The sequence below is a fragment of the Columba livia genome, chromosome 2 (assembly GCF_036013475.1).
Source record: "Columba livia isolate bColLiv1 breed racing homer chromosome 2, bColLiv1.pat.W.v2, whole genome shotgun sequence".
Classification (NCBI taxonomy): domain Eukaryota; kingdom Metazoa; phylum Chordata; class Aves; order Columbiformes; family Columbidae; genus Columba; species Columba livia.
The window spans coordinates 107,597,963-108,101,740 of NC_088603.1; the positions used below are offsets into that span (position 1 = coordinate 107,597,963).

General features: G+C 39.3%; 2 protein-coding genes and 2 long non-coding RNA genes across 16 annotated transcripts; 2 read left to right on the forward strand and 2 right to left on the reverse strand.

Annotated features, from left to right (window-relative positions):
- Positions 1 to 54,588: 54,588 nt before the first annotated feature.
- On the reverse strand, positions 54,589 to 61,145 carry LOC135578595 (uncharacterized). The gene is made up of 3 exons (XR_010470431.1): positions 60,413 to 61,145; positions 60,002 to 60,055; positions 54,589 to 55,776 (listed from the first exon to the last, which is right to left on the reverse strand). It is a non-coding gene; the product is annotated as an uncharacterized LOC135578595 (long non-coding RNA).
- A 62,492-nt stretch (positions 61,146 to 123,637) lies between these two features.
- On the forward strand, positions 123,638 to 128,492 carry LOC110355628 (uncharacterized). The gene is made up of 3 exons (XR_010470433.1): positions 123,638 to 123,794; positions 126,466 to 126,504; positions 126,916 to 128,492. It is a non-coding gene; the product is annotated as an uncharacterized LOC110355628 (long non-coding RNA).
- An 8,341-nt stretch (positions 128,493 to 136,833) lies between these two features.
- PIEZO2 (piezo type mechanosensitive ion channel component 2) lies at positions 136,834 to 447,428 on the forward strand. Of its 13 annotated transcripts, none has more exons than XM_065053117.1 (56): positions 136,834 to 137,080; positions 190,766 to 190,861; positions 243,358 to 243,483; positions 279,945 to 279,987; positions 304,043 to 304,205; positions 318,408 to 318,618; positions 321,244 to 321,457; positions 342,290 to 342,452; positions 348,909 to 349,040; positions 350,115 to 350,153; positions 352,012 to 352,150; positions 352,546 to 352,679; positions 354,727 to 354,963; positions 360,175 to 360,298; positions 361,941 to 362,221; positions 362,866 to 363,014; positions 363,752 to 363,925; positions 367,228 to 367,269; positions 371,533 to 371,565; positions 371,911 to 372,143; positions 374,530 to 374,690; positions 375,711 to 375,887; positions 376,066 to 376,191; positions 378,178 to 378,378; positions 380,123 to 380,327; positions 380,471 to 380,572; positions 381,049 to 381,214; positions 389,194 to 389,437; positions 390,650 to 390,746; positions 392,505 to 392,664; positions 394,304 to 394,393; positions 396,994 to 397,115; positions 397,919 to 397,990; positions 401,880 to 401,983; positions 404,002 to 404,100; positions 406,483 to 406,594; positions 408,298 to 408,363; positions 411,480 to 411,646; positions 416,454 to 416,629; positions 423,423 to 423,590; positions 425,904 to 426,296; positions 427,601 to 427,859; positions 428,355 to 428,537; positions 428,727 to 428,979; positions 429,714 to 429,846; positions 430,292 to 430,439; positions 430,555 to 430,769; positions 432,912 to 433,070; positions 434,413 to 434,560; positions 436,883 to 437,071; positions 437,516 to 437,608; positions 438,995 to 439,167; positions 440,956 to 441,072; positions 443,071 to 443,150; positions 444,512 to 444,692; positions 445,062 to 447,428. In XM_065053117.1, exons 1-56 carry the CDS (start codon positions 137,017 to 137,019, stop codon positions 445,312 to 445,314), a joined length of 8,589 nt encoding a protein of 2,862 aa, XP_064909189.1. In that variant the 5' UTR covers positions 136,834 to 137,016; the 3' UTR covers positions 445,315 to 447,428. The 13 variants fall into 13 exon arrangements, with proteins under 13 accessions (XP_064909189.1, XP_064909190.1, XP_064909195.1 ...); XM_065053118.1 differs by having other exon boundaries at positions 348,912 to 349,040; XM_065053123.1 differs by lacking the exon at positions 423,423 to 423,590.
- Positions 447,429 to 478,759: 31,331 nt separating this feature from the next.
- On the reverse strand, positions 478,760 to 492,524 carry NAPG (NSF attachment protein gamma). The gene is made up of 12 exons (XM_065053130.1): positions 492,353 to 492,524; positions 490,197 to 490,264; positions 488,978 to 489,062; positions 488,355 to 488,372; positions 487,758 to 487,788; positions 487,183 to 487,292; positions 486,977 to 487,043; positions 486,211 to 486,281; positions 485,028 to 485,106; positions 484,438 to 484,517; positions 482,806 to 482,935; positions 478,760 to 481,806 (listed from the first exon to the last, which is right to left on the reverse strand). The coding sequence occupies exons 1-12, from the start codon at positions 492,406 to 492,408 to the stop codon at positions 481,657 to 481,659; spliced, it is 945 nt and encodes a 314-aa protein (XP_064909202.1). The 5' UTR covers positions 492,409 to 492,524; the 3' UTR covers positions 478,760 to 481,656.
- Between the last annotated feature and the right edge of the window lie 11,254 nt (positions 492,525 to 503,778).

Below are 503,778 nucleotides of genomic sequence, written 5' to 3' on the forward strand. Positions count from 1 at the left end.
TAAGCACCCCACAGCCACTCACTGATTTGCCCACCCTCCAGGTGGATGAGGGAAGAGGAAAAGAAGAGGAAAAGAAGAGGAAAAGCAAGGAAGCCGTGGGTTGAGATAAAAATTGTTTAATAAACAGCAAAAGGCGAAGTAGAAGAAGAGAGAAAGAAAACAAGTGATATAAAGGCAATCACCCATCAACTGGCACAAGCAGACTGTTACCCAGCCAGTTCCTGAACTCAACTGGCTAACCTACAAGTCACGAAAAGGGAGGTATCTTCAGTATTTTCTTATTTCTTTTTTGTACTCTTACCTGTTGCACCCATCAAAGTCACTGTATCCAGTTATGATGTCGTTGTCTTTCCTCTTCACCGCCAGGTTTTCATTTTTTATGTTTTCGTAGCACTAAGGTATTATTTCCCACCCTTCCCTGAGGGACATGTTCTTGCACACTTAAACAGAGATATGTCTTCCTCTCTTTCCTCCCCATTTGAATGGGACTTAGCCCATGTCCCATTAATTGCAATGAGGATTGCCTGACTGAAGTTGCTGTAGAGATGCTGAGGTTAATGGCGTTCAGGCCACGAGAGGATGCCTCTAGGCAAGCATGACACTATAGAAATCCAAGTTCCCCTTATGTAGTGTTGTGGATAAGCATTAATACGAAACAAAGGTGTTTAAATCAGTTTAGCTACTGTTAAAACTTAGCACGTGGCAAATCAGCAGTGTTGGTCTCTGAAATCCAGTGCCAATGCACTTGCACACCTGGGCCCCTCCCTTCTCATACAGCACGTAGCTCCCCTCTAATCTTGGGGTCCTGATCTCCCTTCAGTGTGGTCCTGTTGCCACCAAGTGCCTGCAGAGATTAATGGGATTAATGGGACTGGATCTGTTCAGCTAGAAGAGACTAGAACCCTCTGACTTTACCTTTTTTTTTCTTTTTTTATGGTAGTCTGCAGCCTGGATGACAGCCAACTTGTACTTCAAATAAAAAGTTGAATTAAAAGTGCTGCCTGCCATAAATGCTATAGAGGTTAGGTTAGCTGAAAATGGCAAAGAAAAATAAATGCAAGGGCATACTGCATTACCTAGGTCACAGTAAATACCAATATGTGTGCAAGTTTATGTGGAAGAAGACAAAACTCACGGTATGAGCTTATAAAGCATTTTGCCTGAAAATTAGAGAAGGAGGCATAATCTTGCTAACTGCTTGACTAATGATCTTTTGCTTAAAAGTATGATTCTTTAATTAATAGCAATTAATTTGTGATGTAGTGTCGTACAGGCTTGTAGACGAACAAAACCTTGATGCTTAACTCAAATATTAATTTTAGATGTCATATGTTGAAGTGATAGTTCATGTGATGATAACAGTCTGATGATGCTTCCAAGATTTATGTTACATATGAGTACATTAGAAGTCTGTTTTGTTTTGTTTCTTTTTTTTTTTTTCATACAAATTAAATAGCAGATAAAAGGAGAGCTAAATTTTGGCAGTAAAAACAAAGCATTCTTAGCATAGCAAAGCGTGAATTTGACAGGACCAGGGGCAGTGGGCACACACTGAAATACAGGAGGTTCCTTCAGAACATTGAGGAACACATTTTTACTGTGAGAGTGAAGGAGCACTGGCACAGGTTGTCCAGGAAGGCTGTAGAATCTCCATGCTTGGAAATCTTCAAAAGGTATCTGGACACATCCCTGAACCACGAGCTGTGGCTGGCCCTGCTTGAGCAGGAGGGTTAGACAAAGTGACCTCCAGAGGTCCCATCCAACCTCAACTGTTCTGTGGTCCTGTGATAAGGAATACAAAGCTAGTGGCAGCAGCACAGTCTACTGTATATATTTGGTAGGTATAGTCCCAGTGAGGTATATTAATGCATCTTTATTGTGAAGCATAACCTCTCTGAGCAATAGACTTATTTGATCACATAGAGCAAATCATAGTTTACTTAGCTTTTAGAGAAGATATCCACACTGGTTTTATGTATCTATTTCTGAATAAATTTTTGTGTTTGGAAGCCTTTTCAACTTTTCATATAGGATACTTCAAGAGGAGCAATGCTCGAGAGACTAAAATTTAACATGTAAGGGCATTGAGTTATTCAGTTTGTTATTGCGTAAATAAGATATAAAACTAGAATTTGGATCCCTCTCATATTAGCTTCATCATGGTGACATACGTTTACTTTTACTGCTAACATGGTAGTACCTGACACCACAGGAGCTCTGTTTGGCCTGTGCTTATTGTGGATGATTATGACCTTTGAGAGTGTCACAAGGTCAAAAAGTGTTTGGCTTCTCCACTGAACTGGAAAACACAATATCTGCTGAGTTAGGTGACATGGATATTTTGTGTCTGAATTTGAATTTTTTGCTAATGTAGTTTTTGCCTCTACTTAAGCAGACATTGCAGGCAGTGGGCAGGACACTGTGAATATGCTGGTTATTTAAAAATACTTAAAGGGTTAGCACACTGTTACACAGTCATTGATGTTATCTGGCTTCTGTGCTTCTACTAATTGCTTTGCACACAGATGACTGACTGAGTTCCAAGGATCAGTTATCAGAAGGGCACAGTATGGATGGCAAGCAGCAAAATTTCTTCGCAATTGTTGGAGTATTAGTATTCGTTGCTAATACAATGAAAATTATCATTTTTGGCTCTCTCAGAATAGGTCATTAAAATGTACTCAGTATGGATTTTGGGGCACAGATTGGGCAGATTGTGAAGGAGACAGTGAGTAACAGGCAGGTAAAAAACTAGATTCAAGAGGGAACAGGAAATGCTGTTTGTAAATAGAAAGTTCATGTGAGTTTGCTATTCTCACAAGAGTGACCCCGCTCTTGAGTCACCTCCAGAGGTTGGTTAAGAGGAGAAACCCAACCTGGATGCCTCAAATCAGCCTTTGGAAGAACTTCTTTTTGCCAGTGGCTTACAGGAGAAGTCCAGAGAAAGGAACACAACATGCCATTATGTTGTAACTTGTAGTGTAGCATCTGCCACCAGTGTACTTTACATATAGTGTTCACATGATATTTCCTGTAGGTCATGTCATTATTTTGTTTTATTTTTTCCTGAAGGATTAATTTAAATGCAGAAAATAATACTGCCATTTTCATCCTACTCAGGCAGCAAAGACCTTGGACTTTGGATCAAAATCTGATATTTTATCATGTCCCAGATGGGAGTTAAGAAAAGTATTTTGATATTTGTCACACTTGCTAATTCCCTTGTCTTATTCTGCATGCTAGTACAGAAGATGTTTAACTAACAGAATTCCTGGTTTAAGCATTTATATACTTTTCATTCATCTTGTAGAAATGCAAATCAGGGTTTGAGTATACCTTAGTGGAGACCTAGTGGTCCTGCCAGGGTAAATATGATGAGGTCAGTAATATTTTCAGTCAATGTGCACAAGAAATGGGCTTAAATGGGTTAGTATAAATCTAGACTATTTCACATACACTCATTGCTGACTTGCCAGTAATCTTTGTTTGTTTGCATTGTGGTGTAGTGCTTTCTAAAGCAATCTAATTGCCAAATTCCCTCTCACTTTCCCTTAGTGACTCCACCAGGCTGTGCAGGTTGCTTATTCCTTACTTCATTATCACTGACTCTTTGAACTCTGTCAGCAATCCAGTCAACTGCTAATTAAGGAACTAGAGTTTCAGTTGTTACAAACGTAAGGTATTTTCATTTATTAGGTACTCCGCTTGCAAATCACATTACAACTCAGTGTATGCAGTGGATTCCCTTCAGTCTGTCTCAGGATGAAAAAATACTTGAACTTGTGAGACCACCTGGAATAGAAAATGGCTGTGTCAGCTGGTTGTCACATATGCAATGTAAACACACACTGTGAGGCAGATTCCTTCATAAAACATAAGAGTTATCAGGCTCTGCCCAGACACCAGCCAGACTACGACCAAAGTTTCAAGCAATGCTTTTATCATTCTTTTGGGTGAAATATTTCAGCAGGTTTGCGCCCCAAGCCAAAAAAGATTTTGTAGGGTAGTCCCACCTGCTATTCACTGGGAAAACTTATTTTTAAACTGTTTCCATGAAGTATGCCTGGTATGGGATCAGACTTTACAAGCTGAATGAGGGTTCTGCTGGATACATAAGCAGTACAGTGCCTCAGTGTGTGCAGCGGAAAAGGTTCAATGCTGGACTCTCTCCCTCCACACCTCGTTTTTAAACTGTTAACTATAAGCTCTCATGGTAGCAACGCTACATCTGTACCTCAGGGGCCACTTTCAGGTGCCAGTAACCTCCTAAAAAGTACCCTTTCTGTGCATTCCTTATGCAGAACTTCTCAGGCCAGAAGTGAAACGTTGTGGAAGGTTCTAGTTATTGTCCTTCTAGATTGCCTGCACTATGAAAGTGTTAAAATATTGTGGAAACATTTTATAGAAAGTAAAATCCTTCTTTTTGTGATCAGATCACTTAACAATGAAGTTTTAAGGATTTCCGACTTGTCTCTGACTTGTTTGTCAATAAAGATAAGTGTCTTTTGCCTTGACAAGTTGAAGTAGTTTAAAAATCAATTAAAATACAACATGTGATCTTTTACAGAGAACAGGCTTTCTAAATGGTGAACTGAATCAGAAAAGAACATGTATCTTGAAAAAAGTGTTATTTAGAGTATTTTAGAGTATATTTAGAGTCTCAGCAAAATTTGCACAAACGTTTCAACAATGGTTTCAGAAAAGCAAACATCTCTGCTATCTTCCTAGTTGTTTGACATCTTCACAATAAGGTCATGGACTGAAAAAACAAATGTCTAAATGGATCTTAAAATTTTGTCTTTGGTAATGTTATTTCCACTATTTTTTTTCTGCTTCAGTTCTGTACTGTTTGGTAGAAAATAATCTTTTCCTAATACAAATAAGCTATTTTGTACAGTGGTAGGAAATCTTCCCCATATTCTGTTTATTTTACACTCCTTTCGTGTCTTTGATTTTCAGGGTGTGCTCCATGTCACTGTTTACTAAGTATATTGCCTTTGCGCGTTTCATATTAGGGAAATAATCTGCTAAGCAAATCAATATGTGAAATAATCTTTAGAACTGTAATCTAAATTTTGTAGGGTTCTTGTCTGCACTTTATAGAAAACAGTGTACCCCTTTATTTTACAGTTTTATTAAGCAGTTTCGTATTTACGGTTTGTATTGTGGTTATTAGTGCTGTAGTCTATGTCTCAAAGAATACAGTAATACTGATGGTGTCTGAAAAATAGGCTATGAAGTGAATGGTGGTGTTTATATTTTCAAGTTTATTACTTTATACTTTTAAAGCCTTTTGCACTTTTAATGAGAGCTGCTACTTAATGCTGGGGGGCTGTGAAATCTATCTTACTGTGATTTGGCTTAAAGAATATTTTTTGTTGTTGTTATTGTTTAAATATCAGCACATATGTTCAGTCCAGCACCCTTCTGCATGTATCAGTGTCAGTTTTCTCAGCATACCTTTGTTATTATGTCTGCAAGCAGACATTGCCTGTTTGCAAATATATGAATTTATTCTGGAGTTGCTATTTTTCCGTGTAGTTTGAAGTCATTGTAAGGTCTAAGACTTCACAGTTATATCATACTGCTGAAAGAATGGTATTATTCAAGTACCAAAAGTATAGCTTAAATTCTTAAAATCTGAAAGACTCCTCTTGTTCCAGGTTAAACATGGAGGTGGTATCACAGCCGTTCAAACTTGGGTGGCCCTTAGGATTTCAGGTTGCATTGTTTGGGCAAGTGAATGTACTGGGGAATATTCCAGAGGGCTCTGTGGCATAAAATTCTAAGTGTCAGAAAAATGTAATGGAAAATTGTAATGTAATAAGGTGCTCATATGTATATCTGGAGTTCTGCATGTATACATCTGGAACTCTGCTCTCTGGAATAAACACAGCTGCATTTATTTGAATGTGTGAAACAGATTTATACACACAGGAGGATAAATCCTGTATTACACACTCAAATGCACTAGAGTACAAAATTTTAGTAGGCTGTGTATCACTGTTGAGAACTTGCTCTTTTTCTTTTTTTTTTTTTTTTTTAACTGCACGAGGATTACTTGAAAACTTGCCCTCTGATTTCAAGTTCAGAATTTAAACAATCAAAATTCAGGTAGTTTAGCTATAGACCTCTCCAACCAACTGATGTAGGCCACAGTGAACAGCACTGTCTTTGTGAGATCCCATAGACTAATGGCACTTATTCATAGCTTTAGCCACTGCTGTGTATGAGGGAAAATATTGAAATGAGAAAGATCAACTTGGAACCTAAATTTAAAATAAAAAAGGTTGTCAATTTATTGTGTTATGATTTTCAATCTAATATGATTAGAACTGAGTTGTGGATATTACACCTGCCTCTGTTCCCCCCCTTACAACTGTGTTTCCAAGTATATTTATGTGTTTACTGTTACTTTGAAAGAACGGTGCATCGGCGGGATTAGTTCTGCATTAGGAGTGAGCATTAGATGCTGTGGATGAGTTTTATCTGCATTTCCTTCAGCGCAGAACTCTTTGTTCTGAGGTCAGACGGGAAGGCAAAGGACAAGCTCCCCTCTTTCCTCCCAGACAGAAACATGGAGACAGGATGAGTATCCCCACAGGGACAGAATGCAGTTGTGTGTCTGCTGTCACTGCAGAGGAAGCAGCTGGTGAGAATAGCTCTATCAAGAACTACTTAAGAAGAAGTAGTAGTTCTTGTTAAAACTCTTAAAACCCATTTCATTTAGTAAGGCACATGAAGATGGAATGTAAAGCAAAGACACTGGAGAACCCAATCTATAAATTTATTTTCTAGGAGGCAAACAGTGTGAATCACAACATTTCCTAAATGTGGTTGTGGATCCAGAATGAAAGGCGAGTAAATCAACATCATCCTTTAAATAGATTAGTGTTTCCTGTACAAAACCCAGTGCTGTGTCCTGCCTGAAAACAGACGCATGTGCATGAGAACAGAGTGTCAATGTCTTGTGTAGTGGATATAGTGGAACTGTACTTCATGTTTCCCTTCCTTTCTTGGACAATTTGTGTACAGTGTAATAGCCCATGTGCAGGCAAGTGACCAAAAAGAGCCTGTCCAAGCCCAGGCAGAGCTGCCTTCCATGAGAGGGCAGAGAATAACTGATCTTTCTGAGACAACCCAGCAACGTTTCCCAGCTTTCTGCTCCTTTGGTGCTGTTTCCTCACAGCACTGGGAAAGCACACTGTGTGTGCCAGCCCTCCCTTGTTTCAGTTGCTCCTAGGCAGCCCCTCAGTTATTGCTCCATGGCCTCTACTACAGTAGAGCAAACTTTTCTCCTGAAAGAGAGGAAAGCTACATTTCTCAGAGACTTTGCTGTTCCACATGTCATTTTTAAGTCATTCTTGCTTAAAACTGTCTGAAAGGCTCCCCAAAAGGCATGCCAGTTGCCTTTAGTATCGCCTGTCCAAAGCAGTCTCAGACACCTTGTTGCAGATCCGGGAGGCTCGTTTGCATTGACACTTTGTGCACATCTGCAGGTGATCAGCTCTTGTAGGCTCAGGTGGTCAGAAGATACAGCTGCTACTGATATTTATTGTGGTTATGAAGTGGGGAAGCCTAGCCATACTTAGACTGACTCATTCTTTGAGATTAATAATTTGGATATTGAGGTCAGACAATAACCTAGAAAGCACCTAATTGTTGCATACGTTCATGAAATTTCGATAGAAAATGACAGATGTAGGTGTGATGCTAATAGAATCAATCTTAAGGCTGCTCTGGAGAAAACGTTATGGGAAAATGGAAATGCACGTGCTGCCCAGTACTACCAGGGATTCTCTGCTCAGGCCTAGTGGAGGAAAGGCCCAAGTAATACAGTTAACAGTAACTGTAGTCCGTAGTGGACAGATAAGCAGATACTTTGGTTTTAAAATTCAGAATTTGTTTATAAGCAGAACTGGAAGGTTCTGAAAAACTCCAGCCCAGAACTGATGTTTGTAGGTAGTGACCCAGGTTGTTTGCTCAGAGGTAGCCTGTTTAATCTGAGGGAAGGAAGAGAGGTGGGAGAAAATTCTTTTGGTATCAAGTATGCATTAATTTTATTAAAAAATATGTATATGAACACAATAGCTTGACTCTTTTGCCCAAGAGATGTTCCTTTCTCATGTTAAAAGAAATGTGACATATGTGTGCTCCAAAGAACTGAAATTTCTGAAGGAGAGAGACCATTGACAGGAAGAAGTAAGGTGGAGTTTTTGGCTTTAAAGAACATAATGTTTTCTCTTGGACAGTCTGTCCTCCCATAAAGCTAGTATTAGCTCTCTGGGACTTATTGGAAGCACTCAGGTACCTTATGTGCCATTAGGTCTGAGTTAACAGGGAGGAGATTCTGCAGCAGAGCATACAGAACCAGTGAGCAGCGTGTTTAGTGGATCATGACTTACTGAGAAAAAAAAAAAGTCAGATGTTCCAAATCTACATTTATTATAATTACTGGATGACTTAACTGGTATTCCACAGTCCATAGAGAAGGAAATTCCTCCATCCGTTAGGGAGTGTCTGTGATTTATCCAGCCTTATTTTTTTCTGGTTTAAACTTCTTTATGTGACTGGAATAAGAACACTTCCTTGCTGTACTTGTCAGAGAAAAGCACTTTAGCTTCTCAGACTTCTCATTTAGAGAAATAGTTTGCAAGCTGCTGAGATAATGATCCGTAGTTTTTTAGGCTGTTGAGACTCTCACAGACCAGCTTTTAAGCGACTGTAGCAAAAATGTAAATGACCTTTCTAATATTCGTTTACTCATTGCTGTTAGGCTGAGATAGAGACTTTCTTGAGAAGGCCCTGTGTTGTTCTGTTGCCTGTGAGCAATTGTCTGTGCTAGTGGAGTTCTGAAGCTACTCAGTAATTAAAATCACATCTGCCAATCTGTTTTTCCTGTACTGATGATGGCATATTACCGTGGTATTTGAAGATCTCTAAGAACAGACTTTGAGCACAATGTCTAATATAAACCAAGTGAAAATATGATCATATTCAGATCTCTAGAAACTGTTGTTGACTAGGTCTGGAATGAATTATTAGAGCACAATTAGAGCACAATATTTCTTTTTTTTTTCTTTTTTTTTCTTTTTTTTTTTTAATTTACGTTCCTCTTTCCACATTAGGGATACCTATAGAAATACAAATTGTTCTGTATATGCTGATTTAGAAATGAAGTTAGGTTTTGTGTCTATTTACATCTCTCTTGGGCTTGCTACTTCAGGAAGTTCTGGCAAAAAGGGAGCTGGCAGGAAAGCTGCCACCTCAGGTTACTTTATTTTGCTCTGTTTCTGTGAATTTTAGCTGCATGCTTAAAAGGTATTCTGGTGGTTTCAATAGCAAGGAAGAACTCTATTCACTATCTTTGTACAGGTCACATTTATGTTCCAGTTGTAAATGATGGCAACTGAGCCAAAATATTTGGGTTTAGAGCAGCATTTTTCCTCATACATGCACCAAAATGAACAAATAGTCTCTTACCTTTGCATTAGTGATTGGCATTTCCTGGCTTTACAGACAATATATTTTTTGCGTCTTTGTTTATTCTCTTCTGTGACCCACAGTGTGGGAAAGAATAGAGTAGCCGCAGCTTTTTTCATACTCAATGGGCAACATCTATGACTGATTTAAACTAGTGACATATCCATTTTCATTCCTGAATATCTGGCCTATTGTGTGATGCTCAGGAAAAAGAAAAATCTTACTGGGTGCATTGGGGCAGGTTTCTTAGCTAGAAATACAGGAAAATTGCAGAAGGATCAATCTTGTCAGCTTGGATGCTGTGATAGAATGGTTTGGGTTTGAAAGGACCCTGAAGATCATCTAGTCCTGCCATGGGCAGGTACATCTTCCACTAGACCAGGTTGCTCAAAGCCTCATCCAGCCTGGCCTTGAGCACTTCCCGGGAGGGGACATCCCCAGCCTCTGTGGGCAACCTGTTCCAGTGCCTCACCACCTTGGCAGTAAAGAATTTCTTCCTAACACCTAATAAAAATCTACCCACTTTCAGTTGAAAGCTGTTATATCTCATCCTATTACTACACACCCTGATAAAGAGTCCTTCTCCACCTTTACTGTAGGCCTCCTTCAAGTACTGGAAGGCTGCTGTAAGGTCTTCCTGGAGCCTTTTCTTCTCCAGGCTGAACAACCCCAACTCTCTCAGCCTGTCCTCATAGGGTTGGTGCTCCAGCCCTCTTATCATCTTTCTGGCTCTCCTCTGGACTCACTCAACCAGGTCAATGCCTCTCTTACGCTGTGGGCCCCAGAGCTGGGTGCATACTCCAGGTGGGATCTCACAAGATCTGAATAGAGGGACAGAATCACCTCCCTCAACCTGCTGGCCATGCTTCAAAATGCAGCCTACGACACAATTGGTTTTCTGGGCTGCAAGTGCACATTGCCAGGTCATATTCAGTTTTTCATCCACTGGTATCCCCAGGTCCTTCTCTGCAGGGCTGTTTTCAATCTACTCATCACCCAGCCCATATTCATGTTTGGGATTTCCCCGACCCAGGTGCAGGACCTTGCACTTGGACCTGCTGAACTTCATGAAGTTCACATAGGCCCACCTCTCAAGCCTGTCAAGGTCCCTCTGGATGGCATCTCATTAACCACACTGCTCAGCTTGGTGTCATCCACAAACATGCTGGGGGTCCACTTGATCCCATTGTCCATGTGCCTGTTAAGGATATTAAATAATACTGGTCCCAATACAGACCCCTGAGGGACACTGCTCGTCACTGGCCTCCACATGGACATTGAGCCATTGACCACAACACTTTGAGTGCAACTAATGCTAGTGGTAAAGTCTCTCCAAATTAAGACAGCTTGTGTCGTTTCTAGTTTGAACTTGCAGAACACACACAATGTGTGTTTGTTTATCACTCCCTGATCCTCAAGGTGACAGAGAAAATGAGGTTCAGCATGATGGACAGAGAAATGTAGTATAATTGTTGAGGTGCTATTCTCCCTCACAGTGTTCAATCAGAACAACAGTAGGTCTTATGTACTCTGTTCTTGTGCAGGTTGGAAAAGTTTGATGGTCTAACCACTCTTTTTCATGTGCTCTTTCAGTCTCTCCACCTGAAGACAGAGCAATATATAATGCTGTGAGTCCCCAGGGGTGCAAAATGCATTGGCACTGTAGGAAGGCTGTATAGGTTGGCCAGGTGTATGGAAGCGAGCACTTAGCAAATTCTCAGGGGATGGTGGAAAGCATCCCAGTCCATCAGATAGCTTGACACAAGTGTGTACAACCTCCCTCCAATCTCTTTTTGCAATGGTATAACTGTTTTGCTTCTTATGTGCTTCATACAGCAGTTTAGATCTAAAACATTATATGGAAAATGAACACTGCAGATTTTAGAGTACCTGAAAGCCATCAGATCTTTTTAACTAGGTCCTCTTTTTGTAATAGACTAAATAGTGTGCTTATAATTTTCAACTGCTTTCTCTGTGGGTAGCTCCATTCACCAGTATTTCCTAGAGAACAAAACTAGCTTCATACAGGATTATGAAGGAGAGGGAATTTTCACTATCACCTTGATAGTCTGACATAAACCAGTGAACGTGTATTTGAGCTAAAGATGCCAGAATTGCCTCTGGGACTCACAGGTGTACTGCATGCAGAGCTGAGGGGCAGCTGATGGCAGTGGCAGTGAAGTGCCTGAATTAGCCTATTGTTAAAATATGTTCCAGGTTGTGAGTGTCCTTTCTGTCCTCTTTCCATCAGGTGGAGAGTCAACGTTGCTCACAGGGGCTGGCTGGAACAAGAGTCTATAAATAAGGGAGTTTTCCCTGTGTTTTTATACAAAGAAAATAAGACCGGACAGTGTGTATTACAGCAGAGCTTCATATAGCTTTACAGCTCCGGAGCTTCAAAGTATTTTAATACTGAAGAGTCTCTTTAAAGACTATTTCTTAAGACTGTGTTTGCAGTGCTGACTAGAGTACATTTCTCCTTGCAACAGAGCTTATCGAAACCTGTTATTGTCACTCTTCATTCTGCCCTGTTGGGCATATAATGGCATGTCTTGGCTTCTTGAAAGTGAGAAGTTAGACAGTTGTTTAAAATCTGTATTAAAGAAATGAGGTGTAATTCTGATTCTTACTTTTTAATCAAAATGGGTTATCAGTTTTTCATATCTCTTGAGTTTTAGGGATGCGAGGCAGTAGAAGATTCAGAGTGCTCCAAACATGAACATAGCTCGAGATAAGCAGTAGGCTGGGTAGGAAAGAGGAGGAGAGGGCTTGTTATTTCAGCTAAAAAGCTCTGTTCTTTAAACCACTTACCCAAAGACATGCTAGAAAACAACAGCAGATCTGGAAACAGAATACAATTCTATTGGTTTCCAGTCTGAATACTGTCATTACTCCCACACAGTAAATCTTTCACTTGAAAATACGTAAACAGTTGCATTCACACAGTGGAGTAATTTTGCTTTTGTAGTGTTATTCCTGTTCTATTTGGTATTTTGATATAGGATATTTGGTTCACATTTTGTCCAAATCTTAATTGTTCATAGTGTGGTGTGATTCTGAATATGATTAGAATAAATGATATTTTATCAATGCATACATTTTTGAAGCACAGATTGTGCCTCTGTTTAAAACTATAAAAGAAAAAAAATCAGTGATTATCTATCCCATTTCCTTTCACTTTTTCTATCCTACTGAACCTGTTTCACTTACTAACATTTGCAATATGCAGACAGCATGTAACTGGAAAATGGTAGCTATTGCCTGTTGGCTAATGGTGTTACAAAAGTTTGTTGAGAACAACAACTTAACAGGAACCTGTGAATCCACCTCAGAAGAGGAATGATTAGTGACAGCTAGTGAACTCAGTAACCAACAAAGTTGCTCTGTATTTGAAGAAAGGCATCTGATTTAACAGACCCACCTGCCAGTACTGCTCAGGTAGAAAAAGCACATGTAGGTCAGCAACCTAGGTCTAATACAGCCAGAACTTCTTTTTACTCTGTTACAAAACAAATAGAAACAAAAAACAAAACCAAAAACAAAACCCCAAACAGAAATATGAAAGTCATATCCACAAGAAATTCTAGTTGAATTTTCATAGTTTTCTGACTTCATGGAGAAGGCTCCTGTGGAGAAATCCTTGGTCATGGGGCACTGAAAGAAGAAAAATCTTGGAAGAGAGGTTCAGATGTCACACTGAGAAACAATGCTTAGCATGGTAGCATTTTAGACAGTGTGGTTTGGCCTCCGATGAACAATTCTCAGTGTAAAATGGGAAGTGCTAAATGAGTTGTGTGCAGGGCGCTGCCTTGCAGAAGAGCTGGGCTGAAGCTGGCAGCAGTGCTTCTTGATGTCAACCCTCTGTCATCCTGCCTTTAACCCAAGGAACTGTACCACTGGGGCAGCTTAGTGTAGCATCTCCAGCCACTGTAGACTAATAGTATACATAACAGTCGTGATGGGTCAAGAGTATAAGCCAGGCTGTAAATAATAGTATAGAACTAGGAAGAAACTTATTTTGGGGGATGGTCTTCCAGTATTGTGTCCTGTGGAGTTTATTACTCCTTCCTCTCAAATGTCTGGTACTGGTTATAGCTGGAGAGCAGTTCTGGAGCAGGTGATTGATCTGATCCAGTTTAGTGGTCCTATATTCCTACAAGCTGATGCAGTATGAGCAACTTACTGTAGTTTTTACATAATTTCTAACCTTATAGCATAATCCATTGTACTTAAAACACTGATCTTTCTACTGCCGCTGTTCAAATGAAGCCCAGCTGAAAATAAACAGGGACTGAACAGCATTATGGACAGAGCTTGTCATATATCAGGTAGTTCAGTCAGATTCTTAAATTCTTAAACTGTATTGATTGACTTTATGGCATGTATTCATTTTGTGTGCTTCTGAAAACGAACTTTGTCCAGAAAGGAAGTTCTGTCTGGTGATAGGAATTCTTCAGTACTGCAGCATTATTACCGCTGTTTCTACTGTGATACCTTTTTCACTTCTCAAAACAGAGTTTTCTCTTCAAGTGATGTAACCTTTTCTTGATGGCTATGCAGCCATCTCTCTTCCAATCACAACCCATTTTTCTGTTGTCTCTGGTGCTGCCTTCAGATTGATTCTCATCTAATGCCATGCATTTGTGCTGTTCTGGCTCCTGTTTTTTTCCAGACTTAGGTGTTATTTCAAAACCAGGGAATTGGCAAGGACGTCTTGTGGAAACTGTAAACTGGGGATTAAAGAACGTATCCCATTTCTGAAAAGGTATTTAGGGTAGTGAATATCGCTCCTTTGGACCTGGAAGTTCCAGTATTCAGCTGTTGGTTGTGCCTAAAGGCCTCCAAGTCTGTTCTGCATGGGTTTGGGGGGCTTGGAGGAGGGGGAGCTGAAGTAAGAGGGAGAAAGAGGAGAGACACAGTTTAAGTTTCTTTCTGGATGTCAATAAGAAAGGCCAAAAAACAAATGTCTTAATAATTGCTTTAATGAAACAGAACAAGAAAATGAATGTAGATATCAAGTAAATCTTACGTCCTAAGAGATATTGGGCACTCGGTGTAAGCGCAGTGTCAAAGGTAGCCCAGATGGATTTTCCCTTGGTGTGCTGCACAGAGCAGATCTGACCCTGTCTGTGGATAGGGTCCTTTGAGCTACTTTTGGTCCTTTTGGTCCTTTGAGCTACTATGTAGCTTCCTTACAAGCAAGCAACTCTATTACTAAAAGATGTCATCATGCGAAGTTCTTGCCACACTTTCAGGTAAGCCTAGTCCACCCAGGTAGTGTAAGTGCTGGTATGGGATGGGAGTTGCCTGCAGGATCCTCTGTTGCAGTTCACTGGGTGAGTTTATCCTGCAGCCAAGGAGTCTGTGCAGCACAGCACAGGCCTACACCTGCTCAGGTTAACTGTTCTGTGGATTGCTAGCTCCTAAACGTGCAACAGTTTCTCAGTCAGGCTCAATACAAAGACCAAGTGTGAGAATTAAAGGAGATGTTACATCATTAATCCCATTTTTCAGTTGCTCAGTACTGAAGCACATCACTTCTCTGTGACAGCTCCCACATCAGTAAATTATCAGTGACGGGTTGTGTGCTGGAACTGGCAGACCAGAGCACTGATGCCCAGTCTTTCATAGGCCTAGACCCTCAGCTGATGTTCCTGTCTTGGGGCTGCAATTTCTGAGTGTTTCATACTTCTGTCTTCTGATAACTGTGCAGGGGAATTTGTCTCTGTTGCTTCTCTTTTGGTTTTCCCCGTATTTCCTTTCCTGCTTCTTTGGGAGGCTCTGAGCAGATTCTTACCTTAATCTCACTCTTAAAATTTCTGATGAAAAACACTGCAGGGGAAGCTCTTTGTTTCAGTGTCTTGCTCTGTGTTTCCAAGAACCAAGACCTTTCTCAACAGACCAAGAAAATCATGGTCAAATATATTCCTTGGAACATCATGGCAACAGGCTTGTCACCCTGGGAATCTGATATTCCCTGTATCTGCCAAGAGCATGTAATGGGTTTAGAGATCTCAGATGTATCTGTCTCTCCTGCTGCCCTGTGCCTTGGTTCTGATGGAGGCACTTCTGCCAAATGGTTACCACTTCTTTGCTAGAAAGAAACAGTAAGAAATGTGGGTCAAACTGGGAGTTCTCACTGTGTTCCTGGAAGGGTAACCATGGAGGAGTAACTTTACTTGTGAATGTGGAACATGAAGCTAAATCAGCTGAAAGTAATATTTAAGACTGCCCATTTCCAGACAGTTAAGTTTAGTTAATGAAGACACAGGGTGGTAGAAAGAGCCCTATTTTATTTGCAGAGGAAGAAAAGGGCATCTGAGAGCTTTTTGGATAAGGTAAGCTAACTTATTTTCAGTAAGTCAGTTAAGTTGAGGACTATCAAAGTATCATTCTGTCTGGCAAGGGTTACACATTTTTGTATTATTGAGGAGACGGTAATGTGACACCATCTTGGGAATCTTGACTGAAAAATACCTTTAAATAGCAAATATATCTGTGTTTAATGTGGTTTTGCATTGTTAGACTTGACATACAAACTATGAAATGAGAGGAGTGTTAAAAATAGCGCAGTGGTTGGAATGCCATGCTTATGCAAGAAACCACACCAAATAGTGAGGGAAACGAGAAAAAAAAATCACAATTATTAGTGGGAAACAAATGTGCTTTGGGCTTGCCAGCCAAAGCATAACAGGGTAATAAAACAGAAGGTATTTTGGAAAGGGAAAAAAGGCAGAGCTGAAACTGGGGGTCTATTCTCCTTTCCCTCACCTCTCATTGTAGGTATAGACTGCAATGTAGAATGTAACATTAATGTCTGAAATGTCTCACAGATGTTCTGCTGGTGGAACAGGATGACCATATGTCCAGAGCAAAGTCCACATTCTGTTTGTGCTCTGACTGCTGTCTGTCTTAAAGGCTTTCTGTTGACTTTAGCAACAAGACTCAACTCCAAGTTGAGTTATTTCTAAAATATCTGTATCAGCACATTGATGCTTAATTAGGAATGGAAGTGCCCTAAGTCTGCTGGTTTCAGTACAGCATGTACAACCCATCACAAATATTTAGCTAGCTTTTGGGTACTTTAAGAAGATCTCTTTCTATCTCTTTCTTCTGTTGTGTACTTAGAAGTCATATCTTCCCCTTTTTATAGAAAATGTGGTGATACCCTAGGTTTTGTCATCCTAAGTGTTCACCTCAGCAGTTAAGGTCCTCCTAACCAGGGGCAACCCTTGCCCTGGCAATGGTCGGATTCATTGACATCAGGGGTTTATAACTCTTGAGAAAGTGTTGTTGAGACTCATTTCCTTCTTGTGCCTCACAAAGCCCAGCACCATGGCACACAGGAAAAGGCAGTATGCTGTACCTGTGCAGTAGCCCTCACTGGGTATTTTGCCAGCTTTTCCCAAAAATGTGGAGCTGCACAAGGCTAAGTGTGAGAAGTGATGCATGGGAAAAGGTTACATAGTCCATCCCAGCAGTCCTGGACTTTGTTCATGAGACAAGTGGTGATAATTTACTGTATAGTTCTGTGTTTCGGCCTTCCATTTTAAAATTATCTTGAACAAGGATGTTTTTTCATTACCGAGTCGTCATGCATTTGTATATCAGCATGGAAGACCTCTGTGTGGCTTTCAGGAGCCACATGCAAGCTATCATGCAGCAACTCAGGCGAAGTGTGAAAGGGGACATGCAGCAGAAAGATGCAAAGTAATGACCATTTTTTCCTGTTTTCTGCTACATAAACAGCTAGTATTCTTGCTGTGTTAGTGTTATCTTGATAATGAATAACCTGTGCCATTCTGGCTTTTAAGGTGTTTTCCTCAAATTTCCATTTTTTTTTTTAATGTGTGTGGACAGGCACACACATCTACTGTAAAGTTTTTGAGGAGAACAAGGCTGCCCAAGGGGGTTGTGGAGTCTCCTTCTCTGGAGACATTCAAAACCCGCCTGGACGCATTCCTGTGTAACCTCATCTAGGTGTTCCTGCTCCGGCAGGGGGATTGGACTAGATGATCTTTCAAGGTCCCTTCCAATCCCTAACATTCTGTGATTCTGTGAGATGCCCACCAGCTGCAAAACATTATAGCCACCACTGCTTTTAACTATTTATTTAGCAGCATTTAATTGGTAGAAGACAATTTCTCTGATTGCACTTAACAATAATGAAACACTTACTGGAGTCCTTCTAATAACATTTTAAATAGGGAAAAAAACTACTGCCCACGCAGATTCTAATAAGGAGCATCCGTGGAGCTTAATTTAATCGTATAAATGAGACTCCTATTGTTCTTATCCTACACAGCCTTCCCCTTCTTAAGTACCAAGAGAAGAGCTCAGTTTTAAAGAATCTCTTGCAAGTTAATGGATCCAGGCTGTGACAACTGGAATTGAAAAAATAGTCAGAGACTTTCAGACAAACTGTCCTGGCAGTAAATTATTTTCCTAGGTTCAAGTGGCTTCATAACATGGTGCATGGTGAACTCATTTGGCTGCAATCAATGAATGGTACCAGAAGCAGCCACAAATAGTATTGAGGGTGAAGGTTGTTTTGTCTTTTTATTTCATTCCATTTGTTTTACATTATGCCATGACTTCTGAGGGGGAATGTAAGGACTTCTGAGGGGGAATGACCCCTTCTGTCCTCTGCCACAGGTGGGGTATGGAGGAATTAACGAAGGCAACAGGTAGACTGCCATTGTACATGGATAGTGTGAATCTGTTTTATTTTTGTTCCATGTTCCTGTAGTGTTGGGAAAGAAATAATGAGGAATTTGTTTCCTTCGAGTTGGTATATGTTGGAGAGAAGGTGAAATGACTTATGAGGTTTCAATGGTTTCTGGAAAGCAGCTGCTAAGTGAAAAAGAATGAAAGGGTTAGAGGCACTCCTAGGATGTGAAGCAGTACACCACAGCTTCACTTGACCTGGAATGGATTTTTTTCCAGAAAAAGGAGCACAGTTTGGTACTTATTTTAGGGATCAGGTGTTCTGGTTGAGGTCTGTCCTTTCTGATAAAATTTAGAGACGTATTTCCCTCTGTGAGCTTTTATCTGAGCTGAGTGGGAATCATGGCTATGGACTGAAGCTATTTGGGGGAGGGGAATTTGGTCAGCAGTCTCCATATTTTTCATTTTCTAGGAGTTCTCCTGTTTTCTACTCAAGAGTTTAACTTTCTGAGCCAAGTAATGATCTGTGAAACAATCTCTTACTAAAGAAATGTCCAAAACAGACCTTCCCACGTAAGACACATAAAGGATGCAGAGTTGACAGATATGCACACAATTTTAGTGCTTCTCTACTATGACCAGAAACAGTTAGCCACCTGTATGTAGGGATAATAAAATATTCCTTTACTTCCAACTTCGTCCTTGTTAAGAAGAATTATTGGGGTTGGAAGGAACAGATCTAGACCAATACCCCTGCTCCAATTAGAGTAGGTCACTCAGGGCCTTCTCCAGTTGGGTTTTGATTATCTCCAAGGATGGAGACTCCACAGCCTCTCTAGGTAACGTGTTCCAGTCATCAAACATCCCCATGGTAAAAAAAGTTCTGTTATGTAATTTCCTGAGTTTCAATATCATAAAATCATTTAGTTTGGAAAAGACCTTCAAGATCATCCAGTCTAGCTGCTAACCTAGCACTATCAAGTCCACCTCTAAATCATGTCCCTAAGAACCTTGTCTAAATGTCTTTTAAACACCTCCAGGAATGGTGACTCCACCACTTCCCTGGGCAGCCTGTTCCAATGCCTGACAACCCTTTCCGTGAAGATCTTTTTCCTAATGTCCAATCTGAACCTGCCCTGGCACAACTTGAGGCCATCATTTCCTCTTGTCCTATCACTTGCTACTTGGGAGAAGAGACCAACACCCTCCACACTACAGCTTCTTTCAGGCTCCCCTCAGCTTCCTTTTCTCCAGGCTAGACAGCCCCAGCTCCCTCAGCTGCTCCTCATCAGACTTGTGCTCCAGACCCCTCACCAGCTTCTTTGCCCTTCTCTGAACTCTCTCCAGCACCTCAATGTCTTTCTTACAGTGAGGGGCCCAAAACTGAACACAGGATTTGAGATGCAGCCTCACCAGTGCTGAGTATGGGGGCATGATCACCTCTCTAGTCCTGCTGGCCACACCGTTTCTGATACAAGCCAAGATTCTGTTGGCCTTTTTGGCCACCTGGGCATACTGCTGGCTCATGTTCGGCCGGCTGTTGACCAACACCCCCAGATCCATTTCCACCAGGCATCTTTCCAGCTACTCTTCCCCAAGCCTGTAGCACTGTCTGGTGTTGTTTTACCCATTGCCTCTTGTCATGTCACTGGGCCCCAGTGAGAAGAGTCTAGCTCTTTCTGTTGTACTCATCAGGTATTTATACACATGGATAAGATTCCCCCCTGAGCCTTCTGCTCTCCAGGCTAAGCAATTTATCAGGTCTCTCCTTATGTGTTAGATCCTCCAAGTCCCTTAACCATCTTCATGACCCATTGCTGGACTGCCATCTCTCTTTTGTGCTGCGGAGCCCAGAACTGGACTCATCACTCCAGATGGAGTGTCTTGAAGGGCTGAGTAGAAGGGCAGGATAACCTCCCTCAACCTTCTAGCAATGGTTTTCCTACTGCAGCCCAGGATGGCATTGTGTTTCTTTGCTGATACAGGGCACTTTGCAGGCTTGTTGGCCACCAGAACTCCTTTTCTGTAAAGCTGGTCCCTAGCCAGTCAGCCTCCAGCTTGTACTGATGCATGGGGTTGTATCTCCAAAGGTGCAGGACTTTGTATGTTGTTGAACTTCATGAGATTCCTGTTGGACTATTTTTCCAGCCTGTCAAGTACCCTCTGAACAGCAGCACAACCTTCTAGTGTATCAACCACTTCTCCCCGTTTTGTGTCATCTTCAAATTTGTTGAGGATGCAGTCTGTCCCATTGTGTAAGACTTTAATGAAGATCTTGAACAGTACTGGCTCCAGTACTGCTATCTGGGGTGCACCACTTGTGACTCGCCTCCTGCTGGGCTTCATGTCCATACAAACCTCCATGAGATTCAATAAGGCCAAATGCAAGGTCCTACAGGTGGGTCAGGGCAACCCCCAGTATCAATACAGGCTGGGGGATGAAGGGATTGAGAGCAGCCCTGTGGAGAAGGACTTGAGGGTACTGGTGGGTGAAAAACTAGACATGAGCCCCGGGAGACCAGCTGTATCCTGGGCTGCATTGAAAGCAGCGTGACCAGCAGGTCAAGGGAGGTGATTCTCCCCATCTACTCTGCTCTGGTGAGACCTCACCCGGAGTCCTGTGTCCAGCTCTCGAGCCCTCAGCACAGGAAAGACATGGGCCTGTTGGAGATGGTCCAGATGAGGCCACAAAAAGGACCAGAGGGCTGGAACACCTCTGCTGTGAGGACAAGCTGAGAGAGATGAAGTTGTTCAGCCTGGAGAAGAGAAGGCTCTGGGGAGACCTCATTGCGGTCTTTGAGTACTTCAAAGGGGTCTATAAGAAAGATGGGGACAGACTTTTTAGCAGGGCTTGTTGCAATAGGACAAGGGGTAATGGTTTTAAACTAAAGGAGGGGAGATTCAGGTTAGGCATGAGGAAGACATTTTTTTACAGAGTGATGAAACACCGGCCCAGGTTGCCCAGAGAGGTGGTAGATGCCCCATCCCTGGAAACATTCAAAGCCAGGCTGGACAGGGCTCTGAGCAACCTGAACCAGTTGAAGATGTCCCTGCTCATGGTAGGAGGGTTGGACTAGATGATCTTGGCAGGTCCCTTCCACCCAAACTATTTATGATTCTGTGTTGCCAATCACAAACCTTTAAGTCTGGCAGTTCAGGTAGTTTTCAGTGTCCACAGTTTTCACTGTCCACTTGTCTAGTCTGTATTTTATCAGTTTGGTCTACAACATGTTATGGGAGGCAGTGTCAAAAGCCTTTCTAAAGTCAAGGTAAGAAATGTCCACTGCACTCTCCTCATTCACAAAACTACTCATCACATTGTAAAAGACTACTATTTTGCTCAAGCCTGATTTACCTTTTATAAATCCATGCTAACTTGCCTAATTGCCTTATTTTGAAATTGTTTCCAGGATTATTCATTCCATCAACTTTCTGGGCACTGAGGTAAGGCTGGCCAGCCTATAGCTCCTCACATCCTGCTGCTTGCCTTTCTTGAAGATAGTAGTGATGGTTGCTTTCTGGCAGTCCTCTGGAAACTCTCCCAGTTGCCATGACCTTTTCAAGATAAGTGAGAGTGGTCTCGATAAGGGGAGAAGTATGAAAATGGGTCTAGCTTCTCTGGCTATGTGTTGTTTGTCTGCCTGGTTGCCATTTCAAACATAATAACCTAGACTTTAGAGATAAATAGATTTTTTTTGCAGTTTTCAATATATGTTATTCACTTGTGTGAATAACCACTTCACAAAGGTAGAGTCTGACTCTATCTTTCAGAACATGTTTTTGCTGGTGCTGATGAGTATTGTCTTTAGTGGCATTACACAAATGAGAACATGATATAGGAGACAGCTATTTATGTGATTATAACTATTCACTGTAGATGTGTTTAATTTGCTGGCAATATGCAATAAACACTGAACATCTTGACCTTTCTTTGTGAGAAGAGTGATGTAATGAAAATACCCATCTGTGGTATTAATGCATAGCAGCTGTGACCTTTTCATGTATAAATAAAAACTCATGTGCCCATCCATGATATGTGTGATCTTTCTGATACCTAGTTCTTTCAACAAGACTGTATCTTGGGAATCTATTTAAGAAACTCAGTTGCTGCCTAGTCTCAACAACACATTCTGTTTATAACTTTAAAAGACTGCTATTTTCCCTTAACAACCCTTCCTCCCTCTGCCTGAGCAGTTAACTAATTAAAAAAGAATGCACAAGAGTTCTGTTTTTAGTTGTCATATAAGCTTTTAAGCCAATTATACTCCAATGAAAACTTAAAAATTGCTTTTGGGAGTGTTTAGCATCTACAACTTCAGATGCCATTGTTTGTCTTGAAGACACCTTTAAATGAGGTCTGAAGCTCTCTACTTTGATAGGCAGCTGAAATATTTACAATTAGTGGTCTTTCAGCAGCTTTTTGTTTCAACTTTATTGTGTATTAGTTCCTAAGCTGTGGATTTAGCCTAGTAATGTTTTATCATTAGGAAGTATCTTGCAGTCCTTCAGAAAGGTCAGTTGAAAAGCTGCAGCAGAGAGCTGTGTCTAATAGTCTGTACAGTATTATCCCTTTTGAACATTGTGTTCATATAAAAAGCATGAAGAAATTCATATGACGTGTTGCATTTTATTTGTCTAGGACTAGTTTACATGGCTGGTTGATGTGAGTAGGGATAACAAGTTGTTTCTGAAAGACCAAAGTTTAATTTAAAAAATCCCTGAGTATTTATACGAAATGCGTATATTTGGTAAATACATATTTATATAGGCAGTATAGAAATACTGCATCAGAACAGTAGTCTTAGTTTAGTCAGAACTGATTGAAATCAGTGATGAAATTTAAAACTGAATCAAAACGCTTAAGGCTTGAGAAGAAATTAATGTCTGTATTAATTGCACCACTGATGTTAACGGTGAAGTAATAAAAAAACTAGAAATGGACAATATCCCTCCCCCTCTTTTGCATTAAAGATTATAAACCAGCATTTTTTCATAAGTTCTGTTTGTGCTGTAGGAGGTATTGTGGTTAACTGCGTGAACGGGTACCTTTGATCCTTATGGAAAAGGGATTAAGTGAAAAGCTAAATACAATGTCTACAAAATTAAATTGGTTGTTTGACTGCATAATCAGAAGTAGAAAGAAGGACCCAGGTGGAAAGTTACTTAAATATTTCTGCCTTTTAATTCTGCTCTCACATAGGGTGCAACATTATCAGGGAGAGATATTGGACTAGTTGACCATTGAGAAGGGGATACAGAGATAAATACATCCTCTGCATGGTAGATTAAGTAAGTAATAATAATTCAGCTTCCTGTAGGGAGGAAATCCTGGAGCCATAAGTATATTACTGTGTTGACAGGGTGAATCAAACTTTATGATTCTAAAATTGCAATAGAGATTGAATTTTGGACGGTTGTAAAAGCGGTGGCAGGTAGATTAGGGTAATAGCTCTGTTTTCTGATGATTCTTTAGTAATGTTGTTCTTAGTTTGACAGTTTTAAGTTTTCAAGGTCTTGATGTTTTGCACTGTAGTTTTCAGAAAAAAGCTGTGTGCAGCCCACTTGTTGTCAGGTGCTGAGTCTCCTCAGAAGTATCTATGTTGGATGTCACAACATTTAAAGTAAACCTCAAGAAGAATAGAATCTCCCAGCCTCAGACCCTTTACTTCAGATGTCTGCACTTTGCAAATTTACTTCTCTGTCTCTCAACTATTATTAAAATCTGAACATGATGCTCGCTTTCCACTTCGATTGTCCAATTTTGGTTTTTTTACGCATCACTTTGTATGAAGGACAGCTATGGGGTATACTTCTGTGTCTTGGATTGAACATAAGCAACATTTGCATAACGTTTTTGATTTCGGTTGTCTCATATTCCTTACTGTCATCTTTTGGATTTTTTTTTTTTTTAATTTGAATTTCCATAAACAAGCTGGATCAAGGATCAATTCCCAAACAATCTGACAGAAGTTTAAGGGTTTCAAACTAATTACATTTTTACGAATTTTGCTAGAAGTGGATATCTAGATGCACAGCACAGATTCTGTTTATGTTCTTACAGAGGGAGAAACTGCAGTATGTTCATTTTAGTTATTGACTGTCAGGGTGACCAGGAAGATGAAAGACTTCTGTGGTTTTCTATCCACTAGACAAGGTCATTTGCACTGCTCGTTTGTGCAGTTGCCAAAGTCAGCTCCAGAAAGCCCAATTGCTTTGTTCTGGTTTTATTTTTAAGCTTTTTAAGAGGAACAATTATATATCAGTTTCCTATTGTGGATATTTATCTGGAGGTTTTATTAGAATTTCTGGTATCATCCAGCATGAGACTTCTCAGAAAATTAATCAACTTAGAAAATAAATTGAGTCCAAACAGTGATATGAGCATCTCAAAAATACTTGGTACTGTGAAATCTCTAAATTATGGTAGGTGAGATTTCTCTTACATACAGACTTTTAGTTATTAAGCTTTGAACCTGCTCTAATATCTATTCAAAAGAAGGTGTAGTGTGAAGTGTTTGAATCATCTTTGAACACAAGCAACTATTCATAAACAGTTCTGTCAACCACAAGTTGTGTGCATAGTGGTCAGGCTGGTGAAGCTCTGCTAGCAGTCAGCTTATAATCAAATAAAATAAAATTAGCTGTGTCCTGAGATCTCGTATGTAAGTACTGTACATTCAAGACATGAACTCCTGAAACAAAGTGGTGGACCATGAAGATTACAATCCTGAAGTTTAAGACAAAGCTATAGCATGGATGATCTGTTTTTGTCAAATCTTCTGGGCTTGCTACAGCAAACAAGAATGGTATGCATAAGTTTGAGGATAACAGCAAAGTTAACTACATTACTGTGATTAAAACTATGAGGAATGAGGTGGAACAAAGTGTAAGGAACTATTTGAGTAGAATGAATATGAAGGGTGCTGGAGTCCTGGTGTAGGCAGCTGGAGGTCTGTTGACTTAGGATGGAATGTGGGAGGGAGACAATAAACTCCCCCTGGTGGCATGCAGTGAGGAAAGCCCAAAGGTGTGTTGTCCGCTGTCCATCTCCCTTCTTTGTCAGACTGGTTCAAAAAGCTGGTGAGCTGTTGCAAAGGACAGGGTCTTCTTGTTTGTTATTCATCTGCAGCTGGGGCTGTTTAGCCTGGAGAAAAGGAGACTGAGGGGAAACATCCCTGTCTACAACTACCTGAAAGGAGGTTGTAGCATGGAGGGGGTTGGTCTCTTCTCCCAAGTAGCAAGGGCAAGAGGAAATGGCCTCAGGTTGCTCCAGGGAAGGTTCAGATTGGACATTAGGAAAAAATTATTCATGGAAAAGGTTGTCAGGTATTGGAACAGGCTGCCCAGGGCAGTGGTGGAGTTACCAGCCCTGGAGGTGTTTGAAAGGTATTTAGACGAGGTTCTTAGGGACATGGTTTAGTGCTGGAGTTAGATTAGGTTATGGTTGGACTTGATGATTCTGAGGGTTTCTTCCAACTGAAATGATTCTATGATTCTATGATACTTCTTGATGAATACAAGTGAGGCAATTGGCCCTGCTTGAAGGTGGGGGGTAGGCAGGTTGGACAAGACAACCTCCAGAGGTCCCTTCCAACCTAAACAGTGCTGCAATTCTGTGAATTTTGCAAGGTTGGGAAAAAAAAAAAAAGATGCAGTAAGAACATTGAATGTGAGTCTACTGAAGAACTTACCTGTGTACAAAATTGCAGTTTCAGATGCTGTGTGGGAAGAACTGTCTATGATGTCTCAAAAATCATGTGCAAGTGTCTCCAAGATAAGACCACAGTTAATGACCACCAGTTAGTGGCAAGATGGTGGTGCTTCTTTTTCTCAGTCAAAATAGATGTGATACAGACAGGAACTGATGGTATATAAGTTCGCAACACTGCAGAAGTACTGAGACTAAGTGGTTAATGTGCTGTTGATAAACTATCTAGGATAATGCTCAGGGCATCAGATTACATTATTAATGCTACACTGAAAGGGATATCAAGGGGCTCTTGTGGTTTATGAAGTGAACTGTTTTCACTTGGTTGTAAATACACGACTATGATGCAGGCAAATAGTAATCATGAAACCACAGCAACAAACCTTTAAAAATGCCAATTCATACATGATGAAATTAGAGGGAAAATTACTCATTTTCAGAATTATGTATTTTCTTTTTCATACAAAATAAAGCTTTGGTCAGAAGCGTATCTGGCTATGAGATAAGGAGACTATTGCCCCAAATGATCAGTCAGTTGTGGCTTTCTGTACTGGAAGAACCAAACCTTTTAGAATGATGTCACTTGCAGAAATGAATAGGTAGATTGCAGCTGTTAGCCTCTGCCCACATGGGACAAAGGGCATACTTTTCCCCAGGAAATGAGGGCTAGCACTTATTCCTTCTGATAACTAATCAAAACCCTTTTAAGCAAAGAAAAGGAAGCTAAAACACAGACACATGCATTTTCTGTCCTGCTACTGTGGTCTAGGTAAGAACTTGGTATTAGTCCAAATGCTTTCTCCAAGAAGGATTTGATGACAGAAGTTCATCTGTTCTGATTTTCTATTTTCATGTTGGAAGATTCAAAGGAAAACTACTTTTCCTGGTTTTGTAAGACTTCATTTGTAGAAATAAAAAGGAATTACCTTTATAGTAGACAGATCTATCCTTTTATCCCTAAACTCTGCTGCTGGTGTTTCTGTGTTATCGAAGTCGAAGCATTTGTTGGAACACATTCAGACTTGCTCCTTCTAGTGTCTTTGGTGTGCTACGCACAGATTTTTTCCTCTCAAACATTAGGATTATTTTGATTTGGGAGGAAACAGCTTTAAAGTTGACCACGTCTTCACCCTTCTGTTATTTTTTTAAAGTTAACAATAATAAAAATAATAACAAACTCCTTGGCTACATTCAAACTTGAAACTCAAAGCTTACTAAAAAGAAAATATATCATTACTTTGCTTACCTTGAAGGCCATTCCTGCAAGATACTTTTATTTGTGAGGGAAAAACCTGATACTTTAGACTCAGGAGTTCTGGAAACTTCCACATTTTGCTACTTAATGTCTAAACTTCTGAATGAGTTTTCTAAAATTTCTAATAACATTGGAATGCACTTTAAGAATGAGTCATGGGAAGTACTTGAAATATGCTTATCATTTAGGAGCTAGATTATGTGACTAACTTGCAAGAATCATTCCTTACTAAGGTGCTATGCTTTTCCATGTATTTTATGTAGACCACATACATTTTATACTTTCTCTGATTAGTCACAACAATCTCTTTGTTTCTTGTCTTATATTTTGCCCTCAAATCCTCGTCCTTCTTACTACAGAAATGATAGCCAGTTCCTAGGTCTTATTTTACTTGAACATATTCCAGAACAAACTTTTAGAATGACATTCCTGTGGACAGACAAAATTCTACAGCTCACTGGACTAGAGAGCTTTTGACATTCTCCCTTCCACTCCACACAGCACAGATTCTCATTTGTATCAAGCTGCCAGTCTTCCTTGTGCACCTAGTATCCTAGGATCTCCTTGTCTGTATACTCATTCAAAACATCTGAACTACTCATAAACCACCTTGTACCTCTCTTTGTGCCTCATGTGGGCTGTCCTTGTTATTAGCTCCATTCAGTGCTGTTTGTGAATCTAGTGATTGGGCACGTCTTGGATTTTTTTGCTTTGTGGGAAGGAAATCCTTCCTGCACAGCAGTCAAGACCTACCACAACTCTCACAGTAGCAGAAATGTGAGTTAGAGCAAAGCCGAAGCTCTTCAGTCAAGCTATAGTTGGGCAACTACAAGTAGTGCTCCTGCTGTATGTGCTGACAGAAGGTGACTGTAAATCTGCAAGAGATGTTTCCACCCAGTTCTGTGACAGATGGGTGCAGGACCTTGAATCCAGTTAAGTTGCCTTCCTCTGCCAGTGCCTGCCTTCTGAGAAGGCACAGGTCCACCGGACGTCAGACTCTTGTCTGGCACATTACACCTTGAAGAACAGACCCGTGTTTTCTAGGTTCTAGAAATTCAGGTGGAGTCTGCTGTGGAGCAGTCCTGCTGGAAGATGTAAGAGAAACTGCAGTAAAATCCAGTAGGTGCATTTAATAAGATAGTTCTAAATGATGGCCAAACACTTCTATTTCTGTTGTGTTGGTCTATATGCCTCTTCATGTGCATATCTTCTTACCAATGCCAGATGCTTACTGTTTGTTTATTAAAACTACAAAATCAACTATGTAGCTGACCAAGTATGCTGCTTCTTCCTTTTCTTGTTGGCAGGCTTTATTTTTTCTGTTTGGCTGGTTGCTTACCCCAAGGTGGAGGTAACCATCAGTATTAAATGCAATGAATGACATTGTTCTTGATTTCTAGAACTGCTTTTACAAGAGAAAAGAGAGCAGGGGTGGAAAAGTACTTTGGTACACAGTTTGGTGGGTGTTTTGAGCTCTTATTTATACTGTACGCTTACTTTTGGCAGTTTGCCTTGAGACTGTGAATGAAATTCTCTGCATCTTGAAAGGTAATAATAACTGTTAATTTTGTTTACTAAACAAGAGTCCTATGGAAAAAAAAGAAAAAGATAAGGCAAGATGTCCACTACCTCTTGTCCGTTTCTGTTTTTGACTACTATGCTCACTTTCCTATTGGGTGTAGTCAGACTGTGAAGGTAAAGCAATTTGTGGCAAAGCTGTTTCTTCTGCTTAACAGCTACATGATATTTCTTACTAAGTACTCCAGGCAGCATGACCCAGCATGACCAGCTGATTTTTATATTCAGGGTGTTTGAAAAAGTTGGACCCAACTTCAGAGATATAGTGATTTCAAATTGGGTCCATCTTTTTTCCAACACCCTGTTTTTGGAAACTTTGTCCCCTTGGACAAATTGTGATTTCTCATGTTAAAAGAATGCTGAGAGATCTTCCCTTTTCCTCAAACAGCCAACAGTCCAGAGCACTTGCCTAGTGCACATGGTGATGCAGATATGTCACTGTCATGTACTGAGTACATATATGTACTCAGCTGGTTGGACTTCTTCAGTTTCATGTGTTTTAAGTCTGTCCTGTTGTGTTGAATATGAGGTTCAGCTCATCCACAAACCAGCAATGACTACTAAATATTTACACAGATACAGTTAATTTCCTTATTTGCAGAACACTTTCTCTCTTACAGCCGGCATTTAAGAGCAGAACCTATGCTTCACGAAGTAGATACTGGCTTTTCCTAGTGGCATCCCCATGTTCCTTTTTGAACCCACAGGTCAGTTTTCACCTAGTGTAGTTAGTTTTTGGATAAATTTCTCTTATCTGCCATCTAGGAAGAAAACAGGGTATGCTAAGCCTCTTGGAATGACAAAAATACTTCCGCCATCCTTACTAAACACGGTGGATGTGGGAGCAAAATTTTCTTCTGTTGCCATCAAGCAGCACTGTCATTATTCATTACACTTACTACTCAATAACTGTACATTATACTTACTATTCAGGAACTTTCCACAGCTGTCAAATGGGCCTTAAAACAACCAGAAACACACTGTAGGTTTTGTGACTTAGTGAAAGAGAAAGATTAGGTGCTAGATACAACAGATAGCCTGTTCAAATGTAATTCAGATATCAAAGTTCAGAGACTGGATTCCCTATACTGTTAATGGGAGAGGTAAGTCTCTGAAAAAAAAGAAAAAAAGGAAATCAATTCTGAACTCCTTAATTTTATACCTGAAGCAGACAGGCTGAATAGCACTGCTATAATAATACGGCTTGGTATCACTAAGTATTGCCTGCCTCCAGGAGAACAGCTTGAAGGTTTCTCTAGTATAGTAAACTGGCCAGCTGTTAATTAGTGGAGGTTGGGATAGTGAACTTCCAAATTGTAATGGCCACTTTCTTCACCTTGCAAAGGACACTGTTGATGCTTGTCCCCAGCTTCTGTTGTTCAGAGTGTTTGTACCATTTTCTAGAAAAATTACTTTGTCATCACACCCTTCCCTGCAGGTCATACCAGGTCTGCATCATTATTGTGTCCAAGCCGAAACCAGATGTGGTGGTCCACTGAACAACGCTGATCTGAAGAAAAAGTTACGTGAATTTTGCTTGGTCTTATCTTTCTCTGCTATCTCACTTTTAAAGTCTCCCAACCCATCTGCAGTCAGCTGGACTCGTGGCTTCTAAGACATGTAAAACTGCAGATGGTAACGAATGACAGGATTATAAAATCTATCAGCAGCTTCCGCTGCTATCTAAAAACTAGACTGCATTATCAAAACAGATAATTTATGGGATACTGGAAGACTGAAGTGAAAGTATTATTTCCTTTATCCCATTTTAAGTCCTGGAATCCAATTAGACATTGTACAGTGGGCTGCAAAATAATTGCAGAGTGCATGGTGTTCACTGGAATACTTTGCATCATGCAGTTCACCCCCACAAATAACGTGCAGCTCTTCTAAAAGAGCATTGAGCTCTGTGGGAACATGGAGATTAGTTTATGCAAAAACACATGGGCACAGCTGCGCTAGAGAAAGGTGTGCTTAATAGTAAAATACTTAACGGAGTTAGATTACCCTTTGCTTTGCTTTCATTACTGATTTATTTCAACATGCAAATAACTGTTGAGGGCTTTGGTCAAAAGTTTCTGTAAAAAAAAAAAAAAAGGAACAGGAAGAAACTAAAACCCCAAGTTTGTAGTTCAATGCACTCTTGCACATATATAGCAGCAGTTTCTGGAAAGCACAGTGTGCCCAAAATACAGTCAGTGCTGTAACTGTTGAAATGATGTCTATGTCTTACACAGCATAAACTGCACACAAAACTTGGTATATTTGTCCTTCTGGCTTCTGCTCTGGGCAATTGTTTGCAAACCATGCCTCTGCAGTAGGAGCAGATGTGGCAGTAGGGTGGTACCCAGCAAATCTTGCTCTCTTCTTGTTTTCCATGCTTTGTAACACAGAAGTAGAGAATTTAGCCCTGGAAGAAGTACTGCAAAGCTTGGCCCATATGCCAAGAGAAGGCACTGAAGCTGTTGGGTGAAGAGTATTGGATTTTTGACTCTTATTGACAATGCTGTTGTATTCCTTTTAAAACAACTGGATCGGATGGAGGGTGGGAAGAACTGTTATTTCAGGGAAAATTCTCGAGACTCCTCACCAGCAGTGTCAGGTAAAAAAGTCCAGAGAGGACTACTGAGAGAGAGCCACATCTTGGAGGTCATAAAATTTCTTAGTGACAAAAGGAAACTGAGTGGAAATTGCTGCAACTAATATAATCACTGCATTGACTGTTTCTAAGCCTGGGAGCTAAGACAAGACTAAAACGATACAATGGTAGGGGAAAAGTTGTGTTTCTTGGGTTTTGGTGTATATTGTTTGTGCCACTCCCCTCCCATTCCTTTCCCTTGTTTAATTGCTTTTTACATTTAAAAGTAAACATACCTCCCTGCTCTCGTTGACTTGCAATGTCATGACAGTTGTCTGGCAGTAATGGAAGGCATTGTACCTTCTGAGGATACTGTTTTTCATGACAGGAGTCAGCTTCAAAGAATTTTGCTTACATGGGGTTCTTATATTTTATAACCTTTTTCTTGTGCTGTTGTGAGTTGTTCACTTTGGGCATGTGTAACAGCTGATGGCAGCTCCAATTTTCTTGACCCTACCCTGTAATGACACCTTATCTCCAGTACGATGACTTCTGGTGAACCGGTGCTTTCTGAAGCCCAAGGTTCTGCTGTCATTTTGCACAGCATGCTGATAGAGGTGACTGAGCTTCTGATGCAGCTGTGCCTGCCCTTGGAGTATAGATGAGAAGTTCTTTGAGTAGAGAAACATGCTGAGATTCAGATTCAGTTTCACAGAATTGCACAGAATCACAGAATGGTTGGGGTTGGAAGGGACCTCTGGAGATCATCTAGTCCAACCCACCTACTACAGCAGGTTCACCCAGAGCAGATCGCACAGGAATGTGTCCAGGTGGGTCTTGAATGTCTCGAGAGAAGGAGACTCCACAACCTCTCTGGGCAGCCTGTTCCAGTGCTCTGGCACCCTCAAAGTAAAGAAGTTTCTCCTCATATTCAGATTGATCCTCCTGCGCTTCAGTCTGTGTCCATTGTCCCTCATTGTCGTTGGGCACCACTGAAAGGAGTCTGGTCCCATCTGCTTGACACCCACTGTTGAGATATTTATGAACATTGATGAAATCCCTTCTCAGCCTTCTCCAGGCTGAACAGACCCAGCTCAAGTGAATAAACCAAAAAAGGTTAAAATATAGCAGTCCAGCAGAAACAGATACGTCCCATTTTTCTCAGTCTTGTACTTGGTCTTTTTGCAGTAACATTAATTAGATTGTTTTGGGTTGAGTGTTTTTTTTCCAATAATTATCTCATCTGAACAGTGATTATAAAGAATTTTAGTAGTCATCCCAGTTAAGCAAAAAGTACGTGAAAGAATTGATACGTTCATCTGAAAACACTTGAGTTTCCCAGCATGGTTTTTTTCATGTGGTTTTTCTGGTACTTTTCTGATGCAGAGTATCTACTTTGGGAAGTAATTCCATGTTCTCTGAAAAACATATTCCAGCTTCCACTTTTAACCAGAAGACTATGTATGTGAAACCAGATCCTTATTATTTTTATTCAATTATGCTAATTATACTAGAAAAGCTTTTTTATAACGTCTTCTGGGAAATATGTGTTATATGAAGAAGACATTTCCTGATATGGACTGAACCTTACACTTGTTTTTGTCAAACAATAAGGAAAGTAGTTCTATGATGTCTCATCTCTCCTGAAAAAAAAATAACACTCAGAAAATACTTCTAGTAGATGAATCTAAACTCGCGAGTGATTGAAATCCAAATAATTTGCTCCAGGTTATCACTGTCTTCCCTTTTCTCTCCCTCTGAAGAGCAGTCCTGAAGGCTCTGCATGAGAAAAGACTGATTTATGGTGCTATGCAGAAAGCTGTTTAAACTGACAGAAATCTTAGCATCATGCTCTGAAGAAGTCCACTTGGTATGCTCCTCACTTGTCTCTTGTTCATGCTCCCTTGATGATTATTGAGTCATTATATTAATTACAACCAGTGGAGGGGAATAATGACCTGAGATATAGGTCACTCAGTTTCCCCTTGTGTATGTCATGGGTCCTTAGGAAGCACGTATTTAAAGGGCTTGATCAGAATCGGTTTTTCTTTAGAAAAATGCCATTAGGTTATTGTTTGTCTGTTTGTTTGTTCGTTTTTTCTCAAAATGCCTCTAAACATCAAAAATAGAGAACAGCAACTCAGAACAATGTGTTTTCTTTCCTCTCCGCTCAGACATCCTATAATCAAAATCCTTACAGTATGCCATGTGTAGACAATATTCTTACTGCTGCAAGGTCCAAGGCACTTTTAAATCTGTAATTTTAATTCATAACTGATCCAATCCATCAGGTTATTTTGAAAGAAAATGAGTTATCAAATGGACTGGACATTTGGTAATGTCATATTATTCTTTTCCTTGCTAACCTATACCTATAGCAAATATAACATGTTCAAAATGATAAACATATACACGTTGACAAGAAGACGACTTCCAGTGTTCTGGCTTTTGTGATGTCTGCAGCTCAATAGATGCTTGATTTGTCATCTTTCCCAGTTATTTATTTATTTGCATGGAGTGAGTTGCTTTGTTTTCAGAACTCCTCTCCAAGAGGAGGACTGGAGTGTTGGTGCTGAATGGGAATGACCCCTTTGCTTTCATTCATAAAATTCAACCCCCCTACTGAAGTTCAGTTTAATATCAAACCATGAAACATTTTTCTTCCATTTACTTTCCACTGTGCATAGTGTGAATGGGAAATCGGTCCTTCGTAGGATAATGATTTCTTAGAAATCTCCTTCTTCAGAGGAAATGGTGTGTGCTGTTGCCAGCTGTAGCATCATTAGTGTGGTAGCACCATTACAGATTGATATTTCGTACTGGGAAATCTCCCTCTGATTTCTGAAGGACACTGTGGGGAATCTATACACTTTTCTTTGCAGACACTGAGTTAACCTACACAAGGTTTAGAGAAGGTCAAACAGAGGTCTATGAGGTCCATCAGGGCCTGAACCTGTTCTGAATGCTGCTCACTAATGTGATATAATGTAATATTGTATAATAATATCTGCCCTTTTTTTTTTTCCTTTGTCAGACTGTTCAGATGATTTTCGCATTCCCATGTGTGGATCAGAGGATCCTATTTTTCAGTGTTGATGAAACTGTTGCACCTTCACCCTCCTCAGTCCTCATTTTATGTCCTACTGTGTTCTTAGAAAAAAAACCCAAACAACCACAAACATGAGCAAGAATATTACATTTTGTCTTATAGAAAAAAGCAATTCGATAAGAATTCAAGCATATGAGAACTCAAGCAAAATCCTCTGTATTTTGCTACTTACTTTGATGTTGTTCTCCACCGCTTCTTTCTTCCTGTGCCTTCCCATCTACTTCTTTTTCTGTGTTGCACTCTGAAGGCTCTGGTATAGTGCATAATAACATTGTCTCCAGCAAATTATTTTATGCAACCTAAATGAAATGTTACAGCCCCGTTTTTTAAGTCTTTCAGTGCCTAGAGTGAAAACATTTGCAGATTTCCTCATGGATTATTGAAAAGGAAAACCTTTATGGGAATAATTGGTAAGGTCATGGCTCCCACAAGATAATCTAAAGGATTTTGATATCTATCTACATGTTGTATCATTTTTACAGGACTGACCACCAAAGCAGGAAATGAAATTTTTAAAGAAGTTTTCAGGAGCATTTTCAAGCTATAAAGCATGCTGATAAGAGACACTGAAATACCAAGTACAGTTTACAGATCAAACTTCAAATTCTTTCTGTCCTTTGAAATTGCTGTAATTATAGCTGGAGGAATTTTTTGTATGTGTACATCTGTAAATTTCTTTCAAAAGGAGCTGTAATGATAAAAATTACGAAGTTGGTCAGAAGCATAGGGCCAAAACTCATTACGAAAAGTTTTACTAAAACCAGCTGTTGTAATATTGATATGAGACAGAACAGAATGGCTTGTTCATAGCAGGCAAAGTTTTGCTGCTTAATAACGACTACTTTGGATTCAGTCCAGTGAATAGTTTAACTCCATAAATAATGCAATCTTGCTACAATTTCCTCTCTCAAGATTTGGTCTCTTTAATGATTTCAAACCCACCCTGTCCCATGGTATTATTCTACTGCTTTAAATGCCCATGAATTGCTGACTCTTGGTAGCTATATGGGCTTTTGTTTCTGCTCTCTTTTTCAAATTGACCCTTCAGTTAAAAGTAAATTATGATAAAAGAAAACGAAAAATGGTTGTACTGTCCCTGTGTGGCTTATTCTACTGGAGACAACCACGAAATGAGACTTTTCAGTTGCGGTATTACTTTATGCATTTCTCTTGGGAGTCACTTATTTAACTTCTGTAACTTATTTAATTTCAGTATCTTTCAAAGCCGAGGAATGTGCATTTCTTTTTCATGCAGCTAAGAGAGTGTAGAAGGTGGGGAGACAACTGGCTACACAGCCCCACTAGCTGAAGGAACACAGCTTCTGGATGTTCACCTTCATGCCAGGAATTGCCTGTAAGAATGTCTCCCCACCCTGTGAACTTTTTGGACATTCTGCTGTAAAAAGTGGATGCCTTTTTCTGTGTTCATATTTGCTGTTCACCATACAAACACTCATCATATCCTCAGAGCGTATGGTTACAAATCAGGAGTCATAGCCTTCGTGCTCCTTAGGGTTTTGAAAAAAACAATGACCCTACATTTTTTGCTTTTAATCTGTGTGTTTTTTCTGGCCTTGTTTCAATTTTTTCTGTGCCATTGTGGCGGCAGCTTTCATTAGCAAAGGTCAACATCTGTGCAAGTGCATCTATATGCTGTGGTAGAGACACTGCAGCACCTGCTGGTGCCCTGGATCCCACTTCCCCTTTCCAGTTAAATACATGATTCCAGAAGGCCTGTGGGAAGGTTGAATAGGGAATAAATGCAGGGAACATGAGGGGATGAATCATCTCAGAGTTAATATTTCTGTTTTTGCATGCATTTGTGGATGTCTGGTTTTTGGTTTCCTTTCACTAACTTGTAGATGGATAAGCAGGAATCAGGTGTCAGCTTCCTTGTACTCCTTTTAAGTCCACTATAAAAACATGTCTTGAGTCTCCTGTTTTCTGTGTGTTTTGAATTCATTATGCAGAATTTCTGTTCATGTGTGTGATAAGGCTGCTAACAGGTGTTATAATTTCTTAAAAAATTGAAAAGAGTGAACGGGGACTTAATGGCTGTGTCAAACTGCACCATCTGCCATTCACCTGGAGACAAGATTTTGAAACCTCGAGGCAATTGAACTGAATTTCAAAAGTGCTGGAAAGTTGCTTGCTGCAGCAACCTCCATCTGGAACCATTGTTGAGGGCAGAGATGTAAGTTGTTCAGGAGGACAAACAATGGGCTGTGGATTATTCTGTATAATTGCCAGCTGTGTGGGCACGAGAGTGGAAAATATAGTAGAAATAGTGTCTGTATCAGGCCTTCCAGCTTTCCTCATTTTATTGCAAAACTCACTGCTGTTTTCCGTACTCTGTCCCCACAGTTGTAGTCATATGATTGCACAAGAATTTTGGCTTTAATTTATTAAGAATTTCTAAACCCCAGGTTAGAGAAAGGCAACACGAAAAAATGAACTATAAATGTGCATGAGATACTCAGAGATAAATGAGAATTAATTTTACATCAAGTCTTTTCATAACTTCTTTGGTCTTTTACTGCTGCTTAGTAATTTTTGGAAGCTTCCTCAAGATTTTTTGCATGTTTGAGGTTGGTAGGAATGGTGTATTTCCTTTTCAAGGCATATCCTCCACAATGCAAACAGCTGGAAGAGGCTCTTACAGGAAGCGAGTTTCATCCAAAGTGGGTTGATTTGGGGAAGACCCAGCAAAGTGTCGCTTTCTTTGTCTTTTTTAGATTTTCTGAAGTATGAAAGAGTTCAGAAGAAGTCTCACAAAGAACATGTTTGCTGTCTGACTACTACTGTAGTAATCATCTTAAGTAAATGCAAACATGAGCAAGCAGGAATTCTGTGCATTAGTTTAAGGGTAATGGACAAAATAGCATTTTGCCTGCAGGAACTTTCTTGCAATAATCTCTTCCGAGCTATTTCTTAGAGAAGAAAAAAAAGATTTTTTTCAGAACAGGTAATTAAATTTTAATCATTCTTAGGTGTATTACCTGTATCTGAAATTCCCATAGTATCCTGGCTCACCTTATGCCCACCCCTTCACTTAAATGGCCAGTAAATGCTGGTATAGCAAGATGTCATACCATTGTCATGCAAGCAAGCAACTTTATTTGGGTTCATTCTTTGTGAAGATACTGTGTAATTATACATATTACTATGAAGTATGACAAGAAAGAATAAAAATGAAAGACCACATCAAAGGAGATAACAGAGGTGATGTTAAATATGCTAAATCCATGCATGTTGTAAAAAAGAAAAAAAAATCTGTAATTAAAGAAGACATTTTTCCTTGTTTTTCTTCCGTAACTTGGTTGCAAAACTCAAAGTGTAAGGGTCACTCTAAAAGATTACATGTTCTTATTGTTCCTACCTATTAGTCATAACCAGTTGTAACACAGATGCTATCATCTACCATAAAACTTAATTTATAAGAATCTAATGTGCTTTACTCTCTAGTTGGGATATAAGAAAATTAAGATTCAGTGATTTTATTTTTTCCAACTATCCTAAATAAAATTACTCACCACATACATTGTCTGCCTTCTATCATGTTCTGCTTTCTGCTGAGACAGAATCAATTTAATAATAAATGAACTCTTTGTATTTTATCCTCTCTGTGGAATCCACGATAGGGATGACAGGGAATAAGAATTTCTCTGAAATGACAAAACGAGAAGTTTCACTGTTTGTTTGAATCCCAACATTACAAAGTGTGAGGAAAAAAACCTCCTGAACCACCATGGAAGAGCACTTTGTGCTTTTGATAACTTCGTTTCTTCTCTGTGCTTTAAGTTCTTCAGATGCTGAGTTCAGACACATAAATTGTTAACTACAGGTTTTTGTCTTGAATATCGACATAAACATTTTCACCAGCTTTTTAGATGAACTCTTTTAAATATGCATAGATAGCCTTTTCATGTCAGAGCAGCAATTTCACATCTATATTTAATTTGTAAAATTTTTTATGCTTGTGATCTATTTACTGAAAAATGTGAGATTATTTTACAGCCAGTGCGGCTTTTTTTTGGTCACATCCTTTCCCATCCCAACCCACCCCAGCCTATCTCATCCCATGCCTAAATTAAACAAGATAGCTTTTAAAAAGAAGAAAACATTCTAAAGCTGAAGCGAAGCAGATTAAATATGCCAGTTCTAATAAGTGCTACACGGAATTTGCTGGAAAATGTTATTAACTTAAAATGAACTTTTTTTTTTTTAATCTATTCCATCAACTATTTGTTTACAGCTTTTAACATTTGTTTCTTACCATGCTATTTTTATCTTGTATATTATTTCTCAAATGCACACACATGATTCTTGTAATGGTTTATTCTTCTGCAGAAAACTACAGAAGTATATAATCATGTCTATTTGGGCCAGACATTCCTGAAGCAATTGTCATGGGCATATCCTGAACACCCAGTATACAACAACATACTTAATCTGTAACCGATTACTAGAGATCATTACAAGCCATACAAAGATTGTTTTTATATGTCTTCATATTCTCCTTTCTGTCTCTTTGACGTGATCATCATTATGCCAATAATTGTCTGAGGAGGAAGAGTGTGATTGGCCAACGGCACTTTTGGGAAGAACATCCCTGTGGTTTGCTCTGTCAGGTGGATAACTTAGAGCTATTGATGCTGAAGAGCTCTGGGGAGGACTCCATTTACCTGTACCTGTCTCAGTGCTCTCTGGAAGAGAGCGATAGGCTCATTTGCTTTGAGACAACTGGTAAATGAGCACTCAAATAAAGTAGTTTTCTTTGTTTGTTGTTGGGTTTTCTTGTTTGGTTTGGTTTGGTTTGGTTTTGATGGCTTCATTGACATCTGACAGATTGCATCAGTGCATTGTATTAAGTAATAGTTTCACATATATTCACTAGCATCGCATACTGTTTCAAGCTTTTGCAGTAATTAAGTGCTTCTCTTCGTTGATATTATTTTGTGTCCTACAGCCACTGCTACTTGCAGTGTGGCAGTAGTTTTAGAAAGACAGAATTTATGTACTTCTAACCATTGCTCATGCTGTCTGCATTTTCTGATACTTCTGTATGGAATCATAGAACCATTCTGGTTGAAAGAGACCCTTAACCTAACTCTGGCACTAAACTACGTCCCTAAGAACCGCATCTCTATGTCTTTCAAACACCCCCAGGGAGAATCTCAGATATTTAAAGTAGGTGGCAGATTGTCCATTCTCCATGGAAAGATGCATGTCTGATTCTTAGAGTAGAGAGATTTTGCAGCTCAGGGTAGATGTGTTTTGAAGGAACTCCAGATTAGTCAAGCTAAGTTGATTCTTAAGCCAGGTATTGGTGTAGCTTGTGGATAAATATACAACTAACATTTAGGAAAATCCAAGAAGTGTCAGTGAATTTAGCAGACTGATTGTAACTGGCTATTCTCACATTTGCAGGCATCTATTCCTAACAATTCACCTGGTTTTTGTAAAACAAACAAACAAACACACTTGGATAGGAAAGTGAGATGTTTACCATAGTTGCAATTTTTTTTGGGGATTCTTCAAATAAAAGTAACAGGAGAAGGAAAGACATGATCTGTATGTAATTTAAAAGCAATACCTACCTACAATTTTTGAAATCTGAAAACTTTTAAGGCAAGAAGACTGTATTAATCTTAGATGGGATAAATAATTACATAAAAATATTTTTTACTGAGAGTAAAATGGGATAATTGGGTCCCAGTTTTGCACATGGAGAGTATGTGGAAGTAGTGACAAGGAAAGCAGCAACATCTATATGTTTATGTTCATCTTACCAAGCTACTGCCTGTTCTGTTTAAAATAGTGTATTTATGCTTTGCATGAAAGCATTTTTGTATGGGTGTATAATATTTATGGCCATAAACATATATTTAAATGTGTATGTAAATGTATATATATTGTTTGTGTGCTTGTGTAAGCAGGAATCATACAAAACAATACTGCATATAAAAGCTTTCACTGGTTGGATTTTCCAAACAACCACCTGAGTACTATTTGATTTTAAGAGATTAGGCTGTAGGACTTGGATGCATTATGTTACAGTATCTTTGCAACATTCAGCCCAGGAGAAACAAGGGGAAATAAGATAATCTAACAAGTTATATCTCTTATCAGTTTAACATACAACAACATCAGGCTCCCTGAATCAAAAGAATCTTGATTCACTTTTGTCAATTCAGTTATGATGGACTATTGCCCTATCAATATGTTCAGATGAAATCTGTATTTACCAAAACAATTCCTGTAACAAGTTTAGAGGAGTATTTTTAATTAACCAGACTTTGTTTCAGAAATGGTTAGTAAACTGCATAAATGAGAACTATTTCCAACTTTGACTCAAAATTAGAATGAATAATGAATGTAAATCACTTGAGGTTCAAAAATAGTTTGCTAAGTTCTGTATTTAGTTTTTGCATCTTTATACTTCCTGAGTCTAAAATCAATAGACTTCTGGGAAAGGCTGTTCTAATTGTCAGACAAAATGCAAAGCAGGGTGTATAAACGTATTTGGTGAGACTCCATTAATTTGAAATTTCCAGGTCAGTTTTTCACTATTAGGAGTTTGTTTTCTACAGATAAGACAGCAACAGTGGCGAAGAAAATTGTCCTCTGCTTGTTTCAGAAAATTGGCAGTTGTTATTCTTGTTGCTTTAATGAAACTTTGGGAAAACAAAACGAATCTCACTTCATTTTAAAAAGTTGTTTCACTTCTGTCCTTACTGTAAGTTTCATTGGTTTCTGTTCCATTCAGACATGAAGTAAGAATGTTAAGTTTTTCCTTACAGGGCATGAGAGAATTTGTAACATATTAGCCTTTTGACATGGGCATTATCTTAAAACTTGTCCAATATTTTCTTTGTCCTTGTCCCTACTCGCAGTAATTGTCTGGGTATGTTTCTAAGGCGCAAGCAGCAAGAGCTGTTATCTGAATTTAGCCCTTGCACAGTGATGATAAGAGGGGTTAGCAAGGCTTGGAAATGTGGACTCCCCAGCCTGGTGTGGGGCTGGAGCTTCTTGCCAGCGCATCACTGCAGGTTCTCTCCAACTCCTCTGCTGAGTGTGAGATGCAGGTGGGAATTCGCAGCCCTGTGCAGGGACCCTGCGTGTGACACGATGCAGAGCTGTGCCTGTGCTGGGCCCCATGTATAAGTAAAGTGGGGAGGAACATGTCCACACCGTGCTGTTGACATTAGATGTCCATGTCTGGCCATGTCATTCTTTGACAATCATTTTTGAGAAGGATTGGAAGGAGCTGGAAGGTCGCTGCAGATTCCCCACTTCGCTCAGTGGACTCGAAACGAGGTGTGATTTTAGCTCTCTCTGGAACCCACTCATTCTATAACGCATGTGTAGAAGAAAATACCATATGAATAGTGAGAGCTTTCTGTAGGCTCCCGCGCCCAAGCAGCAGATACATCTTTTGCAGATGAAGTAATTGCCTGGGAAATAAGGAGTACTGAAACAAATAATTCTGGCTGTGCATCCACACACCCACGGGCAAGTGCAGAAACAACCCAGGAAAATAATGCCTTTGGATTTTGCTAATCTACTTGTAAAGATCCCAGGATCATTTGCCGTGGTTAACAGTTTGTAGGCAGGCATAACCAGAAGATGGCTTATGGCAATTGCAATTGGCACAGAATTAATCCCTATACTATTGAAAAGAGCAGTGGTATCACAGCAGGAGTTGCAGCAGAAAAATCTGATATGGTTTTGTTTTCCTCATCTCAACATATATCCAGCAAAAATGGTTATTAAAGTAGAATTGAACTACTGCTCTTCAAGCTATTTCAAAGAAACACTGTTTTGTAATTTGCTCACCTTTGTATTTTTCCCAGAACTTCATGTGAGACATGAGAGGCTGTGTTAAAACTAAAACACAACAAAAAATGAAACAGTACTAACTGTTCAAACTGATAGAAGAACCCAGATGTAATTTAGAGGGCACATCAAAGTTTTTTAGATTAATAATTTGAATTATGTTTAGATTACCAATGACTGGAGAAAGTGTTTCAAGGGTTTCCATTTATATTTGAGTGACTAAGGCCAGGAACAGTCACTAGCACTGAGGACATGGTTTTGGGATTTAAAATGTGCCTTTTCAGTGTTAGGAAGGCAGAAGGGAAGACTGGGGTCTGCATTGATGCACCACTGACAGAAAAGGTATTTATCCAGGTGTCATCCAGCACTGATCCAACCCTTAAAGTTGCTTCTATGTGAATACTGGGCATCATGCTCTGGGTGCCATTAGACTCTAATGCATCTTGTACTTTATCTCTTACTGTGGTGCTTTCAGAACCACTTAAGATTGCACTTCCACTTAAGATTGCACTTAGAAAGCAGACTACAAAGACCCCAGAAAACTTAACTATGCCCATCAGTGAGTGTCCTCTTCAAATGTTTCCCAACACATATGAAATAAGAGTTTTCCTCCTATCAGTAGCTTTTTTTCCAAGCAATAACCATCATACTAATTGGTTGTAATTTATACCCTTATTATTAGGAAACCCGGGGAATGAAAGCTAAGAGACCACCACAAGATCTGCTCAATCTGGGTTCCACATGTAATAGTAGATAAACTCTTGCACGTATCTGCAGAGCTGCATTTGCACACTCAGCCTCTGTTCCGTAGACATAAAGGGCTTGGCTTTAAAAGAGCTAAGTCTGGGACCCGTAGGTGCATTGCAGAAGCATTCAGACTGCCTACTGCATGGCACCACGATAATGCTTGTGGTGACAAAAATGGCCTTGAGATGAGTATGCTGTGTCTCAAAAAGAAAACAGGATACGAGTTGCCAAAGTACAACTCCCTTTCGTGGAGAACATGTTTTGAGGAGCTTTCCAGAAGTATTAAACAGCTGGAGGGTAAGCTTGTTGCTGGAGAAGAGATAACTACACGAATGTTAAGAAGAAGCCATTTCTGGCCATTGCTGTGCCAAGAGAAATTGGAATTGTTCTGAAAGAAGCTTGTAAAAAAGTGTACAGAAGGTCTTTTTAAAATGTCAGAAAATGAGAAAAAATACGTAGAGATGGCGTGAGGACATATAAATCAATGAGGAAGATGTGAGAGAAGATATGGTCAAAACCCCAACATTTTTAGTAATTTATCTGAAAAAATCACAATTATGGTAGGTAATCTGCAGGCTGACAGTGGGTATTTGCATGTGTATGCACACAGAAAAGTGTCAAAGTTTAGTCAAAATGCGACACTTCAGACTTTCGGTATTGTAGCCAAGAACATTCTTGATTTCAAGGACCAGATCTCAATTAGATGCAAACTGGAGTAGCCTGGATGGTTTCCAAGAGGATCCGTGGTTTTGTATCACTGATAATCTGTTGCACACATCATGGGAGCAAAAAGGACCATCTGCATTTTTTTTTTTTCTTCTTGCTAGTATCCTGTTTACATTGTGTAGAAGCAACTATTTTCACTTGCTCTTTAAGCACTTCACGATTTGCTTTCTTTTCCCGTACTTAGCTGATATTTAGGCTATTAAGAAAATATTTTGACTGTGATTATAAGCCTTTAAGTTCCCTTGTTGAAGACGTCTATATGAGAATGCATTATCTTATTAGATATAATAATTATTGGGCACTGCACAATTTTTCTTTCAATTAGTAGCTTACATCTAGAGTGCCCTGAACTTCTTGCCCTATCACATTCAATCAGCAGGCAGCCCATAGTTTTTTCCCAATCACTGTGCTGCTGTTTCCTGAGGAGTTTGACGATGACAAGAGAGTCTTGTAGAACTATTTGGTATTTACAGTAAAGGTCCTTAACAACACGAGAAGTTGAGGGATATTTCTATATTAAAAAAAAAAAAAGAAAGAAGTATATAAATTTAAAAGATGGTGCAGTTGTAAGCTGGCTGTGTAGTTGTATTGGTCTTGTCAGCGGTTCAGGCTGTTGTTGGCCACCATGATTTTACATTATCCGGGTGCAGGTTTTTGCCTCTGAGCCAAGAGTAGGAGCCTGCATAACAAACTTGTATCCTTGATCCCGACTGTAACTATGGGTCCTGGGAAAGGGAAGGGCCATCTTCAAGAGCTTCTGAGCAGGAAAAGGGTCATAGCTGGAGAAAAAGGCCAAGCAACTCTGCACTCAATAAAGTGAAGCAGGAAACCGCAGCATGAGTAATTTCTTATGTGTAATGTATCATCAGAGCTCTCCTGTTACATTTCACTGGTGGAAATGAAGTTCATCTTTCTCTGGCTTTCAGGAAACTGCTGAGAGAAAATTCCTTTAGGGAAGCCACAGCTCCAGTGCTGGGTGTTTTGCAAGCAGAAAAGCAACACTGATTCCTGACTCCTCTTAGGCACAAGCTGATACTTTGCAAAATCTTACCCCCAGATGAAGTACCAAGTTCTCTTCAAAACACCTTTGCTTGGTGAGAACTTCAGTGGCCTGGTAGCTGCACTCTCAGTGAGGGAGCACTGGCATTATAGGCTGGGTGGATCAACTTCTTCTTATACTCTTGCTGCTAATTTTTCTCTCTCAACAGTGATGTGAACAGCCAGAAATTAACTCTGATAATGAAAATCAGCTAAAACAATGAAGTTTGTTTTGTTTTTTTTTTTGAACAATGACTAGTGGTTAAACCATCTTGAATGGGAACCAGATTATATTCCGTTCCTATTCTGATTTAATATAATAGCTATTTTTGAGGGATTGTGATATGGAACTCTCACTGAACTTCATAACAAAAACAAGGAATTCAGTTTCCAAGTTTCCTGCAGAATTTTGAGTTGGGGGAAAAAAGCACCAAGGATGCACTGACAATGCCCAGTGATTTGGGGAGATAAAGAAGGGTGTAGAGACACAGACATAGGCAATGCTGACCTAGAGCCATCTTGCTTTTTTATTCTGAATCAAAATGTCCATAACAGAAGGTTCCCATCCTGAAATATTAAACTATGGCCCCATGAGCTACGGTCTGTATTTTAAATCTGTTTTTGTTTTCACAAAAAGCTACATTAATAATATCTTGGCATGGTACTGAGAACCATCAATTGTGTAAGATTCTGTTGCCTGGTGTGCTCTTCAGTCATCAATAATACATCCTGAGATGGGAGTGAGAACAGAGTCTTGCAATGCGAGCTGATAAGATAGCTGAAAATGCTTCTTTCATTCCAACTAGGATGATAACAATAAGAAGGAATCTTTCATACCGTAGATGACAGATTCAAAGTTGAACTGAGAGCGTCTAACCCCACTGAAAGTCAAAGAACTTCACTGCCTTAGAGGAAACTGAGACTGGACTGAGAATTAAAAAAAGGAAAAAATCCTGGAGTCAGTTATGTTCCCCAAACACAACGTTTAGCCTTGAAAATATCAGCATGATTTTCTTTGTGCTCTGATGATCCATCCGTGTTCGATAAATCAAGCCTGTGCAATTGAAAAAACTGATTTTATTTTGACCTACTTCTTTATTTTTTCTTTCCAGCTTTTGAAAGCTTTTTTTTCCTTTCTGTCTCCCTAAAATGTTGTCTTTAACCTCATCTGAAAAGTTTATAAAATTGTTCCTAGAGATGCTATTCTTCCAGATATGTTGTTTTTGAGAGCAATGTCTATTAAAACAATAGAGAAGAGCTGGGGTTTTTTTGGAGTTTGGTCAAGAACTCCAAACTTGAGCCCACAAACAAGACCCCAAACTACATGTTTTCCAAATCAATCATCTTCAAAACCTGTTTTCTGTCCAAACCAATCTTGTATAGATGTAGCATCAAACTTTTGTTCTGTCTTTCTGGACTGAAATCACTGGTGTATTTTGCTGATGACAGAATTTATTGTTTGCTTCCACTTATTCTGCTTTTCTCTTGCAGAGGGGAGTTCAGGTAGATCTGGGAAAACTAGTATGCTATTTTTCATGGTGTGGTAAGAGCAAAGATGCAGTTGCCTTAATTTCAAATGAGGTTCAGGATTTGTCCCTTGCACATCCCTTTATAGCTAGGGAGGCCAGCAAGCTACTTTGAAAATAAATAAAGATATGTTTTTTCAACTCTTTAACCTGGAGAATAATTTGGCACAAGGAAAGCATCTGGACTGGTCATGAACAAAAGAATGTAAGAAATTTGGAAAGGGCTTCCAACCGCAGAAACACTGAGGTTCTGAAACAGCCTTTCTATACTAAAAGTCAGATTTTCGGGGGGTTTCTTTTGCATTATCTTGTTTTCAGTTAATTCTGAATGGGATTACACATTGTGCTTGCCTGCTTCTGCAGACAAGCAGAATCATTTACTTTGATACTTATTCCTAAAATATTTGGTAATCTATATTTTGAAAGGGGGGAAAACAGACTATTTCTCTGATAGTGTTTTGTGTTGTTTAGCCTGGAAAATTACTTGCTGAAGCAGCAATCGACAGAAATTAAACCAAATACTTTTCATGAACCCTTTGATACCAACGACTAATACTACAAAATGAAATGTGACTTGGGAAACAAGGATTTGAAGGGGAATTTTGCAAAGTAGTTTGCTGCTATGGCTAGAAAATGCTTTCGTTTATGTGTTACTGTCAAATAGAACTGCTTATACAGTAGAGGTCAAAAAGACACTGAAACTTCTTGTCACAGTACACAGTAAAATAAAGAACTCCTTCTTCTGGGAAAGGAAAATGATTGGTAAGAGTGAGGGTGTGGGTTCACAAGCCATGTGAGCCAAGCTAAATGCAGGTTACCACCCAAAGGGGCTTTCCTGTTCTCCCTGGGACTGTTTCTCTTCAACTTCTCCCTAGTGTTTGAACCCCTCTATTAGTATTTTTAAGTGAGCTTGAACTGGGAATTTGAGCTAAAACTTGGTATTGTAAAACAAGAAGCATCTTTGAAAGCATAGCAGAGACTGTGAGGCAGGGAGTACTTTCTTGTTTTCTGACAGATTAAGTGCCAATATGAGCAATGAACTGGATGTCGTAGTAGCTGTGCCTGTAGGGGCCACATCCAGCTCCAGCAGCACCCAGACAGAGAGCAGGGGGAAGGATTCCTCCCTGTCACGCAACAAGGGCATCACCTGCCACAGTGATACATCTATGTGCCTTTGATTTCCCAGCTGTACTTTGTCCTCCTTGACAGAATAAACACTACCAGCTGAGAGCATGATGTGGTATACATCTTACATTTTATTTTGACTGTTGCTGTGTTCAGATAAAAACTGGCCTGAATGGCCTCTCTCCTCCTTCATCTGCTAATCCATAATCCCACAAGTCAGATTTTTCCAGGTAGAGGGGATAAATTTCCTGTTTATTCTGCTGTTCTTCTAGGAGATTTGATATTTGACAAATCTGAGGCTTTGGGCAGCTTATTATACTCTGAGAGCTAGGTAGATGATTGACTATACATTCAGAAATAGACAAAAAAGAAAAAAAAGTTTCTAATTGATACTACAAACCTCCATGGTGGCAAATCTGGAAACATACCTGTGAAAAGGCCAAAGCCGTATCATTTGTGAGTTTATTTATTCATGCGATGAGCAAACCATTCTAAGTCCAAAGGAATAGAAAGATGACTATCTAAAGCGGTTTGTTATCCTGTCCTGTATCAAAAACAGCGTGGTCAGCAGGACAAGGGAAGTGATCCTTCCCCTGTACTCTGCATTGGTGAGGCCACACCTGGAGTATTGTGTTCAGTTCTGGGCCACTCAGTTCAGGAAAGACATTGAAGTGCTGGAGCGGGTCCAGAGAAGAGCAACACGACTGGTGAAGGGACTTGAACATAAGACCTATGAGGAGAGGCTGAGGGAGCTGGGGTTGTTTAGTCTAGAGAAGAGGAGGCTTAGAGGTGACCTTATCACTCTCTATAACTACCTGAAGGGAAGTTATAGCCAGGTGGGGATTGGTCTCTTCTCCCAGGCAGTTAGCAATAGGACAAGGGGGCATGGGCTTAAACTCTGCCAGGGGAAATTTAGGCTGGATATTAGAAAGAAATTCTTTACAGAGAGAGTGGTCAGGCATTGGAATGGCCTGCCCAGGGAGGTGGTGGACTCGCTGTCCCTGGAGGTTTTTAAACTGAGATTGCACATGGCACTTAGTGCCATGATCTAGTAAACGGACTAGAGTTGGACCAAGGGTTGGACTCGATGATCTCTGAGGTCTTTTCCAACCCAGTCGATTCTGTGATTCTGTGATTCTGTGATTCTGTTAGTAGACTGCATAGTTAGAGGTTTCTCATTAACTTAGCTTGGGAAAGTGACAAAAATGATAAAGAAGAATGAACCTCTGAGGGGAGAAAGTGGAGTGTAGGAACTGGGCTTAGAAGATCATTAGATGTTACCTATTCGGCAGTGTCAAACCTTATAGGGAGCTATGCAGGCATCCTCTCCCCTTTCAGAGCCTGAGTTTTTGTGAGGGTGTGGAGTGAATCCGTATTTGTTTTCAGTTGCACAGAGCCCCTAGGAAACCCACTGCAAGTGAGCAAATATTTAGGAGTCTGTGAGGCTGAAATTGAAATTTATTCTGGTCCGGTCTACAGAAACGAATAGAAGAAGCTTTCTTGTAAGCAAGGAGCACTCAGAAAACATAAATATTATTAAAAGCAAAACACAAAAACCTAGAATCATGGACATAAAAAACAGGACTGAATATTTTGATCAAACCAAATAAATGTTTCTCCACTTCACAGTAAGCTTCTTTATACAGCAATTAGAACTTCTTGTTCTGCTCTCTAAATGAGAGAGCGGTTCTTAATACCTCATTTTTATCCTGTATGAATATTCATAATTAACTTTTTGTAACTGGAATTTGAGAACATGTTATTCTCTTCTGTGATTTACATTACACTCCCATGGATTATTAGTGTTTTTGAAGTGTTAGTTTCAGGCTTTGAATTGGTGGTCTTAAGTTTTCTAAGATGGAATCAGTCCATTTTTTGATTTAGTCTCATCAATTGTTTCTTTATTTTTTGCTTCTGGATAGACTTTTACTGACTCACATTATTTGACTCTTTCACATAATTGTGCCTGCTGAATATCTCTTTGATATATTTTCCAGAGATTGTGTTATGTTTTAGTTCTCAGTATTTCAATGAATTAGCAATTCAACTAAGTTCATTAAAGTCTATTCAGAGCCTTTCATCTGGGACCAGCTAGTTGTTGATTTGAAATTGTGTGTCCAACTTTCGCTCTTGTTTATATTTGTGCAACTTTGCTAAATCTGATATGGTCGTGCCAGTATAATTAAGGAGAACCTTTGCCCAAAGAACATTTCTAAAAACAAATCAGTGATCTGACCTGTAAAAACAGCTTTTTGATTTTATCATGAAAAATTTATCTGTGGACGTATCTTCTATTAATATGTCAGAAATAGCTGAGGAAAAACTGATAACCCACAAGACTCCTGTACTGAAGTGGTTGTCCAATGTCTGTAGGATCTGGGCACTGGCAACTTTCAGTCTTGCATATAAATGGATAAATCCAGGCTCCCCATACACTTGCTAATCTGCACTGGAATGCTGCAGGAGGCTACAATATGGTGCAAAATCATCAAGTATCTGACGTGACCATGTATCATGAAAGTAATGTAGACCTAAACACCACTATCATTCCCATTGCAGATTTGGAATCTGTACAGTGTGGGTCAGGAAAACGATGTACTTCGTTATGGTGGGGACCTGCCACCATGTTCTGGTTGGTTGACTATTGGTGCTCCCCGTTTCTGTCGCGTGATCTTAGAACTATACATTTCCTGGAAGAGAGAAGGGACTTTCTTACACTTCAAAGCAGACATTTGTGCCAATGAATGGCATTCACCTTGCATTGACATGCATAAATCAAATTGGTTTATAATTTGGCAGTGACTTCGGCTTTTAGCAGTCAACAAAGTTCCCTTTTACAGAGGCTGAGGTTATCTTCTTGTGCACGTCTCTGCCATGCTCTAGAGTTGGAATAGGCGCTCTTTCTGCTGTTAATGTGGGCTTATAATGCTACATTCAGATCTATGATAAATGCAACTTTAATTGAATATACTGTTACAGTTAATGGATTTACTACTGCTTAGAGGAGATCTGAATTTGGCTTCTATTTAAGGAAGGCTATTCCAAGCCTATTGGTTCAGTTGGTTTTTACCTTTATTGTGCCAACAAGTTTCACTGCAAGACCTGAAACCGATGTTTAACTTGTTGAAGAGCAGCCTTGTAGTTGTTGCTGCTTCAACTGACTGTATTTCCCCTGAACAACAACAACAACAACAACAACAATAATAATGTATTAAATGAGGATTCCCTTTATTTACCTATTTATTCACATTGATTCATTCAAGGTACTTGCCTTGGTAAGTATCAAAATCTCTGATAGGAACTCGGTTCCCAGTTTACCAAGGAAAACCCTGTAGGCACATTATACTCTCTCCAAAGGTGATACCTAGTGCTGCTCAGATGTCAAGAAAGGTTTCAAATGTTCTTGCAAAAGATGCTTCTTTCAAATTGCATTCAGTAAATTTTACTTTGTTGTAATTGCTCCATCCTTTCCCAGTATCAGCCCCCCAGAATGTTAATGTTTCGTCCCAACATGCTCTGTAAAAACACCAAAAGTGTTGACTTTGTTCAGGGAGAAGCTACAGTTCTAATAAAGTTGCGTTAAAGAAACCAAAAAACAAAAAAAACAACCAAACAAACAAAAAAAACCCCACAAATCAAACCAACAAAACAAACATAATAAGGTAGAAAATAACTCCACCACTCTGGAAGCTTTGGGAAGTGGATATATGCAATGAGAGCTGCTGTAGCAGTCTAGAAGCAAAGCTAGAAGGATAATAATAATTAATTGGTATATACACGATGTTTGACAAAACTATGGCATATATTGCTACCTCCTCCTTAATACTACTAGGTGTTGTATAGATGGAGGAGTACCTGGCAGTTGTATCAGTAATTAATGCCTCTGTCATTGCCATAAAACTTTTAAAAATCAGTTCATGCTGCTCATCAGAAGATGGGTTTCCCCTTGCAGAAGCAGGAAATGCCAGTGTCAAGTGCATGTGTGCTCAGTCCTGGAAATCCTTGGTTCCCACTGACTACAGAAGGAATTCTAGATGCAAGAACTCACTAGACAAAGCCTAAAATCTTGCCAAGAATTGCAGGAACAATTTTTAAAACTTTATGTTACATTTTATGTTAGTAATAGTAGTGGTAGGTTTTGCATTTGGCTTAGAAAGTTGATGGATATGTGAGATATCCCGTGATCCTCTCAGCGATGTGGGTTTTTTTAATTAAGAGAAAAGAGAACTAAAGAAAAGGAAATAAAAGGGAGAGAAGAGGAGAGGAGAGGAGAGGAGAGGAGAGGAGAGGAGAGGAGAGGAGAGGAGAGGAGAGGAGAGGAGAGGAGAGGAGAGGAGAGGAGAGGAGAGGAGAGGAGAGGAGAGGAGAGGAGAGGAGATAAAAAAATAAAAGAAAATAAAAAAGAGGAAAGGAAAGGAAAGGAAAGGAAAGGAAAGGAAAGGAAAGGAAAGGAAAGGAAAGGAAAGGAAAGGAAAGGAAAGGAAAGGAAAGGAAAGGAAAGGAAAGGAAAGGAAAGGAAAGGAAAGGAAAGGAAAGGAAAGGAAAGGAAAGGAAAGGAAAGGAAAGGAAAGGAAAGGAAAGGAAAGGAAAGGAAAGGAAAGGAAAGGAAAGGAAAGGGGAAGGGGAAGGGAAAGGGGAAAAGAAAGGGGAAAGGGGAAAAGAAAGGGGAAAGGGGAAAGGGGGAAGGGGGAGACGAGAGGAGACTTCTTGGGTAGCCAAAAGATACACTGGACTAATTCATAAATTCTCTGAGCTATAGTCACTACAGCTGGGAAGTTTGCTTCTGTTAAACAGCTTTATTGTTTGTGATTCTAAAATCCAGTGCGAATGAATGTTTTGCAAAATGTCGCATCCTTTTACATGCTGCGTATTTTTAATGACTTATTCCCTTTTCATTTAAACTGAAATGGGTCTGTTTATGAGTTGAGAGTAACTTTTAATGGCAGCATAACGACAGCCCCCGGCGTGTTCGCTGGAGTGGGCACTCCCTTCCTTCTCATAAATAGGAACTATTTTATAAGTGGAAGCCCTTTTGCCTACTGCTTGAACAGTGCCTTTGAAAGCATTTACTTCTAAGACATTTATATAGACCAAGTGTTCGTGAAATCACTGAAAATTTATTCCTTTAAAGGTTAGGATGTATTTTTTTTTCAAAAGGCAGTTTCTCTCATGTGGCTGGGAATAACATGGTATTGCATTCAAGGGAATAACACAGTCATTGTTTTTTACCATTAACCAGTTGTGAAAGAAATTCAATAAATTATTTCAGTTTCTGATGTCAGGCCTGTTGCTGCATGAATTCCTAGGCAATTTACATACTGGGTATATGAAAGGGAAAACAAGAACGGTCCTGGGATGTGAGATGTCACAATATAAGCTGTCCTAACACCACAGGTTGAGGAAAACATCCATCCATAAGAATCTTTCATTTTGATATAAGTCCTTTGACACAAAGACTTCATAGTGAAGTGAATGGACTGCAGTTAATATTGTAAGTTGATTTCACAGTTCTCAGAGGCCTAAAAAGTGAACATGTGTTTTGTGTTAAATATTCACAGAAGTATGTGCTCCAACAAAATGAAACTTCAAACTAGTGAAAAAATGAGAATCTGAATGAGGAAATTAGGAAAATAAGGTGAAGGAGTTTGGATGCGTGATATCAACTACTCTGAGCCACAAGAATTTTAATCACTGTAAAAACATAAAGAGTTCTTAGATGGAAAGCATGCAACAGAAGACTGACTTAGCTATGTTTACCTGAGGTAGTTCTGCAATTAAAATTGCCACATACAACAATAGGAACAAAGGATTTTTAAATGATTCCCCCCCGCCGCCGCCCCCGCCATGGCTGAATTCTTCCACCCTTCTGCCCTTTAAACCGACGGGAATTTTCCCATTGGCTCAAAGCAGAAATAGGAATTGATTTTTTGACTTCAGATATCTGCTTGTTTTTTTTTTTTTTTTTGTTTTGTTGTTGAGGAACCAGTTTATGGTTTATTTAGGTATGGTTCTTGCATTTCAAACATTAAAATGCAGCAATAATTGAATGTGAAAAAAGCCTGACATTTGACTGGCCTGTTTCTAACTTGTCTGTTATTGACTGTCATATGCACTTGTTGGAAGGATCCAGAATTTTTATGCCTATGAGAAAAGAAGTGTTGTCAAGCCAACTGTAAGTTATGTTCTTGACCTTTAATCGGCAACTTAATACTAGAGAACTATAACAACTGTCCTTTCTCCTTGAAAAACTCACTTTTTCTGATGAATACTTTAATCAATTGAAATCAATAATACATCTTTAACGCTTGGTCTCACCTTTAGTTTTTATCACGTGCATTCTTCTTTGTGCTTTTTTTCTGGATGGCTAATATGTGTGGGAGGAAATGCTTTGTGTCAGAAGGATTCAAATTGTGGCTAATGGGCCACATGCGGGCCATTAAACCAGTTTATTCAGCTCATTCCCAGAAGCATCCTGCAAGCCAAATGAGTCGATCTAATGGGGACAGCAGCAGCAGCCTGCTTCCAGTCATTGCATTTCTTGGCTGTTTGGTGGCTGTTCAAGCCTAGTGCTGTTGCTCTGCGTTGGCTTGTTGTACAACATGATACCGTACTTGGCAGCAGGCACTAAACAGCTGCCCTTTGTCCCACTCCAGTTCCCTGTTTTTCAGTTTGTGACCCCCTGACTCTCATATCTGTGTCTTGCTTTCAGGTATTGCCTCCTGAAACCATATGGCTCTACCCAGGCTTCTTTCTGTATCTCATATTCTTCTATTTTAGAGCTAAGTGTGGGATTTAGTTTGGTAAGGGATGGGCTGATGCCTGTTCCTAATGGTGAAAACCAGCTGCAACTGTGGGTAGCTCTAGAGACAATAAGCTCAGGCACTTGAAGCTGAAGGCAAGAGGAAGCCCCTCTATAAGGAGAAGGAGGTTTTGGAGTCACACCTGCCAACACCAAGGGTGGCCAACATCTCTGAGTCACACAGGAGGAGCTTATGACCACAACAGGAAATACTGTGCTAGCTAATGGAGTACTGTTAACTTTTTCTTGGTGATCTCAATATCTGTCTTGCCTGAAACAACACAATTACTAATGCAGTCTACAGTGTTTTCAATAATGACCTCATACAGACAGAATCCATGGTGCAGCACTTCAAATTCCTCATTGCCAGCAGAATCACATAGGGGAATGGTACACCAATACCTACTCTCCTGGATGCAGTTAGGTGGCTAACCTGGTCCCTGAAGAGATGGAAATCCTGAACAAGAGACATTAAAAGAAGATCTAAAACAGATAGGAGCAGAAAAAGAACTCCAAAGCAAGCAGAAACAGTTCTGAGGAAAAGTTGCTTGTAATATTGACTCCAGATCCCAACAGATGTGTCTGTGCAGATATTATTATATCTGTGTTTTACTGATAGGTATGGGAATTTAGAGAGGTCGCAATTTAATCTTCAACCTGTGGAACTTAAACTTTAAATAAAAAAAATTAATGTATTATTCAACATGCAAATGCTAGCAGCAGTTCTTGTGGTTCCTGTAGCCCTGGTTAGCTAAAACTAACAAAAATTCCTATATTTCAGTCTAAAACGTTACATAAAGTGTCTTCCTGTAGGCATGAAAGGGCAAACATTTTAATTATGGGATTCTGGATTTCTGTAGTAATATGATTTATTGGTATTCTGATCAACAAGGACCTAAGTTATTAGTGAAAGTCTCAGGACTTCGTAGAATCCTTGTAGCATCTTTGGAGACTGAAAACAGTTGTCACTCACTGGGGAAAAATATTCCTTTGCATGAGTCTATGATGGATTTCATTTAGTAACGGAAAAGTATAACCTCCTCTGAACTCTTATTATGGAACAGAGAGCTATAATTTAAAAACAATGAATTAAGTAATGCTTTTTGCCTAATCAAAACCTTATTCTTTAACTGGTTTTGATTGCTTTCATTTTTTTCTTAAAAACTGTTACTTGAAAACGTATTCTACAAATGATGGAAAAGGAGGTTTTGTTTCTCACTGACCCTTTATTTTGTGTACTATGATTTGAATGCTGTCACAGATGGAAGAAATTGGAACATAACAACCTAAAATATGAGTATTTGTAGTAAACCCCTTATTTTATCATGTCAGTTCACTTTCCTATGCCCATTCCAACTGAAATTCCATTGTTACATACTTCTGAACTGTTTTTTTTTGTTTTGTTATTTATTCATTTATTTACTTAGCTATTTAAAAAAATGTGCATTTGCTATGCAACATCACACAAAATCTCTGTGGTATTTTCACCATTTCTTGTTCTTCTGCTACAACCCTTTTTCAAGTTGAATTTCATGTGGAGTGCACACAATAAGCAAGGGTCTCAGCTTGGAAATGGTGCAGTGATAGGAAAGTCCATGCTGTTGATAGAAGAAGAAATTTTTTTAACAAAATACCTGCAAGTACAGAATTCAATGCTTTTAACTATCATTGATGAAACACTGATTGGTGCATCTTACATAGCTTGATAAACAGCCACTACCATATTTGCTTCTCTCTTAATCTATGACTTCTGCATAGTAACTTCTACAATTGAAGATGACAGAATACACTTCTTTAACATAACACGCTAGTTGTGTTTTAAAAGTATGGTCAGAGTAGCCGTTTCCTAGTAGTTTTTGAATAGTTCTGAATTGGAACAGGCTGCCCAGGGAAGTGGTTGAGTCACCATCCTTGGAGGTGTTTAAAAGGCACATAGATGAGGTTTAGAGGACATGGTTTAGAGGTGGCCTTGGCAGTGTTAGGTTAATGGTTGAACTTGGTGATCTTGAAGGTTTTTTCCATTCAAAATGATTCTACAAGTCTATGATTTTGGAATATGACTTAGACTTGTATCACGAGTGTATTTTTTGTTATTTCATTGTTATGCCATCTGGTCTGTGTGTCGTCAAAGAGCAACGAATACATTAACATCTTAGAATCCTGTTACCAAAAGGCTAGTACATAAAACAGAGGCAAAGAGACCACATAAAGAAAATGTATTCCCCAGAGGCCATTCAGGAGATCCATGAGTTGGCTGTTGCTTCGGGGAAAAGTAGAGAAAAAAATCCAAGATCCAGCAGCCTACTATATCCATAAGGATTAAAGAAACAATACCATAGTTTTCCCTCATAACTCTAATATAAAGCTAATCCTGTCTGACCTGTAAGCTGTGGTGCTGCTGGTGCCGTTTGGCTGGTGAAGAGAAAGGCTGGGGCACTCTTACATGATTCCCTCCTCTTTTTGTGCGAGTCCCAACTTTGTTGTTTGATATGGTTATCGCCAAGCTGTCCACTTCAACTTTCTTTAAACTTGTGTACGCATATGTGTTTGACAACCCACATGCACTTTTCCTCCAGAACCTGGATAAAACTGCAGTTGTTTTTAATTAGGAATTATTGGATACTCAGATTAAAATTGTTCTAAAAGAATGTGTTGCTTCTAAATCTCATAATGAGACAATAAGAATTTGCTGACTCTGATTCCATGCTGTCCCTCTAACCACATTCCTCATGGGATAATATTACCATTTACATCAGAGGTCTAATTGGTCCTGCATCGTTTGTTACTGTGGTACTTCTGGCTATTCACTAAAGTCACAGTTCACACCTGCTCTTGGAGTTTCTTCCCTATCTGTTATTTTCAGTAGGAGTGGAAACCCAAAAGATTTTATTTCCGACAATAGAACAGAATCTCTCCCTAAAACAGGCACTTTTCAAAAAGGGAGAAATGTCTTGTGCAGAAAATCACCATATGACTCATGCCAGTGGAGGCACTGAATATTCGTATTAACTATTTATGGTCTTTTTCTAATTGTTCTATGGACTTCTTACATGCCTAAGAGAAGAGAACATGCAGACTTGAATGCTGCTGGTCTACTTAAATCTGGAAGAGAAGCAGAATGTGAGGAATAGCACAAATCCAAAACATGTGCAGATCAATTTAATGGCACTAACAACTTGAAATAGTTTTCTAATGGAAGCACCAAAACCTGTTACCCTAGAAAAAGGAATACTGGAGTTCCTATTTCCCCCAAAAATGGTTAAATTACAAGGAAGGGAAAAGAAGCTTAGATAAAGGTGAATTGTTTCATAGTTACACTACTTACCTGCTTTTAGTTCTGAAAATATGCCCATCTTCACAAATCATCTGTCCTTAATAGTTTACTTTTCATTTGCTGGTGCAAGATACAGGTCGAGAGTTGATCTGTTTGACACTTTATGAGGCTGGTCACCTGCACTGATTACAGATTACGCTGCGTAAGTCCTGAAACATCTTACAGTTCACAGAATCACAGAATGTTTGGGATTGGAAGGGACCTTGAAAGATCATCTAGTCCAATCCCCCTGCCAGAGCAGGAACACCTAGGTGAGGTTACACAGGAAGGTGTCCAGGCGGGTTTTGAATGTCTCCAGAGAAGGAGACTCCACAAGCCCCCTGGGCAGCCTGTTCCAGTGTCTGTCCCCCTCACTGAGAAGAAGTTTCTTCTCAAATTTAAGTGGAACCTCTTGTGCTCCAGTTTGTACCCATTACCCCTTGTCCTATCATTGGTTGTCACCAATGTTCACTAAGGAGTGTTCTGCCCAAGGTCACAGGTTGAGTAACTGCTGAGTACTAGTAGGCCAGAAAAATATTTCACTGTAACTATTATGTTAAAATAAGTACCGTGTTCCTTCTTAAGAAGTGTTTGTAGAACTGTAATAGTTGTGGGCCACGCAGGACTCCCTTTGGATGTGCTCAGATGAAGGGAAAAATAAGGACCCCCTACATGTCTGTTGTTTGTCTTCTGTGCTTCGTTCTGAACTCATCCTACCTTGCTGCAGTCTTTGACATGCCGTTCTTCTATATTTGTGGGGAGGAACTTAAGACCTGGACTTGTCCAGGCCACTCGGCTTCTCAGGTGACACCTCAAGACAAGTCTGATAAACTAAGAACTGTGGCATTATAAACCGTATTTGCTACTTTATTTGTATCAGGAGTTGTGTTTGTATCCTGAGATGATATTTCAAAAGTTTTAACTAAAAGGATATTGCAATATTTGTAATCTTAGCTTGGGTCAATATCTTCTAACTCTATTTTGAATGGCTTCAGAAAATTATTAAATAATGTTGATCAGTTAGGAGCAGAAGTAGTCAGTTGGTGACAAACTATGATGAATGTTGAAGACATTAAAGCATATAGATTTTCCCACTTTTATTTATTCAATGTTGTTTTATGAATGTTCATTTTAAAATGTTTCATAGCAAACCTCAGTTCCCTCTTGAACTCTTTATTACTTAAGAAAAATCGTTTGCTCCAGAATCATGAAAAGTCTGAGGCAGCTGTCTGTACTGCCAGAGGAAATTTAACAAAACCCCAACTTTGTTTGAGAAAAATATCATTTAAACATTGATTTTATAGGTCTTCTAAGGTCCTTATTAAAGGTAGACATATTTGGAATATAGGATGGCAGAATGCATCCTTTAAAATGTCACCGTGCAGGGACTTAGAAGAGTAGGTCTCCACTTCAACAATTATTTTGAGTACTGGAATGCAATTAATCTTGAAGTGCACTATGCAAATCTTCATAATCTAGAAAACTTTTCAAATTTAAACATAGCTTAAATATTGTCAGAACAGGATGTCAAGTTAGGGAATAAAATGATTCTCTGCCACATTCAGAGTTTATAGTACATTCAGCTGAAATTGTGTAATCTGTTACAGTGTAGTATCCATCATAAACATAATTTCTGCAAGAATGAAACAATTTAGACAAATGATTTCTGGACTTCCCAATGGTACCATCTTTCTAGATTTCTCTGTTTTTATTCCAGTCTTCTCAATGTAAGGACAGTATTTATTTTCATATATTGTGTATTAGCCAAGCACACCATTGCCTATAAACTAATGATCCCCTCAGGTAAAAATTATAGCCTTTCCAGGGCACTTGGCTCAACAAATGCAGACTGAATGGATCTGATTTATCAGTCACAAAATGAAAACTATTTACTGAAAACTGTTGTTTTCATGGCAAATGCTGACTCAGAAGCTCTGTATGAAAGCAAAATATTCTTGTTAAGGGTTTAAGTTCATAATCTCGTTGGTATCAGTGGACAGATAACCTGTGTACACCAGACACTGCTTGTCATGCTGATCTGTATTATTCTCATTCCGCAGTAAGACTGGGGATAGGATCTATTTGCTCTGTGTTGCAGCAACATATGACACGGTAGCACCTTGAAGGGTGTCTGATGCCAGTGGGCAATCTTGTGAGACAAACAAATTGGCTGGTTGTATTGAGTGCACTAAGAGACTTTGCAAAAAGCAACAGTGAGCACTGTGAATGCCATTTAAAATCTGACTCTTAGGACCTGTTATAGTTAAACTTCCCATGGCAGATTTAGGATTTCTCATTCTAAGTGTAGGGAACAGCAGGAATACCTTGGGAAAGGTAAATATAACTTTCCAGGGAAAATCCATTTTGTGAGGATTTTTACATGTGAGCTTTCCTCCCAATCTGTAAGAGTACCAATCTATTGTGTTGCACATTCTTGGTTATGGGAAAACTGTAATTTGTCTGTAGAATGCCAATCAGATTGCTGAAAAATAGACAAACTGCAAACTGACCTTTTTGCTCCTTTCTAAACAGCTTTGATGAAAGGACAAGATGGTGTTGCAGAACTGTAAAACAGGAAAAAGGACAAAAAATGACATTTAATCAATTAAAGTATGAATAAAAACTGACTAACAAAAGTAGCTCAGGTAGTACAATATGATTAGGAATCTTGTTATAAGAATTACAAGAGTAACACCTATAAACTGTTGATACAGTAATAAAGCCTGTTTTCTCAGTGCAAGCTATTATTCCTTAAATATTTTTTTTCTGAGCATTTTCTGCTTGGCAAACACATTTAGATAATTTTAAGTTCCAATTTTCTTAGGGTTACCCTAATTTTCAGGTCAAAACTGACATGGTAATTTCAAGGCACTTCAGGGGTTGGCAGTGGAGATTATACTGTATTGGTGAACTTTACTTACCACATTACTACATGTCTCCTTTTAAACCCAAAATGATTTATGGCAGTGCTTCCCCTTGAACCCAGACTTGATGCACTTCACAAAGTGTGACATCGTTGGCTCCTCTTGTTACTTAGAGCTAAAACACAAGGAACCGAAGGACAAGTAATTACCAGCACATTGAAACTGTGGATTCTCAGGAGGTGTCAGCATTATCGTGGCTGTTCTTGGGCACTGTCAACCATTCTGCATCTGCACAACCTGTCATGTGTTGCTGCTAGGAGAGGAGCCTTGTCTCCATATGGACGCGCTTCAAGATAGTCCCATCTGTTCTGTTTCCTTCCTTTTTGAAGACACAGTTCACAATCTCGGAATGGGACACATGCTCTTTAGACTATTTATTAATTAGGCAGTAATTTGGCATGCACTGAACCCTGCTTTAGCCAGCTGAGCTAGCGGCCTTTTCACAAAGCAGCTTGTTACCGACTCTGTGCTGGCGAATGTTCTCCTCTGCGCTTGCCTAACTTGCATTGAATGAGAGATCTCAAAGTAAGTGTTTAAATGCTGGAGTTCCTTCAGATCTTTGTGTGCTTTCTTGGTTGCTAGGACAATTTTGAGCTAACATCCGTATCAGTTGACAATGAATGGGTCAGCCAACTGTGAAACCTATAAAACTGGGTCAAGAATAGTTCTGCCCAGCCCAGCAAGAGCAAGGCCTGAGCCAAAGGAAATAACCTTTTCCCTTGGCTATTCATTTCCTTATAAATGTAGAGCTTATTGTACCGGATTCATGAAAGGTAAAATCAAAGCATATATGAGCAAATATAATGATTATTAAAACAGGAAAATATTATTGATATTGGAACAGCCTTTGCTGCTTTTAGGGTAATAGCTGATCTGATCTTGAAGTTATCTGGCAGAGTGTGAAAGCTGATCCACTTATTTGTATTCAAGCCCTATGTACAATCATAAGAACATTTTTTGACAAATACAGTGGAAAACATTACGGGTATTTTGAAAATACATTAGGTCACATATGTTCTGCAATATTAACTTGGCATGTTCCCTCCTGACTGCTTCATAAAATTTGTTCCTCTTCTTACGATTGTCTCTACATTGGTGGGTAAAGACATTTGTGCTATTGACATGCATGACCAATTTCTTATTTTATATACAAGCTCATCAGGGCAGTCCTTTGTGGTGGCCTGTTTCTGTGCAGTATGCACCACAATGAGTCCGTTCTTGATTTGTTCACAGAGATACTGAAGTAAAAGTCACTAATAAAAATATAATGGGAGCGAAGGTGTAAACATGATTTAAGATGCACTCTTAGAGGAAAATGCATTTTTTTTGTTGCTCAAAAGAAATAGTCAGCAAGTGAAGATAGGTGGTTTGCATTGAGGTGGGTGTAAGTATTATTGCTCTTCATTAATAAAAATACGTTATGTCTTTGTAAAAAAGATTTAATTATTTTCAGTACTCTTCCAATCCTGACTGAAAAGAGTACTTCTGCTTTGTGTTCATGTGTCTGGAGAGGGCCTATCTTCAGCCCTGCCAATCAAAGTACTTGGCTTTATTATTTTTAAGTATCAAGATTCTTAAGTGTCATGTATAAATATTATTTTCTCGTTGACTTCATAAAGTCATCTCATTTTATACTGGTTCACCACCACCAGAGCAGAAGTATTTTTAATCATTACCTTGCAAAATTTTTATTTTTACCTTGGAAAGATTAATAAGCTATAATATTACTTGCATGAATATTGCTATAAAAATGTATGGGACTATTCTAATGACTAGAAGTTTACAGGGCTAGTGTTTCTACCCTTTTCTCCTCAGTTTCAGTCACGTTACCGGTACCAAGCCTGTTACAACACTTTTGGAGTGATTCAGTTACTTAGTTTGTGACTAAAAATATTACTCTTTAGCTGAGTACTCTTCAGAATTTATTGTAAAGCCATTGTGATGTCCTGACTGCCTCCACAGAAATACCTTGATTTGTTCTGGTTAATATTGTTTGTCTTTTGATGCTTGGATTTAGCACTGATAAAATCACCTACTTCTAATATGTGCGTTGTATTGGCTGTTAAATGCGTAAAGGATTTTTATGGCACGTCTGTTACAATGTATTGGTATTGCTGATTCTTCTGGCTGTTTCACCAGAGAATGGTAACTGAATTTGTGAGCTGAAAGATTGCTTTGCTTTAGGGAAGTGAACTGTTTTTGTAGCTTGCCATGAACTTGTTCTTGACGGGTTAGTTTCCAATTATTTTATGTGTGTGGGAAGAGAAAAGAGAGAAGATATGAAAATGAGGCTGAGGGCGCCAGTTGGACATTTACCTCTGAGAATTTCGCACCTTCCTTATCTTCTCCAAAAAGTAAGAAAATAAACATCTACATCCAGTTCTAACCTGAGTACTGTATTGTGAAGAGAAGGCTCTGTGTTCTGGATGGCAAAAGCTGGCACTGAAAATAAGCCAGAAGTTCTTTGGTGTCCTTGCTGCTGTGTATGAATGTGCACACCAGGTGCTACCCCAGCTCTGCAGAGTCAACAGGACTCTGGCATTGTGGAAGACAGATCCCTGGTGTCTAACGTGTTATCTCACCCTTGCAATATGAATGTGAATCATTATTACCAACGAGGTGCCTTTTATATCAGAGGGTAGTTTCTTTCCTTCCGTAAGGAGTGTATGTTTTGGATCCTTTGACTTGAGGGAAACATGAATCTGCAGTCTGCCACCATCTATCACAGGTACCCCACAATTCCTTGCTTCATTTCATTTAGTCCACAAATCTTTCTTTTCATTTCATTTTCACTATAAATCAGAAACTAACCCATTCTATAGCAAAGTCTGAAGGATTTCTTGTAAAAGCTGGTGGAATGAATACCTTACAGCATCTATAGTCACGTCTAACTAGCATGAGCAGTCACAGATGGGTGCCTTGGGGAGTGATGCAAAAGACGGCTACATAGTGCTCCCCTTGCATGGGCAAGAATGGAGCATTGTGCAGCCCTTCAGAGCTTGCAGCCAAATACCACAAGGAGTTATATGGATCTGGCTGTGTCGCCAAACCAGCTGGCTCCTTTTCTCCAAGGGCAGGCTACACTGCTGGGCCACTAAACCAGCCCCTGTGCAGGGGAGCTCCAGTCGCTGGGGAGGACAGGATGCAGTCTATTTCCAGTTGTTCTTGGTACATCATTTGCTTCCCCCTGCAGCCAGAATGTCATCTTGAGTTTTGGCATTAATGAATGTGAAATAGGGGTTTTTAATTGTTGCAGAAACAAGTTTTTTTTTGTTGTGACCACTAAAGGGCAAAACTTCTCCCCCCCCCCCCCGCCCCTTTATTTCAGCGTGTTAAAGCTCCTCTTATTCTCTTACATATCTGATGTTGCTTGGTGAATACTGGTCTCCAAGTCAATAATGTGGTTTTGGAGGCATTTCATCTCTGAAATGAGTATATGCGTGTCTTGAAAAGGATGAATTATTCACACCATCAAGTAAGCCATAGTAAATCTTCATCTGAACACCTTCAAAAATTGATATATTTAAACAAACTGCCCTTATAAATAACCTTTTACCCGAAGGTGGAATTGTTTTACATCTCAAGGCATGTAGGAACCTAAATGTCATAAATAATATGGATAATCTTTCCTCTTTGGTACTCCTGGAAACCTCTTCTCTTCCTCCAAATAACAGAAGGTTTATAGAACACTGATAGTTACAGGCTATTTAAGGTAGGATCTGGCTATGCTATCTTATCCACTCCTTAGCCAAACCTGCTCAGAGAACTTTTGTGTATCAGCACACAATGGTCCAGCATTTACTCCTTGAACAATACTTCAAGGAAGACACACTTTTCAATGGAGCCATCAACCATGCAACTATTAATAGTGGAGACATGAAGGAGAGTACATATAGTTTTGACATAGTTCTATAAATTCCTAGTTCATATATTTCTGGAAACAGAGTGTACCTGGGAAGCATAATTACAGGGGTTGGTTAAAACCATGCTGTCCTGGCAAGAGGAAGAAGTAAAACTAAAGTGAAACGCACACATGGCTTTAAGACTACCACATCTGAGTATCTGCATTTCGTCCTGCATAAATATATATATATGTAATATATATTTTTACCTCTCAGAAATTTTGTCTGAGTGGAGAAGGAGAACTTCGGGCACCTACTTAGGGCTAGTGAAGGTCTTGCAGCTACTTGCAGAAGCAGTAGCAATATCTGTGAACTGACTGGAAGTCTGCCACATCCACTGTGCCCAAGCTAGTAAATATTACAAGCACTTTTTGTCACAAGCGTGATGTGGTCAGACTTTATGCACATCAGTTTGGAGGTCATTTGCACAGTGCTAATATTTCTGTCTGAAAAATCCTGTAGAGAAACTGGGGAACCTTCCTGTGAAGGCGAAAAAACTGAATAATCAAAGTATTAGACTGTGAGTCAGGAGGTCCAGATGCCTTTGGTGACAGCTCTGTGATGCTGGAAAAAAGTAACTTTACTACCAGATGTATTAACTTCCCTACTTCAATAACAGCGATAATGATAGTGACTTTTTTTTTCCTTTTTTTCACCAACTGTTTCTGATCTATGGATAAAACAACTCTGTTAGAGCTAAATATGCCTGCTGGGTTTAGCATACTTTTCACTCCAAAATAACTGTTCTTCCATTAGAGCTATAAAGCAGTGTTGACTGAGCCACAGTTGTGGCATAAATGAAGAAATAATAGCCAGGATGGTGAACACGATTTAAAATAATTTTTATTTATGCATATTGCAAAACCACAGCAAATCTACTGATATCTGTAGGATTAGTCAAGGTTAAGGCATGTGCTGCTGAGAACACTACCTGGCATGGAAGTTCCTATTTTAATTGCAGAAAATGAACCAAGGGCTGGTCCATATAAGAAAAAGGAATCAGTCATTTAATTGATGGTGAAGGAAGTTTCAGCCAGAGGCAAAAGACAGATGTGTGTTGTTCATGAGTCCCTAATGCTGTCAGTTGCTCTGGGATGTTAAGAAAGCAAAGTTACAGCAGAATTCAACACACTCTGCTATCCTATTTCTGTGAGTGCTTGTGTTCAGTGCATGCAAACACACTTCTTGCCAGGCTGAAATGCCAGGACATTGGAGAGATATGGATTGATGGATGGTCAACGGCTGAATGTCCGTATGGACATCAGTGACAAGTGGTGTCCCTCAGGGGTCTGTATTAGGACCAGTTCTGTTTAATATCTTCATCAATGATATAGACAGTGGGATTTAGCGCACCCTTGGCAAGTTTGCAGATGACACCAAGCTGAATGGTGCAATTGTTTCACTTGAAGGAAGGAATGCCATCCAGAGGGATCTTGACAAGCTTGAAGTGTGGGGCCATGGGAATCTCATGAAGTTCAACAAGGCAGAGTACAAGGTCCTGCACCTCAGTGGGACAATTCCCAATATCAGTACAGACTGGGGGATAAAGGGATTGAGAGCAACCCTGTGGAGAAGGACACCCCGTGGGTGAAAGATTGGACATAAGCAGACAATGTGCACTCACAGCCCGGAAGACGAAGTGTATTCTGATCTGCATCAAAAGCAGAGTGGCCAGTAGGTCAAGGGAGGTGATTCTGCCCCTCTACTCTGCTCTGCTGAGACCCTGCCTGGAGTTCTGTGTCCAACTCTGAGGTTCCCAGTACAGGAAAGACATGGATCTGTTAGAGAGTGTCAAAAGGAGGCCACAAAAATGATCAGAGGGCTGGAACACCTCTCCTATGAGGACAGGCTGAAAGAGTTAGGTTTGTTCAGCCTGAAGAGAAGGCTCCGGGGAGACCTTATTGCAGCCTTTCAGTACTTAAAAGGGGCTTATAAGAAAGATGGGGACAGACTTTTTAGGGCCTGTGTGACAGGACAAGGGGTAATGGTTTTAAACTGAGAGTGGAGATTCAGGCTAGATAAAATGAAGAAACTTTTTACAATGCAGGTGGTGATACACTGGCCCAGGTTGCTCAGAGAGGTGGTAGATGCCCCGTCCCTGGAGACATTCAAGGCCAGGCTGGATGGGGCTCTGAGCAACCTGATCTAGTTGAAGATGTCTCTGCTCATGGCAGGGGGTTGGACTAGATGACCTCGGAAGGTCCCTTCCAACCCAAACTATTCTGTGATTCTATGAGTCTGTAACAGAAGGAAGTTTGTGGCTGGCTGACTTTCCTGGGTGTCCTGCTCCATGGCAATCCCAGGATCAGCTTTAGCTGGGTGCTAGAACCCATTTTGCATCGTGTGTCCCAAGAGTAGGAAGACATGTAACAAGTCAGGTAAGGGGGATGTTTGATTGCTGTGATACAAGGGGAACCAGGAGACTCTTGCAGAGGTGAAGGATTGCTCAGGTGCCAATGTTTGGGTTTTTGAGAACTGAGATGGTATACTTCCAAACATGACTCCATTCTGCTGCTTTTCCCCTCCTCCCTGAGAGTAGTTTCAGTGAGGTGAGATGATAATATACTTCTATGGAAACTGACTTGTCTATGGTTCATCTGTTTATAAAAATAAAATAAATAAATGTAATAAACAAAGACAAAATCCCAACAAACCTGCCCTCACATGTTAATCGAGTTATTGTTTCTGCTTACCATGCAGACACATGCATTCAGAGGCTTAGATGTTGTGTATTGAGGGATGATTCATTTTTTAATGGTTTCACAGGGTAGTATAAAAGAATATGTAAGAAAATACAGCAAATGAGTGAAATGGTGAGACTGTAAATGGTACCAAAAAAGCAGGACTGTTCTTAGGCTCCAAGGCTGTGCTTCATCCCTCATCCCCCCGTAAGGAAAGATCTGCAGCCAAAGAGGATGAATAACTTGGCTTTCAGGTTATAAAACTACAGCAATATCTGTCCACTACCAAGAAAATCACTCTTTACTGGAAAGCAAAGCACAATTTACGTTGAGGCAATAAAAGTAGGAAATGAAAACAGACGTGCTACATCTGGGAAGGAGCAGGCAACTCTTTAGGTTTCAATAGTAAAAGTCTTCCAGCCTCCCAGGTGTGGCGTTTTTACGTTTATAGTACGCGTTTCCTGAGCACGCCATTCGTTATGATTGGCTGTATTCTGGGTTCAGAGGAGCAGGTTGCAACATGCCTGGACCTGTTGTAATACAAGAAGCGTAATTTATAACATATCATGGCCACATCATGAATGCCCTACACTGGAGCAAGTTGGCAGTGTATTGTAGTATTTATAATAATTCTGCATGTCACCAATGGAATTATGCTGCTTTTTTTAAACTGCATCATATTTTTTATCTTGCTGTGACAAGGATTTCTGCTATAGGTACCTGCTTAAATGTCAGTTTTGGGTATGTAGCACAGATGATCAGGCAAGGAAGATGAGTCAAGACACAAAATGGATGTCCTTGTGCTAAGACTCTAAGATATTTTCTTACAGCTCCACTGTCCTTTGGTATTGCCGGTATAAAACCACTTTCAGTATATGATAATGTTGGAGAAGATGGGACACTGTGATGTTCAAAGTGCAGTTTTTCGGTTGCTGCAAAAAGTTCCCACAATGAATATGTTCCCTGGTGCTAAGACCAGAGGCTGTTCACTGCACATGCACATATTTTACATATTCTTAATTGTTTAAGGTAAAACATAAAGCAAAAATTAGAGCTGATAAAAAGTAAACATTTACATGTATTTTTGCCAAATGAGGAGGGTGTCTGGGCACCATGGGGGCCAGGATCTCCCTAGGGGCTGAGTGATGGGGCCTGCCCTGGGCTGGCAGGGCAGGGCAGGACCTGGCAGGCAGGGCCCGTCCCACCACCCCAGACAGAAACAGGGCAGCTGGGGGCACTGGGGCAGCCCCAGGTGTCAAGCACCTCCCTGGGGATGGGGTCAGGCTGAGACTGGGCTGGGATGTGGGCTTGCTGTGGTATACATGTCTCTGCGGGGCCTGTGGCTGGGCAGGGAAGGGCTGTGGGGAGCTGGAGATCAGCCCTGCTGTGGTGTGACTGGGGCAGGGGCTGATGGCCCTGGGGGCTGAAATGGGGACCTGGACCTGGACTATGGGCAGGGTGGTGGGAGCCCCAGGGGTTGGGCAGGGGCACAGCTGGCAGTACCTCAGTGCCATGGCAGAGAAAATGTGAATTCTTCTGTGTTCTTTCTGATATATTTTTTTTTACTATTGGAAATGGGAACCAAAGGAATAGTTCTGTATGTATTTACCACAGATCTTACTTTTGCGCCACAGTATAAAAAAGATATAAAGCTACTGGAGAGTGTTAAGAAGATGCCTACAAAGTTGGTGAAGGGTTTGGAGAGGAAGCCGTATGAGGAGTGGCTAAAGTCACTGGGTTTGTTCAGCTTGGAGAAGAGGAGGCTGAGGGGAGACCTCATGGTGGTTACAGCTTCCTCACGAGGGGAGGAGAAAGGGCAGGTGCTGAATTCTTCTCTTTAGTGACGAGTGACAAAACCCAAGGGAATGTCAGGAAGATGTGCCAGGGGAGGTTTAGTTTGGACATTAGGAAAAGGTTCTTCCCCCAGAGGGTGGTGGAGCACTGGAACAGAGTCCCCAGGGAGGTGTCACGGCCCCAAGCCTGACAGTGTTCAAGAGACTGGACAACACCCTCAGACACGCGGTGTGAACTGTGGGGTTTTCATATACAGGGACAGGAGTGAGACTCGATGTTCCTTGTGGGTCCCTTCCAACTCAGGACATTCTATGATTTATTTGTATTGAAGTCTTTCAGAAATCTTACAGGGGTACTTGTTTCAAATATTTGATAATTTAATTATTAATTATTAGTCTTGAGCATTTTTGCAAAGCCCATGTTTGATTTTTTTGTGTGACTCAAGACAGTAAAAAAACACATCACCATTTCTTTACCAACATTTGAAATGAGACTGCAAAATATTTTTATTTTCAGTGAATCCACAGCTGTCTTTCCTGCTTTTTATTATTATTTGTGAAAGTTTTTGTAGTTACTATATTGCAATTGTATAAGACACCATGTGTAATACAGACAGATTAACTGTGTGGCTTACAAGCAAGCTGTCTTGCATCATCAAACTTTACAAGTTTGAGTTTATTATGTGCTATCAGAATTTTAAGTTATAGCATCTCCAAGAACTTGCTGCAATATATGGAGATGATTTGGAAAGTGTCATTTTTCCGTCAGTACACACACTCAGCTAATTCAAAAGAACACCTACAAGTTTAGACTGAAGCATTGAAAGAAAAACATGCAGTTGCTACAGCAATGTTACATTTCTCTTCCAAATTGTGTTTAGTCAGGTTCTGACACAGATGACTATATTTTATTTCAAGCTTGTTTCACAGGTTCAGCTAGCTATAATGCATTTTCCTTAGCAGCATTGCGAAGTGCACATAGACACTGTATTCCTACCTCGGTGCTCTTGAGCAATATTCCATTTACCAGCTTCTCCCTTTCCTCAGCAAGCCAGTTTATTTTGCTGAATCAGACAGAGTAAAGGATTTATAGAAGTCTGTCATAAACAGTGTGCCAATACTTGCAAAAGTGCAGCATTGAGAGTCTAGTTTCTGGAGAGCTCTTTTTTGCATAGCTTGCTTCCAGACCTTTGAAAAACTTTGATAGGTTTATCAAATCGTATTGAAGATGTAAAGAAGCCTTTGAAGACAGCCAGTTACTCCATAAACTTGGAGTTTCATCAACATGTAAAAAGCATATTTTAAAAGATAAGGAGAGGAACTGACCTGTGGAGTTCACATGATTCAATACTGCTAGCACTTCAACTTTCCTTTGCTGTAGCTAGAGCTCCCCTGGTTTAAAATATTTTCAGACTAAAGGCTTCTATATTTGATATTATCTTATTTTGGTTGTATCTGAGAAGCCTTGCACACATATTGCCACATAGGAAATAATGGGAAATAATTTGAATGAACCGCTGTTTGAATGCACTTATCAGGTAGCATATGACTTTTGAATACATTGAGTTCACAGATTCTGGTCTATGTTTTGTTGATCCCATCACAATGTTTGAATCAAAGACAAAGGTCGGTTAAAAAAAAAAAGTCAGATAAAAATGAGCTTTCCCTTGTTCAGGAGTACTGAACTTGATGGTTAAGTTATTTTCATACAGACTTTCTAAACATGTTAAAAACTCAAGAACTGCCGAAGAGAAAGGGTTAGCTGCATTGCCAAGTGGACACAAACAGATCCATGTGTTTTTATCTGCCGAAAAAAGGATGTGAGCAGGGGCTACAACCCTAAGGCTTTTTTTCCCATTTAATTGAACAGAAAATAATAAAAAGAGCTACAAAAGTTCAGCAAAATCTGCAGTCATGTCTCAGGGGATGCACCATCTAATTGCTCTGGAACATCTCCAGGTCTGAGGAATTCAGACAGCAACTCCTTAGAGATGGGATGTAAAGGAAAAGCAGAGAGGATGCTCGGATTAGCTGCTTCCCCTCCCACTCTGTTTCCACAGCACAATGGTGGGTCATTCCCTGGACACACACAAGACTGGTTCAACCTCCAGCCCACTAAGTGGAGTCAAGGTCAAGAATAATGTTGCATCCGTGTAAAATGAGAAGCACAGATATAATACAGTATTCATGCCTGCCCGTGACAGCTGGGTTTCTTTTTGTCAGAGTTGCCCTTTGTTATCAACTTCCTCTACATTTTGAAAACAATGGCACTCAACCTTGTCAGATGTTCACGAGGATCTTCAGTTCTCAAGTACAGTTCATTTTCCCAGTGACTGGCTTCTCTAGGACACCTAGAGACGTTGGTCTAGGGACCCAAAGTGTAAATCCATGTCTTGGTTCAAATAACGAATGGAGAGACAGAGTAGTCATTAAAAGAGAGTGTATGCAATGTCACGAAGAAAATAGGCATTAAAAACAGTATTAGGAGGGAAGAAATAAATTGTACAGATTTTAGAGATAAATTCAGTGAGCAGTTAAAACGTGTTTGAATCAGATTAGCTATTTGTGCTACAAAGTAGATGTTTCTTAACTTTCATCCAGTACTGAATATTTATCACTCCTATTTTCTGCCTACTTCTCTTCTTAGACTGAATTAGTTAGTGTACAACACAGCCCAGTTTCACTCCTGCATCTCAGCTTGTGGTTCCGTGTTTCCAGTGGTGTTTTTTTTCTGTTTGATGTGCTCTGACTGTATGCATGCTTTTGACTTGGTCTTCATCTTTTCTTCTTCAAAATTTGTCAGTAACAAATGAATGTGACATATTTCACAGTCATTTAGTTGAATCTTAAAGAAGTAATGTGGATTTTTATCAAAGATTAGATATATTTGAGGGAATAGCAAAAGTGATCGAAGAGTTCAATCTTTCTGCCTATGGAAGTTCTGATCTGAAGTCCAGGAAAATCAGCAGAAATACTCTAAGTTTTTTTAAGTAGGGCGTTTGAGCCAGTCATCCATTAATAGACAGCAACAGAAAGGAAAGGAATGAACAGATTTTCCCGTCTGATGCACACAGGTTAAGGAAAGCTCAACTTGAATTTTTATCCAAGGACATTTAGGCTAGACATATCTGTCAGTCATTACAGCCTAACTGATTAATTTAACACTGATGGCTTACAATCCATTTACCTCCTTCCTTTTTTGAGACACCTGATCTTCTGTTGACTGGCTTTTAGTAACCGCTATAGCCAATTAATCTATTTATCTCCACTACTGTAAACGGATCTTTTCTAGCAGGCAAGTTTTTCTATCACATTAATATGTTACCATTTTCTTTTAAAAGACACTACTAAATATTCAGTTCTTAAGTGGCTTAAATACAGTGGAATTTTGTAACTCAGAAGTTTTGGGCTTCTTTGAGCAATCCATAATATACAGAAATTGTGGGTTTTTCTAATAATGCAGCTGTGCATGAATTACTACTGTTCATTGTTTTACAGTATAATACAATATTTATGCTGCAACAATGATGATGACTGAAATGTTTAACTCATAGAAAGCAAGCCACAGAAAAATGAGGTCTAAAATACTGACTTCTATTCAACAAAGAAGAACCGGAAAAACTTTTCATGTGTAAAGGCTTGAAAAGAACATTGAATTTGGGAATGTGCTATAGCTGAATCTTGGATTAAAAGAGGAAACAAACACCTGTGTGAGATAGTGATATTCACAGTGCTCCTCACTATACTTTTGTTCATATTATTTCCTGTTATCTTGTGCAAACAGGGAATGTCAGCTCCATGGATGACATGGATATAGGACTTAATATCTCCAGACTTTTTCGGATTGAAGAACAAAGAGTTATGCAAATTAAACTTCTGGTTTCAGTTTTGATTCTCAAGATACTGTTTTTGTGTAATGTTATATTGTGATATTGTATCAGACTGGTGGTATCTCTAGTCCACAGTCTTTTGTTTACTCTATTCCTATACATTTCTTCCTGACGGCATCCAGGAAACCTTTTTTTTCCCCTCTACTTATTTTTAGCATTCTTTTATCTTCATCAAGCTGACTGCTTGGTTAGATTGTACCAGACTATATCAGGATGATTAGTCCCTGATACAACAAAACAGCGTGGAAAAACAGAGAAGACTTTGAATTATGTTCGGTCCTTGCCTTGGAACCTTGAAAAGAAGTTATTATGTCTAGAATAACTTTTCTGCTTTAGCATAGCTGTTCTGAATGAGGAAAGCCGAAATTGTTAGGGTTAGTCCTGGCAAATAAAAGGTATAGAAAAGCTGGTGACTGAGGAACTATTTTTTCATGTATCACTTAATCATAGAATCACAGAATCATTTAGGTTGGAAAAGAGCTTTAAGATCATCAAATCCAACTGTTACCTGGCACTGCTGAGTCCACCACTAAACCATGTCCCTAAATACATGTCTACACATCTTTTAAACACCTCCAGGGATGGTGACTCAGCCATTTCCCTGGGCAGCCTGTTCTAATGCCTGACAACCCTTTCTGGGAAGAACTTTTTCCTAATATCCCATCTAAACCTCTCTTGGCGCAACCTGAGCCCATTTCCTTTTGGCCTATCACTTGTTACCTGGGAGAAGAGCCCAACACCCTCCATGCTACAACCTCCTTTTAGGTGGTTGTAGACAGTGATAATGTCTCCCCTCAGCCTCCTTTTCTCCAGGGTGAACAGCCCCAGTTCCCCAGTTGTTCCATGTAAACTTGTGCTCCAGACCCATACTACATATTTAGTGATTAACATATTTAGTGTTTATTTCTGTTATACTTTGACTTTGCTGTCTTTTTTTTTCCCTAATGAGTTAATGACTAGTCTAATGAGTTACAGTGAATTTCATGCACACATCTAATCATAGCGTGAGATAATTATATTATTATGTACATAATTTCCAGAATCTTCAGTCAAGACCTGTTATGCTAGAGGCTATCATTATGAAGTTTCAATATTTGCGTAGGAAATGTCTTTTTTTTGTAACTCATACTTCCTTCATAAAGGCTTCTGGATGCATAATTAATAATATAAACAATTCAGCTTGATAATACTTTGCTGCTGAGAATGTGCTATGATGCAAACTGCCTTTAGAAAGGATTTTACTTTCTGAAGATCTAGCTTTGATGTGAATGGAAAGTTGACTATGTTCAGAAAACACTTGGATAACTTTCCTTCACTGAAGTTGTGGAAAGGCAGTTTTACCCAGCTGTGTTAAATGTATGCATTGGTAAATTAACATTAATATGTGTGTTAAGAAAGAATGAGCCCAAGATGCCAGGTTCTCCTCTAAAATTACACTGAATTTAGCAGATATTTCGACCCAGTTGTCTTTCTCAAGCTCATCTCCACTTTGAAATGGTATATGATTTGCTTGCATTTGGGACACATACCTGAAGCCAAGGGACTGTTTTATCTATAGGCCATGTGGGTTAAGAAAGTCCCTTAAATATTGTGCTGGCTGATCATTCAAAATATACATGCGTGTTTCATAGCTCACTTCACCTCAACAATCTTTAGTTGCTGTAGTGATTACCCGGCTGCTTTTCTCTATTAAAAAAAAAGGTTGGAAATACAGTTCTCAGACCGCTCATGTCAATGGCAAAACTATGCAAATGTAGTTCTTTCTCCTGAGAAAGCAGGGTAAGCTCCGCAGTATTTGTGGTTTATTTCCAGCTCCTAAAGCTCAGATAGTCTGGAACCACAGGTCCCATTCCTTACCTCACAGCAAACTCCTCTCAGTTGAGTTACTCAGCTGGTAGCTCTGGCCACGTCCCAGCCAGGCTGAATTCACATAGTGGAGAAAGAAAGTGTGTGAAGGGGGAATTTACACGCAGAGGCTTTGGTTTCACACAGCAAGCTGTCTCAGGCACAGAGGCTGCATCTGCGTGTAGTCTGTATTTCTGACCAAAGTCCTTCCTCTGCCAGCTCTGCTTACTAATGGCTTCCTCGCCGCATCTTTCAGAAAACAGGCAATGCAAAAAAGGAGCAAATCTCGCTGCTTCCACTGGCATGCTGCTAGGGCAGGAAAGGGGAAAAAAAAGCCTGCTCTGTTTTCTGTGTTCAGGCCTCTTGATGGATACAGGTTTCAAGGCTGTAGAAATGCCCACTAATAACGAAGAATAGCCTCTGGCTGCTTGACTGGGAACTACTGTGGCAATCCGGACGTAGAAAGCAATTGAATGAATGAAGAATTTTAAATTGGTTAATCTGAAGAATGCTCACGTTTCAGAAAGCAGGTTTCACATCTCCATCGTGTGATATTCACAGGAGAAAATATTTTCCTCATTCCTTGTGCTGTCTGTAAAAATCCATATACTGTATGGATACATAGGACGAATACAGTAAAAGAGCCCCACATATAAGGAATATATGAAGTCTCATATGAACCTTTTGCTCTAGTACAATACCATATTTCCAGAAGCAGTCAATTTGTATACTTTAATGGAGTATGTAGAGATAATGTAAATATATTTTTGCATTAAATTCCCATGAATTGTTTGTTAACTGGAAATAAGCTCCTTTCTTATTCAATTTAACTATTGCTGAATATGGACTTGAGCCCAAAGACTTCAACAGAAGTCTTTCCATGGACTAAAATAGGCTTTGAATCAGGCCTTGTGTTTTTATAATTAGATTTCTTCATAGAAAGCTCTTTAATTGGTACAGTATGTTCCTTTCATACAACAGGGAAAAGTGAAATTTCTTGTAGTAGCAGATATTCATAGATTAGAAGGATGGAACATTTTCCTTATTTAAATATCACAAGAGATTAGAACTGTGTAATTGGAAAAGGAAGTGAGCAAGATGGTATGTCGGACAAGACAAATGTGAAAACCAACAAATGATAAAGTAAATAGGCGACATTTTCTTTTTGCCCTAAAGAGCAAGGAGTTCCTTTCAATCAGGGATGAGAATTGGTGTGACTATCTTGGTGTTTATACATTTCTAGGAGCTAAAGGATAAGTCATGTGTTTTCGTATTTTTATATGCTTAGACAGGCCAATGAAAGTGATTCATCCTAGGGTGCAAAAAAATCATCGTCTACCAAGTAGTACCAATCCAAACATTTAGAAACTGTAGCTCTAGTTAAAAAAAAACATGCCAGAAAAACACAGTTTACCCTTACATCATCTAATACATGAAACCATGTTGAAGGCTGTGTAAAGTAATGAGATTTTAAGAAATAATTCACTTCTTTAAGAAATCTTGTTATAGTTTGAGCACTTATGGTACACACCTATACATCTTTCTCTGTACTCCTGCATGCTAGAGTCCTCCTACGAAAATAAACAGGTGAAGATTGATATGGTCAAGTACCTATTACTGTAGGAGTTGTGATTGAAAAATGAAAAGAAGAATATTGTATGACTTGCCAGAAAGTTACGTACATGAAAAGAAAATTTTCCAAGTTCCCTAAAGACAGCCAAAATCTGGAGTTGTCCTGGATTCTCTGAAAGTTTGTTATATAGCTGGCAAGAAGTCATTTCACTTTAAAGGCTTCAAATCTGATTTGCTTTGTTTGGATTTTATGATGTTACAAGGCTATGGTTAAGTAGAGCTGAGTTTGTAGTGGAGATGTGCAAGCTACACGCTAGAAAATGATCTGTGCAGTATTTTGGAGAGCAAAGCCTAGAACTTAGGGTAGGCTGGGCAGTGTGTCTGCAGCATCTAGAAGTTTCTTGCCCAAGCTAGGAGCTTAGAACAAATGTTCCAGCCTGTCAGTGATAAGCACTGCTTCATTTAGACACATGGGAAAGAGATATCAGCCCTCATATAATACAAATCAGCTGCTAATTTTGTTGCTGGGTTTGAGAAACCCCCACACTTCTTTACTATTGCACTGTTCTCTGAAGGTTCTAATACCAAAACTCATCCTGCTAAAGGGGGTGCTGCACTCCATGGATCATTAGACTAATTCAGCATTGCAGTTCCTGTGTTTCTCAGAGAAAAACATGGTGTGAGCTGAGAAAAATTACAAATACCCATATACTTCTGATAGGAGCAGCTGCCTTTGATTAACTACATGCCCAAGAAATTTCACAGGGTTGAGCAACTCACTTCATTATGAATCTATGTGCCATGTAAGATGTGGTAAGAGAGGCTAAACAGTAAATTAATCTGATTTTGATGGCATGTAGAGATAGGCTCACCTTTGGTTGCTACAGGTAGGCAATTACTCATCTGTTCACTGATTTAGAGAGGACTGAGTATTTCCCTGTAGGAAAGAGAGAACCCAACATCTGGAATTACCAAGGGCTGTCCGACAAATTGCTAAAGTTTGTCCTGTGACTAGTTGCTGGTCATCCTGCTCTATATTCTCATCCCAGCCTGGTTTTCTGGCACTTACAGTGTAAAAATGCAGCAAGTTCATACAATATGGCTCTTCTTAAAAAGTAGTTCAGAGCACATTGTGTGAAAAGTGCTAAATTAGAGCAGCACATGCTGAGTTTCTTTATAAAAGAATCTCACTGGCAAATAGTTTTCTGTGAATCTTGTTCCAGTGAGCCGTAATTGCTGTGTGAAAGCCCTCAAAATGGGAACATAAAGAGCATTTCCTGGGCAAAAGGGAGGGGACAGAGAAGGTGGACGAGAAAACCTGGTACTTATGGATAAAAGAGAACATGTCTGGAGAAGTAATGCAGAGAAAATTGGCAGGCAATGTAAAGCCATTTTTGTGAGATAACAGTGAAGCTACCAAAACAAATAGTTTCTCTTAAGTAAACACTGCAAAGTGGTAGGTTTAAAAGAATAACAAAAGCGGTCAGGAATTATATGACACTTTGATGTTGAAGAGTTTCTCAGTTTACTCACTCTTCGTTGCGCTTTAAATCAATGGCTAATCCTATTCCTTTTCATTTAGTTTAAAATGGAGAACAAATGTGCGAGGTAAACCCCCTGTTCCATCTGTCTTAAGCGGAGCCAACAGCAGTCATGGTGGCATAACAACAAGGCCTGGCAAAAGGCCTGGTATTGCTCAGACATTGCTTAGTAGGTGGACTGGCTGGCATCTCTAGACTTCTGTAGCCTGCCCGCAGTTGTCTGATGTCAACTCAGGCATGGGCAACACTTTAAAATGAAAAGGAAAAAAATTGTCTTTGAAACCCATAAATTAAAAGAAAAAGAAATCACCGGCCAAACTGGCAAAAGAAAAAATAACATGCACCGTATACTCTTGACATTACAAAATAAATTAGAAAGTATGTTATAGTTATTGGCACAGACATCGAGCTCTTCCATCCGCAGTGTGGGAAAAGCTACTTTAATCCACACAGCTTCAACACTGGTCTCCCACATCCCGATCGAGTCCTCTGACTGTGAGCCATAAAATTCAGTTACTCTCCCTTGCTGCCTCTACCCACTTCAGACTAATACCTAAATACATATAAAAAGCAGAAAAGGTCCAAAGGGGACCCTAAGGGGAAGGTGCTGAATTCTGTCTGCTGTATTTGTCGGGGAGGCGGGAGAGCACTGGTGATATCCGCGCTCAGACTGGGGCAGAGTCGGCTCACGTGTCAGCGAGCAGCCTTTCAGTCCGTGCGTTGCCAGCTGCTCTGCTGCGGGGCTGCCACTGCTGCTGAGGAAAGGGTTCCTGCGCCTGGGAAACCATTTCGACAGAAGCGTTAACAGGAATGGAGCCAGCTCTGCAAAACGTCTCCTCATTTTATAGAAAGCAAAATAAAGAGAAGTCTCGGGCCACGCTTCTTGTACAGTACCTGAAAACTTGCTGGGAGGTGCTTGGAAAGTCGAGATTGAAATGCTTACATTAGAGAAGCTCAGGAACCAATTATTGACAATGAATCCAGGCAGGAGGATGGGAGGTCTGTAACGCAAACAGATACAAATGTCTAACATTTCAGTCCACTCAGCAGAATCCAATGAGATAAGATTCTTCTTAAGCAGAAGAAGCAAATTGTGGGAGTATTGGATACGAGAACTGGCACTAGGAATCAGCAGTGACTCAACTGGCAGCTTTCCAGCATTTCCCCACACCCCAGGCAAAGCCTCACAAGCAGTGCAATATCTGAGACTAAAATTTAACTGAATTTAAAATATGAGTTGCTTGAACTAACTCTGGTCTTGGCACATAATTCGATTTCTGCAGGTCTAGGATGATGGGACTAAAAAACTGAAAAATAAACCCTGATGCTTTCTAAGCAAACAAATCTGTGCAAATAACATGGAACTGCAAAGCACTTTAAATGTTTTATTTCACCTTTTTGCTATGTGGTTTGTTGCACATTCGTAGTTCAAATTGAAGCAAAGTCTGTAAGGATCTTGCTTCTTGGACCTGGTACACAGGAAGACATACTCTCACATAATCAGCTTGGAAATTTTAATTATACTAGAAGTGAACTGGAAACCTTATTTGATATGATGTCCAAACCCATTTACAGTCACTATTTTTAAAAACAGTCCTTTACATTGTTAAAACAGGGGGTGTAAATAGGGGAAACAAACATTATTTGGAGTTTACAGGAAGCAATATCTGGTCCCGTATTCATTCACAGTATCATTACTCTTGTCTGTTAAGCGTACAGCTTCCTCGCCATTAACATCATCTTGTTACACACATAATTAACCTTGCCAACTTTGATCTAAGACTTTTTTATTAAATAAAAACCACTTGGCTGCTACAGCTGATGGAGAAATTGGTAGTTATAAGTGGTTAGTTTTAATCAGTTCTTTCTTAGATGTTGGTCCAATGCAAAGGAGTTGTAAACCAAAAATTTGATTCTTTGTAAATTTACAAAACCTCACTTTCAATATTTTCTCTGTGTATATATTTGTGTGCCTATTTAGAAGTAGTAACAAAACAGCAACAAGAAGATAAGAACAGATAAGAAGGCAAAAACAGAGGGAAAAGGCAGAATCTCTGTGACTTGCTCCCCACTGAAGTTTCAAAGTAGAACTGTTTTTACGAAGGTAGCTCTTTCAGAGGATAGATGCAAAAATGAATTTGTGATGATGTGGAAATAACCAGAAATTGTGTGCTGGGGTTACAAGAGGATGGTGAAAACCACTTGAGAATGAATAGAGGAGAAGAAGACATGCATAAGAGGCATAAAAATTAGAAGGCAGTCAAAGAAATATGAGAGACAAGAGGCACAAGAAGAACAATTGTGAAAAAACAGATTAGAATGAAGATTAATTAAGTTTTTGTGAGACCATTCTTTTTGAATATAGCTGTTTCTAGCACAGATCAACTCTTTGTGGTTTGCGTTTAGTCTGGGACTGGGATCTGAATTTTGCTCTGACATTTACTTAAGCTATCCTCAATGAAGTCTGAGACTGAGTTATATAAGTGAAATTAATTTTTTCGATGATAGTTTTGCAACTCCATACTTCCCAGATATTTGGAGCATAAGCAGCAAGCTTCCTTGGAAACCATGAACTATTTGTGTCAGAAGTCCCTGTTCTGAAGCTGGAATGACAGTCAGTGTGTCTGCTGGCAGACTGGACTTGCACTTACTTAGAAACATAGCCTGTCAGTAAGATCAAAAATATAAAATACAAAAGAACTATGTCTACCCAGTGTGGAGATACTGAACTAATAGCTAGACACCAATGTAAGATTGTCTGCTGAAGCGCTGGTTTCTGAAACAGTTTGGGACAGTGTCCTGAAAGTTATTAAAAGCACTGCATGTTTCCGAATCATCTGAAAGAATTCTTCCAATCAAATGAACCTTCTTTGGGAAAAGTCTCGAGAGAACTCTTATAATGAAATTCTACATTCAATTTTAAAGTGAATTTAGTGTTACACTGTCATTTTTCCACTCTGAGTAATGCTGCCCCAGTGTAACTGCACTACAGCTCTCACCAATCCCATGAGTGAGAGATTTCTGTAAGCAAGAAACCTGCAGATTTTGAAAATGCTGAGTTGAAATCTCAGCTTTCAAAAAGGACTAATACTTTTCTTTTCATTCCCTTCCCAAAAATACATCACATTTGGTGGATATGAAAGTTAGTTAATGTTTTTGTAGATATTAATCTTTCATCCCATAACCTGCACAATTGTAAATAGTCTTGTGGCTCTTGGCTTATAGTTTGTACAAACTAAGCCAGTTCCTACAAACTAAGCCAGTTCCTACAAACTAAGCTGGTGTCATCTCTGCCTCTTATTCATATCCAAGTGCCTGACTGTAGCCAGAACTACCAAAAAATGAAGATATACCATCTGCCCTGGGTAAGTGGAAGTTTTTTGAGCTTCTGTAGTGCTACGTTATGATTCTGAATCTAAAATGGATTCCCTGCCTGGGTACAGACACCTAATCTTCCTGTCGTCATTTGTCTATTAATAAATTTGTCAATGATGCTTCAGGTGATATTCATACACCGCAATAATTTCATTTGTGAGATCACCCTCCAAAACACCTCACAGGCAGGATTTAACTGTCAGATAGCTCATCTTATAGATGAGATTGTCCCATGCAAAACTTATTTGCATTTAGTCAATTAGAAATTGAGCTCTCCACAGGAAACAGCCTCTTGGGGACAGAAAAATAGCAGTCACCTAGAAGTTCACTTCCTGTTAGTTTACATGTACACAAATTGTAATTTTGGCTATTTAGTCCTATTTCTGTTTTAATGTATTAAAACAGATAATGTTTGAGGGGCCTTCCACAAAGGACTGTTACTCAGCCTCCTTAAAACACTTAAGATGCCCATGGTTTGGGCATGAAAGTGTGAACAGTTCCAGTTAAACTGTATGGTCTTTGCCATGCAACGCTAGCACCAACTCACTAGTGTCATCATTCATTATGCAAACAGGGCTGTCCTCACCTTAATAAAGAGGCTGAATTGTGTGAAAATAGCCAGGCTTTAATGGCTTTAAAATTAGACAGTGTGCAAACCATTAGACATAATTTACCTAGGGTAACATCAAATAGTTCACAAATGAAAGGGTGGTATGCACCAAATTTATCCAGGAAAAAAGTTTCTGATATATCACAGGCAAAGTTAAGTTCTGTCTTTATTTTATACCTTTTAGTTTGGGACATTCCTGAAATAACAGAAACTGTAATTACCAAGCTTGAATGAAAAATTTGTGGTTGTTTGAAAAATCTATATTGTAATCTGTAATCTGCAATATAAGCTTAAAAGTTGTCTCTGAGCTGCTTTTCCAGGTCTTGTTATCCAAAAAAGCATTTCTTACTTCACTGACTAACTGATTTATATTGTAGTCTAATGCCTGTACTCATCTACCTTAATGTCAGGTGCCAGCTAGAATAAAGGTTGTTGCTGTCACCACGTGTGATGTTAGATAGAGGGTTCATTTATTCACACAGTGCTGTTGGTATTAGCTTAGCTGTAAATGAGTGTTATAAACACAATAAAGGTGATGTATTATATCACATGAAGATGTACCTGTGGAGGGGACTGCACTAATATACAGAAAACACGGTGATAAGGGTAGTGGTAGACATTGGATATACTTGAAGGAACATCTCTTGAATGTGTGAGTTCTGAACACTCCAAAATTCAAAATTCTGTCATGACTTAATTAAGAATGTTTAATGGCTATGTACTGACCTGACCTGATGTTTTTCTGTGGTATATGCTTATGATAAAAAACTTCAGTCAATCTTTTCTCCTGATGTCAATCCAAAATCTGTGTAGCCATCCAGTATATTATTTCATATCCTACTTTGCAAAAATGCATCCATCTTTCCCTTGCATTGATTTTAACTGGGTGCTTCTGTAGTACTTCCATCAGCAGCTTATTACATTAACTTAAATGAGTTTTTCTGAGATGCTGATACAACGATCTCCTCCTTCAGTTTAACCTACTGTGACTTTGACTGAGGAGACTATGTATATATTTGCATTTACAGTTCTGTCCTTACACCCTTTTCTTTTTCTAAATGATGCATTCCAGGCCACACTGAGACAGATCCTTACTATTTATATTTTCATTGACCTGAGATCAGCCAGGCTGCCTTCCGATATGTGTTTCTGCATCAAAAGAACATAACGCTGCCATACCTAAGCAGTCCTACAGCTCTTCAAGCCCAGTGTCCTGCCTTGGACAAGGGCCACTAGATAAAAAAAGTACAGCAAGAATAAAATGACTCTTCCCCTGGTACTCTCTCCCAGTTTCTGGCCATCAGAAATTTAGGTACTTCCTGAACTGGAAATTTAGGTACTTCCTGAACTGGAGGTTGCATCTGGTGTGTTAATAGCCCCTGATGGACCGATCTGCCATGTATTTATGGTTTTGGCATTTACAGTGTCCTGTGGAAATGAGTTCCACAGCATATCTATACATTATGTTGAGAAGAACTTCCTACTGTTTACTTAAAATGTAGTACCAAGTGGTTTCACTGAATGTTCCTTAGTTCTTGTCTTATGCAAAACAATTACATGCTATTCACTCTCCTCATGTTGTTTATGATGTTCTTGCCATTCTTTTTGTTTCTATTACATTGTAAGAACTCTGTGTTTTAAGTATCTTCTCAATGTGACTGGGCTTGGCGTCAAAGTTAAGAACATACTTTCTCAGCACAATAGGATACCAACAATTAATTGTTCTAAAATGTTTATATTATCGTATAAACCCCACTATGTTTAATGGGCTGAAACTTCACAGAGCATATTGGTGTTTTGTTCTCTGCAAATGACATGTATCTCCCTATTCAAATAACGTTTATAACTTAGTATGTTTACATATTCTTTGAAAGAGGTCAGTTTTGATCCAAAATGTGTTTTTATTATCCGTGCTTTTCATGGTACATTTCCCCCATTCATTCTCTCAGGACATGAGCTATAACACTTCAGCTTGGCTTGTGGATTCACTGGTCATTATAAAAGAGCATGTAAGACACACATATCTTGGTAGGTCCAAGCCTTTTAGACACTAATGTAACTAGCACAAAGGTACTTTACATCAGTTTGGACAAACTTCTGATTTTGGCAAATGAATAATTTTGTTATTTATAAAATAGATACAGAAATAGTCTTAGCTAGTAGTCTCCCCTCAGACTTCTCCTTCAAGAAGGGGACTTGTTCTTGCCACAGAAATGGAAAAAAGGAGGGAGAATGTATTATAAAATTTGGATTCTGCTGTTCGCTAGGTTTGATGGTGTTTTGCCGGCTCACCTAGGACATACTGGGGTTCAAGTCATGTGTGAGGATGGATTTAATGCAGGATTTCCCTGATTCTGGGCAGAATGAAAGCCAGCCACAGCTGAGTTCAGGTTTCTGGTTTCCATGTCTTCTACGGGGGCTACCGGGACTCAGTAAAGTGCTGCCGGGAGAATTAGAGCAGCAGGGTTCAGAACTTTTCGCAGTTTCTTCAAATCTTCCTTCTGTCCATCTGTGCTTTACTTGTTATCTTTTCTCCCCTCGTTGTCCACCTCCTCTCAATGCTCCACACTCAGCAGTTTAGCAGTGGGGCTGGAAATAATTATGTCCTGTTAGTGACAAATTAGGTATCTGCTATTCACATGACTGGCCCAGCGTCTTCCACTTAAGGTGGGAAGTGTGTTCAGATCTTTTGTTTCCTAATCCATCGATTAACAAACTCGTTTCTGTTCCACGAAAAGGCCACGGCTGTCTTCTCATGCACTGAAATTCACAACTGCTCTCCGTTGTGTTTTCAGAGCTCAACAGCCTTTCCTAACAGCATTTACCATGATCTGATAAGCTGCCTTAGATTGATGTTGTGGCTTTCTACATTATTTCTTTAGTTATAACTTCCATACCTGTTACTAAGACTGGCATGCTTTTGTTCCTCTCTGGTGGTTGCACATATCGAATTATAAAGCTATCACTACCAGATGAAAATGCACGCCATCAGCTGTATTTCCTTTGTCTACTGCAGTATAATCTATGTACAGCTAAGTGACGCTTCCATTTACCACTGCTTTGGCCTCTGCACAATTTTCTCATTTTAACCATGCTGTTATTCATTCTGATCAGCTGGCCAAAGACCCACTTTAACAATTGCATCTCTGAAAAAGCTTTAGCAATAATCTAGTAAGTTCACACAGGTACTGTTTTTCTCATATGCTTCGCATACCCTTTAGTAAAGGGAAACACACTTAGAGTGGCTTCCACCCCCCCGCCCCAAAAATCAACATTCATTATTGTTGCTAAAAGATTTATCTCCTTTTTAAATCAAAAACTTTCAATAGGAAAAATATTCAAGGGGAAGATGTCATGTGGTGATTGTCTTTTATTTTAACAATTTGGTAAATAAGAAATTTTAGCAGATTGCATACTGCGCTGAATTTTTGCCACCGTTTTTCTGTCAAAAGTAGAGAGGGCAGCGGTTCTGGTAGCACTGTTTCAGCTTAGATGATAATTCAGTTCGTGGTGACTTTGAGACAGAAGTTTCAAAAGTAAATAACATTTGGGAAAGTCATGATGTATAGGGAAGAAATAGCAAGAATAATACCAAATCCAGCATCACCACATAAATTTAAAATACCTAAAACCCCCCAATGCTTTTATTTCCAAGTTGATTTGCTTTTTCATTCCCTCACATGGCTCTGCCACTCTAAAAGTCTAAAAAATTATGACAATACTATTTTAGACAACAAATCAGAAATGCTTTATTATTATTAAAGATACATAGCTAGAGATTCAGAACATAGATACCCCTTTATAAGGAATTTTATTATTTTTGTCAACTTGGTCTTTGAATAGTGTTAGAAAATTCTTAGAAAGACACAGCGTAACATCTACTAAGGCTAATACCTTCCTCAAAACTTATTGAATTTAAGAGCAGTAGTGGTTGGATTCATATATGGTGTCTGGAATACTTTGGATTTTTTCTGTACAACTGAGTAGTTCTAACATTCAGGGACTATGGGGGGACAGCATTACTAATATTCCTATTTCCATATTTATTCTTTCTTTTTACCTGACTGTAATGACTCGCCAAAGTAATAATTTACACATATTTTAATGTTGAAAATCGCCAACTATGAGAAAGATGAGAAGCTGACATGAGGCATTGAGAAAATGTGGACAAGTTTTATGCTGTGGGATTGTGAAATGCCTATTTCATGATCAAGCAAAAGATTTTTAAAATGTTTCTGGATAGTACCTTTAAATTCTGGAGACAAGCACAAATACAAAAGATTTGATAAACACATCATTTAAAGAAGTATGCAAAACAGAGTATGAAATGGGTTTTTCCTCCTTTTTCTGTTGTGTGTATTTAAGAGGTAGTTAAGGTTTATTTGGCAAAACTTTAAACAGAAACACATACAGTTGTCCCCCTTTCTCTACTGTTTTCTTTTGTTTTCTGATTTATTTAAATGACATCTGACAGCTTAATACAACCTCATTTTGGCTAATGTGTGGGTTTTTGTTTAATTTATCAGGTGATTTGCTCACACTCTGAATGTAGATGCTATACTGGAGAAACTCTCCTGTATATATACCTGTTTACTTGGCAGAAAAATAAAAAACCACACTGTTGATGATGGCAACTTTGAACTTTCCTTTCAGGAATTCAAACAAGAGCTAATTGCTTGATCACCTGAAATAAACTCATGCACACCCATGTCCTGTATATCATTTATTCCCTGTGGAAATATTTTCTCTACTGTCTAGCCATGCGCTGGCTGTGCAGCACAATCGTCTTCCTGTTATGGCAATTAATATTCAAGACAAATATAAAGAATTCATAGATCACATGGTATTAAATCTTTACTGTTACAGTAAGCAAAGACAGGAAAAAATCTTTGCCCTTCAATAGGTGAACTGGTGGTTTCAGGCCAGTTGGAGATGTCAGCAGCTCTAAAGCACTAATTGATGTTTTCTGGTCGTTCTAGCAGAAAGGTAAAAAATACTGTGTGAAGAAAGCTTAAACTAACTTCCCAGCTTTATAGATGGTCCCTTCATAGTTGTTTTGAGTCATGTTGGCAGGGTGGCTCCAGAAAGCTTTTGCTCCCTTTCTCACTCAATAGCTATTTCATCCTGTGGCATGAGCCCAGAGTTTGAAGTGCTAGAAGCTCCTCAAAGAGTAGATTTTGTTCTTACAGGAACCATTTCCAGAGAGACCTGAATAAAAGTGCTCTGAGCAACTCTGAACACAAGGAGGGTTCTGGTCCAAATCTGCGCTTTCTGGTTTTGCCTAGAGCTCTCCGAAGGTATGATCTTAACTATGCCCCTTAGCCCAACAGTACATGTTCCAAAATACTACTTTTGTTTGTAGAAAAAGTAATTTATTTTTATTAACTGAATTTAAATCATGGCAATATGTATTTGAGTTAGATTGCTACAGTGGGAGATACCCTGCTAACGAAAATATCTAAATACTCATATTAAATTCTTTAAAAAGAAGGATTTTTTGATACTTCAATATGTATTTGGTTTTATAACATTGTTTCAATTTACTGGCTTGTTTTACTGAGATAGATTATTTGGTGCAGGTAGTTATCAGATAGATTTGTACTTACTGAATCCAACTAAAAAAGAGATAATCTCAGTCACAGAACTAGAGTTAGGCCTTTCAGCATACAGCTCCTGCTCAGTTGCAAGCTGAAAAAGATGAACTTCTGAAATGTCTATAAATCCAGGACTATGCACATGCCATATGTGATTCATCTTCTATTTCAAAATTCTAAGGTCCCTCCCTGGGAAAAAAGTTTGTATCTCAAAATCCAGAGAGTAAAAGAGAAAAACTCTCGAGGAAAAAAAAAAAAAAAGTTGATACATAAAGGAGATTGGAAAATAAAAAAAAAAATCACCTTTATTAAGCTGCATACGCTCAGTTTGGGTCTGAGGGAGCTCACTCCAGCTTTAGGGGAGTGAAGCCCCAGCTGGCTCAGGCCGTGGGCCACATCAGCCCCATGGCCCAGCACAATGGTGCTCTCAGCTGCACCCTCTCCCCCCGTGTCTTAACTTTTGTGAGACTAAAGACCCATGGAAGGCTCCTGTCAAATCCCTGATTTGGATGCCTTGGAGTGGTGTGATGTGCTGTGGGGACACTTCTGCCTGCTGCCTATGTATGTTCTCTGTCATCTGCTGAGGAAGGGGTGTAAAGGGGAACCAGTTAAAAACAAGAACTCAACATGTGCTGTCATGCTCAAGATTTGACGAAGAAAATTGTAGCTCCTGGCATATACTATTTACTCTGTCCCAGGACCTGTAGGTGGTTCTACAGCAGTAAAACCCCACTGCTGACAGCCACAGCTAAAGATATTTTTTTGGGGGCGGGGGGCAGGGGGGAATGCGGGGGAGGGAGCAGGTGTATGTGTGTTTTGTTTTGTTTTTTAGCTTTACAGAGATAACCAGCAATCATCCTGGTTGAAATCTCTTCACCATGTAACACAGCTATGAACGAATTTTCTTTCATGAACCAATGGCAGAAGATTTTGTTTGTTTTGGAACCTGGGCAGACAGAGAGGGACAATGAGCAAGCCATATGTAGATGGAAAGTGAGATGTCTGGGGCATGACTTCGCACTGCTCCATGTATTAAAAAGATCTTAGAAGCTGGGAGGAAAAAAAAAAAAGGAAGAAAAAAAAAAAGAAATTACTATTGCTCATTGATTTTTCTCACTATTTTCATAGTGCTGGTGTGTGGGATACAAATACTCCTGCAGAGGATCTCTTTTGCTTCTGCTTTCAGCGAGCATTAATAAGCCAAAGTGCTGCCTATGCAAGAGATGGGTGCACCCACACCCACTGCTCTTGGGTTTCTTCTCTTGCTAATTGTACACTGTAATTTTCTTTCTGCCTTCCAGTGGCAGGCTAACGAAGCTGTTTCACAGCAGAATTACCACAAAGGCATGAGGCAGGGATGCAAAGCTAGTGAGATAGAAACATCAGCTTTTGGTGCAGAGCATCCCTATGAACCATTGCAATGATCAACAGTGCTGAGCTGCCAAGTACTTCCCATCACACATGAAGAATTCACTGAACTTGGTGCACGGTTCAATGGGCCACCTATACCTTCATGCAACGCGGAAATCATATGTAATTTCCAATGTCATTTTGTTGGCATTAGACACACACACACATAAGTTAGTGCTGTTGAGAAATTAGATGGGTAGGCTTTGAACTGTTTGGTCAGGGAGTGGGGGATATTTCTACCATTTTCTGGTTTGGTGGTGGTGGTGGTTTTTTGTTGGTGTTGTTTGTGTTTTTGGTTTGGTTTGGTTTGGTTTTGGCTTGTTATTTTGTTTGTGGGGTGTTTTTTTGTTTTATCTTTGTTTTTCTTTCGTGTGTACGTGTGTATGTGTGTATGTGTGGTTTGGGTTTGTTTTTTTTCCTTTCTTTCTTCAGGATATGAGCCCTGTTAGTGGCTTTGCTTTCTGCCTTCTTCCCCTTTTCAGGGTCACAGCTTTAAAGGGACACGATGGACACCTAAAACCGGAGGGGCAGAAGCAGGACAGTTTTATTAATATTCTAAAAATACAGAGTTTTATTTATGAAGTGTGCGAAGTATTTTAAAAGACAGTCTCAACACTTTAATTTTTATTGCCACTTGTCTCCAGTCTCTGCCAAAAAATTTCAACAGTATACAAAGGTGCCTTTGTGGCCTAATGCTGTCCATACCTAACAGTCAGATTCTAGCCGTTAAATCCAGTTATACAAGACCTGTGTAAATTTTCATTATATCCATTATAGCTGATTTCACGCAAATAAGCACATTCTCCATCTTTCAGATGAAGTTAAAAAGGAAGGTCCAGAATAAGTCTCACTATTAAAACAAAATCCTATGGCACATTTCATGAGAGTAATCATGTCACTTGGTGCCACTGGCTGTATTCCATCTCGTGTAATTAGATTTTGCCTACCTGAAATTCCCCATGTAGTTCTAACAGGATATGTTTATGTTTTACTTCCTCCATGAAAGCATGAACTAATTTAGATTAGCTGAGGTCTACTCCAGAAGTGGCAGAATTTCATGTTAGATGAGACTATTCTATTCATAAAAACCATTGGAGCACGTAAAATGTTTCTCAGAGGCTTTTAGGGCTCCCCAAATGAATTCCATCTGCACTGCTTTAAATTCCTAGCCATGACACTATTGCCATCAGCACTGAGACATGGACTCCGCCTGACTGCTGTGTGGAATGTTAGAAATTCAAAAGCTACCTCACTCTAACTAAATCCTTTGAATTTAATATAATGATGGGCATTGCCTTCCTGGGTCAGAACTGCAGCCCATTTTGTCTGAGGTGCTGTTGCTGCCAGTAGTTTGAGTGCTCCAGAAATCTGCACTACTGGATTGTAGGGAAAGTTTATTCCGAAGCTCATCAGCTAATAGTTGATGATGCCCTAAAGCCTTGAGGGTTTGTACTGCTAATTGATTTTTCTTTTTCTTCTAAGTATGGTGGTTTTGTGGCTGTTTTAATATGTATCAGCTCTGTGGTGTTCATCTCTAATTCACTTTGAATTAATTGAGGTCAACATTGAGTACTTCTGTTAGACAAAAACATTTTGCATGGTGCTCGCCACTGCCACACTGGTAAAATCTTTAGTTGCACAGGCAAAGGCTTTCAAATTCATTTAAGCAGTCAAGAATTTGGGAGTATGTCTGTCTGCAATGGCTCAGTTGCTTGTAATTGAGTACCGCCCTGACGGCAGGCTCTGTTCTGATCTTGCGGTCTCATGTAGCGGCAATGGCCTAGTAGCTTTTAGTTTTGGTTTTGTTTATTTCTAAAATATATTATGAACACATATCCCTCTTTCTTCTTGTGAAGTCAGGTAAGTTCTATCCTTTAGGATTATGTGAAGTACAGTCCACAGAGGCACGCCTTGCCAGAGCAGCTGGAGACATTTTATTCCTTGCTGCTGCCTTTCAATGTGGTTTTCTCATCAGTCTGAACTAAGAGCATGTGGCAGTGCACTGAGCAAATCCATGAAGAAATTTCATGCGATACCTATTGCAAAAAAACCCTCCATAATTGAATAACCCCAACATTGACCCCCTACCTGCCCCATCTAGCAAAGTAAAACTTTCCAAAGAATGATTATACTGTCCTCAGTATCTTGCAGTTTGTCCCAATAAACTTACTTCTTTATTTTTAAAAAGTGTCTATTTTGGAGCTAGAGCTCTCTCTGCAGAGCTCTGTTGTACTTTTATCCTGTGCTTTGTACTTTGCTCAGGGCACCCTGAACATTTTATCTGCACAGTGTTCTGCCTCACAGCTGGTTGAAATCAGAGAGACTGCCAGCTTTAGTAGTGAATAAGTGGGATTTTATTCAGAGCTGAACATGAATAAGGGATGCATCCACTCCTCTAACAAATAAAGGGTGTATTTACTCAGAAGAGGAGATGAGTCTAAGGAGTATGTATCTTCCACAATCAGCCCACATAGAAAAAATAGTGACGAGGGTTATACATCATCACTTCCATTGTGATGAATAGTGGCGAGAGAAATATAAGATATAGGCCTGGAACCTGGGAGAACCAGTTATTTAGCTACTTCCAAATGCATTAACAAAGTATATGAATTTCCACATAGATACTAACAAAACTTATTCATAACTTTTATCTTTCATCCACCTGGTTTTTGTTCAACTTCTTGTTAGGTATGTACTACCTTTATCCATGTTCAAATAATAGTAACCTTACGTTTCAATATTTGCTTGAGCCTAATGTAAAGCTGTTTGTTTTCTTCCACTTAAGGTTCTCTTAGATATCTTTTTCTTCCAGGATGCTACTGATGAAGAATTCTGTCTTTTACTGAGGATTTAATATCAGGATGCTTGTACTATTAGAAATGCTGTCAGTGGGATATTTTACTCAGTGGCACCCACCTTAAATTGGCTTAATAGAACCACCACAGACTCAACAGGAATGTGATTTCTTTTGAGCACTTCTCTGAATATAGTTATTTTTGTATGGTTCCCCCTACTTACATAGGAAAAGCTCCTGCTTTTATGAAGGAAGAAAAGCTAAATAGCAACTTGGATCACTACAATTTATGTTATTAATGGGCACAGCATAATTCACCCCTGAAAATGAAATTCTGCCACAGATTTCCATGGGACTTTGAACAATTTATTTAACTTTTATTTGCCTCAGTTTCTAAATTTCAAAGGTAGACATCTACAAACAATGTATTACTTATTTAAAACATGTTTTAAAAAATGAACTGGGGAAAATTTCAGGAAACAAAATTATTGTAATGTCTCTCCAAGCAGTCATTACTTGCATGAAGCAAGCACTGTAATACTAGACATTTCATGCCTGAATTCTAAAGAGATTTAACCAGTCCCAGGTTTTAGCTTTCAGTACGACTTGCATCGAAGCTAGTTTTTGAAGTCCCTTGGTTTCAGTACCTTTCAAGAATTTCCTACAAGAAGCTCTTTCCATATTTTTGTGCAGAGTTTTTCTATTTCCATTTTGCATATACGGGTGGAGGAAGCGTGTTCATTTTTGAAAATACTAAATTGCAAGCTGCCACCACTGCTGGCAATGGGAAAGTCTGAGGTTGTTCATTTTGCATCCTATGCACAAAGATTAGAAGTAATCAAAACAAAACTGGAGGTAAAGATAAGCAGGGCAGAGATTATGGGATCCATCTTTGTTAGTATTTGAGTCCACCTCAGAGGTGTGCTTCTGAAGAGAAATTTCCCAATTTTCCCTGCTTAGGTTGCAAAAAAATCCCGAAGTGCTTGGGCCAGACTCCGTTTAGGTGAAAGCAAATCAGCAAATGTACTCTGGGAGCACAAGTTCCATCCTGAATCTGCTCACAAGTGCTCAGTCCGTGGGACTGCAGTCATACTCTCCTGCAGTAAAACTCTTGAAGTGAGTGGAGGATCAAAATCATGTTTGACTCCACCAACTTGTTGCCATTGGGCTGCACTGGTTGTCCCCCAGGACTTCCCCCATATCCATCTGCAGGCCCATGGCCTGGCCTGGCCTTGGCCTGTCTCTGTCCCCAGGGAGGTTCCAGATGCCTGGGGCTGCCACTGTCCTGGTGCCCCTGGTCGCCCTGCTCCTGGCTGGGGTGGTGGGATGGGCCCCGGCTGCCAGGCCCTGCCCTGGGGTGCCTTCAGGTCCCTAGGACAAGCGTCTGGTGTGCGATCCCGACAGATAGTATCTTTGTTCTTGGAATTTGTTTTGTTTGCCTATGGTCACGATTTAAAGCTCCCACATTTCAACCAGTCTGTGTGGGGACCTGTATCATGAGTGCACACTTTGTTAGATCACAGAATCACAGAATCAACTGGGTTGGAAAAGACCTCAGAGATCATCAAGTCCAACCCTTGGTCCAACTCTAGTCCATTTACTAGATCATGGCACTTAAGTGTCATGTCCAATCTCAGTTTAAAAACCTCCAGGGATGGCGAGTCCACCACCTCCCTGGGCAGGTCATTCCAACGCCTGACCACTCTCTCTGTAAAGAATTTCTTTCTAATATCCAGCCTAAATTTCCCCTGGCAGAGTTTAAGCCCATGCCCCCTTGTCCTATTGCTAACTGCCTGGGAGAGGAGACCAACCCCCACCTGGCTATAACTTCCCTTCAGGTAGTTACAGAGAGTGATGAGGTCACCTCTAAGCCTCCTCTTCTCCAGACTAAACAACCCCAGCTCCCTCAGCCTCTACCCCTAGGTCTTGTGTTCAGGTCCCTTCACCGGTCGTGTTGCTCTTCTCTGGACTCGCTCCAGCACTTCAATGTCTTTCCTGAACTGAGGGGCCCAGAACTGAACACAATACTCCAGGTGTGGTCTCACCAATGCAGAGTACAGGGAAAGAATCACTTCCTTGTCCTGCTGACCACACTATTTTTGATACAGGACAGATGGTGATATAGATCCTGCAGAAGCTTCCATGCAGATCTGGCCATCTCCAGCCTGTGTTCAAAATAATCAGTCATGATTGCTCTTTGCTGTTTATTAAGTGTCTAAGACAGAGGCACATAGATCAAACTTAAGAATGTCAGGTATCAGCATTTCCAAAGGAAAGACATGTACCATATATACTCCTGTAGATATGCATGTCAGGATAACACAAGATTGCATTATTATCACATTTTAAATTCATCAAGGACACCTTCCTCTAGTTCCACTGTGCTTCAGTTGTTGCTGCTGTGCTCTTTCAGCTCAGTTTAACAACTTAAAGTACTGAGATGCTCTTATGTGCCTAAATCAGGTCAGATTAATCTATTCACTAAAATTTGCTGCCTGTGTTGTGCAAGTAGAAGCCACAATGACCATTATTAAGTATGTGAGATCTGCATCTGGAGTTCAGGCTGGGGCTGATGGCCTAGTCCTGCCTGACGAGTTGGTGGAGGAAAAGCTTTACTGTACTGATGTAGTGCACTGATTTATAGGGTGAGAGCAAAATGGGGCCATACAGGAATTAACCACATGTAGATGTGGCCACATTCGTTTTGTCATGTAGTTGTTTTTGTAAGAGGTCTGCACTGACTACTTGTGTAGTGCTGGTTATGTGTACTACTAGGTACCCTTTAAAAATCATCTGCTGATTATTATTAAATACTGGAGGTGCTGTGACACAGGTGGGCATGAAATGTCTGTAGGAGCAACATACTCAGGAATGAGGACCTGAAACATCTGTCCTTTGGGTCTTTCCTTGCAGTTCTTCTTTCTGTGCATAGAAAACAAGAGAGTTGAGAAGCTTCCAGAGCAAGATTCTGTTCTGCATTCCTCTAGATGAGCTCAGGCTGCTCCTAACGCCTGCTAAAACAAAGTGAGTTAAAAATTACTAATTCTAGAGATTTGTTTGGAAACTGGCATCTCCCAACATATTCCTCTCCATATATGGGTGCTGCTTTTTAACCCATCTTCCTCTCCCGTTTTCTGTATGTTGTCACAGCAAGGTGTGACTATTTTGGAGCAGTAACATAGATTGCTTTCTACACATTATGAAAGATTGTTTGTATATAAAATAACATAGTATTGAAAACATGACCCACAAGAAATGGATTGTAAGAGGTAGATTAGAACAGAAAAGTTGTAGGGTTGTTGCACTCACTGTGGTGTCCTAGAAGCTGCATCACAATAACGGAAGGTTAAGTGTGGACTGCCTGACTGAATCACAGAAGAAGGGAAAACCCACATGTTTAACCTTTGTGTTCAGAGACATATTCTTCTTCTTTAAATGGTACAAGCTTTCCGCCTTTGTTTCTTCCCTAAAATGATTTATTTTTAATCTTTTTGAATTACAGATACTTTTTGAAGGCCTCTAAATTCAATATAATGTAGCATTTTTTTCTAAAATCTTAGACTGCAAACACCTGCGGAGTATTTCTTTACTTATTTCATTTGAGATGGGTTCATTTGATATAATACCCTACCAAATCTACTGCACTGTCACAGTCGTCCTGGGGTTTGCTGTTAGGAGCAGGCAGAATATTTCTTAAGGATCATAACTACATTAAGAAAAAAGCAAACTTCGGTGCCTTGGGGGTTCGCCTGGTGTCAAATATGTATGAAACAGAATAAAGACCCTTCTTTAAAGTTTGATTTCTTTTCCAGAAAAGACTTGAATTTTATGCCTTGTAACTACAATCACTGCTTGATTCCTTCTTAAGATTCTAGATATGTTTGTTGTTTTGTTTTTTTTTATTTCACTTTTTAATCTGAATTTCTTACAAGGGCTGGAGCACCCTGAAATAGAGACTCACAATATGATGATTCCCCTTAACAAGGAAAATTGAATCTTCTATTTATTGTTCTAGTTGACAATGCCTTTTCTAGCAACTTGTCCTCTAAACTTTCATAGACTTGTTTCAGCTGACGTATTCGTAGTTTATTTGAAATAACAGATACAGACAGAGAATGAGCTTCAGGTTTAGCTGTGAAATTTCACAAAAGTGAAAACTGTCAAGTAAAATACCTCATGCCTCTGTAGGCAGGATTCAGCCAGGGTGTGCATGCTTCCACAGCTGACATCTCTGAGATCAGGATTGCCCCAATGCCCTGCCCTGCACAGCAGGAAAAGAGACCACCTGAAAGGCTGCCTTTTTTCCATCTTGTGTAGACAGCTATCTCTGCTATGTTGTAACTTAAAAATGCCCTACTCTGTTAAAGAAAAAAATACTTAGTGAAATATTTATGAGCAAAAGTATAAAAAGAGACTGTAACAGAATACCAGGTACATACAGACGTGATAAAGAAAGAAGCAGTAGTTAGTGCTAAGCTTTTGTACTGTTGTGTGTCTGGTTTGCTGCAGCAATTCAGCCTCTCCATTCTAGTGTTTCAGCTGGAAACCTGCTCTGAAAAAAAGCCCTGTAATAAAGCCAGTGTTGAGAGTGTGGGTGCATCTGTGTACTACATCTCTCCAGTAAAACATGCATCAGTGTCTCTTCAACATTATGACTTGGGAACTTTGCAGAGCACCTCCACATGCAGCAATGGGTGAAGCAATGCAATTATTTTAGTTTCTCGCTCTCAGCTATTATCTGTTGTGTTTGAAGTCTCGTGGATTAACTCTTTGGGAGCAGTTTTGGCTCTTTAAACCGCACTGTTTTAACCTCAAAGAGGTTCCCCCCACCCCAAGAAATGCTTTATATTGTATTTGATTCGCTAAAAAAGGTCTGGAGGGTTATTGCTATTGACAGCACAAAGAGTATCTCAATTAGTCCAAACATGAAGAACCCAAAGTACGTAGACAGAAAACTTTTACTAGCCAGAGCAGCAAATGAGGGAACAAAGGAGTCAGCATGATAGAAGTCAGAGCAGAAAGTGAATTTTGACAGCAGCATTTCGAGTGGATTTGGGGGAAGCCAGCTTAGTACTGGGCAACAAAGCTCACACCTGGAAGATAAAATGGGACATGAAATGTATAGCGACTGTGTAAATCTCGACAGGGAGAACAGACTGTATTTGGAGATGTTTCAAACAGAGACTAGCAAGACTTGAAAACAGCCCAGATGCAAGAGACTTTGGAGAAGGTGAAGTCCAAAAATCACCTAGAAGAAAAACCAGGTGATTTCTGATTTTGCTGCCTGCAATCTATCAGCAAAAGGTTTGCATTAATGTTATGAAAAAAGTGATTTTAGATTTTGCTTGGGAGTGGCCGTATAACCTTAACATCAATAGTTAAGGTAAGGTACTGAACAGCTTTTTTTTTTTGTGTGGTGGTGGGTTTTTTTGGGGCATGTTTTTTTGTTTGTTTGTTTTGTTTTGTTTTGTTTTGTGTGTTTTTGTTTTTTACTTTCAAACTCTTACAGTCATCCTTTATGCTGAAGTTTTTGAAGTCAATTATTTTGGGTCAAAACATTCATGAAATGACATGGCTATTGTTGCTACTTCCAAAGAATGACTAAGTCATAACATAGTTAAACCAGAGTTACACAAGTGAAATTGATTTTGAAATAAAAATACACTGTTAAATGAAGAGCTCAGATCTTAACTACTCTAAATCATTGCCATTCCATGGCAGTCAGGGTATTTACATAGATGTGTTCTTGTGGAGGATTCGTCTTACGTTTGAGCTCCTAAAATGTAATGTAAGGCCAGAATCTTTTTCTAGGCTCAGTGGGGCTTTTGGACATCCACCCTACTGTGTCCATAGCCATCCAGCTATGCCAAGTTATGCCAGAGCCCTGAGAGAACGCCTCTGGGGAGATAGCTGGTATGCAAAGACACAGCTGTGGTTTGATGCCCTTTCACAGGTTGTGATTCATTAATTAGATGGCTGCTGTTTAGGAAGATTTGGACAGGTTTCTTTCTACCTTTCCCCCTCACACCACCTCTTGGGTGTACATCCTCTTAAGACTGCAGTTAATGAACGTTAGAAGGATGCTGTATAAAAAAGACATGCATGTACCTCTGAACGTAGTTATTAAGTAATGTTCGGGTGAGGAAACTTAACACCATTCCTAAGTTTTGTGAAACAAATCATGCTGTGTGAAAAAAAAAAAAAAAAAACAAAAAAAAAAACCTTTCAGTGTTCTGCTTTTTCCGAAGTGCATGAATTATTGTTCATAACTTGCTCTGGCATCAGCTTTCCAAAAGGGAGTCATGAAGAAGGAGGGAAGGGAATTTCTTATCCTTTCCTCTGTATGATGACAAGAAAAATTTCATTTGTAAGTTTCACAAAGTTCTCGTTCATGTGAAATTTCTGTTGGATTTAATCTGCTGTCGCCCTTGACTTTTATGAGAAATTTTCTATGAGCCAAGAACTTCTAGGTTTAGACACTAGAGAGATTTGGTTTTGTTTTTGAAGACGAGAGAATTTTTGAGGGTATGACTGACTGTCTAGATTTATATTACTAACAGATAATTTGGTTTATAAATATTTTTATGGAAGAACATCATTACTGATGCAATCCATTGTGAATTAGACTTTTCCAATTACTGAGTAAGCAAATAAACATAGTGTAAGTGCAAAAATCAGCTAATATATTTTGTGCATTGATTTTGACAATTACAGACCTGTTTCAATTATTTATGATCCTTCATGTATTAATAAATGACCTGTGGTGCGTTTTATAAATAAAATGAAATCTCAGTATTATGTCAGCTCACCACAGACTCCTGTATTAGATCTTTGTTGAAAGGTGGGGAAAGACATTCAATGTTTATACAGATTATACAGTATAGCCACTGTATTCCATGGTATTAATTTGTCCACTTACAGTCCAAATTGATTTTTTTACGCAGTCTGGAGTATGAGGAGGTGCCACAGCAGTTCTCTTGCCTGCATATTAAATGTGCAACTTCATTTCCTCTTGAATTGGCAAGACAAGCATTTTTTTCTTCTCTAGGGTTTGACCCTTCAAAGAGGTATTTCATTTAAGAGTGCTTTTGGCATAATTACAATTGCTAGGGCGTGGTAAAGGCAGGCTGTTCCACAAAGAAGGATGAGCTGGGAGCGAAGGGCAGCCCAGCTGCATGAGATCTGACCGAGAAGGTGCAATCCCACAGCACCAGAGCAAGGCCATGCTGGTGACAGTGACAGGTCCTCTGGACAGTCAGCAATCATCAGATGAGGTGATGAACTTGGGATGGGATTCATCCAGGGAGTACAGTAAATAACAGCAGGAGACAGAGCTAGAGACAGGGCTTGGGCGCTCCTGTGGTATAGCTTAGGCAGGGACCAGCCGCCCAGGGCTGAGCTGAAATTGGGCTTCTGGACCAAGAGGCAGCAGGAGTGTGGGTAAGGGTCCCAGGTTAGGCTGGTCTGGGCCACTAAGGCTCATTGGTGCATGCAAGGCCCTGACACGTATACTGGGACTCAGGTGTTTTATAGAAAAGTGAGGTCCAAGGAACAATGGAACTAGGTGGGTTTTTTTCAGCCTATTTTGAAGTAGTTGTATGAATGCTCGCAATGAGTATGACATCATCAGTATATATGAATATACACCTGTGTGATAGACCACACTTGCTGGACCTGATCCAAGATCCATGGAGAGACAACAGAAAGCCCTCTATTTCTTTCTCTGATCTTTTGATGAGACCTCCATTGGCCATATAAGTTATTTCAGGGCTAAGGGACTGGTGCCACACGATATCAGTTCAATGTCTTTCTTTCTGCAGATTCAGGAAGGAGTTTAGTACTGCTGTGCTGTGTGAGTCTTGTTTTTTAGACATGCTGGTAAAAAAGCCGTTTGCCTGTGTCAGGCTGTGTCTCCATCGCTTTGTCCATAGGTCACAGAATCCCACATTGCTCTTTGCTTCTGGCACTGCCTTGTGCACTGGTGTGCAGCACCTTTGTCCTCCTCCTGTGCCATTCTGTTGTACCTTTCTGTTATCCACCCTCTTCCTGAGCAGTTTTCCCTCTGGCCTGCTGCCACGCTGCTGCCAGGCTTCTGGATGAAGCTTTGCACAGGAGAAATATAAAAAATGTGCTTCCTTCTCTTGACTGTATCAAGAACTTGGTTTTGTACCAGTAAGTTTTTTCAGTTCTTTCTGATTTGACATGGTCAGAAGTGTGTCAGCTGAGCACAGGCAGCTCTTCATACTGTCTCTGTATGAAAGTCTTCAGATTTCAGTCTCTTCCAGATTTGTGTCACCACCATTTTAAAGGAGGACTGTGAGTATATGTGTTTTGAGCAGGACCTCTGTGTCCAGAGAACAGACATCAAGTTGTTGATGTTCATCTTGGAAGTTTGGGCACTCAGATAGTGCCTGTTTAATCTGCTCCACTGAACTACAAAAATGCTGGGAGGTAGATGGTTCCCATTTGTGCTGCTGAAACTGGGTAGCACAGGGTACTTAGGACCAGTGCTGAAGATTTTACCTCTTCATCGGTGTTTTTTTAGCACTGCTGGCAACCAGGTAAATCTTTCCTGTGACAGTCCACAGCCACGTACACCAAATGTCTTTTTGGAAGTCAGTGCAACAGGTGCCTTTGTCCTGCTATATTTGTATGCAGGCACTGCCAGGCCCGACCTTTGTTGCCTTGCTCCCCATATATCTGCTGTTTGAACACTGAAATTCACACTGTGGTGTCCCTAGAGCATTATCCCCAGCCTCAACTCCGAGCAGGCAAATGTTCACTTAGTCTACCAGTATTTTCTTTTATTATAAGCTTCCCTACCTGTGATGAATGTAAGACCAACTTCTCCCATCTTCCAACAGAATCCTTTCTCCATTTTTCCTTCTTAAGTACATTTTCTTCAGGTTTAGGCCAACATTTTCTCTGTTATTATAAGACGATGATTCCTAGAAATGTATTTCACACTCTTCATTGATTACTGAGTAGCAGATATTAATTTTAGAAACATAATGTACCCTCAAAGTTAATGGAGCATCAAAATATTGTACACTTAGATTTGCCCTTCAGATGAGCAACTTCAATATCTTAATAGTGCAAGAAGATTGATTTCACAGGTTGCGTATGTAGCTACTCTAGGTATGCAGTATCCATTGATGGCTAATCTAAGAAATCAATTTTATTATATACTGCACCACCTGCCCAGCAATCCCGATATAAATGAATGGCTAAGGGATCTTGGGCAGCTCTGTACATTTTGTGTTCTTATGTATCAGGGCAATTTTGTTTTCTTATTTTTTAATTACTTTGATCCATTTCTCCAGCCTTCTATGAACTCTCAGTGCTTCGCTATTTCGAAATCTTTTATTTATAAACAATTTTTCCAATGGCTTAGATTACTCATGTTTACCCAACACAGTATGGATTTTTAGCCTCCTTTATGGTCAAATTCTAAAAGCACTCAATGCTTTTAGCTAGTTCACTTACTCAGAAGTGTTTTGAGATATTATCTTGTCTCTTTTATGCCACAATGAACAGAAAACGCTGGAAGCTGCACACTGAACATGGTACCAGGTTCTCAAGGTCTTGAATCAGGATGCAAGCATACCGATCTTTTCTTTGTATGTTACCTCATGTTCTAACAAAAGTTGAAAAGCTGAGCTCAGTAGGCTTGCCTTAATTAAAATGGGTTTAGGAGCTTATTAAACTGTCTAACTTTGTCACTAAATTTCCACTCTTATGGTCATTGTGATGCCACAGAGGAAAACCTATGCTTTCCAGATGGATAAAACTAACAAGGCTGCAATAAGAAGAAGTTTATTTTCCCTGTATTACACAAAATTAGTGACATCTAAAAGTAAAGTCAGTGTATTTTACAGACAAAAATTCACATGTCTCCTGGGAAGACTATATGAAAGTAGCATATGGAGAAAAAAGACCTTTAGAAGTATAAAGTTCTTTGTCTCCTTTGTGACAATATAGTGCCTTTGTGTGTGTGTTTCTGGAGATGTAGTAGGGGAGGAATTTTTTTCTGTCTTTTGCGACAATATCTTCAGTACAGTGTAGAGGAGTATGAAGATATTTGCACTTACCTGTTTTTGATACCTAATTTATCTGACTGTCCATGAGAACATTGCTTTAAATCGTCCTAAACAGGGAGCACGTGAATGCATCCTTCTCCCCTTCTTTTTTACTCCTGATTGCTTTTCTCATTCCTAGAAAAAAAGAAAGTTTGCAGTGATCCCATGCGTAGCAGGTGAGTATTGTGTAAGATACCTTCCACAAGCTGTGACCCATCTTAGCAGTAGATGACACAAAAACTGATGAGAACAAGATATTTTATTCTGATCACACCTATACTTGATCCTTTCCCAGTACACAGAAGTAGGCAAGAAGATTTCTTGAGGATTTTTTCTTGACCTACTCTCCTAAGATCCTATGCATTTGCAATAGGGCATGCTGGAAAGATTCAGATGAAAACACGACGAACAAACATTTCACTGAAAAATGAAGTTTTCACAAGATATAAGTGTTTTGTATGATATTTTGGATATTTTGTCTCTTCAGTGTAATTTCAAATGGAAGTGACCTAAGCTGAAACATTTTGATTCCTTGACATAACCAATTTGTTTTGTTTTGTTTTGAGTTGTTTCAATATCTTCTGTCCAGAGACAAAACAAAATTAGAATCTCTTTGCTGGAAAAATTGCCTGTAATCTTGGTACTGAAGCAGATGGGATTTTCCCTTTCTTTCATCATCTTCCAAACTGAATTCCAGGCAAGCTTCTGCACTCTCATTTTCCTCTGTCACAAACTCATAGAGATTCATGTGTAACACGCAGTTAGAATATGCCACATTCATACAAAGTTTCTCTGAGCAAGGAGATAGACAACATGAAGGATCAGTAGGATTGAGGCTGTCTATGGGTGAGTAGCTAGCTCACACAAGGTAACTCAGGCTGCCCAAGGTAGGGTGGGAATCATAAAATCATAACATCATAGTATCACAGAATAGTTTGGGTTGGAAGGGACCTTCAAAGGTCATCTAATCCAACCACCTGCCATGAGCAGGGACATCTTCAACTAGATCAGGTTGCTCAGAGGCTCGTTCAGCCTGGCCTTGAATGTCTCCAGGGATGGGGCATCTACCACCTCTCTGGGCAACCTGGGCCAGTGTTTCACCACCATCACTGTAAAAAATTTCTTCCTTATATCTTGTCTAAGTCTCCTCTCTTTCAGCTTAAAACCATTACCCGTTGTCCTATCACACACGCCCTGCTAAAAGGTGTGTCCCCATCTTTCTTATAGGCCCCTTTCAACTACTGAAAGGATGTGATAAGCTCTCTCCTGAGCCTTCTCTTCCCCAGGCTGAAAAACCCCAACTCTCTCAGCCTGTCCTCATAGCAGAGCTGTTCTATCCCTCTGATCATTTTTGTGGCCTCCTCTGGCCCCTCTTCAACAAGTCCATGTCTTTATTGTACTGAGGACTCCAGAGCTGGATGCAGGACTCCAGGTGGGGTCTCACCAGAGCGGAGTAAAGAGGGACAATTACTTCCCTTGATCTTCTGGCATGAGGAGTAAAGAAAGAGTTTTATGTGCCTCTTAAAGACAATACAGAACAGCTTTGTGATGGGCGTAAGGGATGCAAGTCACTTAAGTGCATCTCTGGAGGTCAGACATCGGATTCAGGGCTGCTCATTAGCTACTGCCACTTTTTTGGGATGCCAAGCCCTGAAGAGCTATGTCAAGTCCTTGCAAAGAGGCCTCTTGACTGAGGAATTCAGCTACTCTCTTCAGACAGACAACATTCAAAGCCACAGCTAAAAATTGCCTTCCTGAGGTCTGATTAAAATCCTGAGATAAATCTATCACCACTGTTATGAAGTCAACAGTGTTTTCTTATTTATTTATTGACTTCAGTAAGTCTAGCTGGTGTCCGCAATTGTCTCTTTACATCAGAGGCCACAATAAATTATGCTTGGTAGGATTCAGTTTGGGATTAAGGCCTTCAAATTTAAATCCCTGCCTGCACGTACCCTTGTGGTGCCATGGTGTCTAGGCTGCCCTAACTAGAGGAAGGTCTATTCATACAGTGGGGAAGCCTGGAAACAGAGATTTTGCATGTACTATACCTGTGGCTGGCCAGGTCAGTCAACCTTGGGCTCAGGGAAATTTAAATTTCAGCCTTACTTCTGAGATTCATAGTTTCTAAGTTAGAAAAAAATAGAAAAAAAAAATAACTGTAGCCTTTATGGTATTAGATTACTCAGATATTAATGGCATCTCTAACCTCTACCTATGAAAAAGATGAGAATAACATGCTATTAACGATACTGTTACTGAGTGTTTGAATTTAGCATGATTGTTCTGAAGGTGAAAGAGCACCAAATGTGTGACTGGTCCACTACAAGCAATTTCTATGTTAAATTAGAAATTACTATACAGTTTGATGCTGAAAATGCAATTCCCCAAGAATGATATTGTACTGTCAGAAAGTGGCATGAAATCATCTTCTTTCTCTTAGAAAACAGATCCTTTCAGTTTGCTAGACAATACCCATATATGTGAAATTGATTAAAAATGTAAATAATTAAACCACACTATTTGAAAATGAAATAATGCTACTACAAATCTGCTTCTTTGGACTGCTTGTCAGCTTCATTTTGCCACTGCTTTATGCAAAGAGCTTAAATATCTTACAGGTAGCATACTCAATGTTCTAAAATCATGATTAATATGTTTATCATTTCTTTCAATCAGCCAGTGATACACATTGTTACTAAGGTTGATATTAATAAAATACAGCACTCACAACCAAGCGAGGTACATAGAGTTCTATTCTTCTGTGTTTATATAGTTTAAGTGATAAAAAACTGTAATCTTCATTGGATTACTTAAATGTAATTGGGTGAGGTTATGAGACATGACATTATCAACCTGTTGTGGTTTAACTCCAGCCAGCAGCTATGCACCACGCAGCTGCTTGCTCACTAGCTCCTCTGATGGGTTGAGAGAAGAAATGAAAAGAAGTAAAATTCCTGGGTTGAAATAAAGAGAGTTTAATAGTATAGCAAAGGAATCGAAAACAACAGCAATAACAAAAAATAATAATGGTAAAAGAATATACAAAATGTGTGATGCACAATGCAATTGCTCACCACCCAGTAATCGATGCTTAGCCCATCCCAGAGCAGCAGTTCCCCTGGCCACCTTCCCCCAAGATATATGCTGAGCATGACATCATATGGTATGGAATATCCCCTTGGCCAGTCAGGGTCAGCTGTCCTGGCTGTGCCCCATCCCAGCTTCTTGTGCATCTGGCACAGTGTGAGAAGCTGAAAAGTCCTTGACTGCTTAGGAACAACTAAAACATCAGCGTGTTATCAACATTCTTCTCATTCTAAATCCAAAACACAGCACTGTACCAGCTACTGGGAAGAAAATTAACTCTATCCCAGCTGAAAACAAGACAAAACAGCAATGAAGATGCAAACACTTTCTGCAAAAACATTCGTCTAGTTAAAATAGATTTGCATACTTTTAAAATCCACAGCCGTTGTGGCATATTACTTGGCTGTCACAACATAAATTTTATTTCCTAGCTGTTAGCTCTCTTACATGATTTTAATTAATTACTCAGAGAATGATTTGCTTTTCCCTTCCGTTCATTTTCACTCAAGGCTGTGCATTTATATTGACATAGCCTTTGAGATGGTAAAATGAAACATCATGTTTTTTCTTCATGGAAAAAAATGGAAAATGTTTTTGTTGTTTCTGCTAAAATTGCTCCAAGGTAAATAATGCTAGGTTTTGATCATTGTAAGTAAAGGCATGTTTTTTTCCTTAGTACTTGGAAGTTTCTCTGATGAAGAATAGTTTCTGAAGAAAGAGTAAGCTTTCAGGAAAAAAAAAACAATAGTGTTAGCCTAAGGCAAAGACTGAAGAAATTAGCAGGACTCCTAAAATTCCATATTTCTCTTTGAGACAAATTAGAGCATTTTTTGTTTATTCTCAGCTAGTTATAGCCATGCAGAAAATGGCAAAGTACAATAGCAATTGCTTTCCATGTGAATTCTGCAGCGGTACTTTCATCTGCAGAACGTTCTAAGCTCTTGCAGTACACTTCAAAGAATATTCTGGGGTAATCTGAGAAATTCAGAAAACACCAGGATGACATCGCTTTACTCAACATAGAGGATATTGTTACGTGTTTAGAATAAAATTTCATAAGAGGTTTTAGTAAAAAAAGTATGTCTGGGGTTCCTTTTAGTTTCTTTTTATGCCTGTAACGACAAATACGAAAGAGAGACTTGTCATATAAATGTTTTCTATTCTCAGCATAGTTGTTTAACATGCTCTGTAATTGCTGAGCTTATCTGTTACACTTCCATGCACCCATTGGATTAGAACTTTATTTCTCATAAAAATACACGTACATACTCAAGAACTCTCACGGTTTTTGTTGCCTTTGACAGGGCTGGAATCTATGACTGTAGCATAATGCGGTGCGTTTGCTAGCAGCCACTGAGGTACCATAATTCAATTTCATTTTTAGTCACTTTTTGGAGCTGACCTGTACTTTTCAGCTAAGAGCTAATTTTAATCAAATTCATTTTTCACTTTGCAGAAACATTTCCAATATTACCTAGCTTGACTGCACCTTAATTCCATTATGTCACATTTCCAATTTTTATATTAGCTCTTCTGTACAGATGTAGTCAATAAAGTACCAAAAGAACTGTACTCCAGAGTGCAGTTTCATTTAATATCTTTTTATTTGCAGTAAAACATGCAAACTCAAATCATCGGTTAAATTGTACTGAGTTTTCACCAATTCAGAGACCATCTGGGAGATAACTGTGTATTTTCCTTGGAAGAAAAAGTTGAACAAGAAGTTTTCATATTTTTGTACGAGTGCACAAAAGCATAAGGAGATTATTTTGAAAAGAATAGGAAAGTAGATAACATGTTCATCTGAAAAGCCTGCACAGGTACTTCAGAAGTCGCAATATACTAGAATATTCAGTAAAGAACATTCATCACTAGTGTATCTCAACATATTAGATATGAGGAGGTGCCATACAGATAGTTAAATGCGATGGTGTTTCAGTTCTAGAACCCAGGATTACAACTTTGCTTAGGCCCAAAGACAACTCTTTATTGTGCCTTTTATCGTGACTTTACAGTCCTACGAGCAGAATCACCAAAATGCATACAGATACTTCAGTAGCCCAGTCCCTGTTTAAAATGTTTTGATCAGGAAGTGGCTCATGCCTGGGGCACATACTGAAATGTGTATAATGCAGAAAGGATAATTCATAATATTTCCAATTACATCTTAAAATGCCTTTTTAGTTTTTTTTTGAATCCCAGAATCCCCTTTAACTCAATAGCTCATGGCTTTGCTCTGACATGTTGCGAAAGTCGGCCAGAACCCAAATGTTGGATCCAAACATGTGGAAATTTTGGATCCAGAACTACCACATAGTTAGAAATAGACCCTTCTCTCCCTCATACACGGAAACGAAGCAGCTGTGAAGAAACTGAGCTTTGATAAGATAGAGATGTTTCTGATTTAATTGAATAGGGATCTGTATCTAGTCTGTATTTAAATTCTAACGTTGGTCTCATGTGAATACACATCCTGATATAACCATTTTTTAAAAAACTCTTATCTTGAGTTAATGCCACTGTAAACTGTATGGTACATTTTCAGTTTTTCACTTGAAACTTATCTTAGCATGCAATGGTAATTAACATTATCATAGACAGTTGACAGTGATGTCTAATTAAAGCTGTAAAACAGAAGTAGCACTGAATTTTCATTTTGAAAATGGAGGTCGAGTCCTTTCCATGTTGATGCTGTTTGGACATTATCATAAGAATTTATGATTGTTACGATATAGTTTCATGAATATTTGTTTTGCATAGGACTAGCCATTAAGTGTATATTTTTTCATCTTATATGGAGGATTTGTGATATGATTTCAAACAATTCTGCTAGTTTTAGCGAGACTTTTATACACTCTATACTTGGCATAAAGCTCTCTTGCTCTAGTATTTAGAGCTTATTTGGCTTTTTGGCTTTATAGTTTAATTCTTTGAAGTTTTGACATTCTGGACATTTACAGCTTCAGATTGTGTAATTTTTTTTTTTTTTTTTAATTTTATTTTATTTTTTTTTTAGGTTTTTGGTTGGCAATTAATATCATATTTCCAAAATAATTTTCAGTGTAAAATTGAGCAAATAGACTGCAAGCAATGTATTGATGCTAGACCAAAGATCAGCTAAGGAAGCTGTAGTATAAGCTGGAGATCTTTTTTAAGGTTTAAATTTGAAGCAGGGATAGATATGGATTCTCATGAAATGTGACAAGCGAATAAATATTTAAGAGCACAGTATTTGTTTTGTTTCTTAGGTTGTAATAGCAAAAATAAAATTATCTTTTTCTATAATGTGAAGAATTCCCCCCAGAAATCTAAAGGTGTAAATATTTGTTCTTTTGGTGGAAAATGGGAAAAAAATCCTTTCGTGAAAAAATCTGTGAAAGGTAACAAAGTTGTCTCTATAATGTTTCTTTTTGCTTTTTACATATTTTTTCTGATATTAGTGGCAGTTTCAAATGAATGAAGCTTACCTTTTTTCTTTGCTGTTCTGTTTTAGATGCCGAAATGCAATCAAGACATGAAACTGATTTTCTTTCTGAGTTGGAGACCCATGAAACTTGAATCAAATTCTTCTGAAGTGTCATCCTGAGTAGGTATTCACAAAATACTCAAAGAAAATGTAGTCCCTCCTTCAGGAGTTTCACCACTAAGAGAAGATAGATATTTGAAAAATGTGCTCATGGTCATATGGTCTCTTCATATTCCTTGAAATTAAATTCTACTTTTCTCATATTTTAATATATTGATTCTTTTTCAAAATAATGCAAATCAATGAGAAAGGGGGTTCTCTTTTGCAGGAGATAGTTATGTTTGTCAGGGTACTGATCAACCAATGAAAAGAAAGAAGAACGTCAGATCATTATTTTTAATGAAGTAGGCAGGAACCTATACATCAGGTCTGGCTGCTTCTTAATGAATAACAGTGAAAATGTAATTTAAATACTACTCTAATTTTTGCTCTCCTAAGCAATTTATAATGAAATACATTTACAATTTATGAAGTGACTACAACATTCTCTAAAAGTAATTTCCAGTCTGACGTTGATAAAAAGCTTGAAGGAGTTTTTCCCTTTGTTCGTTTGTTTTGGTTTTTTGTTCATTTTTGTTTTGTTTGTTTGTTTGTTTGTTTGTTTCCTTTTTTATTTTTTTTTCCTCTCTTTTTTACTTAATTAAATTGTAAAAGTAATGAAGCAATGTCAGGTCAGAGATGTAAGGAAAGATCTGTGTTCATTGCATCCGTTAAAATAATAAATGCATAGAAACGGTGGCTGCCATCCTAACCACAACCTCACAGCTTATACAGAAGCAGTAGTAATGCCTGAGTCTGTGTGGACTGTACCAGGTAACAACACATATGAAAATATTTTAGAACATGGGATTAACCATCAGCAGTAATTTAGTGCCTAAATTTAAGACAAATTTGTTTGCAAAAGGGAGAAGACAATGGATCGTCTGCATTTTCCCACCCTTTGATGAAAACACAGCTTTGTTTAGGAGTCTGGGATTTCTAACGCAGGCAACATGCGTTTCCTAGATGAATAGTTGTGAACCCAGCATAGATGGCTTCAGTCTTTCAGTAATGTTAAATATTCCTAAACACACTTAAAGAGCAAATAAACAGAATTTAGCATAGGCCTTAGGGCAAAATCTGGTCCATAGCTGTGAGATTATGAAAAATGCCTTTGTTTTTGCATGCTGTCCCTTGGTTAACTGCTCCATTTGGCTCCCATAGCTGGTCTCAAAGTGCCTAATATACGGGAATTGCTTTCTGTTTAGTCACTGCTATACCGTAGCTGGCAAAAGAGAACTGAACTGCAACAAAGAGTTGCAATTGCCTTAACGCTGATCCATTGTTCAAATTATAGTGCTTTATTATTGCCAGACCACATTAGAAAATTAGGTCTATACTTTATTAGTACAATTGCTTATGTTATCTGTGGAAATATGAATCATAGAATCTAGATAGGGTGTGTTAACTGGCCATTCCACAAGCAGTGAAGTACTGTTGCACACACAATTTTAAATAACTCTTTAAGTTGGTCTTTAATTTTTGGACAGATGTTACAGAACAGTCATACCTGGCAAGAACTGGTAGATATATACAGGATCAAAATGCCTCTATTTTCCTCCCTGAAACACCAGCTCTAACTTCTTACTTACTGTCTCTGAGAGGTGTATGTTTTGATTTTGTTGTATTTCTCTTTGGGACATTATATTTTTTGTGACACATGATGTAACAAGGGCCAGCTGCTTGTTAAAATCCCTCATCTAATAATAAGATGATAATTTCACCTAGCCTTTAACCGACAGAGTTGACTTCTTGTACATTGGTTCACTTTATGTAACTAAGTGTCAAAGAACTTGATGTGTATCTAGTCTTCATGGCAGAACCATGAAGATGATTAAGTGGAGCATCTCTCTTATGAGGAAAGGCTGAGGGAGCTGGGTCTCTTTAGCTTGGAGAAGAGGAGACTGAGGGGTGACCTTATTAATGTTTACAAATATACAAAGAGTGAGTGTTACGAGGATGGAGCCAGGCTCTTCTCGGTGACAACCAACGACAGGACAAGGTGTAATGGGTTCAAACTGGAACACATTTAAATTTGAGAAGAAACTTCTTCTCAGTGAGGGTGACAGAGCACTGGAACAGGCTGCCCAGGGCGGGTGTGGAGTCTCCTTCTCTGGAGACATTCAAAACCCACCTGGACACATTCCCGTGTAACCTCATCTAGGCGTTCCTGCTCCAGCAGGGGGATTGGACTAGATGATCTTTCGAGGTCCCTTCCAATCCCTAACATTCTGTGATTCTCATGATACATTCTGGACTGGATGTGCTACAGTACAATGGTGTTATATAGCAAAAAAGCAAATTAAGATTCTATTTGCAAAACATCTAGCTGCTACCAGTGAACATTCATTTGTTATTAGTACCAGATTCACCTACAGATTTAAATATAAAACCATTTGCATCACATTAAATTACAGTAAGTATTTATGAAATGTACCAAGGTACGGTGGGCATAGACAGTAGCAAAAAGCCATTAACGCACTGGAATGATTTCAGCAGAGGGCCACCCGGATGGCTGGGGCTGGAGCACTTGGTGCAGGAAATGCTGTGGAGAGATCTGTTTTTTCAGTCTGAGGAAGGGGTGGTCAAGGGAGGATCTTATTGCTGCCTTCGGTTACCTCATGTCTGATCATGAGGAGGATGAAGCCATACTCTTTTCAGAGGCACACAGTGAAAGGACAAGAGGCAACAGACAAAAGCTGCAACAACAGAAATTCCAATTAGATATTAGGATTTTTTTTTTTTTTTTTTTTTTGTATAATGAGAGTCATCAAACCCTGGAGCAGACGGCACAGAGACTGTGCAATTTCCATCCTTGGAGACAGTAAAAACTTGTCTGGAGACAGCCCTGGGAAACCTTTTGTAACTCTGAGGCTGGCCTTGCTTTGGGCTGGGGGCTGGACCAGAGGCCTTTCCCATCTTAAATTACTCTGTGATTCTTTGAAAATCAATCTACGGACTTCAAGCAAGATGGAAAGCTGATTTTGAGCAAAATTATCTCATTATTTTCACTGTTGTGCTCACAACAAAATAAAGAAAGTGGCCGTCATCGCTTATGCTTGCCATGTAAATTTTCAGGACTGTGGGCTAGCTTCCAAACTGAAAGGAAAAAATTATTCAGCAGCAAGTCTCAACCTTTGGCAACTGCTCTATAATCCATTTGTCAGCTGTTTGTTTTTCTATAGATGTATATTAGTTTGCCTGAGCCAAAGATCTTAGAAATTAATGTGTAAATATGTGTTTTAACCTGGTTGCCAGTAAAAGAAACGAAGTAAAATGAAATCAATGCATCAGGGAGAGATTCATCGATGTGAGTGGCCCCATCTTCAAAACAGCCAGGAAACAGCAGAAATAGCCCTAATGTGTTTTAACAGAGCAAAAGCGATATAAATTGTGGTCCATTTCCCTCTATTAGACCTGATTTTTCTGTAATATTTTTTCATAGTCTTACTCCAGAAAGTTTCTTGTGAACATGGAATATAGCAGATGAACCTGAAATGAGACCCACAGAACATCACAATCTGCCTTCATGCGTGCTTTTACTGGTTTTCACCTTCCTCCCTTTTCTGCTTCTGTGTGTAGAATCTAACAGCAGGTAGGTGTTTTCCCAGGAAAATGCTTGATGTTGATCAAGAAAGAAAACATCAGCTTCACCAACGGAACACCTATTAATGATGTCTTTGCATCTTATATGTTTTTTCATGTACTCTGGCAAATTAAGCCTGTCAGACACAGAGTGCATGGAAGCGGCTTGGCAAGATGAGCTAGGGAGATACTAACAGCTGCAGAGTTCAGCAGTGCAAACAGCTTTGGAAAGGTGTAGTGGACACCTGGCTCTGTCTGAAATCATTGGGTCAAGGTCTCTCCTTTTTTACATTGACATCTGTTGTCCAAATGCTTGGAACGGCAGTGACGTGTATGCATTAACCCTTCCTCCATTTTTTTAAAGAACAACAGATCATCAGCTCCCTGTGCATGTAATTACTGAATACTACAAATTAAGGAACTGGGCAATTAGTCAGCATGGGATTGTTTTTCTCAATATAAAATATACTGCATCTTATAATGTGTTTATCTTTATGGATATATGAGGATTCACAAATTAAAGGAGGACAGAAGAGACAGTTCACATGTGTCTATTCAGACACATGTTGCGGTTAACACTAAACTGGAGAGGGTGGCAATTGGGGGCTGAAGCACGGGCACAGCAGTGGAAATACATCCTGAGCACACGACTATAGAAGGTCTGTACTCATGGATCAACTGGAAAGGTGACAGGAACATCCTAGATGGACAGACCTGGGGCTTCTGGATTGGGAACACTGGAGGAAACTACCCCTGCCTGCCACTTCCAGATGTATTTCAGCAGGATGGAAGATCCATCTCATTTTCCTTTTACTCTTGATGACTCACGCAACAATAACAAAGGCTTCTGAGGTCTCTCTGGCATTTTCCACCTCTCATCCTGGAGGGCTGATCAGTGCAGACACATGGATACTAGCAGTTTTCCTTTGGCTTCTGTATGGCAGAGTAATACCTCAAGTGATTTGGAGAAAGGCTATGTCAGAGGTACTCAGGAAATAGTGACTTTTGCTTGGACACTGTCAAGACGCAGACCTTTGGTGACCTTGATCATTTTTGCAGCAGTATAAACTGGGTCGATAACCCTCGAAAAGATCCCTGGAAACACTTCCAGCAGTGGATGGAAAAGCTCAAGATTAAAGAACCTTTCACATCTGTTCCCTGTCACCAGCTTAAATTTAACCTATGAAAGTAATAACTGAAAGTCCACGTGCTGTTTGGCCTGTGTAAAGACTATGTAGTAATTTGTGTACATCACAAATGGTGTTAATTGGCACCTGTATCAACAGCCTCTTTGAAGGGACTGAGAGTTCATTAGGCACATGGACAGAGCTGGTCTTTCCTTGGTAAAAGAAATGCCCCTTTCATCTGAGGCACTTAAGATGGAGTAGCATGGGGAAGCTTGCCAAGACACCGCCTGGTTTCTAACCACGACAGTAGCCACATTGCTAAGGACTGGTCCCGTTCAGCAGCGGTCCTGCCGTTCTGCTGTCCCTGATGCACGGAGGAGGGATAAGAAGTCTGGGCTGTCCTCCCTTGTCTGGGGCTGGCACTTGCAGAACTGAGCTCTGCTCTCACCTTTCCCTGGGCAAAAGCAGAAATGACTGCCTGAAACCAAGCAGGAAAATCTTTAAATCCTTTAAAGCTGTTGCTGGAAGGCATTTTCTTTTTTCCTGTCCATGTTTCTGCCACGTTTTTATTGTTGCAAATTTATTTTGTGAAAACAGACTGAAGTCCCTGAAAAAGCTTCCATGCAATAGACATGAACTAATTTCAGTGAACAGTTCTGTACTGAAAGTTTCCTTCTGTCTCCTTTTTCATCTTAGAGGCACTGGCCCATGTGTTCTTCATTTAATATTTGCATATAAAAGTGCACTAGTGAGAGGCATCTCTTTATCTCTTTGTTTCCCTCTCCTAGATCCTTTACTTGAGAAAGGCATTTTTCTAGCCATTCAGTGTAAAAGTACTGACGCTCTTTCTGTGCTATGTGGAGGTTCCTTTCCAGAACTGGAGCTTACTGAAAACTGTGTTTATTGAAAGTTTTGTTGCACTGAAGCTACTATGTCAGCCTTGTTTCCCACCCCCCTCGCTGATGACTATATGGAGTTATTCTAGAAAATCACTCAGGTACCCTCATTAAAAATTGAAGTCTTACATAGATTTTTTTAAAAAGAGATTGGTGATTCCACCTGTATTTGTGAATCACTGCATTCCTAAGTTGTTTATGAAATACCATAATCAAAGGGTTTGCTAAGGGAAAAAGAAGACAACAGCTGTACTGAAAGACACAATGGACAACTGTTAGTATAACAGCAAGAGGGTTCTGCACAAATGGAGGAATTTTTCCATCTCATTCCATGGCATTACTATGGGTTTTCAAGAAAATTGCTTTCATTTCTATGCCTACGCCCTGGCCCATGTATTTCGTTGCTGTAGCCTTTCTACCGCTGCAGTGAGTGGAAATGGACTGCTGTGAGCCACACGAGATCAATGGGATTGCTGAGTACCAAAGAGCCAGGTCACAGACACCAGAAGTGTGCTTAAATCAGCACCATTAACTGCAGACACAAGGAAGGAGATAAAGGTCAGAGAGAGAGGACTCAGTTTTTTATTTAGCATGTATACATGACATAGCATAATAGTGAAATCTCTTTTGGTTTATGCTATGTATCTCCAAACGAATAGTATTTATCATTGTGTTAGCATTGTACATCAGATTCATTCCAAAAACACAAAATAATTGCCTTCCATTTTTTTAAAAACAAACCTCCCCTCCACTCCAACCTGGTGTAGCGAATGGTGGTTCTAGTATTAACATCTGACCTGACAATCTATATCAGGTTTGGCCCTGGTCCTGGCAGTTGGACTAGGTGATCCCAACAAGTTCCTTCCAATCTAAATGATTCTGTGATCTATGACAGTAAGAGATTTGCCACTGTGAGAAATAAAGATCCATAAGTTATTTGTCCAACTATGAGGCATCTTGTAGATTAGTGAAAGTGAGTCTCTGTTGCCTCATAAAAAATGACTTCATTGCAGACACATAAATGCAGGAGAGAAAGCTATCAAATCACTGGTTTAGTGTGGGATCACTTTAAGTGTCTGATTTTCTTTACATTATACCTACAATTATATTTCAATAAAAAAATAGTTTGATTCATTTGCTTAAACCACAAGAGTAATTCTTTTAACTTTCTCCATTAGCTACAAACAAAAAACCAAAGCTGTGACCCTGTCTGCTCATGCTTTCTTTGGTAAGTGGAAAATTCCACTGCAAAAATCAGGTAGTTAGTATTAACATTTTCACTAAGCTTGTATGTTATTTTGATCTATATTTGCTTTAAGCAAACACTATTCTTGAGACTGACAGTCCTAGGAGCACAAATTGAACAGAACAGCACTGGCCACTGTATCTCAGCAACTGATCCAAAAATTAAGTTACTGGGGGAAAACAGATAACTTTTTAATAAGAATTCACTGTAATCTGCTAAGAACAAAATATCTTGGTTTCCTGGGAGCTTGTACATGGGAAGAAACTAGGTCTAAGGAAGTCCAAAGGTTACACAGTGGCCACCCAAGTTAGTTCATGATTTTTTTAGTTCTTTTCCCAACTCAAAATAAATTTCAGCCAAGAACTTAAAAAGTGATGCATGTGTCTTAATTTCCCAACGTCCAGCTTCTTCTATCTTGAAGAATCTTGCTTTTAGAAAATGAATAGCACATTTTCTAACAATGAAAACCCTTATGCCTAAATAGCGATAAATGACCCAAATTAGGGCATTCAGAGTCACTAGTCATTTCAGAAAATCCTGAGAATAAAGTATTGTTTTCTAACAACATTTTTCCCATGACCTACTGAGGTGATTTTGCAGTTACCGCCTCCTTATCTACATTATTTTTAGTGAAGTCAATGCCCAGAGGAGGTAATGTATTGGATTAATTATATGTGAAATATATATTGGGATTTTATTAATTTTTTTCATACTGGAAGTACAATGCCTTCCTGTGATTATTAATGCATTAATGCTCTAAAAAAAACCCCAAAATGAAAAAAAACAGGGCTTAAACTTTTCTTCATGTCTCTTGCCAAAGGCTGTAAAATCAGAAAATATGGCTATACCACTTTTTTTGACTGCTTTAGAGACTTAGTGGTCTGCCTTTCTTTAATTTTCAGCAGAACTTAAACTTCTAAATTATATGATGTTTGTGGTCTTTTACATTGTGTTATTAGATCAGGATCTCTGAACACTTGCGGCTAGTTTTATGAAGTTCATTTGTTAGCCAGTCTGAAGTGCAGGACAATTAGGTTATGTCAGCTAAATAAAAAAGGCAAACTTTTATTCAGGTATTTTTTAATAAAAAAACTGTCAGACTATTCCCTCTCCAGAGTTCATTCATGCAAAGAAAACAGCTAATATTTTAGACTCGTACCTAATAGGGAAAAAATAATAATTTCTAAATCTGGAATAAGACAAATGCAGATATAATCCTTTGGGGCTTTGTTCCTGTTTCCTGTATAGAAGCTGTAATTTCTCTAGTGTCCTTCTACTTCTTATTGCTTGTGTCTAGACATAAATTGACCATAAAACAATATTAATATTGCATATTGCCCTGGTTAAGCATTTTTGTTTGGCATCAGGGAAGAACTTCGAACATTATAATGGTACTTTCTGTAGCACAGTAGTCATGAATGAGTTTATTTTAATGTAAGAATAAATTGGTTACTGAAGCTATTTTTATTATGCATCTCCTTGTAATTTCTGCCAAATAAACAAAATATTCCTCAGATAATTGGCCTATTAGTCTGTCACTTTCTAACTATTTTTTCTATGCTGAATTAAAGGGCCCATAAATCTTAAATTCTTTATTGGCTTGCTGAATTTGCAGAGTTTGATGGTAAATAAACTGGCACAGCATTAAAAGCTCCTTATTGAAGGAAGACAATATGGTTTTTTGTATTGACTTCTGCATGATTCAATTTTCACTAAGTATCGCCATGACCTTTATAACAGCACCGTGAACTTTAAAAGCCAGTTTGCATGTGGCGGTTAACTTTCCCTTGTATAATGTGGTTTTAAAAATGATGACCTGGCCTTTCCAGACTTGATAAATGTGCAGCTGATGGTCCAATAATGAAAATAAAAGGCCTTCAAAAATGCTGAGAGCAATAACTAAACATTTTGAGAAGCGGTAAATTTATGAGATTAATTACATGTAAATGATTTTCCACTTTCCTCTGCAAATTATTTCAGGTTTTTTAACTGAATGATGTTTCTTGTGCTCAATTAAAAAAAAAAAAAAAAGGCTTTGCGCCTTTAAGTATAACTTTGCTGTTATAAAGTAAGATAACTAAATAAAACATAAGTTACCTACTTCCATCAACATAAATGTTGCTTTTCAGTCTTTCATTGAACTAATTTCTGGGGAATCTGAGTGCTCATCTTCTACTTCTCATGTGAAAGTTAATGATATATCAGGATGCTGCAATGCTAAGGGGACCTGGTTTGCTCCTGCAGATGTTAAGTATCGGGACTGATATTTGTACAGCAAGGCAAATTAATATTGAGGGGACCTGAATCTGAGATCTAGGTGTTCAATGACACAAGGCGCAAATCTCTTTCTTGTAATCTTCACATTTCCCCAGGAACTATTGTGTAGTATAGATAAAAAATGGTGTCACCATCAACTGAGTGGTGGATCACAATCATGTGCAGGCTAATTCCACTTCAATTTCACTCTTTAAAATGCTTGATATTTTTCCGGAGGTCAAAATTGGATAAAGAAACCTTAACAATTAGGGCAATAGCACCAAATATAATTTCAATTTTGCGTACCTTTGTTTGTTTGTTTGTGGTTATTTTTGTTTAAACACAGGATGTTTTGGTTTGATTTTAGGTTTATTTTTGTTTTATTTAAGTTAGTACTAAGACAAATGACTAAACTGTGTTGGCACAGAAAACCTTCAAATGGGAGCCAAACTTCGTGAGATAATACCTCTGTCTCGCATGCTTTGTCAATCCAAACATCCATGCAAAATGCATGGAGATATTGTTTCTGACTGTCATAGGCAGAGAGTGCAGGACAGATGTGTAAGCAGAGGAGATTTCTCTCTGTACTCACATAGTTTGTCAAGGTGTACTTCTTTAAACAGTTGCAGTGCCTGAGGTTTAGTGGTGAGGTACAAAGTTTTCTTTACTACTGTGCTTATGACAAATATACTGAGTAACATGCACAACATTTGTTAAATTTTCATTGATTTCAGGACAAATCTCTCTTCCCCAGAAGTAAGTTTTCAGAAGGTGATTTTCTTTTCATTCTGATTCCCTCTTATTCCTCATGAATATATAGGATTAAAACCAGCCCTTTTTGTGAAATAATAAGGGTCTCTACAGTAGGACTGTGTGATTTACACCAGGCAATTAAAATAAATTCCTAACCTACACGAGGCACTAAAAACTGAATTGCCCAACACATTGGGCTGTTGAGCACTGTGTGGTAGATTTTATTATACCATAAGTGCTTTACTATACTGTAAAAGGGAGAACGTAATTGCTACATACAACTAATACATTCACTTAGGTAAGGATAATGTTTAATAGAGCTTTTTGTTGGTTTCAGTTACAACTTGTGAGTTCAAAGACGAAGGCAGAGTTGGGGAATTTCAGGATGCAGAGCGCTCTGCGTAAGACATACGCTTCAACAACATTGCTCCACAGCTGTCCCGCAAGTGTGTCCTTCTGCTCCAGTGGGGGGATTGGACTGGATGATCTTTCGAGATCCCTTCCAATCCCTGACATTCTGTGATTCTGTGTGACTGAACTGGGACAGCAGTCCTTAATTCATATTGCTTCCATCTGATAATGAGGAGAGCTGGAGGCTGTTACAACTTGGTGGAAGAGTGCTTATTTTTCCCAGCATGTGGCTCCTTAGGCACAATCACATCACACTGTCTGTATGCTAAGAGCAAATACAGGAGAGCTTCTAATTTTTAAGATAAAATGTGAGAACAGCCAAGTATGATCACAAATTATTATAGTGACTGCATTGTGCAGTATTATTTCATTATACCTCTGTGAAGCTTAGTGCAGACAGATTTCTCTACTTAGCTATTCTTTGCACACAATCATGTAGTGCTGTAGGAACAGGACTGTGACTGATGCCCTGGATGTACCCCAGATGTCTCTACACACATCAAGACAAAAGATTCCCCAAGGTAACACCTGCCAAATTTTTGCCTAGAAGAATCGCTGAGAACTTGGTACTGGAGTGCCCAGAAATCCTCTTTTTGAGAACTATTTAATCAATGCTGGCTAAAACCTGCACAGAACAGCCCCGATGAGAGACGACTCTCATTTTCTTCCTTCTATTTTTGTTTTATCACCTTTCTAGTGCTCAGTCTTGACAAGCCAGTTAGACTCCCCAGCTTCTTCCTTCATCCAGCATCTCTATAGCGTGAGAATATCTCTCATGCTAAACTGTCACCCTTGCAAAGAGCTTGTGTTTTGTTTGTTTGTTTGGTTGGTTTGGTTTGGTTTGGTTTTGTTTGTTGTTGGTGGTGTTGGTGGTTTTTTTGGTTGCTTTTTGGTTTTTGGCTTTTTTTGAGCCACTAGGCAAGGGTATTGCCCAGGTGACACCCACTCAGTTTGGTCCTTTAGGATTTCTTCCTCCTCTTGCCTTTCTCATTTCTAGCTTTCACCTTACTGCCTAAAGATTTAACCCTAGTAGAAAAAAGACATGAAGAACGTCGTATACATTTGCAGCAAAGTAGTGCATGTAATAAACCCATTCTGCTCTTTAGGACTCAGTTTTCAATGGACACTGATAGCATGCTTATATAGTCATATATGCAATTTACAGCATTTCCTCTGAAAAGATCCAGACACAGTAAGACATGAGGCCAGCTTCCTTTTTTACTTTTTCTTTTTATTTGAAAAATGTACCTGTTATTTGGGTTGCATTGTTCACTTGGGGATATAAAAAATGAAGGAAAAAAAAAAGAGAGCAAAAGTCTCAAAGTTACTTCTGTGTGCATATGTTTTTTACATAATAGCAAATTATGACAGCTGAGTCCCCAGTGTGGCTGATTTATTCTTAAAATCTACTTTCAGATGAGGATTGAGCACAAGGGCTTTGATATATTCATTTTCAACATTTCTCAAGTTAAGAACTTTTGCACACCATGGAGATTTGTGTGTGCCTCAGCAGCAAGGTGCTAGTCTATTTTATCTCCTTGCCTATTGACAATCCCAGTGATGCTGACAGGGAACAGTGCCTCTGTTCTAAAAATGGACTCAAGTAGCAGAAGGTCTCTTGCAGCCTTCTTAACCTGGGAATGCCAGACTGCGAGCTGGCTGGCCTTCAAGCTGCCTGACAGCAAAGGCATTTCTTTCCTGATCATGCAGAGAGGACTGTGCAATCAAAGTATTTCAGCGGAGGGGGAGAATGAAGCACTGAGCATGGGCCACTCTCTGCCTCCTACAAGGCTCTTCTTATCGAGCCAGTTGGTTTCCAAGATATTTTTATTCACCACCATTCTCCTCCTCCACCAAAAGACTGGTGCTAGAGCCAAATATTCAGTGAATTCTCTATGCTCAGCTCCAACAGGCACAACAATAACCCAGTTATTATAATAGTGTGCCCAATGGCCGGAGTGCTGCCTGCCCCTGGTGTTCACGACAGATAGCTGGGCCCTTGGAGACAATAGGGAGATTTAAAGGAGAAGGGCGGGTTTTTCATCTTGAAGAGATTTCTTCTGTGTCACTCTGTCAGTGTTTTCAGGCTTGTCCCTAAACTAGGATCACTGCTGTCACCCATGTGCCATTTGAAGCAATCCCTGGGGATTTGTCCTGTTTTGTCGGTAGCTCCTTGGCTGTCACAGCTATGCTGGCTTCTGCTCTCCTGCTACCGTGAATGCCAGAAAGCCCCTTGCAGATGAATCCACAGCTGCTGTATTGCAGCTTCTGCAAAAGGATGCGGTGAGGGCTCAGGCTCCCCGCTATTGCCCGGTCCCCTCCAGCCACTCCACTGGGCCCCATTTTCCACAGGAGCTGTGGGTAGGACATTGCCTTGTGGGGACACAGACCAGGGGTAGGGCTGGTCACAATGGCAGCAGCACAAAGGACTCTGCAGCCGGTCAGGGAAGTCAAGTGCATATTTCTTGCATATATGTTTTGTTAAATTTGGCAATATATTAACTGTATCTAATGGGTTGATTCTGACCTTAGCAAAGTGTCCCTGATCTCACCAATCCTTTTTGTTATCAAAGTTGCAGGCTTTTAGACACCAGAGCAAACAGTCTCTGGCCATCTGTCTCTTAGCTCTTTCATAGAAGCATAAAATAGTTTGGGTTGGAAGGGACCTTTGAAGGTCATCTAGTCCAACCCCCCTGCAATGAGCAGGGACATCTTCAACTAGATCAGGTTGCTCAGAGCCCCGTCCAGCCTGGCCTGGAATGTCTCCAGGGATGGGGCATCTACCACCTCTCTGGGCAACCTGGGCCAGTGTTTCACCACCCTCATTGTAAAAAGTTTCTTCCTCATGTCTAACCTGATTCTCCCCCTCTTCTAGTTTAAAACCATTACCCCTTGTCCTGTTGAAACATACCCTTCTGAAAAGTCTGTCCCCATCTTTCTTGCAGTCCCCTTTTAACTACTAAAAGGCTGCAGTAAGCTCTCCCTGGAGCCTTCTCTTGTCCTGGTTGAACAGCCACAACTCTCTCAGCCTGTCCTTTGTGCAAAGGCTTTGAAAGGTGCAGCAGGGCTGAGGCCAACTCCCAGAAGGATTGCCTGCTCCAGGCTGGAGCGGGACAGGGAGAGGGTTGCATTGCATACAGATCACTTCCTTATAACAGCAGCCTGAAATGGGATTCAGAATCACGGTGAGGCAACACTTTCAGGCAGCTCTGGAGAGGGAGACCAAAGCAGACTCACAGGTCATTACAAAAAAGCAATTACAATCGCTGTACCTGCTTCTGCTTTGCCTCTCTGTGGTTTTGGGGACCAGCGTGCAGGGACAGTACGCTGGGGAAGTGGGGAGGGGGAGGCTGGTACTTTCAGCCTCCATTGTCTACTGCTTTTAGCCAAAAGCACTATTTTGTTGGGTACAGACATGAGTGCTGTCAGGATCTGTCCAAGCATTGGACTTTGAAAGTGAGCTTCTGGAGTGGGTAAGTGCCCTTGGCTCTGTACCTGAACTACTTCTCCTGGAGAACAGAGAGAGGGAGGGAGGGAGAGAGAGGGAGGGAGGCACCACGATGTAGTCTGAATCTGAATGCAGTCATAATAGAGTTGGCCCACCCACTGCTGGCAGCAGTAAGTTGTCATTTAAAAATCTCTAGAGAGGTCATCACTTTCTCAGACTATTACTATGTATGTCTATACATACAGGAGAAATATATATATATACATATATACATACAGGAGAAATATGTATTTCAATGTTCAGAGTTTTACAAGAAGGTTACCTATTCTTCTCAGAAGTGGAAAAGCTGTTTCATGCTTCTGGAAAAGATGGAGAAGAGGTAGTTTCAGGGAATGGCAAGCACAGAGGGAATAATCCCAAACTGGATGGTACGAATGAAAATATGCATGCACATACATCTAGAAAAGAGCTATTATTTGATCTTCCCTGTATAAGAGCCATTATGCTTACAAATTACAAATTCATTTCTTACTTAGCACAGAATCTCTCTTTGTAGTCTTTTACATAGGTTGACTCCATGCTCTATGTTTAAAATGCCCCAAGGCTGGAAGAGCTGTTTTCCTGGAGTCATGTAGCAATACACATTTCAGCACCAATTCAACTTAGCTCGAAATTTAAAGTAGTGCTAGTCTGGAAGCTAATACACCAAATTATATTTTCCCTCTGTAGTCAGTGTTTGGTCTGTGGAGCATCAACTTAGTGACATTTTAAGTCCACTTGGAAAGTAAGAAGTGTATTTTCTACTTCTGTGAAAGTCATCCGACAAGGAACTCAAGCATTTGCTTCTCTGATGTGAAAACTACAATATTTTGCACAGCTGAAAGTAATGCTAAGTATCTTCCTTTTTTGGACCATTTCTCAGATCTGTAGAAACATCAGTTCTACAGAAAGGGAAAAATTGACAGTCTCGTAAAATGTGTCTTGCAAGACTTGTTTCTGGATTTCTGTAGGGAAGGGGTCATGCTCTTTTCTATTGGTACATTCAGATTCAAACTGAAAAACACTAAGTGTGAGGGAAAGGGGTTAAAAATAAATTTGAAGTAGAAAAATAATCTAATAAATTGGGTGAGCGTGGAAAAATTCTGACAGACTATATAACTAAAAAGGTTTATTTACCTTCTTCTCTGTGACCAGAAGTACGGAAAGCCCAAAGGGAGGAGAAGTGGAATGAAAAACAATATTCTGTTAATAACCCAGCTGGTAGGGACAAAGGAAGTGTCTGTGAGAGAGAGCAGAGGGGATGTGGGAGAACACTGCCTGCTGTCTCTGTGTTTCCTAGTAAAACTTAGCAGAATATTATGCCTGTATTCCCCCTCACTTCACATTCTGGGGAGATGCTGTCAGCACCTTTCATGACCCAACGCACTTGGTATCTCAGCTCCAGTGGGTTGCTGATCACAATATGCTTTTGGTGAATGTTTTCTCTCCTGGGGAAAGTGAAGAACTTGAGTCTTTCATTCCTTTCTTTCATCTCTTTGAGCCATAACCTGTTCCCTGAAGTCATTGTTGTCATGGGATTTCCTTTTGGTGACCACAAACTGCATTACCAAATTGCACATGTTTTGCCATCATAAGCAATTCTTACAGTTTTCTGCAGCCATTGGAAAGGGCGTTACTAATGAGGGGGGTGAATGGGCCAAATAACTTCCTCTTACTGCTTTTGCAGCCCAGAAGGTTGAAAATGCCAAGGCAAGTCCTTATTCTCAGAAGCACGTTCATGTAGTCTGTTGGTTTCTCATCAGGATGAACCTGGCATGCTGATATAAGTTCCTTCAAGGAAATTTAGATCTAAATTCTGGCATTGTGGATTGCCTTATGTTTACAACTGGGCAGCAGCTTCCTGCACGAGACATGAGGTAAAGGTGGAACTGGGTTGATTTAATCAAACGGGTCCATGGCACGGAGCTTCTTTAATGCTCAGTGCTTTTGGAGGGGAAGAAGAGGGCATGGAAAGGGGACATAACGTGAACGTCCTTTTCATTTCAAGTTTGCCTTACAATTTCTCTAAAATGGGCACCAAAGTTTGTTGGCATTTTCAGCATTCATTTAAACTGATTGAAATGACTCTGAGCCACTCCGCTGTAAAATCTCTGCAGTTTTGAAAGGCGTGGGGCAGCCCTGCTGAAAGTCAGAAAAAAACAGAGAACAAAGAACAGCTACAATAAATAATAACTTTGTGAGAAAAAAAAAAAAAAACAACACCAGAAAGACTGAGAGCCTGCCACCATAAACATTATTTTACAGGAAATGACAGTTCCTTAAAAATATTGGGAATAATTCTCTAAGGGAGGGCAAAAAACAACAAACCCTTTTCAATTTTAGAATTGCCAGTGATGTCAAGGCTAAACCATTCCTGTCTTGTGATCTTGACTAGATGGTCTCTGAGTACTAGTGCTGCAAGAATATAAATGTAAGTCTTCCTGTGACACTGGATCCGGCAGCCCGGGTCTGAACATGACCGGTACAGTACAACTGCTGATCATGTTAGCAGCTTTTGTGCCTTATTCCAGCAGCTCATCGTGGAGACGCACAGCTGCACCAAGCTATTTGCTTAGGGTTTGAACTCTGGTTTAAAGACACTGGTCTTTCAAACATGCTCCCTCTATGCCTTAATGGTTGGCACCTGCATATTGTGTGGGTGTGCCTGGTGATCTGCGACTGGGTACGAGGCAGGTAGTAAAGGGGGAAGAGGGGAGACTTGGAGACATTTCCCTAGTGTAAACCCATATGAACAAGCCACATTACTGCAGAGGTGATGGATAGCATGTACCCCTCCTAGATATGCAATGTCTCCGAGGTGATAACGTATTTCACAGACACACAAAAGGAGTGCAACTACTTCTGTCCCTGCAGCTTGAGGAATTTGTTCATTGGACATTGATTTGCTTCTAAAAATTGGTTCTAAGCCCTAAGTATGTTGCTGAGGATTTTCTTACACTCAGGTAGCAGTCAGCACTGGCACCTAGAAGTTCTGCACTGATTTAAAAGCATGTATTTCACTAAATACTCCAGCCTGTATGCAGGGAAAGTACAAACCAAACGTGGTTCATAAGGAATTCTCTTCCTAGTTTTAGACTGCTTTACAAGTATATTTTAAAGTAAGAGAACTGAAATTTTCCCCACAATTGTGGTTTAAGAAGTATAATAGCCATGAGCTGTATATGGATAATAGTTGTTTTATTATTAAAAGATGCTTTTGAGTCATTTCACAGCTTTTTATGTCATTACAAATTTAGCAAGGAGCCATTTGATTATTGTGTTTGTAAAAGCTTTTCTTGCATGGAAGAAGCTTCAGAACAAATCAGACAGGAGAGAATAAGGGAAAACATTTCTCTAAATAGAAAATGAAGCTCATTCCTTTTGTCTGTTGTGTTTTCATCTGCAGAGACATGCACCATATGTTTAATAAAAATTTGATTCCAACTAAAAAGCTCTCATGCTCTTCCATGAGTTTTAGTTCTGTACTCTGTAAATAAACAGAAGCCCCTTCAATATAGGTATGGAAAATAGTGAGAGAACGGCCTGGAACATAACCACTGTAAAGCTCTTTGTGGCTATTTTGCAAACACACAGAAGTGATTGGAAGAAGGGGAAGGACTTTTCCCTTCTCATGTATACTTGCAAGTGCAAGGAGCAGAAGTTAAGGGAAGGGGAAGGAGCAAATCTTCCTGCCTTGTGCCTAGAATGATCAAGATCAGTTCTGCCTCCAATTTGCGTGAGATTTGAAGCGACTCATTCTTACTCTGTGCTCAGAGTAGCTGAGCCAGACACCTCACTGTAGTTCTGGAGGCACCAGCCCCAGGTCTAGGCCAAATCCTGCATCCAGCCCACTTGTCTTGGTTACCATATGGGGTTACTTTCACTTTGGTGTGCAGGGGGACTAGTGACAGTGTTTAGACTGGGTTGCTATTTTGTGTCCTTTAACTACAAAAGCCAGCAAGTTTTTATCACCTTCGATAAGCCTTAGGCTCAATTATGTCCCTCCTTATGGAAATAAAAATATACCACACGGTAAGAGCAGTATTGTTTTTTAAATTTTTCTAGGCATTTTTCCCTCTATTTTTCTGATTTGCCTTTCTAGTCCCAAGAAGAACTTTTTGTTTTGTTTTTAATCACTTTTGGGTCCTTTCTGAAGGAAATTTGTAGGAAAGGGACAGAATATTGCAACTGATCTTTAGTTAAAATGTCACTATGCTCTTCATAATTGCTCAGGATTTTTCTGAACATGTAGAAGAAGTGATTGCAAATTAAATAATGAGGTTCATCAGCGGGATGTTGACCGTTTGTAATCTGCAGAAAGTCCATGCAGAGTTTTGCAAAAAAAATACAGTAATCAGCTTGGCTGCTCAGGTGAAATCCACATGTGGATAATGCTGTGCCACTGAGCTTAATTTTCCATTGTTAGACATTTTGCTCTAAAGTCAGGAATCCCCTTAATGTCCAAACTAAACCGTGTATGTTGCTCTGGGCTGATTGAAATATGTTGCTGAGTGTGCTGATTGCTGATGTGCTGATTTCTCTTTCCAGTTGACGTGGTTTGACCAAGAAGAGGCAAGGATGCAAAGGGTGAGTTTGCACAGTCTAACGTCAGGTACTCAGGGCTCTGGTCTAATGGTGGAAAACTGACAGCATGGGATGCTACTATGCATAGGAGCTGGGGAGTGCTGGCAGCCTGCTGCCCTACTGCCCATAAGGGCTGGTGGTGGGCGTGTAAGCCAGGAAGGGCACCCACTGTCATCCCTCTGGTCTTGCTAAGGAGTCAGTGGAGGGAGAGGTGGGCATCTTCAGAGAAAAAGCCAGCATTCCCAAAATAGGAGCCCAGCTGTCACCTAATTATATGCTCTGGGTTGCCCTCTGGAGGTGCCTCTGTTTACTTTATTGGAAGACTGGGCTCCCAAGTTGAGTGATGAAAATATCTATAGGACATTCGTATGTAAAACTTATCACAGATCTCATATTTACATGTGCTTGCCTCAGTAACCAAACCGGTCGCCATGTGAGCAGAGGTATGTGCAGCAGCACAAGCACCAAGGAAGCTGTAGCAGTGCGGATCCTTTGGCCTCACTGCTGATGCGTCGTGTGTGTTTTGCGGCTGGGAGCCACCTGCACAAGGGCCCTAGGAGCAGGACAGATGCAAAGACTTGTGCCTGCATTGTTGCTGTTGGTGCCACTTTCAGGCAGATGCCTCATGGATTTGTCACACACATGTTGCCTGGATCCCAACACACCTCTCTGCAGACTGAGAAGAAAAAAAAGAAAACCCCTGAGCAGCTGGTTTATAAATCCCACAGTGTCAGAGAGATGCACAACAACATTTGAAGCTGATAGTGTGGAGCCCCTTGTGCTCCTCTGAAGATGGACTCTACTCACAAATTGAATCCACTTGCCATATTTAAACATGGATTTCCATTTCTACTGGGCAGATCCAACAGTGTGCTCAGTGAGTATTGTCTTTTTTTTTTTTTCAGATAGTTTTTAGAAAATTTGAGTTCAGAAATATAATTGGAGAAGAAAAATACAGAGCTAATGGGATAACATATAAGAACAAGTAGCATAGGGACAAATCCTCAATACTTAGCTTACGGGATGTGTTCACAGAATGGAATCCAAAACTTTTTCTTTGTGATCTCTCTGTAATGCTAATGGAAAATCTAATGCCTCTGGATAATAATCCAAAGACGCAGAAGTAGTGAAAAGAGCCTCCACTAGCTGCCATTGCAAAACACTAAAAATAGGGCTGCATCTGTTTATTTTTTTTTTTTTTTTAATTTTATTTATTTATTTAATGAAACCAGTTTGGAGGTGCCTGTGTGGGATCCAGAGTATTTTTCCAGGTCACATGCCTGGATCGATTTGACATCTAGATTTCAGTTTGTACCCCATCACATAGGAATATATGTTTAGATTCTTTGCATTTTTATTTTGTAGCCTATACTGCAATGCTGAATCAAACTGATGTCTGAATGAAGAGTTAGAATTGAGCTTTTTTCAAACAAAAATATTAATTAGATTTCCACCCTGTGCACTTCAGCCATGTGCTGCATGAGTTTTATATTTCCTTTTCCAGCAGCGTTCTTCCTCTTATGAATGAACGCAGTGTTTTTCTAAGACAAACGTATCCTCTCATGCCATGAAGCAGATGTGTTACAAGCAGCAGTGGCTTTACAGGTTTTCTCGCACTGGCCAATGTGCTTGTCCTGTGCCAGCTTTGACTCCTTGGCTTGGGGCAGAGTTTGCAGTCCATGCCTGTTGTCCAGGTCATTAAGGAGGTGAGCAGGGGAGCACTGCCCAGTCCCTGGTGTAACAGGACTTTTGAGATCTCATATTTCAATTCTCTCCTTAGTTCAGTGATAATTCTTTAGAGTTGCTGAATTTTTGCTACTTGAGAAATGTCTGTCTAACCTCAGAAATAGACCCTGTAAATGAATTAACAGAGTGACATTTTTTTTTCCTGACCTGTCAGCCAGCATACATGACTTTTCCCCTTCACCTCAAAGTGGACTAAATTTCTAGCATTATTATCTAATTATACCACTGCTCATTGGAATGGAAAATTATTGTTACTTGTTTTTCTGTTGTTGGTTACTCTGGGGTCAGATACACCTATCCAAATTTGTTAGTTTTTAAAATACACTGCAAGGAAGAGCCCTGCCAGGTAGGTATTCTCTCTTTTGCCTGGAGCTCTTCACCAGCTGGCTTCCTTTCCTGCTTCTCGAGTCCTTCTTTCCTACCCAATATAGGCATGAAACACACATGCACGTGTGCACACAAATAATTTTCTTCCCCTTCCCTTCCCTTCCCTTCCCTTCCCTTCCCTTCCCTTCCCTTCCCTTCCCTTCCCTTCCCTTCCCTTCCCTTCCCTTCCCTTCCCTTCCCTTCCCTTCCCTTCCCTTCCCTTCCCTTCCCTTCCCTTCCCTTCCCTTCCCTTCCCTTCCCTTCCCTTCCCTTCCCTTCCCTTCCCTTCCCTTCCCTCTTCCTCATTTTGCTCCTCTCCTCCAAGCCCAGTCTCTCGGCTGCCAAGGGCTTCTCTCAAGGTGCTTTATCCTGCAGGGACACAAAAATAAGAAAGGGGGAGAGGGGAAGGGCCGTGTCTCTGCTCACTGGTTAGGTGATGGCAGAGCCCTCCTGAAGCCATGTCCCTTTCCAACCTAAAATTCCCGTTTGCTTCCTTAACATTGTGGAGCTGCTCGAGGCTGCCTAAGGTCTGGTAGCAATACAGACAGGATTCAGAAGGACTTGTTCAGTGTCCATTTAAAGGGGAGAAAAGGGAGAGGATTCCTCCAGTCCTCTTGGAGGAAGGATGTTGCAACAGTAGGCTCTGCAGAAAGGCATGGAAGGATGAGGTGGAAGAGACATGAGGAAACGCAAACCAGATCATCAGGCTGGAGTAATTTCATTGTCTCACTAGGAGGGTGTGCTCCCTCCCTGTGTGTCCTAAGGAAGAGTGTTTTTGGGACATGCTTGCCCACTGACAACTGTCAGGGATGACGTATTTCAATCACAGTCAGCCTGAACTGGATCTGAACTAAGGACCTGGAGGAGTTAGTGGTTTTCTTGATTGCTTAGGCTCAGCTGGAGGAAGGAGTTCTGGCTGAAGCACAGGTGTGTGCATCAACGTCTGTTCTTTCACTTGGGTAATAAATCTATTATTTTACTGTTATACTGCTCCACAGAGAATTCTGGTTTTGGTCCACTGTGCTTTGGGACCTGCTCAGCCTCATTTCTCGTTGCTCTGAGCTGATGCCGCCAGCAGAAGTGTAAATTGCGATGGTGCTTCTGTGATGCAAAGGCCCAGCTCTCTGCCGGCTACTAAACTGAATGTAACTCATATCACCACCACGGCAGAGCAAAGCTGACAGCCGTTACCAAAGGAGTCCAGAGCAATGTTTTAGGTTTTCATTCCATCTAGCCCAGATCTGGTGCATAGCTGCGTGTTTACAACAGTCTGTGTAGGACTGCCTTGGAACCGCTTCATTTCATCGTCTACTTTATGATGACTTCATAATTAGCCAGAGTCAAGCCAATAATCTCACCCACAGAGCATAACCAAGAATAATTGTATTTTATGTCATTGTTACAGACTTCTTTTTATATTGTCTTAAAACTACACTTGAAATGTAAGTATATTTAACAAACACCCTAAATGGTTAATTTTTCTTAGGGACAAGTAGGAAGTTTCTTGTGGGTTTTCTCAGATTGAAAATTAATCTTGACAAGCTATGCTCTTATACTAGACAGTTTTAATTATGTGACATGCCTGTTTGTTATTTGTGAGTCTGCTCATGTTTGGACTCAAGACACAGGGGAAAATTCATAGTTCATTGTTTATTGAACAATCCTTTCAGTTTTTGGACAATCTTTTTCAAATGTAAAATGTCATTACATGCAGGCAGGTGGCCATGCATATTGAATTAGCATTATTTTTCCTACTTTTTTTCTTCCACTACTGAAGAGTTTTACTTAAAATTCTATGGCATAATTTGCCCCAGAAATATTAAAATATTAATAATCTAATTAGAAATTATTAATAGCACTTATAATCCTTCACTGTGGAAGCTACTCTGTATTTCTTATTCCACCAAGAAAAGAAACTTGCAAACAAACGAAACAGTGGCTCATCTGCTGAAACATATTTGTTGTGCAAGAAGCAAACATAATTCATGTATGATTGCTAAAATTTGCTCCTGACATGAGTAAATTCACAGATATATAATGTGAGAGCTCCATAAGAAGATCTCACTTTCCTTTCACCTTGTCTAGCCTCTCTTGTTAATGGATCTCAAAAGAACTTTCCTGTATTATTGATTCAGCCACATGATGCATTCAGGAGGAGCTTCGGGACATGTTTCCGTCAGCTTAGTCAGCAGCTCTGGTTTGTTAGTCCTCTGCACTGATTACTAGACAATTCAATTTTTCTAAACACTCATTATGAATGCTGGTCCTAATGATTCATTTCTGATATATGTGGAAATGCTCAGTAGTCAAGAACATATTTCCTTTCTAATTGCAGCTAAAGTTAATGATGCCTTAAGATACCATTTGAATTCTGCCAGGTTCAACATCCTACAAAATGTAATTAAACTAGAACTGCTTAAGTATGCGACAGATCTCTCCTATTATTCTCAGGTAAATACAATAATGTTTTGATGGTTCTTAATTGATCAGATAGTAAAACCCAACAGAATAAGATCAGCAATCAACAAGAGTTTCTATAAATAGATATTTACCATGCTAGACAAAAATTCTAGACAGACCCTGTGACAGGAATGGTGAAGGGAGGAGGCCAACAAGGCAGATATCAAGGTGGGAATCTGTTATAGGCCACATAACCAGGACAAAGAGGCAGACAAAAGCAGCAGTTGGGAGACGTTTCACAATCACTAGCCCTTGTTCTTGTGGGGTCCTTCAGCTTACCAGATGTCTGCTGGAAGCGCCATACAGCAGAAACAGTGTATGAGGTTCCTGAAGCACGTGGAACACAACTTCCTAACACAGGTGGTCAGTGAGCCAACTAGGGAAGGTGCCTCACTGGACCTGTTTGCAAACAGAGAAGGACTTGTAGGTGATGTGGTGGTTGAAGGCCATCTCGGGCATAGCGATCATGAAATGATAAAGATTTGATTCTTGGAGAAAGAAGGAGGGGGTTCAGCAGAACTTCTGCCTTGGGCTTCCAGAGGGCAGACTTTGGCCTGTTCAGGAGACTGGTTGACAGAGTCCTGCACTTGGATCATAACAACTCCAGGCAGCGCCACCAGATTGGGGAAGAGTGGCTGGAATGCTGTCTGGCTGAGAGGGACCTGGGGGTGTTGATTGACAGCTGGCTGAACATGAACCAGCAGTGTGCCCAGGTGGACAAAAAGGCCAATAGCATCCTGGCCTGTATCAGGAATAGTGTGGCCAGCAGGACTAAGGGATGTGATTGTGCCACTGTACTCAGCACTGGTGAGGCCCCACCTCAAATCCTGTGTTCAGTTTTGGGCCCCTCACTACAAGAAAGCCATTGAGGTGCTGGAGAGAGTTCAGAGAAGGGCAACGAAGCTGGTGAGGGGTCTGGAGCACAAGTCTGATGAGGAGCAGCTGAGGGAGCTCGGGCTGTTTAGCCTGGAGAAAAGGAGGCTGAGGGGAGACCTTATTGCTGTCTAAAACTGCCTGAAAAGAGGCTGTAGCATGGAGGATGTTGGTCTCTTCTCCCAAGTAGCAAGTGATAAGACAAGAGGAAATGGCCTCAAGTTGCACCAGGGGAGGTTCAGATTGGGTATTAGGAAAAACTTCTTCATGGAAAGGGTTGTCAGGCATTGGAACAGGCTGACCAGGGAAGTGGCTGAGTCACCATCCCTGGGGGTGTTTGAAAAATGTGCAGATGTGGCTCTTAGGGATATGGTTTAGTGGTGGACTTGGCAGTACTAGGTAATGGTTGATGATCTCGATGATCTTAAAGGTCTTTTCCAACCTAAACGATCCTGTGATTCTAAGATTAACGAAGGCTAGGAGAGGAAAAAAATCAGACCTTTAGTAGTGCATCAGATCTTAAGAAAGTTTTCTGCAGACCCTGTGCCCAGTTCTAGCTCAGCTGAAATGGGTGGTGAAATTATGGATTAATGAATGGAAGATAAATCAAGCATGGGGGAAATTTGGAAGCTCCTAGAAAACTTTCCTGTTCTGCTGGGGTAGCCAAACATTTCTAAGGATGCCTACTCAGCATACATTTGAGTGGAATGAATTTCTCTATTGTAAGGCAAGACAAGCTCATCATTTAAGAGGATAAAATAGTTACTGACTACTGCTGGTACTGGGGAGTTAAACTGACTTTGAACCAAAAATCAGCTTGAATTTTTTTTTTTTTTTTAACTTTTCTTGAACCAGAAATGAACTTGAATGTTATTTTGAAGTTTAGCTGACTTCATGCTGGAAGTGAACAATAACAGCTTCAGTCAGAGCTGAATGTGAACTAAGCTGAAAAACTGAATTGCTTGACTCCTGGTGGGCCAGTGCTGGCTGTTCCCCCAGCTGCTGACAGGGCTGAGCAGGAGGAGGACTTACAGAATAGGTAAGAGGAGCAGGACGTTTTCATGTAGTCTCAGGGAGCATGGATCAAGAGACATAACACACTAGTTAATCATCACTGTAAATGTTAAAGCCATTTCCTTCCCCACAGGTCCCCAAAGCAAGACTCTAATGTTGTAGGAATAACAAATATAAACCAGCTTTGTACAGCAGTGATCGCCCTGAAAAGGCTTCAGTAACTTCTCCTGCCTCTCAGTGGGACTTAAGGCCTTGCTGCTTTTTCGTAAAGGGGAGTTTTATTTCTTCAGCTACTTTAGCACTCATTTATGGAGCTCGCCAACTGTATGGACTGTGTGAGCATGAATATAAACATATATGCATGCAAATATAGATGTGTGTGTGTGTATATGTATTTGTCCATACACATTATCCTGAGTCTGTGGATGTTAAAACAATGCCATGAGTTCATGACTCAAAAAGTCAAACAAAGAAGGTAGGTGAGGCAATTCAAAGATGTTTCTAAACAGCGCTATTTTGGACAGCCAGTCAGTTCAAGACAGTTAATTTCAATCATCAATTCTAACTACTATATTCTACCTAATAGAATTGGTGACACAATATATTCTGTACTTCTTTTTCCCCAGTAAGTGTCTTGGCCTCTGAACCCTATTAACTGCAACTGATTTTGCATATTGGATGAAGCAGGGACAACGTTTTTCCAAAATCCCTCCAAGTTACTGCTACAGTAAAGGCAACAAGGTGAGGTGGACCCAATCTCTTCACAGCTGCAGTTGGTTCTTTTATAAATGTTTAGTTCTTCCCTCTCTTCATTACGGCTTCCTCAACCTCCCTGCTGCTAAAATGTTTTCACCTGAGGTGGGTGCTACACACCTGGTGATGGGGGGCTGAGATCCTGGTAGTGGAAAAGATGGTGAAGAAATGCTGGTGGGTGGTGAGATCACTGTATCCATTGTGAGCACATCTACTGTAAGCTGAAGAACTCGCCCAGCCTGGACATTTCCTCTGTTTTGCAGAGGGAAAGAGAAAAACTGTGTGAGCCTCGGAGTGCTTTCACTGATGTGTATGCCCTTAGGGAAGAAGCAGCCTTCCTGTTTTATATTCAAATTTCTTTTTATGTCACTTGCAAAACTGGTATCAGCTAAATAAACGCCTGGCTATCCTCTGGATGTTGTTCTCTATTATGTACATTTAATTCAGCAGATACTTTTCCTGTGCAGTTTTGCTTTCTTGCCTATTTTAGTCAGAGCCCTATGCTTTATTGTTTCCATGCTGGCTAATAGTGCTCCTCCAATTTTCAGGTTAACGCATCTACTGTTCCTGTCAACAGCTGACCTATAGAAGGTGTACGCCTTTCTTCGTAAGGCTTTCATATATTTTTTTATACATTTTACCACTACAGAGGTATGGTTGGACGATGGATGTCTCATTGGTCTCTCAAAATTGCATGTATGCAGTTAACTCCTGGCAGCTGTGGGGAAGAAATATTGTCAGTTACACGAAAGACTTTTTAGCCAAAAGGTGGCACTGCGGCTGCATAGATTTTGCAGTAGATGAGCAGCCTGGCAGAAAAGAAAGAAGCCACTCAATACATGTATTTAACTCTGCTTTTCATACCTTGTGCAAGGTACTGAAAACTGACTAATTATTTCCAAAACACTACAGTGCTTCAGGAAGCAGTTTGATAATTGTACTATAAAAGTAACAGACACTTTATCCTTGCTTTAATGAATCTGAATGACTGAGTAAAAAAAAAAATTATCAATATCTGAAAATGTGCTGCCAGAATGCAGAGAGTATTACAGTTATGCATGTATTTTACATGCACAGAATACTTTTATTAACTCCTTGCTTTGTACCTCTAAGGCAAGGAGATTTCCTTACTAACTTTTGAGTTTTTGAGACATACCCTGTGGTCTTAAAACAATCCTGGGTTGACTTGACTGTGGGCTGATCAGGTACTTCATTAGCAGATTAAGTACAACTCGATCCTAGTGTTTTACCATCTATAGACATGATCACTAGGCTTATTCACAAAGACCGGTGTGCACAGAAACCCATTCCAGAAGACTGAAAATCAAATATTCAGGCTTGGTGCAGTGTTGAGACGTTTGGGTGAGCTGTGTCGGGCCCCGATGTGGGAAGGGAGAGACTGATGGAGACTGAAGTCCCCACCGGGCTGTGCCCCCCACTGCTGAGTTAAGGTGTCACATTCGTCCTGCGGCTTCATTACAACTTCTGCTTGCCCAGACAGATGTTATGTTTAAGCTCCACAGACACACTCACGTCTGAGTGTGAAAAGGCTGTGCCTCTTCAGAGGAGGTTTAAGCTCAGCGCCTTGAGGGGCCAGCTTTTAATAGACCCGCTAGGTGCATTGAATTGGCATCTGTAGTTGATTTTTTCTTAGCTTCCCCGAGTGTTTTCATATATGTAAGTTTGGAGTTCTTTACTTTCCAAATATACTAGTATCAAAGTCAATTGGCCTGTTAGATAATATTTTCTTATCTAAACATTTGCCATTATTTATGCAACAAGAATCAGATGTCCACATGGCTCAACTTGTATCATTTGAATCCCCCCAACACAAAGTTTTTATTTTTCTTTGAACAGCCCTTTACGTTTTCTCTGAGTCACACTTATGTTTGCAAACAGGTTTTGCCACAAGGCTACAAAAAAAATTTTTAAGCACGGGAAAGCAAAGGATGCTTATGTAATTATAGGAGTCAAAAAAAGCCAGGACTTCAAGAGCAGATTAAGACTTCTTAGATTTGAATTAAGACTGATTGAGGTCCTTCACCAGGGAGAAGCACTGAGAACTTATGTTAAGGACCACAGGGTCACTGCTCGCACTTTCTCATACTCCAGATCATGCATGAAAGAGTTCTCTCCCGCACTGCCCTCATGGAGAGGATATTCTGTCTAAACATGCCTCATTTAAGTGGGAGGGATTGTAATATATTCCTGAAGATTAAATGGACTTTTACCTGTATTAATAATGCCATTAATAACTTTCTGCATCATGGCATCACTATTTTAACCCCAACTATTAGGTTTATTCAGCAAACACATGAGGACACACCAAGCCTTGAAACTGCCCCTTTAAAGCCACAGCATTTTCTAACCAGCACTGTATTTTAAAGGGTAAAAAAAAAAACCTTTCCAGAAACACCCTATACATTCCAGCCACCCCGGATATATATTATTTTGTGTGTGTGTGAGGCGACAATTTTCTTGTGGACTTAAACATGCTGCTGAAACCTGGAGTGACAAATGAACGAATTACAGAAAACTGCTCCCCCACTCAAGAAAAAAAAAGTTTTTAAAATTTAAAATTTTACATGAAAAAGAAATTTCAAATGAAAGTAATATTGTAGTAAAAACAAAAACAAAAAAACAAACCCCGAAAACACACACACACACGCACACATAAATCTAAACCAACAAACAGAAAACAGCAACCAAAAAAAAGCCCAAAACCCAAACAACCAAACGCAGTCTCCGAAGAAGCGCTGAGAAAAACCGGAGCGTTCCGAGCGCGGACCCGAATCGCTCCGGGGGCGGTGGCGCGGCGTCGGGACGGTCCCCGCGGCGCGGCGGGGGCGCGCAGGCAGCGGGGCGGAGGCAGGGGCACACAGTCCGACCCCGTCGGGGCGGGGCCGCGGGAAGTTTCCCCGCGCGGCGCGGGGGCGCGGGGCGCGCGCCGTGGGGTGCCGTGGGGGCGGCGAGGGGGGTGGGTGGGGTGTGGGGGGAGGGCGCTCCGCGCTGCCGGCCGAGGGAAGGAGGGAGGGAAAACGAGCGGGAGAGAGGGCGGGGGAGCCCCGAGGGGGCGGGCGTGTGCGTGCCCCGGGCCGGGGGTGCGGCGCGGCGCTGGTTGCATGGGCTGCCGCCGGGATGCAGCGGGAGGCGTGAGGCGGCGCGGCTGAGGCGAGGCGAGGAGGTGACGGGCGATGCTCCGCCGCCGCGGCGGCTCCGCGCACGGTCGGACCTAAGAGCGGCAGTGGCGCGCAGAGAGGGACTGCTCTCCGGCCGGCCGGCCGCGATCCCCGCCCCGCCGCGATGGCCACCGAGGTGGTGTGCGGGCTCACCTTCCGGCTGCTCCTGCCCGTGTGCCTCACTGCCGGTACGTCCCTCCCTCCGTCGGTGGGTCGCCGGGCGGGTGCGCGTCCCGGGGCCGCGGGACCGTCCTCGCTGCCCGCGGGGCCGGGGGCTTGAGGGATGCGCCGCTCTCCTTCCTCGCGGCTGCTCCCGCTGTTATCCCAAGAAACTTTAAACTTCGTTGCTCACCTTTTATTTCTTAGATATTTGTTGGTGTTGTTACTGATACGATTTTGTTGCTGCGCGCCCGGGGCTCGCACGTGTTGCGGGGTTCTGTTCGCTGCCGAGCACCGGCTGCGCGGCGCGGAGCGGTGTGCGGGGCTCCGCGGCTCTTCACTCGGAAAAATCGCCGCTGGCTCCTGTGCCCCGCGTCGCCCCGCATCCTCGGGGAAGGCGTGAGAGAGCGCTCGACCCCCAGGCATTCTGGCTCATCTGCCTTGTGAGGGTTTCGGGGGTACCTTGTAAAAGCGGGGTGCGAGCGTCTTTCAGAAAGGCCAATTCTCTCATTCACGGAGGTTTTCAGGAGGGAGGTTTTTCTTATTTCGAGAGAGAGAAATTTCGGTTTATTAAATCGAGTTACTTAGTAGGCGGCCATCCAAGAAACGGATTATTTTTGGATGGAGAACTGCGGTGTCCAGCCATGGGTGAATATGTTAATATTAATCCATGCCCTACGCACAATTTGAAAATAAAACTCTGAATAAGCAACGATTACTCGTTAGATCGGCAGGACGGCGAGCCCGCCTGCAAAGCCGCGGTTGCGGAGAGCAGCGGCCGCGCCTGAGGCTGGTGCCTGCCGGGGCGATGTGGGCTGCGGGGCAGGAAGAGGGAAAGCGGGGGCCCGGGATGGTCCCCGCTTCACGCACGCGGCGGAAAGAAACCCCTCAAAACCCCTCGCGCCGCGCATGTTCCGCGGGCGGCGGAGCGGTGCCGGCCGTACCTTGCGCGGCCGCCACGGCGTTCCTGGGCCGGTCCCGGCTGCCGCCAGCTCCTTCCTGGCCGTGCGGAGCGGCCCGGAGGCGTGCGCGCAAGACCGGGGCTGCGGGCGCCGTCTCCCACCCCCGGGGGTGCAACTCTTCGTGCTGCCTCACCGGCTCCCCAGGACAGGGCTGCTGAGCGGCCCCCCCGAAACACGCAGCCTGTCCGGGTCTTTGCCCTTGAGGAGCCCCGTGGTGGCCTGGCCACCAGCATCTTCCTTCCCCAAAGCTCGGGAGATGTCCCACGCTCTGGCTTCAAGTGCCCTTCGCTGCCTCTGACCTCCACCGGGGAGGAGGACGTGAGCCCCATGCTCAGCCCCGGCAGAGACGTGCAGGACCCGAGCGGCTCACTGGTGCCTCATGGTGTGCAGCTCCTCTTGCTTTCAGGGACTGGGAGTGAAAATACCCCTTTTTTTTCCCCCATCACTTTGTTTGAAGCATTGTGGTGGGTGATGTTAGCGGGGATGTAGGAAAGGTGAGATGGGTGCAGCTTTTCAGCCCACTGCCAGCACCCAGTTTCTACTCTCTCCAAAGCTCGTGGTCCCCCTGCAGGTGCCTGGACCTGTGGTTGGTGGCCACTGCTGGGGCTAGGGAGGCCACAGCTCCCCAGGCCCACAGCAGCAGAGCGGCCCCCACCTGCTTTGAGGCCATCCCCATACTACTGGGTGTCAGTGCCTTGGTGGTCAGTGTGCAAGAGCGCTGTGTGCAGAGGAACTGGGTGGTGGTGGATGGGGCAGGTTGCCCACAAGGCCAAGGGTTGGTGGTACCAGGAAGGTCTTGATGATGCCAGGGCTGGGCATAGGTCACCCCTATTTGAAACCTGTTGGGCAGTGTCCGCATTTTCTTTAATCTTCTGAAAGATGGCTGGATTATAGATGAGGATGAATTTGTTGGAAAGACATGTAGGGAGAAGAAAAGATCCCAGAAGACAAGTTGTATTCAGGTGAAATTTGTTTGTATTACTCCTAATAATATAATATCTAGCTATGATACTAAAATAGTAGAGGTATTGTTCTTTCAGGTGCTCACTCTGGTTCTTGCCAAACTTTCTGTATCAAAACAAGTTCAAATAAAATTGTTTTGCTGTCCTGATTCCTGATGTTCGGTAATGCAGAGGTCCTTTCGCATTGCAGTAATACTTACACCGGTGAGAACTGATACTGTCATGAGTTGCTTATGGTCATAAATCTTACTCATCTGAAGATTAATCGAAACACAAAACCCGAAGGAGGGACTTCCCGTCTTGAGAATGAAGAAGAAATCCCACTGCGGAGCTTGGGTTTTGGACCTAGTGATCTTGTTAGTTGGATTTGAGAGGGGAAATCAGTAAATGGACAAACAGCTTTTTTCTTACCTTAATATGCTGTGTCTGTAGGTGTTATTATTTTCCTTTCTACAAGCTGTTAGCGGAGTCCTCACTAGGGTGAAACCTTGTTCAGCCTGCTTCACCACTGTTCTTGCATCTGCACCTGAGTTATCCCTGAGCTAATGCTCTCCTCCTTTCCAAGCATCAAGAAAGTGTTTAGTGGGCTTCTGGAAAGAGGCTTTTTAGACTTCATATATCAGAGTGATGTTTTTTTGTCTGACTTATGCTGAGGTTACATCCGCAGTTGAAAAGCTGCCACGAGGACTCACTGCGCAGAGTGGTGCCTTGTGTCTCCTACCCCTGTCTGGGCAATAACTGTGTCTGGCTGTGCCAAAAGGTTGGAAATACGGAATTGTTCTTTCAGTTCATAATCTGTGTGTGTGTAATTTTTAAAATGCTAGATGACTGTAGTTTCTCACTGTGGTATAATTTGCTTTTCTTTTTCTAAGAGTAGAAAGTAACTATATTGGAGAGCCCTGACGAGGTGTGTGGAGGGCAATGGCAGCTGTGGCAACTCGTTAGAAATAACACCTCTGCTAAGCTGCAAGGTGATTCTTTAAATACTTTAAAAAATGGTTAGTGCTTTAAATCCTTAATACTTTAAATACTTTAGTGTAAAAGTAAAATTAAATACTAGTGCTAGTTCTTTTTGCTGATATGAAATACTTTCCCAACCATTAATTAGTACCACATACCTGAGAATACAGAATTCCTTCTAAGAACTTTTTAGGATTATGTCTGTAGCACTGCAGAGTGTAATCTTGTGCAGGTAAACCCAGACGTAGCCATTTAAAGCTCAAGAATTACGTGTCTTGAGTGTCTGCTGAAGACAGGAAGTTTAACATGTACGAAATGAAAGACTTTGGAGATTGAAAAGCTGATTGTAGGCTTATGACTTCACAGCTGATCATGGCATTTTCACAATAAAAACTCGTTCATTCTGATGCGAACTCAAAGCTTAAATGGTAAGGCACAGTAATGTGAAACTTCCTCACAAATAAAGTCCTGTGTTCTCTAATAATACAGAGAGACAGAGTTGGTTCTTATTTTTTTTTCTGGTGAGATTACTGCAATGTGATATTTTCCTGTATTGTACTTGTACAATGCTGAAAAAACAAATGATAACATGGAGGAGAAGGAGCTTTTGGCACTGGTGGTGGGAAGTGGGCTTTTTGTGTTTTGTTTTTTAAAGCTTAAACCTTGGCATGAACCTGTATTTTTTTTGTTACTGGTATGAACTTGAAACATGCAAAATGTGATTTGTCTATCTGAAATAAGGCATTGGAACAATTTTTTGCTAATTGCTTTCTTTGGTTTGTAAAGACTTGAACCACAAAGTTGTGGTTTACGTCACTTGATAACAATAATTATTCCGCTTCCAATTGCTTTACTTCTCACACATTTCATTAGTTTTCTTTTAAGCAAAATATTATTATTTTCAAATGCAGTACTGGGAAAAAAGTGCTTAGAGAGAACAGCTGTCTCTGGTGTTTAACTGATGCTGCTGGATTGCGTGTTATCAGCAAATTGTCTTTGGTGAGCTATTGTAGCTGCCTGGCCCAAGTGCTTCCCAGAAGTTACACTTGCTTTCTGAACTTTCAAATTTTGATGCAGATGAAGTAAGAATTGTAGGAGCTTCTAGAAAGCTGCGTTTTTTTGGTGGGGAAGGTGAGCACAGGTATCAGTGATGGCAGGTAAAAATAAAATACTTCAGAGTTTTTTTGGGTGACAGAGTTCATAAATTAGCTGGAAGTTTTCGCTTGTCAAGCTAAATCTTTGAACTCCTGCTAAACAGCAGAAATTGCTCGTATTTCTTCTTTCAGTGACCCATGAATAATGTTGAATGAATCAGAATGATTGGCTTTTCAGGATATAAAAAATGTGTTTGAGAGGATATTTTTTAAAGCATACACAGTATTTTCAAAAACACATATATTCAGTTGTTGGAAGTGCCTCAGCAGGATTGCAGTCCTTGTTCTGCCTTGGAAGGATAAGGTAGATTCCAGCATGCTTAGGTGCTCTTTGACTTTTATCTGTAAATTAACAAGTATTGATGAAAACCTCGGAGAGGAAATATCTGTAGTGTTACATTAGCAGGTATGAAAATAGTGTTTGAATTATGTGTTTTCAAGAGTGTTCAAAATCCAATACCTCCCTATATGTTTTGATGCTTTGAATTATTACTATTCACATTTTGTGTAGTTAGAATAAGTTGGACAACTCTGTAATATTAAGGCAAGTCTGTGGAGGCACCGAACCATGCCATGCATGGATTATTATCTTTTAGGTGCTTATCATTTATTTCACTGGAGGTGGGTATTTCAAAATGATGGTACAATATGACATTGTGTTGCAGTTTTCAGGAGACTGAATGACTTTTATGTGCCAATCTGTACAGGTGATGTTGTCAAGGCGATGACAAAGCAATTTGTGATACAGGACCATTCAGACTGAGAAGGTAATTTGCATAGCGACACATGTGACAGTAAATACATATGAATATGTGTGTATACATACTTATTTTGAAAGGCTGACATTTTAAAAAATGAAGTAGACTTCACATAGTTAGCGAGAGCACTCCTTGTTATGCTTTAAAATCAGCCAGTTACTGAAAAGACAAAGAATGAACAAACTGATTATTTTTTTTTTTTTGGTCATTATGGTGGCACTGGGGAATATTTATTATGATGTACTGAGAAGAATGATCGGGAAGAGCATGAGATTCACATAGACTTCCTGTTACATTTTGAAACCCTGTTGTTGTTGTTGTCCCAGAACACTCATAAAAATGTTAGTCACAGCAACAAAAAGCCAAGGAACCCCTTCATGGGTAGTGTGCTGGGAAAAATAAAAACCCAAACCAAACACAACAAACAAACAAACAAACAATAATCAAAAAACCAAACAGCAAACTTAGATGCCAGTCTTGCAGGAGCAGTATTTTCCAGGTTTGTGGGCGCAGATTTAGATTTTCTTGTGCACAAAAAGCAAAGGTCATTTAAATCTCTGCAGCTTCCGTCTCATGTCAATTAAGATCCAGAGAAAAGTGCTTTGGGGATAGCAGGGAGGCAGCAGTCGCCTGCAAGCACAGTGCTTGCTCTTGTCTGTAACAGTTGTCTCAGGCTGGCTGTCTCTGCTTCCCCCTAGCATGCAGGCTGAGAAACTCTATTTAAAGATGCATCCCACAAAAAATAGGTATAAAATGTCTCTACTTGAGTTCTTAACACCTCTACTTATTTATCCTCACTATTCTATTAAGTGTTTTGAATCTACTTAATGTTTAAGATGAGATAGATAAACCCAGAACCTATAGATTTGCAAGGCTTAGGGCTTGCCTGATAGGTAACTTGTTCTACAGGCAGTATTGAACTTGGGCACGGAAATCGCTGGAAATTTGGACACCATTACTTGGAGAAAATGGACAACTTGCCTGGTGACTTGTAGGAACTGGAAAGCCTTTGAATCCTTTATTGGTAGCAGTGGAGTTTATGGGTGTCAACTGCAAATCGTGTCACGCGTGGAATTCCCTCTCTGTCTTTTAAACTGCAGGTACAACACTGAGCATTATTCTGTTGTTTTTTTTTTTTTTAATCAGAGCAGTCAAATCATAAAATGAAATGACAGAACTGTATGTATTTTGGGAATGGATAACTTGTTTTGGGGATATTTCTGAGGGAGGTCAAGGGAGACCATGGTGCTGTTATTGCATTTGTACATGTATAGCCATGGTGCTCTTCAATATCAGGTAATTTGCTAAAAGTCCAAAAATGTGGGAAACACATATTGTAAGGCAATGGGCTGGGGAGATGGAGTGCAGCAGTTTCAACCACTGAAGGACTAAAATAATTTTGTGGTGCAGCTTTACCAGCATGTTTGTTGGAGTAGTGGAGTAGCAAAGGCTGGCAAAACCACTGACTTCAGAATGGCTGGCACTGCTAAAAAGGCTCTTGGAAGGGAATATGTTTAAACAGATTGTATCTGAGAGGGACTTCAGATGATGCAGTCCTTCAAAAGAGTGAAACCTTTTTCACATGTATGCAAAGCTGCTGGGTGTTCACAGTCCAGCTTTTCCCCTCTCCATCTCTTTCCTCTTTTTACATTGAAATGGTAGCCTTTGTGAAGCTAAAGCATCTTATTTTGAGGATAACTTCTCATCGCTAACTACTTTCTACTCTTGAACTGCAGCACTCTAAGAAACAGGCTGTTTGAAATGGGCTGTTCGCTTTCTGTCTTGAAGAATGATGTTAGCAAGTGCTAATTAATAAAAAAAGTCTGTGTAGTCAAGTAGATTGTAACAAGCCTCTGTAACATCTTTAGGCAGTTCTAAAGATACTGGTAGTATGACTTGCTAAGTTAGTAAAATGCTTTGGTTTGGGCTTTTTTTGTTCCCTGTGCTGTAGGAGACTGGTCAATATGTGTTACTAAATCAATCCAGATTTGCTTTCTAGGGCAAAAGTTTTCTGTAACATTATTTTTTCTGGTGATCACAGGTCTCCATGCTGTCATCTTGGGAGATCTCTGAAGGTCAGAAGCTGGTAGCATGCAGATAAGAAGTTTTCCAGAAAAAGGGCAGGTGTTGCTGGCTGAAATATGAGTGGTAGATTCTTGTACTGGGAGAAACTGGTATCCTGGGGTTTATTTTGTCAGATAAACCAACTTAAGATTTTGAATATTAAAAGAAACCCCAAAACCCAAACAAACCCTCCACAAGCAGAATTGTATAATATCTTTATTTTGGTGCGTTTGTTAGAAGCGTATCCTTTGATGCATTACGTTCAGGATGTGGTTGAATTAATGTACTTCTCCTTTTCTCCTGAGAGTCTTACCTGTCCATTTCCCGTCTTGACTTGGCAGTTATAAAACCTGAATGTCACATGAAGGTTGCTATTCTGCATCTTAATTTCTTTCATGTCTTTAATTCCGAGCTGCGGTGTTGGCTTTGATAATATTCTGTAGCAATGAATTCTGTGGGTGAACTCCACCGTGAATAATAAGGAGTACTCTTTAATTAGTTTCCAGTTTGTTGCCTTAGTAAATAATCATTTGGATGGGAAAAAGTATGTATAATCACTTAAATCAACAACAGTCTAGTGTTCTATTTACTCTAACACTTTAGAATAACATTTGCAAGGCATAAAATGAACTGTTAAGATTAACTGTAGAAATTAACAGCTCTGAGTTTCCTATCAATTGTCCACTTCTGAAGAGAAAGGGATGAGGATTATCTAAATCTTCTATCCCCTCATAAATAAAGAGTTTTAGGGTGCTATATTTTTATTATTTGAATTATTACAGAGTGCAGTTTAACACTTCTTCCCTGGGCCCATTCATGTAGTCATCAGTTTGGAAACTCTTTTGGAAACGAAGTAAAACTTAAAGAAGCAAGCCTGTGTGTGAGTGATACACTAATCACTCTCTTTTTGGCAAAATATTATAAAACACAAGATTACAGACATTGCATATTCTGTCTACTGTTTCCAAGATGCTAAATTGTTAATGTAGCTTGACAAAACCACAACTTGAGACTGAAGTATTTGTGTGGTATTAGAGAGAGGGTCCATTCTGCCCCTTGTTCAGGAGCTGCATGGGAGACTGAAAATGTTGTCCTTAACAGATAAGGGAGGTTATTCTGGCTTCTCGTTGTGCTGAAGGATATGCAAACCCTGCATGGGTAAAGAGATGCTAAACAAGGGCTGTCTTTTCCCTGGTCATGCCAATTTGTTTTGTTTTGTTTTGTTTTTTTTTTTTTGGTAAAATAGATATTAGATAAATTAACTCTTAGATAGTTTGCGGAATTTTGTAAGGCCTCTTGCTCCAAGTTGCAGGTGTCTGTTTAGCCTTTAACTTTAGCTTTTGTGAAATGCAGATTGAAGTTGCAAAGGCTCAGAAAGGAATGATCAGCAAAAAATATTAGAGAGTCAACATACCCCTCCCTTAAAATACTAAAGTAAACCTTTCTCCAAATTGATAAATCTCCAGCTGTAAAACTTGATGCTGATTACAGCATTATGTACCACCGATATTGCTGATTTGCTTGTCTAGGAAATCCCCTGCTGATCTCTACCAAGCCAGTACAGTGACATTTACTCTGAATTTCGTTTTAATACATGCTCATATAGTGGAAAATGTCTGGAACACGTGAAATGGTTGCAATACTGGCTGCACCTGTTTGTGTTGTGGTTTTTTTTCCCTGTTACAACTGTGTCTTTTTACAATATCTTTCAGAAGAGCAGTTTCCTGGTCACCAAGAACAGATTAATTCATAAGTCAAGGGCAAGTGAGGGAAATTTGTCACAAATTCTGATTCATGCAGAAAACTTTTTCTGCCATAAATAAATATTTGCTCATGTTGTCGTTTTGTTGACTTACTTCTGTAAGAATATTGTCAGACAGAATTCATAGCTGTGATTGCTAAGATGTGTTTCAATTAATTGGTCCTTCGCTCAGTGCTTAGAATTTTAAAAACCTGTCCTATTATTATACATTCCTTAATAATGCTGGATATTTTGACAAAGATACATACTTAATCCACTTCCATAAGATGAAAAGAAACGATGTTTTAACTTTTTGAAACTTTGTCAAAGACCAGATTACTTTGTGGGATGTGTTTTGCAGGGCATCTTTTTAGAAGACACATGCTTTCAGTTTTAAGCGTGGAATTATAGTTACTTTCTACATTTTTCTGTGAGTCACTGATAATAACAACAACAATTCTTTGATGGTAATAATTGTATATTTCTGTGTAGAGATTCGCAGATAAATATTTATACCTTATCTAAGTGCTAGATTATAAAATTGCTTTCTTCAGGTTGCGGTATCGTGGGTCAAAGAAATTCTGTTGTGATACATGTGCCACCAGCTAGAAAAGCTGTGTGATCTTTTGATTCTTCCTTTTCCTTCTTTCTTTTCTAGACATTTAACACAAGCCGAATTACTGTTTAATGTGGAGAACAAAGATCTGTGAAGCATGACCCATATCTCTTATTTGTGAGCTAAATGCCAAGCATGTATATTTGCAGTGTAGTGCTATGTAAATAATAAATACCATTTCCATTTTTTATTTTCTCTAGATTGAAAGGAAATCAATAAACAGCTTTTTTATTAAAAAAAAAAAAAAAAAGCTTTGGATAAAATGCCATTACTCTGTTCTTAAAACTTCAGGTAAAGATAATCAAGTTTAGCATTGTATTCCGTCATTTCAGTATTTAATTGAGAAAAAAAAATAACAACAAAACAAACAACAAAAAAACCTCCCAATAAAACCAGCATGGTACTGAGTCTATTTGTCTTTTTGTGAAAATGTGTTTCAACTGGAAAGACTGTAATCTCCATTCTTTTCACTGTGTTTCTTCTTATAAACCTGTATTTAGACTTCGATGTTGCATGTTGTTTAGCCTTGCCGGTTGTTTTCTTCTGAAGTCTGATCAGGTCTTTCCTTGTAACAGAGCTGAACAAAAGCCTTTCCTGTGATATTAAAGATGTTTTATTAATCATTTTTGTACATCTGCTGATTAGGAGAACTCTTTGTGATTTACTTCTATGGTAAATGATCTTCTCCTCTTTCCCTGATGTGACACATCTTTCTTTCCCTAACTTTTCATGTACTTCATACCATGCATTGGTGAGGACCTTTGATCTTTGGCCAATAATGTCCATATGACTATAAAAATGCATTTCTGAGGAGGGGTGTGTCATTTGCATGGACTGGAGTTGTGTTCAAGAGTCTTTCTTATGTGGGCTGACAGCCATGGTGGTTGGGGTGGCAGATTGTAGAGCTCAGCTCACAGCTTCACTCTTTCCTTATGCTCAGGGGAAACAACCTTCATGGTCCTTAAGATACAGCACAGAAAACACGATGGATAGAGGGGGAAAAACCTTGCTGGCCGTGCAAGTCTTATTTACTCTGTACCACACAAGCCTGAAGTTTACTGTCGGCTCCTTTCAAAATAAATCCAATAATTGACTTCATCTCCTTGTTTAACGGCTGGTTGCTCTTGATGGTGGGCCCTGTAATGTTTAGAAGGATTAGCATTCAGTGATGTTTATTTTCCATCACTCTCCTTCAAGTGATGCCTTAGTCATGAGAGAAATCCCGAGTCTGAGAAAATTGACCCTATTTTACACTTCCTTGACCAGTACAACTTTACTCCCAAGTTCAAATCTTTTGATTTGTTTGACCTTGAAGCACAATGTGTATATGTATGTGCTGAGACAAAATACAAGAAATACTGTGTGTATATACAATTTTATTGATATAATGCATCTTAAAATACTCTTCTAGAGTTTATAACCTGTCAGCCATTTGTTCTTATTGAACTGAGTCAACAAACTCAATCATGTCCATTAGTGTACATAAACATCAAAACCTGTTTCTCACAGCTTTTCATTGCTATCTGCAAATACAGCATCACAATTGCTCCAAGAGCTTTACAATTATCTTTATTGTTATATTGCTGAAAGCAAAGTTAAACATACTATTTTTTGTGTGTGTGTTTCTAGCAGATCATTGTGGTTTACTATATCACTGTGATTTTAAACAGAAATTGTTTTTAGATACATTAAACTTATATGAAATAAAACACTGTCAACATCTGACAGCCTCAGTAAGCCATGCCCGATATCTATATTTTTATCGTAGCATGCAGCCATACTAAGGGGTGTCAGACAAGCCCACTGTACCATTTTCAGCGTCTAGAGGTACAGGTTGGCCTAATCATTGAACAGTTTGCCTCTTTCTGTAGATAATCCCACATTAAAATGTTGAAAAGAGGTAATACGCAAGTCTTGTTTCCTACAATTTGGCTGCTCGCTGATGAGCTGTACTGGCAATAGTAAGGAAATGACAGAGGTCCCACATGGTCACAGTGTGTCCCAGAGGATGAAGCAGCTGGAACTGCTAGAGCTGCAAAAAAAGGATATCGGGTTATTTCCTGCCTGTATTTACGGTGACTGTATTTGGGGGAATTCCATTTGTTTCTTCCCCTAGCAGAGGAACCTGTTATCCTGTTGCCCTTGGAATGGGAAAACAGAATGATTGCTCCAATGTGACACAATATTGCAAACTGGAAGGAACAAGAAAGTCTCATTACCAGAGTGTCCTGTCTGCATAATTAGTGTATGTTAGTCGTTGAAATACACTGAAATAAGAATGTAGCAGTTGTTTAAAAATACCAGAAAGGATGAGATAGCGAAGTCACTGAAACCAGCATCTGTTTTGAGGGCAAAGAATAATGTTCTCCCGTGGGGTTGGGTAATTCCATAGGTACTCAGTTTGGGTTTCTCACTCATTCTTTTGAAGCTGTTGAGGTTGCCCGCTCCCTGCATGGTTTCTGGGGTGATTACAGGATGGGCTCAGGTCCATCTCTGTGTTTCCCACTTCACAGCATCTCTCAGGCTGGAGGGTACCTCAGGAGGTCTCTTCTCCAACCTCCTGCTCATTGCAATGCTGAATTTAAACAGGATTGCTCAGGGCTTTTTCCTGTTGGGTTTTGAAAGTCTCTGAGAGTGGAGGTTTACACAACCTCTTCCAGTGCCTAGTTAGCCTCACAGTGACTACAGTGACTGTTCTTTTTTTGTTTTGTTTGTTGCGGTTTTTTGTTTGTTTGTTTTGCTTGTGGTTGTTTTGTTTTGTTTCTTTCCCTGCTTTTATCCTCCTGACTTCAGTTTGTGGCCATTGTCTCTCAGTACACACCTTTGTAAAGAGCCAAGATCTGTCTTTTCTATAACTTTCCCTTTTGGTGTCAGGGAGCTAATGTGAGGTGCCCCCAAAACTGTCTTGTCTTGGGGCTGAATGAGCCCTGATCCTGCAGCATCTCCTCTTGGGGCGTTAAGCTCCAGCTGTCTTCAGGGCCCTCCACTGGACTTGGTAAAGTTTTTCAACATATTTCGTGTCCTGAGGAAGGGCAGAATTGCATGTGCTACTCCAGTTGCGGCTTAACGAGGGCTGAGTAAAGGGGAATAATCACTTCCCGTGGCTGTGTTGCTGTTGGTACAGCCCTGTAGCTTACAGTGAATGCCACAAGGGAGATCTGACTGAAAACTGTTTCACTGTGTTTGAGTGTCAGGAACAGAAAGTAGACATTGACCATTTTTATTGTTCCTTAAAATAAAAAAAAAAAAACTAAGCAACCAAACCCCCAAACAAACCAAAACAACAAAATAACAAACCAGAACTTCTAAACTGTGATCAAAGTATCGTAAGTAAAAATAAATTGATGTTGGCTGTTACATCTGAACAGTCAATGTTGGTACCCAGGCAGAACTTGTAGGATTTTTTCTGTCTTGTTTTTGATTTAAGAACCAAAGTATTTAATCTTTACAGTAAATCCTACATTCTCCTCACATGGAAGTAGATGCTCAAGTGTGTTCTTCAAGATGTCCTGGTTATGGCTTTTGGCTTTTGGTTCTAAACTACATAGCAGTGGGTCTTGGAAATCCTGCTGCGAGGAACTGTTTCTTCAATCTTTCTCTAAACTCACTGGTACTTCAAATCTGAGAGACTCCAATTTTCCATTCTTGGTTTTAAAAATAAATCTAAAAAAGACATAAAGCCAGAGTCAGTATCTGCAGGGCATGTTCTGATTTGCCGTGTCTTAACACACACAATATGCATCCAGCAGCTCAAAAAGGTCGAACTTACATTGCTCAGCTGGAAGTGCTGATTATTAATGAATGTTGTTCTGTAACATTGGCGCAGTCATCTGTCACTGACTTACAATGAACAGAATGATGAATTAATAGAAGACCTACACCATTTCTTCTCAACTTCAAGAACTGTCCAATGCTGGCATTCTCTAAGGGTCTAACTAGCCAGTAAATTATTGGCAATATTTTCCCAGCAATCATGCTCACATACTTGAATATTTTTAATTAGTCAGTATTTCTTGTTATTCTGCAAATCACTGACACCTAATTTGTTTCAAAACCACAGGAAAAAAACAGTTCTGAATGTTTCTGTATTGCATTATTTTCTCCTAGATGATCTCCATCTCATGTAGTATTGACAAATTACTTTTAGCAGTAGTTATTTTACTGTTGGGTTGCAGTTTTGAAACAAGTATTTGAAAAATTGCCTTGCGTTTTGAATATATTAAACACTTGGTGTTAGTCATTCACAGAATCTGTTGCACTGGGTTTTATAGATCCAGCAGAATGAATTGTTTCCAATGTTTTGCCTGAAAATGGCAAGATCTATGTATTTCTTTGACTGCAGTGTTTAGTTAACTGTGCTGCATTTAGAGGGTCAACCCACAGTATATTGGAAATTCTCCATTCTGCCAGAAGCACAGGAGAAGTTGCAGTTCAGCTGTATGGAAAGTTAAAATGTTCGCTATCTGTAGCATGGTCAGTCTTCATTTGATAAAAGACAAGTTGCTGATATCAGAAGTTACATGCATCTACTGTTTTTTTCTCCTGTTCTGTACACATATGTCCATAGGTAACAGATAATTTCAGCGTGGAAAACAATAACTAATGCAGTGTACTTGTAGCCACCCAGATGACTTTTCTGAGGGCTATTTATACTGTTAACTGTCTTAATTGTGGGAAATCTCACATTTTCCTGTAGCCCAGCATTTGCCTTTTTCATTGTTTGCATGTGTTACTTCTGCTCTTCTTTGAAAGATTGACACCACCTCCCCATGGAGCACCACAAATGAAACACGTGCTGTGTCATCTGAGGATACCATTGCAGCAGCATCGCACTCAACTGTTCTTTTGCATGTGGTTGCCTAATTTGGCAACCTGTTTCATTTGAGGCTCAAACTGGGGTTTTGTTGTGAGACCACCTTCTTTTCTAAATAGAAAACATTTAAAATGTATACTTGTATCTACAGGGAAATGTCAAGATAGTGTGCATTTTAAAAAGTGGCCTAGAAAGGTTGGTAATTGTAGCTTTAGATTTTCATAAAGATTGTATGTCCAGTTATTTCTGATATTCTAGCAAGTAGTATGTGCACCTCTCCTGGCATGTGGGAGTAGAAAAAGAGCTAAAGAAGATGCACCTGTCTCAGAATTGCCATACATTGTGCAATTTACTGAATCATGCTTGTCTGGGGATACTCATCCTTTTTGCAAATCAGACCTGACGAGTCTCCTGTTTGCATCCCATGGTTGTACATAAGGAGTGAGTCAAATCTTGTGCAGGTGGGGAGGAGCATGCTGCAGGATAGCATTTTACAAACTTGTATTACTACTGAAGGCAGTAAAGTAAATCAAGATAAACAAATGCTGTTTTCACATATGACACCTTTTTTCTTTTTTTCTTGAGGTGGTGCGTTTAAAACGTGCTCAGGTAATTCATTCTGTTAGTAGCGTTTTTTTACTGGAGTTGATACAGTTTTATTCTTTGATGTGTTGATGTTGTTAGCCAGAATTGGTGCACGCTGGTTGCTTAATTGATTTTAAAATATCACTTTTCAGGTCAGCAGATTCTTTAATGCATGATACAAATGCCTTTTTTTTTTTTTTTTATCTGTTTCTTTCCTTTTTTTTTTTTTTTTCCTTTTTTTAAAGTAATGATTCCCTAGGCAATTTTCCAAGAACAAGTGCTGTCAGTCCCAGAAGGTTACTCAGAAAGGCCAGTGTCTTCATTCCATGAATTAGATAACATATAACACACTGTCTTATCTTAACAAAGTTGAGTAAATCAGAAGGTGGTGCAAAACAAAACTAGAAAGAAACTGCTGTTGCTGCTGTGCTATGTCACTTAACTGATCATCAGCTTGTCATTCCTGAAGTATGTTTGTATGTAATTATATTGCTCCTTATACTTAAAATAAGAAATATCTGAGATTCAGCCTCAAAGTCAGCAGTAGCAGCCTGTGGTTAGTGTAACACCACTAATGTAGTCAATAAATTAATAATGCCGTGGGTGTGAACAAATAGTGGAGAATGAGACATTAGGAAGGCTGTCTTGGGCACGAGAGAAGGCAAATGTCTTTCACGAACTGATTAATCAAAACTGCAGGAGAAGATATTATCAGTGTTGTTAACACATTAGAATGAAGTTGTTTGTTTATATCGTTCTTTTTATCAGAAACCTGGTAGAAAAACATTGCCCTTCAGGGACCCCTGCCACAGGCTGTACCATCATTGTCTCTCCTCGCAAACATGGAAGAAAGATTCCTTAGGCCTACTATATTTTTCCTACTAGTCTTTTCTTCTTCTTCTTTTTATTTTTCTTTTTATCTTGTTTTATTTTTTTAAGCTTTTTTTTTTTGTCTGGTTGTATCCAGAATAACAGATTCAGGGTCCTCAGGAATGTTGAGTATTTTAAACAAGAACACAAGCAAATTGCCTCCATCATTTAATATCCACCTTTGCACTTTTCTTCATGTGTTTTTGTTGGTAATGATGCAAAGATCACATCATTCATTTTAGTTTGCCACAGCTCCCTGTCTGTCGCTTTTGTATTATAGTGTAGTTAAGCTCATTATATATTTAGATCGCTTCTGAAAGATCAATTACTAAAAAGGTAGAGGTAACATAATAAAAAGTGTTATGATGGCCTTGACCTTGTAGCATTTGAATCTTTGTATCTTGCATTGATTTCTTGTGAGTTTTGAGTGGTCAGCATCGCGCAGCAATCATCTGTCTTCTTTTTTTGGAAATAACGTTCATCAAATATAGTATGGGTAGTGCTACCTGAACTGTCTTATAGTTTAAAAATAATTGTAGCAAAGATGTGATAGGACTGGTTTCTTTGAGTCAGAATTACTGAAAGTGGTAATATCAAACCTCTTTTCTGAAAGAAAGAGGCATGGGTTATAGTGGTTGTATTGATGTGACTGCAGAAAAACAGTCACCTTCTTTGGAAGCAAATGGAGGTATATTTGAAGAGACACAAATGGAGTCTGTCAGTCCCAGAAGGTTACTTAGAAAGGCCAGTCTCTTCATTCCATGAATTAGATAACGTATAACACACTGTCTTATCTTAACAATATTTACTGACCTGCTGAATGTTGTCACAGAGAGAATCATTAATGAGGAAGATAATTATACAATAGTGTGATTGTGATGAAATTGTGTGTTTCAAAGTACTTTAAGCCAATTTTTTTTAAGGATTTGAAGGCAGGTGGGTAATGGCAGTTAAGCAAAGAATAGGAAAGGTGGCAAATGGGATATGAAAGGTGAGAGTACAGAGGATGAGAATAAGGAAGATGATAGTAGAGTGAAAAATGGGATAGGAGGTGTTTTTAGAACAGAGCAAAGAAATCACCAGCTGTTTCTTTGAGAAATGAGAAAATGAGCAGATGGGTTCAAAGAGATGAATGGTATTTGGAAGCAGGCTAGGAGGATGAAGAAGACAGTCAGCTTGGCCAGCTGGGACACCAATAATGACACCAGCAAATAATACTGTCAGTAGAAAGTATGTTAGTTGTGGTGGCCAGCAAGAATGTATGAATCCTAGAAATGACAGGACTTCCATAAAAGAGTGAACATAGCTGAAGGGATGCATAGAGAATCAAAGATCACATCCAGACTTACAGGCAGTCGAATAGGAATGGAAATCCAGAAGAGAGACAAAGGTTAGACTTACTGTGTTTCAAAGAGCCTCAATTTGAGGAGATAACTAGGCACCCAAGAAGAAATGTCAAAAGTGACAAATGTGAGGTGGTGTTGAAAGGAGGGAGTGGGGATGTGTATGTATCTGGAAATTGTTGAGGATGGAATTTGGTATTTTGGGCTTGTTTTTTGAATTCGGGGGTGAAAGGTGTTACTGTGGAGATGGTAATCTGGTTCTGTGACTTACGTCAGCATCTGGTGTGGTTCAGAGTAATGTGCTTTTCCCAGAGGTGACTGAAATTGTGAACAATCCATGGTAAATATTCTTACCTGTTGCAACTAGATCGAGGTACAGACACATCTACTTTGGGAATCAACTGATTCTGGCTTGCATTTAAAAAACAAAAATAAAAAAAACCCCAAACAAACAAATAAGTTGTCTATTGTGCTAGTGTTGTGGGTTTTTTTTTTTTTGTAGTTTTTTTTTGGTTTTGTTTTGTCCTAAAAGTTATTCCTAAATATGTTTTTCTTCCCTATTCCTGATCCTCTCTCCATTATGTGTCCTTGTTTGGGCTGTGTGGTCCATGGAGGTCTGTGGGATGCTCGGCGGTCTGAATTCCTTTTGCTGTCCTTCCTCCTCACCCTACCTTGGAATGCAATGTCTCCATGATGAATGGTAGAGAACAAAGTAATGGCCATGACAGTCTAGTGCTGGCTTCTCAAAAGGTGTTCAAAGAAGTGGTGTGAGTTGCTTAAAAAGAGAAGTGACCAACTGCCTGACTCAGACCACCTTATGCTTCCCAGGATGCTATTCCTGAGACAAGATCCCAGCTTTGCATGTGGTGGGGTGGGGAGCTTTCACCAAGCAAGGATGGTGGTTCCTCAGAAGGTGGTGGGTCTTGCTTCCCAGGGCTGAGCACTTGTGAAAATGATGCACATGGCCACCAGCTCAGCAGAGGTGGGGACTTAAAGTCCCAGCACAGAAAGCCTACCCTGGCTGTCCAGCCTGAGCCCCAGGTTCCTTGGGGCTGCTGGTGCATGGCTCAGGGAGGCTGCCCCCCTGCCCATTCTGGGGGTGTGCTGGGTGTCACAAGCATGACAACCACTGCCACATACCTGCTGGAGAGATATCCTGGCCCCTCTGCCTCCCTGTTCCTCTGTCATCACTCACGCATGGTAGCCAGTTGAGTTACCACACTTAGGGCAGCGGTGATCAAGTTGTGCCAAGGGAGGTTTAGATTGGATGTTAGGAAAGAATTCTCACTGGAAGGGTTGTCAGGCATTGGAACAGGCTGCCCAGGGAAGTGGTGGAGTCAGCATCCCTGCAGGTGTTTAAAAGGCATTTAGACGAGGTTCTTAGGGACATGGTTTAGTGCCAGTGCTACGTAAATGTTTGGATGGTCAGGATGGTCTTGAGGGTCTTTACCAAACAAAATGATTCTATGATTCTATGGTCTGTCCCATTCTTTGTCTTAACTGTATTTCACAGTGAACCCAAGGTTGCTGGGTGCAGCGAGCTCTGAATTAGGCAGTCAGACAGTTTCAAATACATTCTAATTTTATGAGTCAGTGGCTCTCTGGTTCATTAAAATCATGGTCAGTCTGATCAGCCGCAGTGAGCCAGGAATGGTGTTTGGTGGGTCACTTGCACAGGGAAGAGTCCGCTCAGTTTTGTGTTATGTGTCTGAATTGTATTTTACTTTTTGCTTTAGAAGTTTGCTCTTTCTTGTGTTTTTTAACAACTTTAAAAAGAAAAAACATGTCATGACCGTATAGAGATACTTTTCATAAATTAATTACAGTCTTGTATTTTTCAGGAAATTTGATTTTTCTTGGGAACATTATTTTAGTCATCTCATGTCTCACTGGGTTATGACCTTATTGTACTAGTGCAGCAATTAGGTCTTTAAGTTTCTTTTTCCAGGACATGTAAAAATAATTAAGTGGTGCTGTCACACAGCATCTAAAAGAATTTATACAAGCATGTTTGTTTTGTGTTTTATATTATATAACTTGATCTATTTAAATTTAATGAAATGCTGTACATGCTTGAAACTTTGATTCTTGAATAATTTTTTAAAAAATTTGGAAATTATTTACTTTTTTTTTTTTTTGTTCAGAGGGAAGAAAGTTCCTTATTTCTCAGGTTTACTGTTTCACTTACTGTCTGTATGTTTTATTAGAAGGATTCTTTAATGATATTTCAAAATAGGAACTTTACTTTCTTATTTCTATTTTTTTTTTTTATATGAACATTTTAAGGCAAAACTTGAAGGTGGTTTTATTTCAGTGATCTTGAGGAGGGAGAAAACCTGCAGGATTTTTAAACACTTATTTTCTTTGAGAGTCTTGCATGTTACTGTTTTTGAAAAACAGGACGTGTTTATCTGGACAATTGTGAAGTACTGAAATGAGATAAACCATTGCAGTTATGGCTGCAGTACTCTTGGGACTCCTTAGCCTTGTCTCTACTGGGAAGCCAAGTCCTTGCTAGATGTTTTTGGTTTATTTTTTTCCTTTTTTCTTTGTAGCTGTTTCTTAGAAGAGCTTTGAATGCTGGCGTAGGCTGATGAGAATGGTTTTCTGTAAATATGTTGCTTTGATTTGATATATGCAAAAACCTCAAACAGAATTTACATTTAAGCCGAACACAGCTGAGCAACGAAAAATGGAATCACCTTAGTTTCTAGAAAATACTACATCGTATATCTTACCCATCCTGATTTTTCAAGGGTATCTGACTGTAGATTTACTAGCTATTATGCTATTTTTCTGGTGGAGGTGGCCACAGCCTGTGAAAAGAAGGAAGAATTTTTCCCTTCAGTGAAGATATGAAAAGTATAGAGTCAGGGACCAGGCATATGTGGAAGAAGAGGTGAATTTATACTGAACTTCAGAGGAAGAACATGAAATTGAGTGCATGGGGGGAGTCACTGAGTGGGGCAGAGGCCATTTATTGATTTGTCAGGAGGAAGGAACAAAGCTTTGAAAGGGAGGGATTTATGTGAATGGAATAATGCATCTTCAGATTTGCCTGTTAAGAGTACCTGGTAATAAACTGTCTGTAGGGTCCCGGTGCCTACTTCACTATTGTATCAGTTTTTTGGATTCTTTCTTCTGAAAATACCATGTTTTTATATAGAAGACAGTAATTTTCAGGCCAAGCTATGCATGTGGATCTGCATTTGCTTGTGTATAGTAACTGGTTTTGATCATAGAAATATGATGTTAACATGTTTTAATGGATGGGCATAGAACTGCTTGTATGTTCATGTGCGCAAGTGAGGAAATCTGATTTTAAAAACTGTTATGGTTATCAGTGGCTCGGGGATTGGACACTGAAAGTTGTATTTACATCACCACAAGTAAGTTGTAGTCCTGTAAGACTTTTAGAAGGTGCCATTCCTGCTACTTGTTTTGTAATTAAAACAAAGTTGCAAAATGCTGGTAGCAACTGAGTGCCCTGTTTGTTGGCACTCTGAGGAATACGGTATATATTAACAAGAAACAGCTATGAAAAATGCATGAAGTGCCAGGAACTACTGCAAACAAGGGAACTATAAACAGAGCCATGATAACCTGGTACTCTTAGAGAGGGACTCTTAGAGACTCTTTCTGTGGTAAAACATTAGCCCATCTTATTGCCAAGAAAAGAAAAGGAAAAAGAAAAGAAGAAACTTTTTTCTCTCCTTCAGCTACCTGCATGTGTTCCCTAAAGTCTGTCGCCTTGTTTTAGGTTAGCTTGCATATCAGCACTGCACTTGAGATGTACTTTGTGATAGCCCATCTTTGGGCATTCTTAGGTACGTTTGAACTAGACCAGGAATAAAATTGGTTTCTTTAGGGACCTTCTTATTCATAAATGTGTTTTCCTAGCACAGACTAAGGCAAAATATGGTGTCCATACAAATATATCAAACTCCACTTTAAAATCAAACTTTTGTTAGCCCTTCTATCAAGTTCCTTGGGAATGCTTTTCCAGGCCTTCCATCATTCTTGCAAGGTTAAAACCCTGTTAACTCCTAATGAAAAGTTCTTCATAGCCAACCTGTGCCTTTTTTATTATGGTGCAAAAAAAAAAAAAGTCTTTAGCTTATATAGCTTTTGTTCCTGTTTGCTTTTGGCTTTACTCTCCTGCCTGTTACACATTTATAGACACCTGGTATTTTCTCTGTCTTCTGTTTGACTAACCAATTTGAATTCTTTTATTGTTTCCTAAGTCTTTTACTAATCCTCTGTCTCACTTTGGATTGAAGAGGATAACTAGATCTTGTACACACCTGCCTAAATGAGGTTTTACCAGTGATAGATATAATTGCATACTGATTTCCTGCATCGGTGAAGCTGTCTTTTACTACACGCTCTCTTCCAGTATAGCTATGTCCTACTGGTTTTGTTTGATCTGCTGATAGAACAAACACTGTTGTTTATAGGCACCCAGCTACACTTATATCAGCTTGTTTTGTTGGTATTAAGTATGTAGTAATTATTTTTGGAGTTACTAAATGTAATCCTGTTACTGTTCTTTCAGTCCTCGGGATCATGCAGTTCTTTTGGGAGGCTGCTTTTTACTTAGTATTGACTGTACTTCCCAGCTCTGTGTTATTAGCAAGCTTCATTATCACTCATATTTTAATTGCCAAGTCAACTAAAAAAATAGTAAGGCCCATGCCAAGATCCGTCCTTGAGGAGCTCTGCTAATGACCTTTCTGCAGCTGGAAAGTACTTCCAGCATTACTCGGATCACTTCTTCTGTAGCCACTTCCATTTTATACTTTTAATCCTTGTTCTAATTCATTTCCCATGTAATATATTTTCAGCCACTTTAGTGACACTGAAATAGAAACAAAGGCTTACTGCAATTCTCTAGACTGGTTAAGAAACATGTTATGTTGGCCTGGTCTTGGTATCACAGTATCACAGTATCACAGTATGTTTGGGATTGGAAGGGACCTCAAAAGATCATCTAGTCCAATCCCCCTGCTGGAGCAGGAACGCCTAGGTGAGGTCGCACAGGAACATGTCCAGGTGGGTTTTGAATGTCTCCAGGGAAGGAGACTCCACAACCTCCCTGGGCAGCCTGTTCCAGTGTTCTGTCACCCTCACTGAGAAGAAGTTTTTTCTCAAATTTAAGTGGAACCTCTTGTGTTCCAGCTTGATCCCATTACCCCTTGTCCTATCATTGTTTGCCACCGAGAAGAGCCTGGCTCCATCCTCATGGCACTCACCCTTTATATATTTATAAACATTAATGAGGTCCCCCCTTAGTCTCCTCTTCTCCAAACTAAAGAGACCCAGCTCCCTCAGCCTTTCTTCATAAGGGAGGTGCTCCACTCCCTTAATCATCTTCGTTGCCCTACGCTGGACCCTCTCCAGCAGTTCCCTGTCCTTCTTGAACTGAGGGGCCCAGAACTGGACACAATATTCCAGATGTGGTCTCACCAGGGCGGAGTAGAGGGGAAGGAGGACCTCTCTCGATCTACTAGCCACCCCCCTTCTAATACACCCCAGGATGCCATTGGCCTTCCTGGCCACAAGGGCACAGTGCTGGCTCATGGTCATCCTGTTGTCCACCAGGACCCCCAGGTCCCTTTCCCCTACACTGCTCTCTAGTATGTAATTTCCCAACCTATACTGGAACCTGGGGTTGTTCCTGCCCAGATGCAGGACTCTACACTTTCCCTTGTTAAATTTCATCAGGTTATTCCCTGCACTTGAGTTTTACACCTTTCTCTGTCTGTTTTTCTTCCCTTTGGAGCTGTTTGGAAGATTTTGCATAGAATCCAAAAGAGGCTGGCAATCTTCTCTTTTTTTTTTTTTTCTTTTCCAAATATATTTGCCCTTATCTTCTTATGCTACCTCTCCTGATTGATGAGCTGATTAAAAGCTTTTCCTACTAGATAAGCTTTATTCATTGATTCTTCCAGCATCAAAGATAGGCATTATTTTACCCCTCGGTTTAAACAGGTTAACTGTCATTTTAGATTTCCCCCACCTGCCATGTACAGGATTTTATTATTATTATTATTATTATTATTATTTATTTATTTGTTGTCTGTTGTGCCCAGTGAAGATTTCCATTGGAGATCTCCACCCAGAGTTGTTTTTCCGTATCTATTTATTAAAAATTTCTGTAGTCAATGAGTTGAGCTAATTCAGCGCTGTCTCTATTTGGCCAGAGGAGCTTTTCACCAGACTTAAAATATCATGCTGGCAATAAAAATACCAGTAAAATATATTGCTGCAGAGCAGCTGAGTAACAGCAAGGCATCACCAGTAGAGCTGTCAGATGCTTGTCTCTCACATTACACAGGCTGTTTACTCACTGTCGTTGCTAACCTGCTGCTTTGTGTGGCTGGCGTGTTCCCAGTTCCTCTAGGGGCGACCAAAACAAAAGTGGCATTGACAGCTGCACACCTGGATGTGCTATAACAACAGCCTGCCCTCTCATTTAAAAGTGGGAGAAGGTGCTGACAGATGGCATGAATTAATGAATTACGTTACAAAGCTACCTGAAAAGAAAACCTCCCTAGCCACATTAACAATTGAAGACATAGATGAGAAAAATCATCATCCAGACTAATTATTTCTCTTTTGTGCAGAGCACGCAAGGGGTTTCCCTCCTACAGGGAAGGACTGAGGGGGCCTGTATATGCTTATGTATTTCTCTGTGGAAATGGTCTGATTGCTTCAGTCAACCACAAGGGTTGCTAGCGAGAACAAATGAAAATATTTGCTCTCCTCCTCATTCTGCTTGGGCAAGCATGGTGCCTTTTTATAGCATTCCCAGCCCTCAAGAGCCAGAGGTAATAGCTGACCACCAAACTTGGATTCTTTTTGGCTCTAGCTTCAGTTTATTGATTATTATTCAGGACCAAAAAAACAGCATTTGACTTGTAAAGTTGAGTGGCCTTTTAATTTCTCCTGTGTGCATATAGGACTGCAAAGCCAAGTCATTGGTGGTAGGAAGGCTCCATCCATTGTACTTTGCTGAAGAGTATGAAAGTAGAGGGAATGCTAATGAATCACGTAAACTCTTCTAAAATAGTTTTTCCTGAGAGTTTCCTAATTAGTTTCTCTAATTTGTTTTCTTTGGTGGAGAATGAATAAACAGAAAAGTGTGGGGGTTTTTTGTTTGTTTGTTTTTCTTGTTTTATATTTTCAGTGTTCTTTCTGTCCAGTGTATTTGTTCATCTGGGGCTGGTTACCTATGTGGGAGGTAAGTCTTTATGACATGATTTCTATCTGCTTCTTTCACAGAAGAAAGAAAACAGAAGACTGGAGATGAGATTGGAGATGTATTTTGAAGAAAATGTTATAACCCAGACTTTTTTTTGTGTAATACTTCAAATTCTTAAACTAGAGTTTGTCTGTTTTATCATACTTGCAGAGCAGAACTGTCATTAAATAAGGCTTCCTAAATTCCTCTTTCTTTAGTTGAAACCTGAATACAGACACTGTTAGCCAGTGCAGTGCTAAACCAGAGTTTATGTTAGTTTGGGCCCTGTCCTGCACCATGCCCATGAAACCACATTATTACCAGGTCTCATAATTTTGTTCAAAAATGTAATATAGTTTGCTAGCATTTTTAAACTCCAAGGAATCAGTTTATCACAATTGTTCAAATGTATGCAATGTATTTGATATGTACTTTGACATATTTTGACAAAAGCCTGCAGAAATTTTTCATAAAGTTTTGAGGCATAGTTCTGACAAGCAGTTGAGAATCCATGTTGAGGAGCTCCATGGGAATTTGCATCAAAACTAATGTTTTTTTTAATTTTTAAATAAAAAAATCCATTTTTTCTGAGTGTATTTTAAGACCATATTAACTTGACATTTGTGTGGAGCACAGTCTTAGAGAAAATTTCCCATTATTTTCAGCTGTATACATGGAGACGCAGAAAGAACATATAATAAATACATTATCTGAATATTTGGGAGGCAGGGAGTAGGCTGCAGTGCCAAGCTGAATTGCCATCTGTTTATAATTTGTGCATAATTTGCAGGTGCAGGTTATCTGGTGACTTTTCCTAACACGTTCCCACCTGTTTACATAGTTCCTTGTAGGCTTGTGATCGTAATCCTTAGATTCTGTGATGCAATGAAGGTAGTTTTAAAAGGAAAATAAAAAATAAAAAGTAAAAAGAAAACAAATGAAATTTCAGTTTTATTTAAAGTGTAAAAGTGGAGAATGTCTGGCAAGGTAAAGTCCTGCCCAATTAGTTGGATAATGCTGATTTTCCAACTTCCTTCATTTGAAAAATACATTTTTCATAGTTTCTGATGTTTATAGTTGTATTAATAATTACAGTGGATTGCTATGTTCTATTTGTTTCATTTTAGGGGTGAGGTGAGGGTATTAAGAATAATTTTCTGTGAACTGTGAGTTTTTTCACTGTCCTAGCTTTTCATAAATCTTATGCTTATTTTACAAAATCTTTATTGATCCTGAGTTAGTACTTTGACTGTTCTTGCTGTGGTGGCTTTCATTCTTTAACTGGATTTATGCATCATAGGCTGATTGCCTAAATTGTCTCTGTTGTGGTGTCTTTTCTCATTATATGTAGCTTCTAACCATTCTACCAAAAAAGGCCCAAATCCAAAATAGAATTAAAGTTTAGCCCTTAAACATACCTGCAAATGTCCCCCGGCAGACTTGTACTGATGGAAGATGTTAAGGAGAGAAATATCAGAAAGAAATCAGAAAGAAATATAAAATTTGCGAAAATCCATACAGAACATTCCCCTTTCCACCCACTCTATTTGTAATTATGTACTGATGTGCAACAGGGTACAAGACCTATATATTATTTTTGACAATTTGGATTTACTTGCTTTTTGTGAGCCCCAGAGGTTGGGAAACACAACTTGTGAAGACTAAAGGAAGCAAGCGATATTTCTGTTAGAAATAGGACAACTGCTAAAGATTATGAGTAAGGCTAATTTCTAACTTTGTATCATTTGATAAATGGAAAGACAAAAATCCCAGGGTAAAAAATAATTTCCAAAGCACAGCGGGCCTAAAGTTATACTTAAATTAGTCAACATTGACTTGTCTCATGCCAAAGAACGTCCTTATGGATGAGAGATTAAATGCAAAAAGCTTGCATGTACTAGGAGTTGAATAAATGGATTAAGTATCAACAGATGTTAGTTTAATTACAAGCAGGCTCCACTTGTTGCGACTGAAATTATGTGTTTGGTGCATTACAGAACAAGGCAGCAGCCTGGGCTCCAGCTGCCATACAGCATCTCAACAACACATTCCTAATGGACAGTGATAATTCGATAGCAAAGGCTCTTCCCCTCCTATGGACCTTCTCTCTTTCATCTTGCAGTTCACAGGCTTCTTCTTTTCAAATGTCTCACCACCCCTTCTTGGGAGAGGCCCAGCACCTGCAGTAATTCCGAGGGCTCATGCATTAGTCCAAGCGCAGACAGAAGAGGCTTTCTGGTCCGTCCATTGACTTGAAGTTTAGCGGTGAACTTCGCAAAACAAAGTTGTCCCTCTTCCCTCTCCATTCTCCTTTTTATATATTCACCGAATCCTCAAATTAATTCTTCTGTAAAACTTTCATTTGACATTAAAAGGGCCATTTTTTCAGTGTAAGTCAATTAGAGGATCAAGTTTAATTTCTTCTAAAGGAGGCTTTTCCACTTTTTCATACTGCAGTTAATTTTGAGTGATTAATTATTCTATGTCTTTGCTCAGGTTATTGGACTGAAGTAAGTAGGGCTGTGAAATGTTGAATAAGAAAATGCAATTATTTTGTCTAACTGAATTAATTCCAGGTTTAAGCTACACAAAAGAAAATGAAAAATAGTTTCAAATAAAGCATGATGATAATCCTAGGAAATAGGTAGAATATCACCTGTCTAACTTGGGATCGGTGGAACAAAACAGTTACAATATTTAGCATGCACATAATATGTAATATTAAACTAAAAACATAATATGTGGTTTTGTGAGCGGGTGAATATAAGGTGCTTTCATCTGTAGTCCTGAATGTCAAACAGAATAGATCCTTATAAAAGTGTTTCTTGGTGCTAAGGCATTTATAAAAATCACGTACATAATCTCTGGCATTGTTGAAGAGAAGTTGTCTCTAGTATGTCTGTAAAAGTATTCAAATCAGAAGCAAGATTTCAAGAATTTTTTTTCAGTCAAAATTGCATATTGGTGACATTTATAATCCATCATCAGCGTTCTTTCCATGGGTTACGTTTTATTTATTACATCGTCTACCAGTAAGTCTCCTGTGCTATATCAGTGTAGTATATTAGTATTTACTGATGTCATGATCATCAGACTTCACTAAGCTTCTGTAGATGTTATACTTATTTAGGCCTTGTCTTCATTTGGAACATGAACATAATATTGTAGAGATTTCACAAATCCTTCCACTTCACGCAGATCTGTAAAATTAATCAGAACATGTTTATATTCACAAGAGTCACCAAAAAGAAACCTTGTAATTGAAATAACATTCATTTTAAAAAACAGCTGTCCTGGAGGTGGCTGATACTGAGTATCTGCTACAGTATTTTATGTGAAAACTATCGAATATCTTTTAAAAAAAATCTACCAAAGCAAAACACCACAATGAATTGTGTTAAGATCTAATATTAAAAAAAAAAAAGGTAGATTTTGGACAGAGAAAGACTTACACATTGGCATTTGCAAACCTTTTGAAATGTCAGCATGAGAAACCATATGAGATTTGAACTGTAGTTCTGATTCTTTTAATATCCTTTTAAAAATCTGTTTTACATCATATTCATTTTTACATTTGGCTATATTAGTGCAGCTGAATGCTTTAAGTCATAATGGTGAGCATTTTATTTTTAACTCAAGTTACAGATTAAGAAAACTACAATTAATGCCTCTGTCTAGATTTTTGTCTTTCCTCCATCTGACATTACCCAGAGTATAATTTATTAGTAATGATGGCTTGTCTCCATTAAAGTTCAAGCTTTTTGTTAGAATATGTTTTCAGATCAGGTTTCCCAGAGTTTATTTAAATATTCATTAAAAAATGGTAACGCAGAATAATATTTGAACTCTTTTAATGATGAGTGTCTAACTCTGAGTGGGATGTTTGAAATATGGAAAGCCACAAATTAACTGTGCAGATATTGAAGACGCAGGTTATTTGCAGCATGTGCACTGGCTTAAGTATTGATACTAGTTGAGGAGCTTGGATTTTGGGGTCAGAGAGCTGTGGTAGGTTACAACAACCTGACCTAAGCTAATGCTTCTCATGTATTGTTTTACATGAATTCAGATTTCTTTTGTTTTGCTGTGCCATGTGGATATGCCCCATTTCTTCTGCCTCACTGAGTAGAATTAACAGTTTTTGTGGTGTGGTGCGAGAGAAGAGCAGTGAGAGCAGCATGAGCAGTGACGGCATCTGGGGGAGGCAGAGACAAGCTGGTGGGGTGAGCGATGAGAAACAAGAAGCCACAGGACGACCTCAAGCTAGTCAGATTGCAGTTTGGATCCTATCTACAGGCTGCGGGTCCCCAGTGTCTGAGGAAATATCTTTTTCCACATAAAAATGCAGGCAAAACTCAATTTCTGGGAAGCATGTAGGCCTCCTGTTCTATGAATGCACAGGTAGCTTCTGTAGTGACTTTTTTTGAGGGCACTTCCCGTTGTCTTTGCTAGCTTTCTGAAATTGTAAAGCAGTTGTAGCTATGGATTTGTTTGGTCTCAAGCCATAGATGTTTGTTCTTCAAGTCCAAAGTACTGCAGACAGAAAGAAAAAAAAAATCTTTTCTAATGGACACAGTGTTTTTCTTACTACTCCTAAGCAGGAAGAATGTAGGAGCACCTTTTTGCTGTTTATCTTTCAAACTGCCCCTATCCATGGGAAATTATAATTTTCAGAAGATTTGGGAACTCCCTGAGCTCCACAAAGGCTACAAACTCTTCTCCAATTTGTATTAATTTTGGTTTAGGAGACTTGTGTTCAGAAGTGTTTATGCGAATAATGCTGTCATGAGGATCTTTTCTTAAAGGTGCTCTTCTTCCATATATCCTTTACTCTTCATCCACACTCACCCCTGCTTCCATACCAGGGAAATAGATTTAAGGGGCAGAGGTAGCTGTTGTAGCTCTTCCAAGTGAGACATGAAGAGGTGGATCAAGTGTAACTTCCCACAAATAATGGCTTTAATTCTTACAACAGTTACAGCCACCTGGCCTTCACGTGGCCTCCCAGCTTCTGTTTCCTTTCCAGAGGGTCTGGGATTGATGGATACCAGTAAAGCTGGAGCAGAAAAGGGTTGTGTCTGGGGAGGGGGGAGCAGGCAGAAGGAGGGAGAGGAACATTATTTGAAGAGTGGGATTGGTTTAGGTTTTGTTAAATGTGCCAAGTGAGAAGGCTGTGTTTGGAGTCATTTTCAGAAATCTGTCTTTGTAAAATACTCCAGTAAGGTCATCCAGATTAACAGAGGTTATTCTTAACTCAAATGACAAGTATTTCATGTTTTGGGTTTTCAATGAAATACATCTCAGTCCTAAACTGTTTTGGCTCATGCATTAGTTGTTAGTGTTTCAGTCTGTTTTCAGACCTGTGTGCAGGCACAAATGACATAAACTCAAAAAGTACAACATAAATATTTGCAGATGGATATGGCATAAGGACAAATGTTCCCAGTGAGGATTTTCTGAATCCAAGCTCAATTTACATTTGTCAGAGAAGAACACAAAGATGCTCGTCTTTTCTATTTCTCATCTCACCCATGCAGACTATGATTGAGACCTTATTTGTCTTCTACTTCTGAGCTTGGGTTGAAAGGCAAAAAAAAGTCTGTCTAGCGCTTAACAATTTAGCAAGGTTCCACTGTTACCAGTGGGTCTGTTGAGAGTGTGCTTTGATGGTTCCTGAAGAGGTCTGGCGGAGATCCAAAAGGATGCAGGTACTTGTACCAGTAGTAATAGCAAAACTAGCTAGGGATTTTCTGGGTGGCCTGTTCTTACTAGCAAGCAGAGACAGGAAAGAGCTTTGACTTTTTTCTAATATTCTTTGTTTAAATGTCGGCTAGACCTGTCATCTTCCAAGCAGCTGAAAACTTGGGACTGGGTACTTGCTCTGGAAGTCAGTGGTGTCTGGAGTTGGCAGCTGTGATGGAATGGGGAAGTTGTTGGACAAATCTGAAGAACAACTTCATTAGACTCATTTGGCCTGACAGGGAGGGCATGATGAGAAAGGCAACTAGAATTATGACCTTGTGATGGGAAACAGATGTAATTTCTTTTCTTGTTAGGCACCTTGGTGTTAAGAACAATTGTTTTTTTTTTTGTGAAAACCAGAGGCAGATAGCGAAGTCAAGGAGGTGGGGAGGTGATGAAGAGCCCTGGGAGACTGGAAGGTGTTGGACATGGGGAGCAGAGCAGGAGCGCTGGGTGGGGTGGATAAAGAGCCTCAGGTGAGAAAGCTGTGGTTTGGGAACACTGTGGCTTTAGGCAGCCTGCAGTGAGAGGAAGACTCAGCTCATGCAGAAAAAGGGTAAGCAAGGGCTTAATTCTGGTGGCTTCAAATTGCCAAGTGGTTGACTTTACAGCCTTAGTGTTTATCTACAGACAACTCAGAGCATACAAAGTAGCTTTTTGTTGTTTTTCTGTCTTCTGAATTGTTTAGTTCAATGAAAGTTGGAAAATGTCTGAATTTGACAAATCAGTCATCAGAAATTGAAGCCTCGACATGCCCAGTTCTCACTGGAACCATTATGGCTAGTATGAGTGGCATCTTTTGGGTAGTATTGATAGTATTAGGGAATCTTGTTTTGCTAAAACCAGCCAATTTTTAAACAGTTGAACTAATGCATTGTGGGTATTGTGGTTTTCTCTGTGACATGAGAATACTTGCAAAAAAAAATGATTCATGACATTTTATTTCGATGTTCTACCAGTTTTCTGTTTGTCTCAGCAAAATTAGCATGATGTATTTGAATTTTATTAATAATTATTTTTCAGTTTGTCTTTTTAGCATTTGCTGTCTTCTCTAATTTTCAGAACACAGATCTTGTCTTGGGGAATACGAAGAATTAGATTTGTCAGATTAGGTTGTAGTAAATATCTTTCAATTACCTAGCTCATGTTTTTGCAAGCTTTAATGGCAACAATTGTCTGTTTCATTGCAACTCTCACTAAAAAATAGTCCTTAATACTTTGTCTCAGCTGTGCTGATCACTGTCTGAAATAAATTAGCTTGCACACGTGCCTATTTCAGAGACTAAGGCAAGTAAATGATAGTCACTGTTAAGAGTCTCTTAACTGCTGGTCAAAATATATTTTATTCTCATAACGTGATATCACCTGCATGATGTCGTCTTTGAGATGCGATAATCCTGGCAAGTTTCCTGTGAAGATGGCTGTGGTTTGGAAAGAGGTCTGGAGATCTTTATAATCTTTTTCAGGGTCTTATCTTACCAATCACTTCCAAATATGGCTAAATTTTGGTGCTACAGGATTCAATTAGATTAATTTGTGCTGTTTTCTGTATCCTTGCAAATTCTGTTTCACATTAGCTTGCTTGTGGATGATGGTCGACATTCTTGGTATTTCCTGTCTTGCTTATGATCAGCTTTTTAAGCTGTTTGTGAAGCAAATTGAAAATCTTGTAAATAAGTACAGAATAGGTAGTATTTCATTTTTGTAATATCCTAATCACACTTTTTTTTTTTCCTACCTAGTATCCTACAATACTATTCTGGAATAAAATTTGTAGCAAATCTGTTCAAGTCTTTCTTTCAGCTATGTTAAACTCTGGATGAATAGAGGAAAAAAAATACCTTTTTGTTTGTTTGTTTTCCATAAAGAAAATAATACATTTCAGAACACCTTAAAAATCAATTAATGAAGAAATGAGATATCTTTGAAGCTGTTAAGAATGATACTTGACCTTTTTTTAACCAAGTGTGTGAAGACAGCGGATGATTTAATAATTTCACTGTACATGAGTATGCAGTCTAGAGTGAATTTGAAGTTTGAGTTGGATAAGACTGATTAAATTCTTGTCAACATGATAAAAACTCTCTTGTGTTTTTCTGTTAAAATCTTTAATAAATCTTTATTAAAATCTTGCTTTTGTGTAGAGAGTGATTAAATCTGTGTTCTCCCTGCACAGCAGTTTAGAATTAGTTGCTCGTTTGTTGTTAGCCACCTGACCTGTGGCTTGTTACCAGAATTTTCATTTAGCTGGAAGTCAATAAAGCCCATTTCTTGAGCAGTTACTGGGAAAGAACCAGTGTGCTCCTGGAAGGTGCCACTGGCTTCCCAGTGACAGTGGCACTGTGCCAGCAGCCCAAGGTTGCCAACTCCTACAGGTTCATTATTTCTTCTTGCTGTCAGTTGTGATATGTAGCTCCAGCCACTGAGCTGCCCTCGAGTTACTCAGGAGATGCGTAAAATAGTGAAGCCCCAGTTTGGCTACTACTAATCTGTTGTGTGGAAAAAGGTTAGTGAAGGAGCTTACAAGCAAAAGATGAGAATGTTTGTGGTTCTGAGGTAGCTGAAATTATGATTGTATGAGATAGACGGTAGGTGGTTTTCTGTGTGTTAAATGAAATCTCAGTCAAATTTGAATTCACTAATCATGTCTTCTCAGTGGTTTTGATTTACATGTATGTAGAGAAAGCACTAAGAGCTGGGATAGTGGGAGATGCTGTGAAACTGGTGAATGAAAGGGGAAAACTGAGAAGTTGCCTGTGAGAGAAGCTGTTAAATTAACTGATGGGACACTTCTGTTAGATTTTGCTGGTAAAACTGGCTGAAGGCCTGCCACTCAGTGGTGTAAAAAGTAATACTGAAGGAAAACTTTGTAGAGATATGAGGAATTGGAAAGTGTGGGAAATAACAGTAAAAGAGTAATAATAACAATAAAAGAGAGTAACATAAAGGCATACATCAGACAGTGTACTTAGAACTGAAGAAATGTGACTTGTATTTTCATTAAAAAAGCTAAGAACCTATACTAATCAATAGGTTATAATACTGCTTCTGCCAAAGACAGAATGTGATATGAAATTCTAATAGGCAGCTACAGATTCTTGTTTATTTTAATGTCCACAGATGGATCCAGATATTGACCTAAAGACAAACTCCTTATTAGTATTTCTCTCTAAGCAGCATATTTGTGTTCAATAAACCAAATCCCAGAGGAGTATGAATACATATATTCATTGCACTAATCATACAAACTAGAGATGAGCCCAAACAGAAACTACATCTGAGAAATGTGTCTCCATGCATGGTAGTGTTTGAGGACTGGAACTTGTAATTTGCTGCATCTATCCAATGGCTTAAATTGGAATCCAGGAACTCAGAGAGTTCAATGTCCTTATGCTCACTTTGAAGGGTTGGGTTCATTCTAATTCTAACCTAGAATTCTAATGAAATAAATAAATATATATTTTTAATACGTGTTCTCAAAGGGAGTTGAAATTTGCAGCCTGTTAGGAAACTGGGTTGTTGTTTGCATGCAGGACAGAGTAAGGAGGTGATATTTTACATTAGGAGAGGAGCACTACAGAGTTCATGCAGATTTCAAGGCAATAATAGCCATTGCTTGTTACTAAAATACTTCTAAAGACTTTCCATTGAGTTGTAATTTTTTGTGCGCCACTTTCTCTAGCCTTTTCTCTTTTGAGACCAAACTAGAAGAAATAGGAGCTGATTGCATAATATGTATGACTTCATGCTATTTGGTATTTTGCCATTGCGATTTCACACCCTGCAGGGATTAACCTATCTGTCATTATGTGACATCTTACATTCCCCACTATGAACTAGTGCAACTTGCTATGTCTTTGCTTTTTCAGTTAATCACAGAATCAGAAGTCAGAGATAGAGAAGCACTGTTGGGTCACCCCATCAAATACAGTTTTTCTCTTCAGCTGGGCTAGTTGGGAAATTCTGTAAAACAAATTTCTTTTTTGTTGGGAGTTGCCAATTAGTTAAAACAAATGCTACTTCTGACGAGTGATTTTCTAGACTAAGTGAGCTTCTAATCAAGTTCAGGGACCTGAACAAACCTGAAAGCAAACCTGCTTTTTGGCTGGCTTATCAGTCTACCCCTAATGTGAGGTAAACAACCATGTTAGCAGCCTACTCGGAGTAAAGGACCTCTGGCTTCTTTACTTAGCTTTAGTTTCTCACTTCTTGTCAGTCTGGACATCGATCTGAGTGCTGTGGGTAAACCTGATGCCTAGTTCGTGTTCCCAAACTTGATTTAGTTTTGAGGCTTTCTATAGCAAATTTGTTCAACAGTAGACCTTTTTCCCTCAGTCCTGTAGAATTTTGTACAGAATCACAGAATGTTTGGGGCTGGAAGGGACCTCTGGATATCATCTAGTCCAACCCACCTGCTGAAGCAGGTTCACCCAGAGCAGATTGCACAGGAATGTGTCTAGGAGGGTTTTGAATGTCTCCAGTGATGGAGACTCCACAGCCTCTCCGGGAAGCCTGTTCCAGGGCTCTGGCACCCTCGAAGTAAAGAAGTTTCTCCTCATATTCAGATAGAACTGTCTGTGCTTCAGTCTGTGCCCATTGCCCCTCATCCTATTGTTGGGCACCAGTGAAAGGAGTCTGGTCCCATCCTCTTGACACGCACCCTTGAGATACTTACAAGCATTAATAATAGATAAGATAGAAAGTCATACATTGCCACAGAATTTCTATTAATCTGCTCAACTGTAATTTCTAAATTCCTGAACAGTGGTTCGTCCATCAGTAACGCACCTCATATCGGTTTTGGGGGTGGTGTTACTGATGAAGAGAAAAACCAGTTACTATTTCTTCTATTCAGATAAGGTCAGCTCACTGAGTAATCTGGTCTGTAATGCACTTCCTCTTCCTGCTTGCTGTGCGCTGCCCTTCAGATATCTTTTTATAGAATCTTCCACTTTGCCTTAGCCAAACAATTAATCTCTCTTAATCTTGACAGGGATAGTTAACTTCACTCTGCACTAATATACTCTGTGAACTACCTCCGGTGTTTTGTTAGTGTTTTAGCAGTCCCAAAATAAATGGTTATATGCAGACTCAATGGCACAAGAGATACATAAACAGGACTATGGGAGTCTCTTTAACTGAATGCCTACTTACATGAAGTATGACTTAAATGTAAATAATATGATGGAAAAAGATTACACAGGCCATGTCAGAAGTTTGTATTGTGTGGTACTGATGAATAAACAGTATAAATATCTCAAAAGAATTCTTGTGGGGTTTTTTTGGATTTGGGGTTTTTGGAGTGCTAATAGATTTATGTTCTTGTGCTGTGAGATCATGACACTTTCTTGGTATTTCTATGAAGAGAAAACCAGTGGTTTGTGGTCACTATTTTTCTAGAGAACAGACAAGAATAATAACTGTGGTTGACTTGGAACTACAGCAGTTTGTGTAAGAATAAGTTACAAGAAGATGATTAGCAAAGAGAGGTATCACTATGTGTTTTGGGCAACCAACAAGTTAACATGTAACTGTGTTACAGTGGTTAGAACTTCTGCAAGGTGGGGGGAGGAAACCAGCCTGCTTATCATAACAAGGATAGAGTTGGAAAAATAAAGTCTGCCATCACTCTTAACATGCTAAATGACAATTTTCTATCTCCAGATATTAAGATAACCAACATTTACCATAGGGATAAGATATGCTTGAAATATTGTATAATTCCAGTTACTCTTAATTACTGATTCGACTTCATTGCTATTTACATGAGACATTCAGGCATATGGTCAGGCTGCTTAAAATATGTTGATTCAAGGACATGGATGGTTTAGCCTGGGGTGCTTACAAGCACATGTACCTGTGTCAGTATATTACTTTTACTTTTTACTAGAGGGAAATTCTGTGGGTTTTGTGTCTTCGGTGATGCTGCTGGTTTGTTTCAGGAACAAACAGGGAAAACAAAAGGGTTCCAGGAATAGCTTAAGTGCGGCATGCAGAATTGATTTCTGCTTATTATAACCTTGATGCTCTGCATCTGAACATCACTCTCCTCCTTGCAGAAAACACCCTGTATTTTTGTTTCAGTTTCTTTATAAAGTAGTTGTATGCTTCTCCAATGTGCCCTGAGACACTTTAGTAGTATGAACTCTGGGGTTATTGAATCTTCCTTCAGCTATATGGATGTGTCCTGTAAAACTACCTGTTCTTGCCAGTGCATATTTACAGCTGGCTGAGTTTATATGATGATGTTGGTGGTGAGGTGTTTCATGCCCCTGCACCTGAGGGCAGTCTGAATTAGGTGTGAAGAAGTGTGTTCTTCTCATCTGTCTGAGAAAGTTAAAAAATGAACCGGAATTCTTGCTGCTTTCTGGTGATCAGGATTGTAACATGGATAACTTGGAGTGTCTACAGAGAAATGGATCAAATGAAAACATGTCAAGAATAGTACTTAAAGCATTTTTTAAAAAAATACCTTGTCTCTGTTAGTATTCCAAAGAATAATCTTTGACCTTTTGTTGTTGTTCCTAAGTGGATTAATAACAGGGAGAAACAGGCTTGTTCAAGAACACCAAAATTATGGCAGGATTGTAGTGCTAACTGAATGCCTTGTTTTTCTTGTTTTGGTGTTATACTCTTAGCATACCCCATGCTTCGTGTTGAAATAATCCTGGGGTAGAGTTTTGCTCTTTCTCCATTTGCACCAGTAGGAGGTCTTAACCTTCAAAGGGGCAGATCTGAATTCAAGAAATGTGGTTGGATCTGTTTAAATCTGTATAAGCCTAACAAAAAGAAAAGAATTTGACTTTTTGTTGTACTTGGGTGAATGGAAGTTTGCCCAGGTTAAGGGCTTTAGGATTTGGCTCAATGTTTATTTAAAATCCTCATTTCCCAGACATAAACCGTTCTAATAGAAGCATCGAGATATTTGAGAACATGCTGCAATTGTGTTTTTGCATGCTCCGGATGTGCTCTGACTAAAAAGAAATAGCAGCGGTTTGCACGACGGAGCTTTTCCTGAGGCAAACCATGTTGCAGCAGCACAGTGTGCCTACCTGATGGACAGCTTTTTTATTGTTTTGAGGGGGATTTTTATCTTCCCACCTCATCCGAGTCTGAGTATAATGATAAAACACTAGAGATACAGGCTGTGTCTTTTTGCACTATTCTGAAGTTAAATTTTGTAATCAAATAAAAAACGTAGCATTGGAAGGGGTCAAGTATAGCTCTTTTGACACTGAACTAAGGGAAAAGTGACTTAAAACTACAGTTACAGTTTCCTTATTGTGTTTGAGATGATCTGCCATTTTTAGTACCGTGTGTAGCTTCTACAGTCTTGGTTGTGGATTTTTCAGTGAAATAAGAAGTGCAGGTGGCTGAGGTGGAATGTTTGGGTACCATTAGCACCCAAGTTTTACAAAGATTAAGGGTTTCTTTGAGTCCAGAAGTTTTGATCTTGAAAGAAGCATTGATTTAGAGTGCAACTGTGAGTTCTTGGCCTATATTTTTTTAAAAATAAGCATAAAAATGCAAAAAAAAGTTTTAGATGTTGAATTTGGAGGGAAGTGATGTTTCCTCACTCACAGCATCTGAAGCTAATTTGAAATCTACTGATTCTGCTGCCTGCAAATAAACTGAAAGTCTCATTCAACATCTGGGCAGGGTATTATTTTTGGAAATCCTGTGGACTAATGAAAAAAAAATGGAGTGGAGGACCCACTTTTCTTTACTCCTCTGAACAGGGTTGTTGGAAGAGAATGGAAGCTTTCTTCTGAAATGTCAGATTTATTATGCAGAGATCACACAAAAAAGGGTGGGGGTCAGATTCAGATTGCCAGCTTTTCCTGACCACAAAACAGGATTTGCTCCCTACTCCCCACCCCAGGACTCCGTGTAATAATCAAGCCATTCATACTCATTTCAATCAGCATTTTAATACTTGCGGGGTTTTTTTAAGCTCTTCAAATATTTCTTACTTAAAAGCTGATAAATGTTTTTTGCCTTACCAGGTTGACATTCATCTTCGGGAAAGTTATTATGAATACATTTATGGCAGGACGGATGAGCTAAACTACCAAAAATGTATAAATTGAATTAAGAGTGTGTTTCATGCATAATCACGAATACGTTGTGTGCTTTTCTAAATCTGGAGTTAAAGCCGTAACTTTGTGCGGACAAGCACATCAGCCGCTCCACTCTCCCCATTGTGTATCAACCTTGTCAGGCTGTGCAATGCGGGATGCAGATCACACAGCACTTCAGAGGTTAGAAATATTCTTATCAAGCTTGATTCGAATTGCCTTCCAGACACAAAAAATAAATTTCTTTTTCTTTGGGTTATGTTGGGCTACTGTTGCCATTTTGGGATGAAACCATTCTGTATTTGGCTCCTTTTAGAACTGCTTTTTTTTCCTTATGCTCTTGGCTGAAAGAAGCAAATTAACCAGTTGATTGTGTGCTGACAGAGTGCAAGAGCATGGCATGCACGCCATTTTCTTGCCATGCCAATAAATGAAGCTGAACTAAAAATCTGTTTGCTTTAGAAAAATTATACCCACAGACAAAACAATATTCCCAGATGTTTTCAGACGGTCATCTTTACGATCTAATATTATTGGTCCAGGGTCACTCAGCATAGTGCAAAAATATTTCTAAAGGACAGGTTTCTGGTCAGTTGTTCCTGTTTTGGGGAATAGTTTGCTATGAAGGATTTCAAGTCACTGGTTGATCAGGTTACAGTGGTTTATGAACAGGCAATGTATTTTGTCTAGTGTACACACAAATTTAGCTACTAGGTTGTGGATACTGTTAAAAGCCCTTACTGGAACTGTCCTGGGAGACAGGACGGAAGAGCTTGAGTGAGGAGTCCAGGATGGGGAATTTATTGATGTGCTCATTTGGATGAGCTCCTTGGGGTTCCTGTTGTTTCCTTGAAACTCAGGTAAGCCAAGCGTCAGATTTTGTATGATTAACCAGTGAAGGCAGTAATTAGCTTGTTTCAGGTCACTGTGTTATCTTTGTTGCAATTTTATCTTTTAAATTTGAACTGTGATTTTTCTGGCATTGCTGTGAATTTGAGAAAAGAGAGTAAGATGAAGTGAAGAGAGAGACCTCAGCGGCTCTGCTAATTTAGGGGAAGAATAAAGTATGAATTTACTTCTGCTATCTCTGTAAAACCGAATCTTCCCTTGATATATTGATATATTAGTTTAGTGATACCAACGCTTCAAACTTAAACTAACCTATTGGCGTAAAACTCAAGACCACCAGGAAAGCAGCTCACTGTTTTCTTAAATGGGTATAATCTTGCACTTGTTTGTTTGTTTGTTTTGGGTACCAAAAAATGGTGAGTTTAATAATAAATGCAGATATAAACATAGGTTTTAGACAAGATGTGGTTGAGAATTTTTAGGCATTAATATTAGATTTACGGTTTCCTGTAACACAGTCTACTATTAACAAACGTGTTCTCACAAGCATTTTTCTATTTGAGTGAAAGCATCTGTGGCTACAGAGCCATCCCCTCTTAATATGCTGTGTAAGTCTGCTGATGAGTGCATTTGAAGGCAGGTGATGAGTCTGTCATCTTGGAGGGTGTAAATACTGTTGTCCTCTTGTGCTGGGGCTGCATCCCTGCTTGTCCCTTAAGCACCTCCATTATCTCAAAAGGCATGGCTGTGTTTGGCATATGCACATCTCTTTCTGAAAGGTGTTCAGATGCTGCACTAACATAGCTAGAACTAGTAGCTCACTCCATTATGTTTTCAAGCATAAAATGATGCAAGTAGTAAAAGGGGAAACAACTGGAAAAAATGGTGCAAATATGACTAACAGAGTCATTTTGCCACTTCAGGATTCCATGGCGATTTGTGTGATTAAAAAAAAAAAAATCGATTTTAGAGTAAATGCTTGTATGTACATCTGCCACCACTTTGGAAGAGAGGCAAGAGTATCTTTTGTGGAAAGGTTGTGCTCTTGGAACTGCAGGTTTAGGTTTGGGAACTTGGGGTCACTTTGCTATAGGGCTGTGATGTATATGTGGTAAAGTCAAGTAATTTTCTGTGGTTTGTTTTCTTATTTGTGTAAACCAGGTAAGGATATTTCCCTTTTCCTCCCTCTAAATAGTCTTGTCTTTTGAAGTTGTCTGCTCTTTAAAGTGTTTGGGTAGTCCCTAACACAAGTAGGTACTAATCTGTTTTGTTTTGTATTGTTTGTTTTTTTCAACTGGGAAGATTTCCATGTACTTTTTCTGTTCCATGGGCTTTTAGAAAGATAACTTTGCATGTGTCTGTTGATAATTATAAAATCCTTTTATCTAGAATACTTCAGAAGAGTATTTGGATTTTCCTCATTTTACTCTCTCTCTTTTCATCTTTGAAGTTCTTCCTTCTGAAAAATCTGTGTGAAGGTGGGGAGAAAGTAACAAATAAAGCAAAGATATGAAACTAAGTGTAAAATGTCTTTTTGATTTTTACTATGAGTAGAGTCAACATCAGTGGTTTTTCCTGAAAGCATAAAATGTTATGTCACATGCCCAATGAATTCACAATTGATGTGCCACTGAAAGTTGTCCTCTCTACATTGTCAGCAGTGATGTGCCATGATGGTGATGAGACAAGGTGCCTTTCAAGAGCCACTGGTAGTTTATTTCTACATTTTGGGCACATAGTTGCACCATTTTGTCTAGCACCACATGCAACTATGCTGGCACTACTGCGGCAATGGCTTGGGAGTCACAGGGGACACTTGTCAAAAGGATCCTGTAACCTCTGCTGCCAAAGAAAACACATGTATTTTGCCTTCAGAAAACAGTGCTGCTGTTTCCATGCCAGCACCATCTCAGCTGTTAAATAATCTTGTGGTAGCTGCTGAGGAGGAGAAATGTGGTTGCCAAGAGCCCCATGTACCACACTATTTGGGGTCTGCTCCATGTGGAGGCAGTGGGGCCTGGGAGGTGACACCTTTGCAGACGGCTCTTGGTTGGGGTACAGCAAAGGGCTGTTTTAAAGGCTGGTGAAGTTCAGCTGGCCCCATGGTGGGGCGATGACTCCACAAGGGTCAAGTCCAAGTGAGGTAAAAATTTCTCATATCGTTGATAGCAAAGCCTGCCTGTGTAACTGAAAGCTTGAGTATTAATCCTTCACCCTTTGATTGTACAACATCAAGATAGTGTCTCTCAGATACAGCTGCTCTGCTTCTCCTCTGTGATTCAAGTTGGAGATTAAATGGATCTATAAGCATTTTCCATTAGACTGTGGCTAGGCCCTGTACCTACCTTAGTAAACCCTCAGTCACTGATAAACAGGATTTTAAAGGGAACAGGTCTTTGAGACTGAATGCTAAACCTGGCATCACACTGTCCCACCAATCTCTCCGTTTTTTCTCATCTTGAATGGTTCCTCTACAAATGTTATCCCTGAAATTCACTTTCAGAGTGTTACTTAGTATCTGGCAGTTTGAGCTTTTCTGAGGTTGGGAAGGTGTCTTTCCTCAGGTGTATGAGATGTTGATTTCATTTCAGCTTGACTGTTGAAGTGAAAGTATCCTCACATCTCCTTTTCTTACAGCCCAAAGCAAGACCTTTATTTCTGATACGATAGATGGCATATAGACAGTGTGGAAACCGATGTATGTGCATCCAAACATATTGCAGAATATTTTCCTATTTTTTTATAGCTACAAAAATACAAGCTGAAAATGGGTGAGCAGGATTTCTGAGTGGTTTGCAGCAGTAATCTTAAAATCCTTACCTTAGAGCATTTATTGAGGAATGAAGTCAGGCAGGATTTTCCTAGAATTGTTCTGAAATTGGCATTCTAAGCATCTTCTGAATTGGTAGAACTATGAGGGCAATGTTAGCATACTCTGTTATTTGTAGAAGAGTGATATTTTTGTGAGTAGACCATGGTGCCCTAAACAAAGGATAAATAGTGACAATCTCTTCCTGGTTATGAAACCACACTAAGTCCAGCATGCTTTAATGTGTATTACTAGCAGGGTCCTAACTAATTTATGCTGGCAGTTGATGTGATGGTGAGTTACGTGATGTTTACTGCTAGTATGCTTTTATTCTGATCAACAAGCTGAAAAGGCAGGCTGTTTGATTTAAAGGGTGTATATACTTGTAGCTATAATGAAATAACTGGGAAGTTTTAGATTAAAAAAATAGTTTTTCTGTGACAAAAAACAAGAAAATTATGTGGTAACACTGAATATTCAAAATGAACTGTAATGTCCCTCTGAAGTGCTTTATAAGTGGATACTTCATTGGGCGGGAGGGAATCTCATGAATGGATAAAGTAAGAAAAAGTTAATATTTCAAGCATTATTTTCCCCTTTTCACATTGAAAATTACTTCTCATTTTTCTTGGTTAAAAAAGAAAAAGCAAAACAAATTTATTTCCATCAATCTTTTTTATTATTCTTATTAGTACTCCTGCTTTTAGGAAGAACTTTTTCTTGCCTCTGTGGTAAATAAACTTTCCTCTTTTGACCTGGTAACAAATTAGCAGAACGCTACTGAGTTAAGTATCTCTGAAGCTTGTAAGTGGCTCCTGATTTTCTTTCTGCAGCTTCATCTTCCCACTTCCATCACTTAACACTATGTGGTAAAGCATTAAATTAGTTATTTTTCTAGTGTGATAAATAAGAATACCCCTGAAAAATGGACTGGCTGTTGTACATTGATCTAGCTGTTAATGAAGAGAATCCTCTGTGTGTGAACAAAACCCAACATTTTACTTATTCTGGCACATTTCATTTCTGGAGCTGCAAACTTCAACCAAGACTAATTCTGGTCAGTTTACTCATAAAGGCCACTTTGAAATCCAGGGCTTATGTTCTCATGTGGTATAAATTTCTGTCAGTTTACTGACAAAAATGCTTTCTTGACCAGATAACAATTTATACTAATGCAAGTGCTCATAAATAAAGTTACAAGGATTATATAAGTCTTTACTGTTGTTATCTCCACTGTATATAGAACCCTTGTTAGTAAGGTATATAATTGGTTTTCCTGCAGAAATTGTGAAGAAAGACACTTTTTTTAAAAAAAATTATTTCAAAGATAGGTTGGTGTTTGTATCTTTCTTAAATTTTCAGGATATGTTTAAATCAAATTTAATGTGCCCTTCACTCAGTTTTAATCCTCCAGGATGTATACTTTGGCTCTTTCTCAAGAAACAGATCTTCTGAAATTCTCAGTGGACTCATTTCTCCAAATTAGAGATCTTGCTCAGCTAGAGATGCTTTTTTTTTTTTTTAAGTCAGCAAAGTACACCACTGCATTTTGAGAATGAAGATTCACATTGTGACCCTTAACTTTACCTGTAGCTGTCTTCAAGTGTTCGGAACATGCCTAATGATAACAACTCTTCCCCTGCAACAAACGATCCTTTACTTTGTGATTGGCTGCATTGAGAGCTCTGGAAGTTATGTAGTGACAAACCCAGAAGGCTGATTTCCTTGGTGGGATGTGGCTACTTTACTTTTTATACTGATGGGTTACTGCATAATATCATTGGGTATCGTCAGGACAGTGGCTTCACTCCAAGGAAATACGTAGTCAGACTTTATATTGAGCCTAGATATAAACAGATTAGAATTACCAACCGCGTGGGAAGTTTTCTTGAAGTTAAACTTCTTCTTAACTTCCCACATTCAAATATTCTTGGACAAGGACACAATGGTTTGTTAAATAAACATGAAAGAGGTATTAAATCGCTTTGAATTTCCAGTCTTGCTCTTATAATTTGGCTGGGAGCTAATCAAAGGTCTGATGGAGTTTCTGCAAATTGTATTCCAGGGGAAGAAAACATTTCTACAGATGTCATGTAATAGAAAATCAATATATGGAAGAAGGCCTCTCACAGGTATCAGAGATTTGGCAACCTGAACTGAATACCATAGCTTGCAACACTTTGAGGGCAGAGAAAGTGTCTTGAATGGTGTGCACGGAAACACATTCACCGTTAACATACGTGTCTTGTGCTTTCTGGGGAATGTTTCTACTAAAAATAATTGCACAATGAAGATGTCTTCTCTTTTCTTAAGTGGCTACATACACACAATCTTTCTGTTTGAAAACTGGACAAGGCCATAATCCTGTTTCCATGGTAGGACTTCTGATGGATGTTTTTCACTCAATGCTAGGCAAGCATTGCATTTGAAACCCGTAGTAAAATGCATCTGTCCCAGAAGGACTCTAACTTGCAGAGACTATGGTTACGTGCATGTGAAATTTCCCTGGGAATCAGATGGGTTTAAGTACTACTTCTCCAGAATAAACAATCTTGGTGACCAAACCAGATTTGCAGTTACAAAGTCTCCCAACATCTCCCCGTGTTCTATGGTTCTTTGGGTTCTCCAGGATCCTTTCCTGGTTCCTAGTCATGAGAAATAACTTGTAAGGCAATTCATGGAATTCCTGAGGAGATTCCTGTAGTAGATCAAAACTTCTTCACAATAAGAGAAAAGTACATAGCATACTTCAAGGGGAGAAAGAAATGCACAATTCTTCAAACAAAAAGTGATTTATTATTTTGTACAAGAAACATGAGTTTGGACTAGTGACATTACAAGAACAAGGGGCTTGCATCTGTTGTATGCAATTGACAGATATCCTGGAGATAACTATTTTTAAAATTCTGTTTCCTTTGGTAAACACTGTGGCTTTGTAGAACTGTCTGAAGTGCTCCTTCATCACCCAGATTTATAGCTTGCACTTCCAACCCTCAGAGCCCTTTTTTTCGGTGATGGACCAAGAAAGGAAGTTTATCTATCCTTTCCTCTACTGGAAGAAATAATGGCAGAGTTTTAAACACTGCATTAGTATTTGTAACTTCACTAACAATGCTCATATTTCTTAATGTTAACACCTCTCTGATGTTTAGTCATGTTTATATTCCCCAGAGGCGTTTGCCTGGGTTAGCTTTTTTTTCCACATCCTTCATCTGACTCAGGGTTTTTGAGGACTGGGGTCAGCCTAAGCAACAGCTGGCAAAAAAAATATAACTTGGTTCTTTCTGCATCTTATGTAAATTGATTTATGATGATTTATGTGTTTTAAAAGATGTTGAGTGTGGATGGCTTTGGGGGATTGGTAATGTATGCCAAAATTTTCACTTCTGGTTGCTGGAATTGTTTGACTCAGTAGCTGTTCCTGGTTTCTGATAGCTTCTTGAAAGCTGTAAATGAAGGTCTTGGTCCCCTACTGCTCTGGGAGATCTCTCTGGTTCACAACTGTCTCCACATCTGTCCCTGGTTGATGTTGTGTTTAGCAGTTGCACTATGTGACATTTGGTCGTCATCTGTGTTCTGTGTTTGCTGTTATTTTTAGTTTGAGTCTTGCCAGGGTTACGCAACTGCAACAGCACAACCAAACTGCTCTCTCCGGATGTCCGGGGGGCAAGGAACACACTTTTCTCATCCCATGAAAATGAATGAGGAGCAGAGTGATTTCTTTAGCTCTCAGTTACTTTCCTAGAGAGAGAAGCTTGAAGACAGAAGAGCTGTTGCTGAAGCAGGGATGAGAACATGGATGGTCTCCCACAGGCAACTGCCTTGCTAGAGGAATACGACATCTTCCTCTTCCCAGACCAATGAAGGGATATAAGTGTACACATAATGCAAAATGTTGAAATGCATAGATGTAAAGAAGTGTGAAAAAATTATAAATCAAAACACTCAATCAAAATTATGTCAACCTTGTCTCAAATCAATTGGCTGAGTAAGAGATTACCACCAAAATGTAGAAATGTCAAAAATTTAAGACAATTTAAGAGACAATAGGGACTCTTTATTTCCAGTCTGCTACTGGGCGTGAAATGAGTTATAATGTTAAGCAGTTCCTTCTAATGGGAAAAATTACTGATGATGGTGTTCATCGGGTTTTTTACTTTGGAAATACTTGTGTACTTACGTCAATAAAGCATGTTGACATTGGATCTGCTTGTTAGAGTGGATACTCCTTTAAAATACATTCTGACTAAGATGATAATTGTAGTGTGCTGACACCTGCGGTCTTTTGTTCATTTTGCTTATGTCAAAAGCAGGTGGAGAGCACAGCTCCTGTCCCGAAGAGCTGAAAGAAAGAGGCAAACAAGCTGTTTTTTCTTCTTCTCTCTCTGCACTCAATTCTCAGACAATATTTGCCACTGAGTTAAAATCGGTTCCAGATGGAAAGAAAGCTTACTGAAACTGTTGCTCCAAGAAAGAGAAGAAAGGTTAAAAAAGTAAAAGCACCCCCCCCGGCCCAACCCCTTTGAAGAGTGTTCACTGTCCAGCAGTCATGTCTCCTGATGAGCTGACATGAACCAAATGCATAATATTGATCTGTTTATCAAAGCATTTGTGTTTTGTTCCAAAAGAAAAAAAGGTTTCTCTCTGGGTGAGACACCCACTATGCACCTGATGCTACACAAAACAGCACCATGTTGAAATTTTGGCTCAGAAGCAGTGTGGGGAGTAGTATATGTGAACACAGCGCTATCAGCAGGACTACGTAATGTGGAAGGACTATTGGTTGCTGTAGGCGGTAACTTGTCCTGAGCTGACACAGCTCTATGTGGTTCTGCACTGCACACCATAGGCTATAACCATTAATTTGCTCTAAAAGGATGATAAGATTACATGCGTTTCACGTAACTGTCTTGCACACCAGTGTATAATACCAATCTTGTTTGTCATGACCATTATTTTAAGTGGAATTACTGAGAAGTGAGTGAGAGCAAAACTGTGCCTGGAGTTAACCCCTTCTTCTGAATTTCAGTAAGAAAAAATTAAGTTTACAGATAGCCAAAGTTCACTGGTCACTATGCCTATCAGATACTTGTCATTGTTATAAGGTATAGTTAGTGAGGAGGAACATTTTTGGTCAGTTAAGAGTTTTATTCTTATAAACAGGGTTTTTTTTACAGCATATGTAATTTTACAATGAGTGACAATAGTTTCATTTTTATTGTAAAGAATCTTGGAGGAAAAATTTCTGAAACAAATTTTGTATTTCTGAAACAGAGATTTAATATGTGAAGAGTGTTAGATGATATAACAAAGAACAATTTCTAGAAGAACTTTCTGTCCTTCTTCAGAAACTGGTTACACACGTTTCTTTTCACAAGAAACTTATGTTTTAATCTACTTGTTTTATTATTTTTACTGCATTTGGTCAGTCCTGGCTATCTCAGGTAAAACTTCGTAAGATTTGAGCTTGTGTTTCTGAGCTGAAAGGAGACGTGAGGTTTGCTCCTTCTTGTACCTGAACAGTTGTTTGCTCGTAACGTTATAGAGAAGGCAAGAGTAACTGCTCCATCATCTTTCTGAGAGATTCTGTTCTGTGACTATTTAATACTAGATCATTTTATCCAGCCAACAGTGCAGGAGCTTAACTCCTAGAAATTAAGAACTACTAGAAGTTTAAAAAGCTTTAAACCTAAAAGCCTTATGCAGATCCAAAAAGCAGTAAAACAGGCTTTTCTCAGCAGTCTTGACCCCTACTACCTGTGTCACGTTGTTGGAGATACTTGTCTGGCTGGATAATGGGAGGCAGAGTTTTTTGTTTTGATTTGTTTTTTAACTTATTTTCCTTGAAAAAGTCCTTTTTTCATGGTAGTTCTTGTTATGTAAATTTTAATTCACCTTACCTCCTTTAACATTTACATTTATTCGTTTCTGAGCTCTTGTATAGTCCATATAGTCAACTTCACCGTGGTTTAAAATGTTGTTTAAAACTTCCGAATTGTTATTGCTTTGTCAGCAAGGAAAACTGTGTTTATGTTTGTACATGTGAAGTGGATTGCCTTGGCATATAGGAATGTATATATGTAAGGAAAAACTGTAGTGGCTTATTTTTACGTCTCTTAAGCTGTTTGCACTGGACAATGAAAAGAAAGGTCTTCTGGAGTTTTTGCGTTGGAGTGCCACTCACTACAAGGCAATGCTTTTAAGTTAGAGGTGGAGCGTGTATTTTTTGGGAGAGATACTCCCTTTATTGCTGCTGTGTCACTGGTTCTGTAATGCCTTTTCCTGTATGGGGGGTAACTGAATGTAGTATTAATGGTATAGGAAATACCACTGTTTCTCATGTATGTTCTTATTGGCTGACTTTCTAGAGCAAATGTAGACTCCTAAAGGGTGAGTCCATATGGCCATGCACATATTAGCATGAACACGTTAGTCCAGGGAGGATAATGCTGAGAACGATGTACAATATTCTCAAACCTACAGTAGAAATATTAGGAACAACCTGTTTTTACACAGTTCTTGAACAGAAGGATAGAGTAAGCAATATATTATTTTGTTAACATTAATGAAAATGCCTTTTCAGAAAAATAAATTCAGAAATAGTGAGTGGATGGCTAATTCTGTCTTCACCTGTCCTTCATATTTTCTGTTGTCATGGCTTTTCACACAATTCTAGCCTACAAATGAGAAGTCAGTAGCCCTTTGTAACTATGCCTGCACTCCTAAAGGCTGAGTTTTTTGAACAGGTTTCTAATTCTGAATGGAATACCTTTTAAAGTTGTTTGTAGAAGAAAACGAAACCACAGAATCACAGAATGTTAGGGATTGGAAGGGACCTTGAAAGATCATCTAGTTCAATCCCCCTGCCAGAGCAGGAACGCCTAGATGAGGTTACACAGGAATGTGTCCAGGCAGGTCTTGAATGTGTCCAGAGAAGGAGACTCCACAACCTCCCTGGGCAGCCTGTTCCAGTGCTCTGTCACCCTCACTGACAAGAAGTTTCTTCTCAAATTTAAGTGGAACCTTTTGTGTTCCAGTTTGTATCCATTACCCCTTGCTTTTTGAGGCTTTTTCCTCTCCTTTCTAAGATATAGCTCAATGCAAATTCCTCTATTGCCACCCACTTTGCCCTCCAGTATTTCTTATTTAACAGGTGAAATATACATTCTACATAAATTATCCTCTTTAGGTAGAAGAAGGGAAAGAACTGTGGGTATAAATATGAAATAATAACATGTAGCAGCTGTTAGAATTCTGAAGTTGGAAAACCCCACTATCTACATGTAGAAACTGAGTGATGAGTCTGAGAAACAATAGTAGATATCTTCAGGTTCGAAAGCTTTCTTCGCTGGCTATTATGTAATAATGAAACCCCAAATCTAGAAGGACGAGGTTATGTGATGTCATGTGGTATACGATGTTCTCTTTTTTAAGATTTCTTTTTGATTTTGTATGGTGCATACTGTACATATCTATCTTTTTTTGAACTTCATTGTCATAAAATCTTCTTTTTTTTTTTTTTTTTTTTCTAATTTTGCATTAGAGATACGGTTCAAACTAAAATAGTTTGAGCAACCATCATCTGTGTTTTTTAAGAAGCCACAAATTGTGGACTGTCTGGAGGCCCTTTTTTTTCCTTGAATGAATATGTACAGAGAATGTACATATCACAGTGTGGGGTGCTTCGAAGTGTATTGTCTAGTAAAGGAAAAGCAAACATAATGTTGAAAGGTATCTCACTTAAGAGTATGTCCTTTTCACAGAATTTTAGACAATGACTTTGTGAAATCTCAGTGAAATGCATGTTTCAGTTTTCTTTTTTAATTTAGGAAAAAAGCAACATACAATAATGAATGTCCTCTTTTAGTGCTGAAATATTGACTGTTTTTATTGACTACACCGAGAAATATACAAGCAGCCTTTAAAACATTAGCAATCTATAAGCTCCCTGTAATGTCAATTCTTCTTAATTTTAAGAAGAGAAGAAAATAACTCAGTTTTTGAGTAATACTATCTAAAGAGTTGTTCTTAAACTTAATATATTCTGGTGTTCTTTTCTAGTGGAGATTATGGATTATTATGTTAATAACGCTAGCCAGCATTGGGCACTTTTTTAAGGCTTTGTACAGAACTACTTGCTGTAGTGATTTTAGCATAATAGGAAAGATTTTGTATTATAATAACCTTCTTACCTGAGTAGTTTTACTTGTATGAGGTAGTCATCACACAGTTCTTAAAAAAATCTTGTAAAAATATCATAAAATATGTTCTTCACTGCAAGATTTAAGTGTTCAGAGCTGATTTCTGTTCTCTGTTAGGCCCAGAATATGTCAGCAGAGCAGGCTTTAGAGATTTTTTTTTTCTTTATGCGTATTTTTTAAGATGTGTATTACATGTAGCAGGATTAGTGCATTATGCATTTACAGACATGGTGAAAGAAAAAGACATCAGTTACCTGTGACTGCAATTTTTCACTTGTTTGAACAAATGCCTGGATGCCAGAAAGACAAAATATTCTACAGCTATCAATTTTTGCTACAAATAGCTTACATGTCAGTCTTTCATGAAAATTTTATACATCTGCGTGGTACTTTTTTCACTATATATTTCTTTCTGACTGCTATGGCATAAAGATGTATGAAGTTATTGTAACTTTGTCTTATATGACACTCTGACTTTAAAGGTAGTATTTTTAGCACACTATGCATTAAAACAGAAATATTTCAAATCATCACTTATGAATGGAGAAGTCAATCAGATATGTTATAGAAGGCTCTTTTCTTGCAACCCAGGGGAGGGTTCCCTAAAGTTCTTCAGCTGATTATAAAAAGCTATGTTTGCTTCTAATATAGTGATGTGCTGTATCTCAATAGCTCATTTTTTTGTATCTTTTCACAATTGTGTATTACTGCTACCATTGGACTCTGAACAGTAGAACTTCAGAGATGAAAATCACATTTCTGGAATTGTTACTAGAGGCTGTTAGAAAACATGATGACAAATATGTTTTAAAGAAAAGACTGAAGAGACGAAAGTGCATACAGAATTTGCATGTGTGGTATATTTACCTATTTAATCTTTTTGCTTAGTATTCATTTTAGGAAAATCCATACTTCTGAAATTATGGAACTGAAGGTTTTCCTGGACACTAATCAAATTAACATGTTCAGTTTATGAAATATTTCTTTTTAACAAATGTCTTAAAAGTACTTTGTACACAGAAATTTCTATACCAACTGATTTGCCAATAAATTCATTTGTGTAGGTGCTTTTTCTGTTGATAGAGTTCCATTGACCTGCAATGGGACTTTGCACTGTGATGGACATCTGTGTATGGCTGCCTTTGCAAAAGGGCAATGCCTGAGGCAATACAGACAATTGGGTTCATTTGCTTTTTTGAATCATCCTTTGTTGTTATATCAGTGACAAACCAAAGCTGATTTTGTGCCCAGCAGCTTGTCCTAGATAGTTTTGAGTTTTGGAACTTAGGAATACATATATTTGACAAATAATGTGGCAGTGCAGTGTAACATATAAATACAGGGCAGCTGCTGTTTTCTAATCTTTTATCTTGCTAAAAATATGTCCAATCATGGCTCCTTGCCCGGGCACATTGGCTTGGTAAGGCACTAATCTCTTTGACAAGATGTTCTAGAAGAATGGAGATAAACACAATATGGAAATAGTGAAATAGTTGCAGCAGATAACAGTAAAATGTTACAGCTAAGTTTTGGGGTTTTTAATTTATTAATTCTGACAAACGTATTGCTGGTGCTCTTGAAGCTGCTTGAATAAAGGTAGATTTCCCAGGCAATGTCTAGCCAAGGTTACTAGTTTGCTGGAGTATGCTTCCAAATAAATAGAGGTTCTAAATATTTGGCATGGACTTGTTAGCAAGGCGTTATTGAAATAAGGCTAATAAAAGAGGGTACCTAAAGCACACAGTTGCTGTTTTCTTTGTACTAAGAAAACTGAGTGCTAAGTGCTCTACACGAAATGTAGCAAGCTCGCTTCTGAAGGAAGAAGAAAATCTGTGTAATATTGCACTGAAATCAAGAAGGCTGCTTAACATGATTAAAAGCTGATGGACACAATTCCTTTAATAACTGGATAATAGTATTATCTGCTAATAGTATTATTCTGCTACCAGAATGACTGAGAACATGGATACTTCCCCTTGAAGGGGAAAAGCCTTCAGGCTTTAAATTAGCCTTGAAGCACTATTGTACCTTTTCCAATGAATGCCAAAGCCATTCTTTCCACTCCAGATTAAAATTGCAGAAAGGCTGATTTATGGATTTCTCCTGATTTCACGAGTTTCCTCTTTGCCATTCATTCCAGGAGGCCACTCATGGCCATAGCACCTCCTGTGCTCCTCTGCAGAGCATCCGGAGAGTAGGTGCACACTAGTGGGGCTCATTCCTTCTTTTCAAGTGCATTCTCTTTAAAGCTTTGATAATTGCTCACAGGATTCCCAGTGGGATAGGTACTATTCACTCTATGTTGCAGTTTTTCTTAGTTACAAGTGTAGGTGTAAGTCTTTGGGTGACCTTTAAAAGCTGTGGTTACAAAGGGGGCCTAAGTTGTAAGTGGCACGAGCAATCTGAGTTTAAATTCTTACAGGTGAATGAGAAGCTGCTCTTAAGTATTCTGGATTTCACTCTGAAAACCCCTTTATCAAGCTTCGATGGATTTCATTCAGCTTCTTTTGAAGGCTGGTGGCAGGATCATATGAATTTAGAAGTAGAGCATAAATGCTTCTTGTCCTTCCTTCTTGCTAGGCTTACCCACAAAATTCACATATTTCTTGGCTAAGCTGCAGATGTGGAGCATAAATCCTGGGTCTTTCTATCAGGGCTATTAAGAAAATCAGGTTGTTTGTTCAGAACATTGGATAGTTTGGGAAATAAAAATTATAGCTACCCTATGGATTTGTTTGTTGATGTAGAAACTTCTCAGTTTATAATTAAGATGGATGGATGTGATGAAGATGACGACCAATTAATGCTTAATTTGTTAACTTGTTTCCAGTATAGTCTCAATGAAATTTCCTCAGGTTGTAGCTGGAGAAACTTGTTTTCTCTTGGAATACACATTTCTGGCAGGACTAAAGCTGTATCTGTTCTCCAAAACCAAGTTGTTTTGGATATAGCTGAGAAGACTTAATTGATACTACTTACGTTCCATGAGTAAATAAATGGAGAGGTTAATTCATGTCCTGACTCCTCTGCAGTTGGCTTATTTCATGGGAATGATTGAATGTGGTAGGTCTTACAATATTTTAACATCTGCTGCACAGAGGAACTACAGATTTTTTTTTTTTTTTATTATTTTAATATTTTCTGTATGGAAGTCCATGCACAGAATATGCATGACTTTCTTTGAAAAGATATGCCTTGGTTGTAGCAATATTGCTGCTTGTTGTAATGGACTGCTCACCTTTCAGGAAAATACAATTACACTAAATTTTCAAAACAGAAAAGCAAATATTAGACAAAGTCAGCAGAGTAGTTACATTCTTTACAAAAACTTGTATAACACCAGTTGCAAGTTGCTGTGAAGCCCTTTTTCATTTGTAGTTCAGTCTTTTCACTAGAACAACTTTGGCAAAAGTTCGTTCAAACAAATGGCTGGTAGTAAGGTTCAAAGACCTCTGTAATGCTCGAAAGACATTGCTGTTTTAAGGATAACTGGTGATTTTAGGCATGCTGTAATTAGGAATCTAAATATGCTTCATAATTTTTCTGCATTATTTACTGATAATCCTTAATTGTAATGTAATGAACTTGTATATAGCTTCTTAAAGAGATTTATATGTCTTTTTACATTTTTGTGGGCAATGGTTTAATGAGTTTATGTATGAGGAAAGTAAAAAGTTTAGGTAAAAACTAACTTGTCCATCATTCTGGACAAAGTCTTTGCAGCTTGGATGCATATTTTGTTAAGCTTAAAATGTATATTCCTGTGAAAATACTTAAGAAATATATATAATTTTATTATTTATTTTAAGAATTAGCTTGAATAAGTGTGTAGAAATTGTTTAATTAAGTGGTGAAAAATGGATAAGGTAAATAGTAAACTCAAATGGGAAATGCTTTGTGCTATTGAAGTTGATTACCCCAGGCTGATTAAGCAACATGTTCTTTTTATTTTCTCTCATCACAGCCTGTGCTTTCCGTTATAATGGGCTCTCCTTTGTCTACCTCATCTACCTCCTGCTCATTCCTCTGTTTTCAGAACCCACAAAAACAACGATGCAAGGTAAGATGTTCATTGCTTCATTCTTCAGAACATGTGGTGGACACAGAACATGCAAAAGCCTTTGTGTAGTAGAAGGTGAAGTCCTGAGCATTGTCCCCTTATTAGATGAGCTAACTTGTAATACATACTGTAAATGCCCTGACACTGTAGTTTCTCTATAGGGTGGCTTTGGTGCTAAAGGACTTCCAAGCATGGTGCCATTCTTGCCCCAAGGTGCAGCAGGGCTATCTGATAGCAGTATTGGGGGATCCTTTTCATGGCATTATTTCACCTGGAATACTGACATGGTTTGGGTGAAAAATGAGCTTTCAGAACATCCCCATCCTATCAGAGACTGTGCCTCAGGTCTGGATTTGTAGTTTTGATAATTAAATTTGGTCTCTGATTTTTCATCCAACTGTATTTTAGGCACTTATTTAAACATCACTTCCATTTGGACTTTATACAACAGCCTTAGTAAAAATAACTAAAAAAGCTTGCTGTCTGTCTTCTAAACAATGGTTAGCAGAAGCTGATACTCTTTCTTACCTGAAGAACTCACTGCGATTTGACTGAGCAACAGATTGACACCAAACATGTAGTTTTCAGTGTGCTAGCTGAAGAGGGATGTAGTTTCAAATGTTTTATAGACAGGTTTCCTTCTAAACATCCATTTCTGTGTCCTGCCTGTAGTTATGGCCATTGGGCCACTTCCCCTGAGAAAAGAAATACATGAGACTTTTCTTGTATTCTCTGAGGAGAGTTCTTGGAGAGCCTCAGGTTCTGCTTTAGAGGGACCCCTCATGCTGTCATCCTTTTTTCTCTTTACTGGGAAGATGGAGAGAGGAAGCAGGAATTTCAGAACTGTCTGATGAACTGTTCATCACTGCATGGCACATGGTGACAGTACCGATCAGGTTTTACAACTGCAAGTACAACTTCCATTGTACCAGTTTTTACGAGTGTTTTCCATTAACGACTAATTTGAGGAGGGAAGGAGGCAAAACTAAAGAGAACTAAAGAAAGCCCTCTTGTTTCATCTGTTTGTGCATGTGATTTCTGTTAATGCAGATTTTCACCCACTATGTGTATAGGGGAAGCTGTGTAAGGAAGAGAACTTGCTGCTCCAGGTTCTAGCAGGGAAAAGCAAAGCAGAGTTACATTTGTGTCATGGAAACCATATCCTGACCTATCCTAATTGTGACAGATTACCAAAATTGTATCCTGCCACAGTGCATTTCACAGGCTAGATTCATTTAAAAGAGAATCTGCATTGAATTAGTCCATTTTACATTCTTTTTTGTTTTTTCTTTATGATTATTTGGTGTGATTATAGTAGTATCAGTTGACAGAGGTACCCATGGTGCTACAAAGTCTTGACACCTAAGCTAAAGGAAAAGAAGTGCAAAGGATTGCACAGGGGTAGTAGTATCGCCAAATGTTACTCACAAATGGGGTATGAATTACAAATAGAGCAAAGTCAAAATTGCTCAGAGTGAGATAGATTTGAATTATGCTAGATTTGGAGTCTTTGTGAATTGCAGTTGAGTTATCTTGATAGAACTAAGGAACAAGGCAAGGAATCAGGAGAGAATTAGGGTGCTTCTGAGATCTGGTCTGTTAGCTAAAGAGTTCAAGTATCTCACTCCTTGGTGAAGATGCCATCTTCACAAAGTACTACAGTACAGAAGTGGAAAAGGTCTGATTAGCATTAGTATTTCATTACTTAATTCCTACATTTATATAATGTCTCTTCACGCTCTTCTACTTCTCCACACAATTATTCACCCAGTTTCTAGCAGTCAATCTAAGAACCTCACACATTGTCTTTTGGCGGGGATCCATACCCATTGGGTGGGCTTAGTTTATGTTGACTGTGGAAGTATCCACTGGAGCCAGCAAAAACAGAGCTGAAAAATAAATAAAGTAAGCATAAAACGTAGGAAACCCCACTCTAGGTAAGGCTGTCAGTCTTTTTTACAGGGGTAATTATGAGGACAGTGTGAGAATGGAACATCAGTAGATGCCCAGCTGTGAGTTAGTTTGTCTTAGAAGTGCAGAAGGTGGCAGCTGAGGGGTAAGCGCTCATTGGGGAATTTGGATGCAGGTTCTGAGATAATGCACAATTACCCTGTTGGTTTTGTGTGTTTTACTGACTTTTTTGTGCCAGGAGAAGTGACTGACAGGATAAAAAGAGTGATTTTCTAGATGCCAAGAGCAATGGCAGAGAGATATCTGGATTCTCTTCGTTTATAGTCTAAGAAGGTCTGTTTGTTTAAGACTAATTTCTGTGTGATTTGATAGACACTAAATCATCTAGTTTGCATCACTGATGGCAGCAATCTTTCTTCAATGGAAAATGCTTTCTTAGGACTTCGAATAGTTTTGCCCTACTGTGTGTCATATCTCCTGTATTTCATATTATGATGTATTTGTGATAATTGATTTCTTATATAAATTCAGTATTTCTGACTGCAATAATTTTGACCCACTGTCCTGTCATATTTTTAATTGCCTGTGTATATGCGTAAGTGTATCTCTCTGGAAAGTGTTGAGGGATTTTTTTTTTCATGTCCAGAGGATGGAAAAGAAAGGGGAAATCTAGAATTATTATAGCTAAAACCAGACAATCCACCAGTAAATCAAAGAGTCGAAAGTTAAATTTAAAAAGTTTATTAAAAACAAACAAACAAACCCCCTACACAACAAAACCCACTACGTGGCTATATGTTTTACTTTTCTTTTTTGTTTGTTTGTTTTCACTTTTGTTACTTAAGTAGTGTTTTTGAGTCTTCCATTTTATTCAAGTCATCATTTTTTCCTGAAATCTTGCTTCCCTTAGTTAAGTCTTTTTATTCTTTTGAGTTTTCTGTTTTCCTACTACTGAGCTTTTCCTTCCTTGTCTCCTTCTGGCTCATTCAACTCCCCAGTCACAAACTCAGACCAACATTCCTATCTCTTGCATCTATTTTCCCAGTTTATCACCTTGCACTTTCCAGTTACTGAGCTTATACAACTTCTCTCCACCAAGCTCAAGGGTTTTCCAGGCGATGGGCCCCTCAGTTCCAGAAGGACAGGAAACTGCTGGAGAGAGTCCAGCACAGGGCAACAAAGATGATTAAGGGAGTGGAGCATCTCCCTTATGAGGAAAGGCTGAGGGAGCTGGGTCTCTTTAGCTTGGAGGAGATTGAGGGGTGACTTTATTAATGTTTACAAATATATAAAGTGTGAGAGTCATGAGGATGGAGCCAGGCTCTTCTCGGTGACAATCAACAGTAGGACAAGGCGTAATGGGTTCAAACTGGAACACAAGAAGTTTCACTTAAATTTAAGAAGAAACTTCTTCTCAGTAAGGGTGACAGAACACTGGAACAGGCTGCCCAGGGGGGTTGTGGAGTCTCCTTCTCTGGAGACATTCAAAACCCACCTGGACACATTCCTGTGTAACCTCATGTAGGTGTTCCTGCTCTGGCAGGGGGATTGGACTAAATGATCTTTCGAGGTCCCTTCCAATCCCTAACATTCTGTGATTCTGTGAATTAGTAAAAGGTTAGAAATGCTGGGGAAAAGATATTATACTCACTGACATAGTCCAGGTGGTGTCTAAAGATTAATGAGTAATTTTTTCCTTTTCTTTTTTTTTTCCTCTTAAATATTTAATCCTCTTTACAATCAGGATTACTGTGATAAAGTAAAATTAATTCTTAATCATGGAGATAAGACGCAGTCTCCTGTTTCTGCATATGGCCAGTATATTTATTTTAAGATACTACCTGTCAGGTGAAAATACCTGTATCTTTTGAAGTATGGGAGACATCTCCTTCAGTTAGAGCTGAAATGCTGAGTTATTTAAGATTTATCTGAATGTATTTTTGCAGAAATATTACTTAATTTTCTATAAAGCTGACTGAATAAGGGAAAATATATTTGTGAGCATTTATGTGCAGCTGCAAATGTGAGTGGTTAACTCTCTTGTTCAGCTCTGTCTATTATTGAAATCAGTGGTGACAAAGCTGACTGAGCAGCAAAACTTGCTACTCTTCATGAAACAACTGTGGAAGAAAAAAATCATTGCCAATAGCATTTCTTGTCTACAGGAGTAGTTTAAAATGATGAGACCAATTTTTAAGGGTTGTTGATGGGAACTGCTTTTGAGGCAGATACCTCTTTGCATGTGTTTTAAAGCTGTGTGATTTTACATATGATTTATCTTTAGAATCAGCAACTGATTGGTTACCTAGTTCTCTGGAGATGACAACTGGGCAGTAAGCTGTGCAATAGCCTAGTTTGTAATGTCTTTGATTGTGAGGTTGTGTATTAGTGATCTTTTTTCTTTGTGCCTAATGTCTACTGTAGTTACGTTCTTGTCCTTAATAAAGGTTTGTACATGCTGTTAATAAAGAAATAATAAAGCATGGCTACATACATTTGCCCTGTGTTGAGCCAATGGCTCATTTAGCAGTACTAAATAGCTGGTTTATGTGGTATTGTTGTTGTGTGTTTGTTTTTTTTTTGTCTGTAACAGACCTGAGTTTGCATTTAGTTAGTTTTGTTAACTTTCCTTTATTTGATTTCAGAGTTTCTGATTAATAGGACTCTGTAGCCAGTCACCATGTAAATAAAAACAAGAGCGAGTGGGCTGGAATAACTTAATTTCACATATATGCTAGATTTTGCTGACTCTGCTTGTATTAATGGCAAAAACTAATGGGATTGCTTCTGAACTAAGGTACTGCTCGGCATGCAAAACCTTGTACCTCTTCTGTATTGAAAAAATGAACTTGGCATAGTACTCAGATCAGTACAAATGATGTTTTAAAAATGCATAGATTGATAAACTGATGAAGCCTATCCAAATCATAATAATTGTTAATTAAGCATTATTTTGAGTATAACTGAAACCACAGTAAAGAAACGGAACAGTGGAGTTTGTTTTGCAGATATGAAAGGGCTTGTGATTTGGAATAATCTGCACATAATTGCAACATGCAGAAGAGTTGCAGTGACAAATTTGGATCACTAAATATAGCTGAAGAGGTTTCAGGGCGGTATTGATCCAAATGAATATGGCAAAGAAATTTATACAAACATTATTTTGATTTCCTTATGTGAACAGTGCTCCTATATATACTCATGAGCTGTATAATATAATGCATATGTTTGTTAGCAATCTTTTTACACTCAGCTGCACAAATTTTCTGGAGTTTCATGCTAACTTTGGACATCTGAGTTGAGACATCTAGCTTAAATGTTCAAGTTATGAATTGTGTAAACCTATATAGTTACTGAATAGAAGTTGGCTCATCATGATAGTGCTCTGAGTTGACCATTTAAACTTCCAATGAGTCAAAAAATGTTGAATTTAGATGCATAATTTTAGACCTCATCTACATTGCATGGTATTAAGACTTCTGAACAAAGTAGGGAGCTTAAGTGAATATTGTCATGTGATATTCATGAAACAGAAAAAGATTATTAACCTCTTAATTGTAAATTCTTACACTGAAACTTCATGGTTGAGTAGTTTGTATTAAAAAAAAAAACGTACTTTCTATATTACTGAGTGTTCTGCTCTGAAAGAGCTTCAGTTTTAGCTTTTCAGGATTTTCTGAACATTGCTTGCGAATGAACTGCTGCCCAAAGTGTACATGAAGAAATCACTTGAAAATAACTTTAAACCCTAAACAAAACAAATCACCGATTTAGAAATACATGTTTAAAAAAAGGTTTAACAAAATTCCTCTCCCTCATTAGTCCTGTTAACATTCGTGTCCTATGGATGGCAAATGTCATACTTAAGCTGTAACACAGGACTATCCACAAAGAATGAAACATTTAAATAATATAACATCCTGATGTGTTCACTAACAGTCTTTCATGTCTACTACTATGGAATGGTGATGTTTGCAATCTTACATGTCTTTCTCTTTATCAAGAATGTGAAAAAAATCCTTAAACTTTTTTCTTTTCCTTTTAAGCCAGTTCCAATAATTTTCACAGCAGTGTTATTAAAATAATTTGATGGAAAATACAAATCATATAGCTAATTTGGGTGCTTACAGACGTTCTGGTTTTCTTATATATACAAAGAATTAGTTTGTGTTTTGAAAATACAGACTTTGATTTTGGAAATACTTGTTCACATAGTTTTTGTTGCCAGCTTTGAAGAGAAATTCATTTGAATGTTCATCTTCAGCTTACAAGTCTGTTACTGCTTCAGTCTAAGGACTTGTTTTTAGTTCAAGCAGTTGGACTTCATGACTGTTTTTACTTCAATCTCATAACAGTTATATCACTTACTATTAGTATATTATTTCTGGAGCATTGCAGTTGGACTACTCTAAATAGGGGATAACAGCCCACCTGATTTCACCATCTGAAAGTCCAGCCAAAATAGAGGTACCCATTTTGTGCATCTGAGGTATATGATTGGAACCCTTTTCACCCCTGCAAGGGGTAAAAGTTGTGGCTTTTTACTGGATTTTTTAATAGTATTGATGCTGCACTTCCATTCTTCAAAAGAGTTTTCTGTCATGTCTGCCAGAATGGACATTGAGAGGCCATAGACCTAGTCATGTTCTAATCTTGTTATAAATTAAAATGTATGGATTTTCTAGGTTGGGAAGGGATATATTTTTTAAAAAATGTTTAAAACATATTTTAATAAAAAGTCTTCATTTTTTGGGGTGGTACAACTTGAGTTTTGACCTTTTCTCTTTAGATTTACTATATGTTTATATACTTTTGCGATAGGTTTCATCCACCTTTTGCCTGTGTAACTGCAAAGGTGATTTGTTCCTTTTTTTTTTGAAAATTATTTATTACCTGTTATTCTTAAGTGCTCGGTAGAAAATACTCTGGGCAGTAACAGAGATGCTAATTAAAGGGGGTCTGAAAACTCTTTAGGATGCCTTTGGAACTACTGAGTTGATTTGTACAATTAGTATGAAGATTTTCTTACAACTTAGAAAATGCTTTTCAGCAATTAAAAATGGGATTTCTACTGGACTGGGCATGTACTTTCCTATGGAGGCATGCCAGGCTGCTACATAGACATCCTTTGGCTCAAAATACAGCACCCCAGTTGGGTTTCTCCACTTCAAACATTATAAATATTCTCTTAGGAGTGAACAATGGAGCATGTTATTTATAATCTGTCAGTCAAATCCTAAAGTACTTATTAATGGAAGTTTTAGCGATGAATGGGTGAAAATTAAGAGATACTCTTATGTTAACCAACTTCAGAAATCCTCTTGCTTATGAGGCAGTGAACATTTCTGTTAATGATACTGCCTGCTTTCTCAGTATTTATTATCAAAACATTTTCTTATGAACTGAATTAGAAAGCTCTCCAACTAAGTGAAAGTGAACTCATAAGAAGCATTGCACTGTCAGTGTGGGGTACAGAAATCTTCTGTCTCATGTTGTTGCATATGATGAATAATACCTGTGCCTTTCTCACTGCCTTGCAATGCGGTTCCCAAATGGGATATTCCACTCTGAGAAGGTCGAGTCCAGATCCTGGGCTGTTTTACATTTTTCACGTCCACAGAAGAAATTGTAAGCAAGGAGTCTCATTAAGTGGATGATATGATGATGTGTCACCTCTTTATCATATGAGTGCTGGCAATGCTTTTGGACCTGGGTATGGCAGAAGTTCAGCAGCATGTTGATAGAAACCCTGCACACAAAGCAAAGCCAACAGAGTCGTGGCAGTGAATGCGGAAGCCAGGAGGAGAAGAGAACTACAAATTTATTTTTACTTTCAATTACATAATTGATACAGGATTTTTTGTGTGGTTATCAATGACTGTGGGTCTTTGGAAAGATTCAAACGAAGAGAAGAGTAGTGCTCTTTGTGCAGAGGGCAAAAATTCTTCAGAGGGCTTTGAAACATGGTGTTTGCCATTAGACTGGTGTGATTGTTTTTTGAGGGTGATAGAAAGACTAAATTAAATGGAAAAAAAGCCATTTTAAAGGAGGCTGACACTATCACAGGTTTAAATTCAGAAAACTCATTTCATCGTAAAACTGCAATGCATTAGTTTTGTGTTATTTAGATTATTATAAAGCAATATTTCTCTTTTGGTATTGAATACCTTTTGTTGTAGAAGAAAAAATGATTTTAGGTTAATCTGGAAGCAATTTCTTTGGTTATGTTAATATTTCAAGTTGATCCCAAGCCTATCCCCTGCCCTGGTGATAGTCACCTTGAGGCTAAGTATGTCATTGTTTAGTTAACATTGTTTAATTTAACTCTAGCAGTGAATAAAGACCTAGAGCCAAAACAAAGCTCCCTTTTCACCCCAAGTTATAGGTAAATGCGAATTTATTTAATGGAGAAGTAATTCAGAGGCACAGATAAGACCTCTCAGATTTTTGTGTTTATGGTGGCAACTCTGAAAACACTTTTTCTTTTTTTTTTTTTAAATTAATTTCCACTTCATTAAGCCATGTGCAACACCTAGATAATATAAATTTGGCTTTATACAGCTTATGAAGGTTACTTTCCTAGCCTGTCCTTTGTGTTCTTCTTTGTTAAAATTATGGAAAATTAGTAGATTTTCTTCCTTTCCAGGAATTATGCACAAAATGAAACTTTTATTATTGTTATATTTGAAAGGTGAAAGTGCAGAAATGGGAATCTAATCTAGAAACAACATGGTAAATTAAGAAAGTTTGCTATAAGCTTGCAGTCCTCCCAACAAACATTACTAAAACCTGGGGAGATATTTCTGCCATGAGTTAGAGCAAGACAAGGGCAGAAAGTGAGCTGTAGACCCAGCTGTAATGTTGGTCACTGATAAGGTTATGGTCCTTGAATGTGCACACTTTCTCAAGTTCAGGATCTGATGTGGGCTTACAGTGTATATGAAAGGATTTTAAACTCGGAATGACCTTGTGACATGTTTTTAGTTTGAATTAAATAATGAGATTATGAAAATGAATTTGACAAAATCATACGAAAACAGAAGCACCTTAGGCTGGAAGCACCTTAGGATGGAATTTGCGTCACGTAGTCCTGCAGTCCTAATACTGCTTAGTCAACCCACACATTTTGATGGAAAGAGAATGATGCTGAAGTATGCCAGGAAAGCCAGAGCCAGACTTCAAGAATTTGTTTTCTCCTCTTTGTCCTGAAGCATGAATTCCTCTAAGTTAAATTGCCTGTTTTGTTGTTGTTTTGTTTTTGTTTTTGTTTTTTTTTTTTAGTGTTGCACATGTAAATGATTGAAAAATCATAGAATCATTTTTGTTGGAAAAGACCCTCAAGTTCATAAAGTCCACTGTTAACCTAACTCTGGCACTAAACCATGTCCCTAAGAGCCTTATCTCTATGTCTTTTAAACCCCTCCAGGGATGGTGACTCCACCACTTCCCTGGGCAGCCTGTTCCAATGCCTGACAGCCCCTTCTGGGAAGAAGTTTTTACTAATGTCCAATCTAAACCTTCCCTGGCACAACTTGAGGCCATTTCCTCTTGTCCTATCACTTGTTACTTGGGAGAAAAGTGTCACAGTTCTGTGTTGGTTTTGAAAGCAGGGATGTATACTTCTTTGTTGTTCATTGGCATAGTTTTATGTGCACTATTTGTGTACATATCAGCTAGAATCCACGTGTTTTTGAAATACAGCTCTGAATGCAGAGGAGCCTTGGTGGCAAAAATTTGTAATGGAAGTTGGTTGTAAGTCTTGCCCCTTTCTCCTGCCCCCTCCTCCCCAGTGAGGGAGTGAACCAGCCCTTAGGGGGTAGCAAAGTTGCCTTGTGCCCATTCTGCTGCGATGCCTTCATCAAGCTCTGTGAAAAGCTGTGCTATATAGAAATAAAACAGGAATAAAAATGATTGCAGTGGTATAGCTTCTTAGGTCTGGAAATCAAGAAGCTGACTGTAGAGAGGAGGGACATTGTCGAATTTACATCTGCGGTGGAGTCTTTTAGAAGTCAGAACTATGTTACAGGAAGAAGGTAAGAGTTTGATAAGATCTGGCTGGATTCAGATAATACTAAGGAGAAAAATCAACATGGAATTCTTATGGGATGCTATAAATTAGAGGATGAATGATTCTAATAACCATACAGCCAAATCTTTCCCTAATGCAAACAACTTGTCAAACAATTATTGACTTGTGAAGAATCAGTGTTATTTTAAAATTGGTTTTGGAGGGACTAAGGACGTCAGAGAGAGTTGGTCATCACTGTTCTTATGATCCAAAGTTAACAAAAAACATCTTTAAGGTTTTCTTAACCTTAAGTGCAAAGTCAGTTTAGGGAAACTAGATAGTGACTGAAGAGCTCAAGCATTTGAATGTGGTGACATTTTCTAGTTAAAAATGCAGCAACCTTTCTGGAACTCCCATCTTAAGTACTGGTGGCTTTTAGGGGTGAACTCCAGACCTAACTTGCTGACCAACCACTCCCACGAAGAACATTAAGAATAAACACAGAGATTGCAAGGAATGAGTAAAAGGGGAATAATTTGTAAAGAAACTGTCTTAGAGGTCAAGAAGTGTTCAGATGAAATAGAATTTGCCAGAAGTCAAGCTGAGTTAAACTCTGCAAAGGAAACTGAAACAAGGAATAAAGCTGTTTAGCCATATGAATACAAAATATGGCATGGTTGGTACATACAGTGGTGAAGTAGGAATTAGATATTGTCTAGTTATGGCCAAAACTTTCAATACTGAAGCACACACCTATTTAATAAGGGAAGTACTGTTAAACACAGAGACAAAGGCAAAAGCTGGGAAGGAGGTTGGAAAAAGGAAAAGCGGTGCCTGTGAGGGACATGTAAGACCCAAGGAGTTTACATGCTTAAGTTTTGAAGGCCGATAATCTCCCTTGTGAAAGCAAGTGTGATACCCTAGGTTGAAGAACGGAAATATTAGCTCTAATGCTGAAAAATAAGGGGGAAATGATCTTGTGCAATTTGCCAAATTTTGTAATACATTGGAAGAGAAGAATAAATAAATATCTTGAAGCAAATGGAAAAAAGAGAAGAAATGAAAATTACTTTTATAAAACTGAGTTGTGCGAAACAACTGAAAAATTGTTTTGACAAGGTGAGTTCAGAATAAGTGCCGAGAAGGTCTGTGTGGCAACCGAAACATAAAAGATGTCAGTGTACAAGAGATGTTAATGTAAAAGAGTGAAAAAGAAATAGCATATCTCATATATCTTAAAATAACTTTTCTACTTTTCCAGTCTGCGAGGGGAAATTGTTGGTTTGGATTTGGGTTGGGGTATATTTGAGAAGGAAAAATGCTTTCTGGGTTAAATGAGGATGAAGGCACGCCATCTAGAGACTGTGTATACATGGTGGGTTGTAAATTATGAGTTTCCTAGGTATCAGCTTCTAATAAAAACAGTGAGCATAAAAACACAGCTCATTTTAAAGTGGAATATGGTCCGTTTATGAATCAGGATATATCCTTTGGTCACCTGTGAAGCTGGGAAGTAGAACTGGTAATTCAACTAATTCCTCTGGACCTGTGTTACCCAAATCATTTGCTCGGTGTCTCCAGCAAACCTGTATACAAATGCTGACAGTCAGATGGTTTGCAGAGTTTGCCTGTCTGTGTGTCGAGTGGTTTGGGGAGGGTTAGTGTTACATTAGGCCCAATTAACAGTTCTGGGCTTGAAACTTTCTGGTGATTTGGCTAAGATGATGGGCAATTTTGGAAGACTTTGGAGTATTACTGTGGTCATCAGTAACTGTGTTCAAGAGCTCGAGAGTCAGGAGTTGATTTATGCTAAAGGAGGACTTCTCTTACAGGATTATGTCTAGATTTGGAAAATAAAAGAGTAGGATGAATATAAAACACCTTTTGGGTCATTTCAGATCACTGGCAACATGCAGGTGGAAGAGGAGTGTCCCCACCTCCTGCTGTCACCATTGTCTGAAACGTAGGCAAGCTGCCTGGAGTTGAAATCACAGGGACTGAGTTTACAGCAAGAAAACTGCTCATTTTCAAGCACTCACAAGGCTTGGATTAAATTATTCATGATGATGCTTTTTGTCACTACTGTTTATATTCCAGTGACAGTTAATGTGAGTTGAACTTGTTAGTAAAATAAATAAACAGCATTCAGCAAGCTGCTGAGGACCGGGGGGTTTGAGCATGTATGTGTGGAATGGGAGGCAGTAACAAGGTGCTGATTCATTAATCTTCAGCACCTGACTCTGTCATTAGCAAGAGGTTGTCGATCAAATATTTAGCATGGTGGCATTCCAAAAGGCTTTTAAGGCCCATGTGAACACTGCTGATCAGCAGGAGGACTGAAGTTTTTGGAGTGTTTTCTTTTTAATGATGTACATGTGAGGGCTTGGGCTGCTATTTCAGTTGTAGCCCATTGACATTATGTTGAGAGAAACACCTGACATGCTTTAAAGTGAGTGGGCTTTTTTTGTCATCACAGGAGAATAAATTGTGCCTTCACAGCAAGCACCCTTTTTTCAGTGCAAGGATGTTTAGCTGGTCATATTTTGTTTGCTGCTTTGATTTCTGCTGCTTCCATGGATCTGGTTTATTGCATCTGTCTTAACAACTAAAGAAATGTTTTCTGGGAAATAAATAGTTCCATGACAAAGATATATTGTAGTGAGCAGCTGTTTCACTGTAATGGGAGCCTTAATTGAAAGGATTATTGCAGCAGGACGTTTCCTAGTTGTTTGTGTTGGATGATGTGACTGAGAAGGATACAATATAGTAGCAAATTTTAAACAAAAATTATATCTGTTTTGCTTTCTGCTTGATCTTCAGGGTAGCAAAGCCTGAAGATCGGTTCCCTCCCTTGGGACCGAATCTGCTGACCTTACTTAGGGAAAACTCCCACTAGCAGTGGGAAATTTGCTTCTGTAAGCAGCGCAGGAAGTGCCCTGTAATATATTAAGAAACCAAGTAAGCCCGTAAGAAACCAAACAAAAGGCATTTAAAAGCATTCCCATTACTTACAGAGAGAAGAAAGCAGAAAATTAATATGCACATGCTCCATAATTAACATTTAAGCTCTGGTTTTAATGTGATTTAGGGGGAGCTGTGAACTCTTGAAAACGAAGCTGTTGGTGCAGATGCAGAGCTAGGTGTGCAGTTTCTCATTACTCAGATGTTTCTGTTCTGCCTCCGGATGAAACGGGGAACCTTAAATGCATCCCCCCCACAAACAGATTTGTTAACATCCTGTTCTAATTCAGAGCAGAGACCTCAATCTAGTTCTCCCATATCCCAAGTGCGCTCAGCTAACCGTGGCTTTTTGCTATCCCTCCTCTTCCCTAAATCCCTCTCCCTAAATATTTGATTATCCTTGTGAAATGGAGCTGCTCCAGTACATGATGCCCTCCTGGCAGCCGAGTAGTTGCTTCACTTGTCTGAGGAAGTATCAGAATTTCAAGATGATGAAGGTTTTTTCATGTTGAGTTACATAACAGTGTCATGCCATGGGCTTGTGAATCATGTGGAATGGTCACAATAGCTTCACAGATGTGTAGTCTCTTCCCAATCCGCTCTCCCATTCCCTGCCTTTCCATCTTGCCTCAAAAAGTATTTATTATCATCATCATCAAATTTGATACAAAGACAGTAAATCTGAATATGTGTCTATTCAACGGATGAATTTTGGTTTGAAGAAATGAAGAAGAATTTTCATTTAGGTGCCAACCACCAGCTTGAATGTTCTTGAGCTTTTTTAGAGAGCATGTATGCATCCAAAGCTGCTTCTTTTATTCTTCTTTTTTCCCTTGTTCTAGCATGTAACAAGCACGAGTCAGTTTGGTGTTGATTGTTATTGTAAGGAAAACCAAAGAGATACTTTTAGTGGTTTTCTTATTTAAATAATATTTTAAATAATCATAACATGGCTTAGTAGATCCTCAAAAATCCACACATTTTCAGACCAGTTGATTATAACCTTGTTTCACTTAACTTGGCCAGGAAAATAAGTTATATCTCCTCTTCTGAGAGCTCTCAGTGAATTTTGCAGAACAAAAGCCAGAAAGACAGGGAATGAAGTTTTCATCACAGTTGTGCAGTATTTGTCTGGATTATGTTCTATAAATTGGCATGAAAAACAACGTTAATGAGTAAAACTAATCAGTTTAAGTTAGTTTGTATAAAACATTTTCAGAAGTGAGAAAATATTTCAACATTTTATTTTAATTTTCGTTTGTTTTTTGAAAAAAATCATGGTGGAAAGCAGGAAGGGAGATAACACTTCCAGATTTCATTGTGTTAGGTTGAAAAAAACTTGAAAATGAATGGAGCCAAGGGAAATAATAGGATTTTATGGCCAAAATATAATTTTATCCTTCTTTGTGCTTAAAGTTTTGATTTTTTTAAAAGAGGAATTCTGTACTATTAATTCTGATAAAATGATGTGATGCTTTTACAAGAATCCAAAGGAATTTACCTCTGCTCTGATTTCCTCCCCCCCCCCCCCCTTTTATAGAGATATAAAAGAAAATTTAGCCAAAAATAATGGAGCAATTCAAGTCACACATGTAATGGTCACATAAATTAAGTTGTAATATAAACAGTAGCTACAACACACAGTCCTTTAATTTTTACTTCATTTAAAAACTCAGTCCTTTGGAAAAACAATGAAAGGGTCTGCAAGGAAACACAAGATTAGTTTAACTTACCTTTAAAATCCTTTCTTTGTTCATTCATAAAATTCTGTGGCAAAGCTGCTGAGGTCATTGCCTTCCCATGTCTCACACAGGGCTTTAACAAATTCTGAGCCTGTTCTTTAATTGATCTTTCTGGGTGCCCTGTGATTAAATTCTGGGAAATTACTAAACTATGAGTCACATCATAAAAACCAATTAGTGGTTGGTTGACAGTTTGTCTCCCAGCTGAAGCCTCCAAATTTCTGTTAATACCACATCAATATATAGGTTATTGCTGGCAAATGGCTCGAGTTTATTTTGTAGAAGAATGTTGTGCAAAGTCACCAAGTTTATGTTGGATACTGCTAACACTAAAGCAGTTTTGTTTGAATGGGGCATACTGCCCCTTTTGGCTTCATTCGACTGGTCCTAATGCATATTGAAGTGTCGGGATGAGTGGGGAAAAGCAGTTTTTGGAAAGAAATCTTGTTTTAAAATCATCTGCTCTTGGAGTTTGGTTTGTTTATTTGTTGGTTGGATTTTTTTTATCCAGCTTTTTCCTTCAATGGTAGCATTTTTGGAAGATCGGAAGCTTTGCACAGAAGTTACTTCTGCAAGGTGGCACTGTTGTGTCTTCTCTTCCCTTGCTGCTGTTGTGAGCTGTGTGTACTTGCAGGGTTTTGGGGCTTGTCCCTTTTTCCATCCTCCATGAGGATGAAGGACAGGATGTAAAGTGCAGGGCTCCTTTGGGCTCACTGCTTTCTGGCACACAGCCAGGGGAACTCCAAGCCGGGGAAAGATGACTCTTATCTTGGACAAATTTGTCCACTATTTCGGCTTTTAGGATAATGATGCTGTCATCCAATACGTTTCAGTATAGCCCGGCCTTGATAACGTAGCTGGTACCCAAGTATTAGTTCTCTAGTGAGGTGACCTTGCTGTGTTAAGTGTACATCTTTCAAAAAAGAAGTTGGGCTGAAGAACCTTACATTATGAAGCAGTTTTAAAAGTTAAGAAATAGTGAAGAAAAGTGATAATGAACATTTTTGGGGCAGTAATGAAGATTTGTTTTCCCCCTCCCCCTGTCCCCCTGAAAGTTGGTGCTATACTTGTATTTAAATAATTACATTTATTAAGCACAGTACCTTTCCTTACAAAATTCAAAGCATAAAATGACCATATGGAACATTTTTTAAGAAATTGTTCAGAAAAAAAAGAATGCAAAAAAAAAAGTCTGGATTTGAGAATTCAGGTATAAATATATATCAAATTTATCAAACCTTACAATACATTTTATACATAGATTAATAATGTATAGATTAGTTGTTTTTATAATAAAATTGGAGAAATCTCAGTTTATGGGCAGTGCTATAAAAATCAGGATGGTCTAACTGAATTTGTCTGTTACTGTTTCTAGAGCAAGTCTAGTTTACAAACATGATGGGCTGTGATGACAGATAGTTATGTAAAGATAAAGCAGATCATACACCACTTAACGCCTCCCATTATGTAAGTTTATAACACAGAACAAAAACTTCTTTAAAAGTGCTTTGGTTTGGAATAGATGTGCTAAATGTTATTTTTTCACATTAGCCATGAGAAAGTTATGTGACAGTCTTTGCATTTAGTTTAGATTTTTTGCTTTCTGTTTACAGCTAACAGTCTGCTTCAGTATAATCAGAGAGAATGTGATAAACAGAAGCTTTTGCTAAGAAGTTTAGTCCGTAATTGAAGTATTTGCTTTTAAATGGAAACCAGAGTTTATTAACTTTTTTCTTTTTTATTTTTCTTTTTTCAGATGCAGATACTGGCATCTGAAAAAAAAAAAAAACCAACATGCATGCAGATTCACAGAATGTTGGGGATTGGAAGGGACCTCGAAAGGTCATCTAGTCCAATCCCCCTGCCAGAGCAGGAACACCTAGATGAGGTTACACAGGAATGTGTCCAGGTGGGTTTTGAATGTCTCCAGAGAAGGCGACTCCACAACCCCCCTGGGCAGCCTGTTCCAGTGCTCTGTCATCCTCACTGTGAGGAAGTTTCTTCTCAAATTTAAGTGGAACCTCCTGTGTTCCAGTTTGTACCCATTATCCCTTGTCCTATCATTGGTTTGCACCGAGAAGAGCCTGGCTCCATCCTCGTGACACTTACCCTTTACATATTTGTAAACATTAATAAGGTCGCCCCTCAGTCTCCTCTTCTCCAGGCTAAAGAGACCCAGCACCCTCAGCCTTTCCTCATAAGGGAGATGCTCCACTGCAGATACTGGCAAGCACAAAATGGACCTCTCATTCCATTTTCTCAGATCTTCAGTGTTGTCTTTTAGAATCTTGCGCCTCTCAAGCTGTAGTATTATGCTATCAGAACACTGAATTATTATGGACTGAGCTGCACTGATGTGTGAAGGTATGTTGTGCAGTTAAATTGTTAGCGTGGCTCCTGAGGCCAGTCTGGCTCCAGGCAAAATACACTAGGGGTCATCCCCTCTTCGCTGCTCCTGCAGCTTTTACTACTCCTCTCTGAAATGTAGCTTAACTCTCCTTGGGATAAGCTGTGCTCTGCAGCACAGACGCTCTCTGAGGCAGGGAGGGGTTGCCATTTGCCACACATTGCACGGGAGCCGAGGGAAAAACCACATGGCTGCAAAGCTGGGAGGGTAGACGATCTCTCAGTCTCTTGTTTTAGCTGCGAGTCCCCTGTGTACTCACTATGCTCAATTACTTTGTGCTTGTAGAAGTGTTCTCATTATGATATGATCTCCAGCTCCTCATCGTAAGCAGGCCTTAATAGTGTTTTGTTTTGCTGTGGCTGTTCGGCATGCTCTTATCCAGAAGATGTTGTCTATATTAGACCATTGTAGAGAGTGTAGAGTACCCATCACCACAACTGTGACGTTTATACTTGCACTTAGCCCTATGTTTTTGTTCGGGTTTGTCATATATATTTTAGATTGGAAAGAAGTCGAAGCTATTATATTTCATTATTATTTATAACAGAGTTATTACAAAAAATGTCTAAGGTGCTGTGTGGTCTCATAGGCCAATATACTCTCTTTCACAGGCAGTTTACTAACTAGAAATTGATGAGATGACAAAATTAATCATTTTAGAAGGGATACTTTTTGTTGCTTAGATGATTCCAACTGGATATTTATAAATGCGTGTTTGGGCTTTTAGGTTGCTTGCATCAAGACCCCCCATATGAAGGGCACAAGGCATCTTTATTGGCACACCTGCATGGTTGAAGTGCATCAGTAGTGCCTTAATATACCCAGAAGTGGTCATAACATAGATAGATATATAGTCATTTTCCTGTAACTTCAGTTTCCATATCCCTCGTATAAATACAGAAAACAATAGTTCATATTATTACATATAGTATCTGTGTAAATAAAGTTTGAAGAAACTAGTCATTCTGTTATTTTAGGAAAACCTGAACATCTTCCCAACGATGAAGATTCACTTGAGGAAGAACTTTGCTGTACGCTTGGAGAATGCTGCTTGCTCTCTGACAAGGCTTGTCTGTATCCTGACTGTGCAGCAGGGCTGCAGATGAGCTAATTTAGCATGGCCAGGGAATCAAGGAGTCTGATTTCAGATGGTCCTTCTGAAGTGAAGCTAGTAAGACAGTGTTTTGTTGTGTGCAGATGCTTTGCTGAACAAAATATCAGACTTTGTCTGAGAGGAATATCGAGGTTCTCCCACCATGAGAAATTCACTTACTGTGTATTTGTGTAGGTTTTTTTTCCTTACAAACTGCTTTCTGAGAATAATCCACATTCTTTTTCTTTCAAAATCTTTCAAGATACATGGATTTTCCCTGAAGTCATCCTATCCTGAAAAGTTCTTCCACTTAAAATCACCAAAGTGCAGCTACATGTAAGAGAATTAAGAAAGTGTGTTGAATTTCTCTTGCAGGGGCTGTTTTTATTCCTTGAGTTGTGTGGCTTTACATTTTTTACAGTGAATCTTCTAATTGGGAGGTTTGTGTCAGTCAGTTTTAGTCTTTTATTCTAGGTAAAAAAAAAAAATAATAGACTCAAGCTGAAGTCCTATGCAAATACTTTGAGACCAGTAGCAAGAGTTGGGGTTGCTTGCAGTCCACCGATATTTAGAGAATGTGTTTTTGCTGGTCATGAACCAAGCCTCACATGTTTGTCTTGGTTCACAAGATGCTCCTGTTTGAAAAAAAAAAAAAAAAAAAAAAAAAAAGAAAATAAAATAAAAGCTAGTCTCAGTAGAAGATTCAGATTTGGTTTTAATATTAACAGCTTCTCTGCTTAGAGAAAAAAAAAAAGAAACAATTTGCCTCTGTTTGCAAGGTAAACTTAAAGGAAGTGCTGAATAAAACAACAAATTCCCTCAGAGCCTCCTTCAGAGCAACATTCATTACAAAAGTATTTCTTGTGACGCGGGTTGGGCAAGTGCAGAGTGCTTTGCATTATGAAGCCTGGCTATTTTTTTAAAAAGCACTGCGGTCCAGAAAAAGAAGCACTTCTCAGTAGGGGAGAAGAGGTCATGTCTGTTGCTTTGTGGTCCGCTGTCCATGCAGTACGTGATCTTGAGAAGATGTTGGTGCTGCAGCCTGCGGGGGGAGAGCCTGGAGGGCTGCGATGGAAAAAGGGTACCAAGGTGGTGAGAACGTGTTCTTGGGACATCTTGTACTGCCCTGTTGCTCCCTGCTAGAAAACACTCACCTTTAGCTGGGCACAGCTTCTGCAGTTTTGCCTTCGCTTTTGATGCCTCTGGTACTGCAGTAATTATTATAATAACTAATAATATATAATAATAATATAATAGCTAATAACTACAGCGTCATTTGATGGTAATTTGTCTCACGCAGCTTCTCAGCCTCTGGTGAACAGTGAGGCAGATCATGAGGTTATAGAAACCTCCTGTGGACACATCGTGCTCTGTGGTGAAAGGGTGAAAGGCAGTGGGGTCACAGAGCTTTCTTCCTTTTCTGGTTTACTAACTGCCGCAAGCAAAATACCTGGTTTGAAGAGATTTTTATGTGAACACCTTTTTTTTTTTTGGTTTGTTTTTGATTGTAAAAATTTCCTGAGGCTATACAAGCACCGTGAAAGTATTTTATTATGGGCATTTGTTTTCTCTGTCTTCTGTGGTGTGTAATTTGGGACTGAGTCTGGTTTCAGTAAATTATACTTATTTTGACATTTGGGTTGATACAAATAAAGTAATATAAACACCGGAGTCAGCCTCTATGAGTCAGATATTTGTTGTGGACTGCTCCTAACAAGCAAGTGCAGCCATGTTGTCAAAAACTGTAGCATAGTAACAATTTGTCTCACAGATAAACATAGTGATATATACCTGCCAACACTGGCTAACATAAACATGACCTTGGGAGTTTACCCAAGCACTCTTGTATTTGTAGGTAGTTGGTCAGGAAACATCGGAAATTTTCTTATTTATATGCATTCTTTACTATAGCTCTGCTAATGGGGAGCCAATAAATAGTCTCCCCCATCCTGTATTTCAAAATTACCTATAATTTCCTGTGCTCCTTCATGATGATAAATTGTAATATGATGGGGATGGAGGGTAGCTTATAGGTATCATCTTGAGTTTAAACAGTTTCATAGCCCTAAAGTATGAAAGTAGGGAAGACTGACTGCATTAGAAGAATCATGAGTTGGTTTACACAGAAGTAGTCCTGACATTTTAAACATCTCTTTGGGAACTTCGAGGAAACTTCAGGCATTTTTTTTTCTTTAAATTTATATAGCTCTTTTATTAGCTGTTTTTCCTGACCTCAAAGAACAACCAGAAAAAGTTTGAAAAGATTCCTAAGGAGGGTTCAGAGGCTTGATATGTTTGTTTCAAGTTCAGTGGAAGCATTGCCATAGCCTTCAGTTAGTACAGCAAAAGACACATGCTAAATACCAAGTTGAAATAGAAATGCCTGGAAAAAAAATGCACTTTATGGTAGCAGAATCGGGGAATTTTTGGTAAGGTATTATGGTCCAAACAGTTTTGTTGATGTGTACTTGTAGCGGCTCTGATCCTGTATCACGCGGTTGCCATTTTCTTGGTTCTTCATTGAATGGTTCAATGCTTGAGATATTTTTTTGTCATTTCACTTCATAAGAAATTCTGTGTACTGTGGATTGGGTTTAGATTGAGAAAATACAGAGGCTTCTATAATTCCTCTCCAAACACACAGAAGGGGACAGAAATTCGCAGTTCATGGGGAAAGGAGAAGACTTCGCCCATCTGCAGCTAACATTAATGCCGCAATTGTTTTGTCCATGAGTCAGGAGCAGGCGGTGTGCTAAAGCCTTTCTAAAATCAGAACCAAGGACCTCAGAATTGTGCTTACTCCTGAATAAGTCACTGTTATGTGTATCTTCTTTAATGACATATCTCCTAGTTCAGTGAAGCAGGTGATTTTTAAAAAGGCATCTTATGCTTGGAAACTGTGGGATTGGGTGCCGAGTCACGATTTGATCTATTTCTTTAATACCCCAGAATTAGATGGTGTGGTTAGAGCTGCAGGCCGGAAGTTTGGGGCTTGAGGTGATTCCCTTCTCTTTTTTTCTCCCTTACCCTCCATACTCCCCTTCTTTTAGTACAGCATCAGATAATGCAGAGGCAAGGATAGGCTGTTATCTCTGTCCGTACATCAGGAATTCACCTTTCCTTATGCATTAGAGGGACTGCTAACAGCAGTGTGAAAGGGAAAGGTGACCTATCCTGGAAGGAGCTTTGAGAGTCTCCCTAATGCAGTGCTCAGGCTCTGCCTCTGCCTTCATCATTTCTGTTGTTTGAAGCACTGTGGTTTTCAGTCAGGATATTAAAAACTGATTTGCCAGATAGCTCTTGCTCAGTGGCTAGTTTGCATCCTCATTCAGTTTCTTTATTTGAATATTCTGGGCCCTAGTTATCGGCATCTCTTCAAAAAACCCTTAGGGGTAGCTTATGTATGTCATTAGGAATTCAACAACCTTTGGAACGAGTAGATTTTTATATCAAAAACCACTGAAGTGTTATGTTTTTAAGCCTTTTGAACTGCACCACTAATTATCTCATTTTACTATCCACTTGTTTTGTATATTGATCGACAGTGACTCTCCTTTGTCTGTTACACTGAGATAAATTAGTTTTCAAGTGAGTTGTTATCTCACTGCTGACCTAAGTAGTTTTTTGGATTTTTTTCTTAAATTATTTAATTGGTGAATTTCTTTATAGTGAAAACCAATAAAAATACTTAAGTGTAAGTTAGCATTTTTTAGTGAAGTTCACAGTGTACATTTTACAGCTGTTTGGCACTTGCTTGATTGTTTGACATAAGCCAAATTTATCCTCGTTAACCAAAATGTATTCTGCTACCCTAAATAACCTGGAACGACAATCATTTTGTTTCTAGTGTGTCCATGGTAAGGAATGAATTTTGAGTATAAGGCTAGAAGCTTCCCTTAGTCCTGGCGTATACTGTGCTCACGGGAAAGGCATTTGTGTTGTGTGTTCAGCTTCTTCATCTGTGAGCTTGTAATTCTTATCTGCTTCATAAATAGTATTGGAAAATCTCATTTAATACAGCCATATTCAGACCTTCAGGTGCCTAAGTTTAGAGACTGGTCACACACCACTAACCACTGTCTGGGCTTCTTCTTTGTGTGAACCTGGTCCTGACGTCAGGGAGCCACAAAAGGATCAGAGCAGGTGAGTGTCAAGTCAACTAGGTGTAAACAGGCGGTCTCTCTAAAGTTGTTTCGTTACTTCCTCAGGTTCTCGTTATAAAAAATAACAAACAGTGTGTGTGTGGGGGGAATATCTGTTCACTGGAGAGCTTGCAGACTCAGGCATTAGGGGAGAGTGTTTTTTCCATAGGCTGAAGCTGCATGTGCTTGGAGTCTAAGCCACATGAAAAGATAATTGTCATTTTGATGTTCTTTGTCAAGGACTGTTAATAATCATAAATCTCTCTCATACAAGATTGGTTTTACATATTACCTCTTTGGAAAAATCCATCTGTTAAATGGGGCAGTTTGATGTTCCATTGTTTTATTCTGTGATGTATGTTTTTTCTCAGACAATACGCCAGGTGTTACAGCTCAGGAAAGTGCTTTATGATTAGAGACTATGTAGTAAAAATGAGGGCCTCTTGCACAAACACTATCCTTTGCTCTACAGCAGCAGATTATCCTTGAGAAAATTAGTGAAGTAGAGAATCTAGATGATTCTCTGGTTACTTATTTCAGAAATTGTTAGGCCTGGTGTCCATCAAATGCTTCCACATCTGTTGAAAGTAGCATAAAAAGTACTGCTCTTAGGACACCATTTACAGGGCACAACAAATTTCATTGAACTGACAAAACTGGTGAACAAGTCCATTGATTGCTTCAATGTCTGCTAGTTAATAATTTACGTGCATGCAGACATCTCTTGTATGGAGCGTTCCTAATATTACCCTGATCAGCATAGTCTTTGTAGAAAACTTGTAATTTTGTGGTAAAAAGCGATACATTGCAAACTTGTCAGGTTTCTAATGCCAAAATTTTTAGTAAGACTTCAGCATTTTTGGCTAAAAAGTGAGAATTTGTCATTCAGAGTGAAAACAGTGAGATTTTGGCTTTTCAGTGAAAAATATCCTGAATAAAGCAGGCACTTTCCATGAAAAGTTTTCATCTCCTTATGAAGGATTTATTAGAAAACAGGCACTGACAGAAATATTTTATGCAGCATTACTATTCTAGCAGAGCTCTCCATAGATGGATCAGTGTTGGTTTTATATTATGTGTAGACTATGGTGTACATTTCTTCTATATATTTTTAGTTCCTGTCCATGTGCTTGATGGAAGAAAGCTTACTTTGCAGCTCACAGGTGAAAGGAAAGCTGATGTAATTTATGAGAAAAGCAGTGTGAGCATGTATGCTTGATGAGGATCAATATCTAGAAGAGCTGACGTCTCTCCTCCATCGAGCTGCACACTGGTTGTTTCTGCACTGTGGGAAAATGAGTTTCATGATGTGCTCCTGCAGCCTCACCTCCAGCTCTCCTGCCTGGGAAATCTATTAGAGCCCATCAGAGCTTCTTCCTCCTCTCCCAGCCTCACATGCTGGGGGTTTTTCTCTAAAGAAAATCCATAGAGAGTGACAAAGATGGCACCTGCCTTGCACCATAGACACAACTACTGGAGTCTTAAAGGGTGAATGGCTGTTAGGAGGCTTAGCCTGCCTCTACAGAACAGTTTACCATGGGCAGAATTGCGTAAATATAGAAATAATGGAAAGGAATCCGCTCTGTCCTCCCCACAGGATCCCAAAGGGCTAGGGGATGAAGTGCCTAATGTGGGAGTGGAGCTGAAAATGTGACCCTTGCACAGATGTTTGTAGCTATTCTCCTGGAGCTTGAGTCTGGCTCCTCTGGGCCAGCTGGTGAGTGGTAGGTTAAGGCACATCTGGCCTGTACAGCATAAATATACCTCCAGGGAATGCTCAGTCTGGCAAACGAAATGATTGTAATCTGATAATTCAGGTTGATTTACCTTCAATTTTTTAAGCATGTGTCTGTATTAGCACCGGAAAGTGCTATTTATAAACCTTAAATTGGGTTGTCTTTATTATTCTTCTGTGTAATTAATCCCATGAGTCCTGTTTAACGAAAAAAGATCATACTTAAAATCATCACTGCGAGTGCCCAGTACTCTTGGTGGACAGCTTTCCACCTTGCTATTTGGACCATGTCTAAATCTATTCGACGGTCATTGATGAGTTGGGGGCAGGAGGGCGATCCTTTTTTAAAAAAACTCTTCCCAATATTGTAGTATTTTTTTTCATATTACTTACCTGTTGTTTGTGATGATTGTTTTTGCGTTTTTGTTCCCCCCCCACCTCCCACGATACTCTGGAATGATGAACTTTCAGAAAAGGTCTTATTTGTCTCATCCATCCTTTTTCAGAATTTGAACATTGGCAGAGTGATCTGGTGAAAGATGTCCCTGCCCATAGCACAAGGATTGGAACTAGATCATCTTTAAGGTCTTTTCCAGCCCAAACTATTCTAGGTAGAAAATACAATTTACCTCACCATTTTTTCCCTTAATCGAGTGTTTCAACAGGCTGCATTGCTTACATGCATCTACATTGATCATTTGGGAACACTGGCATGGAGAAAGATCCTAATGAATCAATACGTTTCCTTTAACCTATTTTTTTTTTTTTTTTGTAAGTAATACCTCATTAACAACAGGGTTACTATGGCCATGATTCCTTTCTCTTTCTCTGTGACAGCCAGTTCGAAAACTCTGAGGTGCATGACGCAATCTAGCATGAAAAGCAGACTGATGAAATGTGTCTGATTTAACCGTGTGTGGGGACTGGTAAGAATGAACACTTTTTACATGCACACAAACAGGCATCAACCTCCATTGCAGTTGTGGGAATGTTCAGTGCACCCTGATGTTGCTAGGGTAGAAACAGATAGATACAGTAACCACAACAGAAATAATTCATTTTCTGGCTTAATTTTGGGGAGTTTACTCCAAGTCTTGACCTGGTGATTTGAACATATGCATTTTGTAAAGTCAAGCTGCGTGCAGTACATATTGCTGGCACCTTCAGGCATTTTGTATGCATGTGGTGCAGTGTTACAGGTCCTGGCCTATTTTTCAGAGCCAAATTCTATATACTTAGCTGGCAATGAACAAAAAAATGTGCTTTGGCTGAATGGGTTTTGGCATCGGCATTCTGGAAGCCCCAGAATTTCAACTCTTGGAGTTGTAACAAAAAATCTTCAATTAAACTGTCAGCTTAGACCAATAAATATTTAAATTAATTTAAAAAGGAAAAATTAATTGCCATGTAGAAGAGATCCAGATCTTACATGTCTGTTCCTTAGTAGAGGAGCGCAGTTGTTTTCACAGTGGTCTGGATCTGGAGATCAAAAGGGCAGAAAAGCTGAGTGGTGGATAGGCCAGAAATACTTTGCTTCAGCTACTGCACATCTTATGATGTTATCTTGGAATCATTTTGAAATACGAGTTTTTTTTGTATAGGGGCTGGAAATAGAAGCGTGGAGAGAAAGTTAGTGGGCAGTTAGTTTTAAAGGCAAAATTTGGGTCTATCAGCTGTCTTCCACGGTACTGGAATAGTACCTTAGTAAGGAGGCAAATAGAGAATGAAAAGGTTATATCGGGTTCCTGTACATTTTTAAAAATCTGTGGGCAATTCTCTCGTAAGCATGGGCATTAGACCTTTTCTCCATAATTAAATTTATTGGCCAGATTTCAAGTTTGATAATTATAACTAAGATCTTGTGAAGAAATATTAATACAAAGAGCAAACCACAAGGACTGAAGAAAAAGAGGTCTGAGCAATCTGTTGATACACAGTATTTCTTTTTGAATGTTACTTACTGGCAGCTTATCAACTCATGGAATATTTACATGTTCTTAAACTTATCATTTATAGAGCACTCTATATATGTTTATATTTACTTTATTGGCTGTAGTTTTTCCTCAGTGAGGTTCAGTTGATCTGGCATTCTCTACCTCTGATATAAACCACTGTGTAGTGTTGCTTTGATTTCCAAGATAACTTGTATTCTGGCCTGGAGGCAATTGCGTTTCAGCTGGGAGAAACTTAGCTCGGCAGCAGGAGGCTTTGTGAGTTCCTCATAAACGTTTGAGATACTCAGCAAGCTAGTGTGCACCGCACTGGGATTTGTATTAATAAGATGATTTCACTTACATTAAGAAGACCTTTCTTCTGATTGCCTTTAAAAATACATTAGTTTAGTTTATGACATTTAGTTTCTTATATTTAATTTTACAAAAACATCACCAGAGATGAGTCCAGCCCCTTAGACTCTCCACTATGAAGTCACCGACTTGAATCCCTATTTCAACCCCCAAAGCCACTCGAAAACAAAGATCTTGTTTTGCCATTTAAATCTGTAAATCCCCATGTGAACACACTGATTTCATATCTGAGAGGTTTATTTTGGATGGCTCTGAATGGTTTGGGAACTGTTTTCTTCTAAGCTGCAGAAAGATGTTTTCAAATGAGTTAACTGTGCCCATACAGAAGTTGTAGGTGCTATAACTTTTGATTTCCCCCCTCAGGTTTTCTGGGTAGATAGAGCTCTGATGAGTATTTTCTCATCATTGAGGAAGACAGTGAACCCTTTGTGGGGCAAATAAAGTATTGAGAGGGATGGAATATTCACTTGCTATTCAAATGGACAGGCACTGAAAATATATTCCTAGGAATCTGTTAAAAGGTCAGAAGAAACTGCTTAAAATGTAAAAATGTGTCATTTTTATGCACAGTTTTTATTCCAACCTATGTTTAAAGGTGGGTGAAGGCAGTGAAAGCTTGTAGTTTTGGCAGTGTGCAGAGTTTTCTTAAAAATTATTGGCCAACATGGACAGCTTTGCATGCCTTCTTGCTGTCCTCTGGCCACCCCCTGTCTTCACTTCCTCAGTGGGAAGAATATACTCTACCAAAATGAGGAGTTCAGTTCACCTGATTTGTCTGTAAAATGTGCAAATCAGCTGCTAATTTTGAATGTTAGATGGACCTGATGATAAGAAGTAATTATGCTAAAGGGCTAGATCAGGGTAAGCCAAATAGAAATGTTATTACTGGAAGCAGTTTTGGGAAGACTGTTGCATCAGCAAAGGAACTGTAACCTGATAATGGCAGTCTATGTTTTAAACCATTAACTGTAGAACAGTTACAAGGTCAAGGCGAATTATGGAAATTCACATTTAAAATGTATCTAGTATCATAAGAGACTGATTGGGATATAGGGCAAGCCAAAGACTGACTGATTTGTTACTGTCTTTGGCTTTTGTGTTTTTTTAACTTGCCAGATCCTGACATTAATGCAATAATAATCTTCTGAAAACAAGTAATTCCTGGTGGAAACCTCACATTAATAAAATGAGCCAGACAGTAAATAGCTGGAAGCATAACTGAGGCTATAAAATGCCACTTTATCATTCCTAAAACTTTATCCCTTTCATTTTTATTTTTTTTTTCGTTTCCTTCTCATTTCTTTTGCAGGGGGAGGGGGGGGAGGTGGGGGAAATGGTATTTAGTTTTGCTTGACTGCTGAAATAAAGTTTAATTAGATGGATAGGAAATCAGCATTACTGATATTGAACAAGTAATTCTTATTGCTGTGTGGCAATGATGTAAGCCATAGCATCTGCAACTATCTAAAATACTCGTGGTTTTTGTTGTTGTTGTTTTTCAGGAATATCTTTCTATCATTAATGTCTTGGTGAATGTTTTCATCAATTTATTCACTCCTTTGTTTCCTAAACATCTCTGAAGTTATATGACATCTGACCCCAGGCAGCAAGTAAGCAGTTTGGGCAGGTCATGCACAGGAGGTTAACAAGTATCTCTCCTCACGCATTCACATAAAAACTAGGGGTCAAGGTTGTGCTATTTCCTTTTATTGAGGGCATGAGAAGGTCTTATGCAATAAGATCTTCTATTGTACTGCCTAGAAAATTGCTTGACTGTTCATAAGCAGGCTATCTCTCCTTTCAGATATATAACCATGAGAATTTAGAATATGATATATTCCTAAAAGAAAAATCTCCATTTTGCAAAGATGGGATCGGTTTTGGATAGATGTTTTCCTGTAGTAGGTCAGCCAAACTGTAATTGGCCTCCACTGATACTCAGAAACAGGAACGATCTGGACCTGAATCCAAATGGTGTGCAACATGATTTGAAAGTGTTTGCTTTGGGAACTTTGAAATCGGTCATTAGCATTACCAAATGTGCAACCTTTTCCTTACAATTAATGCCCCTAATGACTACCCTAAACCTTGAGCCAAATATGTCAGCATCTGTGGGCACTAGGGAAGCAACCTCTTTCTGCATATAGCCGTATGCTTCACTATTGTAGGAAAATAATGATTGGAAAGAATAGTCTTTAAAATGGAGTCCATTTTTTTTACTACTACTGCTGGTGCTCATCAGCATCATAAGCACTTTGCAACCCGTATGACATAATTTATGGTTCTTTGCACTTAAATCAACAAGAGATGTGTAGAGGTACGTAATGCACAAAAGCTGTTTTGAGGTTTTGCTGCTTTCTTTTCTTCTCCCGACAGATTAAGAGTTTATATACAGGAGAAATACCACGTAGGCAGTACAAATATGCTTTATCCGCTATTAAGATGATCTATTGTGTCCTAAACATGAAGTTTTCTTCTGTGTACCTTTAGTTTCATTTCAGCACAAAAATATGACTGTTTAGAGAAATCCACCTTTAACCTCAGCTTCTTTACTTAGTGGTTTAACCTTTTTCAAATCTGCAAAACAGAAATGACCAGTGTATGGTTGGAGACAATGTCCTGATTATGAAAGAAGGACTTGGGCGAGGTTTAACAGCCAATTCCAAGACATGCACTATTTAGCAATCTCTGGGGATTTTTTTTTTTGGTCATGTGAGAAGGAGTCAGGTACTGGAATGAGACTGAAAAACCAGAACAGCATTTTAATACATTATTGAAAAATGTTTTACATATGGTTGCGTAAGAAACTTACCTTAGTGTCACTGTTGTGAAAATATTCAGATTACTAGATGAGGTTGCTCATACTGTTGTGTATCTAGACGAAGAAATTAATAACAGGAATAAATAGCAGAATTCTGGAAACTAGATACCCTTATGATAGATGCAGGGAAATCCAGACATAAGCCAGGTTTATGATTTTCCATAGGAAAACACTTATTCGTGATTCAATACCTACAAATCACATTTCCATTAAAACCCTCCTGTGCACGTCTGACTGCCTGAAAAGTGCTTCAGTCATTATTTGTATAGCTAAACGTTAGACCACTCCATGTTACGAAAATGATCTAGAAGTCCCTCACAGCCATACAAAATAATTAAGTTTAAAATTGTGTTGACTTTCTACTCTACCCAGCACAACACATTGCTTTTCATGAAGACGTATCTTCAAAGACGGGCATTAGATTTGGAAACTGCAAATGGATTTAGGCTCTGTCTTTGTCTGGTTGCTTCTAGGTACTTAGCTCTCACTTAAATGATATAACTAGATGTGTGAAGGATAATGATAATTGAGATTCAGCCATAAAACTCATTATGGTGCTTCTGATGGAAGTAATATATTATGTAAGGATTAGGAAAATGTATGGGTTTTTTTTCCCCATGTTGTTTATTTAGGACATACATATGCATATGGCTTTCTCATTCTGAAACATGGCATTATTAAAATTCTTTAAACTTCTATGATTATTTGGAATGCATATCACTACTTTTGCTTTCTAAAATAGATGGTAGTTTTTGAAAAGCATTTTTCCACACGCACACACGTCCTATCCATTAAGTGTTGTGAGAAGATACTTTATTTGTGCTAAAGATCAATACGAGCCTGCTCAAGGAAACCAACTTGGATATTAACAGCAATGTGACTTTTGAAAAATGTATATAACAGTACACATTTTGCATGTACTCAGAGAACACTTTCTTTTGAAGGTAGGTGATAAGTGCCCTTGCAGCAGCATCTCTAGGCCTTCCAAACTAGTGGTAAAGTGATGTTTGGGAAGCTATAACATGCAAGAATGATATTCACGGTGCACTGAATATCATGAGGTTCACCAGTTTTCGTATTAGATGCTAGTTGGTGCCCAAAGCATGTTTTGAGATTCTCATATACTCCTTCTCTGAATGCTTCACCTCTCTTAGATCAACTGTGCTGGTTTAGCCTCTTCTTAAGATCTTTTTCTGTTAGCACAATAGAATTGTCTGTGTGCACACATACCTCACATACCAATGGGGCGCAAATGCAAAAAATAAGAAATGTTGAGGAAAAATTTGAGATGCAGAGTAATTTAAAAACAAACATAAATTTTTGGTACAGTGCTGTACAGTAAAATTACAATTTATGTGAGACTTCAGTAACAGTTGACTTTTTAGAATATTTTGTTCTTACTTTAAAATGCAGATTGGGTTCCTTAAAATGTCATTAAACTCATTTTAAAACATCAATCTGTTTCAAGGATCGTGATTTTCAGATGACTCACATTTAAAACAGTCTTACTTATACAGGGGAGATAGTGTCTCTTTAGTTAAAGTGTTGCCAGGATTCATTATGAACTCTACTTTAAGCCAAATATAATTAAGTCAAAAAATTGGCCTGGCCTGAAAATTGCCGTGTGTGCTCCAGTTTACAGGAAGTGTGTGAACCAGGAATGTTTTGTTGGATGTTATCTGTCAAACAAATTAAAAAAAAAAAAAGTCCAACCACACCCTTTCCCCCAAAATAAGAATTTCAATAACCCTGATATTCTTCCTGTAAAATTTTACCTTAAAGATAATAATGTTTATTATTTCATGTTGGAGAATATACAGACTCAGTGATTCTAACTATGTTGCTGATGTCTTAAGTTGAAGCTATACAATGTTTGAAATCAGTTATTTGCTGTCTATAGCAGAACCCTGTCAATAAGTTTCTGGAATGGTGCTCAGCATTCTGAATGCCACGCTGCTGGGAGAACTGCAGTCACTGTGCCCCTTGGCATGTACTGAAAAACACCACCAAGCAGTACAAAAGAGTATTGAACCAGATCTAATTCTTTCTCCACTCCTTGAGACATTATTTTGTGATGACACGTAGTTTTACCTTAGTAAGTCGTCTCCCCTTTGGTTTCCCATAGAACCACAGCAGGTGGTTTTCTTGTTTGCGGTGATCACCTGGTGCTGCGTCGTAGTTCAAGAGGGGCAAAAAAAGATGTGATGACAATATGCTAATATGTGTTGTCAACATGGGATAGAGGAATTTCTCTTTTTTTCTTTTTTTAATGGTGAGAAAACTCCGAGCATATGTGTGCAGATGAAGATGAATCCATTGTTCCTGTAACAATGGCTGTAATAGTTTATAACCATATTGTCAACAACCTGTTTGTGTCTCTCTTCCTCTTTTCTTCCTTTGCTTTTTTGGATTAAAAACTCTTTTAGGCCAGACCTGTCTTGATGTGAGCAGGGACTTTACTACTGAGGTCTGTATCTTTCCTTATGATCTATATAGCTTAACCAAGATACTACTACTAGGAAAAAAAAAGAACATATTGAATAAGGCAGCAAGAAACACAGTCACGAGGCAATAATTCTTTTGCAGAAATGGAGAGAGAATGAGGATACTTAACTCTGTGGAGACTGGCTCTCGGGGTATGAGTCACACTTTTACCACGTTACAGCCAATTCAAATAAATGATGTCCAACAGATGACAAAAATGAAAATGACTCTTGTCCAGAGACCAAACCCATGATTATTATTTATAAATTAACCAGACCTAACCAATTAATCTACTTTTAAGTGCTTTAAGATACTTGTGTGTTTTAGTAGTACAGGAAATAACAGTAGTGTCTGAAAAAGTGTTTCAGGGATGTCAAGCAGAGGAAAATCCTTACAGTAAGTCCAGTGGGGCAGTTGGTGCTTTAAGAGATATATAAAAATGCTTATGGAGAATAGACACCAAACTGGCTGGAGTCAGTTCTAGTCTGAACCTGACAAACAGATGATACAGAATCCTATAACCTGGACGGTTACTTTGGCCCTTTTGCAAACAATACCTCAGCTAATTCCATGGTCGCTTTCTTCAAAACTTTGCAGAGATTGAGGCTCATCGCCTCCCACCTCCTCCTGCCCAACTTTTTTTTTCCCCCTCGAGGGAAGAGTAGAGCAAAATCAAAACAGCAAAATCAACACAGCACTGCAAGTGTTGAGGATGACTGCCTTTTCTGAAGCCAGTTCAGTGCTGTCTTTCTATATTTGTTGTGAGACAATATCTTCTGGGTTTGAATAATGACTTCTGCAGCACCACCCATCCTAGGGTAGAAACTTGAAGCCAAAGCCCACCTTGATTTCATAGTGTTGTGTTTTGCCACAGGATGGTGGGGTTTGTTTGTTTGTTTGTTTTGTCCCTGAGGATAAAACCACTCTTAATGCATTTTCAACTGTACTGTTATTCACAGTATGGTGCCTTGAAATCAATGCTGCTTCTTGAGGTGGGGAGCCTGCACGCACAAAGGTGTATTCAAAGCTTCCTTTCAAACAGGAGGGATGGAGAGTGGGGTGGAAGGCAGAAGGACAAACACTGTCAGAAGTCAGTGACCTGCTCAGATGTGTGTGCCATACCAAGGTCCCTCTCTGCAATACTAAGTCTTAGTTAGGGAAATGGTTAAAACTGTTTTGGCTCACAAGGGAGGTGATGAATAAGAAAGAGCCTGGTAGTTATTTTACTGTGATGAACATTACAGGAAATGTGAAAGGGGAGCTTGTAAACACATGCAGGCAGCCAAGCATAAAGGCACATCTATGAAAGAGGGTTGCTAAATATCTGGGAACAATACTACTTAAAAAATGTGTACCTGCTTTGTTTTTGTCCTCGGATTCAGCTAGTCCCAAAGGGCAGATTTTCAGCGACGCCATGCTTAGGCTCTTGGAAAGAAGGGGTTAACTGAGAGCAACTGCCAACTCTCACCAGCAGCTCAAGCTTGAGTTACCCTTTCTCCTCCCCTGCTACCCTGCCCAGGGACTCACATGTTCAGGGGTCCTCTCCTGTCTATCATGGTCATGATGTGGATCAGAGATGGAGAGTCCAGCTTCCTATGCTGCTCTCCTGCTGCTTGGGTTTGCAGGACTTTGTACATTTTGTTTAATGGCTTAGGTAGTTATTGCATGGAAGTAAAATAAGATAATGATAGATTTTATATTTTTTTAATTAGTAGATTTGCTGGTAGAAGCCAGATCATTTGTGCTTCTGGATACATTAGTTATTTTGTCGAGGCTGGACCTGTGCAATTCAAAACTTGACCTTCAGGTGATGTATTGGTGACAGATAATGGGGACCATTCCTGGTTCCCAATCTGTTCATGGTGGGAACAGGTGGTTTGTTGTTCTTCTAACCAGTGGGAATATAAACCTCCTTCAGGGCTTAATGCAAGGCTGCTAGGACTCTGAAAGGAAGGAAGCTGTTGAAGTTATAAATCTGGTATTTGCTCTTAAAACTATTTTCCTAGTTAGTTTCTCGCTTATCTGAGTGCCCTGGAGTTTAAAGACAGGCTGACTGAAACACTTCTCTGCAAATAAAACCAAACAAGCTCTTTAAAATATTTATTTTTTCTCAAAAGTTCCGTACGCCCCCTCCCCCCCCTTTTTTTGTTTAATCCAATTGAATTCAGATCCAAGAAGCTTGCAGAGTGGCAATAAGACAGACATAAAGTCGAGCATTCCATCTCCATTACAGAATTCATTCATCTTTCCCAGTCCATCTGGTAGATAAAGATACATTGTTTTGTCAGTAGAAAAGTAACAATATTTTTAAGACGGTGTTGGATGTTTGCAGAAGGCTTCCTTCTGCCAAACATTGCCTTCATGTTACCAACAGAAAGTTGTACAGAGACATTTCATTTATACCTCTTGAATCGAAGGTGAGAAAAGCGATCTGACTGGCATGTAAAATTTCAGCATAAAATTGGGAATGTTTGCCTAATACTTGTTTATGTTAAACAGAGCATTGATCCTCAGCCTCTTTGAACAGCATAGTTGAGTTGACTTCAGCAGAGCAATGTTGATTCACACCAGCTCAAGCGTTCACCTTTCATATTTAGCTTGCAATTCTTTTAAATCTCAAATTAATATATTCAGGTGCTTCAGTGTAGATTAGCTGTCCAGTTTCCTAATCCAGGGCCTTATGTTTCATTTACAGTATTCAGATTTTACAGAGTGAGGAGGTTTTCTCTTTCAGAAAAACATAGATTTCAGTAACAGAAAAAGCACTTGAGTTTGTAGAAAATAAGGTAGTGTTATGTCTTGGTCTTTTTGTAGAGTTAAGCAAGTAACCCTGGATGATGATTCAGAGTTTCCCTTAATCCTCTGTCATCTCTTCAAAGTAATTTTGGATGGCAGACAGCACCTGTTCTGGTTTTTAGGCCTTTTAAGCATATTTTGCATTCCAGAATGTTTCCTGTGTCCTGCATTCAATAGCATGTAATTTCCAGGTATAAAAAGGGCCCTTTTAATTTACCATGCCATTTCTTCTGCATGGCACAGATCTGTTTTTACTGTCTTTATTTTTTCTTTTAAATACTGTGTTTTTATTCAGAACTTGTTTGTAGTACTTTATTCACCCGTCAAAATAATTTTGAGGCCTCACCTGCTGTTTGGTTATTCCTTCTTCCTTCTACATTCATTCTGCTGCAATTTGGGGGGTGGAGGTGGTAAGCACACATACATGTGCATGGTGGGTTTTCCTCCTTGTCTTTGCAATCCTTGGACCTGAAATACACTTTTGCAATGAACTGCTGCATTCCTTAAATCTTTTCACAGCCTGCTTCTGTACTGATTTTCTTTATACTGTTAACATTAGTAACTTTTAACAGCACCATGTCAGGTTGTTTGTAATACCCTTTTATATCTCCGGCAGTACATTTGCACCAGCCAGGGTCTTTTCTCAGTCTCTTCTGGTGTGCTTCCATAGGCTGTCAGTGTTGGGATCCCTTCTGAATCCACTAAGTGCTACAGTTATGGTAACACATCAGTTACTACACTGATTATGATACTACAGTAAGAATGTTCGTGGAGTCTATAAAAATCCATTCAAGAGGTACAGAGGTTATTAAAGGAAGAATAACGTGTTTTAAAACTTCCAATAATGCAGAATCTAAATGTTTCAGGGAGTAATCATCAGGGATGTTTCCTGATTACTGGAATCTTGTGCGTATTTATTCTATTAATAGACGCTTGTGAGGACCTAGACGTGTTTTCCTAAACATGTTTTTATTTGAAAGAGGACCACTGATAGCATCAGTAAATGTCCCTGAAAGCTGCTCGTAATTTTCAGAATTTGGCTTTTTGGCTTGTCACTCATTATTTACTTCAAGGCTTTTTTGAATGATTATGCTGATCATGTGGAGCTGCCTCTCTTCCCCGTCTGGCCTTAGTAAGTCTTTAGGAAATGTTTAGGGGACTGGGAGTGATTGAGAGAGAGGTGGTAGGTAAAGGTTACCAAATACTTTTCAAAATAGGGAATAACTTCTTCTCTCCACTCCCTTTGTGCAGATAGCAGCTCTAGAAATTTCTAAGCTACCACAGGACTTGGTGATTCACAGAATTTCTGCATTAGAGCTATGCCTGTAGGTAAGTGTAGCTGTGAAAGGAAAAGGAATTCTGTGAAAGGAAAAGGAATTGTGTGAAAGATCACTCTTGGGTCAAGGCATTTCTGCAGGAGTTTGGGGCGAGAAGGTAGGATGGCTGGAGCAATTAGATGCTTAGTGCTGCCTAAGCTCCATTTTAGTAATCCAAATAAAAACACTGGCTCCTCAAAATCTTTAACCAGCTGTCAGCTAACCTCAGATGTCTCAAATTCATGACATGTGAGCTATGTCCAGCAACATTACCCAGTTTGGCTTGGCAAGGCTGAATTGTCTGGTATCAGTGTTGTAGCCATTGAAAGGCACAGATTCACGTCTCTTAGCCTGTTCTCCCCAAAGTAGGTTCAAAGACAAAAATAGGGTGTGGTATTTGGGTTAGCAGTTAGTTATGGCATAGGCAGGTGAGGAGAGCTGTGATCAAGGACTGTAAAGTTCATCTGAGTACTGTGTAATGTCTGTTGGAGCTGAGCAGACCCCAAGGTCTGTGCAGGCTCATTCAGCAGCCTCTGGTGGTGGCATACTGGGCAGTGGGGTCTGAATCCCTTTCAGTGAGGGAGGAAGGTGAGGATGAGTTGCCGTTCAACATGGAAACATTGCCACCAGAAAGGTGGATGCTCTGGCATCCCAGAGGAGGTGCCTGAGCACTGGTGGTGGGTAGGATGGTTCGCCCATCTGCCCTGCAGGGGTTTAGGCATCCTCTTGTCAGGCACACTGCAGGAGGCTTTATCCCTGAAGTGACATGCTACCTTCTTGCATATGATTTGACACTACTCTCTTACTATCAGCAGCAGTGGAAGAAACGTTAAAGTTGTTTGACAGCATCCCGTCAAGTGAATGTTATCACTGAAACACTTATTAAAAATATTTCGGAGGATTTAAGTGACTAAATGAGACTGGTATTGTCAGTGCAATTCTCTCAGTTCCTTTTTTTTCAGTCCCCGCCTGCACTTTCTTAAAGGCTCTGTGGACCCTCTGTGTTTTGTAGAGGATTGCTAGTTGAGGTGCAATCACTGCTGTAACGTCTTGTAACAGATCTGTAATTCTTGTCAGTATTCTCTGGAAAAGTCTGGGTAGAGGTCTTTGTGTGTCTAAAAATGTCATCTTCAGAATACTGCAGACTTTTACCACATTCCTTAATCTGCTCTCCTCCCTGTGCAAGTAATTAGGCATTATCTTGGTCTAAGAAACAAAATGTGGTGCAACTTATTTCTGTCTTGTTCTAGATTTTTATTTTTTAATTTTGCCTCAACAAAGATAATGGTAGTGTGAAGGTTGAACCAGAGTTGTATTACTTATGTAAACCTCAAACACATGAGTTTAATCTTGAACTTTAAAGGAGGCTCCTTTAGCTTCAAGACAGAGAAAAGTTAGGCCAAATGTTAATCATATCTAATGGAGATTGACTCAGCTGTAATTAAAATAACTAATGTACTTTGATCCATGCCAAAGTTTGCTGTAATGACTTAAGTATGTGGGATCATGTCTTGCTGATATGTTCACAATAATTTCATTACAAGATGGCTAGGATATGCTACCATGAGGTGGCTACATAGAAATGTGTTCACATCTGAGCAGACAAGGCTGTAAATAAAAATGTTAATTCCTTCTGGGAGTTTCTTTAAAATGCTTTAAAAAAATAAGTACATTTTACTCCTTTTCAGAAGATTCATTACACTTGTCTGGAAAGAGTACAGTTCTCTGTAACTAAGGAACAGTTGACATACACAAGGAAACGTGGTATAATAATAAAGGAGAATACTGCTGCTCCCTGCATCCAAGGGAGAGGGCGAGCTGTTCAACTACTGTCATGGCAGGCTGTCACGCTCCCAGTGTTTGTGTTGGGCGTCAGTGGAGGGTCACAGAGTGAAATATCCCTATTGGACTGCCGGAAACTCAGTTTGTGTCTACAGTGGCGCAGAGCCCAGATTTCGGGGAGGGTGTGGTGGGATGCTGGGCCTGACCAGTGCTGGGCAATGTGAGTGGCAGACGGGGGTTTCGTATACCCCTGTAGGAGTGCCTGGTGCAGTGCTTTTGCAATGGGGCTAAGCTGGACCTGAGCTGGCAATGTGCTCTTGCAGCCCAGAAGGCTAGTCGTATCTTGGGCTGCATCAAAATCAGCATGACCAGCAAGTCAAGGGAGGTGATTCTGCCCCTCCTCTCTGCTCTGGTGAGACCCCACCTGGAGTCCTGTGTCCAGCTCTGGGGACCTCAGTACAAGAAAGATATGGACCTGTTGGAGAGGATCCAGAGGAGGCCACAAAAATGATCAGAGGGCTGGAACAGCTCTGCTGTGAGGACAGGCTGAGAGTTGGGACTGTTCAGCCTGGAGAAAAGAAGGTTCTGGGGAGACCTTATTGCAGCCTTTCAGTACTTCAAAGGAGCCTATAAGAAAGATTGGGACAGACTTTTTAGCAAGGCCTGTGTGATAGGACAAGGGGTAATAGTTTTAAACTAAAGGAGGGGAGATTCAAACTAGACATGAGGAAGAAATTTTTTACAGTAAGGGTGGTGAAATACTGGCCCAGGTTGCCCAGAGAGGTGGTAGATGCCCCATCGCTGGAGACATTCCAGGCCAGGCTGGACGGGGCTCTGAGCAACCTGATCTAGTTGAAGATGTCCCTGCTCATGGCAGGGGATTGGACTAGATGACCTTGAAAGGTCCCTTTCAACCCAAGCTGTTCTATGATTTTATGAATCTGTGAATCTATGAAGTTTTATTTAGCTTTTAATGCCCCAGCTTTTAGATGCCAGACAGCATGAACTTAAAGTGATGCTAAAGTAACCCTCCACTCACCAGTGTGCTCAGACACACATCAGGGAGAGAGCTATTATACAGAGAGATCAAATGTTGCTGTGGTGGTGTATGAACACAAACAGGGCTATATTAGCATGGGTTTGCAAGGCTGCATTACTTGTGTGTGGCAAAAGATCTTGAATGTGCTCCAGAGGTTAGCCCCAGCAAATGGCTCTGAAACCTTTGCAGCAGCCCATGCTGTCAGCTATTACACAAACCCCAGGCTTGTATGAAAACAGCCAATTTAGTGCTGACTTAAAATGTCACTAACACTTCAGAGGATGCTGTGCTCTGCTTGCTAATGCTGTGTGTTGCATTGTTGCTGTTCTTTCTCCAACATCCCTTCTCTTTCCATGATTTCGTAACTTTCTATGAAAAATTCCTAGTGAACTGTTAGTAATTGGGATGTACTTTTAAAGGAGGAATATGTGCTGCAACAAAATTAGGGTTTTTTTTTTGTGAGGAAATGTTGATATTCACCGAAGTGGAAATTCTTCACTTTGCTATGTTGAAAAAAACACAAATACCTAAGCTTTGGTAAGTTCAAACTAAATAACTGTATTTCTGTTTTCTTGAGCTGAACAGTGGCATTTCATCCCTCTTGCCAAGTGTTGTAAAAGTTTCTTTAGCAACTTGAGTTTCAGCCTGAATTATTAGACGCTGGCAATCAAAAATAGAATCAGACTTCCACTTTTGTGACCTTTGTGAACGTTGCTTCATATTAAAATATTTTTAGTATGTTGTAGACTAAGAAAAGGCCTGAATTTGTCTGACTGGAAAATAGCTTAGGCTACTGACTCTGTACTGAATACAGATGTGTTTTACACCAGGAGATGTATTTGTAAGACATATGGCTATTTTTTACCACTGGACTTCAGTGTTTTAGTTAGGATGCTAGAATATAACATCAAAAACACATTTTCTCTTCATTATTGCACTTCAGAGTTAAATACTTTTTGAATTGTAATACAGAATTCAGAGAACAATGACTTTTTTTGACACTTCACTCTGTTGTACACTCAGTAACACACCATGTTGGAATCTGAATTGCTTCTTTGTAAATTAGATGGTTCTACTGCAGTCTTACAGATGAATGGCAAAGTATTGTGTACAAGAAAATGGAAAAGTGCAGATTATTTTAAAATAAGACTAAATTTTAAAGTGGTTTTATGCTATGTATATTAACATGGAACACAGCCAGATGACATTTACATCTAGTTCTGGTTTTGGTATAGACATAATGCTTTATGAAGCAAAATCTTTCTTTTCCCCATGTCTAGTACATGCCATGCTGGAATGGTTGAAGAACAAGTGTTTTCTTATAAGGCTGAATATAGATGACAAAGAAGATTTTGCATACTGTTGCCCCAAGGCATACAAATGAGACTATTAACTGTGCTGTGAGCTGAGAAAAGACTGTGTATATAGCATATAGTTATGTGGCCAGTATGTGTTGTATACATCTGTACGTACACAACATGTATACACATACATACATACATACTACTAAACTGCAGTATGTCCGCTCTAGTCTCCATAACAATTTCAAAAGCAAGCTTTGCTTCTTATTTCATAGCAATATTTTTGAGGTTATCCAGAAGTAAAGATCAATCTACATGCAAGTAAACATGTATGTTTCAATTTCTTTCGTATTAGAAATGTACTTGTTCTCTTCTAATTACAAAAACCCGTTTGCATTACTGTCTTTCGGGTGAATTTTTGTCGAGTTTTTCCATAATAATAATAATAATAATAATTGTGATAATGAGGTTATGCTAACTGCATATCAGGCACTACGCTACTTCAATTTTGTCAGTGACTTAGAGGACATTCAGAGGTCTTATAGCTGAACTAGAGTTTTCTTGTTGTCTTCCACACTTAAATCTCCAGGTATGACAGATACCAGTTAATTCTTTGATTGCTTGTCTTTTTAGAATTGCAGAGATAGGAGAGATATGTATCCTGTGCATCCAAGCTCAAGCACTTCCGAAGACTATCCCTGAAACCTATAGTGCCATTCAACATACGAGAAAAGGCACAAAATGCAAGATCTCAGGGCTCTTTTGGACATTTTGGCAGCTTTGAGCTGATACTTTATGTTATCGAAGTCTCTTTGACTGTTGTATAACCTTTTGTTTGATTAAAAACAGCTAAGTACTCTTTGAAGGTATACTTTGCTCCCTTTTCTGCATAGTCTCTGAGAATGGTAGAGGTAAGTTTTCTGGTCCTTTCTCTAGATCAAGGCTTGTAGCTCACACTCCATGGTAAAGAATTGAGACACTATTTTGTTATTTGTAAAGAGCACAGGAATATCTTCATTCTCCATAATCTCCACACTTAATGCCTCTCAACATTCCTCTTTTTTTTTCTTTTATTCTTTTGGTCTGCAAAGGCAACATCATTAACAATTTAGAAATCTAGGCCATGAAAAAAGTGAGCTGTTCTGTTGCACTTCTTTTCTTTGCAGAATGCTACAACCGTACCCTGGGAAACATGCTAATACATATAGTCCAATCCATCATCTTACATAGCATTTCCATATTGTTATTCTCTGCATATGTGGGCTTTCTCGTTCCACACCTAAATCTCCTACCACAGGGAAAAGTATTTAAAAGTGCTCAAGCAGCAACCCTTTCTAACAAGCATCCGCAAGAAGAGGTGTGAAGAGTGCAGTCCCCTGTTCCAGTCCCTAGTGCTTCTTGCGAGAGTAGTCTGAGGTTGTTGTCCCACCAGCACTACTGTTGTCCAGGGGTTGATTCCAAATCTTTCTACCAGAAAGACAGATGTGTGAGAAACCCCAGCTGAATTGCAGCAATGTCTCATATACCACTCCAGAGGCCTCTTGGATCCTGAAATGCTGCTTGGACAACAATTGGACTACATGTGTGCAGAACATAGATGCCAAATTCAGCTTCAGTATTGAAGCAAGTTTTACTACATTTGGCTGCAGGATCCCCATAATTTTTGCTGTACGTGAAAGAATGAAACTACTGATCCTTTTATGTCTACCCCAGAGGACAAAATGCCATATATATTCAATCTAGTTGGACTTGAGCATTACTCAGCCAATGTCTTGCAGTGAATCCTTGGTAATTGGTTGTTCTTAATGGAGAAATATAACTATTTTGAAAAACCTTGATAAAATCCCACAGGGCTACAGAGAAGAAGTCAAGTATTTATCTTTGAAGACTGCACGTACTTTCCTTCAGGTGGTTTTTGATGTGTGGATGAAATAAACTGGTCTATGACAAACTTGATTCAGTGTTAGGTAATCTTCTTTTACTACAGGTTCCAGGCACTAGAATAGAGGGAACGGATTTATTCAGAAGCAAGCAGATATAACTTACAGTCTTTGAAAGTGTCTAATGTGACAGTTTTGAAGGGTATTTCCCACAGTAGAAATCAGTGGAATTTCCAAATCAATATCACATGTTTGGAAGGATATGCATCTGGTAAGCTTTATGCATTCAGATGCATCTCTGAGGAAAAAAAGATGATCCTTTCAGTCAGTGAATGCACTGTTTTCCTTTTACCCCACTTGTGTTCTTGTGAGACAAATGTATATAAAGCTAAAGTTTTAAAAAACAAACAACCAACACACATAAAACAGTGGTCACTGAGCTGACATTGTCCCTTAGGAATGCAATCCAGAGCTTATGATACATACATTCATGGAAATATTAGTTCAGAGTTTCAGCAGAGGATGAAAAAAGAAATGTGAACGTAAAGGAATAAAACAGAGAATGAAATGGAACAACATTGTACTGCTATATAAAGCCACGATATGACTATATTTTTAAGCGGTAGTGGCACCCTTCCCTAAAGAGAATGTAGTAGAACTGGAAAAGAATTCAGAGGTGGTTGACGAGGATAACTAAAGTATGTGCAGCAGTGCTTGAAGAACAGCTAAGTCTGCTATGACTCTAGCTGGGAAAAGGATGCAAGTGAAAGACTGTATGACTGAGAGATACAAAGTAATGGGGAAAGGATGGATAGTGACCAGTTGTTCTCATTATGTGAGAAGTGGGAACAAGCAAAAGGATGTTCATACAGGGAGCAGTTGACCTATGGCAGTTCCTGCTGCAGGATATTCTGTATGCTGAAAATTCATGTGGCTGAGAGTCAGGCTGGCAACATTCATGAAGGAGAAATTTATCCAATAGATCTCATTCAGGCAATCTGAAAAAGGTTAGAGGCTTGGAGGGAGTATTAGTCTTCTTGTATGCTTCCCTAGGCATCTGCTTATGACTGCTACTCATTACTGGTGAAAATGGACTTTTGGGTTGTACCAATGTAGATACAGATGTTCTTAGATTCTTTTATGTTCACAGTTTCTAATATTTTCACAGTGGACCGTAGTGTGAAGGAGATTCCAGATTACTACTCAGTTCCCTCCCCCCCTTTTTTTTTTCCCTTGACATCTCACTCTTTTTAGTTTCCTTTTCATGATTTTTCTGTTTAATCAGAAATTGAACTTCTTCCAGCTACTTAAACATAACGCTGAAAATTCAGAGGGATTTTTTCCCCCTTCTAGTCTTGGACTACTTAAATCTGGATCTCTGTTCATAGATTTTACATTGAGAGGATGTTTAAAAAATAGTCAGTAGGGTTCTGCCTCCCAGATTTGTGTACTAATATGCAACTCTTGACCTTTCCTTACCTGTGTTCATAGTATCAAACATTCATTTTGTTCACAGAAGCAATTTAATATTTCAGAGTGTCAATGCCTGGTATGGATTCTGTCTTTTAGCCTGTAAGTATTTGGACTGCTGCCACCAGATGCCTGGTCCATGGTAGCAACCATCCTAGGAAGGAAAGGCATTACTTTTCGTTCTTTACTCAACTATACACTTATCTGAAAGACACCTTACTATAGTAGACTTGACTTACTGTAATGTCGGCCACCTTTTTTCCACTATGTAAAACACAGGATGCACATAATTGGGTGAAAATTAACTGTTTGCTTCTCTCTGCGGTTATCATCCAAAAAATATAACAGTATATTCATAAGGAAATGTGAAGTTTTGTCTTGACATGTCATCTAAAATATCCTTTTACACATATCCTATGGTTTCCATGAAAATTTCTAAGATCTATTAGGCATGACCATCTCCTATGGTAACTATGTGGACTGTTCCGGAGTGTATGGTCTGTAGCTAACTGTTTAATTCTCAGCTGTGTCATAGGTTTCACCAGTTTGCCAAGTGTGCAAGTCAGATTTGTTGGTCTGAGGTTCTCTGACTTCCTGTAATTTATTTCTCTACAGAATTTTACAGAATATACAACATAGTCTCTTGGGAAGTTTGTATTTTAATTTATTTAGAAAACTATCCAGTTTTTGTGAAATAATACTACTAATATTTATAGGAAGCTATTTGGTCCTCTTCCATTTGCCCAGTAGACTAGGTTTTGAAAGTAATAATTTTTTTTTTTTTTTTTAGAAATACAAAAGTTTCATGGCTGTGTGGCATACTAGCATCATACTGTGTTCTTCAAATGCCAGGCAACTTTTAGAACCAGATTTCTTCCACAAATAATTTGCTGTTCTGTCTTGTCTTCTTCCCTAAGCATCTCTGATAAAGAAAGAGCAAAGCTATACCCTTGCATAGGTTACTTCAGCTCTGTGTAGACATGGGGGCTCAGCAGTTCAGATCATTTGCATTTTTGAAATGCAAAGTTGAAGTTGAAATGCCAATGCATTTCAGCTCAGGGGCTCTTTGACTGGTTCAAGAGCTGCACTATGTTGTGCTGGAGATACTAATGCAAACTCTTCAGAAAGATGTTAAGCTCTTTGCAAGACTTCTGCCTGAGCTGAAACAGCGTCTAGAGCTTCTTGGGAACGTTTTGCCAAGGGTGGAAATTGGCAGCAGAGCTTCCACTGCGAGTTCAGTACACATCCTTATGCACACTTAGTCCCTTGAGAAAACATCATGGTATAGGGTTCGGTTTGCCATAGCTGTATTAGTCTTATTTAAATAGACTTGTAGCCTTCCCATCTCTCTCTGCCCTGCATCAAATTTGTTTGCTGCTTATGGACATATATGGGTGGGTATTCAATGGAGAAAGTTATTTACCTCCTAGTAAGTACAGATTTTAAAATGTGTTTCAGGTCTGTAGCACATGACGTGCTCTCATTTCCCATTACTCAGGAGCTGTTTGGACTCTCTGTTGTTGAAGGATGGATATTAGTACAGTGTAGGGTTATGTGCTCTTTGTGACCATGACAGAGGAATGAGGAAAGTAATTTGCAAACACTGTGCTTAACAGATAATAACATCTGAATTAATTTGAATTAGAAATAAATATTATCTGTTAGTAGCAAACACTGGTTCCTCAAGGGAAGTAACTGGAACTCCATATTAAAAGCTTTAAATCCTGTTGTGAAAGAAGAGCTCTGGCTTAAAACTGCTCAGTGTTTGCATATGCTAGTATCTGAGATAGTATTTATTTCCTGTATTTAGCTTGGTGCAGTCACCTGTCAAATTAAGAAGCAGAAATAAAGTAGCAGTTGTTTGCTTTGAAAGGTTATGAGTATCATCTGGGGGGAAAAAAAATGAATAGTTAAGTTCTGAGTCTTGTCTGACAAAATATTTTGTTAACAAAATGGATAACTTGCCTGTGTAAACTTGCAAGTCAGAGATTATGGCTAGCTTGAAGGATGGTATTGTCTATTGATGTGGAGGATACAGCTCAGTTCTAGCAGTATTCTGGGCACGAAAACTTCTAGGAAAAACAGGAAATCCTGCAAGAATCTAGAGTGAGTAGGCATTTATTATCCTATGCAGCACTTTTAATATTTTCGTTTCTAAATCAGTTTTTTTTTTTTAATTACACATAACATTTTTGACTGTGTTTACCCAAGTCTGGTTGGCATTCCTGAAATGTGTCTGAGCTGACTTTTGCCCTTCTTAGTGCTCTGTAGTATTTTAAAAAGAGAGAGAAACAGAAAGAAAAATGTAAGGAAACACATTATATATAATATAAAGGAGCCTGCATTTTACATGCAGATACACAGCCTGGAACAATCTATCTTATTTTGCTTTAAAAAGTCTTGGACCTGGGCAGGTACAGAATAGACTGTGGCATTAGTTAATTGCTCTCTGTTTTTGTCTTTCTGCTGGATATCCAGCAAGTTAACCCAGTAGTTTTGTGTTTTTGCAGTGGCAATGTCTGCCTGCTGTTTAAGGCTCTAATGAGCTCAAATCCTCTGGGTAGAAGATGATGTTGAAATGTAAGATTCTCTTTGGGGAAAAAAAAATGCATTTTCTATTAAACTAAATGTAGATGTAGTGATAACTATGCTTACTGTATGGTGAAAGGATGGCAGTGCTTTGAAGAAAGAAGGAAGTAAGTTTTGGGTTATTTTGGGTAGAAAATGGTAGCATTTTTTTAACCATTAAAAGAAGTCCTGACAGCTTGATGATGATTTAAGCATTATCTTTTTTGAGTCTACTTAAGAAGTACATGTAAGACCTAGTGAACAGGGTCCAGTATGCAGTTACTTTACTTGGTGGATCAATATCTTGCCATCGCAGAATATATGGTGTTCAAGGCATACCATTATCAGATTTTATTCTTAGTATAAGTCCTTCCAAACTACTGCTTTCCTCTAGCCATAGTTCTTAGATTTGTCCCATTGTGTTTCAGCACTCAAGAGGCCAAACCTCTTAAGTGTTGGTGTACTGTGCATGTAGAAATACTATGGATATTTTATGTCTAGGAAAGATTTTTAAATAATAGATATAACTGGCACTAGGAAATATTTAGCATCCTTCTTACAGAACTTGAAAGTGCAGGGCACTTTCTCTCTGCACCTCCAAAGGTTTCCAGGGACAAAAAGAGTTGAAAACACCGAGGTTACACCTACCCTGCACACTCAAACAGAAGTACACTTGTAACCGTAAGGAGAAATAAGAGAAAATTAGCCTCTGCAGAGCCCTGATTTCAACAGCAGATAGTAGAGAGGTATCTGAAAGGGTTTGACTTCCATTGACTTGAAAGCTGTGTGCTTTAAGGCTTGGTCACATCAAGTATCAATACCCAGCGGTGAAGCAGTCAATCTTGTTTAATGAAACATTTATGAAACATTGAGAGCCCTTCAGTCCCTGTTCATGTATTCCAGGATATTTGTGTGCTTAAGCACTTTCCTGGACAGGGCTAAATTGCTTTGTGCCTTGCAAGTTTAACCCTGTAATCATCGCTGAAAATCTCAGCTGAATTTAGAACTAGTAGTTGAACTCTTTGTCCTTCATGGTCATCGGGATGCATCCTGCTGTGTTAAGCATCAATTAGTGTAAGATACAATAGTGCTGATGAATTCAAGAAAGGGGACTGGCCCATATGCTTCACTGTTGCTGACTGCCCATACTGAAATACAAGATTTTCCTGTCAAGTGGAAGCTGGATATGTCAGCGCTTATTTCATGCTTATAAACTTTCATCTGTGTATACATTTAAATGTGTGAATGTACATTTGATATTTGTAGCCAAAGTGGCAGATGTTCGTGCTGGACTCAGTGATGACATTTTTCTGATGATTAGCTGGAAAAAGCTCTATTTTTTATCACCTCTGAAACTTTGGCAGAAGCCACCTTCATATCAAAACTCTTTTATTGCATTTATCTCAGGAAGTTAGTGGTGATATCTTCAAGCACTTAAAACAGCTGGCCAAATGTAGGATTTCTTTTACTTGGGAAATCATGATTTTTTTTTTTTTTTTTTTTTAAGGTCATATGACTCCCAAACTTTCAGATTTTTCCAAAGGGCAGATGTTTTGAATTAAAAGTTTTCTTAACTTCCTGTTACCGGCTGCCCTGCTCTACAGTACAGATGATGTTGATAGGCTCCTATTTGGAACCATGGAACAGGAGATTAAAGTCTTGGGACCCTGGTTCCAGCTGGGCTCTGAGATGATGCTACATTTCCTGACAGAAAAGCAAGAAGTTAAGAGTTTAAGATTTCCAGCTGAAACAAATTCTGTGGGACTGACACTGTCTGTGTTGCATAAGTTTGCTGCAACCAAGCCTTGTCCCCAGAACTCTTTAGTTTTATGTTTGTCACTTACTGATCAAGAGATTTATTAAAAAATAAATCCTAAATGGCTGTAGTAGAGTATCTCTATTAACTGAAGTGTCACTAGTTCAGGAGATAAATGCACATGAATACTTATTGCTCACTGTGTGCTATAAAAGATTGTGTGAAAAATGACTTCTGGTTTGGTATTTCATCTGCTGTGATCTGAATAAAAAGTCTTGTGTAAAAAATTCCAAAGCAAAAACTGTTGAAGTAGAATTAAGAGTGTTGCAGCACTTTAGGATGTAACGTATGGCTAAGGAGATGTTAGAATTACCCAAAACCCAACTGACTTCAGAAAATGCAACACTAAGGTAATATTAAAAATTCTTTTAAATCGCAGTACAAAGTAATATCATCTTCAAGTAAAACTCTCTTTAATCTACTCTTTAGGTGAAACCATGCAGCATATGCATGATGAGGATGAAGGGTTACCCTGTTTGTTGGAATAGTAAACAGTCTTAAATTATTTTTGGAATCCATTATTTTCCTCCTCTATTCCCCTTTCCTGATATCATTATGACATGCAGAATGGATACGGACCCTCTGAACTTATCACCTTCTGGTATAGATTTTTAGTACTGCTTACTAAAAAATCAGAATAAATTGTTAGCAGTATCATTAACTTTGTTAGAAACTCAACCTATATTTTGTTGTGCCACATCCAGTAGATCAGAAGGAAAAAATTTGTAGTGTGGAATGAAAATGCACCTTGCAAGCAACTGGAAATGTGTTACGATATGATATGACTTGCTTGTCGCAATAGCCTAAGGCTCATGGTCATTTTGTATTGTAAAAATGAATATAAGTGTTTTTAAAGCAGGTCTCAGTATTTGCTGTTCAGTTATTAGATGTCCTATTAGCACACCCTTTTGGAAGAAGCTCTTAGGAAGATCCAGGCATGTGAAAAAATTGCTGTTTTAGGGAAAGGGGTAGCAGAAAAAAATCACAGGACTGCAGGTCTAAACATGAATGTGCTGTTATTCTGCACTGGAAATGATGTGAGCAGCGGGTTCTACCTTTGCATGCAATCATGATGTAGGCAGCCAAGAGGTGCATGTATTTTGTTGAAGGCAGCAGTCCTAGGCAGACACATTCAAATATTTAGTTGTGCTGAAGTTACGTGCCTGTGGCTGGAGGGGACATGCCATCACTAATCCGGCTCTTGGCTGGATTACCTTTGAAAAATGAGAAATGGATTCCTCTGCCACGTGTGAAAAGCTTTTAGCCCTCTTGAGCCCAGTTTAGTGTTGCAGCTGGGCTGGAGAAAAAGAGGGGAATGAAGCCTTTGCATCCTGACTGGCTTCCTGCAGGCTTGATGGAGGGGAGAAAGCCCTTTCCCAGGAGCTTTCTGGAGGGACAGGAAGGCTGGAACAACCTCCCTCTGTGTTTCCAAGACGCAGCAGGCTACGTTTCAAAAGCCATGTGCCAGATTTTGGTCCCACTGGGTGTTATTAGGAGTGACACAGTGCACCTGAAAGCAAACCCACTTAGTCTTTCAGGCCGGTTCTGAAGCAAATCTGCTCTCTCCTTCCCATCTACTACAGTTTGCTGAAGCTGGTGGCACCATGCTGGTGTGAGTAAAATCAGAACCCAGTGCTCAAGCTACAAACCTAGGTGTTTTGTCAAAAGATTTTTCGTATTTCAGTCTTGATGGACATACATGAGTCTATACATAGAATAATAGAATAACATCGAAGACAAAAATGGAAGAATCAATGCTGTGATTTGTGGTGTGGGTTGGTGCTGCCTTCTGTTGTGTGTCTGTTCTTTCCACACAGGTTTCTGAGCAATATGTATTTCCTTCTCTGTGGGACAGTCAGCTTCCATTCATGTCCCCAGGGACTTTTGTGTTAGGGCAATAGAACAGTTAAGGTATGTTTTAGCAAAAGGATTGTACTTGTTAGTGAATTAGAAGGAAGGATGTCAAAAATCTTTCTTCCTCATCATAAGAATCTCGGTTTTATTTCAGGAGTTTAATTTCAGCTGTTTCGTTTCTCACCATCTCAGTTTCTATACACATAGAGTTAATTTTTTCTATATGCAATTTAGAACTAAGTTTCCAGTAGAAAGAAAAAAAATGGAAGTAGAAGTACAGTCAAATGGGTTATCCAAACCCCACTATAAATTGAAACTCATCACTTATCCAAATCTGTCACTTCTTCCTTGGCATAAATAATGTATCTAGTAATTCACTGATTTTTAGCACTCCAATTTCTCCCAAGTGTCTCCAAACCTTTTGACATCAGGGGCATTGTATTTCTTACTTTTCTCCAAATCCTTCTTGTATCTAGTTTCTGCTGGCACAGCTGAACACGATGCAGAGAAGGGGCTCTTGCTCGGTAGGATCCACTGGTGGTCCTGTCCCACTGGTGGCCGTGAAGGGAGCAACGCTTGAAGAATGCTGTATCCGGCTCTGAACATATCCAGCTGCCTTCCAGCTGTGTATTTCCCCTGCCATATTTACAAATACACTGACACACTATTTATTCTCACAAGTGTTAATAGTCCTTCAAAATTTTCCCTAGCTTTGTGCAGAAGATCTTTTTTTCACCATTTCAGCATTTCAAGAAATATATTTTCAAAGTTTTCTACAGTTCCTAAAAGAAACACAGTCAAAAAAGTTAAGGCTTTGTTTAAGAAATGCTTGCTCTATCTACAGTTCATATGTGTTTGTTTTCAAGCTTTAAAAATTGAAATCTAAAATTGAAACATATTTTGGAGAGAGATGGCGATTGAAATATTGAAAGACAGACCCAAGATTTTAAATAGTTTTATTTCTTTATGTGGAAACAGTTCGAGAAATGTATGCACATTGGCTAATTGTATTGCATTTTTTTCCTTTGGAGCCTGACTGAAACAATTATATCAAAATCTTCCAAATCCACTTCTATATGAATAATTCAGTACTTGATCTCTATTGAATTGTTAACTCCCAAACACCGAGGAGACTCTGTGACTCAGAACTTAAGATATCATCAGGCTGTCTTTAAAATCTATAGATTTTAACATACCTGTTAGGTTCATGGAGTTTATGTTGTCAAACTTTTTATATCCAGCTTTGAGATATGTAATTTTTTAGTATATTCTGAACATGCAGCTCTCTTCATCCCATGAACATGGGATCTGGTAATGCAAGAACAAACCACCAAATACTGAAACTTGCAAAAAAATGTTAAAAGCTAGCAGTCCTTGGATTGCATTACACATGACATCACATTTAACTAATGATTTAATAACATTTAGCTTGTCATATATTCATTTCTCTAATGATTTTGAAAATATGAGTTATTTTGTTATTTATGCTTTTATAGTGCTTAGAAGTTGTTGTCATAAGCCAGGACACAAAGCCAGCTTCTGTAGAAGAGAAACAAAAAGTGACCTCTGATCCAAAGAATTTGAAATCTAGTCTTTTTTTGTAATGCTCTGCAGCCCAGGTTGTCTGCTTTCTCTGTGGACTCTGGTGTCTTACCAGTAAAGACTAGTGAATAGGTCATTTGAAACACATACATAGTGAATATATCTTCCTTTTCAGTTTACAGAAATTCATATGTAGGCTCGCTCTTACAATTTTTTCTTCATTTTGTTTGAATTTATAATCTCTTTATTAAAAACAAAGAAAACAGGGGCTCATTGTAGGCATTTGGTATTCGAAATTTGCAGTCAAGATAGTGATCATATATAAAAAGTTTTGAGTCTGGTGGAGTGAGGTAGTCTATAACTTCTAAAATTGTTGAATCATGTTTATCCAATTCTCTGCTTTATAAACTGATATGCAGGCCACCGACAACATGTTTGCACAAGAACAGATATAAAGCGAAAAGCTCAGGTAGTGGCTAGATATAAAATATGAACCATACAGAATAAGTATGAACAACACAGGCTGCATGCAGAGTGAACCCTTCCCAGGTAAACCCTGCTAGTTTTGCCCTGCATAGCCTTGGCTTTATTTGTAACCTTGGGTAAGAATTCCAGCAGTGCTGTTTATATATCCATAAATTAAAAAAAAAAAAATAAAAAAAATCAACCTCAAATGCATGAAACAGGGTGTAAAATCTAGTTATAACATATTTTGTAAATAGAACTTTTACTGCAGATAGGTCAGGTAGGGTGATATTTAATGTTGTCTTTTATCACCAATACAACTTAGTCTTGAAGGTGCATATTTTCTGAAGTTCTAATAGTTTATTCATACCTTGCAAGTTTGGCTGCCTGTGATTAAGCTGAGTGTTTCCTAGAGGATTTATAAGGCATTTTCTAAGTCTTTGGCTTTTGGCTATAGAATCATAGAAGAACTATGACCAAGTGTACCTGGCACAGGATTATTCGGTGTGTACTCCAAATTAATTTCGAAAACTTCTAAGGGAAGAGAAAGAGGGCAGTCTGCATGCACGAAGCAAAGCATTGATTTGAAATTATGTCTGTTGAACCAAACTAAAGTTTTCATGTTGTTATTCCCCCTCCTGTGTAATTTGTTTTGGAAAGAGTAATTTTATTAACAGATTTTTATTTTCTCAAGATTGGAAATATCATCCATATTTTGTCTGTACCAGGTAATAAGGTGGTAAGCATTGTGACATAATTATTGATGAGAAATTGCTATCTGAAGACTTGAGAAACTTCTTTTTTTTAATCCGAAAGGTAAAAGGAAGTGTCAGTAATTACAGTAATTGGGGTTTGCCATTAAAGAGTACACAGAGACACTATAATTTAAGTTGGTTTTATTTGTTTGTTTGTTTTCTGCGAAGGGGCAATCATGAGTAAGGTGGAACTGACTTGTAGAAATATCCTTCATCAGGATATTTTTACTGGTTTTGTACTGAAAACCTTTAAACAAGTTTAGAAATTCACTAACTACATGTATGTATATTTTGTCTTTTAGGGCATACAGGACGATTATTAAAATCTCTGTGTTTCACCAGTCTATCATTTCTGCTGCTGCACATCATCTTTCAGATTACAATAAACAGTCTTGAAGCTGGAAAAACCATTGAACCTGGTTTTAACTGTGAGTAAAATGTCTTTGTTATCATTTTAAGCATCCAAATGCTTCAGTAGTTTGCAAGGTGAAGCGTTTATGAGAAGACACTTAGTGTTGTGCTCCTGTGGGTTTGCAGCTTGCTTCTGTTTACCATTTTAAGAAATACTGTTATTAGGTCAAGATCACTAGAAGAAGGCTTAAGAAATGAGAGGTGTATTAACTATTTTGTTTCCACCAGAGATGCGTTTTCTTTTGGGTTCATCACTGACTGTTGTATGTCTTCATCTTTTAGGCTTTTCAAAATTCCCTCAGAATCTGAGGTGGCTACACGCTTGTGTTACTAGATCATAATTCCATGTATTAAGGATAAAATGAGATAAAGTAGTGAAAACCCATGTATTATGCCTGTGTTTGACGGAACTCTTTAAAGTTGTTAGTTTAATTTAACTTTAAGTTTTAACCCCAAGATTTATGTTTCTAAACACTATTTCTCTCTTTCTTGCCTGTGTTGTATGGGAAGAAGGGTTTTCAGTTTTTATTTATATGTAAACACTACTTCAAAATATATTGCATGACATTTTGTATCTTCCTCTCTCAGGAAATGTTCTGCAATAATTCAGAAGCAAACATTCTTTATTGTGCAGAAGTTAATTAAAAGATCTATCCAGTGACTTGGATATTTAATCTCCAGGTAGAAACTGTTCGTACTTGTCTTACAGTGCTTACATTTGACATTTAAACCTGTCAACCTACGTTTGATAAATGTCCATTTAATTTATCACAGAGTGTGCTGTTGCCACTTGAGTAAACAGTTGTACTACCATTCAGCACAAGAAACCTTATGTGAAGTAAGGCATTTGACTTAAAGTAACAAAATCCTAAGGAAATTTGGAGCTGGAATTACCATTTCACCTTTAACTCAAACCATTTCTTAAAAGAAAAGCATAGTTGTTTTTATGAAATATCAGTTTTAACTGGAATGTCTTGGCCTTGGTTTGTTCAAATCAGACCTTCAGGGTCTAAAAATATATCTCTTTCTCTTTCTCTTTCTCCTTCTCCTTCTCCTTCTCCTTCTCCTTCTCCTTCTCCTTCTCTTTCTCCTTCTCTTTCTCCTTCTCTTTCTCCTTCTCTTTCTCCTTCTCTTTCTCCTTCTCTTTCTCCTTCTTCTTTCTCCTTCTCCTTCTCCTTCTCCTTCTCCTTCTCCTTCTCCTTCTCCTTCTCCTTCTCCTTCTCCTTCTCCTTCTCCTTCTCCTTCTCCTTCTCCTTCTCCTTCTCCTTCTCCTTCTCCTTCTCCTTCTCCTTCTCCTTCTCCTTCTCCTTCTCCTTCTCCTTCTCCTTTCCCTTTCCCTTTCTCTTCTCCTCTTCCTCTCTTCTCTCTCATCTTTCTTTTTTTTTTCCCCAAAATACATATTCTTGTTTGAGTGAACTGGATGAGTTGCTTTCCTATAGCTGTTTAACATTCTTATGACTAAAAAGACATGATATTTTCTTAGATTAGAGTAGTTGTATCAGATAGACACTGTTTCTATGAGTAGAGAGTTCCTAACTGCCCAAGACAAAGATGCAACCCTTGGCATTTTTCTCCTCCTGTGGTGGGAACTGGTTAAAAGAATTACTTCATCCTAAAGAGTCCACTTCTGAGGAAACAGAGAGAACACGCTATTTCTGTCTGTTTATCAAGAACTGCTGACTGCAACAGCTTCTATTCTCGTGACATTAATAATGATTTCCTTACCTGGGGCCTCACAAGACAATGGGTATGGCTGTAGCAGTACATTAAATGCACCTCAGGTTGCTCTGTGACACTGAAGCCGGTTGGAAGGAGATGACCCACATCCTCACCATGAAGCTCTTTTCACCTCATGGGCCTAGGGGGTAGGTTGAAGTTGCCTGTTGGGAATGGTTTTTGTCCCACAGGAGCTCCCAAACTAGGCCTGAGTTGTTTGGGAGAGAACAAGTTGGCCAACCAAAGTTGTTCCAAGATTGTTTTAACTGTTCAGCAGTATGAAAAATTCAGCTGTGGAATTTCAGTGCCTGCATATGTTTGCAGAGTAAACTGGCACCATTTAGTTTACTGTGGTCAGTGATTTTCAGGTGAAGCTGATGAAAAGCAGAATGCGATAGTGGCATTATGGATGCTGGATCTGCAGGGTGCTGCTGGAGGAGAAGTTGAAGAAGGTATAAAAACTGTTGTGAACGAAGGGGACAGAAAAGGCCAAGGCCATTGCTAGATCAGGGAAAATGATAAATTATTGTCATTAAATGGCACCAGAGTATATATGTATTGTGTAGTTGAGAAGACAGAATGCCTGCTACAGAAAGTACTTTGGCAGTACTTCTGATTTAATTATTTGGTGATACAGCCCCACTGTGTTTCCTCTCCCCCAACTACATACATGAATAACACTTTGCAAAATTGACTACAGCAGCATGCTAAGCCATAGCTTGAGATACGACAGCACTGTGCCCATCGCTTCTATACAGTGTTATGGTCTCGGTACTTTCAAGTTAGCCATTAATGTTTATTCAACTCTTTTCACTCAATAAGAAGTCCAGAAGTGTAGACTGCAAGACTGGAGTTTTCTATTTCCCTATCCAGACCCAGATCAACTATTAATAAAACTTTTTTTTTTTTTTTTTTTTTTTTTTTTTACAGCTCTTTATCTTATTCTTTAGCCCTGTGTGCCCCACTGGAAATATTGTAGCCTCTTCTGATGTTTATCACTAGGACATTTTATTCACATTAGTCAAAATATCCTGTCTTCCTCCTTCAGCCTGATGTAGAAATGGAGAAAAACTTTCTGTTAGTCTTTATGGTTACTTGTGATGTATTTGAAGGCTGCAGTCCTGTCTGTTATATGTACTCTTTTCTCTCACTCTCTTCTCTTTATACAATTTCAGTCACTTCAAACTTTCTCTATGGGTCATTTCCTAGGAGGCAGGTTAGTCTTATCCTTGTTGAGGATAAGACCTTGTTTGTCTACTTCTGTTTTCTCCAAGTGATCCAGATATTTCTTGAAGTTCAGTGCCGAGACAGTATTTCAGCTGAGAAGTTACTAGCACATTCTGAAGTACAGCAATTACTCGCATGTCTGCAGGTGACACTCCTTGTTTATGAGTTACTATATGGTACTTTTTGCAATGGTAGCATTGTCTGACACTTTGTGATTCACTGTAACCCACAAATCCTTTCCTGCAGAACAGACTAATTTTTCTAATCCTGCATTTATGTAGCTGAATACTCCTCCATTATAATGGAAATTTAAGTTTCCCCCCCCTTTTTTTCTTAATGATTTCATTTATCATCAAGACTGTTCCAAGTTCCAGCTCCTAATTTGCTTGTGGCCTCTGTTACAGGGGCCATCTGTAAATACCAGCTTCAAGTGGGTTTGGTTATACTAAAATGATTGATTTTTCCTTTATATTTAATATTTGTTTTGATTTTTGCTGGAATTGTAATATCTCCCTGAATTTAAATAAATTAAGCCATATATTGCCCTTACATAAATGAGGTGAGAGTAAGTAGTGTAAATGTGCACTTTTAGTACACTACTTTCTATGCTGAATAAAAAGACAATATAAGGAGGAAGGGGAAAAAAGTGTAATAGCAGAAAGGAGGAAAAAACTTGTGATTGTTTTAGTTTATGTTTAGCTGTTTATTTTTACTATGATGAAGTATGTGGAATTTTCTTGGGATCCTAGAGTGATTGTTCCCTCTGTTGCTTTCATCTTGCAGAAAAATTAAAGCTAATTCTACTACTCTGTAATTTTCACCTTAAAAATGAATAGATGTTTCTACTTACTTATGTGTTTTTTGTTTGTTTGTTTGTTTTTTTTAATTTGTTACTTTCGTGTAGTTAATAATTTTACTTCTCACAGTTTCAGAAATGGGTGAGAGGGAGTTATGCCTTTGTTTTCAGATTTTGTGGGATAGTTTTTCCAAGTATGTTGAAAGGCCAACTTCTGAATCAAAAGATCATTTTCTGGTTGTAGTTTTTCTTTTCACACGGCTGTGTTAAAGCTTCTGAAAATATTTTCATTTTGCTAATAGTAACACTTGAACAATCTTTAAATTAGGGGTGTTCTACAGAGTATCACCTCTTAAACCTTACAAAGTTATAGTTTCATTTTGGAAATGAAGAACAGCCATCCCTTCATCTTTTACATCTAGAAGTAGTTTAATTTGGGCCATCTGCAAGAGCAAAGCAGACACGTAGCTTTTCAGGCTCATTTTAAAATACCCCGCTGTTATCCTGGGCTTATGTTATTAAAAAGTATCTGATAGATAGTCTTTAGGGTAAATAAGTCCTGGAATGTTTAACAGCTTCGGTTGTGGCATGGGGTTTTGTTTGTTTGTTTCATCCCCTTCGTCTTTTACTGCTCATATACCTTCTCTTTCAGGATGACTACAACTTGCTACAGCATTCTCTAAGTTACTATACGAGATGTGTGTTGGCAGGTTGATAGATAGAGGTGTTTAAAAATGTTTAGCCAACAGAGGGTCCTTGTTCCTCCAGAGCCTTGTGAGTATTGCCTAGCACCAAGAAAATTTTGTTGTTAGAGCTCCTTATTTAGCTTAATGAAGGATTTCTAGTTAGCCACAGCTGCATTGTATGGAACTAGCATTGAACACCTCCAGGATAGTTTCTTTTTTCAATCAGAATTCATATAGGAAAGGAAAGAAGAAATACAGAAAAAGTGAGCCAGACTAATCTTCTGAAGCCATCAAGAGCTTTGTAATCAGTCTTGTTTCACTGATGATATCTCAATATAACACAGTATCTGATTTTGAGATGTAGTAATATTCACACAGTAATACAATTTAATTATTAAATTTGTCCTTCTGATGGAATAAAATTCTGATTATTAGTTTAGGTAATATCTTTTGAGTACAGAATCTGTGAGACAGGCAATTGCAGATTAGATCACAAAGTCATAGAGAGTCTCATTCTTCCGTATGCACACTATAGTTCTTTCCTGGGACTAATTTTAGACACTTTCTAAATGGCATTTCTAGCAGCAAGAATGTTTTCCATGGCGTTAATTAAAACTTTACTTCCAATAAATTAGTGCAATCATTCCTCATCGTACTACTCCTCTGTAAGTGTATCCTCTTCTTGTGTTTAGTCAGTCCATAAAAATATTCCAGTTTTTCTCTTATTTGTAGTGCTATACATATTTATTTATTTATTTAGTTAGTTATTTATATACTGACTCTACCACCTCTTGCTCTTGAATCCTGCAAATGCATCTACTGAAACACTTATTCTTTCAGAACAGTATTTTAGTCCATGGGAAATGCAACTAAGAATGGTTCAACTATTCACTAATTGAGTTTGTATTCAGTGTTTGTTAAAATACCAAAAGGAGCATTTCAGGTATTTCTGGATATTTTCCTTATACTTCAAGTAATACAACTGATGGAGCAGAAATAGATACCTTGAAATCCTTCTAATTACTTTCTATGAATCTCTGAATTTGTTTACTGTGTATAATTTGGGTGTTTTATTTCCAAAATGGTTATGCGAAGAAAAAGGGAGAACAGGCTTAAAGCACCAAGTTGCCTAGATAGCTTCTCTGTTAGATCATGGGAACTAAATTCAGATACTTCTCTGTCCCCAGTATCCTGAGTGAATGTCAAACAAATGCATGCCACCATTGTGGAATCATAATAACTTTCTGCTTTAGATAAATTTTGAAATGATTTCTTGGCTGAAAGACCATCCTGTGTTTGTATTACTACCAGTGTGTCCCTGAGGTTTTGGGTTATATTAGGAAGCAGCAATACCCAGTACAAATAAATTAGGTTTCGCCATTTATTGAAAGCTCAGACCCAGGACTGCAGTTCACCTTTCATAGGAATTAATAATTACTTTTTCCCGTATACCTGGTAAGATTTCATGTCTTTTATACCATTCTGAGTGTGCTTTAAAGGTTGTGATGGCTTTGACAAATACTGCATTTGTAAAGGCTGTCATATTTCTAGTTGGATTTGTTAACCCATTGGACATAAATGTGCTCATTTTACTTATAAAGGGGCTAAAGATTAAGAGATTTCTAGATTTCTATTTTCTATTTCAACAATGGGTGGCAGATGCATGCAGTTCTTTCAAATACCATGACTGGAGTCTGAGCATATCTCATGGACTCATGTCATCATTTCATGAGAGGCTGCCTTGAAAACAAATATTTTTGAAATGTTTGATTTGAAATAATCCAAATGGCACTAAGAAAAATAGTAAGTTTACATAGAAAGGTAGCATTTTTGAGCAGAAGTCATGATGAAGTAAACTTTTCCTTTTAATTCTGAAAAAGTCACTATGACATCCTCTGGAATTATTTTACTTACCAAAATCAAAGGTAACAGTTACCCACATTATACAGTGCACAAGCAAAACATTGTTGCACCCTGGGCAAAATAGCGTGCTCTTCCCCAAGGAACACATCCATTTCTCACAGACCAGATGCTCAAGCCATGTTCCAAACAACTAGTTTAGCTGTGGAGTTGTAAGATCTTCAGTCACCTCCATTGCATGTGTAAAATACTGTTCTTTTTTTGTTTAATGAAATCTTCATTTCAACATTTGAGAGTCTACCTCAAACCTGAGCCCTTCTGTTGACCTCATCCCTGCATTTTCCCACATTTCTTTGTTCTGAGATGTGTCAAGACTGAAGTGTTTAGTCTCTTCAGCAATTGCTTTGGGCTATTGCAGTTGAAACTAAACTGGATTTCATTTGTGAGTTATTCTCAGTTTGAAAATGTATCTAAAAGGGAACCTTTATTCCATTAAGGGTAGCCATTATATTGGAGGACATCTGGATTTTAATAATATTTTTGTGTGTCATCTCAAAGGTTACAGTCTTGGCCACAGTCTGAGTAAAAAATACAGCTTTTAAATGTTTCGGAAGCAGTTCTTTCTATTATCACAGGAGGAGGTTCAGAAATGAACTCCTGTTTCAAGATCAGCTGTGGAATATCCAGTAGAGCAAAGCTTTTGTGATGAAACAAGCAGCTGTAGCTCTGCAGAAGAGTCAGAATAACTTCTCATTGAGGGGATATATGTGTTGAACACGACATTGTTTAAACCTGTGATGTCTGCTACAGCAAATACAGTACAAATTTACAGTGCTAGATATTTAACTAGACCAGTCCTAGCGTGGGGGGAGTGGTGATTCAATGGTGGAAAAAATTACAGAGTCACAGAATGTTAGGGATTGGAAGGGACCTCAAAAGATCATCTAGTCCAATCCCCCAATTAGATGTTAATATTTTAATAGAAGAGATTGTGCACATTCTGCATGCTCTCCGGTGCCCATGTAAGACTCACAATAGTAAGTCACATAATATGCAAGTCTAGTTTTAATGGAATTCAGATAGCTATATATTTTTCTAAATTCTGAGCTACAGTCTTTATTGATTATTAAATCAGTACAGACAGCTAGTTACATGGAAAGACTTTTTGTTCAGTTTTTATGAGAGAACAGTTACTTCATATATTTTGGCATTGTGGTATGTTTTCACCAAGCTATCTGAAGCTTGCTTTCTTGTGTTATTAGCAAGATACTAAAGGATGTGCATGTTAAAAGCTGCAAATATTTCCAGAACACAGGTTAATGTAACTTTATAAAAATGAAAGGGATCCTTGAAAACTAGTTTTCTTTATTAAAAGTCAATATATGGATTTTGTCCTCCTTATCCCAAGCAGTAAAACTGTCTCTTTGTGATACTTCCATCTGCCCAGTGCCATGTGGATTAAATGAAATCCTGCCTTGACTTAGCTTTTAACTCCTCTGAGAAGACTGAGAAGAGACTTTTCCTCTTCTGTCATGGGTACTGTAAAACCTGCAGCAGGAGTTGGGCATATGGCTTGGGGTTTATGGAGGTACCACGGCTTAAAGAATAACGGGGGTAGGATTTCTTCAGAGTTTTCTTCTTATCAGCAACTATCCCTGCAGAATAATGAGCTTAAAAGCAATGGATAACCATTTATCCAAATCTCCACTGAGAGAGAGAGAATTCTGCAGGGATTAGGGTTGTAGTAGAGCATTCATAGCTGAAGCTGCTGTCGTACTACTTCACATGGCAAGTACCTCTTAAAACCTCACAAATGGCAGAAAGGCAGGAGAGATGATGTTAAGGCAAAAAAACCCCAAAAAACTCAACCAACCAACCAAAAAACAACACCACATTTGATGTAGTTCTTATCAATCTCTGGTTTCATAGTGTGCTGTTTCTTGCATAGGTGATATGCAGTGTCTCAGTCATTAAAAATGTAAAAAGGAATTTATCTGTGGACTTGGGACTAAAAAGAATGCTTAGCTGTAAAAACTTGTGAGATCAGGTTATGGTGGCACAAATACAGGTATTACAAAAGGTCCTAGAAAGGCATGTAGTTGTACAGTATTATTAGTGACTATTTCTGACTGTTGCTTCAGTATTTCCAAGAGTTAAGAATATATAGCATGTAGAATATGTCCCACAATAAACTTTTAATCAGTCAAAGATTTTAGCCCATTGGGGTTTTTTTGCTTCACCAGAAACTTGCAACAATAGTTTATTCTGCACATGGAAGTTAACGTTCCTTTAATTCAGTACACATTGAATGTCAGCATTTCTTCAACACTTTTAGTGCAACTTTATGCAGTCAGGAAATTTATGACTGAGGAAACAGAAGCTTCTGTAATTGCTTCTTAAGCATGTATGATAAGTCCTGCTTAATTTCCTGCTGGGTGTTACTGCCTAGCAGTTCGGAAAGTTGGTGTTCATTGTACTTATGAAGTCTTTATTTCTGGAATCAACATGCTGCCATGTGAAAACTGAGCAATATTCTAAATACTAATTTTCAACACCTTCTGTGTAATGTACATAATTACGCTGTAACAACGTTAGCATACTCATTTGTGGTCCTCCATTTAGGAGAACCTGAAGTAAGAAGTGATCCTTCTCACTGCCACTCGCAGTTTGGGGCTTTGACAGTCAGATTTGCATTGGCAAGAAGAGCTGGGAGACCTCTGGGTGGCCCATGTAGAGGGGTACAGCTTGTTTTTGAAGCTCGTGGACTTCCAAAGGTATTCACAGAATGTATTCTTATATCACACCTGAGGAAACACCCAGCATTCCTGTTGATGCTGTGATGCAGACTTGGGCAGTTTTCTTTCTTGTGTCTCATTTGTAGCTAGGATGGATACACCTGACTGAGGGGTAGTAGAAAAGAAGGGTGAGCATCACCTGTTTCTGGGGTTGTTGATAGGAGGGATCACATAGCTATGGTCTGTCTCCCTCTGTCCTCTTAAGGGTAGGAGCTAAAGTAACAAATATAAGGAAGAAATCAGTGGACTCAAAGCCACCTGTGAGGAAGGCCTTTGATGAACTTGAATAGCAGAGAGGAAAGCAGAATTTATGTTTGGAGGAAATGGAACCAGAAGAGAGTAACTGTTTTGTTTATTTATACTCTTGGTTATGCTCTTAATAAATTAAGAAGAAAACATACACAGAGGAGGCTTCTACGTTTTTGTAAGTAGTCACTCCCCTACTTGTCCCCTAGTTATATGCTCAACCTTCCTATGAAAATCTTATCAGACAGCATGTGGTACTAACTCCTTTTAAGTCTCGAGTTACTAGAAAGCCTGTTTTCCATATTGTGAAAAGATTTTGCAGACCAGCAGAGTCAGGAACGGGCTGCTCACACAAGCAGTTACAGTCACAATACTTGTCTACAGGGTTAGACCGTAACACCAACATCAGACCTGCTGTTACAGTGGTTGTCGTGGGTCATTGGCAGCATTTTGGTGTAGCAGAATGGGTAATGTAAGGACCACAGTTGCTTTAGCAACTAGTGTCTCTCAGCTGGCGTAGAGCACCATGTTGAAATGTTCCCTTGTTGATCGTTCAAATCACTGTAAGATAAATATTTTACTGGGGAGTCTTACTGTAGAACTACTGTTCAGGAATAGGAAACTATATATTTCTGTGTTGGACACTGTTTAGACAAATGCTTTCCACTGAGAATAAATATTTCACTTTATTTCTGAGGATTTGTCTCTTCTGTTTGGCTGTTTACATCTTTATGTATTGCTCTTCGTCATCACGTAATCATGTTGAGTGTTTCTACAAAACCTGATTCATTAGTGTGACACTGTGAGCCTTTGCATGTGCCTGTGCCCACACTGTGAGTTTCAGCAGGTTTTGGTCCCTGGGTTTGAGCCCTTGGGCTTGAGCCTGCTGTGTCTCTTCATGCTGTTCATCGGCAGAATAACCTGAGTCTCAGCAGAAGAACTAGGTCTTGACTCAAGATTAACCAGGAGTTGAAAGGCCTGGAGTTACTGAGCTGTTCTGGGGGATCTGTGATGTAAAACAAAGCACCCTGTGAAACAAAACAAAAGGTATCGCTGGTGTAAATATGGCTTGGAACCATCTGGGAAAAAGTATTTTCTTCACAGACTTGGACTTGAAATGCCTTGGTGGGCTGTCCTGCATTAGTGTGTTATAACATAGAGCTAAACATGGGTCAAATAAAATGTCAACTCACATGCTTCAAGTTTACTTCCAAATGGAAAATCTGTCTGAAAATTCTGTTTAATTTCTGCCAGATATATGAGTCTGAATCAATAACCACACAGGATGTGACAAGGCACTATACCTTACACCTCTTGTGTAAACAATGTGCCTTAACACTCACAAAAGAAGGAAAAATACCCTTCATGTATTTGGAAGGAAGAGAACTCATTAGTTTAGTTCAGAAGGCTAGACTTGATTTCCAAAGTCTTAAATATCCCTCTTTTGTTTCATTACAACTCTGGTATTTTCCTGATGTCTAGGTCTGGAGCATTGCACTGTTTCCACCCATATATGCTGTGTTTACTGCTGAATTTTATCATACCACATTCCTTTAGGGTTTTGTTTAAAGGCGTCAATAAACTGAATTTCAGAGATGTTTTAGTCATCATCTAAACCAAAACCAGAAAGCATCAGTGAAAGTTGTAGTAAATGAAAAATATTTTGTGAAAAAACTGTAATCCTATTTTTATGTGTCTAGAAGTAAGGAGTAGAACACACTATCTTTCAAAGTTCAGTGGCTAGTGAATGAACTTCATTTCCAGATGTCATCAGTGATATCAAATGCCTGTTTGAAAACTGAAAACAATTTTAACATTGTTTTCACACTGAAGTAGTGTGAAACACTGAAAAGCGTTTATGTTGCGCTCCAGCCAGTGGCTGATAAGAGCTTTTTGGGGTGTAGAAGGGTATATAGAATGTAGTTCCTGAAGGGCATAAGGAATAATGTAGTTCAGGGTACGTTAATTAGTAAAAACTCCTACTAGTATATTTCTATTATGTATATCGTCATACATTTCAGAAGAAGACAGCTTGCAATACAAAGGACACCATGACGAGAACTCATAATATTTTATGTATTTTTGGTTCATGCATCACTTTAACTACAAAGTCATTATGGTCAAGAAATGTCATACAGCAAATTATTTCCCAGGGTCTTTTTGGCACACAAGTTTAGAACACTGAAATGCAAAAGGATGTTTTATAACTCATCCTTTAGAGCCAGCAGAGTTTGACCTGGTCATGGCTTGTGCCCCTGTGGTTTATTGGCAATGCCACAGATGGATACACAGCAGGTTCCAGCAAATTCCTGCTTTTTCTAGACCCCACAGATTTGTCTGTGCATAATGTAATGTTTCATGAGAGAATCCATGTTCTTACCTCCACTGTAGAAATGTCAAAGGACTCAAATTACAATCAGAACAAGCTCCATGGTAGAGTCTAACAACTTACCATCATTCTTAAAAATACAGTCCTTAGTTTAGGTGCCAAGCTGGATTTTAATGAGCCCAAAAACCTTACATCCACCTGGAGGTTGTGCTGGTCCAGTGCTAATTAAACACAGCTGCAGTATTAAACTTGTGGCATTACAAAGGCATAATGGTGAAAGTCTTATAAGTCTGGATTTTTTTCTTTAATACTATGTTTTAATAAAAAGGAGCTTTGTTATGTTTTTTTGTTTGGTTGGGTTTTTTTTTGTTTGTTTGGTTGGTTGGTTTTTTTAAGTTTTTAGAGTTTTTGTTGTTGTTTTTTTTTTTATTTTTCTTTTTTTTTTTTTTTTTTTAGTGTTTGTTTGTTTTGTGACTACTAACTTTTTCTATACACATGTGGATGTGAGGTAGGGACTCTCCCAAACTGCAGCTGGTATCCCTGGCAAGCAACGCAAGAGTGAAAAAGAATTGAAGCTGATGTTGTGCTGGCGACAGTTCCAACTTCATAAGGCTTCTTGGTTTCCTGGTTCTCATTATTTCATAGTTATCCTTTACCTTATTCTTGGCTATTTGATGTTTTGTGTTTGCCTAAGAGTAAAGTACAAGATTAGCAGAAACACTAATAGTTGGTGCTGTGTGAAGGGAGCAAGGGATGTCTTTTAAGCTGCTATCGGATTGAGCTCAATTTCTTTCTGTTTATATAAACACGCACGCACATTTTCATCTTCAGGGGCCTCATTCATTACAGCGGGAGCTTTCTGTGATTATTAAGTTTTAGTACTGCACAGCAACCTGGGCAATTTCAGGAATCAGGCTGATTGAATTACCCAATTAAGCAACCTCACTGAGCAAGGCGGGAGACATTTCGGCACTGTTTTTTCAATAATAAAATTGAATTTCATGAAATTGTCTGAAGTTTAAAAAACTGTAAGTAGCAGTGAGGAAGAAAGGTGCTTCGTAATGGGCAATGGTAGAAGCTCAAATTCTTTGACTTGTGGGTGCTTCCAAAAATGTGCAGAAAGGTCTAAACCAGGCAAAATTTCAGGGGATGCAACACTTTGAGATCTAACAGAAAAAAAATAAGTCAGTGATTTTATTATCAAAATGGAAATAATTTTAGTATTGTTATCTTCAGTGCATGTATTTGTCACATAGTAAATCACTGTTGTCCTCAGAACAGAGATGTTGAGCAGAAATGATTTGTTGAACTTGTACTTCTCCTTGGTCAGATGCTTATTAGCCGTGAAATGTGCAGGAGGAGAGGGCGAACGAAAGCTGGGGGCAAAGTCAGCAGATGTACCTGCATATTGTCCACCAGTCTCTGGTTGTTAAGCAGATCAGAGTCCATGGTGGACTTGCTGTTCTGCAGTACTTGAGGGCACTACTCATGCCTCTGTTGCCTCAGCAAGATTTTGGGGAGGGAGTCCACATATAGGAATAAATCTGTAGTCACAGCACTTATGCAGATAAACCCTTCACTTTCAAGTCCCACCACGAAGTGTCATGAAAAAACTGCAGGCAGTTTGTAAAAGAAAACTTCTCAGGATTAGCTGAGATCAGTTTTGTCTTATTGGAATATAGGTGTGAGCTGTGGTTCTGCCCAGGGTAGTAGTTCTACAGCCATACAGGACTGGCCCTATCTTCTGCTCTTGTATTCTCATTGTATTATATTTTTATGAGGACTTTTAACCAAAATAAATTTCAGCTCATGAAATTGCACTGCCTTGAGAATGAAATACCACCATCCTGTTCTCTCAACAGCCTTCCCACAAGTTAGATTACACAACACCTATGATAATGAATTTACAATTATTTTTATGACTTTTCATGTCCTCACTGAAACATTGTCAAAATTCTCTCATATATGACCAAAAAAAAATCCCAAGCAAGGAAGTTCACAGAATACACGTCCACATAAAACTAAACCAGAGTGCTGATACAGTTCCACAGACATCTGGAAAAAGTCAAAGATGTGTTTCCACATCTGTCCTGTGTCATTCTGGATACCAATGAGAAAGTGATATCACATTTCCTCTTCAGAGCTCACTGTTGTTCCTGTCACGTTTTTTGTTTTTTGTTGTTTTTTTTTTTCAGTTATAGCAAAGAGTGAAAGGTTCTACAACAGCAACTGTGGGAACTGACAATAAATGTTGCATTGAATTGGTGGGTGATGTATTTAGTCAAAAGGTAAAAATTAACATTTGTGTTTTGCTATGTACTTTTCTCAGAGAAGAGCAAAATTTTTACTTTTTAGTTAGCTGTTAATTTCAAAGACTTCTCCAAAGCTGGTCGAAGTATCGGTTTTGTTACTTTGGAAATATTGAGCCTCAACAGCATTGTGCAATTCAGTTATTTTATTGCTTTCTACAAGAGTTACATTTTTGTTGCACAGTAATTTTACACTGTATTAGGATATTACTTTATTTAAAGGATATTTAATTTTAAATAGACCTCTCATTAGCAGTGGTTGACATGACGTGAAAGTCACGAAAGAGAACCTACATGTATCGTTGCTGATGCTACAGCTAAGCCATTACATACTCTGCAGTGATGTACTGCTAGTGCTGCGTTTTTTGATGTATATTCCAGCAGTTTATGAGCAGGCAGAAGGTGCATTGTTAGGCTGTTTCACAGAGGCAGGATGCGAGGTTTAGCTGGGTGTCTGGCCAGGTCATGCAACTGGTATTTAACAGTCACGGAACCTTGCTTTCTGTACTGTATTCAGAAAAATATGACATGTAGCTCTGAGAATGAATAAAGGTTAAATATCAGGCTTGCGTGACATTATACTAGGTCTCCTAAGATTTGCCAGTAGGGTCTTGATATTTTAGATATGAGAAAAAACCACTAGATTATGGAAAATGGGAAAAATATTTCTCTCTTGCTCTGCCTCTCTTCCTTCACTGCCTTCTGCATGTCCCACAATGACTGCATTCAGCTCTGAAACCTTTACTGTCGTGTTCTCCTCTCTTGAGTTGGGACCACTGCCAAAGTGATCCTGTGTTTGTAAAGGTTTTTTTTGGTTTATGTTGCTGTTACTGTTTGTGATACAAATAGCTACTTTCACCTTGGAGTTGTCCCTTTTTTTGGATATATTTAATTCTGATGTAATGTCCTCTATATTTAGGTCAGTACTCACAAACTTTGGCCTCTATAATTTTCTGTTAATGTTAATAAAGCCCATCCCCCTAGCATATGGGAAGCAGAAGACACTGCTAATCAAGCTGTTATAAATCCCAAAAAGGTTTATGAGCTGAAAAATTTGAGTTTGGAAAGGGGAGTATAGACTTTTGCAATTGCCAAATGCTGATGCTAAATCCATTCAGATGTAAATCAAAGCCATCAGGAGCACCATGCTCTTTAGATACTTTATTCTAACATGTTTTTGTTCATTACTCCTTCCTCAGTTGGAGGTTGTATATGAAAGCTGTTAAATTGAAACAAATAATATATTCCTATGAAGATGATTAGTATGTTTTGGAACTAAGAAATGGTAGGAAAGTTTGGTAATATTTCAGCATAAATAACAATGTGAGTGGCTTTTTTTGTTTTGAAATTCTTAGTCCAGGATGTGGATAGTTAGGTCATAATCTCTCTGGATATTTCCTAGTGTTTGGCTAGGCTTTGAATGATGACCTCTATTACTGGAAATCTTGTGCTTCTTTATGTAGGGTAGAGTCAAATAATAGGGGCTTTGAAATAAGCAGTGTTCACATGTGTTTTCATACATTCACATACATTTCGTGTGTTCTCATACATTCATATCCGTTTTACCTGGACGTTCATTTTAATTGGTGTGACAGTATCTCTCTCTTGATGCTTCTTTTTTTAAACTTCTTTTCATTTATTTCGCTCTAAAAATATCTTATGTTAGAAGCATTTATGTGGCTCCGTCTATGCCCTGTACTATTTTGGGAGACCTCTGTGACTGCTCTGTCTCTGCTGTTGCTCTGTATTGGGAACTGGATGTTGCTTTCCTGTTTAAACATTGGCATTCAGTCAGGATATACCCATATAGAATAGACTATTTCAATTGAAAGGGACCTAAACTCATGTCCTAGTCCAGCTGCCTGACCTATTCAGGGCCAGTCAAGTTAAAGAATATTATTAAGGGCATTGTCCAAGTGTCTCTTAAACACTGACAGGGTTGGGGCATCAACCACCTCGCTAGGAAGCCAGTCCAGTGTTTGACCACCCTCTCAGTAAAGAAATGGTGCCTAATGTCCAGTCTAAACCTCCCCTGTGCAGCTTTAAATCATTCCCATGTGTCCTGTCACTGGGTACCAGGGAGAAGAGCTCAGCACCAGCCTCTCCACCTCTCCATGTCCCTTCCTCAGGAAGCTGTAGAGAGAAATGAGGTCATGCTCAGCCTCCTTTTTTTCAAACAAGACAAGCCCAAAGTCCTCAGCTGCTCCTCACAGGACATTCCTTCCAGCCCTTTCACCAGTTTTGTTGCCCTCCTCTGGACACATTCAAGGACCTTCACAACCTTCTTAAACTGTGGGTCCCAAAACTGTTCCCAGTACTCCAGGTGGGGCCGCACCAACACTGAATGCAGCCGGATCATCATCTCTTTTGACCGGCTGGTGATGCCGTGTTTGATGCACCCCAGGATGAGGTTTGCCCTCCTGGCTACCAGGCCCCACTGCTGACTCTTCATGCAGTGCACTGTGAACCCTCTCATCCCACAGGAACCTGAGGGATGAGAGAACCCGAGGGAATGGCAGGAGGATGTGCCAGGGGAGGTTCAGGTTGGACATTAGGAAAAGGTTCTTCATCCAGAGGGTGGTGGAGCACTGGAACAGGCTCCCCAGGGAGGTGTCACAGCCCCAAGCCTGACAGTGTTCAAGAAGAGACTGGACAACACCCTCAGACACATGGTGTGAATTTTGGGGTTGTCCTAAGCAGGGACAGGAGCTGGGTTCAGTGATCCTTGTGGGTCCCTTCCAATTCAGGACATTCTATGATTCTATGAGTCTGTCCTACAGTTCTTGAAGTTTGTGACAATTTAACTTCCTTGCTATCAAGTCTTTACTGATATGTCCAGGAATCATATGGAAGTCCTCAGTCACTGCATCCTTTGTGGAAAGACAAAGAGGAGGATGAAATATCTCATAAATTTTTGAAGCCATTATTAGGTTTCTTTAAGCAGAATGACAACCAAGACTGTGTTTAACATATATTAAGAGCAAAGGTCTGAGATCCTCTTATACAAATAGCATAAACATGGACCAGGATCAGGTGTGGTCCCTGGTCTTATGTTATTACCCCAGCTCATAATAACTTAGGCTGGATTTTGTCAGCGAATATCATCGTGGCTGTGCAGATACCTCTGGGTGATGGAAGAACACATTTAGTGTGCTGAATAGTCATTATAGAATTTCAACTGAAATGTGTATCTATCTGCAGAGGTGCTCTGCTATGGATCAGATATGCTGCTGGCAGAGATGCTGATCATTCCTAAACAGAAGGTTCATCTTTCTAATTGTGCAGGGCATCCAGTGAGAAGTGCATTGGGGGGAGCTCTCGCTGGCTTTCCTTTCTGTCTCATTTCTTAAGGGTTCACCTGCTGATGGCTGCCAGGAACCACAACTGGCTCAGTGAGATGCAGCTCCAGACACAGTAGTGGTTTCTCTAGGGTCAATTTCCAATTCCTCCATCAGGTGACTAATTGGCCTTTGTCAGCTTATTTAATTTTTATCAAGTACAAATCTTGGTGCAGTAGTGTTATCCTAATTTGTGTGCATTCAGTGTTGGGCAGGGTCGTGACAAGTGTAACAAGGTGTCCAGAGTACAGCAGGGTCCAGTTGCTCAGCAGCCTGAATCCACAGAAACCAGGCTACAGTTTTCTTTTGCATCTGAAAATCAGCTCATTTTGAGTAAATTGTAATATTATTACTGCCTGTCATCTAATGTAATTTTCTTAATTGGCTAATTGCTTTATCCATATGCCAAGTATAAGTCAGCCTCCATGGAGGTGTCATTCATTAGCTGCATCTGTGTTCACTTAGCTCAACATATCTTTACATGCTATATTTGGATTTCTTCTGCAGTGCATTTCCTCTTGCAGTACCACATCTATCCTGTATAGACCCTCCCTAGTCCTTTGGCTGCAGACATCTGGCCTGTTAGAATAATTGGATGCCTTATTTTTCTGTCATGCTGAAATCTCCTTTTGCTTGCATTTCTGTTCCCTGATTCCCACTTCCTGAGATCAGCAGAAGATCTTCCAACATTAACACTTTTTGCAGAAGTGCAAATGCCATTACTAACCTGTTTGTCACATAAGCACTTGACCTGAGTATTTGTGTGTCCCCTCTCTGTTGACTCTGGAAGAATCTCATGAAAATAAAATAAAAAATAGGAAGGTGTTTTGGTAGTAATTTAAGTCTCATAGTCCTGATATCACTACTTGGCAAATCCCCTTTTTCAGGTATGCACACCAGCAGGTCTCTCCAGTAGCTCAGGACATTTCTAGCAGCCAGGAGTTCTGGTACATTTTAGGTATACACAGAGGTTCCACCTTTCAGGCTTTGAGGCACTTAATGACAGTGATGAAAATCTTCAGTGACTTCCAGTACTAATGGTGAAAATAGGATGGAGGCAGGGAGAGATGCGATATACACTGAATCAAGATGTCACTATTTCTTAATTTTCTTACTTTATGTCAGATTTCCTTGAAAAGAGATGACCTTCCAGAACACAGCAATCATCCACAGCCATTCTGTTAGGCCAGTTTCAAAGAAGAAAGAACAAGGGAGAGACTTTGAGAAATATATGGATTCGTTGGGCCTGATACAAGAGGAGATGGACAGTCTCTCTGTGGCTGAAGAGAAACTTCAGCTGTCTGAGGAAAGATGAGAGGCTGCAGAAGCATGTTACTGAATGTTGAGATTCAGTGCTGCGCCCCAGCTCAGTACAGTCTAGAGCAGGGGTATCAAACTCCTTTTCTCCAGGGGCCACATCAGCCTCGTGGTTGCCTTCAAAGGATCGAACGTAATTTTAGGACTGTATCAATGTAGGAGTAGTTAATAGTGGTATAGTACTAAATGGTGAAAATGAGTTTGACACCCCTATTCTAAGGGCTTTAAACTAGGAATAATTGACTGTTTGAAGTCAACCACGAGGCTGATGTGACTCCCGTTGAAAATGAGTTTGACCCTGGCCTAGAATCTCCTTTTCTCTGAACCTTTACTAGTATACTGGATCTTAACAATTCCTTCAGCTTTCATGTCCAGTCTGGTTTGCAGAGTTTTCAAGGCAAGCACTGTCTGCATACTTCTGTGTTTTACAGCCTCCAGCCCTGCTGGATCCTACTGTTGCCTGGCCCTTAGATGATGCTGATGCCAGCAAATCCACCAGAAAAGATAATTTTCCTTGAATTTAGAAGGTGAGTTTAGAGAATTGAGTTCCTGTGCAGGAATGCATAAAATACAAGATATCTTAAGTCATTTAGATCCATGATGAGCTTGTGCATAATGTGTTTCTTGGTTTCCCTTTGACATATGTGTTGGAAACACATTGAAGCAACTCTTTATTTTTCTTTTTGTGCTTTTAATCCTTCACTGTTTCTTCACTGTTTCCTGTGAAACTCAGTATTTGTGTCAGTTTTAATGCATACTTCTCAGCATGCAGTGTAATAGAAAGTTACATTCACCCCTTAAAGCTAAGAGCTAATTCTGCCCACAGCACCCACATCACTCCATGAAAACTGCTGAAGAACAGCTGCACAAGTGATAAAACCTTTACTTATTTAACAGGCTTAAAAAAAACCTCTCTGGTGTCAATCCTTCTTTTCTCTGCCAACAGTGAATTAGCAGGAGGTAGGCATGTCTAGCATCTTTCACAGTTCATAGTTCATGTATGAAAACCTGTCAACCAAAAGCTGCTTGTTTGTGCCCATTTTTTTTCTCTCTCCTTGGATAAGTATGGAGTATAAGGTATTTTTGACATAGTGTATATATTCATTTTTTTTTGCTGTGATGTAGAAAAGAAGCAATGAGTTATTTCTGTTAGAAGTTTGACCCCCTCCACTGAATTGCTTGAGCTGGCTTGTTGAATTTGTTCTCTTTTTGCGGTTCACAGCCTCACCCTTTAACTTTTGGTGAATGTGGGCCAGCTGTTGCACCTGGACAAACCCCCCTGGGCGCTCTTCTCTCAGGATTGGTGCCAGGACGCTGGGAAGCCATATTCAGCAGGGTCACATTAGCATTAAGAGTTAAGATATGATTTGTCCCACCGGTTTTGGCATGACTTGCGTTCGGTAGATAATTAGAACCTCATGCCAAACTCTCACTATTCACGTTCTAGAATGGAGCAGTAATTTTTTTATATGTATTAACTATAATTGCTTACTGGGTTTGACAAATGTATTACTAATTCAACAATTACTTCGTTATGAGGCACTAATAGGGAAAAAATTACTTGAAGTCTAAAATCTCTCTGTGAATTAGTCCTTAATTCTGTACCTAATTTTGACTTGAGCTGATATTTACTTAAAGGTAGAAATCGCTTTAAAATCTCAAGTAACATGTAACTAATCCCATATGAGAAAATAAGTCGGATTAATAACAAATAACCTGCAAGAACCGTGTCATCTTCTTTTTTTGTACATAAAAAGTTTTGAAGTTTTTTTTTGTTTTTGTTTGTTGGTTTGTTTCATTTTGATTTTTTTGTTTTGTTTTTAATTTTCTAAACTAGAGTGGCCATTTTTCACCTCTTGAGACAGAAGCAGAATTCTTGAGCAGTTTGAATACAGTTCCTCTTCCATAATTGCAATGAGTACTGGGTGGAGGGACTGACCTAGTGCAGAGACTTTGACCTAGTCAGCATCTTTGTCCTTGGAAGGAAGTGGAGAACAGGGATGTAGAAAATAAATGATGTCTCTACCTGCACATCCAGCCTTAATGGTGTGAGGGATTTCCTTTGACATTTGTGGACTATTCTTGGGGCTCCACCATGTTTTTCCTTTGAAAGGTTGACCTTGCTTGCCTCAAGACTTTTGGCTCTTTGGAGTTTTTGACGTGAAGAGTGTTTGAAGCCAGGGTCATGATTAGTCTGAATTTTCCTTCCTATTATGAGGAAGAATATTAGGGTGGGCTGAGCAACGCTGGAGGATGAGGAGCAGAAACAGGAAGAAGAGGAAGAATGCAGTTTGCTCTTCTGTGGGTTGGAAGAGGTGACCACTAACATTTCATTGGTTTTCTGTAAAGGGCAGGTAACAGTAGCGGTAAGGACTTGCCTCTTTTATTAGCTATGCAATTCTTTCAGATTCTGGAAAATGTAGGTGAATTTGACTCAGTTTTTTAGAGCAATATGTTTCCCCCTTTTAAAAAGGCCAAATGTTCAGATCGTAAAGTTGGGTCCCATTAGGCTGGGCAGTGACATCTGCTGCTTTTTTTAGGTGCTTTTTTCTGATGTACACAGTGGACAGTACAACTGTCATTAAAAAACAAAAACAAAACAGCAGCAGGCAGGAATTGTTTCACACAGGCCTCCAAATATCTGTCAAGTAGTAATTGCTTTTTGCCACAACTTTTCTAGTCTGACCAGTAGCCTGCAAGCTTCGCCACATTGAGTATTTGTTAAGCCATCCACCAAACCCTTTATTATATGTTGCTGTTTTGTTAAGGATGAGTGAAATTATCATAAAATTGACACTTTAAAAAAAGTTCTGCAAATTTTTGAAGGTGGGTCCATGTGAGATTACAGGTTTCTGAATCCTCTGAAAAGATCATACGTTTCAAATCTACTTTGCTCCATGTGGTTTTGATTTTCTAAGTGCTTCGCCTGGTGATACAATTTTCTGTTCTGTCAATGGGAATACTCCAGTTAACCGTGTCTGTGGGACTAGTTTTCATGTTTGATTTACACTGCAACAGTGCACAATGCATAGACTGTTTATGTAAAAGCTGATGCTCAGATGTATCCCAGGCTCACTGCTGCCAGCCAAAACCCCTGCTGAAGTACTGTAAATCTCGTCAGTTCTCAACTGCTCAGAAACAAAGTACGTTTTTTCAGATTAGTATATCTACAATAAACCTTTACACAAGAGTCATGGAGACGTGCATTGTTAAATGTGCATGCACAAAACCACAGAGATAAATAACCTATAGCTGTAGTCAGTGTTTACCTGTGAGTTTTGGAATTTTGGAGTGCGCTTAGCTGATGTCTTTTATTTTGCAGTGAGGACAGGTTGTGTACCTGACATGGGGAGCTGGCCCTTCCATCACAGTTGCCCATACTGTGGGTAGCTATGTGGGCAGCGGGCAACAGTTTCCATAAATCACTTATCCTCCCACCGAACCTCTGCATAGGGAGGAATTGAAAGTGTTTTCGTTCTGGAGCTGCTTGGCAGCAAACCCTAACCGATGCACTGGTGGGTGCGCACTTGGCTACGGATAGGTGTGTCTGATGTTACAGCTTGGTTTTCTATGAGTTTGAATGAGGGGTGAGATCCAGACTTTTATTCAGTGTCATCTGCTTTGTGGACTGATTGTGGAGGCCAGATGTTGTAGCACAAACATCTGTGCGCACAAACAATTACAGCATCCTTCTGAAGTGAGTCCCTCTTGCGTCTTCATGTGCTTAATGCACAAGGACACCTCTGTCCTTTTCTCTAGAGCCCTCTTCCCCCTTAACCAGGGTCAGTTATACATCATTTTGTCCTTATTTCCCAGGCAGATATGGTGATGATGTCAAATATGTAAAATCTCCAGGAAATCTACCCTAGAAAAGATTATTTTTAAAGCTGGATGAACATTATTGAGAGCCCTGGTGAAGTCATACTACTTTACATCCCCTGACTTTAAAAAAGAAATGTACCAAAGTGTTGACATGAAATAGAAGCACGGATTAGTGAGATTAAAAAACATAAATCAATTTCTGCCAGTAAACCTCCTTTCCAGAATAGTAATTAGGAAGGGAGATCTGCACATTTTAGACTGTTGTTTTTGGTTTGTTTGTTTGGGTTTTTTTTAAATTTTCTCATACAAATGGTCTTTAAAGAAATCACTCCAGATAAAAAGATAAAAGGTAATTAAATTTAGGTTACTGATAGAGTGCAGAATTTGGCATTTACATAACTTTCCAATCTAAATAAATGTTCTTATGCATGACTGGTTCTTTGTTAGAAATTTATCATTTTTATATCTTTCAGTATATATTTCTATCAATTGGATTTTTTCTCTCCTCCATTTCTTTACTTCTCTTTCCGCCTGTAGTGGGTGCGGTGTCCCCCACTGCTGTGAATAGCTCACATTTGCAACCGCATAAACTATACGCAACGCATTCCAGCTGGCAAAGACAAGAAATTTTGACAGGCTTTACGCCCTGCAGAAAATGTGACCAAGATGCCCTGATTTGTATATTCAGTATGAGTAGTTTTCTAAAATTGATACATAGGAAAGTTTGGGATGAGACAAATGGCTTTGGAAATTGTGCCAATACCCTTCATACAAGTTGTCTTGAACTGCAGAATTTTTGGTGTGTCTTATTTTGAGCAGAGCAAGGATGTTTCCAGTAGGTTTTTTAACCCATGAAGATGCTTTATAAACTCCTTATTCTCTAAGGGCACTGAATGCACCTCTGCCCCATCACCTGGTATACTGATCCCACTGTGGGACCTCCAAGTTCCTCAGATCTGCTTGGACTGGGATAACTTGCCAACTGGTGCTAACTTGGAAGGATTGCTGTTGTTGGCCATGTATCTTTGAAAGGAAGCAAACAATACAGTAGGCTCTTTGTCCCTTTTCTATTAGACCTGATGTAAGATTACCTCTAAAGGTAATGAAGCAGCATGTGAGTAAATAAAATACCTGATTTAAAAATGCGTTTGAGAGTCACACGTCTAAATGGCCAATGATTTCTGTAACATGAAAATCCCTGCTGCATAAGAAATTATTACCACTCATCATCCTCTTCAGTATTTACTCAAAAGGTATGACTCTGTTAATACCCTAATGAAGCGCTTAAATAAAACACATTCCAGTGAGGACAAAATAAGCACACTTTAAGTAAGTGTGAGAATACTCTTGTCATCTAATAACTTACGAGCATGGCAAAAGTTTCAGTGCTTTTGCTGGTTTTTGGACTTAGATTTAGCCAGAAAAACTAAATGGGGAGAAATTATTCTTAATACTCCTAATTAAGCATGAAACTGTAGAAAGAGCGAACTATTTGCAAACTATTTGAAGCATGCAAGTCGAAGAGCATGGAGTGCTTTTGAAAATCAGAGTGATCAGGCAACCCATTGGTTTCTTTAAATTGTTGACAGTGCTCATACTCTTTGTGGCATCCTAATGAAAACTAATTAAGTGCTAACAAACTGATTGCAATCCTGCTGTCTTCTTATAGACAAAACTGAACACAATCACATGGTGCTGGATGCCTGTGAAATCTGTCTGAGCACTTTGAGTGGCTAAACCGTGGCTGTTTCAAGGGGCATGAACACAGATCTGTGGGTCTTGTCCCCTGCCAGAGGCAGTGAAATCCAGCAGATGTTCCAGGTGTGCAGAGGAACGAGTCACAGGAGGCAAAGCCCGTGACTCTGGTCTCTCCTGGCTTTGCATGGGGTGTCAAAATTTGTGTACTTGTGACTTGGGACCAAGAAGTGTGGGTGAGTGGGGAGTCTCTCTGCTCTTGGTGCATCTCAGCAGTCCGAGTTGCCTAAACTCCTCTTTGCCACCTCATTGTCCCTGTGGGCCCCTTACCTAAGACTGGCAGCAGTGTTTTAGAAACACCCGTGTCTAGAAAGGAAGGATTGAGCTGAGTCTGTGACTAGCACCCCACCATCTTCTGTTTTCCCCAGTTCTTTTGCCTGTTCCATTTTTCTTGAGCAGCTCAATAGCTACACAGTCGGCTGTCTCTTGATTGAGAGTAATGGGAGCTGAAAGGCTGCAGAGCTTTGCCTTTTCTCTTCTCACAGTATGGAGCTTTGGGAAAATTTGGGTGAGATCACAGAATTCTAAGCTCTGCAAAGAGAAAGAAAATGAAAACAAAAGAAACCCTTTGTTCAGTGCATACATGATTATACTTGTCAGCTCGGCTAGATAAAGCATCTTTATATTTACTAGGGAGGAAAAATAACATCTTTGAAGCATTTTTCTCTGCTCAGTTGTTTCAGTCAGTATTCCCACTTCACACTGCTGCCCATAGGAGGATCCAGATTTCTTCTCTGAAGAGATCTCTGGGAGTGGGTCAGCTTTCATGCCCCGAGTGTCCTGCTGCCCCATGCAGTCACTGCTGCCTTCACTTGGGGGTATGCAAGCAGGAGAGTCTGAAAGTGCTGCTTTCTGCTACTGTGGAAGGTGGCGTGCTAAGGTTGTGCACACCTCAAGCCAGTTTTCTGAGATTTATTCTGGATGTCATCCTTCACGTGTCTCTTCAGGTCTTTGTATCTAGCTTCTTTTTTGCCGCTGAAACAATCTGGGTTTTTTTTCCTGAAAAATTTGAATATGGGCAGGTCCTCAGACTGACCAACAATGAGTTGCTGTCTTTGTCATACTATGCGAGTGTTTTCTTAATCTATGAGATAACTAATGTGAATGAAATGGTTCTTTATTATCTTTAGAAAAAGCTATGTTAAAAAAAAAATTAAAAACAATTTAAAGGAAAAGGCATGCATTACAAAATGTTAGTGGAGTCAAAGATACCACTGCTGAAATGCTGGTTTTCTGTCATCTTAATGTTCCTCCTGTTTCTGGGCAAGATATCCTGCTTTCCTACCCTTATTTCTCTTGTCCATAATTTCTCATATTGTGTAAGTGCTACTGAAGACATACTTTTTATTTAACTCCCCATTTTCCATATGGTTGTGCTGCAGAATTTGGGAAGAAACATTTGTCCACTTCTCTTTCTTCTGATGAGATAAAAAGAGAAAATAAGACGATGAAAAGCAAATTCCTTGCAGTGGCACACTACACACATTCATCACTGCAGGAAACTAGGTCGACATTATTATTCATGACAGTATATTATGTTACAATAAAACTAAGCAGAGGGCAGCTCTGGAATTGGAAGGATGCCCGTCAGTTACGTTCTGAAGTGAAAACTTTGCCTCTAAGATACTATTTAGCAGACAGAGCAGTGTTGGTTGTGATGGGAGAGGAGAGAATTTCTCTGCCAACAAAAATGGAGAAAAATCTCATTTTCTTTGGCTTTATGAAAAATAAAACTTACTACAAGTTTTCTGTAAGTTCTTTTGCTTTTAATTTGAAAAGCAAAGCCAGTCTTCTCTGTTTAAAAGAAGGCCCATTAAGTTATTAGTTGGCCTCCTTTCAGAAGGTCTGGAGCAGAACTTTGATACTCTTCAGCTCAGTGCCTCTCTGCCTTGAAGTTGACGTCCCTCACAGCAATGGCAGGAGATCTCACCTTCCTTCAATGCTGCTTCTCAGAGCTCTTAGCTCCATTTCTGCTGTAAAAAAAAAAAAAAAAGAGATTGGTTATATCTGTGGACCATCTGATTCTTTCCTGCTTTACTCTTGCAGTGTGATGCTGTGCTGGTGACCTATGAAGTTCTACTTTGCACAGTGTGTAAAGTCCTTTTCCTCACCCTTCTCTGAAGTGGTCTAGTGTCTTGGGGAAAGGGAAGCAGGTCTCTTTCAAAAACAAAAGTAAAAGTCACCAAAATTAATTATGATCTCCAGTGTCCTTGGAAATCTGGGTAAAAAAAACCACCAACCAACCATTAGAGCAAACAAATAGATAAATAATAGATTAAACAACAACAACAAAGCTTTCCATTAGCTAGCTATCTCGGGTTTCATCTGAAACACATTCCTGAAAGATTTTCTAGTGCTGTGGGTTTTGCTGTTTTGCTGCCTTGTTCAAGAAACAAATTTGAAATGAAATGAGGTTAAAATAAGAGTGGTTTTAAGCATGTCTGTGTTCCAGGGGAAGCGTGCCTCTAAGTGTTTTTGATAAACTATATCTAAGCAAACAAAATAAGTAATTATTCTTATAAAAACTATGGAACCCGTCATCCTTGTGAAAAAGCTGATTAAAAAAGCAAGTCAAGCAATTCAGCAAATTTAAATTGGCTTTTGAACCTGTGTATCATTTTGAACAAACCTGGCGTGGAAGAACAAATGTAGAAAGTACTTTCCCAAGTGTTATTTTTCCAAGTTAGTATTTCTTCCACATATCTTTTAACTTGCTGTTTAATTAGTGAGTCATCTTCACAGAGAAAATGATGTGTGTGATTCTCTTATAAAGAACATAAATTTCACATTTAAAACAAGCTGTGTCCCATTTAATGTTTTAAATTCTGAAACTTTTTTTTCCTCTGCTCCCATTCTTCCCAAATGAATTATCCACAGAATACTTCACCTTAGTAGTTTACTACTGAGGCAGAAATAAGAGCTGTTGTTTACTTTACTCAGTAACAGGGTGTTGTTTTTTTTTTTTAACTATTCCTTATTGCTCCTTGTTTCTATTTTGAACAAACCATCAAAGTACAGTAACTCAATGAAAATCTTTCCAGTTATTTCTGTAGATTTGGGATCAGACTCAGAGAAACTGGTCCTACCATCACACAAAGTGAGTTGGGACCCGTCCCTGCCTCCGTTTGGCACCGTCAGACCTGTGAGCAGTGAGATGCTGGAACACTTGTGTCCCAGGTGCACTAGGGAGTGTTTCACATCATGCTATTTACCTTAAGTTAACTGACCGATTTTAAAACCAATCCTCCCCCAACCTCCCAATTCTGGTGTTAATCAAAACTATGAATATGGATTAGGCCTGTGGAACAGCTCTTTTAGGGATCCTCCTCATCTGTGGGAGCTTTGCTGACCCTTTTGGGCTCCCAGAGTCCCCAGGGAACCTGCAGACTGGAAGAAGCAACTGCCAGATACAGCCGTTAATCGCTTTACCATAGCTGTTGTCTTCTTAATACTCATTTTAAGGCAATATGCATCTCTGTGCACTCACACAGATGTAGTGTCAGTACTATTGCACTTTACTCTGTATTCCTAGTCTGATCATTTTTATTAGTAAAAGTTCCAATTCGTTAGAATTTCCTTAGAGGAGAAATAGTGTTATTATGATTGTGGTTATGATTATTATTATTCTGGTTAACATGGAATGAGACAAGATTTCTTTTTTAATAGGAAAGCAATTTTTGTATCTTGGGATAATAATTTAATATTTTCCTTGCAGGAGAAAATACACAATAAATCTTTCCCATGACATTATCATGTAGGGATCAAATTTGCATTCTTTATTCAGTCAAAAATCAGTTGAAAGCTGGTATGAGTGGAAAGCAAGTGAAGACTCACAACATCTGGTCTTTGGTTTTGGTGTGACCGCTTTCTTGGTATGGATTCAGCAATCACTTTCTTCATGTAGCCAGAACCCTAGACCACTGGCCCTCCGCTTCTGTTTTGCTGGTGGTTTTAGCCTCTTCAGTGTGCATAGCACACCATAACAGCCCAGATTTTCCCTTATACATTCTGCTTAAGAAGTTGTTTTAAAAATGAAATGGATACTGTAAATCACCTAATTGGAGAAACTTCTAAAACCAGTTATTGTACTATATTGCAATTAATGTTGTTCTGCAGAAATCTGGAAAAATGGGATGAAGTACTGTATGTTAATTTGCTCTTAGTGTTATGTAATAATTTAAAGACCAGAACATAAGTTGTTAAACTCTAATTCACATTGAATTTATGTGCTAAATGCTAACTGGATGTGAAGTAACTAAATTCTGTGATGAATGTGAACTTGGGAGAGGTTGTATTTGAAAACTGCTTGAATATAAACTGATTTGGATCTAGAAAAATGAAAATAATGGATTGATGTTTACTATGCTGTTTATTGACATCTGTAAGAAATTGCAGAAAGTAAATGGGGGTGAGCAATGTAAAAGGAATACCTATTGCTCAGCTAATTGGAATTGCATATGAAGTATATAATAGCAGGAGTGAAATGGGGGAAAAAAAAAAAAAAAAGAAGAGGCAAAAAGAGAAAATCTGTTGTTGTGCTTTATAGAGTTGGCTCCCTGGGTTTTGTGGGGAGTATGGCTGTGCTGAACATCCCATCCAACATGTCCAATATGTCCTGTCCTCACATGTACAGCAGGGCAGCAGAAAGGCTCCTGCTTACTGTAGCAGATGGGATATATCCCAGAAAACAATCCTACAGGTAAGCGCCCTGACCTGCCCCTTCATCCATCGAGGGGACTGTACCTGGAAAGCTTTTCTGTGGGCACTCCAGGACTGGGAGCTGGAGTGGTAGGGTGAGCTGCATCTGCCTTAGCAAGCAGCGCAGCATGACAGGAGTGAAGCAGTTGGTGCGTAGTCCCTGGCTGCCCCACCATCGATGTTTTGAGTGGGGTTTACTGTGGATTAACTCTGGTCTGGTTATGTGGACCAAAGGCCTGTTAGTGGTTGAAACACAGCAGTTGTGTCCTTAGGGTGCAGTTTAGTCTCATGTGAAAGGAATCCAGTTTGCGCACTGGGAGGTCACTCTGTCATGCAAACTAAAGAACGGCAAGATATTTGCTCAAGAAATACTCTCCTGATCTGAATTAAAACACCAGCATGGACACAGCAGTGTAGTAATATGCCATATTAAGAGATGTCATTTTAAAAGAAGGTTGTGTCATTTTCCCAGTTGATATACTGTGGTGGTCGAAATACAAAGTAATGGGTGCAGGATACAGCCTAGGTAGTTTGAGACAAAGTAACAGGAAGTGTAAGGGATTTATTTCTCAAAATCAACAGAGATGATAAATGCTAAAGCAGAATTATCTGATACTGCTTCAGATGAGAGAAATAATAATTTCTCTAAGAGGTGTGTTGTATGTAACTAGTTATTGGGTAGCCAATAGAGAGGTAAGTGCTGATAATATCTCTCTGGTACTGTGGACCAAGTAAGAAAATGTTCTTTCCCACGCCACATGCGTTTTTGTAGCCAAAACTACAACTAAAACTAAGGGTTCTATTTTGATTAAAAAGAAAAAAAAAAAGTAGGATTTCTGAGATTTTTTTTTTTTTTTTTTTTTTTTTTTTTTTTTGTTTGTTTGTTTGGGAGAAGATAGAAGTTTTCTACTGGGAAAAAGCAACTAGAAAGACTATTAATAATATATGGAGCTGCTGAAACCACATATTGCACACACCACAGCTTTTATCAATTGCAGTTGTGTATATCTCAGCTAGTTAGTAGTACTGGTTAGTAACTGATTAGTAAGTACTAAAGTGATGAAGAAGAATATACAGCAGAGCAGTGTTCCCCAATCCATTGAAAGCAGACTGCAAAACCTCAAATGGTTTATATGGTACATATATCTGAGAGAAAAGCTCTAGCAGGACAAGCCAGTGTGCTGAGATCCAGTTTGTTGAGAGTTTTTAAGGACTAGTCCAGTTGGGCTCAGTTACTTGAGAAACAGAGTTGAGAAGTGGCACCTGCAATGGAAAGGTTTAACAAAATGTTTCTTTCAGTTTCTGGAGTATTCTGTATCGTTCTGTATCATTATTTTTTGTCTCTTGAATATGTGAAAGTGTGTTATGGTTTTGTTGTTGTTGTTTGTTTGCTTGTTTGTTTTTCTGTTTTGGAGAGTACTATTAAATTTCACGGGCTTCAGATCAAAATTTTGAAATTGGTACAAATATTCTGACCAGTACAAAATCAGAAGTTCCTCTGAAATGTTTTTTTTTCTTTGAAATGTTAGAGAAAAGACCAATGCAGTTATTATTCCAAGAATATCTACCTGTTTCTAATGTATCCTAACAGGGTTATAGGTCGCACCTGCATGCAACTCTCTTGAGCTAAATGTGATTATGCGATGTCTGGTACCTTGCTAGTTCCTTCAGAGAGCCTGGGTGACTCCCTGTGATACCTCAATGATGGGCTTCACATTTTTTTTTTTTTTTTTTGTTTTTACCTTTCAGCTTATGAAATTTACAGATATTTTGTCCTCTTCCCATCATTGGAGATCTTCATACTATTCTCACTGTATACTTGAATTCTCACAGCCTCACTTAATTCTTATTGAAAAATGCCAAACAATGTCCTTTGGTTCAGTTGAGCCATATTTTTCCCCTCTGGTCCTTATATCAATTCACAGTGAGGAAAGAATGCAATTCTTATTTTTACCATTAAAAAGCCTCAAGGTCAGACCCAGACAGAGGTATGTAGTTCTTAAAGTAGCCACTAACTCTAGAGAAGTGAGAATGTTGCAGGACTGTACATAATCACTGCACACAGTCATAGGGTCCATAGGGAACATCATACATGATGGTATGGGAGGCCGTGCATTTACAGTGCATGCCAGACTTCTCCCTGAACAGCTACAGACCTCTGCTTTACTGGAAGATATGGCAGAATATGGCTCAAAGTGAATGGTTGTGCAGCCTCTATGAATGGCTGAAAAACACTTATCCAATATCATAAAATTGTAGAATAGTTTGGGTTGGAAGAGACCTTTGAAGGTCATCTAGTCCAACTCCCTGCCATGAGCAGGGGCATCTTCAACTAGATCAAATTGCTCAGAGCCCTGTCCAACCTGCCCCTGAATGTCTCCAGGGATGGGGCATCTACCAACTCTCTAGGCAACCTGTTCCAGTATTTTACCATCCTCATTGTAAAAAACTTCTTCCTCATGTCTAGTTTCAATCTCCCCTCTTTTAGTTCAAAACCGTTACCCCTTGTCCTATTGCAACAGGCCCTGCTAAAAAGTCTATCCCTATCTTTCTTATAGGCTCCTTTGAAGTACTGAAAGGTCGCAATAAGGTTTCCCCAGAACCTTCTTTTCTCCAGGCTGAACAGCCCCAACTCTCAGTCTGTCCTCACAGCAGAGCTGTTCCAGCCCTCTGATCATTTTTGTGGCCTCCTCTGGCCCCTCTCCAACAGGTCCATGTCTTTCCTGTGCTGAGGGCTCCAGAGCTGGACACAGGACTCCAGGTGGGGTCTCAGCAGAGCAGAATAGAGGGGCAGAATCATCTCCCTTGACCTACTGGTCATGCTGATTTTGATACAGCCCAAGGTACGATTTGCCTTCTGGGCTGTAAGCGCACGTTGCCAGCTCAGGTCCAATCTTTCATCCACCAGCACCCCCAGATCCTTCTCTGTGGGGCTGCTCTCAATCCCTTCATCTTCAGCCTGTATTGATACTGGAGGATGCCCTGACCCAGGTGCAGGACCTTGTACTCTGCCTTGTTGAACCTCATGGGGTTTGCTTGGGCCCATGTCATGGTCCCTCTGTATGGCATCCTGTCCCTCAGGCATGTCAGCTGCACCACTCAGCCCGGTGTCATCTGCAAACTTACTGAGAGTGCACTCGATCCCACTGCCTATGTCACTGATGAAAATATTAAACAGTACTGGTCCCCTGAGCGGCATCACTTGTTACCAGTCTCCATCCAGACATTTTGCCATTGACCACTACCCTCTCGGTGCAATGATCCAGCCAGTTCCTGATCCACCAAACAGTCCACCCATCAAATCCATACCTCTTCAATTTAGAGAGAAGGATGTTGTGGGGGACCATGTCAAAGGCTGTACAGAAGTACAGATAGACGACATTCATAGCTCTTCCTTTGTCCACTGGTGTACTTACTCCATCATAGAAGGCCACTGGGTTGGTCAGGCTCATATTTTACTCTGTGTTTTTCCTTTGCCTACCATTGTGTTTCAGCAGCAAGACGACTTCACAGTTCACAAAGGTAAACAGCTTGGCAGTGGATTATGAGTCCTCCCATTCATACTAAATTCACAGTAAGCAGAGAGTTGTAACCAAACCAAACCAAATATGGAAACTGCCATATAAATGAAAACCTACCTGTCAAAGAAGACAACTTTCCTTTTCAGAAGTATGGTTTTCATTTAATCTTGTTAGATCTCATATTCTCATACTGTCATTCTTATGCTAGGATTTCATTGAGTGCATATGTGAGCATGATGTACATTGCAGCATTGTTCCTTATTAAATGTGAGTAGTAATTCTGGAAGTACATTATGCTTCATCTTTTTGAAGACTTTTAAAGCTGGTACTGTTAATGTGAAACAGAATCTTTGAAACAGATGGGAATAGTCAGGCACTCTGGAGCAAATATTTGTAACAAAAGCTTAATTACATGCATACCAAATTAAGGCATTCTTATAAACAGTTTTGGTATTTTTGACATGGTGGTAAAAAACAGAAAGCGAAGAGAAGCCAAATTAACTTAGCAACTGAAGTGTAGCGGTGGATTGATTCCGAAAGTCGACAGGTGAATGTTTTCCACAGTCCCAGCAGAGAGAAAGACTGAATTGAATAGCCAAGTTCCTATTGATTTCTTTGGGAGCAGGATCAAGTCTTTAATTCAGGAAAAACTCCTGTTTTGATTTTAATGAGAGTTACGTGACTTAAATCTTGTTGAATGTTTTGGAAGCACTGGGTAAAGTTTAAATAAAAGAATAAGTTTTCTAAACTTTTAACAGCGTTGTTCTTCTTAGCGCTGCTGTTACCTCAGGGTATTTACTTTTGGCTGTTAGTGCAGCGTAGAAGTTGATACTATTGAGAATGGAACTGGCAAATCTTGAAACAGAATGTTTAGATCATAAACATTTTAAAATAAGACTCCATAAAAAAGATGTATATTTTTTTAATATGAAATGTTAGTTGTGTTCTTGGCAGACTTTTCTTCAGAGGAGTCATATGTGTTTCAAAGAGCATTCTGCTAGCCAGCTGCGGCCAAAAGATGATTTCAAATCAGTAGAGACCCAATTCCCTTTTGTCTTTTGCCTTTTTTCCTCTCCCTCTCTCTGTCTCTCCTGTAGGACTCTCTATATATCATACAACTGAAGCGTAGCCAATCATGGGGTGAAAAATTCATACCACTATTATACACAACAGTGGAAAGCATAGAAACACTGGCTAAAGATGTCAGACTAGTCTGTGCTTTAAGAAGTACTGTTGAGATTTCTTTTCTTCAACACTCTTCAAATCTTCAGACTTCAAAAACTGTTGAATACTCTTTCAGAGCCAGCGGCATTGCATAAAGTATACGGAGAATTGCTTATGTCTGCCCTGCATTTACCTGTGGAGTCACACAGTCAACTTTTTAGCAATGACTTGATTCATCAGTGCTACGTGAAACCAGTTATACTCCAGGGGTGTGCAGAACGTGGTGGGTTTGGGGGATAACTCATAACAGAAGATGTTAATGAAATGGTTCTTTATTCGTCTCAATGAAATATTGATGATTTATTGTGCTACACATGATTTTTGGTTTTCACTTTTGTTTGAAATAAATGTTTGATGATAGAATTTTTGTTGTCCTGCTTTAGAGATATCTTTAGAGGACTTCTTTTTATAAAATATGAACTTAGTGTTGACGAATGGTATTGCATGTAGGTAGTTGTGCAGGCAGCAGTCTTGCCTCACCTCAGGCAATACAGGTGCCACGGTAGAAGCTCCCTGTACTGATCAAACAATGTACATTGTTCAGTTATTCCAGAACAGAATTAGACTCATTGTTTTCCATAATGTGAAGGCAGAGTTTTATCCACCTCAGTTTTTAAACCTCTTATCACTGTGTACTCTGCTGGATATGGGCCTGAAATCCCTGCCTGCTTTGGACTGAATTGAGACAATCAAAAGTGTTTTTACATTTATCACTGGCCTTAACTTTAATAGACCTGAACAGAAAAGCTTTGTGTCCATTGCCCTAAACTATTAGTAGAAAAGGTTTTCAGAGTCTTTCGCTGAGAATATGTGTGTAACTGAAGTTTGAAGTGACTGACAGTGAGAAGACGAATGAAGAAGAGGTTCCAGAAAACTATAGTGAAGTTGCTTACTGACCAAGTTTGGACCTGGATGTGAACCTACCCCTTAGCCAGCCGAAATCTTTCTTGCATGGACTGAAATGTCAGACTGTGGTTGGTTTTAGAAGCAGATGCTTTAATGCGGTTTCTTTTCCTCTTTCTAAAAAACTAAGATTAATACAAGGAATTTATTTTCTCTAGGCCCATGTTAGCTTAATTCTTTGGCTGTCCAATTAAGAACTGTGCAGGGAGCCCTAGACAACATAGGCCTATAAGTAAATTAACTTTTGGGGGTTTATTAATTTCAGTATTTATTTCCCAGTCTGTGATTGGCAAACCAGACAGATACTAGATAAAATTGTACAGAAAAATTATATCATAGCTTTAGAAATTCACCACATTCTTCTTGGGCTAAACTGGAAAGTTTAGTCAATTGAGTAGAATTCTGTTGCTAGGTTTAAAAAACAAAACAAAAACCAAGCCCACAAATCCAAAACTTTTTAGAAGTTAAGTCTTCAGATTCTTATCTAGATCTGCAGTAAGTGTCTCAAATTCAAGGATGAAAAGCATCTACTAAGTCTTACTCAAATATTTAACATGTTGCAGATTAGAGATAAATACCATATTAAAAACAGGACACGTCATTGATTTCTGAGCTGATATCTTTAACAGAATGGAAAGGTAATAATGATAAGATATACACCTACAGAGATTTTTTCTGACTGATAATGTCATGTCACTACTTTTCCCTCAATAATTTGGCAAGTAGGACTTGGATTGTCAGTGGAAACTGTATAAGCCATGATTTTATTATGGTCTTTGTATAAGCATTCACTGCACAATATGCATTTAATCCTGAAATTCCCCAGATTTAAAGCAAAGTTGCTTTCCTTCATGTCTTTCCTCTCTTTCTCAGTTCTTTTTGACCACGTTGCTGCTTGTCTCTGATGTCACCCACAGGGAATCTGTTTGTTCCTAATTTACATTTCCCTTTAGGTGACTGGCTCCATCAGCAACAGGAGTTACTGTCACTTCTCCGATTTCAGTTTAAGTACAATGAAGTGCACGAACAGGACTGCAGTTTCTTACATTGCACTGCATTCTTACAGCCCTATTAAATTTCCCGCAGGAGCATAAAAAGAGAGAAAAATATGACTCAGCTTCATGTCCTCCTACATATTTGCCTTGCAGACCTGCATGACTTGAGATATTTGTGCTCATAGTAGTCTGTATTTATAATGACCACATAATGGTAGCAAGAAAGAGACTGTCAATAAGCAAAAAAACCTACCAGAAGCTAAAAACTGATGACCTAATGCTTCTGGTGTGGAGAGGGTATTTTTGAGAAAATCTAGTAAAAGCTGTATTAAGTGCATCAGAAATACTGAGGACAATTCTTTGAATGGGTCTGTCCACTTGAGTAGTTTGTGGGGTGATTCCTCGATTATTTTGAGAAAGAGCTCATTGCAGCTGTTCGTATGAGTATGAAGGGTTAAACAATAAAGCAGAAATACATCTTTGTGCGTTTGCTTAAAAATAAAAGGGCTGGATTTCAGAAGGGGCTGTAAAGCTTTCAGCAAGAATCAGGCGAACATGAGAGTAAAATGAAAAGCTGAAATGTGGAGAGTGTGTGATGTGAGATGCCAGCTCAGCGCTTTCAGGAGTCATGTACAGATCACGTTGCTCTAGGAGGGGAGACCACCCTTGGAATTGCAGTGAACTGTAGCAGTGACCAGCTGCTTTGCAATGTAAAGGAGTTATATAGGCTGATACCTCCCCCAGTTATGTCACCTGCTGGTAGCCTCTCTTAACAGTTCTTCACTCTGGGGAAAACAGATGTTACTTACAAGTACTTCTGTATGGGTGGAAAAATCACCTTGCTATACAGATTCCAGCTGCACAATGAAAACAAAATAGTAAGTGTTCATACAGCAGAGGTTCTTTACTGAGGGTGTTTGTTTTTTCTCCTCTTTGTATAGGTTCAACATGGGAGAAAACATTACGGCAGATTGGTTTTGAAAGGTAAGTCATCAATTTGTTTCTTTACCAGTGCAAAAAGAAAACTAAGAAAAACTGCATGTGCAAGTTTGCAGAATTATTTATTTTAGCTGATCAAACATACCTATGACCTCAAATTTAGAGAGGAGGTTATGCAGTGTCATGCACGTATATGTTCAGCTTTTCCTTTTGTGTTCTTTTCTCTTTCCCCGGTCAGTCTGAAGCAACATATTCACCACATGAACCTGGCTCATAATGTTTTTTGCTGGTGATTATATAGCATAATATTGAAAAAGGTGACACACTATTTGGGCAGAAGTCCTGCTTATGAATGAAAATATTTCTCTCACTCACGTTATTTTTTACATGAAACTTCTAACCTGTGCCGTATTAGTTGACGAAAGTAAATGAAGTTGAAAAATGACCAAAGCTGTCAGAGAGCTATTTAGCATCAGAGGAAAATGCAGAATTCAGCATTTCTCAAGTGTAAGAACTTCTTGCAGCCAAACTTAACCACAAGGTCATCATACCAGAAACATACGTCTCTCTTGGAAGTTAAACTAGGCCAAGCCCAGTAAAGAGTGATCTGGTGTTGAGATTCAAATGCTCAGTCTCATGTTTATTCTTCTACAAATGGTAAGCAGAAGAATATGCTCTACGCTTGGATAAAGTTTTGCTGTTTTCCCTTGATAGAGTGGTTTGCGGTTGTACACCAGTGTGCTTGGGCCGGTGTTGACTGGTCAAGAAGAATTACACTTCATGTTACGTAAGTGTATGCTGTGCCTGCTGCCTGAGGCATCTCAGCAAGCCCAACAGACAATCAGGCTTTCTGAAGTTAATATAATAAATACTCATATTAATCATGTGAAAGAGAAAACTAATAACTTGTTTCCTTTTTCACAAACAGAAAGCAAGCTGCATTTTTCTTCTGATCTTTAACTTGCATAAAGTTTTGGTTACAATGAAACATAAGTTTCTGTTACAAGACTGATACTTAAGTTTGATTACCCTAACTCCTACCTGTAATTAACATTCTCAGATCTCAGCAGCAATACATGAAAAGGTTTCTTCTAATATCATCTTTTTATAGAAGGAGTCTGCTTGAATACCACCACTTGAAGAAATAGATTTCTGGATACTTGACTTTGTTTGATCTCCACCTAGAAATGTAGCATCCAGTGGAAAGGATTAGGCTACCTCTGATAGTTTTCAGGTCTTCAGGAGTTGTACAGCAGACTTACATGCTCTGAAAGGTGGTCAACCATCTGTCTGTAAGAACATCTGTTTGAAGTGTCTAAGGAGATTACTAATGATTAGTAATTATCTTTCTTTAAAAGATGATTTTGAAAGCATCTGTGTTATGATCCAGAGGGAGTATGCACAGGCTCAGCCTGGTTTACTTGTTTCAGCTAAATATGTTAATTTCCCTGTTAGACATTACATTTGCAAAAACTGAAAGACAGTACTCTTTTTAAGATAGTAGACATAGAAGTGTATAGGAAGATTGTGTTTTATTATTATTCTCACAGCCATAAATACTGCTGTAAATGTTGGTACGTACTATTTTTGTTCTTCAAAGGAAACATGGAAAAGCAAATCACTTTTCAAGGTGACAGTGATCTGTCTTGGTGAAATTTAGCTTTTCTACTTTTATACCTTTACAGACTCGGGTTAGTTAAAGAGTAAAATGTTACAGAACAATAAAACCACTTTTCCTCCACCAAAAAATATAGAGAGGTCAAATTCACTTCTATTGTAAATATCTTGATACCAGTAGAATTATTCCTGTAAAAACTTTGCAAATATTTTTCAACAGGAAAACAAACAAACAAACAAACAAACAAAAACCAACCTACAAAAATAACCATTTTGTTGCGATATATTTTTTATCACAACTTCAAAGTCCAGACTGATATGGAATACTTACCATTTCGTAGCTGTACAAAAAAGACCTCAGGAAACATGGGCATTTTCATTTCACAGCTTCCCACCAGTAAGAAATATTTAAAGACTTCAATCAGATTGCTAAATAAAAATATGTCTTTCCTGCTACTTCATGAGCTGAAAATGACCCAGTAATATAGGCAACCTGAACAGAAAATTCCAGTCTTTCATAGTGTCAATATTTAATAATCTGGGATGACTTTCTAATCAAAATTAATTTTAAAATGTTTCTGTCTCAAATTTTTAATATTAGCAATATTAACAAGTTTTAAAAAATATTTTAACAAGCATAAAGTGAAATGTACTACTTAATCTTTAGTTTCTGTTAAACCTCTATGTAGATAGCATAAGGCACAATATTAATTGATTGAAAGGAAAACTGTGGTTCCATTTTGTCACAGGATCAGAGTAGGGACTGTGATTCATAAACATCTACAACTTCAGAAGGCGCAGTGCTTAATCAAGAATCAGACTAGAAATACCTTAATGGTGACACCTTACTGGTTGTTGTCTATTTAGAGAGAGAGTTTTTTTAACACCACTGCAAAAAAGTTGGGTGTTAGGGTTACACATTCTCAGTTGCTAAGTTTAATATCATTGAGGGGTTCTTTTTAATAGGTTGTGCTTTTTTCTCAAGTTACATCTCATTTGATTTCTTGATGAGCATTTCACTCAACATGATATCATAAATGTCTGAAGGGCACTACAATGAAGTATTGACTCGTCACCCCATTCTTCTCTTAAGATTACATATTAGCACCTGCTGGTGTTGTTTGTCTCCATCAGAATGGAAAAAACTAGTTTTGAGAAGCGCTAGAATGAACTGACACCTCAGGCCTATGGTTTGAAACTGCCAACAGGAAAGGGTAATTTTTTTTTTTTTAAATCTGAGTTTATTAGAAGTTCTATTTGTGGTGTATGAGCAAGCAATTTCCAACAAGGAGAACTCACAATACCTGTGTAACTGCAATGTATGTACCAAATGAAACACAGAGAATTCTTAATAGACTGAATTACAGTGGAGAAGCCTGTCTGAGAGGAGGCAAATATGTTGAAGAGATCCTTGTGCAGGTCCCACTAGTACCATTCTAGTTTGAAAAGAAGAAAGACTTTCACATGGCACTTCTACACCCTGAGAGACTGTCAGACTGGAGTAACTTTAATTGACACAGCACGATAGCATGGCTGTGGTGAAGATTTGAGTGTACTTGGCTCACTGTAATCACAGAAGCAAATGTGTTCTCATATCAGCTTTTTCAGAGAACAGGCAAAGAGAAAACAATAAAAATAAAGTTCTTTAGACAAGTAGAATGATTAAGGTTTGAGGTTTTTTTAAATAATAATATTTATCATCTTACCTGTATTTTTAACACAAGTTTTTGTATGACGTGAATGTATCAGCAATAACAAGTTGTTTAACTAAAAGTTCTGTGAGTAACGTATATATGAAGTCCAGTTTTAATTCCTTTATAGCAATATTTACTTAATATCATATGTGATTGCTTAAGAACAGTATTTCTTGTGCCTTAAGGAATAGTTTCCAAAGTAAACAACAGGGTACACATTGATATATGTAATACTTCAGTGCAGGAAGTGCACTTGCAGTCACAGAAGTAGAAATCCCAGGTCTATAGGTGTCTCAAGCCTAAGAGATCATTCTGGATATCTATCTCTACGGTCTTTCCCCAGTTTTATTCTCTTCAGCAGGCATCCCTTTGCTTAAAAACTGGAAAATTCATATAAAATGTTCCTTTTAACTGACTGTTTTAGAGTGGATTGAGGGACAGAAGGAGATGTGGACACTCAGTTTGCATTGCAGAAAATTAAGCCCAGATAGTATACAGGTTGTGTCATCACTGCTTTATGGTTACATGATGTTTATTCTGCAATAGTGAAGTGTTTACATTACTGTTGTCTTCATATCCTGAAAAACATAGGGGCATCAAGGGGTTGGACTGCGAGGCTTTTATGTAAGCACTTCTTATGGGCTGCGGATGCTGCTTTTCAGTGTGAGAGAAATTAAAAATGCTGGAGCTTGAATAAAGTAGCTCTATATGCAGGAAATGACTGGGGTTAAGAGCTTTTCAGTTAAATAGAGTACACGTGAGTTTGAGAGAAGTAAATGAAGGCCTTTATGGTATTAATTGTGTTTTTTCTGAGACAGTACAAGTACGCTAATTCTAACATATAATACTATCATAGTCATCACCTTTGTCCAAGATGATCTCGACTGCAGTCCGTGACTGCATTTTCTACAGAAATTTTTGGAGAAATCTGGAGAACTATGAAAAATGTTGACTTGTATTATGCTGTCCTACAAGAAACATGCTTTAAACTGCTACGTATGTGTGATACCTGCATGTCAAGCAAGCTTTCACCTTTCATGGTTTCTTTAATAATCTTTAATAAGCCAAGCAAGTAGATTTGTCAATAAATAGGATGATTTTTTTGCCTCTGTTAACTTGGGGATTATTTTTCATTATTGGTGTGTGTTTAGATGACACCCACATATTCATGAAAATGTCTGGAAAGCAGTCAGCTCTGTTCTGCTTTGTTACATATGTGACTAACAACCTGTTTCAGAAGGTGGTTTTCATCTCACTGGTTGAGATTTTCTTCAATCACATGCAGGACGGAGTGGAAATTGCTCACTCAGACTCTTTAATGAAATAGTTAGGAACAAGTAAGAGTGACTGTGCTTGTTTCCTGGCTACTCTGGCAATTAAAAAGAGCTCTTAATGCACAAAGCTTCAAAAGCAAGGAGGATCAGGTCAGTCATTGAGCTGGTCTTCTCCTGTCATGATGTCCGTAGGGTCTTTCCATCTCATGGCTGGGATGAGGCTTGCAGCGCAGAGCCTAGAAAGACCCACAGCCAGTGTTGGGGAAACTGCCACTACCACATTGCAGAAAATTAGAAGCAAAAGGACTATTTTAAAAATCTAAATTTCTCTAATTTGAGCTACCAGATGATGGAGTTTATGTTCTTGTCTAGTAGATGCAATAGTGGTTACAGAAATGTCTTCTGTTGTTATGTATTTGTTGACCTAGAAAAGATCTAATAATTTTAAAACTTTCAATGAACTCTGCTGGACTTCTCAAAACTCGCTGTCCTGTGCAGTTTCCAGATTTCTAGTCTTGCTTGTACTACTCTTTTCGGAGTTGTAATTTATAATGAAATTAGTAACTATTCAGCTACTAACAACACATCTATTTGTTTGTTCCCATGGTGTTTCTGTCATGTGTGTAATGCTTTAAATGATGGTTCCACAAAACAGACTTAAGAATGATTTAATAGCTGTTATTATATGTTAAGTAAATATAATTTTAAAAATATATATATTTGAAGAATAACAGATGTGTGGTTATTACACTTTTGGCAACACTCAATAAGCATGTTTTTCATAATAAATAGCTGTTTCAGTGACACAGAGAAAGGAGCTTTTGAGCACCAGTTTCTTAGTAAAATGTAATTATCTGTATAAAAACCTGAGCTTTCCATACTGAAGATGTAGCTTCTGTTTGGTTGATAGCTTCAAAATGATTCTGAAATAGTAGTTATTTTTTGTGGTATGCAAAAATTTCTTATTTTGAAGTTACATATTTATATATGCAGAAGTATCTGAATTCTGCTCTACGTATGCTAATATGATACACCTGCACCATTTGTACAGCAGCAAAATCTATTTGAAAAGTGCGAAACACAGCATCCTGGATTCTGGCAAAAGTGATGCTGAGGGTGATAAACAGTGAAAACTCCTCCTGTTAGTAACATACTTTGTATTAACTTGTGGGCTTGTTACTTTTTTTTTTTTTTTTTAAATCTGATTTTGTTTCTGAAGAATGAAATGGTAGTTGCGGATTGCTAAGTCTCACACCTCAAGGAAAAGGAAGGGAAAGGAGGTAGGGTCAGGGAAGGGAGTAAGACTGTCAAGGAAAGAGGTAAAGATGAAATGATTGCTGTCTCAGGTTGGACCCCGGATAAGCAGGTTGGCACCTATTAAGATAAACTCCAGATCTTCTGTGTATTTCATTAGCTACTTCAACTACTTTTCCAGCCACAAGGTGACAAAGAGGACAATCTGCATTGTTTTTGTCTGAAGGAAACCAAACACAGCAGCCCCACATGCACAGGCAGGGAGACGCATCTTTCCCAGCAGACGCCGGGAGCAAGTTCACTGTCATCACTGAGAGGTGCATTTTTATTCCTATGTTGGACTCCGAGAGTAGATGGATGTCTGCTTTTGCAGCTGCTCCACACATGCCCTCGCTCAGTCTAGCCAAGAATATTGTGTATATCTTCACTATCCCTTGCAGGGACTGAGAACTCAATTTCCAAAACCACTCATGACAGGCAGTGGAGCACTGGAATCCAGACGCATCTGAGGCACTTCCCAAGCGCCTCCTGCTAGGTCTAGGTTGCTAATTAGGAGCCCACTATCTGTTTTCTCTCTTTCCCCCCATGCTTAGATTGCTTGTAACTTGCTGGCATATTGGTGCTTGGCCACAGTTTCTCTATGTGACATGAGAAGAATAAACAGAAAGAAGAGAATACCACTGGATTCTATAAATATTTATTATGCACAATTCTGGCTTGGACGTCTGCATACCATATGGTTTTCTATAGTGGCATCCCTCACTCCTCCCCACACTCTTTGGTGATTTAGTAAAAAGAATAAATATATGTTTGAAATATGAAGTCTGATCCTGATAACACGTGCCATAATTTCTTCACATGCAGCTGAATCCTATATCCCTTTCTTGGGAAAGGCTCCCATTGACATTATTTTGTGAGTATTGTCTCAGCAAGGGGCTGAAAGAAGCTGCAGGGTCTCATCCTCGAGAGGTTATTTTAAAAGAAACAGTGCAATCTGAATGTTTTGGGTTTTTTGTGTGTTGTTTGTTTTCATTGTTTTTGTGTGTTTTTGTTTTGTTTTGATTTTGATAATAAACAATTTGAGTATAAGAAGACGAGGAAAAATGACTACAGTGATGCAGCTGGAAGGATGTGGGGAGAACCTTGCCAGTCACCTCTTTCACCATTTTGGAAAAAAATAGCTATAGTAGCCTATGTGACTGTTTGTGTCTCCTGTCTCACAAAGCACTTAGGCAAGTACTTAAGTTTTGAGCACCCAAGTGCTCCTCCTGACTTCAGCAGGGTTCTCCTTTACAGCTTTACTGTCCTTTTATTGTTTCATATCAGAGAAATTAGATTAATTGATGTTCTGTTATCCTTTCCATTGCTGTGCCCACTCAGGCCTCACATATGACAAGGATTAGGTTGCTTTAATTTAGTTTTCAAAGCTTCCCTGCTTTTGTTACTTTTTGGTGTCCAGGACTAGGAATTTGTGCATGTGTGTGCTGAAGTATTCATGTTGTTTATAGCGTGGAAAATGGGGAAGAAATGTGTTTTCAGTTTCATTTGATATATACTGCATGCCTGAGGTTCTGTTTTAAAGTGAGTTTTCTTCCCTGCTCTGACAAAAAGTGAGACTTTGAAATAAAAGTCTGAGTTACAGAGAAAGCCAGCATAAAAATTGGGTTATATTTGCAAAGAACAAAATCTTTGTTCAAAAAGATATGAACAAACGGAGGGATTTTTTTTCCCTAATACCATGTCAGCTGAAGTGTTGTAGTCAGTATTAAATACTGAAATAGAAACAAATTAAACCTGGTTTTAGACCAGTGTAACTTTGTGGATTTCATTGCAATGTCCACTTTTATTCCAGTATTGCTGACAGCAATGTGTAATCAGTCCAGTGTGCTCAGACATGAGTGACCGCGAACAAAGCTTTTTTTGGTGGCCTCTTAACAAACAATACCCTGCGTTGGACGAGCAGTAGTGGCCTCTGAAGTAATCTAATCCTGTTGCTCCCACTGAGAAGGAAATTATTTTGGGATGGCCACCCTCACTCCTACAGCAAGCATAATCTGAAATGAGATCTGAACTAATAAGTCCCCTGTTTTGGACTATTATCCCATTCACCACTTGTGTTTCACGCTGCCCTAAGAGCCGTGGCCTGTGAAGAATTTCTGCTTTTAACTCCAGCCCTGGGCTGTATCCCTAAAGCCGGGCAGCCCCTCCAGGATGGTTCGGCCGTTGGCATGGAAGTAACAGCTACTTTAGGGGGATTCTGTATGTCTTAAAGTCACCCTTTTTGATGTGTTTGGATGTTGTTTTTTTTTTTCCCCACCAGTGTAGGGAAGTTTATATCAGCACTTTGAGCAAGTACTGTATTCTCCAGGGACAAATACAGCATCCCTCACAGCTAACTCCCAAGACTCCTGCAATCTTCTGCTTATTCCAAGTTATGAATTATATTATATTATTTCATTTACCAGTAGTTGTAGACCTTCTTAACCTACTTTTTAAACTTAAACTAACTTTTAAACTTAAGCTGGTTATAAGAAAAGCTGACATTTGATTAAGTCATTTGCATGAGTTTTGCAAGGTACTATCCTACCTTTTGCAAACTGAACACATTTCTTCTTCACAATCATGCCATAGAGTGTCTTTGAATTATATTGCTGGTGATGGCTTTGTTGCCTTTGTGCTGCACACCTGTGAGATGGTAAAGAGAGATTCGCCAGGTGAGAATTTTCTTTTTAGAAGCTTTTCAGGAGATGGTCATCATATGGCTAAAAACACTTAGACTAGTAATTCCTTACTTACTGGATTTTTTTCAAAGCTTTCCTTATTTCAAAAAGTGATAAAACTATCTATCATGAAATATGTAACATCCCCTAAAATAAGTTCATTTGTTTTGAGCAGATTTAAGAGATTTTCTAGGTTTTAATCCTCCATTTTTCTGTTTAAGCAATTATCTTAGTGGTAATATAAACAATCTCTACCTAAAATAATTATAGTAATCATGGCTGTTCTCTAGAGTACATCACTGTAATATGCCAAGAAAGGTATTTCCTCTGGGTTGATTGCAGCTACTTTGACAATTCTCTTTAAACAACATTGAAAGCAGCAATGTGAATTTTCTAGATGTCTGAACACACAGTCCTTAATTATATAAGCAACTCAGTAGACTTCAATGGTATATCTCATGAGAGTAAACTTTGTGGAACCAAGACATAAATTGATTGTTAGATACATTAATAAACTAGATTTTAGAGAATATAGCTGAGTATCTAGAATTTAGAGAATTCTAAGTTCTCTGATTTAGAGAGAATTCAGAGATTAAAAATCCAAGGTGGACATCACACCGGCTAGTCCAGAGGAAAATCAGGTTACTTTTATACACAAGTAAAGCACAGTTTTGTGATCACTGTGTTTTAATCCTCTGTGTGGATCCACTGAAGGTCAAGAAGCCACTTACTCAGGGCAAACATGACAGTCCCGCTTCCTGTTCAGCCGCCTGTGTACCCACCAAAAGATGTGGTGAGCAAACATCCTGGAGGCAGAACTCTTGCCACTAATGAACCTCTTTATTGCATGACGTGCCTATGATAAATCTCAAGTCCAGCTGTGTGTAGAAGAGAAACACATCGGTGTTATTAATTACAAGATGGTTTACGAATAGCCATACTAACCATATTAAACAAAAAAAAAAATATGTTTTTGTTAGAACAAAACATAGGTTTTTGTTACAACAAGACCAATGCTTCAGTTTAGTTACCCTAACTCCTACCTGTAATTAAGATTCTCAGATCCTGGCAGCACTACACTAAATGTTTTTTTTCTCCGTCATCTTTTTTTATAGAAGGTGTCTGCTTAACTAACGCAACTTGAAGAAATACATTTCTAAATATCTGGTTATTGGGCTTGAGAGGTCAAATTGGATTTAACTCCAGACCTAACAGAGGACCAGCAATGTCGGTGTACATTTGCCAGTGGTCCTTCTTCCTCACTAGACACACTTGCAGTGGTATCAGGACTGCCTGACCCTGGGCATGTTTTGGCCAATTTGCTGAGTTTGGCAAAAGGGTTGTAAAGAGTCTCTTTTCTATAACGAAGGGGAACTCTTAGATTCTGGGAACATTAAAAATCAAACAATTTAACATTCTGAACTGTTTAAAAGCATCGAAATAACATTTTTCAAGTGCCTGAGTCACTTTGGGAGTTGGGTTTATAACTCAAGAATCCTTATGACTCTTGAACATTTTGTCTGTGTTCTTTCTTTGCAAGTGCTGGGAACTTAGCTGAATCAACACTGTGCTTCTGATTTTCCAAATGAAAGTGCTGCACAGATCTGCTAATCCTTTTTCTTTTTTTTTTTTAATTGATAAAAAATATCCACTTCTGCTGAAAATGGTCTTGCCTTAGTCCTATGCTTCCTAATATGCCTGATCCTAATAAAATAGCAATATTACTTCATTTAACATTTTTGCTTTCATGCTGCATAAAATTTTAAATAGAAAATGCTAGTGGGGAGAAATCCGTGTAAAACAACTTCTTTTGAGCTGTACTGTAGCTAAGCATTATAGAAACTTTATAGCTGTTGCCTTTCTTAAACCACACCCTGGGGAGCTGACCTTTTACATGGCTTCACGTTGTAGCTTTTGTACCTCTTTTATCTTTTCTTCTTTAAGAAAAGTCAACTTTGAAATATACCCCACTTAGAGAAGTCTTTCAAAGAAACACGAAACTTATTTATTTATCAGCATGGTTGAAGGTTGCTTGCATACAGTAGAGAAAAGGTGTATTTAGAAGCCAAGACAAATACTTTTATAAGGTTACTTTCCAATGCTTCCAACGTTGTGGATAACTTTTGGGAAATGGGATAATTTAATAGACCATGACAAAATAGGAATTAATATGGTCTCGTCCCATGCTTCTAGTTCATAAAAGTAGGTCTAGTAGAGCAATTTGGATCAAAACAGAAGCTCAAATTTTGCACCTTATGACTATCTCTAATTAGAGTACCTTTGTAATTCTACATGTTAAAATAAGGACAAACTTCTCATCTAGAAGTCAGCCTACAGGTGGGAAGTGCTGAGTTTTTAGTATGGCAATATAAATTCATAATTTTGGGGCCAGTGAAAATTTTGATTTCCAGACAGAATGTCAATGTCTGTAATGTCTGAAAAATTGGCCACTTATTTGTAGCCTGTTTGAAAAAATTGAGTATTTTCCAATATGCCTTTTTTTTTTTTTTTTTTTGAATGTCTGTAAAGAAGTATCTGGTGCTGGGTAAACTCACGTGAAGATACCAGAGATATGTACGTTTTACTATGTAACATTGTTTAACAAAACCCAAAAACTTATTTTCCTTTCCTCTGTTACATTGACTACTTCTTTTGCAGATATAAAGATACACTTCCTGAAGCATTTTCTGTTATTGCCAAACCTAAAGTAATAAACAAAGAGAAAGAATCGGACACCAAAAATAATCGTCGATATCTTCAAAGTCAAATGATTTAATGTTATTTTTCTCCTAGTTCTAACGTTTAAGAGTGAAGTTGCTTCACATTTCAAAGTTTTTCTTCATAGCTGTGAGGGCTGAAAATGGATACGTGTATTATTTGTAAGGAAAACTGGGTGCTTCTCACAGTCACATGGCTCCAGAAGGCGAAATTTTAGGAAAGCCTAGGATCCTCAGGAAAGCTTTGGCAACTCTCAAGGTAATATTTAAGCTGCGAAAGACCCTTTTGCGACACTGATCATGTAACTACATCTCAGTCTCGAAGGTGGAATGGTTTTAAGTTACCTTGTCTCCAGCAGACTAGCCTGATTTCTGCACTACGGGGATGAATCGAGCGACTGTTAGATATCTGATTCTATAAACTGCAGACAACCAAACTGCCAGGGTGGAAAACTGTTGTACAATTTTTATATTCGTTCCATATTGCTGCAAACAGCAGCGTATCTATCTTCCTCTGCGTCTGTCATCTCTTCTCCCCTTCTCTCCCACTGTCACTGCAGTGTCATAAAATTTCTTTCTTCTGCTTCAGCATGTAAAAAACTACTTTGATTACTTTTCATTTATTTTCTGTCTTCCTGTAGCTTAAACGTATGTGTGTGTTTGCCATCAGGCTGCGTCCTCCTGCTATGCGATGACATTGGCAAGTGATTGCACAAGCGAAAGATTCATTGCTATAGCAGATGCAGCTGTGAATGAACAGTCAAATCAGCTGTAACTTTTAAATTAAAAACTCATCGGTGAAGAGAATAAGGCACATGCGTGCAAAAACCAAGGACAAGAAGTCACACAGTGACATAAAAATAAAGCCTTGTATAATTCAGAGGTGAAAGAATACACATGTGGATTCTGTAATAGGATTCTTCCATATTCATTTAGCAACTGTCTTTCAGCTAATGAAGCTTTTTAAGTAAAAAGAGGGTTTTTTTTAAAGTAAAAGCCTGATTAGCTCTGTGTCTAAAGCATGTTCATCAGGATACACCAGTTGCAATAGCTTCACTGTGCACAAGTCCTAAAATACATTCAGAGTGTGGTCAAGCAGTCCACTTCTTGAGAGCTCTGGAAATACTCAGAGTGACTAGAAAACTAAGGGAAATAAAATCAGGTACATGAAGGCCTTTTCTATATGCAAAAAACAAAGTAGATGAATGAAGAGAAAAATTAAGTTGGCTTTGTCTGTATTAAAAAGGAAGATTATTATTAAATGCTCTAGGCAAATGGTGAAAGAGTAATGTAAATCAATAAGTAATTAATCAGAAAAAAAAATAGGGGAAATGAGTGAGGTTTCATTTTTTTTGGGAAGACAACATTTGTGTTGAAAAATTAATCTAGCCCTGGAAGAGAGCTCCATAGTATAGCATTTTCCCCATTTTTTTGACATGAGTAAATGTTCTGTACTGACTTTTCCAAGCAGTCAGTAAATATTCTTTTCCATATGCATATGATGAGAAAAATGGAGCAGAGGTTAACACCCCCGGTTCACTGGAGACTCATGGCCTCTACACACTGTCAGAAAGCAAAGGAATATATACTAGTATTGTGAAACGTGGATGAATTATGGGAACTTACTGAGAAGCCAAGATTTCCCTTCATGGGCTACCATTCAGAGGAGAAAAAGACATGTGGGAGGAAAGAAGACTTGATGCTCACATCTGCTCCAGTTCAGTGCTGCTAGAAATCAGATCAGTCTGCCCACATATTTCATTTCCTTCTGTAATCTTGACCAATAATTTATAATTGGTTTCAGCTGATCATCTGGCGCTCTCTTTCTGTGGCAAAATGAGTGAGCAAAGAACTTTATCCCCCTACTCTTTACTGTCCAAGAGATAAAACTTTGAAAGACAAAGATCTCTATTAATTTTAATGCAGTCTCTGAGACATTGTCCTATTCAGACTCTTTTCATTATTGCAGTTATGCCTTTAGAGACAGGAGGCAAAGTGTTTTCTGTGTAACTTTTGACATCTCTCTCAGGCTGTACAACATGGTTCCTACAATGGGAAACACTCAAAGAGACTGACACCCTCAGGTGAATTTGCTTAAGGATCCATTTATTCTAAATACTCATCTAAAAGTCTTCAGGTGGAAACTTGAACAAGTTGTGCTGTGCACAGCAGAATAATGAAGTCTCTGGATTCCTGTGTTTTTGTATTTCTGGGTTGTTTCTGTTCTCCCACCCACTTCCACGCCTGGAATCTTGTAGTAAGCCTTATTTTTGGGGGAAACTGTGATTTACGAATCCATGTCAGCTGAGATACCGCTTTGTTAATCGCAGGCAGTGTCATTATGATGTTTTACCTGGTGTATCAGCTTTCTTCAAGTCTGTATTCTAGATGAAGGTGCTTGGAGAGAACCTCTGGAGAGCAGCTCCTGAGGCAGAAATAACACATAAGCTGCCACATCCCTTTGTAAAACCATGCTCAGAGACCAGACCCTCAGCTCCAGCTGCTCCTTCAGTCCTGTTGCTGCTCTGGAATTTACTCTGGTCATGCTGGTGTTTTTGCAGAAGTGAGCAGTACTATTCCAAGGGAAGGAGTCAGGGAGGCTTTTATGCCATTTTCATCCTCTCTCATTAAGAACAGAACAGGTCCACTCTTCAGTACTGTGGATTTCTGCAAAAGAGTGATTGCACCTGCAGTTTAATATGGAATATTAATAATCTGACCATGTGAGGACAGTTTTAATTAGTGAGCAGAAAGAGTGTGCTTTCTTGTTAGTATGTTCAGAGAAAGGTCTGAAACCCAGTAGGTCAAAACTGGATTATTTTTAAGGTAGGCAACATTGTAGTCTATGCACAGGAGGGGATTAGACTGGACGTTAGGCAGCATTTATTTGCCAAGAGGGTGATCAAACACTGAACAGGCTTCCTAGAGAGGTGATTGATGCCTCAAACCTCTCAGTATTTAAGAGGTATTTGGACAATGTCATTAATAATATTCTTTAACTTGATCGGCCCTGAATTGGTCAGGCAGTTGAACTAGATGATCATTGCAGGTCCCTTCCAACTGAAATGTTATTCTATTCTATTCTATTCTATTCTATTCTATTCTATTCTATTCTATTCTATTCTATTCTACTTAGATTTTCAAGAGAGAAAGCTGTGGAAGGGGGTTATTCAGTCTAGCAAACGTTAACAGTGCACAATATGCCTGTTTTCGTCCTGATAGTTCTCTGCCAGGACCCTTCCACAGGAATATTATACTGGCTGTATATTTATGACAGGATAATTCCCAGATTGCACAGTGGCAGCTTTTAGTCTTTTTTATGTGACACCAGTGGTTAAAGAACCCAAAAAGACTTAAAAATGCTCACAGGTGGGCCTTAGATAAAATCAGGGGGACAAACGAGATTGTGAGGTACAGGGATGTAAATCGCACAAGTAAATTTACTTGCTGCTAACAACTGCAGTATACGTGTGGTCAGAAACCTGAAGAGATTGAAGTGTAATGAAGCTTAAAGTTGAACAGGGATGTTTTTAATAAATTAATAAGAAAAGAATCAGTTTCTAGCACACTGAAACCAAAAGCTGAAAACTGGATGGTTTTACTCTATGTCATTTGTAACAGCATGCTACAGTAGTCTAGGTACTCCACAAAAACAAGAGCAACCTGTGACAAGGGAAAGAGTACCATGAAGTGGTGGCAGAGCTATCTCTAACTGAGGCTGTATAGTTACTATTAGATTTTGTACCTCTGATATGTCTTCCTTGCCAACTGCAAGTGGAGAGACATTTTCTCTGTGCTTGGACAATTGTATAATTTCCATGTAGAGTTCTTGTGCCTCTGAAGTGTGTGTTGTATGATGTTGATTTCATGGTCTGGGCTGCCTCAGCAATAGTTTGAGTTCCTCTCAGAAGTTGTCTCCATTCGGTAGGAATCTTATTTATTCAACTGCTTGCATTAGGGTTTTAGGTGACTTGTTTCCTACCACCCCTTGTGCTTATTTTCTTTTCAGCTAAATTAATTTCGGCTAACTTTTCTCATGGCATTTAACCTAGGGATTCAAAGGAAACAAACATGATAGAAGATATTTTATGACCTGTGTTGTTTGAGCACTTGAGTTGTGAGACTATTGTCAGTGTTTTTCTTGGCATGGCCCAGCCTCCTGCAGCACAGTGGTAGCTGAGAGCAATACAGTGGTAAACCCACCAGCAGCAGAATGTGAGCCAGTCTTTGTTTTAATCTGGAGAGCAATCAGCATTACAATCAGTATCCAAAAATCTCTCTAGGATGCATGCTTAACGGTTTGGCTTTGTGTTCTATTTTGTTTTTGTTGGGTTTGGTTCATGAATAAATCATGTGAGATCTCCAAATAGCAATTGGCACATGAAGCACAGGAAGCCTGTGGCCGGTGGAGTTACTAACACACCGTGTTACAGGTTCTGACCAGCCAGCTGCGGTGCACTGACAAAGGGCACCCAGCTTACAGGTGAAAGTGGGAGCACTCAACTTCAGCTCCGTTTCGCCCCATTTGGATCTGAGCAATCCTGACCTTGTCAATGCTCAGCCAATTGAAAGAGTCTACCACAGTTGCCTCCCACACCTGAGAGGGGTCTTTCACAGAATCACAGAATGTTGGGGATTGGAAGGGACCTCAAAAGTTCGTCTAGTCCAATCCCCCTGCTGGAGTAGGAACACCTAGATGAGGCTACACAGGAAGATGTCCAGGAGGGTTTTGAATGTCTCCAGAGTAGGAGACTCTACAACCCCACTGGGCAGCCTGTTCCAGTGTTCTGTTACCATCACTGAGAAGAAGTTTCTTCTCATATTTAAGTGGAACCTCCTGTGTTCCAGTTTGAACCCATTACCCCTTGTCCTACCGTTGGTTGTCACTGAGAAGAGCCTGGCTCCATACTCGTGACACTCATCCTTTATATATCTGTAAACATTAATAAGGTCACCCCTCAGTCTCCTCTTCTCCAAGCTAAAGAGACACAGCTCCTTCGGCCTTTCCTCACAAGGGAGATGCTCCACTCCCTTTGTGGAGTGTTTACCACTCAAGAACTCTTTCACGTGTTCCACTTGAAGAAATAAGAAGTCTCATCTCATGGAGCTGGGACATGCAGTTTGCCACTGATTTCTACCTCTCTTTTTCGACTCAATGCTGTAGAATTGGACAAAATACACCAAGGCTAAATCAGGATGTTCCTTTTGGCCAGTTTTAATGGAAATCAGCTGGGAGGTGGGGGAGTGAGGGCTGCTTAAGCTCCCTGTCTTGCTGAGGGGCTGCACACACATCCCTGGTGGCTGAGGCCTGGTTTGTGCAACATCCATGTGCTTTTGCCTCTAAGCCATTGAGACCTTTGTGCAGGTGACAGTAGGGTAGGTGAACTCATTGGTTTCTGTCTTGTCCTGCTTGATGCTGTGAAGACAAACGCGAACATGTCCAGGGTAGGCAAGGCAGAGTGGGAGCTGTTTCATGTGGAAGAAGTAAGGGTCTTGGTGAATGGTCCCATCCCTGCAAATGTGTCCCTTGGATAGTTTTAAATTAGGAAGGGGGTGTGAGGTGGTCCCCTATACACTCGCTGAAGTTCAATGGGCACTCCAGCTCCAACTATAGTATTTCCTAATGGCTGCGTGCTTCTCCTCTATATTGAGGGTAATTTGGCTTTGTAAAATGGCAGTAATTTACAATGTCACTTGCTGTAATTGGGGGAAATAATATTCCCTCCTCATGTGCAGATGACTGGAAAATTTAGATGTGTCTTTTACTTTCTATCATTATATTATATGCTGGCTATGGTATGAAATTAAGAATAGTTTGAAATGATAATGTGTTTATGCTCCAAGCAGTGAAAGCTGCAGTGAGAAGCAGCAAATATATTTTGAAATAATCGCTCTGTGTCAGTTTTTTCAGCACTTCCTTTTTGTCAGGAGTATTGTGAAACATATGGATATCTGTATGGCTTTATGTAAACACTTAGCTGTCAGTCACCAAGTATTTATGAGCGTACTGGATGGGCTTAACTGTGGATGTTTTGCAGTGATCAGTGAATACTGAATTAGTGCTTTAGCCAAATCCCAATACCATGTGTGTGTGTGAAGCAAGTGAGAAACTTATATACTCACAATGGAAGGTCTCTTTGAAGACTTCAGCTTAAAATACACCTACAGCTGAGGTGTCCTCAGGTCTCTTCTGCTCCCTTTGGCTCTGCCTCCCTCCAGGATCACATTCCCCATTGTGACCTGACATAATTTGTGCTGGGGATGGGCTGATCCTTGCCAAGCACTATGTTGCTGGCAGGCCCAGCGCTGTGGGTGTGGAGGGGAATGTGCTCACTTCCCCTTGGCTGCGCAGCATCAGTCCGGCTCCACGTTTGGATCTGCAGGATGCGGGCGAAGGGAGCTGGATGTTGTCCTGTCACGAGTCTGGCGGTAGCACAGCTGAGCACTTTGCATGAATGCTGCTCTAATCCCAACTGAATTTTGTGTCTTCTGCGTGCTGCCCTGAGCAACCTGGAATTTGCCCTTTATTAGAAGATCAATGGACAACAAGGAACAGTGGGTGCTTTTTAAAAAAAAAAAAAGAAAAATTGGCATGAACCAACATTTTACATATTGCACATAGCTGTAATTTCTTAATGTTGAATGTTTTATGCAAGCAATGGGGCACCAAAAACTTGGCAATGTGCATTTAGTTTCAAATAGCCACTCTCTCTCTGCATAGCAGTATTTGTAAAGCAAATGTTTGGTTAATACGTGGTTAAGCACTTTTGCAATACAGAAAGTGTTCTTCATTGCAAGGTATCTTTCCTGAGAAAGCGAAATGTACTTTTGGTTTTTGAATCCGTGCAGACACAGTTTGTAAGCAGTGATTAAGATTTTACAAATACTTCAGGAGCCCTTTGAACTTGTCTGTTGGGTAGGTCAGTGCATGCTAATTATTTTTATAAGTAGTTTTCTATGCATTTTTGCTTCCCTCTTCCTCCCACTCTTTTACTTTGCGTGACCATAATTCTCTCAAAGTGCAACTTCAGGTATTTTGGGTAAAACACATGACACGTTCTGCATAAACTGAGAGGATAGTCACATTAAGGCAGTGCAGGATTAAGAGTGATCATGCACAGCCCTGTGGATATTAATGTTACTAAGTTTGTATTTAATTTTTGCCACATAATTTGTTTTTAGTTTGTGGGTGAGCATGAGGTAAGGAAAGGACTAAAGTCAAACTTACTAGTGCTCAGCAACTCTCATACTTTGCTCAGGAAGGAGTTTGGCCCTGAGGGTCCATGTCAAGGTTGCCATGTGGACCAGCATGGTATCTGACTTGTCTTTTGAACCAGCAGGGACAAGTCATGCTAACACAGACTGAGAGCGTCCTGTGTTCATTGTCGTGCTGGTTGTGGCTCAGACCGGGTCCCTAGTCCTCAGATGCAGACACGTCTAACTATGAGTTTCTCAGCAGAGTGAGTACAGAGGCAGACATTCCCTCCTTATTTCAAACTGAGAGAGGACAAGGGGCCTCTTGTTTCCAGCTGCAGCCATCCCCAGGACCCACTTCCAACAGCAAGGATCAGCAATCATGTATCTCAGGCAATCTGGTTTCCAGCCTTTGATATCCTCAAAGTTTCCACTATTTTTGGATCACAGAGAGAATACTAGTGATAAACGAATGATTCATTCACAGCACCTGTATGACACTGCCAGTCCATGTTCCCAGGGGACCCTGCTTATGATTCTTGGGTCTGATTTGCCTCCAGTCCAAGTGCTTACAGTTACAGATGGAGCCCATGGGAATTGTGCTGTAAACATATGCGGTGATGCATGAATTACTCTGTATTATTAGATCCACTTGGAAATATCTCGTCTCACTGTGGCCAAACAAGATGAATGGAAGGTATTAGCATCTGTGCATCTCTTCCTTAGTTTATCACTTGTAAACTGTTAATACAGGGTTACCTAATTGTAATTTTCTCAAATCAATTAACTAGAAAGTAAACAGGTACTATAGAAAACTTCTAAAGGGAGAAAAAATAGTGCAGTATGCAGCAAAAAAGGCTTTTGAAAAAAAATTAAATCTATGATAAAAAATAAAGATTAAAATACTTTGTTTAATTACTATTCAATATAAAATCAAGTTTTTTACGAGGCTTTAGTGTGGAGGCATTTTTTGATATGTTGTTTAATGTAAGCTTAACATTGTGATATATTGCTGATGCTGAATTAATTTGAGTGCGGTTTGAGAAAGACTGGTTGTTCCTTTTTTCCTAGTTTATTTTTGTTTGTAACAACATATTAAATATTTAGGGTTTGAAGACTATTGTTTTGTGTTCTATGTGTGGAGGATTTTGTGCATTATTGTGCAATTTGAATTCTAATAGCTCTGCTGCTTTTCTGGTTTTAATTCTGTAAACCTGAAATAAAGAGGAAGATAATGTGTCTGCCTTTCTGAAGAAATGAAATCAGACCAGATAAGGCAGTATTAACACTTGACTGTTCACGAGAGCTTTGTGCACTCAGTCAAAGATGAATAGCTCTAATTGCTGAGAAATTCTTATTGTAGAAAGGAAAAAATGAACATTTTATCTTCAGAAAACTAAAATGGTGATTTCTAGAGCACCAAGAATGTAATGTTTAAATTGTACTGGCTTCAATTCTTCAAGGCATTTGGTTTTTGTTTAGCTGCTAGTCAGTGTAGATGAAGTGCAGTTTTAACCTGTATGTCCACAGCTAACACTATTCTCAGGGCAGATAAACTGTGAAATTTTACCTAGTAGTTTGTGTAGCACCAATGAACTTTAGAAATGGACCAGGGTTGCACAGTCCTGGAAAAATTCTGTATAAACACAGAAGATGAAGATGATCTCTTTCTAAAGTAGTTTAAAGTACACAGCTAAAAACAGGGAAACACAGACTGAGGAGGAGACTGCTGTATTAGTGGTCTGTTGATATGGTAAAACAGTTTCACATGTTGATGCAAGTCATAAAATCACTTTTGTCTCACTAAATTTATGTTTGCTTACGGGAGAACTCTTGCAACCCTAACTGCAGTAGACCCTTGTTTAAAAACTATGTCTAATGTAATTTACTTGGTAATGGGAAGGTAGAAAAACACTTAAAATCCCTACCTTTTTTAAAAAATTATTTTTATTGTGGGGGTCCTGTTTTCTTCCACATCCTGTAAGAAAAAATGAAAGAGGGGGAAAATAATTCTAAAGCTGCTGTTTACTGTATTGCATTTCAGAAGACGTCTCTGGCTGAGTCATAAGCTTCAGTCAGAGGTACCTATTAAAGTTGCCTCACAGGTAAATGATTTAGTTTAGGTTAATAAATGATGCTGTACTAGTTGTAGATCAAGGGCTATGACCAATTCATTGTACACTGTGATTCTTGCAGGGCTTACAGTTGTTTCTCTAGGAGATCTCCTGAATAGTTTTCCTGTGCTTCTGTTTAATCTTCATCGCCAGAGACCCTCTTTTGGGGCAAATAGCACAATGCATAGACTGTTATCAAATGCAAAATATGACCATGTGTGAATGCGCAAATAAAGTGAGAAATGTTTGTGGAATGACTGCAGTATTTACTGTTCTTTTTTTGTACTGCCAGAGATAACAAGTGGGAATAACTGTTTTTTGTTTTAGCTGTTGCTGTGAAAATCTAGGGAGCAAATTGCTTGGGGTCGAATGAAGCAGTTTATTATTCTGCTTTACAGAAGAATATACATTTCTCTATTTTCAAGTGATCTTTTGTTTCCTTTTTAATTATCACACTGAGGTCAGTTTGTTTTCCTTTTCATGGGGAGATGCGGACAGCATGCGTTTGTGACTGGTTTTGATGAATGAACTATTCATGTGGTTAAGTATCACTGTTCAGTCTCTCTATTGCTAGTCTGAACTGTGCATTACATCTTTCATAACAACACGCTAAATGATTTATTTTGGAAGATCAGAAGCACTTGGTTTGGATTAGTGGAAAGAAATGTGATCTGTGACAGAGGCAGAGCTCCCACCAGCATCTCCCCTTCTTTGAAGAACTGGGATATGCAGAGGAAGACCCAGCGTGGCTCCCTGGGAGTACAGTGTGAGGAAGGAGAACCTGGTGCAACTAAGCAGCACTGGTACTTGAAGTTTACCACCTTTTAAATTACTCATGTGTGAGTGGTTGAATCCGATGGATTTACGCTTTAAATTCAGAAGTGGTGCAAAATGAATTTTAGCTAGGACTTCACACCTGTGTACAGAAAAAGCTCACTTACAGAAGTATTGCATAAACGTAATCTGTTCAAATATTTTTCAATATGGAGCTAGCAAATTTATACTCTTCTTACATTAATTCTGGGTTCAGGTTTTTTTTCAACTCTAAGAAATGCCCAAGTAATGGTTTCAGTATCAAGAATTCAGAATTTGTTGCCACTTACTTAGTAAAAGTGCTTTAATAGGCACATTTCAGCATAGTTATTAGGATGAGTGAGACTAAATCATTATTGTTATTGTCAGTCCTGGGTACACTATTGTTGGGAATTAGGTTCATTAAACATGTAATTTTTACTGCTTTCTGCTAAAGGAGAATGTGTAGATTCAGTGCGTTGAGTAGCTAATCTTCAGTGACAGTAAGAGCTAGAGTGCTGCAAAATGAAATGACGTGTCAAGCCTGAATTTTCTGTAATATCACACAGATCAACTATGCTGTCATATGCCAGTTGACTCTACAGCGTGCTTTTCTTGATGCAGTGGCACAGGAAACATGCAGGCAATCCAGCAAGGACTTCATCTAACTCTTTTACAAATCTTTCAATGATTTAATTTTTTCCTCTGCTTCATCATAACATGAAACCATTAGCAAAACATTTTCAAACTACTTAGCTACCACATAGTGCATGACCATTCGAGCTTATTCTATAACAGCAAAGAGCATCAGAACAGGAAGATTTCTGGTTGCATGATTGCAGTTTCTTTCTTTTCCTTTTACAAGAAGCTGCAATTTCAAATCATAAGTCATTTTCCTTAGGCAACAACTAATTGCTTTGTTTTGTGTCTATGTCTGAGCATGGGGAGAAGAACTGGCACTTGAATTTTCCCTCTTCTGTTTAGAATCAATTCAGTAGTACTTCTGAGTCCATTTTATAATTGTGCTGCAGGACAGCATCCCACAGACCTGTACATTGCTCACTACTTCCTACTTCACTACTACCTGTTGAACAAATATTAAAGCTAGCTTTCTGGTCATTTATGTCATTCCCACTCAGGGCATAAGTTATTTTGCAAGATAGATGGCAGTGGAAAAGCTGAGTCAGCAGCAGTGGTGGAAATGCAGGTTTTGATCTTGGACATAGGAGCAGGCCAACAAGCTTCCTGACAGTGGTTGTATCATAATCACCTGAGGGACTTTTTAGGTACTTACTCAAGATCTTCAGTGAAGCTTAGCACTTACTGGTAACTCCTTCACAAAGAGCTGTTTTTTTAGGCTTCAAAGCTGCTAGTGCTAAAAGTGATAAAGGCCAGAGGTGATCTCTTCTTTTGCATCTACAAAACAGCCTTCCTAGGTTTTGTACCAATTCGGGCTATGAAGAACTAGTCTAGCGCACTCATCTAAGCCCAAGGAGCTATACAGATGCCTCACATGTCCTCAAAACTGATTATAAACATAAAGCCGTATAAAATCAATTAAAATTGGAGCTGCATATTTAAAATTCATTTAACTTCAAGATGGGCAGGGATATCACAGAATCACAGAATGTTAGGGATTGGAAGGAACCTCAAAAGATCATCTACTCCAGTCCCCCTGCCAGAGCAGGAACACCTAGATGAGGTTACACAAGAAGGCGTCCAGGCAGGTCTTGAATGCCTCCAGAGCAGCAGACTCCACAACCTCCCTGGGCAGCCTGTTTCAGTGTTCTGTCACCCTCACTGAGAAGAAGTTTCTTCTACTTCAAATAAATAAGATTATATCCTCTCATTAATAGTCAAAAGTTCTGTAAGTCTGTTCAGCAGCTTAATACACTGTTCATACTGCCACCAAATCTGAATCCAAGTTCTCCATTTTAACAGTGAACCAAATTCAGACTCCACATCCAAAACCATGAAGTCGTATTTCCCAACCTAAACAATTAAATCTCACAATGGAACAGTACAATTCCTTTTCTACACAAAGTTCAACCAGCCTTACAAATCTCTTGAAAGAAAAGAAGGATTTTCTTGGTGGGTACTTAACCCTTTCTCTTTAGTATTTAAATATTTGTACTTAAATATTCATTTTTAAATACCCCAGTAGATATTTAAGAGGTCTGTTTGAATAAAATGTATTAACAGTTAATGTAATAAACTATATGAAAATATTACAGACTTTCTGGTTGTTCCTCGGTGTGCCAATATTGAGTGGGGCACACACTCCCCATGATGTCACTACTTAGGGGTGATATGAATGCTGTTTTTTCTTTGCTGACCTTCTTGTTGGGGCTGGACCCTATTGTCCTTGCAAAAGATGTAAATAGAGGGATTGGGATTTACACACATGGATCTTCTAGGAGCTCAGCTGAAATCTTTCTTGTTGAATTTGAAGATCATGCCTGTTTTGCTCTCCAAAAAATTGATTCAGAATTGGGTTAATCAAAATGCTAGGTATGGCTAAAATACTAATATGTGAGCTATCAGAGCAAAAATATGTGTCTGTCTAGAGCTCCTTGATGATTTTCATATTACCTGTCTTCTGAAGCTTTCATATTACTGGAGTTTTGGAGGCTTTTCTTTGTCCTGAGTTGAGTTTCTGTTCCACTGTCATTTGGAAGTAACAATTTTTTTGTTGTTCTTTTTTTTTTTTTTAATCCCATACAGTGTGAAAGGAGCAGATGCTGGCAACGTGATCAGACTATTTGTACCAGATATTGGGATGTTCATCGCTAGTCTGACGATATGGCTCATCTGCCGCAACATGTTTCAGAAGCCAATAACTGAAGATGCAGCACAGTGCAACATGCAATTTGAAAATGAGGAAATGGTATTTAATACACATTCTATCTGTAAGGCTTTTAGCTAATAGTGAGCTTTGACATTACTGCCTGAGAGATATATTCTAAAATGGTTTCATGACGATTGACTATGTTAAGAAGTGAATTTACTTTCTGGAAACTAAACAATTGTTTTTAAAGTGGAAAAGTTATGTATTATTATATTGAGAAAACACAACAGAATATGAAAAGTGGTAAATATGTTACTGAAATTTTGGCACATCCCTGCCAGTTTTGACTTAAGAAATGATCATGACAATTTATCACAAGTGTTTTCTTCAACAGAGCTGCTGTTTAAGTCTGACAAGGTTGTTTTGCTACATATATTTCTCAGTTTCTTAGATATCACCCATATTTCCAAACTTGTTATCCAAGAATAGCAGCAGCATCTGAGTGATTATCAGAAATTACTCTTAGGAGAAGGGGAGAAAGGCTGTGTATTACGTTCATGGAAGGAGTTGTCTAAAACTGTGGTCTTAGTGAGAGAGCTTTAGGATAAATTTGGGGAATGGCTTAGCTAGAAGTGTTACTATTTTTGTTGTGTATTTTACTAGTGGGAAGAAGAATGGCAGAGATATCGAATGCAGAAGAATCCACAGAAAGAGGGAAACAGTTTTATAATATAAAAACCCACAGTGGAAATTTAGCCCAGGGTGCAGAGAATTTCCTGCTACTAATCGTATCATGTTTTTTATCAGACTGTCTAGTGTGCCTTGTGTCTTATTCTCTGTCTTGTTTTACATATGAGTGGAATGTTTTTTTCTTTACTCTCAGAACTCCATTTTTTAGGGGAGACAGTTGCAACTTGCTCATTTCAAACAGAAATTGCACTTCAAAGTGGGTCAGATATTTAGGGGGATCAGCTGCCCATTTTGGTGCCGCTATAGAGGGGAAAAAATGCCTCTCTGCTTGTTGCCATGTCGTCTGGATTGCGGTATTGCCAGAAGCTAGTCGAGTTTCTAGCACGTGAGAGATCAGTATCTGGACTGTATTTTATACTCAGTTGCAGTTGTACTTCTTACAGGCTTTCCTGGCAGCTGAGGATTGCCTGAGATTGCAGCTTTCAATTACATGTTGGAGGATACGTAGACCTCTGTCTGATGAGTGGACACAAGGTTTTGCTTTGTCTCCTGGAAGCCAGTTCTATCGGCTTTAAATCTGCTTTATCACTGGAGCTTTGCAAAGTGGAGTTAGCAGCAGGCTAGAATCTGGAGCAATACCCATAAAGGGAGACATTTGAAGTATTAAGAGGTGTGGCTAATTGGCATGTTTTGTGTTCAGCCCAAAATGGGTTCTAACAGACTTCTTGGTAGCCCGTGGTCTCCTGGAAAGAAAGTATGCACGTACATAAAACAGGAGTAATCTGATGGCAGAAGGTCAGAAGACAAAGAGAAGGGCATGCTTAGGTTCCTCTGAATCTAGATGATGATGTCAAAATATTCACTTTTTGTTTGGTTCGGAAGTGAGCCTGAGGTTGAAGTGAGCTCGGTCTTCCAAAGAGGATGGTGCTGGCTTCCAGGTGGGATTCAATACTCATTTGCCTGTAATGCAAGGAAAAAAACTGAGCTAAACCCACTCATTACATAGCACAGAGTATAGTTTTAAATTGGGTTGGTCCCAGACTGGCTGCCAAAGGCAATCCGTCAATGCAACTAAATGGGCCAGAATATTCCTCAATGGAAGAGCATGAGGGAGAACAATGAGAAAACTTTGACTGCAAAGAAATATTGATACTGGGCAATTAGAAATCTGGGTAAATATATTTTACTTCTTCACATCAAAACCCAGCTAATATTCTTTATGTTCTGTAAACTGTATGCATGTTATAAAATATTTAGTGAACACAGCAGCTGTGTTTACATTTAGTGACAACTAAAACAATCACAGTTTGGTTTTTGTTTTTTTGGTGTTTTTTTTTTTTTTTTTAAAGGGATAATAGTTACTGTCATGTGAAGTGATCCCCAATGCTTTAAGGAATTCTGAACTTCACAGCTGAAATGATGAGTCTGCATTAGGTTTTTGAAGCATTTAGTCTCCTTGTTTTTTAAAAACGGAGTGAAATGGAGAATGGAAAATCAAATACCTATTAAAGACATTTTTCCAAACTTCAGCTTTCTCTTTCTAGGTGTCTGCATATAACATCCTGGAATCATTTCTACTAGTTAGGAGGAGGCTGCAGAAGCAGCTGAATCTGCTAGGAATATGCATTTGGCAGGACTGACTGTAAGGAACCTAATGCATGTGTAAAGCACGCAGCTGAGTGTCTGCATTTGGAAGAACATTGGTATGATCTAAAATGAGTCCAAACTGTGTGGGGTTTCACATGATAATTTTTAATTCTTCCTTGGTAGAGTCCACTGGCAAAGGAAAAATTAAATAGGTGATAATTTCTTTGAATTCTGCATTAGCTCACTGATACACGTGGCTACGTGTTGGTGTGTCTCTCTACCAATGCTGTAACTCCATGGAATTAGAAAATGTGAAATGAGTTGCAGCAATAACTGCCCTACAAAAAAATGCTTTGGGAAGTGTTGAGATTGGTACTGTGCCTCCAAGGGAAGTAGACCTGGCTTTGTTAGACCAGCCCTGTAGCCATTTCCAGAATAGAAGAGCTTTTCCTAAGAGTCCCTGCCACAAGTCATCAGAGATTCATGGTACAAGATTTTGTTAAGAATCCATCAGCTGACTCAGACAGGCTCAATGGAGCCGTAAGAGAGGTGACTTTTCAGATTGCTAGATGCCGAGCCACAGATGGCTCTATAAATCAAGAAATCAGCACTGTGACTTCCAGGCAAAAGCAGAGAGTTTGTCTTGCAGCTTTACCTCTTTGCATGAAATTGTTTACATTGAGCAATTCTCAGACCTATTTGCTTTGGAGGAGAGTGAAATACTATGGAAATAGGTTTAATTCAAAAAGAAGGGTTGATCTATCTACTCTTTCCAAAATTTATTTATAAGAAAACCTGCTAAACAATTGTTTTAATACTTCTAAAAGTGACCCTTCAAAGCTCTGTGTGAATCCATCTCATTTGAGTTGTTCTATGGGCATGCTAAAATAATGCCTGGAGTTGAGTCGCAGTTTGCGATACTCAATTTTGTGCTGTACTTTGTCATGGCAGAAACCAGCTGTAGAATACAATGGATCACATTTCTTGTGGGTTGAGATGCAATTCAAAATAACAAAAAGTACCAGAATCCAAATTAAAGACAAGAAGGATTCATTGCAAAGTTGTTATCCTTCTTCATTACACTGCATTCAACTTTAAGGGAAATAGATCTCCATCAGAAAAGTGTATTCAACAGAACAGAACTAGGGGGAGGAGGTTGTAAGGCAGTGAGAGACTCTCAATTATTTGTAGGTAATGCTATCCCAGGAATAAGCAAAGAGTGTGGTTTTAATTAACAGTGAGTCATGAAGTAGAAAGGTCTGCCAGATACCAGGCTGCAGTCCAACTCATTACCACCCCTAAATGGTTGCACACTTGGAGCAAGCGTGTCTGCAGGCCTTTTTTATTAGGGCTCAGAAAATTTAAAGCAGGTGAATTCAGCTGGAGACAGGCCCAGATTGCAAATGCCGAAAAGCACGATACCAGTCACAAGGTGTAAAAGGTGGAAGAAAATAAGAAGGAACACTTAACTCCCAGTTGTAGCTCACAGTATGATATTTTTGATTTGGTGCCGATGGTGGTTTATATGCCAAAATGCAGATACAGTATATACAGCCTGATAGGTATTAGAAAGGAAGTAACTTTTTCTTGAGACTGTGGATGTGTTGCCTAATATTGTAAGTGATGGGGGAGGAAAATCCTTCTGAGATTGCACAACTTAAACTTTAGAAGAGGTGTTGATCTTAACTGAAATATATAGTTGTAGTCTTCAATGCATCTTCTCCCACAGCACTTGCTGCTTTGTCCATTTGAACTTGTTTCTCATCCGTGCTCTTCCAGAAAGCAAACGGGACCACCGCTTGATCCTGGAGTCTCTACTGCTCCTCTTTTCTGCAGAAGGCAGGGATTTGTTTGGCATCTTAAAAAACAAAAAGAAACAAACAAAACAACAACAACAACAAAGAGGCAATTGTTTTAAAATAAATTAATGTTTGGGTAGAATGTGAGGAGACCTTGGCTTTGAGTCAAGATACTAGACTGGAGTCAGGAGGAGCAGCATGGTTCTCACTTTGGCCACAAACTTGATATATGTCCTCAATCCTATTACTTCATCTGTCTCTCAGTTTCTGTGTTCCTTAGCAAATACAAACAGTAATAATACTCACTTTCTTAGCTTTATCTACACCTACATTGGGCACAAAGCGCATCAAGAGCTGTTTTCTGGTCCAGGTCTCCAAGTGTGACTACCATATATACAGGACAGAATAAAAAGGATGTGAAAGCTACACATGTCCAATGTCTTGTCCAAGGACTTACTAATCTGGAAACTACCCATTTAGACCAGTACCCTCATCTTGAAAGTAGCTGTGACTTACTGGATAAGGACAATAAGCAAGTAAGGGAATATCCTTTTTCCGCACCTTCAACATTACAACTTATCCTGATCTCTCCTAGTGAGAGACTGGCTTTAGTCCTAAAACATGTGGTTACAAATCCCTTCCAAAAAATGTTGTTGTTAATTATAGCTACTCTGTATAATCTTGTTAAACATATAATTATCCAGACCCTTTTAAAACCTCATTAATTTCTTGGCTTCAGTGGCGTCATGAAGCAAGGACTTCCACAATTTAATAAGTGCTCTCTGATTTTATTTTAAATTTAACACCCTTTAATTTTATGGAAGGTCCCTTGTATTACATGTTATAAAAGTGAGTGAGATGGTATAAGGGAAATCAAATGTATTTATTATCTTGCACATTTATCCTTTCAGAGGTAAGCAATCCCTGTTCTTCTTTTTCAATTTACTTTTATAATTTTCATTTTTTTCTGAACCAGCTGTAGTTCCGCGGTATTCTCTTGAGCTACAGGGAATATCAATGCCTCAGCATTTCAGGCAAGTTCCTTTGAGCTGTTTACTATGTGCCCATGAGCCTGTCTAGATAAACATCCCATTTTTCGTAAAGCCTGTGATGGGTATATTTTTCTGAAGATGATTTATTATATTATATTCTCATAATTTGATTTTATTTTACCAGTATCAAACAATCACCTTAGCTCTCACTGACATGGGACCCTTTGACCCTGATTTTTCTCAACATCATCTTCCCATACACAACTTCTTCTCATGCAATATTTGCTTCTCTTCAGAGACGGCAAATGATGGCTATTGTGGGAAACACTAAAGGTGATAAAGAGGGAAAAATAACTTCCTAGAGAGGGTTGGAACTTCTTTGCTTCTTTTAGCTTCCTGATGACACCTCTATTATTCCTCTTCTTTATTCTTCTCATTGTCATCTCTATTTGACAGAGCGTTGGCTTATTTTTTCTAGTTGGTTATAAATATTTCTTTGGTTTTGACTTCTGGAGGACTGGTCCAAACTCAGTTGGTCTTAGTGTGCTTTGCATATGGTGTAAGTAGGATGTAATATCTCGTTTCTGTGGGAGATGTTTGTAATGGTGAAGTTTGCCAGACCTTACCCAGCTGCCTCCCTCAGCAACAATTCTAATGCATCTCATCTTAACAAGGGTCAAAAGTTTACAAGTTACATTAGCTTCTTGGTTTGATGCACATGTCTTTGGATAAGTCTTAACACAAATAGGTAATTATGCTACAGCAGTGCCTCAGCTACATAATGTTTCATAGTGCAACACATTACATATTACCAAATGCTGTTTGGCTGTTCAGCATGAAACTTTAGTGTGCACCTGTCCTGTTTTGGTTAGAAGCATGACGTGATGAAATTCTTCCTGTGACACCTCTTGGCTGGGTTTACTGGTTTGCTTTTCTAACAGTCCTCAATTCCAGATTTTGAGATACAGAGGTGTTAACCAGGAGATGAAAATCTTTGGATGCTATTGCCTTTGGACAGACTAAGTGATGAATAACTCTTGGGCCACAGAATTCAGTCTGCTGCTGTTGCAGGAAGCTGTATCACACAATTCCCTCTGGAAGGTAGGAAGCACCCTCTTGAAAAGAGCGCAATCTTCATTCATCCCATTGGTCCTGAGAGGATCCTGTTCTGTAATTTTGCTTTTCTGGTGGTTAGAAAATGTCTAATTTAGATCATACATGTATTCATAACCCTTTTTAGTTCTTCTGCTCTTTTGCTTCAATATACTGTTTCTGTCTTTAGCATTTATTTGTTTGATATTTTGAGATGAAAAAAAACCAATATTTCTTTAAAGTTTGTTCTGCAAGATGAAAGAGGTCATTTTGGATCCTCTTGTAGATTAGATGTCCTGTTCTCCTGTTCATCCCAGCATCTGTGTCTCTTCAGAGTGGTGCTGGAGAAGTACCCAAACCACTTCTGTATGAGCTGAGGCAATACTGCAAATAACTACAGCACCATAGTTGGGTTATTTACTGTCCTACTTAGCAAGATGGATAATGGTATAATGTATATATATCTCTTGCTCAAGGAATTACTCCATACATATAGGTGCTGAGCTGCTCCACATACCTGCAATAGCTCATTTAGAGTTTGTACTGAATTGTGCCTTGTAGTCATAACCCAACTCTTCCTATTTCCTTTTCACTAAAAAAACGTGTTTAATCATCTCAGGCCAAACCACCAAACTCTGCCTGTGAGTTCCTCTCTCTTTTACATTTGGCTTGTATTCCTGACAGCTTTTTGTAGTCAAGATGTGAAACTATATTTCCATGCAAGCCAAGTGAGTCTTTTGCTGAAATCGCTTGATGTTTGCTCAGGTGCAGTAGGTACATTGGGAAGTGAAATAATCTTTGGCCCTCTCAGTACAACATCTATTGTATTTGTGATTTAATGAGTTGCCTTCCTGTTATCCTGCTGCAGAACTGTGCTTGTCCTTATTCATTTTTTATTTTTCATTTCCTCTGAATCTCTGAATGCATCTGTCCTTATGTGCTTCCAGTAAATAGCTGGTAATGAATGATGCTTTCCTACAGGAGGTTTTACTATGGAAGCAAATGTCATTCATTACTATCAAACACTGCAAACACACTGAAAGTTATTTCTGATGGTACATGGCTGATGAATTCATCTTATACTGTGTAGACATTCAACCCAAGCTTTAGCACACTTCAGATCTATCAGTGATAAAATTTTTCATTAACATCTATAGGACTCACTTTAGGATTTTTCCTTTCAGTGTTTGAGTTATGTAGCATAAATTCTAACATTCTGTTTCAATTCTAAAATGCCTTAATCCCATTGATGTCACATTTACAAAAATGTTCTTTGCAATTGTCTCACACTTGATGAGTTCAGCTCATTTAGCAGGGTCTTCCCTTGGAGTCACCCAGTGCCTGAGAGGGTGGATTCTGAGCTCTGAGAGTAATTTTATTTTTCCATCCTGGCTTGGAGCCTGCATCTCTCCTTCCACATGCACCCCCTGTGCATGTCTGGAGTGGTGTTCCCCTTGGGCTTTATGTGGACCCACCTGAGCAGCCTTTAAGCACCACATGTATCTCAAGCAAGATGACCTTAAAATAGATACTTTTGCTAGGCAGTCCCATTTTTGTAGAGCTCAAGTAGAATGACATGTGGGAATTGTTGGTGTGGAAGTGTTCTGTATCTCTTCTGTGTCAGAAGAAGCAGGGAAATCCACTCCTCACATGCTGACACTTTCAGAAGAACTGTGGAGTTCTTCAATTTCTTGCAAAACTGGAAATTCAATAAATGATTACTTTAATGTGCTTTAGTATTGACTGCAGGTTAAAACTACAGTCATTTACATCCCATTAAGGGCTCGCAGTTCCTTTGATGGTAAAACAAGTAGCAGTTAAATTTCTTTTCCAGCTTTTATAGTCAGAGCTGAGTCTGTCTAAAGAATATTGTGTTATCTTGATTAGTTTTTCTATATGCATTTTTATGGTATGTGGTATTCCTAAAGGCAGGTAGGTAATGAATTCTTCCTACCCCTGTAACTGTCTCATTTCTAAATATAAACATTACAGATTTTTTTTTTTTTTTTTGGGGGGGTGGGGGAGGGAGGTGGCAGTGGAAAAAGCTTTTTGAGCAAGCTTGAAAAAAGGAACGCAGTCATGTTATGGTATGTCCCTTCTAGGTTGAATGCACCAGCTTAGGCACTATGGAAGAAATTGAGAGAAACCAATGCAATGATAGAGAGAAGATCTATTTCTATAGTTCTGCTGGCACTAATATGGTTGAATCAAATAGCTTGTCTCAAATGATTGCTAAGCCTAACTGTTCAACATAGTATTAAGGTTTTTAAAATTAAACAGAAGTCTAGAGATTTGGACATAGTAATGGCTTGAACATATTTATTAAAGATGTCTAATAAATTACATCTGTGCTACTCTATCACAGGTATGAAATAAAAATATGATATCTAATTAAAGGTAAACAAATAAGTGTAGGAAGTGATTTCTTCATTCTCTGCCAAAGAGAGAATCATGGTTTTACAGTAATAGTGCCAGCAGGAGGCCAAGAGTGTGTGCCTCAGGGCCTGCAAACTGCAGGGCAGCAGGGAGATTCTCCAGCCCTCTTTAAATAAACTGGCCTGGCTACCAGGAGCAAGGGAGTATGTGCGGAACTCTGAGGTGCTACAGCTACAGTGATTTCTGTGGAACTTGACTAAAATTTCCAGAAGAAGGTCAGTATATGCAGTCTGCATTGTGGCTTGCTCATTGTCATCTTCTGACCAAGTGGGCTCACCTATATTCCCTGCAAATCAAACCAGGCACCTTCAAGCTAATCTAGATCTTGAAAGCACTTCTCTGGTATCTCCAGCAATGTACAGCTCTGTCCTCATGTCAAACCTGTGTCCCTGGTCTCTATTTGGGTGAGGCTGCTGTGGGAGCAGGTTCCAGGGAGGAGCAGGCTCTGGGAAGTGGCTGTGTGCTGGGGTGAGCCCTGCAGCCCCACTGACAATTCAGAGGCAACAAGAACGTGTTTAAATCACTGAGCTCACGCATTGCCCCTCAGGAGGTTGTTGTTTCAGGCTCCCCCTCGCAGAAGTGCTTTGCAGAGCATAACTGCAGGTTGCCTTGGGAGCAACCGAATTGCTGGCTGCATTTCTGCCACCTGCAATCCAGACCCTTGGAAAATGAAAAGTGTCATCTTGACATTAAGTTTAATGATGAGGCTCATCACTGCGTCTCTATGACTTTTGAAATTTCCACATAATACATAGATAAATTGATAGATTGATAAATTGAGCTGACACAGCAGGATCCCTTTAACCTTTGTTAAAAATTCCAGAAGCAACATGTTAGAAACAGTTGGTGAACTTCACGTAACTGCATATTTTTCTCAGGGTTATTTTTCATTTTCTCACTCCTTTCTGTTTGTTTCCTGGTTCTGACTGGAAGGAAATGTCAAAATACTGCAAAAGAGGCTACTTGTACAGCATTTATGAGCCAACTGGAAAGAGGAAGCACCTGAAATCTCATGAGAACATGTTTTTGTGAGCTTAGCAGTATACACTTGAGAGATCCCAGTAATTAATGCAATGCATTCACAGGGGTGGGAGTTGTGTCCATTCTGAGACTTGTATATCATTAGTTGTAACAATTCTGCTTAGTTAAATGTTGTTGCTCTCATTATTTGAATTTTTGAAGAGTTTCATTCATGTCCTCTCTAGAATCAAAAACTCAATAAATGAGCACATTGGTTTTTACAGACACAATACCATTAAATGTAGGTACAAAGCAAGGAGTGTTCTGAAGCAAGAATAGATTTTTGGTTGGAGTTAAAGCTTCCTGTTAGTAAATGCATAGCTGGGACTAGAGGATATCTTTGTGTAGTACTGTTTATACTGTACCAGATGAAACATTTAAAAGTTGGATGTTAATAAAGCAGCCCTCAAAGTAGCTAATGGACATTCTGGCCCTGGCCACAATAGTAGCTGCCATAGCTGCCACAGAGGCTGTACTGTTTCCTTGCCTGTTCTCTGTCTCCATTTGGCAGTTTAAAAAAGCGTTGTACAATAAATACTCTCGAGACTTCCACACGATTACTGAAAAACCTAAACTGCATTTAGTTTGTTTATAAAAAGTCCTGAGGCCCTGCTCTGCAGAGCAAAGGTCGTGGAAACATATGTTTATAGCTTCACAAATGCTCTATACTCCTTGAATGGAGGAATTTATTTGATTTAATCAGCATCCACAGGGATCCTGTAATTGCATAATAAGTCATTTATTATGGGAGTAAAAGTATTTTTCTAACTGTAGCCTATGTAGCATGGGTTTGTAGCTTTAGACTAATCCACATAGTAAAAAGAGCTTTGCAAAACAGTCTGACTGGAGTAATGGTGTTCCGTGATGAGCGCGTACTTGCAAGCCTATTTAATCATCAGAAAGTGTTAAAACAACAGGCACATTATCACCATGTTGGATGTAAGAACTGTTCACTGTTTGCCTGCCTTCAGCAATTTGAAGTGCTCAATGTGAGAAACTGGAAAGCCGTCCCAGATAATCCAGTTGGTGGGTGGTGAATATGAGTGGGGGAATCCAAAGTTTGTCTTTTCTACTTACACTGGAAGGTGGCCTTTCCGCTACTACAGGACAGGAACATGGCATTTCAGCCACTTGACTACAATTTGGATACTGAATTACAAACAGGTGTATTTGTGTACAAAACTCTCATAGTCTCTCCACTCAAATAATCATTGACTGGGTCATGAATGACACTGCTGGGAGGTAGATGGAATAAGGCTAAGGCTAAGGACTAAGGCTTCATCCTTCAAAGCTCTTGGAGACAAAGGAGTGAGAGATGTGGAAATGAACCCACCTCTTCCAGAGGCATGCTGGTGCTAGCCCTAGTTTCTGAAACCAGGCAATCCTTGTGCAGCCATATCATGGATAATTCAGGCTGTGCTGAAAAGTTGCAAAACAGTTTGTATCTGTTCTGGAAAAGCTTCTGAGACTGCAGTTTATGGTTGTTGATGATGATCAAGTGTTCCCATTTCCTAGTTTGTCTTAAACCCAGAACAACCATTGAAGAGCCCCAACTCCAAACAGAGTTTTAGAAGGAAAACTGGAAATCAGTTTGGTGTTTGCTGAGGTTCAGAACACTGAGGCTTTCTTTCCAACAGATGATGACCTCAGTAACACTGTAAATAGGTTATTCTGCACTTCCCATGTTTGTGAGTTCCTAATTTTTTAGTAGAACTTGGAATTCATATTTTCATATCTAAATAAAAGTGGAAACAGAAGGAAAGTTAACTTACTTGGTTTTGCTTTTAGCTATACTTGAAGTGTGTAAGCCTCAGTCCATGGAAATTTTGGACCATCATCTCCTTCTCAGCCGTATCCTGGTCCAGTGAAATACCATCTTTCCTATGCTTCTCCCTGTGCATGCTGTGTCATACATGCCAATACTAGATTATTAATACTGGACTGTTGAGATAAAATGTAGCCTGAAGGTCCTTCAGATCGATGAAGCAGGAGTGACTAACCTGGTCGAGTTAAAAAATTATGGTCCTAGTTGTCATGGTAGGATAATCCAAAGACGCATTTTGTGGAGATTAAGGTGTGAAATTGGGCATTTGGCACCTGAGCTGAGGGACGCAGGTAGCGGGAAGAGACAGAAAAGGACATCGAGTCCCGCCTTTCACTGGTCTGTTTTTATGTGATTTTCTTCTGTGTCCTCTTTTTTGTTTTCTTATTAGAAGGTATTGTGTATTTTATTCCAATTTATACTTAAAAATATTTTCATTTTGTTCATTTTTCCCTCAAGAATATTTTCTGCATCTATGTGGGTAACATTTTATTATTTGTGACTCTTCAGATTTTTATTTCCTGCTACTGTACTTGTATAATTAAGTGCTATCTCAGCCATTTAGATAGAACTCCCATTGAGCTTAAGCTGTAATAAATGTATGAATCCTGCCTTCGTGTTCAGCGTAGATTCATGGTATTCATAGAGATATGAGTCCTGACAATCTCCCATGGAATAACTTATTTATTTTGAAATTATTCCCATACATTTTCGTAAGTATTTCCATGTTTTAGGGCATATTGTCTTCAGCTAATTGAAAGCACTAGCTGAAGAAACAAGGGTCTCCTTCACGCAGACCCATGTATAGTAGGTGTGCCATTTCATAGCCTTTAAACGTCCAGCTGTCTCATTCTCTTTCATTTGGGATATGAACACTATTGAAGGTTTCACTGTTCGCTGGTCATAGTAAGCTCAAGGCACAGAGCACTAAATCCAGTCCAGGAGGAGCAGGATCAGGCCCAACAGAACTAGATGAGGAGCAGGTTCATCCAGTAATTACAGCACAAACAGAAGTGATTGTAACTTTTGGCATTTGTATAGCTTTTTCACTGAAACAGCTGTGGCAGAGGTAAGAACATAACATAACATAACATAATGGTTTCTGAATATTTAAGTAGTTCCTGTTTAGACAGAAGCTGAGATACAAGCAGCAGTGATGAACAGACAGAATGCCTCTTTGTGCCACGTGGCTTGAAATGTGATGACTGCATGCTTGGGCTGCCATCTCCTCTCTGTTATTTTGCATAAGGATCTAAAAAATCCTATGTTGGGAGCTGTGTAAGTGAATGGTGACAATAAGAAAGCAATTGAAATACTAGTATACTCTTGTTTATAATGGGTACAGCTAGTGAAACAGACGGATATGTCCAAGAGAAAGGTAGATTTCCCAGATCAGCCCTACTGTATCTGATAAGTATTTAATTGTCTGTAGAGTAGATACTCTTGAGAATAATCAGGCCTTCTATGGGAATTCACAGCATTGTTAATGCTCCAAAGTAAGAGGAGAAAGTTGGCACCAGGCTTAGAGGTGAAATGAAGGAGTCCACAGGGACTTCTGTTCTTTTGGGAATCCACATAACAAAATGGTACTGAAGAATTTGGTTAAGTAGGCTGAGAGTTCAGCTGTTCCTAATGCAATCTTATCTGTCGATGTGGAATTTTTTGCTGCCAAAGGTCACCAATAAATATAAAACTGCTTTTCTGATGAAAAATACCTATAGTCTCTTACTTTCACATGCAGAAATACTGCTTGATCAGAACTAATGTTAGCTAACACAAGGTCAGATTAGTGCCAAAGAAACTATGCTGTATTGCACCAAGAGAGAACCTGGCTCCAAACTGTTACTTTTTTGTTAGTTTGTTTGTTTGTTTTTAGTACACGCCTATATGTCTTTGAATGACTAATTTTTCCATAAATTGTATCTCTGGGTGGGCCTCCTGCTGATCCTGCAGATTCTCACAGTGGGTTGAAGATTTGGTGTGCATCACTCAATAGCTGTGTATGTGTTCTGGTCTCCAAGCTACAATGGAGACTTGATGGCGAAGGGAACTGCCAATTCCTAACAAACTTCTCAAGTGTGAGGGGCTTTTGCACATTTCCTTCTTCTTTTTTTTTTTTCCATTGTGTAGTTCTGAGCCACTGGTCTCATTTCCCCCACTAAATTGTTACAGATCACTCAAGCTTTCACTGTTTCTCTCTTGCTTGCTTTTTCTCCTTTTTTTTCACCATCAGATGATTTTGTCATTTCTCATTCTCTACTCGAGCCTCTGCTTAGTGTATTTTTTTCTCTCCAAAACTGCCCTTCAGTCACCAGTGAACTACCTGTCCATTTATTTCAGCCCTTGTTGCCTAGTCTGACATCACCCCTAGTCACCCTATTCTAGATTTTGCATTTAAAATCTGAGAAAGGTTTCACGGGGAAGAGTTTGCAAAGTGAGATTGTTGAGGAACATCAACCAGGAAGGCACTTGTGCTTAGTGACCGGAGCTTATACCTGAAGCCATTGAATGAAAGAGGAGTTGTAACAGACCGTAGATAGCAAGGTGGACGAATGCTGAGCAAACCAAACCAAATTCCATATAAAAATGAACAAGCAGCCTGTTGTGTGCATGTAGGAGGACTGAAGTCTTTCTCAGAGACAACCCTTAACATCCTTTTTTCTTGAGTGGGAGCCATCAATGTACAACTATAGCTTTAGCACATCTTTCATAACTCTCTTATTACTTGCACAGTCAAAGATTATAAGAAAACTTTATTTTTAAATAACACATACGTGGTTTCTAATTTCAAATTCCTTTGTGCTTCCGTCTCTCTCTTTTGCAATCTTTTTTTTTTTTTGAATTTTTTCCCCTTCCTCTTTAGGCTCTAAGAGACAAGTTAGAGCCAGATGATGCTTTGATATATGAAGAAGATCTGGATGATGAAGACTGTGGTGAAGCAGAATTTGAGGAAACCATGAAATTGAAACTGCTGCGGAGAATCGCCTCTCTAGCATCCAGACTGAGGGAGTTTATTGGCAACATGATAATCACCACTGGAAAAGTTGTTGTTACAATTTTACTTGGTTCAGCAGGTTGGTGCATTTGAAAAATTTCCTCCAGAGCCCATTAGATTATGCGCTTAACAAATGAGTTTTCAGCGCTTTGGCACCTGCGGGAATAACAATGGAAATTTTTAAGGGAAAAGAAATTGCTGCTGATTTTATTTAAATTAACTTTTTGGCAGGCCTTGGAATATGCTGAGTTGCTTAATTCTTTTTTTACTAATACTGTGTGGCCTATCATTCTGTATATGAATTTCACAGTTGCTGTTATAACCAAATGGTAAATCGTTGCATATTATAAGTGGCTGTATATTTTGTATATATATATATATATATATAATCATGTAAATTCATAGATTTAAAAAAAAAGAAAAAACTGAAAAGATTAATAGGTTGACCATGTAGTGTGTAAAAACAGTGACAAGCAGGCTTCATGTAGGGTTTTGATGTGGTTGGTAGAAGTAGCTGTTTTGATATAATATAGCCAACCCTTTTATATGACATTTGATTTAGTACCACATAATCAGCTACAGCCAGAATAGAAGTGTACAAAATCACTGTAGGTTACAACTAATGTATTCAAAATTGGATCATGCAATTGTAAATTAGTGTTTATCTGCCTATTCACATGTTTGAATGGAGTCCTTATGTATGAATTATAAGTACAAGTGTAAATATAATGATAATATACTAGTATATGAAGTGTAAAACAATAGTACAAAAAATATTTGATAAGGAATGACAAGGACTGGTCAGGTGTGGTCCTTTTAGTAAGGTATGATTATCTGACAGCCTTCCATGTAGCCAAATGCAAAGTAATGAATCTAAAAAAGGGAAAAAGTAGGTTATGTGGATCACCATGGGGCCTGACATCAGGGAAGAGATGCCATTAAAAAACAACCAACCAACCAAACAGAACAACTTGATGCCATTCTGAAGTTGCATGGGTGAACATCCCCCAGGAGAGATGAAGCGAAAGGATCACACAACACTGTTCGGAAGAGAGTTACAAAAAGGGCTTGAGGTCTGGGAAGCCTGTATTTCAGACAAAGACTTTGAGCTTAATTAGTTAAATACTTCCTTACTTACTGTGCCAAGAAAAAAAAAATATATATGAATGGTGATTTGATTGCAGCCTTAAAGTACTGATAAAGGTAGAAAGTACCTCAATTTTTTTAACAGACATCTCATCTAGTAGAAATTATAAGCCAATAGTTAAGTGATAAACATAGGCAATTTCAGACCAGAAATAGATTTTGAATTTTTCACAGCCAGAGTAAATTACCATAATGAACAACTTATTTATGGACATAGTGGAGTCTCCTTCTCCTAAACTGTTTCAATAAAGACAAAGTATTCCTTTGAAAGAAGAAAAGAAATAGTTACAGACTTGAAGAAGAAATTGCTGGGTAAAGTTTTACAGCCCCTGTCGTTAAGGCAGTCAGAATTGATGATCCCTGTGGACCTGTCATGCTTTTGAACCTGTGAGCCTGTGGAAACGCCAGCAAGTTACACACTGGGGCAGTGACGAGGCACTCCAGGCTTAAGACTTAGCCTGAAGTACAATGTGAAAGGACTTGATGGTGAAATTCAGGCAAAATGACTGTGGATAAGAGTCCTTACAATGCCTGGATTCAGTCCAACTGGGGACCGACCCCTGGAGTGCTGCCCCCCAAAATCACCGCAAGCCAGCACTTTGCAAGGTGCACTCCTGCTGGAGTGGCCGTCCCGGCTGCAGGGCCAGTGTCCATACTGGAGCCACGGGCCTTCTGGAGCCTGCAGATCTGTCCTGAGGAAGGTGGCTCCTAGGCACGCTCCAGTAAAAAAAAATAAGTTGAGGCAGGAGTCCCTGTTGCTTTGGTCCTGTTACTTTAGACGCTCCACTGGACTGCCGTGCGGCATGTAAGCTCTCTTATGTTATTTTCTCATGATTGTCACTCTTGGACATGTCTCTTTCCTGCTTCCTCACTTATTTTGTAGGCCACTTGCAGAACATCGGGGCTCTTTCACCAGTTAGACATTTTAACAAGAGAAATACTCTGCTGCCTGTGCAAGCGCAAAAACTATATATGTATGTAACACAGCAGAGTCTTTGTCATAGATAAATTACAAGTTGCTAAGAGTTAAAAATATCAGACATTTACTGAATATTCGCTAGATTTTGTCTTGATCTTTTATTTTCAGTTTATACATCAGGGTGGGTCTTTTTGCTTTTAATAGCTCAAGATATCTCAACAGTTATATGAGAAGGCTTTTCACTGTTCACCCATTTGTGCCATTTTAGCGTCTTGTATTTAAAATTCATTTTGGAGTCTGATACACTAGTGCTCTCAGGCACTATTGGCTGGCCTGGCAGCCATGCTTCTGATTTTCTCTGTGCTGTGAAGCATCTTTACAAAGAGAAGATTTCATCTCAGAGAAAGGTCTGGAGAGAGATTGTGTACTAAGTGCTAAGGTATGGCTGAAGTGAATTGAACAAAAACAAAAATCTTTTTCTTCTAGTCTCAAAGCTAATAGTTTTAAGAGCTAATTGTAATAATTAGCATGAACACTAATGGGATTAAATTGTTTGATACACTTCTTGTCAGACTTAAGTTTTAACAAATGCTGATATTTCCCACACTTTTCCAACCCTCCATGTTTTTGTCTTTACAGGTATGATGGTGCCATCTTTGACATCAGCTGTGTATTTCTTTGTATTTTTGGGCCTGTGCACATGGTGGTCCTGTTGCCAAGCATTTGATCCGCTGATATTCAGCTGTTTGTGTCTATTTATGGCTATATTCAGTGCAGGGCACTTGATTGGACTTTATCTGTACCAGCTACAGTTCTTCCAGGAGGTCATTCCACCAAAAGATTTCTACGCCAGGTGAGCAAAATTCCTTTTGTGTTCAATTGTGGGCATATGATGTGATGCTCTTTTATCACATGTTGTTGCAAATGCTTTTTCACATAATGCTTTGACAAATTTTATGCGTAACTTCATGTTCAGTCTTGGGAGAGTTGAAGGATTTCAGACTGAATGTTTTTGGATGATAGAGTGAAGTCCCACCCAGACAATCGTATGCAGAGCTGGGACTAGTTAGGAGGGGAAACTGACTTTTCTTTTGGACAGAGTGATACTCAGATGTGAATGAGAATGATTTCGCTAAGACAGGAGATAAGAGAAATCAGCGGCAGCATTGAGGCAAAGGCAGTGTACATGTGCATACTTCTGGTAGAGGAAAATAAATGCTCTGAGGTCTAATGTCATAGTGTCTTAACTAGGGTGAAATGAATGTGTGGTGCCAGCTCTGTGTGCAGGGACTGAGGGCTGCTGTGGTACTTCACCTGCTGTGTTAGTACAGAAATTCTCGGTGGTCATGCAGAATGTGCTAGTCTTATGTTCCTATTGACAGCTACATCACTTAAGGCAAAAAGCAGCATTTATACTTACTGCTGCAATAAATATTGATTGGATGTGATTTCACTGACTCTGTAATATTTTTTTTACATGCTTTTATACTGTAATCTAAAATAAGACTAAGTGATGGGAGTAATGGGTGTATTTTATTCATTACTATTTTTTTTTTCCTGCTAGATTACTACTTTTATTTCTGCTGAATTATGATTACAAGTTGTTTTCATAGTATGTGGTTTTGGTGCCATGGTAATCCTTACATTAAATGAAATGCAAACCTTAACTTTATTTCTAGTAAGCCTGTTTTTCCTTTTAAGTATTATGAGTTGAATGTAAAAGGGTATTAGATGTACTGGGGAGAAACAATTAATTATTTATATCTTGATGCACTTCCTTGAAAACAGTAAAAAATGAGCTGCTTAGCTACAGTAGCTGGTTCTTTCATACTTCTTTAATACTTTTTTTTTTTTTTTTTTTTTAGTACAGGTTAGTAGATGTGTGTTTTGTAATGTTGGAATTGCTAACTTGAAGAGGCTGATGGGGGGGCATAATGTTACCTGAAAGACAGGAAAAGATCTGCTTTGTTTATGTTCTTTTGTGCCACCTAGAGGTGAATGGATGATTTCTACTACCAAGTAGCTAAAATTTTCACAGCTTCCCTAAAACCTTTATATTACTCTCTCCATATATTAAGAAATAACACATGGCTTCAAAATTCTCAACTATCATCTCACAATGTTTTACCACTGGACAGCAATAACATTTTCTCAAGGAGAGGAAATACGTATTTCATACCATTTTGCTAGAATACATTAAACTCTCTTCAGCCTGTGTAACCTCATCTAGGTGTTCCTGCTCCGACAGGGGGATTGGACTAGATGATCTTTTGAGGTCCCTTTCAGTCCCTAACATTCTGTGATTCTGTGATATGCATCATTTGTAAAAGTATCTTTTTTCTTTTTAGCATTTTATTATTAATTCTAAAACACTTTAATTTTTATTTACTTTAATTAATTTAGTTTCAAACATATTTTCTGCATTTAGTTATATTTTGGCAAATAGTGTAATTCTACATTTTATGATAAAATTTCGTTCAGCACAAATATGCCGCTTTAACTTAGTCACTAATTTTTTTAATTAAAAAATTGCAAATAAGTTGCCCCTGCCTCATTGTTGAAAGATAAAGCTCATTCAGAGTTTGAATTAAGAAAAGATCCATTGTTGGACTTGGGAGTATAGACTGACCTTTTGTAAGCAGAAAAATATGTTATCTTCTTGGAGAATTTCTCTTGAATTGTACTGTTGGGTACTTTGCCTGTGACACATCATATCGCGTGAGGAACTGCTGTTCCAAATTATACAGGAAATTATGTTTGAATATACAAGACGCTGATGACAACTCAACAGGAGGTGCAGTAAATGTATCTTCCTTGTTTCTTTTATGGCAGTTGTTTCTGCTGTGGAGTTACCTCAATCTGCTTTCAGTGAGATGTGTTTTAAGAGCATCAAGACAGGTGTTATTGGTGCTTGGAAATGCAAGTCTGAGTGTGAGGAAAAACCCACTAATATGATTTTTAATGATTAGGGTAGGACTGGTGAATAAGTAGTGGCTAGAGGAGGAAAATGAGAGACACGTACTGGAATGGTGCAGAAAAAATATTTTAGCATTTTTCATCCTAGAAGAAATTTGATACCATGCTATTTTATGCACCATGAAGCAGAGCTAAATATGCAGAGTTCCCGTTAATACTAGTGGGTGGTTTGCATGGGTAAATTATATACTGAGAGGAGAATCTGATTCTCCAAATTATTCTCTGCTATTTTTACCCAGAAAATGCTTTTTAATATATTCTTACAAGAGGAAGACAGCAGATCATTCTCATGCCTATTCAGTTGTATGAACTCTCCTTACCCAGTTGCACTAAACTCACTCTATGAAAAAAAAAATACAGCAGGTAAATGTATTTGCATGTATTAGCTTTAGTGCCATTACAAACAGACCTTTATCCATATATCAAGGGGAAATGAAACATGAAGAAAAAGAACTTTCATTTCTCTTTAAGGTTTTGAGGGCTCAATCTCCAGGTGAAGATCTCCTTAGCTGCAGGGGCAGATGTGGGGCTGCTGGTGGCTATTATTTCTATGTGCAGAGCGTAAGGGTAGCATTTTAAAAAGCTGCTAACATTAGTATTTCTGAGTTTGAGTTCTCAAGCTGAGAAACGTATAAATTGTTTCTTATCAATAAAAATGTGTCTGGATAGTAATGCGTTCAGCTTGTCACTCTGTCCATTCATTTTAGACTAAATGAAGTTAAACTATACCCAAACAAGATGGAAAGTTCTCAAGTTAACAGTATATTTTCATCATCCTTGTGCTGATCCTTCCTTTCAAGAATGCCTCTACTCGGACACTTGTGATAGTAAGAAGTGACTGAATAGTGTCGCAAGAAGAAAGCAGTTTTCTTGAAAGGCATAGTCTGAAACCTGGCCAATTTACACATTTTCCTCTGAAACCTTATGGCATTCTGCAAGCAAAGTACTTCCCCCCAAAAGAGGATACTGAGATTATATAGCTGTGTGTATTTGCCAGAGTGCTCTTAACAAACACAAAGGCACCGATCTCCTACAAAGCGTCGGATCTACTGTTGTGGCCCTTGTGGTTTTGTGATGTGCAGATAGAGGCGGCACAAATGCAAAGACCCACCTAGATGCCATCCAGCGTGCACTAGGATCTGCAGATGGAAAAATGTATGGGGGACTGAAAACTCTGAAGAATCTACCCTTCAGTTAGGAGTTATATTCTTGCACCAATTAACACTGGTTAAATACCAACTGATCTCTGTCAAACAAAATGTCCACATTCATTTTATAACTTCATTTAAAATAGGTATCTATATTCTGTGTTGACTTGCTGCTGTATTGCAAAATTTGTGATTTACAGAGGTGGGAACACAATAGCAAGAAGTATTCATTTAAAGCAAAATTGGGAAAATATCATATTTCTGCCATAAAATTCTTTCACCTGAGCTAAAAAGTCAATGAGGTAAAATGACTTTAGAAACTATGTACGCAGTGTCACAGCCTGAAAAAATATGCAATAATATGTTTGCCATTTTTCAAATTGCTGCCCCTTTTCTTCCTGATGTTTATTTTGATAGAAGGGTGTAATAGGGGCAATGAGAAGGCCTTGCCAACATGAAGAAATAGGATCAGTGCAGCGGTATGAAGTTTATCCAGAGTCAGTAATTATTCCTGTCCAAAGCTGTGCTTATAAGCGTATTAATTTAAAGATGCAGTAATCTGACATATATTATACCCTATGTGCTTTCTTAGAGTCTTGTATTGCTTGTAGATTTCAGGTAGGCACAACCCTTATAAAGTGAGGCAAACCTAGGAGTCCAGGGACTATCATCTGCTTCACAGTGGTACATTATTTCACATTTTATTCAAGAGAAAGGGAATTTGTAATTACACAACTAATTGCTTTGTTGCAATCTGAGTGAGGAAATCTAATCCAAGACTGTCTTTTCAACAGGAAATTTTCGTCTGAAAGAAGCCTATGAATCTCTTTAAGCAAGACTTTTTAAAGAGGTTTTACAGTGATTAGCAATAAGCTTGCTTAAATGACTCTATTTTTGAAGGGAGTGTTATACTGATATTTGCCACGGGTGGTAGATTCAGAATATACAGTTTGTTTTCATATCTGAGATGAGTCCAGTCCAAAATCCTCCATTTGAACTTCCCTGAAACCTTTGATCTAGATACAGAATTTGTAGATCAAATGCTCTGTTTATCCAGGGTAATAAATGAATAAAAGCTTAAAAAAAAAAAAAAAAAAAAAAAGCTTAAAAATATAAAAAGCTTAAAAATATTCCTGCAGTTGTTAGATCAGTGTGGGACATCCAGCTATATATATATTTATGTTTTTTCTAAATTAGAGGCCAAGTGACCTAATAAAGTCTCAGCAGGAGAGCAGATATTGCCAACATAGCGAAATGTAGCTGATCCATTATCTTGTCGTCAGTGTCTTGCCTCTCTCCAGGTCAAAGCACTGACCTTCTGCTGCTTTTTTGCCTCCACTAGAGCCAACGTGTTTCACCTGAGCTACAGCTGCTGTTAGTCCTTGCTGCAGACTGTCTTTGGCATGTGGCTCAAACGTGACTCAACTCCAAGAGGCAGAATATTCTTACCCTGTATGAATTTCTAAGGTTTTTGGAGTTGCCTTGGAACCTGGCGATAAGCCAGTGTTTGGCAAGATGGAAGCGTAGAATCAGAGAATCATAGGACAGTTAGGGTTGGAAGGGACCTTCAAAGGTCATCGTGTCCAACCCCCCTGCGATGAGCAGGGACATCTTCAACTAGATCAGGTTGCTCAGAGCCCCGTCCAGCCTGGCCTTGAATGTCTCCAGGGCTGGGGCATCTACCACCTCCCTGGGCAACCTGGGCCAGTGTTTCACCACCCTCGAGTATTTGAACTTCATTTATGTGCCCTATATCCTCTACCAGCAAAAGCACACCTTGTAGTCACAGAGCATGCTTCAAACTGTGCCAGACTAGCCGTTGTGTTTGTCACAGTGACCAGATTAGGTTTGGGAGCCAGGATTTCTCTCTTGCAGAGGAAAAGAAGTTAGCTAATCAACATTATTCTTGTGGAAGTTTTGCAGCCGAGCTTCATATTAACTATACAATGTACCACATCTTAGGAGACTATTAATTCTACTTAGAAGGCTTTAGCCAATGTGCTTTCCTAGAACTTTATCTTCAGTTTCATCATCTTTTTAAAAAATTCTTTTGCAAAAAAAAGTGAATGATTCTGTTAACAGTTTAGAAATGCAAGTTCAGACTCCCATTGACCAAAGACCTTGTAATCAGACTTGCTATTATAATAATCTCTTTCTAAATTATGAAGTAGCCCAGGGCATGTGGGTTCATCTGGGCCCCTTTTCCCGTCAAAGTTTGAATGAGATGATCTTCGAGGACCCTTCCAACCTGGGTTGTTCTATGATTCTGTGGTTCTAAGAGCTCTTCTGAATCACATGATTCTGCTAAGGTGCTTTATCCTGGGCTTTTGTGCACCATACAAAATGAGTTTCTCAATATTATGCTAGGAAATGTTTCTGTACTACACAGTAAGTAGTCCGTTTACTATCAGCTGAACCATCAGAATCTGTGCTGTCTTCATTTTTTATTAATCATGTTGTAATGTATATCTGGTGATCAAAAAGATTTACACTGTTAGCTGTGGCTGGTGACCAGATAGCTACCAGAATTCATGACAGCATGGCAGAAGAGTTGAAAATATAGCTGAATCAAGGAAGAGTGGAAGATTCATAGTAAATCTTCCAACCTTCTCCATTACATTTGTTTTGCCTTCCTAAGAGGAAGATGTACCGGCTCTTAACAAACTTTGCATGTTGTTTAGTTTGGTTTTAGTATCTGACTTCACTGTAACAAGCTGGTATGGTTTATGTCAGAAATTGCTCAAGATGACTGAGAAATAAAAAATCCTTGTCACGGAGGCACCCTGAGGTTAATTTAAGGGACAACAGGGTCCAAAACGACTTTTATTAAACTGGTGAGAAACAGGGTTTTAGCACTCCAAAAGTGACTTAAATAAAGGTTCGGATATCAGTTGGGGAAAATTATGAAGGGGCAGCAACTAATACAACAGGCGGTCCACAGAGTGCATGCACGTGGCTTCACTCAAAACAATGCCGGAACCAGCCCTGAGTCCGAGACGAATATACACTTGCCTGAACACGGTGTGGGATTATTTTTAAAGAGATACACATACTCGTAGCGAGTACGGAAAGCGTACACTCGCAATTCTGCGAGGGTAAATTTATAATACACTCGCAATCCTGCAAGGGTTAATTTACTTAAACGTGCAAATGTGTACGGAATATTACACGTGCTTATGTGGAAGCACAGGAGGAAAATACACTCACGATTGTGTGAGGAAATAATTTCTACATGTGCTCGTATTGAGCACGGAAAGTTACACGTGCATATGTGCACGGCAAGTATAAATATACTCGCAATCCTGTGAGAAGCTTTACTCACACCCGTGGTGGCATGGCAAGCGGAGTCTCCATCCCGGGGACGGGAGCTCTTGGCGGCAGCATCTTGCTCATGCTCCAAGAGACCCGCGACAAAGGGCGGAGTCTCGATGAGAATCCCGTTTTTATATTGGCTGATCAGATCTGACTGTAGGCATTCCAGAAGCTTCTCTGCACCCCCACACTGGCTGTGGGTGCCCCTGAAGCCTCCAGACATCCCCCACACTGGCCACAGGTGCCCAGCGGCTCCCTGGCGCCTCGGCACTCCCTTCTCCTAACGGCCCTGGCCAGGGTGCTCTGGGGCCAAACAAAAGAAGCTGTTAGCCTCAAGTAGCAGAGAAAGAGGGAGATGTGCCTACTCCTTCCATACTGAAGGAGGGAGGGGGAGCGAGGGGGGTTTGCATTCTGCCACAACCCTGCTCAGAATTTCATTACAAATTGAACTTTTTTCAAGACTGAAAAAGTTAATAGATTTTCTTGTAACTGTTTCGAGTTTCACACTTTTAACGATTTTGATAACACTGCATGGAATATCCAAATGCACTAGGAGAACCAGTGGTGGAGTTCCCAAACAGCTGTAGCAAGAAAGCCTTGGAAACATTGCAAAACTACTTGCTTTTGTGAGATTTCCAGCTCAGTGTCTGCCACACAGGCATTTGGAGATTCATCCAAAATGAATTCACCTCTTTCAACGCTTATTCAGAGGGATTCCTTGGAGATTCACTCATCAGCGGGCATGTAATAAATGTCCATGCTGCGCTCACTTTATAGCAGAATTGTACTCAACATTGATTTAAAATGGTTAGCTCAGGTTTTGGTGGAAGTCCAGTGGTGACTACAGAGAAGTTGATGCAAACTTACCCAGTTTTGCTAGGGAGAATTTCTAGCCCTTTCTGATCTTTATGTGGTTATTAATACCCATCTCTTTTTAGCCACATACTGCAGTTCTTTACAATCAGGAAATTCTTGTTTGTGGCAGGATTTACAGCAAGTTTGAAACTCTCTGAAAAAAAAAAGCAACAGATGCAATAGTAAGTAAACTGCAACGGTTTCTCTGGCAGAACAGCCCTCCCAGCCTCCCTGACAGTCTGCAGTGATGGCTCTACATCCCCATGGCAGAGCCGTTGGCATCCACCATAAGTGCCAAATTTAGCCTTGGCACAAGCAGGCACGACTTCATTCATGTTAGTGGCCTTGTACCACAGGTGATTTACACCCCTCTGTCTTTCTCTGGGCTTGAAAGAGTTGTAGACTGAGAAACATGCTAAAACCTTTTCAAAACAACAGGTTTCTGCACGCGGGAAAGACCAGTTTCTGAGCCATGTTTTGCCGCAGTGGCGAGCCTGCGACAGGGGAGCTCCCTGGCAGCCTGGTGGGGCTGGCTCTGGCTATGACTGGTTCTCGTTAGTGGGGAGCAGGGAGCCTTGGCACTCCCAACAATGTGTGTGCTGTATCTGGAAACCAAGCGTAAGCTGCAAACATAAAAATCAGTCAGCATCGCATGACATAATGTTGGCAAGTTGCCACTTCCTTGCTCTCTCCTGCCCCCAAATACTCATGTGTTACCGTAAGAACAGGCAAAGGTGCCTCTTTCTTGGGATGCGTTGAAATGTTGGGGTGAGAGAGACAGAGAGAAGTGAGAAAGATTTTAGAAGTGCTGATATAAGTCGATGAACTTGCCTGCTGATTCTGGTTCGACTGAACGGGGTGTGCAATCACTCCCATAACAGTCTTCCCATTTCTCCATCCACTTTAGGCAGCTGATTTGCCTGGGACCAGCACACCTCTCCACTAACAGAGGCTCTGCTCATGATGAGGGAGAGCAAGATCACTCCACTCTCCCATATACACCGTGCATCTGCTTATGTGTATCTGATTCCCACACTGACACTCAAAATACAAATTCCCTGCCTGTCACAGGTTGTCCTCTGTGGGCATGCAGGGGATGACTGAGAAGAATTGACCCTTTAATTTTCTTTTCATATTCTTTGAAGAACAGGGATCTGCAAGCTGTGATCATTGAGCAAGTGCCTCAAAAAAAAAAGCTGGAAAAGGGACACACAGACATCAACCCCTCCCCTCCTACTGGATTCGGAATGTTGTTGCTTTGGGGTATTAGTAGACATAGATTACAACTGGCAAACTTCTCCTGGCATTGCAAGCTTGCCTCTACTATTTTCCTGAGGTCTGCCTGCATGCCCAGAAATCGTGATGATAAATATTTAGCACTTATGTAGCTCTTTGTGTTTTCAGCTCAATGTATCAGCATTTGCAAATGAATCATCTCATATTGCTCAGAGGTAGTACAAAAGACAGTCCTGATTAAGCTGACCTGAGCACACATGGGGGAGTTAGTCCTTGTCTGTGCAGGAAGCGATCTCCATCAGCTCCTCTAAACACTCAGAGTGGATGTGCTTAATCTCCTGTTTATGTTCATTTAGCTGAAGTTGGGAACTTACTGATAAAAACTGAGCCGATCAGGGTCCAATTAAACCAGTTTAAAATGAGCTATGTTATACAGCTTTGGTTTTGAAGTTAGTTAATTAGGCATTTTCTCAAGCCTTACTGGTCATTATCCTATTGTCATCTTTCCAGTATCTTGCTATTTTATTTTCTTCTTCTGTTTAAAAACAATTGGGACTCATAGTTTGCATTTCTACCTTAATGCTTTCTGTTCTAAAAAATAATATCTTCTTTTCTCGTATTTTCTACTGCCTTAATTTAGGTCTCAATCACTCTTGCTTTTTTTTTTTTTTTTTAAATCCATTTCACCACCAACTGAGTAAATGGAAAATCTCTTTATCCTCTGCATGCATCACTGAACTTAGTAGACTGTCCCAGTGTGACTGAAAAGTATCATCATTCCCTTTCAGAGGTGGAAAAATTCCCTAACAGCAAAGTTAGATGAATTGCGTAACTCCCACAGATAGCCAGAGCTTGGAATAAAACGTATAGTTTTTGGCTGCCATCTGTGTCCTTAGGTTCCTAGATCACAGACCAAGTTAACTCAAAGTTAAAATCAGTATGCAGCACACTTTAAAACCATTTATTTTCTTCTGCATATGTTATTCTAAGAGGTAATTAAATCTCTTAAGCTGGCAGGCAATTGCATGGTTAGTTGTTGTACCGGGTCATTTGCGTGTTCTGGTCATGTAGCACCACCTTGCTGACTGCTGATGCTCACTGGGATTATTTGAGCATGATCTCCTTTCCCTAAATGATTTCTGCTGTAGCTTTGCACTCAATGGTTTAGCTGTGTAAGTGCATCTGTCCTTCTCCCAGCACCTGGGCTTAGGACAAGGCCAACCATGGGCTGCACAACTGCTTGAGTTGTGGGTGCAGGCTGTCCTCCCTTCACATCCCCTGCACTGCCTGTGTGAGACTTTCTGAGGTGGGACTGTTGGCTCCTGTCTTTTCAGCAGCTCTGACAGCTCATTTTGAAAAACTTGTAACCTCAGTCACCAATTGGCACAGAAAGACATCATTAAGCTGTGCCTCCTGCTGCGTGCTGAGGGGTCCAAGCTCACCCTCCAGCAAGGGGAAGCCTTTCTGCCCACGGATGTTTCTGAACATGTCTTCGGTTTTCTCTCTCCCACTTTCCACATGGCTCCTTAGAAACCTGGACCTGGTTTCTCATTACTTTCATCTCTGAGAAGAAAACGCAACTAAACATTAAACATTTTTAATTTTGTTGGCATGGTTTGGGTGTTGTCCTTCCCCAGGCGACGCGGTTCAGTATGGGCTGCTTTTTGTTTGCCCACATGGCCGCAGGGAACATATACATACATGAAGAAGGGGAATGGGTGGCAAACTACTGCACCTGGTGCCAACCAGCCTCCTCTGCTGGGGTGGCTTTTATTTCTTCATCCTCTCATCCCAGCAGCGCTGCCTCAGCTCCTGCAGCCTCCCTGCTCCCTGAGTTGCCTCCAATTTGTAGCTGACACTGTTTGAAAAAAACCAACCTGGTGCATTTACAGTAGTTTTATTTTAGTGACAGAACAAACAACCATCTGCCTAATTCTCTATTTAACACGTGACCCGGGGTGCTGCTGTCAAAGCAGTGACACTGCTGGTCCTGGTGAGGTGGGATTGTGTTGAAGGAGACACTCTAGTTAAGGTATCAGGCAGGGGCCCTAAAGCAATTTCTTCTGCAGCTTAATCTCCATTTTACCTTCTTCTTACTATCCTATCTGATAGTCCTCCCTCTGCCAGATGCCCAGTTGTCTCATTGGGATGAAAAGATACTGGAATTGCTGCTCCAGCATGTTTCTTCATCAGATCATCACATCTGGAAGTCCCAGCAAAGGTCCTCAAAGGCTACAGCAACACCACTGCTTTTCTAGCTCTCTGATACGCTGAAAAGGGTGACACCAATATCAATACTCACCAGAAACTCAGGACACTGCTCAGCTGTATCATGGGTAATGAAACAGTATGAGGATCCAGAGAGGAACCCACTGATGGGATAAATCTTCATGTGTGGCTCTTGAAGATATACTTTGTCTCAGTAAACAAGGGATTAATAGACCCACATCTACTATTAGTGATAACAGTGGGGAATTATTGCCTCTAAGGCAATGAAAACACACTACGAGCTTTTGGAATAGAAAATCAGTACAAAGCTCATTTACTAGATGAAATGTGCTACATAGCTCACAAATCTTTGTGCTCAGACTTAAATTCCCCTCAGGGCAGCTGCTTTATTTCAGATATATAAAGTATTTGAATGTCTGAAGTTCGGTCGTTTTTAATGGATGCCCAATCCTTAATAGCTTCCAGTCACATAGTCTCAGAGAAAATTCCATTATCTGGTTACTTTAAAAAAGCAGGTTATATAGCAGATACTATTTAACATCCTGATTTAAAGTTGTTAATTCACTTGGGAGCAAAATGATTTTATTGTGGCTGCTTATATGGTCATTTTTGATCTCCCTGAATTAAGATTTGTATTGTATTTACAGTTTTTGCAAGCTTTTATATAATTCACAGCCCTTAAAGCTATCCTTTCTCTTCTACAGCTTCCTGGATTAATGGCCCATAATTTCTCTCTGTCCTCATTATGCGGATGATATTAGTACACAAGTTTAAATTACTTATTTTCTAGGAGGTTTCTCATGCAATAGACGTGCATTTGCAATTAGTTTTTCTTTAAAAGAAAAGTCACTGATGTTCAGATGAGGGTGGGAGATATACCAGGGCTGGTTTTGTCATTGCCAGAAAAGCTTTGATCCAATAGAAACTATGGAAACCAAGACTTGGTAAAAAAAAATACGTAGACATCTGCTAAAGAGCTATAGAAATATGATGATATTAGAACAAAAGTTAGAATGATCTACTTACCCACCAAGCCTATATTCACTGTGTGTATGCCTGTATTATACCGTTGTGATAGCAACACTCGGAAGGAAAACACTTCCAGTCTTAGTCTACATTTTCAGATATTTAAAAAAAAAAGAGTTATTAACTGTTAAGCTGAAATTTATCATAATACTTCTCAACCTAAACAATCAAATTTTTTGTGTTATTGTTAATATGGCACACTTCCACTTAGCCAGTTACGAATTATCCAAGTCTGAATCAAAGCAGGGTGTAGGACTTTTAAGTGCTAAAAATACTTGCAATGCATTTTAAAGCCGGTATCACTCTGAAAAAGATAAATTTTATAGCTTTAGTCCAGCTGTGGACTGAGGTTTACGTCTGCAGTATCTCCCTACACAGTTGTCCTGCTGTGCTGAGGAGAAGGCCTGAAGGATCAGTTTCTTCTCTGTGGAATCTTATAAATAACATGATTTGGAAAGATAAATGTCAATTTTCCCTTCCGCCCCCTGCTTAAAAAGCTCTGTGAAACCAAATGCCTTCTGCTCATCTTAACCCTAATTCTTTGGGATGCTTAATGCATTTCAGCCAACTTTCCCACCTCTTTCCTCCTTGTGTTCTGCTATTTCTGTAAAAATGGGTTGTCAGTTCAAGATATCCTGGAGAGTTTGCCCCAGCATGGTCTGAATTCCCAGTCTATAGCCTAGAGAGTAACAACCTTCTGGAGGGCAAGGATGGGCCTGGAGTTAGCATAGGACTAGACAAGTCCTTTCCAATGGCATGTATTTCTCTGGGCATTTAGCCAAAAGATGTACTGGGGGGAGTGGAGTGGCTCACAGGATTCCCTTGGGAGAGTCTTTACAGATATAATTTAAGGATTCTAACTTGTGTGTAAACCTACCATCCAAGTACAGAAAACTCAACTAAATAGCTTGTGTGAACAGGAGTCTCCTAACTTTTAGGAGGGTTGTGTAGGAATTATATTTTCTGTTTGCTAATTTATTTTTTAAGTGTTTCTGCTCCTTCCCCCTCTTCTCCCAGATGATTTTCAAATTTGATGAGAGTATGTACCTCCTTTAAGTTAATGTTGAAAAAAGGATCACTCTTCAAGCAGTGCTTAGGGTTTGGTTCAGTATTTTAGAGTCATAGAATCATAGAAGGGTTCAGTTTGGAAGGAACCTTAAAACTCATCTATTTCCAACCCCCCTGCCATGGGCAGGGACACCTTCCACTAGACCAGGTTGCTCAAAGCCCCATCCAGCCTGGCCTTGAGCATTCCCAGGGATGGGGCATCCACAGCTTCCCTGGGCAACATGTTCCAGTGCCTCACCACCCTCATGGTGAAGAATTTCTTCCTTATATCCAGTCTAAATGTACCCTCTTTCGGTTCGAAACCATTACCCCTTGTCCTGTCAGTACTCTCCCTTGCAAAAAGTCCCTCTTCAGCTTTCTTGTAGGCCTCATTTAGGTATTGGAAGGCTGCTATAATATGAATCTCAACCTTTGGAACTTGGCCTGTGAAACATTAACTTTTGCCTTTTCTTCCCATATGTCAGCCCACTTTCACTAAAAAAACAACAACAAAAAAGATTTCTAACACCACCACCGCCCCCCAGAAAAAAAAGCGCTACTTTTTTTTCCCAATTTCTGGATCTTTGCTCTTATTAAATTACTCTCTTTGTAGATAAACTGTTGCTCCTTTTTCTGCTCTGTCATCTCCCTGCCTCACCTCCTCTTCTACTTCACTCTTCTTTTTGTTTGGCCACCTTTCGCATCTTTGTTTTAGGGCTCGTCTATCCCAATGTCAGTTTTGATAGCCCATTCTCCTACCTCAGACGTGCAGGCACCACTCGCCTCTCCTTCCATGTGAGAAGGGTGAAAAAAGTAAGCAAGAGAAGATAACCAGATGACATAAAGATTCAGACAGTTCATAAAATCCAACAGAAATTGAGAAGTTCTACAAAGATGGATTCCCCAAATCCAGCTCAGCACAGAGGAAGTTTCTGATGCCATTTCTGTAAATAACCATCCAATATGTCCTGGCTTCAGAAAAAAAAAAAAAAAAAAAAGTACAATCATAAACACTAAATCATAAAATTCAGCTCCTGAAGTGGCTTCATGCAGACATTTTCTTTGAACTGTAATCTTCATTGCCCTGTTCTGGATTTAATTTCCAGTCTTCTACCATGTCAAAGAGTTGCAGACTTGCATCATTGTTTTATTTTATTTTATTAGTCTATGGTAAATCTTTTCCTGAAACAGGAAGCATGTCCTGTGAAATAATCTTTCCTGCTTAAATCAGTCAGTATTTGTAATGTACATCCAGCTTCTTGCAGATAAAGAGCAAATGTTACATACAATAACAGCAATATTTGGATGAAGAAGGCTTGAAATAGCTGTAAAAAAGTCTTGGAAATTACAAGGTATCATCTGTGATTTGATAGTTTTCCACAAAACCCCATGTGTGTTAGTGTTCTAAGTATAGTATTAAAATTGTAGTTTATTTTGACTTCTCCATTTCCAAAGTTCATCTTGATTTTATATTATGGTACAATACAAATCTTAGATTGCAGTACACATAATTCATGATGCAATATACATATAGTAGCAGCTATGTGTGAGAAAGTTAAACAAAAGGATTACTCTTCCATACTGGCAGATCTCTGTACCTTTCTGTTTCCCTATGTCAAAACAGCTGTGGAGGTGAGACCGTAAAGTGTAAGTATTCTCGGTGTTGTAATTGCCCACTAAAATCAGTAGTGTAGCACTGCTACAGTGTTAGATCTGCAGTTTCCAAATCAATGCCACCTATACACCCCCAGCCTCTAAAACTGCATTCAGTAAGCTTAAAGAAATTGGCATGGTTGTCTTTAAAAAGAAATAAGCACTACAACACACATTATACTCATGCCTAAAATGTCCAGATCATTCCTCCTGTTACGGAGATAATTTCTATCTAGTTAAACCAAATACACAATTCTCAATAAAGATGCACATTTTAATTGCTTCCGTTGATAAAAAATGGCACAATCACATTTGGTCTGGGGTTTCAAACATCCTGCCTTTACATCCTACGGAAACAGTAGCTTCTGGCTTCTAATAAACCACACAGCATTACATGGAATAGCTGTACAGATTTCTTCGCTTTACCACCACTTAGCTGGTTTCACTCTGTTTCTTTGCCCTATCACCTTGAAAAAGAATGTTTAAGAATATAAACCAGAAAATTGAGTGTCTTAGGAGAACTTTTGCTTCCCTTCTTTCTTATCGCCAGTATTTTACTATTTCTTAGAGTATCTGAAGTTCTCTTCCTTTTCTTTATTTGTTATATATGAAGACCATTTAAAGCTATGTCATGATATCAATGCATCTAGTGATTTTATTAATGTAGTCTTATACTTCTGACCAGAATTATTTGTAGAAAGTGGTATTTAGGAAAATGTTTGACAAATTTTTGTGCAGTTTTAAGCTTTTATATGTTTGCCAATTAAGCAAACCAGACAATTTCAGTCACCATACATTGACAGCTGGCTAGAATATATAAGAATAAAACAAAGCAGCATGCAAAGTCACGAGCATTTGTAATTATCTACTGAGATTGAGCAAATTGAGACTGAGAATCCACTGTACTCTCAGACCCTTCAGAGGAAATATAATCAATAGGACATGATAACAGAGGTTTTTCTGCCACTGTGAATCACTTCATGTCCTCTTTGATCGAAAGCACTGAGTGAATTTTTTATGTGTGGTTTGCACGTTGTGAGGAGTTTGGCTGGACTCATGAGAAGATCTGCTGTATATATGTCTTTTGCTTCCGCTTAGTGAGTCAGAACTGAGTCTGTAAAACATTATAAGTTATTACCTTGGAGTCTTGCTGCAGAAAATGTGGATGTTTTTGTTATAATAATGTATTTTGATGCATATTCATAAGTGCTGTATGCAAGGTAATTGCTTCTGTCGCTAAATGGACACTATTTATATAATTTTTGTTCCCCATCCTTAAACAAATGAAACAGCTCTGAAACTCAGTCAGAATTTCAGCACAGTCTCACCCCAAGTTCTTTCAGACAAGTTAAAGAAAAAACATAAGCTATTAAGTTCACTTCTATTCAAACTGAATTTTCTAAATCTCCAAATAGTTCTGATGATAATTGGTAGTCAGGAGTTCAGGATTTCTCCCTCTGCCTCCATACCCTGTCATATAGCGTGAGTCTTTTCTATCTCCATCTCCTTCTCTTACCAGTCAGACATTTTCAGGTAGCTTGCAGGAATTTAGTGCCATTTGTATTATATCTCATGCTCCTCTGCTGATGTTTATTGGAACTGGCCAGCTTGCTCACTCAGTGCTGGGAAGACGAGAGATCAAATAGTTCCTTAGGAAGACAAGGTCACTGGTATTACTTAGGAGAAAAGAAGAAAAAAAAAAAACAACACAACAAAACCCAAAACCTTAATTGCCCTTGAATTTTGTTCCCATGGTTTTGTGTATTAATGCATCAAGATTTTGCACTGACCAGTTTGAAAATTAGAGATCTAATGCTCTAGCAATAAAACAGCTTTTACCTATTTCCTAAGTGATGTTAAACTGTCAAAAGAAAGCCAAATGTATTTTGATAAACATGTAAATATGGGTTTTTACACTGATATTTATAGTGGTGTTCATGTGTGACCCCTAGGCTGTAGAAAGGGGTGTGACAGAGGTGCGCTATAGATGCTTGCTCTGGATCATTGGATGACATTGCTATAAATTGTGAAGCTCAAAGAAGATACAGAAAAATGACTCCCACTCTGCCATGTATTTGCAAGTCATATGTCAAGCAGTACACGGAATTGTAGGAGGATGCAGCAACTGAAAATCCCATCTAGACACTAGGTATTATAGAAACTAAATGCAGTAGAAAATCATAAGGCAGTAGATGATTTGCTATCATTTGAAATCAAAATTGGATGCCTTTCGAAACTCTAAAATGTGATTCAACCACAAGTTATTTGTTCAATACAAGAATTATTGTGTGTCCTACATTGTGCAAGAAGTCAGAATTATTACTTCCTTTCCTGGCCTTGGAAATTATGAGGCAAATCCTGGTCTGAAATCAACTCCTAAAACACCAGTACATGCAGGACCTGAACTGACAAATATGTTATATTTTTATAAAGAAAAATATTCCAGATCCATTTTATTGGAGGCAAAATTCACAGACCTAACATCTGTAATTACTGTGTTGGATAATTCTGTATATGAGATATATGTTTATTTTTTTGCTTTATGTAACCATTTTTGTTCATATTTGATATCATGAATTATTATTAACACCATTTTTACACTCTAGTGTAATAATAAAGTAATGCATGCTGGAGAAGTTCTAGCAATGTACATAGTGCAGTAATGAAACGTGGTATTTCAGCAACTCTTCAGGTCAAATAGCTGTGGGTGCAAAAGGAATTTCTTTTTCTGTTTTCAATTAAAATTGAAATTGCTTTTCTGATTTTTAAAGCTAGACTGATATAATAAGTTTGTTTTATTTTTTTATGGTCACAGCTTACAGCTTTGTCAGGGAGTGACAGAAGATCAAAGTGCATCTGCTGGAAGGATGATTCACAGATTTCAGTAGGAAACTTTGCTGGGAAAACAAGCTTATAGCATAGGAACTGGACAGAAAAGATATCACCTTTAAGAACTGGTTTTCACTGTGTTATGTCAGAACATTCCTCAGGCAGACATTCTAGTTCCTCTTGGCCCCTTATAGTTTCCAAAATTTCCCAAATGATTTCTACTGCACTTAAATAATATTTTTTTTTTTAATAAAATGCATTTTTCAGAGTACTGATGAGGACTTTGAAACCCACAATTTTTACTTCTTTGCAAGGATAGAAAGATTAATCTATTACATCTTGTATACGTCCCATTGTTTTTGACATTACATGCAGTCTTTTGAAGAGCAAAATATTTATATTAGTGAATGGTCGCTAGTTATTTGTTGCGTTTGTCTTCTGTACCCAGACATGCATATGCGTGTTTTGTATGGCATCTGGCTTCCCTCACTTAGGACTCATTCCGACTTTACTGATGGTCATCTTAAGACAAAGCCACTCTAAGATCAGAGTTGGGCACAAATAGAGCTGATTGTGATCGATACTGAATGTAAAGACATCTTTGTGGAATAAAGTATGCAGAACTGAATAATGCCCTAATATATGTTGCTTACTGTTAACACTTACACATTTTATGGCAGTCATTCCTTTGTATTTAAAAGGTTGGAGTAAGAGAAGATGACTCTGTCTCTGAAAAGTGTTCCACAGCAGCAGTTCTCACTGAAGATAATGATGAAGTATAAATATTGAATGAGTAGCAACTTGTAGCCTGATTGGAGGCCAGAACAGGCAGAATGAGCATTCCCGAGACATCAGTCCATTTTGAATTTCATAAAGGGGGAATGTTGTGTTGAGTGCTTTTGTGACTAACAAGTCTCAAAAACCAAGGGGGCTCAGAAATAATCAGCAGTTCCTCTAGATTAATGGTTTATGAGACACGGTGAAATGTTTCATGAGACAGAGTTAAATGGGTTAAATAAATGCATTGCTGGTCAGGTGGCAACTAAGAGCGAAGAGGTGCATTGTAATTTATGTATATGCGGTGAATGCAGGTTCAGAAGGGAGCAGAATTAAGTCTCAGTAAAATGTATGGGTAATTTGAAGCAAGCAAATGAAACTAAGAGAAAGAAGATTTAACTGAAACAATAAAATTTCTGAACTGCTAGGATTATCTGGAATAATTTTGTCAGTGGAGATAAAAGTATAACACAAGTTTTTGAGACTTTATAGTCATATTGTGTTATAAATGGTACTATGCGAATGGAATATGTGATAAGAAGATCATGTTTGCTTGGAAGAAGAGTCCAAGGACCTTCAGGAAGTGATCTTTCCCTTCATTTCCGTAGGAAATACTCGTCACTCACTGTCAATGAAAAGGCTTCTAAATTCAGTAAGAACTGGATTTCACTCTGATTCCAATATGTTTGTGAAACAGAAATAGGGTGATTCGTACTGTTCTTACATAGAAAAACTTAAAATGAACAAAAGATGGAGGGATGTGTTGCAAAATAGAGGTAGAAGAAAAAGCTAATAGGACCTCAACAACCCCGATCATTGACAGGCAAAAATTACAAGTCAGTTGGCAGAGAGGAAAGCAGACAAAACAAGATGTTCCCCTATGCTGATAGAAATATGAACAGAACACAATCCAGCGTGAATTTCAGTCAGATGGAGCCAAACCATAACACCAGCCCTGAATGTGCTTGGATGCTATGGAAGTTTGAATCTGGGTCAATTCCAAGCACAGCTCTATCTGCTCCTTGAAGTTACAACAATTTATTTCAATTTATTTTGTATGCAGGATCTTTTTTTTTTTTCTATTCCAACCTTGGACCCACCCAAAATCTCTGAGAAGTCTTAAATTTTATAGCCTTTGGCTTGTGTTGACAATCAGAATGAGAAGTGAGTGCTGATAAATTGTGTAATAAAATGCTATAGAGCTCTAGTTCTGGCAGTTAATGGTATTATGCCCATGCCACAAACCCCCAGTGAATGAACAGGTATTACCTCTCCTTTTTTTATATTCTTTTCACTTTATAGCATCCAAAGGGCAGATTTCAAGCCGTACATCTCTGTTGAATATCATTCTTTGTATTCATTCACCCTTTCATGTTGAATCTTACGAGGTAAAGGCAGAAGTAATCTTCTAGACATTTACTATTTATGATTAAATCTCCCAGCAGAAAAACTTTTTATGTATTTGTTTTACTCTTTCAAAGTAACAATAGTTTGGGATTTTGTGTTCTATCATGAAAGAGTTCTCCTTAATATTCTCTTAGAATTAGAACTGGCGGGGTTTTTTGTTTTGTTTTATTTTATCTTTTTAGGACTAGAAAACTTTAATATACATTATGGAAGAAAAATCTTTGTCAGTAAAACAAAATTGTTTATAATGAATACTAACATATGCTGCTGGTAGCTCTATGCACTAGCTTTAGAGCTCTGCAAAATATTTTACACTGAAAGAACTAGATTCATTTTGACTTCCTACTATTTCTGTTTCAGCATCCAATGCATCTACAAAGCATTTAACATCTCATCTTAACATTAAAATGCTGGGAATTTTTTTAAATTCCTAGGTGTTATTTCCAACATAGATTTCTTATGTGATAGAAATAGTATGAGATCCCAGTTTTTCCAGAACTAGTGAAATCTCTTGTACCATTGATATTAATACTGCTACTACATTAATACTAATTATGGAATTAATTTTTCTTCTGTTTTTTTTTTTTCCTCAATGATTTGATCATACAGAACAATTGCCTCTCTGAATGTTTCCCTTTTCTGTACACAACAGCTATGAATTCAGTGGAGCTCTCTATGTTTATACGTATTTGCATAATTAGATAGCAATTTATTAATGGTATCAACTTTTTTTTTTAATCAGTAAGCCGTTCAATGTGGTGAGGAGATGTACTTTACATTTCTGTTCTGGCAGAGTATATGGAAGGGTGGTGTATGTCAGTTTACTAAATCACTCTGAAAGGTCATGTTACTGTGATGTGCCAAATAGTCTTGCAGCCAGATTTTCTCTTCACTTTTTTTGTAGCTCTGGGCCTACAGGGCACAGGTTACTTAAAGTTTTCACATCGGACATGGCAGATGTAATAATATGATGCTCCCATTTTTTATGTTGAAAATCAAGTGCAAAAAACTTTCCTTTTCACTAAATATTGTGGAATAAAAATATTCATGTGCAGTTTAGATAAGATGGCAAATAATATTTTTGAACAGAGCAATTGGTATTATAGGTAAGAAAAAATTACTGAAAAATAATTAAACATTGTAAGATTTCTTGTTTATTCTCTAACTCTTGTGGGTCTTTTTATCCACAGGTTGTTTGGTGTCACTTCTCTTACTCAGACAAACTGCTCAAGCACTTGGATGATCATCAAAAATCAAGAGTTACATTGGTATCACCATGCTAATCCAATCTTACTGCTGGTGATGTACTACACCCTCGCAACTCTCATCCGCCTCTGGCTACAAGAGCCTGTTGTAAGGATAACTCCCTTCTTTTTTTCAGCCCTCATGACAGTGAGACTGGCCAATGCAGATACTTGTTAACAGAGGTGCAAACATTCAAGAAAGTTAAGAGAGTTAGGCACTGAGTGCAGGGGCTGGTACCATGAATTTGGTCTTTTTGATAAGCATCTTACAGAGTCTGATCTTCCAGCAGACACGTGGATACTTTCTTCTTAAAGTCAGCGGGACTATTTCTGTAAGGAGTGCAATGGCAGACCATTAATGTTTACTCTGATCTGGAAAGCCAGTGTCAATAAGAAGTAGTGTAGATGCTACTGAATAGAAGATAAACACCCAGGGCTTGTCTAGTGGGACTGAAGCAAGATACAGGCTGGCACATGGTACTGTGAGATGAGAGAGATTTGCAATTTTATCATAGATAAAGTTTTCTTAAAACCTTTCCTTTTGAATCTGTGCGCCTGAGTGAAAATCCCAGCTTTCATTTAGGAGCAAGAGAAAAAGGAGACAAAAAGTGAATTCTTATTTCTTCAAGTTTCAGAGGAATAAAAGGAATATAAGAACCCAGAAGTATCTTAAAGCTTAGAAAGTGGAAGTATAAAGAGGTTGATCCTAAACATTACTTATTTTTATCTCTTGATCCTCTGAGGCTTGATATGAGTTTTAGAGCTAAGGTTTAGCAATGCTGTAAACCACAATGAAAATACTCATGACTGAGCTGTAAATTAGTGGAATTTATAGCAGCAAGTAAAAACATTGATGGTTTACTTATTTTAAGGGTGTTTCTTCGTATAATGAATAATATAACAGTTCGACATTTAAAAAGGCAGACAAAATATCACCTGTGGATTGAGATGTCTGATATTTGGGGTTTACATATATTGGGCTTCGTAATAAAAGGTGAATGATGCCAGAACTGTCAGCTTGAGTTATTAAAAAATCGTGTCTGAAGTTTCCAGAAACCTTAAAGTCACAAGGTTTTAAATGATTGTGATCCACTGCCCCCTGGCATTGGGTTCTTCAAAGGTTTTTTTCCTATTGTGGTTTTTTTTTTTTTTTTTTTCTGCAGCTGTGGCAGCTGGAAACTTGCTTTTTTCTTTCCTTAAGTGAAAACTGAGATTTCCAGATCTGATTTTACCATTGGGGCTGTAACTAAAACTTCAGATCTCACAAACTACATAATGAAATCATGAGAACTACTCACGGAGGAGTAACCACATGTGAAATGCAGTTAGTGTGAGCTGTGTGATCTCAGCATCTCTGGGAATTGATTTCCAGTACATTGATACTTTTCATCCAGCTTTTACCATCTTAAAGTTTGGTAATGTGTCTAAGTTATTTACTGTGCTTTTTCAGCAGAGATAAATGAGCCTATCTCAGAATAGAGTGAATCCTTCAGGTTCCTCCAGGGACTAGAGAGGAACTATAGGGGACTTTCTTGCCCTTCTTTCTTTCAGGCTACTTGTGTTGTCCGAGATGGATATTCCCATAAGACACTAAAATCAGACTCTGAGAACTGGAAACAAGTCAAGTTAGAGATGCTTTCTAAGCAATTGAGCTAGAGTGTGAGTAAATATTAAATGATATTAATTTAAGAAAAGCTGGTGTCTCTCAAACCCATGGCTATATGAGAGGCAATACGAAGTCTTGGCATGCTCATGGGAACTTAGGATACCAGGGGACTTATGCTTCCCTCCAAAGATAAATGGACATGTAAAAATAGAACATTGTAAGAAGATTATGCCTTTGCATTAATGCTTATTTTTGATGCACAGGATGTAGTGATGCAAGTATTTGTCATTAAGAAGAGATGCTGAGATTCACAAAATTTACCATATTTTACACACTTTCTCTGTATGGCCTTTTTTGTCTACATGCATTTTGGTTTTCCTTTAGTTGTGCCACAAATCAGGAATTAATCTTTCTCCTACTAGCTTTCTCCTGGCAGGCTCCATTCTCAGTTATTTAAATCCAGAAATAATTGTATTCCACACTTCACTGAAATGTTTTTTGACTGGTGAATTTGTGGTGCATTTGATTAATTATGGAGCTAAGTATATTACTTGCCATTGGTCTTCCAAGTGATTTCGAATTTACACTGTATTTAGGATGACACCACTAACTACCTATAGCTGGATGGATGGCAAAGTCAATTTGCTGTGTTCTGCTTGGTGTAAAGCAGTTGTTCTTTGCATACAGCTGTCATGTACAGTAAGAAAAGGCTCATCTTAGACATTTTATTCAGAAGAATCTCTTGGACAAACCCTGTTTTGAACAAGATATATATGATAGATTATGCATGAGGAAATACTTATTCCATCCAAAAAATATGTACATAAGCTAAATATAATATTAAGCAGATTCTAAAAACTGGGTAAGACATGGAGACCTGGTGTTTTTTCCTTCTTATATGCATTGCATCTTGGGTTCCTCCTGTGGACAAAATTCCTGCTGGATTGCAGTAGGAGTTGTCTCTGAAACAGATGCTCTTGAGACTGTTGCTGAGTACTGCAGCCGATGAACAATTTTGGAAGAACAGTGCCCACTTCAGATCTTGAGTTTCAGGGTGAAGTTTTTTGTGTGTGCGCCACAGTCTGCCACAGTAAAACAGGTATGAGATTTCAGTGTATGATCTCTGTGTGGGATTCTGCATGGATCTCACTCATGCAAAACTCCCTTGGTGGTCAGTGGAAGTTTTACTTTTCTTATTCCCTCTCTTTTGGATCCTGATTTGTTCTAACTTTGACTCTTGTGAAATTCTACCTCTGCAAATAAGAAGAGGCAATCTGCCTCTGGAGATTGCAGCTTATAGTTGTAACTTCTAGCACTGAATACATGAATAGGGCCCATTCATTCTGTCCAGCGAGTGGTAAGGAACAGTACAGAAGTCAACAAATTTACAGCACTTTAATGTAGAGCCCTCTTACAGAGTTATTAGAGTTCTTTGAATTAAGAGTCATTTGAGAGTTGCACAGATAGTGGAAGAACTGAAAGAATTAGAGAAGTCAAAGGGCTCTCACAAGTCGTAGTCATATGACCAGTACTGTGTTTTCTGACTTCTTTTCCTCTTCCGAGAAAGAGAATACAAGATTTCCCAACTTTCCCTATGGTCTCAGGCTAAAAATGTGGTACTAAGATCATTGTCTACATCTTAAGTCTTTCGGTATTCTTTTGGTTACCCTGGTGCGAAACTAAATGCTGTTGATAAACAGTTTTTTGTGCTCCACATTATTGTTAGATTCAAATGGCAGTGACAAGTATTTTAATCACAGAGTCAGTTTATTTCTTCTTACACTTTGGCGAGGAACACCCTTTTACAATCAAATATAAATACACAATTGTGTGTGAAATGTGCTACCATTGCCTCTGAGAAGTAAAACTAAATTAATAACTGTTGTTTATCTAAGTAAAGATTTAAAATATAGGACCTTACTTTTAGGGTTGGAATGGAGAGAGTTTCAAAACCGTCTCTGCCCAGCATCCTGATTTATTCTTATTCTATTGCATCAGATGATTTTATATAAGCAGCAAGAACACTTACCTCCATCCACTTCCCATTAAAAGCCAAAAATGGGACCCTGCCTTTGAAACACCGCAAGTTCAAACAAAAACTAGCCTTTTCGCCATGAGGTATGTCTTTGTTTGCAGTAGATAGAGTTTACGTAAAAGAGGAAGTACCAGAGCAGATGGATATTTCTGTTGCAAACCAAAAGTCTGCTTTTGTTTGCAACAAAACAAAATTTTTGCCTTCCAACCCAAACTATTCTATGATTCTATGATTAGTAAGACTTCATCTGAATCAGAAATACAAGTATCTGCTAAGTAGAAAGGACAAAGAGAAAAATCTCAATTCCTTACAAACAGACCATCCGCATTGAAATAAAATATGACAATTAGTTGACTTGACTAGTTGTTTTGTGGTTAATAACAGGGTAAATTCACAATAATGTTAATAAAGCTGATGTGTAATCTATATTTTGGCTGTAGCTCAGCAAAGTTCCTGAACCTCCGCTTAAGTCCTACTGAAGTCAGTAAGACTTTGCTCCAGGTTCCACAAGCACTTGTGTACTTTGCTGAACAGGGGTGGTTTTATGAAGCAAGACCTTAGAGCTGTACAAATGAGGATTTTGCTCAATACTCTAAATAACCGATATCAGTGGAGGTTGTGGTGAGGGGAAGTAGAGTTTTGGTAGTTCTTTGAATTTGGTAATTCAAAGTTTGTTGAGCTTTGATAAGGTCTAAAAAACACTTGAAGTCTTGATAGGAGAGGAGAAACCAGAAAACTCAGGAAGCAGAGAGGGCAAATATTAATGAAAATGAAAAGTAGGATCAAGGTCTAAGGCTTCCTTTAGCGTTAAGGCTTCGTTTAGCTCAACATGGTTGAGCTTCCTCCTCTCACTAGTATGAACAACAAGGTTTTGCTGCTTTGTGACAGCTCAGCTGGGAAGTTCAAGATTGCAGGAGAAGGAAGAACAGTGCAGGAAGAGGTCTGGAGGAGCCTGAAGAGAAGCTGTCACCTGGCATGGTTCTCCACATACCCAGGTTTTCTGCTTCTCACTGTGCTATAGTAACATACATGTTTGGTGTATTTGAGAGGCCCCATGTCCCTGCTGGGCCATGGAAATAAGACAGTGTTTAGACCAGTGCGTTAGCAGTCCTCTACTAGTAGTAATAGTAATAGTAATAGTAATAGTAATAGTAATAGTAATAGTAATAGTAATAGTAATAGTAATAGTAATAGTAGTAATAGTTCCTGTCACAGGTGAAGAAATAGAGCATGTGGATCATACACACAGAGTCACAGAACAGTGCAGGTTGGAAGGGACCTCTGGAGACCATCTGATCCAACTTCTTGTGAGAGCATGGCCTCAGATTAGGATGTACAGGGCCAATTCTTGGATGTTTCCAGCAAAGGCAGCCAGTGCCCATGATTAATTGTTCTCATGGTGAAATGACTTTTTTTAATATCCAGAAGGCATTTCCCTGAAGCAAATTATGCCCTTAGCCTCTGTCCTATAACCAGGCCTTGCTGTGAGAAGAATACTTCTGTCTTTTTTAAAACTAAAGTTTAGGTATTAGAAGGCTGAAAAAAAAAAAACTGTTCCTGCATCCTTCAGCTTCTTCAACCCTCTAATCATCTTGGCAATTTTCTGGTGGACCCTCTCCAGATTTTCTATGTCTCTCTTGAGCTGGGGGATGACAGAACTGTATTGCAGGTATGGCCTGAGACTTACCAGGTACAGGGAAATAATCACATCCCTTGATCTGCTGGTAATGCTCTTACTTGGAGTTCGCTGCTGGCTCATGTCCAGCTTGCTGTGCACCAGGACCCCCTGGGCCTATTCCACAGAGCTGCTCCCTATGTGGTCTGTCCACAGCCTTCACTATTATGTGGGATTATTCCAGATGCAAGACTTTATATTGATCTTTGTAAACCTTGTGCGTTTTTTGTTGGCCCATCTCTAGTCTGTCTCTGTATGGTGGCTTTTCCTTGTGGCACACCTACCTCACCTCCAGTTCAGTGTCATCCACAACCTTTGTGTGGGTGCATTCCATCCAGATAGTTTTGAAGATACCGAATAGTACCAGGCCTACTGTCAGTCCCTGAGGAACTCCACTCATGACCAACCACCATTTTGACTTCGAGCCATTACCCCACTTTGAGCAAGACAGTCTAGCCAGTTCTCCACCCATCTTGTGGTCCATCTGCCAAGTCCATATCTTACCAGCTTGTCATCAAAGATGTTGTCAAACACCTTGCTAAAATCATGGCAGCTGACATCCATAGCTCTCTTTTCATCCACTGAACCCGTTTTGGCATAAAAAGCAATCAGATTACCATTGGTAAGTCCATATTGTTTTTTTCCCAGTCATCTTGTCTTACATATGAGCATGAGCATGCAGAGGTATCTTTGCGGCTTGAGTTAGAAGCAAGACTAGATGAGCCTAGAGGGGTGACCAGCACTGACTACTGTCTTAAGTACTGAGGCATGGATGGGTGAGTTAGGTTAGCCTTTAATGATAGATACATATGCTCAAAGGGTTTTGGTCTTTTCAGTTGTTCAGTGAAGCAGAATTGGCTTTTCGCATGTATAGGCAGATGAGAAGAGTGAATTTTCTTTCAATACACTGCTTTGAAAATTAAACATCTGTATACTGACTAATGGTATTGAGGTAGGCAAGGCAGGTAAGGTGAGATGTGGATGTGGAGGTCTGTAATTCTCGAGTCTTGTAACTATCAGGAAGCATCATGACATTGGCAGACTAGCAGTTAAAGAAAAGCTCTATCATCATTTCTGAAAATGTCATCTCAGTAAGAGTCATCTATCATAGATTGAGTGCATTAGACACTAAAAGATGTTGCAAATACATAGTTTGGAGAGGGAGCTTCAATTAGGGGAAAATTTAAATTCCTCTGGTAAGATTGTTATTTAGGGAGCTATAACTAGTCTTATCATTTATATTGTTTAGCAGACGCCTGAAGAAGAGAAATCTGTTAGCAGGGAAGATGACAAAGAAATAGCCTGCAGCCCAATTCCAATGACAGCTGAAAGAAGACGAAGTCTGTGGTATGCAAGCCACTATACAACTGATGAGAGAAAAGTAAGGAGCGGGAAGAGTCTCTGTATTAAATATATTTCAATCAGACATTTTATCAGTTACTTTGAAATTAAGGGAAGCAGCATTATATAGGTTGTAAGTAAGATCTTCACATGTGATTATATAAATCAGATATAATATCAAGGCTGTAGGGCAAAGTAGGAATATACTTTGTAAAAATTAATAAAACAAGAGCCAGAGTAAGGAAGTGAAAGAAGAGCATGCTCTATGCTTTTGACTTTTGCATTTAAGAGGTTTAGGGCCAGGCTGTTGGCATGAGGCTGTGATCTTTGTGCAAAACAGCTAGGAAGTCTGTCAGGAAGCTAAATCCTGAAGTAGAGATCTGATCTGACTTGTAACTACTAATTAGCACTGTCATTGGTAAAGTGGGACTGCTGGCTTATCTTCCTCCAAAGATACTGATGCCCTTGTTGGATATCTATAGCAGGGCAATTATGGCAGTTGGTGTAAAATCTCTGGGAAAGGTCCAGCTTTCTACCGTCTGTCCTCACCAGCTGCTGTGAAAAATTTCCAAACTTGCAGTAAAACTTGGGATATACAAGCACACTGTTGAGCCACATATGCTCAAGCCCCAAGAACTCTGCCATGATAACAGTAATTGTTAAATGAGCTGGCAAATGAATGAAATATCACATTTTGTATTAGAATAAACATTTCATTTGAAGTATTTTAATAATTACAGTAATTCTAATGATCATTTAAAAACTTAGTTTTTAAGCATTGGATCATTAGAAAGACATTAGAAAGCAGTTAATCAGTATAATACCATACTGATTAATTCTTTGACCGGTATCTAAAAATTACATGCAACATTCTAAGTTTTGGTTTGGACTTCACAGGAACATACAGTAAAATTATGTCAATGCTGTGGCGCACTAAATGTCATTTTGTGGACCATAGCGTACAAGTCTGCTGACTTTTTAAGAATTCTTCTTGAATTTCTTAGTGCAAATCTGCGAAAGTCAGCAAATATGCATGTATGTATTCAAAAAGTAAGACTTATTAATGCTTGAGCCTTGCTTCTTTAATAATTTGTCCTTGCATTGCTTTTTGCAGCTTCTGTCAATGACCCAAGATGAATACAAGCCATCGGATGTTAGTATACTACTAGTTTTTGTAATGTTGTAATTCTTCTTAATGTGATTTCACTGATATGTAGAGACAAAATCTTAGATGGCATTTTAAAAAACTTTATTTTGGTTAGCCTGCCATTTACCCTATAAGCTTGATTATCCTAAATATAATTGTCTTTTTCTTCCTTAATAATTGCGCTGAGAAACCACTGACTAGCCCTGAAATTGATCATTTGAAATTAAACTGCTTGTAATAGTACCAACAAGCAAATGATCTTTGCTATTTCATTGGGTTTAAGTAAGATATCAAAATATGCTTTCTAATGCAAGCCATCTTTAAACTTGACTTAGCTTCTTTGCTATATTATTTTCTTTCATTCGTGCTGAAATGCTGAGGTCCTTAAAGCGTGACTGTCAACACATATGAGTTCAATTTACAGATTGCAGAAAATCCAAGTCTTTGTTTGAACAGACAGGAAATGATCCGTTTACCTTGACTGCTATAGACTCTACGAGGCTCTGAAAGCAGAAACATCCCCTCTGTTCAACATACACAGAAGAATGGAGATGAAGATTAACTTTGAGAGGAGCTATAACCAAATCTATATGTGCTCCACAGCCTGTGCTTGGTGGAGCTGCTGAATATAAATGAACGTAACCCAGAATATCTGTGCATAGTTTCAACAGGCAAAATACTCTTCGCAGGCTAAGTAGAAGTCACTCTTCAGCATGTACTACCATCAGTAGCCCATTGCATGTGAATTTCTGCCAATAGGAGAGATATTTATGATTGTGGTTACTAGAGCCCTAATCCAAACAAGCACAAGGGCTGAAATTTATTTCACAAAAATGAAACAATGAAAGAGTGTTGAATTAGTACTACCAAGTGGCATAAATGTGGCATCAATAATTACCACAACTCTTTTTATTAATGGCAGCAAATAATAATTTTTATTTTATCTGTATTATTACTCACCAGTAATAATTTAAAATTGAAAGTAATTTATAGTGATTATTTTTATAACTACTGAAAATAATGAGATGTGTAAGTCTGAAAATGTTGACCTATTAGTTTGCCTAAGAAGGAGGATGAATTTTTGGTTACAGCTTTAACTTAAATGCAGGATATGCAATGATATTTTCCTAGCTTGGTTGTAAATGCCAATTTAATCTGGGAAAAGGCAGGATTTTTGAAGATGGGCTCGCTGAGTTACTCTTTCTGCACTGAGCCATGCGGTCAGCCTTAGCCTTCCGCAGTTATGGATGTGTTAACTTAGTCCACCTTTAGAATGTTTCTCCTTTCCATTTAATTTCATAGGTAGGAGAGGCCAAGAGCAAGCAGTAGTAATTTACTGGGCTCAGTTGACTGCAGTAACTTAATTGTTTTTGCTTGTGTGCCCACACTTTTATTCCTTTTCTGACTGCTTGTGAGTAAATCGAAGTGTTACCTGATACAATATGACATTCTGGGAATTAAAAAAATAAAAAATAAAAACAACAACAACAAATAGAAACAAACAAACCAACAACAACAAACCCCCAAAAAACTCCCCCAAATCTTAGAATTTTAAAATTTTAAAGGAAAATATTTTTAAAAATTAAAAAGTGCAGCAGCATTTTGCTGTTTGCTATAGAACTTCACTGAAACCAACTTATAATTCTATTGATATTGCATAAAAAGCTAACAACAATTTCTGGAAGATGTTATGGGCCACTCTTGCATGTAACGTGACTGCAATATATTAATTTATTTGAAAAGAAGTAACTGCAGTTGTTTGTTAAGCTCCTTTAACACTCACAATCCAGCACTAGCAAAACACAGGAGTCTCATTCTCCTAAGAGCCACCCTAAATGCAGTGCCTGCTCCTTTGTTGTGCCAGGTGCTGCTGGTGACCGTGAACGGGAACCCTGCTGACTATCACACCATCCACCCCACACTGCCATTGGAGAACGGTCCGGCCAAAGCAGACATGTACTCAACACCCCAGTACAAATGGGAGCCGTCGAATGACATGTCAGGTAGTGAATTGCCTGGGAATTGCCCTTTAAGTTTCATATTTCTTCGTATTCTCTGTCTCCGTTCACTGCCTCTAGCATTTATTTTCATTTTGGTAATATCTTTGGTCTATTGAAGTGAAATAATTCTATTGCTACGGCTGACCACATAGGAATTTTGTAAAAGGGGCTGCAGGCATACATTATCCAAAATACCTTGCCAACCAACACAGTGACTATGGGGTTTGTGTTGTTTACTGTGCTCAAATGTGATTTTTCTTTGTCTCCCATGTTGAGCTTGCTGATTGCTGTAGAAGTAGATTACAGAATGATTACAATTTAAATAATTTGAGGAGAGAGTGTATATACTGCTATTAGACCAGTATGAATTGCAAATAAGAATTTCTTTTTCTACTTAGAAAAGGAAGAAGAGGAAGAGGAGGAGGAGGAAGTTGCTCAGGAGGAGAAAGAAAATGTTAAATTACATGCCCTGGTTTCCGTGTTCCAATTTATCATGAAACAAAGTTACATTTGTGCTCTGATAGCTATGATGGTAAGTATTGGCAACAACAAAAATGCTGTTAATTTTACAAATCAATGTGTCTTCTTAATGTTTTCCTGAAAATTATCTCATCAGTTGGTTTTCAGTAAGTGTTTGCCTCTGGGTTGGAAAATATCAATATGGTGTCTGCATAATTTTGGGTCCATTTTAGGTTATTAATGCATAATTCCTAGGCCTGTTATAGACCTATAAATAGAGCAATGTGTGGGGTTCTGGATAAAGCATCACATTTCCTGGACAGGGAGCCCTGGGTTTTGTTTGTTGAATGTTAGAAAACCACTGTGGCTCACTTTTCTGGTGATTCCAAAGCTTCTGGATAAGCTGGCTTGTCATGCTTTTGTTCCACTCAGATATTTGCCTACAAGCATTTCATAATGATACAGTAAATTTGAAACATATAGTTCCTATTTCAGGTTGAAACATGCATCCAGTTACTGTCTAAAAAAAGATCTGTAAATCTTGATTTCCTATATTGACACAGAAAGGAAAATACAACTTCAAGCCAAGCAAGATTTTGCTCTTGTTTTACTTACTGCCCTTATTTCTCTTTCTCATGTCGTTGCTTGCTTTTAAGCCCACTTGATGCAAATACCTTGAGCTGCTCTGGAGCAAGTTTTCAGCGTAATGGTTAGATGTCTCTCTATATTCCCAATGCAAGCCTTGGTTTTACTGTTTTGGAAAGGTTTCAACTGTGATGAAATTAACCATAAAGCTTCTTGGCCCAATTTTGCATTAAAAATGGTAAAACAAATTAGCTTGGCTGCTTCTTGTTTGCATAAAGTTTCAAACTTTATTTACTGTCCTTTAACAGGAAATGTTTCTCAACTAAATAAAGCAGACTTCTTGTGCAGAATTTGGATCTGGCTTAATGGATTCTGAGACATTAACAAGTAGTTGTTTTCCTATTGACACAATGCTTCTTTTTCCTATTTTTTAAACTTACATGCTTTACACGATCTGTATTTTCTTTTTCAACTCATTGCTAGGGTCGTATCTCTGAATATCAAAGGAGAAGATATATTTAGATAGTTTTCTCGTAGTTTAATATTGGGACACTACTAGCTTTTTTCTTAGTGATAAATCCCTATTTTATACGACCCACATTTTTTAATGGTGTGATTTGATGCAAGTTCCACTTGAACCATTGCCAAAGACAGCTCAGTGTAAGTTATTTTCTTATATGGGGACAGAGAAGTAGTATATTAGTGTTTTTCACATACCCTTAAAATACATCATTGCCAAAGTGGCTGAGCTAAACTGAACTAGTCTTAATCTTTCATATTTTCCCTTGAAATCAAAAAGGAATCTAAAATGTTTTATTGTCAATTATTCCACATTTATATCAGCATATATATAGATTAATTTAGTCCTAAATCAATAACCCAGTGTTAATAAAAACCACTTAAAACCTCCATGCTTTTCCCCAAACATTGAGTAGAGCAGTTTTCAGTAACTGATTTCTGCAAGGTATAGAAAATATTCTAGACTTGTGAGTATTTCAGGTAATCTAACATGGTTAGTGTAGAATAAATGTTCTTCAGGTTGGGTGTTTCATACCATATCTTTCCATTTTAAAATTGATTCCACAAGAGCCAAAAAAGGATGGAGTCAGTGTAGTTATCTAAGTTTGTCAAAGGCTTTGAATGTAGTAGTTATTGAATATGTTTTGCTATTCCGACTCTGAATACTTTGCTGCTAGTTTTGCAAGAAGATCTGGTGTACGTGAAGGTTAGTCTGTATTTTCCATCTCATTCGGTTTAATGTAACGGGAAGCAATGAGTCTGCTTGCAAACCTTACCGAGGTGCAACTAATGCACAACACAGGGTTTGTCCTCAGCTGTGGACTGCAGAATGCACTTTCGGCATGTTCTCCAAGGAGTTTATTGTAGCTGGCCCATTAGCTGATTAATATGGGTCAGAGTCTCATGACAATGAAAATGTGCACGAAGTAGAGAAGCATAAGTTAAGTAGTAATATGCGTCATTGTTGTTCCTGAATATATCTGTGAACATTTTTTCCTCTTTCCTCCTTCCACAAGGCATGGAGTATAACATATCACAGCTGGTTGACTTTTGTGTTACTGATCTGGTCCTGCACATTGTGGATGATTCGGGACCGAAGGAAATACGCCATGATCAGTTCACCATTCATGGTTTTCTATGGAAATTTACTGCTAACTTTGCAGTATATATGGAGTATTGGGCTCAAGAATGATGAGCTTCCTCAAGTACCCGGTTTTTTAGAAAGAAAGGAACCTGGGGAGTTGGCATCAAAGGTACGTGTTACAAAGAGCTGAGATTTATTTCTTAAACCACAAAATACATTGTGATAAAAAGTGTTGATCTCTTGGCATTTCTTTTAAGAGTGAATCCTCAATATTCAGTATAGCCATATTCAGTAGCAGATCTACAGTATGTCATTAAAAAACGGTGTTTAGAAAGTTGTTTCTTGTTTTTTAAGCTAATAACAAAACAAATGTTTCAGACACCTTTGTAGATTTTCATGACGATTCTTCAGAAAATTCTTAGAGGATGGAAATTGCTCACTTGTTTGGTTTTATAAACTGGATGCAAAACTAGATGTGATTTGAGTTGTTAGCTTAATACCCATGGGATGCCAGGTCTGTCTTTGAATATGATGGCAACTGGAACTGTGGTGTCATTGCAATTACCAGTACTACTCATCCCCTTGTGATTTGCCACAGGCAGCAGTACCAGCTGTGACTGAGCTTTAATTCTTTATCCTTACACCTGAAAAGGCATGAGTTGGAATCCATTTCAGGTCAGAAACAAGAGAGTTTGTTGACCTCAGTGTATGATAGATTTTTTCTTTGATATCTTGAAAGCACTACAAAATGCATTTTGTTTGGCAGACTTGCTTCTAGGGAAGGGAATGAGCATAGATAGTAAATTGTTTCCTAGAGCACCCAAGAGGGGCATGTCAGAGAGTGCATCTAGTTGGCACCGCTCCCCTTGCGCTAAGTGAAATACTTCCCTTGTGACTTCTAATTACCATTTAAGGTGATTCTGCAAGTGATTTTCCTTGTTGGCAGTGCCCTGTGGATGACCATTTCTGGGACTTTAATGCATCTGAAAGTCAGTGAGTGCTGTATTATTTCTCTCTTACAGGTAGGGCTAGTTTAGTAAGAGAGCTAAAACTCAAGGGGTTCTTCAAGAACAGCTTCTCTCAATGACTTTATAAATCTCTAAGGAGTTTTAACTGTCTGGATACGTCAATCTCTTTGTCATTGTTTCTTATTAGCTATATCATCAAATAGCTTATCTAAAACTAGCTGGTGTCAAGACAGGAAACTGTTGGGTATATATGATGATTTGGCTACACCCATAAAACTAACAGAAGGTGTCTAATGGGATTTTTAGGCTGAATATAATGCACTCTGTAAATTTCATGGAATCACAGAATGGCTGAGGTTGAAAGAGACTTCTGGAGGTCACCTGATCCAACTCCCCTACTCAAGCACAGGCATTAGAGCTGATTGCCCAGGACCATACCCAGATGGCTTTTGAATATCCACAAGAATGGAGACTTCACAACTTCCCTAGACAACCTGTGCCAGTGCTCAGTCACCCTCACAGTAATAAAGTGTTTCCTGATGTCCAGAGGGAACCTCCTGTGTTTCAGTTTGCACTCATTGCCTCTGGTCCTGTCACTGGGCACCACTGAAAAGAGCCTCGCTCCGTTTTCTTTCGACCCTCTCTTCAAGTATTTATAGACATTGGATGATATTCCCACCGAGCCTTCTCCAGGCTGAACAGTCACAGCTCTCTCAGCCTTTCCTCACAGGAGAAATGCTGAAGTTCCTTCATTTCTGTGGCCATTCAGCTGGACTCTTGCCAGTACATCCATGTCTTTCTTGTGTGGGCATGCCAGAATGAGACACAGCACTTGAATCGTGGCCTCAACAGTGCTAAGTAGAGGGGAATGATCACCTCCCTCAACCTGCTGGCAAGGCTGCTCCTAATGCATCCCAGGATACTATTACCCTTCTTTGCTGAAAGGTCACATTGCTGGCTCATGTTCTACTTGGTGTCCACCAGGACCCGTAGGCCTTTACTGCCAAACTATTCTCCATCTGATTGGGCCCCAATATGTAATGATGCAGGAACTGGTTGTTCATCTCCAGGTGCAGGACTTTGCACTTTCCCTTGTTGAACTCCATGATGTTGCTGTCAGCCCATTTCTCCAGCCTGTCGACGTCCCTCTGGATGGCAGCACAGCCATCCAGTGTAAGAGCCACCCCTCCCACATTTATGTCATCAACAAGTCTGGTGAGGGTACACTCTGCCCCATCATCCAGATCATTAATTAAGACATCAAACATGACAAGATCCAGTATTGGCCCCTGGGGTACACCACTAGTCACTGACCTCCAGCTAGACTTTATGCCACTGATCACCACCCTCTGAGCTCAGCTGTTCAGCCAATTTTCAATCTACCTCACTGTCTGCTCATCCAGCCCATACTTCTTGCCTATGACGATCTTATGGGAAACAGTGTCAAAAACCTTACTGAAGTCTAGGTAAACAATATTCAATGCTTTCCCCTCATCTGCCAAGTCCTTTCATTGTAGAAGTTTATCAAGTTGGTCAAACATTACTTCCCCTTGGTGAATTCATGCTGACTGTTCCTGATAACTCTCTTGTCCTTCATGTGCCTGGAAATGGTTTCCAGGATTAACCGTTCTATCACGTTTAGAATCACAGAATCATAGAACAGTTTAGGTTGGAAGGGACCTTTAAATATCATCCAGTCCAACCCTCCTGCCATAGACAGGGACATCTTTCACTAGATCAGGTTGCTTAAAACCCCATCCAAACTGTCCTTGGACACTTCCAATTATGGGGCATCCACAGCTTCTCTGGGCAACCTGTTCCAGTGTTCTACCACCCTCACCTTCGCAGAGGTTGAGGTAAGGTTGACCATCCTGTATCCTGTATCCTCCATCTTGCCCTGCTTGAAGGTAGGAGTGACGTTTGTTTTCCTCCAGTCTTCCAGCACTTCTCCCAGTCACCACAATCAGTCAAAGATTATTGACAGTAGCTTCTACAATGACATCAGCCAGCTCCCTCAGCACTCGTGGGTACTTCTTGTCAGGACTTATGTATGCTCAGTTTGCATAAGTATTCCATGACCTGATCCTCTTCCACCAAGAGTGTGTCTTCCTTGATTTAGACTTTCCCCACAGACCTGAAGGCTTGTCTTGCTAGCAAAGGCTGAGGCAAAGAAGGCATTTGATACCTCAGCTTTTTCCATGTCCTATGTCACCAGGGCCCTTTCCCCACTCAGCAGTGGGCCTACATTTCCCCTTTCCTTTTTTTGCTTATGTACTTATAAAAGCTCTTCTTGTTGCTCTTGACATGCCTCTCCAGACTCAACTTCAGGCCTTGGCTTTTCTAACCGTGTCTTTGCATGCTCAGCCAGGGCTTACGTTCCTCCCAGGTTACCTGGCTCATCATCCATCCCCAGGCAGAACCCGTGCGTGCCAGCTGTGCTCTTATGCAAATTGCAACTCCACCTCTGCATCTCCCTGGCCCATGCTTCCTAAAGAGCTCTATCTCTCCATTGTACCTATGCAAGCCATCACACCCTGTCTCTGTGACTCCAGCAAGATCACAGTCCTGCACAGAGGTCTCTAATTCATTGTGTTTATTCCCCATGCTGTAGTGTACAGGCACTTCAGGGAGGCGCCTCACATGCTGATTTCCCAGAAAGCGTCTGGAAGGTTTTCCTTTAATGGTGCCTTGAAAGCGCTTCCTTGTTTACATACAAATGCTTGAGGTGACCCCATGTAAGCCCTGTTTTGTTGTTTAGGTGCACCTGCCAGCCCTGTCCCTCACTCCTCCTCAAGGCTGCTAGTAACTCTGTCCCTCCTCATTATTCCTAGTTTAAAGCCCTTAGAACAGGGGTGTCAAACTCATTTTCACCATATAGTACTGTACCACTATTAACTACTCCTACATTTATGCAGTCCTAAAATTACATTCGGCCCTTTGAAGGCAACTGTGAGGCTGATGTGGCCCCTGGTGAAAATGAGTTTGACACCCCTGTCTTAGGATACAGGCTGAATTTAAATAAAGATTGGATACTGTGTTGTGCAAAGAAAGGAGAACAGAAAGCAAAGTACTGTAATTCTTTCTGCATAATTTTCTGTATGTTATATTTGTGTTTCATGGTCTGAAAAGGAAATAAAATGGATATTGTAAAAGGTGGATGAAGAGCATTTCTTTGGTCTGCAACCCTTCAAGACTTTTATTAGAGCCAGCTCTGGTTCTGGAAATACTAAAGAGAACAAGGTGTAAATGCAGCAGGGAGATGGAGCTAATCACGGCAGAACAAACCCATGTTTTACAATATCAGTGGTCTGTGTTGCAAAAACCAGAGCTCCAGGAGGAATCTGGAGAAGGTGTGACAACTCGCACAGGCTGACAGTCCTCTGCTGCAGCTCACTGTTAGGCACCACGTCAGTGAAAACAGCTGTCGCCAGCCTGGGACCTTTCCACCACCAACGACTTGTGCGTTAAATGAAAAACAGGAGAGCTCTTTACACTGCTCTGCAGGCCTTGTCATTCTATTGTATGCAAAATACTTGGCTCTTACAAGTTTCCAATTTGATATTCTCTTCTAGCTTATAAAGTAGTGAAATAACCCTTGTTCTGCATCACTGAATTCAGTGGAAATTTTGCAGTGTAGACATAAAATCAAGTCTGTAATGAACAGGCATCATGTTTTTTTTTTCTTAAATTTGGCCATCTCTCAGTATTGCAAGCTGTCAAATTTAGCTTTTTGCAAAACACAGAAATGCAGTCTTCATTAAAGAGATTTATTTTTTCTAAGATGTCCTTCTATTACGGAATTATCATCTTCTTAAGGCTCTTCAAATAATTAAGAGCCAACCTAAATCTCGTAACTGCTCCAAGTGCAAGGGATATTCAGTTGACTATGTTCTTTGTAACTTAAAGACATGCAAAGAATTTTTTTATTTTTAAATTAATTGCCTTTAAGCACTGGAAGTATCAAACTTCCTAAATCAAAAGACTTAGGATATATAACAAACCCTAGCAATGACAATACTCTCACCTGCCTGTGCTTCTGCCCTGCAAAAAAGGAAAAATCAACAAAAATGGACAGATGGACATACATAATGAGAAGATCCTTGTAAGACAGGAGTGAAAAACTGAATAGAATGGGGGAGAATAGAACCATATGGGTAAATACCTTTAAGAAAAGATGTGGAGTGAAAAGTTATTAACTCATTGGAAAAGTGCCAATGAAATACAGTTGTTTTTAATGCAGGATGTTTCCTAAACGGCTTAACTTTAATAAAGATGCACTGTGATCCTATAATTTCCTTTTTCTCATGGACAGACAAAACAAAGACATGCAAAATTTATGAAAACATGTTTGTATTAGCAGGATTTAGGATGTACAATTAGTCTGTTGTTTTTGTTTTGATTTTTGTTTGCAGATTCTTTTCACAATTACTTTCTGGCTACTGCTTAGGCAACACCTCACTGAACAAAAAGCACTTCGGCTAAAAGAAGCTACTTTATCTGAGGTCAAAGTTGGAAATGAAGAAAATGAAGAAAAAGGTAAAGCACTGTCCAACTTTGTCCTTCAGTCGTGATAGAATTTCTAGTTACCACATGTCTGTAATGCTGAAAGCAATTAGCAAGATACCTGGTGTTAGCTAAGGAAGATACAAGAAAAGCTATGTGCAGCTATCTCTTGGGATAGAAAAATAAATCAGCTACGAACTTCAGAAATGTAAATAAAATGCAAATTCTCTTTACTGTTGAACTAGAAAAAAAATGGAAGATAATTGAAATGGCTCTTTTGAGAAATGTCATGGAACTTTCAAATAATCAGTTTACTTCCATGTCTCAAACTTAAACCAGCAGATTAATTGTTGTAGGAGTTTAACCACAAGAGAAGAGTTTACATAGGAAAAATCAGTTGCTGAATTTCTTGGAAGCTCTGTTTGCACATAAACACTTCTATAAAACCAGAAGTTAAGCTATTAATTTCCATGGGAAAATGACCATGCATATTTTCAGTGCAGGAGCTCATGCTATCAGAAGCATACCTGAGAGAAAAGTTTACTGGTACCATTTCAGCTCATCTAACAGCTCAGTAGCCTGATCTCTCTTTTTCTAATAGGCACATGTTCCCTCAGACTTTTCTTGCCTTTTTCTGTCTCTCTGGATATTGATCTGAAAAAAACTCACTGAAATGGTAGAAATCCAGTCTGGGAAGCAGTGATGTAGTGTCCTGTTTGAGTCATTACGATATTTGTCTCAGTAAAATGTGTGATCAGTCTCAAATCTGGACACTGCAAGGATTTGCCAAAGCAAGAGCAAGGAAAGAGTCTGAGAAGAGGGATGATGAGTGAGATAAAAGGAGCCTTTCGGTGGTGAATTCTCTATGTTGTTCTCAATGTGAAGAAAAGCGTGACAGCTACGTGGGATGAGTTTTACAAGCCCTGTTATCTAGATAGTTGCTTATGTGTACTTGCAATTGGGGAGACACTTTTCTTGCTTGCCACAAGCCTCGTAAAGTTAATAACTGGGGAATCCTGACCTCTTCATAGGGTAAAAGCAGCTCATCTTTTCTGCAATGGCTCAGGCACAGCAGAAGAAGCTGGAAAAGTGGTGGTTTCTTTCAAAACCAGCAGTGTAGTGGAGCATTTACATTTTTTTGAGCTTGCTTGATTTTATGTTAATGTTTTCTCTTGCTTGTGGTTTTTGGAGGTAACCACAATATTCTCTAAAGGACGAAACTCAAGATGAGTGGTTCAAACTCAAGATGGGAGTTGAAACTGTAAACTCAATATAAGAGGTTTCTGGTGGTGATGGTGGTTTGTTTGTTTTCCAGTTTAAAAGGTTTCTTGCCTGGGAGTATAGGTATTGCCATGGAAAGTGTTTTGACTATTATCCATTATATTATATAAACCTTAGGCTCCAATTTTCCGCTAAAGCTACCTGCATTCCAAAGTGAAGATGAGTGTCTGGTAAGGATGTGTAGTTATGCACTGTATGGTTCCAGGAGCAGGTTGAGCTCATATGAAATTAAAACTCTCTCCTGGAGTAATCTGTGATTCATAAATACAGTCTCTTGTGAATATGATGTTTTAAGTTTCTGTGTTATGTGCAGAGGTTGTACTTTCCACCTGTTTAAATTCTTACTAAAAGTCCCCAAAACAGACAGAGGCCAAATGTGACTCTGTATTTGCAGAAGAGGAGTTGCAAGAGGGAGAAATGGCAGAAGAACAGGAGGAGGAGAAGGAGAAGGAGAAAGAAAAAGAGAAGGAGAAGGAGGAGGAGGAAGAGGAAGAAGATGATGAGGATGAACAGGATATTATGAAAGTCCTGGGGAAGCTGGTGATGGCTATGTTCATCAAGTACTGGATTTATGTCTGTGGGGGCATGTTCTTCTTTGTCAGCTTTGAGGGCAGAATTGTCATGTACAAAATCATCTATATGGTACTGTTCCTCTTCTGCGTGGCCCTCTATCAGGTGAGAACCGTGTTAAATAAATTTTGTCCTTGAATACAATGGTTCATACATTTAACTTGGTAATAAAGTAGCTCCAACCTGAATTCATAAAGTATGTTTTTTCTTTAGTTATATGTAACATAATAAGATCCTTCAGCTTTTGCTTATTGTGACAGGCAAAGTGCGAATAGATTAGATGCATACAATATGCACCTCTGCTTTGGGACTCCACCTCAATCACTGCAAGCTATGAAACCTGTGTGGGAAAATTCTGGGCCCGTGCATGTCCTCAATAGCAACCAGTTTTTGTGACACCTGATCTACACAGCTCCTACCCCCCAATGCGCATGGAGTCCCTCTCCTCCTGGACTTTCATCACCTAATGGTGATGACACTGAGTGACGGAGGCTGTCCCTGGCCTCTATGCCTTTGGCCATGTCCCGACAGACATTTTTACACAAAAGTCTGTACTCAGCTGTATGTACATCAGGAGTAAAAACTGTATCTCAATGAACTGTAGGTGCTGTTGCATAAGCATTGTTTAGTTCAGACCATCTAGGTAAAACAGGATTCTTAGTGTATGTTTGCCAGTACAGTGTTGTCAGTATTTTGGTCAGTGTCTTTGCCTTCAGCTTGTTTGAACATCTTTAGTGTATGATTTTCAGGTGCACTATGAATGGTGGAGGAAGATTTTAAAATACTTCTGGATGTCAGTGGTTGTTTACACAATGTTGGTACTTATCTTCATCTATACATATCAGTTTGAATCATTCCCTGGCTTGTGGAAGAACATGACAGGCCTGGATGAAAACAAGTAAGCGTTTTCAACTAATTTAGTTTTTTCTTTGGACTTTTGAGCTCAGTGTGATAGAATGCTCTGAGAAGCACTCTTCCTTCTTGTGAGGGAAAAACGTCATAAGCCCATCCCCAGGCATAGCTCACTTTAAGCTCTGAAGCCATAGCTTTATTGTTGTAACAGTAGAGATCAGCAAGAGCATGAGAGGGTCTCAAAAGAGTCGTATTTCCTCCCATCTGATGCCAAGGCCTGGACTTCTCTCCTGTTCCCAGTTCAGTACCAATAGTTCTTTCTATCTCTTTGACCACAGGAATAAGATCCAAAGAGAGATTAAGGGCAGATTTATAGGATGTCTGGAGCTGATGAAGGTGGACCTTCCCTCCTGCTAGTGAGAGGGGCTGAGTTTCTTCCTCCTTGGGCATTTCTCAGCAGGAGTTTACATGAGAAAGTATATGCAATACGAGTGGATCTCCAGTGCAGGGCTTTCAGTCAGGCACAACTCGTCTTGTCCAAGACATCTGTGGCAGCGTTGATTCATTTATATCTCTACATTTGCAGTCTCTCTCTACATTACTGAGTCCAAATACAAGATACTTGCATTGTGAAACTTGATGGTTTAGAAGAATTTAAACAACTAAAACCACATAACAAGTACTAGTCTCTTATTTCCCATTGCAAATGATTAGTAATGTTTCCTGGCAAGGAAAATATTTTGGTATGAAAAGGTGACTTAGTGGCTTACTTTTTTTTTCCAGACTAGAAGACCTTGGCTTAAAACGGTTTTCTGTGGCTGAGCTATTCACACGCATCTTTATACCCACCTCCTTCCTACTGGCATGTATCTTACACCTTCACTACTTCCATGACCGATTTCTCCAGCTCACTGATTTGAAAGCTGTAACCAGCAAACAGGACAACACTATCTACAGGTAAAGAAACAAAGTAAATGGAGCTGTTCATTATCTGTATGAAAATGCTGTTTCCTACTGTACGGTAATCCTCATGTTTCATTAGATGTTATTTGCCTTTGCTATGACTACCTGGTTTAAAAAGAAGGGAGAAAAAATAAGCAACATCCTAATTTAGTGGCAGGTGTCCCTGCCCATGGCAGAAAGGTTGGAAATAGATGATCTTTAAGGTCCCTTCCAACTCAAACTATTCTATGATTCTGTCCAGCACCTGGCTAAATAAACCTAAACCAAAGTATCTGTTTTCCATCACTTTCCCCTACATGTTAAGGTTTTTTTTTCATTTTGGGGTACATTTTCAAAGGTATTGATAATATTTATGTATTTATTTGTCTCATTATATTTGTCATTTAATGGGAGTTAGATGTTTAGTTGCTATATGTGTCTTTTGTAAGTCCTGTCAATAATAGAAAATATGGCTTTTCATTTGAGTCACTTCCATTTTTCAATGTCAATTTTGAGGGCCAAACAAAGATTTGGAGACCTTTGGCAAATGCCACATTTGTGTTGGACAATTAAGCCTTTTTGAGAAGCTGAACTTCAAATATGGAAAAATCCCAAACCTGTAGTCGCTCTTTAAAGTACTGACCCTTGACCGTGTTAGCTCTTTGAGACATTCAGCAGTCTCATCAAGAAGTTCATTAGCATTTTTTCATGACTCTGGGTCCTCATTTTTGCTCTGTTTAACTATTCCATTTTGTCCTGCATACAAACATATCTGGCCTAGAATCATGCTTCAGAAGTATGGTACATGGTATCATATTATACAATGACATTTACACTAGTTCTTTGAAGAAACCTATTAATTTATACACTATTTTAAAAGTGTTTGCCTGTCCAATGTTAAAAGTAACTCAGTTGCAGTTCTGTGCATGGGGACTAGCTGCATAATATCAGGTATGCCACAATGTGTTGTGAAATAATGGCAGTTTACCTTAGCAGAGAATTCTGGTTTGGAATTTGCTAGATTTACAAAAGAATTTCAGATATTTTTCATGTGTTCAATTTAATGTGAAGCAACTTTACAGTGTATTCTACAAGTATGTTTGTGTTTCCTGTTGGCTGTGCATGTGAAGCTCTACTTTTAGAGAGTCCTTCTGGTTTCTGTATTTAAATAAGTTGCCAAAACCAGAACAAATCAAACTTGATAAAATTTCCTAAGAACATTGTGTTATTTATTAACTTACCTTTTAAAATGACTGTTTGCATCATAATTCTTCCTTTCGCTTTTCTTGAATTGCTAAATCTGATGGAAGATTCAAGGGCCCTTTGAAATGGCCTGTGAGCAAACTTTCTTTGCCCATAGCAGACTTTTTGTCCGGCAGCAGGTGCACGTTAACATCTCTGAACTGGTCATCCGAGCCCTGAAACCAAAGCCCAGATATGTGTCTGAGCTGAAACAGGGGTTGTTCCTGAGCTGAGGCATTTTGGTGAAATGCACAACAGTTTGCAGTAACTGCACAAGCTCTTCTGTAGTCCAAGCACTTTGCACTTCTGCTGAGTAACACAGAAACACCTTCCACCTCACTCATAGTGTGATCCGGTAGGCACAAAATGGAAAAGGCAACCTGTGGCACTCCCAAGAGTTAGGTGGGTTCCTGGTGCAGCACACTCTGCTTGTGAAACAATTACTTGCAAATCTCTCTGTTATGCATGAAAGATACCAAAATATTAGTTACACCTCTCCAAATGCTGGCATGAAGAGAATCACTGTGACTGAACTGTGACTAAAGTTACATAATTCTCGAAGGATGGCATCACTGCAGTTAGACACAAAATGTTTTCAGTGTCCTTTGAGAGAAAAAAAAATACCATTGTTGGTAAAGAAGGTTGTAGGATGTAGATTTTGTTGGTAGTGACATTTTTGCCAGGAGTAAGTAGCCTTAAGGTGCTGACAGTAGACACATTGTCACACTAGGCTTTTTACTAAGTGATAGGTGAAGAGGATGATGCTATACCATTAGATTTTTTGTCTTGCTGATATATTGCTATTTTTTTAAGTATAAATGTGTACTAGATTGCGTTGAGCTGTCAGATAAATAGCTAGATATTTTTAACTCTTAAATCTGGTGTATGTGCTACATTTGCCATTTTGCAGTATTTCAAAAGCAGAGTTTCCTTTGTAACCTCATCTAAGTTCTTGTGTAACCTCATCTAGGTGTTCCTGCTCCGGCAGGGGGATTGGACCAGATGATCTTTTGAGGTCCTTTCCAATCCCTAACATTCTGTGATTCTGTGATTTGTTCTTCCTCAGAAACTTTCACAAGTGTGTCCAGTACCCAAATCAGAATTCCTTTTCAGGTTTGCATTACCATAAACGATGCTTGACATCTAAAGATCCAGCTATTTTCTTCCCTCTTGATGCAATAAATCAGTACTGAGCATCAGCCAACTTTACAGTACAAAGCTTCAGGATGAGAGCTCATCTGACGTTTGTATTGATGATGCATGAAGCTGGATAAGTACTAGCACAACAACCAGCTCCAGCTTAACAGTAATGCTAGCAATAGAAGTAAGTTGCAGGGACAATTAAAACATAGATTAAAGGCTCATATGTAAATGTGCAATCTTCTTACAAAGCCACTAAAACTTCACTATCTCTTTGGAAACATTTACCTTTCAAAACTGCTTTTATGCTGCTTCTTTTGCAACAGACAAAAAACTTTAAATAAAGAAACTAAATCTTGATTTTGAGTAAGCAGACAGAACTCAATCATTTAATAGCAAACTTGTTAAACAACCACAGAAGATGAGAATTAGTCATGAAAGTAATAGGGAAAGGAGCTCTAGTTCCTCCATCTGCCCCTGAACAGTTGTGTATGATTATGTTTGTGCCTAACTGAAGAGTCCTGTTAAAATTGCTGAGACTGTTCATGTATTAAGATACTGCTTTACATGAGCAAAGTTTACAGAGTGTGTTCAAGAGTAAGGCTCTATTTTTAAAAATAGGAATATTCTAAGACTTACTTGCGATAAAGCAGTAGAGACTGTTCTCACATTTTGGGGACTATGAAAAGTACTTGTAGTTCTAACTACAGTTGCATAAAGTCTAAATGTCTAAGTATTGCATTTATAAGCTTCTTAGACGTTTTGCTGCATGGTATGTATCAAGCTTTCAGACTGTACTTTGTTATGACAATGTGTCTCTCTTGTTACACGGTAAAGCGCATTCGTTACTGTTTAATGATTTCCTTTTCTCTCTCTCTAATTCTTTTCCCATTTTCATCTCATACATTCTTGTGCTTTCATCTCCCACCTCATAGCCATGCCAAAGTCAATGGCCGTGTTTATCTAATAATTAATAGGTGGGTACTTCAATTCTTCCTTTTCTTTAAAACAAACATACCTTAACTTATTTGTTACTTTTCAGTTGCCTTAAAGCAGATATATATTCTTGCTGCACAATACTGTGGAGTAAGCAGGGAGAGAATTGTTTGGTATCGTAGTCTTCTAAAGCTGGTGAAGTAGCTAATACATCTCTCCTGCATATGTATATGTTGTGAGTTCATCTTCCAGCTGGGAATTCTTTCCTTAAACTTTGCCCATACAGGAGTAATTGGTGCTATTTGTAATTGGCTGTGGACAATAGACTTGGTTGAGGATGCTCGTTTGTCTACCCTTTGTGCATGGAAAGATGCATGCCTGCACGTGCACATGTACACAAAGACACGCAGACACACACAAGACCCTAAGAAAGGGAATTTGAGGGTCAGGTCAATTAAATGTATAGTGTATATTTTGAGTTTGTACAGGCTGAGATTTCCCAATTCAGAGACAGAAATGCAACATACAAGACACTGAAACACTGCATGCTAAGGCTGGTAATTCATGGACTGAGATGGGTGCTGCAGGATCCAAACTACAAAAGCCCTTATTGCCATCATTGTTGTCCCTTTATAAATGGTCTCTTGAAAACAGTTCCACAGAGGAGATTTCTTTCAAAATATTTGTCTGGAGTATATGTGGGCTTTTGTTTAGTCAGTTCTGAGAATAGAAGAACTTCTGAGTTTGTTGTCACTACTGAATATAAACAGAAAAGCCAAGAAAATCCACTGTTTAGATATTTGTGACCACCTGCCCTAAGAAGAAGTTAATTTATGTGTCATGTTCACGCTCCTTCTTCAAATGTCATCACAGAGTTTAAACCAGGGTTCTTAAAAGTTCACCGGAGCTGTAAAACTGGCCTGTAGGAAGCCTGTGTGTTGGGGAGCAGTGCGGGCAGGCAGCTCAGCGAGAGCAGCCAAGCCAGGAGCTGAGAGGCACGACCAGGAAGCAAGGCTGGGCTCTCACTGGCAGGGAATCTGGAATGGAAACCAGCAACTGAGGGTGAGAATCAGTTCTGGAGATGGTGACAAGGGTGAGCCCCCACCTGGTGAGCTCCCAGCAAGTCCATGAAGATAAGCCAGATCCGAGATGAAGGCAGAGAGTTGGGCTGTGTGTCAGGTTTTGGGTCAGGAGGGCAAGGGAACAGGCGCAGACACAGCTGCCATGCAGCTGAAGTCTAGGGCCTCAGTGTGACAGCAGTTCCCAAAGGAAGGAGAGTCACCCCCTGTGCTGAGGCTTCTCTACACATCCCAGCACATCCCAGCCAGCTGGCCTTGTATACAGGCAGAAAAAATCCCTTCAAGGGCAGAAAAGCACTCAGGGTCCTGTCAATGGAGGTATGGCACTGTGTTCTCAGTTTGGATCTTGCATGCCAAATACTTAGATGATAGGTCACCAAGATTCTGCAAACTGGAGAGCTTTATGTTATTAAGGCTGTGCATGACTGATGCTTGAGAAATTGTTCTGGGACAGTAAGTTTCAATCAATTCATAAACTGATCGCAAAACATTATCAAAGGCAAAAGGTGCTTCATAATGCATCCAGCAAGTTGCTATTAATTAATCTTCTGCTTTAGCAAATTAGGAATAGATGAAAGTACTAGTCTAGCAAGGACCTGGTACACATGTTTGATTTTAGTGCCTCTGCAATTGCTTTGATGCGTAAAACCAGATCTTCTAGTATACTTCTCATTATTGACACCCTATTGGATGAATTTGAGGGTAAGAACTGCTCTCCTTTAAAACAATTTGTGGCTATACCTTCAAGTGTTGTTGTCTGCATTATTATTTAGTTATTTATCTTCCTAAGTATCAGGCACAATACCTTTATGTTATTTTGGATGATTTCCCATCAGTATGTGGTTTCCAGCCTGAAGTTACATCTAACTAGCTGTGAAGCCTGTATGAGCAGCTTGTCTTAGATATTCTAAACTAGTGCAGTTTTTATATCCTAATACCTCTATGTTGTCTGTTGCATGATACCATGTGATCTTTCAGTGAAAATAAAATTAAAAAAAAAAAAAAAAAAGGAGGAACAACAACCCTATCAATAAATGAGGAGGTTTGGGAAGAACAAGTGCAAGCAGAGTAACTTTTTGAACAGTGGGCAGGGCTTTTTATCTAGCCTTGGATCTCCTGAGCACACAGTCCCATGCTCAAGCCTACTGATGTCAATAAACTAAGCCCCAAGATACTGAAAACTAAGCTTATACTGAGGCTTTATCAGGTATATATATTGCATGTACCCATCTTTATAACCCCATCACCTTCTGGATCTCCTGGATGTGAATGGGAGTTGTATGAATAAGAGAAAGATGAGTCTTGTCATACAAAATCCTGTAGGGTTACTGTGTTTCTGTCCAGTTTACATTAAGGTAAGTCAGTAAGTCCTTGATTTACACCAGTGTGAATGTAGGTTTTTCCATTATAAAAGTCAGGTGGGAAGATACCTCACAAAAATCAATGCAATTGCCTGTGTGCAAAACCTGTCCGATTGCATGGATACTTTCATTTAATTGGGTATTGCCTTTTAAATGGGCTCTAATAATTTATATTGATTGGGCATTTTCATAATATTTGAACTCAACCAAAAATTCATTCTCTCTCCTTTACACATGACCTCCTGTTGGTACATTATTAGAGTTTTAGGTAGATGTGTGAAGTTAGATTATGTAATTCTAGGGAATATTGTTGTTTAGTCATTTACAGATATTTGAATATCCTTTGAGTATGTACACTAGCTGAAATATGAAAGTATATCAGAGATGAAGCCCTGTTTTCAGTAGCCAATGCTACTGAATATATTGTTGACTGTAAAAGATTGTCAGATTATTGGACGCTCAGGGTCATTGCCCAATCCATGGTGAAGGATTTTATTAGTCATAGACTTTAATTTACTTATTCAGTGAGATTATTTGGTGCTTGGCTGTCTTGTTAAACTTCTAAACTGCCTTTTCTGCTTTTGGGTACTTGGTATGGTATTTCTACTAAAAGATTGCTTAGTCAAATTTCTGTAGTTTTTCCCTTATTTAAGGCACCAAAGTTTCCATCTTAAAGAAACTGCAACTCCAAGACATTCAAAAAGTAATTCTGCTTCTTTGACTTGCTCATTAACCGCTTAGCCAATGCTCTTATTTTTTAAGGATCAGATGGATAAATGTAGATTTTAGTTTCTTGAACAGTAAAAATCCTAGTTAAAATTGGCATAATTTCCTGCCTAAATGCCAGAATTTCACATAATGAAAAAAAAAACAACACCAACTCTGTGATGATACTGTAGCATATTAAAGTTACTTTCATTAATCTAAGAACAGTCTAACAGGTGCTTGAAAGTATGCTGAGTGTAGTAATTTCAATAGCATAATTAAACATTTAGTGATCTGCTTGTATAGATATGCCCTTGCCAAAGGGAGACTTTATTGCAAGAAGTCAAATGCAAAGGAACTATTTATGGCAGTAAGCGCTGTGCTCGGCATAGCACATAGGATCAGGGACTTAAGAAGGATGGGTTTTCTGCAAATATGGGAGGTGACTCCCAACAGTACAGCTGGGGTCAAAAAAAAAGAATGTATCTGAAGCCATAAGAGATTCAGTGAAAAAAAAAAAATATATAATAACTAAATCTCAGAAAAAACTGACACCATGGCAATAGAGAAATACCATTTCCTTGTTCAATCAGTTGTATCGTAGTTTGGGTAGTCTGAAAATTACTGATAGATAGAAGAGATAGACAGACATTTAAGAAAAATCCTCTGTGAGATGTAGAACAGAGAGAATGAATGGCACTGTCAAAGACAGACATGATAAAACATACCGAAGCCACAGCCATGGAATTTTTGCTTTTGTTTGTTCCCAAATATATAGCTGGAAGAAAACTTGCAAATTCCTTGGCTTCCCAGCTTCATCTTTCAAGTGGAAGAAGGTGGAAATGCATTCACAGTAGTTGGTCGGATATTTGTGATGGTTCAGCTGTGTTACTGACAGCATGATATGGCACTGACCATGTTTAACGCTGGTGTAAACAGGTTGCTCCCTTTCCATCTGTGCTGCAATTCTTTGTTTCTTTATAGAAGCACCCTGTGAATGTCATGATGGCATGCTCTTGGCATCAGAAGGCTTCTGCAGATGGAGTAGGAGAATGCTTTATGACTTGTGATGTAGCATGACGTATTTGTCGATGACCTTCTTCTGTAACCCCTCTGTTCTCATCTCCCTTTTTCTTTCTGTTCCAATTACTTTGAGCAGCCTCAAGAAAAAAATACCAAACCACCAAAATGAGTAAGTTCCCTATGAAGTCATGAAATGTTTCCTCTTAAACAATGTCATTTCATGCTTCTACATCTTAAACTCTGACCATTTCCTCCAGTGAGGAAAATGTCAAGTTTAAGTGCCAATACCACTCATTACTAACTAACCATTAGTATCTGAGTGAGAAGGAGTTACTAATACATTCCAACTCAATTTGCAGTGTGTGTTTGGAGAAAGTACCAGAATCATTAACTTTTCCACTTCTAAGGCATTTTCCATGAATGGTTTATTTTTTCTAATTATACCTTGTGAAAAAGAAAAGCACTGCAATGCCATTACTGGTCAGTTTGCTGACATGCTACTATTTACCAACAGACTGGTGCACCAAGATGGAAGCCTGCCTGACATAACTATGATGAATTTGACAGCCAGCAGAGAAAAGGAAGAGGATAAAATGCTGGAAGGGGCTGGTGAGAAAAGAATGGAAGAGCCAGAGGGGGAGGGAGGGAAAGGGAGGGTCGAAAAAGGAAAAGAAGAAGAAAAGGAAGATGAGGAGAAGGAAGATGATTATGATGAAGACAATGAATCAGAGGAAGAAGAAACTACAGGTAAGCTCTGCAGATTGCAGATTTTGCTTTCCTCAGCCTTAGTTAACAGTGGAAGCAGATGGTTCATTCTTGGTCACCCTTGCTCACTTCAATCATCAGGTTTTCCTTCTTATTTTACATAGAGTCTTTATCAAAAGAACCTGAACTAAGCAGGTGGCTACTTGTCAATTATTCAACAAACTACATTCTCTTCTAGGGAAAATCATACTGTTTCTGTAGGATGCTGAGAGGATGAAAACAAAGGAAACCCCACCTCTTCCTTCTAGGTGGTCTGGGTTGGATTAATAGGAGACTATCCCAAATCCTCAGAACTCCTTTAGAGTGAAAGCTCTTTATAATAAAGAAAATACACATACATATTTAATCTCTGATACTGCATGCTTTCAAGGCACTCCACTCAAGTCCCAGTAGCTCTGCTTCATTATTCATGTGCACATTAGTGTCGTATCTTTCACTTCTGCATATGGAATGTGTAATTGGTGCCAGATGAACATAAAAATGCTTAAAGGCAGACATGGGTAAGGCTGATGTTGTCATCCTTGATATTGCTAGGATGAACTAACATGAATTATTTCCGTGACTCAGTTTGGAATATGAGCCATGAGTGAAAACCAGAGAAGGGTGTTTAACACCCAAGGAAGCTCTGTTGTCTGGAAATGGCCTTACCACAGAGTTAGTTTTTCATGCCAATATTCAAAGGACTGCAACACGTAGATAGGGACAGGGTCTTTGTCAAGGCAAAATGGCAGTGTGTCTGGCTTAGCTGCCTCAGGAGGGCTAATCTGAAACTATACTGGCTGAGACATCTTCCCTCACAGAGGTCTTCATGGACCATGGAAACATTTCTTGGCCAGCTCTTACACCTTGCGTGGTGGTAACACTGCAAATTAAAATAAATGCAATGAAAGAATGACCGAGAACATCGACTTCTATAAATAAAGCCTTTCTGAAAAAAACAATTGTTGTTCTTATAAAAGCACATATGAAGGATTAGAGTTCTATAGCTTAATTAATTTTTCAAATTTAATTATTTTGTCATGGCTTTTACATCACTCAGCATTTTTATTAATATTTTCTTAGTTGTGGTTGGAGAAAAAAGACAGAAGAAAAAAATAATTTGAATTTGCTTGTCAAGTATTCCAGAAATCAGCTTTTTCACACAAGTGTGACTCTGTTTTTTCACACAAATATGCACAGGATAATAATTTCAGTTTGCTTTATATATAAAAGAACCAGATAAGTTGAGATAATTACATACATAAGCTGGTAACTCATTTGCATTTTTACAGCTTAGACAGTGGTGTGTTTTGGTTTCATTTGCAAATGTTTTTGTCTCTCATGTTAACCATAAGAATATTCTCACAGCATGCAAAATCCTTCCTAATCTCCAAAATGCTTCTGAAATCTCTCATATCCCTAACATTCTGTGATTCTGTGATACAGAGTAAAGATTTTATACCAATATATACCAGCCTGGTGAAAGAGTTTTATACCTAGCCCATAATTAAACAGGGCGCTTAGAGAGCATGGTTCAGCATATGTGTTGTCATGTATACTCATATATAATAGATGTTGCCACATGCTTCCTCACTGAGTTATGACTGGCAAGGGTGGCTTTTTTAGCAAAATACTGTCTGTGAAGGAATATGTTCACCCAGTTTCAGGATCTTCACTTACTAAAACTCACTTTTCAACTGAGAGACATGTGCAACTGGACTGCAATTTGCCTTGTCTGTTTCAGATGTCTGTTCTGGGATGGCACAAGTCACGCTCTAGGAGGGTGTGCTGTTTGCAAGGCAGTTTAGATAACTCTGACATATGAAGACATCTGTAGCATAGCTGTCTAAGCCCATATGACAAGAATCCTGCTCCTAGTGTACATGGATCTCTTCCAGGTTGGCTCAAAAGCTTTCTGAATAGCAGTAATCTGTGCCTTCTGAAAACAGTCGGTCCATTGCTTCCAAACATCAAACAAAATCATGTTTTTTCTCAGCTAGATAAGGGCCAGGGCTGAAGCATCTCGGATCTAGGCCTTGGATGGGATCCATAAACTTAGGTCTAAAGATACTGGAGGAAAATGGAGCCCAAGAAGGGCTCCGCTAGAGAGGAATAAAAGCAGAATTGGCAAGGGAAGACACTGCTACCCTTTTGAAGTGAGGAATCCTTTCAGTGAATGTGGGTCAGAAGGGAGAGCACCACAGCTCAGTGGGCCTCAACCCATTTTGTCTTAGTTAACCACTGAGCCATACCTTTAACCTCCTACTTCTCTTACTCTAAGGTGTAGAAGAGAAGTAGAAAGCTCTTCGTACTGTAGTGGAGCATTCCTTTTTACAGATATCCTCTGTTTTTCTCCCCCCAATGGTTCTCTGCTTGAACATCTCTGCAGACTTAAGGAACAAGTGGCATCTGGTGATCGACCGCCTTACAGTGCTGTTTTTGAAATTCCTGGAGTATTTTCATAAGATGCAAGTCTTTGTGTGGTGGCTGTTGGAGCTGCATATCATCAAAATCGTTTCCTCTTACATCATCTGGGTCACGGTGAAAGAGGCAAGTAAACACCCACTGCCAAAATCTTACCCATGGTGGAGGCTTGTCAGCATCAGCTGTGCAGTGGCACACCCAAATGTAGGGAGATGCTTTCCTCATATCAGACCTCACTGAAATTGCAGGATCCAGCTGGGCTTGTCAGCTGCTGGGGATCTGCCTTGACATCTTCTTCTACAGTGATATTCTATCTGCCTAGATATTTTCAGCCTTTCCCTCTTCTCCAGATATTAAGGTTTTATTAGTCTAATTCTTTGGACTCAAGAGACATAATTCTTCTTCTGCTCAAGCTGGCTGTGGGCGTCATCCAGGGATGGAGGATGTAGAAGAGGGTTGGAAAGGAACATCTAGGGAGGATGTAGAAGAGGGTTGGAAAGGAACATCTAGGGAAATTACTTTAAGTGAGTCTGGTGCTGAAGAAAAAGGAACATGGAACTATGCCTAAAGAAGAAGGGAGGAACACCTTTAACTGTGCCTTTGGTGTGGGCAGTGTGAATTTTCTACCTGACATAACCGTTCCTTGAACAGGGTAGTTGGACTGGATCACTAAAAAAAATATACATATACATATATGTATATGTATATACATATATATATATATAAATAATCCTTTTTCTCACATCTTTGGGGGAAAGGTCAAAAGAATGAAGGTGGGTTCCACTTATGCACAGATCTGTATCATCTCTTCTTTGTTTCATGTGTACTAAAGCAACAGAATCAGTATGTGGTGCTTTGTATTGCTGTTTGTAGGATGGGTATGCAGTTTTGTGGGTCTAAGAGTAATAATATTATGTAGGAGATAACATTCTTTATAAACTATGAAGTATTTTCCTCTTCAGTAACCACTTTGTGTCTGTGTTATTGTGAATATAGTTGTAAATTTTTTTCAGTATTTTTCTCACAGTTTTTCTATGTCCCTTTCTTTCTTATGAATGATTTTTTTTTAATTTCTGTGGGAAAGGTTAGACTTTCACAGGTCTCTTGTTATTCCATGTAATTTCCATCCTGTTTTTGTGTTTTCAGGTGTCTCTGTTTAACTTTGTGTTTTTAATTGCCTGGGCTCTTGCTTTGCCATATGCTCAGTTTCGCCCTTTGGCATCAAGTATCTGCACTGTTTGGACATGTGTGATTATTGTCTGCAAAATGTTGTATCAGCTCACATCTATTGATCCCAGCACTTTTTCCAGTAACTGTACATTGGTGAGTACAAATGCATATTAAAAAGACTTGACTGCTGCCTTCTTCAATGAAGAAGAGCAAAAGGAAGCATATCAAGTACTGAAAATTACAGTTCACCTGATGTATTATTGCTGATTACCATTCTGCCTCCAGGCAGCCTTAAATTCATTTTTTATAAATGGTTGCATTTTCTTTTTAGCCAGGAGAGAATGAAACTAAGGTCAATTTAGAAGAACTCAAAACCTCAGTCCTCTACAGTGGACCAGTTGATCCTGCAGAGTGGGTTGGATTGAGGAAGTCTTATCCTCTGCTCGTGTACTTAAGGGTAACTTCTTCAATTATCTGTATTGAGATATTTTCTTATTTGTGATGAAATTAGCAATGTCTTCGAAATAAACCATCTGCCACGCACACACACAAAAGTATAATGCAAGCCATTGATAATAAGGAAGTACAAAGGAGAAGAGACAGCAGTAATCCATATCTGTTACATAGGATGTTTCCAGAATGGATTCACTACCAATTAAGATCATCTGCATGTAGAAGTGTGGCTTTCTGACTCCATCTGTTAAAAGCACTCTAAGAAATGTGATATTTAAGAACTCTAAGTAATTAAGAGGTACATAGCTTTCAGGTATAAAAGGACCGATGGGTCTAATCGGAGTGATTGCCTTGAATGACAGTATATGCATATAAGTGGTTAATATTTTAAAATGCTTATTCTTTAGCCACAGCTTAGAAAATATAATGGCTTAAGAGAATAATGCATTCAGACACCAGTAAGTGGATGTCCTTTGTTTTTCTTCCTGTTTGTGTTTGATGCCTGTGAGCAGTGTTTTATTATTCCTATCTTGATTAAAAAACCCTACTTACAATAAAAATATGCCAACTCCCAGGGGAAACCTTGCATGTCTCTTCTTAATTTAGAGAATCTCTAAAATTGTGTATACACAGTTCAAGGCTGTCAGAAATTTGTTGAGCAAGCAACAGCAAGTTTTGATCTAACTAGATTTATTCCTCATTTCTTCTCTGAGAGTTTACTTGTGTGTGCTTTGTTTGTGTAAGCCCTGTCGAGCACTGGTGGTCGACATATCAGGCCCTGGTAGTGCCTCTACCTCCCAGTCCCTTAGCCATGCACCTCCCACAGTTAAGAATATAGTGAGAAGAGCAATTACTGACCCAAGAGTTCTGCGTGGAGAGTGAAGTTGCCTAGTGGTGTCTGGCTTGATGCTATGAGCTTTACATCTATAAACAGATAATACTCTGGGCTTAGAAATTACTCTAGATGGGTTTTCACCAAATAATATGTCTCTGCAGTTCAATGCTAGACCTGAAGGTCCCAAGCTTCAAGGCTTGATATGTTTCTGTTATGCCTCTTTAACAACAGACATTCCAAATATCTGCAGTGTTGAAGTGATGAGCCTGTCTATGATGGAATGTGTAAAACTCTCCCCAATAAGAAAAGGAAGCCCAGTGACAGCAAGCCAAAATAACTTTTTATCAAAAAAAACCTCAAAATCCAAACCAAAAAAGACCCAACCTAACACAGTGGCACCTGTCTCAGGACATTGTTGTCTCAAATATTTCTCCGTGAACAGAGGTTTAGAGATTGCTTCTTCAGCTTCAGTTATGGCTTCCTCAAGGCAATTTCTCTGAGCTGGTCTTTTCTACCAAATTTTGGAGTTAGTTAATACCTTTATTTTGTTGAGCACAAGGCAGATCTAAGAGAAAAAGAAAACTCACTTCAGAGATGCTCAAGGCTGCATGCCAGTCAATCTGGCTTTAGGACAGGAGGAGCTGTGGCTCAGTGAATATTGGCTGATAGACTATTCATTTAAAAGAATATCCAGGGTATATTTGCACTACACAGCATCCTTGCAGTTCTAGGAAGTTAGTTCTTGCCAGCTGAACCCCTGCAGGTGGCTTTGTGTGTGCTTCTATCCTTCATCTCCTGCAAAGCAAAAGATGATATTTTAAGAGAAGCTACGAAACGTAAGAGGGCACATGGATGCATCAGTGCATTTTACCTCACCTTCCTTTCCTCAAACAGTGTTCATTACAGTATTTTTTAATGAATGTCTTTAAATGTATCTTCTGCATGTCAGTATTTTTCATCAAAATCCAAGAAGTGGTAGCAACCTCACTTTTTTTGAATGCTGGTAGCTGGGAATAAGTGTCAGTGCATCCCGGAGTGTGGAAGCACTCTGGCAACATGCATTTGAGTATTCATGGGTTTACACTTATCAGAAAATGTTATATTTCTTGTGGTATTGATTTTTATTTAATATTCTTCTGGTTATATCTTCCATAGAATAACTTATTGATGCTGGCTATTCTGGCTTTTGAAGTTACAATCTACCGTCATCAAGAGTACTACAGATGTCGAAATAACCTCACCGCACCTGTGACTAAAACCATTTTCCATGATATTACAAGAGCACATCTGGATGATGGACTGGTAAACTGTGTCAAGTATTTCATAAACTATTTCTTCTACAAGTTTGGTTTGGAGGTAAATCGCTATATATATATATCTCTCTTTTTTTTTTTCAGACTATCATTCCAAACCTTTTGATTGTGTTATTTTTGAATACTATCTTGAACTATGTGTGACAGCTGAATGCTTCTTAGTCATCACTCTTGTTAGACCTTGCCACATTTGCTATCTCTCTGCTAGCAGTGGTTTTCCTCTTGCGTTTCTTTGTATGTCTTATTTATAACTCAACAAAAGGGGTAACAGATGGGACAAGGGACAGAATTGAGGTGTACCCTCTTATGCACACACTGAAGAAGAAAGCTAAGTCTAGCAGACCTTTTTCTCTATTTAAGCATTTCTACACATCTTTTGCCTCTGGCTGCACAAATGCATCCTTCCTTTTTATAGTTGTTACTATATTGGTTAACAACCCGCAGGAGCAAGGACTCCAGCAAAGGTTATTGCCACTTTGTGCCACTATTGTAAGAAAAAGTTCTTCCTCCAAAGAACTTTTTAGTAGAGAAGAAACACACAGACAGTTAGGAGATGCAGGTACAAAAGAGTGAAGGGATTTTTCTAAAGATCCATTATGCATCCTAAATATCTGGTAGGTGTCTCATTTAGTAGACGATCTGCTTGTCTGTTTGCCAGCAGCAGTGGCCCAGACTGCTGGGGTTTAGGCTCAGCTAGTGTCTTCCTTCTATCTGCTTCACTCAATCCAGCAGCAAAAATCAGAACTGAACCTGCCTTGAAGACAAGCTATTGCTGAACAAATGCTAAAAAAGAAAAAAAGCTTCATCTCTGTCCCTTACCTCATCCATTTGTTCACAGGCATCTGAAATGTATGTTCAGAAATGTTTTTGGCAATAGTAATTTTTCACAAATATCTGTGGCTGTCTGCAGAAGGCAACTTCTAGGCTAATGCATCCCAAATCTAATAATAATGATGTTCTTGACATATCTAATAAACACTATCACCCTTTCCTACTAATAAACTGTTCAAACAAGTCTGAGGATTAAGAATGAGTGAAAATTAAAAGTAATCAGTGAGCTGTTTGCTTCAGGAAATAAATTTGACCTCATCCTAATCTGAGGAGAGAGAAAATCAAAATAGTGAAGTGCACTGAATAAATAATCCACTATGCATTAGTAAATAACTGTGAAAACATGCTTCATGACACTGAGTGAAGGGACTACTTTAAGTGGAGCCAGAGAACAGAAATTTTCTGTGATGCGGCGCCTTTAGAAGCATGGAGAACTAAAGCTGCCTTACAGTAACTGACTGGATTTGTCTATAGCCAATAGACGTTGAATGGTATAAGTCCTTTCTCTTTTTGTCCCGTTCCCACATGAGGATACACTTCAGTCGTTGTTATTCTTAATAGTTCCTCTTCTTTTTCATATCTGTAAGTGCTATCAAAATATATGGCTGTGTAAGATGTGCTTTGCTTGGCAACAATTAAACATTTCACATATAGGCTACTGTGACTACACGCTTTCCATTCTGTATCTTTAGATATCACATAATGGAAACCTGCTTTAGTGCTTTATTCACATAGCTGACTCTCCTAGAAGAGTGTCGCAAATTTGAGTGTTGGGGTGGGCTAGGTTGCTGTTGGAGACATACAAACTATTTTAGCGTATTGGTTTGCACAGGGTTCCTGCAGTCAGCCCCAGCACGTGTCAGTCATTCTGTCTGTATGGAGAATAGTTTATCAATGCTGCATTGACTAGCCGTCAGGTTGCAAATGTTGCCTGTGTTTCTTTACTGCTTTCCCAGACCTGTTTTCTTCTATCAGTGAATGTAATTGGTCAACGAATGGATTTTTATGCCATGATTCATGCCTTCTGGCTGATTGCTGTGTTGTATCGACGTAGAAGAAAAGCTATTGCAGAGATCTGGCCAAAATACTGCTGTTTTCTGGCATGCATCATTACATTCCAGTATTTCCTTTGCATTGGCATCCCACCTGCTCCTTGTAAAGGTGAGGGCACTTACCCTTTATGGACAATTACTGCTGCTTGCTTGTACAGAAAAGTGCTGGAAAATTGATAAGTATTCAGAAGAAAAGGATGAAGTAATTGTTATAAAGTTCTAATTGCATTTTTGTATGCTTCTGTCATACAGACTATCCATGGAGAAGTGGCAATGCAAACTTCAACTCCAACATCATAAAGTGGTTATACTTTCCAGACTTCATTGTGAGACCAAACCCTGTCTTCCTTGTCTGTAAGTATCAAAACACATAGTTGTGAAGTGTTTACGTGTCTTTTGCTCAACACATCTGTACTAGTATAATTTGAAGCCAGCCTTTTATTTACTCTTCAGTAGCGAGCTGACATGTTTTGTGGGCAACTGAATACTAAATGTGTCTTTGTATGTAGCAGAAAAATTCAAATAATTAGTAATGTCTGCATCTGTTTTTTCCATATCCCATTTTAAATGAAGCAGCATAGAAAAGAATGAATTATTTCCCCTTTTCTGATTTATTTCTCAATAAAAGTCACAGAATATGACAGATAAAAGCATAAATGCAGTAATACATTTCAAATGGTTGTTAAATGTTAAATGTTAAATGTTAAATAACACAGTATTAGACATTCAAAGTGTGGGAAAACAGCCTGGTAACTACATTATAATGTAGAACACTCCCTACACCTAAATTAATGACTGAATTTTTCCTTGCAACCACTGCTTACTCCTAGATGATTTTATGTTGCTGCTGTGTGCGTCCTTACAAAGGCAGACATTTGAGGATGAAAATAAAGCTGCAGTACGAATCATAGCTGGAGACAATGTGGAAATTTGCATGAATCTTGATGCAGCATCCTTTAGCCAGCATAATCCTGTTCCTGACTTCATTCACTGCCGGTAAGAACTGAATCTTAAACACTTGGAAAACACAGTGCTTCCTTTTTGAAAAGTTCTCTAGGGTGAAAGTGACTCTCTTAGCTTCCAATTTTACTCGGAATTGACATTCATGCGTGTTCCCATCTCATAACATACCGTTTACTGCTGTATGAGACAGCAGACAGATTGCTTCTGGACAATCAACTTCTGATTTAGAAAGGGGCAGAAAAGTCTTCCTAACACTGCTGATGGTTCTAAGTGCTCCCCAGAGGGATGTTCCATGATAAATTTGCCTGAAAGCATGTATTCCCTCCATGAATGCCCTGTAGGGCAGCATTTACAGTGGACTTAATCACTCTGGTGGCTTACCCCAAAACACAGGCATGTTAGCAAGAATCCATTGTAGTCTGAACTTGCCCATTTATGTGTTTAATCCCACAGAGTCATCTGTCATGTTCTGCTGAGTTGTTGTCTATGTACAATCAAAATAATACTTTAATATAAGAGACTGCCCTTTGTGATATTTCATCTAGGCATAAGGATATTAAAATTGCCTTGGAAGGACAACTGACCTGTCTTCCTGTTTCCCAACATTTATGTAAGGTTGTTTAAGAAAGTGAATAATATAAAAAGGGGCCAAAGCCTGAGACAATCTGTTCTGGATGGTCTTCCAACTATGGAGCCATTCCTATATGATCATTTTGGCAAACACGGATTAGCCCAGCTCTTCTGTGTTGTGCTGGGCATACTCTTAATTGAAGTTGTCTCTGAAAGTTTAATGCAGTATTAAAAGAATAAATGGGAAGAGTAAGGTTTCTTAGCTATTGTGTTGTGTCAGGCTAGGTGTTTGTTTCGTGAATGCATGTTACCAACAATGTCTGAATATGAAAGAAATTAAAAAAAAAAATTGAACAAATGACTAGCAAAATCTCCCATTTGCTGATAAACTTTTATTTTTTTTAACCAGAGAAGTGCTATCACCAGAACGCTTGTCAAGATCTTTAAGCTGATTCTGCTGTTTCTGTTAGAAATGGTGGCCAAATCTACCTTGAAATGCCTTTGAAGAAGAGACCATTGAAACACATTCAATTGGCTCATTTGTCCAAAGATTTATAGTAACTCCTGGTCAAAGGGTGAACAGTTCTCCCCCTTGAGTATTTCCAGTCTACACAGTGGGCCCTGTGCTCTAGTTGCATCAACATTAGCCAATAGAAGTCATAATCTATCTACAAAACGCTTCATCGAGTGAGGATGCTTTCCAAAAGTCATCTGCCAAATAGGGCTTGGTTGAAAGGAATGTGTAGGGGGGATTGCCTGAGGTTTTTTCTTGCCACTGTGGTCATGGCCATCTTTGCAAAACTAATACAGCAGTTGCATCAGTGACGCGATTGGTCACTGGCAAAGACCATCACTGGTGCCATGGTTGCTGGCAGAAAGAAAAGAAGATCAAATTTTTCCCCTTTATTCCAGGGAAAAAAAAAAATCTTTTTGACAAAAATTCATTAATGATGAGAATGTGTTTTAAGGCTGTCTTCAGCAGGGGAAAAGAGGCAAGAAAATCCTGCTTTTCAGACAGCCTCTTTTGGCATGTTTTCTACGTTCCCTGGAATGTGATACGTTGTCTGGTTGTCTGTAGAAGATATTTCCAAATGGCCAAGCATGAAAACTTTGAAGCACAGAGGATGCTCTTTGAAGATTTTGGATGGGAATCAGAGTCAGGTTTCTAACGGAAAGCAAAGTCCAAGCTGAACTGGCCTGCTGCCTCTGCAATCCTTTGGGTTGGGTTCTGTGTTTTGATTCATATGCATGGTATGCATAAGCTTGAAGTTTTTGGTGGCATCACATTGCTTGGCATGTGCTGACACAAGTAGACCTGTGTATAGATGATTAACAATACACAGCCTTTTAGTTGGGAGTTTGCAACTTGTATTAAGCAATAAGTAATATTGCTGGTGGAGAGTACAAAAATCCAGAAAATTAAAAAAAGAAAAAAAATCCCATTAGTTGTGGTGAGCTGAACAAATAAACTGTGATCACTTTATACTTGTTCCAGGTAAATACAGAAATCTGTGTGACTGTTTCATGTGATAGTTTTATGTTGTGTGAATAAGAAGTAGAATGAAAAGAACAAGGTGGAGAAAGAAAGAGAACAGGGACATCTTTGTTTGAAATATCTATCAAATAAATACAAAACCCATTAATTTCAGGAACAGAGGAAATTCCTCTTTATGATACCCTTTTTTGTAGATGCTCTTGCAGGTCAGCTGTAACTTCTTTTTTTGCTTTGTTTGTAATGTTAGCTTCCTGAATCTGTAATGGCAACATACTTGTAGAATGGGGTATATAGGTAAAAAACAAACGTTTCTTTAGTATGAACTGTATTCTTGATGATGTCCTTTCTTTGAGCCTGTAAGTATCTCCTTCAATGCTTTAACTACAACACAGATTTCTCTAGGCTTTAGATGATGTTATATTGCACACATGCAATCTTAAATGCCTAATTTGCTTCAAAGAAGCACCAGAGAATGACTGGATGGACTCTTAAAGTGGCTGAATCTTTTATTAGGGATTATAAATCTTTAAAAAGAAGGACTCTCAAGCTCTGGAGAATCCACTGGAGATAGATATGTCAGAAGAAAATATATGTATCTGGCTGTCATCCAAGACAATTTGGAACTGAAAGGATTTTGTCTAAAAACATTTCTTGCACTTTACTATAGAAGTTTCAGAATGGTCTAAATATTTAGTAACATGGACAAGAACTTCATTCAAACCTTATCAAAGCAAGTGAAATGAAAAATGGAATTTCTCCAGAAGTCAGTCAGAAAGAGCCAGACAAATAAGTGAAGACAAACTGGTGATGAATAAATTACAAACCATAAAAAATAGTGCTTAGTATTCATGTGTTTTCTGAGAAGACTGATGTGCATTTACTGCTGTGTAAAAGAAGTAGAAATTGCAGTGTGAAGCACCCTTTCTGATGTGTCTCTTCTTATGAGAAGATGTCAGTAGATCGCTGTTCTAGTAGGCATGAATAAAAAGCTTTTAAATACAATATAAACAGTGGCAGAAAAATAACATATTTTCAGATCCTTAATTTTCTTCTCTCTGGAGAAATACTTGAGCTCAACAATGATAAATGCAGTCTAAGGAAGAGATTTCCTGAAATTTTCTTGTCTTTCCACCCCCAGATTTCTCAGGGGATATGCTCTTGATCCTAAGGGAGAGCACAACCAAAGGCCTTTGAAACAGAAATGAAAATGAAGAACAGAAGTAGGAGCTTTTACAATGAAATGGGATTTAAAGTTACTTCACTGAGGATAATCCTTTCCCACAGTCTCTGATGCTGGAAAATTCTCATTTCAGTTCCCAAGCAGTTTTCAGACATTCCCTAGACATTGACAGGGAAAAAAAATTGGGAATGTAAGCTATTTTTTTTCCTCTTAAGAGCAGAAACAATATTAACAGCCAATCATCAAACTGTCCCCTTTAATACCTGTACCCTGGGAACCATCATGAGGTACGTCAGGTGGAGTCTCTCAAAGGCAGCTGTAATTCCTCTCTTGGAACTACACTTCTAGCTTAGGGTAGTGAGAGAGGATCTGCAAATCATTGTTACAGGCTTCAAATCATATTTGTTGTATAAAATCATTAAACATTTTGTTGCCAATTAAATGAGCCTCAGTAAATAAAACAACTTTGCATTTGGGAATTTTTAAAGTGAATAGAAGCATGAAGGAATGTTCCCATTGATAAGAGAGTGAGACTAAGAGATTTTCAGTCTTAGGAGAGGTCTTGATGAAAATAGAAGGGACTAAGACCTGTAGGATTAACGATACTAAATGACTCTAAATGATTAAACATCCATTGAAATAGAGAAGTGAATTTTGGGGAAAACAAATGAAGCTGCCTTCTGAAGACTGAAATGGAGGTACAGCAAAAGTCTTTTGGGATGGAGGCGAAACAGACTGTAATGCAGGGTCACACAGACTGCTGTGAATGTAAAGAGTAGGAGATACTGAAGAAGGAAAAGGAAAAGGAAAAGGAAAAGGAAAAGGAAAAGGAAAAGGAAAAGGAAAAGGAAAAGGAAAAGGAAAAGGAAAAGGAAAAGGAAAAGGAAAAGGAAAAGGAAGGAGAGAAAGAAAGAGAGAGGGAAGAAGGAGGGAAGGAAGGAAAGGAAGGAAGGGAGGGACAGAAGGAGGAGAAATTCATTTGGGGAGTAGAGGTAGCTTGCAGAATGCATTTATATAGGGATAATATGCCTGGAGGAGAGCGAAACCATCGGAAGAGGGCTGAAGGAAGAGCCCTGGGGTTATCTGGAGGTGTCGAGCCACACTCAAAGCAACACAGGTGGCTGATTGGGGATCCAGCGTGAAGAAGCATTGAGTTGTATCAGTCAGTGCAACAGCAAAACGTTTTCTCATCAGTGTGTAAGCAGAAGTGTGTTCTTACCCTAAACTTCAAAGTGCTGGCTGAGGAAGAACATCTTTCCTCGAATGGGTTGTCAGCTGCAGCATCAGCACCTCTTGGTGCCTGCAGGCAGAGGTCAGGACACTAGACTGGCCATAGCCAAACACATCCTTAAGTCTGCTGGGAACACAACTGCACCTACAGCAATCTTTTTGCAACAGGCTGGATTGTATTGCAGTTAAAAATTAATCCTGTGGAAATAAAATATTGAAGCAATCATAGTAAAATCAATAAAACTTTACTAAAGAAAAGCACATCATTTGATATGGAAAGGCATCTAAGGTTACGATAGCTTTGATGGATAGGTGGAATGAACTTCAGACTTTGTCTTCCTTGTTTTTGAGCAAGGTGATATGGTAATTTTTTCAAAAATGTTATCCAGAGTATCAGTGGGTTCTGCTAATGACACAGTTGGCAAATTAGCATTTTTCATTTTTCAGTTGTCTTTCAGGTTTCTTCTCTATGATTTCTCATTCAGAGGTTACCATGCTACCAAAAGCCATAGTTTGATTCTCTTGGTACAGTGGTGTAGTGGCTGATCTTCCTCAGATCCATGGCTGTATTCCTGGCCTCCAGTTATGCACTCCTACCTTTGCATTCAACACATCGGCAGTGAGTTGGTTCATAGGCTGAATAGGCGGAAAAGTCTTACTTCCTTCTCTCCTCCCCCAAAAATAAATAGTCTTTTTCAAATTTACTTCTTGAAACCAATTCAAAGAGCCAAAGCTGAAGAAGGGACTGGAATGCAGAGATGAGGGGATGGAAGGGTAGTGGGGCTGTCCCCTTGGGAGGCAGCTACTCGGATTTCCTAGGTGTATTGTCAAATACCACATCCTGAGGGTGACCTCCCATCTCTATGACTAGATGTGGATTTAAAGACCACTTAGAAGATGAGGTTTGGAAGGTTTACATGGCATTAAACTAGTGATCTCTGTGGTCTGCAGCAAAAGCATAAAATTACGGTATCTACTATCCGAGCCTAAGCATTTTCTGCTGTCTATGAAGAAGTTTTCAAACAGAGTGTATACACCTTTGTTGATCTTCTGGGTTTGTGTAGGGTCTTTTTAGCTGTTAGAGTGGCTTTGAGCTTCAGCCTCCCACTGTTGTATAATAATCTCCAGAGTAAGGAACTAAAACTTGTAACTTTCTAACTTTCTGGGATCTGAGGCAGAATGTAAAGATTTGCATCTGAGAGTGTGTCAAGTGATTTGGGAGGCAATATGTTGAGAACTCCCCCCAAGACAGTTCGTCGTTCCTGCTCTTACCGCACTTGACACATATGTCATTACAAATAATTAATGAAAGTTAGGGGGATGTGTGACTCCACACTGCAACAGACAAGGAGTTTTGGCATATTGCAACTGAATAAAGTGTGGTTTAAGGAATATTTTTATCTACCTGAGACTACTCAGATATATTTCTGTCTATTGTGTTCAGTGTGGCATTGTTCTTGGGCCAGCATGAAGGTGCCTGGGATAGTTGGCGATATTCATGGGTTAGATGTGTCCTGGTTGACTTGTTCAAACACCATTTTGTAAGACGTCCACTTCAAAGTGAATTCATGGGAGCCATTTTTGTGATTAGGCTTACATATTTTTAAAAATCAGAGAGATTTCTATCTATAAGAACTACACCATTTGTCACTTGACACAGTTGTATTGCCTCCTGCCTTTGGAGAAGCTTTTCTTTACATCCTCTTTTGTTGTTCGTTTGTTTTAGATGTCCAATGCTATTATATTTGATGTATATTTTGAAAATGAGAAGAACAGTTGTATTTACTACTTTAGATGACTGTTAAAGTGTAGCAAATGGTTAACATTACAGGGTAAAAAAGGCTAAATTATTCTCTTCCTTTTTATATTCCCTCTAATTTCTGAAACTTTCTATCTGAGCGATTTGTGCTGTTGGGCTGTGACTTAACCAAATGCCAAGTATATATGTCAGAAAGGTTGGATCCAGACAGGTCCAGTTGTCTTTAAGAGTCAGAGTCCATTTTTATTGAATAATATTGAGATATTCTGGTTTGTTCCATTTGGGGCTTTTCTCAAAAGATACTGATGCATTTTGTTGGTAGCAGAGGACAAGATTTTTGAAATATTCCAAGTGTTAGAACAGTATCAGGAAGATGATCTCTTCCTAGCTGTCCCATACATCAATAATTATTATTAAAGAAACACCAAATTTTATGGTTGTGGGGTTTTTTTGAGAAACCGTGAGAGCATCATTTTCAGTACATATTAAGTTAGTGAAGACCCATTCAACTGGTGTCTTCCACTTCTTTGTTTTGCCAGTGCGTATAGATTCTTTCTTAATGTTTTATCACCCCGAACCCAGTAGCATCTCTAAATTCATGGCATTTTTAGATTTTGCAGGCAGTAGTCCACAAATTTCTTAAATGTTTGTGGGAAATAAAGGGGCTGTCTCATTACTTTTCGTTAAATGCCTCTTTGGTTGGCTTCAGCAAGTGAAAAGTATAATACAGGCCTATAAATGTAGGGCTATAAATACACACTCCTAGAAAGTTCTGAGCCTGAGAACATCAAGCAGCAAGGGCCTTTTTATGTGGCTTCATACAGTGCATTTATTTCATTTACTCCATACATGGTTTGGCTTAGGTATATGTACACTCCTATAGTGCTGTCTCTCTCCCTGGTTTCCTGACAAATCCAGTTTCACAGCCTGGGTGAACAGACCCTGAAAACACAGTAACATCTGGAATCAAAACAGTAAATGAGGGGAAACTAAGAATTGGTTGGTTTTGCAGTGTTTAGCTATATGTAGTATTTGGTATTGCCTTTGGCAGATATTCCTATTTGAAAGCTCACCAAGTCAACATTAAGTCAAGATTTTAAGGAATCTGAAAATACCAAATTGTTTCTTACTCTTTCGCACTGTGGACCAGGCTGATTTCAGATTGCTCTGTCTCATAGCTTCCTGGCAAACATTTCAGTAAATTCTATCACATTTACATTCTGTCGAGACCTTTTACCCCTCAAAACTTTTACAGTTGATCTCCACTGGAGAAAGATATTTTTAGCGGCTATCTTTGAAAACTAGGCATTTAACCAGACTTAATTCCCAAGTAGTCAGCAATAAATACAGAATTGTTTGCAGTGGAGTACTGTAGATAGCTTTTGAAGGTAGATTTGCTACAGTATTTCTCAGACTTCTTTAAAGATGGTCTCAGATAGCTTTTATATTGCATATGTAGCATTGCTAGGTAATATCACTATATCATGAACTTTGGTGAGAACCTGTTTTCCCACCTTTTATGATACAAGGCTTAATCCCACATGATGCAAAGTACCTTGACAGAGTGTAGCAAGGTGCTTGTGCACATGAATGAGCTAGAATTGAGTACATGAGCCAGGCAGACCCACTGACCTTAGTGTCGTCTTAAGCAGATGCCCAAATGCTGAATTGTGATGAGAACGCTCAGCACAACTTAGGCATAACTGTTGGCCAGTACTACAGGCGTATGTAAGGTAGCATTGCCCTCAGAGAACAGTAACTTCTCCTTTTATTTCCAGGTCCTACTTAGACATGTATAAGGTGATAATATTTAGTTACCTCTTCTGGTTTGTGCTTACCATAATCTTCATAACGGGAACCACAAGGATCAGCATATTCTGCATGGGCTACTTGGTAGCCTGCTTTTATTTCCTTCTCTTTGGTGGAGATCTGTTGCTGAAGCCCATCAGGAGCATTCTGCGTTACTGGGACTGGCTGATTGCGTATAACGTCTTTGTGATCACAATGAAGAACATCCTCTCAGTAAGTAGCCACTGCTTTTCCTCCACCTTCAACACTTTCACGGTTTCATTGGAAGCGTATGCAGTGTGTTGAGTGGTCATTAAAAATCCTTTTTCATGACCACAGCCTTCTGCAAGCACAAAGCAGGCTCCATTTTAATTCATAAACTGCAAGTGCATATCCATGGAATGGTAATGCATGTACATTATAGGAAAATGGATGCCCTTGTATTCAGTTGGATTCTGTGGAAGCTCACAAGCTATTTTCAAAGGGCCAGGTTCTGTTTTATTTACCTAGTAAAGTCTCTCCTTAGAAGTCTGGTGAAAATCTCAGTGGAGTGAGAAATGAGTAAGAAGTGCAAGATTAGTCATACTGTCAATAAATAGTGCACGTTGAATTAAACCTTTTATTTAAAACTACACTTTTCAAGCCTAGTACTAGGTGCAGTTGTTGTGTGATGTAATGCTATTAGTGAAGTTGACTAAAAATTTACAAACTACTTTCCTATTTCCTTTAGAACTAATGTGAAATTCAGGTGAAAACAGATATATTTGATAATTAAATATCAAATTCTTCTGCAAAACATTAAAGCTTTTCTTACATTAATTAACTCTTTAGAACAGATTCTTGCAGTGGCACTGATAGGTGATTGAGAAAAGTCAGTAATTTAAATATTTTTGAAAGATAAATTTAGATTTATTCTTGGCAATTGCTTTTTAGCTTTGAACATTTTTAGTGCTAGACTGAAATGAGCAGACATATTTCTTTTTACATTTATATAGTCACTGTACTGAAATAAAATTGACTTATGGGTGGTTTGAATTTGCACATTTTCTAAGTGCTTACATATGTGCTTTGTTTTATGCTTGGGAATTCAGTGGACCTGCACGCGTGTTAAGCTTGTCCATGTATGTTTGCAAGATTAAGTCAGTGACTTATAGAAGTTGCTTAGCTTTCTCATTGGATCACTTGCCAGGCATATCACCTCCTCTGAAAAAAAATACAAACAAAACCCACATCTCTTCTATATCACTGATAATCAAAAGAACAAATTCTTGCTATTTAAAAGTGGTATGTGTCACTGGTAAAGACACTCTTCTAATCTCTGTTTTACTAAGGTGATGTAGTACAGACAATGGCAGTCATTCTCATGTACTCTAAAGAGGTGCAATACTTTTCTTATCTTTATTTCTTATATGGTTTTTTATATGAAACTGTTCTTTTAATTTCCAGATAGGAGCATGTGGCTACATTGAATCATTAATTAAGAATAGTTGCTGGTTGATTCAAGCATTTAGCCTGGCTTGTACAGTTAAAGGCTACCGTATTCGTAAGTATTACTCATTTTTTTCATTATCTTCTATAAATAATCACCTTCAAAATCTTTGACCATATTTAAGTTTTGACATTGTGAAAATATCATACCTGAAAGTTCAGTTGGTACAGCTTGGTCCTATATTGTCTAGCAAGAAATAATATTGGAAATATTTCATAGAATGAAAGGATATACATATACTGAGAGAACTATCAACACCTCTACACACATACCCACAACCAGCATTTGCTGTACATTAACAGTTTGGTGATGCTGGTACTTAACACAATTTACCCATGACACTTGCAGGCATGGTTTCACTGTACAACTTGCACTAAAATGTCAGGTCACCATCATTGCAAGGAGAAGGCACCTTTTCCCAGCTGCAGACTCCCACTCCTCCCTGTGTGCCAGGTATTCCATTCAATTGCTCAAAGGGCAAGAGGCTAAGCCAGCATAAAAGAGGTAATTTTTTGTGGGCATAAGGAGTTCAAGCAATTATTTTTTTACAATTATTCTCGTGTTTGTGGTGATAACAGAGAGGAAGCGCATAGTAGATGTAGATGGAGGTGAGAGAAGGGAGGAATGAAGCATGGAAAGCAAGACGCTTCACCTCTCAGTGAGCTATTAATTTGGCTCCATGTTGTTCTGACACCCTGGACTGATGGTTTGAAAACAGCTTGTTGTTTTTTTTGTTTTTTTTTTTTTTTAATTTAAAGAACTGATTAATCCTAGTGAGTCTGCAGCAAAGTTCTGAATTCCTGTCTTCAAATCTGATCTTAATAGATAAGTGGGGAGGAGGGGAAAAGAGAGGAAACAAAAAGATGCAAATTCACAAGATAAATGTTGCACAGTAGTTTTTGTATTATCCAAAACCTTTTGAGCAGGAACAGAAATTCAGACACAAGTTTGTGACTCCCCAGGGGGTGGCTACAGCAGGCTTTGAAGCTCTTGGAGTTTGACCTTCCAGACCTAATAGACTGCCTCACCAGAGTCTGTCCCTTGAGTCCTTCTGCTCTCTTCTGTAGGGCAGAATAGGCTATTTAGTTTATAGTCTAGCTCCACAAAACCCAGTTTTAATTTTTTAATATCCCCAAGAGGACTGTCTTTTAGAGAATAAAGGAAGAAAGAAAGAATGAAATAGCCCAAGCCAAAAATTGAAGAAAGGAGGAATGGGATTTCCTCTCTGCCTGTCTTCTTTTACCCCAAAGGAAGCAGTTTTGTGGTTTCAAATATTTTTTTCTCTTACGCAATGGAAAGAAACATTGACCTGAGTTATGGAGAGGAAAAATAAAAATATTAGGTCGTTGCAGTCAAAAAATTATTTTGACAAAAATAAAACACTTCTTTCTGATATTGATAGTGTTCTTAATAGAAAAATGAGACAAAAAGTCACTTTGAAATTAAGAATAAAATTGAAACATACCATTTTAGAAAATACTGAAATCAAATATTTCAGGGTAACTAAAAATACTTTTTCCTTATCTTTGTTTTCAAATACTTATTAGGGTAGGGTCGATTTGCTTACAAGTGGTTCACTTTCGGTGAATTCTCAGTTTTCATAGGATATAAGATTGTTGGAATCTTTCTAGTTTGCTGTAAAAGAAAATATTGTGTACTTCAAATGGAAATGCGTGTCAGTTTTCTTTAAGAAAAAGCTAGTTAAAGGACAGAAATTCAAATAATTTAAAAGGCTAAGATTATTTTATTGATTAAACATTATAAAAGTATACTTAATATATCTTTTCTTATGCTGATGATTCCTTTTGCCAGCAACCAATGATGCAGATTGTAAACTGCCCAGTGGAGAAGCAGGAATCATCTGGGACAGTATATGTTTTGCTTTTCTGCTGCTGCAAAGAAGAGTCTTCATGAGTTACTACTTCCTGCATGTGGTCGCAGATATAAAAGCTTCTCAGATCCTAGCATCAAGGTAAGAATAAGTTTTAAAAAATCCAGTGAAACAGCTCAAGTTTCTCATGGGTACAGTATTTATTCATTTATGATAGGTAGTACCAAAAGGGTCTTGATATTTAACATTAATTTAAGCAATCCATGCTAAGTTCATCATTTCAAATCCAAGTCTGACAAAGCACACAGGAGAAAACAAATTAATTGAGAATCTGATTGAAATTAAACCATTTTTCCTACCAAACACCATCTGCTGCTCTCATAGCCCTTATTAAAATCTGTGAAAGTTGATGTGTGTTGCAGCATTCTCTCAACATCAATGTGTGTGAGAGTGAATGCCAGAGTTTCTAAGCTTTGGAAAGAAAACACACTCCTATCAGAGCCTGAGACAACAGGCCATAGAAATCATGACTCCAAAAATGTCACATGAACTAAAATACAGAAAAGTTGTGACATCTGGCTGGAGAAAGACACTGAGTGTCATATCATTGAACACTGACTAGTTGTGGCAAGGAAGCATCACTTTCTTTAGGCCTGTTACTTATACTTCCCCACAAGCTTTGAACTCAAGTGGACGATGGTGAACATCAGATTTAGATTCAAACAGCATAGTCTGAGCCTGTCTTCTAGTTGAAGTTAATGTTGTGAAATACAAATTCCTTACTGAAGTAATATTAAATTGTGGTTCAAACAAGAACAATGAGGATCCAGTGGCAGATTTCAATAGTCCGTAAGAACTTATGACTGATCAAGTTGCTGGGGACAGCATGTCATTCTTTGTTGTACTTTACCATACTTTGGGACAATAATCATTACCAGTCTGGAACTTATTCCTGTGAAAAAATTGAGTTGTGATTATCTTATGTATATACATTATCATCACAGAAAACATGGTTGAAAAATTAATTAAAAGTAGACTCCTGAAACTATAGCTGTTCTTACTGAATTCCTGACAAAATAAATGCTTTAAATCCATGCTACTTCTTTGTGAGAGACTTTGAGACTCTTTCAGAGCTCAAGAGCTAATGAGTGAATGAGTAATGGCCGAGACATGATCTGAACGTCCAAAGCAATCAGTCAATTACATTTCTAATGAAATGAAGTTAGAAGCCTTATTCTTTTGGCACACCTGAAACTTGCTCTAGGACTTGTGTCATCAGATTGCAATCACTGTACTGTGCAGCATGTAAAAGTGAAGCTGAAGCTATGCTCATCATGGCCCTGGATAAAACTGGACTTTACTCACGATTTCCAGGGGAGCTGAGGCAGGGGAACAAGGTAATTATAATGCTGAAATGACTATGAAGGCCAAATCCAGGAGGCATCCAAGAAGTCTTACTTCAGCCTTGAACTCACCTGTGTTCTGTGTTCTTGAGGGCTGGAATCTCAAGTCCCTGAGCAGCTGCAAGTGGAACTTGAAGCCTGAGTCAGGATCACAAGATTTGGGCCCAGACCTTTAAATGAGTGACTGTGAAGAGATTAGTATTCTGGAGAAACTGGTTTATCTCTTTCAGGCCTTGGATTGGTTTCGTTTGATGCAAATGTGGTAGTGTACAGAGGGAACGTAGAGTTCTCTCTGATTAGCTGGCAAAAGGGAAACTTAGAAACAATTAATATTTCCTCTCATTTTTTCCTTTCTTCTTCCCCTGTTTCTGCTGTAGGGGTGCTGAGCTTTTCCAGGCTACAATTGTCAAAGCTGTAAAGGCAAGAATTGAAGAGGAAAAAAAATCAATGGATCAACTGAAAAGACAGTATGTATTTAATTAATTTATATATATATATAATATATATATAGACTTAGACATATGTGTGTATGTATTTCACTGATGGTTTATCTGGCACCTTTTACAGGAATGTTGATTAGGTTTCTGAAGCATGATTTTGCAATTACAGAAATTGCTCTCTGAGCATTCAGAGATCTTACATATTATATGGTTTTAGAGTAATCTTTTCCAAAAATACAACATAACTCAGAGTCTAAACTTTATTTTAAATATGCAATTACATTTCTAGGACCAAAGGCTATGATGCTAACATAAAGAATCAGAATGTAGTGTACTGACAACCTGTTCCTCAGTGAGCCTGAAATTGTAATGGAAACAGATATTTCCTATAAATAAAGAGAAAAGATGTGAACTCCTGTGCTTATTCTGGAGGTTTTCCTAAACCTTAGAAATCCAATGATGGCAAGGGAAGAAGATGAGCTTTTAACTGTTCCACACCTGTGTATCCTAGGAACATGACCATATAGTCTTCTAAGAGACTATCTGTATCTGTGCTACATTTTGTTCTCTGATAGATGTGCAACTCACATTGTGGGTTATCCTATTTTATGTAGTATGAATGCATGCAATGCGGATGAAATATGAGGAATAAACCTGTCTCTTTTCCTTTTCCTTTCTTTCCACCATTACCCTGTTATTCTCTCAATTTGTCTCTCTCCATCACTCAAAAGAGTAGGAGAGTCAAATGCAAATCCCCTTTGAAACTCATGACACAAGGGTAGGCAGTTTACTAATCAGAAGTGCCACATTAATCCTATCTCATTTGAAGGCTGAAGCCTAGATGGTTAGAAAATAGGAGACTGAGACACAGGGAGTTGGTGAGTTTGTCTAAAAAAAAAATGGAACAGCAAGAGACCTCGTTAGAGAAGCTGTAGTTAAGAGTCACCTGTATCGCCTGAAATCACTATGGTCTGAGGAAGCTGAGTGGCATCCTGGCCCTACTGCAATGGTTGGCAACATTCTCACTGATTTTACCACTATTAGGATTTTGTTCTGTGTATCTGTATTCCTAGTAGCATTTGCTGGATGCCTGTTGCTTCTGTTTCATTTGTGTTTGAGTGTAAAAATAGATATGTTTACTTTCACCGAAAATATTTGCATTTAGCTTAACTGGACTGGGGATCCTTTCCATTTATACAGCCAAAAAGCCACTCTACTGTCTCTTGCATGCAACCAGCATGCTTCTTTTGGAACTGCAAAAAGCTTTCAAAGCTCATCCACCACCATGCATGAAAAGCCATAACTGCTCCCTAACCAGATGTCAAAGCCCACTCCTGACATCTTCTTCCACAAAACAAAGAAGCATCAGAAAGCTGCAGGGACTCTGCTGCACAGCTGGGGTTTCCCACCAGATGATGTACTGGGCTGGATGCTGTGCTTAAATCAATCTTATCCCATTTGACAGGACTACTTGTCCTGGACTTAATTCTTTTCTGTAAATCCTGCAGAGTTTAAGATCAAGGGGGCGATACTGCTTGCAGTAACACCAAAGCTAATCTATGTTTCTATTAAAATTGTTAGGTTGTATTTGCAGGTTGTCTGACTTCAACAATAGAGGGTGCTTGTTTACTTTAATTCAGTTGTGTGCGTCAGTACTTCATACAGTTTAGGCTGATTAGGATGAAGAGTACCATTAGCACAGCCAGAATTTTTGAACAACCTAGTTGTTCTGACTGACACAGCATAACGTCAGCAGCAGATGAATGATGGAGTAAGAAATCTAATAATCTACTGAATAATAGCAACTAGCTGAGATGAAAGCTTTTCCATCTGTAGTGGGTCATTTCTCCCTAACAAGTGGACAGGCTAAGAAAAGTACTTAAGTGCATTTTGATCACTAAAATTAGTGAATCATTTGTTGCATTTATTGTTATATTGAAATAACATTCTTTTTTATTTCTTTTTTTTTTTACTACCATTTTTCAAATGAAAATGGTAGTAAATGAATGAAAATTTTTCAAATGAAAACTTGCAAGTCTGAAAAGACCAGATTGTGCTAACTGTACAGGACTGCAAGAAGGAGAATTTAAGGTTTGCCTACATCTTGCCAAAACTGAACCAGCTCAAGTGTTCTGTGTTTCCAGATATGTGGGACAAATGAGAGGTTAAAAGGTGAAGATGTAGCACAAATAGTGCAGGAACAGCCACATCACTCGTTCAGAGTGACAAGTTTCAGGAAAACCACTGCATTAGGCAGAAATAATTTTTTTCTCAGATCTTCACTTGCTGTGTTGTGGCTCCTTACAGAAATTCTTTAATTTTTAAATAGTAATAGGATAGTTGAGGGGGTTAAGTAGAACAGTCATGTGATAGTGGGCAAACAAGCTCTCACTGACCAGTGAACCTCTAGGCTTGACCCTTCCAGCCAGTCCTTCCAGAGCCATTTAACTCCTTATGTTTAAGGGTAGTATTCATGACAATGTGAAATGGATATTTCCTTTAGAAATATTGAAGAGAGTGTGTGTGTGTGTGTGTGTGTATGTCTATGGATATGTTGAACACTTGCTTTTCAAGGTGAGTAAAAAAGGGTGTCAATGTGAATCTAATAAGATTCTTCCTTTTGCTAGAATGGATCGCATCAAAGCCAGGCAGCAAAAATACAAAAAGGGTAAAGAGAGGCTGCTAAGCATGACCCAGGAGTCCTCAGAGGGGCAGGAGATTCGGAAGGTTTCTGAAGAAGATGATGAAGGTACCATTAGCTATTGCTGTCCTGTAATTGCAGTTGGGCACTGAGGACCCAATAGACCTAATATCTGGGCAAGTGATAAGTTGTTCTTCAGAACAGTCATGTAACAGGTTGCTAACTGTGTATCAGTTTAGAGCTTGATTCAGCCAAAAAAATCTGAGATTTTGTACTGCAAGAAGGTTTAGAGAAAACTTCTTTGAGTTTACTTTTGGTTAACTTCAGGTTATTGGCAAAGAGCTGAATAGCAACACAAGTTTTTTTTGAAAAAAGTAATTATCTAAAAACCAGTGTTACAAATAGGTAGCATTCACATTTTTCCAGCAATATTTTCTGGATGCTGTGAGGTTTTCTCAGTCACTGAAATATTTGTATACTTTTGAATGTTGTTTTAAACATGACAACAGATAAAATGATACCTATCTAGTGTCACATTTCCAGCACTGACTTGGGATCAGCACTTACTGGATTTAAAATTTTTGGAGCTTGAAATGTGAGAGGATTTGAGAGAAAGGAAAACATTTTCTTCTTGAAATTACAGCCAACTGTGACTGTATGTTCTGAAACACAAAACTGAATTTTTTACCTGTTTTAGAGTAGAATGCTATTTTTACTTCTACGTAAACCAGAGTATTTCTGCTCACTGGTCATGCTTCTGAATAACTTTAATATTGAATGTATTGAGTAGATCTAACATCTGATGTGCTCATGAAATTTTAGCTCTTTTGAGAGAGATTAAAAATGATTTATCAGTGTAAGAAACATGTTCTCATTTTGTAAAATTAATATTTGGACATATTTTATTTTAGGAGAAGCAGACAAAGAGAAAGCCAAGGGCAAAAAAAAGCTGTGGTGGCGGCCTTGGGTTGATCATGCTTCCAGTAGGTTTTCTCAATCATCTTACAAATATGTGGATTTAACCCTTATATCCTTGATCAGAATGAAGGCATTCCCATGACCTGTTTGTTTTATGCCTGATTTTATGATTGTGACTTGATAGAAGGCTTGTTTTTTTCAACAAATGATTTCTACTGATAAATCTTAAAGGAGTTTAACCATATTTTGAACTTCTATGCATTGGAAGCATAGCTAGCTCATGACACTTTGGGTATTCTTAGAAAAATATCAAATCAGATAAACATGTGCCAAAAAGAGTGAAGTGGTTTCGAAATTCTCAACTCCCCACTACTGCAAAGCACAATATATTTAAAAATATGAAGGTGAAGGTTTGCCAATGCATTCTTAGATTAGTCATAATTTCTTTTTCATATACACACATCATACATATTGTTTTATGGGTCATCAGTCATTCTACTGTCAGGTTTAGAAATCTGAGTACCACAATAAGGCAGCAAGACTATTCCCAGGACTAGGCTGTGTAGAGCTCAGCTGAATATCTCTGATCTCACTTTAATGTACTGTTAATGCTGGTTGTTTTGTTGTTGCCATTTTTTTTTATTTATCTGAGAGCAGAAATAGATTCAATCTTGTGCACAAGAGATTATTAGCCTATATCATACACATCGTTGTTGCATTATGATTTATTTTTTTGGTAGCCCAGTCCAGGCATATAATGGAGTTTTTGCCTGTGTTATGGATTGAGTAAAACAAAAGAACTGAGTAGATTGCAATCTCAAGATGTACTTCCATTGGATCTTTGTTAAAGGAAATCAGTCATGAGCTATTTAATAACCTGTGAAGATTTAAAAAATATTCAAGTGCATGGCACTGCTCAGAGTTAAATATGAATGTCTGTATTGTACCGGGTCATTTAGTTTAAGAGTTACTTCAAGTCATACTGTTACACATCTACATACTGCTTCATTTACCCATGTGTATTTATTTATAACTTCAGCATATATATTTGCCAACAGTGTTTAACAGGACGTTGCATGATTATTTCTATCAAGTCACAAGTAAACTGTGCCTCTATTTTTATTTTTTCTAAAGGGCACACTGCCACTTTAGAGGAGACCTATCCCTTCTCAAAAGTCTTGTGAAAACAAACTTCTTGCCCTGTAGTTTCATTAGGAACAACCATGACAAATCAGATCAAAATAATAATATGTGAGATTTTACTATAGAATTTCAAGCTACAGTGATTTTGAAGGAATGGGATATGGTCTCTTGTTTGTAATAAGTAAGTCTCTTCTTTGTAATAAGAAGAACTGCTCAAAGAGAGACATTGACTCTGGCTTTTACTTATTTCACCCTCATTATTTAATGTTTTTAGGTGGCAACTTGGGTTTTGGTATTTAAACAGTGAGCATTCTTGACATTATTTAGTGCAATAATGCAAAACCTTGTGGGAAACATCACAGACCCTGATCCTGCAAACAGTGGTTGCCTACTGTGTGGCTTATGTCCACACTCACCAAAGCATGGCACTGACAGTAGGTGTTCACAGGCGTACAAACTATAAATAGGCTGATATTTCCCATCTATTCTTTTTGAAACACTGTGCTGTAACTGCGGCATTCTGCTGCACATGCCTGTTCATGTCAGAAAATTATTTTCTGGCTGTGGCTCTAAGTATGTATATATTGAAGTCACTCAAGCTTGAAATTTTTTGCCAATTCTGATGTTTAATTTAGATTTTTATTATCATTTTATACCATTTGTTATAATTTTATTATACAGAAAGGTGCCTCATTTTGTATATTAAAGAAATGAAAACGCAGTTATGAATTTGAGTCTGAGTAGAACAGGTAGGAAACATCAATGTGGGTTTCCTCATTGACACTCATTTAGACCCTCCCTTGCACAGAGGTATGGTTCCTCCTGTGCTTGTGGATTATTTATGGAGCCCCACAAAGGTCAGCAGGAGTTAGGGCCACGCACTTTGAGGTCCTGGGCTTCTCCTGGGGCACAGATTTGTGTCCGATGTAGTGCAAAATATGGTGCTCACAGCTGTCCTGGGGAGCTCTTTCCCTCTGGGCACATGCAGATGATGAGACTTTGCTGACTTCTGCATGATTCCCCTTCTCTTCTCCATCTCATCCCACGAGGAGAGCCTGCAAGTCCCTTTTCTCAGTAGGAGAAGGTCCCATTTTGCAGTAGGAGAGGGGTCCCCCAAGTCCAGTTTGGCCATGAAGTATCTTACTGGTAAAATTTGCTCTCTTTAGGAATCTCTGTAGGTGGCTAACACACTTCTTATTCCATTTTTGATGTGTGCAAGAATGCATTATTGCTATTCAATCATACCTCCCTCTTTAGTTGTAAAAGAGATGTAGCTGCTACATTATAGTGTCCCTCAGATACATTTCAACCTAAAAAATTTGGAGGGAGATCACTGTAGATCTGTTTTCTGCCAGCTCAGGCATTACAGGTCTGATCAGGTGCTACCCTGAGCCCTTAAGGAACAGTACTGCAGTAGAGGTTTCCCCTGGATGTCAGACCTTATCCCGTTCATCTTCGGTTTGGGCAGTTTCTGCTGCTGACTACAACATAGTTTTTTATTAAGAAGAACTGCAGACTACGGGCTCTTAAAATACATTCGGCTCTTTAACACATTTTAAATGGGCATTCCTAGGAGGACCTGTACCAAATAATTAATTTCCTTGATACAAGAAATTTCTGAACATTCTTTTCACCTCAGTTCAGCATTTAGAACTCCTGAAGTGGACTCTCTGTCCCTCTGTAGGATGTTCATTGATGTTAAAAGTCATAACTAGGCACATGAGACACAAAATTCCTACTGTGAGGGAGTTTTAGATGCTGAAGTTATGATCCATTAGACTTCTGGCAAATTTCACAGTATGCCCTGAAGTTTCTATGGTAGTTATGTGTGGTCATCTGTGCACAGAGGATCTGTGTAGAATTCAAGGTATGATTGAATTAAAGCAATTGTTACTTTTCCAGAAACCTATAATGAGGGTTAAATATAATTTTTAATATTAAATGTATTGCTCCATATATCTAGATTGTGTGACATTTCATCTAAGTAACTGTTCCTTTAAATATTTCAGCTTAAATTTGGAAATTATTTACCAGTTTTCACTGCTTAATGTAGTGCTGTGATTTTGATTTTTCTCTTGCTCATTACCTTATTTTAAATTTTTTTCCCTTGTTCGTTCATGTAGGCCTGTTACCACCTGAGAAATAAAAACATTGCTTCTGTTCAAGGATATAAGGCCTAGCTTATTCACTGTGCATATTTTACTGTATCAAGGTTTCAGAATCTTTCTGAATCAATGGGCAAAAAATTGAAACTCATTTGTGATCACAATAATAGAATCCAAGTGATTTGTTTTAAACAAACCAAGGTTTTCCATTATCTCATCAAAGCTTAAATGGTGGAAGAAAGCATTAACTAATACCATCCCATTCTGTAGTTTAAAGGATGCCTCAGCATTTCAAAGAGAAGTTCTGCATTTTTTGTCCAGTGGTTATGTTCATGTAAATTATTTATCTACCTGCTGGGCGTTTTTTACTCCCTCAAATAACCATCAGTTCCCAATTAATTTACACTTAACTACTATTTTTCCTAAAAAAAATGTAACCTACCAACTTGATACACTTCAAGCTTTTTCTTTACATAGTCTTCTCATGGTGATGTTTTCCTTCATTCTTGTACAGTTCTCATTCATGGCCAAAGTATTGTGACTAACATCAACTAAATTGCCTGAGACCTTTTCATCTCTTGCTTCTTCTCTATTTTCACCTCTCCTGGTTATGAATTTTTAAATGACTGGCTGGCTGTTCATAGTTCTTGGGGCAGTTGAGAATAGAACTTTTCAGAAAAGTAAGAAAATATTTTGTTTCACTTAGTGGTCAGAAGTGGAAATTATTATTTGTTTGAGACGGACAGTGAAGAGGAGGAGGAAGAAGAGAAAAAAGAAGAGGAAGAGCCTCGAAAAAAGTCTGCATTTCAGGTACTTTTTGGTAATTTGCTTTCTAGTTGGCAGCTGGAAAAAAATGTAGGCTTCTCATAACATAGGCACATATGTTAAAACAGCCAGTACATCTAAAGTATTGCAAATTAAATTTCTTGCCGATCCAAAATACAGGTTTGCCTGTTTTAAGCATTGCCGGATTCCCACAGGAACTATAGTGAAGTCATATCTTCATTCATTTATGCCTGAGGAAAACAAAAATGCAAAAACAAAGGTTAAGAATCTGAGCTTTATTTTTTCTGCTTTGCAACAAAGGCAAGTGAGGGTACTGCTGTACAATGCTTCAGTGGTTTTCTGTTTAGTGGTTTCTCTTAGTAGAAGTTATCATTCCATGAAGAAAGGATTCAAAAAATAAGTGACTTTTCATGGAAAAGAATACATACATTAAAAAAAGTCTTCATCCTAGTGCACCAGAAAAGTACATCCTTGGGTTATAAGGAGCTTAACATTTAAAATTACGAAAGGAGACCATGTCAATTTATCTGCTTTCTTTTTTAGGATGTTAATTAATCTGTTTGCATTTTAAGTAACAGACCATATTGAAGTAAGAGGATATTGTTCAAAAAATAGCTGGAGTTTCCTAACTGGGTTCCTACAAGTAGACTGGTTGATGTTTGACAGTACCAGGTGTTGAATTCACTGGCTTAAGTGAAGAACCTGGGTGAAGAATTAGTGCAATCCTCATGCATATAGGGTTGCTTTAATCTTCCTAAGATTAAAGTTTTACTCATTAAGAATTTTCTGAAATACCACAGAACTTTTCCAGGTCTCTAACTTTAAAAGCTTAAGCAAATGTGTAGCTTTTTGCAGATGAGTATTCCTATCCAGATGTGAGTTCACATCACCACAGAACTGGTGCATTACTGAAAGCCCAGCCCAAGGAAAAACAAGAAATTACCTCCATACTCTTCTATTCCTCATGCCAATAGCTTTCAAGCAAAGCTTCCCAGACCACATAACTGAATTACAAGAATAAATATTTTATTTAATTCATTGATGCAATGCGCCTTTAGTTTATATACTTACATTACATTACAAACTGATTACATTAGTTAAACTGCCTGCATGGTAATGTCATGAAAGAATTTTTTCCTGACCTTAAGAAAGGCAAAGCAAATCTGGATGAAAAAGAATGTGATAAGTTAGTTTTATTTTCTACTATTTACACTAATTTTTGTATATTTTGCATTTAACACACCTCAGACCATAGAAATGGCTCCATGAATTTCTAGGTTATTTTTCTTTTTGGTTTTCATGCAGGTGTAGAGGAAAGTTTGCATTCTTGTTTCTGCTGATTTTTTAAAAATTTGGTGACAACATTTTGTTCAGATGTGCTGATTCCAAGCACTGACATTTTAAAGAGTTCTGAATTTGGAGTCAGAAGCTAATAAGATTTCTTTCATTTACTCTGGGTTTGGGTTTTTTTGTTTGTTTGGTCTTGTTTTTTAAAGCTCAGTCCTGAAACTTTTAATCTGAGACTGGAATATCTGGTCTCTATTTCAAAATTCTGGCCTGACGTTCTGTATAGGTGGCCAGTTCTGCAATGAGCACAACAGGAAGGTATTGGATGTCTTTATGTAGGAGGGGAGTTGTATGGTAAAGAAAAATGGTTTTGCTTATGAAAAGCCTATTCATCATTTGGTCATCATACCTTATTCACCTTCCATCACCACGAACATGGTCTTAATAAAAATACTAGCAAAGTGAACTTCTTTGTTGTAGTATCTGCTAAAGAATTATGTTTAATTGTTGATTTTTCTTTTAGTGTGAATTGTGTGCAGTAGCCACTTCAAAGGTTAACTTGTAGATTTTATTTATTAGAGAACACAGGCAGCTAAGAATCATCTCACTGAAATTTTCTTCTGAACATCACAAATGGTCATTTTTCATGAATGTAAATCTGTTCTTAATAATCTAGATAATATCATTCGGTAGATACTTTTTATTAACATTTTCTTGTTTTCTACTAATTGCTCTTGCTTTGTCCTTCTTTATAGAGAGCTATTGGGAAATTTGCTTCAGCCATTTTAGCCTTGCCAAAGTCTGTCATTAAACTACCCAAAACTATTCTTCAGTATTTAATCAAAGCAGCAAAGGTACTTGACATTTTGCTCAGTGTGTGACCCATCCAATAGTTCCTGATATAGTGTATGTCTCTCTCCTCGTCTGCATTCTTCCTCTTGTATGAATGATTCAAAAAAATAATGACAGGGGAAGCTTCATTCCTACTCAATGCACTACATTTCCTACTTTCGGAATGGTTAAGCCACAAGAAAAGTGGTGTTTTAAGTGTAACCCTGGAGAGAAAATGCAGACCCAAATTCTTGTTTTCTTCTGATACTGCTAGACAAGATGGTCACATCAAGTTGCATGTATCTTCTGGACACCGTGGTAACTGATCTCAGAAAGCTGGTAAAAGATTTGTAAAACACACATTCTGCTCCAAACCCCTTTTTAGCTCCCTACTTCTCTGGCCTTCATCATCATAAAAAAATCTGTGTATCTTCTTTCTTGTTCTCCTTGAATACACTTAGCATTTCCTGCCTTTGGGCACTGTTCATGATTTTGCACTCCATACATGTAACATGATATTTGTAAGGAGTGAGCATTACAGATTGAGCGTACTAGCTCTAAAGCCTAAAAAATACTGCATTTGAAGTTTGTCCAGTGGTAAAAATCTAAAGTAATACATTTGTATGCACCCAGTCACCTCTTAAAATATCCACTGCTTAGCATAAGTAGTTACATTAAATTTATTAATCAAATGGCCTTTCTTCATTTTAATCTTCTACCCTCTTCCAACTCTGCCTTTTATGTCTAATCTTTTTATTCACACTGTGACTGTGGATAGCAGTTTCTCAGCTAATTGTTCAATAGTAGATATTGACAGTTTCAGGCTTTCAGTAAGTAATATGGTATTAGTTCACTTAATTATCACCATTCCTCCAGATCACCTTCATTAGAAAACAACTATTACAAAGCAAAGAGAAGCCAGTGCCTCTGATTCCACACGTTTTCTCATGTGGTGCTTGTTTTGAAAAAGTCAAATGTGAAAATTAATGTACAGACCTCAAGACATTTGGAAGAGGACCTTCCTATCAACAGTACCAAAATAATTTCCTCTCCGTTTTTTTATAAATTCACAAAACAGAACGAAGTCTTTTAAGTGTTTTTCCTTTTAAAATTCATTTGAAGTAAATTTGACAGTTTTTAAAAACTGGTTTCAATGTTCAAAAGCAATTTTAAAAATATAAATAAACCAAATAAAAATTTTACCATTTTCTCCTATAAGGAGCAGCTCCAGCTTCACTGAGATAACACGTGTGTTTCTGTCATTGTCTGCATGTTTACCTTGTGAATTAAAAGAGCTGTTTTGTTACTGTGCTTGTTTTTCACCCTTATGGCTGCATCTGTGTGATTCCCTGCCCTGTCTCTGCCCAGCCTGTATTGCCTAGAAATAGAAACCAATATAGTGCCAACTGAAAATGATTACCACTTTTTAATGAAAACTGTAAAGGAACAAAAGAACATCTTTTGTCCTAAGCAGCTATGGAGAATTTACAGCTCTTTAGTTTCTGTTTATCTTATATAGGGAAAAAAGATATGAGTGTTACTGCTTTTTATTTTTTTTCTGTAACTTCCTCCACAGCTGGAGCTTTTTTTTTTTCTTTTTAATTTTCCCATTGCTATAGCATTTATAAATATTTTGAGCCAATTCCATGCTTCATGTAGTCATGCAGGTCAACAGTCTGTTGATCTGGGTGAGTGCTGTGAGCAGGATTTGGCCCCATAAAATCTCCTTGATATATAGGTAAGTATTCCTGTCTTCATTTTACAATTGGAAAAACAGTAGCAGAAGGATTCGTGACTTATCTGAAGCAACAAAGGGAGCCATTGTCAAAATTGGGATGAAATTTGAGGTTTTCCTGACTGCCAGGTTTGGAACTGTGCATAGATAGCAAATTTGTAAACGTTCCACTGAGATTTGTAGAAGGGAAAAAAACACCTGAAGTATGAAAAATGTACAAGCACAAAAACCTGTACTGAAGTATCACCACATCTTTTGATGCTTTTGTTAGTTGACTGCAGCACTTTCTCTTAATGCCTCCATTACTCTGCATCTTGCCTGTATAACAATAAAGTAGAAATACAGAATTAAATTGAAAAATTCAGGTTAAGTAGCCCATATGCATAACGGGGTATTAATTCACAAAGTTTAGAGGATAAATTTTTGTGGCTTCTAATGAAACTTGGTTCACCCACAAGTGTTTTCACATTTGGTTTTATGCTTGCAAAAATAGCACACGAAAACTCAGCAGACCTGCAGGGGAGGTGTTTGATTTGGGATTAAAAATATTTCTTTACCCCTGCAGATCTGAACGTGTTTACTCAAACTCTATAATCCCGCTTGTGGCTGATTCTATGGCTTGCTCTCCAAACATGAAGAACCTTGAAATAAATGGGTTTGTTCCTTCCAGTTTGTTTATCAGGCCTGGATTACTGACCCAAAAACAGCACTGCGACAGAGGCGCAAAGAGAAGAGAAGTTTTGGCAAAGAGGAGAAGCGAAGACGAAAAGGATCTGGGGATGGTGGGTAGACTTCTGTATTTTAAAAAATGGACTGTTAACTAGACTGCCTGTTCCTGGTAGTGAAAGGCAGCAGAGTTTTAGAGGGCAAATGCTCTCACTTCTGGCAGGAAGGTGGAGAAATGGCTTGGTGTCTCTCCCCATGACAAGGTCGGCCAGAGCTCTGTCCCTTCATTCCACCTAATATACATTGGGGGAGATAGCGCAGAAGTGGAGATAGATATGTTTTCATCAAATTGCAAGACACGTGCTTTTGCTAAACAGGAAGACTCAACACATTGCAGAAAACATCAGCTATATGAAAATATTTGTAGAAGTAGTACTTGCAAGAGAAATACATAACCCTGTAAAGACAACTTTATAAAGCTAAAAACCTGGTAGTTAACAGCATTTCTCCAGGATATGAGAGTATAAATGTCAGGTGTGTTTGGTCAGAATTGGGCAGAGCAAGGACATTACCTTTTCACTCACTCACCTCATAAAAAGGTTTATCTTACTCTGCAAGTTTTTCTAGGGTTGCTCAAAGTCTCTCATTTTGATGACAAATTCATATGTATTCCTAGGAAAAGTTTTGCATGTGGCAGACTTACGTTTTGTGTTGAAGAACTATTTCCTGAAGAGCTGTGGTTCAAGTGAAGCTGTAAGAAAAACTCAGTGAAATAGCCACATATTATTTCTTTTTGCCTCATTTCCTATATTGTTCCCTAAAGAAGACTGAGTTGATATATGGGGAAGAATATCAAGAAATGTTTTTCATTTTCCGTGCTGTATTCACTGAGGAACACAAATACCAATGAACCTGTCAATTCACAGTGAATTTAGCAGGTAGCAAAAGGAAAGCATACAAATATTAATGGGGTTTTACTGGCACTGTAGAATCATACATGCCTCTGAAAAAAAAAAAAAACAAACCACAACAGTTTATAAGTGGTTCATATATCTTCATCTTTTGCTCCTTTTTTAAACAAGAATAGAAAACAAAAATTCAGGAGCTTTTCTGATCAGTATAAATGAAGAAGAGAGGGGCCCATTCAGGCTGAATCAGCTGGACTTTTCCTCCATTTGCTGTCTTCACCAGTTGAAAAGAGAGAGCTTTAATTTGACTGCTGCCACTGAAGCTGTTGCTGCAGTTGTTGGATATTGGATAGATGGAGAGTCATTTGTCTGTCTTTCAGTTCTGCCTGCGACTCTGTCACTCTTCTGCTACAGGCCTAAATAACAGTACTTGGTGATTTCAAACCAATTCTACTGCTTCATTTCAACCTGAAGATCTCATTCAATTCATTTGGGTTTTGTGGGACAGAGGCAGGAGGAGATCAGAGCACTGATTAGGTTGCCCTTTGCAGAAGCCGAATAAATGAGCTGTAGTGTGAGCTGGTGGGAGATGAGTCTGCTGAGGGTAGAAGTGACATGACTGAGAAATTCCCTGTATTTGCACCAGCAGATGATCTTGCTCTGCAGCCTTTTTAGTAAGAAAAATGCCACAGCAAATTGCAAGAGGGAGCAACCATCCACAAACTCCTTCACTGACAGGGTTATCCCCTCACTTGAGTCCTTTAGAAATGGAAATGTGCTTCCTGTTACAGTGGTGGGTAAAGAACCAGTCACTACTGCTTAGTAACCATAGCATTTTGCATCTTGAATGGCATTTACACCTCGACTTCTATAGGTATAACATTCACTCTTTCACTCATTGTTTTCCATAGGTGGTACTGATGCAGACTGTGAAGACAGTGAAGAGGAACCTGTCAAGAAGAAATCTGATGGACCAGGTATGAAGGCAGAAAGGTTCCTCTGCTCTTGCAGTGGAGTTGTGACTGGTGACATAATCACAGCTTATCACAGAGACAGCATTGCAGTGATGCCAGGCTTGTGTAAAAGCTGCAAAATCCATTCTAACCTGTGCAGTGAGAACTTCCTAACTACTTGCAGGTTTCCAAATGCCAGGTTTAGAAGTCCTGAACATAAGAACTTCTACTCTTGGAGTAGTAGCTGCTGCACTCACTCTCTGCACAGTTGAGTAAATACACCTGCAGGCTTAGACTTCATCACTTGCTGTATATTTTATTTACAGAACAACTTACACCCAAGCTTATCTTCCAAACCTGATTATGTACAGCCCTGTGTTAAAATCTGCATTGATCTTGAATAGCTGAAATGTTATTATTAGCACAAAGACCTTGCATTTTTCAGTGTGCTTTAGCAAGGTTAAAATAAAGCTTTTGTCAGATACCCATTCAGCAAGGTGCAAATATCTCCTCTAAAAAAAATGGAATTTTCCCTGTCTTATCCATTCTCATTCATAATCAGATTTAGGGATGCTCTGCACAACAAAATAAGTGTCATCAGTTTGCAAGATCTTTCCATATTGAAAGTTTTCCTAAAAAGTGTAATGGATCGTGACTCTAAGCTTGGCTCTTTTTTTCTAACTGGAGTAAAAGAAGAAAGCAGACTTTCAACTCAAGTAAGTCTTCATCATGACTTACCTTGAGTAAGACTTTGACTTCAGAAGCTATTTTTCTTCTCTGATTAAAATTGCCTCCCACAGTTCCAGTTAGAATTGTATTGCTGAGTGAGCCATAGTGTAGAAGATGTTACAAGGGTGTGGGAGATGTCATTTCTTTTTCACAAGAGCAGTAGTCTCAAATAAACAAGCTTCATTAGTATAGGAGTTCTTTGGTGTGGTTTTGGGGGCTTTTTTTATCTGGTAATTACTGGTGATGCAGTTACCTCTGTTGAAACACTGAAGTGGACCACTCAAATACATCTCTAAGGAAATACTGTTGGTGCTACACAGGAGTTAGGGAACAAGAAGGAGGTTTATAATTAATTTATATTGGAAACAGTCGATTTAAGATGCTTTGTATTTTTGTTGAAATACTTTGACCATTTCTAGGTAAAATTTTTTGAAGATGGTGATTGGAAGAATTAGACAGTAACTGTTATGAAGCATTAGTATCATTATTAACCTTGGATAAAATCTTGTCTCCCAGGCAGAGAGAAACCTTCCCTGCATTTGACCCTTTAAGTTAGAATAACAGACTCTGCAGAAAATAAATATTTGTTTCCCTTTTTGAAGATGTTTAGATGCAATCGATCCCAAAATATTATTTTTAAAAAAATTTTAGAGAACAGCAAAGCTACCAGAACAGCTACAACATCATTAAAAATGTATGCTAAATCACCTCCATCCTAGAGAGAAAAACGACCTTTCAGATTAGACTGGAAGTGCTTGGCAAAAAACACTGTGGTGCTGCTATGGCATGCCAGTGGTGGGCAATGATAAAGATAATTTTAACTTGGAAGCTGTGATTCTCCTGAAGTCAGTTGCAGAAATTATATACTAGAGAGGACGAACATGGGTTAAAAAAACCCGACATTTATATGTTGTATATTTCTGTGTATGAGTGCTACATTTTCTTTTAACCTATGCATAGTATTACATCTGGAGTTCAAAGGAAGTGAATGCTCCTTGAAGTAGAAACAGCCTGACGTTTAATTTATGGTGCCATGATTTCCTTAGCTTCAAGACCTACATATTGAAATATGAGTGAATAAAATTTGATAAATCATAAAATATCTTCAATTCTAAATGCCATTGAAAAAGTCTGTAAAAAAGGGCAAAATATTACTGAAATAATTAAATGACCAAGTGAAGGGGACTAAATGTTCTTACGTTCAGAGATACTGGGCAAGTTCCATGGCATTGCTCAGGTAAATGGCACATACTGCCATTTCAGCATCCATTTTACAGGAATATACCACTAATGAATTTTTTCCATAGTTTCCCTCCACACATATGTGCATAAAACCCCACCTGCACACACAGAGACAAGTGCACATTGCTCCATAGGAAAACTTTTACTTTATTCTAGTTTTACCTTTACATTCTTTGTGAGAGGTGAATGTGCACTGCACTAAGTTTTGCGTGCCATCTTGTGGTACGGCTAAGAAGTGAGGAAGTTAAATGCATCATGCTTTAGTGCATAGGCTGACTCCTTAGTATCTACTTCAAACATTTTGTTCCTACATGGTAGATTATTGGCAGTTTTCTATTCTTTGTTAGGCTGATTACTCTAAAATTCTAATGATTCTAAAGGAGCCACTGAAATGAGAAATTAACTTGAGACAGCTGCACTGAGCAAAAAAAAGCTACTATTGGTATAAACCCATAAGCCTCACTCATGGGATAGTGTACTGCTTTGACAAAATGGTGCAGGGTAATGTTTGATAAATTTTTTACATGATTTGTGCTAGTTGGGCTGGTTGATCTGAGATCACTGATGACACAGTGCCATCTATTTAAGAAAAGAGAGACTTTAGAAGCAGTAAATGCAAAGAGGTGTGTCTGGGTGGTTGGAAAACTAGGAGAGATTCAAAGACTGTTTAGGAAGGTTAGACTTTCAAATTCAGCTAAGCAAGGTTCGAGCACAAAAGGCAAACTCTGTGCAGAGAGAAGGGCACAAAAGTAAATAGCCAGGTAAGAGGCTCAGTTTAGCAGGCTGGCTGAGCAGCTGTAGGGATCATGGAAGCTGGGGCTATTGAGTAGCTCTCAGGAGATGCCCAAATCTTTGGGTTTCATTTTGCAGACCTGTGCATACAGCATCTCTCTAAAATCAGGGACTTTTTATATGCCTAGCGATTTCAGGACCAGGGAGTTACAGGGTGGAAAAGGGATTCCAGATAAGCCCAGACATACATGCTGGAAAATATCCCAGACAGCCAAAAGGCCTCCAGCCATCTTCAGAGATTCCTTGTTATGACAGGGTCTTACAGCCTGGATTATTATTATTAGACAATAAAAGAATAATGAATCTAACTCCAAGCAAAAATATGATGAAAAATATTTGCATTCATTAACATTCTGTTGCTTTTCCTTTATCCTTAGATAACATCATCAAGAGGATATTTAATATCTTGAAGTTCACTTGGGTCCTTTTCCTGGCAACACTAGACAGTTTTACAGCTTGGCTTAATTCCATCTCAAGAGAACACATCGATATATCCACTGTGCTAAGAATTGAGCGCTGTATGCTGACCAGGGAGATTAAGAAGGTAACGCCTTTAGTCTTTTTTGTCTGCTAATGTCATTTCCAACTCAGTGAAAAATGAAAGGTTGTCTTTTCAAATCACTGTGTTAAGGAGAAAAATTATAAAAATCTCATTTTAAAAAGCAGGACTGGATTATTTTACTGCTTACTGTTTTATAAATATATAAATAATAAAATACTTGATTTATTATCTGGACACGAAACAAACTATTGGAAAAATAATTATTTGAGAGGTTGATATAAGGATTTGGCTGAAACTGTCCTGTGATGAAGTGTGGTTTTGAGGGGACAGGGTGGATTCAAGTAGAGAGGAGAAGGCATGGCATTTTAAACAGCTCAGAAGCTACCTCAGTCTGCATATTTCAGTCTGTTTGTAGACCAGCTTGCATTGGAAATGACTGACAACATAGAGGCATAATTTTTTTCACTCGCAGTGAAGCTATGTGGTCCTCTACAAACTAATTATATATTAATAAAGCCCATTATTATAAAAGATTAACATAGATACTGTAACTAGAAATGTATTTGGTTCTTCTAAATGCCAGTAGGTGATACTTTGAAGTTGAATAAAGCTCTCATTTTAAGCACAGGTATTTTTACATATGTCACTAGCTACCCAACTATTTCTGGAAACTTGGCATAGAAGCCTCATTTTTACTTCTCTCCAGTTTTTGTTAAAAAGCTGCAGACTGTCTCGGAGATGAATAGGTGGAAAAGGTCAACAACACATTAGTACTCTTGGCTTGAATGCAGCCCCATACTGTCCGGCTGCTGTCAACATCTGCCAGCACAGTAAGAAGGCTGCCCATGACCCCAGGGGGCTTGAGGAGCAGGTTTGCCTGTTCTGAGGGAATATGTACCCAGTCTGGCCAGGGGAAACTGAGCATGAAAAGAGGGCTACTTCACTGTTAGTGTTTACTTACTGTTATTTTCCCCAAAGTGTCAAATAGTAAGCGGATAATAATAGTAACAGCAAATAAATAAATTGTATACAATGATAACAAATAAATACATTTTTAAAAAATAGACCAAAAGAAATGTGGCATATTCAGAGTAAATCCTAAACCAGGAATTGCATCTGGATCATTATGTTTAATAGTACCAAGGAATGTATATCCTTGGAGTTTGGCTAGTCTGTTTTTAATCTATTTTTAATGTTGGCTTCCAGAAGATCCTACAACACAAAGTTCTTCAGTGTCATTCCGTATGGTGTGTTTAAAAGTACTTCCTCCTATTTATTTTAAACCTGCTTCCTGATTGTTTTGGGGTCTCCTGTAGATCAGAGATGTCATCCATTTTCCTCTACTATTCCTAATCGTACAAATCTACATCAAGTCTTCTCCTCAGTCGTTCTCTTCCAAGTTAAAAAGTCCCTTTCTTTTTAGCCTTGCTTCACACAGAATCTATCCAGTGGCTCTGGTCATCTATATTGTCCTTCTTCATACTATTACAGTTTTAATATGGCGTCATTTAGACTGAATGACCAGAACTACACGCTATTTTCAAGGTGTGAGTCAAACACAGGTTTATACAGGAGTATGATTTGTTTTCTTTTGCTTTCCTAGTAGGATCTCACAGTCAAGCTCCTTTCATTTTCGGTGAATGCTGCCTGTTTTCAGGGGACTATATTCCCCGAGTCCAAGACTTTAAGTCTAACATAAGCTGACATAAAGGCTGTTATTACAGGTATACAGTTTAGGTTATTTTTCCTGTTGCATTTCTTGCCATTTTTTACCAATTCACTGAATTTCATCAAGCTCTTCAGTAGAACTAGAGTCAACTTTACACTTGAATATCCCAAATAATTATTTTTCATATGCAAACTTTATCACATCACCATTTTCCTGTGTACACAGTTTATTTCTGAATATGCTGGACAGTAAAACTTCTTGGGGGGACCAGTCAATGACCTTCTTCCTTTTTAAAAAACAAACATTTGTTTGTGCCTTTTGTCTCTGGTCTTTTATTGGAGGATAAGTACAAGAGAAATAGTCTGGTTTGTGTCGTGACTGCTTCGTTTCATACAAGGGTCGCTCGGTATCACTCCTGAAGCCATGTTTAAGGGTTGATGTTGCCTTCTCTCCCCCTGCCACTGTTTCATCTGTTAGTTCCTGCAGATCTCTTGAGGGAGCACCTTCCACTTACAGCTCAGTTTGTTTTATTCTCAGACTTAACTTTCATAAAATAATGACTCCAGTCATTCCCTGGAATTCAAATTGTTCCGTTGGGGACCTCAGTGAGTTTTTCTGCAACAAAGACAGATGCAAAAAACTTCAGTCTTGTCTTGTCTTGTTGCCATAGCTCCCTCACACCTCTTTATGCCTTGATCACCCGGTGATACCCTGGCTTTCTGGCAGCTGATTCTTATTATATTCTTGAAAATGTTTTTGTTACCAGATTTTTTTTTAGCAAGTTATTCCTCAGCATCTTTTCTGGTCTAATTTGCTGAAGTTTTACATCTAACTTTACAATGTTCATTCTTGTTTGTTTTTCCTCATGACTCTTATTTCTCGAAGGATGCCTTCTTGCTTCTTTCTCCTGGTCTTTTCCATTCTGGTGATGTGTGTGTGAGCATGCAGGCTCTTTAGCGACACATACCTATTCTACATAAGTACAATTGAAAACTACCTTGAGTTATTGTACATTATCATTCTGATGGCACCTTCTGTAATCTTCCATAATATGTAACAAGCATTAGTGCACTCCTGGTTCGATAGTCAAAAGTCAGGCCTTCATACTACACTTCTTCAATATTAATTGTTTCAAGTCTGCCCACAGAGATTCTGTGATAATCCTGGCACAGTGAATCTACTTAATTCATTAGACTTTATGCTTTTTGACCCATACCACCTCTTCTTCAAGCTGTCTTCCATTACATCCTTTCTATAAAATTTGTAATGGGATAGTACAGTGTTGTAGTGATACAAGCCTCAGAAGTCACTGCTACTTCATCATCCTCACTGAAAATCACATGATTCTTTCTCACCACCCCTGAGTTTTGAGAGTTTTAACATCTACACAGAAGCCAGTCTAAATGCCTTTTCATGGCCATTACTTATTTGGGACCTTATTTTGATCGTTCTTTGCTACTTTTCCTCTTAACCTTATTGAGTTTTTCCTGTCCTTTGTTCCAAATAGATTGGTTTAATTTGTTTCAGTTTCATGTTGCCAGTAGCCTGATGATATTCTGATTACAGTAAAGCCCATGTGTCCTTGTACATCCTGCTTCAATCCTAAATCTCCTAGTACTAGGAACCCTTCAAAGAATTTCTCCTCAGTAAATAGATTTAAACTTTAGGGGTTTTTTAGGATTTTTGTTTCCTCTTCTGTGAATTATTGGTGCCCGTGAACATCAGAATCACCAATTCCTCCATAGCATCCCCAAGGCTCCATAGCAGCCACATGCCTTTCATTGCTGCCCAAGAAAGGAGGGTCTCTCTGCAGCCTACATGGTGGCATGTTTCTGTGTCCCATGTGGAGTTTGGGGACAGTTAACCTGATGTATGAAGTTTCTTTGGTCTCTCTTGCAGCTACAGAAAAACATGAAATTGAGTCCTGCATCAGATGTGGGACACTTTTGCCATCACAGCTCTTGTCCTTTATCTCAAGCCTGCAGTTGAGCTAGAACATAACATGTGCCATAATTTTAGAAACAGGCTGTCATAATGACACAAATATTTATTACTGCAGAAGCAACACGGCTTGTATACAGACAAACCTAATTAAAAACCTGAGTTTCAGATTTTGTTCTTAAGATATTTTTTTGACAAAACTTCATGTTTTGACAACTTAGGTTTGGGACCTAGGTTAGTGGTCCAGGGTTGAAATACTAGTAACCAATATTAGTAAAGGGAAGATGGGCAGTATGTTAGAGTGCTTCTATTATTTTAGCTGAAAGCTAAAAGGCTTCATTATAAGTCAGAAAAATGACTGTTCAAGAATAGCAATCATCTCTCTCAGTGTATCTTCTCAAGTCAATGCAACTGCTAGTGGAATGAGTTGGATGTGTTTCTGCCTAAGAACAGGCTATAAAATTCTCACTTTTATTCTTATGACACACCTTTAGATTTCTTATTGCAATATCATAGCCAGAAAGACTTGATTCTGTGCCCAGATCTGGGCTGACAGTTAATAAAACCATCCTTTCATGGACTTGCTTGATCTTGAAGTCATGGGGAACGTATAAAGGTCTTCCGTGTATTTTTCATGGTTTTCCAACTGCATCCGCACTTCATGAATAAATTCCCTTTTTTGGGACACTAATTAAAATCTAGATCAGTTTGTACATAACCTGTCTCTTTCTTTCCATTAAAAAAAAAAACTGCTACTGACCACTAATAAGATGTATGATTGTTCTTAGAGTCAGTGAAGCTATCTAAATGAGATACCTCAAACATTGCTGGAGTACAGGTTGAGTCATGGTCTCAGCCAACACCTCATTTTCACAATATTTCACAGTATTTGTGCTGTTCCATCTTCTTCTCCTTTTTGCTTAATTTGCACTAGTGTTTTAAATCCTCATTTTCATGCTAAATGATCTGCATGCCACCCAGGAGAGTTTTGTTGGCCATACATAGCCTGAAACTGCTTGCATTGCTCCAGTTTTGCTTAAAAACCCAACATTTTGTGCCATGGTATTTTGTCAGAATCTGACTTGCACTCTGAAAATGAATTACTGGTGGGAGGTTATTGTTTACTAGGAAGCTGTCCTCGTCCTTAATCTGTTCCTTGCCAAATGACAGAAGAAACCAGTTCCTCAAAGAATACACCTCCCCCCTGCCATGTACCTCTACCTCTACTCTCTTCCACAGGGGAATGTTCCAACGCGGGAGAGCATCCACATGTATTACCAAAACCACATGATGAAACTGTCTAAGGAGTCAGGACTGGACTCAATTGATAAAAATCCTGATCAAGCTTCTGGTTTGCAAGCATCTGAAAGAATGGATAGTTTAGATTCAGCAGCTTCCCGTGACAGTATCTCCAGGTATTGATTTAAATTTATTTTATGAAAGATAGAGGTATCATGCAGTAGACATAATTGTAGTTAACATCTAAGTACTTTTCTAATCAGTGCCGAGTCCTCTTTTTAATTTATCCATGCCATTTTAATAGAGAAAACTTCTATATGTTACAAACCTTTATAGTGGTGCATTCAGTTGCTGGCTTGACTCCTTTTCCACTGCATGATTACCCCACTGCTTTCTGTTTCCCATAGAACTAGGAGTCATTGACAGGGGTTTTGATCTTGTAAAAAGTAATGGAAAAGAAGAGCCTGCTGAGGATGCTTATGGGATATAGTGTCAGGAATTCAGGCGTGGAGTCTGGGAAATTATTGTTCATTGTGTATATTTTGTCTTCATAAAATAAATTGTTGTCTGTTACCCACAACTCAAAACTGAGGCTTTGCACTGAGAGAGGTTCTGGATTTGAAAGAATGAAATCTCCCTCTTGTACACACAGGGCAAAGACCATCTGAAGAGCCTGATTTTCTCACTGCTATGATTACAGTGCAGCAGAGCTACACAGTTTGTGGCTCAAATACCCATACTAGTTCAGAAAAACCACCTTCCGTGTTCTTTTCTGAAGACAGATGCTGTCAAATCACTTGCCAAAACTCCTGCATGCTCCTGCTGCTCCATGCACACAGAGGCACACACATATATTTCCTTCTCTTGCAGAGGCAGCCTGTTCCCACCATGTCCCTGGTGTTCTTGACTTTTAAGAGACTGCAGAAATTGTTCAACATGAGGGGGAGAAGGGAGGGCTTTGGAAATCCAGCTGTTTCAGAATCTGTTACATTCTGCTGTCTTCTGTTCTTCTCTGAAGTGCGGCAGTACCATATTGTGTTTGATACTCCCAACAAACTCGGTAGCTTCTGTGTACAGTAAATTATGCTTAGCTTTTGCTAATGACATACGGGTAGATGTTAGCAGACTGAAAATAATGAGGGCTTGTCTTCCTGTCTGATGTTATTGAAAAGCAAGTGTAAGAGAGTGCCTGTGAGTACTGTGCTTCAACAAAATATTCACAAATTGTTCCCCAGAGGGAGCACTGGCCTTTGAGAGGCTCACTCCAGTAAAAACAACAAATCTGAGCAAATCTTTCTTAGTGGCTAGTTACCCAACTAAGCAACACCTTTGTGTTTTGTCTCAAAGTTTTACTGGAGTCAGATGACGTGAGAAAAATGTCAAGCCAAATTCTATTACCAGCTCACTTGGAGCCACTTGGATATATGCGGGGCAGAATTTAACTCCACAAAGTTCAGTCTCACTTGAAGAAAGAATAGTAATATCAGTCCTTCCTTCATTAAATAGTTTTTGGTCACACTGTTTACTATAGACACAAGAAGTTATCATTATTACATAACCATGTTAGAAAGAACTAGAAGCAAAGAGAAGTCAATTCCAAAATGAATTATAAAAAAAGACAGATCTTCTAATTTTCGTGTGTAAATTCTGCCTCTTCGATGAGATGGTATCCACTGTTGAGCTCTGTTTATGTCTTTTTTTTTCAGAATAACCACCCATTTGTCACCCTGCTTTGAGCATACTTAGACATTTAAAATCTCTTTTCAAACTCAGAGAATTCAGTGATTATGTGGAGCTGCTTTGCAACAGAAAAAGTTAAATCTTTCACGTGTTACTCTCATCTTCATTTTCTCAGATGTCAGAGGACCTATCAACAGAGGAACAGCAAAGCAGTATTATGACTGATATCACTAATCTCAAATTCTCTTTCTGGTAATGAACAATCAAATATTCTCGCACTGAGAGTATTTACAAATTGTGCACATCTGCTATAATAATAATGACCTGTAATAAGAGGAAGCAAAAATGAGTCTGTTGATTGAATGATAATGCCATCCTTTTATTGGGGCCCCCTTGCATGTCTCTTCCTGGGATTACAAAAATGCTCATGAGCTTCAATTGCCCAAACGAGAGATGGAGGCATTTTACATGTCAAATTAATGATTTCCAGCAAATGGAAAAGCAGCTGATTAAATCTAAGCATCCCTGTGAACATGGAAAACTTTTGGGAAGAGGCAGAGGGTTTCAAACCAGCATTCTGGTTATCCTTCTTTGGTTGGCCTACACAAAATTCTGTAGTGGACATTAGGTCCATGAGTAAGACAGTCATGTCTGGAAGTACAACGGGGCTGCAGAAGCACAGAAGCTATTCCACTATAACAATACATATTCCTCAGTACAGAGGACAGGAATTAATGTAGTTCTAAGCTTAGTGGTCTAAGCACTGGATTTCCAGAGAGAATCACAGAATCACAGGATCACAGGATGTTAGGGATTGGAAGGTACCTTGAAAGATCATCTAGTCCAATCCCCCTGCCGGAGCAGGAACACCTAGATGAGGTTACACAGGAATGTGTCCAGGTGGGTTTTGAATGTCTTCAGAGAAGGAGACTCCACAACCTCCCTGGGCAGCCTGTCCCAGTGTTCTGTCACCCTCACTGAGAAGAAGTTTCTTCTCATATTGAAGTGGAACCTCCTGTGTTTCAGTTTGTGCCCATTGCCCCTTGTCTTACCATTGGTTGTCACCAAGAGGAGCCTAGTTCCATCCTCGTGACACTCACCCTTTATGTATTTATAAACATGAATGAGGTCACCCCTCAGTCTTCTCCAAGCTAAAGAGACCCAGCTCCCTCAGCCTTTCCTCGTAAGGGAGATGCTCCACTCCCTTAATCATCTTTGTTGCCCTGCGCTGGATCTCTCCAGCAGTTCCCTGTCCTTCTTGAACTGAGGGGCCCAGAACTGGACACAGTATTCCAGATGTGGTCTCACCAGGGCAGAGTAGAGGGGAAGGAGAACCTCTCTCGACCTACTAACCACCCCCTTGTAATACACCCCAGTATGACATTGGCCTTCCTGGCCACAAGGGCACAGTGCTGGCTCATGGTCATCCTGCTGTCCAGCAGGACCCCCAGGTCCCTTTCCCCTACACTGCTCTCTAATAGGTCATTCCCCAGCTTATACTGGAACCTGGGGTTTTTCCTGCCCAGATGCAAGACTCTACACTTGCCCTTGTTATATTTCATTAATTTTTTCCAAGCCCAACTCTCCAGCCTGTCCAGGTCTCACTGGATGGCAGCACAGCCTTCTGGTGTGTCAGCCACTCCTCCCAGCTTGGTGTCATCAGCAAACTTGCAGACAGTGCACTCTGGTCCCTCATCCAAGTCGTTGATGAGTAAGTCTTATCCAGGGATGTTGTTCTTACCCTAGATAAAACTCTCAAAGGAGTTTTGCTGAGTATCCTTCATGGTATTTTCAGTTTTAGTAGGGCTGTCATTTATTCTCAGTCATTTTTCTATACAGTATCTAGAGGTGTAGTGAGGTATTTGAAATGTATTTGTTCTGTTTCTCTTTGTGTATAAGTACTCTCATGTATCCTAAAGGCAAAGTGCAAAGGTCATATGGGCCAGTAGGAGAAGAGACTGATGTTGATCCTTCACAAGCTCTTTGAGGAGCACTACCAGGAGGGATCGGGAGCTGGCATGGCAGAGCATTTGCTGCTGCTTCTTTCCATTTGACTGATGAGCTTCTTGTTAGGTTAAGCAGGTTGTGGATTTCAGTGACATGGTTGAGAACTTACTAAAACCCATTGACTGCCTTCGTGAGACTTGACCTATGATTACGACATAGCAGCTCAAGACAGGTCCTAAGTCAGATTTCAGGATATCCAAGGTTTGTTATCCAGTTCGGTTTGTATTATTTTTTTGTCCATCATAAGTAACATATTCAGTTCCCAACTCTACCTGTGTGTAGACTGAACATAGAAGTGCGGTCAAGGTGTTTATGAACACCCATTTTATCTCCAATTCTCTCACCAGATGGGAGAATAGGGCTTGAGGCAGGGACTGCTGGAGAAGTAACATTTGCCTTGGGAGACAGGAGAAAGGATGAATGGAGAGTCCAAGTTTGGGGCTGGTTCTGGGTCTGATTTAGGAACATGAATTGTAGTAAATGTTTGGGATCTTTACTTGCAGGTGTGAGGAGTGTAGTAGTTCAGAAAGGTAATGCCAGTCAGTAACTAGCCCACGGACAGAAAACAAAACAAAACAGAAAATTTGTAATGAATTAAACTAATAAACTCTCTGGGAAGCGTAAATTTGTTTAGTAAAAAGGAAGTCATAAAGTAAGAAATTTCCCACTCACCGAGGATAAAAACATCTCTGCTATATATATATCCCCATTTGAAATGGATACCCGGTCAACTTTATATAAAATGCTTGAACTTGGGGCTTTTAAAGAACATTCAATTCAAAATACCTAGTCCTTGGATGGTTTCAAGAAGCTAATGCTTTTCAAGGTCTCCAAGGACACAGATTTAAAAAGTCACTCAGGAAGATATGCTTGGATTAAATTTATGTGACAGTCAATGACTGAGTCAACATCAGCTTTCCCAAGTGTAATTCTCTCCATTTTATTGGTGCTCTCGTTTTCTCCATGTTCGGAAGCATGTTCTGAAAGAAGTACATAAAGAATATACAGACTGTGCTACAGGTGTCATGTCACACATCTCCTGACGTTCAAAGATACAGAGCAGCTGCTCAGTAGATAGTTCTTCTGATGATTCACCCTTCATTTAAAACAGCTCGAAACCAACTTATTGCAGGGACTGCATGTGGGCAAATGTTTTTATCTGTTGGGGTTAATATATGTTTTTCCTTTCATTTTTCTGGGACCCAGGTCAGAATTTACATGTTTTGGAGGGCAGCTGGCATATATTTCTACCATTGAAAATATATGAATGGGCAAGGGCTACTTTGATTTCAACAGCTGCTCTGTGTAAGGCCCTGAAAGGTTCTCTCTGAACTACGTCTGCATTTAAAATACTTCAACACCTTAGTAAGAGGTGTTGCTCTCGAAAAGAATAAACTCAGCCCTTGAGATGTAAAATAACATGTGGACAACATTGTAGCACACAGGCGGAAAGGTAGTATGCGAAAATGGATTGTCTACTTGCTGCCATCTCCCTATATTTTAGTAGCAAAATCTCAGTGATAGTACAACAACCCGGCTATACTCCGTAGGTGTATGTACAAATTGAACCCCTGGAATCAATAACATGGATGTCTGACTGATTTCCATGCTGCTGGATCAAGCCTCCAGGGTTGATCTGTTCCTGTAGGAAGCAGCATTTGCTGCTTCATCAAAACGCTGCACCGTGCAGACAGTCCTCTAGGTTTTGTCTGAAGGATACTTGAGTGCCTTTGCACACAGAAATAATGAAGTAGCTTGTAAAGGGTCTTGGCCAAATGAACTGGCAGGACAGAGGTGTCCCTGCCATTAATACTGTTTTTAAGGAAAAGTATTTCACCATAACTTTGGAATCTTGATCATACTTTTCTTCTGCTCAAAGATCAAAGTATGCTTTTTACATCAGCCCATACTGTCAAAAAAGACAATCAGTGAGCGTAGGCGTAAAAAGAAGTGTTTCTTCACTCCATGTATTTTGCTCCCCATTTGTATTTTCCTCCCCATTTTCCTTAGGGCAACAAGTGTAAACTGTCACTTCATGCCAGCAGATTTTTTTCCTCACTTCAAGCTAGCAAGACCAAAGTAACACTCAAAACACCATTGCACTTCCCTTCCGACCTCTTTCCCAATTCTCTGTGCCCCTGGACAAACACAATGGTTGCCAAGAAGCAAATCCCCTGCTGCCGCTGCTCATGTGTAACACAAATGGACTCAAAAGAAGGAAAGTAGAGTGTAAATCCTGCATTTTGGGGTCCATTCTTCTCTCATTCTATCTGAGAGACCCAGGCAGGTCACTGCATGCATTAAACCACCAGAGCCCTCAACTCATTTAATAAACTTCTGTGGTTTTCAAAGATTTTTTGCAGGAGAAATAATTCTTTTACCTACCGTATGTCATTAATGTATTTGTTTCTTTCCTGTTGCTATGTTATATGCTCGTATTTAATTATGTACTTTATTTCTCATAACTCATCCAATTCTTCTTCATTTCTCCAATAACACATAACTGCTCAATGTATGGTGTGTGTCTCTGGTGTCCTGTTGTATTTGATAAGTCAAAGGAGATAAGGGTTTATTATATCTGTCCTTTGTTTCAAAATGTGCATGTTACTAATTTTGAAATAGTTTTTAAGCTGTGATTGAAATAAGTGAAATCTTCTGGAAAGAATTATCAGGGCTTACTACTAAATATCAAAATAAAAGCCATCCCATGCGGAGCAGGTTATATTTGGCATACATCTACTGGCTAAGTAACACATCCGATTTGGCTCTTTGGTTTGGAAAGAGGATTAGCCAATGTCTGACAGCTATTTTTCTATTTGTGGAATATAAGCTTATTCAGTTTTAAGGGCTCTTTTAGGAAGTTAGCTTGTACCTGTGTAAAAAGCTTTAGCAGAGCATACCATTAATAAAATGGAATTTGTGCCACTTCCCAAAACATTTTTTGTGGAATTTGGAAATTTCAGGGGGAAACAACAAAAATAAAACCTCCTCACATACGTAAGTTGGTGCCCCTGGAAAGCTTATAGACCATTGTGTTAGTTTCATGTCCTTTGAATAGTGAATAGATGGTTGATAGCCATCTCTATATGAATACGACCATGAGCAATCTGTGCATAGAAATGTGTCTACATGGTGACTCTAAACAAATCCTTATCTTCTCTCTGAACCTTTTGTCTCTGTGTTGGTGTTTTGCCGCATGGCAAGCATATTTGTTTACTGAACCATGTGTATAGTATTACCATTTGTATTTAACACTGTCTTTATAACTGTTTGCGCTGCTAGCTGCTACACTGAAGCAACCATGCTGTTCTCAAGGCAGTCAACCCTTGATGATTTAGATGGACCAGACACTGTTCCTAAAACAAGTGAGCGCGCTCGACCTAGGCTTCGTAAAATGCAGAGCATGGATATGTCCTCCTCATCAGCTGACAGTGGCAGTATAGTGTCAAGGTGCTTACCTCATGCATGCTTTGTTCTCATTTACCCTTACCATTGTACTTACTGCAGTCCACCTAAATCTGCTTTTGCAGAGAGATGGTGTACAGAGTGGTTTGCATGGTTACTGGAAGCTTTACTCACATCTGTGTTGTGGCACGATTCTGAAGTTCCAAGTCAGGGTCATAATCTAGGACTCATTTGCTGTTTCACTTCTTATTCTGTTTTTTATTTGTATTTAATTTCATTTTATTTTATTATTTTGGTTTGGTTTTCATCCTTAATTCACGTATTTTTAAAAGTTGTTCAATTATATTACACAGGCTGTCTAAAACCAGGCTAAAGTCTGTATTTATTCAGCTGAAAAAGAGTCTGATTTTCAGAGTTACTGCATCAATGGTTGTTCTTTTTAAAATTGGAAGCTGGAAGTGAAGTTTCTCAGTTAATCGGTTATCCTAAATGTGGACTTAGGTGTCTAATTGTAGAAACTAAGATAGGCAAATGCAAGCTCTGCTCTTTCAATTTTACTTTTTCCCATATAGGAAAGATTGCTAAATATATTTCAATTATTTTACCATTGATTTATAGTCTGTGAGGTGTTGGAATTAAGAAAGGGAAAATTGCTGTGAAAAGATACTGAATAATACTAATACCCAGTGCAAGAGGGAACTGGGCAGAGCCATTCACTCACTTTTTAGCAGATAAGACACGGGGGTTTATATGACCTTGGAAACAGTTTTTCAGCTTGTATTATAAATATGAAATGTTATGGCATATTAGATCATTATTTTTCAATGTTTAAAGTGCTTTATAAATTTTTGGCATTGATCGGTTTTGAAATGATGGGATTTTAGGGTTTCACGCATTTTAACCAGGATGAGTGCTAACATGAATCGTCAAAATATACATCCTAATAATAGTGTTACATGTTCTGATTAAAAGTCTTCTACCGAGTCTTCTATATTTTCTACCAAATTATAATAACTTTGAAGACCTGGGAATGCAATAGGGTTGCTCAGCTGTCTACATAAAGGTACAATTAAAAAACTTTTATTGCTGATGAGCCTTGTAAGCCTCAACTCTCTCTCTTCATCCTGTCCCCAACAGTGAACCTACACAGGTCACCATGCTCTCTCTAAAGCGATCTAATGTAGCCACAGCAAGTTTGGAAGCAGTGTAAAAGGAAAAGAGGTGAAACTTAATTTTTCATTTTGGCAGGAGATGGTAGTGTCAGCTGGCTTTGGCAGTGCCAGGGGTTTTTTTAAAAGGTTGTGCTTCAGGTGAAAAACATGACCCCATTCATTTCTTAAGAGCTGTGTGAAATCTGTTTCTATCTCTGTTGAGATGCAAGAACATGCAACCTACAAAAGACACTGACTGGGTGTCTATTATCTAACCTATGGAGAGGAACTGGAATGGCAACTAAAAAGAGAAAGAGTGATGTTCTAGGGCAGAGGTGATAAAATACTTGTGAGGGATGAAAAGCATGAAAGCAAAGCCAAGAAAAAATTTTTTAAATGATGGAGTCCAGATTCCCCTCTGGAGTCATCAAGTTGCCTGAATTTACATCAGCTGAGACTGCTGCAGAGCACAGAGCATTAAGAGAGAAAGTGATTATGGACATGCAAAGCCAAGAATAAGCAAGGTGAATGAGCAGAAAACCAAACAGAGTGAATAAGAACAGCTGAAAAAGAAAATAGGTACATACAGAAGAAAAGCAGGCAGGTGAGGTAAAAATGGAGGCTGTATTGAAGAACATAGGGCAATCTAAAGGTAAGCAAGTTACCCTGTTACTGGAACAGTTTTGTAATCCGGATTGTGTTTTTCAATGTTTGCAATTTACTTATTCTTTTATTTAGAATCAGACTTGATGTGTGTTTTCAGCTTGTGTTCCAATTGTGTACAGCACCCGTGTGGTGGTTGCTAAAAGCAGCCTATTTAGAAGGAACACCATGACTGCCCGTCATTCACCACAGAGCATGCTTTACATAGATGTGGTAGCAAGTCCTGATTCTGGTCTGAGAGTGTTTGAACTGCTTTCACAGAGTTAGTGTAGTTTCTCTTGATGATTATATTAATTTGCTGGTGTTAAAAATTAGTGAATCACTGTGAGTTCACTGGAATGACATTCAGGGGGCAGATGGACCCATATGGTCTATTTGTGTAAGATGCAATCATGATGATATATTTTCTACCAAATCATAATAACTTTGAAGACCTGGGAATGCAATAGGGTTGCTCAGCTGTCTACATAAAGGTACAATTAAAAACTGACTGCTGATGAGCCTGGTAAACCTCAACTCTCTCTCTTCGTCCTGTCCCCAACAGTGAACCTACACAGGTCACCATGCTCTATTCTCGTCAGGGGACGACAGAAACCATTGAGGAGGTAGAAGGGGAGCATGAAGAGGAAGGAGCTCATTCTGTATCCAGGCAAGAGGAAGAGGATATGGAAGATTACAGCCTGGATTCAGAAGGAGCTGCGTATACTCCTGATACTGATGTGCCATTGTACTCCACTGTGGATAGCAATGCAGAAGCTCCACCTTCCTATAGCAAAGCTGTCAGCTTTGAACACCTTCCCTTTGGCTCCCAAGATGACTCAGCTGGTAAGAGCCTCATGATGGTGAGCCCAGACGACAGTCGGACGGACAAACTTAACGACACGATTCTCCCCCCATTGACGCATGAACTAACAGCTAGTGAGCTGCTTCTGAACAAGTAAGGACCTTTGGGGAAAAATTGTTGGTTCCAGTTTGTGAAGTTTTGCATTACTTTGTGGGTTTTTTTGTTTTTGTTTTTGTTTTTTTTTTTTATTTTTTTGTCTTAGAAGTAGCCCACAGTTTTTGATACAGACCTTGTGCTAAGTTTGATTTAAGGGAAGAAGTTCATTTCTTTGTAGTTGTTCTAATTACATATTTCTAAAATGATTCAAATTCATGTTGGGAAAGAATCTCCACTTTGTTCCCAGATACCAATTCTCATTATTCCAATTAGCATCAGATTTCTTTGCTGCAATTGTCATGGGGTCAAGGGCTTTTCTAAATATTCCTTGTGGAGAGGGCTTCTCTTTTTCAGGCATCTGTGATTTCAGGTAAGTTTTCTCCAGGGCGATCTGGGAAAAAGTTTCTCTTTCAACTATCTTGGATTACTCTAAGGCAAACTCTTACCTTTGGCAAAGTTTTTTGTTTAAGCCAGTAGAAGCTGAGGGCTATTTAGAGAGACCACCTTGCAAAGTATTTTCATAAGTGATGCAATGCTCAGCAGCACAACCCACATTGAGGTGGGGATGGTGCCGCTGCTCCTCTTCCTCTGCTTTCTGGCCTGACTCAGCTAGGGGAGAACTTCCTCAAACGCAAGGATGAAATCTTAAACCACAGAAATGCCTTTCAACCTGACTGGATCTGGAGAGAGAAGGCGGCTTTGTACATCTGATGTTGCAGATGCAGTGTCTTGTCTTCTGGTTCTTCATAGTCATTTTTGCTTTTTAGTGAGAACTGTGAATGTATGTGAGAGAATATAATTTCTTGCTGCCTTTTATATTTCTTTGAGTTGGGTAAAGGAGAGAAGATTGAATACATCTAATGCTCAAGGGCACTTATTATGTTTTATGTCACAGGACTATTCATAATGTAATGTCTCCTGATGGACCTCTGGAGTTTCTCCAAATTCCCATCTGTGTTGACAAATCAGATATAAATCCAGACAGGCCACACCAACATGGTGTGATTTACATGAGATATGTTAGTTGGGCAACTGTAGGAAAGCAGTGCTTATAGAAGTTCTTGGGCCAGGCCAGCTCTCTGGATAAATTAAAAAACAGCAGAACAGTGCTTCTAGTGATTTTGCCTGAAATTCTTGTTTTCTGAGCTTAGAAGCAGTTTATTTGATTATGATACCAAATATTTTTATTTTAACTCTGCAACAGAATTTTATAAATTTTCAAAAGGAAAAATAGAAGCAATTTCAAAAGGAGCTCTTGTAAAATCGGTTTTCATTTCATTTATGATACTCTGCTCCTACAGGATGTTTCATGATGATGAGCTGGAAGAGTCAGAGAAGTTCTATGTTGGTCAGCCTCGAGTCTTGCTTCTGATCTATGCCCTGTACAATACACTGGTGGCCCGGTCAGAAATGGTGTGCTATTTTGTGATCATCCTTAACCACATGGTCTCTGCCTCCATGATAACCCTGGTGCTTCCCATCCTTATATTCCTTTGGGCCATGCTGTCTGTTCCTCGGCCAAGCAAACGTTTCTGGATGACAGCCATTGTCTACACTGAGGTATGCTGCTGTTTTTGCAACCCTATGTCTAACAAAGAAGAGTTAAGTTGTAAGCTTCACATGGTATCTTTTCTGGGTTTGATCTCTAGAATCAGGGGCCTTTGGCTCTTCATATTAGTATAAATATTTACTGAAGTCTTCAGCAATGTCTGTGGTATGAAAAGGTTTTGTTTGTGTTTTTCTTCACTACAACGAGCAATATCCTTCCTGGCATGTAAAACAGTTATCACAAGAACAGACCATTTACAAAAAGCTACCATATAACTGGTAATCAAGACAGAGGATACACTGCTTTTGGTATCTAAAGTACCACTGAGCATAAATGTTGATTAACTTTATTACTGAGGAAATGTGAACTGTTTTTTCTCTGTAATAATGAATATGCCTGTTTATCTTCTCATAAAAAGTAGTTATATTTCTCCTCTCTTAATGTCACAAGGCTATTATATCTGTCATACTTAGAAAACACCCCAAGTGTGTTGTATTTCTGAACAGGTGGCCATTGTCATCAAGTACTTCTTCCAGTTTGGCTTCTTTCCTTGGAATAAATACGTGGATTACACAAAAGATAAACCTTACCATCCACCCAATATTATTGGCATTGAGAAGAAAGAGGGTTACGTACACTATGATCTTGTTCAGCTCCTTGCTTTATTCTTCCACAGATCCATTTTAAAGGTAATTTGAGTTCATGTAGTTTCTTATTTTAGATTTCATTTCTAGTTTTAATTTCTTTAGTCACTCATGATATCCCAAGGCAATGAATTTGTCTTCCCCCTTGTGAACACATGACTGAGGTTAGCAATGCTTGTGGTAAATACCATGACAGAAATACAAGGTTGAAATGCTCTCTTCTTTTTCCACTAGTGCCATGGATTATGGGATGAAGATGAGAAAGGGGACAGCTCCAGTAATAAAGAGGATACTGATGACGAGCTCTCTCTGACAGGAGGCAGGAGAGACTCTTCTGCCTCTTTGAAATCTGTCAATCTTGCAGCATCAGTAGAGTCCATCCATGTCCACTTCCCCGAGCAGCAGACCGCTGTTAGGAGAAAGAGCTCTAGCAGTGTATCACAGCTTTCACACAGGTCCAGCTTCTCCTCACACAGATCTAAGAGAGGTAAATGTCATGGCATGTCTGCGTTTGAAGAGCAAACGTTCATATCCCGTACGATCATCCTGCTAAACCTTGCACCAGTTGCTCTGGAGATCTCAGAGGCTACTGAACGCTGCTGCTCCTCAGTGAGGAAATGGGATATGAACCAATGTATCTTCATGTTTGAACACACTCCAAGTTTTAACTCTTAAAGTTAAAATGGAGAGCCATACTTTGTGATTCACTGTGTTTTTAAAATTACATTGTCCAAAAGCTGGGAAAAGAGCTTTCAGTGTGGCCTGGATCCAGAATTTCTGGTTCAGCATAATCTTCAGCTAGATGGAATGCAAAGCATATGTATTTTTCCTGTCTACATTCAATGATACTTGAAGTGAGAAAGAGTTTTGCTTAGGTACATTGAAGCAGATTACTTATCCCATCCTGTAAAAGGGTGGGCTTACTCTAGCCTGAATGTACATGTTGCCAATTGAGGTGACTGAGTCAGATCAATCAGATACTTGCCTTTATTCATCAATTTTTGATCTGCCAGTGATTAAGCCTTTACTGAACACTCTCAAGATTTTTTCATACTGGAAATAAAGCATATAAATTCTTTTCAAAGCTTCTTTCTAATGTGGCACTCGTATATGGGATGGAAGTCTCAAGATTTATTACTTTCTAATTTTTCTATTTAAACTTCGGTTTTGGATTAACTTCTTTGTCTTCTCTTTCCCTCCTTTTTTTTTTTTTTTTTCCAGGAAGTACCAGCACACGAAACAGCAGTCAGAAAGGAAGCAGTGTGTTAAGCATCAAGCAAAAATCTAGGAAAGAGCTTCTTATGGAAAAGTTTCGAGAACAAATGATCAAAGCCAAGGCCTTTACAATTAAAAAGTGAGCAATGTGAGAAGTTGTGTGGGTATTAGGGGAGGTTCCATGCGGTAAAGCAGCAAACCAGCATTTTAAAGATAGAGGGTTACTACTTCTGTTAATTCAAGGGGATGAATGGGTACTTACACAGTTCATTGTATATAGATGCTTTCACTCTTAAGTCCCACCACTTTTGAACATCAGACAAATCAGCAGTTGTTCAAATATCATCTGCCTGATAAAAAAGGCTAAATATCCATGTGAACTGGGTTGGCTATGTATATTTCTACTGAACAAATGCTAATACAGTGGTTCAGAAGCAATCAGAACAAGGAACTGGTGTCTGTAAAGGCTGTCAGGGTAGATCTTAGATATCTTTAGAAACACTAATTACACCACACCCAGCCTTTCTTTTCTTTCGTACAGTTTACAGTGTTGTTAAATCACATTGCGGTCTGTGTTGTTTTAGGACTCTCCAGGTGTATGTGCCCATCAGACAATTTTTCTACAATCTTATTCATCCAGACTACAGTGCAGTGACTGATGTGTACGTGCTGATGTTCCTCGCTGACACAGTGGACTTCATCATCATTGTGTTTGGATTTTGGGCTTTTGGGGTATGTCATAGAGGCATCTATCTGTAAATCCTCGGTAGGATTTACATGCTCTAGATGCTAAGTATCATGTGAGTGTCTTCCTTCCTCGACCACTCTGTTGTGTTTTCCTTTTCAGAAACATTCTGCAGCAGCAGATATCACCTCTTCGTTATCAGAGGACCAGGTGCCGGAAGCATTTTTGGTGATGGTGCTCATTCAGTTTGGTACCATGGTGGTAGATCGAGCACTGTATCTCAAAAAGACTGTCATGGGAAAGGTCATCTTCCAGGTCATCCTTGTTTTTGGAATACATTTCTGGATGTTCTTTATCTTGCCTGGAGTGACAGAAAGGTATAACCCTTATAATCAAAAAATATAGCTTGAATACTGGTGCTCCACCAAGTTGTTTGTATTTAAATTTGAGATGGTTTTAGCTAAGCTTTGGTATCATGAGCAGGTTTCTTCTTGGTCTCGTTTCTAAGCAGAATGTTGGAGTACCTTTCTACAGCAATAACTGTGGCCAACATAAGTTTGAGCAAGAATTAATTATATAAGTATGTACTGAAATATTCTCAACTTAGGCCAAAATGCAGGCAGCTGAAAGAGAACTAGCCTGTAACTGAGCGATTAGAGCCCTCAGCTGAGACAATATTGGCCTCTGATTCAGTTCCTTGTTCCCAAGTCCTCTGCATGCTGGTTTAAAAGAGCGAGTAGAAAATGTCTCTCTCAGAGTAACTTATAATTTGGCACTTTCCTGGAATGTGTGAACTGTGAATTAAAATCTTCTTAGACTGAGGAATGTCTAAAACCTGTGTCTCTTCTGAAGAGCAAAAGGTCTCCCCCCTTGCCCCTGCCACATGGCTCTGCAGGTGAAATGCAGATGGTCACCTGTGGCATGAAATCTTGTACTACATTCCTGGTCAGGTTCACCCCCAAATCTAACATTTCTCATTGCATGGCTCAAGGCAGTTATCACCTCAGTCTGCCCTGCAGAGGTGTTAAGGTTTCCTCTCTAGAGCTTGGCTGACTCCCCTCTTACTTAGGACTTTAAACTGACTTGAAATACCTCACTGCATTGGCTGTACAGGGAGTTTGAGTATGTCACCTGGCCAAATAACATTTCATTCACAGTGAAGTTACTTTGGACAACAAAATAGGTACAAAATATAAAACAAAATAGGTGCATAGTGTAAAGAAAGACTGAAACGTCTCTTTTCCTCTCAAAAAAAAAAAAAAAAAAAGAAGTTTTCTTCATGCAATAGTAAATGTTCCCCATCCTGAAAAAAAATTTGTTTATCAAGTGGATCTCTTATCTACTGAGCATTAAGAATTGATATAAAACCTTTGGCTTGATTTGGTCATTTGAAAGGCAATAAAATTGTTTTGACCTTTTATGTGCTTTTATGAAATTTATATCAAATTGGCAATCTCAAATCTGAATGTGAAACCTCCTGCATTCCTTCTAAGTCAGGCCGATTCTTAGAAGCCCCTGCAAATTTCATAATGAAAATAGTCTTGCACGATATAATTGAAAATGTTGGATCCTGTGGGGCCCAGAGATCCCGTCCATCATGAGTCATCTTCTGCAGTTCCACCATGATGTTGAGCTGCAGTCAGATGTGGCACATGTTTGCCAAGATGGTCAGGAGGGTGGAGCATATGACATGTGAGGAGAGGTTAAGGGAACAGGGCTAGTTCCGTCTGGAGAAGAGAAACTGAAGAGCTGTCTTCAGCTGCCTATTAAGAAGGCATTGAGAAGAAGCTAAGCTCTTTTGAGATAGGACAAGAGGCCATAAGTTGGAAAAAAGGGAAATTCCAGTTAGATGTGACGAAAAATCTGTGCGCCGTGACAGTAGTTGAACACTGGAGCAGGTTACCCATGCATGTTGTGGGATATCCATCTTCAGAGATATTCAAAACTAACTGGAAAAGTTCCCTGAACAATTTGGTGTAACTAGACCTGATCCAAGCAAGGCAAGGTGAAATAGGCGATCTTCTAAGGTCACTCCAACTTAAATTCCCATACAAGTTCATTACCTAGGAGATGCCCCCGTGAACACAAACAGCCATTAAAGCTGCCTAGATTCAGTCCAGGTGTCAGCCCTCTGAAAAGCCAAGAGACACAGTGTCTATCCAGGGCTCACACAGGGATGTGCCATCGTGGGGGCTGAGGACAGGTGGGCCTGTGTTGGGCAGCGAGACACCTCAAGCGTCCAGAGGGAGAGGGCACTGCCGCAGAGCCCTCACTCTTCAGTGAGCCTGTTCCCAGTCTCTCCCCTGTGACCCTGAGGTGACAACAGATGCTGTGTATAAACTTTCTCATCCAGCGTCTTTAAAACACCATTTTAACCCTGCAGTGGAGTGAGAAACCAAGGGGTTTTCACAGGATCTCAGGAAAGGGACACTGCCAGAAGCACAAAATATTTCAAGCTAATTTGGTCACACACAGATACAAAGCTCATAATTTTCCTTTATCTGTCTTTTCCATTACAGGAAATTTAGCCAGAACACAGTTGCCCAGCTCTGGTATTTTGTGAAATGTGTTTATTTTGGATTATCAGCTTATCAGATACGCTGTGGATATCCAACTCGTGTTCTTGGCAACTTCCTCACAAAAAGTTATAACTATGTCAACCTGTTCTTATTTCAAGGGTAAGTCTGGACCTACTGCCCTCCTTTCTTTTCTGAAATAAGGATCTGTTATCATGAGATGCTGGGGTTATTGATGACTTCTCTTCACAGTCTGCTGGAACTGAGACAGTAAATTTTGTACAGCACAACTGTATATGCCATATGACTCCTACAGTCCACAAAAAATCAGTTTCAGGAATGCAAATTTCAGAAAAATCAATCTCCCACTCTGAATCCAGAAGCCAGACATACTATTCAGCCATTCAGGCCACTATGGAAGAGACATTTCCACACCTCTAGGAAGTCACGTCTGTGTGCAAAGCTAGGGGCTACACATTGTGCTAGAACACAGGTTATGTTATTTGCTCTGCAGTCCTAAAAAGCAGTAAGCATCAAATCCTTTGAAGCAGGTCTACAGGCTCTACCTCAGCAGGTAGGAAGAGTAAAGTGAAAGCCAATATACATGAGAAATAAGAGCTATGCATCAAAAAATGTTTCCTCTGTTTATCTTTTGAGAAGTGCTGCACATTGGAAATTCTTCAGAAGTCAGGAGTGTTAGCGCAAGTAAGAGGCATAGTGTCACCTCAGAGTGAAAGGTGGTGTTAAGGAGCCATATGCCACCCTCCACTTCTGCTCTTACCATGATGTTGTGATTAAGCCAGTTCAAAGCGTATACATATTTCACAGAAAAGCCAGAATAATTTCAGCCTTTTCCCAATATTTTCAGTATGCCTTGTTGCATTCCAGTAGGAAAAGTTACAGAAGAAAGCTTTCTTCAAATGAAATAGTCTTTGTGGCCTGGCCAAGCAGAAGTGTGGGACTAGTAAAAGGAACGATGTATCTTGAACAGCTGCTATACGCTTGTTGGTTTCCTGTTAGCCCACCTTCTTCTGCTCCTTAATCCTGAGTCGTAATGCCCAATTCCATATGCAACTGAGGACTGCCCACCTACTGCAAAGAGCCATGCATCACTCAGTGTAATGAGGTATAAAACAAATTCCCACCATCCTGTGGAAAGGACATTCCTTCACTCCGGTCCCAGGTCAAAGGAATTTGGGAGTACAAGAAAGTCTGTCTTGTACGATTCCATCAGTGGCTCTATCACAATTACTGGGCACAATGAAGCAAGTGTGTTTATGGCCTGACAAGGAGATCTAGAGAAACATGAGCTGTGGCAAAAAAATATCACCCCTATAGCATCTGTGCTACCTGTGCAAGCTCTGGATATGATTGTATTTGTGTTTGCAACATCTCCCATTAAACATTAGTTTAATTATCTCTCTCGTCATATATACACTTAATGTGCTTGTTTAATGTGATCCCTCCCTTTTCTGATGAGTTATCTGCTGTGATCTCCCTTCAGATTCCGCCTGGTTCCATTTTTGACCGAGCTGAGAGCAGTAATGGACTGGGTTTGGACTGATACCACTCTCAGTCTTTCCAGCTGGATCTGTGTTGAAGATATCTATGCTCATATATTCATCCTGAAGTGCTGGCGAGAGTCAGAAAAAGTAAGAAAGCCCCATATGGGTGATCCAGACCTGCCCTCCCCCATGCAGAAATGAAGAGAAATAACCACGAGTCCCTAAATAATTAGGAAATCCACCATAAAGACAGTTTCTTAGAAGATACACCTGGTGTTTATGTTCAGAAATATTCAGACTATTGGGTGCTTTAAGTTAGTTGGCAGTCACCGCAAGTGCAATTTCAAACGGCTTCCCTTTTGTGCCTCGCTGATTTTTCCACGTTAAGGCTTAATTGCATGCCAGGGTTGAAAGGCCTGGTATTCACACAGACTCACTTTGTCCATAACAACTAAAGAAGTAGCAGGGGAACTGTAGCTGAAGAGAAAGGTCAGTAGAAGGAAGAGTGGGTGCCTCTACAGTGTAGATCCCGGGGACACCTGAGTCATATAACCACAGAGAGAATTCAGACAGCTCCTGCACATCCAGAAGTGAACTGCAGTCCAGATAAACCCACCATTTGTCTGACTGAAGTCTCTTTAAATCGTTTAAGCTTCAGTTCAAATTAAACTTGCAAATTCTGGATTCCTTATAACTCCTATAAAGATTGCAACCATATGCTTGCTTATTTTGCCAATTTGAAAAAGAAATTAAGCATTCTTTTAGGAGTGACCCAACCAGTCAGAAGTCGTACATCTGCAATGAAACGGCTGTATTTTTAAGTGTTACTGACGTATTTCTACTTTTATTATAATCCTGTCTCTTAATGGCAATTACTTTCCAAGTATGTCACTTAAATTAACTCAGAGCTTAGGTGCACACAATTCTTGCATATAGGCTTTTTTTGTATGCCTTCCATTTCTGCCATGAATGGAGTGTCATCAGATGCTTCAGGAGTCAGAGAAATAATAATCCATCTTGCTGCATTTTTTTACGCTACAACAGGATCACTCCACATTGTGTGTAGCGTAGATCTGAATGTGGGAAGATTTCCATATCTAAGCTAGCGTGTGCGTGCTAATGCCATGTAGCAAAATAACTGCCCATGACTTTTTGACTTTGATTCTCTTTGCCTCTCTCTCTTTGACTACTAGAGTCTCTGAGTTGTTCTGTAACATCATTAGAGGTGCCTGAACTAATCTCATACAGACAAATAATATACCCCTGGTGATCTTTATATGATATTTTAATGAAAACAGTATTCTGTAGAGCAAGACAAATTACTTGATACACTACTTTTGAAAAGTAGCTAATTTGTTTTAAATATAGCATTGTATTACAAATTTAATATTCTCTTAGGGCTTTATGGATTCATGTTGTAAAGCAAGAACAATTTCCTGAAAGCTGGATTCCTGGCATGTGTTTGAGGTGCAGTGCAATACAATGCATCTTTATTTTGCACATGCAGTACGCAGTGCGTGAAAGACAGGATCCTAAAACACTGTGTGGACTTAAATCCTATAAGAGAACACAGCAAAAAAAATTGCAGAGATGGTAAGGCATTTTACAGGATGGCGAAGCTGTTAAAGTATTCAATCATGAGGCAAATAACAGAGGGTATGAATTATGGGCAAGGCCAAACAGACACGCGTTGTGATTTGCTTTGAAAAGAGAAGGGTAAAAGCATGGCCATTTCGGTCTCAGAAGCTAAGAAGGGGAAGGCTGTCACATCAACAGTGTCAAGACTTTAGGAACAGCAACAAGATTTTAGACATTATTTAAATGCAGATGGTGTGGGATTCATTAGAAACCAATTGGATCAAGCCTGTGAACAACTCTTAGAAATACTGTATGTGAGGTGTAAAATGAATGTGGAGGTAGTGCAATATCAGACAGTCCTACTGATTGTGCATGTCAGCTACTGGCAAACAATTTTATTTCTCCTTCTCTCCCCTTCCACAGCAAAAATCCAGTTTTCAGCATTTTGAGCTCTGTGAGAGGCATTTTGCCTTAAGGAGCTTTGAGATCAAACTTTTTGAAGGACAAATACCAGAAAGTGGGTCATGCTCAATATTACTGGGTTGTATCACTGTTGTTGCTATTATTTTACATTTGGTTGTTGTGAGTTCATGCTTGCAGTTACTGGGACAAAAAATTAAAATTACTCATTTTTTCCCTTCTTTATGGTTGTGAAGGATCAAAACCGCAGACACATTTGACATGGGTTCTTTTGGCACTTCATTGTCAGCAGAAATTCAGTGTCTATGCATGTTTGTCTAGAAAAATCTCAAAACAACAGGCATGACAATTGGTAGCAAATTACTACGGAAGACGGGAATCCTTAAAATCATTACATACTGACCCATGAAATCATACCCAGTGTTCTACTGACTGAAGAGACATTACCATGTTGCTGTTTGCTTTTTGCAGAGATATCCCCAACCAAGAGGCCAGAAGAAAAAGAAAGTTGTGAAGTATGGAATGGGTGGCATGATTATCGTCTTGCTGATTTGTATTGTCTGGTTCCCACTGCTCTTCATGTCTTTAATCAAATCTGTTGCAGGCATCACCAACAAGCCTCTAGATGTATCAATCACAATAACTCTAGGAGGTTATCAGGTAAAAAAAAATAAATAAGAAAGACGAAAAACAAACTCTGTTTTTGCAGTGTATTTCCTTGTGCTGTTTCTTATTCCCTTCATGGAACTGAACTCTCCTGCCTTCTGCAAGAGATCAGGCAAGCTCCCACAAAAGATCCCTTTTGGGTTAATAAACACATTAGTTTATCGATGATGTAAAATATTACCTTCATTTGCAAGTTAAAAAAGAACCTACTGGCAGTAGGATAAATTATCCTTCGTGGGGTAGCTGCCTACAGATCCATGTGGTAAATATAAAATCATTGTGGAGGTAACTTGTTTCTCAGTGGAATAAGATCATAACCTTTTCCTGTTGAACTGAGTTCCATCATTGTCTTGGACTGTGATCCACAGGATGCTGCACTGTGTACGTAGCAGCTGATATGAAGTAAATGTGACAAGTGTATGTTCTTTTGTTTCCCAGCCTATTTTTACAATGAGTGCTCAACAGAGTCAGCTCAAGGATTTGAATCAGACTGGTTTCAATGCGTTTCTGGGAAGCTACAGGGGTAACACTGTAAGTGAAATGTAGAATACCTCGTTATTTAAAAATGTGTGCATGTTTCCATGGAGGCCTTTTGTGAGTTTTGTTTGTGTAGTTACGAAGGTCAGCAGTGCTGCCATCACTTGAAAGATGTTTTGATAATGAGAGTTTGCATGAATAACAGTTTCAACAGATCATTTGTCAGGGCAGGGATGGGTTATGGTGAGACAAGTTACCATTAATCAAGACATCTTTGCACAAAATCACAGAAGACAGGAACCCTAGTTGTCCTGTCACCTGAATAAAAAACCTCTCCTCTAAATGACACAAATCTTTGGGAGATGTGATGCTGTTGATGTAGTGCCAAAACAAATGTGCTTGTGCTGGGGGGAAACAACAGTGTTGGCACTTGTAAGCACCATGCTCCTTCCTAGAGCACACACAGCTTTCAGCTCTCAGTGACATGTGCTGCTGTCAAAGTGTGTATGGCCTAGAAAAGATTTTACATTAAAATGTCAAAACATAAACATTTAAATATAGTCTCACTATTTCATGGTGTAATATGCATAAAGTTACCGTAAATTTCCACATCAAAAACACTAGTAATTAGTAGAAACGGTTGCATTACTAAGGTAACTGGGGTTTGATCAGATATAACTTTAAAAGAAGTACTTGCTTCTAGCCCATTCAGAAATTAACATTTTTTTATATTGGATCCTACCAAAAAACCCACATATTATAGCAGTAATAATGCAATCATGATCCATTTTGAAAGTTACTGGTTTGAAGTTGTCTCATCCTTTGCAGACATCTTTCTATGCAGAAAGAGGCTTAATAAAAGACAGAGTAAAATTTTAATAAAAATATGAAAACCAGTAACTGTCTTGTGCCTTCTGAATATTACCAGACATTTCTGGAAGTGTGAGCCATCCCACAGTGGCCAGGCTTGGTGTGTGCTTTCTACTGTGACTTATATTTTGTGGTGACTACTGATACTATTTGGAGTGTCACTGAAACTGCGTAAAGTGTCAGAGTTACCGGTCAAAACTGATGGGGACTGAAAGCTTTACACCCTACTGGATCTACAGACATAAATGGGATTAATAGAAACTAAAAAAAAAGTGAAGATAATTTTAAATAGACTCTACAGTCTGATTAATTTCTGGACTGATTTTGGCCTGCTTGGCCATCATACTTACTATTTAAGCAGTGGGACCATTTCTGTTTTGCCTTCTTAGCTTAGCTATACTCTCCCTCCCTATCTAAAGCCACAGTTGATACTTGAGGAAAACCATCAGTATAAACCACTGCACTTACAATTAATTGAACATTTATAATATTGCTTGATTGGAAAATATGGCTCTGTGTCTTGTGAATATCACTGTACTGAGATTATATATTCCTCTTCTGCACCTACAGGCTGCTTTGCAGTTTCTAGAGGGCTATGGAAAAGAAGATATAACTCTAGCAGATCTAGAGGGAAATTCAAACTCTTTATGGACCATAAGCCCTCCCAGTAGAGAGAAAATGATACAGGGACTGATGGATTTTTCAGCTGAGTTCACTGTAGTTCTTTCATGGACTATTCAAAGGTAATTAATAGGACTCTTATGAGGTTGATGGATCATTTGCCAAGCGTTCCTTCAGCAGAACAGTTCCACTCTGGGTTTTCGCTTTAGTTTTTCAGAAAATTTTATTGTACTGCAGAGCAAAAAAACCTAAAAGTGGGGAGGGAGAGAGGCAGAGAGAAGTAACCTTTGTTATACAGAAAAACATTTGTTGCCTGCAGTTCTCAAGAAATAAAAGGACAAGTGGAGCCACTTCCAAGTACATTATTTAAAAAGGCAGGGTGGAGTTTTCAATGGGACTTGAGGGGAAGGAGGGGAAAGTAAGAAAATTTTAGCCAGTTTTAGATGGAGATGTTCAAATAAACTGCCCCAAACAGCAACCTTGCTAGCATTTATGGGAGCTAAATACTTGGACCTAGCTAAGGCAGAAGAACTATGAGGAAATATAAACAGAAGTGCTTGGTCTTCTTATTAAGGGAGTCTGGAACTGACACAATTTTTTTTTTTAAATACAGATATACTCAGAGCTTTTCTTATGCAAATACCTTAACAATGGCACAGCTCCTTTTTATCAAGACCTTTGCCTGTTTACTTGTGGTTCCTTTGGCCTCAGTGAACTGTTACTTTAAGATGAAGTTTTTGCAGGAGACAGCCTAGAATGTAGAGTAGTTGCATATGGGCTACAGCACACCCAGTCACTGAGGTGGTTTGTTGGCTACTATCTGCTGGATGGGATCCCTGTAGACTACTGGATTAAACTGGAGTTAAGTCATTACTCCATGGAAATTAAGTACCTTTGCAGTCCCAGTATCTACCTGTTTTGTTGGAAACTGATGCTGGATTGTTATAGCAATCCTCAGCAAAAGATTGTGCAGAAGAAGCAGGTCAGCTGGATCACTGTGGCAGCTCTGAACATGCTGGGTCAGTCCTTCCACAGTCAAAAATAGGCTTGTAATGAATCTGCACCCTTAATTCAACTTTGTTTGACCCCCCTTATATTCCTGGAAGCATACAGTATTAGCTAGTGAATTACATCACTCCATCATTTCTGAGTCTTATATTAATTTTTAATACTGCTACTCAGTTTGCCCATGTGCTTTCATAACTACAAACATTCATACACCAGTTTAAAAAGACCTTTTTCACTCTCAGATTATATCCTGTGGATTACATTGTGACCATGCATGACTGAAAGCAGTAAAGATTTACCACAGTGACCTTCCACTTTTTCTCCATAAAGGCAAACTGCTGTCTTTCATCTGGGCCAGGAGACCACAAGCAGCTGTAAGATGAACCTTTTGTGTCACTCAGGCAGCATACACAGTTCTTGCCTTTGCACATCTGCACATCTGCCAGGGACATTTCTCTGCAACATTCCATGTTGCTGCTGGGCTGAGGTGGGGTTTTTGGGAAGCTGTAGCTGACTGCAGCATCCTCAGCTGTCCTGGCACCAAATGTGTGGTAACACAGACAGTCCTGTTGCTTAAAGTCAGAGCAAATGTGCTCCCTCACGCATTGTCTTTTGACTGACCTAGTGAGAAAAAATGTATTAATCCATCATCATTGCTCTGTAGGACACACAAAGTCACAGTCAGTTAGAAAAAATGCTGTTACGGTTGCCACATATCCTCCATGGGAGAAAACACCATCTCAAGTGCAGGTAGCATGATGCTTGATTCAGCAAAGACTGCTATAGCCAGGGTCAGTGTGGCTGGACTAGTTAGAAAACTAGCTCTACGGTTCATCAAACAAGTGCTTGGGTTACCCTCTCATTGAAGGTTGAGAATGTGTCTTCCTTTTTACTTACAACAGAAATCTCACCCTTGGTGCCAAAGCTGAAATAGCATCAGATAAACTTACCTTTGTGCTACCAGAGAACACCAGAAGAGATATTGCTACAATGATGTCTGGGCAGCAACTGGAAAAGGTGTAAGTTATTTTCTTTGACTATTTGTATGCAAATCTTTCCTTTTTAAACCTTATTTTCTAAGGAGGCCGGGCTTGTGCAACTATGTCATTTGTCTGCCTATCCTTCTCCCTCTAATAACTTTGGGGCCTTGTTTACAGAGGCCAATAGGATTGAAGTCACATAATAGTAACATTAAAGGTAAAAGCTTATTTCCTATGGTAAATGTAGGCCGAGAAGTCCATGAATACTGGAACACCACCAGCAAGCATGGTGAAGCTATTAGTTACTTTTCTTTGATTTATTGAATAAGCACAAGTTCATTACAGTATAGTCACAGTTAAACTCTCCTTTGAGTTACTTCAGTTTGACTCCATTTGAGGATGTTGTATTAATGATTTTTTTTTTGTTCTAAATAACCATCCAGACTGTATTTCTCATTGTTATTCTTGAATAGTATTAGATTGGCAAGGAAGTGTTAAATCAACTGTGGTCAATGGGTAACATCTGCAGTTGTTTCTGACATCAGATCTTTTCCTGTAATGGAAATATGCAAGGCAGAAAGAGCGTGCTCTTCACATGAATATTAAACATTATTCTGTGGATATAGCCTTATAGCATTAACAGCAGTGGTGCCTTCTGTCACATTTGAAAGGAGTCTGGCTCTTCCTCTTCCGCCTGCTCGCTGGGGATTACTTTACAGCAGTAGTCTCTAAATACTGCTAAGCCAACACATCATCCCTAAAGGCCACCTGATCTGATTTGTGGCCACTAGAGCTGAAAATTTAAAGCTGAGGCCAACTGGGAGAGCCAAAAGTCTGAGAGGTTCATATCTGTTAGTAGGTCTTTTCTGTGCACAGCTATTATTCTGCACCCACACGCACTTGTGCATCCAAGCAGACTGCTGTTGCACATCTCAACATTGCATTTAAAGAATATTTTACACCTCTCTTACTTTTCTGCTATGTGAGGATACAGAAATATTTCCTAAGCTGATGTAGTGCCGAGGAGGGTAGATTTTGCTCTTTTGTGGGAGAAGATAATTCGCTTATACTTGTCTCTTCACAGGAGGCAAGCTGTAACATGGAAGATACACCTACACTTGCCTGTCTTGTAATAATATTGTAGATTTAAGCTTTTTTTACATTGTCACCAAGGAACAGTGGTTGTAGCAGATAGTAGCCATTTGACTTCAGCAGGGAGCTCCCTGGAACACCTCTGCTGGAACAACTTAGCTGCTGAGCTCTGACCTGATATTTTGGGTCTGCTGGAGTGATCAGGAGGAATTTTAAATTGGCCACCTCTGTTCTTCCTCAGCCTGGCATATGCAGTGTAGCAAAATGTCACAGGACTTGCCTGAGAGGCCCCCTCATTTGAAGAAAAGCTTAGGACAATATCTCTGGTTTTAATGAAATATATCTCTCTCTGGATGCTGGTAATTTATTCCCACTTAAGGTGATTTAATTTGGAGTCCAATGCAAGAACTTTTACAAACATTTTTTTTTTTCAAGTTTTAAATCCTCCTACAAATTGAAAATATTTCCCAATGAAAAATTCTGGGAAAAAAAATCTCACTCTTTTCAGGTGTTATTAGCAAAACATCTTGCAATCCTGAAGTAATAACTGTTCTCACCACATATTTTTCTAGCTATATATTTTTCTAGCTTGTTTACTACTCCTGGTGTGTTGCCTTTCTTTGTGCTGCTTATATAGCTGGCTATAAAAGCGGGTTTGTTAAAAGGGGAACAAAATATAAAGTCTGCATTCCTTGCAAACACACATGCCCCAGGTGTGTGGGGTTCATGGCATGTGAATGGCAACATTATGGATGGAGCTCCCTGCTGAAATTCTGACAGAACATAGTTAATAAATCCAGCTAACTTTCAGATGTGACATCTGAACACTATAAAATCATAGCTTAAGCCAAGAATTACTGGGAACTGTGTATAGCCCTGTTAGGTATTTCTAAATTATTTTAGAGGTATAAAAATATGAAATATTTGCTTTCTCATTTTTTCCAGAACATTAGAGACAGTGTACCCATACTACATCAAGGCTCCTAGTGATTCTTTGGCAAAACCCATAAAGCAGCTATTGACAGGTATGTGTCCAGACCGTGGAAAAGAGAGTATGGTTGAAAGAAATGCAAGACAGCACTCACACTTGCACATTGATTGAGCTGTTGTGGGGCACCTCAGTCTGAAATGCACTTACAGTGGTTTCTACCTGGTGCCTGCAACCTTGGGGAGAGATGAGGTGATATAGCATAAGACAGAAAACACATCTGGATGTACTTTAACTTTGTATTAAACAGTAAGGACTCTAAGGATGAAATCTGGCTCCTTTCCTTCAAGGCTTCTTTCAGGAACCGCTTTCCTTTGTTTTCTGTGGAACTGATGACAATGTTTGCTGCTCCACATCTCCCTGCTACCTTGCCAAAAGCAGGCAATAGTACTGCATGTCCGCAAATGAAGCTCCTCAGCTTAAAAAATGACACTGAATGATTGGCATTTTTTAGCTGTTCCTTCCTTACTGGCGAGAAAAAATCCACCTTAGATAAATCATGGCATTCAGAGTGGTATTACCCGATCAGAATGCATACAGGTACTCACAGACATACAAAATACATGCACACGTGTGCACATACGCACATGTGAAAAAAACTGTTGGGTTGGAAGAGTAGGAACAAGTCTTTATCAAAGAAGACCTTGCTCAACAGGGTTTAAATTTGGTGCTTGGACATAGTAGTAGTAGTAGTATGTAGAACATCACTGTACTGTGTAGTGCATCACTGTTCAAGGTTCAGTGAGCATGATTAGATTTATTGGGAAAAATAGTTCTTGAGGCTGAACATAACTCTATGAGCAGCAATAAATTATGAGTACTTCACTGTTATTAGTCAAGTCCTGTCTTAAAGAACTCTGCTCGTGTATGCTCCCCACAAATCAGGAGGATCAGGGTTCACCTCCTGTCTGTGTGATCAGTATGCATAATAGGATAGTATGCTTTTCTTGATATAAGATAATAATGTATTTTATACTAAGACATACATGATTTACAGTGCTAGTTTCATTTTGAGATATAGAAATTTACCACAGTCCCTCCAGGTTGAATGGGCTTCTCTAGGCCTGAAATGCAGACATGCTGACTGTCGTTGATACTTTGGTCTAAGAATATTTAAATGATTTGACAGTTGTAGAGAAGAAAGTGCAGGTGATGTGAAATGTTTTGTTTATTTAATGCACATTCAGACAACATTTGCAGAAGGAAAACCACAGAAGACTAGATAATGTACTTTCGTACAGAAATAATGTAAAATGTAAAATGAGAATTGTAACAAACCTTTCCTCCTACATTGCTCAATCACTATCATGCAGATGTTTGAAGTATCTGACTCAGAATAGTTTGACTTTTGCAATTCTTGGTATATATATATATATTAACATTTCCTTTTTTCAATAGACTGCAGATGGGAAAACATTACAGTATCCCTGGTCAAAAATGTGTCTGAAGAGGGAGTTCGTGAGTGGTGGGTTTTGAATCAGCTTGGAAAAAGATACAAAACATCTGAAGAGAGTCTTGAACTCTTCATATTCAGTGATAAAGTCAGTCCACCAAGCCTTGGATTCTTGGCCGGTTATGGGTAGGAAGAAATTTTTACATAAAATTAAAATAATGTAGTAAAATAATGTAGTAATGGTGACTTTATTTGCTGGGGTTTGGGGTGCTCTTTCTTTTTTGTTCCTGTAATGTTTGAACCTCCAGAAAAGGGGTTCTGTGAGAGTTTCAGAGCCATGCCTATTACTATAGAAGGCTTTGTGTTTGTAAGAAATGGTATTACCCTTGATACCTGCTCTCCTTAATCCTGCAGCACAGCACAAGCAGGATCTTAATTAGAAATTAATGTTTGCTCAGCTGATAGACTACACTAAAGCATGCAGATGAGCTCCCTAACACTTGGCTGACCCTTTTTCAAGGCACGCATTGAACTCTTTCCTTTCTTTCTTTTCAGCATCATGGGACTATACGCCTCAGTTGTCCTGGTGATAGGGAAGTTTGTTCGTGAATTTTTCAGTGGGATTTCTCACTCCATCATGTTTGAGGAGCTACCCAATGTAGACCGAATCTTGAAGTTGTGTACTGACATTTTCTTAGTGCGAGAGACTGGAGAACTGGAACTAGAAGAAGACCTGTATGCCAAACTAATATTCCTGTATCGCTCACCAGAGACCATGATCAAGTGGACTAGGGAAAAAACTAACTGATCTCTTTGGTGTCACACTGCGAATCAAGTTGATTTCATCTGAATTTTAAAGGAAAAGAAAAAAAAAGCACAATATTCTCTTAAGAGCTAAGCCTTTTATAGTTAGGTAGCAATGATTTTCACGGAAGGAGTCCTGGAAGTGACGGCCTTAGGAATCCATGCTGCCTTTCAAATTAAGGATCAACAGTGAAGAAGGTTGGATGATTTGTTGTTTTTAATGTGCCACTCCTCTGCAATCTGGAGACTGCTTTGTAATTTAATCAGCAAAAAGTTTGCATCCTTGTCTGTCTGTCTGATTTAATTTTCCAGACAATCATTACAACTTAAAGGGAAAAGAAAGGAGTGAACCCACAGATGACTCCAGTGTACCTTCTTAACCCTTTCTGGAGCCACACAGATTGGATTGTGCAATATGCTGTTGTACGTCACTGACTTTCGAGCTACAGTAATGGGACGCTGACTCGCCTTCAGGACACCCAAGACCCAGGGCCACAGTGGGAACTGAAGACATTCTAGCCATGCCCATTTGTAGAAAAGCAGAGGTTTTGATGTACAAAGGACACTGTGGACAAACCTCTGTTAGCAAAAAACAAACAGACACACAACAAGTAACAGTCTCTTTAAATGCCTTATTTTAGTTGTACAGTCACAGAAGACATTTCCACCAAACATCAATGACTTTTCTCAGGAAAAAAAGAAGCAACTGAAACTTGACACTTTGTCAAGGTTAGCTAATGGCTAGAATAGTTATGGTGAAATATTGGGGTGTTCTGCTGGGCCATTCTCTTCAAAGTTACTGCTTTCCATTAGATGAGAAAAGAAAGTGAATTCAATGACCATTTCTTATAACCCTTTAAAGACTGAATAGTGTGTGCTCCTCTCTGCTCCCCATGACATGCTTTTTCCCATTTCGATGATTTAAGGCAACAATTGTTTTGCTCTTAGCTAATATTCTTCTTCCAGTGTTTCAGGTATACAAAAATGTTTACATATTCCAAGTCATATTTTTACATTTGAGACGGGTTATTTTTTAAGTTCCCAAATATAGACATACATATGAGCTTGAAAAATGGCCTTTTTCTTAAATTGCTATTATTAGTGACACAAATGGCTCATTAGAGAACATTGTAGCATGAAAATTTACAATTGCAATGTAGGTTTCATTCCATGTTTAAAAAATTATTGAGAAAAAACAATCATTGAGTGGGTAGGGAATGTTAAAAGGGTATACTGTGTAGTTTTGATTGAGTAATGACTTAAAATAAAGCGCCTGTTGCAAAGTAATTTTAGAAGTATTTTTTCCTCTGCCTTTTTACATGAAATGGGAAAAGTTTAACGTTATTCTAACTCTGTGACAAATCTCTTTCTTGTAGTTAGCTGCTATTTATTATATGAATGATTAGTTAATCACCGGGAAGAAATTAATACAACATAATTTGCCGGCACATTTTACTGCAGAACTTCAACAAACAGCACAACTAAATGAAGTTGCAACATACTCTGCTGAGTGCTTCCATGACAAATGCTGTCAAATCCATTCTATACTGTGAAAAATAACATTTTGACCACCGTGAAGTGCACAAAATAAAAATCGCTTCATCATATTGTAACAATAAACTCATTTGGTGACTGGAACTCACTGGAAGACAACCTGATTTCCTGCAAAGTATAATAGAAAAGTGGCTGCTTGTACAGCCAGGCAGCATTCCCCAGCGGAGAGTTTTGCTCCAGTCCTTCTATAGAACCTGTGAATTAAAATCAAAATATAAAGGGCAGCCCTGACATATGGTCCAACAGGGATGCCAAAATGTCCTTTGTGGTTAGATGGATCCTCACCTGGGTGTTCAGTGATTTTAAGGAGATCAACACTGGAAGGAGAAGTGTGAAGGGTGTAATGTGTTTCTAAAGGTACCAGTCAGCAGAACCATGCTGGCCACAGCTGGTCCTGGCTCCCTTCATGGTTCCTTCTCTTTAACAGGCATTTCCTTTCTGTTGAGAAAAAATTGATCTGCAGAATGAGCTGTACAGTTACTTGAGCTTTGCAGAAATGCACTGCTCTTTCTTTCATGGACTGATCAAACTTTGAAAATAAAAGGATTCTTCTGTTGGTTTTTATTTATTTGTTTTAAAAAACAGCCTACAGTCAACTCGGTGACTTAGATTGGATAGCCAACTACAACAGGTGAAAAGTGTACTGTTGGTGACCATCCTTTGAGATCAGACATCCAAAGTCGAACTGGCAGCTAGTTTCTAGTGACATTCTTTGGGGAATCAATCCTGGGGCTAATGCCATCTAATGTCTTTTTTAACAGCCTGTAGGACGTGACCACGTGCACTGTCAGCAAGTTTGTGGACTCACACATAATCTGGGTCTGGGGAGGTTTATGTTATTCTGAGTGTGTCATCTGGCCTCCTGGGGCATGTGGCGTGCAGTTGTTATAGGGAGGGCAGGTCTGCCTTTCAAGGGAACCTCAAGATGCTGGAGAAATGAGCTGCCAGATACTTCATGAAGTTCAACTGAGACAAATGCAAAGTCCTGCATCAGAGGCAGACTATCCCTGTGCACCAGTTCAGACTGGGTAGATGGGTAGGGAACAGCTTTACAATAAAAGGAGCCAGGACCAGGAGTGGGAGTTGCAAGTCTATCAGCAGCGTGCCCTTAGGACAAAGAAAACCGACAGCATACTGGGCTGCATTTACAAAAGCACAGCTGATAGTCAAGGGAATTTGTTATTACCCCTATATTCAACACTTGCGAGATCACATCTGGGGAACTGCATACAGGTTTGGGGTCTCCAGTGCAAGAAATTCACTAACATACTGGAGTGAGTCTGGGAGAGCGCTGGAGGACATAATGTGTGATGAAAGGCTGAGGTAGCTGGGCTTATTCAGCCTTAAAAAGAAGTAGTCCAAAGGGAGAGCTTACTGTTGTGTGCAGCTGTTTAATGGTGAGGTACAGCAAAGGTGGAGTCAGGCTCTGCAGCGCTGCTCAATGATAGACCAAGAGGCAACAGATGCAAGTTGCAGTTAGGGAGGGTCTGATTAAATAGAAGGAAAATTGTTTTCACCACAAGGGTAGTCAAACACTGGAGCAAGTGCCCAGAGAAGCTGTGGGATCTATAGCATTGAAGGTTTTCAAATTTTGACTGGACAGGCCCTGAGCAACCTGTTGTAAACTAACGGGCCCTGTTTTGCATGGGAGGTTTGCATGAAGCCTCCTGAGGTTTCTTACAGCCTGAGTTATGCCATCATTTTAGGAATCTGCCAGGGACACTGTAGCTTACCAAAGACAGTGTACTGGCTGCTCTAACAACCACCTCCAAAATGTTGGAATAAAGTTATTGGATCCAAAGCAAGAGTATAGTTACAAAGAAATACCTGTACCTAGAGACATACTTTAGTAAGGCCCCAAGTCCAATTTCCAAGAGCTGAGCACTGCCAGAGAAAGGTCCTGTTTTCTCTCTTCCACCCTTGTAATCAAGAAATTGTAGCTCACACAATAAAATAAGCCCTTACTTATACAAACGGACTCAATTGGATGGATGGAATTAAATGGCCTTTTAGAAGGTTACCAGATCAGACTTAAATAAAACAGATCCTCCTGCGGTTAATTTCCCAGGTTCTAGGACTCCTTCCTGTCTTGTTCAATACAGGAGCAGCTCTTCAGTGGAATAAGCCTAGGTAAGAAAAGAAGAAACAGCCTTAAAATAAAATCAATTTTGTTTTATAAGCATCAGTTTTTTACTTTCCATACAAAACCTGTTATTTTAGTGTTTCCAAAAAAGATGCAGGTTCAAATCTGCATGGGGAAAGTTTAGACTGGGCATTAGGCAGCATTTCTTTACCAAGAGGGTGATCAAACACTCAACAGGCTTCCTAGAGCGGTGGTTGATGTCCCAAGCCTGTCAGTGTTTAAGAGGTATTTGGACAATGCCATTAATAACATGCTTTAACTTTTGGTCAGCCCTGAATTGGTCAGGCAGCTGGATTAAATGATCATTGTAGGTCCCTTCAACTGAAATAGTTTGTTCTATTACTCTGTTCTATTTTGGTCTAGTCTAGCCTAGTCTAGTCTATTACTCAGTGTCAGCAATAACAAATTCATGTCTGTGGTGTTGCCACAAAAGGCATTTTTCCAACCTAGTCCACAGCTTTTTTGAAAAGAAATAGTAAAATATTTTTCTTTATGAGGCTGAACTATGCTGATAGTCCACAAAACCCACCCTTGCACCAGGGAGAGTCAGAGTCCTGAAGATAAGCTGTTCTGACCATTGCTACTGTTAGAGGAGGACAAAGATCACTTTGCTCAGGGACTTGTCCATTTGTGGTCTGGCAGTCTCCAGAGCTGGCAATACCACAACTCCTCTGGTCTGTCCCAGTGCTCAACCACCAGCAAGGTGAACAGTGGTTTTCCCCATATCCATTTGGATTTCCTTCTCGCAGATTTGTAGCACAGCAATTTGTCCTTTCTGCTTGGGAAGCTACTGTGTTTTTACAGCGTCAAGCAAGCAGAGTCTGCAGCCCTTCAGCTCTGCTGCCCTCATCAGAGGACTGCACTGGAAGAGTCCTGGCCACCAGACAATTCTTTGTTCGTCCCGGGCCTTGGCACAGCAAGCTAGCTAACAGGTAACCATGTCTGTGAGGCCAAACTAAAGGAGAAATTTGCAAAACACAGATCACCTTATGGTCACCACATATTAACAGCATTGCAATTAATACAACCAGTCCGATGCACACACTTACCAGAGAGTACAGTTTCTCTGTTCAGCTGGCAGTAATGTTGCTTTTCAGGTGCTGGCAGGGGAGGTGCTGGCTGCTGAGTCTGCTGTGCTTCTTAGGAAGCCCTGGCATGGTCTGTTTCAAGGTCCAAGATGGAGAACCAGGCATGGAGGAAGGAGGCCAAGTCTGATGAGATCTACTGCTGGCACCCTTACTTTGAGTTCTTCAGAAATTTGTGACTACTCAGTCCAAGGAGTGTTTCGAACACTTCCCAAGTGCTTGGCCATCCCCTTTATGCAGGAGTTTCACTTTACGTGAGAGCCAGGAGACTGTAAAGGGGTTTTATCTGTTTTCTGTGGTGCTTTCTCCAAAATGCTTGAGCTCCCGGGGAGGCTGCTGCTGCCTGTAGAGCTCCTAGTGGCTCGTTTCAGTAGATGTCACTTGAGATGCCACTTCACAAAAACAGCAACCACCCAATCCTTCTGCTCCTGAGCAGATCAGCCAGCTGTCCTATGTGAAATAAGGTGCCAAAGTGAGGGTTGTCCCTGGGATCTGCTCCTAGTGAGCACTTGCAGCTTCCATGCTCCTTTGCCGTACAGCCTGCACTTGTGGCTGCTTTCTTTATATCCCATTTTTTATTCTCCTACGCAGCAGCCAGTGTCAGATGACAAAAGAACCATAATTCTTTGACAACTGTTACCTCAATTAATATTCTCTCTTGCAATTAAGTAACTAAATGCTAGCTACACTACCTGAAAATGGTCCCCTCAGCAGTTTCTGCCTTAGCTTTGCTCCTGTGCAGGAAAAGGGCACACAGCTGGGTGGCCAGGGCAGAATCCCAAGACCCAGAGCTGAATTCGTCTTTCTGTTTCCTCACCTTCCCACAGACTCACCTTTTAAGCTGAAGTAGCTGCTTTTTTTTAAAAAAAAACCAATTTTCTGGTGAGGTGAAAGGTGAGGTGATTCTTCTCCTCTCTAAGAAGGGAGAGCAGCACTCATTAGGCAGAGGGGTAAAAGGCCATGGCGGTTGTCAGTACCACATTGACAGAAAAGGCGTTCTCGGACTGCCCCTCTCCCAGCAAACACAGGTGGTTCCTGCAGCATCAAGCACTAAACTGAAGACAAACCAGTTTTCTCCAGCCTCAGGTTTGGCAGCCCTGACTCGCTACAGACAGTGCTGAGCTTTCGTTTTCCACTGCGTTGTGGAAGTTGTGTTTCGGCTACAACAGTTCTTACAGCAACCACATGGCAGTAGGAGGTGTCACCCTGTATTTCCCTCAGTGATGCCTATTGTTTAACATGTCGCCCAGGTCATTTCTTCCCATCCTGCTGACCTGTGCAACACTGTGCTAATAGGGAAGGCAGAACAGGGATCCCCATGTGAATCCTGTGGGCATTTTACTACATAATTGTAAGGTGACAGGGAGCTGACTGCAATTCAATAAAGATTTCCTGCTCTTTCAAATAGACTGGGTTTTTTTTGAGATGAGGAAAATGGCATAGAATTGATGTCATATTTATTGAAGTTTCAGCTATATCCTATTTCCATCATTTATCTGGTAACACTGTTTGAAGAGACACCATTTAAAATCGAAGTGCCCACATCTTGGTAGGCTGTGAATGCAGAGGATGCAGAATGGGTTTCCCAGGTCCCATGACAGACGTTCATCACCTGCAGCCACAGCCACAAGCCAACTTGGACTTCATCTCCTCAAAAAAAGTTTGCATTCAAAATAAAAGCCAAGAAGTTCACCAAAAAGTTAGACTGAGTGGCTGAGCCTTGGAAAAACACCGTGTCTCAAGACAGACAGCCTGACCCTGCCCCGGTGCCAGGGGAGGACGCCAAGGCAAGGCTGGGGCAGGAGCGACTCCCAGACATGGCATTGCCTCCTTCCCATGTCTCTGCACCATAACACATCAGTATTAAGAGCTGTGTTGCCAACATCATGAAAGAGAAACAGGAGTTTACATTAATTCTTACATTACTTTTCTCTGATTTCCACTAAAACAAACACACCAACAAAAACCTTCATATATCAAAGGGTTTTTCATAAGGAACTTGGGACTGAATTTCACGGTAGGAGCCGTGGCTAGGCTTACATCTCCTGGCAAAAGCTAAGCTTGCACTCCCAAGATATGGTTTAAATTGATGTCCACTGAAAATGTAGCATTTATATAGGTTGCTTCTTTAGCCATTTCAAGAGACAAAACAAAACTTCTCATCTCTTTAGTTTTTTTCATTTACTAGAAGATAGCAGAATCACCACCAGCTTTTGTTCCCCTAAACCACAGAGAACAAGGAAACCTGCTGGTTTTCTTTCCCAGCCCATGAATGCATTTGCTCCCTTGTTCCACCTATCAATGGTCCTGATGTAACTTCAGAAAACAGGAGGAGGAGCAAATTTCAGCTGTCGTATGTTCTCCTCAGATCAATTTAGAGACTCGTGTGTGCCCACACACACAATGGTATCAATCCATAAGTCAGTGCAAGGATGGCTGCTCTGACAACACACCCAGCACAGCAACAGCAGGTGCCCCAGAAATCCCACTTGCCTGCTTGACAAGGCAATGCAGTCAGCTCCTGCTGTTTGTGTAATCAAAGCATTCACAGTTTTTCCTGAGTTGCTAAACTGCCTAATCCCTGGGCAATGCTGTGAGAGCAAAGCTGCTGCTGCTCTGCACAGCATCGTGCAGTATTTAAACAGATAATTTCTACCCTAGGTGTATATGGGATTTTTAAATCATTTATTTTTACTTCTTTCTTGAGAGGGAGGAAAATAGAGAAAAACCGTAAGGCTTTATTAAAAGCTTGGGGAAAGCAAGGGCAAAGCAACCTGTAAGCATGTAACAGGAAAGGTAAATTCCCCATTTACTGTCCAAGGGAGCAGATGCTGAAAGTGCATTACAACTGCCCTACTGCGCTGAAATATTTCTCGTATAGGTTGTTGCAGGTGTCATTTGGATTTAAGGTGGACACTCAGGGACAGCAGAAAAAGAGCTCCTGGAGAAATAGTATTCAGAATCATTCAGTGGGAGTCCTATGATTAAAAGAACTCCTTCAATCCTATGTTTCATCTGGTAAAGTTAATGGTATAAGAAATCACAACATAGCTTCAAGACTTGCCTCAGAGACGTGCTGCACAAGTGGAAAGCCACCCAAGTGGTCACCAAGCAACTTTCTTTGCCTCTCCTGGCATGACAGGCATCTCCCAAGGCCAATTCCACTGGGCACTATTTAGAGCTGTTATTAAAACAGAAATCTAATGACAATAATCTTTTGCTATGAAGAGTGGTTGGAGAATGACTGATGACTGTGGCACTCAGAAAGTCTCCCTCAAGAATAAATGAGAGATTATTCACGTACAGAGGAAACCCTTTCTCTCCCTTCCTAATATGCAGAAAAAAACCTATATGCTTGTGACCAGCAAAATGCATGAAACGAAAATCCCAACCCTGTCCTTGCCCAGGCTCTGAATTCACCAGGTCATGAGCCCAAACCAGGGTGAGTTATGGAAAGGGACACACGACACAGACACACAGAGCTCAGATGTATTATGACCACCTCTTCTTGCCTCACCTCACCTGTAACATCACACATAGACCCTTCATTTCCTTCTCCTGCGTTCAGCACCACTAGGGTACCACCACTGAACCCCTGAGACTATCCTGCTGGAGTAGAGCTCTCAGTGCCGTGGTTTCAACCCAAACCTCCTTCAAAGGCTTTGGTGAGGTTATATGATTTTTCAAAGTGAATCCAGTCTTACCGTGAGGAATCTGACACTTTCACAGGGCCAGAGGCAGCGCAGCTCTGCTGGGTGCACACTGCTCCATCTCTAGATGCCAGCTAATACCTGCAATGCAACTTGAGCATCTGGTCTTGTATGTTCAAGTAGCAGCAGTGTGTGTATGAAACACCCGCATATGTGGACTTTGGGCATCTGTGCACGTGTATGTGTCTTCTTTTTCAATTGCACAGGACTGCTGTATTAGCACTCATTAATTTTTCAAGCCACTGCCTCCTACAGCCCGTGCTGGGGTGCAAGAGGGAGCTGCCAGCAAATGCAGACAGCTGATGACGTGACCATCAGACTCCTGTAACAAACATTCAGGGAAAGCACATTTTTAATGTTGTGGAAGCATGAGTGAGGTAATGCAATAAAATATTAATGGACCTTTTCAGCTGACATCTCTAAATACACTGTAGAGGCTAAACTTTGGAGGTCAAGACAGTGTATTGACTACATATTCATCCAGCTATAAAATTCTCCCAGTTTTAACCAGTTCTGGGGAGAGGTAGGAGATAAGGGAATCAGAGAGAAAAAGGAAAAAGACAGTTATAAAGCTCATTGCATTTCATAAGGAAGCACATAGAAGGTTAGGACAAAAATTGGACGGTACCTCCCTCCTTTTCAAAGGTGAAGGATTCTTCCCTTTTAAAAGGTACCTTTTAAAGGTCCAAAATGCTCTCCTTCAAGAAGTGTCACAAAATAAGGGTGAGCTCCAGACACTCTAAGCTTGATACAAGACCATGTAACCTGGCCAGCAACAAGACAAGTGGGGTATGCAAAAATGCTACCATTTGTTTTTATTCTTCATCTGTAGCTCACCATCAGCTGAGCACAGACATGGCACTCACTGCTTGTAACTTTAGAGATGAGCAGAAAAACAGATGAAACTGCTTTTGGCTTTGTTATTCAAAGGGGAAGAACAAAAAGAAAGGAGATTAAGGAACAAATATTTAGATGAGGGAGAAGAAAACCCTCAAGGAATACTTGTATCTAACAATTGTTTTGCTGTCCAAATAAAGAAAGTGTATTACTTAAGCCTGTTTCAAAAGGGCACATCGAGAACAAAATCTGTCACTTTTCCATGGCTCAGCGCTGCTCACTCTCTTCTTTGCGTCTAACGAGAACGATGTGGCTGAAATTCCTGGGCTCTCTGTCCCTTGTCATCAAGTCTCACCTGTGCCAACCCTCAGATCCCCTTCATTGCCCCTTAAAAATCTGGGTGAGTTCACAGCTGCCAGGGATCTGCTGCAGATCTCCCAACGCCAGCGACCCCAGCCTTCTCCAGCCCATCTCCAGCCCCAAGCACCACCCTGCACAGGCAGGGTCCCACTCCTGCACCAGCACGAGGCACTGAGAGACACTGAGCAAAGGTTCTCCTTTGTAATGGCACTGTTGTATTCCCACCCTAGTAAAAGACACTGTGAAAAAAAACTGAGGAAATAGAGCAAAAAATACAGCAACGCAAACCAAAAATGACTAAAAGTCATTTGTGTAAGCAAGGAGACAAAATGCATTTCAGATGGCTTTCTGAATAATTCTTTCTTGATGTTTATCTACCTGAGCTATTTCTTTTGCAGTGCTCAGCCCATCTGGTAATTAGCTCATGATGTGTGGATTCAAAACACATCCTTAGTACTTTGTTGATGAAGTAATATTTCTCCTGCTTGTTTTGCCTAGAAAGACTCCAGGGCTGTGAGATTTATGTAGGTACTTCCACAACATTCAGCTCAAAAAAAAAAAAAAAATTAAAAATGTTGGTGGTCTTGGTCAGGGTCCAAATGACAGGAAGGGCACTAGTCTCCACCAGGGCTTCTGAGAGACGCTGAGTCTGCTGTGCATGAAGAAGGTGCATGCTCAGAACATAACCCTTGTATTTCTCTTTTCCCCTGCTCCAGCCATCCTTTCCCATATTTGACCTCAGCTGATCGAGCATGGATTGGGGTGGCCCCAACTCTCCTCCCAACAGCACCCTGAGAGGTGCTCCTTATGCCGAGCACTTGCTCAAGGTGTCCTGGACGGAGGCTGGAGGCACCAACCAACGTGGCCAGCCCCAAAGAGAGGGTGCTTCCTTCTGCTGAGCTTTGTAGGAAACACCTCTGAATCAACTGTACCAGCTGCAGCCTGGAGAAGACAATTTCAACTCTTGCTATCTAAGGTAGAGTCCTTTTTCCTGTGGCCAGGCGCAATGATATCCATGCGCAGAGCTCAGGCTCCTGGACATGAAGTAAAGAGCAAACCATGCAGAGCAGTGAAGATGGCACCTTCCCAGCCAACTGCCCCTGAACAAGACATCGGAGCATTTCCTTGAGCTCAGCACAGCACCCTGAGGTTTCCTTCATTCCCAACCACAAGAGCGTGAAAAATGGTGACGGGATTTGAGGGAGCAGTCTGACTACACAGGCACCAACACAACCAACTTGAAAGGGGGAAAACCTATTCTAGGGCTTAGTGATTCACGAAAGAGCTTTTCTGCCTTGCAAGTCAGGAGCTGAATAAGTGCAACAAAACAGAGGAATTAACTTCTCTAAAAAGGCTCTGGAGATGGTGTACTCATTTTGAAGTTTGTCCTTCATAGGCATGCAACTGGCTCCCATCAGAACTATTCAAAACATAAAGAGTTGTAAACCTTCATTTACTACAGCACTTCATCTGTTACTATTGGCATAGGTCACATGGGCAAGAAAAGACAATTATTTTGCTTGCTTCTGGGGTTGCAGTTCAGCACAGTATCTGGAAGAAGAAAGAAAAACATGCACAAACATTCTGCCTTTCACTTGTCATTTGGCAGCAGCACAGATCATAACTACATGTAGCAAGAGGTGGGGAAGTTCATCAGTGAGAGCACACGTCTGTGGCACAAAGCGCCTCAAGGACAACATGAGAGGGAGTCTTTTTATCCTCTCTGCATGTCCCTGGAAGCCACAAAGACAATCCTTCTTCCCTCCTTCAACCTGCATGCAGGCTATGTGTTTGCTCTCAGGAAAAAGTATTTTAAGGAGTATGGATCATCTCCAAGGCAGAATATGCACAAGAACAACAGTAAGATTAAGCACTCAGAAAAGAAAATGAAGTTATTAAATATTTTTCTTAAAACCACACTTTTTTTTTTCTTTGTTTAGCACAAAAAGTTCTAGTAAGGCCATGAAAACAAGGAGAAAAAACAAACAACCAACACCACACTCAAACATATGCTGTGGGAAGAAGAACAGTGATTTAACACTTACATTCATCCTTCCTATACAGGTGAGGGCAAAGCAGGCTGCCAGCTTGTGCTCGCTCTGAATTGGGGCATCTCTTTCCATTGACCACACAAGGAGCCCAAATGCTAAACAAGGGAGCAAAAGGATAGACCTGCATTTGTGTATGTGAATATCTTCACTCAAATACAGATCTCAGCCCTGCTAGTTTTAGACATCTGGTGCAGCTTTCCACTATATTCTCATTGTCCAAGTTTAAGGTAAACACACAGCAACGTGTGATTTCACTCATCTCAAATCATGTTGGCACCATTACTTGGATACTATGGCAACAGGTAATATGGAAAAATGATGCAAGGGTGACCAGACATGAGGGATTGTTAAAGAAAAAACATCAGTTTTAATTCTGAGAAAAAAAAATTAAATGCAACCACTGGTGTTTACAGAAATATGTTTTCTGTTTCAGCTGGCAGCACCTATTTCAAAAACCATTGCTCCTTTGCTATTACAAATTCATCTGGAAGGTCCATGGAGCAGAGAGGTTAGCCAGCTCTCAGTATATCGCGTCTTGCCACTGACTATGAACTGAAGCTTTATTTTTTTTCCTCCTCATCATTTTTCCCAGCCTGTGCTTATGAAACCTATCAAGATGGATCAAAATAGATCAAGGACTGTTGTACCTAATCAACAGCACGATTTGGCTGCGTTTCACCAAGATTCAGACACTGTGAGTCAGCTTGAGCCAACACTATAGTTTATGACTTTCAAAAGCCTGTTTCCCATGGACTATAGTTGAATTCAATCAACAGATGAAAACCACTGTATTTTTGTGTGTATAGCCCCCTATCTCATGTAAGACCCACAAAAAGGGGGCAGCAGTAAAGAGGAAATTGAAGGGGCAGGAGCTTTAGGGAGGGTGAGATGGGGAACAACTATTGGAGGTGACAGAGGCAGCTGCACGTACACGTACCTCACAAGGACTCTGCACCGCACCTGTCCTTTCTTAACTCTACAGACGCTACGCATGAAAGTGTGGTGTAGAGCTTTGCTGTGGCAGCCAGCGTCACCACCACAAAGGCACCAAGACTGATGGAGAGCAGAAGTCTGTCCAGGTGCACTTGACATTCAGACAGGCAGACACAACCAGAGACAGGCCACAGAACAGGGACATGGGTTCCCCTTCTCCTACCACCCCTGTTGGTAAAGCATAATGACATCACCTAAAGAAGGAAAAATAAACCTGGGCAATTCACTTCTCTTTTTTTCTGTTGGTTTTTGTTGGTAATAAAAATGAGTGTGCTACATTTAAGTTAGCTTGCCAATAAGATTTTCATTTGTATAGTTAGATTCCAAGCCATTTGGTAGAAGGTTTGGTCCTTCATACAGTTTAAAAAGCCATACATGCTTATGTTGTTGACATAACAAGACATTTACTTGCAGATGTTTATAGGCTCATTCGATTTATATGTTTAATGGAATAGTCAGATTGAGAAATTAGACTTACAGAAGTCAAAAAGTCTGAAGTATGGATTCCCAAAGCAACTGTAACTCATACCCCACTTTCATATAAACTCAGAAGCGAAGTGGTTCAGATGTCAAGAGCAGTACAATTCAAGATTTCTTTTTTCTTTTTTTAAATAGACTCTTTCAGCCAGTGGAATAGGAACTGAACTCTAAACCACAGTGCAAGCATCTGGTTATTTCTGTTTCTGGAAAGTAACCCTAGACCTCCATGATCTCTCACAAACAGTTACCAACCAGCAAACAACTGGAGTTGAACTCCCTATACCTGTTGCACATGCCTGTTGCCTCTTCATCAGACCACCTTCTGCAATGATCACAGCTGTAGAGAAACAGTTAAAGCAAGGATCAAAAGCCACATTGATCCATCGTAGTCAGTCAGCAGACTGTTTCTACTGGTACACTATTACATCTGGTCCTACATAATCCTTCCTGAGAAATGGTCACATCAGGAAAAAAACCCAACAACTGTAGAGAAAGGGTGCCTATGAGACATGACCGTACTGCACCTATTAAGAACATTATAAATAATAAAAGCTGACCCCTTCCAGCAGTGACCACTAACATGAATTTCCAGACAGTTATTATCAAGATTTAGTGCCATTTAGTGCCAGGCCCTAGGAAAGGTTTCTGCTGACCGTCCCAAAGATCTAAATTGGGAGTCCCCCCGCTCTCGCCATGACATCCCTCCTCCCACATGCTCTCCTTCCACTGCTGGAACTTCCCAAGCTGCTCGCTGGGATCCAGCTTGCAGGTCAAACCTATATTTAATGCTGTTTCCTGATCCCGGGTCTAATCTCTGGAAGCAATATAAAGCATTAAGCAGTGTTAGGAAATCAGTAAAAATAGACAGTGGACCTGGGGTGGTTAAAGACAGAGATAGCTGGCATCTTCAACTACCTTACAGGTGGCTGTAGAGAAGATGGAGCCGAACTCTTCTCCAAGGTGGACTGTGACTGGATAGGAGTCAGCTGACACAAGTTGCAACACCAGAGATTCCTGTTAGATATGAGAATTACTTTTTCTTTCTTTTTTTTTTTTTTGTTTTGTTTTGTTTTATTTGGTTTTGTTTTGTTTTGTTTTGTTACCACGAGGGACAGAAAAAAAACTTCTGGGATGTCTTCTTTGGAGACATTCAAGGCTCAAACAGACAGTCCTGAACAAGCTGATGCAGCTACAAGCTTGGTCCTGCTTGGAGAGGGGCTGTTCCTGGGACCTCCAGAGGTCCCTCCCAACCCAAACTGATCCTGTAGTCCTTGCTTCTGGGTCCCACTTTCTGCTCTGATGGTTCTACGAGTCTAGCATCTTGCTGTGAAACTGTTCTACTTAACTCCTTTCTCCCTGACCACATCAGACTCTGTTTTTTGAAGACGTCCACAACACGCTATCTTCATGCTCCATCTCCTGGGGAAGTGTTATTTCTTCAGACTTTACTCCTGCGGAGAATGCTGGTTGCATTTAGGATGTAGCTATTACTTCTTAAATCCATCCAGGTGCTGATCATAGCACAGCAGGAGTTACAGTTCTGTCAAAATCAACATATGAGTGAAGCTTTATTATTGATTAAATTCTTCAGAATGCAGCAACCAAACCAGATACTGCAGCCCACTCCCCCAAAGTTTTACAGCTCTTTCTGACAGTCTTCACATGCCTCTCCCTTCATTTCCATGCCTTGACTGAATATTGGCTTGAAGGGTAGGAGGTGAAAAGAAGGAGGGGGGAAAAAAGTTATTTTTGGCTTTCAGTTTTTACAGCATTCCTGTCCCATAAAACTCTTTGGAGCTGTGCGTCTCACCCCAGGTCAGAACAAAAACAGTTCTAAAATCACAGAGAAATGTCTTTGTGAGATGCAAATTGTCCAGCTGCCAGCCAGTAGCGATAACATCCCAAAGCACTGACCTGCTCAGGGCTCCAAGCCGGGAAAATGCAGGTATGGAGAGACTGGGGATATGAACTCCTTATAAAATGTATTAGATGCTTAAGCCCACATTCGTCTCTGAGGCAAAATTCCCTTGACTGGAGCTTTCCTTAAGGGCTGGGCTCAGAATCCTTGCCTCGTGCACGGCGACAGTCTAGACATGATGGTGTGGGTGGGCGAGCGGGGAGGTGGCGAGGAGGCTGACAAAATGGGAACTGCCTTGTGCTTTCTTCCAGGAGGCCCCTCTGCCCTCCAGCCATCATAGAATCATAGAATACCAGGTTGGAAGGGACCACAAGGCTCATCTGGTCCAACCTTTCTTGGCAAAAGCACAGTCTAGACAAGATGACCTAGCACCCTGCCCAGCTGAAACTTTAAAGTGTACAATGTTGGAGAATCTACCACTTCTCAGGGAGATTATTGCAGTGACTGATGGTTTTCACCATGAAAAACTTCCTTCTTGTGTCCAGTCAGAATCTCCTCAGGAGTAACTTGTACCCATTATCACTCATCTTTTCCATGTGACTCCTTGTAAAAAGGGAGTCTCCATCTCCTTTGTAACCATGCTTTACATGCTAGAACATGCCAATGAGGTCTTCCCCGAGCTTTCTTTTCTCAAGGCTGAACAAGCCTAGTTCTCTCAGCCTTTCCTCAAACAGCAGGCTTCCCAGTCCTTTGGTCATCTCTGTGGCCCTTCTCTGGATCCTCTCCAGACTGTCCTCATCTTTTTTGCGTAGCAGGAACCAAAACTGAACACAGTATTCCAGGTGTGGCTTCGGTATTGCCACAGCATTGCAAAGCATTGGCCTTCCCGGGCCTGGGGTGATCCTTGTCCAAACGTTTAACCAACACGTGAGACACACCATCACTACAAGATATACGCACACCTCCTCAGAATAGACAATGATTTTTATGGAGGTCAAATGAAGTATAATTGCCTAGCCAACATAATTGCATAGCTCATCAAGAGCTGCCTTCTCTCTTTGCATTTTCAGCGTCAGCAGTGCCTGTTAAAAGCAAGATCAAAATATTAAAAAACTCTTCTGAGGCTTTAATGGCACTGATTCTAAATGTACTGTTTAAAAGCTTGAAGTTTACTTACTAAAAGCACCGAAAAGGGGTGCAAGCCCCAGAACAGAACTGGGTTTTCAGGAACAGGGCCATGACATAATTTCGCAGCATTTTTTTTAATTTAGTTTATATATATATATTTTTTAAACATAGCTACTCAAGCTAACCGAATTATCACATATGCCTCTCCAGACACCACTGAGCACCTAATCAAGTGGTAGGATTACAAATACCATGTGTTGCCTCAGTGGCTGACCCTCCGTTGCTGAAGGTTAGAATGTCTTTACAGCTTTGCACCAGTGGAATAAAGAAATTGCACCAGGAAAGCAGTGATTTCATTGCATGAGGCAAACATCACATAGAAAATAATTGAAGTTTACAGAAAATGTGGGTTATGTGAGTCATGCAAAATACATGCTTTTTCCTCAGGTCCTTCAGTAACATAAGGCAGAAGTGAACTCTGAGCTGCTGAATTACAAATAAAATGACAAGTAAGCAAATCCCTGCTTAGGTAAAAGTGTCTGGCACTTGCTGGGAGACAGACAGAACCTCTCCAAACTCCCAGAGATCAACCTTCGTAACAGAAGAAGCAGGAGGTCTTCTAGGAAAACAGAGGGAGAAGAGGGAATATGGCTTTCACTTGTGCTTGCTAAACTCTTTTGAAGGAAAGGGATTCATGCACCAGCCAGACCTTTCTGTGAAATACACAAATCAATGGGAGCACTAGACAGATGCACACACAGGAGGAAAGACGAAGGATGGAGGTCTGGCGTCAGCTAGGATCAGAAGGCAATGGCACCAAACATTACTTGAAAGGCAACAATTTCATGTAGATTTGACAAGGTTATAAAGAGACTTAGTTTTGTATGTCCTATATACAAGCTCATCTGAAAAAGTTACACTGTACAGTCTTATAATTGATGCAGTTCTATTTCTTGGATCTCTCTCCTCAATCATGTGCAACTTTGACCCCACATTTGCACATTCCAGGAGCTGTTATATTTTCTTTAGCATTCAGCCTTCTTCAGCTTTCATCACAATGATCTCTGATCTGTTTCAGAGCTGAACTGGCAAAGAAATTCACATTGAAAAAGTGCATGCAACAGCTCCCTCAAGTCTGCAGGTCTTAGGAGTTTGGAGGACTTCCAACTCTCTCCCAGAAACTCCCCAGTTCACACTCAAAGAAATTTCAGACTATTGGGCTGAAGTTAAATAAAATCAAACTCCTTAATTCCCCAGGGGCTGGAATAAAATGGGAAAAATATTTATAAATTGAGGTATATGAATGATTATACAACACAGAGAGAAGATCTTTGGGTGGCTAGTGAAATGGTAGCCTTCAGCAGTGAAGTCCCTCTCCATATAGTCTCATTTGTAGCAAAGTCTGAAACTATACAATCTCTCCCATTCTATATTGCACGTAGCCACCAGACAAGAACACAGAGATCTGCAGCCATGTAGCACAGCTTGGGAAAACACATTTATAGTTTACTCATGTGCACGATGTGGCATCCCGTAGCATGTTTGAGTGACACTGCATTAAAGAATTATTGTATCTGCTAATGCAATGCATGTATTTGTATATATTACATATGTTCCCTGATGTTCCCTCAAGGGAGATTGTTTAGGGAATATAAACTCAGCAGATGGGCTGAGTTTATAGGGTAGCTGCTCTCTTCTATTAGGAGAATTCCAAACATGACCACTATAGAGCAGGACCCTCTAATGCAGTGAGTCTTTCCAGTGGTGCAAGACCGTTAGCAAGCAGCTGGCTCTACCCAGACCAGCAAAGCAATATCCAGACAGCATGCTGGAAGACTGCAAGCTGACCAAGTCCCACATTTGCCATCTTTTCCAGAAGCAGCAGACATCGCAGAGACACACAAATCAGTCATTCTTCACATGAAAGATTTGGTCTCCAGAGTCAACTCTGCAAACCTGCATATAGCCATCTCTGCCTGGAGCCCCCAGCCCCACAGCTTCTGCTGGCCACAAAGCAGTAACAAGAACTTTGCACAATGGCAACGTTCAAAAATCTTCCATCATAGGAGACACAGACTTGTTCCCCTTCTTCCCTGGTGGTTAGTGCACATAAACAGCTACAGAGCTGTGCTGTATAGAGTGACAGAGCCCTTCCCCAGGATGGTTCATCCCCACTATGGTTCAGCTGGAGAGAGCCATGACACCTTTCACAACCAGACACAGACAAGCTTAGTGCAGCCTTGGAACAAGCAAGAACAATTGCCAACTATCCAGTTGGCCCCAGGTTTAACAGGAGGCACTGCAGCTGCAAGAACGGGATTGCTTTTAGGATGGCTAGATAGAAAGCCAGTTGAAGCAGGGTGAAAAAGTCAGCCTATGCAATGGCAAGAGGCCTGGGAACAGCTCAGAAGTGATGGACTGTGAGTCTGTTTCATGAGCCTGGTGGCTCTGCACAACATAGGGTAAAAGATCACTTGCTTGCAAATGTCACTGCAAATGGGAACTTCACTAGACCACACTGCCATGTTCTTGGTCACATCATAATCAAGACTGCTGTTAACATTTCTTCCCTCAGAGAAAAACAAACAAACAAAGGCCCCAGCATTATTACTTTGAATTAATGCAGAACTACAAACCACATCCAGACAGTAAAAACATGAAAATTAAAATGATACTGAAATGGAGGAATTTGTCATCCAACATCAATTCATGAGAAAACTTAGCTTTTAATTTTTACAATAATAGGCATTAATGACTAGCATCTTCAGGTTTAAAAGCCTAAAACAAGTGATAAAAAAACAACAGCTCAAATAATATAAGCCTTTTACTCTGGAGAATAAAGTACATCAATTTAGCTTCCTACATAAAATTAGCATCTACATGCACCATAACCCTCTAGTAGAAATGACTGCGTAGTCTGAAGATGTTCCTACAATGAGTGGAAAGAGCTTCTTCCATTACAAGATACGTTAATGATATTAGCATATACCACTATTATTAAGTGGCTGGTGCAGGGATGTTATGTTAAAAAATTGACAATAAAAACTTTTAGTAGGTGAAAACTTAATTTCCACCTTCACCATAAACTTGACTGCTCCAAAGTCTCATTTAACTTTGATAAGGACTTTGGTAAGAACTCCATTAGCTTGGAAATGAGAGCTCTAGCCTTTGAAAATAATAATAAAGAAGCTATAGCTGCACACACACAAGATGCTGAGCATCCTGGACAAGAAAGAAGGCAATGAAAGAATATCAACCTGCTGACAGCAGTCTGCACAAAGGCAGCTTCACATGCTTCATGTAATCAGTAAGATTTAAAGTTCAGCAATGTAACTAAAATTTAAGATGATCTGTGAACATCCAGAACAATGCTTAACTGCACACTGTACCACTAGTCACACGAGCAAACTCTTGCATGCAACTAAACCAAAGTGCTTTAAAGGATTCCTTCCCACCTCAAAGCAATTCACAAGATATTATATGGCTATGAAATACTTTTAGAACAAAATCTTGTTGAGTGTTGCTAAATGCAAAGATATCACAGGGCTCTCTTGGGACTTCTCTTTGCAGTAAAATTTAAATGTCTATTTTTCCTGCTGCTGGTATGTCCACAGCATTAGCATTGTCGGGTGTTTTTGGATCTGAAGTACAGGACTGAGGGCAGCTTCTGAAGCATCTCACTTACCAAATTCTGATCTGTATTACGAGGTGGTTTTGTAACACGTGAACTGGATCCCTTTCATATGAAGCTGATGCAGAAGGTGCTCTGCAGGTACACATTAAGTGCACTGTAACCACTTACCAGCAGTTGAGCCCATGGGACCGGATTTCTTTTGCCTTCAGGCCTTTTCTCTCTGAGAGGGAGCTGTGACAGGGTTGGGCATGGAGAAGTAGAGATCTGCAGGACCAGGCGAGAGCTAGGTCACTGTAAAACACCCAAACCACACATGATGTCAGTGCTAGAACCTTGGTACTGAATGCCTCGTTCCACTGATGCATCCTTACTGCCCCAACCCATTCACAGCTGCGGACAGCAGGCAATAGCAGTCCTCAGTGGTTATTTAAGAACATTGTCTCCTTAAAGCAAAAGGTGGAAATGATGCTCCAGTCTTTGGCCTCTGCACATTTCATTTATCTGGTTCTTGGTCCCTTCATCCTCATTGCCTCCATTTTCTCTGCTGGACTCTAGCACAGGGTGTTACAGGTCACCACAACGCTGATGGGATGGTGTGACTGAGGACGGGGAGGTCCACTGTCCTTTCCTTGAGGGATTGTCCCACAGTGCCCCTTCCTAGTGCTGTGACACCCATGAGGGAAGAACACCTCAGCTTCTCCTGAAGTCAGGGCTTGATTTATTTTGGTGCAAGCAAGTTCAAACTCAGGACCTAAATTTTTCAAGCTGTCCTATTAAGCCCTGGAGAGCAGTGGATACGTGGGCATTAAAACACATGCCTTCATCAGGGACCTAGGGAAAGCATTACATGCATCTATTTGCTCTCCCAACAACTAGCAACGCCACTTGAGGTCAAAATACATCAATAAATCATATTTGGGGATCTTTCAAGTTATTCAAGTCAGATTCCTTAAGAAACATGACTTCTAGAAAGGAAGAAAGCTCTTTTCAAGCTCTCATGGCTGGAATACTTCATGGCAATGTAATAGCTACAGCAAATTCCTCTCTAGGAGGGAAGATTTCAGGCAAAAATTAGACAGAGGATTTGATTTATGATGGAAAATAAAGTTAAAACTAACAGGCCAAGTTTTGCTTACACTGAATAATACTTAGCACCTACATAGGAAAATTCCCACTGACTGCAGTCAGAGCAGATCTGAGGCTTTAAACATGCGGTCCCCACTTCAGCTCCAGAATAGCAGTGCTAAAAATTAGGTGTCAGACTGGGACATGCCCTTCCGATGAGAAAGGGGGAAGAAACAGTATGCACAGAGCCCCATCTTCCTGTCGGGAATAACAACACACAGACTTCATCCCTCAAGGGGAAACCTGACTTTGTAGGCTCATTAAACATCTCTGGGAAAAGGACAAGCAGTGTTGGCACTGCCCAAGCTAGTGTTGGAGCTTGTAGCTACAGGGAACCAGGTTGGGGAAAGCCGTCAGGGACTGGTTGAGCCGGAGTGCTACAAGGCTGCTGGGTTTAGGCCAGACCAGCTCAGAAATGGGCAAAACCTGCACTTTGCTGCATGCAGAGATGGCAGGTGACTGCCTTCTGCTGTCAGCTATGTTATGTGGACAATTGGTGCCGTCCTCCCTCTCAGGCAAGGAAATGGAGAGGGACCTGGACTACGATTGGAGGTCACAGTCCCACCCTAGGTGAACAAGGCCTAAAGGGAGCAAAGCTGTTTGAATAGGATCCAGCTCAGCCTTATTGCCTGTTGCCATATCTGTTCCCCAGCTCATGAAGTAATGTCAACGTAACGTGTGCTCTGAGAGCAAAGCTGCCATTTATGGCCTCAGCGGCCAAGAAAGCAGACAAACCTGAGCATCTGTGTTTGCAATCTCCACTGCTCCATAAAAGACAAGGTCAGACAGAAAACATGTGTTTCATATTTGCAAATCTGAATGATTTATATTAGGAGAGCAGGACTGGACTGCATGCAGGCTCTAGGTTGTTAAAATTTAATTTACTAATCAATTACTATCAGATGCTAGACTTCTTCAGCTGCCCCATATGAGAAACCTAGTTTCTCACAATGCCCTGTCTTGATTTCAGTGCTGTATCTCTTTCCAGGGGCTGAAGAGAGGTGAGATGACGCAGGTGAGAAAAAGAAAAGGACAATTCAGTTCCATGAGGTCATATTTTAAATTAAGAGAAGCCATCCATCACCTCCCCATTTCTGTTGGTCATTCGGAAGATGACATCCTTTTGCCATTATATGCACAAGGCAGCTTTACCTGAGGAAGCAGATGCATTAAGATGAATGGTACATCTCTCACCTCAAGGGATCAAGACTGGAGGAGCCTGAAGTGTCCCTAGCTGCACTGTCCTCATTTTGGCTGTATTGTTTCTCAGTCATCACTCCCAGTTTAGAACATTATAAATGCATGTCACTCAGCAACTGAAACTAAATAAACTAGGATAAAAAGTAAAGACAGAGGCAAGATTATTGCTGATAAACATCCTTTCTATTAGGTTATGAGGTATAAGTTGGGTCTCCTGTGCAGTACAGCTTTGGTCTGCAGATTCACAGATAATTGTGACTGTGGGGTGATAAAGTGTGTGTATTCTTCTAACTCTACTTAACAGTAAAATGGACATACTGAAAACGTGTGATTAAGATGGGTCACATGAGTCAGAGACTCTCAAACCCAAAGCAGCTGCAGGAACATCACAAGTTTCATAGCTTATGTGCTCATCCTTGTATACGGGGCAACTCCCATATAGTCCTTAGAGACTGAGGGTCTCTTCAAACCACAGGAACACAGCACACTAGCCCAGCTTGAAGAATAGGGATGAAGAAACTGTGAGGGTCTGCAAAGTTCTTGTGGACACAGGCAGATGACAGCTGAACAGCTCCTGTCTTGACCCTCTCAATGATGGCAGTGTCAGGAACGTTGCAATACAGCGGAGATTTCTAGCTTAATATTAGGAGTGCAGAGCTGACATTACGTTGCCTTTCCCTATCCCCAAGCAACCTGCCCCTCTCGAAGGCACAAAGCACTACTGACCACCCTCAGCAAGACTTTGCCTACCCAGCTTAGTACTGATGACATGAGGCCTATGTGAATATCTAAAATCATCAAAAAGACAAAAAAATACCTCACAACATATTTGTGGAGCATGTTCTCCTTTTGGGAAATAGAAGAACAAGACAGTTTTCAGAGTCCCAACTCCAATTCACTGAGCAACTCCAGTTCTATCCAGTTCAGGATACAAACATCAGCACTAGCAAGGGTCAAACACTTTTTTCGAATGTCCTCTGTTAAAATTAGCTCCGTTCTTGGTTAGTAAGTCACGCATGAAATGACCCTGGCTTCCCTTTAATATGGTAATCGGAGATGAATAACATTTTGAAATTTTGAGTGAATTGCCAGCTCTTCTCTCCAACTCTTTGCTATCTGCATTTTGGGTGACAGGTTCCCCAAGATCAGGCTAATGTTACTACTCTTGGAATAGAAGAGGGAAATATTTTAAACTAGGGAATAATCAATCAATCCAGTCCAAACCTTCAGATGGAGAATCATTTATATTACGATTCATGAAACTCCTAGAATTCATTCTTTGTTTTCCAACAAACACCCAGCAGGTCACAGGCAGTTAGACAACTAACTCCACCATGGTAATTTATGAGACTGTCTCATAAACTAGAGAACTACACCTTTTTTTTTGCCCTTTATTTTATTTTTTTTTTTTTTTTTTATAGTTGGGGGAATGCAGGGGAAGGAGGTGAGGTGGGGAGTGAGGCAAAAAATCTCAGACTCCAGGTCAGGTCTTAGGAGTATATTAATGCTATTACCTAAAGACTGAATGTAATAGACAATATTTCAGACCGTGGTAAAACTTCCAGTGTATAATGTTCAGAATTTCATGTTTCCAAATGCTAATACTTCAGATATGTTTATACCTTCCTAGGACACTTCGTTCAGACCTGGTTTCATTAAATGGCTTCACCAAGGGGAAGTCATGCTCGACCAACCTCATAGCCTTTTATGAGGACATAACAAGGTGGATAGATGATGGCAGAGCGGTGGATGTGGTCTACCTGGACTTCAGTAAAGCATTTGACACAGTCTCCCACAGCATCCTTGCTGCTAAACTGAGGCAGTGTGGTCTGGACAATCAGGTAGTGAGGTGGACTGTGAACTGGCTGAAGGAAAGAAGCCAGAGAGTTGTGGTCAGTGGGGCAGAGTCTAGTTGGAGGCCTGTATCTAGTGAAATGCCTCAAGGGTCGGTGCTGGGACCAGTATTATTCAATATATTCATCAATGACTTGGATGCGGGAATAGAGTGTACTATCAGCAGGTTTGCTGATGACACCAAACTGGGAGGAGTGGCTGACAAGCCAGAAGGCTGTGCTGCCATCCAGCGGGACCTGGACAGGCTGGAGAGTTGGGCGGGGAATAACCTAATGAAATTTAACAAGGGCAAGTGTAGAGTCCTGCATCCGGGCAGGAACAACCCCAGGTTCCGGTATAAGTTGCAGAATGACCTATTAGAGAGCACTGTAGGGAAAAGGGACCTGGGTGTCCTGGTGGACAGCAGGATGACCATGAGCCAGCACTGTGCCCTTGTGGCCAGGAAGGCCAATGGCATCCTGGGTGTATAAGAAGGGGGGTGGTTAGTAGGTCGAGAGAGGTTCTCCTCCCCCTCTACTCCACCCTGGTGAGACCACATCTGGAATATTGTGTCCAGTTCTGGGCCCCTCAGTTCCAGAAGGACAGGGAACTGCTGGAGAGAGTCCAGCGTAGGGCAACAAAGATGATTAAGGGAGTGGAGCATCTCCCTTATGAAGAAAGGCTGAGGGAGCTGGGGCTCTTTAGCTTGGAAAAGAGGAGACTGAGGGGTGACCTCATTCATGTTTATAAATATATAAAGGGTGAGTGTCACGAGGATGGAGCCAGGCTTTTCTTGGTGACAACCAATGATAGGACAAGGGGCAATGGGCACAAAATGGAACACAGGAGTTTCCACTTAAATATAAGAAGAAACTTCTTCATGGTGAGGGTGACAGAGCACTGGAACAGGCTGCCAAGGGAGATTGTGGAGTCTCCTTCTCTGGAGACATTCAAAACCCACCTGGACACCTTCCTGTGTAACCTCATCTAGCTGTTCCTGCTCCGGCAGGGGGATTGGACTAGATGATCTTTCAAGGTCCCTTCCAATCCCTAACATTCTGTGATTCTGTGAAATGCATAAGACAAATTACTTTGACCTGATACTACCCACTCACTGCAACTGGAGAACTACAGCAATGTTATTGCCTGGCAGCTACTGCCCAGTTAATGTTCTGTTAAACCAACAGAGTGAAACATGGCAATTTCTATGTAGCAAACACAAAGACAGCAAGCCAATATAAGACCACTGGGTGTAACAAGGTCATGACCACAATAGGTGACTATAAATGCTCATGACGGAAGTGAATAGCCACAAACTTTTGAACCAAGGCAATGAGCAGAATCAGAAGTGATGACTGCAGGCTAATCAGCCCAGCAATTGGTCTAAATAGCATCAAATTTCTATTTTAAATCCATGCTGTAGTAGTATTTGGAGAGCACTGTTTTTCAGGTTACTGCACGGTGGGGTTTCTGCATACTATTACATTGCTGATGCCTTCAGCTTTGGGAACAGCTGCATTTCAGTAATAACTCAAACAGCCCCAAGAGTAGTTTAAGAAGCTCAAAGACAATTTGCCTGGAATTAAATGGCCTTAACAAACGATAAATGTTGTTTCAACCTCCAAATCATCCTTGGCCACACAACCTCCCTGTCCACTTATCTCTTTTCCACTCAGTGCCTCAGCAAGCACCATCCAGTGCTTAGATACCCCGACAGAAGAAGAAAGCGGATACCTTTCCCCCAGGAGAGGGAGTCTGTAACTGGTAAACACATACAGGAGTCTCAGTGAAGCCCTTGCCTGCCATGAAGGCCTGTTTGGGAGAAAGGGGTGAAAGCCAGAAGTTCGCAATCCTTCGCTGCAGGAATTTTGGCCCGTGGGTGCGGTTGGCTGCCTCAAGGCAGCACACCTTGCACACAGCTGAGGATCTGCTGCATTATGTCTGCAGGCAAGCACATTAAAGAGGAGGGAGAGAGAGAGTTTACTGCTTCAGCTTGACGTGCGCTTGGAGAACGCTGGATTCCATCTTATCTTCCACACTGAACTCCAGAGACGTTGAATTGCTGACCCAGATCTGGAAACAGACTTCAGGATTTGCTTCTAGTTCTGTGAGCACAACATTGATTTGGCTACAAGCATATCCATAATAATAAATTAAAACAAACAAACAAAACCACAAACAGACAAAGAAAAAACCTAAAACAACAAAAACCACCGCCACAAAAAAAAAACAAAACCCACACACAACATTGCATCGCTGAAGAAATAAAAAAAGAAATATGCTGTTTCTTTATTTCAGGAATTTCTTGTGCTCTTCTGAAAACGTTTTTTTTTAAGGTCTGTGCATTCACAGGTGTGGACAGATCTATGCACAGACTACCACAGTTCTTCATCCTCTCCTTCTGGTTACAGAAGTTTGCCCTCTGATTCTTTTAACATCAATGCGGTTGGGTTGTGCAGCTCCCAGATGCTTCATGCAGCCTCTCCTTCCTACCATTGAGACCTTTATACTGAAAAGCTCAACCAGCAGAAACAAGATTATAATCAAGAATTGTCCTAGACTTCTGCTCCAAACAACTTGATCACAGCCTGACTATGAGAGGTTGCCAAAGGTCCACAGGCTGCTGATAATTCATCCAAAAAAACCTGGAACGCTCATTTGAGAGCCATGAAGTATCACAGTCTGGCTCACACAGTTGATATGTAACGTGGCATCCCTTAAACAAAATGAACCATAGGGGCAAACATAATTTAGAGATTGATGGGGTGAACAAAAATATACCACAGCTGTCTAGAAGTAACTTAAATCGTCATATGAAGAGTAAATCACTGCCTGAGATTTTCAACCATTCATTTAAACATCAAGAATATCAACATCTTTAAACACTCCTTAGAGATGATGTTTAGGAAAATTGGGAAAAGAGCCAAAGACACAAATAACTACACTGAAATAACTTAGAAGATTGACAAGAAACATAGCATTCATATTTTAAGCAATTAGCTCACATTTATCCCAAGTGTCTCAAAGGGTTATACTTCTGTATCACGTGGCATGTGCTATTTCAGTCAGGCACACCACAGTTAACTCAAAGGAGTGTGAATTCTTCAGTCAAAGAAAGAGTTTGGTGATGTATGACAGCCCTTAAAAGTCTGCTTCAGAGTGGAAAGTTACTGCCGAATAGTTGGTGTGTTTTAAATTCAAGCCTTCATTTAATCTGCCACAAGTCCCAACACAGACATGGCCTAAATATAACGATCATGTGTCACATTCAGCCAGTATTTATATTTGGTCAAAGATAAAAACCCAAAACAGTGACAAAATGCCAGCCTTTCTACCACCAGAACAGAGCACACCCTGGATTGCTGACAGAGACCAGGAGCTTTCTGTCAGCTCCAGCTCCATGTTACTACATTAATTTTATTACCCGTTTCTCTCCAGTGAGCGCAAACCAAGTTCGGCACTCTATCAATTAAAAAGCAGTGAATTTAATAAGATGCCAAGAATCAAGCAAAAAACCAAAAAACGGCTGAAAGGGTGAACACTTACTGGAATATCCTACCTGAGGAAAGGTTTGGTTTGCCTTCAAAGTAAACTGAAAAAAAAACTGAAACCGTTGTGCATCAGGGCCTTCAAGGAATACTCCTGCTGCTGCAGCAAAGGCAAAATACACACACCTAAATAAAGGAGAAAGGAAATAATGCAGCAGACAGCAAATGGGATCCCCTTTATTACACTCTCTGTTCATTTGCTGTACATCTGGAAACTCCACTGAATAAATGCATCAGATCACTGCAGTATAAATGTGACATTAACTGAAGAGACACCATAAAAATGTGCTTTCCACTGCTGTGTTGCAGAATTGTCACTGATGCTCAAAACACCTTTAAATCTCTGAAAAAAAAAGGTGATTTGTGTGATTTACACAAACCTTGAGATGTGTGATTTATGTTATCGTTCTTTGTCATTCGTCAAACAACACATTATGTCTCTAGTTGTTCCTTCACGCTTATGGTCAGGAAATCATAAGAGGGCAAAAATACTGTTAGCACTGGGCTGGAACCCTCTTCCTTGGTTTCCATTCTCTAGGTCCACACCTTTCCACATCACATACTGCCTCCTTGTCTCTTTCTATGCTTCAGTCATATTAAATCTATTAATTAACATTTCCCATCTTCTGGTCCATAAAGATCACAGTCCTAGCAACTGCAATATCTACATCTAAAAGTGGCAAACATTTTATGTTATAGCAATACAAGACTACATACAGTACTCAGCAGAATTATCCACAATGCAATCTTCTACAAGGAAAACTCGATAGGCATAGGCTTTTCTTTAACTTTTTTTTTTACTATTCCTGAAAAAAATAATTGCTTTAAACTCCCCCCCTACATTTTTAACAAACTATTTCAAAGTCCAGTGGGATGATCAAAGGTGCGGCATGCTTCTCAATATCAGTCTCAAGCAAAACAGATATGCAGAAATTTATCTTTGAAACAGAAATCTCTTCAAAAGTATTGAAGCAATTAATATATACCCCAAATTACAGTAAACTTCAAGTTATCCCATTACTGCACTTCAGTCTTGTGAAGAAACTCTACTTCTGAAATATCCATTTCCTGTTTTAGATATCCATGACCTTCTAAAACACAAATTGTCATGTCATAAATGCAGGTGCAGGAGTACAAAGCATGTGTATACACTCAGGCTGCTACTTGCATTTACTGCCTTGGCTGCGTGTCATTAATGCCAGATTTTGTTTGGCTGCACTAAACCAACCATGAGGCATCCACACCTGTTCCAACATCATCGTAGCATCTCTAGGCAAAAAATGCAGCAAAATCATGTATATGTGAAGCCATTTGACAGCCTATCCATCAGGAGACCACAAGTTCTTCTGTTTTAACATATCTAAAGATGACAAGTGACTAGTGTCTGCAGGCACATGGATGCTTTCTTTCTTCTTTTCCCTCCTGCTCCCATTTCAGTCACAGGATTTTTTTTGCCCCCAAAGGCTACAGAATGACCCACACAGAAAAGCAGCTATCTGGATTTCAGATTGCATACTAACATGCATGAAAAACAAAGGAAAAAAAAAATCCCAATACTTACATTGGTAAATATTGAGAGCTAATGAAAACAAAAAACAACAAAACAAAATGAACAACCAAAAAACAAATTACAACAAACTCAAACCAAAACAAACAAGCCCCCCCCCCCCCCAAAACAAAACAAAACAGACACATAAGCCCTCTACAGACATCTCCCTCCATCTGAATCAACAGAAGATAACAGTACTTTCTTTTCTGATGTTCCTCAGCAGCAGGGCTTGTCATCAAACTTATTTCTGGCATCAGGAATAGTCTGAAGTATCTCAAAAGGGAGAGAAATAACTCTCTGCGGGTGTTTGAAAGAAAATTAGTTCTCAGGAATTCCCAAGAGATGTAGTATCTGCTCAGTTTAGGAGGATAAACATGAAGATCACTGAAGTACTAGAATAATATCTTACTTAAAGGAAGAGTGTTAAATATACCAGTGTTTCTGCATCTCTGTTATCAAAGCTTTACACTATTTTGCTCTGTTGGTGTTGCTACACAGCTGCCTTACCCTCCAAGCCCAGCCAGCTTTAACACACCAGCCTGTGCTCCAGGCTCCAGTGCAGCTGAGAGGATCCTCATTCTTTCTCCAGCTATTCAGCTTGGAAAAATCATACATTTATACAAGATGGGAGCCAGAAAATTACTGGATGGTGGTCAGTTAAATAAAACACTTGGCACCAATAAGACACATGGGGTACCATAGGTCTTTACACTTCATGAATTCTCTGCTATATTATTACTAACACAATTACTCTGGGACAGTTGTTGAGCAGTGCAGCACAGAAAGAGTTGGCTAGAAAGCTGTCAGCTGCACACACACACAAAAAAGAAGTCCCTGTCTGCTGCTATAAGGTTTTTAGTTTTAATTCCTGAATTGCAGTTAGTGACAGGCAAAGGACACAAATCCCAGAACGTGTCTGTGTTCATGCTGCCTCACACTGTGTGTGGCAGCAGAACCTCGCTCCAGCATGAAGAGAGGAGCCATGCCAGTCCTCATCCCTCCCTCCCTGCCTCTGTGGATAAATCAGAAAGTGGCTTTTTTTTTTTTTTTAAACATAGTCCTTTTGGCAAATTCCAGCAGGAGCCCGCTATTCCATCAGCCAACATACCATTGCACGATGACTTCCTCACTCCTTCCATTTTCAGTTCACTTTTTTTCCCCCACAACTTGTTGATTTCTATCCCTAACACCGCATGTTGTCTGTGAGGCATTTCACAAAATTTTGTAGTTGCAAGGAGAGATGTAATTGTAGCAGGATCAGCCAGCCCTAGAACTGAAAATCTCTGTTAACAAGTTATGCTGCACACCAGCTACCCTTTTGTGTACTCTTCATCCACTCACCATCTGTAACCTCCCTCTTCATCACCTGAGTTCCCTGGCCCATGTTCAAAGAAGAACGGCAAATTGGTTATATCCATCATAGGTGGGATTTGAACCTTTGGAGAGGCCCATTTATTATCTGATAAAACACTGGCAAAAAATAAGTGCATTTGTCTGGGGAGGTGGGTGGGTGGCAGGCGAGGAGGAGATGGGTAGCAGCACAAGGGGGAGGGAGGGTTTGCCCTGTATTTATTCCCAGACATCGCAGAAAACGCTGCATGGGTTAAATCATCTTCCTTATGACCAGAGCCGCAGCTGTAAGAGCAGTTAACGCTGGAGCAAGGCTGTGGGCAGCACCAACCCTGCCTGTCCCAGCAGCGGGCAGCGGTCCCCTGGCAGAGGACTTGCGGGGCAGCCAGCACAGGAGGGCAAGGTGATGGGCTGGCCCCGCTGGGCTCCTTTCTTCAACAACTTCAGGTGGGTGTTTCAAGTCATGAGAAGCAGCAGCAGCAAGAGCAGGTTACCCGTGCAGATGTTTCTAACCAAAGCAATACCACAGCTGAGCGTGTTCAAACGTAGAAGCTGTCCCAGACGCGGAGCAAAGGCCTCCAGCAGCAGCACAAAGCCCTTTGCTTGCTCTGCGGCACCATCTAGTGCTACCAGAGTAACAACGCTCCTGGGAAAACAAATCCAATTGGGTTACGCAGTTTAGACTCAACACGAAACAACGGCACATAAATATACATCTAAAACAGGCACGACAACTAAGGATAATCCTTTTTCACTTCGCACATACTTCTGTCACTCCAATATCTAAACGTCTCTGTCAAGCAATCTAAACTGGTCACACATCAGTTAACATCCCCACAGCGTGCACCTCAGAGCCCAGCTCATTACCACTATTCCCATCAGACTCAGCAGATGAGCCAACAACAAACGTACATCCTTTAAACGTACGTGCAGCCTTGCAGCTCCCTCTGGCTCCCGTTCCACCGGGTATAGACAGCGGCTCGGAAACAAGGACCCCGCAGTCTTTTGGAAGATGGTCAGATGTGGCTCTGAGGCACATCATCTCCAACAGGCACTGAGGTGGGGGAAGAGATGAGCCCAGCTCCTGGGCATGCTGGTCTCTGCACACCACTGGCTTAGAGATCAATATCCCTGCTCATACTCAAACGACCACAGATCCCAAGTGGTTCCATCTTGCTTTGCAAAGTTACATCTACTTGCTCCTATCTTAATACCATTACTAGTTGTTGGGGTGGGAAGGGCTTTTTTTCTCTATTTCCTACACCAAAAAAGTTCACTACTTACTATAAACCTGGATGATAAAGTTTTATTTTTTCTAAGAGCAGCTTAGTTCTTATCATTTTTACAGCTGCTTACTTGCAGCATCTGAGAAATTATTCCTGTCACATCGAAGAACTTTACTACAGCTTACTCAGCCTTCAAATTCAAATATTTCAGCAAGTTTGACTTTAAAATAGTAGAAAATGTGATTTTTCTGCAATGAAGTTTCCAAAGAGTCATAGAGTTCGCATCCTTAAACTGCGTAAAGATCTGTGGCTTTTGAAATGTTGAAATCTAGTTGTTTTTAAAACCCCCCATTATATCCAACTGAATAATGACAAGATGCATCCTCATGGACAAAAACCACTTTGAAAATCTGACCCAAGTGATAAATATGGTTAATTAACTCTAATGAACACAGCATTCTTAAAATTCACATTTATACTTCAAATGTCCCTTTTCTCTTCACTATTTCTGTATGAATTCAGCACGTACAGAAAGCTACTTCTTTCATGTATTTTTAACAGAATCAGTTTTCATTCAAATAAAAACAACATCCCTGCTTTAAAAGAAAATGTCCCCATCCCTCCGCAAATCTGTAATAGAATCACAAATTAAAGTTTGGGAGAAAAAAAAATATGTTAATCTGTAGAGCTGCTTAAATATACATCACTGACACCAAGTAAAATAACAGGTAAAGAATGAATCAATCCAAAACCAAACTAACCTTCCTCGTCACCCCACCCTCAGGTTTTCATCTTAAATGAGCAAAAAGCAATGACCTAAACAGCGATTAAGTCACTTTTATGTGTTCCTGCTGGACAGCAAACACCATTTCTAAAATTATCCTTCCTAGAAATGGATGTTGAAGTTCTAATGGGGAGGCCATTCTCCACAGCTGTTTTGGTGCGGGCACCTCTTTTACCCTCCAGCAGAGCCCAGAAACACACACCTGTCAGTCAGCATTGCCACTCAAAGCAGTTTGGTGCAAGAACCTTTTTCACTTATTTGCTGCTCCCATTAACGTTCTCGGTCCTTCCTGGATTTCAGGTATATCTTGGAGTGTATTTGTGTATTCTTCCAGCCCAACTGTGGCAACAAGCGCTTTATCTCTGTGGCAAATTTAAGAATCTGTATGTCCTTCCTCATCATTAGAAACAGTCTTTTTTTAAGCCATAACTTTGCTGTGCATAATCAGCCAAGATTAAAGAAGACTAAGGACCGGAGAATCAATTATTTCTATTTTGCGCTGTTAATGAAGAATTCAGATCTGACAATCACCCAATATAACAACTACACTTTCTGAATCCAAGCCTTTGGGTAGTGAAGTGATAAAAATGGATCACCAAGATGTTACGATAAGAGCACGGGCAAAACACAGACATCTCTTTTATTCTGAGTGGACAGAATTGCCTAAGATGTGTCAGCATCTTATATAATGAAAGTCAGCAGAAAGGTATCGAAAGGTCAGCTAGAAAAACAAAACCCACAGGATAAATTAAACTGGCTGTAAGCAAATATCTAGCGAATAGGCCACAAAGATTGGACACCACTGACTTTCAACACCCAAACCTGAGCCAGTAGGTTCCAAAGACTTAGTCCTCGGTCACGTAACATGCCTGCAACGCTTGGTGACAAGATCTGCAGACAAACAGTCACACACAAAATCTGCTTGAGATTAAAGAACAATTATTTTGAAATGGTGGTGCTCGGCAGGACCTGATCAACAACAGGGAAAGCTAGCACAGATGTGTTAGTTTCAAGATTTATTTTTCATTTTGGTGAAACACACAGCCTCTTCTCGGGAAGCAGCATCTGTAGAGCTGTTACAAACACATTTTGTATTCTAACACACCACAGATTTGGAAAAGAACAAATAAAGCACAGGTTTCACACTACACTTGGGCATACTGAGTCTTAAGTTACAGATAATTTAGAAATCTTCTGATTTTACATACACATTGCATTGGCCCTTGCTCAGCCTTCATGCAAAATTTAATTTTATTTTTCTTACAGTCCACACTGGTTTTGGAAACTGTCTTGCTGTAAATGGTATCTTTTCCACTTTAAATCACTTAAATGATATTTACATAAGTGTGCAAATTGCTTTGAAAGATAGAAACAAACACTAACACATAATATACCGACAACTTCTATAGTTAAACATTTACTAAAATGCAGTTAACATTCCTATCACACTTTCATTGCCTAAAATAGGAGAATAAGTTATATAAAACAGACCATCTTATTTTCAGACACTTCCATTTCTGCAGATTTGGTCTTCGCAGCAACATTGCAATCGAAGATTAAGATGCTACTTTTAAGATTCAGAGAAGCCCCTTTCAATTCAACGGCAGCTTAACACGTTTAGAACAAGTTATGTTTGTTGCAGACTTTCCACACTTGGCACAGGGAAGAAAGAGAAAAAAGCTTGGGGGAGATGGAAGAGAGTCTTGCACATCTATTTTATTGTTTTGGCAATAAGAAGAGTACGATTTAAGAATCTATTGCATAAATTATAACTTTTCTTTTAAAGGCCTGTTGGTGTTACAAGCACAGTTTAAATAGAGTTTGTAAGTTCTTTCACAGAAGCACACAAGGCTCCCAAGTTTTTGTTTTTGTGCATGTCATCTCTGGCATATACAACTGTTCACATACCAAAAAAGTTGACTAATGGGACCATTCAAAAGAACTGATTTCAGAATTGGAAGCAGCAGGAAAAGCTTGAAGAAAACTACTTAGGGTTCCCAGTGCTCCTACATGTGCAGTTTTTTTTCTGCTTGTGATAAAAACTCCCCATAAAAAGCGCATGGTTGCCTTCATGAATAAATCCAGAAGGCAGAAGATGAGTAAACTGGAACGAGTTGCTTCAATGGTCAAAAAAGAAGAGTTACAGGAAATTCTTCAAAACCATCTTTCATGAATACTTGTAATCAGAGAAAAGCAACTCAACTGCCAAAATTTCATTTAGACTATTTTATAGAAGAACAAAAACTTCTATAGACATCATTAATAACAAAGGGAAATTACCTATCAGACAGCAAAGAACTATGGGTGTCATCTCAAATAACTTTAAAACCCAAGATTATTATTATGTAATACAAAGAGACAAAACTGCTTTTAGAACACCCATTAAATTGAATAATGTGACTTTTACAGCAGCACTGCCTGCAAATCATGCTGTAACTTGTGCACCCATCACAACGCTATTGAGTACTATCCACCCCAAGGAAAGTGAATATTAACCCTCTAAAAGTTTACCTTCATTAACAGTTATGTCTCACACACTGACATCAGACATCCCATATGTCAGACGTGCTTGATGTTTTTTCAACACATCCAATTCCTTAACATGGCAGGAACTGTACCAACACTTACACTGTGCTTCTGCTCTAATGTTTATTGAACTTTGGGCATAACACATCACACACAAATCCCTGCTGAATTCCAAGTGATTTCATCCTGGTGCAGACCTTGATTAGGTTCTTCGGAATTAACAGATCACAGGTAGAAGTTCCAGTATTGTCAACTTTCTTGCATAAAATGGTCAAATAAGCTTAAGACACTACAGAAGCTTGCAAAACACACGATGACTTGAAAACAAATATAAATAAAGAAGATACATTAAAATTTGGTTGCTTTGGATTCTGAGCTGGTTTGAAAAATGCTGCTTCTAAGAGATAGCTGTTCTATGCTTTGAAAATACAAAAGAATGAAATGTCTTCATAGACTAGTGTATTGATCAGTAAATGAACACCTAGGACACTCATTAACTCAAATATATTACTGAAAAATCCCACCAAAGTTTTTGTTAAACATTGTCTTCAGAGCTTTATATTCAATGCACATTATCTACTACCTTCTGTTCCCGTTTTGGTTCTGGCATGCTTCAGAAACATGGCTAAGAAAGTTTGTCCACTCCTTCTGTTACCAAGGTGTACATTACAAACGCTAGACACACATTTATTTCCAAAGACTTTGGGTAAATAAAGTTCTTAAAATGGAAGATGTGTATGTAATTTTAAGCTTGCAAGATAGCTTCAAACAAGTTGACTTAGTATTTGCCACACCCACATGGATACTGCTTGCTAAGAAAAAGGTATTAATATTCCACAGTGGAATAAAAACATGTTCAAAATAAAACGAATGCTCCCCCTAGTGCTTATACTAGTGAAAAATCCTGCCTGACACTACCTGCCCTTTAATGGTGTTAAATAGGAGATAAATATATGGTCATTCATCTGGCTATTTAACTCAGAGAACAATCACAAACATATTACTAGGACCAAAAGGTGTCAGCTGCTGAAAGCCAGCATTTGAATATTTTGTACCACTCTCCCTACTTCAGTGCTTCTGGGGTTTGGGTTTCTTTTAAACTGTGCTTTTGGTAAAAATTTCCATCAAATTTTTCCCCGTCAACTGAGGCAGAGCCTTGAGGAAGGTCCTACCAGGTAAGAAATGAAGACCAAAGATGTTTGAAGATGACAGGTACAATCGGGCTTTTTCTCCTGTATCACACCCAGAAGCTGCCAAGTCAATATCAGCATTCCTGTATCACAATTGCAATGAAGCTCTAGTAAATCTGGTACCTTTGGATATGCTCAACATCACAAATAAGTCAGATATTTAAGACAACCTATGTCTGTAGCTAGCACAGTCCACCAGAATATTCATCCTCTTCCTCATCAGCATGAGAGCCCACTGCGGCTGGTCCTCTTGCTTTGTCTTGTGCAGTGTTTGGCGATTTCTTCTTGATTCCACCTCCTGGGACCACCAAGGTAAGACCAAGCTTGGCATACTGACAACAAGACAAGTTTAATTTCTGTACTATCACAGAAGTAAAATCTTGTCGAATTCCACTGCCCACAATTGACTGACACTCACAACAAACAAACAGGTAACATTCTGTAGAGAAAACAGATTGCTGCTGCTGCTTTCAGAGTCTATTTTTCCAGCTTAAACTAAGCCTAACATTGATTCGCTTCTTCTACCCCAAACACTCTGAGAATGGGATAATGAGATCTGTATTGATACTGCTTATTATATGCAGAATAATCTGGCCACATCCTACAGCTTCTATGGTTCAAATTTTACATAAAAAAATATTCTTTCAGTATGCAGCTCTGCATACATTATCTAATATAGTTCATGTAAAAAGTCTTACAAGTTTCAATAAGACTAGTACCTTAATTTTTACTATTCAACATAGTAACAAAGTAAAAATAGTCACAAATTGGCACTGGTGGACGTCTTCTTTACTTCCTACAATTTACAAGTACAATTAAAAAAAAAATAAATCCAGCAGGGGAGTGGATGCACAACTACTTTCTTAAAATAATAATTAAAAAAACCCATGAATTAGCACCTTGCTAAGGTATAAGCACTGAAAAAACAACAAACAATACCATCCTATAGGCATCATATTCTGTAATGTTTAGAGACACATATCAGCTATATGGGATTTCTAAGATAAAGCAAAAGCAGCTAACTGTTCTAGCCCCTAAGGATCCAAGCAGAAGAGAACTGAATTTTGGTCAACTCGTCAAACAAACTCAGCAGATCTGTAACAAACTGCTCTTTCACCTAAGCCTTCCCACCATCTGAAAGGAACAATGATGTGGGAATTTACATGGGCAGGCAGCAAAGAATAAGTTCACAGACACAGCGCCGGATGACAGAGCAACTCACAATAAATACATGGACACTGCTCTTCTTATTTTCCTCAACTAGAAAAAAATCTCTCTCAACCTGAACAAGCAAAAGGATTATAAAAATTCCATAGGAATTATCTACTCACATCATTGTCCATGTATTTGAAGAGGGGCAAATTACAGACTTCAGAAACTTGATCCTGATCTTGCTGGTCATACCCTTCTAAAAGTTGCTCCAGTGCTGCACAGTCTTCACTTCCATTAAACCCTGGTATACTGAAGGAAATTAAGAATTCATTTACAGTATTTCAGCAATCTACTTGACACTCAGCTATTCTATCTTTAAATGCTGCTGATTAATGTCAGAAGAGCAAGCAGCTTTCAAGAATCTGATGGGCTGCCTATTCCACAAACTGCAAATAACTACTTTGATTTCTCCAGGTACATGGATCATATCCGTAAAATGAAACTTTCAGCAACACTAGTTTGCATGTTGAGAACAAGACCACAGTCAAAACAAAAAAAGAGAATATTAGCATTTTTCAATTTTTCCCTAACTAGCCAATACACTTCTCCACTTTACTCCAGAAAAAAAATCCATAATGAGTTTCTATATATAAAATATAAACTGAAGACTTGGAAAATACGAGCAAGACGTTTAAAGACTGATCTTGAAAAATTCATTCTAAAAATGAAGTACAACTTAACTTACATGTTTAAGTCATTTCACTAATAACACAGTCTAAGTAAAAAAAAATGTTGGTTCAGTATTTTGTTACTGAAGTCCTACTAAAAGCTGAAATGGAGAGTTGCTGGGAAAACCTCTGGAACAGAGGTTAACACTAATTAACAGAGTTAAACACTAATCCAGATTTTGACACCGGAATTTTCTCCTGTATGTGTAAAGAATTTCTTCTTTATTTCGACGTATTCAACTGGAATACTTTCTGTTTCCTAAGTTATCTTACAGTTGAATCAACTATTAAAAAACGTCACAAAAAATAGAAATCTTGCTTTTCTTCTTCCAATGTATGATGAGGACAAGATATCCTAGACCAATACAACCCGAAATGTAGTAACTAATACGCTGCAAAATTCTCTTCAACGAGAACATTTAGATTAATATTTCCCTCAATCTAATCACCATACTAGATAGTTTATACTGGGATGCTGCTATTGTGAATTTTGGAACTGTATTCCTTATTTCCATCCTCACACTGTAATAAAATATGGTAATGACAAGTTAGAATCTCAACTTTTTAAGGGTCTCCACACATGACATGGAAAAAAGATTCTGAAAAAAAATAAAATCCAATTAGCAACATCCAGAAATACCCACTTTTAATCCTAAATGTTCGTTTACAACAGCTAATCTATTTCTGGTTTGTTTGAAAAAAAAAAAAAAGACATCCCAAAGATATCAGTAAGGCAAGAATTCCAGGCATAACAGTATTCTGCTCAGCTTTTAACATGGAAAAAACATTGGAAGAACTTCCAATTTCTGTCTCATTTCACCTGTCACACATAACTACTTCTTTATGACTAACTTTTTATTTTGGGTTATTTAAGAAGAATCACCATGCTAATTACAGCTAAATCTCTTACGAGTGAAAAAAAAATCGTGATAGCCATATACCAGGAATGCTATTATTGTACTGTCAACTGAAGTACAGGCTTAAAATTTCTTCACAGACAGTGTTTCCATTGTTCTTTCATAAGAACAGATCTACATTAATGAAACATTCCCTTTAGAATTACAGGACATGAAGCAGACTTACCTATAGCTTTCTCTCACGCATCTTTCTGCGGCAACATAATCATTTCTGTGAAGATGAACTAAGACTTGAGCAATAGTTTTCTAAACGAAAACAAAAAAAAACCAAACCAGTGATTCTTTGGAAATTAATAGTAAAATATGAGAAAAATACCAGACTGCTAATATTTAGCTTAAAAAGGTCATTAAGAGTCTAGATTCTAAGATACTGACACAAGAAAATCAGGACAACATAGTTAAAAAGTAGTAAGCCGTATCCTCAGCTGGTATGAAATACATTTCCTATGACACTGTAATGAACTGCTGCACCAAGTAACAGACTGTGTTATTTGTTATTTTTTATAACATCTTCATTTTTGAGGTATTTGCTGGTTTTGACAACTCCTGCAGATAACAGCATCTTTGCTTCAACATTATAGTAGTGAAAAAGCACAGTTAGAATTTGGGGAAACATGCACTACCACAAATTCTCATCATTTAGCAAGAAATGTATCCCTGAACCAAGAGGAACATATTGTCAGTCAGATGTCCGCTGTCACTAGTGCATTTTGAATTTTTCTGGGTAACTATCAGAAATTGCCTTTTAGAATTTACCTTATAGCATGTTGGGTAATTTTCAATTTCCTTATAAATACTTTTTTCCTTTTGAAGAGATAACGCAGCTTCATCTAATCTAAAAAAAACCCAAAAAACAGGAGTATCAGTGCCAGGTATAAAGTATAATGAACCTGAGACTAATTACACAGTGTTTAACTAATATACTGGCAAGTCTACTGGAATAAAAAGCAACACAACTAAAAATCAGCAGTAGATCTTACTAACAGAGTAGAAAAAGAAATATACAGTCAGCAATTTCTTTTGCATATACACAGGGTAAGAACACCTCTGGTATTCATTCAGAGAAACCTCATTTTTCACAACATTGTACAAGACGAATGCCTTGTTATATAGCCTAGCAGATTTCTGTGTGTCATGAGGTTACTATAAGCTTATCAATGTTCATAGTAACTGCTTTTGAGTTTGAATACTCTTTCAGTCATCATATTAAACATGTAGAAATCAGCAATAGCACGTGAGCTATAAAGCAGCAAAGGAACCAAGCTGCTTTCACAGAAAGACTTGCAAGTTAACTTTGTCAATTCCCCTTTCTGACTACAATACTGCAGAGAAATAAAGGGTCTTAAAAGTAACGTTAGAAACCCAGACAATTTTTTAAGTGAACTACATGTTTGAGTGAAGCAAGTCTATGCTGAAGTGGAAGTCAAGTTTGGTGCTAGCAATTAACAATTAAAATAAACTCCCACCATTGAAACTCCAAGATACACTCTTCTTAGAGAAGTCCAGAATCAGAATGCTGCAAACATTTCTTTCCTCAAGTTAGTTACCCAATTCCCCTGTTTTATATTCCACAGCTATAAAAGACTTGCAAGTACCTTCTACATGTTAGTGCTGGAACTAAAAAAAAAATAATAATAATTCCTGAAGTAGTTTAAGAATTAATGAAGCACATACATGAGTTTATCTAGCTGTTCAACAAACCCAAATGAAACAAAGCCTTACAGCCCACAGTCTGCTACCCCAGAACACAAAACAGGTGGTTCCTGGATGAACATGGCATATCTCACAGAAACTGAATTTTACATTGGAGTGCATCTCAAAGAAGAATTAAGTAATGGTATATAAACCAAACAACAGCAAGAAAAAGAACAATGAAAATCACCATTAAAGATTCAGTTACATTTGAAAAAAAAAAAAAAAAAGAGGCATAAAGCTATACCTGCGTCCTCTGACTAGAAGTCTTGAAGCCTTCCCTAGCATTTCTAATGCTTGCCGTAAGCGTTCTTCATTCTAGAGAAGAACAAAAAGAATTTGTGCATTCGTATTACATTTGCATAGAATTAAGACCATTAGACCTCAATTTAAGTATGTCATCTGTAATTCAGAACAGCTGTTAGTTACTATATATGTCCCACAGCCAGCTCCCATATGGATCTACAGGGCAAAGTAATATCAAAGCAAACTTGTTGATCTGGAAACATGCAACAACTGAAAACAGAGAACACCACCAAAGGTAGTAGCAGCTAAAAGGCAAATCATCTTCACATTGCATGGGTAAAGCATCAAGCAAATTCTTATCTTCTGTGCTTTCAAGGATTTTAAACTATTTTAGGCTCCAGGACTCAACAGCAGCCACATTCCTATCCTCTGAGCTGCCCACACAAAGGCAGAAAACCTGACAACATACGGAATTCAGATTCAGTTAAGTCCCAAACTGATAATAAGGCAAAGTAAACCGACCCCTAATTTTTATAAATCTTCTCTACAGCATAAAAAAGCCTTCAGCTTCATTAGTCAGCCACTGATGTGAAAGGAAGGAGAAATAATTTAGAATCTAATCTTACACTTTCTCTAAACTTTATAGCTGACTCTGAGCACCAATTTATTCATCTTTACACACTTTCTGGGACTGGAAAGTTTTTTCCTAGTGGAAAAACAAACACACATAACGTACAAACCTCACAACTCAAAAAATCCCCACTTACTTCAAACACTGATGCTGCTTGCTGATAGAGCTGCACAGCCTTCTCTGGGCTCACATTTTCTATTAACCTGTAATAAACATAAATCATTTCTCTTCAGATGAAATGAAAATATTTCTCTACCTAAAAGCATTGAAAAACCCAAGAAAGAAAATCAAAGACATACCCATGCCCAGCATGCATTCTAGCCACCAATACCACAGACTTACTTTCCAGCCCGTTCCAGAGCAATCGCTGCTGTATCTGGTGTCCCATTCTCCAGGTACATCATACTGGCTTTCTCGATCAGCTGAACCGCTTCAGGGAGCCTCTGCATCTCCTGCAAATCAACAGTGAGAGGGACGTTGCTGTCAGGAACTGCCATTACATACAATGAAACAAATCAAAGCAAACTCACACCTTATTAAGGTTCTAATTTTTATTTACAAACTTGTGGAGCTAGTTAAAGTTGACCACCAGCTCCATAAGATTCACTTGTAAGTATCCAACTTTATTGTAAGGAATGAATTTGTGGTAGTTTGGTGCAGAAGCAGCACCACTCTTCCACTACCCTCTGACATGAGGCCCTCACCTCTCCTTCTACAAAAGAAAAACTATTTTTTGTTTCCCCTATTACAAATGCTGCTTCTCTAGCCTACTGAGGGTATTGGTGGTGAATAGGAGTCAACAGAAAAATATCACTTTAATATGTAATCCGCTTACCTATATTGGTAAAATGTTACAGTGTACAATATTTTTCACTATAAAACAGAACTCTTTAATAAAAATTAGTAAACTAAAATACCTTTAGCATCATGCCAGCTTGTTCATAAGCTCTGTAGAAAAAAAAAGTTAGATATGGTGTATTTCAGCAAGTTGTAAATATACAGCAAAAGTTAACAGGCGTCAGCTATCACTTCACCGTCAATATTTAATGCTTTGAAGATGTCTCCATTGTTTTATTTAATGAGACACTGCATGTGTAACATTATCTTCCATAAATTAATTACTTTGACGACACTCCCCACTAAACATCTATTCTCATGATCTGACCCACAGGCAATATTTGGATTATTTGTCATTAACTGCTTACTTTGATGTACTCTTTAGTTGAATATTTCTTTATAAGCTCAACAGTGTAGAATTTCAAAACTACAAAAAGTTCATCTAAGAAAAAAATATTTGATGTCAAAAGGTGCTGAAGAAAGTCAAAATCATCATTTCTTCAGATGGCCATTGCAGGTTTTCAGACTTTCCTACTGTGCACTTCCATTAAACTGACTTTGAATCAGTCAAATCACTTGAACCATGCCATTTACTACAGCAAGATCAAAATGGTAGTTCACACTTGTACCATATGTTAGAAAATTTGTTTCAGATTACTCAGTGCTTCTTTACTTACTTGGCAGCATGGAAGAGACTGGAAGTAACATTGTCAAAGTCAAGGACAAAAATCCATGAAAATATAATGCAGAAAAATAATTAGCATACATAATCTTACACAAGTACTAGTTTCAAAGCAAGGAATCCTATAAAAGCAAATTAAACCTAGTACATTTACAGGCAAGGTGTCAAAAATAAATGCTTCTAAGGACAGAATAAATGTAATATACCAAAGTATAACTGCATGTAAGTTGTAAAAAGCACATTTATGTATAATACATTCCTTGTTACTAAATACTACTAGAAATACTGCAATAATGCCAGAGTTGTATCTAGTTTATAATACCCATTTGTAGGTATTTAAAAATGTAATAATTTCTGAAGCAGTACTGAGACATCTCAGGCACTGGACAGCATCTTATCACTCCGGATTTTATTGTAAACAACGCAGACCTGCTACTCAAAAGAGGTCTTTAGCTTTCCCACGCAGAGCACACAGGAATGGTCTTTTAAAAGACAATTTTGTTAGACTGACAAAATGCACAAACACATTAAATACATCTTCTACCAACCCCCATTACTACATTCTAAGTAGCAACTAGTGAGCTTCTTGGAAAAAAAAGAATAACAATGAAAAGATACGCTTTATTGTTTTCATGTGCCTCAGCTTCCCGTAAACAGGCTTCCCTTGCCTGGTCAAACTGCTTGGCATTCTTAAAAGCAACAGCTGCAAGAAACCAAATCAAGTTCTTATTTACAGTTTGCCGTTTTTCTTTTTCCAGCACTTCTGCTCAATAATTTCATCACCTAAAGATGCAAACAGACTCTTTAAATTAACGTTTACAGTTTACCAAGCTCTTTCAATAAATCCCATGACAGTCCCCCTTGCTTCATTAGTCACTTAGTTACCATTAAAAGCATTTGTCAACACCACTCCCATACCATCACTGTACCACACACTGTGCATAATGTGTTTAGCTGGATTTTCATTCTGTGTTTTAATTACAGAACAGCAGGAATATTTATGTATATATTTTTAATTGTTAGAAGTTAAACAAAATCAGTATGGCAGGAATAGAAGGATACCATCAGCAAAGCGTGCCTATAACAACTTTCTCAACACAACCGCTTCAGGGTACAAACATGTATTTTTAATCTCCATTAGACTGACAGGATATTAAAGTGGGATTTAAAATAAATTTCAATTTATAAAATGCTCCAGTTGTTCTTCCAAGATTGTACTTTTTTATTGAGGTTTAAATGAATTAGTAGGAATGCCCAGAGTAAGAAGCCAGAAGACCACAATAAATTACTATTATCAAAAAGAAAATTGTTGAAGAGCAAAAAGGAATCAACTAGTAAGAATTTTATATTCAGTGTGACACTTGCAGTGGAAAAAGAAGGAAGAAAGAGATCTTACTAAGCCTAAAAAACCTGGCAGCATCTCTTTACCTTACTGTGACAGTCTTTGTCAGGACATACTTCATAAGATGATAAAAAAGCAAAGTTTTAGAACCAGCTCAGATATTTTTTGTTTTGTAGGTAAAATCATAGGATTTGAGGGTGGCCAAGTGAAAGAAAAAAAAGCTTTATTTTATCACACATAGTAATGAACAAAGTAGAAGTTGCAAGCTTGAAAAAAAATCGTTTTGACAACTGTTCTAGATCTTCAAGTAAAACTTGAAACTTATTTTACAGTGCTACTAAGAGTATTCTTTTTGTTGTTTCATCTTACTTTACCTTCACAACAGTTTTACTTACATAGAAATGTACTGAAAATTTGTAAAATGTCATCAAGGATTAATCTTAATGAATACTTTGAAACCATAACGTATATGGCTGTATTTACAGCCATACCTACCTGCCTTCCCATATTCAGTAGCTGCGCTGTCGTAATCTGGTTTCCACTTTAAGAATCCAGTTTTCAGGCTAAAATGCAAGAAGAAAGGCCTATTAACCATAGTAAAGATTTTACGTTTTACCTTTGAAGCATTTCAGATATAACTTAAGCCTACCTCTAAAAAGGAGCCATTACTTATATGCCAATCATATAGTAGTGGCATCACTACTGTAAAAATAAATGCCGGCATTGTTTGGAATCGCATAAAGCTCTGCAGTGATCTCCCATAATTACATGCCTCACCCTAACATGCTTCTGCTGTCCTCAAAAAGTCTTCACAAGTCCAGCTCTTCAACAAGTAAGAAGTCAACAGAAGACAAACACTTTCACCCACACCATCACGACATCTCAAGATTTCTAATACCACAATGCCTGAAAATATTTTGTTACACATCAAAGTTCCCAATGTTCCTCTACAGTATAATTTTTTGCTGCTCAGAATTACCAAAGACTCTCCACTACATATACAAATGAAAGAATTTACTTGACAACACAAAGACAAAGCCTCTTGTCATTTATGTCTACAGTAGATGATGACACTAAATGGCACGACACGCACACAAAGATTATATATGTATATATAGGGGAAAATATACATTGCAAAATGAGGCGAGTCATTAGTCAATGTTGATTTTAATTTTATGACTTCCTCACTTCTGAAACAAATACGAAAGTTACCATAACTTTAGAGTCCACTTCCATATTTGTTGTAGGCAGACACTTCAGACGCAATACATGCTTCAGCTAGAAAAGCAGTTGTATGTGGACTATGTTGGTTTGGTTGTCTTACTTGGATGGAAGCCACAGTATGTAACTCTAAAGCAAGCCTCTACATTGTGTTATTTTCATCACAGGCAAAGTCTCAAATGCACCGAGCCGAAATACACAATGCTTTAATTGGCACCCATTTTGAGATTTAGGTGCCTTTTATTTCAAATGCTTTCCAGGATAAGATTTAAAAATGAACTCCATTGAAAGGCACTTTTGGTCAAGTAATTTGAATAAGATACTCTGGTACAGATATTTTAATTCTGAGGAGGTATCTCCTCTGTTACAGTTTGTACTTTTGATCCATGATTTCCAGATGGCCTGTCACTATTCTTACTAAAATTATAGCATCTTTGGATTAGTCAGCTCAATTTCATCTATCCTGTAGTCTGTGAAATTGAGACTTATAAGCAAAATGGCTACATTCTGCGTTAAAATACACATTAAAAGCCTATCATATGCAGATGTTAGGCTCTCTACGCTAAATGACAGCATAGGTCTCTGAGGCCATTTGAAAAGAAACAGCACATTTCTCCTAGGCAGGATCAAACAAATGCACATGCCATCCCAGCTAGGTTAAGCTCTTTTATTCATCACAACCCCCATAAATCTTTTCTCCTGCTTGCCTTTCTCCTACTAACTTTAGCAGAAGAGCAGAAGCGAATCCCTTCACTTTCCAGTTCTGGTCGTAGCGATAAAGGCTACACGGCCCTTAAGGAAACTGCTCCAGGCCTGAGCCGCACAACCTCCCCAACATGATCTGTTAGTTTTAGGGACAATTTACTCTCGCAGTTCGGGAAAAAGGGGTCCCCTTCAGCACCCACCCCCTGCAGGGACGGATCCCTGCGGCAGAAAACGGGCCGAGCAGCCACGTCCACCTCCTCCCTCCGGGCGGCCTCCCCCAGCCCCGCACCCCCTCCCCTTCCCCCGAGGTCACGTCGCCTGTCACATGCGGTCCCCCCTCAGCCCCCGGCGAGGCCACAGAGGCGGCCCCCTCCCCACCACTCCTTGCGAGGCGTCATGGGAGCTGTAGTTCCCCCGAAGCCTCCACTCCCCGCACGGGCGCCGGCGGGAACTACAACTCCCAATAACCCCCCAACACTGCGCGGCCCAGGGGTGAGGAGGAGGTGTCGCGCTAAGCCGGCGGACAACAGCCCCAAGGCTCAGAGGCCGCGGCAAAGAGCAGGCAATGCGGGCCGCGGAGCCCCGCTCGGGCATGAGGCGATACGACGCCTCCCCGGGGCAGGAGAGCCGGCCGGGCCTGACAGCCCAGGCGCTGAGCTGGCAGCTAGCAGCCGCCCGCCCGCCACCTTCCGCCACCCTCCAACCCTCTCTCCCCTCCAGCTCACTATTTCTCTGCTTTTGCGATGTGCTCCAGCGCCTCGTTAATCTTCTGCGCCGCCATCTCACCGGCGCGGCGGGCCTGCCGGTGGGCTCTCGCCGGCGCTCCTTCACCTCCACCGCCGGCTCACGGGGCGCCGAGGGGAGGAGCTCGGTGCTCCGCCTCCTCCCTGCGCCTGCGCGGGGGCTGCCCCGGCTGCGGCCGTTTGCCCTCACAGCGGGGCTGTGTGGGAGCTGTCGGCGTGGCGGAGTCGTCGGGAGCCTGTCTTTGGTGGCGGAGCTCTTTCGCTCCGTTCCCGGCAGCCCTGCGGGTGGTATCACCTGGCAGGGCTTGCGCTGGTGAACGAGTGCCCGCAGTGTCGGGCTGAGCCCCCTCCCTTGCTGGAACCCCCAGCCTGCCCTATCAAAGGCCAACAGGAAGTTTTCAGGGAATATAAATTAGGACAAGTCTGTGTTTCACAGAATCACAGAATGTTAGGGATTGGAAGGGACTTGGAAAGATCACTTAGTCCAATTCCCCCTGCTGGAGCAGGAACACCTAGATGAGGTTACACAGGAACATGTCCAGCTGGGTTTTGAATGTCTCCAGAGAAGGAGACTCCACAACCTCCCTGGGCAGCCTGTTCCAGTGCTCTGTCACCCTCACTGAGAAGAAGATTCTTCTCATATTTAAGTGGAACCTCCTGTGTTTCAGTTTGTACCCATCGCCCCTGGTCTTACCATTGGTTGTCACTGAGAAGAGCCTGGCTCTATCCTCGTGACACTCACCCTTTATAAATTTATAAACATGAATGAGGTCACCCCTCAGTCTCCTCTTTTCCAAGCTAAAGAGCCCCAGCTCCCTCAGCCTTTCCTCATTCGGGAGATGCTGCACTCCCTTCATCATCTTCGTGGCTCTTCGTGGTTTTGCAGGGTTTCCAAATGGAGGCCAGTTTCTGGTAGAAATGCACAAGCTCATGGGCTAAAGGCTGCAGAGCTCTACCTGTCCTGCTCTGAAAGAAGCCTCCAGAGGCCTGTTTGCTGAGGTGTGCTCCTGTGGCTTGGTGTTTCTGGACAGAAAAAAGAGGCTGCTCTGGTCAGGCTGGCACAGAAGTCTAAAGCAGAAAGCACAAGTGGTGGTTGAGCACAGCACTGGCTATGCAATCCTGTAGGATACCCACCTTACACACTCAGTAACTGAACTGAAAATGCTAAAGTCTCTGTTTGCTGTCCATATGTTCAGTTTCCTTGCTTCCTTATTTTTGTTAATCTGAAATATCCTTGAGTAACAGGCCATCAGTGATTGCACCCAGCAAGTTGTTTATTTTCCAAACTTGGACATTGTTATTGTCTTCCAGTAATCTGAATAAGAGAAGCATTTTTCAACACAGGAGAGGAACCAAAGTGAGAAGCTAGTTAAACCTGCAAAACTCTTAGCAGAGCATAGGAGTAATTGAAAGTCCATACTGTTTATAGGAATCTGAGCTTTGTGATTATTTCTGTCTTAAATGGTGAAAAGAAGCAATATTTACATGGGTTTTTTTTTACGCTAGGTAGGTATCAGACTCACAGATCTGAATTGTTCTCCTTTCCTTTTCCTTTTCCCACATTACCTTGATGGTGTGGAAAACTAATTTTCTGACTTTAGTTCTTCACTGCACTTGAGAGGCTATCATCTGTTGCAGATGGTGGAAAATCCCCACTAAATCTTATATATCATTATTCTGTGTCCTAGAACGAAACAGGAAAAAAGGTTGTGGAGAGGTTTTCTTTTTCTACTTTCAAAAGCCAATGAGTGATCACGAGAGTACTGGAAGAAAATAGCTAATCTTGTATAATACATATGCAGAAAGATTTCTGGCAAGAGCTCACTGTTAGCAGGTAAAAAGTAAAGGAAGCTATGGTCGAAGGAATTCCTGTGTCATCACCTTTTCCTCCTCTTTCTCTTGCTATGGCAGCTGAGTTAGATTTGGGCAGGTAACTATGAGCTTGCTGCAGTGCCTTTCAAATAAACTTGTGTTAGCTGGGAAAATGAAATCGTAGAACTGCAGCATTAAAGGACAGAATAATCTCAGAGCGTTCTTCTGAAGCTCCCAGTTGATGACTTATTGTTTGCATATTTGTTTGTGCTAGCGCTCCTGGCCTGCTGTGTTCCCTGGGTTATAAATAGCTGTTCACTTTCTAGTGAAACTACATGTGTGCACTGTCTGGTTACACTTTATACTGGAATGACCAGAGGAAAGATTTCCAAGGCTAGTATTAAATGAAATAGGATATTCCTGGGTAGCTTTTATTTTGTAGACATGGAACCTCTCGAGATTTTACATCTGGGAAGGATCGTATCACAGCATCTGGTGCTTGGCTGTGAATTAGAATTTGGTTTTGAAAAGTGATGAGGTACAATGCAAAAAAAATTTACAGTTATAGCAGTTGGAGCGACAAACTTCTTAAAGTATAACCTTACAGGCTTTGTTTACTAGGCAGATGTGAACTCTGCAAATAGCTGTGCCAGAAGAAGCCACTGATCATTAGCCAGTCCTCAGCTGCCCATCACTAGACCTTGCAGAGGGCTTTTGTCTCCTGTCTAAGCATTTCTTCATGTACACCTCTGCAACCAATGGCATCAGGTTATCAAAAATGAGCTGCATAAGCTGATACAGTTAATTTTGTCTGAAATGGGTTAAAAAGCACCTGTGTGAGACGTCGTGGGGCTAACCTCTGGCAGGAGGCTGGAGACTGGCAGCTGGGGACAGCACCTTCCGTCACTATGGCTGGGTCCACCAATAGCCCTGACATAAGGACAGCCTGGGCTTCCTTCAGAGACCTGTTGTTAGTTTTAAGAGCATATCAGTACTATCATAGTTACATTTGTTTCCAAATTAACTCTAACTTTTCTTTGCTGTGAATATGTCATGTTCTTGTTCAGAAAGTCAGGACTGACCGCAGTGAGTTGTATTCTAAATACCTGCTTGATCCTATCTGCTACTCCACTGCATCTGGAAGGCGAATTTAAGTTTTCTTAGGTCTGGATTTCCCAGCTCTGTCTGATACCTTCCTCTGGAAGAAGGATGTGGAAAGTTCTACCTTTATATTTACTAGTGTCTGAGTTGGGGTTGCAACTAAGAAACAACAGCTACACTACCCTGCTGAGGAAATTATCTGTGAGGAAGGGAAAGGGATCTGCATATTCCTCCTCCCAAACAGACAGCTACTAACACTGATCGTGTAATGAACAATGGGCTCAGACACATTTTGGGCCTGTTACGTACACAAAAATGTGTTCTGCGATCAGTCCATCCCAGTGCCAGCACCTCAGAGCTTCAGTACCTTTTCCTGTCTTCAGCATTAAATCCATGCAATTAATTTGGCTATGCAACATCCCTAGTTCATTTCTTAATGGTTATGGCAGAAAAACAACTCTGAGGGCAGCAAAATTAATACAGTCTGGTTTTCTACAGATTTGTGTCTCCCTGCTCATTGTCTTTAATTAAATAGCAGAAGACCATAGTGTGAGCATGCCTTTTATTAGATGTCAGACAATGAGGAGAGAGACATAAATATCCCAACTGGAGGAAGGAGGTAATGTCTAATTGGCTTTCCAGATTCACTGGACATGAAAGAGGAGGAGGGTATTCTGGTATCTAGCAAGGTGTTCCAATGTGAAACATTCATAATGCCTTCCCCACTATTTATTGAACATGTTTAGTTTACATGTTCCTCTTCCAGGTTAAGGTGTCCGGTCCACCTAGGTAAGGCCAGTTGATTTTGTTAGCAGGTAAGATGATGCATCATGATTACCAAGTCCTTTTTAGTCCCTACCTACTATCCCTCTTGCCTCCCACGCTTCCAACAAGAATCCATTTCCCAGGATCATGGCAACCCGCAAATGTAATTTAGTTACAGTCAAATTAATTTTATACAATAGTGATATGTACAATATATACAGATGTGAATAAAACTTTTCTGGAGAAGAGTGGAGCCACCTTTTCCTATTGGGTTTTTGAAGAGCCCAAGGTCAGATGAAAGCCTGTAATTGCTACCACCTTACTTCCCACATGCTCCAATGGGGAAACTGACAAACTTAATGTTGTTGGCATTTGTTACCTCCTGGACTTGCTTCCTGATATTTCTTCACCTTATCAACTGCTGCATCAGCAAGTGATGATAATTTGCTTTTGTATCTGATGGTTATATCCACCACCAGTGCCAGACCACCCTTGACAAATATTATGTCAGGCTTGTAGAGCCTGTTTTGGTAGTGTCATAGGAGTGGCTCATGAAACACTAGCCAACCCCTTTTCTGAGCTTCTTCAGCCAGTAGATCACACAGTTGGTTGTGCCTTTTGGTCCTTGCTTCCTGAACTGGTGGGCAATACCCAAGAATATGTGTGCAAGTCTCACTCTCAGCTTGCCAGTGCTGACAGATCTGGAGTTTCCTGTCTACCCCAGTTCCCTCATGGGGTAGACATTAGCTCTTAATTGTAAGGTGGTGGTGAGCTTCCTGTGGGGAATACCCCTATAGCATTCAATCCACTTGTTACTAATTTTGTCTTTTTCAAAGCTGGCAATTAGCCCTGACATAGCCACATGATCCAATTAAAAAAATCTTCCACTGGTTACTAGGTCTTGGAAAGATGACCTTTGGAGCGGAAATGATCTGTAGGATCTGTTGCCAAACTTAGGTCTCACCTAAAGAAAAATTATTGAATGGTCAGTGAAACCAGTCAGTAGGGAGGAAGCAAGTCTAACTCCAAACACACTGGGGCAGAGGCTGTCTTGGATTACCCTAAAGGGGTAATCCAGCAGGACCACGAGGATGTGTAGCCTCTACTACAGAGACTAGCTAGAAACTGTGGTCCTATCTTAAGAGAATCAGGATTACTCCTCTAAAAAGTGTAGACATTAGTCTAGAGTCTTCCCTCAGTGCCACTGTGAATGAATTGTCTCCTCTGTATTTATATTTCTGTTTCACGAACCCTGCTCAAAGTTTACATTTTCTAGTCACTTTTATTTCTAGTGCTGTGAAATTTCATTGCATTTGACTAATAGCTCACAAAGTTAAAGTGAGATATTAACCAATAGATGGAGTACGATTGTATACATTCATTTTCTTGGGAAACAGGGGTTTTATTTCCACATCCACCAATGCAAGTATATGGAAAACACATTTCTGAGTGCGCCTGATGTGCTGCACCCCTGCTGCTCCTGCCTGTGATTTCCAGGATGGAAGAATTGGTGATACTTTATCTTTCATGTTGATTTCTTGTTCCCTTTTCCTGTGTGCTGGAAGGTACATGCATAGCCATGTTGTGACCTGAAGTGGAGAACTGATCTGGCTTTAGGAGATAAAGAGCCCTGATGCAAAAGAATAATTTTTTACTGAATGTCTTATCCCACAAAGCCAATTTGGTCAGCATTTTTAAGGGGCATGGCGTTCCTTTTACCTACTTTTATGACATAGTTAGACATATATTTGTTTTGGTGTCAGTATTAGCTTCATTATCTCACAGTCCTCATTAGGCAATAGTGTTCACACCCACTCCTGCTACCCCGCATTGTTCCAGCACAAATGTTTGTGTGGTCTCTCAGTGAAAAAACTCTTAGTTTTTGACTAGGCACTTCTTTGCTGGTTCTTTTCCCTCAGATAATTTACCAAGCAGTCACACCTGCAGAAAGAGGGAGTCTGGAATATATGGTGGGGGCATGAACTGCTTAAGCCAATTTAAGTATCACACGCTAAATGTGTAATCATAGCTTTGCTTTAGCTTCTCTTTCTGTCAATGAGGTAACTTTTCAAGATAGAGCACATATATCATTTAGACACATGACACCTTTTCTTCTTCACCTTTCCAACTCCAGAACTTCTGGAAACCTCTTTTTCTTCATTCTCCCTTCTTTCTGAATTGTTCTCCACAGAAGACTCACATCAGAGTCTCCTGGTAAAAAGCCAGTTATTCCTCTCACAGGATCCATCCAGTGTTAATGGTTCTTGATGGCTCTTTCTTTGCTTTGCAGGAGTTTATCCACAAGATGCTCAGTGCTTCAATGGAAATAATGTGGAAAATGAGGTTTGACACATAGCATTGTTCCCCAAATCAAGAGGCATTCATAAGTTGACATGAGCATTTATCATTCAATCTGTCACTGAAATAATGTTCGATATAAATCTCAGAACAGAGACAGGAAAGCATAACAGTTTTCATCCGTTTTGAAAGCATAATTAGATTTTTCTGCTTTTCTACAGGTTTGCCAAATTGCATAATGAAGGGTTCTTCCAGATGCTAGCTTCTACTCTGTATCTAGGAACAGTAAAGTGAGGAAACAACAGTCAGGGGTTCCCTCTCCAATGGCCCAATTGCTAATATCCATTAAAATCACTAAGTCTGGTCACTTCTATAGTCTGCATAGATTTGCACTCCTGAAGAAAGATTTGCAGAGGAGTGACAACCCATTCTTTTGTCAACATTGTTTTCCTTAGTTTGCTTCAGAGGAGCACGTGTAGCTCATCTTAGCTCATCAAGCTGTCATCTTAGCGGGTTGCTTTTGAACCAGGAACGTGATCCTGGACAGTAGCTGCTGTGCAGCGCTCTCCTCTTTTGAACAATGAATATGACACATTAGTATTTTAATGCTGGTGGAGGAACAGCTGGTGATCTCCTTAGCTAAGTTGATTTTCATAGCATGCATGGTTGCTCAGTTTTGTTCCACATGGTAGCACGGAGTAATTAAAATATTTGCTGCATTCCTCCAAGGTTTTATTCCTCAGCATAAAATGCTTTAGTCTGAACATCCTACCTCATAACACCATCCATTAAATAACAATATCAGATCCCATTTCTCCCTGTAGAGGAGTCAGTTCCCCCACTCCAAATTGTTATTTACATACACTATTGTCATGCTACTGCAGCATGTGTTTGCAACAGCCTAAACTATGCACTTGTACAAAGGTCTTTTGTAATAAACTGGTTATCAAAAATTACATAGCAGCCATGTGGGTATGCCACTGAAGGCCTCCCAGGGTATTGAAGTCAATTCCATGGGTAGCCTGACTGAGTAAGAAGTGAAGCTCGATTGTTGTCTGTGTAAACATCAGAAGTAAAGAAAATAAACCTTCTGGTTCATTTGGCACTACTACAGCTGGTGATTCTTACTCTCAAACATAGTACTGAGGTGGTTTTTAAAATATTAAAGGAGAACTTGATAACAGAATTCCATTTGATTGAGTGGCCTAAAGACTCTCTAATCCCCTACAAATAGATTGGTCTCTAGATAAAGGTAGTAAAACTCTCCTTTAGAGTTCAGACTGTAGACTGGAGAAAATCTCCTGCAAGTCACTAAAGTGACTGAAATTTCCATCTTCTGTAAAAACTAAAACCCCTCAAGCCCCTCTGTGTAAATGGATGCTACCAAAAGCTATAAGAAGAATTCAGTGGGTTGCTTCATCCAGAGACACTCTGACATGCAGTTTGGGTTCACTGGTGATTACGAACATTTTTGAAAAGTTGCTTAGAAGGGTTGGACAAGATGTTCGTAAAGTGCATTCCTACTAGTCCGAACTGTAGCCTATTGTCTGCATTTAGAGCTTTTTATTAATTTCCTTCCAGAAAAAGAAAAAAAAAGTCTTTAGAAGTCTAGGCAGATATTAGGGCTGTTCATGATATTCTCCCAGCAGAGCTTATGTTTCTCTTCCAGTACACTTAGTCATTACAAACCACTGTATTGTAAGCAGCTCATGTGAGTTGATGACAATCATTTAGAGGAGAGTAACTGACTTGAACCATTCAGAGTAGGCAGCTGTGGCCTATCCATGATTTTCCTCTGAAATCTAGATGAAACTTTAGCAAACCAGGATTTCCTTTGCTATAGTACTTTCCAAGTCACATTCATTTTTTTCATATTAGTCTAACTAAAGTTTTGTATTTCACCTGAGTTCTATAAAACAGAATATTTTAAATTAATTCAGTTCAAATAAACCACCTTTTCTTTCTGTGTGACTTTGATGAAACCATTGACTTTGTTTTCTGCTCCTCAATTTTATATAGAGAACATATGGTTTATTACTGTGGTGCATGTGGAGAAAACCCAACTGTGGTTTTCTCTTGAAAAAAGAAAATGTCTAGTATTTTGTGAAAGTAATCTGGAAGATCAGGTTAGCATATCTTTGGACTATCCACAGATACGTAATTAAACTGTTTCTCATATGTAAAAAACATATGAGTGTGAGCACAGTGAATTCTCTTAAATGTAATTGCCTTTAATGTCATCTTCTCTGAAAGCAGTAGTGGGAAAATTTCAAGGAGGAATCAAAGCCTCCTTGTAAAAATCATATTCTTTATGTTTACTCTTAAACTGGTAAAGGAATTTATGACATGGGGGTAGGTCCCAATTTTTTTTTTTTTTTATTTTCAAGAACTGTAGAAATGAATCAAGTATTAATTCTTCCTTTTAAGCTGCAAAATGTATTTTCTTGTCTCTAAACCTGCTAAAAAAGGAACAATCACAGTACTTAAAAATCTGCTTCCCCTGCATACATATACTGTTAATAAAGATTACAGATGCACCTTCAGATGAGAAAAGGTAAATCAAGGTAGTGTTTCCCTACAGTTCTGTGTGCCAGGTCTTTCCTGTGATGGATATGCTTCTTACATACTTTTCTGTCCACAGTATTGCAGAGCACTCTGTCATTTCCCAATTATGTGTGTTTGCTTTCTACCTCCTACCTTCTTACACTGTTCTCTTTCCTGTTATTTCATGTGGTTTCTGGCTTTGATTTTGCTCTTTCAACTGGTGGCTGCTTCCTTCTCCTTTTTTTCTTCTAAGTGCTGCTTATAGTAAAGGTGTCCCATGATACAAAAATAAAGTAAAGGTGTCCCATGATACCAAAATACATGCTCTTATGGATGGTTTAAAGGCTGCAGAATAGAAACAGAAGCACAGATGGGTGCATGGAACATGTAATCTTTTCCACATAGTTGCATAAGAGGCTACAGGAAAAGCAGGAGGAAAAACTATTTTAAGTGCAGCTCCTCACTTCACCTGTGGCTTCTGGACCACAAGAAGGATACCACATATTCCCACGTCATTTGGAAAATTGCACATATGATTCAAAATCATATGGAAAAAGTAGTGAAGAATTATAGAATGACAGAACTTGTTGGAGAAGGTTCAGAGGAGAGACACAAAAATGATCAGAGGTCTGGAACACCTCTCCTATGAGGACAGACTGAGAGAGTTGGGGTTGTTCGGCCTACAGAAGAGAAGGCTCTGGGGAGACCTCATGGTGACCTTTCAGTACTTAGAAGTGGTCTATAAGAAAGGTGGGGACAGACTTTTTAGCAGGGCCTCTTATGGCAGGACAAGGGGCAATGGTTTTAAACTAAAGGAGGGGAGATTCAGGCCAGACATGAGGAAGCAGTTTTTGACAAAGAGGGTGGTAAAACACTGGCCCAGGTTGCCCAGACAGGCGGTAGATGCCCCATCCCTGGAGACATTCAAGGGCAGGCTGGACAGGGCTCTGAGCAACCTGATCTAATTGAAGATGTCTCTGCTCGTAGCAGGGAGTGTTGGACTAGATGACCTTTGAAGGTCCCTTCCATCACAAACTATTCAACACAAACTATGGATTCATTGAGGTTGGAAGCCATCTCTGGAGATGGTCTAGTCTAACTCCCCTGCTGAAAGCAGGGTCAACTATAGCAGACTGCTCATGAGCATGTCCGGTTGGGTTTTGGATATCTCAATAAAGAAACCATGCAGGGATGGGTCATAAATATAATAAGTCATATTCATAATAACAATTAAGCTATTGTGAGTTATGATGGCTACCACTGAACCGTGGATTAACTAAGAGCTAGTGGTGAATTCTTTCTCAATTGTAATCTTTAAATCAAACCCAAATCTCTCTTAAAAGATATGATTTTGGAGCTTGATACAGTATTTGGCAAGTGGAATTCAACAGTCCATGTTTTGTAAAGGCCAGAGTTGAGGAGCTTGTCTGTCACTTCTTGAGCTCAGTCTGGTGAATATAGATCAAGACGTGATCCCTGATTTAAAGGATGTTGTAATGAAACCTAGCGAACACAGGAGGGCTCTATTTGAACACGTATTAAGAAACATTTAGGGTGGTGCCAAACAGGAGTGGTACGTTTCGGTATTACATAACCTTAAGCTAAAGTGCAGTGCAGTTTAGAGAAGTAGAAGACTCTTAACAGTTTGCTGTGAAATTATCATCTTGTTTGGGGTATGTATGGGTTTATATCTAAACATTGCCTCCACGCTGGAGCACAGAAATATAAAAATAGATCATATGAACCCCAGCTGAAGTGGCTCATTATGAAACACATGAAACAAAATTCCTGATTTTGTCATTTATACTAAATATATACATTCTGTGTGAAACAGGTTTAGATTTAGATGTCACAGATATATATCACAGTACATCACAATCTGGCCTCTGGCTGGGAAAATGGTCTGTTACCTTGATTTTACATTTCAAATCTTAATTTTTCCTTATTGCTACCATGGAAACAAATGGAGAATCAAAGCAGCAGGGAACAAAAAGCCACTATTGCATAATTGGGTTTGGCCATTCCTCCACAGAGACAAATGGGCTTTCACAACCAGGCACTACTACAGCACCACATCACTGCAAGTACCTCAGGGCAGGGACCGTGTGCGCCTGTGCCTGTGTGCAGCTCTCGGCAAATGGCTTGGGGAGAGGCTGCCATCAGGATTCAAAGCCATGGGGCTGTGCAGCCATTCGACATCAGCTGTATCACACACGCCTGAAGCAAACATATCTCTCACATCAGTCAGTGCTACAAGACGGAGAGGATATCTCCTCTTTGTCTGGTTTCCCTTGCCCACCACCCCATTCACAGGGCAACCCTGTGGAAACAAGTAGAGGGTAAATAAAATCTTTATGCAACAATAATGTAGCAGCCCTTGCAAGAAAAGGGGTTTCTCCAAGGGTGGTGGGACCAGTGGGAGTGATGATTGATAACGGTGGCAGTAACAATGACAGGAAAGCCAGTTTCCTTGTCTATCTGAGAATGCCCACCTGTGAAGAAGGAATGTCACTTTGCTGGAGCTTTACACAGGAGGTGCCATGGGCCTGTTCCTTCCCCTCATCCATAGCTCTTTACATAAGCAGTTTCACACAGAATCACAGAATCGACTGGGTTGGAAAAGACCTCAGAGATCATCGAGTCCAACCCTTGGTCCAACTCTAGCCCGTTTACTAGATCATGGCACTAAGTGCCATGTCCAATCTCAGTTTAAAAACCTCCAGGGACAGCGAGTCCACCACCTCCCTGGGCAGGCCATTCCAATACCTGGCCACTCTCTCTGTAAAGAATTTCTTTCTAATATCGAGCGTAAATTTCCCCTGGCAGAGTTTAAGCCCATGCCCCCTTGTCCTATTGCTAACTGCCTGGGAGAAGAGACCAATCCCCAC

What these genes read in the sequence shown, in the direction of transcription:
- PIEZO2 (XM_065053117.1), top strand. Translation starts at nt 137,017, where the DNA reads ATGGCCACCGAGGTGGTGTGCGGGCTCACCTTCCGGCTGCTCCTGCCC. An exon ending in TTCTGAAGAAGATGATGAAG is followed by an intron (nt 397,116 to 397,918) that starts GTACCATTAGCT and finishes ATTTTATTTTAG; the next exon opens with GAGAAGCAGACAAAGAGAAA. An exon ending in GGATTCTTGGCCGGTTATGG is followed by an intron (nt 444,693 to 445,061) that starts GTAGGAAGAAAT and finishes CTTTCTTTTCAG; the next exon opens with CATCATGGGACTATACGCCT.
- NAPG (XM_065053130.1), bottom strand. Translation starts at nt 492,408, where the DNA reads ATGGCGGCGCAGAAGATTAACGAGGCGCTGGAGCACATCGCAAAAGCA. An exon ending in TACTGAATATGGGAAGGCAG is followed by an intron (nt 489,063 to 490,196) that starts GTAGGTATGGCT and finishes GGTTTCTTGCAG; the next exon opens with CTGTTGCTTTTAAGAATGCC. An exon ending in AAGCTGGCATGATGCTAAAG is followed by an intron (nt 487,293 to 487,757) that starts GTATTTTAGTTT and finishes GTTGATTTGCAG; the next exon opens with GAGATGCAGAGGCTCCCTGA.